Here is a 576,716-nt window from a genome sequence, read left to right on the forward strand (position 1 = left end):
AACCAACAGCTGAGAGGTCAGGCTTTGGTCCTGGAAGGAGGCTTGAAAACAGGGCCTTCACCAGCGTAGCAGGGGTTGGGGTTTGGGGACCATGGTTTCAGGGGACATCTAAGTCAACTGGCATAATGAAATCTATTAAGAAAACATTCTGCATCCCACTTCGGAGAGTGGCGTCTGGGGTCTTAAAGGCTAGCAAGCGGCCATCTAAGATGCATCAGTTGGTCTCAGCCCACCCGGAGCAAAGAAGAATGAAGAACACCAAAGACACAAGGTAATTATGAGCCCAAGACACAGAAAGGGCCACATAAATCAGAGACTACATCTGCCTGAGACCAGAAGAGGAGCTAGACGGTGTCTGGCTACAACTGATGACTGCCCTGACAGAACACAACAGAGAACCCCTGAGGCAGCAGGAGAGCAGTGGGATGCAGGCCTCAAATTCTGGTAAAAAGACCAGACTTAACGGTCTGACTGAGACTAGAAGCCCAAGACAGGAACCATTCCCAAAGCCAACTCTTCAGACATGGATTGGACTGGACTACGGGATAGAAAATGATACTGGTGAAGAGTGAGCTTCTTAGATCAAGTAGACACATGAGACTATGTGGGCAGCTCTTGTCTGAAGGGGAGATGAGAGGGCAGAGGGGGTCAGAAGCTAGCAGAAGGGACACGAAAATAGAGTGGAGGGAAGGAGTGTGCTGTCTCATTAAGGGGAGAGCATCTAGGAGTATATAGCAAGGTGTATATAAATTTTTGTATGAGAGACTGACTTGATCTATAAACTTTCACTTAAAGCGCAATTAAAAAAAAAAAAAAAAAAAAAACCAAGGCCTTCAACTCTGGCAGCCGAAAGGGGTAGATGATGTCACTGGAGGTCTAAGAACTAGAAAGAAAGGCTTTGAGGTCCTGCAGTTGAACAGCAAGTCGTGGACTATCTCTGACAATCACCTCCTCAGTTGCTTCCAGAACTACAAAGAACATTGTGTCCACGTGATGGTATCTTTCTCTCAGCATCATTTCCTCTCTGACTTGAGCAAATTATTTACTTTGAAAATATAAAAGAAAGTTTTAGGAAGCAGGCAGGACATTATACTCCTTTGTCCTAACCAGGGCAGGCATCTTACTCGTGATCGGCCCTCTGCCCCCCTTCCCTTAGTCAAGCCAATACAAGCTGGCAATCCTAGATCCTGTTTCTGTTTTCCCTCCACAGACTCTAGACTCCAAATTTCTCGTGTGCAGTGGCCACAGCTGCTGTGTTGTCATGCCGTCATCCGGTTGCTATATGACTAGTAAGGTTGTGGATGTGCCAGAACGTGAATCTATCAATTTAACAGAACGAGGCTCAGCACATATATTCCTTGTTAGGTCATTTGCTTTGCTACCTAAAACACATCTAATGTGTTCAGCAATGGGCACGTTTCCTAGAGTCTGGCTTTGCAGGACTGCCAAATGCCCTGCGTTTTGAGTCTGCACAGTCTGTTTTATGTTATTAAGTTACCGTGGAGGACACGAAGGCATTTGAGCACAGGTTTGCGAACAGGTCAGTTCAGAAAAAAATCAAGGGGAAGGAGACAGTTAAATTCTCTGGTCTTCATTCTTTACACATTTAGGTCCTTTCTGCAGGAAGTGTATGTACTAACTTCAGTTGCAGGGACCCTGTTCAGAACCTAGGGAGCTCCTTTTGAGCTCTCCAATGCTAGAACTAGATGCTGTGTGCAAAGGGAACCACTGTTCTTTTCTGTTGAAATCATGGGCAGGTATTTTTTACTCACCCCTTCAATTAACACTTACTGAATGTCAACTAGTGGGTGTGCTAGGGATGCAAAGATGAAAGGGACAAACTTGCTCCCTAGTGACAGAGAAAGACACACAAATTACCATGCAAGATGAGAGGTATTATAGTCGAGTTTTGCATAGGACGCTATAGGATCACAGAGAATGAAGCAAGTAACCTTGTCTGGGATGGGCGGTTATGGGTCACCACCAATATTTTTCTTTAAAAAAAAAAAAGTATATGTATATGTACGACCCATCTGTCAGTTTGTCGTACTGTGGGGGCTCCTGTGTTGCTGTGATGGGGGAAGCTATGCCACCGGTATTCAAATACCAGTGGGGTCACCCATGGCAGACAGGTTTCAGCTGAGCTTCCAGACTAAGGCAGACTGGGAATAAGGACTCACTTGGCGGTCTACTTCAGAAAAGAATTAGCCAGTGAAAATCCTATGAATAGCAGCGGAACATTGTCTGATATAGTGCCAGAAGATGAGCCCTTCAGGTTGGAAGGCACTCAAAATAGCGACCAGGGAAAAGCTGCCTCCTCAAAGTAGAGTCAACCTTAATGAAGTAGATGGAGTCAAGCTTTCAGGACCTTCATTTACTGGTGTGCTAAAACTCAAAATGAGAAGAAACAGCTGCAAACATCCATTAATAATTGGAACCTGGAATGTACAAAGTATAAATCGAGGAAAATTGGAAATCATCACAAATGAAATGGAACACATAAATATCGATATCCTATGTACTAGTGAGCTGAAATGGACTGGTATTGGTCATTTTGAATCAGACAATCATAGGTTTGCTATGCTGGGAATGACAACTTTAAGAGGTATGGCATTGCATTCACGGTCAAAATGAACATTTCAAAGATTCATCCTGAAGTACAACTCTGTCAGTGATAGGAAATATCCATGTGCCTACAAGGAAGACCAATTAATGTGACTATTACTCATATTTATTCACCAACCACTAAGGCCAAAGATGAAGAACCTGAAGATTTTTACCAACCTCTGCAGTCTAAAGTTGATCTAACAGGCAATTAGGATGCAATGATAATTATTGGTGATTAGAACGCAAAAGTTGGAAAAGAAGTAGGATCAGTAGTTGGAAAATATGGCCTTGGTAAAAGAAACGATCCCAGAGACCGCATGATTGAATTTTGCTAGACCAATGACTTCTCCATTGCAAATACCTTTTTTCAGCAACATAAACAGCAACTATACACATGGACCTAACCAGATGAATTCCAGAAACTTAATTGTGCTCATGAAGAATCTGTACATGGACCAAGAGGCCATTATTCAAACAGAACAAGGGGATACTGCATGGTTTAAAGTCAGGAAAGGTGTGCGTCAGGGTTGTGTCCTTTTACCATACCTATTCAATCTGTATGCTGAGCAAATAATCCGAGAAACTGGACCATATGAAGAAGAATGTGGTATCGGGATTGGGGGAAGACTTTTTAACAACCTTCATTATGCAGATGACATTAACCTTGCTTGCTGAAACTGAAGAGGACTTGAAGCACTTACTGATGAAGATCAAAGACCACAGCCTTCAGTATGGATTACGCCTCAACATAAAACAAAAATCCTAACTACTGGACGAATAAGCAACATCATGATAAACAGAGAAAAGATTGAGATTGTCAAGGATTTCGTTTTACTTGGATCCACAATCAACATCCATGGAAACACAGTCAAGAAATCAAAAGACGCATTGCATTGGGCAAATGGGCTGCAAGAGATCTCTTTAAAGTGTTAAAAAGCAAAGATGTCACCTTGAGTACTAAGGTGAACCTGACTCAAGCCATAGTGTTTTCAATCACCCCATATGCATGTGAAAGCTGGGCAATGAATAAAGAAGACGGAAGAATTGACCACTTTGAATTGTGGTATTGGCAAAGAATATTGAATATACCATGGACTGCCAAAAGAGTGAACAAATCTGTCTTGAAAGAAGTACGACCAGAATGCTCCTTAGAAACAAGGATGGCGAGACTGCTTCTCACATACTTTGGACATGTTTTCAGGAGGGATAATTCCCTGGAGAAGGACATCATGCTTGGTATAGTAGAGAGTTAGCAAAAAAGAGGAAGGCCCTCAACGAGAGGGATTGACACAGTGGCTGCAACAATGGGCTCAAGCATAGCAACAATTGTGAGGATGGTGTAGGACCAGGCAGTGTTTCGTTCTGTTGTGCACGGGGTGGCTATGAGTTGGAATCAACTTGCCGGCACCTAAAAACAATATATATAGTTGTTGTTTTAGGTTCCTTGGTGGTGCAAACAGTTAAGCACTTGACTACTAGCCAAAAGGTCAGCAGTTCAAACCCATCCAGAGGCACCTTGGAAGACAGGCCTGACCATCTGTTTCCGAAAAGGTCACAGTTTTGCAAACCCTATGGAGCACTTCTACTCTGCATACGTGGGGTTGCCATGAGTCAGAATTGACTCAATGGCAACTAACAACAACAACAAGTTGTTGTTAGCTATTGTTAAATTGGCCCCTGACTCATGGCAACCGCTATGCACAATAGGATAGGATATATATACACACACACACACACACACACACACACAGGAATGTAAATATATATTGAAAATTATCAGGATGCACTGCATTAAGTAACAATCAGTATTGTTTTGTGTAGCTTTTGTTTCAATTATGTACAATATATATGTATATTTGTATTGAGTTATAGTATAAAACGTATTTTCTACATGCAGGCAAAGAAATATGAAATTCCTGAATTTAGAAAGTAATAACTACCACACACTGAGGGTCTATGATGGGCCAGGCCTCAAGATATTGTTGTCCAATTGTATAGTTGAAGAAACCAGTCACAACTTAAGAGATATTTCCGAACCCTTTCAAATTCTCCTTCCTTAGTAAATCAGAGGCCAAGCTGGAGCACCAGCCCCTTGAGTCTTCTCTTAACACAGCAGAGACCCCTTCCACCATGACAGCTAGGCCAGCTCTAAGGCAGTGAAAGAGAAGCTGCCCCCTTCCTGGCCTGTGGGATGGTGGGAAGAGGAAAGAGGAAAGAGAGGAGTCAGAAGTGTGACATGAATTTTCCTCCTCCATGGGACTTGGGTGGGAGTGGGAAAGTGTGTTGCCTGAGTGTCACTCCAAGTGCAGAGGGGGCTCTTGCCCCACTCCTCACTGGAATTCTGAGCGGAAGTTGCCTCCAAGGCTGTTTTGTACCAAACCCAGGTCACCCATGTCAAAGTGAAGCTGGTGGCCAAGCCTGATTAGGCAGAAAGAAGCTCTGAAGCTTAGCTCTCCTGAGCTCCCCCAGTCCTTGCATGGCATGGGTGTCACACTGAGAGCCAGTGGCCTGCTGGAGGACTGCCCTGGTGGGGCAAGGTGGACCCTGCAGCAAGCCCCAGTTTGTGGTAGTGAGGACTGCAGGGAAGATGAGCACAAATTTGCAAGGGGGAGAAGCCAGTGCTGAAGAGTGGGGTTGACTTTGATGGGGCCTGAAGAATGGACCTTAAATTCACCCACCATAGATGTTAGCAGCAGGGGCCTGCAGAGCAAGCAGAAGCCAAGAGGGCAAGGTAGCTAAGCGTAGCGGTTAGGTGCATGGATTCTTTACTGACCACAGATGTCTGGCTTCAAGTCCCATCTCCACCACATACTAGCAATGTGACCTTGGACAAATTCTTATCCTTTCTGGGCTTCAGTGTCCTTATCTATAGACTGGGGATGTTGATAACAATAGCACATACCTAATTGGGTTGTGATGAGAATTAGCTTGTGAAACTCATCCATATTAAGTTTCAGTTGTATAAGTAGATCATTCACCAACCAAGAAGATACTACATGGATATCGCATGGTTCCAAGACCCCCAAATTAGACAAAATCCCCCCAATCATCAGTTCATGGAGAGGACCAGATCAGCTAGACTGTACTTTAAAGATGCAGTGTAAGTTGGAAGGTTTGACCCCTCAACACAGTCCAGTTGGGAAGACAGATATTGAGCAAGTCTTTACATTTACTTACCTCTATTTCCCCAAATCTAATTCAGAAGGGGAACTGTGGGAGAATAGTGGCCCTCTCAAAGACATTCATGTCCTAATCCCTGGAACCTGTGAATATGTTAGGTTACATGGCAAAAGACAATTAAGGTTGTAGATGGAATTAAGGCTAATTCGCTGGCCTTAAAATAATGAGATTATCTTGAATTATCAGGAAGGGCTCAATGTAATCACAAAGGTCCTTAAAAGCAGAGTCAGAGTCAGAGGGAGACGTGACTAGAAAAATGGTCAGAGAGATACAACGTCGCTGGCTTTAAAGATGGAGAAAAGAGTCTATGAACCAAGGAACGTGGATGGCCTCTGGAAGCTGGACAAGGCAATGAAACAGATTCCCCCTTAGAGCCTCCAGAAGGAATGCAGCCTTACCAACACCTTGATTTTAGCCCAACAAGATCAATGTTGAACTTTTGACCTACAAAACTATAATATAAAATTTGTGTTATTTTCAGCCACAAAGTTTGTCATAATTTGTTACAGTAGCTATAGAAAACTAATGCAGAGACATTTTCTAAATGCATTGTTTTCTGGGAAATGTTTATGTCATGTATTAGAAGCCCCAGTTTTCACATTAGGAGTAAGAGGGTTGGCTTCAGTGATGCAAGGTGGGCCAGGCAAACTCCCACGATGCCAGGTCAACCAGTAGGAGACAATAGCTTGAAAGTACAACCTGTACACAGTCTCCTCCTGGTTTAGGGAGGAACTCTAAGTTCACATACTATTTCTTGGAGCTTTCATTCAGACTTGGTAACTGTTGGTGCTAGCAGGCCATGGTGTGGAGGCCAAGTGTAGAAATGATTTAATAAAAGTAAACCAGAGTCAACTGTCAGAAGTGCTGTGGAAATTCTGTGTATTCAATGATGACAAGTCCCCAGCAAGGCTGTACAACCACCCAGAATTTATAAATATATCTTTCTTGGTACAATGAATAGAAAAAGACAAACCCACGAATCAAGGCAATCTGCACAGTGGTCCTGGGATTCAGGCTGGTCAGCAATGCAGGAGTCTCCTTCAATCTCCCTGCACAGGTTGCTTTTTCCTGTTCAAGACAGGTGAGTATTTATTGGCATGCATAGCTCAAAGGTCAGAGTGCACTGCACAGTGGGGAGGAAGTCTTTTCACAATCCTCTACTGGTAATAAATGTTGGTCCAAAACATCAGTCTTAGCATAACCTGGGAGGTATCATTTGGGTTCATAAGCCAAGAGGTTGCTAGGCATTCATGGGAATAATTTAGGGTTCATGGCTTCTTTTGGGAAAATGAAAATCCTCCTACTATTCTGGATGTGGTGACGTGGGGATTACAGCACGGGACCAGGTTTGTAGCAATATAGAAAATCCATAAGGATCTGGGAATCTTTGTGAACCAAAACTCTTCACGGTATGTATTAAACACGTAGTCTGTAGATTGCGTGGCCAGGGGAAAGAACCCATGGACCCCCTAATTTATCCTCTTCTACTTCCCAATTGCAAATTAAGGTTGTAGATGGAATAAAAGCTAATTAGTTGAACTTAGAGTCCCCAGAAGGCAATGAGGTGGAAGGACCACTTTGGATGGCCAGCTCTAGTTTATATTTTATGTTACGAAAGCAGCAGCCCACTACACCAGTTGGACCACTTGTGACCTCAAATCACTCTTTTAGAATCAAAATCTAAGGCCACCCCACTTGAATGGCCTTTACCCTGCAGTGTTGGCTTTTGCCTGGCCTTCTGACATAATTTTTGCCCTTTTCCCCCAGTTGGAGGGTGTGGTCACTGACTCACCTGCCAGGATCTCACAGTCTGAGTCCAGTCAATTGGTTAACTCCCATCTGATGTGGCTGCAAAGAGCCTGAGGACTTGTGGAATGCCACAGAATTCCTCTGTGGACCATGGCCCATATCCTGGTGTGGTTCCTGTCATATCTATGAGCTCCCATCCCCAACTAATTTGGCCTTCCACTAGCCTAGGAATTCATCCTCCTCCAGGCAGAGGAACAAAACTAGCAGCCTTGAGGCCTGACAGCTAGAGGTCTAGCTTCTAGATCTTGGTTTTAGATACAAAATATCTGCCTCATACAACAAATAGACCCTTACACCCTTGCTGATCTAGTCCTGGTTTCAGACGAGAGACTAGATCGAGTTGACTGTAGCACAGTGATTAGCAAACCTTATCACATCTATTACAGGCATTGATGGACAGAATGCAATAGGTAGGTGTACAACCCACAACTCATCGCAGTGTGGCCACCACGGGTTCTCCCGGCATGCACTATCCCCAGGAAGCAGATAACATCTGGAAGGCGACATTCTTCTCCCTTCTACAGAGTTATGAAGCTTCTAGAGATTTCTAAGAACTATACAGAGCAATGACTGGAATTGTTTAAACCCTGTCAAGGCAGTGAATCGAGGGCTACATACATCAAAAAGTGAGACACACGCCAAAATCCATTAACAAGTCACCAAATGCTCTTTCCATAACTGAAACCAATAAGAGTCAATACAGAAAAGTCAGGATTAGTAGACTTGGGCTTCCACTTCCCCATCTTTCCTTTCCCTTGCCTTCTGGGGTAGCTAGAGGACTGTGAACTCACTTATATATATGAACTTGTTAGGAGACAGTTCTCCATGGGTCTCTCACATTTCTGCATGCCTTGCAAGCAGTCACTGCCCTTTCTCCAAACTATCTTTTTAACTTCAGAAAATATTCTATTGTGGTCCATGGGGTTTTCACTGGCTACTTTTGGAAGTCTGTGCTAGCCTGTCTTAGTCTGGAACGCTCACTGTCCATTATTTAAGATTCTGGTTTCCTATGCTTAGGGTTCCTCTCCTATGATGCACCATACTGTGTGTACAGGTATCCCTTTGCCCTCTTTGCATTGTCTTAGGGAACAGGACTCAGGGAACCAACACAAGAAACTGCAAATACTCTTGCTACTGCTATTGTGAGTAACAAAATCCTTTGTCTCTGACCTAGGAGTCTTGTGTCTTCTGCCAGCACCTATGAAACTGTGGCCAATTAACTTGTTAGCTTACAAGTGGGATAAAATTTCACACTCTTCACAGTTCTTGACAACCTCTCATTTCTTTCTCATACAGCACACACCCTCAATCCATCAACTAACTCTCCTCACCTCTGTGATGTTTAAAGCCTCTTTGGTAGTTTGGGGCAAGGAGAAACTATATCTTACAGGGGTGGGGACAGAACATAGGTCCAATTAAAAAGCAAGACTAGAGCTAGGGCAAGACCTGGTGACAGGGCTGAGATATCATAAAACTGGGTTTAAGACTGAGGCCAACTGAGGATCATTGTAATTCTGGGCTGTTTATTGCTCTATTGTTGGTTATATGTTCCGGTCAACTGACAGGCAACTCTGAACATGCTTAGTTGAACAAATGCCTTGGTTTTTTCAGCTGTAAAAGGACAGCAGTTGGATTAAATTATTTCTGAGGTCCCTTCTAGCTATAAAATCTGTGCTTTATGAGTTTGTAATAGGTCTGCTTAGCAGGCACCATTAGGCACTTGATCTAATTTAAAATAATGATTGCAGAGTGGATTGTGGTGTAGTGAAAAGAACATAGCCTAGAAGGTAAAAAGCATGAATTCTAGGCTCACTACCTCTCTGTATGACTGTGGGCAAGTCATTTATCTTACCTTGAGGAGGTAAGTGTGGGACATACACACAAGATGATTTTAGATGGTTTGGGATGTAGCATTGAATTATGTAGTGAAGAACAATTTTCGTTTCTCTTTTCTTCTGATTACGGCGTAGTGGTTAAGTGCTACAGCTGCTAACCAAAGGGTTGGCAGTTCAAATCTACCAGGCACTCCTTGAACTCTGCGGGGCAGTTCTACTCTATCCTATAGGGTCGCTCGGAGTCGGAATAGATTCGACGGCAACGGGTTTGGTTTTTGGTTTGGTAGGACAGAGTAGAGCTGCCCCACAGGGTTTCCAAGGCTGTAATCTTTTCAGAAGCAGACTGCCACATCTTTCTTCTGCAGAGCAGCCGATGGGTTTGAATCGCTGACCTTTAAGTTAGCAGCTGAACGCTAAGCGTTGTGCCACCAGGGCTCCTTCTATTTATGGTAGTGATGCAAACTTTCCTTTAAAAGCAAATTAATTATGATGGAACAAGAAAAATGTAATCAAAGTCACTGAGTTGTAAATGTGGAAGCTGCGCTGGTGGATGTTTTAGGGTATATTTTTTCACCACAGAATTGAAAAAAGAGAGAGAGAGAAAAGTAAATTAATTATGAAAATGCTCCAAAATTGATTGCTGTAACAATCCTGTGAATATACTAAAAAGATTGAATTGTATGTTTTATATGAACGGTCTGTTAGGTACGTGAATTGTATCTAAATAAAGCTGTTTTAAGGAGCCTGGTGCCATAATGGTTAAAGCAATCGACTGCTAACCGAAAGGTCGGAAGTTCGAAACCACCAGCAGCTCTGTGGGAGAAAGATGTGGCAGTCTGCTTCCATAGAGATTTACAGCCTCAAAAACCGTATAGTGTCACTATGAGTCAGAATTGACTCGACAGCAGTGGGATTTTTTTTAAGCTGTTTTTAAAAGTAAATTAATTAAAGTAAAAAGAAGACTAATTTAAATAAAATATCAAAAAAAGTAGTGTAGGTGGTCAGTTGGATATGAAAAAAGTTGGGCAGAGGATGGACAGCAAGCAGCGGTGGGCTTTGGGGAAAACACATTTGCTAGCAATGTGATCTTAGATAAGTTTTTTAATCTCTCTGAGCCTGTTTCCTCACCTACAAAATAGAAATAGTGATAGCTCCCTTGATTTGTTTAGAGCAAGAATACAAAGCCCGTGAAACCCTCGGCACATAGCCATGGCACATAGACAACTTCTGATAAAGGAAAATGGTGGATGACTCAACTGAGCACCCACCTGGGTGCCAGTCCCTCGGCTTTCACATGTTAGTTCCACAACCTCATAATAACCCCATGCAGTAAGTATGTTACTGCCATTTTACGGATGAGTGAGCTGTGGCATAGCTCTCAGCAGCACTAGCTAACAACAACAACAACAAAAAACTAGCTAGAGAACATTTAATAACATTGTCTATCTGTCATTAACAGTTGCAGCAATGGACTCAAACATACCAACAATCATGAAGACGGGCAGGACTGGGCAATGTTTTGCTCTGTTATACCTAAGGTTGCCATGAGTCAGAGCTGAATTGACGGCAACTAACAACAGCAGCAGTCATTGACTGACTGATTTAACCTTCTTAAGAAAACTGTTAAGAAACCTGCCCTGGTGCAGGTTTACTTTGCAACATAGGAGTTGCTAATAACTTTGACAAGAGAGGCTTCAGGGGGAGAGTAGGGGCAGCTGAATGAACAAAAGTGAAGAATGGCTCCAGAGAAAGCTTTGTGAAGGGGATGAAATGGGAGCAGTAACTGCAGATGGATGTGGGGCAGGGAAAGGGATATGCGGTGTAATAAATGGACATGACCCTGTGTAGCAGGACATCCTAATCACACAGGACTGTTGGTGTAATCCAGGCAAGAAATAAGAAGAGCCTGAACTAGGACAGGGAAAGAGAATTGACTGAGTTTATGAAGTAGGTTGATCTAGAAGTCTTCCAATTCTAGACCAGGAGGCAAACTCCAGGATGCGTCTTTTCTCAGGACCCAAATCTACCTGCTGAATAGCCTTTCCTCTCCTCACCCTTACCAAAATAAATACACATAGCCAAACACCTTATCCTTCCCAAAAGTATAAAAACTAGGCTGAACATTGAGGTCCCGGACAAATGTCCAACCGGCCCCAGGATGGCCTGATTCAGGTTCAAAGCTGAGAAAGCACTCAGCGCTTCCTTATTCCCCTTGCTGGATTTAAGCGGGGTTTGAAAGCGCTCTTCTCTGGCTACCCAAGGATTAGCCATGTGTTTCAGCAAGTGATTTAAAATCATTACTTGTCTCTTTTGGTTGAACCTCAAACGTTTGAAATGTACACAGTTTGGCAGGCTGGACTGGGCAGCTGAACATAAAGAGGACATGTCTCGCCATCTGTTGGCTCGCTTAATACCAGCCTTCTGCCCTTCCCACTGCGGAGGAGCCCTGGGCTTGACAGGCAAATGCGGGACAAAGACAACTGCAGCCTTGGCTTCAAACAGTTGCTTGCACAGTGTCTTTGGAGGGAGACGGGGAGAGGGGAGGTTATTGAGATGTTTTTAAATGCTTTGCCTGAGGTATGGAGTTTTTCCTCCATCTTAGAGACCCAGAGTATTTTAGGGACAGAGACTAAGGACGTTTCCTTTGATTTCCTTTCCATCATAGCAGTTCCATGGATTTGAAGCTGTGCTTAGCTACTCTGAGGTGATTCAGGTGTGCTAATGTGAAGATTAGAATTTCACATAAAGATATGTTTAAGTATTTTTTAGAACTGTTATTAAGCATTTCATCAATGGATAATGGTAATGGTTGAACAACATGATTCACATCACTAATGTCACTGAATTGTACACGTGAAGAATATTGAAATGGCAAATGATTTGTTACATATGTATTTACCACAAAAAAACCATTTCATCTACAACAGTGTGAATGCATTGTTGTTGTTACCATGCACACACACACAAAGTGTTTCATCTATAAGTGTGACTGCATTGTTGTTGTTAGGTGCCATCAAGTCAATTTCGACTCATAGTGACCCCATGTGACAGGATAGAACTGCCCCATAGGGTTTTCTTGACTGTAATCTTTATGGAAGCAGATTGCCAGGTCTTCTTCCTTGTAGCCGCTGTGTGGTTTCGAACCACCAATCTCTCAGTTAAGACTTGCGCTACCAGGGCTCCTTGTGTGAATGCATTATATACCCGTTTTTAGCATGTCAAGACTCCAGTAGTTTAACCTGAATCAGCAGGTAAATTAATTTTGGGGGAAATGGTAGTCAATTTTATTATAATTATTATTTTCTTATTAATAGGCTATTTTTAAGAACAGTTATAGATTTACAGAGAAATTGAGCAGATAGTTCAGAGAGTTCCCACATACTCCCCCTCCACCCAATTCCCCTATTAACATCTTACACTGGTGATGTATAATTGCTGTAATTAATGAACAATTACTGGTACATTATTATTAAGTAAACCAAAAAAAAGAAAAAGAAAAAATCTGTTGCCGTCTGGTCAATTCTGACTCATAGTGACCCTATTGGACACAGCAAAACTTCCCCATACGGTTTCCAAGGAACACCTGGTGGACTGGAACTGCTGACCTCTGGTTAGCAGCCATAGCTCTTAATCACTTGTCACCAGGGTTTTATTCAGATTTCCTTCGATTTTACCTAATGGCCTTTTCTGGGTCCAGGAGTCCATCCAGGATTCCACGGTACATTTAGGTTCCTTTTGGCTGTGATGGTTTCTCTGACTTTCCTTGTTTTTGATGACTTTGAGAGTTTTGAGGAGTAGTGGTCAGGTATATTGTAGGCTGCCCATCTATTGAAATGTGTCTAATGCTTTTCTCATTGTTAGACTGGGGTTATGTGTTTTTGAGAGGAAGACCATGGAGGTATAGCACCATTTTCATCATATCAAGGGTACATAATATTAACATGACTTATCACTACTAATGTTAACCTTGATATCTTTGCTGAGGTAGTATTTATCAAGTTTTCCACTGTAAAGTTATTATTTAAAAAAAAAAAAAAAAGACCCAGCAATTCCACTCCTAGGTATATACACCCAACGGACTTCAAAGCAACAGTGAAAACAGACTTAGGTACACCAATGTTCACTGTAACACTTTGCACAAGAGCTGAAAAGTGGAAACAACCTAATGTCCATTAACAGATGAATAGGTAAACAAAATGTGGAACATACATACAACGGAATAATACTTAGCCATAAAGAGAAATGAAGTCCTGATACACGCTACAACAGAAATGAACCTTGAAAACATTATGCTGAGTGAAATAAGTCAATCACAAAAGGACAAATTTTGTATGATCTCACTTATATGAAATGACAAGAATAGGCAAATGTATAGAGACCAAAGTTTATTAGTGGTTACCGGGAGCAAGAGAGAGGGAAGAGGGGGCACCATTGTTTGGGAAGCAGTAGAAATTTGGCATCAATTAAGGGTAATGGTTGCTCAGCATGATTAATGTGATTTATATCACTAAGTTGTACACCTGAAAAATGTTGAATTGGTAAATGTATATTATATATATACATATACACACACAATAAAAAATTGCATCAGTATGGTCTCAAAGATGTTTGTTTTATACTTTGGGTTATAATCCAATATTACTTTATTTTCTTGCTTAAGTTGTTCCAGTTTTGGCCATTGGGAGCTCTTTCAGGTGGCCCCTGTGCCCCTTTGACATACCCCCATCAATGTAGGCTTTTTTGTAAACTCAGTTTTGTATGGACCTTGACATAGGCTCCTGCTGGTGTCTCTGAGCCCCAGTTGGCACTGACAGTAGGTGTGTCATGCAGGGGGTGCAGTGCCACGCCAGCCTGGGCACGCCTGCTTATGACGAGCTGAGTGTTTTCCTGCACATGGGTGCGCTAGGCTCAATAAACCACTAGGCCTGTAACACAGTGAATATGACCAGCAGGGTGATAAAACGGTATTTTTTTTTTTTTTTTAGTACATGTTATAAGTTTTAGGCGTTTATTATCTGGTTTTTATGTTTATGATGAAGGTAAAGAACATTTGTTGGATATTCTGATAGTTAATCATTCAACTTTGAAACAAAAATTTCTACCTCTTCTCTTTCTAGGTTATAGATTGGTTTAATTGAAGACTATTGTAACCTCAAAAGGCAAACTATGAAAAAAAAAGCTATTAGCACTACAGTTTGGAGTTAAGAGCACAAACTCTGGAGCAAGACTGTCTTGATTTAAATTCTAGATCTTGGAATGTAACCAGTGTCACTGAATTGTACATGTAGGAACTGTCAAAGTGGTACATTTTCATCAACACAACAACAAAAAAAATTACAGCTCTTGGGAAAATTACTCTTCTATACCTCAGTTTTCTCATCTATAAAAGGGGAATGTTAACTATAGACCCATCTCAAAGGTTTGTTGTAATAAGGATTAAAAGAGTTAACGCATGTGACGTGATTAGAACACTGTCTAGCACATAGTGGGTGCTAGGTAATAGCGTATATCATTATTATTTATAACCATCCGTCTGTAGGATCTGAATTTTCTCAGAGCTGTGTGACCGAAGCAAAATACAAAAATAAGTTGATGCGGAGACTGACTGACGTAACATTGAATCAGTGAGGGCTCGACTTAAAAACACAACAAGAACTGGCTCTGGACGATTTAAGCAGAAGAGGAATTTGTGGAAAGGATGTTGGGTAGCCCACAGAATCTCTGGGAAGGCTGGAGAGCCAGGCTCAGAGTATGAACAAGAACAAAGGATGCTGGGCACAGCAAAATTTGTGACACAGGAGCTGCCAGAGAGTCCTGCTGCCCTGGTCTCAGAACCCTGGGCAACTTGTTCCATTGCCATGGCTGGAGTCCGAATAATGACTCTCCTGTTGCCGTTGCTGCTGCCCCTGGATCTGGACACGGCCATCCCTGCTGCCACCACCCCCACCAAAAGAGGTTCTCCGCTGGGCTCAGCGTTCCTAGCTCCTGATACAGAGTCCAGGATGGTGCATCTGATTTGTTGAGCCCAGGTCATATGTCTGAGCCTTAAAGACAAGGAAGGCTGGGAAGCAAGTGTTTGACATTTTCAGAGCCCTGGTGGTGCAGTGGTTAAGAGTTCAGCTGCTAACCAAAAGGTCAGCAGTTTGAATTCACCAGCAGCTCTTTGGAAACCCTATGGGGCAATTCTACTCTGTCCTATAGGATCTCTGAGTCAGAATCGATTCAATGACAACGGGTTTGGTTTTATAGTGAGAAGTGGGTAGTGTGGGCTCTAACTTCCATTAAGACTCATAAGATAGAGTCTTCCACAAACCTAAGGTCCCTGGGTGGCACAAGCAGTTTGTACTGGACTATTAACCTAAAGGCTGGCAGTTCAAACCCACCCAGTGGCACCGCAGAAGAAAAGCTTGGTAATCTCCTTCCATGAAGATTACAGCCAAGAAAACCCTATGGAGCAGTTCTACTCTGTAACACATGGGGTCATTATGAGTCGACGGCAAGGTTTTTTTTATCTCCCACAAACCTGGGAAGGGCAGACAAAAGTGCTGGGCAGCCAAAAAGGAACAAACACCACCCATCACCCCTGTTTTCAAATTCTGAATTTTTTTTTTTTTTTTTTTTTTTTACCATTATTAGCATGATTGATGGACTCTACAATAAATAAAAGTTTGAAGAACACTGGTCCAGTGCTCTGCTGCCCCTTATATTTTTCAAGTGAGAGGTATAGGTAACTGATCTCTGAGAGTTCTCAGGAAGATTAAATCCTTACTGGCTGGATTTGGGTGGGAGCTTTTCATGGAAGCTGTGGCCCTCCATCTTAAAGGATGTTGCACCCTTAATTTTAAAAAATGACTTGAGATGTCACTGTGGTTCATAAAATGCTAACTCCTTTAAAAGATACAAAAGTTATATTGCCTTTATCATTTTGTATTTTTTAATCAACAGATACCAAAATTGTAACTGCCATGGCGTGGAGTGCTTGAAATTTTTTGCTTTTAAAAAGAGGTCTTCATTCACCTCCTTCTTGAAGCCTTTCATGAGCACTCCAGCTGGGAATCTCTACTTCCTGGGGAGGCGGGTCTTCATACTGAGAAGGTTGGAAATCAGTCAATCGTGTTTGGTCCAAACCGTCCCTTTCTAAATGGAGAAATGGAGTCCTGAGAGGCTGGTGACTTAATGCAAAGTCACACAGCTGGTTGAGTGGCAGATTCGGGAGCCCAGTCCTGTGTGCCCTCCCAGTGCTGTGCTTCCAGCAGCCGGCCCATGATCGGGCCAGCAATCCAGCTCCACAACCACTGCCTCCCCAGGCATGTCTGGACAGGATCCAAGGCTACTTCTGAATACTGACCAGTGGCTGAAGCTGCTGCTTTATTCACCTTCATTTTCTTGAGTAGGAAGTCCTGAGTGGCTTTCCCTTTGCTGCTGGGCTCCTCCCCAAGAAAGGAAGAATCAAAAAGAGTGAGGCAGACGAAGAGCCCCTTTCCACGACCACCAGGAGCAGACTTCTTTAGAAGCCTCTCCTTAACAGTGCTAGGCCTGGCCTCAACTCTGCTTCCTCTCAATGTTACTAACCCCTTGCTCTAACCTTTGATTTGCTCCAGATCCTGGGAACCAGGTTCCCTGGTCCTGCCTTAAGGCCCTAGCTCCGAGTCCTGTGGCTCTGTCAGATTCTGATGTCTGCTGTGTACACCCTGCACTGTAGCTGCCTGTCTCTTGACCTGGTCAGCCAGATCTGGACCCAGCCAACCCCCAGGAAGCTTCCTGGGAGCAGACTCCGACCCTCACCTCCTTGGCATCCTTAGCACCAGCAGGGCCTGGCCCAGCAAACCCTTGTTGGGGGGATGAATGACCTGCTCTGTTCGGATGCTGCCCACACCTTGTCATGACAAATCAGAGCAAGGGGGGTGGATGGAGGTGCTTCGAGGACATTCCTAAGGAGCTGAGTGAGGGAGATTTCCCCTCTGCATTGCCTGTGGGTGTTTCTCCCTGGAACTGAGACCAGTTATTTAGATCTGAAGTCAGAATGTTGGGCAGAGCCAACATGGCACTATGGACAGAAGCACCATGCCGTCCCTCCACATCAAATACCAGAAAAATTAAGTAAAACAGAGACAAACGTCAATCCTGGATCCCTCAGCATCAAATGAAAAGATAAAAAACTTAATCAAGCACTGAATGGAATAAGAAACTGACAGAGAACAGGGAGTGTGGAGAGATACGAGCAGAGCTCCCCATCAGGTAATGCAGCACAGAAACGCCATCTTGGACTCCCGTTGGAGATTGGTGGACAGGGAGTACAGGAAAGCTGCTTCATGGAGCTCCCAGCAGGAGACAGAGCACCTGGCAACCAGCGATACATGCATTCCCACCCCCCACCATTCTTCCCCCTGCTCAGCCTCCATGTATTAGTACTTCATTCCTTTTTATTGCCAGATAATATTTCATTGTATGGATATACCAAGTTTTGTTTATCCATTCATCAGTTATTTCTACTTTTTGGCTATTATGAATAATGCTGCTATGAATATTCATGTACAAGCTTTCGCGTGGACATGTTTTCATTTCTCTTGGGTAGATAGCTAGGAGTGGATTTGCTCAGTCATATTGAACTCCATATTTAACCATTTTGCATTCCCACCAGAAGTGTATAAGGCTCCCAATTTCTTCACATCCTCAATGACAACACCTGTTATTACCTTTTTGTTTATAGCCATCCTAGTGGGTGTACCCATTCCAAAGAAAGGTGATCCAACAGAATTTGGAAATTATCAAAAAATATTATCACAAGTGAGTAAAATTTTGCTGAAGATAATTCAAAAACTGTTATAGCAGTACATTGCCAGGGAACTGCTAGAATTTCAAGCCAGGTTCAGAAGAGAATGTGGAATGACGGATATCATTGTTGATGTCAGAAGGACCTTGGCTGAAAGCAGAGAATATCAGAAAGACGTTTACCTGTGTTCTACTGATTATGCAAAGGCATTCGACTGTGTGGATCATGACAAGTTATGAATAAAAATTGAGAAGAATGAGAATTCCAGAATACTTAATTATGCTCATAAGAACCTGTGCTTAGACCAGGAGACACTCGTTCAAACAGAACAAGGGGATACTGCAAGGTTTAAATAAGGAAGGGTGTGTCAGAGTTGTATCCTTTCACCATACTTATTCAGTCTGTATGCTGAGCAAATAATCCAAGAAACTGGATTACATGAAGAAGAATGCAGCATCAGGACTAGAGGAAGAATAATTAACAACCTGCATTATGCAGATGACACAGCCTTGCTTTCTGAAAGTTAAGAGGATTTGAAGCACTTATTGTTGAAGATCAAAGACTACCGCCTTCAGCATGGATTACACCTCAACATAAAGAAAACAAAAATCCTCATAGCTGGGCCAGTAAGGGAAACCCTGGTGGTGTAGTGGTTAAGTACTATAGCTGCTAACCAAAAGGCCGGCAGTTCGTAATCCACCAGGTTCTCCTTGGAAACTCTATGGGGCAGGTCTACTCTGTCATATAGGATCACGATGAGTTGGAATCGACGGCAACAGGTTTGGTTTGGTTTTGGTTGGGCCAATAAGCTACATCATGACAAACAGAGAAAAGATTAAAGTTGTCAAGGATTTCATTTTCCTTGGATCCAATATCAACATCCATGGAAGCAGCAGTCAAGAAATCAAATGACATATTGTATGGAGCAAATCTGCTACAAAAGACCTCTTTAAAGTGTTGAAAAGTAAAGATGTCACCTTGAAGACTAAGGTGCACCTGACCCAAGTCATGATGTTTTCAATCGCCTCATATGCATGTGAAAGCTGGACAATGAATAGGGAAGACTAAAGAAGGGCTGATGCATTTGAGTTATGGTGTTGGCAAAGAATATTGAACATACCATGGAATGTCGGAAGAATGAACAAATCTCTCTTGGAAGATGTACACCCAGAATGCTCCTCAGAAGGGACGTACTTTGGACATGTTATCTTATCATAAGGGCCAGTTCCTAGAGAAGGACATCATACTTGATAAAGTAGAGGGTCAGCGAAAAAGAGGAAGACCCTGGACGAGATGAATTGACACAGCGGCTGCAACAATGGGTTCGAACATAGGAATGATTGTGAGGATGGCACAGGACCATGCAGTGTTTTGTTCTGTTGTACATAGGGTTGCTATGAGTCAAAATGAGACTTAAAAGCACCTGCAAACAACAACGGTAGACCTGTAGTGGTGCCTCAATGTGGCTTTGACTTGCATTTTCTTAATGATTAATGATGTTGAATGTTACAAAGATCTTTTCATGTGCTTATTGACCATTTGTATGTCTATTCAAGTCCTTTTCCCACTTCATAAAACTGAGTTGTCTTTTTATTATTGAATTCCAAGAGTTGTTTATATATTCTAGATACAAGTCCCTTATCAGATAAATGCTTTGCAAGTATTTTCTCTCATTTTGTGGGTTGTCTTTTCACTTTGTGATATTGTGTCCTTTCAAGCACAAAAGTTTTGAATTTTGATGAAGTCAAATTTATCTATTTTTTTCTCTTGTCACTTGTGCATTTGATGTCATATTTTAGGATCCATTGCCTAATCCAAGGTCATAAAGACTTACTCCCATATTTTCTTCTAAGAGTTTTATAGTTTTAGCTCTTACATTTAGGTCTATGATCACCTCCTTTCATTTTATCATCTCCCAAGGGAAAATGCATTTCATGGCAAGTTTGGTATCATTTTCTCTGCATCATCTGTTGCCTTTACACTGGGAAGAGACACCTCCTTCATATTTACTTGTTCTGTCAAACAGACATTAATGCCTGCCACAACCTTCAGTTCCTATCAGGTCTAAAACAAACACACAGGTAACAAAATATGCTTTACTGTCTCCAATCAGGTTGTGCTCTGTGACAGACCAAGACTGGGGACAACTTTGGAGGCGGTTAGAAACTTGATGGTTTAAAGCAGGGCAAATAATCTCTTATGACTTCAATCCTAAGGAAGAAGGAATACAACTGCAGAACTCTTCAGAAGGGGCCTTGCTGCTTGGCAAGCTGTCACCTCACCACAAGCCCTTTCTGTATCTGTTCATTGTACTTGTGGTTTTCATTATTTGGTTCAGCCATTGTCTAAACCATTGTCTGCCTAGATGTTTGGGTTTGTTAATACTTCATTAAGCCTCTGAGCAAATAATACCATGTTTTCTCTATGGATACTTCATCTGTTGGTCTCGGTACACTGGCGGCAAAATTAGTTTTTGTTTCCTTGGACATTGGTTTTATATGGTTGTTGATCCTCTCCAAGTGGTGTATTTGTTCTCAAATATATTTGTCAGTGAATCCTTCAAATTTATATTTATTTAGTCTTAAACCCCTTCCAAAGCAAACAAACAAAAAAACTAAATTCATTAAAAAAAAAATCTACCTCTATTTTTCAGCTGGTTAAGTTTCTTAGGATTTGACTTTAGCACAACTGGAAAACAGGGACAGAAAGGATGATAGTTTAAATTTGAGATATCTGCATATGAAGGCATTACTTTATTCGTTTTTGAACCAGACCTCCACAAACAACATAGTTAGCAAAAGCTACATTTATAAATTTCTACAATGAGATAATCACCTTCCCTAAGGGAAAAGCAGCTAAAATCTGGCCATCCAAATCTTTACTTTCTAATAAGTCAGCCCACACAATATGCAGAGTCATCTCAGCCACTGTTCCAAGAGAGGTTTTTGAAGCTGATTTGTGATTACCTTCTGCTATCCAATAAATGGAAATAATATCCACCATCTAGGCAGTACAGCATGGGGAAACCCACAAAAGACCACAGAGCACATAAGCTCTTGGCTGTCAACACTCTACACATTTAGAGGTGTGGATCCAAGGAAGGACTTGGCTTCCTCTACTGTTGACTTGCTTCCAGAAATGTCAGGCCCTCCTAGTCAGGATGATATAAGCAGACCCAAAGCCCAAACTGTAGCATGGGGTTTTGGCCTGTCTCACTCAGTCTCAGGATGCTTTTTAATGGAAACTGAGCTAATAGCATGTACGTAAGTTTCATTTAATACTGAGTCCTTAAAAGATGCTCATGAGATCTTGTTGATCTATGTGAAAACAAACAGCTATAAAGTAGTATGTATGAGCATAGTGGTGGGTCAGTGGTAGAATTCTCACCGTCCAGGGGAAGACCCAGGTCTGATTCCTGGCCAATGCAACTCATACACAACAACCAACCCTCTGTCATTTGGAGGCTTGTGTGTTGCTATCACGTTGAACAGGTTTCAGTGGAGCTCCCAGACTTAGACAGACTAGGAACAAACATCTGGCGATCTACTTCTGAAAATGAGCCAATTAAAACCCTATGGATCATGTCGGTCCAATTCCCCAACCAATCATGGGGATGACACAGGACTGGGCAGGATTTCTTTCCATGTGCGTGAGGTCGCCATGAGTCAGGGGCAGACTCGACAGCAGCTAACAACAACAACAACAACAAAAAGTAGTACATATAGTATGATGCCCCTTTTTGGAAGATGTTTGTGTATGCTTACAAAGGCTTAGAAAAAAGATGATAATGCATTTTTGCAGGTAATAAAACTACAAGTCTTTTGCTTTATATTCTTCGCCCTAAAAATTTTTTGTAATGAGTATATTTTACTTCTATAATATAAAAATAAATTAATTCTATTTTGGAAAAAAAAAAAAAAGTTGGGTCCTTACCCTAGACTCAAATGCATATCAAGAATTTAAAAAAAAAATATGCAGCCAAGAGCACATATTAGAATCTTCTGCTCTGCTTAAAACTGAGCAGCCTTTAATGGTGGAGAATCAGGCCAAATGTCTGCCACTGCTGCAGGCTGGGCCCAGACCTACATTCCAGGTCACAGGGCAGTTTGCCAGGGCGGTTGGCTCGTGGTGCTTCTGCCCCCTGCTGGCTGTCTCAGAAAAGAGCAGGCCCTGGCCTAAGGAGCTTCTCCAGGGGTGTGACCCTAGGGAGGTGAATGTTTAAGAACCCACTGACTCTTGGAAAAATTGACCTTGTTATTATTCCAAACTGTTCAGGAAGGTTTTGCCAAGGGGCGATTAATAAGGTAAATAAGGTAAATGTCCTTTCATGCTCCCCACAGACTTTATTTCTAAAATCTCTCAGATTACATTCTAGGTGTTTACATGTACGTAGAGTATACAGACAAAAACATAGATTTGTTTTTGCGCACCCCCCCTATTTTTATAGTACAAATGATATTATACTGTAGTCATTGTTCTTTAAGTTGCCTTTTCACCTATGAAAATATCCTGGTAAGGTCAGGACTAGGGTGAGGCAAGTGAGGCCGACCACCCTGACAATGACCTCCTAAATTTTGTGCCCTTTGTCTACGTATGCGGAGTCCCTGGCTGTTCGGGTCCACCCAGGGGCGCCTCAGGAGAAAGTTCTGGTGATCTACTTCCAAAAAAAATCAGCCGCTGAAAGCCCTGTGAAGCGCCGTTCCGCTCCCATATACGTGGGGTCACCACGCTTTGACTTAGTGGCAACTGGTTTACTGGCCAATATATGCAGGTCTGTAGAAGTCCCCGGAAACCCTGCTGGCACGGTGGTTAAGAACTATGTCTATTAACCGAAAGGTTGGTAGTTCAAACTCACTGGGTGCTCCTTGGAAACTCGAGAGGGCAGTTCTATTCTGTCCCATGGGCCGCTATGAGTTAGAATCAACTCAACGGCAATGGGTTTTTTTGGTTTGGTGTAGGAGTCTTCGGAGCCCTGGCAGTACAGTGGTTAAGAGCTCAGCTGCTAACCAAAAGGGTGGCAGTTCGAATCCACCAGCCACTCCTTGGAAACCCAATGGGGCAGTTCTACTCTGTCCTATAGGGTCGCTATGAATCAGAAACAAAACGAGGGCAATGGGTTTTCTTTTGTTTGTTTGTTTGTTTGTTTACTGGAGTCCCTGGAGGGCACAATCAGTTAAGCACTTGGCTACCAGCTGGAAGGTTGGCAGTTCAAGTCCACCGAGCGGTGCCTCAAAAGACAGGCCCAACAATCTTCTGAAAGGTCACAGCCTTGAAATCCCTATGGAACAGTTCTACTCTGCATACATGTGGTTGCTGTGAGTTGGACTCTACTTAAGGGCAACTAATAACAACAACAATAACCTGAGTAGTATTCTATGGTATGACTAACCAAAACCAAACCCACTGCCATCGAGTCAATTCTGACTCATAGTGACCCTGTAGGACAGAGTAGAACTGCCTCATAGGGTTTGCAAGGCTGTAAATATTTATGGAAGTAGACTGCCACATCTTTCTCCTGCGGGTTTGAACTGCCAACCTTTCAGTTAGCAGCCATGTGCTTTAACCACTGCACCACCAGGGCTCTCCATGGTATGACTAGACCACAATTAACCATGTCCCCGTTGATGAACTCTTAGGTTGTTTCCAACTTTAATCTATTACTAAGATGCTGCATTGAAATCATATAGATGCCTCCTTGTGCATGCAGTCAAAGCTATACTTTTTTACTTTATACCTGTTTAAGAAATCTTCCATACTCTAAGATTATAATATCCTCCTGCATTTTTTCTTTCTTTTTTTAATTTTGAACCTCAGGTGCTCAGAATTGAGTTAATCATGTTCTTCTTTCATTCTCCACACAGTGTGAGAATTTCTCTGGGATTTATTTCCAGGAGTAGAACTGCTTACATTTTCCAAAGTGAGGAGAAAGTCTTGAGGCAGAAAACCTGAGGGATTTTGCTGGCACTGGTGCCTGACAGGGATGCTATCAGCACACAGGGAAACTGTTGACCACAGCTGCGTTTGAAGTCAGGTGGACAGAGGGGACATGACCTCGGTTCCAACAGAGTCTACTAGAGCAACCCTGTATGGCTGCCCCATGGGTATGCCCATCCTGGTCAGCTACCTGCTATCTGACCCACTTCTTGCCCTGTATCTTGCTATTCACGTATTAACTACACATGCCTTCTCAGTCCTGACCCAGTGGCCTACTCAAACCTCCCACAGGCCCTGACTTATTCCAGGCCCCAGCCCCTCTGCTCATCTCCCTGGCTGGTCTTTAGCAGAACTACCTCTGGAAATTTGTCATTTTTTTCCTGCCTGGCAAATGAGCCCCTTTAATTTCTCTCTATTCCTCTTCTCTTCTCGCCCTCTCCCTTTTTACTTTCCCTCTTCTCTCCCACTTAAGGAGCCCTGGTGGCACAGTGGTTAAGGCAATTGACTGCTAGCTAAAAGGTCGGCAGTTCAATATCACCAGTTGCTCCATGGGAGAAAGACATGGCAGCCTGCTTCCACTGAGATATATAGCCTTGGAAAACCTATTGGGTCATTATGAGTTGGAATTGCTTGAAGGCAGTGAGTTTTTTGGATTTTCCCTTCCATTTACAACTTCTACCTGCTAGGATTCCCAAAGGAAACCCTGGTGGCATAGCGGTTAAGTGCTATGGCTGCTAACCAAGAGGTCGGCAGTTCAAATCTGCCAGGTGCTCCTTGGAAACTCTATGGTGCAGTTCTACTCTGTCCTATAGGGTCGCTATGAGTCAGAAATGACTCCACGGCAGTGGGTTTGGTTTTTGGTGTTGAGGATTCCCAATAGCATCAGTGAATCACACTCAGATAATTTGCTTACCTGGTCTCATAGAAAACATGTCCATGAAAAGAGCAAGAGCTTTTCTGGGGTGATGACCTAGTGTTCGGAGTCCTATATCTATAGACATTCAGCTGCGCCGGGTACTGCCAGTTTTCCAAAGTGATTGTATCAGTTTATTCTCTCACCAGCAGTGCGTAAGAGTTCCCACTGTTTCACATCCTCATCATCGCTTGATATTTAATTGTTAGATTAAAAAAAAATGTATTCTTTTGTAGGTATGTAAAAGTTTTTTTTTTTTTTTTTTTAAAGGTATCTAAGAGTCCCTGGGTAGTGCAATAGTTAACACACTCAGCTGCTAACCAAAAGCTTGGAGGTTCGAGTCCACTCAGAGGCCCTCAGAAGAAAGGCCTGGGAATTTACTTTCAAAAAATCGACCATTGAAAACCCTGTGGAGCACAGTTGTACTCTGACACAAATGGGGTCACCATGAGTTGAAGTCGACTGTTTGGAGGATAACTGTTTTAAAGGTATCCTGTTGCTGTTTAATTTGTATTAATCTAGTAATTAGTGAAGTCAAGTAGCTTTTTAACATTTTTGTCTTTTACGATATGCCTATTCAAGTCTCTTGCCCATTTTTTCTATTGAGTTGTCTCTCTTTTTCATATTGATTTATTGGAGTTACGCATACATTCTGTCAGCTGCCGTCAGGTTGGCCCCTTACTCACGGTGACCCCATATACTACACAGCAAAACGCTACCCAGTCCTGTACCCGTGGTGTGGATCAAACTGTTGTGATTCAAAGGATTTTCACTGGCTGATTTCCAGAAGCAGATCACCAGGCCTTTCTTGAACCTCATCTGTCTTAGTCTGGAAGCTCCACTGAAACCTGTTCAGTATCACAGCAACACAAAAGTCTCCGCCAACAAGACAGTTTATGGCTATGCATGAGGTGCGTTGGGCAGGAATCCAACCCGGTCTCCTGCATGAAGTGCAGGAGTTCTACACTGAACCACCAGTGCCCTCTGGAGTTATGTCTATATTCTAGATAGTAGAGCTTAGCTATATAATGACTCTGTGTATTCCTTCCATCTTCTTTTGCTGCTTCCTGTGTCATTTAATATTTTCCCCATGGAATCCTAACTGTTGCAACTCGAGGCTTGAATTTTTTTCTTTAGTTCTTTCAGCTTGAGAAACGCCGAGCGTGAGGAAGACCCTCAACAAGGTGGATTGACACAGTGGCTGCAACAATGAGCTCAAGCATAACAACGATTGTAAGGATGGCGCAGGACCGGGCAGTGTTTTGTTCTGTTGTACATAGGGTCGCAACGAGTCGGAACCGACTTGACGGCACCTAACAACAACAGAGCTTTGCTGGTCAGAAATACCTTTTCCCAGACAGTGCCTTGTTGCCTGTGTTCTAGGTTTTAGGGAAGGAGGCAGCAGGGATTTGGCATTTCTGAATACCTTGGCTTACTGTTTGGGTGTCTTGGGAAATTTGCTCAGCCTTCAAGTTTTTCATGGGCAACAGGCTGACCTTTCTGATGCAACTGGGAGTTCCCCGGCACCACAACCACAGGCACGCTCCCCTCTGCCTGAGAAACAAGCTGCCCAGGAAGCAAGTGAGCCTCCTGTGAGAATGACAATGTGTGTGTCATGCAGATAGAGTCTGTGCTGTGTTTTCCTCCCTCTTATTCTCTTCCATTAGCATAGAAAATGGGGTTTTGGCACTGTTTCAACACATAAATAAACTTTTACTTCACACATCAGTGCCGAAAAGAGTAAAATGGGAAAGGACTTTGAGGTCAGCCAATTTCTGAAGCCCTTCTCACTAGTCTAGATTTTACTGTCTAGACAACAACAGCAGATGCTACCTAAGAACTATGAGGGTGACCGTGCCAGGGCAGAGAGAGAAGTTCCCATCTTGCCAGGGAACAGTGGGTCACATTACTTGCATCAGCTTTTGAAACCAACATAAAGAATGTTACTAATAAGCTTGGAAGCCATTAGCAATCCTCCCCACTCCCTCGCCCCAATACCTATCTGAACCTGGGATAGGCTCCAACTGGGAAAAGTGAGGGGTAATTGAGTTGTAGCTGTACTATTATTCTATGCTCATTATCTCTGAGTTGTGGTGGATCCTGAATTTATGGTCAATTTAAATAAATTAATTTACACACATGAAGGGGATAAAAAATTTTGGAGCATAATTAGTAAGTCTTCCCCCCATCCTCTTCCTTAACCCCAACCCCTTGAAGAAACCTCTTGGTTTGTGTGACATGGAAACCCTACTGCTTCTGAGCCATTGCAGAACTGGGGGATGAGGAGATAGTGTTGAGGGAGAACCCACAGGAGGATGGGATCTTTGGAGAAACCAAGAAAGATTTAAGCATCTACCTTAAGGAACAGAACTTTGGGGCTAGAGAACTTGCTGTCTGTTTGATAACAACCTCTCTGAGAGATATTTTACTAAAGGCTTTCTTGCTTTCAAGACTTTTTGGAGTCGGATTTGTGTTTCTTTTGACCAGGATGCGTGCTGAGGTAGGCCTTCAGGAAGGAAATGAGGGCCCAGATGTATTTGGGTCATACTCATATTTGTTTCTTTATCTGCATCAGCTGCATCTTATACACAAACAACACTTACCTACTGTTATGACTGTACAGGATGTATATTATTGAAAACCTGGGACTCTTGGGATGCGTAGGCATAAGAAGCCTGCTTTAGCTTTAATACTAGTGTTCACTATCTTTGGCCATTCACAATTAGACGTTGTGAATACCTCCCCTGTACACATGTAGATGCTTTTCAAAACCTTCGGGCAGGTCCTTAAATTTAACCTTGTCAGATTCAGTCACAAACCAACTTTAAGAGAAGGATTTGAAGGCAAGTAGTTTATTTGGGTGAGGAGGCAGTGGCGGTTCAGTGGTAGAATTCTTGACTTATACAAAGGAGACCTGGGTTTGGTTCTGGGCCAACGCATCTTATGTGCAGCCACCACCCATCTGTCAGTGAAAGCTTGTGTGTTGCTATGATGCTGAACAGGCTTCAGTGAGCTTCCAGGCTGAGACAGACTAGGAGGAAAGCCTTGTGATCTACTTCCAAAAATCAGCCAGTGAAAACCCTGTGGATCACAATGGTCAGATGCTGTTGTACATGAGGTCATCATGAGTCAGGGGCCGACTCCATGGCAGCTAATGACAACAGCAATGGTTTATTTGGGAAGAATTCCAGGAAGCACGAGTGGGAGCTGGAGGACTTTTGGGCCCAGCTGCTGCACTATACCAGCGAGATGAACCATCAGGTCAGTGACAACATGTGTGAATCACAGAGGTACCTGGCGCCAGAAACTGACCTTCAGAGCATCATGGCTGCTGCTTCTCTTCGGACTTCCAAATCTCTTCAATTTTTTCTTACAGTCAAGCCAAACTCCAACTATACAGGGAAGGAATTCTGGGAAATATAGTTCCAGCTGAGCTGTACTGACACAGTACAAAATCCACCACAACTCTCCTGATGAATGTATTGAGAATGTGATTCTTAGTCCACAAATTCAGACATGCAGAATGGCATTTCTTTGTTTTTCACATAGATTGTATTTCTGCCCCTGAGCTCACTTCTGACAGGCTGGTAAAATATTTCAGTTCTTCCTGGTGCTCTCTACTTTGGGATCAGGTGAAGCTTCCATGATCTTATCTAATGCCAAGTTGGGGGTGTCCTTCTATCACTGAGTCATATGTGACAGTTGAAGGTTACAACTGAGACATTGTCCACTTCCCAGTAGCCCCTTCAGATCTGGTGACAACCTTTGCTTCCATGCCCCACCTGGGACTTGTTAGCAAGGCTGAGGGCCCCCTTTCCTTGCTGGGGTCCTGCCACCTCCCTGGAGACCTGCCAGGAAGCCAAGACTGAAGAAAATCTGTTTTCTTCAACTTTTTTAAAGACACTCCACTATAAAACTCTTGAACTTTTCCCTCTTCGCTTCCTTTAATTTCTACCACAAACTTTCTACATTCTCCTAAGGACCTGGTAAAAAAGAACCAAAAAGACTCCTTTTGCCTTTCCCCGTTCATAAACCTCCCTTGAGGTAATAAAGTCCGTATAAAACTTCCTACTTGAATGAGAAGATGAGAAAGAGAAAATACAGGGAGAAAAAGATGGAAACTAATCTTTTAAAATACCATCCAGATACCCAGGGCTATGGAGGTGGCTTGTTCCTTTCTCTGTCTGAAAAAGGACCCAAAGTGCTAATGGCTGCTGGAGCTGGAAGCCAGCATGTAGAGGTGATGGACTGGGCAATAAGTAGCACCAGTGTGAAGCCTTCAGTTGACAGGAGACCCTGGAGTCGAGAGACATATGTAGTTAAAAAAAATGATGCATGTTGTTGCCAGAAACAGGACAGGACTTCAAACGGTTCAAGCCCCCTGCTGAGAATTTGCATTTCTAACAAGTTCCCAAGAACTTACACAGAGTCTTATGTATAAGAATTCTTATGTATACAGCAGGGGGTTGAACTGGATCAAACAGTATTCCAGCTTTCTGTGGGCCTGAGAAGTCTTCCTGACTTAATGATGATGCCAAGACAACTACTAATCAGTTTGACTTATATTCCCCCCAGCAAAGAAAATACAGGTAGAAACTCAGGGCTTGACAGAAGCAAGAGCCGCTGAATGAAACACACTTGCAAATTACAAGTGACAGAAGCATAGAGATAAAAGATAAATTAAAAACAAAACAACCTCAACTAATCTCATAGCATGGCTGCCTGGATACATGACCTGCATAGGCCAAGCGGCCAAAACAGTTGATTTTACAGCAGTTTAGGCAGACTTTTATCTGTAGGAGTAAAAAGTCAGCCCAGGGAGGCCTGCAGGGAAAAAGCAACAAGCTTTTAGGTGTTCCAATGATGCTGATATTCAATGAGCTGGACTTTATTCTGTTTTTTACAGTAAGAGGCGATGCATTGTACACACATACATTGTATGTATAGACTGTGTGTGAACTGACATCTAGGACAGAAACTTCAATGGCCGAAGGATCACATAGACCATAGAGCATTGTGGGGTAAAGATGCCTTGGTCTGGGACTTCCTGGCCACACCCGAGAACTTGTGCGTGTGAGTGGGGGCTGGCCAGAGCAGAAAAGGCTTACCCGGGAGGCCAATATCAACCAGCCTCAGGAGTCATGATTTAGTTTATCACCCAGGCCAATAAAAGCCCAGAAAACTGAGGCTCAGAGAGCTTCCTGGTTGGGGAAGGGAGGGTGATATGCTGTCTCTGAGACACAGCAGCTCTGCACTGGGAACCTTCCCAGATCTCGCCTGTGCATCTCTTCTTTATGATGATCCTGATTTATATCCTTTTAGTATAATAAAACCAGTAATCAGAAGTATAATAGCTCCTGTGAGTCCAATGAGTTGTTGCAGCAAATTAACAAACCCAAGGATGGTGTCCTCTCAACTTGGAAGGTCTGACTGACCCCTAGGTGTTTAGGGACAGACAGAGAGAGAGAGTGGTGTGTGGGTAGCTGGTGTCAGAAATAATTGAGAAGTGGGCAAGTGGGCATATGATTGATCTCCATCTTCTAGGAGCCAGCTCTATGCTGATTCTCACCCACAAAGTTCTCATCATAAACCCAGTGAGCAGAGTTGCATGACTACCTCATTAATTAAAACCTTCTGTCATCTGAAAAGCTACTTAACCAGAGTTTCTTTTTGCTGAGTCTTAAAAGATAAAATTATTAGTAATTTAGTCAGAACAATATAACTTCTGACACATTGTCTTAGCCATCTAGTGCTGCTATAACAGAAATACCATAAGTGGATGGCTTTAACAAAGACAAATTTATTCTCTCACAGTCTAGGAGGCTACAAGTCTGAATTCAGGTGACAGTTCTAGGAGAAAGCTTTCCGTCTCCGTCAGCTCTGGGAGAAGGTCCTTGTCATGAATCTTCCCCTGCTCTAGGAGCTTCTCAGTGCAGGAACCTAGGGTCCAAAGGACGAGCTTTTCTTCCAGCATTGCTTTCTTGGTAGTATGAGGTCCCCCACTCTCTGCTCGCTTCCGTTTCCTTTTATCTCTTGTAAGATAAAAGGTGATACAGACCACACCCCAGGGAAACTCCCTTTATACTGGATCAGGAATGTGATCTGAGTAAGGATGTTACATCCTACCGTAATCCTCTTTAACATAATCTAATCTTGCTTCATTAACCACAGGCAAAGATTAGGATTTACAGCACATAGGAAAATTACATCAATCACAAAATGGAAGATAACCATACAATACGGGGAATCACGGCCTAACCAATTCGACACTTATTTTGGGGGGACACAGTTCAATCCATGACACATACACACAGATGTTTCTATTTCACTCATATGTTCCTCTACCTACTTTTACGTGTATCTGTCACTTAGCTATCTTTCAAGGCGATGTTCAGTAGTCAGCTGCTTAGCAATTCTTTTTCAATCAGTTTCTGAAAACAGTGGCTTAACTGACCGTTCTCCTTGAGAGTTATTCAACCTATTGCTAAGGATTTGTTTGCAAGTTGTATTTTAGATTAGGTGTACTTGACACCCTTTCAGTTTACTTTTTTTCCTGGTTTTATTGTGCACACCTCTTCCTCTGCCCTTCCTAGATTCATTCTCCCCACCACCAACTCATCTACTCAGTGGTGCTGTGCTATCTGTCAGAAGGTATTAATGGATTTTGTGTTCAGGTTGATGAAATGGTGAGATCAACTAAAAGAGGTATGTTCATAATAGATAAAATTGGGGAATGGCTGCAGTTGTGAATGGACAACTGATTAAAAAACCTGAATTTCCCCAGCAATTCCACTCCTGGGTATATACCCAAAAGACATGAAAGCATGGACTCAAACAGATAACGTGTACACCAATGTTCACTGCAGCATTATTTGCAAAACTCGAAAGGTAGGAATAACCCAAGGGTCTATCAACAGATAAACAGATAAACAAAATGTGGTATATACATACAAAAGGAGTATTATTCAGCTATAAAGAGAAATAAAGTTCTGATACATGCTACTACAGGAACAAACCTTGAAAACATTATGCTAAGTGAATAAGTCAAATACAAAGGTACAAATATTGTATGATCCCACTTATATGAAATATCTAGAATAGGCAAATGCATAAAGACAAAAGTTAATTCAGGGGTTGAGGAGATGAGAGACTGGGAAGTTATTGCTTAAAGGGCACTGAGTTTGATTGAGGTGATGACAAAGTTTTGGTAATAGTAACGATAGTTGCACAACATTTTGAATGTAATTAAGGTCACTGAATCGTACACTTAAAAACGGTTATAACGGCAAATTTTTTAGTACATATATTTCACCATAATAAAATTTTTAAAAACAACGAGAACCTGATTTTATTGCTTATGTAAGTATGGGATCTGCATACTTACAAGCATCTGATCCCAGTTACTTTTCTCCTTGTGAATAATTACGGGAACCATTCTAAAGAGAAAGACACCTAAGTGATAACTTGAATAAACTCTTAAATTATTTTTACTTCTATATAATCTCTACATAGTAGCCCTGGTGGTTAAGAGCTTTGGCTGCTAACCAAAAGGTCGGCAATTTGAATCCACCAGCTGCTCCTTGGAAACCTTATGCGGGCAGTTCTACTCTGTCCTATAGGGTCACTATGAGTTGGAATTCACTGGACAACAATGGCTACAGGCTAAATTGTGCATCTTTTGTAAGACTATCTCTTGTCATGATGAACACTGAAAACGCGTGTTAAATGGTTACCCATGCCGTAAACTAACTAGTTTGAGAAACTGGCCTTTTCTCGCACAGTGTGATTGTACTTTGAAAGATAAATTACTAAATTTCATAGTCTATAGTTCTGCTTTTCGTAAAAAATACAATCATTTATTATTACACTAATTATTTTTATTGGTTTATTATTATAAACTCTATAATACACTTGATCTGTTAGCCAAGTAAATTATACTTTTTTAAAAATATTTTAATATGCGTTAAAAAAAAAAAATCCACTGCCATTGAGTTGATTCCAACTCACAGTGAACCCATAGGGTTTTCAAGGTTATAAATCTCTGCGGAAGCAGATGGCCACATATTCCTCCCGCGGAGCCGCTGGTGGTTTTGAACCACTGACCTTTTAGTTAGCAGTTGGTCACTTTAACCACTGTGCCACTCAGAAAAAAAAAATTTTTTTTTAATATGCCTCATATGTGATTTGTATCATATTCATAAATAAGGAGCTAAAAATATGAAATTTTCATTTTGACAGATCTTGCAGCACTCTGCAGTCTTGCACGGGATATTTAAGAAAAATACTGGCCCGATGTATTGGAAGAAAATTAGTAGTATTTGAGTAACTTTTTGGCAATGCAATTTTTTTAATACTTTTTTTTTTTTAATGTACTTTAGATGAAGGTTTACAGAACAAACTAGTTTCTCATTAAACAGATGGTACACACGTTGTTCTATGACATTGGTTAACAACCCCACAGCATGTCAACACCCTGCCTTCTCAACCCCGCGTTCCCTATTACCAGTCTTTCCTGTTCCCTCCTGCCTTCCAGTCCCCGCCCCAGGGCTGGTGTACCCCTTTAGTCTTGTTTTGTTTCATGGGCCTGTTCAATCTTTGGCTGAAAGGTGAACCTCAGGAGTGGCCTCATTACTGAGCTGAAACGGTGTCTGGGAGCCATACTCTCAGGGTTTCTTCAGTCTGTCAGGCCAGCAAGTCTGTTCTTTCTTTTCAAGTTATTTTTCTCCAGCTCTGTCCAGGACCCTCTTTTGTGATCCCTGTCAGAGTCATCTAGCTGTACTGGACTCAGTCTGGTGGGGCCCATGGTAGATATGGTTCATTAGTCCTTTGGACTAATCCCTTCCTTGCATCTTTAGTTTTCTTCATTCTTCCTTGCTCCTGAAGGGGTGAGACCAGTGGAGTACCCTAGATGGCTGCTCACAGGCTTTTAAGACCCCAGATGCTACTATCAAAGTAGAATGTAGAACATTTTCTTTATAAACTATGTTATGCCAAATGAACTAGATGTTCCCCAAGACCATGGTTCCCACGGCCCTCAGCCCAGCTATTCAGTCACTCAGGGAGTTTGGATGTGTCTATGGAGCTACCATGACCAGCAATGCAATTTTTTAAATTGATATAATTCACATAAGATTCAGCATTTTAAAGTGTACACTTGAGTGGTTTTTACTATATTCACTATGTTGTGCAGCTACCATCACTAATTCCAGAACATTTCTATCACCCCCAAAAGAAACCTGTACCTATTAGCTTTGTGGTTGTTGTCGTGAGGTGCCATCCAGTTGGTTCCAACTCACAGCGACCTTGTGTACAACAAAATGAAACACCGCCCAGTCCTGTACCATCCTCACAATAGTTATACTTTAGCCCATTTTTGCAGCCACGGTGTCAATCCGTCTCCTTGAGGGTCTTTTTTTCTCTGAATCTCTGCTTTACCAAGCATGATGTCCTCCTCCAGGGATTAGTCCATCCTGATAACTTGTCCAAAGTATGTGAGACGAAATCTTGCTATCCTTGCTTCTAAGGTGCATTCTGGCTGTACCTCTTCCAAGACAGATTTGTTTGTTCTTCTGGCAGTCCATGGCGTATTCAGTATTCTTCACCAACACCATAATTCAAAGGCATCAATTCTTCTTCAGTTTTCCTTATTCTTTGTCCAGCTTTCACATGCATATGAGGCGAATGAAAACACTATGGCTTTGATCAGGCACACTTCAGTCCTTAAAGTGACACCTTTGCTTTTTAACACTGTAAGGAGGTTTTTTGCAGCAGATTTGCCCAATGCAGCACGTTCTTTGATGTCTTGCCTGCTGCTTCCATGGGCGTTGATTGTGAATCCAAGTAAAATGAAATCCTCGACAACTTCAATCTTTTCTTCATTTATCATTATGTTCCTTATTGGTCCACTTATGGGGATTTTTGTTTTCTTTATATTGGGTATACTCTATACTGAAGGCTGTAGTCTTTGATCTTCATCAACAAGTGCTTCAAACCCTCTTCACTTTCAGCAAGCAAGCTTGTGTCATCTGTGCATGTCAAAGTCTTCCTCCAATCCTGATGCCACATTCTTCTTCATAGAGTCCAATTTCTCTGATTATTTGCTCAGCATACAGATTGAATAGTTATGGTGAAAGGATACAACCCTGAAACACGTCTTTCCTGACTTTAAACCACGCAGTATCCCGTTGTTCTGTTCGAATGACTGCCTCTTGGTCTATGTACAGGTTCCTCATGAGCACAATTAAGTGTTCTGGAATTCCCACTCTTCCCAATGTTAACCATAATTTGTTATAATCCATGCAGTCGAATGCCTTTGCGTAGTCTATAAAGTACAGGAAACATCTTTCTGGTATCCTCTGCTTTCAGCCAAGGTCCATCTGACATCAGCAATGATATCCCTGGTTCCACATCCTATTCTGAATCTGGCTTGAATTTCTGGCAGTTCCCTATCAGTGTACTGCTGCCACCATTTTTGAATTATCTTCAGCAAAATTTTACTTGCATGTGATATTAATGATAGTGTTTGATAATTTCATCATTCTGTTGGATCACCTTTCTTTGGAATGGGCACAAATATGGATCTCTTCCAGTCGGTTGGCCAGGTAGCTGTCTTCCAAATTTCTTGGCATAGACGAGTGAGTGCTTCTAGTTCTGCATTCGTTTGTTGAAACATCTCAATTGGTATTCCGTCAATTCCTGGGGCCTTGTTTTTTGACAATGCCTTCAGTGGAGCTTGGACCTCTTCCTTCGGTCCAGTGGTTTTTGATCAGATGCTACCTCTTGAAATGGTGGAAGGTCAACCAATTTTTTTCAGTGACTGTGTATTCCTTCCACCTTCTTTTGATGCTTCCTGCATTGTTTATTATTTTCTCCATCTAATCCTTCAGTATTGGAAGTCGAGGCTTGAATTTTCTCTTCAGTTCTTTCAGCTTGAGAAATGCTGAGTGTGTTCTTCCCTTTTGGTTTTCTAACTCTAAGTTTTTGCACATTTCATTATAATACTTTACTCTGTTTTCCTGAGCCATCCTTTGAAATCTTCTGTTCATCTCTTTTACTTCATCATTTCTTCCTTTTGCTTTAGCTACACGATGTTTAAGAGCAAGTTTCAGAGTCTCTTCTGACATCATTTTGGTCTTTTCTTTCTTTCCTGTTTTTTTAATGACCTCTTGCTTTCTTTATGTATGATGTCCTTGATGTCATTCCACAACTCATCTGGTCTTCGGTCATTAGTGTTTAATGAGTCAAATATATTCTTGAAATGATCTCTAAATTCAGGTGGAATATACTCAAGGTCATGCTTTGGCTCTCATGGGCTTGTTCTAATTTTCTTCAGCTTCAACTTGAACTTGCACACAGGCAACTGATGGTCTGTACCACAGTCGGCCCCTAGCCTAGCTCTGACTGATGATATTTAAGTTTTCTATTGTTTCTTTCCATAGGTGTAGTCAATTTGATTCCTGTGTTACTGTGATTCTGGAAGCCATGGCACTGTTATTTCAAATACCAGCATGGCCATTGTCTTAGGCTGGGTTCTCTAGAGAAGCAAAACCAGTAAAGTGTGTATATATAAAGAGAGATTTATATCAAGGAAATGTCTTATGAGATTGCAGAGGCTGGAACGTCTCAAGTCTGTCTATCATGATAGAGGCTTCTCTCAATTCATGTAGCTGCAGGGACTGGCAAACATAATATTGGCAGGTTGGAGAGCGAGGCTTCCACTCTCAGGCTGTAAAGATCCACAAAATTCCAAGATCTGCAGATAAACTGATATCTCAAGTCCCAAGAGCTGGAGGTCAGATTAACAGGAGGCAGTGCAGGATTCAGATTGAGCAAAAAAGCCAGAACGTCTGCTTTCAACTGACTGGCTACTCACAGCAGATTCAATCATGGTAGTGGTCACATATAATCACGGAGAACCATGGCACAGCCAAGCTGACACACTACCTTAACCGTCGCAGTCACCCATGGTGGACAGGTTTCAGCTGAGCTTCTAGATTAAGACAGACTAGGAAGAAGGACCTGGCTGGCAGTATACTTCTGAAAAAATTAGCCAGTGAAAACTTTATCCCTACACATCTGTCAGTTTGTTGTACTGTGGTGGCTTTTGTGTATCTATTAACAGTTAGTCCTAATTCCCTCATTCTCCTATCCCCTGGCAACCATACTGTGCATTTAATATAAATGGAATCATGCAATATGTGGCCTTTTGTATCTGGCTTCTTTCACGTAGTGTAAGGTTTTCAAAGTTCATGTATGGTGTAGCATGTATCGGTACTTCATTCCTTTTTATGGATAAATAATATTCCATTGTATGAATATCTTGTTTATCCATTCATAAGTTTATGGACATTTGGGTGATTTCCAGTTTTTTGATACCATGAATATTGCTGCTGTGAACATTCATGTACAAGTTTTTGTGTGAACATACGTTTTCAAGTCTCTCAGATGTATAACTAAGAGTGGAATTGCTGGGTCATATACTTTGAGAGCAGCCCTGGTGATTCAGTGGTTAAGAACGTGGTTGCTAGCCAAAAGGTCAGCAATTCGAATCCACCAGCTTTTCCTTGGAAACTCCATGGGGCAGTTCTACTCTGTCTTATAGGGTCACTATGAGTCGGAATTGGCTCAGTGGCAACGTGTTTGTTTTTTGAGTTTATGCTTAAAAAAAAAAAATTATGCTTAGAGGTGGTTAATTTTTAATATTTGGTGATATTAAAAAAATCAATGTTTTGGTTTTACTAAATAAAAACCCTTTGTATTTCAGATTTACTTTTTCAAAGCAGTATTTATTTAGGTAATTTTAATATTCATTCCAATCTGATGTTTGTGTGAATTTATATGCATTAAACAAGCATAGGGTTTACTTGAGTTTAGTTCAGGAGAAAAATAGAACATCTGGGACCAGGTGAAAGAGATTCATCTAGTCTGAGAATAACCATAGTGTAAAATGGCGACTTCAACTCACTTGTTTTGGACATGTCAAAGACCAATCTCTAGAAAAGGACATCATAGTTGGTAAAGTGGAGGACCGGTGAAAATGAGGGAACCCTCATGAGATGGATTGACACCATAACTGCATAAAGACGACAAAGGACGGGGCAACGTTTTGTTCTGTTATACATAAGGTTGCCATGAGTTGAAGCCAACTCAAGAGTAAACAACAACAATAACACAGATGTAAAGAGGGAAAAAGGAGATTCTTCTTTCTAAGTAGCTGTAAAAGACAGAGAGGTTCAGGGAGATGCTGACAGTAACTGCTACCCTGTGCATTGTTGCAGTATGCAGTAAAATTTTATGATCCATTTGCAGTAAAATATAAGAATTTGAAACAGTTCTTCAAAAAATTTTTATTCTTGGACATAAAAACAGTTTTTGACTCTGTATATTATCTTGCTGTTCATTATAGCTTAGTTACTTGCACCATTCAAATCTTCCCTTTGCTTTTTTTCCTCATCTCCTAAAGTAGACAAACCTGCATTTTCACATAGACTATATTTAATTTTTGGAAAATACAATGCCCCAGTAATTCAAATTTGTGATTTATAGTAACTGGACCAATTTGACTCTTTAAGTTTTCACAATTTCTTTTTCCCACAGATAATTATGGGCAAGATAATTAACTGATATCAGCACACTTTGCGCTACTGTAAAAGTCTCTATGTTGAGCTGCTCAGGCCCAGTTACGTGCAGGATCCGTATCCATATCATCATATGGACATATACATAAAGTCATTACTTCAAAAAATACTACCCAGTCCCACGTGGTAGCTCCTCCTGAGTTCTGACCACAGTAGAGGAAAGCGATCAAGAGTACCAGCTGGAAATGGAAATTGAAGAGCTTTTGCAGCGCCAAGAGGCATCACAATTTAGACTGGTTCTGAAAAGGGAGCATGTTGACGTGTGGATTGACAGCCCACTTACAAATCAAAAGCTCTTTCTTGCCCACAGTTTTTCAGTGGCCAAAAAGGTAAGGAGGAGTAGCTGGGGCCGAGTATCAGGAAGTCCTCTCTGGAGGATCAGAGGGGCCGGGAGAGGGGCCTTATAAGGAGCAGCTGAGGCAGAAACAACTGTTAAAAGAAGTATTCAAGGTGAGAGTTTGAGTTAACAGGTGGTGTCCTAACAGAAACAACACAAGTGGGTGACTTTAAAGAACACAAATGTATTTTCTTACTGTTTTGGAGGCTACAAGTCCAAATCAGGGTCTCTGCCTTGTTGATTCCTCCTCATATGTAGTCCTAGGCATTCCTTGATTCCTTGGCTTGTGGATGGTCCTCATATGATGTCTATCTTCCCCCACATGTGTGTGTGCATGTGTCTCTGTATCTTATCTGCTCTTTGTAGAACTCAGAAGTGATTAATTTTAGAACTCAACCTATTTGGGTATGACCTAATTATTATATCAAAGAAAACCCTATTTCAAAATACAATGCTAAATGCTCTAACTTTAATTTAACACAATTTAATTCATAACACTGGATGAGACTAGCCCCCTGGGTGGTGTAAACAGTTAAGTGCTTGACTACTAGACAAAAGGTTGGCAGTTCGAACCCACTCAGAGATACCTTGGAAGACAGGCCTGGCAATCTGCTTCCAAAAGGTCACAGCCTTGAAAACCCTAAGGAGCAGTTCTACCCTGCACACATGGGGTTGCCATGAGCTGGAACTGACTTGACGGCAACTAAGAACAACGAGATGGTGCTGGGCCTCTCTTCTCCTGGGTTCTCACAAACTGAATGTGGAAATAGAAAAGGAGAATGCAAACAACAGCACTTAAGGCTATTCCTACAGCACGGGCCTTTTCTCTAGAGGTCTCTCCTCTTAGCAATAATTCAACCCAACTCCTGTTTTAAGATTCTTGTGAAATGACAAGATCACAAGTGAGGGTGTTATTACTGTAATAATGTATGCTTCATTTTCCCATTACTGAAGGGGAAGACTCTCTGGGGAGCGGAATTTAACACTCAATTTAACCTTAGTGCTGCATACTAATTCACGTTGAAATATGAAACCAATCCAGTTAAGAAAACATCCAGATAAAATGAAATGGGCCATGATAATGGTATGGTCTTTCAATTATGGACCTCATTTTTTTTTTTTTATTAACTTTTATTGAGCTTCAAGTGAACGTTTACAAATCAAGTCAGTCTGTCACATATAAGTTTATATACATCTTACTCCGTACTCCCACTTGCTCTCCCCCTAATGAGTCAGCCCTTCCAGTCTCTCCTTTCGTGACAATTTTGCCAGCTTCCAACTCTCTCTATCCTCCCATCCCCCCTCCAGACAGGGGATGCCAACACAGTCTCAAGTGTCCGCCTGATATAATTAGCTCACTCTTCATCAGCATCTCTCCCCTACCCACTGTCCAGTCCCTTTCATGTCTGATGAGTTGTCTTCGGGGATGGTTCCTGTCCTGTGCCAACAGAAGGTTTGGGACCATGACCGCCGGGATTCCTCTAGTCTCAGTCAGACCATTAAGTATGGTCTTTTTATGAGAATTTGGGGTCTGCATCCCACTGATCTCCTGCTCCCTCAGGGGTTCTCTATTGTGCTCCCTGTCAGGGCAGTCATCGATTGTGGCCGGGCACCAACTAGTTCTTCTGGTCTCAGGATGATGTAGGTCTCTGGTTCATGTGGCCCTTTCTGTCTCTTGGGCTCTTAGTTGTCGTGTGACCTTGGTGTTCCTCATTCTCCTTTGCTCCGGGTGGGTTGAGACCAATTGATGCATCTTAGATGGCTGCTTGTTAGCATTTAAGACCCCAGACGCCACATTTCAAAGTGGGATGCAGAATGTTTTCATAATAGAATTATTTTGCCAATTGACTTAGAAGTCCCCTTAAACCATGGTTCCCAAACCCCCGCCCTTGCTCTGCTGACCTTTGAAGCATTCATTTTATCCCGGGAACTTCTTTGTTTTTGGTCCAGTCCAATTGAGCTGACCTTCCATGTATTGAGTGTTGTCCTTCCCTTCACCTAAAGCAGTTCTTATCTACTAATTAATCAGTAAAAACCCCTCTCCCTCCCTCCCTCCCTCCCCGCCTCGTAACCACAAAAGTATGTGTTCTTCTCAGTTTATACTATTTCTCAAGATCTTATAAGAGTGGTCTTATACAATATTTGTCTTTTTGCCTCTGACTAATTTTGCTCAGCATAATGCCTTCCAGGTTCCTCCATGTTATGAAATGTTTCACAGATTCGTCACTGTTCTTTATCGATGCGTAGTATTCCATTGTGTGAATATACCACAATTTATTTACCCATTCATCCGTTGATGGACACCTTGGTTGCTTCCAGCTTTTTGCTATTGTATACAGAGCTGCAATAAACATGGGTGTGCATATATCTGTTTGTGTGAAGGCTCTTATTTCTCTAGGGTATATTCCGAGGAGTGGGATTTCCGGGTTGTATGGTAGTTCTATTTCTAACTGTTTAAGATAACGCCAGATAGATTTCCAAAGTGGTTGTACCATTTGACATTCCCACCAGCAGTGTATAAGAGTTCCAATCTCTCCGCAGCCTCTCCAACATTTATTATTTTGTGTTTTTTGGATTATTGCCAGCCTTGTTGGAGTGAGATGGAATCTCATCGTAGTTTTAATTTGCATTTCTGTAATGGCTAATGATCGAGAGCATTTTCTCATGTATCTGTTAGCTGCCTGAATATCTTCTTTAGTGAAGTGTGTGTTCATATCCTTTGCCCACTTCTTGATTGGGTTGTTTGTCTTTTTGTGGTTGAGTTTTGACAGAATCATGTAGATTTTAGAGATCAGGCGCTGGTCGGAGATGTCATAGCTGAAAATTCTTTCCCAGTCTGTAGGTGGTCTTTTTACTCTTTTGGTGAAGTCTTTAGATGAGCATAGGTGTTTGATTTTTAGGAGCTCCCAGTTATCTGGTTTCTCTTTGTCATTTTTGGTAATGTTTTGTATTCTGTTTATGCCTTGTATTAGGGCTCCTAAGGTTGTCCCTATTTTTTCTTCCATGATCTTTATCGTTTTAGTCTTTATGTTTAGGTCTTTGATCCGCTTGGAGTTAGTTTTTGTGCTTGGTGTGAGGTATGGGTCCTGTTTCATTTTTTTTGCAAATGGATATCCAGTTATGCCAGCACCATTTGTTAAAAAGACTATCTTTTCCCCAATTAACTGACACTGGGCCTTTGTCAAATATTAGCTGCTCATATGTGGATGGATTTATATCTGGGTTCTCAATTCTGTTCCACTGGTCTATGTGCCTGTTGTTGTACCAATACCAGGCTGTTTTGACTACTGTGGCTGTATAATAGGTTCTGAAATCAGGTAGAGTGAGGCCTCCCACTTTCTTCTTCTGTTTCAGTAATGCTTTGCTTATCCGAGGCTTCTTTCCCTTCCATAAGAAGTTGGTGATTTGTTTCTCTATCTCCTTAAAAAATGACATTGGAATTTGGATCGGAAGTGCATTGCATGTATAGATGGCTTTTGGTAGAATAGACATTTTTACTATGTTAAGTCTTCCTATCCATGAGCAAGGTATGTTTTTCCACTTAAGTATGTCCTTTTTAATTTCTTGTAGTAGAGCTTTGTAGTTTTCTTTGTATAGGTCTTTTACATCCTTGGTAAGATTTATTCTTCTTGGGGGCTACTGTGAATGGTATTGATTTGGTTATTTCCTCTTCGGTGTTCTTTTTGTTGATGTAGAGGAATCCAAGTGATTTTTGTATGTTTATCTTATAACCTGAGACTCTGCCAAACTCTTCTATTAGTTTCAGTAGTTTTCTGGAGGATTCCTTAGGGTTTTCTGTGTATAAGATCATGTCATCTGCAAATAGAGATAATTTTACTTCCTCCTTGCCAATCCGGATGCCCTTTATTTCTTTGTCTAGCCTAATTGCTATGGGCCTCATTTTATGAGGATTACAAACTCTTTCCTGTTAATTAAAATTCTCAATACTTCTGCTGGTAAACATATAGATGTCACTTTGTAAATGGGAAAATTGAGACAAGAGAAGCTCTGTGACTGACCCAGAGATTAATGCGAAGTCACATAGAGGGTGCTCCTGTCCTTAATTGTTTATCTAATGCTTTTCAAACTCTGACCACAGAGCTTGGAAATTTAACTGAGATATACTCCATTAAATTTACAAATAATTGTTGTACTCCTTATAAATGTCAGAGATTGTGAAAACCACTGGAAATTATAAAATGCAATCTCTATGCTCAAGAAACTCAAGTGTAGCAGTGCGAGGAGAGATGCAAATAATCCTTAAACAGGGCAGCGCTATAATCATGCAGTGTAGAGAGGCGGCACAGAGAAAAGCACTCCTCCCTAGGAGAGGTCAGGGAAGGCTTCCCTGAAAATGGAACCTCTGATATGGTATTGGAGCCCTGGTGGCACAGTAGAAAAATGGAACCTCTAATACAGTATTAGAAACCCTGGTGGGGTAGTGGTTAAGTGCCATGGCTGCTAACCAAAAGGTCAACAGTTCGAATCCTCCAGGCACTCCTTGGAAACTGTATGGGGCAGTTCTACTCTGCCTTATAGGGTCGCTATGAGTCGGAATTGACTCGGCGGCAGTGGGTTAGGTTTTTTTTTTTTTTAATATGGTATTGGTGCCCTGGTAGCGCAGTAGATAAGACCTTGGCTGCTAACCATAAGGTCAACAGTTCGAATGCACCAGCACTCCTTAGAAACGCTATGGGTCCGTTTTACTCTGTCCAGTAGGGTCGCTATGAGTCGGAACTGACTTGATGGCAACAGGTTTGATTTTACTACGATACTGGAAGAAAGAATGGGAGATGAGTTCCAGTAAGCATGGCCAGAGTAAACACAGCAACCACCTCTGTTTCCTCCTGAAACTCCACTAAAATGACCATAAATACAAGACATGAGCCCACAAGAACAAAAACAACAGGGGAAAAAAATTTGAAATCTGGAAGGCAAAAGAACAAATGGTAACTGACATAGTAGTTCCCAAGAAACCTGAATCTCAAATAGGAAGAGAGGAAAATGCCAAGAAGGCACCAATTTGTATCACAGAACCCCCCAGATGACTCCTGAACTAGTGGTACCAGGCCTCTAAAAGCCAGAGGAGAGTTACTCAAAAGTCTACAAGTAGGGGGCAGACTCAATGGCCAGCCAAAGCCAGTGCCGTCCAATGGCAGCTAGCAAAAACAGGCTCCTCCAGACCCATCCCCTCACACTCCAAGCAGTGGAGTGACTTCCCCTTCTTCAACCCTGCAAAAGACTGGGGGGCTATTTTCTAGAGATGATAAAACTGTTAGTGTCTTGCCTGTGGCAGGTGGGAGTTCATTACCAAAAATAAAAGGATTAGATGAAAGTTTGCCTACCCAATGTTTATACCCCTAGCTCATTCCCCCAGAATACTGGCATCCAGCTCATACCCTCCAGGCAGAAGAACAGAAGTGTCTTTTCTGAATCCAAATGAAAAATAACAGAAGATAATGACATCAACAATTCCCCTAAGAAATACGGGTTACCCTACCATATATTAAACACTGGTATTTTATGATTTCTGAATGCTTTTTTCCCCTTATATTACAAAAAATAAATGTCAAAAATAGTACTGTCATTGTACTCCATTATTGTAATCATCAGCCGCCATGTCACTGAAATTCTACCAGCGAAGTCACTGACAATTTCCCTGTGGCTAAATGATACAAAAGTCATATCTCAGTTCTCATCTTCCTTGACCCTTTGGTAGCCTTCGACCCTGTCAACTTTGTTGTTTTTTTTTGAGGGAATCTCTCCCCTTGACTTCCATGACATTCTGCTGCCTTGGTTTTCCTTCCACCTCTCTGGTCATTATTTCTTTGCTTCTTTACACACTCTTCTTGCTCTACCCATTCCCTAAATGTTGGGTTCTTCAGGGCTTTGTCTTGGGCTCTATTCCTGTATTTCTCACTATTCTTCTTTCCGAATGATCTTATCTTGTCCCATGGATCCTGACTCTCCAATCTTTACCTCTAGTCCAGTGGTTTTCTCAACTTCAATCTATTTATTATCAAATCCTATTGATTATAACTCCTCAACATCCCATGAATCTGTGCTTTTCTCTCCATTCCTACTACTATTACCTTTATTCAGGTCACCATTATCTTTTGCTTAGACTCCCTGCCTCCAGTCCTGTGCATCTAAAATCCATTCTCCTTACTGTACCCAGAGCTTTAAAATGCAAATATAATCAGGTCCAACTCTCTTTAAAACAAAACAACAAACTTAATAGTTCCTGATTGTTGTTAGAATAAAATTAAAATTTCTGAACATAGCTGACAAGGCTCTGTATGATCTGGTCCCTTCTAACCTCTTCTGTCTCATTCATTTCCACTCTCTCATCAAACTCCGTGCTTCAGCCATACTACACTTTTTTAAGTCCCCTGAACATGCCTTGCTTTCACTTCTCTCCTGACTTCAACATGTGATGTTTCCACACGCTAGATTGATTCCCATCCATACCCCGTTCTCTCCCTAACCCCACCCCTGGCCTAATATGGCCTAAGATCTTTCAGATTTCAGTTTAGACATCACTTCCTCTAGGAGGTCTTTTCTGATCCCCCACTGAGGGCTGAGTTTTTCTCTTAAATGCTCCCATAACATCCTGTACTTCCCCTATTATAGCCCCACTGACAATGTATTGTAATTGTCTGATTACGTGTCTATAGTTGCCACTAGAGTAAACTTGGTAAAGGGAGGGACTGTGTCTGCCTTGTTTACCATTGTATACTGAAGTGCCTGACATAATGGGGAGTAAATAATTTGCTCGATGAATAAATGAACGAATGAAGTATTTATTGCCAATCTCACCCATTTTGGTACTTACCATCTACTGCACATAGTGTTACTTCCCTATCCTCCCAGCTGGACTACAAGTTTCTGCGGGTCAGGGTTTCTAACTTACTATGATATACCACATAGGACCTACCACATCACACAATAGGTATCCATTCATTTGTTTATTAATTTGACAAGTATTTATCATATATTTACAATGTTAAAGACAAATGTGGGGCTGGAGGAGGGATAGAGACCAAGAAGCTAGGTAATGGGTCTGATTTAAACTCTCTAAATACTTCAATTTTTCGTATTACTTAGTGAGTGTAGATATGGCTTTAATCACAAAGAATGCCTTATGTGAAGGGATATTTGTTATATTGCCAGTTGCTAGGGGAGCAAGGAACTAAGGTTCAAAAATAGATTTTTGAAAGTTTCAAACATGGAGGAGCAAAAAGAAGAGAAAAGGAGAGGCATAATAGGGCTAAATAATCCCAAGGGACCAGCATCTATGGCCAGGGAGCAGCTGTTTCACATACTGTGCAGTATGTATGGTTTGACAGAGAATACTCTTCTCCCCTGGTATAGGATTTCTTTTTCTAAAATAAAATTATGACTCTCATGCAAACATAAAATTAACATGTATCAAATATTTTATTTGACTTATTAATTAATGAGGAAACCAGTAAGCTATTACAACTGGTTCAAAGGATAATCCAAAGAGCAGACATGTATCTAGGCAGTCAGTAATGCTGAAATTATTTTGCTTAATAATAGATGCAACACTGACTTCTTGGATAAGGGGGAAAGAGGTCAATTGCACACCAGGAACAATTTGCATTTGTATTTCTATGAACAAGAATCATTTGTACTATCAGTTTTTTGTAATTTACACAGTTGTAAAACAGCTAAGACAATAAAAGTGGAGATAACCTGCTGGACAGGGCACTCAATAATCTTTTTTGCCCATTTCAAAGTCTTTCACAATTTTTTTCTGACACTCTTAGATCCTCAACTTGTCCTCCAATATACAGCTTCAATGTGTGAACACTCAGTGTTTCTCTGAAAAGTTTTTTTTTTTTAAAAAAAGGGCTCTTCAATATTATATTAACCACACAAAAGTGAGGTTTCTGAGCTCCTCAGATAAGACAATTAAGCAGAATAAAATCTCAGTTATATTATAGATGCCTGTGTGCTCTGAAAGCCAATCTGATCTTTCTCTTTGAAATATAAATTTAATGTTCTCTTTTAAAAACATATCTGGTATTTAACTTTTTTTATTATCATGAAACATTTCATGAATACAAAAAGTATATATAACAATATAACAAACATCCAGGTACTCACCATTTAACTTAAAAAATATGCTATTACGAATACAATTGTATACCCTCCCTGGAACTTAAGAGTACATATACTGAAATAAAAGATTCACTAGAGGGGCTCAACATGAGATTTGAAATGTCAGAAGAATCAGTGAACTTGAAGACAGATCAATAGAAATGATTCAGCCTGAAAACAGAAAGAAAAAAAGACCGAAGAAAAATGAACAGAGCTTCAGAGACCTGTGGGGCAACATTAAGCATACCAACATACATGTAATAGGAGTTCCAGAGGAGAGAGAACAGAGCAGGGGAAAAATGTTTGAAGAAATAATGAGCAGAAAACTTACTAAATTTGAAGAAAAACATTAATTTACACATCCAAGAAGCTCATTAAGGGAATATTATGAACAACTTAATGCCAACAGCTTCTTTCCAGATGATATTGACAGGTAGTAACATCATAAAGCAAGGTGGTTCTTTCTTGGAATAGAAGCTCTTGTATTCTTGGTTGAACCCAGTTTAAGAAGAAATTTAAACAGTTATTCATTAAAAAAAGAAGATGTGAGCCAGCACAACCTGTACAAGGCAAGGTCATCGAAGCTCCATAGACACATCCAAACTCCCTGAGGGATCGAATTGCTGGGCTGAGGGCTATGGGGACCACGGCATTGAGGAACATCCAGCTCAACTGGCATAACAGTTGATAAAGAAAATGTTCTACATTCTACTTTGGTGATTAGCATCTGGAGTCTTAAAAGCCTGTGAGGGTCTCACTCCTTTGGGAGCAAGGAAGAATGAAAAAAACTAAAGATACAAGGGAAAGATTAGTCCAAAGGACTAATGGACCACATCTACCATGGCCTCCACCAGACCGAGTCCAGTACAACTAGATGGTGCCTGGCTACCACCACTGACTGCTCTGACAGGGATCACAACAGAGGGTCCCAGACAGAGCTGGAGAAAAATGCAGAACAAAATTCTAACTCAAAAAGGAAGACCAGACTTGCTGGCCTGACAGAGACTGGAGAAACCCTGAAAGTATGGCCCCTAGACACCCTTTTAGCTCAGTAATGAAATCACTCCTGAGGTTCACCCTTCAGCCAAAGACTAAACAGGCCCATAAAACAAAATGAGACTAAAGGAGCACACCAGCCCTGGGGCAAGAACTAGAGGGCAGGAGTGGGCAGGAAAGCTGGTAGTAGGGAACCCAGGGTTGAGAAGGGAGAGTGTTGACATGTCATGGGGTTGGTAACCAATGTCATAAAACAGTATGTGTACTAACTGTTTAATGAGAAACCGGTTTCTTCTGTAAACCTTCATCTAAAGTACAAAAAAAAAAAAGATGTTTATGATAAACACAGAGCGCATGGAACATAAACTGATATACTGACTTTTAACGTGATTTGTTTTCATCATTTTTGGTGCTGCTTTCTTAAAAAGATGAGTTATCTTTTTATATCTAATGCATATGCTCTACCATCTAATATAGTATTTTATAGTATAATTTGAAGTCATCAGGCTCCATCTTTCATTATCCCAGGAAATTAGTATCATATGTGATGTTTGTGTTTGATATTCTGAAGTTCCAAAGATATGGGACTATCTTAATGGATCATGGAGAGTAGTGCATGGGTAATTGCTACTCTGTAATAAACAGTCCACAGGATATTCCCTTCCAGTTAATATTTTCTTCAATACTAATGGTTGCTGAATTTTTATATTTTTACATTTAGTGGGAAGATCCTGGCACTTTTTTCATGTGTAGCATGAGATAGGAAGCACTTAGATATTAAAACTGGTTTATCCTTGATGATTCCATAGACATGGAGAATTTAGGAATTTGAGTCTCTTTCTTATGGTTGCTCCATCTTCATTAAAATAATGCTTTGACAGGAATAGAGGCCTGAGCCTCATTTAAGGTTGGGGGAAGCCTAGAGTAATCTTGCATAAAAGCAGAAGAACAGCCAGCAGGCCACTTAGGATACAGATGAAGAGGCTAAGAGGACTTCGTATATGATTTTTAAATAAATTTTGGAAGAAAAAAGTATAAAGAAGGAGATCACTCATTATCCCACTACCTAAAGCAATTACTCCTAACATTTTGACATTTTCTAGAATATTCTCTCAAGCTGCCTGTCTTAGGCTAGGTTCTCTAGAGAAGCAAAACCAGTAATGCATATAAATACACATAGACATTTATATCCAGGAAATGGCTCACGCAGTTGTAGAGGCTGGAACATTCCAAGTCCATGGGTTAGGCTGGAGGCTTCTCCTAATTCATGAAGCTGCAGGGGCAAGCGAACCCAAGATCGGTGGGTCAAACAGCAGGGCTCTTGCTCACAGGCTGTGAAGAATGACAAATCGCAAGATCAGCAAGCAAGACAGGAAATAAGCTGCTACCTCAACTCCCAAGAACCAGGGATCAGACAAACAGGAGCCAGCTGCAGGATCCAGAGCAAGCAAAAGCCCGGGAGTCTTGCCAGAAAGTCCACTGATATTGGATGCAGGCCACATGCCCAAGGAAACTCCCTTTCAACTAACTGACTGGCTGGTCACAGCAGATCCCATCATGGAGGTGATCACATTATATCAAATCTCACCATGGAGATCATCACATCATCACACAACTGCCAAACTACGTAACTGTCAAACCACTGAGAATCCTGGCCTAGCCAAGTAGACACACAGCCTTAATGATCACACTGCCTGCAGAAAATATTCTAAAACTACATTTAAATAGAAGTTTATTAGAATGGAAATGTTTAATCCAAGGGTTACATTGGCAATGGCTGGTTCCTGAATGTTATGATCAGTTGCATTTTCAAATCATTTCTTGAGCCAGAGACTATGTACAGTTGAGAGTTATTATTATGCTTAATTGCTATCTATGCCCAGAAAAAAGTTTTAAAATGGCATTTGCTTAATTCTACTAATGATTTAACATAGCAGTTATATTTTTATGTTGCCGTGATAAATCGAACAATATTTTAAAACTTTATTTGGAAATAATTACAAACTTAAGAAAATGTTACCAAAATGCAAACGGTACGAAAAATTTAGAGTGGACCCTAAATCCACTATGACTGGTATCCTTATAAGAGGGAAATTTGGACACAGACACAAACACAGGAAACACAGCCATGTGAAGACAGAGGCAGAGATTGGAGTTACGCTGCCACAAACCAAGGAACATAAAGGATTGCTGGCAACCACCAAAAAACTAGGAAGAGTCAAGGAAGGATTTTCCCCTAAAGGCTTCAGAGAGAGCATGGCCCTGCTGACACCCTGAATTTGGACTTCTAGCCTCTAGAACTGTAAGAGAATACATTTCTAGTGTTTTAATCCACTCAGTTTGTGGGATTTTGTTACAGCAGCCTGAAGAAACTAATGCATTGTTTTTAGTTTATCTTTCCTTTAATAAAAATAAGCATAAATAAATGAAAAATCTATATCTTATATATTTTTTTACTTTCCCATGTTTTTCACACAAAAGGTAGCTTAATATAAATGATCATTTGTACTTTGTTTTTTTCACTTAATAATATTTCTAAGAAATCACTCATAGCAGTTCATGATGATCTTCCTTATTCTTTTTCACAGCTGCACAATATTCCACTGTGTGGATGTATCAGTGTCTTAGCCTGGGTTCTCTAAAGAAGCAAAACCAGTAAAGCATATAAATATATATAGAGAGAGATTTATATCAAAGAAATGGCTCATGCGATTGTAGAGGCGAGAATGTCTCAAGTCTGTGGATTAGGACAGAGGCTTTGTGGGATTCAAGTAGCTGCAGGGACTGGCAAGCCCAAGATGGGCAGGTAAGCTGATAGCTCAAGTTCCAAGAACAGAAGGTCAGATGAACAGGAGGCAGTGGCAGGATCCCGAGTGAGCAAAAAGCCAGAACATCTGCTTACGTTCAGATGCAGGCCACACCCGCAAGGAAACTCCCTTTAAACTGATTGGCTACTCACAGTAGAGTCCATCATGGGAATGATCACATATAAACACTGGAAATCATGGCCCAGCCAAACTGACACACAATTTTAACCATCACAATCAGAGTTTATTCAGCCAATCTCCTATGCTTGGGCATTTATATAGTTTCCAGTATTTTGCATTAATAAATAATGCTCAAACGAATAACCTTGAGCATTTGTTTGTATTTGGTTTGGGGGTTATTTTTGTTTTTTTGTATTGTTAGAAGTGTATCTTCGGGGTAAATTCCTAGAAGTAGGATTTCTGGATTGAAGGATAAATGCATATGTAGTTTGAGTAGTAATTGCCAAAATCCCTCCGTAGAGGTTGTTCCATTTTTCATCCCTGGCAACATTAATATGAAAGTGCTTGTTTCCCCACAGCCTTGTTACAAAAGTGTATTTGTCAAGTATTTGAATTTTAGTCAAACTGTATACTAGTAGAAGTCCCTGGTGATCAGATGGTTAACACATTTGGATGCTAACAGGAAGGCTGGAGGTTTGAGTCCACCCAGAGGTACCTCAGAAGAAAGGCCTGGTAACCTACTTCTGAAAAACAGCCATTGAAAACCCTATGCAGCATTGTTTTTAGGTTTCTGTTCTACCTCCTGGTTCGGTGAGTAGCACCTGGGGTCTTAAAAGCTTGCAAGCAGCCACCCTTGGTCTCTATTCACAACAATTGGTCTCTATTCACATGGAACAGCAGAGGAAGAAGGAGACCCAGGAATCGGAGAAGGAAATGGACTGCAGGTTTAACTGCCTCCATAAACTACTGCTTACATTACTGTGAAACCAGAAGAAATGGATGGTGACTGGCTACTATTACTGAACGTCTTGATCAAGGACCAAACAGATATAGTCCTGATCAAAAGGAGGAAAAACATGGAACAGAACTTCAAACTCATGGAAACCAGTTTTACTGTATTCGTTGAAACTGAGAGAACCCCAGAATCTAATGCCTGGAGAAAATCTTTAAACCTTGAACTGAAGCTATCCCGTGAAGCCATTGTTAAACTAAACAACAGTTTAGCCCAATTAATAAAGAATGTTTGCCTTGAGCATAGTACTGTTATAAAGAATTATCTATACGAGTTTAAACTGACAGCAGTTAATCTAAAGCATACGTGAGAACTTTAAGGGGCAGACAGCCTAAATTAATGGTAATGAGACAATACGGGTAGAAACAGTGAGAATAGTAATACACTGTGAAGTATGGAACCAATGTTACTGAGCTGTTCATATTGAAGTTGTGAATGGATGTATGTTTGGTTGTGTATATTGCCACCAAAAATATTAAAAAAAAAAAAGATAAATTAGATACTTTAAGAAAAAAATAAAAAGAAAACCTTATGGAGCACAGTTTTACACTGACACGCAGTTACCAGGAGCTAGAATCCACCGGATGGCAACTGATTTAGATACAAGTATCTCACAGTATCTTTTTTAATCTCACTGTAGTTTTAATCTGCAAATATCTCATTGTAGTTTTGATTTGCATTTCTCTTATTATGAGTGAACTTGAATGTTTTTTCCCAGTGTTTAAGGGCCATCTTCATATTCCTTCTTGCAAACTGTCCGTGCCTTTTGTTTTCTACAGGATTTGTGTGTTTTTTCCCCCCTCAATTGTTAAAAGGTCTTTATAAATTAGGGATATTAGTCCTCTCTGTGTGATGCCAGTACTGGGGACAGGAATAGAGATAAAAGATATAACAAAGGGTATCAAAAAAACTCTTTTTTTTTTTTGCAGATGATTTAATTGTCTATGCAGGACACTCGAGAGAGTCTATAAATTATAGAATCAACAGGAGTTTAGCAAGGTGATTGTGCACAATCAATATTATCCCCCTTTACCACAAAAACAAACAAACAAAGAAAAACCATTTACTCGCCTCTTCTCTACAGGAGACGTCAAAAAATTACATATCTGACTGCAATGACAGACAACAACATAGTCCACTCTGTGTGACAGTCATTCCTCTGGATAAGTCTTTATGAAGTCTTGAAGTAGCTCCTCATCATTTTGCAACCTGCAAGCCAAATGAGTAATTTAACGCCATCTCCTCCTGTCCCAATACACCCAACTGACAACGGTGGAGCAAAAAAACTGAGGACCCACAATAAAAAAAAATTCCATCTAGAAAAGGAAAAAGGAGAAGGACCATACAAGGGTAAGCAGGCCAGAGAATTTTGCTTCAAAAGGAAAAGATAACTTTTGGGGTCGGCAAGTTTCACGAACAACCATCCGTGGACTCACTTTTCTGGAAATGGAATATATTCCTTGCCCAGCCTTACATAAATGATAGTTACCTTTATTGTTAGAGAACACTTAAGCGCCAGAGGTGAAAATGTACCTTTAAATCTTCCAAATATTTCTTAAAATTTTGGAAATAGGAATTTATTTTGGAGAGAAAAATCACACTTGTTACAAGGCATTCAAGAAAACCAAAATTAATTTGGTATTGCAGGGTTTCTTTTCTGCTTTGAAAGGCCGTTTAAGATCAATCTCCAGCCTATCTTTATTTTGTGTGATTACTTTTAGTCTAACTGAGTATTTTTTTCATCAGTTGGTTCAGATTATTACAACAAAAGGTTATTGAAGGTCTACCTGTTCAAGACAGACAAAAAAGATAAGGCCATGCCTCAAGGAGTTTGTAAACTTTTGTAATTCTTCTAGTCTTTTCCTGAAAATTTCCCAAAGGAGTAAAAATAGAGATAAAGCTTCCAGGCATTCCAACCTCTTTGATGATTCCCAACTCTTTACTTGTCATGCCAATAATCTTTCAGTTAGCCTACCATGATTTGTGCTGAGCTCTTAGCTCTGACACGGATACACTGTAAGTAGCAATTATTATACCCGCGTAAATTCAATGGTCTGTCTTAGGGATTGAAGTCACTGAGGGTCCAAAGACTTCCTAAGAATAAATTTTGTGTAATTCAGCCCAGCACAAAGGAGGCAAATAATAAATGAAATTGAGAAATCAGCCCAACATTGGGTAATCCCTCTTTTTTAGGAATTTGAGATTGCTTGTTAAAGAAAAGGCTGAACCCCTTTGAAAGAACCAAAGGAAAGTGCCCTGGGCCCACACTGACCCTAACCGAGCCTGTTTCCCCATCTACAAAGTGAGGGATAGGCTTGATGGTCCCTGGGACTTGCAGTTGTTGTTAAGTGCTATCCAGTAGGTTCCCACTCATAGCGATCCAATGTACAACAGAATGAAACATTGCCTGGTCCTGCACGAGCTTCACAATCCTTGCTACGTTTGAGTCCACTGTCGCAGCCACTACGTCAATCCATCTCACTGAGGGTCTTCCTCCGTCAAGCGGACCCTTCACTTTACCAAGCATGATGGCCTTCTCCAGAGACTGGTCCCTCCCTTCTGATAACACGTCCAAAGCATGTAGAACAACGTCTCCTCATCCTCACTTTTAAGGAGCATTCTGGCTGTACTTCTAAGACAGATTCGTTCGTTCTTCTGGCAGTCCGTGGGATATTCAATATCCTTCGCCAACACAACTCAAAGGTGTCAATTCTTTGGTCTTGCTTATTCGTTGTCCAGCCTTCGCATGCATAGGAGGCGATTGAAAACACCCTGGCTTGGGTCAGGGCACCTTAGTCCTCAAAGTGACGTCTTTGCTTTTTAACATTTTAAAAGAGTTTTTTTGCAGCAGATTTTCCCAATGCAATGCCTCCTTTGATTTCTTGGCCTCGGAGAGAAGTCCATAAAAAGAATAAAATTCTTTAGAGGAATGCTAGAAGTGAACCCACTGATCAAAGGTGAACGATATGCTCTTTGGGTCCTAACAGTAGCGAGGCCATAGGGCACCACTCCCACTTAATTTATTTTTGCACTTTGCCCAGCCGAGTGACTAGTCTTTGAAGCTCCGCGCTCTCCCTGTCTCTCACGGAGACGTTGATAGACCAGTAGTCGTCCATTAACTTTAAAATCCCGCCCCTGGAGGAGGAGAGGGCAAAGAGCGAAGGCCTACTCGTGCGCATGCGTACTGCGGCCGGCGGGCGGAGGTCGTGCGAAGGACTGGGGTCGTGGGGCGAGTTCCGCGCAGCCTGGCAAATCGCGCGAGATTTTACCCTGAGTTCTGCGACTGTGAGTGAGGCGCGAGAGGTCGCTGGCGGCGGCGCTGGGGCTGGGGCTTCCGAACCTGTTTGCGTGGTGAGGAATGACTCTAGGGTGACCTCCAGGCTTCCTTCGGGAGCTATCGGGGACGTTGACGTTATTCCCTAAGATAGTTGGTTTAGGAGGTGCTTGTGGAGAAGTAGGGGTGTTTGTGTGCGTTGTAGATTTTACAGTTTTGGGGAGTGAGCAACCTTAAATTGGACATTTTGCGTTTGAGGTGCCTCTGGCGTATTTTTTTAAACGCACTTATTGGGCACTTGCTATGTGCCAGGTGTCCTTGGGTAGTGCACATGGTTAAGCATTGTACAGAGTAAAATCATCACAAAGTTGTAGTAAAGCAAAAAAGATTTTATTTGGCATATGTTCCAAGAGGCAAAGCCGGAGTCCAAAGAATATTACAGAATCATCAGTATATAGTAACATTATAAAAGTGGGTAAAATTATTAAAAGTGTTTCATCTTTTCAGGGATTGGCTAAAAACTGCTGAATCACAGTGGTTCTATATTTTGAATTGTCTTTGTGAATCATTGGTAGGAGTTTCAGTAAGAACAGTCAGGAGTATCTTTATTGGTCCAACAAATCTTATTATTTACTAAATGCTAGTAGAAAAAGGTAAGACAGAGACTCTGCGTGTGCTAAGTATTTGTTTATGTGAAAAAAAAATTTTTTTTTGAAAGGTTCCCTAAAAGATGTTTTCCAAGATTGTTCTAGCTATCGTTTTTATACCTTAGGACCCAGTTGATGTGCCCTTGTAAGTCCACCTCCAGCTGGGTCACATTGTTTATATTCAAGGACAGGGAATAATGGCTCCAATTTTAACTCTTAAGTCAGCACTGGGCTGCTGACCTGAAGGATGGCAGTTTGAATCCACCCAGAGGTGTCTTGGAAGAAGGGCCTGGTGATCTGTGTCTGAAAGATCACAGCCATTGAAAACCCTCATGCAACTGATTTGGTTTTTCTTTTTTTATGGGCCAGGTACAGGGGATGGAGGTAAATCATTGAACGAAACAGACAAATTCTTATCCTCTTGGCATATGCAACCTGGGAAGATAGCCTGAAACTCAGGGGTGTAGATGCAGAGTTCCCATATGTGGTTGACAGTGGGATCCATGAGAAAAGGTGAGGTCATTGAATAAGGGAGGAGTCACAAGGAATCCCGCACTTAAGACTTGGAGCAAGATAAGAAGGAAAAGAGAAGACTAAGAGAGGAGAGCAACTGGAGGGGGGAGGAGGAAATCTAAAAGAATCAGGAGTCAAATAGTTATAGCCAAGCCACGGTCACAGTCAGTTGTAGCAGAATAACTGAACAGGATAAAGATAGAGCAGTAATGTATTGAAAAATGTTACTAAGCTCATGTTATGGAGATGGTATATATTGTGCTTAAGGGTATGCCTTCTGGGGTTGTTCTTACTGGTTGTGTGACCTTAGGCAAGTTATTCATCCTCACTGGGCCTCTGTTTCCTCATTCATAAAATGGGGGCAATGACAGTACCAATCTCATAGGGCCTTTTGGGGGAGGGGTTAAGCAAGATAAAGCAGTTAGTCCAGTTCCTGGCACTTAGGAACATTCAGAAAACAGGTGGCTCCCACTTGGTAAGTAGAACCAGGACATGTACTTTGCTCTTCGTAGTTCAGCCCTCTTTGCCTTATACTAGGCTGCAAGGTAGATACTCAACACACTCTGGCATCAGAACAAATTCTCCAGTTGAACAATGACTTAGTATTATTTTTGGAATATACTTAGCCACACCAGTCAGGAAATGATTTGCTTAATTAATGTCTCTCAATAAGTAAAGACTTGAGGTTTTTTCCCCCCCCGCTTAGGATGAATTCGACACCTCCCTATTCAGATCTGGTGGTGCAGTGGTTAAGAACTTGGCTGCTAGCCAAAAGGTCAGTAGTGTGAATCCACCAGCCACTCCTTAGAAACCCTGAGGAGCAGTTCTTCTTTGTCCTATAGGGTTGTTATAAGTGGACATCAACTTGACTGCAAGAAGTCTGGTTTGGTTTTTGGTTTTCAGATCTAGAACTTGGTATATGATATTTTAGATGTTAATTTTGTGACTAATCAAGTTCTTTGTGTTGTTTGTTGTGCCACTGAGGACTGTTGTGTGATTAGCCTACATTATTGTAGTATTTACACTTAAAAGATGGAGAGAAGTTTTCGTGCTGATAAGCATCATTTGGACAAATCTACAATGTACGTATTTTAAAGAAATAAAACATACATTGAAAGCAATTAAAAAAGAGGCAAAAATCAAGCTTCTTTTATTGAAAATTTTTCCATCATGATACTATTAATTACTTTTTAAGGACAGTTATCATTGGGCCCAGCATCAATTTATATATATTTAGCCCTACCAGACATTATTGACTTCTTGATGTGATAAAATAGGGTGCACACAGCACCACCTTTAAAGATTCTTGCATAAAAAAAAATTGAACCTGAAACTAATGAAGCTTCTAGATCTAATTACCAATCTCACAGGGAAGTGGGAAGATAGAAGAACAATGTAAATGACACTGTGGGGGAAGCAATCAGGATATTCTACAGGCAAAGGAATTGGATGAAATAAAAGGAGATGAGACTTTAGTAATAAATATACCACTTAACAAAATGCAGTATGTGGACCTCGAACCTTGATTCAAATGAACCAACTACAAAAAGATGTCTTTGAGACAATCAGGGAATTTGAATATGCACTGGTTTTTACTAGGTATTAGATGGTACTAAGGTATTATCTGTACTATTAATTCTGTTAGGTGTGATAAAGGCACAGTGTTTGTATTTAAAATAATCTCTTATCAGAGATGCATAACTAAAGGATTTTTGGGTGAAACAGATGTCTAGAATTTGCTTTAAGGGGAAGCTAGAAAGTGTAGTTTTTTGGCTGGGAGTATTATATCCAGCCACTACCAGGTCTGTAAAGTTTGTCATACTTTGGTGGCTTGCTTGTTGCTATGATGCTGGAAGCTATGCCACTAGTATTTCAAATACCAACAAGGTCACCCAGGTGGACAGGTATCAGCAGAGTTTCGAAACTAAGACAGACTAGGAAGAAAGACGTGGTGATCTACTTTTGAAAATTATCAAGTGAAAAACCCGATGGATCACAACAGAATATTGTCTGATAGGGAACATCTAGCTCAATTGGTATAACACAGTCTATAAAGAAAATGTTCTTGGCTCTGCTTTGGTGAATAGCATCTGGGGTCTTAAAAGCCTGTGACTGGCCATCTAGGATACTCCACTGGGTCTCACCCCTTCAGGAGCAAGGAATAATGAAGAAAACTAAAGATACAAGGGAAAGATTAGTTCACAGGACTAATGGGCCACATCTACCACAGTCTCCACTAGAATGAGTCCAGTACCACTAGATGGTGCCCGGCTACCACCACTGACTGCTCTGACAGAAATCACAATAGAGGGTCCTGGACAGAACTGGAGAAGAATGTAGAACAAAATTCTAACTCAGAAAGACCAGACTTGCTGGCCTGACAGAGACTGGAGAAACCTTGAGAATATGGCCCCTGGATACCCTTTCAGCTCAGTAATGAAGTCACTCCTGAGGTTCACCCTTCAGCCAAAGACTGGACAGGCCCATAAAACAAAACAAGACTAAAGGGGCATACCAGCCTAGGGGCAAGGACTAGAAGACAGGAGGGGACAGGAAAGCTGGTAAATAGGGAACCCAAGGTTGAGAAAGGAGAATAATGACATGTCGTGGGGTTGTTAACCAATGCCATAGAACAATATGTGTACTTACTGTTCAATGAGAAGATAGTTCTGTAAACCTTCATCTAAAGTACAATTAATAGAAAAAAAGAGGAATATTGTCTGATACAGTGTTGGAAGAAGAGCCCTCTAGGTCGGAAAAACACTCAAAATATATAGTGGTTACAACAATGGATGATCGTGAAGATGGCACAAGACCAGTCAATGTTTTATTCTGTTGTATGTGGGGTCACCATGAGTCAGAATCAACTTGACAGCATCTACCAACAATTGTGTCCAGAAGAAGAGAATGAATATTGGGGGTAACTAGCTATTTCTGTCACAACCTGTAAGATTATAAATATATACATTACAAAAAGTGAGGAAGCAAAAGAGAATTCAGTCCCATATTCTTCAGTCTATTTTATTGAATGTTTCTCGTGTCAGACATTTAATTCCAAATTAGGGGCAGAATTCCCCTCCTCTAGGAAAGTACCTGCAGGAGAGTTAGACATCACTGTATGATTGTATATGTAAAAGCTATTTGGGAGTTTGTGGGGAAATAGTGGAAAGAATGAGAAGATGTGAGATTTGGGATGAGGAAATTTGTGTTTCAGCCCCAACTGCTCTGTAATATTGAGCACAAATTCTTCTGTAAAGTGAGAATAGTATATATTTACCTATATAACTCTCATAAGGGATAAATAGTGGAATCTATGGGAGTGTTTTCTGTAAATCAATCATCTTCATATAACTATTAAACAATATTTTTAAAAATCCCATGATGATTAGTATTTTGGGAATTCTGTATAAACCTCAAGCCTGTATAGGATACTCAGGTAGGTACTATCTAGGTTATAGAGAAATATGACAAGATTCAAGGATCCTTGGAGTTTAAAAACCAATTGAGGGGTAGAATACATACAAGAAGCAAATGGATTTGTGGTTGTCACATACATAGTATAAGTGTGCTGATGTATAAAATCTTTACATTTAGAAATGATGCTGTTATGGATTGAATTGTGTCCCCCAAAAATGTGTATCAGCTTGGCTTGGGCATGATTCCCAGTATCGTGTGGTTGTGCACCACTTTGTGATCTGATGTGATTATCCTGTGCTGTAAATCCTAACCTCTACAACGTTGATGAGACAGGATTAGAGACAGATATGTTAATGAGGCAGAACTCAATCTACAGGATTATGTTGTGTTTTGAGTCACTCTCTTTTGAGGCATAGAAGAAGCTAGCAGAAAAGAGGGAGACCTCGTGCCACCAAGAAAGAGGAGTTGGGAACGAGTGCATCCTTTTGACCTGGGGTCCCTGCGCTGAGAAGCTGCTAGATCAGGGGAAGATTGATGACAAGGACCTTCCCCCAGAATCCACAGAGAGAGAAAGCTTCCCCCTGGAGCCGGTGCCCTGAATTTGGACTTTGAGAGAATAAACTTCTGTTTGTTAAAGTCATCCACTTGTGGTATTTCTGTTACAGCAGCGCTAGATAACTAAGATAGATGCTAAGGGCTAAGTATATTGCAATATTGTAAAAAATAAGTAATACCTGTTTTTTCTTTGGCTTCCTCAATGTCACTAAGTATTAAAGATCGTAAAGCAAAATATCTAATGAGAGACGATAGACATGCCTTCTCATTAGATATTGAAATACATCAACTAATTTAATAATAAATTAATTTTAAAAAGGATATTATTTGGTTAAGTTCATTGCCGTTGAGTTGATTCCAACTCATAGCGACCCTATAGGACAGAGGAGAACTGCGCCATTGGGTTTGCAAGGAGCACCTGATGGATTCAAACTGCCAACCTTTTGGTTAGCAGCTGAACTCTTAACCACTGCACAACCGGGGTTTCCATTATTTGCTTTGTATGTTAAACTATATAGGATGGAAATTTTTGTATAGCAGTTAAGAGTTGGCTCTGGACTGTCAGCTTGGTTTAACTCTCAGCTCGACCACTTTGGGTAAGTACTTACGCCCTCTAAGGCTCAGTTTCCTTGTCTATAAAATGGGGAAAGTAATAATACGGTTGTTAGGAGATTAAATGAGAGAATAAAGTACAACAGTGCTTGGCACATAGCAACACTCACTATAAGTTTGTTCTCATTTTTACTGATGGATGAAGTGAGCAAAGGGATTTTCCCCAAGTCAGATACTGCCAGAATCAAACCTTAATTTAGCTCAAACCCAGAATAAATTGATTTAGTTATTTGACCATTCCATATTACAGAATTTCTTATGAGGTAAGGATTTTAAAGCCTTTGATTTATTCTTTTATAATCAGCAAAACTATTAAGAAATTTCCATTTTGATAAATGAATAAAAGAATCTTTGAAAATTCGGTAACATCTCAGTTAACCAGCTAGCATTTTTATTTTGCCTCTAGATTAATTGACCAGCTCTGGAGGAATATATTAAGGTGTTTTCTTTTAATCAAGCCACAGTAGGAGAATTAATCATGATAGTATGAAGATGAATGTGCTTGAATTATCTGAGGCCAAAGAACGTTTTGCCCCAGGTAGTTTTCAACTAACTCATTCTTGTTAGCCAAGAATTCTAAGTAGATTTAGTTTTTCTTCATCCATTTGCTTCAGAAGGCAGACTTTGACAGGACAATATATCTTTTTTGGGTCCTAAATGTGATTTTTCCTCTCTTCATTTGGAAACACAAAATGGTTCTTTTTTATTTTTAAATTATTGAATATTTAAAAACTGTCTTGTAATTTAAAAAAATTTTTTTTTCTATTTATAGGAATTGTTTTGTACAGAAATCTTGTGAGACCCCTTCACAAATAGGGTGATGATTGTGCAAAGAGTGGTATTGAATTCCCGACCTGGTATGTATTTGTGATAAATGAACAGCTTTGGGTCTTTGATGATTATTAATGCCAGTGGAGGAATATAAAATAATGTGATGCCATTGTGGTAAATCAAGGTAGTAAGACGTTAACACTAATAAAGAGATTAGAAGAAATCTCTTTAAACAATGTAATATGCAGTTTTTCAGGTGATGACTTAGCAAGGCTATTTGTTGAAGAGGAGATAGTAGGTATTCTAGAGTAATTGTAACATTTAAATATGTAGCTTTTGTTTTTTCTTTACATTAGGTATCATTGATTCTTAAAATTTGCTTTTCCATTTCATGTGAAAAGTACTGATTATGCTCCTGCTGACATCTAACCTAAATCATAGAAGCATAGGTCTGAAAGTAACCTGAGAGGTTTGGACCCATTGCTGTGTTCCAGCCTTGATTTTGCTGCTCACCTAGGCTGTGACTTGGAGAAGTTACTTAACTTTTCTGAACTTCAGTTTTATTTTTTAGTTGTGCTTTAGGTGAAAATTTGCAGCGCAAGTTAAATTCTTATACAAAAATTTATACATCTATTGTTACGCAACATTAGTTGAAATCCCTACAATGTGATACCATGCTCCCCTTTTCCACCCTGGGTTTCCTGTGTCCACTCAACCAGTTCCTGTCCATTCCTGTCTTCTCATCCACCTCTGGACAGGAGCTGCCCACTTGGTCCCGTGTATCTGCTTGAACTAAGAAGCAGTCTCATCACGAGCACCATTCTGTGCCTTATAGTCCTGTCCCATCTTCGTCGGAAGAGTGGGCTTTGGGAATGTTTCCAGTTCCAGGTTAACAGAGTGTCCAGGAGCCATGGCTTTGGGGGTTCCTGCAGTCTCAGTCAGACCATTAAGTCTGGTCTTTTTACGTGAATTTGAGTTCTGGCCCGCACTTTTTCCCCACTCTGTCAGGGACTCTCTGTTATATTCCCTGTTAGGGTGGTCATTAATCATAGCCAGGCACCATCTAGTTCTTCTGGTCTCAGGCTGATGGAGTCTTTGGTTTATGTGGCCCTTTTGTCTCTTGGGCTAATATTTTCCTTGTGTCTTTGGTATTCTTCATTCTCCTTTGCTGCAAGTAGGTTGGGACCAACTCATTCATCTTAGATGGCCACTCAAGCTTTTAAGACCCCAGACACCACTCACCAAAGTGGGGTGCAGAACATTTGCTTAATAAACTTTGCTATGTCAGTTGACCTAAATGTGCTCGGAAACCATGGTCCCCAGACCCAGACCCAGCCTCAAAGTGTTTGGTTGTGTTCAAGAAACTCCTTAGCTTTTGCTTTTGTCCAGTTGTGCTGACTTTTCCTGTATTGTGTGTTGTCCTTCTCTTCAACTAGGATGATTCTTGTCTACTATCTAGTTAGTGAACCTCAGTTTTAATGAAGTGAAGATTTGGATTAAGATCTTTACATTGTATTCTCATTCTTACAAATGTGATGGTTCTGTGAATTGGAAGTTTGCTTGTACATAATTGAAGAAGACTCCACTTTTAGTGATAACATTTTTGTTACACATTTTTCTTGTCAAACCTTAAGTTTTCTAATTTCCGAAATTTTTAAAACTTATTAAAACAAAAGCCATATTAAGCCAATAATAGAAATTGATTGAAGTTTATTTAATATACAATTTGTAAATCAGGGTAACATTTCTGACTAGAGGCTCAAAAATGTTGCAAAGAAAGATCTTTCAAAGATTCTTATACCCCAGCTATTGCTGGTAATTATACATTGCCACACATCTGTCAGTTTGTCATACTGTAGGGGGGCCTGCATGTTGCTGTGATGCTGGGAGCTATCCCACCAGTATTCAAATACCAGTAGGGTCACCCATGGCAGGCAGGTTTCAGCTGAGCTTCCAGACTAAGACAGGCTAGGAAGAAGGACCTGGCAGTCTACTTCTGAAAAGAATTAGCCAGTGAAAACCTTATGAATAGCAGTGGAACGTTGTCTGATATAGTGCCAGAAGATGAGCCCCTTAGGTTGGAAGGCACTTAAAATATGACCGGGGAAGAGCTGCCTCCTCAAAGTAGAGTCAGCCTTAATGACATGGTTGGAGTCAGGCTTTCAGGACCTTCATTTGTTGTTGTGGCTTGACTCAAAATGAGAAGAAACAGCTCCAAACATCAATAAATAATCGGAACCTGGAATGTACGATGTATCAATTTAGGAAGATTGGAAATCATCAAAAATGAAATGGAACACATAAACATTGATATCCTATGCATTAGTGAGCTGAAATGGACTGGTATTAGTCATTTTGAATCGGACAATCGTATGGTTTATTGTGCTGGGAATGACAACTTGAAGAGGAATAGCATTACATTGATCATCAAAAAGAACGTTTCAAGATCTGTCCTGAAGTACAACACTATCAGTATATGCCCCTTGTATATGCCTACAAGGAAGACCAGTTAATACAACTATTATTCAAATTTATGCACCAACCACTAAAGCCAAAGATGAAGAAATTGAAGATTTTTACAAGCTTCTGCAATCTGAAATTGGTGGTGCATGTAATCAGGATGCATTTATAATTACTGGTGATTGGAATGTGAAAGTTGGAAACAGAAGAAGGATCGATAGTTAGAAAATATGGCCTTGGTGATAGAAATGATGCTGGAGATCACATGATAGAATTTTGCAAGACCAATGACTTCTTCATTGTGAATACCTTTTTCAATAGCATAAAAGGCGACAATACACATGGACCTCACCAGATGGAATACACATGAATCACATTTACTACATCTGTGGAAGGAGGCAATGGAAAAGCTCTATATCAGTCAGAACAAGACCAGGAGCCAACTGCGGAACAGAGCATCAATTGCTCATATGCAAGTTCAAGTTGAAACTGAAGAAAATTAGAACAAATCCGCGAGAGTCAAAGTACAGCCATCTCAAGGATAGATTCAACACGTTGAACACTAATGACTGAAGACCAGATGAGATGTGGAATAACATCAAGGATATCATATATGGAGAAAGTAAGAGGTCATTAAAAAGACAGGAAAGAAAAAAAGACCAAAATGGATGTCAGAAGAGACTCTTTAACTTGCTCTTGAACATTGAGTAAGCTAAAGCAAAAGGAAGAAATGATGAAGTAAAACAGCTGAACAGAAGATTTTGAAGGGTGGCTCTAGAAGACAAGGTATTATAATAATGTGTGCAAAGACCTGGAGATAGAAAACCAAAAGGGAAGAATGTGCTTGGCATTTCTCAAGTTGAAAAAACTGAAGAAAAAATTCAGCCCTCAGGTTGCAATGCTGAAGGGTTCTTCAGGGAGAATATTAAACGATGCAGGAAGCATCAAAACAAGATGGAAGAAATACATAGTCATTGTACCGAAAAGAATTGGTCGCCATTCAACCATTTCAGGAGGTAGCATATGATCAGAAACTGATGGTATTGAAGGAAGAAGTCCAAGCTGCACTGAAGGCATTTGCAAAAGACAAGGCTCCGGGAATTGACGGAATGCCAACTGAGATATTTCAACAAATGTATGCAGCGCTGGAAGTGCTCACTCTTCTATGCCAAGAAATTTGGAAGACAGCTGCCTGGCCAGCCGACTGGAAGAATTCCATATTTATGCCTTATTTCCAAGAAAGATGATCCAACCGAATGCGGAAATTACCAAACAACGCCATATGCAAGTGAAATTTTGCTGAAGATCATTCAAAAGCAGCTGCATCAGTGTATCGATAGGGAATTTCCAGAAATTCAAGCCAAATTTAGAAGAGGATGTAGAACGAGACAAATCATTGCTGATGTCAGATGAATCCTGGCTGAAAGCAGAGAATACCAGAAAGATATTTACCTTCGTTTTATTGACTATGGTAAGGAATTCAACTGTGTGGATCGTAAAAAATTACGGATGACGTTGTAAAGAAGGGGAATTTTAGAACACTTTAGTTGTGCTCATGAGGAACCTTATACAGATCAAGAGGCAGTCATTCGAACTGTGTGGCATACTGTGTGGTTTAAAGTCAGGAAAGGTGTGCGTGAGAGTTGTATCCTTTCACCATACCTATTCAAACTGTATGCTGAGCAAATAATCCAAGAAGCTGAACTGTATGAAGAAGAACATGGCATCAGGATTAGAGGGAGACTCATTAACAACCTGTGTTATGCAGATGACACAGCCTTGCTCTCTGAAAGTGAAGAGGGCTTGAAGCACTTACTGATGAGGATCCAAGACCACGGCCTCGGTATGGATTACACCTCAAAACAAAGAAAACAAAAATCCTCACAACTGGACCAATAAGCAACATCACGATAAATGGAGAAACGATTGAAGTTATCAGGAATTTCATTTTACTTGGATCCACAATCAATACCCATGGAAGCAGCAGGCAAGAAATCAAAAGACAATTGCATGGGCAGATCTCCTGCGAAATACCTCTTTATAGTGTTGAAAAGCAAAGATGTCACCTTGAAGACTGAGGTGCACCTGACCCAAGCCTTGGTGTTTTCAGTCGCCTCATATGCATGTGAAAGATGGTTAATGAATTAGGAAGACCAAAGAAGAACTGACACTTTTGAGTCATGGTGCTGGCGAAGAATATTGCATATACCATGGAATGCCAAAAGAACAAACAAATCTGTCTTGGAAGAAGTATAGCCAGAATGCTCCTCAGGAGGAACGATGATGAGACTGTGTCTCACATTCTTTGGACATATTATCAGGAGGGATCAGTCCCTGGAGAAGGACATCATGCTTGGTAAAGTAGAGAGAGGGTTACTGAAAAAGAGGAGGACCCTGAACAAGATGGATTGACACAGTGGCTGTGCAACTATGGCTCAAGCATAACAATTGTGAGGATGCACAGGACAGGGCAGTGTTTCATTGTGTTGTACATAGGGTCACTATGAATCGGAACCAACTTGACAGCACGTAACAACAACGACGACAACAAGAACGTATTACCCAGTAAGCAAGGTAAGCACATGCTTAGGGCATCAACAAAACAGGGACACCAGTTGTCCAAAGCAAAGACCCGTAGATGTTAAGCAAACAGGACACAAGGAGAACGAGCTCTGCAGTGGAAGGAAACTAGCAGGGCACTAAATGAAATAGATACCAGCTCCAGTGCCTCAGAACATGCCTGCCAGAAATACAGTTCACGCAGTCAGGAGGGTGCCCACGTGCAAGGTTGTTTACGCTATGAGGCCCCTACCACTTCAACACCTTCATTGATACCTGTCTCCTATGGTCCCCTCCCGTGTAATTGAAACTCCTTATCTCAGATCTGTTGGGAGGTAGGGGTGAACTGCTGAGTCTAACTCTTGCTACATTAACCCCATAAAAATTTTATAATCAAATTCATCTCATTCTGCTAAAATGGCATAGGTCACTTTTGCATTCAATCATTACTATTATAGTCACATTTAAAAAGAAGTTACATCATGGATAGCTAACATATGTGTATTTACATGTATGTATATATGAGTTGGAATCAACTCGATGGCAATGAGTTTTTTTTTTTTTTTTCTTTTTATGTAACTCACAGACCCCATTTGAGTGCATGAGTAAGCAGAGGAGGAGACACCACAGATTATCAGTGTTTAGGGCCCTCACTTAGCATGGAAAAGGAGCCAGAACAGTGTTTATATAATAAGTTTTTTGGTTTTTTTTAATAAGAGTTTGCCCTAAAACACAGCTTCTAGTCTGACGTTTGGAGTTTCTGTTGTCAAAACTGCATGTAGATAATTCTTTAAAAGAGTACAATGCCCAAGGCAAAATGGTCTTTGCTAATTAAGTTACACTGTCATTCGATTTTTAGGTGACTCAGGAAACCAGTTTCTCAAGGTTGAAAGTTCAAAGATTAGCTTGGGGGGTCACCTCAACCTCCATGGAATCTAGGAACCCTGATTCCAGGAGAATTAAAAATTTCATTCCTCAGATGTGACTTTAAATTTCTTTTTGATTACATTCATTTAGGTTTCTCTTTGCTTCTTAAAATGAGGAAGGAAGTTTACCTAACTATTTACTTTGGCTGATGTAATGTTTCTGCTACCTTGTAAATTTTAATACTCATAATTAAATAAAAAGCTAGTATGATTTTTCACTTTTCTAAATCCTACTTTAATTTTAAAACAGATAAGGTGATTTACCTGTAATCTTTAAATAAGAAAATTTGAGTCGATAGCAATATTTCAAAGGAACGTCTTGGAGAAAATCAAGAGCAATTGTAACTACTTGAAGGATTTATGCTGAGTCATTTCTACAGCTACAAGGAAATTACAGAATGATACAGTTTTGTTCATGCCTGTATTAAAAGGGAGTGCTCTAAACCCTAGTGTGAGCTTTTAAAAATAAGGACTTGTACAAGAAAGTTATTTTTGATTTTTTCCTAATATTTTAGGAAAAAATGGTAATCCAGTGGCAGAGAACTTCCGCATGGAAGAGGTCAATTTACCAGATAATATCACTGAAGGACAAGTACAAGTTAGAACTCTTTACCTTTCTGTGGATCCTTACATGGTAAGAATCAGAATTTTGTGACTCGGTTGAAAAATAATTTTATTTTTATATTTCTCATGTTGCATCTCAAAGTTTATTGTGCAGTCCTCATGATTAATACATATTTGAGCAATTATATCCTGATACCTGTGAATAACATTAATCTTTATTCACTGATATTGTTAAGGAATGTTGTAGGAGGCATGTTTTCATAATAGTACCTGTGGCCAGTCAGGTTCTTCCAAATGTCCTGATCAATTTTCAGTAGTAGGTAAAGCTTGAAGATAGTAAATTAGGATTGGAAGATCTCTCAGATAGATTAAATTTATAAGGCAGCCTCTGTACAAGACTCCTATTCCAGCTGGACTCTTTTGGTTGAAAGAAACACACTCACTTATTCTATCTCTAGATAAAGGAGCTTTATTGAAAGGTACTCATTGCCTAGGACTGCAGTTGAGAAGCCATCAAGTGCAGGGTCTTAGGCGTAGGGCTGGCTTCTTGTGTTAATTTTCTCAGGGGTCATGTAGTCTCTTCTTTTCCTCTCTCCTCCCTCCTAACTTCATCTCATGGCCCTGACAATTGCATGGCTTTATTTACTACGCTTTGGTTTCGCTCCTGCTATTAATAGCCTCAATGCTTACAATCAGATTGCTGAGGTAGGGAATCTGGCCCAGTTCATCTTATTTGTCAGATGATTTCATAGGTTACTGACCAACTGTAGTAGTTTCCTATCACTGCTATAACAAATTACGACACACGTCGTGGCTTAAAACAACACAAATTTATTATCTTATAGTTCTAGAAATTACAGGTCCCAAATAGGCCTCACAGAGCGAAGATCAAGGGGATGCAGTGCCTTCCTTCTGGAGGGTCTAGGGGAGAATTCGTTTTCTTGCTTTTTCTGGCTTCTAGGGCTGCCCACATTCTTTGGCTTGCGGCCAGCTTCTGCTTCTCTCGTCATATCTCCTTCTTTGACTCTGACCTTCTTGCCTCTCTCTTATGAGGACCCTTGTGATTACATTGGGCCCAATGGGGTAATCCATAAAATTTCACCATCTCAGGAGTCCCTGGGTGGTGCAAATGGTTAAGCACTAGACTACTAACTGAAAGGTTGGTGGTTCAAACCCACACAGAGGCACCTTGAAAGAAAGCCTGGTGATCTGCTTCCAGAAGGTCACAGCCTTGAAAACGCTGTGAAATACAGCTGTACTCTGCATCAGATGGGGTCTCCACGAGTTAGAATCAACTTGATGGCAACTGGTGTGGTATACAAGGTCCTTAACTCAGTCACCACTGCAGGGTCCCTTTTGCCATGTAAGGTAACATAATCATAGGTTCCTGGGATTAGGATGTGGACATCTTTGGAAGGGTATTATTCTGCCTACAACTCCAACCTGTGGATCGACTGCTCAGAGTTGAAGTGAGTCATCTAGTGCTGCTGTAACAGAAATACCACTAGTGGATGGCTTTAACAAAGAGAAATTTATTTTCTCACAGTCTAGTAGGTTACAAGTCCAAATTCAGGGTGCTGGCTCCAGGGGAAGGCTTTCTTTCTGTTGGCTCTGGAGAAAGGTCCTTGTCCTCAATCTTCCCCTGATCGAGGAGCTACTCAGTGCAGGGACCCCAAATCTGAAGGACGCACTCTGCTCCTGGTGCTGCTTTCTTGGTGGTATGAGGTCCCCCTGTCTCTCTGCTTGCTTCTGTCTTTTATATCTCAAGAGATTGCCTCAGGACAGGATCCAGTCTTGTAGGTTGAGTCCTGTCTCATTAACACAACTGCCACCTATCCTCCCTCGTTAACATCATAAAGGCAGGATTTACAACATATAGGAAAATCACACAATACCGGGAATCAAGGCCCAGCCCAGTTGGTACACACATTTTGGGGGACATAATTCAACCCATGACAGTGCCTCCACTGAGGTCAGTCAGCTGTGGCTGTGGGGAGGGTTGGGCAAGGGCTGCCCCTAGGTGAGAGAGGGATGGTCATGAGAAGGTACGATAAAGGGTATAATTAGGGAGTGAGTCTATCTTCAAGTTATAAGACACATGATAGAACTGGCCATCTCTGAATAGTGAAAAGAGTCCCACCTTACACAGGGCTTAGATTCATTAATAACATACAAATACAAAAAATCATACTCAAAATACTCTTGGAAAATCCTTTAAATTGTTCTTAAATCACCAGGGTATAGACCCTTGGAAGCTAAAAATCAGAATCATTCTCTATGGTCATATAATACATGATAGTCAGAGCTATCTTTCCTTTGGCTTCACTTGCCCCTCATAATGGACTGCACCTCACCCTTTGTCATTGAACCCCCAAATAAAGATGGAACTATGCTGAAGTTTTAAAAACAATGAATAGACTTTTTTTTTAAGTTTAGTTTTAGATTTACAGAATAATTGAGCAGATAGTACATGCAGTTCCATATACCTACCTCCCCTTCCTCTAAATTTTAACATCTTGCTTTAGTGTGATATATTTGTTACATTTAATGTACCAATACTGGTACATTATGATTACCTATAGTCTATAATTTGCATTAAGGCTTATTCTTCGTGCTGTACAGTTCTATGAATTTTGACAAATACTGTATGTACTCCATTACCCTTTCGTACAGAATAGTTTAACCACCCTAAAAATGTCCTATGCTTCACCTTTTCATCAGCTTTCCCCTCCCTCCCTTGGAATTTTGGCAACCACTGATCTTTTTAGTGTCATATAGTTGGAGTCATACCGTCTGTAGCCTTTTCAGACTGGCTTCTTTCACTTAGCATTACGGATTTAAGAAATGGAATATTATTAAGCCATAAAAAGAATGAAGTTTTAATACATGCTACAACATAGATAAACCTTGAAAACATTATGCTAAGTGAACTAAGCCAGAATCAAAAGGACAAATACTCTGTAATTCCACTTAAATCAAATATCTAGAAGAGGCAGATTCTTGAAGACAGAAAATAGATTAGCGGTTAGTAGAGGTTTAGGGGAGAAGGAAAATGGAGTTAAATTGTTCAACAGGTACAGAGTTTCTCTTTGGGGAGATGAAAAAGTTTTGGAAATAGATAGTGGTGATGGTTGCACAGCATTGTGAATGTTGTGAATGTCATTGAATTGCCTGCTATACTTGCTTTCCAAGAATGCAGTCTGAAGCATAGTATATTTCCACAGAAGCATCTGCGTCAATGCCCTGTTTGGTCTTTTCTCCTGGTTGACTGAACTAGACCATGTGGGGCCCCTTAATCAAGCAGTCCTCAGTGTTTTCCATCTGGTGCACACTCTGGGCCTCCACATCTTGGCTGCATGAGAGAGGGAAGAGTGAGCTACAGAGAGGAAGGGAGCCTTGACTATATCCTGGAGAAGTTTTTAGCCCTAGTCCTGTGGAAAGGTGTGGCCCCACTGTGACATCTTGTCTGTTAGGGGTAAAGACAGCATCCACCTGAGGCTGGGGGCATGATGTAGGGAGAGTGCTTGGTCTGAAGTTGTGATGAACAGCTGAATAAAAATTATTTTGTTTTTTTTTTGGGTGGGGGCGGTTATTTTCCCTGAAAGGTAGAATTGCTTGGCCAAAAGTAGCAAGTTTTATAGTCTATATATTGATAATTTATTTCACATAAAATGGACAGCTTTACAGTACCATCAGCAATGTATAAAACCAGAAAACCAAACCCATTGCCGTAGATTCAATTCTGACTTAAAGTGACCCTACAGGACAGAGTAGAACTGCCTCATAGGGTTTCCAAGGAGCAGCTGGTGGATTCGAAGTGCTGACCTTTTGGTTAGCAGATGAGCTCTTAGCCAGTGCACCACCAGCAATGTATAAGTGTACCTAATTTGCCACCATCCATTGAAACCTAGTATTTTGTATTACTTTTGCTAGCATATGTGTAATACTACATAAATTTCTTTAAGATTTTTAAGATCTTTATTGAAATATAGTTCCCACATTCATACAGCTTACTTATTTAAAGTATACAATTCAGTGGTTTTTAGTATATTCACAGAGTTGTAAATCATTACCAAAACCTAATTTAGAACATATTTCTTTTTAATTGTACTTCTTTACTTGTTAGAGAGAAGGTGCTTTTTTTTAGGATAAAAACTAACTTGAAAAATTAGTAAATTTTTATTTTTATTTGTCTAGCTTATATACTTTTTTTTTTAGCACTGGATCAATTAGTAAACTGGTTTAGCAGTATAAGACAGAATTGTCCTAATGAGTATTTTCTCTTTTTTAGCGTTGTAGAATGAATGAAGACACTGGCACTGATTATCTAACACCTTGGCAGCTGTCTCAAGTGGTTGATGGTGGGGGTGTTGGAATTATAGAAGAAAGCAAACACAGAAATTTGGCTAAGGGTGATTTTGTGACTTCTTTCTATTGGCCCTGGCAGACCAAGGTTATTCTGGATGGAAATATCCTTGAAAAGGTGAGGTGTAATATAAAGTATCTGATTTTTTCCCTCTGCAGCCCTAACTTTGTTCATTTGACATTCAGTTCTGTTTGCTATCAGAGAAAAAGTAAAAAATCATACATTGTCTTTTTTCTAACCATCAAAATGTGGCAAAGCCTGTCCCAGGCTTTTTTTTTTTTTTTTTCTACTCTTGGCTATAATTGCATATGACAATTTTTACATTACCAGTGAATGGTGTCATTTTCCATATTTAATTTATTTTTCAAGTTACATGTGTAATATAAAACCTGAACTATACACATCAAAAAATATTTTGTACTGGGAACCAGAAAGCCCCCATAATGGTATACTTTAAAATTTCCTGAGAAACAGCTTTCCGACTTAAGAAATTCGTTTGCTTTGTGATTGAAACTTCATCTCGTGTCAGCAACCCTGAATTCAGTTTCTACTGTTAGGTTGAACTGTGTGAAATTACCAATATTGGCTGTTTTTGACCCACAAAAAGTGGCCACTTCTGTAATTCAGTCTAATACATGTGTCATCAGGGAAATTTATGTCTCTGGATGGACCTCAGTTTCCTCATATACAAAGTGAAAATAATGGCCATCTCACAAGTAGATGTGAAAATTAAATGATACGATAAATGTGACAAAAGCTTTGTAAATTATAAAAAGCTATGTAAATTTTTAGTATTTTTAATTATTATAAATTCCTATAGCAAGTTAAAAGTGTTGTTAAGATACAAATGATATGTGGGAGATATTACACAACCATTTGACAGTGGTACTACGGTAAACTTAACTAGAAATTTCTTAACAGGCAGTGAAAAAGGAATATTCAGCATTTTCTAGTTTTGCCTGTCAATTTGCTGTGGTGGGAAATTGAGCAGTTGGTGACAAGTTGAAAATGCTTGGGAACAGGTATTAGAAACTAGGAGGAAGAATTCAGAAGGATGGAGGAATGACATTTACTGAACACAAACTGATCTCACAATGTTTTGTATTCTGGCTTTACTTATAAACAGCTGTTACATACTTGAAATATTTCCTGTGCTGTAGGCCTTCCAGTGTTTTGTAGACCATAGTGTCTCTGTTACCTTTATCCACACACTAGATTTAACTGATAAACAAAAAAAATCAAACCCATTGCTATTGAGTCGATTCCGACTCATAGCGACCCTTTGGTCAGAGTAGAACTGCCCCATAGGGTTTCCAAGGAGCATCTGATGGATTCAAACTGCCTACCTTTTGGTTAGCAGCTGTAGTACTTAACCACTGTGCCACCAGGGTTTCCAGATTTAACTGATAGCCATTAATAATTTAGTCGAATTATAAATCAGACTAGGGTGGTGGGTCTTGATTTCTTTTGGTGGTTTATTAAATTTTCACTGAAGTTACTAAATTCCTTAAAAAGTTATTGTAAAACCTTTCTAAATAGGAAATCATTTTTTATCATTTTGTTCAATTCTCCTTAATTTTACAGAGAAGAAAATAGACATAGAAGGAGTAAGAGCAGTATAATTAATTTTTGCTACGCCTGGGTAAACATATAAACATGAAATGCTAAGAGCATTTTATAAACTGCTAAGAAAGATACCTCATTTTATTCTGTAATTAACCTAGAAGAAATTGTAGCACCTCTTCCTTACACTTTTACAGTACGTTTTAAGCATCAGTGATGAGAACTGCTTGAGTTTAAATTGATTTTTTGTCTTTTAATAGAAAAATTTTTATTTTGGGCTTGCTCAGAGATTTTTAAAAGCTACCAATTTTGTTTAGTGTTTTCCTATTAAGAATTTCCTCTTGTTTGGTATACTTGGCACAGTGACAAGAATAAGTCTTTCTTATGTGTGATTCTTTTTTAAAGCTTCTGCTTCAGAGAAGTAAATATTCATTGTTTTTTGTTTTATACAATACTATAAATAAATAATTAAGGAGCCCTGGTGGTACAGTGGAAACCCTGGTGGCATAGTGGTTAAGTGCTACAGCTACTAACCAAGAGGTCATCAGTTCAAATCTGCCAGGCGCTCCTTGGAAACTCTGTGGGGCAGTTCTACTCTGTCCTGTAGGCATGAGTCAGAATCTACTTGACGGCAATAGGTTTGGTTTTTTGGTTTGGTGGTACAGTGGTTAAGCAGTGTTGACTGCTAACCGAAAGGTCAGCGGTTCAAACCTACCAGCGGCTTCACAGGAATGATATACTGTTTTAGAAGCGATATCGGGCTGGTCTCTACTATGTTGCCTAAAACAGGAATCCCAACTATTATTTTTAAAAGGTATATATTTTATTTTAGGTAGACCCGCAACTTGTGGATGGACACCTTTCATACTTTCTTGGAGCTATAGGTATGCCTGGTTTGACTTCCTTGCTTGGGATACAAGAAAAAGGCCATATAACTGCTGGATCCAATCAGACAATGGTTGTCAGTGGGGCTGCTGGTGCTTGTGGATCTTTGGCTGGGCAGGTAAACTTTGGGAGAATTATATGATTTTCTTAAAAGGTAATCACATTTGAATCTCCTGATATATATGTATATAATTTAAAATATAAAATTGAACAAATAGAATATAACACTATTATTTCACATGTTTCTGGTAGAAATCGTGTTATTGCCCTGCTTAGACTCTCAATAAATATGTGAAAAATATTGTAGATTTTGTGTTTTGTTTTCTACTAACCAAAAATAGACATGGTAAATGAGGGGTCATTACTCTTACCAGTATAAAAAAGAGAATCATAGAGTACCTGTCTGGAATTCTGTGAATTAAAGAAAAAGGAACTCAGATTTAAAAAAAAAAAATCCTCAAATAAGAAAGTACTCATTGGATTCTAGAAATTTAGTAAATATTTTGATAAACCTTTAAGTGCATTGTTTTACAAATAATAACTTTTTATGGTGTGAAACCATTGAAACAAAATATTTTAGTTGTGTTTCTAATTCCTCCCTGGCCTGAAAAAATAGAACTGTGGGATAGTGATGTTTTGTGTCTGAATATTCCTTTTATGGTATCAGCTTTAAATTATGAGATTATAACATTTAAACCAAGTTTAATTAAAAATTTTTTTGTGTGTGTGGATAACACACTTTCCCCACCCTCAATTATTTTGTTATCAGCTTACTTTTAGCTAAAAACATGTAATCTAACCTAAATTGTGGGATGACATGTTCACATATTTGTAATACCTTATATACTTTCACATTTTTACATTCTTAATGTGACAGTATAAAGCCATTTAGTTTTCAAATCATTTTTTCCCTAGATTGGCCATTTGCTGGGTTGTTCCAGAGTGGTGGGAATTTGTGGGACAAATGAGAAGTGCCTCCTTTTGACCTCAGAACTGGGCTTTGATGCTGCCATCAATTATAAAAAAGAGAACGTGGCTGAAAAACTACGAGAGTCATGCCCAGCTGGAGTGGACATTTACTTTGACAATGTTGGTGGTGACATCACTGATGCAGTGATAAGTCAGGTTGTTAATTTGCTTCTGTTACACATTTGAATGCTACATTTTGTTGTAATTTTTTTTTTTTTTTGGTGGTGGTAAAAAGAAATACATGTAACAACATTTACCAATTGTGATATATTTTATCTGGTACTGAGAGAAAAAATAACTTTGGAAAATTATAGGGTTTATAATTTTTTTTTTATTGTGACAAACAACATGATGAGATCAGTGTTATAATTAAGTGATACAAAAGATCTTGCTGATGTCTACTTCCATTTGCTTGCAGAGGTCCACTGTGAGGATCAATTTTAGTTCTTTGCTAGCAATATTATCTTACATATTTCACCTTCAATGTATTTTTGTGAAAAATTACAGTTGCATTGTTCATATGATGAAGTTCTGACCCCTAACTCATAACTCACCATCAGCAAACACACAGCCGTCGCCCCTGACTTGGGTGTTGTTGTGTGCATTCGAGTCAATTCTGACTCATAGTAAACCGACAGGACAGGGTAGAAGTGCCCCGTACGGTTGCCTAGGCTGTAATCTTTATGGAAGCAGATTGCCAGCTCTTTCTCCTGTGGAGCCGCTGGGTAGGTTTGAGTTGTCGACCTTTCAGTTAGCAGCCAAGCGCTTAACCATTGTGCCACCAGGGCTTTTTGACTTTGAGTAGGGAATGGATTTGCGTAGATTGATTGCAGGTATTTAAGTATTTGTACTGGCAGTGGTATAGAGTATCGACATTAGCTGTTAGCACTGCATATAGTCCTTTATAATATGTTAAATTGTTTGCACTTGAGATTAAGTTATTTAAATTTAAAGAAATACTCTACTAATAAAAGTAGCAACAGGAACAACTAATATAATTCTTTTGCTGATTACCAAACTCTAGTTTACTTCTTCTGTGTTCCTTTAGGAAACCCTGGTGGCATAGTGGTTAAGTGCTACAGCTGATAACCAAAGGGTTGAAAGTTTGAATCCGCCAGGCGCTCCTTGGAAACTCTATGGCACAGTTCTACCCTGTCCTATAGGGTCGCTATGAGTCGGAATCGACTCGACGGCACTGGGTTTGGTTTTTTTTTTGGTTTATGTTCCTTCAGAGCGGACTTACACTGATTAAAACTCCTAAATACATATAATGGATAAATCTTCAAAACAAATCAATTCATTGGCACTAAAGGATTAAATACAGTAGTCAAGGCGGCTTTTCATGAGGCAGCTGTAAAATCAGTAGACGCAGGGAAGGCATGTCTCTTAGCGTGTCATCATCGATTTTCTGTGAACAGATGAACCAGAACAGCCACATCATCCTGTGTGGCCAGATTTCTCAGTACAACAAGGATGTGCCCTATCCTCCCCCACTGCCCCCTGCTGTAGAAGCAATCCGGAAAGAAAGGAGCATCACAAGGTGTGTTCTGTCTCTGTGTCCTCATTACCAGGTTCTAGAGGGTTTAAATATCAGAGACGTATATGGAATGTATTGTTATTCATATATAATTTTGCTTTATTGAATAATATTTGAAAATACACATTTTTAAAAAACTCTTATTGTGGTGAAATATATCTAACATTTGTCATTTCGACCATTTTTGCATGTACAATTCAGTGACAGTTACGTTTACCATGTTGTGCAATCATCACCACTGTGACCAAATTTTCTTCATCACCCTTAACAGAAGCTCAGTGCTCCTTAAGCAATGCCTCCTCATTTCTCCCTCCTAACCACCCCTGGTGATATTTTGGGATCTACCCCTGGTATGAACTTTGGTCTCTGTGCCTTTGCCTCTTCTGCATAAAAAACACACATTTTAAAGCCAGTTCAATGTTTAGGTTTTGGTTAACTTGCTCCCTAGCAGAAATCTTAAAGAAAAAAAAAAAATCAGAACTCTTTTGATTGCAAGTGATAGAAACTCAATGTACACTGGCTTAAGTGCAAAGGAAATTTACTGGCTCATGTATCTGAGCCAGTGAGATACATGATTATGTATAGATGATTTGTATATTCATGATACATAAATCAGTTTAGATTTGGCTGGACCCAGGGTTTGCATAGTGGCATCAGTACTCAGTTTTTCTTCACATCTGGACTCTGCTGTCCTCTGGGTTGGCTCTGCTCTCAGTAGGCTCTCCACTTGTGGTAGCAAGAGGATGGCTGGTAGCTCCAGTCCTAGATTTTACCAGGTTAGCAATCCAAGCAAAAAGAGAATAGCTCTCTCCTTGCGGTTTAAAGTCCCAAAGCTGATACTTACTGGCTCTGACCGTCCTGGCTTAGGTCACATGAGGGTGGGGAAGGGTGTTACCCACAAGGGAAAATCAAGATGCTGTTACTAAAAGGGGTTGTAGATCTTGGGTGGACAAAAACAATAGGAGTGCACTATACTTATACGTGTAACTACACCTAAAACTACGTTTAATCAGATTCAGTGTGATTCAGTACACATATTTGAAGGATAAATAGATATTAGAGTTCTAGAATGATTTGATCTTGAACTGTTTCACCTCTTCCCTATTCTCTGATCATTATCCTTTTCTTCCCCCACTACAGGGAAAGATTTATGGTGTTTAATTATAAGGACAGATTTGAGCCTGGCATTCTACAGCTGAGCCAGTGGTTTAAAGAAGGAAAACTAAAGGTATAATTTGTTTCTGTCCTTTATCAATATACTTCTTCCTGCTACTTGATATACTTTTGTATGATTTGAATTTATTATAGCAAACATATTAGTTTTACAATAAAAATTCCTACAAATAAAAATATTTCTGAGTATCACAGTAAAACTTAGGCAAAAACCCGTCAGAGAAGGAAAACGCAAATATTTTCCACTAAATGGTAAGACTGCACCCTGTCAAAGGTGGAAAACTTGTGACACCTGAGAAAACAAGATAGTCCTGTTGAGTTCCGGCTCTCACAAGTTTCACTGTATAAGGTAACTTTATCTCCCAAAGAGTATAACCTCTTGATTGAGAAAACCTCTTACTGTTCCCTTTATCTAAAATTTATTGAGCTTTACTTTCCATGGATTATATCATAAAATCAACAGATTTTTTCCAAATATAAAATTAGGTGTTAGAAGCTGTGCTTTCTCAAATCATGTCAGCATCTCCCTGTGTCTTTCTGGTTTACTACCACAGTTCTTTCCTGCCCTTCCTGGACATGCTGATGTATCTCTGGGTTGTTGGTTGAAAATCAGGAGTTGCTCATCTGGGGTCCACAAACCCTGACTTAGGATGTTCTCGAAACTTGCACACGATAAGCAAAGTTGTATGTCTGTGTGCTTATATATTTTGTTTTTTGGAAAGAGGACATATAGCTACCAACTGAAGATTAGATAATGGGAAAATATGGTTTTATTTTAAAAAATCAATTAATAAAAACTTTCCGGGCTACCTGTATGCTATAAAGAATATGTTTTTAGACAGAAAGTACTAAACAGTATTGCTGCCTTTTGCAAAAAATGAAAAGTATGAAATAGAAATATTGAGGTCTTTTTTTTTTTAAAAGAATACTAAATTTAGCTATTTTGATCTACAGATCAAAGAGACTGTGATAAATGGATTGGAAAACATGGGAGGTAAGATGAATATAGTTATTTATAACATACATGTGCTCAGCACAAATATTTTTTCTCTTTTAAGGCTACCACTCGGTATTTTTGTTTTAATCACTTGTTTGTTTCCTGTCCAAGTGGCCTACATAAGCTTCATGAATACTCAATTTTCTGTATTTTTAAGAGGTACTGTTTTCACATTCCAAATTGTAAAATAAGTGTTTCTTTGGTTTCATAAGAGTCATTTAGCCTGTAGGTAATTTTTTCAGATTAAATGGTTCTGAGGCATCATAAGAAGTCCCTGAGTGGTACAAGCAGTTTGCCATTGGCACCTAACCTAAAGGCTGGCAGTTCAAACCTACCCAGTGGCACCTTGGAAGAAAGGCCTGGCAGTCTGTTTCCATAAAGATCATAGCCAAGAAAACCCTTTGTAACACATGGGGGTCGCCATGAATTGGAATTGACTAGACAGCAATGAGTTTTTTTTGGCTTGAGGTTAATCGACTCTATGGCACTGGGTGTCTTGGGTTTTATCATAAGATTATATTAAGCAAATTTTTAGTAGTTTTTAAAAAATTTTTGCCTAACATACAGATTTCAGCATTTTCTATGTTTCAAATGAAAAAGATTAAATCAAACATTTTTTTTCCTTTGTCATAAAAAAATTTAGTATATTTAGTTAATATGTTTACTAAACAGAAATATGAATTTCTCATTTGGTATAACAAATGTGTATTTCACTTATTTACCTAGTAAAACTTTATTCTTCAGTTTCTAATACTTTTGCCAGTTATTTAAATGTTGTTTTTGCTGACATTTTGCTCCTATACTTGTTTTCCTCCAGCCTTCAGACTCTAAACAGTATCAATGTAGAAAACAAACATTTCCGGTTGGGGTGAAAACAATATTTGAAGATGTTAATTGGATTAGCTTGTGCTTAACTTGGTCAGTGTTTTATATGAGGCTTGTTTCTTGACAATGCCTTGTATTAATATTAACATCACTGAAGAAATGATTCAAACTAATCATATTTATTTTGTAAATCTGACCTTCTGATAAACATGTATGATAGTGACATTGATCTTTTAAGATAACCTATTTTTTTCTTTCCAGCTGCATTCCAGTCCTTGATGACAGGAGGTAACATCGGAAAGCAGATAGTTTGCATTTCAGAAGAATTCACTTTGTAATCTTTCAAAGAGTGGTCATCAAGGAAATGACACAGATTTCTCCCCAGTTTGTATGAAGAGTTTTCAAGATACATTTACAAAAAAAAAAAAAACTACTTAGAGTACAGATAATTTTTAATTTAAATGTGAGCATAGGTCATATTTTCTTGGCGCTTGATACATTCTTTCCTGTATCATGTCATGTATATACTCTCCATCTACCATATGATTATTTACAGTAATAGACTGAAGTCATGATATAGTTTCTTCTTTTTGATAAAATATTACATATATTTTTATTAGATATTTTGAAGCCACTATAGATTTGATGCAACTGTTTAGGGCTCTTACAAAATAGAACATAATAAATTATTTTTTATTAATTTAAAATAGTGCTCAAGATACACCTTTTTAGTTCAGTTTTTTTTTTTTATATAATGCTAATATTAAAATTTGGAAACCCTGGTGGCATAGTGGTTGAGTGCTACAGCTAACCAAGAGAGCGACAGTTCAAATCTGCCAGGTGCTCCTTGGAAACTCTATGGGGCAGTTCTATTCTGTCCTATAGGGTTGCTATGAGTCAGAATCGACCCGATGGCAGTGGGTTTGGTTTTTTGGTTTTAATATTAAAATTTAACATTTTTGTGGCAATCAGTTCCAAACATTTATTTGAATAGCCCTGAACTTCCTGGGAAAGTCAACCTTGACAGAATTTGGTTTTCAAAATTGCTGAAAAGGTAATCCTTTCTTTTTGAGATTGTCTGTTTCTGCCAGCAGTTGAGTCATATGATTTATGTTTATCCAAATAAGAAGTGGGTAAAGTAGAATTTACCCTCTGATTAATAAAGTACGTTTTGTCATGCAGTTTCCTTTAAATTAAAAAGACACAAAACTTGTTTCTGACTACAAAGTAAATTGGAGACAGAGGGGCTTGCTAGTGGGAGCTTCCGACTGCCCATGTGCCTGGCACAGAAAGATCAATGTTCCTGAAAAAAATGCATTAATGGGGGGAAACTCCTGCAATGGGTGAAATGGTAACTTTGGAGTAGGGGAGGGTGAAAGGTGTGTGAACATATCCATAGACTTGGACTTTGGAACAGTGAACCAATTTTTTGTGAGTACTCCATGTTCAAGTAAATGCTTCTTAGAGGGGTATGTTTATTTCCCCCCTTTCATTTGTCAAACTGAACTGCTTACCTGAAAGATCTGGGCCCAGTCTTGTCACCCATTAGCTATAAGATCTTGGGAAAAGTGACTTAACTTCTCCAAGCTCGCTTCCTCAGCTCTTAAAAAGGAAACATCTCTGCCCTCTTTATTTTATAGGAATGTTAGGTGAAGCAGATGAAGTGTAATAGATGTGGAAGTAGTTTGCAAACTGGAAAACATGGTAAAAATATAAGGTATTGTTATGCTTCGTACCTTCCCACCCAGTTTCATTTAGAACACTGTGTCTTCTACTAAGAATATCCTTGTATCCCCTTTCTTTTCATCTCCTTTCTACTTATTCAAACCCACCATCCTCCAAGACCTAGAAGAACTTTTAGAGACTTTCCAGTCCATTAGTCTTGCAAACTCTTTCACTGGACTCATGTTTCTGCCAATGTTTTAAAATCTTTTCCTCCTTTGTGATGTCTTGTCACATCTAGTTTAATTTTTCACACATCTTTGCTTTCTGTTACCAGAATTTAAGATCTGTATGACCATTTTCTCATCTATGTGTTTTCAGCTTGGCAAGAGCCTTGAGAAGGCGCTTAGTAAATCTTAGTAAATCTGCAAAAGCCAGAATTTGTTTAAGGCGGAAACCTGTCAGAGAAGGAAAACTTAACTATTTTCCACTAAAATGACTGATAGAAAAGTAAGACTGCACCCTGTCAAAGGTGGAAAACTTGCAAGACCAAGAAAAACAAGGCAGTCCCTTTGAGTTCCGGCTCTCGTGGGTTTCACTCTAGTTGTTGAATTGGAGATGCATTACATGATTCTTGATGTAAGAACAGAATTGGGATTAAAAAAAAAAAAAAAAAAACCATTGCCCTCAAGTCAGTTCCAACTCATAGCAGAACTGCCCTGTAGGGTTTCCAAGGCTGTAAATCTTTATGGAAGCAGATTGCCACATCTTTCTTCAGTGGAGCAGCTGGTAGCTTTGAGCCTCAGACCTTTTTGTTAGCAGCTGAGTGCTTAACCACTGCCCCACCAGGTCTCTCTAGAATTGGGATGGCATTTCCATATTGTAGATGGAAGAGGGATTTAATGACATCGTTTTTACATAGGGTTTGGGGCGGGTTTGGAAGATTTAGAGCTTATGGAACAGTTTTGGGGTTGGGAAGCAGAGGATTTGGGTTTGGAGTAGTATGAAGAGATGAATAACAGATTGGTTAAACTGATGGAGACTTACTCTAGAGGATGATCTGTTGGTGTTTTGCCTAATAATTTACTGTATAGCCTGGAAAGTCAAAGTAGATAAAAAGCATGTTTAAGTTAGCAAACACATATTGTCAAATAGTTGTAAAGATTTAGAAGGCAAATAGATATAAACATCACTTGGGAGTTTAAGGTGATTAAAAAGATTTAGACAACAAAGAGCTTTAGAAAATGACAGGACTGACTGGGCAAATTAATAAATGGTTGTAAACATGCATGTTCAAGACTTAACTGAAGTACCTCAACAAAAGCATCTGTTGTGTTAGTTGTAATCAACCGTTTAAAATAGTAAAATTGAGGATTTTTTCTGAGTGTTGTATTGCTTGATGGTCACTTGTCACACACCGCAATTTACTTTTGTATAAAACATTCATAATAAGTGTATTAAAATTGTGTTGGTAATTGGTAACTTCAGTTGACTTCAGCAGCCTTCTTACTTTTCCAGGACCATCTCATTTCCCCAGAGGGCTACATCTCTTCTCTGTATGTTGATAACTCCCAAATTCCGATTTCTGACCTCTTATTTGAGCTCTGGACCTTTACCTCCAATTTGCCCATAGTACCTCAAAGTATACTTATCTAAAGAGGAATTATCTTCCCCAAACCTGTTTCTCCTCTGTTTTCTAATCATTTACTCGTACGCCCCAAATACTCTTCAGTCATCCATTGATAATCCTGTCAACAAGGCTTGTTTCTACCTTGAAAATTGCTTTCTTAGAGAACTTTTTTCATTTCCACTGCTACTAGCTCAGATGAGCCCCTCATCATCAGGCACAAACCAAGTATCCAGAAATAGTGATTTCAAGGAACCAAGCTCGCAAAGCTCTAACAAGTGGTGGCATCCAGCCTGGAACGCAGGAGTTCTAACCCCCAAATCAGGACACCAGAGACTTCTTTATATCCTAATACACGGAACTCAGACTCTAGGGTATCTGTAGTTCCAAGAAAGCTCTACCCGTGAGTCTCAATTCATACCCCATCCCGCATGCGATGCTGAACTTGATTTCTGCAAGTTCCCTCTCAGCGGTGAAGCTCCGAGGTCCTCTTCGCTGAGCGCTTTGATGTTTCAGGTAGTGATCTTTTCTTTCTCATTTGCCTCCGTCGTTAACTGCAGTATCGATTTCTTCCGCGGCTACGTAGAAGCAGTGACGTCACGGCTAGAGCTACCCGACCTCATTTTTTCGGGGTTCGACGACCCAGAAGCTCCGAAGGCCGAGAGAGAAGGAGTCAGGGGCAGGGGTCCGCGGCTGCTTCTGTCCGGAGGCCGAGCCCTGTAACGCGAATCCGGGCTGGCACAGTCAAAGTCTCTCCGGGACCCTGAGCGGGACTACGGCCGCGGGCTCGGAGCGAGCGAGTGGGCGTGCGCGTGCGGGGTAGCCAAACTTCCTGTCCCGCGCTCGAGCCGCTTCCGGCGGGAGCCGGAAGACGCTGTGTGGTCGGAATCCGGGACTGGCTGACGGACGGCCGGCTGCCGGGGACGGGAAGGTGAGCCCCCGGGGTGGGCCCGGCCACAGCTGCTCAGCCAGGGGGTCCTGAGAGGGAGGGAGCCAGCACCGGCTACTGAGGAGCTTGGGCCGAGCTCGTCTCGGGAGAGGACGGGGAAACCGCCCCTCCTCGGGCACCCCCCCGGGATCTGGCTGGCCCGGGAACGGCCAGTCTGAAGCCTCACGGCTTCGGCCCTTTCTCTTGCGGGGTTTTGGGGGCGCTGTCTCGGCCCCTTTGCTTGGTTGTGGGGGCAAGGACTTGGAAACAGGACCGTCCGGCGAAAGCCAGGGTCAGAGAGTCCCCGGGGCGGGGGCTCCCGGATTGCACCCGCAGCCGGGGCCTGCCCGCGGACCTTGGGCCTTGTACTACTAGGGCTGTTGTAATGGAGGGATGGTGGGATGCCAGGGGACCCTGCTCTGGATGTTTCTGCCCAGAGCAGCTACCCTCTCCTTTCACACGTCCACTTAGTTTCTGGGTCTGGAACAGGGAAGGTTTCTGACTTGGAGAGACTGGGCCGCCGAATTCGCCTTCACGGGCTTTGGGTTCTCAGTGTTTACAGCCTGCATGCTTCTCACCGATTGAATTTATCCAACGAAGTTTCATAAAGAATTCAGTTTATTAAAGTTTCTCACTCGACCATGAGGCTCTGAAAAATGCAGGAAGGCACAATTTGCAAGTTCATTATTATTATTAACTAGGGATTTCAGAATTTCTAGTTTTTATATAGAGACCTAAGTTTATTACTGATTACCAGGAACGGGAGGGGAACGGGAGTTACTGGTTATGGAGCACTTATTTGCAGTTTACCGTGGTGAAAAGTGGTTACGGGTAGGATTGCACAGCCCACTAATGTAATTGCTGTCAATAAGTTCTACACCTGTCAAAAGTTAAATTGGCACAAGTTGTGTGATAGATTTACAGCAAAAAAGAAAGAGTAGCTGCTGTGGCTGCTTCTGTGCAACCAAACACCTCATGGGATTTGGTGCCTTGGTTTGGAGGTTTCTGGATCATGGTTTCATGGGACACCCCAGTTAATTGGTCTAATGTAGTGTAGCATGTAGTGCTTTTGGCATTACTCCCTAGTTCATTGTGTAGTGACTGGGTTCTTAAAAGCTTGGAGCAGCTATCCAGGGCACAGCAGTTAGACTGTATTCACCTGGAGCAACAGAGGAAGGAGAGTCAGGAATAGGAGGAGGATTTGGAATGTGTGGCTGATTGCTCCAGGAACAACTGCCTCCTTTGCTGTGAGACCAGATGAACTTGATGATGCCCGGCTACCATTACTGAACATTTTGATCAAAGATTTTGTAAAGAGTCATCATCAAAAGGAGGAAAACGGAGAACAGAATTCCAAATTTTAATGGACTCCTGACTTTCTGGTGCCATGGGGGCTGGATGAACCCCTGAAACTGTTGCCTGAGATAATCTTTAAGCCTTCAACCAAAAATATCCCCTGAAGTCTTCTTAAAATGAAATAACAGTTTAGCTTAGCTAGTGAAGAATGTCTGCCTTGAACATTGTGCTCTTTTAAGATCTGCATATATGGGATCAGATTGACAACAGCAACTGGAAAGATTAGATAGGAAGGGGAGAACAGTGAGTTTATGTTAATGGGGGAAGAACAATTTGGAAAAGGAGGGTGAGAATGGTTGTACAACTTGAAGTACGTAATCAGTGTCACTGAATTATACATGTAGAAATTGTTGAATTGATGTAAGCTCTGTGTATATTCTCAGCAACTCAAATAAAAGAATTTCTGCTTTTTCTCACTTTGGCACAAGGGTCAATGCAGCATATTTGCAAAGAGTATAAAGGAGACATTTTTTGACATAAAGTCAGGAACATTTTGTTGTTAGCGAGAGAAATTCCACTTTGCGCTATCTCAGTGTCGGATACAGTAAAGACAAGTCAACTAGAAGTCAGAAGAATTAGGTTCTAGTTTTTTAAGTTTTGTATCTAACTAGATGTCTGACTTTTGGCAAACTGTAGCCCCTTTTTTTTTTTTTTCCTCTGTAAATGAAGAGGTTTACCTCTCATTCAACAAATATTTCCTGAGTGCTTATTTTGTGCAAAGCACTGTGCTCGATAATGAGAACAGGATGAATATGCTCAACAGAGCCTATAAGAAAAACATGCATGTAGACTGCTAACACCCAAGGCAGGATGAAATAATTGCTAAATAAGTGTTACCAAAGTATGTTGAGAACACCAAAGGAAGGACAGATTCGTTCTGATTGGAGGGCAGAGAATCAGGGTCTTTATGGACGAGATGCCATTCGAGATGGATTTTTAAGGCTGGAAAGGATCTCCCGAGATGAGAAATGGATTGGTAGTGTTTATTACTGGTTGAGGAACTATCCCAAGCAAAGACCTTGAGCACTGAAGCAGGTTGTCCAGTGTAGGCTGGAGTAAAAGATTCATTGAGGAAAATGGTGGAAGCTGCAACTTTCTGGAAAGGTAGTTGGGGACATATTGTGGAATACTTAGAATGCCACACTTAGGGATTGATTATTATTCTGAGGTGCTGAACTACAAGAGTGACATAGCATGTCTGCTTTTTAGAAAGATAACTTGAGAGACTGTAAAAGATGAATTGGAAAGGGGAATTTTAAAGGCAGGGTGACTACTTAGAAGCCTGTTTTAATAATGTAGTTGAGAGATAGTGAGAGACAGAAATGGAATGTTACAGTAGGAATAAATTTGGGGCAGTCAGAATCACTGGGATTATTTAAATGTGGACAATGAGAGAGATTGTTAAAGACCTAGAATTTGCAACTGAGTGGGAGGAAAATTGGGCAGTAATTGAAATTGATACTACAGGAAGAACAGGTTTGGTAGGCAGAATGATAATCTGGATTTTAGACATCGTTAGGTTTGAGGTGCTGTTGAATATCCATGTGGAAATCTCAGCCTTTAGAAATGAGGATTTGGAATTCAGAAGAAAGGTTAGGGATAGAAATAAAAAATTGGGTACCATATACAGTGTCATTCATTCATTATACTGTTATTTATTTGGTGCCTACTAGGTGCTGGAGTCCTGGTTGCACAGTGGTTAGGAACTTGGCTGCTGTCATGGGTTGAATTGTGTCCCCCAAAAGTATCTGTCAACTTGGCTAGGTCATGATTCCCAGTATTGTATGATTGTCAACCATTTTATCTTCTGATGGGATTTCCCTAAGTGTTGTGAATCCTATCACTATGATGTAATAAGAGGATTAACGGCAGTTACATCGATGAGGTCTACAAAATTAGTATCTTAAGCCGGTCTCTTTTGAGATATAAAAGTGAGCAGAGATATAGGGACCTCATACTACCATGAAAGCGTTGCCGAGAGCAGAGAGCGACCTTTGGACCTGAGGTTCCTGTGCCGAGATGCTCCCAGACCAAGGGGACTGATGACAAAGACCTTCCTCCAGAGCTGACAGAGAGAGAAAGCCTTCCCCTGGAGCTGAATTTGGACTTGTAGCCTACTAGACTGTGGGAGAATAAATTTCTCTTTGTTAAAGCCATCCACTTGTGGTATTTCTGTTATAACAGCACTAGATGATGACTAAGACAGCTGCTAATCCGAAGGTCAGTTCGAAACCAGCTGCTCCTTGGAAACCCCATTGGGGTGTTCTACTGTGTCCTGTAAGGGACGCTATGAGTCGGAAACGACTCAGTGGCACATAACAGCAGCAGCAGCAGGCGCTTACAGGGAAGCTTGCATGGAAGCCCTTTAAGCTCATAGTGAAGACAACTTTAGAGTTTCACAGTACCAGAAATGACTTTTGGAGACCTAAATTACTTATGAATTACATACAGTATGTTGCCAGGCACTGTGCTAGGTGCTGTTAGGAAGACAGTTAAGTTCCTGCACTCCTTTGTGGAGCTTATAATTTTGGGGGTAGCCAGACCAAAAAAAAAAAAAATGTATACCATGTAAAAAAAAAAATGATTAGAAATTGTGATAAGTGCTATAAAGGAAACAATGGAGATAGAAAATAAAGGTGGGAACATAGGGAACTTTCTTTGGATATGATGTTCAGAGAAAGCCTTTCTGTAAGGGAGACTGGCTCCAGAATGTAGTAGAAAAGAAAGGCCTGAATGGATCACATCAGTTCTTGTAGGCCAGGATAAGGAGTTTGGATTTTGTGTAGGTACATTGGAAAACTGTTGAAGGGTTTCAAGCAGGGAAGTGGTATAATGGAATTCACATTTTAAGATGATGTCTGTAAAAATGGTGTGGCCCAGGCTTCGGACTTCCTCTAATATCACAAGGGGGAAAGCTGATTTTTGTGAGGTAGAGGTCAGACATGTCTCTTCTCTCCAACCTTTTTACCAATTCTGACACCAGCTGTCCTCCCAGTGCATTCTCTGCTTCTCTGCTGGGTTTGATGATTTGTTTCAGTGGCCACACAGAACTCAAAGACAGTACTCAGAATTATGGAGTTTATTAGGGAAGTAACAGGTTGCAATTCAGGATCAGGAAGTACGCAATACAGTTCTTAGATCAAGACAGCCTCTTTTCAGCTTTGCCTGCGGGTAGGCCTCTCTTTGGCCCATGGCCCCTCACCTGGCCTCTACCCTGCTTGGGTAAGTGTTATAGAGGTCTTTAGTTCTGCCAATAAGTACCCAGAGGCACACCACTCCATCAGGAAGCCTTGGCCCAAAGGTGTTCAGCTCTCTAGCTCCACGGGTCAGCAAGCTTAGCTCTGCCGACAAGTGCCCAGGGGCACTCCACTTTGCCAGCAAGCCTCCTTACCGAAGTTGCTCAGGCTCTCTTGCTCTTTGGGCTGGGAAATTCACCTCACTGTCTCCTGCCAGTCTCCTGGTTCTGCTGCCTCTACTGTTGTTGTTTCTCTGCTGCTGCTGCTCGCTGTCTCCAGTGTTACAGCTCACTCTTTCTCCTGTCTAGGAGGTTCTCAGTACAGGAACCCTGGCTCCAAAGGATGCTGTCCCCTCCTGGCTCTTCTTTCTTGGTGGTAGTGAGGTTCCCTCCTCCAAGGCCGCCCGCCCCCCTAGCCTCTGAGATGGCTCATTTTAAGCCTAGCAAGATGGCAAAACTGACCAGTCCCATCATTAGGGTTCCATATACCTTATTTGCATGGTCCCACCCCCACAAGGAATCCATACACCTTATTTGCATTAGTTGCAAGCAGTCCAGTCCCCTTGTTGTTGTCATTAGGGTGCCATCGAGTTGGTTCCGACTCATAGCGACCCCTGTGTACCACAGAATGATACACTGCCCGGTCCTGCGCCATTTTTAACAATTGTTGTTATGCTTGAGCCCGTTGTTGGCAGCCACTGTGTCAGTCCATCTCGTTAAGGGTCTTCCTCTTTTCCGCTGACCCTCTACTTTACCAAGCATGGTGTCCTTCTCCAGGGACCAATCCCTCTTGACAGCATGTCCAAAGTATGTAAGATGCAGCCTCACCATCCTTGCTTCTGAGGAGCATTCTGGTTGTACTTCTTCCAAGACAGATTTGTTCATTCTTTTGGCAGTCCATGGCATATTCAATATTCTTCACCAACACCACAATTGAAAGGCGTCAGTTCTTCGGTGTTCATATTCACTGTCCAGCATTCACATGCATATGATGTGATTGAAAATACCATGGCTTGGGTCAGGTGCACCTTACTCTTCGCGGCAACATCTTTGCTTTTCAACACTTTAAAAAGTTCCTTTGCAGCAGGTTTGTTCAGTGCAATGCGTATTTTGATTTCTAGACTGCTGCTTCCATGGGTGTTGATTGTGGATCCAAGTAAAATGAAATCCTTGAGAACTTCAGTCTTTCAGTCTTTCTCCATTTATTGTGATGTGGTTTATTGGTCCAGTCGTGAGGATTTTTGTTTCCTTTATGTTGAGGTGCAATCCATACTGAAGGCTGTGGTCTTTGATCTTCATAAGTAAGTGCATCAAGTTCTCTTCACTTTCAGCAAGCAAGGCTATGTCATCTGCATAACATAGGTGGTTAATAAGACTTCCTCCAATCCTGGTGCCCCGTTCTTCTTCATATAGCCCAACTTTCTGGATTATTTGCTAAGCATACAGATTGAATAGGTATGGTGAAAGGATACAACCCTGACGCACACCTTTCCTGACTTTAAAACAATCAGTATCCCCTTGTTCTGTCCGAACAACTGCCTCTTGATCTATGTACAGGTTCCTCATGAGCACAATTAAGTGTTCTGGAATTCCCATTCTTCACAGTGTTATCCATAATTTGTTATGATGCACATAGTCGAATGCCTTACCATAGTCAATAAAACACAAATAAACATCTTTCTGGTATTCACTGCTTTCAGCCAGGATCCATCTGACATCCACAGTGTTATCCCTGCTCTTCTGAATCCGGCCTGAATTTCTGGCAGTTCCCTGTTGATATACTGCTGCAGCCGCTTTTGGATGATCTTCAGCAAAATTTTGCTTGCTTGTGATATTAATGATATTGTTTGATAATATCTGCATTTGGTTAGATCATCTTTCTTGGAAATAGGCATAAATATGGATCTCTTCCGGTTGGTTGGCCAGGTAGCTGTCTTCCAAATTTCTTGGCATAGATGAGTGAGCACTTCCAGTGCTGCATCCGTTTGTTGAAGCATCTCAGCTGATATTCCATCAATTCCTGGAGCCTTGTTTTTCGCCAGTGCCTTCAGCGCAGCTTGGACTTCTTCCTTCAGTACCATCCATTCTTGATCATATGCTACCTCTTGAAATGGTTGAATGTTGACTAATTCTTTTTGGTGTAATGACTCTGTATTCCTCCACCTTCTTTTGATGCTTCCTGCGTTGTTTAGTATTTTCCCCATAGAATCCTTCAGTATTGCAACTCGAGGCTTGAATTTTTTCTTCAGTTCGTTCAACTTGAGAAACGCTGAGCTTGTTCTCCTCTTTTGGTTTTCTATCTCCAGCTCTTTGCACATGTCATTATAATACTTTACTTCAATTCTTCTACTTCCTCATTTCTTCTTTTTGCTTTAGCTGCTTGACATTCGAGAGCAAGTTTCAGAGTCTCCTCTGACATCCATCTTGGTCTTGTCTTTCTTTCCTGTCTTTTCAATGACCTCTTGCCTCCACGTGTCTGTCAGTTTCTTGTACTTTGGGGGCCTGCATGTTGCTGTGATGCTAGAAGCTGTGCCACAGGTATTCAGATACCCGCAGGGTCACCCATGGAGGACAGGTTTCAGCTGAGCTTCCAGACTGAGACAGACGAGGAGGAAGGACCCGGCAGTCTACTTCTGAAAAGAATTAGCCAAGGAAAACCTTATGAATAACAGCGGTACATTGTCATGCCCCCTGAGGTAGTAGTGAAAGTAGGAACATGTGTCTTGGAAGTGAAAATAATAGTGTTTCTGGAAGGAAAGTAGTGTTTCTGGAAGGAAAGAATGCCAGTTAAAGCTCTTTGGTTGCAAGGGACCAATATGCTGAAGCACTTGGCTTCATAAAGTACAGGAACCAAAGAAGCCCCAGAGAGAGACTCCTGACTGCATCGCTGGAATGAATGGTTTGTAGTAGTTTGCAACCCTTAGTTACTTCTTTTAGGATTGACAATCTAAGAAAAGTGTATGATATTAGTTCGACATGGGTCAAAAACCCACTGCTATCAAGTTGATTCCAACTCACGGCGACCCTACAGGACAGAGTAGAACTGCCCCATAAGGCTTCCAAGGCTGTAATCTTTATGGAAGCAGACTGCCACATTGTTCTTCCAAGAAGCAGCTTGTGGGTTCGAACCACTAACCTTTTGGTTCAGCCAAGTGCTTAACCACTGTGCTACCAAGGTTCCTCTAATAAGGGTCAAGTGCCCAGCAATTGTCCAGGAGAGAAAAGGGCACCTTAACCCACAGTCCTACCAAGAATGTATCCAATGGGGAAGGGTAGATCCCCAAACAAAATGTGGGTCCCACAGGAATGAATGTGGGACAAGCAAAACCAATAAGTTGTTCATTGTAAAGGTCAAGTAAGATGAAGACAACAAGTGTCCATTGGTCTTGGCAACATGAAGATCATTGGTGACCTTTGAAAGAGAAGTTCTGGTAAAGTGATGGGGGTTGAATATTGACTAGAGATGAAAAAGTGGAGACAATTGTATTGGTAAATTTGGCCCTGAAGGATTGCAGAGAAATGGGGAGATGACTAGAGAAAAGATTGGGCTGTGGGAGGGAATGGAGCACCTCAGAAGATCCTGGGAAGAGAAAGCAGGCCAGGATGAATCCTAGGACTTCTCTTAAGATTCATTCTGCTTCTGTAATCCTATGTTCCAGGTTTCTTTCAAAGTACCCATCTTAGCATTAGAATTTAGTCAATTTCCGTAACATGCTAGGTATGGTATAAAAAGTTGCCTGGTTTTTCTGTTCCCAACTCTATCATTTTATACCAAAATTCACATTGCTTTTTTAAAAAAATTTTATTTTTGGTCTCTGTAATCCACTACCATCAGAATTTTTGTTTAGTTTTTAAATGTTACAGAGTTGTTTGGTTCTGTGCCCGCGGTCAGCCAAAGGTAACAATGGATGGAGCTGAAAAGCAGATAGACCGTGGTCAAAGAGACCAGGCCTGATGGTAGAAATTGTGTGCGTCATTCTAACTTCTATGAATGGTGACCAATTGGAGGGAGCACAGTGCTTCTCAGTTTTTTCCCTCTTTTTACTCCTTTCCCCCACCCTACCTCTTTCCAAAAGTGGGTCAAGGTCAAGGCATTTTCTACCTCCCCCAGTTAGAGCAGTACTGCTATTCTGAGCCATGTTTTCTAGGGTGGAATCACTGCCTTTTACAAGTTGGCCCAGGGAGGTTCTGTTTCTTTCATGAGGCAGAATAGTAAAAATAAAAGTCCCTGGTTATTTTTCCTTGTCGGTACTCTTCCTTCTATGTGGCAGTCAGGACTGAGTCAGGAGACCTTTACTGGCTCTGTTCCCATTTGGTAAGTTTACTTTGGCGTGGCTTTTCCTTCCTATATTTCCCTGTGTAACCTGTGTTGGTTCTAGGTCATCTCTGCCCTAGGTAAATGGTACCTCCACTGATTTCTGTTAGTATGCGAGAGTCCTACATTGGAGTTTGGGACCAAAGACTGGTTAATTATAAGAATTGTTTTGCCTTTCTTTCGTGACAGTTGCTAAGCATGTAGTATTTCCCTCTGCAAACCTCACAGGCAGGGCCTGAGGACAGGATTCAAGCAATCTCAATTTCATCAAAACTCCCATTAATGAAAATTGCTGATCGTATTTAATGTATATTTATAGTATGTTTATATCTATACCTTTACATTGTATGGCTGATTCTTTGTTTAACGTATGTATTTTAGACATTTGAAAACCCTCTAGTAGTGTTTTCTGGTCTGTGGGACATACCCGTTAGTAGGTTATGAGATCTGTTTAGTGAGTTTTTTCATTTAAAAAAAAAAGTGAAAAAAATCAGAGTGCATGTGATTAATTAAAGGTTAATATTGTTTCATGAAAATGTTTCAGTTATTTGTGTGTGGGGGGTGAGTTGTTCTTTCCTTCTCTGGATTATGGTGTAAAATGTATTTCTTACTGTGGATTGTAGTAAAAAAAAAAAAAAAAGAAAAAGAAAAAACCACTTTATTTAAGAAACTTGAACTCAGTAATACAAAGCAGAGTTCTTAAACAGCCTCTTGTGGTATATTAAACATTTGGCAGCTTTATTTGTTTCTTAAGTACTTTTATGCAGAACTTTGTTTCTGAAGAATTCTGTATTTCTGTTGACTGATACAAAGAGCCCTGGTGGTACAGTGGTTAAGCACTTGGCTGCTAACCGATAGATTAGCAGGTCAAACCCACCAGCCACTCCATGGGAAGAAGGTGTGGTAGTCTGCATCCATAAAGATTATAGCCTTGGAAACCCCATTGAGCAGTTCTACTCTGTCCTCCAGAGTCACCATGAGCCAGAATTGACTCAACAGCAATGGGCTGGATCATTGACTGATTCATAAATAATACTAGGAAAGTTCCATTTTATTTTGCATTCCAAATGAGTGTCTTAGGGCTGAGAAAATGAAACCTTACCCAGGTTTCAACAAACAAGTGAAAGAATTAAGATTTCTAGCTTTAGAGACCTTGGATTTTTTTTTCTTTAAGAGATTATCTTCTTTAATTGACTAGTTCAGCTACTTAGTGTATATGCATAATTTGCACGATGTTGACTGTACTGTAGAAAAAGAATGCAGCTTATCAAACTTCGGTTCCCAGGGTTTCTTTTTCTTCGGCTAATAACAGAAGGAGAGTTGTTCTCAGAATGGACCTGATCACAGACATCTCTGGTGTCCTAAAGTAGTAGCTTGTAATGAGGCCAGTTCTCTCATTACTTACTTATTCCCAGAACTTTTCAAGGGTTCTTGTGTTCTTTGCTTTGGTTTGTATTGTCTGCATTCTTTTTAACCCCTAGGCTGTCTATGGAATAATATATTCAATAATAGCAATGGTAGGATTAGTGGATTTTTTTTAATGCATATGATAGACCAAGGTTATTTTTTTAACCAGTATAATATGCATTGTTAACCCAAAGGGAACCATGTTTACTTACTAAAATTTAGGTTATCAAGATTGTGTCAGTTGTTGCCAAGGGTATGGAGTGAAAAGGCTCTGAGCAATACTACTTAGACTGTTCTCTGAGGTCAGTTTGTTTTATTGTGAACTCTTTATCCTTAGCCAGGATTCCGTATTTATGATTTGTGGAAAATATGATTTGATGGGACTGGCCTCATGGTTGCTGATGGTTAAATGTCATTGTCTCTTTTATTATTTATGCAGCTAAATTAATAATTTCTCTGTTTAAAAGGAAATAAGGATATAAAGCTTTGCCTGCCCACCAGCTAAAGATAAAAATAAAAATGAACAAATATTGCTGTCCACTTTAAAGGACTTTAGATGATGTAGGTGACTGTTCTGTACATCGCACTTCTAATCTCTTTTTTAAATTAATAGGATAAGAAATCCTGGGAAGAAAGTTCCTCTGAGACCCATAATTATCTTGAAAATAGTTTACCTTTGAGTAGGAACAGTGTCTCACGTCAATGTCATGTAAATTGTATTTAAAGAAAAAAATTGCATTGGATCCCCCCAATACTGGCAAATTATTTTTATTATAATTACTTTTTAAATATATTTAAACACAAAGGTAGGTATTCCTTATTGCTCCTTAATGCCGAGCCGCTATAGCTCTTAATCAACTATGCAATCAAAACAAATTTACAAATAATTCAGTAATAGGAGTGGCAGGGTCAGTTGATAGCTATTATTTTTTAAATGTAATATATGCTAGACCAAGATTGTTTTCCTAAAATACTTTGATGCACATAGGGTACCAGGAGCATGGTAAAAAAAAAAAAAAAAAAAAAACCCAAACCCGTTGCCGTCAAGTTGATTCTGACTCATAATGACCCTACAGGACAGAGATAGAACTGCCCTGTAGGGTTTCCAGGGAGCATCTGGTGAATTGAAACTGCTGACCTTTTGGTTAGCAGCTGATCTTCTAACCACTGAGCTAATAGGGCTCTAGGAGCATAGTCAAATTTACCATATCAGGGTCTTGTCAGTGGTTGCCATGGATTTGTATACATAGAAGTGAGGGTGCAGGTGTGAACAGCACCATAAAGCAGGAAAATTCAAGCTAACATTCATATACACCTACTCCTCACTAATTGGCATGGTTAGGTTCCAAAGACCAGGTTGTTATGTGAAAATCAGCATTATGCAAAGGTGAAGGATTTTTTTTCCTGTTTTCAGACTATCGATTTTTCTGATTTTTTTAGAGAATATAATCATAGAAGTAATAACAGCTAATATTACCGATGTGCTCATCACTGTGATGAGTCCAGTTATGGCTTATTCCTCTGCAGAGAAGGAGGTTTGGGGGAAACAAAGCTGGATAAAGCTGGGCTGTGTGACTGGAGGGCCAGGCTTAACCACTTCACCTTCCTCCTTTGTTGGGTCAGAGCTCCTCAAGGAGCTGCCTCCAGGGCTCCACTCCCACCCCTGCAAACCTTGTGTTTAGGAACCTGGAGCCGCCTCTGTTCTCCTGGCCTGGTGGGTCACTGAGGCGCAAGGTCACTGAGGCTCGAGGCTTCCTGCAGGGCTGGACTGGGAACCTTGCCACGCATTGGGCACCACCCAGGTAGAGGCTTCAGGCCCAGTTCAGCTCATTTTGGGATGTCATTAAACTAGCACTTATTTATTCCAAACACCCTCTCCGATGCTTTTCTTTCCTCCCTTCTCACCCCACAGCAATTTTAAGCTGCGGGGTCTCAGGCTGCAGAGGAGTTGGGAACCCAGAACAGGTCCCTGCTGGCTTGGTGCTGCCTGTACCTCCAAAGCAGCAGGAGGGAGCAGAGAGCATGGGGCAGCATGACCCAGCTTCCTGGAGGCAACTGAGAGACCTTCCTTGAGGCAGAGGACTCCCCGAAGCTGTAGCCCCCATACCCACCTGCCTCGTTAGTTTGCAAGATAGTCAGATTTTTACTGTTGACATAAATGCGAGATGATAATGAGTTGATAAGTGAGTAGATGTAGTGATAGAAATGTTGTTTTCCTGAAATGAAGTAGTTAATAGTACAGTTAATAGTGGAAAAATTTAGCCTTAGTGTTCAGTAATATATTTCATCAGTTTCTATATTTTAACTTTGGTAATATTAAAACAGAGAATTCTGTGCTATTGTTGGGTGCCGTCAAGTTGATTCGGACTCATAGTGACCCCATGTGACAGAGGAGAACTGCCCTCATAGGGTTTTTTTCTAGGCTATCATTTTTACGAGAGCAGATCGCCAGGTCTTTCTGTTGCAGAGCTGCTGGGTGGGTTCAAGCCTCCAACCTTTTGGATAGCAGCGAGTGCTTAACTGTTGTACCACTAGCACCTTTCAAAGAATATTATATAAGGTAGTATTTATAAGTGAGGCATTGGTGGTTCAGTGGTAGAGTTCTTGCCTTCCATGTGGAAAATCCATGTCTGATTTCTGGCCAGTGCACCTCATGTGCAGCCACCATCCGTCAGGGGAGGCTTGCGTGTTGCTTTGATGCTGAACAGGTTTCACTGGAGCGTCCAGACTAAGATGGGCCAAGAAAGTCCTGGTGATCTACTTCACAAAACCAGACAATGAAAATCCTGTGGATCACAACAGTCCAATCAGCAGCCAGTCATGGGGATGGTGCAGGACTGGGAAGTGTTTCATTCCATTGTGCATGGAGTTGCCATGAGTCTGGGCAGCTAACAGCAGTATTTATTAATGTCAAGGTATTGTTTAGCAGTTAGTATGATCAGAACTCATATTTAAGCAAGACTGACGATGAGCTATTCTTGAATGTCAGTTTTAATGAGGTGTTTGATAACTTTGTAGAGTTGCCTCGTTCACGTGATGCATTGCAGGCATAAAGGCAAATCACAGAATGGGAGAAAAGTTTTGCAAATCGTTTATCTGATATGGGACTTGTATCTAGAATATATAAAGACCTTCTTCAACTTAATAATAAAAAAAAGCTCAGTTATGAAATGGATCAAGCATTTGATTAGGCATTTCTCCAGAGAAGATAATCGTATGGCCAATAAGCACATAAAAAATCCTCAGCATTATTAGCCATCAGGGAAACGCAAATCAACACCACAATGAGATAGCACTCCACACCCACTAGGATAACTCTCTCAAAAACACAGATAATAACAAGTGTTTCTGAGGATATAGAGAAATTGGGACCTTCATATACTGGTGGTGGGATTGTAAAATGGTGTAGCTGTTTTGGAAAACAGTTTGGTATTTTCTCAAAAGGTTAAACACAGAGTCACCCTACGAAACCAAACCAAACCCATTGCTGTCGAGTTGATTCTGACTCATAGCGACCCTATATGACCCAGCAATTCCATTCCTAGATATATGTACCCAGAAGAGATGAAAACATATGTCCACACAAAAACTTGTACATGAGTATTCATAGCAGCATTATTCATAATAGCCAAGACACAAAAGCAACCCAAATGGCTATCAACTGATGAGTGGATAAATAAAACGTGCTATGTCTATACAATAGGGTATTATTGGACAACAAAAAGAAATAAAGCACTGATACATGCTATAACATGGATGAACCTTGAAAACATTACATATGCTAAGTGAAAGCAGCCAGGCACAAAAGGCCACTTATTATATAATCTCCTTTATATGAAGAGTCCAGAATAGGCAAATCCATAGACACAGAAAGTAATTTAGTAGTTGCCTAGGCCTGATGAATGGAGGAGAGATTGAGTGCGAGTGGGCAGTGACTGCTAATGGGTATGGGATTTCCTTTTGAGGTGATGAAAATGTTCTGAAATTGATTGTGGCTGTGGTTGCACAACTTTGAATATACTAAAAACAATTTAATTTTACTCCTTAAATGGATGAATTGTATGGTATGTGAATTATATCTCAGCAACACTGCTACTAAAAAAGATTTGCATTTCAGAGTTTTTGGTATCTGTTAAATTGGGAATCGAATTGCACATTTGCCATTACTGTTCCAGCCAATGTACATAGCAAGTTGTTGTCTCAAAGATGAGATAGATCCACGTAGTATACTTGGTGTGGTACGAGAGTGCTCCAGTACCGGTTGCTCCAGTACGGGTTCTTCTGAGTTCAGCCTGCGTAGTCAGCTGCACCCCACTCTTCTCTGATTTGTTCATACAGCACACATACAAACCAAAAACTTGAGCACCGAAAACATACATTGGTACTCAGTTGCAATAGTAGATTCCCAGTTTTTCCAGAAAATGTTTAAGCCATTTTTTAAAAAGATGTCATTGAAATGAAAACACTAACATAAAAAAATGTAGATAACTGTGGAACCCTGAGAAATGGTGATGAATCTAGAGGTAGCTCTTAAAACTATAAGAGAAGTGGTAGCTCCCTACCTCTGTTGAAGTTGAGTATCACCGATTTGCAAAGTGGTGGTAGATCTAATATGTCCGGTTTTTCCCTTACTCATTGCACATATTCATATATTTCACTTTTTGTTAGATAAGGATAACAAACCTATCCCTGGAGATAATGCTGTCAGTTTCCAAGAAACTTAACAAATATTACCAATACCAGTTGCCCTTGAGTCTGTTCCAATTCATGGTGGCCCCATGCATGTCAGAGTAGAACTATGCTCCATGGGTTCTCAATGACTGATTTTTCAGAAGTAATCACCAGGCCTTTTCTTCTGAGGTGTCTATGGGTGGACTTGAACTGCCAACCTTTACATTAGCAACTAAGCCTATTAAGCATTTGTGCCATCCAAGAACTCCTAACAAATAAAAAGGATGGTAAATGGTTGCCTAGTTTTTTAGATATTTTATAATTCTGGAATCTCGAAGTTGGAGGAACCTTCAGGATGACCTGAATAAACATTTGGTAATTTCTTGGTTTGTTGAGGTAAGCTGGAGTTGAGGAAGAAGGATTCTTAGTACCTAGAGATTCAAGATCAAACCTAAAGACATATAGTCATATTCATGCCAACTAGAAATTGGACTTACTGTATGGGTGGAGTAGTTCAGAAGTCTCAGCCACAAGTTTTATTTTATTGCTGGCTAATCAGTTTTTTTTTTTTTTAATGAGTTAGGAATCAGAAAAATTACCAAGTCAACTAGGGTAGGAACTAGGGTTGAGAGAAAGGACTGTATTGCCAAGATGAACCTTATTTATATCTAATTAAGGAAAAGAGTAGTGTAATACAGAAAAGAACAAAAATAAGTGTACAGCTTAATGAATTATCCCAATTACATGTTTGTATAACCACTGTCCAGGTTCGGAAATAGATACATCTTATTTTACTGATTTCCTTCTGAAAACATTTATATTTAGGGATCATTTTTTTAAGGATACTAGTAACAACACTGGATCTACAGTTTTGGAGACTTAGGAGTCCTGGCTGCAGCTTAATAACTTGGCTGAGTGATGTACTGAGCCCTGATTCCTTCCTCTGTAAAAAGAGGAATAAGCCACATAGATTTGTTGTAGGGCTTGAATAAGAAAAGTGTCTGTGAAAGGGAAAGTTAGAGATTGTGATAATTTATTTTATGTGGGAAACTTAAAAGAACACTTTTAAAATAAAAGAGCACATCTTGTAAATTGGTATTTCTTTATGATGAAAAATTGGGATTTCAGGTAGCTAGCAAGGGATGGGTGGGAGGAACCAACAGTACAGTAAACCTTTATTTATTTATTTAGAATAAGTCTTTCTTATTCTGACTTTCCATTCTACCCTGGTATTAATTGAAAACTCCCATCCTTGGTCCATTTTACACAGTGCGATTACCTGGTACATAATAGTGCTCCAAATTTTAACAGTTGTGCAAAATAAAGTCGACTCATCTGCTAAAATCTTGGGGAAAAAATTGACCTATAAGAAAGTAAGGGTTTAAATTATGAGAGGAAAACAAACAGCTGCATCAAGATCCTGAGAACACTACCTTTGGGAAATACAGTTCAAAATTTGACTGCCTGTATTTCTTTTAATGTAAGTTTTTTAAAATGATGAAAACAGTATAGCTACCTTTTAGACAATTTGGGAGATAGAGAAAATAAAAATAAATGATACTAGCCTACCAGCTGATAGAACTACTGTCATTGCTGTGTGAGTTTCCTTTGAATTTTTTCTCTGCATATATTAAGAGGTTTTAAAAATAGCAAATGTATAATTTTATATTTTATTTTTGTAATTTAACACGTCATAAGGAGCCCTGGTGGCGCAGTGGTTAAGTGCTCAGCTGCTAACCAAAAGGTCAGCAGTTCGAACCCACCAGCCGCTCTGCAGAGAAAGATACAGCTTCTGTAAAGAAGCCTCCTTTAAAAATTACATCGTTGGAATTCTATGGGACAGTTCTACTCTGCCCTGTGGGGTTGCTGTGAGTTGATACTGACTCTACAGCAACAGATTTTTATTTTTTTAACATGTCATAAGCATTTTTTTTTGTTTCATCATCTTCATGACCATATTTTTAAGTAACAATGCAGTAATTTAATCACTTCCTAATTAATGGATATATATGTGTATTTGTATGTTGCTTCCGGTTGTTTATTTTCTCAGATGATAAGATGAACATCCTTGGGCATACAGCTTTTTCCATATTCAGGACCTCTTAGAATGGATTATTAGAAGTAGAAATGCTGAATCAAAGCATAACGTTTTTATGGGCTTTGAAACCTCTTGGACTTGTTCTGTTGTAACATGTTTTGGGCTGAGTTCTTCATTTGCTTGTTTATTTTGATATTTGGATATACCTGTGAAGAAGTGTCTGTCTTTGGCCTTTTTAGATATATTTTCCACTGCTCTTAACTCTCTTCCTCTTCCCCTCTCCCCCATTTTAGGCTGAATTGATGTTCTGCCTAGCACAGCATCTAACTGCAGGAGCATAGCATTTTCTAAAGAAATATGAGCATAACAGGAAGGTGTCATTGACTCTGAATTAAATTTGAACCTGTCCCCTGAATAGCTACAGGATTTGGAAGCTGAATCAATGTTATCAGATGAGTTAGAATCCAAACCAGAGGTGAGCCCAGTCGTCCTTTTATTTTGATAGGCTGTATTCCAAAGTTTATCCTTGGTTGCTGGGGTCAGTAAACTTTTTCTGTAATGGGGAAGATAGTAAATATTTTAAGCTTTGTGGGCCATACAGTTTTGGTCATAGCTACTCAACTCTCCTGTTGCAGTGCGAAAGCAGTCATACACACTAATGAGCGTGGCTGTATTCCAATACAAAGTTTATTTACAACACTGATGGTGAACTGGATTTGGCCCAAGGGCCATAGTTTGCCAACTCTTGCCTTAGTTTATTATTTTTCCATTACTAAGTACTTTCAAAGATTTAAAAGTACTGTTTTTATCTTTTATGACTTTTTATATTTGTTATTAAGTGTAAAATTATTATAATCAAGATATTATAAAATGAAATTTATATATGTGTGTGTGTATTCATTTTTCTCACTTTAATGTTAGTGCATCTCTGATGCATAATGGAAAGGTTGCTGAATGTAGAATTAGATTACTTAAGTTGGAAGACTGGTATTGATCTTAACTAGCCATGTGAATTTAGACAAATCACTCAATGTCTTCAACTTGATTTGTCATCTGAAAAATACATGTTTAGTCTTACTGGGTTGCAGTGAGGATTATATGAGCCAGTTCACAGAAGAGTGCTTTGTAAAATGTAATCAATATAATACAGTTGAAATTTTTTAATAGCCATCATTTAAAAATGTAATTATTTTTATCATTTCTCTGATGAGAGGTGACAGAGGTTAACATAATTATAAAATTCAGCCTTTCTCCAGAACAGAGGACTTGATAAATAACTTTAAATATTATGTTATAGTTACTTTAGTTTTTCTATGAATAAAGGCCTAGATTAGTGAACAGTCAAGACTTAATTACTACATTTTATGCAAATAACGTGCAGATTATGCCAGAACGGTTTTAATTTCATCATTTCTGTGTGTGGTATGTGTGGCTGGGTTGTTTGCAAAAATATGGTATATCACTTTTTGGTAAAGTCAAAGGCTTAGATCCATACCCGACAACCTGTATTTCTCAGTGTTGCCTTTTTTTACCCCTCTTTAGCTCCTGGTACAGTTTGTTCAGAATACCTCTATCCCATTGGGACAGGGACTAGTGGAATCAGAAACTAAAGACATTACTTGCTTGTCCCTCCTTCCGGTGACTGAGGCCTCAGAATGCAGCCGGCTAATGTTACCAGGTAAAAACTGAGATCACTAGAGATAGGATAATGGAGTCCTAAGAGCTTAGCCTACTGTATGGTACCAGTGGAGTGGGAGAACTGACTTTATAACTGACTGGTGGAGATTGTAAAAATTGGGCGTCATGGAGAAAAAAGCAATCATGGGAGTTATAAATGCATTGGTAGTTTAAGCCATGGGAATGTATGTGATCACCCCCGGAGTGTGAGAGTGAGAAGAAAGGAAGGCCAAGAGAAGAATGCTATAGAACTTCCTATTGAAGGTATAGAATGAGGCAGAAGAGCCTGAGAAGGAACGGCTAGGATATTAGGAAGAATATCAGCAGAGTGGAAGCATGGAACCTTAGAGAATAATTAACATGTCAGAAGCTCCTGAGAGGCCCAGTGAAATGGAACTAAAAGAAGGCCATTATTGATCTTGATAGGAGCTGTTCCATTGAGTGAAGGGAGTAGAAAGCCAGGGTGCAGTGGGTTGGGGTATTAATACAATATATTCCACTCAATGTAAGTATAGTTGAAGAGCTAACTATACTTTCTAAAGGCTCTCCTGTGACAGGAAGGAAAAGAGAGGCATGTAAGGTAAAGGGAAGAATTTTGTTTTTGTTTTAGATGAGAGGTATTTTTATGCTAAAAGAAAAACACCAATTTATAGAGAAGCTGCAGACAGAAGGAGAGAGTGGATTATGGGTGACAAGGTCAGGAGCAGTAAAAAGAAGTAGAATGCTGAGTATAGGTAGTGAGATTAGCTTTGAATGGAAAGAGGGAGATCTCTACCATTAGAGTCATCATTGAGAAACCATCCCTCAAGGTTTTAGGGGAAGTTGTAAAGGCAATAGATATATTCCTTGCCCTTAGGAGCCTTAATAAATAATGGAGGATTTTTATCGTTTTTAAAAAGACTTCTTGAAAAGGAACTGTACATTTTTAATTAACATTCTAATGAGTCATTCATCATTTGTTCCTTTTTAAGTGAAACCCATGGTAATAGTTCTGGGCTTAGTGAAAACAGAAGGGCCAGTAGTGGGGGTTGGCTGTCTATCCACTGAGACCTATTGCACCCTATTAGCAAGGAGAACGTTATTTTTGGGTGCTATGAAGTCTTTATTTTCTGACCCTTGTTTTTAATGTTTGGAATGTTAATGTTAAATCAGGGGAGGGCCAGTATTGTTGATGATGACTTATTTTGTTTGTTATAAGTTCTACAGGTTACCATTCCCTAGTGGTGTCTTAGTTATCTAGTGCTTCTGTAGCAGAAATACCACAAGTGGATGGCTTTAACAAACAGAAGTTTATTCTCTCACAGTCTAGGAGGCTAGAAGTCTGAATTCAGGGTGCCAGTTCTAGGGGAGGGCTTTCTCTCTCTGCTGGTTCTGGGGGAAGGTCCTCATCATCCATCTTCCCCTTATGTGAGAGCTTCTCATCACAGGGACTTTAAGTCCAAAGGAAGTGCTCCACTCCCAGCTCTTCTTTCTTGGTGGCATGAAGTCCCTCTCCTCTCTGCTCGATTCTCTCTTTTATATTTCAAAAGAGATTGACTCAAGATACAACCTAATCCTGTAGATTTGAGTCCTGCCGCATTAACGTAACTGCCTCTAACCCTGCCTCATTCACATTATAGAGATTTGGATTTACAACACATAGAATAATCACATCAGATCACAAAATGGTGAACAACCAGACAATACTGGGAATCATGGCCTAGCCAAGTTGACACATATTTTGGGGGGACACGACTTAATTCATGAGAAATGATGTTCTTTTTTCTTTGATTTTTGAAGTCCCTTTAAAACCCTTTTCAGTTTTTAAAGATCCAAGAAGGCTGGATATGTCCAACGAACCAGTGTTTAAAAGATTTTCCTATCTAGTTCCTAGCTTTCCCATATCTTTCCTCTCTCAATTCCTATTTTTCTGCTTGTATGTTGGGGGTCATATTTTCCAAATCCCTCTGAATTTGCAACATGTGGCAATTTTCAAGTGTTAATAAAATTCGATCTTCATTAAGCTTGGACATGGCAGTACTGTTCCTAGGCTTCCACTTTTATTCCTATAACTTAACTTATTATCTCACTAAAAGAGGGACAAAGTTACCGCCTTTATGAAGATAAATGAAACTCCAGAAAACATTGGATGCTCCAGCACTGCAGTATGGTTTCTTCTTATATTGCAGCTGAAACCTTTGGAAATTCACCTCTTCCCATAGGACAAGCTTCTTGAGAGCAAGTCTTCTGAATGAATTCTTTAGATCCAGTGTAAACTCAAAAGTATAATGAAACATATTGGTAATTCTATAAGATTTCATTCGTTTCCAAGGCTGTGGTTTTTTTTCTATGACTCATCAGAACTGTCATATGCATCTTATAGAAAGCAAGAGGAGGAATCTACCCCCAAGGAAGATAATTTAAAATGTAGATCCTTTATAAGTTAGTGTTGACTGCATAGATGATATTTTCAAGGGAAGAGCACTTGATTTCTGACCTCAAAAAGGACAGTTCTGTAATGTAAAATAAAGTAGAATGCTGAGCATGTGGATGGTTGGTTATTAGTTACTGCCAAGTGTCAGAGGAGTCTCTTGCTCACATTTTAGCCGACTCCCTTTAGAACTTAAAGCCATCCCCCTGTTCTTGTCTAAGGCAATTTTTATATTTGTAGAATGAAAGTATTATCTGCTTCTATAAAGGTGTTAATACTAGGGGTGCTATAAGGGTATTTGGGGCTGTATATCAAAGTGGTAGGCTTTTTGGAGATAAGTGCTACATAAAGCTGTGGTGTTTTCCCTTTTCTAGATGATACTCCAAATCATACCAACTCTTCCAAGGAGGTCGCTTCCTCGGCTGTGTTGAGAAGCCTTCAGGTGAATGTGGGCCCAGACGGAGAGGAGACGAGGGCTCAGACTGTACAGAAGTCCCCGGAGTTTTTGCCAACTCCAGAGTCTCCTAGTTTGTTACAAGATCTACAGCCAAGTGATAGCACTTCTTTTATTCTTCTTAACCTAACAAGAGCAGGTATTCTTTTTCCTTCCCTGAACTCTGCTCACACTTAAGAAAAAAGTGGGAGTGTATGTATGTGTCCTGTTTTACTCAAGTTACATGGTGGAAAGAAGCTTTATTATTTTGGAGAATTTTTTTAGTCCGGTGACCAATTGAGTGTGTGGAGGGAGAGAGTGGACTCTAGGAGGACTCAATAGTCGCTTGTTTGGGAAACCAGGTGGGTAGTGGGGCTATCCACTGAGATAGTGAGCACAGGAGGAACAGGGCTTGGGGGAGGATGATTAGTCCCACTTTGTGCCTTTTGATGTTGAGATTTCTCAGGGACATTCAGGAAGAGTTGTCCTTTAGAGAGTTAGAAACAGGAATCCAGAGTTCTGGAGAGAGGTCTAGGGTGAGATACATAGCTTTGGTCCTTACCAGCATTTAGGAAGTATATGGAACAATGGGCATGGATTTGTTCACTCAGGAGGAGTCTGGAGCATCAACTAAAAAGAAAGCAAGGCTGGGACCCTGGGGGGGAAAAAAAACATTTAAGAGGGGGACAGAAGAATGGGAAGGAGCAGCTAGAGTAGGAGGAAGAGACAGGGAGAAAGTGTGAGGGAAGCCAAGGGCGGAAAAAATTTTAAGGAAGGAAAGTACTAGAATCGTGGCAAATACTACAGGATGGGCTTGTGAGACGGACTGGGAAGTGTGTGTCTGGTGACCTTAGCAAGAACAACTGTTATTGGGGTAGTAGAGGCGGAGGCCAGGGTTAAAGAGAGGAGGAAGTAAATGGAAGGTAAGAAATTGGATGCACAAGTTGGAAGGTACTCTTGTTCAAGAAACTTGACTTTGAAGGGCACAAGTGAGAAGGTAATAGCTGTAGAGGTACTTGGAGTTTTTTTTTTTTTTTTTAATAAAGTTGGGAGAGACTTCAGCTAGAACAGATTAAAGGCTGCAAGGGAAGACTGGCCAATAGAGAGGAATAGGTCACAGACAGGAGAGAGGAGATACCTGAATGTGACAGATACAGGAGAGGATAGCTGAAGAAAGAGATTGGAATACCAAAGGTAGAGATAAGCCTGATGGCCAGGAAGGAAAACTTTGCCCCTGAAACAGGAGGAGGCAAAGTAAAGACAAGCCTGTATGCTGAGGGTAGAAAGATGATGACCTAATTATCTATGAGACAGAAATTTGAGGTGAGATGAAGACCTGGAATAGCTGATTCAGGACATGGAGTGTTTCTGAGCCAAGGCAGATAAAAGGATTGCTTGATGACTTAATTTTCATATATTCTTTTGTTTCTTCCAGGTCTGGGCTCTTCAGCTGAGCACTTAGTATTTGTACAAGATGCGGCAGAGGATTCAGGGAATGACTTCCTCTCCAGTGAGAGCACAGACAGTAGCATTCCATGGTTCCTCCGGGTTCAGGAGTTGGCCCACGACAGTTTGATTGCTGCTACTCGTGCACAGCTGGCAAAGAATGCAAAAACCAGCAGCAATGGTGAGACCCTTGTCATGTTTTCCTTTCTGGTATCTTGTGCAAAGACATTTTTGACAGTGCAGTGGCTATATTTTGAGTTATTGGAAAGAGCAGAAGGCCAGGGATGTGTGTTGTTATAAGTCTTATCTAAAATGTGTGTGTGTGTGTGTGTGTGTGTGTGTGTGTGTGTGTGTGTACAGGTAAAATAACTTGGCCATGCCAGATTTGTGTGCAGAGTCAACTAACGTTCTCAATTCTTGACTTTAAATAATGTTCCTTTTAAAGGAAGAACAGTTTCTTACAGATACCCAGTGTTATCTTGAATTGTTTTTATTGTGATGTTAAGTATGTAAAAACAAAGAATTATATATAAACTTCTTATAATAGAGCTCCTTGACCTTATCAGATTAAAACAATTTTATCAGTTAATAGAAATAAAACTGCAAACGCAGTGTAAATAAAATTAAGTTACTGTGGCTGACAGTGACGTTTTGCTGAAACAAAATTGCTGCTCATAACAATTTAGTAATTCACTGTGATGACTGTAGTGCTGTTGCTTTGGAGTTCAGTATGTCTGTACGACCTACTGTGTGCCACTTTTCTCTATTCCGCAAATTCTCAAGACGGTCCCTGGATCGATCAGCATCACTGGGAACTTGTTAGAAATGCAGATTCTCAGACCCATCGAATCAGAAACTTTGGAGGGGGGCCTAGAAGCCTCTGTTGTACTAAGCCTTTCTTGTGGTTCTGATACATGGTAAAGCTTGAAAGCCACTCCTTTATTCAAACCCCTCCTAAACCACTGCAAAACATTTGCTTAATGTAGTATGCTTTCTGTCTTAGGACTGCCTCTGTATTTTCTCCTTAACCTGTGGCAATTAAGGTAGTACTGTATGGTTCAATGGAAACCCTGGTGGCCTAGTGGTTAAGTGCTACAGCTGCTACCAAAAGGGTCAGCAGTTCGAATCTGCCAGGCGCTCCTTGGAAACTATGGGGCAGTTCTACTCTGTCCTATAGGGTCGCTAGGAGTCGGAATCGACGCGACGGCACTGGGTTTGGGTGTTTTTGGTATGGTTCGATACTGTTGTTACCACAGACCAAGCTTAAGCACTGAAACCTCACGGCAGTACACAGCTGTGTAGAGGTGACGCAGGTGATCTAGGATATGCTTTTGATTATTTTTTGATTACTGTTCAGATGGAAACAAAAACCTTAAAAATTTCTGACAGAGAACTCAGGATCCCTGTGAATATTTCAGAATAACCCAGTTTAAGAAATATGAACCTCATTCTTTTCTCGAAAGCTTTAATTCTATTAATTTTCAAAATAATTAGTTCTGTTTGTGACTACTGTAGAGCTGCTTAGAATGGCTCATTTTACCACTTTAGGATTCTTCCGGAGATGCTTTCGCCAGTATTTGACTTCTGGAACCTTTGGCATCTCCATGTTAACACTGAGGAAGTAGTGCCAGATTTGACGATGAGAAGCAGTGTAGGGAGGGAGCTTGAATCTGGGGATCTAGGATCCAGGCCTGGTGCCATCATTTGCTAGGTTTCTGCCTTGGGCTTTTTGCTTCAGTTCTCTTATGTTTAGAACCTAGAGATCAGGTAGCTTAGCTGACTGGGTTAGTTGTTAGGGAGATTAAATAAGATTCTATCTGGGAAGTTGGGAAATGCTTTATAATCAGCAAAACATTGTGTGGATGTTTCTCTTACTCCCATAGTATGTCATCTTACCACCTTACAACCTCGTGTTTATGTGAGCCCAAATATAAGACAGTCTTCCATTTTCCCAGTGAGATGATTCACTAAAAATCCTTTTTTGCTAACTTAAATATATAAACCTTTAGGCATGTAGATAAAATATAAGTTGTTATTTGAAAATTATATCATTTTGGTTACACATACACATTTTAATCATGTTATATGAAATAGTTTAATATTGTTTTTTTCCCTACTAACATGTAATGATGTTATTTTATAACATGTAATGATGTTATGATGTTATTTTAACATGTAACAAAATTATTTTATTCCGTACTTTCCATGCATTTTTGACACAAATACCTTTGTCATTACTGAAGCCTGTTTGTGAGTTCCCTAACACAGTTTTTCAGAGCACATTGTATTCCCTTTCATCTAAGTTGCCTGAAACACAGAAATATTTGAATTTTAGCCCTTGGACACCCTTCTAAGTCAGACTTGAAGCCACCCCTGAAGTTCACCTTTCAACCAAAGATTAGGTAGACCTAAAAGAAACCCTGTGGAGCAGTGGTTAAGAGCTTCAGCTGCTAACCGAAAGATCAGCAGTTCGAGTCCAACTTGGAAAACCCTATGGGGAAGTTGTACTCTGTTCTGTAGGATCGCTATGAGTTGGAATCAACTGGATGGCACTGGGTTTGGTTTTTTTTTTTTTTAATAAGACAACATGTGAGGAACATGCTTCTTAGCTCCATCAGGTATATGAGATCAAATGGGCAACACCTGCCTGGGAACAAAGGTGAGGGAGGGGACAGGAATACTGGACGAATGGACATGGTAAACCTGAGGTAGAAAGGGAAACAGGGAGAGTGCTGACACAATGCAGCATTGCAGCCAATGCCATGAAACAATTTGTGTATAAATTTTTGAATGAGAAGCTAATTCGCTCTATAAGCTTTCACCTAAATCACAATTAAAAAAAAAAATCTGAATTTTAGTATGATACTGTATATCAGGGTCAGCAGAGGCCTTTGGGCCAAATTCCCACCTATTTTTGTAAATAAAGTTTTATTGGAACAAAGACATGCCCATTAGTTACAAATTGTCTACGGCTACTTCAGTGAATTAGTTGAATAGTTCTAACAGACCGTATGTCCCTTAAAGCCGAAAATATTTACCATCTGACCCTTTACAGAAGAAAATTGCTGACTCTGCTGTAGATTATGTCCTCATCTATAAATTTTATCCCCAAGTGCAAAATACCTATTCATGAAACAGTAGGATCTTTAAAGTGTTTTCAGTATTATCAGCACTTGTAATTATGAGGTATTGAATTTCTTAGTCTCTCTGTTTTTTTTTAAACTAGTTCTATCGTATAACCTCTGAATATCCAAAACTGTCATTGGTTGAGGTCATTTTTTTTTAGCTTCCCCGAATAGTGCTTTGTTTTAAAAAAGAAGTAATTGAGGGAACATTCCTTTAAGTGAATGATTTTATAAGGACTCAAATACAAGGCAACTCATTTTTTTCAGAGATACTTTTGAGAGAAAAATCTACCTTGTATTTGAGCTTATGTTGATAATCTTGAGTATTGAGGCGGAGGCATTCCAGTGATTTCTTAGCCTTGCCTTAGGCCATGTTTTTTATTTTCCTTGTTTTGTGATTACATAAATGTTTTTATCCTATCTACAAAATTAAATGCACAAAGGCCCAGCTGTCACCGTTTTAAATCTCTGGATTAGCATGGGGTTTCTATGTACTTTTCATTCGAAGTTAATTAGCTAGAGCTTTGGGGTTGGTGGGAAATTGTCTTTACAGTATATGAACTTCTGTGCTGTTGAAATTTTACCGATGTGTAGATAATACATTTTAAATTAAATTAAAAAAAAAATCCTAAATCCAATATTTCAAAATAATTAATGTTAAGCTGCAGAAGGCATCCTAGGTTCTGTGCTGAGCTTCAAGCAGTTAGTTTTATGATTACCATTTAGTATAGTGCAGCAGGGAGAACATACAGCAGGAAGAGAAGAATAATAGATGAGACAAAAACTGTCTTTAGTCAAGTGTCAGGTTCCAGGGAATATTATAGGTACAACTCATATATTCTGGTCTTGGCATTTTGGAAATATAAATTTTATTCCTTTGGTATGTATAGTGGAAAGAAAAACTCCATATGTTTATAGCAGAGCTAAGTGGCTCTGAATGTTTTTCCTCTACTGATGTCCAACTATGTGTTGAAGAAAATGAAAGAAAAGGAATAGCACCCGCTAATCTGGAATTTACGTAAAATTTTAATTACCTGATTTCATTTACATTTAAGGGACCCGCTGTGTACACCTCCACCCCTTCATTCTACTGAACAAAATTCCAGTAGATATTATCTCTAATTTCTTTTTTAAATGTGATTAGAAGTTAAAACAAATCAACTGACCCTTCACTCTTAAATATTTTATAACTAAAACGGAGTGGTACAAGAAATTGGAAGGTGGTTCTTATTCTCCAGAGTGATTAGAAAAAGCCAAATTGACTTCAGAAGATGAAAATATAAGAATGGCCATCTGCTAGAGAAAGTTACTGCTTTAAGCCCACAACTGAGCCAGAATGGCTGCTCCTCAAACTACAAGTTTTAATATTACCCAGAACTTTTAAGTCATCTTCTGTAGCACCCCATCCTGGGTGTTGATCTGCCTACTTTCCCACCAATCTTTGCAGTACAAAATAGGTTTTATTCTACTTTCTGAAATTTCTGATATGAAACCATTTCGTACGTTTCTTACATGTGTCAAAGAAGCCTTGTCTTAGGAAACAAAGCCTGGTAGCTTTTGGTAGTTCCCTGGAGTAAGGGAGTGGGGATGCAGAACACGCTCATTTTTGTTGTTAAATGGATACAAAGAGAGATGGGGATAGATACCTGATTAATGATCACTAGGTGTAAAGTATACAAGAGCTTTACTATTGGAACCACAGCATCTGAGCTGGGTCCTTCCCTGGATTACAAATACGTGATTCTGTTACAGGGGAAAATGTCCACCTTGGTTCTGGTGATGGACAACCCAAAGACTCTGGGCCCCTTCCTCAAGTGGAGAAGAAGCTCAAATGTACAGTTGAAGGCTGTGACCGGACATTTGTGTGGCCAGCTCACTTCAAGTACCACCTCAAAACTCATCGGTGAGCAAATCTGAGACCCCGTACATGGAGCTCAAGAGCTTTGAGGAACTTCTCCCCCAAATTGACAAAGGAAAGCAGGGGCTCCACCTCACTTCAGTTAGAATGTCTTTTTTCTTTAATGGAAAGATTTGCATTGTCTCACTTACCTCATTCTTGACAAATATTTAATAAGACATTTGGGCACCTAAATGCCTTAGAGCAAGAGTTCTTAAATTTCATTGTAAAATATAGCCTCTTGGAGAACTTAGTAATACACAAGCTTGGGCCCCACACTAAACCTATGAAATCACTGTTTCAAGGGGTGAGGCTTAAAAATCTGTAGTTCTCAGGAACTCTTCAGGAGATTCTGATACATATACTGAGGCTTCAGATCTACTGTCTGCCTTGAAAATCAGTAGGAGCTTTGACTTGACCACTCAGGTGAAGAATATTTTCAGGTGCTGTTGCTATGTTATTATTTTTGCAGAAACGACCGCTCCTTCATCTGCCCTGCAGAAGGTTGTGGAAAAAGCTTCTATGTGCTGCAGAGGCTGAAGGTGCACATGAGGACCCACAATGGGGAGAAGCCCTTTATGTGCCCTGAGTCCAGCTGTGGCAAGCAGTTCACTACAGCTGGAAACCTGAAGAACCACCTACGGATCCACACAGGTGTGTGCAACCCCAGTGTGCCCATGGAGAATCTGCTGCTTGGCTCAGCACTTGCTTGCCTCTCCTTAGGAAAGGCTCTAAGGTGGGAATAGAAATGAAGGTCAGCGTTTCTCCCCATCTTACCCCATTAGTGCCTGGAACAGTTTCTGTATGGTTTGTGTGACTCAAAAAATGTTACTGCCCAAAATTACATCTGCCTAAAGCTCAGAGATAATCTGAAAACAGCAGACTTTGTCCATATCTCATCGTATCATTGTTATCTGCGAAGACTTTATGGCCCGTACTGTACTTTAGGCTCCTGAGGCAGACACCTAAGTGTAATATTAGGAGATCCTTGAAAGATAACACTCGCTAGACAGCGCAGTTGAAATTATATAGCATGAATTCAAGAAATTGGAGTAAGTCATTGGAAACAGTGTAAGCTAGATGGGAAAGGAAAGGGATAGTCAATTCAACAGAAGACAGTCTTTCTCTTCTTATTTCCTGTCTCTAGGAGAGAAGCCATTCCTTTGTGAAGCCCAAGGGTGTGGCCGCTCCTTTGCTGAGTATTCTAGCCTCCGAAAACATCTGGTGGTTCACTCAGGTACTAGAACTTGCACCATTTGTAGATTTCAGGAAAGATAGAAAGCTAAAGGGGTGGGGGATAGGTACTAAATCTAAAAAGAAACAAACTGTTCACCACAAAGATAAAGCTGCTTCATCATCACACCAGAATCAGAAATCAAGGGCCTTGGTAATTATACCCAAAGGGTCTTATAATCAAGGGGGAGAGGAGGAGGAATTTAATTGTCATTGTTTTCAGCTGAGCCAATGAATGGCTTTCTAATCCAGACCTTTTTCTGAGGGGATCAGCAAATTTGGCACTAGCTGAGTGCTTTTATGAGTTGCAAAATATGGATCCCGTTTTTTAGGAATTGATATTTCCATTCCTCTGGGGGAGGATTTCAAATCAGAAGAAAGTAGGATTGATGTTAGTGACAACAGCACCATCTTGTTGAGGGTCTTCGTCTTTTCTGCTGACCCTGTACTTTACCAAACGTGATGTTCTTCTCCAGGGCCTGATCCCTCCTGATAACATGTCCAGAGTATGTAAGACACAGTCTCGCCATCCTTGCCTCTAAGAAGCATTCTGGTTGTACTTCCTCCAAGACATATGTGTTTGTTCTTTTGGCAGTTCATGGTATATTCAATATTCTTTGCCAGCACCACAATTCAAAGGGGTCAGTTCTTTTTCGATCTTCTTATTCATTGTCCAGCTTTCACATGCATATGACGTGATTGAAAATACCATGGCTTGGGTCAGACACACCTTAGTCTTCGAGTTGACATCTTTGCTTTTCGACACTTTAAAGGGGTCCTTTGCAGCACATTTGCCCAATACAATGCCATCTTTTGATTTCTTGACTGGTACTTCCATGGGTGTTGGTTGTGAATCCAAGTAAAATGAAATCCTTGACAGCTTCAATCTTTTATCCATTTCTCATGATGTTGTTTATTGGTCCAGTTGTGAGGATTTCTGTTTCCTTTATGTTGAGGTGTAATCCATACTGAAGGCTATGGCCTTTGATCTTCATTAGTAAGTGCTTCAAGTTCCTTCACTTTCAGCAAGCAAGGTTGTGTCATCTGCATAAGGCAGGCGGTTAATTAGTCTTCCTCCAATCCTGATGTCCCATTCTTCTTCATGTAGTCCAGCTCCTTGGATTATTTGCTCAGCATACAGATTGAATAGGTATGGCAAAAAGATACAACCCTGACGCACACGTTTCCTGACTTTAAACCACTCAGTATCCCCTTGTTCTGTCCGAACAACTGCTTCTTGATCTATGTACAGGTTCCTCATGGGCACAAGTAAGTGTTCTGGAATTCGCATTCTTGTAGGTTTTAGTAGTTTGTTTTTCATAGGATTTTCTTCATATAAGTTCATGTCGTTTGCAAATACAGTTTTACTTCTTCCTTTCTTATCTGTGTGCCTTTTAATTTTTTTTTTTCCTTGCCTTATTGTACTGACTAGAACCTCCACTACAATGTTGAATAGAAGAGGTGAGAGCAGGCATCCTTGTCTTGTTCCCAGCGTTAGGGACAAAGCATCCAGTCTTTTATGATTAAGTATGATGTTAGCTGTAGCTTTTTCACAGGTGTCCTTTATCAGGTTTTGGAACTTCCCTTCTATTCCTAGTTTGTTCATGGTTTTTATGAATTTTGGTTGTTGGATTCTGTCAAAATGCTATTCTTGTTTCTATTGAAATGATCATGTTTTTGTTTTTTATTAACAGTAATTGATATATGTACATAAAGATTAAAAAAAAAAACAAACCAAACCTGTTGCTGTCAGTTGGTTCAGACTCATAGCGACCTTATAAGGCAGAGTAGAACTGCCCCATAGGGTTTCCAAGGAGCACCTGGTGGATTCGAGCTTCTGACCTTTTCGTTAGCAGCAATAGTTCTTAACCACTACGCCACCAGTGTTTCCTGTATATGTATGTATATATACACACACACACAGTTCACTCTTTTTTAATCGCCGTGTATCCTGGAATCACTCCATGTCAGTGTATAGAAATTTTCCCCATTCCTTTTTACATAGCATTCCACTGTGTTTATGTTCCATAGTTTTGTTTAGTTAGTCTTCTGTGATGAATATTTTTTCCCAGTCTTTAGCCATTTTAAACAATGCTGAAGTGAATAACTTTGTGTATAGATTATTTCACATTTTGCCACTGTAACTTCAGGACAGATTCCTAGAAGTGGGGTTTCTACATCAAAGGGCAAGTACATCTGTAATTTTTCTAGATACTATAAGATTATCTGCCACAGGGGTTGTAGTATTTTGTGTTCCTGTCAGCAGGGTAAGATTGCTTTACAGTGTTTTTATCAACTGTGAATTAGTTCCCAACACTTACAAATAGATTTTACTTAAAAACCCTCATTTCTAGCTTCTCTTTAAAAAAAATTTCAGAACATCTGGCAGTGATAGGCTTAGATTCACACATGGCAATAATTGACTAGAACTGAGTAACAGCTGCTCCTTTGTGGGGAAGGTACTCTTTAGGTTACTATGGCTCCCACCTGGCCCGTTTCACTTATTTATGCCACCACCCAGCCCCCTGTAGACTTGAGTTTTTGACCTCTGCTCTAAGGGTGGTTGTCTGGGTAGGTGGGATGGAGTCTGAGAGTTTTGGACTTGAAAACATAGAGAATACTTGAGATCACTGTGCTAAAAGAGCCACCAGTGTAAATGTTGAAGACTCTGAGAGCATTGGCCAAAAAAACCACCATTGCTGTTGAGTCACTTTTGACTCATAGCAACCCTATAGCACAGAGTAGAACTGCCCCATACGGTTTCCAAGGAGCGGCTGGTAGATTCGAACTACTGTCCTTTTGGTTAGCAGCTGAGCTCTTAACCACTGCACCACCCAGGGCTCTGAGAATGATGACAGGAAACAGGATAAGGGGATAGTATGAACTCAGGGTTGAAATCCTTGAGAAACGTATGTGTCCTAGAGGTCCATGGAAGACTGACTTTGAAAAGGGATGTAAATACTCTGTGTGGCTGGCAATCCTATAGTCAAAGACGTTTTTGAAGGCAGCAGTGCAGTGGGTATGGAAAGAACTGGTGGTTGAGAACAGTCCTGGGTGTACTCTTCCTGCCTTCCCCTACGTACTGAAGGTTGAGAGGCTGGGGAAAGGTGGGAAGTGGGAGAAGGAGCAGCTTCTTGATAACATTCTCTGGGCCTCTTCATCTAGGTCTTGAGTCCATTCTCTTGCTGTGAGAAATGTACTTTGTCTTTTTGCTTCTCCTGTCTTAACCTGGTCCCTGTTTCAGGAGAGAAACCTCATCAGTGCCAAGTCTGTGGGAAGACCTTCTCTCAGAGTGGGAGCAGGAATGTGCACATGAAAAAGCATCACTTACAGATGGGAGCAGCTGGGAGTCAAGAACAGGAGCAGACTGGTGAGAAGAGTGGGCATAGTGGAAGGCTGTATCTTTCAGGGTCAAAAAGCCAAGTAACTGGCCTGTCTGGTTATCTGGAAGTCTCTGATTCAGTTTTAGGTGGAGAGACTTGGTCTCAGTTGGTAGGTGGGCTAGTGGTTCCTAAACCTAGTATAAAGTAGAATTACCTGCAGTGTTTTAAAACATACATAAGCCTATTGCTCATCCTCCCTCTCCCCCCCAAAATAAAACAAAGCAACCTCATAAGTGAGATTATTTGGGAGTAAGATCCTAGAATCTGTAGTTTTAAAAGTTCTTCTAGTGAGCATTGAGTTTATGTTAATGGTGGTGGAATAATTTGTAAAAGGGTAGCCTATAATGGTTGCACGACATGAAGAATACAGTCAATGTCACTGAATTATACATGTAGAAATAGTTGAATTGGCGAATGTTCTGTCGTATTTTCACCACACACAAAAACGTTCCTGTAATGAGTTTGATGGTAACTAATCTAGTCCTGATCTGAACCAGCATTTGAATATCACTGTGATAAAGATAGCAACCCTGGTGGTATAGTGGTTAAGAGCTATGGCTTCTAACCAAAAGGTCGGCAGTTCACATCCACCAGGCGATCCTTGGAAACTGTGTGGGGCAGTTCTGCTCTGTCCTGTAGGGTCACTGTGAGTCTAGATGGACTTGACGGCAATGGATTTGGTTGGTTTTGGTGATAAAGATTCCTCTATGTCGAGGATTTGGCATTTTGTTACTTACCAGTCATGACTACATCTTTGTCCTAACTTAAATTTGATAACTCTTTTTTCTCTTTTTTGTTATTCCTTTTCTATGTTTCCTTAATCCCTATTTCCTTCCAAATATTTCTTTATAAAGATTCACCCATCCCATTTCATATGCTAATTCTTCAGGTGCTGATTACAAGCAAGGATATTTATCCCTAAGGCTCAACCCTCTCTTCTGGGTTTATTCTTGTTTCCCAAAAGTAAGTGAAATAGGAGGTGGCATCCAGGATACAGGTTAACTTCTCATTACGTAGAAGAAGGCCAGCTTCCTTGTGAAGGGGAGTGAGGACTAGGCACAGCCATGAGAGAGGTTGACTGCTGTATGTCTCATCCTATTCTCTGTGCAGCTGAGCCACTAATGGGCAGTAGTTTGCTTGAAGAGGCTTCAGTACCCAGTAAAAACCTGGTGTCTGTGAATTCCCAGCCCAGCCTTGGTGGAGAGTCCTTGAATCTACCAAATACCAGTTCTATTCTGGGAGTTGATGGTAAGACTTTCAACTCTCCTTTATTTGGGGAAAGTGGGCTGCAACTAGGGACAAAGGAATGGGGTTATCTCCAAAACGAAGATCTTAATTAATGTCATTTCTTATGAGTAGCTGTGATATGATTGAGTAGGATTTGTGTTCTTTGTTTCTGGGGTGGGTAAGTAAAATTGTGATAATGTAACAAAAAATGAAGAAATTTTTAAAAAAGAAAATTATCCATAATCCTAGCATCCTAGCCCAACTATTTTTATCTTTCCTATTGCAGTTATGGAAGAACTTAACTTTTAAAACATTTATACAGAACATAACCAGGTTTTACAGAGGAGATATAAAGCAATTTCTCCATACCTTCAAAAGCCATATCTTCTGGAGAACAGAAAGGGCTCTCTAGGAAACAATTGCTCCTCTCTGGTATAGAAATTTCACTCAAGTTACACAGGCCAGGCCCTCTTCTCTGAAAAACTTAACAGGTGAGGTCAGCATGCATTTATTCAGTGCCTACTATGTGCCTGGCACCATGGGAAAGAGAAAAGTAGAAGACAGGGACCTTAAAACCCATTTGAGAAGACAAAACTTACATATGGGAAGCAACATTGAGTAAACAGTCGTGTGTAAGCAAATACTAAATTTTATGGTATAGTTGGGAAGCAGCAGTATGAGCTAGAAAGTCCCTGAATAAACTTTTGTTTAAGGGATAAGTGGTATATCTGTAAAATGTTTCCAGAATTTTCCTGGTGCTCCCATGAATGAACATTTAATAAGTCTGAGATCTATGTTTTAGTTTCCCATAGCCTTCTCAGTTTTAGGTGTAAGTGATCATGGTTATGTAACTTCTATATGGCACCTACAAGGCCCAGAATGTGCCACCACATAAGCCTGCTGTTTCAGGAATGATACTAGTGGGTAACTAAAGCATGAGCCACAGAAATTGCATGGAGCGAGATTGTCAGCCCTGAAGAAGTCAGTCAGTCTCAGGGGAGGAAGGGACACTTGGAACTTTGTGTAGGAGTAGGAACTTTGAAGCCAGGTTTAACTTAAGTTGTTGGCCCGCCCATATTGTGTTATTTGTATCATTGGTGACTGCTTTAAGGGTTGTCTCTGGCACCCTGATCTGCCTGCTTAGGCAGGTTTTGCCCTATTTCGTACACAATTCTAATCCAGGCAACAGTGCTAAAATCATATTACTCTAACTTGATATATAAAAAATTGGTCAACTATTTTATCAAGATTTCTTGCCTCTGGGTTATATTTTACTCTGTATATTTTCATCAAAAATAACAATTTTTTTTTTTTAATTTTTTCCCTGCCTTCCCCACCCCTTATGTAATACTTCCAGTTCACTGATAATGATTATCAGACAGGAATTAATTTGGAAGAAATACAGGAATGTGGGATTCAGTATTTCAGGGAACAGTTTTTAGAGCTCTTGATGGAGCAGGTAGGTATATCTGTGGATTCACTTTTCATTGAAACATTGTTCTGTTGTTTTGTAGAGGTGCTTGCTGAAGGATCCCCACGCCCCCTGTCTTCAGTGCCTGATGTGACACATCACTTGGTGACCATGCAGTCAGGGAGGCAATCATACGAGGTTTCTGTCTTAGCTGCAGTAAATCCACAGGAGGTAAACTATCTCGTGCCCTTACTTGGTTTCTGTGGAGACAAATGTGGGAAGTGGTTAGGAATCTAGGGAATCTGAAAAAAAAAAAAGCTTCTCCAATTGCCGTTTCCTGGAAACTTTGACTAGAATGTCTCACTTGAAGCTAAATATGAGACCAGTTTTGAAGGGAATCTGAGTATTGGGTGTCCCCAGAATTGGGAGATGTGATCACAGATGCTCCTTTGTATATACTCCTTAATGATGGACATCTGCCCCCACTGTTCTCTGCCTCGCTAGGAGATGAGGATGCTGCTTATAATTTATAAAGAAAATAACATCTAGGGATGGAATGACGCCTGGGCAAAAAAAAATAGTGACAGAATCATTAAAAATAATTAACTCAGTCTGCCAGGGTCATGTGTCTAAGGGATAGCAGGCCGAACCAGCTGGGCCTGTGGAAATGTATTCACTTATTTACTGAATAAGCAACCACCATCTACATCAAAGAGGGGTTTTAAGTTGATTCCAAGTACCCCCAACTCTATGGCCCTGGCTTTTTGACCCAGAAAACAGAATGAAAACCAGTCAGGCTTCTAGACTCTTAGGATATTTTATTGGCCTTGTGATAACTCAGTGGCGGCATGGGGTGGATGACTTCATCACAGTCTCATTTTATATGCACAGGCTTTGGCCAAAAACCTATGCAGCCTGGATCCCTTAAGCATTACAATATCTTTAAGTCTTCTTTGTCCCATTTCTTTTTATTATAAACTTTATGGCACAATAAGCTGCTATAGCATTTAAATGATCCAGATCCTATATTGAATAGTCTGAATTATTCTATAAAATCCCTGGGGTTATCCAGGATCAGAGGGCTCTGGGCATGCATGTTAATGTTTCTGCCATTGTATTCAGCTTTGCAGCCCATTGTCTAAGCCTTGTTTGTATTATATTGAAATTTTCTTGCTGTTGGTATCATCGGTTCTTCCTAGCTTGCCTTCTCCTGGTTACTGCTTTGAACTAATCATGTAGCCATTCTCTTTCTCCTGTCTTTATTCATCTAGTTTAAATTTTTTATTATGGAGATTTTCAAGGAGTATAGAAGAGAGACAATAGTATGATGAACCCCATGTACCTATTACCCAACTCGAACAATGAACTTTCTGCTATTCTTACTCTTCTACTTTTTTGTTGTTGCTGTTTTGCTTGTGCTAGAGTATTTTAAGGCAAATCTTAAGACATAGCATTTCATCTGTGAATATTTCAGTATATCCCTCTAACAGATAAGAAATTTTTTCATAACTATCTTTTCTGTACTCAGCAAAATAATTTCTTGATATCACCCAATGCATAATCTGTGTTCCTTTTTTTTTTCCTCTCAAAAATATCTTTTTATGATTAATTTGTTTGGATTAGGATCAAACAAGGCCCATACACTGCATTTGGTTGGTATCTATCTTATAATAGCCTCCCTCTCTTTTTTTTCAGGATGGTTATCTATTTAAGGAACTGGGGTATTTTCCCTATAGAATTTCCCATGTTCTTATTTCAGCTGGTTGATTCTTACTGTTTAACATATTTTTCTACCCACCAAATTTCCTAAAATAGCCTCTATTTCCTGTTTCTCCTACTTGAACCTTCATCCTTTGTGCTTACTGACTGACTTTTGGTTCCGCCATTTCTAATTTCCCCCTGGAAATTACAGATTTCTGCATCACTGACTGTGACTCTTGTTTTTCTTCTTTCTTTCCCGTCAAACAGAATCTCAGATACCACCTTTTGACTTGGTGTGTTTGCTCTTGAGACTTTAAGTCAATAGTGCCCTCTACCAAAACTGGAGGTCCTCCCACTTCATCCTCATACTTTGAAGGGCCTTTGTAGAGACTGCAGTTGCTTTCAGAAGATACTTGCCCATATAGGAGTACGTAAGGGTTCACTGCATTAGTGTCATGCTACACTCAGGCTACACTAGTCAGTCTGTCCCATAAATCTGGTTAATTTCATCCGTTATACAAAAATGTTGCTAGCTAATTCATTATTCAGGACTTGGAAGTTATATGAGAATGTGGAATATACAAACAACAGTTTGGCTTATAGACTTTTAAGATATTTTCTTGCCATAGTGAGAAAGCCAGCATCAGGAAATGGACAAAATGCTGTCCTCAAATCCTGAGCTCTGTCAGTGTGTGCATTGATCTTTTGCTTTGGAACTACAGCTCCATGATTTACCCTTGCAGTACAGTCCCCACCTCTCACTCTTAATTCTTTTACTTTAGTATGAATTATTTCTCCTGTAATTCAGTTATAACATATTCTAGATTTTTATTTTTTTAATCTTTTACAGTTACTAAACCAAGGAGATTTAACTGAAAGACAGACATGAGTGTGGGTGCTGACTCCTGGAAGAGCAGCTCTGTCTGGTCCCAGAGCGCAGACAGTGGGAAAAGGATGCTTAAGGCTCACAATCCGTCAGAACCAAAATGAACCTGTGAAGGAAAAGACCCCACTTTTGCCTCTGTTCATCTTCCCTGGGATACAAGTGAATGTACGAGAGCTTCTCTTCAAGCTGCCATCTGATCCAGAGAAGGAACAAAGCAGTGAATATGGGCTGAGTAACTGTACCTACCCCTTGTCCCACTGCAAAATTTTGGGATGGACTTCTCCCAGAAGTGAATTTGGTTGTGTGTTGGCTGAAGTTTCCCTGACTGTTGAGGGCAGGTTTTCCTTTGAAGAGTTTTCATCCCAGACTCAGCTGTCTTTTCACATGGATGAACTGAGTCCTGCTACCAACCATAAAACTTTACCAGGAAATTGAGCTTTCAAGATGCCTTGTTGCTTTGGAGAAGGGAGTAAATGTCAGTTCTGTTGTGACATTCTCCCTTTAGCAACCTGAGTATGAGACTCTGCCACTGGGCTGCAAAAAAATAAATTACTTGAATTCTCCCTTGGCCCAGGCTGAGGTTACTGTCTTGTCCTATGTACCTTGACTTGGTCACTTTGCTTTCTTTGTTTATGGAACATACAATAAGTAGCATGTTAAGAGGGTTCTTTGTTTTAATTTAAAAATCACATGATTAAGAGCTTCAATTGTTTTCCCTTTAAATAAACAAAACAGCCTAGTCAGTTCTTCGGCTCCTTGTTTTGGACAAAATTTCTTTTCTTGAAAAGGAGATTAAGAAAATTGCTCAGTCTTTTCCTTTTTAGGTAGGGCACTGATTTACCCTTAGGATTCCATGCTGCTGGTAAAAGTGAGCTCAGGGGTCTTGGGAAACAGGCTGAGTATCTCCATCTCTGACTAGCAGACCCTGATGATAGTAATCGGAGTATCTCAGTCACCACCAGAAAAAGACTGTCTGAGTCTGTGGACAAATGGCAATAACGAAAGACAGTTTTCTAAAACACAAAAAAGGCTCTACTGTTAGAGTAGCCAGTCTTGCTATCATACTGTCTCTAAAGCTACTAAAAGTGAATATCTAATTATTTCTGGTAAGAAGAAAAGAATTCCAGAGATCACCTACTAGTAGAAAATCATGGCTGTCGGAGAAGTTTTAAATTGATTTAAAATGAATTTCATCCCAGACACACACATGTACACACACAAAGCAACACCTTCTAAACAGATAACAGGAAAGAATTAACTGGTTTTAAATAAAGTCATTGTAGTTCTTAACTCATTAATATCATGCATACTCATCCTTTGCTGTGTAGCTTGAATTCACAGGAATTAGTTGTATTCTCAACATGCCAGTTTTTGCTTCCTGAAGCCTTACTTTCCTGCTTGAGTAGTGGTTCTCACCCACAGACAATTTTGCCTCCCAGAGACATTTGGGAGTGTCTGGAAAGGTTTTTTTAGTTGTCAAAACTTAGGGGGCTGGGAAGGTAGCAGTGTGCTACTGGTGTTTAGTGGGTAGAGGCCAGGGATGCTACTAAACGTCCTAAATTGCACAGGACAACGACACCCAACAAAGAAGTACTCAGTCCAAAATGTCAGTGGTGCTGAGGTTGAGAAATTCTATACTGGAGTTGCAATCTTGTTGTCCCCCCGTGGGCTAAATCCAGTCTACAAATGTGTTTTTTGTCTACACAATATTTCTAAATTTTTTAATTAGTTGCCAGCCTGTAAATTTCTGACTTCTGTTGAAAACGTGGTTGATCTGGCAATACTGGGCCTGTAGTTCAACAGGGTTTATACTCTCCAGTCTCTACTGTCTCCCACTATCTTAACACCCAGCCCACCTGATTGATTTATGTTTTCTGTCTAGGCTCTCGAAGTGTGAGGCACAAAGAAGGAACGCTTAACTCTGGGCTATGATCCTTCCACCTTGAACTTCCTTTTGATTTCTTCAAACCACTCTCTAAGAGTAGCCATGACTCAAAAACCCAAGTTTTGCTGCCTTGACTCAACCCCACGTTAGCTTGCTTAATATTATTCAAAAGAGGTTATTTAAATATACTAATTAAGCAAGTGATTTGAAATTATCTGGCGATTCAAAAGACAGTTCCTCCAGTTTTTTCTTGAGGCTTGTAGGCTGTTCTAGAGGTTCTTCTAGGTCATGCTGCGGATCCTTGATGCTGAGTTTTGTAATTTCGTGGATGCTGCAGAATAAATTAAAGCATTATGAAATAAAAAATTTTAAATCAAAGGAACTATTTTTATGTAAGGTTTCAAATGACATTTTCATTATTTTACATGGGGTGTAAAGGTAAATTTACAGGGGGCATACTGGGATGGAAGTTAGGAGGGGTCATTAAGATTTAAGAAACAAACCAAATTTTGAGAGTCATGGAGATACTTTGCTTTTCTGTGGCTTACATAGTATCAAAATGGGTTATGGAAGAGGTGGTATTTCGAGTTACTTTTAAGGAGCGCTAGGAAAAGTTTTAATCATTTTACAGGAAGTTAAAATATGCATGGCTTTTCTTCAGAAGTGAAGCAAAAATACTTCCGACACATGGCATTGGGACTGGAAAATGTTTCAAATTAAAAGGACCTAAGATATAAGATGGTTATATTTTATTCACAACAGCTTTTCTCCACGTTCAGGTGTTTTGCTTGGAGATCTCTGGATTAGTATATAAATTAGGGTAATAAAATATGGCTGTTCTATGGCTTTCTCCCAGTGGCATTACCAAGCATGGCAATTTAGCTGCAGAATGATAGCAGCATCTCTTCACCTGGGGGAATCATTGACTTCTGACTCCTTCCATTGGACAGCCCGGGTGCTTTGACCCTGATTCCTCACAAAGTCTTCATCCAGCCCAGCCTGCTTCAGGGCGTCTCGATACCGTTGTTCTGCTTCTTTCCTGGCAAGGTCCTGTGGAATGGGAATTAATCTTCTGTAGCTGTTTAATGAATTACCAGATTATTCTAAATTATTTGCTTTATCAGTATTCCAACAATACTGCTCCTCTTCTGCCACCCTCCCCAGCCCTCCAGTCATGACTGCTGGGCACAGGTTTGCATGAGAATTACTTAGCCTGTTTTCAAACCTTAATGTGCATATGAAGTATCTACTTTCATTTGGTAGGTCTCAGAGGGGAAGGGCAGTTAGTGCATTGCTCACACTCTCCCTGGAGATGCCAACCACTGGTCCACGAACCACACTTGCAGAAGCAAGGATTTCAATTTTGGGGAGACAGTGAGACCCAGATGAAAAAGAATAAACTTAAAAATAAGATTAAAATTTATTAAGATGTAAAAGCAACCAAACCATCATCAAGAACACTGAAATACAACAAATAGAAAATAAGCTGCACTAGTAATACTCTGGAGGCCTGGTGGTGCAGTGGTTAAGAGCTACACCTGCTGACCAAAAAGGTCAGCAGTTCGAATCCACCAGGTGATCCTTGGAAATTTTATGGGGCAGTTCTACTCTGTCCCGTAGGGTCGCTATGAGTGGAATCGACTCAATGGCAGTGGGTTAGTAACAGTCAAGAAGCCCTGGGGGGCAGTGGTTAATGGCTCGGCTGCTACACTCTTAACGGAAGGATAGACAGTCTGTTTGTGGACTAGAAAAAGTGGTATTTTTATTTTTTAATTTAAGTGATCAAGAACAAAATCAGAGAGAGTACTTGGTATTCTTCCTGGAGTGGTGAAGGATCTGAGAGTGAGCTTTCTTGAAACAAATTAACATAAAGAGTAAAGTTAGTATGAGAGATTTCTAATAATACAAATCGCTAAGTAAATCCAAGACAGTCGTGTGCGTGTGTGTGTGTGTGCGCGCGCGCGCGTGCACATATACACATGCACAGAGTGGAGTGGACCCAGAAAATCCCTAGCTAAGGCACTGGCTGTAAGATGGGATACATGGCTAGCTAATGCCCACCAGGAAACACTGGTGGTGTAGTGGGTAAGTGCTATGGCTGCGAACCAAAGGGTCTGCAGTTTGAATCCGCCAGGTGCTCCTTGGAAACTCTATGCAGCAGTTCTGCTCTGTCCTGTAGGGTTGCTATGTGTTGGAATCGACTGCACTGAGTACTGGTTTATTGCCCAGCAACTGGAACCAGGTCACTTGGGGACCCCAACTTTTGTCTGAAGCTTGGGAGCGGGGAGAGAGATAGTCTGTTACAGCCCAAAGCTGCCTAGATGGTGGCCTTTCTATGCTGTTCAAGTAGCTCTTTGGGAGGTCTCAATTAAGTTCAGCTTCCCTAAAAGTTTAGAGACCATCTTAAAATTATTCCTCCTGTCTGAAAATCACTTAATCTGGAAAGGGTTTTGTGGGATGCCTTTTACCCTTAAGACCTATAAATGTACCCCAGGAGGCCCAGGGGCACCAGCACTGCTGGAGGAGAGTTGCCTTCCCAGCACTATAAACTATAGCTCCAGAATCAGGCTGAATCTTAGTCGTTAGTAAGTTAAAGATAATGTTAAGAACACAGTGTATCTTTGGGATCCAGCTTCCAGTCTGATTCAAACTGAAAGCTGGAGTATAGGGAAAACTCTAGGATGTTAGCTATCCCATTATAGATGCCTCTGAGATCCAGGCTTGGATGAAATCAGTCTAAGCAATGTTCCCTGTTGCGCTACTCATTTGAGGGAAAGTAGGAATAAAACAGGCCCAATTTAGATTCTCTGGGTCTGAAGGAAATGTTCAATACCCAGATATTAAAACTGTTACATAACTTCTAAGAGTCCTTTCATCCAAGAAGGAAAGAAAATGAATGATGGTTTAGTTTTACCTTGGTAACTTGTTCGAAGAGATAGGGCCTTGTTTGTATTCTCTTCATCATTTCCTCCAGTTCTTTCTTATACTCTTTTGCTCTCTTACGGTCATTATTCCTGGAATTAATAAGATTTCCAGAAAGAATTATGTCATTTTCCAATCCAGAGTATGCTTCATTCTACTTAAGCAGAATAACTCCCATAAAAAAAAAAAAAAAAACTCCCATGTACACTGTAAATTCCTAACTTTCTGGTCAGGAGCCTACCCTAATGACTGTTTTGCTGTTTTCAAGGCCAATGAGCTACTGGATCCCAGACAGGCACCCCCTTTGACACATGGAGGTCACTGACCGGTTCTCTTTCAGCTTCGCTTTGAACACCTCCTCCAGGCTTTTATGGGGATCCAAGGCTTTTGCACGCAAGGTCACGGATTTAGACATTGCTTGGCACTTCTTTTTATGCATTTCCAACCACTGAGTACTCTCATCTGCTTTGTCCCTTTTTTCAAGTGAACTTCTAAAGAGGAAAAAAAGTAATACAGATATCAACTTGGGTAAATATATTTAAAACCAATCTTAGTAACCTCCGTGGAAAGTAAGTTGGTGGTTTCTATGAATGGGGTAGATAATTTACCATAGTTGGCATTTTCAGAAAGAGTGAGATTCTGGAATTTGGTGCACTGGCAGACAAAGCCTTCCCAGCACCCTGGACAGAAGAAGTTGGTTCACTGAACTGAAAAACATGTGAGTTAAAATATCCTTACTTAAATGGCCAGACACACAATAGGTCTTTGCCAGACTGCTAGCCTATCAGGACACAAAGTAATACTAATAGCATTTGTTGAGCTACCTAACCTGAACCAACCACATAAAAAAAAAAAAAAAAAAACCACATACAGGCACCAAATAAATGCTTTATGTACTTTTATCTTATGTAATCCCCATACGTGCCCTATGAGGTAAGGACTGAGCCCGCTTTTTATAGATGAGGAGACTGAGGCTCAGAGGGGGCAAGTCACTTGTTCAAAGCTACACAGCATACCAGTAGGAAGCCAGGGATAGAATCAGGATCTCTGTCTTCCAAGCCTCAGTCCTTGACCACTGTTCTGTAAATGGTCAGCCGGAAGGTGCCAGGGTTTATGATCCTTTGGGAACACAAATCTGCTTTCAAAGAGGACTGGAACTGGGGCCTTCATCAATGGAGCTAAATTGGGGTCAACTTTCAGCACTTATATAAACATCATTCCACACCATACTATGGAGAGTTGCACTAAAGGAAAAAATGAGACTTGTCTTTAGGTGTTTACATTCAATGGACAGGTTAGGAAGGAGGACATGAAAGTTTCATCTGCTAATATGTCACATTCCCTGGTGCTGGAAGGCAGACGTGGACATTCTCTAGAGGTGGACCAGCCTTCTGTTCATGGGGCCGAGCTTACTGGGACCTCCTGACTTAGTTGCTGTAACTATGAAATTTGAGGAAGAGGGAAGTATCCTTGGATTCTAAATTGATTTCTAAAATCCATGTTTTAGGTCTTAAGGAGCCAAGCAGTAGGTTCAGTGTACTCCTCTGTGAGCCCCACAGGAAAGACTGAGACGTCAGACTTGTCTCAGAGCTAAACTATTCCATGACCTCTCTGCTCACTTCAGTTCAGAGGCCTAGCCAGAGGACTGGCTGGATGAGAACAGTACCATGACAGAGTCAGGTGAGTTAGAGTTAAAAATAAGAAGGTTTCTGCTTCCCAACTGATCTCTGATAGTTGCCCAAGATGAATCTCAGAGAATCTCAAACTGGGCAAGGGATGTCTCCTTATCCTCTTTGTGGCAGGTTCAGTCACCTAGCATTACACTTCTCTGACTTCCTAGGCCTCATGGCTTCCTCCCTCTTTTACCTATGTGGCTCTACTCATGTTCTCTCTGTTTGGAATTCTCTTTCTTTCATCATTGGCTAACTCCTTATTTTTCAGGTTTCACCTTAGACATTTATCATTCCAAGAGACTTGAGACTTCCCTGCCCCAGTCCCCTATACTCTGCCATCATTGCGCTACTTACAAAATACTGTAATTGTTTGCTTGCCTTTCTGTATTTCCGACTAGATACTAACTCTGTGTTCGATAAGCTATCTCCAGCCTTAACACCGTGCCTGGCCCCGGGAATATCTGCGGAATGATGGCAAGGTGTTCTCCACCACCATGTGTGGAGGCCATGTGTATTCCTGTCCAAACAGAATTTCTCCAACCCCTTGAGATCTCTTTATGACAGACGAGGAGGCTCAGCAGTAGGGTGCTTTCCAGCATTTGGGCCCAGATCAGAACATTTGAGTCTGCCGTGTGGCCTGACCACTTACCTGACTGCAGACTCCCTCTTTCTGGTGGCATCTGTGATATGCACAGGGAGGGTGTTGGCAGAGAGGGAAGCAAGGCCACTCAGAGAACGACTCCTTGGTGGGGGAGTGACAAGTGGTTGTGGGGAGTCCTAGAAGACATGAAGGCTAGTATTGGAGGGATGGCACATGTGATTAGTTTCTCTCTTAGCTAGGATTCAATTCAGTGAAGGGCTAGTCAGACTAAGAATCTTCATTTTTTTCCCTGGGAATAAGGCAAGGTTAATGAGATCTCAAGTTTAGTAACCATGCTAAGGCTTGAATATTAATCCAAAAGTTTTTGGTCAAATAAGGGTTCTTTGGATTTGGTATAGGGACATATGCAACTGAAGGAAGGGAAGTGTTCATATGGTCTTAAGCTTATAGGAATTGTGGGCCTGCTTACAACTGAGCCAGTACTTTAAAAAAATTAAGACTGAAAGATGCCATGAAAAGTACGTTCCATTGAGACCTGGCCACATCTCTGTATTTCAGGCCTCAGGCCCTGACCCTCCCACGGCCACCTGGGCTCTCACCCTCCTCCCTCCAGTGGTGTCAGCATTAGCCGGTCGCTGAGTGTGACGCAGGTTGGCAGTTCTCAGCAAGAAGGGCTTGTTTCGAGTCACTTCTTGGGTTTCCCTTCTCTTGGCAGCTCTTCTCTGGAAGGCCTTGTAAAGGCCCTCATAGTCAGGGACGGTAGGATTCACCTGAGGCTGGAATTCAAAGTCAGTCTGCAGAAACCCCAGCTTTTCCTTCTGAGTTCGGGTGGCTGTTCGAGACTGTGGGTCCGGCCGGCTACTAGAGGAGGCAATAGGGGAGGAAGCCATCCGGAGCATGTCCAAAGCTCTCATTTGGATGCGGATTTTCCTTAAGAGTTCAGTTTCTGTGGAGAAAAAGTTGGGTGGTGATGGGTGTGGAAGGACCAAACCTCATACCAAAAGGTTTGGAAAGCTTTCCTCCTTTCAAACACTGGCAGTAGTGTGCTGTAGCCAACTGTTAACTTTTTAGGAATTTTGTGAACTAGCTGACATCATGTGGGAAGCTTGAAATTGGCCACGATAGGAGTATTTATACCCCAGAAAATGGCAAACACTACAAATTGGTCTCTTTTTTTTTTTCTGGCAGCTGGTTGATAAAGGTTGACTGGCACACCACTGCCTGTGTGCCAGCCACGTTGTGGAAGTAGCTACCATTTACACTCACTGAGCACTTCCTAAAGTTCCATCTGCAAAGACTAGAAGCAGGAGGAAGTGGGCCAGATGCCTGCTCCTCCCCAGGTTTCCACATCTTTCTGCATCTCAGAGGAAGGCCCTTCCATCCACCCAACTACTCAAGCCTATTGCCTAAACCACCCTTGACTCCTCCCTCTCTCACTGAATCAGTCAAAAGAGGGTAGAACTCCCTGGTGGCACAGTGGTTAAGAGGGCAGCTGCTAACCAAAAGGTTCAGCAGTTCGAATCCACCAGCCACTCCTTGGAAACCCTGTGGGGCAGTTCTACTCTGTCCTATAGTGTTGCTATGAGTTAGAATCAACTGAAGGGCAGTGAGTTTGGTTTTGGTTTTTTATAGTGGCTATAATTCCATTTGAGGATGGGTTTTCTTTGTTATGTCAATGAGGCAGTATTAGTGTAGGGTGTGTCTTAAATCAATCTGTTTTGAGATACAAAAGAGCAGATTAAGCAAGCAAGCAAGCAGAGATGGGGGAAGATGGATGCCATGCCACATGAAGACCCCAAAGAAGGAGAGAGAAAGCCTTCCCCTAGAGCTGGCACACTCAATTCAGACTAAACTGTAAGAAAATAAATTTTTGTTTGTTAAACCACCTGCTTGTATTTCTGTTACAACAGCACCAGAAAACTAAGACAGACCCCATGCTTCCCCCTTTAATTACTGCAAATGACTCATTTGTAATTTTTTGTCTATTATCTGCCTTCCTCACCTGTCTACAAACTCCAAGTCTGTTTATTCACCATAGAACAGTGCCTGGTGCATGGCACATGTTAGTGAGCGAATAAAGCCCCAGTCCCTTATTCACAGCTACACTTCTTGAAATGAGTAAATAATCATCCCACCAGTAATTTCAGTGACTGATACTAACTCACCAGAATGAGGGAGGGTTTGGAGAGCTTGCCCTGAGTAGTTGGGTAGTGGTGGAACTGGCCTGCACTGGTCTTTGGCTGTCTCATTGGTTCTCTACTCTCACATCTGTCAGAGGACTTTGTATCCACTGGGCTGGGTGACTGAGTGGCCAACAGGTTGAACCTTGAGGGTACGCCCTGTAGGACCTCTCACTCTCCACTCTTTATGGGCTTCCCCCAGACCTAAACCTACCCCCATGGCCTGCACTGAGCTGTCCAGTGCAGCCTCTAGTGGGTCCACCTGAACAACTCATCTCCAAACCAGTCTGACCCCTGAGCCCTGAGGAATCCCACAGCGCCTCTCAGTCTCCCCAGGCAGGAGATGATGAGGTGGCAAAGACGTCTGTACCCTGTAGTTTGTCCCCTAGGGCTGGCTCCAGAATAGACTTTGGGATCTTCTTGGTGGCTTTCCGCTTGGGGACCTCAGCCTGTACTGTGGTAGCCAAGTCCCTCTGTCGAGCAGCTTCCTTTCGTTGCTCATCCTTCTCTAGGAAACTGAAGGGCTTCAGGGAAGAGAGGAGCAGTTCCCTCCTCTTCTGGATTCCTGCCCGCCTGCGGGCCTCACTGCGCTCCATGATCTCCTGGTAGAGGGGCAGGTAGACGTGTGCTGGCACAGGCTGTGCCCGGAACTGGCGATGGCACTCAGCCTCCTCCTGGCCCTGCCTCTGGGCCTGCTGCCTCTCATGCTCAAAGGAGGAGGGTGAGGCTAGCCACTGGGCCTTCTTTCGGGCTTCGCGCAGAGTCATGTGGAATGGCCGGGGGACAGTGATGGATGAGACCCAGGAGCTGATGCTTCTGTGCTGGGAGAGGGGCCCGGAGACAGACGGTGGGCTGGGTTGAGCCCTGGGACTGTCCAAGGGAAGGTTGCTCAGGGAGCAACGCCTTGTGGAGTCACACCTAAGAGGAGAAAGCAGATCTGTGCACAGAGGACAGGGCAGCCAGGATCCTCCTCCCCACTCCTCCCTTCCCAGCAGGTCCCAACTGGCTTCTCAGCCTAACATCACAACTCACGGGCTTCTCCCACAGGCCATCAAACAGCTATAGTAGGAAGTCTCTTCATAGAACTGGTCTAGAAATTGCCCCTTTGCACTCTAATATTTTCATTTGAGAGATAGTACAGTGCAAACCTGGGCTCTAGAGTTAGACAGACCCAGGTTTAAATCTTCCCTCAAACAATTACCAGTTATGTGACCTTGAGAAAGTCTCAATTTCCTCGCCTGTAGAATGGCAAAAGTAATAGCCACTTACAGGGTTATTGGAGCCCTGGTGGTGCAGTGGTTAAAAGCTCAGCTGCTAACCAAAAGGTCAGCAGTTTGAATCCACCAGTCACTCCTTGGAAACCATATAGGGTGGTTCTACTCTGTCTTACAGGGTCGCTATAAGGCAGAATTGACTTGACAGCAATGGATTTGTTTGTTTTTTTTACAGGGCTATTGGGAGGAGAAAATATGCATTAAATGCTACATGTATATATGCATATAGCGGTGCTTGGCCAAGGTGAATGTATAATAAATGGTAGCTAGTACATTTTTTTTTTCTTTAGTACAATTGTTGTCATTCTTGGGGAGATAGTATGTTTAGGAAAGGCATTCCTTTAATCAATTCCAATGCTTCAGGTGACTAAGGGTCACCCAAAGTGATTAAGGATTGCTGGAGAGGAATTGGAATACTTGAATGGCCTGAAAACGGATCCTACGTTGGAGCCTGGCTAAGTGGCAACTTGAAGAAGTGACCTTGGCTTTCCATAGGAAGGAGATGAGGCCCAGGGACATGACATGACTTACCCAAAGTTGTGGAGTGGGGCAGCTGTCGCACCACAGTGACTTACCTCAGAGACTGGGGGCAGTGGACCTGTGGCTTCCCCCTGCCCTTGTTGTGAAAGAAACTCTCCAGGTCCTCGTTATCTTCAGAGAGGTTCCCATCACTGTCTGCATCAGATTGATAAAGGGATTCCAACAGGCACCACCTGTCTTTCTGCGTGAGTACCTCTCGGTGCTTGTAAAAGCTCCTGGTTGAGCCAGATGTAGAATCTGTCTCCTCCTCTGGGCTGAGGAACTCATCAAGTTTGCCAGCCCTGGGCAAGACCTGTGTGTCCCCAGACAGCTCCTCTTCTGCTTCTGTGTCTGAGGAAGATTTCGGAGGAAATATCTAAAATGAAACGGAAATAGACTGTGGATCAAATTATAATTTCAAATTCATTCAAAACATAACTGTTAATCTCACTTTGAATAAGCCTTTGGATATTAGAGACTGGGGCAGAACAAAGAAAAGAAAGGCATGTTCCTTGCTCTAATGAAATTTCACAACCTGTACTTGGGGCTGTTCTTGGTAAAGGGGCAGGAGAGAGAAGCCAAGAGCTTAAAGTTAGTTCCCTACTCCATGCAGTACAGTTAGCATTTACAGAGTAACTACTCTGGACCATGCATTCTGCCCCCTGCACACCAGGAATCCTACCCATGACCTTGGCCACACTCTGGGTTTTATCTGCTTGTTACCCATCCTCCTTCTCCTGCTTCCTGTCTGCACTTCTGCATTTCTCATATTCTAGTTAATTTCTACTCTATCACCAGGAATGAATGATGAACAGGAGAGACAGCACCATCTAGGTGAGAGAGCAATGTTCTTCTAACTTTTACTCATTCATTTACTTAGAACATATTTATTGGGTGCCTAATGAGTTTTAGGAGCTCTGGTGGCACAGTGGTTAAGAGCTCGGCTACTAACCAAAAGGTCAGCAGTTTGAATCCATTGGCCATCCACCAGCTGCTCCTTGGAAATCCTGTGGGGCAGTTCTACTCTGTCCTATAGGCTCACTATAAGTCAGAATCTACTCGATAGCAATGGGTTTGGTTTGTTTGGTTTTGGTTTAACGGGTACTAGGCATTTGGATGAGAACAAGACAAACGAGGTCCCTCCTCTCATGAAGCTTACATTCTAGTGAGTGGAAACAATTTGATAAGTTCAGTGAAAACTATAAAACACTGTGAGGTTATAGAGTGATGGAGTGGCTATAGAAAGCTCTTCCCATTGATAAAGCCCGTCAGATAAAGATCACCGGGAATGTACCTATAATCAAAGTTAGGCTTATTAATTTATTGCAGCATATGATGAGAAACCATGGTGAATGGATGGAGGGCTTTCGGTAAGAGGGTCGTGGAGGGGGTTTCTATAGGATTGGCTTGTGTGTAATGATTCTGAGGGTTAGGGGAAGCAGGGATCAACTCTGAGTTAGTTTACAGGTTGATTCATTGCTGTCATGAAGTTGGGACAGTTTAGTATGTGGGTGGTTGAGCAATTTTTATTCAAAAGGTAGGGAAAACAAAGTGGGTAAGTAATTGGTAAGTGGTAAGCACAATCATTCAGAAGAAGGGGGTATTAGTAATTTTCCAGCTAAGGTGTAGCCCTGGAAGAAACCTTGTTTTTTGTTGTTCTTGCTGCTGGCCTTATCTGTGCCTGCTACAGTCTGTTTTACATTCTCAGTCATGGACTGATTTTTATTCTCCCACTGTGGAGGAATTTTGGACTGACACCTGATTGAGAAGAAGCCAGCCTTGCTAAAATCTGGGGTAATAATGTTCTGGGCTTGAGAAGCAGCAATTGCAAAGGCCTTGAAGCAGGATCCCGAGGTAGGAACAGACTTGGCTGTTGAAGAGGTAGAAAGAGGGCCAGTGTGGTTGGAGCACAGTGGCATGAGATGATATCAGAGGGGTAGGCAAAGGGCCAGGATGGGGCTGTAGAGGCCCAGTGGTTGCAGCAGATAGAGCAGTTGGGGGCAGGCCACTGCAGTCCTCCAGGTGATACCTGGGGGAGGTTTTACTAGGTTCTCTAAGGTCCAGACGTAATACTGGAAAGAACACCGTTACTGGGTCAGAGGTATGGATGTGCTGTAGTCCTGGCTTTGCCACTAAAGAGCGGGTGACATTGGGAAAGTGTCTTTTTTTTAATAACAATTTTGAGATATCATTCACATACCATATGAGTCATACAACTCACCCATTGTAAATGTACAATTCAATGGTTTTTAGTATATTTACAAAGTTGTACAGCCGTCACCAGGATCAATTTTTGAATATTTTCATCATCCCAAAAGAAACCCACACTCTTCAGCAGTCACTCCCAGCTCCTCCTAACCCCCACTCCCCTGGCGCTAGGCAAACACCAATCTACTTTGTCTCCACAGATTTTGGGAAAATTTCTTAATCGCTCTGTGCCTCAGTTTTCTCATCTACAAATGGGTACAACAACTATACTTTTGGTCATAGAGTGGTTGAGAGGGATAAGCGAAAACCGAGTGCACTTGCTACAGTCCTATGAACAGCCCAGTATAAGTCTCAAACTATCCGGAGTCAGACCCCGTTTCCGGCCCCTAAACGCTACCGATTTTAATTCTACAACCCTTCGTGCCACGCCCCTGTCTGTCTCCCAGGCAACGTCAAACAGTGCCCTCTCTTAGGGTTTCCTTTCTGGAGCGCAGTCCTTCTTCCTCCCCTTTTCCTTCCCTCCTTACCTGACCGCTCCACTCCGAGCCCCCGGGGGCTCCTGCAGGCCTCCCCACAGTCATCTCAGCCAGGCAGAAGGAGAAGCGGCGGTGACTGCGGCGGCGTCTACAGCAGTGACAACGACGGTGGCGACGCTAGCAACGCGGAGTCAGGTTCCGCCCCCTTTCTAGCGTTGGCCTCTGATTGGTGGATGCTATAAACCAGTTTCCTTGCCAGGCTGTCGGTAGTCCAGTCCCGGCTGCGGACTGTCAGATGCCGGTGTGAGAGACCAGTCTCGAAATAATTCCGCCCAAAGAGGCAAAGATCGTTTTCTGATTGGCCTATTCCTTCCGCGAGTTTTATTTCCGATTCGGAGACCGCGGCTGAAGTGGCACATGATTGGAAGACTCTGCTCCGGAAGCGCTACCAGAGGCGGGCCTAGAGGGAAGGTGCCCCGAGCATCCCCCGAGTCAGACCAGCGCCATGGCCGCCCGGGTCGCCGTGAGCCGGTGGGGAGCGGGTCCTGCAGCTGGCCGCAGAGGCCCACTCGTCCCCTGCCGGTGGTGGTCCGGCGCCCCGGCAGACACCGTGTACGATGTGGTGGTGTCGGGAGGAGGCCTGGTGGGCGCCGCCATGGCTTGTGCCTTGGGTAAGCGCATCTCCAGACCGGTGGTGGCGGGAAGCTGGGCCCGGAGGAGCGATGAGGTCCTTGGGAATCCCGGCGAAGTTTGTCCGAAGACCTGCGGTCCGGGATCTCTAGGTCCAGCCCCTGCCTAGAGGCATCCCGGGGAGCGCGTTCGGTCCGTCAGGGTCAGGAGCGGTCAAAGGTGGGAGGAGCCTTAGGAGTCATTGCAACGCGTGGGAAACAGGCCCGGCCAAGAGCGCTTAGTTACGGGAACAGTTGGTATTGCCCCATTGCTCTACGCTTCAAAAGAAAAAAAACTTTATTGAGATTAATTTACATACCATGAGGTTCACCGTTTTAAACTGTACATGTAATGGTTTTTAACATATTCACAGTTGTACAACCATAACCACGATATATTTTAGATCATTTTCATAATCTCCCCCCCCCAAAAAACAACCGTATCTATTAGCGATCACTCCCCATTTTCCCCACTCCCCTTAGCCTCTGATAACCACTGATGGACTTTCTGTCTCCATCCATTTGCCTGTTCTAGATATTTCATATAATTTTATTTATTAGGATCATGTAATATGTGACCTTTTGTAACTGGATGCTTTCACTTAGCATGATGCTTTCAGGGTTCTTCCATGTTGAAACATGTATCAATACTTCATTCTTTTTTGGCTGAATAATATCCCACTGTATGGTTGTAGGGCAATTTGTTTATCCATTCGTCAGTCAGTGGCCATTTGGGTTGTGCCCACTTTTGGTTATTACGAATAATGCTGCTATGACTATTCGTGTTCAAGTTGGTTGTGTGGACATACATTTTAATTTCTCTCAGGTATATCCCTTTGGAGTGGTAACTCTGTATGTTCAACGTTTTGAAGAACTGCCAAACTTTTCTGAAGTGACTGCACCATTTTACATTCCCGAATGAGAACTCAACTTTCTCCACATCCTCACCAATACTTATGACTGTCCATCTTTTTATTATAGCCACCCTAGTGGATGTGAAGTCCTGTCTCCTTGTGGCTTTGATTTGGATTTCCCTAATGACTAATGATGTTGAGAGAGCATTTTTTCATGCGCTTATTGACCATTTATGGAGCCCTGGTGGCACAGTGGTTAAGAGATCAGCTGCTAACCAAAAGGTCAGCAGTTGGAATCCACCACCTGCTCCTTGGAAACCCTATGGGGCAGTTCTCCATTGTCCTGCAGGGTCACTGTGAGTCAAATCGACTTGATGGTAACAGGTTTGTTTTTTTGTTTGAATGGCAATTTGTATATCTTCTTTGAGGAAATGTCTACTCAGATCCTTTGCCCAATTATAAATTGGGTTATATGTCTTTTTATGATTGAGTTATAAGAGTTCTTTATATAGTCTAGATACAAGTCCCTTTTCAGACATATGATTTGCAAATATTTTCCTCCCATTTTGTGGGTCTCTCTTCACTTTCTTGATGGTATTCTTTGACGCACAAAAGTGTTTAATATTGGTGAAGTCCGGTCTATCAGTCTTTTAGCGTTTGTGCTTTTGCTGTCACATCTAAGAAATCATTGCCTAACACAAGGTCGTGAAGATTTATTCCTGTCTTTTAAGAGTTTTATCTCTTATATTTAAGTCTACCATCTACTTTGAGTTAAATTTTGCGTATGCTGTGAAGTAAGGACCGTGTTTGTACCTGTAGAACTTAAGCTGCTCTACTGCCTTGTGAGGTAGATATTATTTTCCCATATTTTACTAAGGGAAAACTTGCTTAGCGATGTCAAGGGTCAGAGTCTTAGAGTCAAGCAGTAGCAGAGTCAATTTGAACCCAGGCCACTGGACTCCAGATCTTTTGCTTTTAACAACTGTGGAGTGATTTCCATAGATTGAGTTTTCCGCCCTAACAAATGTCATTAAAGGAGCCCTGAGTCCTGGTGGTGCGGTGGTTAAAGCGCTCAACAACTAACCAGAAGTTGGCTGTTCAAACGCACTGGCTACTGTATGTGAGAAAAATGTGGTCGTCTGCTTCCCTAAAGATTTATAGCCTTGAAACCCTATGGGACAGTTCTGCTCTGTCCTATAGAGCCACTATGAGTTGGAATCAACTAGATGGCAGTTGGATTTTTTTTTTTTTTTAGTTAAAGAAGCCTGGTGGTGCAACAGTTAAGTGCTCAGCTGCTAACCAAAAGGTTGGCAGTTTGAAACCACCCAGTGGCTCCATGGGAGAAAGACCGGGCGACCTGCTTCTGTAAAGATTACAGCCAAGAAAACTGTATGGGGTCAATGTGAGTCGGAAGATTACCTAACAATAACAATAGTGTGAAAGTCTTTGTTGACTTCAGAAGCATGGGGTTATAGCCCGATCTTTTCTGGAGTGGCTCCTTTTCTAGAGAACTGGTTGGAAGCAATGCTTTGTATGAGCTAATAGGCTTGAATCTCAAAGTAATTATATAAAACATACTTATCAATTATTGAGCTCTTGCTGTAGACAGGCATTTTTCTCATTATTTTGCATACGTTCTTACCTAATTCTCGTAATAATTCTGATTGTAGTTTGGCAGATGAGTAAGTTAAAGCTGAGAAAGGCTAAGTAATGTGCACCCAGGTGTGGACAACTATAAAATATGAAGTCAGGGTATGATACAAAGCTCCTTTGAGACAGAGGTAACTTTTTGCCTGATTTAACTATATACCCTTTATTTACTGGTAAATGACACAGATTGAGTACATTTAAGAATCACCTTTTTTTTTTTTGTTGTTATTGTTGTTGTTGCTTTAGGTTTTGAATAACCAAAACAGGCACAGATAGAAAATTCAAGAGGTACAAAAGGATGTACAGCATAAAGTAAGCCTTTCATTTACTGTTTACAAAAGAAAGGTCATGGCCATTATACACCAGGTCATGAAAATCAGTGCTCTCAGTCAAAACTACCAAAAGCAGGTTTACAAAAGAAACATTCATGTACGAGCTAATTTCCTTAAAAAGCTCGGAGAACATACTTCATATAAGATATGACGATTGACGCTCTGGAAGGTCTGGGGATCTTGTGCGCAATTTATCCAGCAAGTAAGCTCCTGCTTTTTTGTGATAAAACAATTGGGACTGAAGACTGTGAAATGGAGATCCTTGCCCTTGATCAGGTAACCGCAGCCACTTTGTAGGCAGGTGTGGTGCGTGTATGGGGGGGTTTCTGTTGAGTAAACTACTTGCTTGGGTTTTTGTGTGTGCTAATGCCTCCCCTTTATCATCATAGCATGTATCCCAGAGAATATTCTTTGCAACAATTTACATGCTGATCAGCCCTTTTTCTTTCTTTCTTTCTTTTCTAATACACTTTATTTTTTAGGGCAGTTTTTGGTTTATAGAAAAATTGTGCAGAAAGTACAACGAATTCCCATATGCCTCCCTCCTTCCTGCACACTGCTTCTCCAGTTAACACCTTGCATTCCTTTGCTACGTTAGTCACAATGGTGAACCAATACTGATACGTTATTATTAACTATAGTCCCTAGTTCACTTTAGGATTCACAATTTGTGTTGTACAGTCCTCTCGGTATTGATAAATGCATAATGTCCTGTGTCCAGCATTACAGTATCACATGGAATAGTTTCACTGTCCTAAAAATGCCCTGTGCTCCGCCTATTCATCCATCTCCCCTCCCCCTGAACTGTTGGCAAGCACTAATCTTTTCACTGCCTCATAAGGTTTTTTTTACAGTTTATGAGTCGGAATCGACTCGATGGCACTAGGTTTGTTTTTTTTTGGTATGGTTTTGCCTTTTCCAAAATGTCGTATGGTTGGATTCATACACTATGTTAGGAACCCTGGTGGCACAGTGGTTAAGCACTCAGCTGCTAACCAAAAGGTTGGCAGTTTGAGCCCACCAGCTGCCCTGCGGGAGAAAGATTTGGCAATTGGCCGTCCTATAAAGGTTACAGTCTTGGAAACCCTATAGGGGCAGTTCTGCCATGTCCTATGGGATCCCTGTGAGTCAGAATCAACTCTACAGCAACGGGTTATAGTTCTTCCTTTTCCGGAATGTTATATAGTTGGAATCACACAGTATGTAGTAGCTTTTTCAGACTGGAGTCTTTCATTTAGCAGTATGCATTGAAGGTTCCTCACATCTATTCGTGGCTTGATAGCTCATTTCTTTTTAATGCTGAATAATATTGGCCTGTTTATTTCAACATTCACTTATTTTAGACATCTGCTTTAAAAGTGGAAAACTTCCAGTAGGCTCTTAATATTTCATCGTAAGTCAGCCGTGTTTCCCTGATTTTTGTCTTCAAACGTACTTGATGTTTCAGGCTTGAAACATCTGTACTTCCTGCTTACATTACTATTTATAGGTTGTATTCTGTATTATTTTTCTCCAGTTGAGTTTTTTTTTTTTTTAATTGAGCTTTAGGTGAAAGTTTACAGCGCAAATAAGTTTCTCATTCAAAAATTTATAAACAAATTGTTTTGTGACATTGGTTGTAGTCCTGCTTTCCACCCTGGGTTCATTCGTCCAGTTTTTCTGTCCCTTCCTGGCTTTTTGTCTTTGCTTTTGGGCAGGTGTTGCCCGTTTGGTCTTCTATAATCGATTCAGCTAAGAAGCACATTCCTCATGTGTGTTATTGTTTGTCTTATAGACCTGTCTAATCTTTGGGTGAAAGGTGGATTTCAGGAGTGGCTTCAGTCCTGAGTAAGGTATTCGGGGGCCATAAGCTTGGGGGTTCCTCCAGTCTGTCAGACCAGTAAGTCTGGTCTTTTTTTGTGAATTTTAATTTTGTTCTACATTTTTCTCCTGCTGTGTCCAGGACCCTCTACTGTGATCCCTGTTGGAGCAGTTGGAGGTGGTAGCCTGGTACCGTGTAGTTCTTTTGGGCTCAGGCTGCTGGAGGCTGTAGTTCATGTGGTCCTTTAGTCCTTTGGACTATTATTTTCCGTGTGTCTTTGGTTTTCTTCATTCTCTTTTGCTTTGGACGGGATGGGACCAATAGATGTATCTTAGATGGCTGCTTGTAAGCTTTTAAGACCCCAGACGCTACTCACCAAAGTAGGATGTAGAACATTTTCTTTATGAACTATGTTATCCCAAATGACCTAGATATCCCCTGAGACCATGGTCACTAGTCCTCAGCCCCAGTAACTCAGTCCCTCAAGGTGTTTGGGTGTGTCTAGGAAGCTTCTATGACTTTTCCTTGGTCAAGTTGTGTTGACTTCGCCTATATTGTGTGTTATCTTTCCCTTCACCAAGGTTGACACTTATCTACTATCTAGTTAGTGATTTCCCCTCCCTAGTAACCATCAAAGGTTGTTTTTTTATATGTGTAAATCTTTTCTTGAGTTTCTGTGTTTGTGGTCTCATACACCATTTGTCCTTTTGTGTGACTTAACTTCACTCAGCAGAATGCTCTCTGGATTTTCAGATTAGTTTTTTTTTTTTTTAATGTTGTACGAAATAGCTAAAAAATGAAGGATAAAATATTTAACTTGGCTATTGGTATTATAAAATAGGAAACCCTGGTGGTGTAGTGGTTAAGTGCTACGGCTGCTAACCAAGAGTTCAGCAGTTCAATCCGCCAGGCGCTCCTTGGAAACTATGGGGCAGTTCTACTCTGTTCTATAGGGTCGCTATGAGTCGGAATCGACTTGACGGCAGTGCGTTTTGGTTTTGATTATAAAATATTTTATGATGTGTTTGGAAATCTAGTTCTTTCCTGTTCATTTCCCACACTCTCCATCAGACCTTGAGTATGTACTCTGGATTAAAGAGACACAGCGTTTGCTGCTGGGGGTTTTAGCTATAAGAAAAGAAATGGTTCCTGCCCCCAAGGAATTTAGAATCTGGAGACGGAGAAAGATCTGTAAATAACTAACGGAAGGCAGAATGAACTGGAGCTCCCCTAGAGGGACGAGCAACTGAGGTCTTCTGGGGGCGTGGGGAGAGGAGGGGAGACTTGAATGAGAAGGATTGGTAGGGAGGGCGTGGCGGGTGAGCACTGGGAAGTTAGAATGGACGGAAAGCAGCGTTCCCTGTGCAGAGCTAGGTCTGCGCCCCGGTCTCCACAGCAGAAACTACTAGTGAGGGGCTTCGGTGCAGGAAGATGGAGCTCGCGGCCCAGGGGCTTTAGTCCCGCTCTCTGCCCGTTGGACTGGAGCCCACCTCTACGCTGTACGTTGTAATGATGGTGCCTCTCTTTTCATTTAGCTTCTAAAATATGAAGAAAAAGAGGGTAAAAGTTTGTGGGTTTTCTTCCTGTCATCATTAGTAAATAAAACCTGTAATCTTTCTTTGTCGTGTAATTTTGTATTTCTTTCTTGTATTCTTGGCAGCTGCAGCTCACACCCTTTCCTTCTCTTTTCCCCATAGCGTTCTCTGTGCTACCAGCCAGGACCACATCTGTGCTGCAGGGTCAGTCAACTAGTAACAGAGGCCCCCCCAGCCTACTTTATTTCCCTCTACAGATGTTTTAGGACACGATCAATGTATTTCTTGGTTCTCTTTTCCTTTACAAACTCTACTTCTTTATCTTTGATTCAGTCTTGAGGCTGCAGTGAGCTTTGTTTATTTACTCTGTTTTTTAGTTATATAGCATTTGTAACTTTTAGTGATTTAATATTCTGAAGATTGCAAATATCTGGTATCTAAATGCCAGTCTTCCTTCTTTACTTTATTCTTCCTTTCTAGAGCATTCCATTTGTTAAGAATTTTGCCATTATTTGCTTGTTCGCACCTGGTCTGTGTAGGACTGTGTCTGGAGAAGCCATACAGCTGTGGTTAGGGGTGGTTCACATGGCTGAAATGGCAGTATCTGTTATTGCTTAGGATTCTGCATGGTGTTTACTTTTAATTTTCCCTGTAAAAAAATAAGTGCCCTAAGGGCTAAGGAATTAGTTACACTTGTTACTTCTCTTGAAAATGGGAAACGGAATAAGCTTTGATTTTCCTAAAATGATATAACATGGTGCTTTTTTTGTTTGTTTTCAGGATATGATATTCACTTTTGTGACAAGAAAATCCTGTTGCTAGAAGCAGGCCCAAAGAAAGTATTGGAGAAATTGCCAGAAACTTACAGCAACAGGGTCAGCTCCATTTCTCCTGGCTCTGCAACCCTTCTCAGTAGTGAGTATAAGGTTCTCTTTCTTAGAACCAGTCTCCTTTCTCCAGTGGCTTTTCAGTGGATCTCAGAGCTTTTGGAGAGTGTGGAGTTGGGGGAGAGGAGGGCCTGGGTTTGGTAGTCTAACTCGTAGATGAAGACGAGGACGTCTGAATTTGTTAATGTTCCAATTCCCAGTCTTCTCCTGACTTCTGAGTCTATCACATAGACTTCATTTATGATGTTGGGTCATTATGATTTGATGGAACTGAAACTGTGTGAACTATGACCATTCACTTCTAATTGTTGCATGCTGTTCATTTCCAGAGTCTAGAAAGCCCTCCAGCGAGCTAGGGAGCCTACATGCTAAATGCTTTGGAGATGTAGGTGGATGTGTATACACGGAACCAGTTAACAAATTGTCTTTAGGTCCTGCCCAAATGTTACCCCCTTGGGCCATCCTATCTAAAACCACTCTACCTAAATTCAAACTTTTCCTTCACTCTTTAGCATCTTATTCTGCTTTATTTTTCTTCATAACGCTTACTACTATCTGACATTATATTATGTGTTTTTTATGGTCCGTTTCTCCAGCTAGAATGTCAGCTACAGAAGGGCAGGGACTTTGGTTTCCCAGTTTGTGCCTAGTACCTGGAATTTTAGCTAAACCTTTTTTGTCAATGAACAGATCTTTCAGTGCCATGCAGAGTTAAAAAAAAAAAAAAAATCACTATCCAGGGGGTTTGTAATTTCATGTTGAGAAAGTTACAACTTCATCATGACGTTGAAGATGGTGATGAAGAAAAAATTGAACGATATGTGTTTGGTTTTCCTTTTTTATTTTCCCGCTTTAATACGATTTGACTTTTTTGTTCATGAAAGTTGGCTCTTTTTTTCATGGTTTTCAGTCTGGAACTAGAGAGTAGAGGAACTTAGCTCCTAGCATTAAGCAGGATAAAAGCAGACAATATTTTCCTGTGATTGAAGAACATTGAAAACAATCTTTTACTTAACAAGACTGAGGGACAGAGGGGAGCCCAGGAGGGACATTGGGTCCCCATGAGGTCACTCTGGTCTCTAGATCCTTTCTTTTGTAGGTTTTGGTGCCTGGGACCACATCTGCAACATGAGACACAGAGCCTTCCGGCGAATGCAGGTGCCTCCTTTATCGTTGTTGCTTTGGGAGAGGTATCTTGGTCTGTCTTGTCTTACATAAGATAATAGAGACCACATTCACCAAGTTTTCTGTGAATGTGGGAGGAAAGTTGACATTCAGTCTAAGGAAGGGGGTGCAGAAGCATTCCCAGAATTTTCTTCTCACCTTGTATCTCCTCCCAGAGGGGCTGACAAATTGTGATTTTCTGCTTCTGTCACTTGGGAAAGCAATACTCAGTTTCTGATTGGAGTAGCGTTTCTTTTTTCTTGGGTTATAATGAAAACTCTCCCTTGGTGCTTCCAGGTGTGGGACGCCTGCTCAGAGGCCCTGATAATGTTTGATAAGGATAATTTAGACGACATGGGCTATATAGTGGAGAACGATGTCATCATGCATGCTCTCACTAAGCAGCTGGAGGCCGTGTCTGGTGAGGTGCCCATCTGTCCTGTCTTCCTTTTACTCTCTGGGAGGTCAAAATAATTGTAATACCTTAAACTTATTCTAGGACTTACAGATACTGAATGAATACTTACAGATAGCATGAAGAAATCCTCTGATGGTTATCTCAAATTTGTCCCTTTTTATTATTTTATTTTTTACAGCTTTATTGAAGTATAATTTACCTACCATAAAAATCCACCCATTTTAAATATACAATTCAGTGATTTTTAGTATATGTACAGAGTGGTGGGAAAAAAAAAAAATACAGAGTTGGGCAACCATCACCACAATATAATTTTAGAACATTTCCATCACCTCAAAAGAGGTGATCAGCTACTCAGAAGAGGTCAGCGGTCATTTTCTGTTCCCATTCCCAGCCCCTGGCAACCATTAATCGACTTTCTGTCTCTATAGTCTGCCTGGATATTTCATATAAATAGAATCATACAATATGTCTTCTGTCTCACTTGTCTCACGGAGCAAAATATTTTTGAGACTCATCCATGTTGTATCATGTAGTACTTCATTCCTTTTTATTGCTGGATAGTATTCCATTGTGTGGGTGTACCACATTTTGTTTATCTGTTCATCACTTGATGAACATTTAGGTTGTTTCCACTTTTTGGGTCTTGTGAATAATGTTATGAAAATGCATATACAAGTTTTTATGTGGACATATGTATTCATTTCTCCTGGGTAGATACTTAGGAGTGAAATTTCTAGGTCATATAATGATGCTGTGTTTAACATTTGAGACACTGCTGCACTGTTTTTCCACAGTGGCGGTGCCATTTTACATTCCCGCTAGCAATGTGAAAGGGCTCTGATTTCTCCACATCCTCAGCAACATTTGTCATCGTCAGACTTTTTGATTATAGCCAGCCTAGTGGGTACGAAGTAGTACCATTGTGCTTTTGATTTGCATTTTCCTGATGACTAATAATGATGAGCATTTTTCATGTTCTTATTGGCCATTTGTATATCTTCTTTGAAGAAATGTCTATTCAGATCTTTTGCCTGTTTTTTAATTGGAGTGTTTGTCTTTTTATTTTTAAGTTTTAAGAGTTCTTTACATATTCTGGAAGTAAGTTACCTTATCAGATACATGATTTGCAAATATCTCAGCGCTGTTCTAGAGAGTGAAAAATTAGAAGCAACTGAAATGCTTTTTGGTATGGCATAGTAGTTCACCCAGGTGATGAAATACCATGCAACTTTTAAAGGCCATTTAGATCTGTTACTTAGGATAATGTCTCATAATATGTTGGTGAAAAAAAGTATGTGTCATATGATCCCACTTGTGTGCGGGGGTGGGTGGTGTGCATGTACGTACATAGGAAATTGTCTGGAAAGCTATACATCTAAGTTTTAACTGGTTTTCCCTGGGTGATGAAGGGTGATTTTTGTTTTCCCCTTTAAACCTTTCTTTATTGTCCATAATTTTACATCGAGCATATTTTTTATGACCAGAAAGATAAAATGATTTCCAGCAGGAAGAAAAATCTTTTGAAACCCCAGGCTTGTTTGAGCCCGTGTTGCTCCACCCGAGTTACTCAGAAAGCACGCAGGGTGCCTTCAGACACAGCATGAAACTAGAGGAGCAGGAGCCTGAAGATGGCAAGTGCCTGGGGCGGGCTGATGGTTCAGTGAGAGCTGAAATGCCTTTTTTTTTTTTTTGATAGTCATTCATCTGTGGTTCTGTCATTTATCAGCTCTCAGACCACAGTATTGATCACATGAATTATTTTTTACATCTTACTTTTCTTGTTTGGGAGTGAACGACAAAGAGACAGCTGCCCCGGAACCTTGCTTCAGGTTATGATTTTTTTCTCTGTCTGTGTGGGCCACCTTTCTAACGGTTTGTTGTTTCTCTTCTGACCTCCCCAGACCGAGTGACAGTTCTCTACAGGAGCAGAGCGGTCGGCTATACCTGGCCTTACCCATTTCACATGGCAGACTCCAGTCCTTGGGTTCAGATTACCCTAGGTGATGGCAGCACCCTCCAGACCAAATTGTTGGTAGTTGAAGATTCTTATTTTTGCCAGGGGTCTTGCAGAGCCACATGTTATCCCAGACTCTAGGGCCTCAAGTTTTAGGTCCAAGCTGTAGTTTATAAGTTAATTTTATTTATTTTTTGAACATTTTATTGTGATTTAGGTGACAGTTTACAGAGCAAATTAGTTTCCCATTGAACAATTTATACATAGCTTGTTTCATCCCCTGGGTATGTCAGCACTCCCCTCACTTCCTCCCTATACGTTAATTTTAGGCAAGGCTTTTGGTTATAGGGACCAGACCCACTCAAACCAGCCCAAGTTAAGATGGGCTTGTTGTAAATCTTGTACAGGAAGCAGTCTCATGGGCCATCGTAGGTCAGGAAGTAAAGGATAGCCAGGCCTCTCAGGGTCAGGAGCCAGAGTGTTGAGAATTGAGGCTGTTCTTTTCCCCTCTCAGAAGTACCGTGGTCAGCCTTCTCTGTCCACCTCCCATTTCTCTCTCTCTCTCTGCTCACCAGCTTCCCCTTTTACGTGGCAGCCATTCCTAACCTTACATCAGGACCGTTCTGCTGCAGTGCCTGCCCCAGACTGAAACTTTCCTTATTGCTTTCTAGTTCAAATATCAGGAGACTCTGGCTGAGTTTAACCTAAGGCTGGCATCTCTTAGGTTAAACATCAGTTTGGCTGTGTTAGCTGAGGCGGAGGTCACCTGTGTAGGGCTCCCCTACCCCATTAGGAGCTGTGAGTGAGGCAGCATGATAAAAAGTTGCCTGTCAGAAAAGGCCTTGCCAGTAGTTGATACTAGAAAAATCCTTAGGAGGCAGAGACAAACTTCTGGAGCAATTTATGGAGAGGTTATAAGACTTAGCAGGCCCTGGTCTCCATGCAGATCGGTGCAGACGGTCACAACTCAGGAGTACGGCAGGCTGCTGGCATCCAGAACATTAGCTGGAACTATGACCAATCTGCTGTTGTGGCTACTCTGCATTTATCAGAGGTAAGATCCCGATAGCATCTGTGCACCCTATTCGTGTTTGATAGGCACGAGACACTTCTCACAAGAGCTTTTCTCTTTTCTATTGTAGGCCACAGAAAACAATGTAGCTTGGCAGAGATTTCTCCCCTCTGGGCCCATTGCCTTGCTCCCGGTAAGAGGTCCTCTGGCTAGCATGCTTTCAGATCCAGCCTTTCTCTTTTAGGACTTCACCTCTCAGTCTATTTCTGGTTTCAAGGGAATATGCCCAGGCTAGCTTTGTTCCCCCTTCTTGCCTGACAGCTCTCAAGCTCAGAAAAATTTCAGTGCTTATTGCTGTTCTTGTTTTGATACAGCTTTCAGACACTTTGAGTTCTCTGGTTTGGTCTACATCCCATGAACATGCAGCAGAGCTGGTGAGCATGGGTGAGGAACAGTTTGTGGATGCCATTAACTCCGCCTTTGTGAGTATCACCTTGTCCAGCTGATGCTGTGTTGCAGGGGTAGATACAGAAAGGTGGTTTTGAGTAAGGAGTAAGGCATAACCAAACCACTGCCCCTTTGTAACTGTAACACTTGCTCTGGATTACGTGGAGGAGGGCATTCAGGAAAATGCAAAACGATAGAAATTAACACCTGGTGTGTTTTTCTGAGGGATGTGGGCTGCTGTTAGGCTGACTGACACAGAGCTGTCTGGGCTTTGGTTAGCTTTGGTCCTTTTATATTTGAAGTTGTAATACTTTAATAATTTTGAGCAGATCTACTAGGTCCCAGGTACCTGAGACTTTGAAACCTGATCCACTGGAAGGGTCTCCAGGAAGGGGCTGAGCACATTGCAGCAGGGAGCTTAAGAGTAAGCTTTGTAGATAGACATGGGTTCCACTACTGGTGCTACCTGTTAATCTCTGGCAAAATGGGCCTAAATCACCTACCTCTCAGGATTTAATAGACATTTAAAATGTGAGAATTTGTGTAAAATGCCTGGAACATACCTACTATATTGTAGGTGCTCAACAAATGGTAATAATTATTCTGGAGTAGACACAGCCTTTAGGTAATGACAGATGCCAGTTTTTTTATTAGCCTAACTAACACATATATCTAAATTCACTAATAAGTAGTAGCGTTTATTGAGTGCTTACTGGTGCCAAGTTCTTTAGAGTTTTACATGGATTTATTTATTTAATTCAGTAAACCTTTGAAAACCAAAACCAAACCTGTTGCCGTCGAGTCAATTCCGACTCATAGCGACCCTATAGGACAGAGTAGAACTGCCCCATAGAGTTTCCAAGGAGCACCTGGTGGATTCGAACTGGTAACCTTTTGGTTAACAGCTGTAGCACTTAACCACTACACCAGCAGGGTTTCGTAAACCTTTGAGGCAGATGCTATCATTATTCTCACTTACAGAGACTAGGTAACTTGCCTGAGGTCATAAAGCTAGTGGCAATGCTGTGTTTTGAAATCAAACTGACCCAAGAGCCTATGCTTTTAAACCAAGATCTACTACTTCACTAATGATTTCACACCCAATTTACAGTGAAGAGCTTAAACTCTAGGACTGTAGTAGCAATAAGAATAAAAGGAATTGAAAAAGTGGATTCCAAGCTAAATGGTGAATGCAGCCCCTCTCTGGGTCATTTAGCATGTATTCCTGGCCCAGGCCTAGGGCCTCTGCAGTGCATTCATCCATTCAACACTTATGAGCACCTTCTGCGTAGCAGGCTCTGGAGATAGAAAGGAGACACAGTCCCTGCTTTTAGAAAGCTCATAGTCGAGTGAAGGAGAAACATGTGTAGATGACAATTTCAGCACAGTGGCAGAAGTATATATAGGATGCTGTGGGAGCGTAGAGAATTGTGGGGAAGTTTCCAGAGGTAACATCTGGATGCTCAGAGGTGTTATCCTGGTGAAATGGGAGTGGGTGGATGTTCTAAGCAGCGGGGAGTCCCAGAGGCAAGAGGAGGGTCATATATGGAGGTACATTGTGGCTGGCACATAGTTGCTGAGGGTGGGTACTAGTGAAAGGTAAAGCTCAGAGGTAGGCAGGGCCAGCTTGTGAGCCATTTAGCTTGATTCTAAGTACCACAGGAGTGATGGCAGGTGTGCGCTATATTCATTTGAGAGCTTGTCATTTGCAGTCCAGTTATTCAGGCATGTTAGGTGGCTTTGGTTATAAAAACGGGTTTTGTTGAATGTTTAATTCCCTGCTAATCAAATTTTACCTTGTTTTGTGGCTGCTGCTGTTCAGTGGAGTGATGCTAACCACACGGACTTCGTTGACTCAATTGGCACTATGTTGCAACATGCTGTTGCCCTTCTGAAGCCCACTAAAGTCTCAGCTCGCCAGCTGCCCCCAAGTGTAGCCAGGGTGGATGCCAAAAGCCGGGTACTGTTTCCTCTTGGGCTGGGACATGCTGCTGAGTACGTTCGGCCTCGGGTGGCACTCATTGGGTAAGATAATCACAGAGCAGGGCTGCTCCCTCCTCTCTGTGCTGTTGGAGACCACCTGATTCTGCTTTATTCTTAGGGATGCAGCCCACAGAGTCCATCCCCTTGCAGGACAAGGTGTCAACATGGGCTTTGGGGACATCTCCAGCTTGGTCCATTACCTCAGTACTGCAGCCTTCAATGGGAAAGATTTAGGTAAGGATCCAGGTACCTTAGAGAAGCATCCAGGGGTCATGTAGTTAAGAAAGATCAGGAGCCCAAAATGGCCCTCTCAGTAACAAGATGGGGTAGGCATAAAACATATTTGGCTTGCCAGAAGAGGGAAGAAACTTTACTATTGGATAAAGGATTTAACTTTTCCTCTTTAAAAAAAAAAAAAAAATTTTTTTTTTTTTTTTCTTTTCAGGCTGCATGAGCCACCTCACAGGTTATGAAACAGACAGACAGCGTCACAACACTGCTCTTCTGGCTGCAACAGACTTACTCAAAAGGCTCTATTCTACCAGTGCCATTCCACTTGTGTTGCTAAGGACATGGGGCTTGCAGGCCACAAATGCAGTATCTCCACTCAAAGTAAGGAGAATCTCTTGTCTCTCCAAGATTCTGGCTTGCTCACTGAGGAAAGATTTTGCAAACAACTCTTAATTTCTCTGAATTCATTTTCTTGGCTATAAAATTATCCTCGACTGTGTACCTTCTCCAGTAGTTCATGAGCAAAAAAGTACTTGGAGGGCTTGTTGGTGACAGGGCCCACATCTGAGAAATGGCTTTATATATAGGAAGGACTTAAAAATAGTGAATAGGGACTTTTCAAGCTCAAGATGCTTAAACTCCTTTTGCTGCTCAGCTAACTACTCCCTTGAGAAATTCTCGTTTAAAGACTTTTTTAGCTGAGATGGTACAGGGACTCTTGGGAGGATCTCCGTCTGGGACTTTTGGATATTTCATTTGATGAATTTTCTCCGCCTGCCCTCTTTGGATCCTGCAGATATGTTGAGTTGTCACGTCTCACTTTGTTTCATTTTTCTCCAGGAACAGATTATGGCCTTTGCAAGCAAATGAACGCTCCTCTTCGGGAGATTATCTTGAGGATAAAAGAGCATTCTGTGCCAACACCATCATGCATATTTTCAAGAGTTAATTTAATAAATTTACTTTATGTTAGAATCTCCCAGTCTCTCTCTCCTCTTGTTTAATGAGTCTGTCCCAGTGCTGTCGAGTCGATTCTGACTCATATTGAGTCTGTAGAACCCAAATAATGAGTGAAAATTTGCTGGGAGGGAGGGTGTATGAACCAACCCAAGGAAAACCCCCAAAGATTATTACGATTTGGTTGAAAAGAGCTTTTTATTACTAAATCAAGGTGCTTTGTCACTTTCACTTATTAACAATCCTTTCTAAAGAAAAGATTTATACAATTGTTTTTTGATAGATGTAAGATTAGATGGGTTTTTTTTTTAAGATTAGAAATACTCAGTTAATGCATTTTTGCTAGAATAGCAATTTTAAAATTAACATTAAATGCAAATTAAATATAAATCGCTTTAACCTTAGTTATAGGTGCATTGGACTTTCTGAAAAGAAAGCCAAATTTTATTAAGGCTAGTTTACTTCCTCATCACAGCACCAGATGTCAGTTTTATTTATGGTTCCTCTCCGGAATGCCACTGTCTTTTCAGTATTAAAATAATAAATAATTTCATTGCACAGGTTTGAAGACCTCAGGAACCAGCTCAAAAGGGAAAAATCTAATTAGCAGCGGATTTGTTCATATTTGGTGGCAGATTGGAGGAGGTGTTGTTTTGCTGTGGGTTTCTGAAGAGCTCATGGTACCAGAGATGCTTCTTGAAGAGATTTCTTAGGTCCGTACATACTGTAAAGAATGCATCTTCCAAAATTGATTTGAAGATGATATATTGAACCAAGCTAAGCTATTCTTGGGAGTAATTTTTGGGTCATGAGAAGTCTCGTTACCACAGGGGAATTTTTCAGGCAAACGCAGAAAATTTATAAGATACTAGAGTAAAAAGTGACAATGTCACCCACCTTCCTGGAATCTCAGAAAAAAGTGTGTCCAGAATAAAAGATGGCAGCTACTGTGAAAAGTTGTATGACTGCTGGCAAGTCCAGATAGGTCACTGAAGGGAAAAGGTCACCTTTCACAAAAAAAAAACTCCCGAAAAGTATGCAAACTCGAAATCAGGCAAAATGGGGAATTTTAAGGCATACCTTGCAAGGACCTCCATAACCCACAGAGGAGGCCCTTCATAATAGCGATCACAAACACACAGCATTTGCTATGTGCCAGGCCATGTCCTAAGTATTTTAAATATGGAAACACATTTATAGGAAGGAAACTAACCAGCAATATTAGAATCTGGAGGACCCTTAATAAGAGGCCCAAAGGGTACATTAAGGCAGGAAAGACATTATGGACAAATTGTTTTTCTAAGAAAACAAGTTCTCATTCTAAATTGTTCTTAAAATGGTTAAGTTGGTTAATTCACCAACTGTTTAATCAAGATTAACTGTATATATAGATACATTTCTGGAGTTAGGATGCTTCTACCCAAGAGTTCTGAAGGTATGCAGGATGACCAAACGGGAGTGCTGAACGATACGTGTACTTTGCAAATATGACCATTGTTGATAAGAAAAGCTTCTTCAGACAAGCTATACTGATAAAGACAAGGAATTTCACCTAGCTGGAGGAGTCTTTAGGGAACACAGTATACCTCTTGGGGAAAAAAACGTGGCTTCTAGAGAAAACGACCTTTCTAATCATAGCGAACTGCATTTAGAGTATTATGAGCGCCTCTAGCACATTATTTTTTGGTAAACTGTCTGGAAACAATGCTATATGTATGTTAAAGACAAGACCATAAGGGATTTGGGAGTTTTCTTCAAATGATTAAGGCAGGAGGGATTTCAGCTCAATATAGGGAGAACTTTTTAACATTAGTGCGGTCCCAAGTGGAATGGCCTGTCTGAACACAACATGCTTAAACAAGCTGTTAGAAATGTTAAGGAAATTTTGTACCGAGTAGAAGACTGGATCAGACCTTTGGGCTGTTTCTAACTCTAGACATTCTATTATTTATGTATTAGCATTCTTTGAGGAAGGCAACAGGTATACAGGTGACCTTGGTAGTAAAAATCAGTTTGAAAAGTTTGAAGAAATTTCACATTGAATTAAAAAAAAAAAAACTAAAATTTGGAGGGTAAGGAGATAGTAATTTGCTTAGAACCTTGTGTAAAGCAGATGTTAAGTATTTATTGAGTCAGTGGAGTAACTTAAGGTTTCCAGGGACTGGTGTGCAGCCAGGCATATTTAACATCCTTTGTGAGAAAGCTGAAGGAAAGGGAGTCTACTGTGAAAACTTAGTGTTTGGGGAGATACGAACTCTCCTGGAAAGAAACTGGAGCCAAGGCAAAGGAGCCAAACTACAGGAAGATCTTCCAAGTCCAAAAGCACGTGACTGGGTAGACAAGAAGTGATGACGTTCCTTTGGGAATGTACAAGATAATCAGTTTTTTGGGAAACAGTCACAAAATCAAGAGCTCTGAGCACTTAAATGCAAAAAGAGAACCTGAGAGTCATTAAATATGGTTCTCTGGAAATGCTGGTGCATTGTACTGATGTGCCAAAACAGCCAGCCAAGTCAAACTGGGATGTCATTGAGAAGGGTACCAGAAACCCTGGAACCTGACACATAACTCAGAGGATGTAGCTTAAATGATGAGGGGCTGGGGCAAGAAAAGGTACTGCTGTATAGAGAGAGAATTAAAAGGGCAAACTGAAAGGAGCTATGACCAAAGTCTATAACCCTTGAATAGTACAGCCGCTTACCTCTTAACCACAGACCAAAATGCTAGGGTACAGTCGTGTTTCTTTGAAATACAAAGTAGGTAAGTTTAGAAACACAGAAAGCACTATAAACACATTAGCCTGGGAGGTGGTACTGGCTCCAAACACATACACACAGACACACATTTCTATAAGGTTTGATATGTTCATTAATCACAGGGTTAACTGATACAAAGCTGATAAAAAGGTGGGCTCTACAAGGCAGCCACACCCTCTCAAAACATGTCCCTAGAGATTGGATCACCTCCTTTCTTAAGACTGCAATTCTGTGCAGTTAGGAGTTGCTCAAGACTTGGCCATGTCAGAGAGATTTTCCATCCTGCTAAGATTTAGGATGGTTCTTGGCTGGCTGATGGGAGCTACTGCAGAGCAGGATCATACAAGAACTTCTGATACAGTATTTTTTTTTTTCTTTCTGTCTTTCTTGAATTACACTTGGAAAGCAAAACCTGGTATTCTCTTTTTAGGGGAATGGGGTGGGTGGGGTAGGTGGAGATAAGAGTGGGTCAGGGCAGAATGTGGGGGAAAAAAACACTCATATTGATAGGTCTTGGGATTGCAATCAGCTTAATTTAGCAGGCAAGAGGAAAATTAAAATGAACAAAGAAATGAGGCACTCAAAGGGTTAAAATGAGATTTTTCTTTGGTTCCCAAGGACCAGTCCCTGGCCTCTCACTCCAAGGTGAAGTTCTACAACCATTTTTTTTGGCTCACAGGGCTCTCTGTGACACACAAAGAATCTAAAAGATTTAGACTCTGGTGCTAGCTGTGCACTCTGAGTGGTTAGGTAACAGTTTACATTAGATGTGTAAAATTAATTAAACCCAGATCTCTAGGCTCAAGGGCAAGACCCCCCTACAAAAGCCTTCCTTCCTGATGGAGCTAGCAGCTGGGCTTCAGTCCAGGCTGTTCCCAGACTAGCTCAGAACATTACTGAGTCTTTCCTCCTCCCTTTAAAAAGGTCCTTGGTGAGTGCAGTCCTCAGAAGAAGTGCTTAGCCTCAGTGGGAGATGTCCAGAGACTGCAACAGGTGAAAGGTGGCCCCCAGGGCCCAGCCTGTCTCTATGTTGTTTACTTTCTTCGTGAGCTGTTAGGAGACGAGAAAAAAAAAAGTCTTCGCATTTTCATCCAATTTTAAACTCTTAGCAAGCCCAGCACTTGGACAAAGAATATCTGCAAAGAGCACCCACATGACCAAAAACCAAACCCGTTGCTGTCAACACCGACTCATGGTACCCTTTTTTTTTTTCCCCCACATAACCAAACCAATGCAAAATTGAGAGTAGCAAGTCTTTGGAGGCTTCCCACTACCCCTGTCTGTAACAGTTTCCTTCCCACCCTGGCCTACTACCCTCACACCTGCCATTCTGATCTTGGAATGCTTCTGGCCCAGGAAGTGGTCCCACCCAGGTCTTCTAGACAGGACCTCAGGCTTCTGAACCCTTCCTAAACCTGAAACTAAACATAGCATCCCCTGATTTATTTTTTAAATTACTAGTTTCTGATAAGGCAACTTACTATCAGATGTTAATGGATGTGGCAGAAAGGGCACGTTCTAGAGTTTAGAATAGATTTAGGGTTAGGAAAGAACATTCCAAACTTCTAAATTCATATTACGTAAGCAACTGCCTCTTCTTAAGTACGTACTAATAAAAACCAACCAAAGCATTTAAGGCATTCTAGGCCAAGGCTGTGCCTTGAGTAGCTGAGTGACTTTGGGCAAAACTTTGGCCCCAACTTACTCAAATACATAACAAGGGAATTAGCGTTTCCAATTGTTTTCTTCAGAATCGTGGGTCTTCATGAAAGTGCTTCAGAGGAGAAAGAGAAGGGGGGTAATGGTAAAGGAGTCCAGGGCCCCAGCCTCTGCTTCAACCAGAACAGCTCCACTTATATCAGTTTTATATTACTACATTGTGCATAAGCTTTTGTTGAATAAAGATGCTACCCCACCACCAAAAATAAAAGTTTGAAAACCAGTGCTCACTTCCAATGACACAGTAATAGTTCTGTGTCGACCTGATGAAATCTAGTCATCACTGTCCTGAAAACTGAGGAGAATGACATTTGAATTCTTCTCTTAATTGGCTCATTTAATTTTGGGGTAGCACTGGGTATATGGTATGCCACATACACAGCAAAGGCAGTTTGAAGTTTAGTCTTGGACACCTGGGTCAAATCGGCGTGGCTTCCTTCCAAAATGCTCTCCCTGTGTCCTCTGAACTGGGCTGGCAGCTATGGGTACTCATGCTGAAGTGAAGCCATCTTTGGAGCAGGGACAGACTGTCTACCCCTCATGGTCCAGTTAAATTCTGCCCCCACTGAAGTCATAGGAACCAAAAGGATGCCAGCATTGGAAATGACAGATTCACTTCCTTAAATAACTTGGTTATTGCTGACATTTAAGTAGATGCACTTGTTAACTTGTATGTGTTGAGAGGCTTGGGATGATCTCTCTTGTCCACAAATCTATCCCCAACCAGTGTGAATTCCTGCACTAATAGTAATGCCAGTGTAGTACGTGACAGGTACTGTGCTTTACCGCATTATTTCAATTTTCCTAACAGCCCTATGGAAGGTACTGAAAGTATCCCTGTGTTTCAGATGAGGTGAGGAACCTAAAATTTAGAGAGGTGAAGTAATCACCTAAGATCATAGAGCTAGTAAACTTGTAGAGTCAGAACTTGAACCCCAATCTGATGGGCAACAGAGCCCATGCTTTAAATACTACACTGCACTGACTCAACTAGCAAGTACATTTTCTGTGTTAAGAAACTTCAAGCACTTTAAAGTCTTGGCAGATATAACAACATATTAAATCCATATACTAAATACCAAGTATGAATGAATTTATCAAATCTGTATAACACCAGAAATGGGCATTAAAAATTCACCTGGAACTGGGGAAACAGGCAGGGGTAGTGGTACAAGTTGGGGGCTTGGAAGACAAACTACAACCTACTTGCTTGACCCCAAAGTTCACAAAATTGCCTTGTGCCATAGCTAATAGACTGTATAGGTTACTTCTTAATCATATTTACAACTATAATGTGCAATTTTTCAATTATGATACAGCAGACAAGAAAACCAATGGGATGGATGAAACACACAAGATGTGTTTAGTATTTAGTACAGACAATATAGATAAGTTAACATAAAGTAGAGCCAGCATGTGCTGAACCAGATGGAGACACAGGAAAACAAAGAAGCACCTAAGATTCAAGAGGCACTAAATGTATACAAGGCAGACATAAAATATCTATGATACACTGCACATGTACAAGGCATTTAATATTCAAGAGGGCTTAAATCAGCTAGTTATCGGTGACATCCCTCTGTTCCCTCAGGTCCTCTGCCAAATAAAACCCATTTAATGAGCCCTGGTGATGCAGCGGTTAAGAGCTTGGCTGCTAACCAAAAAGGTCAGCAGTTTGAATCCATCAGCTGCTCCCTGGAAACCCTATGGGGATAGTTCTACTCTGTCGTATAGAGTTGTTCTGAGCTGGAATCGACCTGATGGAATGGGTTTGGTTTGGTTTATTTTTAACGGACCAATGGGTGAGTTAAAGTCACTGGCCAAGTGTACCCACACCTGTGCCTCTCCAAACAGAGCAAGTTTGTGTGATGGCCCCAGGCACTGCTGTCCACCTGTTGGGCCCGCTTGATCAAACTTCAGCTCTAGTACTTTTCTAACTACACCATCAGTGGCAGAGACAAAGGCAGTATGTATGAACATTGTGTAACAACGGATTGAGGAAGTTGTGGCACTTTCAACCCCCTTGCACCCTATCCTAAGCATGTTCACCTACCCCATGTCTTTCCCCTTGCTTCTCCGAGTTTTAAACTGATTTAATAAGCCATGTGATTCAGGCATCTTAGTTGGCTCTGTAAGTCCTTCTGTCCTGTGATCTCAGGGAGAGATTGCCTGGTAATGTAGTTAGAGGCTACCATTGCATCAAAGTAATTTCCTACATACATGGTGTCTATTACAGTACCCTGTCTATAGCTCAAATAAAAAATACAATTTCACATATTGCCATTCTGATTACTCAACAAGTTCTTGACTCCTTCTTCCTAACCCCCACAGAAGATGACTGTTGTGAGATGCCTGTGCCCTCTCTCTTACCTGTAAGATGGTGCTGTCTGTAAAGCCAAAGCCTTCCTTTAACAAGGCTGTGATGTAACTGAGATCCATGCACAGGAAAGGACTCCCTGAGGTGAAGTTTTCTAAGTTATCACACACTGAAAGTGAGAGGGAGAACAGTGGGATTCAAGTTTGCAGCTGACTGACAGATGTATAATTTTCTCTCAATATACATTTTTTTTTATACATTTAGAATAAATCAGAACTCTCTATTTGGTTGATGCCTGGCCTCTTGGAGGCTAGAACTGTACAGGCTGACCCTGAAAGACAACAGTTTAAGAAATTGCAAATTTCTGATGTTACGTCTTACTTACTCAAATTTACATGCATCCGAGTTTATTTGGTAAGTTTCTATGACCTATTGTGGAGGCTTAGTTCTAAGTGTCTTATCTATAATTAATGCTGAGCCCCAGAAGATAAGAAAATACTGTTAGCCCTACTTTGGGGCTGTTGGCTAAGAGCATTAGTATTTTAGATTGGCTCTTCCAAGGAAGCCCCTGTGGCTTGTGCCCGTGGATTTTGGTGCTCAGTGTTTCATTAACCCTGATTATTTAGAAAAAAAAAAAAAAAGGAAGGCTGGAAGAAAGAATTGTAGAAAGAAACAAAAGGCGTTCACTATTTCCCCAAAGCCTGTTATATTCCCAGATTCTATGCCACTTAATGTTTCTAATTCCTGGCAAAGCCTGGAAGACTCAGGCAGGAAACCAGCTTTCTGAGAGGCCTGTTGAGCTGTGCAGCATTACGTCACTTCACAGTCACTGGAGTTGGCAGGCACAGGCTCACCTTCAAGGCTTCCACTGACACTTACCTTCCCTGGCTTTTTTTTCAAAATCTTCAACTTTTAAAACACCCCCCTTTTCATAGTCTGAAACAAAACAGATCAGTAACTGATGTCAAAAAGCCTTCAAGGAAACATAAGGAAATTCATCCTAGTGATATTAACAATCATGAAGAACTAGAAATAAGCAAAATTTCCAACATTAGGGAATGGGATAAACCAACAGGACATACCCATATGATATAATCTGTGCAGCTACACTGGCTATTTTTAGAAGGGGAGATTATTGAGAGATTTTTCCTTTTACTTCTCAGCACATTCTAAATTTTATACAAGAAACATGTATCACTGGATTTTCAGTTTTGAAATGGTAGAAGAGAGGCATCTCTACCTATTTCTTCTCTCTATATCCACCTTAAAACAATAAGGAAATGAGAAGCAGAAATACATACTCCATCCCCAAAGAAACTAAAAGACAACTATAATCCTGAATCACAGCATCTGAGGAAGGGCTAGCAGATGCAGTGAAGACTGGACAAGGGTTTGGGAAGAAGCTGGGTGCTGCTGCTGCTTTCAAACAAAGTCTGCAGGCTCTCCCAAGGATGTAGAGGTCCTGAGGGTTAGAGGCGACTGAAGCTTGAAACTCATATGAATGTCTGTGGGTGTTAAGGCAGGACATTGTTTGGAACCTGGAGTGGTAGGCGAGGCAGGGCAGATTGAGGAAACAGCTAGTGAGGAGAGGCTGAACCGTGAGCAGCCTTGCTGCCCTGATCTCTGTCAACGGGAAAAAGTAAAGACTAAACAGCATATTCACACTAACACACCACCGTGTGTCACATGCAGCATCGCTGTAAACTAGAGATACCTTGCTTGCCCAGAACAGTGCCTGGATCCTGCCCCTATGTGACCCTCCTTTAAACAGTTGATCCTGAAAGAACCTGCATCATTTAAAATGAGTAATGAAAAAAAAAGGAAGCCCCGGTGGTGCAGTGGTTAAGAGCTTGGCTGCTAATCAAAAAGTCAGCAGTTCAAATCCACCAGCCGCTCCTTGGAAACCCTATGGGGCAGTTCTACTCTGTCCTACAAGGTCACTGTAAGTTGTCCTACAAGGTCAGTATAAATTGACTCCACAGCAATGAGTTTATTTTTTTATTAAAGATAAAAATAATGATGAAATGCTGAAAGAGTCTACAGGAAAAAAGGAGAAAAGGAACAAGAAAAGCAAGACAGCAAAAGAACACCAGAAAAGTACTCTCAAGGAACAGATGAAAATCATGACCAAGATATTCCTAAGATCTTAATGAAAATTCTTTCATTAAAATTTGAATTTCATTAGAATTTTATTAGAATTTGAAACAGATATGAACGCCTCTTTCAGAAAAGACAAAACACAGACAGAAAAATGTGAACAATTGGTAAACTTAGGATAAGCATATACAAGTAGGTGTTCATTGTTCTATTCTTTCAACATTCCTGTAGGTTTGATAATTTGCAAATAAAAAGTTAAGGAAGAAATAAACCACAGAATTAAAAAAAAAAAAAACGCCCCTTTTAAAACTAGAGCTCTTATAGCTTCTTGAAGGAGCTGACAGATCCTAAGAAAGAAATGTGAAGAAAAAGAAAACCATCACAGAAATGAAAGACAAAAGCAGCAAACAAAACAAAAAGAGGGTAATGGACATGGAAGACAATGAAAGTAAGCCAAGTGAGATGGAAATAAAGAGTTAAAAATGATTAAAAGACAACCTAACTAAGGCAAAAGAAAAATATTCGAAAATATAACTCAAAAACTTTCCAAAAAGAAAAGACTAGAACCTTCAGATTAAAGGCAGATATCATGATGACCCACGAAAATTGATAAAAAAGGATCAACACATCCTAAATAAAGTTCTTAAATTTCAAAGATAAAAAGATCGAGTCACCTATGCGGGTAAATAAATCGGGGTGAGGTCAAGCTGGTCTCAGGCCTCTTCTCAATAACACGCAATAGAAGACAGGAAGCAATGCCTACAAAGTCCTCAGAGACAGTTTTTTTACTGAGTAAATTGTTACTCAGGTATAACCCATTAAACTCATTGCTGTTGATCCCAGCTCACAGTGACCCTGTAGGGTTTCCAAGGCTGCAAATCTTTACAGAAGCAGACTGCCATATATTTCTCCCTTGGAGTGGCTGGTGGGTTCGAACTGCTGATCTTTCAGTTAGCAGCTGAGTACTTAACCACTGCACCACTGGGGCTCCATACTCAAGTATACAGGCCACAAATATTTTCAAACATGAAAGAACTTTGCATAAACAGTTCCTCTGAACACTTCTTAAAGAAATTCCTAGAGCCAATCAAGAGATAAATGGAGAAACTATGGTAACTGAGCTCAGTAGTAATCATTTACATGTAAGACTAAGACTAAAACAACTGCAGGAATTATGAAGGATATAAGTGTTATAAATGATGATGATGTAAAACTAATAAGACAAATACAGAGAAGAGTAGAATGAGAAAAAAGTGGGCAGAATCTTTTAATAGAATAGGGCAAAAATACTTCATTTAAATCTGATAATTTAAGTAACAGGGGCACACCAAAACCAAACCCGCTGCCGTCGAGTTGATTCCAACTCACAGAGACCTTATAGGACAGAGCAGAACTGCCTCATAAGGTTTCCAAGGAGTGGCTGGTAGATTAGCACTGACTTTTGGTTAGCAGCCAGGTTCTTAACCACTGTACCACCAGGGCTCCACCAGGGGCATAAGTATTATTTAAATGTACAAAAGCAAACAACAAAAAAAACTACTAATACAAATATAACCACTCCAAATTTTGGAAACAGAGGGGAGGTAGGAGAGCTGAGAAGATGCAGATATATCCTCATTTCATTACTGCTTATGATGGGGTGTCAATAGATACTAGTTAAAAAAAAAAAAAAAGATGAAATATATAAAATTATAGTGATAAAAATATCCATTAGAATTAAGGCCTTTGCACTTATCAGAAAGAATACACACAAAACAAGACACAAACCTAACAACATGAGCCATTTAAAAAGATAATGATGGAAAGATTAAAAAAAAAAAAAAGGCATTAAAAACAGAAAGCATAACCATAAAAAAAAAAAAAAGAAGATAGCTAATTTCAAACGTCTGTCATATCAGTGAGTGTAAATTGTATACAGTTACCTATTAAAAGAAATAGGGGCCCTGCTGGCACAGGGGTTAAAAGGTTGGCAGCTAACTGAAAGGTCAGTGGTTCGAACCGACCAACAATCTGCAGGAGAAAGATACAGCAATCTGCTTCCATAAAGATTTACAGCCTTGGAAACCTTATGGGGCAGTTCTACTCTGTCCTATAAAGTTGCTGTGAGCTGGAATTGACTCAGTGGCAATGGGTATTAAAAGAAATGAAATTTTAGACTGGTAGACAAGGCAAAATCCTAAGCTGTTTGCTAGAAACGCCTCTAATCAAAATGACTGAGAGAGGCTAAAGTAAAAGGCAAGGCAGGCCGCCATTTTGATATAGATGAAGTTGATTTCAGGGCAAAAAGCCTTACACAAAACAAGAGAAGTGCTTTTGAATGAAGAAGATGCAATCCACAATAAAGACCTAATAGCCTTTCCACTAGCCTATGCACTCAATGATAGAGCATAAAACTTTAAAAGCAAAACCACAGGAAATATAGGAGAAGCAAAAACACAGTAGTAAATGGGAAATTAATTCATATCTCTCAGGCCATGGCAGATCATGTACACACACTTCCATATCTAAACAAAAGCATTACTTTTGTGTAAGAAAAAAAGTTTACTATAAAGGAATAGGAGGAAACTTTTTGGGGTGATGCATACATTCATTATCTAGAATGTGGTGATGACTTCACGGGCATATACACACATATATACACAGCAAAACTCAGCAAAACTCAGGGTTTACACTTTAAATATGTGCATTTTATTGATGTTAGTTATGCCCCAATAAAGATGTTAAAAAAAGATAAAAGACTTTACGTATAGCTGTTTAGGTCATCTTCTAGCTCCAAAAGATTCTAAATCATATTCTACTTCCATGTGAGTGACCAGTGTCATTCCAACAACCAGCACTGGAGAAGAGCAAGGTAATTACCCCCAATAATTCCAAATACCCCTTCTCTCTTCACTTTCCCTATCTCAACCCTGGCCAGTGTCCTCTCTGGATTGACACTTGGAATGAACTTACCAATCATGTCTGTGTCAACAGCTCGATCGTAATAGTAAGAGAAAGCATAGAAGGAGCTTCTCTGGACCTCATCTGGCTGGTGAAGTTTTCCTTGTACCACCCTCTGCACTTCAGCATAGCAGGGCTCAAAGCCCATCTCCCCTGTGAGGGCAAAGGTGCACAGAGGTAAGGGGAGAAAATGACAGGGGAAGGGACCATTCTCGAAGGAAAGCTGATAGAGCAAATAGCAAGATCAAGGAAAGCAGGAGGAGGCTGAGGCTCAAGACAAAAGGGCTTAACAACAAAGATGAGCAAAATTCTATAGCCTCACTGCTCTAGTACCTATTTCTCCATGCAGCTCCCTCCCTAACCTGTATTCACCAAAAATAGCCATGGCCACATCTAGTGTTCTGTTTCATGATATTTACAAGCAATCATCCAGAGGGCTCACCCGGCTCCTTCACTGAAAATCAAATTTTTCCTTGATTTCAAGGTCGGTGCCTTTTATAATAACCAAGATACTCTTACTATCATCTCAATTTTAAGTTTTACTATAATTTAAATAGTTAAACATTAATTTAACCTGAAACAGGTTTCGCCCTGCTTGAGGGCACAAACCCTTTAATGCGTCAGGCCTAAGGTAAGAATAGGTTTCAAACAGCTCCACAGCACAGGGCCAGGTAAAGAGTGCAGGACACAGTGACAGGTGCCTTGTTTGCTGTCACTTCACACTATTCCTTAGAAGTATACTAAGATGCAATTCGGAATGAGTCCTTGTAACACGACAAGTTTTTACTGAGCTCTAGAAAAAGTTTCTCTTTGAACTCTTCCAGAATTTCTACTGTCAAGGTAATTTTAACCAGTGGAAAAAACATCACTTGCCTTCTTGGTTGCCACCATACTGGTATTTCACGCCACCAAAGATCCATTCTGCTTCCAACCATCTCGGAAGACAAGCACTTCTGAAGGTCTGTCCATCAATCCCTGGAAGAAACCAGAGCACAAAGTTGCGTGAAGCAAGGATGTGACAGAAGAGAGGAGGGCAAAAAAGAAATGACTAGGATTCAGAGGAATCACGAAGGTAGTTAAGGCCTCAAAATCTTAGGAAATTAGTTCAATGACTACATCCTATGATAGGAATTCTTTTTTTTTTTTAATAATTTTTATTGTGCTTTAAGTGAAAGTTTACAAATCAAGTCAGTCTCTCACACAATTCTAACCCCCTCCACCCTCTCAATTCCCCTCCAGGCAGGAGATGCCAACATAGTCTCAAGTGTCCACCTGATCCAGGAAGCTCACTCCTCACTAGCATCCCTCTCCAACCCATTATCTAGTCAAATCCATGTCTGAAGAGTTGGCTTCGGGAATGGTTCCTATCCTGGGCCAACAGAAGGTCTGGGGGCCATGACCACCGGGGTCCTTCCAGTCTCAGTCAGACCATTAAATCTGGTCTTATGAGAATTTGGGGTCTGCATTTTTATTCCACTGCTCTCCTGCTCCCTCAGGGGTTCTCTGTTGTGTTCCCTGTCAGGGCAGTCATCGGTTGTAGCCGGGCACCACCTAGTTCTTCTGGTCTCAGGATGAGATAGTCTCCGGTTCATGTGGCCCTTTCTAAATGATAGGAATTCTTAACTCAGGGTTCACAGGTAGGCTTTGTGGGATTGGCAAACCCCCAAAACTATAGGTAAATTTTTGTGCCCATGTGCATTTGGTAGAGGGATCCATAGCTTTGATTGCAAACTCAAAAAAAAAAAAATCTAAAACCCATAATAGAATAAATTTCCTCTTTTCTAAAAAAAAAAGGGAAAAAAATACTTGTTCTACCGTCTTGCTGGTTGTTGTAACGCTTAAAGGAAATACACGTGAAGATGCTTTGTAAACTCTGAAATGCTACACAATCATCATCACAATAATACCTCACTATAAAAGCCAGGGAGCCCTGGTGGCATAGTGGTTAAGAGCTCGGCTGCTAGCCAAAAGGTCGGCAGTTCAAATTCACCAGCTGCTTCCTGGGAACCCTGTGGGGCAGTTCTACTCTGTCTGACAGGATTGCTATGAGTTAGAACCAACTCGATGGCACCAAACAACAACAGCAAAAGCCAGGGACCATACCAACTGCATTAAATGCAAAATCTCATTTAAAGTGAAGAAAAGGGAACAGAAAGATTAAGCAAGTTTGTCTCAAATTGCAAAACTAGGACTGAACCCGGTTCTTCTGACCCTAAAATCTGAGCTCTTAACCCATCTACCAACTGTGAGTTCATAAACAGAGTTGCTTAGTTATTCCATCTTGCAATTGGAACAGACCCTGCTTCCTGCACCTCCCACGTGAAGTTAAGGACTTGAGCAAGCTTCTGCTAATTTCACTTTGTCAATTTCTGCGACACTTCAGCTTCCTGATCACAGGCTTTTTGCCCTATATAAGCAGACCTCATCCTAGAAATGGCTAATAATGTATACTAAAACATCTAAACTTATAAAACAGAAAAGGAATTTACCATCAGGTCCTTTATACAACATATGCTTCCCAATTCAACATGACCCCTTCCTCTGTAAGGATCACTGCCGAGGAAGGGAAGCATTGGGAGTATCAGTGTCTCTCTCACCATCCCCAACCCAGCACAGCTCCCAGACGAACCTTCTGTTTCCAGGGCTCCCAGGGTTGCTAGTCTTGCAGCTTTCAATCCAAATCCCAAGTAACTGTAAAATATAGGATTTACCAATTTCATGCTGCTCCTGAAGTTCTCCAGCCCAAGACTACTTCTTCAAAAGTAACATGGTATTTGTAGCAATAGAATGTTTCCCCGTCTCCCTCTGGAAGGAAGAACACCTTGTTCTGCCTCTGTGGCTTATTTCATCTCATGTGGTCAACAAGACATGATCTCTGCAATCTGGACAAGGCTATGTAACAACAACTCCCCACAGGTATGATCTAAAGGCCAGAGGATGGTGACAGTTCCTAGGGGCCCAACCTGGGAACCACCCTCAGAAAAACTCTCATTACTTTAGTGGTTGGCCCCACTGGGATCAAATTCCTGGCAGGATTTCGAAGCCTAGCTCAAAGACTTGTCACAGAGCATTGGCTGAGCCTTCTCAGGGTGTCCTCCCTCTAGAAAAAACTTGACTGTTAGGAAATTTTGAGGCCAAGAACAGAGGAGCCTTCTGGGTCTCCCAGGCTTTAGTAGGTGGTTTGGGTTCAGTTGATTGGCCTTAGGGGATTGGAAAAGACTTTTAAGGCTGATCGAATGCACAACAGATATGTAAAGACTTTGAAAAGTTAGGAGAATCACCCTACACAAAATATTCTTCTTCTTCCCTGTCCCCCTCCTCACCTGTGTGTATACAGCTTATAAGTGCAATTAAACATCTCAAAGGAAGTGAGGTAGCCCTGAGGGGTTTGTTCCAGGGTTTTCTGCAATCAGAAAAAGCAAAAAGACTATTCAGGATCTGTAATTACCTGAAGATGTTAATGCCACCATCCCTGCCCTTCCCCAAAAAATCAAAGATGAAGGAGATAGAGTAAACTGTTAATCCCACAAGGTTTGAGGAATCAGATGGACTCTGAACAGTGGCGGGGGGGGGGGGGGGGGGCGGGGGCGGGCAGATGATGAACAGGGAGCTCACCTAGTCATTCTACTCGATTCTCCTCAGCCTATTTGAGGTGGCTGCTGTCTGAAAATGAGGTGCCACCTTCTTGGCACCATTATATGTCTATATATGTGTTGCTAAATGACTCACCTCAAACCGGGGCAGGAAAGTGATTTGGGTGGAGGCCCCCCCGAGATCCAGGGTGCCCACAGTCTTCTGGCTGTGGCTATGCAGCTGACCTGTGAACGAGAGCCAACTCTGAACATCCTCTGCGTCCTGGACAGCCCAACGTACCGCCTGCAACTTCTCTTCTGCTCCTGTGGCACACTGGAGGTATTCAATAAATACTGCTCCCCTCCCCAAAAGGGCTGCAGGTGAATGCCCACCAGGACTCTTGCTGCACCTGAGGCCTTGTAGGCAAGTTGTAAACATTAGCTTCCTGTCTTTCCTTTTATATTTTAAATGAAAAAACAATACAGGCAACAAATAAAGGGATTTTTGCTCTCCTGACAAAGTGTAAAACCCAGTTAAGGTCTTAAGATAAACTTGAGAACACATTACCTGTCAGAAAATTCACAGTAACCCAAGCTAATATGCCTAAAAAAGAGAAAAAAGGCAAAGGATTACATCCCAGAGCATTTTTTTCCTCTTCCCTGGCCCCATCTTTGTTCTAATTCTAAATTTCATGTCTAGACCATGAAATCCTCCCCTTGTCCTTCCATTTCCTGTATCTTATTCCTCCCGCTTATTTGTTTCTCCTTACTTAGTGCCTTTTTCTTCAGCACCCCATCCTTGCTCCCAGTTCCTATAATCAGATCTTTCATTGACCTTGCCTCTCTTCCCCAAGAACATACATAGAAACTTCTCCCACCTTCGTAGGATCCATCCATGATGCTAACACTGTCATCTGGTACCAGGAAAGGTGACTTCTTCAAGATTTCCCTTACCTAGAAAAAAAGAAAAAAAACCTGGATTCCCTCTGGCAATATGACAGATTTCCATATTTTGGCTGTGTCCTACTCGGTACAGAAAATCACTTTCTTTGTTTTCCCTAGATAATAAAATTTTAGCAGAACATACTCCCTTTCCCCAAGAAGCTAGGGAAGGAACTAAGCAAGTCATTGTTAGTTTCTTACAAAAACAAAAACATAGGGATTCCAGTGACTTTAAAATATATCTAAACCAAACCATCTGGATTTATAGGTGAACTAGACCTAGAGAAGGCCATACATTTGACCCTTTCAGCTCAAATCAGGGTCCTGTAACTTTTCTAAAACACCCAATTAATTCTACCTGGACACACACTGGAAACTGGGTGGACCCTTTCCTACTCCTTCCCTTAGGTGAGCAGATGAACCTGGGTGACTCCTGAAGCTGCAGGAAAGGTTCTCCGCCCTCCCATCCAAATTCTGCAGGTCTGTGCCTTCCTGGTAAAGGAGCTCATCTCCAAGGGCTGACATACTCTGCTACCAGGCCCTGGCAGATTCTGGCACACAGATGGAGCCTCAAGGGTCTAAAGACCCCAGATTTAAACTTCTGGAATCCTATTTTAAGAGACGGGAACAAAGATCTCGCACAGATACTCTTGACTCTCCATTAATACAGGGAATGATATGAGTGTCAGGTCTCATTTTGATATGATTTTTATCATGGGTCGGGGGGAGGGAGGGGTTGAAGGGTTCTCTAGATAGGAATAGGAGGAATTCTAGTCTGTTGGCTGTTCTCATTTTTGACAGACAAAAGCACCACACAGTGACCTCTGGACTCTGTTTCAACCAGGAAAAGCCAGTTATCTGTAAATAGCTTTTAAGGAGAAGACAGATAAGCAGAGAGTTTTTATTCCATGCCTCCCCCACCTGACAGTTTAATTTTAACACAACAGCCAGAATGGTACTGTTAAAACAGATGTCAGATCATATCTCCTTAACTCAAAACCTTCCAGTGGGTTCCTTCTGAGAATAAAAGCCAAAGTCCCTTGAGGCCCTACATGATACACTTTCCCTTCCACACCTCTCTGACCTCATCTCCTACTTCTCTCCCATCATTCACTCGCTCCAAGTGCACTGACCGCCTGAATGTTGTTGTTGGGTGCCATCCTATAGTGACCCTATAGAACAGAATAGAACAGCCCCCTAGGTTTTCCTAGGCTGTAATCTTTACAGGAACAGATCACTGGTGGGTTGGAATCTCTGACCTTTTGATTAGCAGCCCAGCCACTGTTCCTTAAACATACCAACTACATTTCTGCCTTAGGGCCTTGCACCTGTGGTTTCTTTAGCTGGGGACACTCCTTCCGCAAATGTTTCATATAGCTTCCTTTCTTACTCTCTTCAGATCTCTAATCAAATGCAACATCAGTGAGGTCTTTCTTGGCTTCGATATTTAAAACAGCATCTCCTCTACACCACCCCCAGCATTCCCTGACTTCCTCTGTTTTATTTTTCTCCAGAACATCTACCGACACCTAACATAGTTTATATTTACTCATTTATTTTCTGCCTCCCCTCAACTACAATGTAGTTGGCTCCATGAGGGTGGGGATTATCTGCCTCTTTTGTTCTCTGTTGTATGTATCCCCAATATCTACCTCAGCGCACAGCAGACAGCATGCACTAATATGTTGAATCAATGAGAAATCAAGATTCTGATTCTCACGCAGACACGCTAGGCAGCTTGTGTTCGCACGAGGCACTTACGTGCACTGTGCTAATAGTTAAAGGCAACGATTTAGAAGGGTAAATCAGCACACCTATAATACGGAATCCTTTTTATTTTTTTTTTTTTTGTTATAATGGGATTCTCTGCCTATAAATATTCCTCACAATATGAAATTTGAATCCTATTAATTTTTTAAAATAATTTTTATTGTGCTTTAAGTGAAAGTTTACAAATCAAGTCAGTCAGTCACATATAAGCTTATATACACCTTACTACATATTCCCATTTACTCTCCCCCTAATGAGTCAGCCCGCTCCCCCCTTCCAGTCTCTCCTTTCGTGACAAGTTTGCCAGTTTCTAACCCTCTCTACCCTCCTATCTCCCCTCCAGAAAGGAGATGCCAACACAGTCTCAAGTGTCCACCTGATACAAGTAGCTCACTCTTCATCAGCATCTCTCTCCAACCCATTGTCCAGTCCCTTCCATGTCTGATGAGTTGTCTTTGGGAATGGTTCCTGTCCTGTGCCAACAGAAGGTTTGGGGACCATGACCGCCGGGATTCCTCTAGTCTCAGTCAGACCATTAAGTCTGGTCTTTTTACGAGAATCTGGGGTCTGCATCCCACTGATCTCCTGCTCCCACAGGGGTTCTCTGTTGTGCTCCCTGTCAGGGCAGTCATCGGTTGTGGTCGGACACCATCTAGTTCTTCTGGTCTCAGGATGATGTAAGTCTCTGGTTCATGTGGCCCTTTCTGTCTCTTGGGCTCATAGTTATCGTGTGTCCTTGGTGTTCTTCTGAATCCTATTAATTTTATGTTTATTGCAAAATAAATACAATAAAATTTAAAATTTATTGAGTTAAATTTTTAAAAACTTTCTGTACTTAAATTTTCTATCTGAGTAAGAAGGAAGTTGAAATAGATGACCTTCAAAAATCTTTCAAACCTCAGAATTCCATGATTCTTCTCAAAAACATTACACTAAAAGTCAAAAGCCAGACACACCCCAAAAAGAATACAAACTGTATGACTCCACTTATATGAAATATAAGAACAAGCAAAACTAATCTGTGGTGACAGAAAGCAGACCAGTGGTTACCTGGTTTCAGGAGTGGGGCACGAGGAAACTATATTTGTCAAAACTCACTGAACTGGACACTTAAAATGGGTACATTTTAGTGTATATATACCATACCTCTGAAAAATAATTCTATGATTCTGCTTTAAGAAGTTTAGAGAATTAAGGATATTGTAGGTAGGAAGTACTTTAAACTTCTTAGGAAAATGAGCTCTATAAATTCGAGAGTAATATTAAAAATGTAAAGGAACTAGCTACGACACGAGCCCAGAGTCACCATGATGCTTTAGTGATGGTGGAATACTGAGGGTGGCAGTCCCAGTCCAAAGGGCTAAAAAACCCAAAAAAATATTCATATAGGAAAAAAGAATTATCCAAGATGCAGAAGATTTCAAAAATTACCTCAGAGAGCAGAGCCTGGGCTTTGTGTTCTGGCAGTAAGCGCAGTCCTGCTGTGGCCTTCAGGACCACTGGGGTCCTTTTCCAGTGACTTCGGGGAACTGAGTCTTTGGCCACCTCTAAGAGTCCTTGAACAGTCTCGGCACCCTTCAAAAGAGACAGTCTGCTCATCCAATGAATAGTCCATTTAGTAACACTGATCTATTCCTCCAACATGTCTTGGGGATCAACCGGAGTGAGGTGGTACAGGGTCCCAAACCCTCTCTGCTGTGCAGGAGCAGAAACCAGAGAAGCGAGCTACTCTTAACAAAATTCGTTTCAAGTTTTGATGAAGTGGTAGTAAAAACTATTCTTTTAAAGTGTAGTCATTTTATTTGATTGTTATTTGTGTCTCAAATAAACTAGCTTTAGGCCAGAAAGTTGGGTTATAGTGAAGGAAAGACAGGGTGTAGAGTCAGAAGACTTGATTGCCAGCCCTGTGTGTGCCCTTTTGTAGGTCACTTGGCCTTGTGGGGATTGGTTTCTTCAGCTGTGAGATGGGAGATACCCCTCATGCTACCAAAAAACTGCTGTGAGCGTTAGGCGAGGCACAGTGCATGTAGATGCCGTACAAATGCTAGTTGTAGCTGTTAATATGCTACTCTTTTTATGTCCTTCATAAGGACAGTACATGCTAGATTCGTTTTTGCATCATCGGTACCTGTATGCATGGCACACAGTAGATGTTTAATCTATGAGAAATGGAGAAAAAAAAATTTAAATCCACTATTTTCTAAGGCAACACCTATTATGACAAAATGCTATTCCTTAATCATCATCATTACTATTAGCTACCACAACACAATCTTCTTTTCCAAATGCCTGATCACTTTCTGATCATGTACTTGCTTTGAACAGCATCTAATTTTCTAGCCCATTTACCATTTCATACCATTCCATAACAGTCAACCAAGAAAATAAACTTCTCAGTTCTTCAAGCTCAAGCCATTTTTAACATCAGGCTTTCTTTTGGCTAACTATCATACTTGTGACATTGAACAATACCGTTACATCTGCTAACAAAGTTTAACATTCTGCTTTATTTTATTTCATTGTGGCCTCTGACACACTGAGTGTAGCATATTGTGAGTACTCAAATGTGAAATACAGTCATCACAAAACTTTCCATTCATCCTCTACTACCAAAGATTTTTTTCATTGTGGGTTCTTGCCTAATTTCTAGAGCACAGGCAAGGTTCTGTACCTGTATTAGGCACACTGAAATGCAGTTCATTGGGTCTAAACCACAAAAACCAAACCCACTGCCGTGCAGTCAATTCTGACTCACAGCAACCCTATAGGACAGTCCTCTGTCCCATAGGGTTTTCAAGGAGTAGCCGGTGGATTTGAACTGCCAGCCTTTTGGTTAGTAGTCAAGCTCCTAACCACTGTGCCACCAGGTCTCCTCATTAGGTCAACATTCCCTCGACTGCCATGGTTATACCTCATACCCTACAGAACTTCAAGTTTATCTTCTGCATCTATATTAATCAATGCAATTGATAGCTTCAACTCGAAATCTTAAACGGTAAATACACGGGGAGTAAAAACATGGTATTAATTTTGTATGTCTACAATTTATTTTCTAGCCTCCTTCTACTCCAGTCCTAGTGAGACTGTGGTATAGAATTACTATTATCCAGGAGATTAGCTGAGTATAGAAAGCTGATCTCACACAGGACTGCAATATCATTAGTAAACAGCATGAGATATTTAACAACAATAGTGTGGTAAAGTTATCACGGCATTGAGAATCTAAATGTTTAATCCCAAGAAACTCACCTGCTTAGGTTGATCTACAAAAGCAGAAAGTCCTGGCTTCACAGAATCAAAAATTTCCCCTTCCAGAATTGGAGGCTGTCCTATAGAAACACAAAATAGAAAAAAAAGGGCTGATCACAAAAAGTTAGGCTGCTTCTGATATTGGGCTTTGTAAATCTTTTTTTCTTCTTCTTCTTATTGTGCTTTAGATGAAGGTTTACAGAACAAACTAGTTTCTCATTAAACAGTCAGTACACATATTGTTTTATGACATTGGTTAACACCCCCATAACACGTCAGTATTCTCCTTTCTCGAACTTGGGTTCCCTATTACCAAGTTTCCTGTTCCCTCCTGCATCTAGTCCTTGCCCCTGGACGGGTGTGCCCGTTTAGTCTCATTTTGTTTTATGGGACTGTCTAATCTTTGGCTGAACGGTGACGCTAAAAGGGTGTCTGGGGGTCATACTCTCAAGGTTTCTCCAGTCTATGTCAGGCCAGTAAGTCTAGTCTTTTTTTGTGAGTTAGAATTTTGTTCTACATTTTTCTCCAGCTCTGTCTGGGACCCTCTATTGTGATCCCTGTCAGAGCAGCCAGTGGTGGTGGCCAGGTACTATCTAGTTGTACTGGACTCTGTCTGGTGGAGGCTGTAGTAGATGTGGTCCATTAGTCCTTCAGACTAATCCTTCCCTTGTATCTTTAGTTTTCTTCATTCTCTCTTGCTCCTGAAGGGGTGAGACCAGTGGTGAATCTAAGATGGCCGCTCACAGGCTTTTAAGACCCCAGACGCTACTCACCAAAAAGATTTTAAGACCCTAGACACTACTCACCAAAACAGAACGTAGAACATTTTCTTTATAAACTATGTTATACCAATTGAGCTAGAGGTTCCCTGAGACAATAGTCCCTACAGCCCTCTGGGGTGTGTAAATCTTGAACAATTTACCAGATTAAGATTAGCCTGCTATTTCCCGAAGCTATTTCAAGTTATCTGATCTGTGAAGAATGTTAAGAGTATTGGAGGAAGTGGAATAGAGGGCGACAGGCAACCTTTGAAGGTCCCTCCACCATTTCTCTGGTGGATACCTAGCTCCTACTCCTTTCTCCAGGCTCTATATGTAACCTGAGGAAAGAACACTGAAAACTAAGAAAAAGTTAACTGACGTCAGTGTCCCTTTACCTACTTCTCCAAGGATGGTGAAATTCTCATGTGATCCTTCTCCCAAGACGACTCCAAGCTTTGAACCTGAGACTCAATATTCTGGACCCCTGAAATATTAACTATCTTTAGAGAAGAGGAGGGGGAGATTATACTTATAATCCTTGGACATGTGAGTCTTGACCTACAGGCAGCCCAGATCTTTCTTAATTTGACACTGAAGTAAGCCAAATGTATTCAGTGGTAGCCCAAGTGGTCTCTGAAAAAAAGACATTCACTAGCCACAAAATTCTGTAATTCACATCACACGCTCTCAGCACATTTGTTTCTGGGAGGAGATGCTAAAGTGTGGGTTTACAGAGACTCTGGTGAGATTACCAGCTGAACTCACCTGGTATTTTCTGCACAAAGGTATAAACATGAATTCGAGTTCCAGTGCTCCCTGCATCAAACATAATTCCATACAAGGTGCTGGCACTGACATTGACAGGGCACATGGAAGACAGGAAGACACCCTCAAACCAAGTCTGCTGGTCTCTGTGGAAGACAGTGCTGCAAACACAGGATGCCACCAGCATGAAGAAAGCTGCACCCCAGGAAGTGGCCATTCTCTCCTCAAGATGTGGTGGGTCTAAGCTTTTGTTGCTGTAGCAGCACCGATCACAGATATGAAGTGGCTTATGGGATAAAGACACACAAGGTTAGACAAACTATCCTTTTTGTTTATACCTATAAGAGAAGAAACACCCACTACAGAAATCCCACCCCTGTTCTCAAGGTGCTCATTCTTTATTTCTAATAACCAGCATAACAAGCTAAATCAGGGTGACAATGGCTCTTAGCACCTTTTCTGAATGCTATCTTGTTCCAAAAGGAAATAGGGGTTTAAAATATATTTTCCCACGCTTTGCTTTTAATTATAGGGTGTTTTTCTCACGTACTCAAAGGCTCTGTCACCCTGCTCTTATTGTTAAATCTAATGTATTTTCTCTTTTCGTTTTGGCAATTAATTTTGTCTTTGCATCATAAACTAATTTTCTCTCTCTGCCTTCTTTTTGGTTCATAGATAAAGAGCTTCAATTTCTGAATTAAAGTTATAAACTTACTAAGAAGTTATAAAGTCCCTCTCATCTGAGTGTTCATGGCCTTCAAAAATCAGACCATTGACTGCTGGCCTATGATCAACAATATTGCCAGTGGCTTGCACATACAACCACATTTTAAGGAAATCAATTCAGTTAATTTAAAAAACACTTAAATAGACCATTGTGGTTTTTAAAATATCCTTCACGACTTCCAGCCAACATGGCACCACAGACAGAAGAACCATGCTGTCCCTCCACAGCAAAGACCTGAAAAACTAAGCAAAACAGAGACAAACATCATTCCTGGAATCTGAAGTGTCAAATGAAGAGATAACTCAGCCAAGCACTGAAATGAATAAGAAACTAACAAACAATAGAGAGTGAGTGGAGATACGTGCGGAAGTCCCCTATGCAACACTGATTCGCCATCTTGGACTCTTGTCACAGATAGGCGGACAGGGAGCACAGGAAAGCAGCTTCATGAAGTTCCCAGCAGGAGACAGAGCACCCAGTAATAAGCGATACACACTTTCCCACCCCATCCTCTCCCCACTGCTCTAGCTCCGTGCTTCCTGGCTGGCATCAGTGGCTTAGCCGGCCTGGAACTGCAACATCCATGCCTCCTGGATCCACCCCACCCACATCGGAGATCAGCGGACAGCGAGTATGGGAAAGAAGCTTCACAAAGTTCCCAGCAAGAGACAGAGTACCTGGTAACCACCAATATACGCTCTCCTAACCCTCACTCCCCTTCTCCACCCTCTTTTGGCCTCCTCTGCTTCCTTTCAGACACAGTCTCTTGGCCAGAAGGCAACTGCTTAGGCCCTGGGCCGCTTGGATTCATCCTACCCAGACTGAGTGCCATTTGTCTGTTGCTGGTGTTGCTTTCTTCCACTTCTTTTGATTTCTTCTGTACCTCCCACCACCTCTCCCTCCTTTCTCTCAAACACCTGGCTCTGTGTGCCATGTTTGCTTCCTCTTGAAAGGCTGTGAAGTGCTGCTCTTCTGGGGAACCACTCCCCTGGCCCACAACACCATCCTGATGGGATCCTGAGGCTTTTTGTTTTGCTTTGTTCTGTTCAGTTTATTTTCTTTTTCTCTTCATGGCTTGAGAGCCCTTTCTAGCCAGGCTGCACTACACAGCTTAGGAGCCACTTCCCCAGTCTGCACAGCCGCATAGGTGGGATCCCTGGGGGCATTTGTTTAGCTTCTTTTTTTTCTCCTTGTTTTTCCTTCCTGTCTTTCTTCGTTTCTCAGTTCTTGTCCCTCTATACTTACCTTCTTTTCCTGTCTCCTGAATGCCTGGTGCTGTGTGACATCTCTACCCCCTCTAAAAAGCCAGGCTATATTGCACAACCTGGGAGCCTTCCCTAGTTTTTCCAGCTGCACCGGTGGGACCCCGGGGGGGGGCTTTTCTTGTCTTTCTTTCTTCCAATTTTTTATCTAGTTATTTTTTTTCTTTTTCCCTTTTTGTTTTTCTCCATTTCTTGGCTTCTCAACTCTCCACTCCAATGGCAAGCTCCATTAGCGATCTTTTTTTTTTTTTTTTTTTTTGGCTCCTGTTTCTCTCTCCCCTCTCTCATCTTTCCCATACCCATATTAGCTTCACACATCACAACCTCCCCCAACCTTCCTGCCTACCTGCACTGTGTGCTGAAAATCACGCCCCTGAGCAGCACAGGTATGGCCTACCAGAATGTGCCCAGTGCTGATTCCTGGCCTGCCCTGTTGGCCCTAGTACGTACCACAAACTACCCAGCCTAGCCGCTCCTCTTCAGCTGGACCTACCCTACTGCACCATAGCTGAGTGACTGGCCCTGCCTGTTGGACAAGAAAGTGAGAAATATTGTGACCACAGGTGAGCAAACAACAAAGAACACACAGCTCACCCACTTAGGCATAACCAAATAAAACAAAAAAGCAGGATGGAACAAACAGATCTACAATCAATAAACAAAGCAAATAACTACTGAATGTCCCAAAGACAGCAGGCAATATCAAAACATTAAAAAAAAAAAAAAAAAAAAAGGTCAGGATGGTTGCAATAGGCATCCAAAATAAAACACAAGATGAATTCCCAGTAGAAGAAAAGGCACTAGGACTACCTGACAGAGAATTAACATCTCTAATATTCAGAGTGATCCAAGAGTTGAAGCAAAAAGCAGACAAAAATGAGGAAAAAATAGAGAGTTTCATGGAAAATGCAGACAAAAAATAGAAGAATTCAGGAAAATAATACAGGAACAAAATGCCAAAACAAATTCACAACTAGAAATCACACAAAAACAACAATTAGAAATCCAAAAGATAAACAACAAGGTTTCAGAAATAGTGTCATAGAAGGGCAGAGGAGCAGGTTTAAAATAATAGAAGACAAGATTAGCAAAATTAAAGACAAACACTTGGATACAACTCTGAAGAAAAATCAGAAAAAAGAACGAAGAAAAATGAAGAAACCCTGAGAATTATGTGGGATATAATCAAAAGCAAAAATCTCCACATGATCAGAGTTCCAGAACAAGAGCGGAAAATGGAAAACACAGAGAGGATCATTGAAGAATTGCTGACAGAAAACTTCCCTAATATGGTGAAAGATGAAAAGCCGACCATCCAAGAAGCTCAACGAACCCCCATATAGGACAGACTCCAAAAGAAAATAACCAAGGCATATCATAATCACACTCCCTAAAACCAAAGATGAAGAAAAAATCCTAGAGCAGCTCGAGAAAAAAAAAAAGCCACATACTGATGAAAAACAGTAAGACTAAACTCTGATTATCGGGCAGAAACCATGCAAGCAAGAAGGCAATGGGATGACATATACAAAACTTTGAAAGAAACATATTGTCAACTGAGAATAACATATCCTGCAAAACTCTCATTCAAATATGATGGTGAAATTAGGGCATTTCCAGATCAACAGAAATTAAGGGAATATGTAAAAACCAAACCTACAAGAATTATTAAAGGGAACCCTTCAATCTGAGAAAAAACAACATCAGACCACAGCCTGAATCTGGTATGCAAGATTGTACCAGCCAGATGCCAACCTGGGAAATGAACTCTCAAGGACTACCCAAAACCAAAAAAATATTACAACAGGGAACCAGAGAGGTTAATCTGTAAATGACAATATCAGAACAATAAAAAAGGGACTAAATGGTATAGGTATAGAGCTTTTTAATGGGGAGGAAGGCAAGACAATACCAAGCAATAACAGACTGGTTCAAACCTAGGAAGATAAGGGTAAATTTCAAGTTAAACACAAAGAAAGTTAACAAACTTACTCATCAAAATAAAGAAGAAAAACATAAAGTCTCAATAAAAAGAAGATCTACAAAAACAAAACAAAAAAAAGAAATCCACGAACAAAAGGAATTCAGGACAGGACAGTGAGAGGGGCAAAGAAAATGCCAGCACCACACACACAAAAAAAAAAACCTACAAAAGGACAGCAATAAACTCAACCTATCAATAATTACAGTGAATGTAAATGGCCTAAATGTACTCACAAAGAGACAGAGAGTGACAGAATGGATTAAAAAAAAACAAAAAAAACGGAACCATCAATATGCTGTGTACAAGAGACATACCTTAGAAACAAAGATGTAAATTTATTAAAAAATCAAAGGATGAAAAAAAAATATATATATCAAGCAAATAACTACCAAAAAGGAGCAGGAGTAGCAATACTACTCTCAGATAAAATAGACTTTAGAACAAAATCCACCATGAAAGACAAAGAAGGGCACTATATAATGATTAAAGGGACAATCCATCATGAAGACTTAACCATAATAAACATCTATGCACCCAACGAAAGGGCTCCAAAATATATAAAACAAACTCTAACAGCCCTGAAAAGAGAAATTGACAGTTTCACAATAATAGGAGACTTTGACACACCACTCTTGGTAAAGGACAGAACATCTAGAAAGAAACTCAACAAGGATACAGAGGAGATAAAGGGCACAATCAGCCAACCTGACCTCACAGACATATATACCACACTCTACCCAACAGCTACAAACAAAGTACACAATCTTTCCCAATACACATGGAACATTCTCCAGAATAGACCACATCTTAGGCCACAGGACAACCCTCCAAAACACTGAGATAATACAAAGTATCTCCTCTGACCACAATGTCATCAAAGTAGAAATAAACAACAGGAAGAGTGAGGAAAAAAATCAATTACATGGAAACAGAATAACACCCTGCTTAAAAAACACTGAATAACTGAAGAAATCAGAGATGGAATCAAAAAATTCCTAGAATGAAACAAAAATAAAAACACATCATTCCAAAACCTTTGGGACACAGCAAAGGCAGTGCTCAGAAGTCAATTTATAGCAATAGAAACAAAACAAAACAAAACAAAACCCATTGCCATTGAGTCAATTCTGACTCATAGCGACCCTATAGGACAGAGTAGAACTGCCCCATAGAGTTTCCAAGGAGTGCCTGGCGGATTCAAACTGCCAGCCCTTGGGTTGGCAGCCGTAGCACTTAGCTGCTACGCCACCAGGGTTTCCATAGCAATAGATGGATGCATCAAAAAAGAAGAAAGGGACAAAACCAAAACATCAGCTACACAACTTTATCAAATAGAAAGAGAACGGCAGAAGAAGCACATAGCCACCACAGGAAAGGAAATAATGAAGATCAGAGCGGAAATAAATGAAATAGAGAATAGAAAAACAATAGAAAGAATCAACAAGAGCAAAAGTTGGTTCTTTGAAAGGATCAACAAAATCAACAAACCACTGGCCAAATTAACAAAACAAAAACAGGAAAGGACGCAAATAACCCAAATGAGAAATGAAATGGGTCACATTACAACAGACCCAACTGAAATAAACAGGATCATAACAGAGTATTATGAAAAACTATATGCCAACAAATTTGAAAATCTAGAGGAAACAGACAAATTTCTAGAAACACACTACCTACCCAAACTAACACAAAATGATGTTGAAAATCTGAACAGACCCATAACAAGAGAAGAGACTGAAAAGGTAATAAACTCCCAACAAAAAAAAAGCCCTGGGCCAGATGGCTTCACTGGAGCATTCTACCAAATATTTAGAGAAGAGCTTACACCAGTACTACTCAAACTATTTCAGAACATAGAAAAGGAAGTGATACTGCCAAATTCATTCTATGAAGCCAGCATAACCCTGATACCAAAACCAAGCAAAGATACCACAAAAAAAGAAAATTGCAGACCAATACATCTCATGAATACAGAGGCGAAAATTCTCAACAAAATTCTAGCCAATAGAATTCAACATCATATCAAAAAAAATAATACACCACGACCAAGTAGGATTCATACCAGGTATGCAAGAATGGTCCAACATTAAAAAATCAATCAACGTAATCCACCACATAAATAAAAGGAAAGAAAAGAATCACATGATCACCTCAGTCGATGCAAAAAAGGCATTCAACAAAGTCCAACACCCATTCTTGATAAAAACTCTCAGTAAAATAGGTATAGAAAGGAAATTTCTTAACATAATAAAAGGTATCTATGCAAAACCAACGGCCAACATCATTCTTAATGGAGAGAGGCTAAAATCATTCCCCTTGAGAACAGGAACAAGACAAAGCATGCCCTTTATCACCATTCCTGTTTAACATTGTGCTGGAAGTTCTAGCTGGAGCAATAAGGCAAGAAAAGAAATAAATAAAGTGCATCCAAATTGGTAATGGAGACGTTAAACTGTCCCTATTTGCAGATGATATGATACTATACATAGAAAACCCAAAAGAATCCATGAGAAAACTACTGGAACTAACAGAAAGATTCAACAGAGTTGCACATACAAGACAAACATACAAAAATCAGCTGGACTCCTATACACAAATAAGGAAAACGATGAAAAGGAAATCAGGAAAACAATATCATTTATAATAGCTCCTAAAAAAATAAAACACTTAAGAATAAATCTAAGCAGAGATGTAAAGGACCTATACAAAGAAAACGATAAAATGCTACTGCAAGAAACTGAAAGAGATCTACATAAATGGAAAAACATATCATGCTTACAGATAGGTAGACTCAACATAGTGAAAATGACACTTCTACCCAAAGAGATTTACAAATACAATGCAATTCTGATCCAAATACCAACATTTTTAAAGACATGGAAAAACCTATCATTAACTTTATCTGGAAAGGGAAGAACCCTGGATAAGTGAAGTACTATTGAAGAAGAAGAATAAAGTAGGAGGACTCACACCACCTGACCTAAGACCCTACTATACAGCTATGGTAGTCAAGACAGCCTGCTACTAGTACAATGACAAATACACTGACCAAAAGAACAGAATTGAGAAACCAGATGTAAATCCAATCACCTATGGTTACCTGATCTTTGACAAGGGCCCAAGGTCCATCAAATGGGGAAAAGATAGTCTTTTTAACAAACAGTCCTGGCAAAACTGGATGGCCATCTGCAAGAAAATGAAACAGGACCTATACCTCACGCCATATACAAAAACTAATTCAAAATGGATCAAAGACCTAAATACAAAGCCAAAAACTATGACGTTCTTAGAAGAAAAAATTGAATCAATGCTAGAGGCCCTAATACATGGCATTAACAAGATACAAATCACAACCAACAACACACAAACTCCAGAAGATAAGCTAGATAACTGGGATCTTCTAAAAATTAAACACTTATGCTCAACAAAAGACGTCACCAAAAGAGTAAAAAGAGAACCTACAGACTAGGAAAAATTTTTGGCTATTACGAATTAGACAAAGGTCTAATCTCTAAAATCTACAAGAAAATCCAACACCTCTACAACAAAAAGACAAATAATCCAATTAAAAAGTGGGCAAAGGAAATGAACAAACACTTCACCAAAGAAGACATTCAAATGGTCAAGAGACACACAAGGAAATGCCGGTGATCACTAGCCATTAGAGAAATGCAAATCAAAACCACAATGAGATACCATCTCACCCCTGGCATTACTGGCAGGAATAAAAAAAAACAAGAAATAGCAAATGTTGTAGAGACTGTGGGGAGATTGGAAACCTTATACACTGCTGGTGGGAACGCAAAACTATACAATCATTTTGGAAAATGATATGGTGCTTCCTTAGAAAGCTAGAAATAGAAATACCATATGATCCATCAATCCCACTCCTAGGAATACATCCTAGAGAAATAAGAGTTGTCACACAAATAGACATGTGCACACCCACGTTCAATGCAGCTTTGTTCACAATAGCAAAAAGATGGAAACAACCTAAATGCCATCAACAGATGAATGGATAATCAAACTGTGGTACATACACACAATAGAGCATTACACAACGATAAAGAATAATGATGAATCTGTGTAGCATTTCATAACATGGATGAAACTGGAGAACATTATGCTGAGTGAAATAAGTCAATCACAAATATTCAATGAGACCATTACTGTAAAAACTCATGAAAAGGTTTACACACACGAAAAATCTTTGATGGTTACGAGGGAGGGGAGTGCTGGGGATGGAAAAACACTAAATGGAAAACAGTTAAGTGCTAACTTTGGTGAAGGGTAAGACAGTACACAATACTGGAGAATCCAGCACAACTTGTCCACAGCAAGGTCGTGGAAACTCCATATACACATCCAAACTCCTTCAGGGACAGAATTGCTGAGGGCTGTGGGGACCATGGTCTTGGGGAACATCTAGCTCAACTGGCATAACATAATTTATAAAGAAAATGTTCTACCTTCTACTTTGGTGAGTAGCATCTGGGGTCTTAAAAGCCTGTGAGCAGCTATCTAGGATACTTCACTGGTCTCACCCTTTCGGGAACAAGGAAGAATGAAGAAAACTAAAGAATCAAGAGAAAGATTGGTCCAAAGGACTAATGGACCATATCTACCACATGCCTCCACCAGACTGAGTCCAATACAGCTAGATGGTGCCCAGCTACCACCACTGGCTTCTTTGACAGGGATCACAATAGAGGGTCCTGGACAGAGCTAGAGAAAAATGCAGAACAAAATTCTACATCAAAGAGAAAGACCAGGCTTGCTGGCCTGAGAGAGACTGGAGAAACCCTGAGAGTATGGCCCTCAGACACCCTTTCAGCTCAGTAATAAAGACCCTCCAGAAGTTCACCATTCAGCCAAAGATTGGACAGGCCCATAAAACAAAAGAAGACTAAAGGGGCACACCAGCCCACGGGCAAGGACTAGAAGGCAGGAGGGAACAGGAAAGCTGGTAATACAGAACCTAAGGTTGAGAAGAGAGAGTACTGACATGTTGTGGGGATGTTAACCAACATCAAAGAACAGTATGTTTGCTAACTGTTTAATGAGAAACTAGTTTGTTCTGTAAATCTTCATCTAAAGTACAATTAAAAAAAAAAAATCTTTCACAAGTTTCAAGCCATGTCATTTCCATAAGCATTTAGGGCAAGTGACCAAATTAAGATGAAAGAAGTTCCATGACTTGCTGAAAGTGATAAAGGAGCTCAGTGGTGAAATCAGAATCAGAAATCAGTCTTGACTCTCGCCAAGCTTTTTCCTTGATTCCAAAATGCCTCCCTTTATGACAAGTTACTACTCATATTTCTTAGTGTGTCCGTGGCAGAGACAAAAAACTTAGTGTGCTCAGCCCTGTTTGTTTTGTACGAGTACTGCGTATTATGGTAGGGTGGATAAAAATGCTGCTGAAAATCTCAAGTAAGGTTACAAGGAACACAGCAAAGAGAGTGCAACGTCTGGGGACAGAGTCCTAGCACCTCTATTAGGCAGCTACATATTCCTGAATAAGTCATTTAGTCTTTCCGAGACTCTGTTTCTTTATTTGTAAAACAGGAATAAGATCACCTGCAGTATTAGAAAAAAATCAATGCCCTCATCTAATATTACATAACAACTTTTAGTGTTTTTCCAGGACTGAGATTGTGGAAAGTGGAGAGAACAGATTTGTTATTAAAATACTGAGAAATATTTTTTTAAATGCAGTGTTTCTGATTTTTTTTTTCTCTGCATCATTCTGTTATGAAGCCATTATAGTGAGTATGGATGTATAAAGCCTGAGATGAAATCTCTTGGTAGTGTTCAACGGAATAACAATCTATTCTACTTGGATGCTTTAGTAGTAACTTCTTCTTTTTTCCTGGGGGGACATTCAATAAGAAACAAAAAAATTGTTTTTGTTTTGGTGATTTAGATCAGGCTGATTCCTGCCACCTTATCTGTAAAGAACTGGAGTTCCTCCAGGTCATTTCTCAACCTCAGCACTATTGATATTTGGGGCTGGATAATTCTTTGTTGTGGGGGCTGTCTTGTACAAGGTAGAATGTTTGGCATCAGGCCTCTACCCACTAGGTGCCAGTAGCAACTCCCCCCACTCCGCCCCCAAGTACAACAGTCAAAAATGTTTCCAGATAATTGCCAAATGTCCCCTGGAAAGTAAAATTGCCTCCAGTTGAGATCCACTGCTCCAGGCTATATTTTCTTTTGGTATTAATGAAGAATGCCAGCTCTAACCCCTAAAATTTAAGGCTCCTTTAATTGCCTTTTATGTATGTTGCTCAAAACAGTTTTGGATCTTCTGATCCAGCTTTCATGTCCTGACCGTTTGTGCAAGTCGCAGTTACTGGTTCAGTGACGAGATCTAATTCCCGAGTTCCCATTTCCCAGTCCCACTATCTCAAGCAGAACACTCAATATATTTGGAGTACAGATTGATGATTTTCAACTCTCCTCAAGTTTGTTGACCTCTTAGGGTTTATTTTATCAAAATACCTCCCTTCTTGCAGGTGATATATGACATAATATAGAGCAAATTCAAGTTAATTGCATTTGGAATTTACAAATACTTAAAAAAAAAACTAGAGTTGTTCTGAGGTACTACAAAGCCAGAGTTAGACTCATCAGTTTGAATGCTATTCAAAAGGCTGAATTTCTATCCTGTAGTTAAGAATGAGAAGGACTGGCTATCAAAGGGACAAACAGCATTGTTTGACTTTTGGAATACCAAGTAAAGGAAACTTCCATCCCAGGAAACCAACCCCTGAAACTGGGCAGCTGCCTGGCCAGATTCATACTCAGACCTTAAGTCACTGGCTCTAGTTGATTCTTCTTTTACAGCAAACAGATTGGTCACGTAGATCAATCTAAATAACTGAAAACAGAAACGACCTTATTGGGTTCTCTGAGTAATAAAAGACCCTTGCTTTGTCCAGAGCTCAAACCATACCGAACACAGGGCCCTCTTCTCCCTCACCAAGCATATTTAGAAGCGCTGCAGTCACCAGCCTTCCTCCATCTCTGTGACAGATTCCCCCGGGGCTTCTTCAGGGGTCACTCATGTTTTTATATTATTATGGTTCCTGAAAAAGCCTTGAAGAGCCCTGATGGCACAGTGGTTAAACCACTTGGCTGCTAACCCCAAGGTCAGAGGTTTGAACCCACCAGCTGCTCCATGGGAGAAAGATATGGCAGTCTGCTTCCATCAAGATTTTCAGCCTTGGAAACCCTATGGGGCAGTTCTACTCTGTCTGATAGGGTCGCGATGATTCAGAATTGACTTGACGTATTTTTTTAAACCTCTCCAGTTCTATTTCCATTAAGCAAACATTCATTTTTCTTACAAAAGAGATTTCAAGGAAAAAAAAAATGCAGACTGGGTAACCATTTCCATGGAGTGGAAACTGCAGGGTCATTTACCAGATGTTCACCAGTTTAAAACCAAATAATAGGTTTTAGAGAAAGCAAAGGACATACACGTAAAGCCCTTTCTGCTCTCACCCCTACCTCCTAACACTACTTCCAATCTCTTTTTTTTAAGATCAGCTACTTCTATTTTTAATAATTTATTATTGTTGTTGAGAATATACACAAATTCAATAATGTCTACATGTACAATTCAGTGACACTGACTAAATTTTTCAGGTTGTATAACCATCCTCATCCTCTTTTTCCAAATCGTTCCTCCTCCATTAACATAAACACACCACACCCTAAATTTCCTATCTAATCTTTCGAGTTGCTGTTGTCAATTTGATTCCATATAAAAAAAAAAAATTTTTTTCCATATAGACAGTTCTTAAAAGAGTACAACGCTTAAGGCAGACGTTCTTTACTAATTAAGCTAAAATACTGTTTGGTTTTAAGAAGGCTTCAGGAGATATTTTTTGTTTCAGGTTTGAAGATTGTAAAATCAGCCACTTTTAAATTAGAAAGGCTTACAATTTAGAGTGTAAGAATGGCATGCATTTTATATGATGCCAGCTTGTATGCATGGCTCAGTCGTTTTGATGAAGTCTTTGCTCAGATGTCACCTTCTCAGTGAGACCTTCCTTGTCCATCCTATTTAAAACTGTACTGGTCACATGACCATTTTCTATTTTGCTTCCCATAGCAACTTTTCACCTTCTAACACACTATGTAATTTACTCTTTTTTGTTTATTTTCTTGTCTCCCTAGCCCCCAATATTAGCTACACATGGGCTGGGGTTTGTCTGTTTTGTTCGCTGATGTAGTCCCAGTTCCCAGAACAGTGTTAGCACATAGTAGGTGTTGAATACATTCCTAAAGAGATGAATAGTGATCCAATAACTCAGGCCCTAGATATTCACCCGTCTACCAAGAATATTATAGATTCTTTCCAAAAAGCGATTAATTACAGACCCACTGGAAAATCATGATGCCAAGCTTCCGAGGAAGGATTATTTCTCCAAATGTCAATTATATAAAAACTTTTATATATTACTCAAAATAATGCAGAGATAATCAAGTTTTTACAGCAGGGATATACATCAATACATTTAAATCTATTCTTTCCAGAATTAGTCTTCTCACTATCTCTTGCTTGCTGTCTCCTATTTTCAACAAAGGTTCCCCTTCATTCCTTTTCTTCAAGAATTGGGTGCCAGCCAATATTTGTCACTACGTCCATCTCCTTCTAAAAATCTTTTCAGTATATCTTTATACCTTCCAGCAAACACTTATCCTTCCCACTCAGCCACCTCAGACCTTCACACTCTCATGCATCCTCTCTTCCCTGTCACCCAGAGCCTGAGAAACCACAATCCTATAGAACCTGGGCCCCATTTTGTGCTCACCTGCTTGTGTCCTGCCTGTTCTCTGTGAATCTTTGCTTTCACTATTGGTTGCCTTTTGCTCTTTGCTCCTTATTTCAGCTCTCCTGAATCAAGCTAGCTTTATTAACCACATTTACCTTTGTACTCGTTTACAGCTGGGGCATGTTGCTAACTCACCCCCTTCTTTATTCTTTACTCCTCCCTTATCTACCTTTTCTCTGGGTGTACATGATTGTCTGGTTCATCTACTTTTATGATAATTAAGGGCCAACTACTAGAGTTGTTGCTTGTAAGGCAGAAGTAGCTCAGGAACTGAATACTGTTTTTACAACTTTAGCTCAATAGTAGAAAAGGTAACAGCACTTCTCCATAGCTTTCATCTCTGAGGTGAATCTGGAAAGCTTGATGTTGAATTATCCGATTAATAAACATTTACTGAGTGTCTAATATATCACAGATGCTGTGCTAGGTTCTGGAGATGCAAACACAAATGGGATATAGGTCCAGCTCTTGAGGAGATATGGCTTACTAGAAAAGACAGGCAAGTAAACCAACAGCTACATTGTATTATAAATTCTCCCAAAGAAATACTCACAGGATGTTGCAGGAATGGACATGAGAGGCAAGTAACTGGGTTTGGAAGGGGAAAGATGGAGGTGGGGAAAGAGTGGGAGGCTTCTTGAGGTATGAAAGGGCTGAGCTGGGTCCTAAATCAGAGATAGGAATTACTCTGGTGAAGCGGCACAAGGAGAATTCTGAGAACTGCAAGTATTAAAAGTTCAGTATGGCTGGAATATGGTTCAGTGGCAGGATTCTCACCTTTCATGTGGGAGACCCAGGTTCGATTCCTGGCCAGTGCACCTCATGTGCAGCCACCACCCATCTGTCAGTGCAGGCTCGTGTGTTGCTACGATGCTGAACAGGTTTCAGCAGAGCTTCCAGACTAAGACAGAGTAGTGAGAAAGATCTGGTGATCTACTTCTGAAAATCTGCCAGTGAAAACCCTATGGATCACACCAGTTCAATCCACCCTGTATCACGGGTTTGGTGCAGGACCTGGCATCCTTCTGTTCCTCTGTGCATGGGGGTTGCCATGAGTAAGGGGCTGACTTGAAAGCAACTAACAACAACAACATGGCTGGAATATAGAGGTGTACCAGAGTAAAGAGGGCAGGTGTGAGAAAGGATGGTTCTGAAGGCACTGAGTCAGATTTCAAAATGAGTGGACTTGCTTTCCTTATAAGTCCTCATGGTGACACTTGATTGTTATTTATGTCTATTTCCTCCCTAAGCTAATGTCAATATTGACTGACTTGGCTAAAATGACACAATATTTCTCAACAGTGGAAAATGATGGAATGAGATTGGAAAAAAAAAACAAAACAAAAACCCACTGCCATCTAGCTGATTCCAACTCATAGTGACCCTAACAGACAGAGTAGAACTCCCCCATAGGGTTTCCAAGGAGCGCCTGCTAGATCTGAACTGCCGATCTTTTGGTTAGCAGCCATAACTCTAACCACTACACCACAAGGGTTTCCACGGAACGAGACAGTTGACTAGAAAACTCCACAAAAAGGTCTGAAAACAGCAAAATGTAAAAGCTCCACTGTCAATTCACCTGAGCTCCAGAGTAAAGCTGGCTTTAAGAAAGTTAAAAATTAAACATAAGGGAAGTTTAAAGTATAATCAGAATGGAAGTTTTAAACAATAAGCTGCACTATGGAAATGGATACAGCTAATCCACTCACCTTATTAGCCAAGCAAAGTAAAACCAAGGTGGGTCTAAAAAAGTAAGTCAGCTGCACACCCATGTTTATTGCAGTTCTGTTTACAATAGCAAAAAGCTGGAAGCAACCAAGGTGTCCATCAACGGATGAACGGTTAAATAAATTGTGGTATATTCACACAATGGAATACTACGCATCGATAAAGAACAGTGACGAATCTGTGAAACGTTTCATAACATGGAGGAACCTGGAAGGCATTATGCTGAGCGAAATTAGTCAGAGGCAAAAGGACAAATATTGTATAAGACCACTCTTATAAGATCTTGAGAAATAGTATAAACTGAGAAAAACACATACTTTTGTGGTTACGAGGGGGGTAAGAAGGGAGGGTGGGAGAGGGTTATTTACTGATTAGTTAGTAGATAAGAACTACTTTAGGTGAAGGGAAGGACAATACTCAATACACAGAAGGTCAGCTCAACTGGACTGGACCAAAAGCAAAGAAGTTTCTGGGATAAACTGAATGCTTCAAAGGTCAGCGGAGCAAGGGCGGGGGTTTGGGGACTATGGCTTAAGGGGACTTCTAAGTCAATTGGCAAAATAATTCTATTATGAAAACATTCTGCATCCCACTTTGAAATGTGGCATCTGGGGTCTTAAATGCTAACAAGCAGCCATCTAAGATGCATCAATTGGTCTCAACCCACCTGGATCAAAGGAGAATGAAGAACACCAAGGTCACACGATAATTATGAGCCCAAGAGACAGAAAGGGCCACAGGAACCAGAGGCTTACATCATCCTGAGACCGGAAGAACTAGTTGGTGCCTGGCCACAACCAATGACTGCCCTGACAGGGAGCACAACGGAGAACCCCTGAGGGAGCAGGAGATCAGTGGGATGCAGACCCCAGATTCTCGTAAAAAGACCATACTTAATGGTCTGACTGAGACTAGAGGAATCCTGGCGGTCATGGTCCCCCCACCTTCAGTTGGCCCAGGACAGGAACCATTCCCAAAGACAACTCATCAGACATGGAAGGGACTGGACAATGGATAGGAGAGAGATGCTGATGAAGACTGAGCTACTTGTATCAGGTGGACACTTGAGACTGTGTTGGCATCTCCTGTCTGGAGGGGAGATGGGAGGGTAGAGAGGGTTAGAAACTGGCAAAACAGTCACAAAAGGAGAGACTGGAAGGGCTGACTCATTAGGGGGAGAGTAAGTGGGAGTATGGAGTAAGGTGTATATAAGCTTATATGTGACAGACTGACTTGATTTGTAAACATTCACTTAAAGCTCAATAAAAATTATTAAAAAAAAAAAGAATAACTAATACCAAATTTTTTTCCTTCAAGTAACCAGAAATACTTCGCTGTTTTGCTTGGGCAGTAGGTGCTTTAAGAGACATGAAATACAGATTGCAGAAGTGTGTGTTCTGTAAAACGTTTATGTTTATTTGAAGTTTGTTTAAAATAAAATATCTTTCTGGTTTAAAAAGAAAAAAAGTAAGTCTGGGACAGACTTCAGTACAGTGAGCAATGACTCATGTGTGGCTATAACCTGGAACACCTCGCTGCCTGAAGGCAACCTAAGGCGGGGCTGCATAATATCCTTTACCTTCCCAAAGCCAAGCACAGAGGCCAGCACGAGTGCAGCATCAGTAAATATGTCCTGAGTGGACTCAGGGCAACTCAGTTGATGGTGTATGAAGACGGGGCACTGGGGGAGGGGGTATCCCCTCTCTCAATGTCTCACTATGGCCTATGTACCATTTCCCCAATACCTCAACTCCCCCACACCAGCCCACAGCTAGGGGTGCTGTTCAGGAAGCCTGTTCATTCACCTATTAATTCATTTACTTAGTCATTCCAGAAATTACCAATTGCCTACTTCTACTTACAAGTACAGCATACAAAGATGACTCACCCTAGACCTGCCCTTTTAAGAGGCTAGATGCCTACTAGGAAGAAAATACATGTTCATCAATTACCTCAGTAAAGTTAAAATGTGACAAGTAGCACAGCTGCCATGCAGTGAGGCTTCAGAGCTGGGAGAGACTACTGCTAGCTGGGATGATCTGAGAAGGCTTTGTGAAAGAAGCAGCATTTGAGGAGGGTCCTGAGGAGGGAAATGAATTAGGAAAGGAGAGTGCTTTTCAGGAAAAGAAAACAGTATGAATCAAGACACAGATATGAAAAGGGATAAGGGCCCCTGAAAAAAGTGAATAGATCAGTTTGACTAACCGAGGTAGGAAATTAAGTTGGAAAGGCTGATTGAAGTCAGATAGTAGAGGGCACCAAATACTCAGCTAAGGATTTAGATCTTTAGACGTTAGTCTGTAGACGGTAGGAAGCCACTGAAGATTTCGAGCAAGGGAATGTTACAAATAAGAACCTGGAAGCTACATACAGGAAGGATTGGAGTGGGAAGCCTTGTTAGGCTTCACTCAATTATCGAGTTTACAAATGTTTATTACTGTTAGATGTTACTAAATGCTAGGCGCCAGACTTTTTTATTCAAGATTCTGAGTCTAGTAGAGGTGCCAGACTTATATACCCATGAAGTGGTAAAAGAGCCCAAAGCACAGAAAGACTAACTCTACCTAGAAGATTAGGAAAAACATCACAGAGATGCCATTTGAACTGATCATGAAAAATGAAACAACTACGTAAGTAATAGAGACATATGGACAAACAGACCAGAGACACTACAAAAAAACAGAATGTAGGGAGATTACGGGTAGTTTCACCTCATTTTAAAATTGTCTCAAGAACTTCTCCCATGTGGATTTCAGAAACAAAAACAAAGAGTACAAGACTACAGTAGAGGAGGGCAGAGTAAGAGGATTAATACTCAACAGAGGAAAATTGTGGCCAGAGGAGCATAATATGAAATAACAACAAAAAATAATAAATAGTTATTGACAGCTTAGCAGATGCCAAGCACTATGCTAGGTATTTTACAGGGATTATCTTATTTACTCTCACAATACCACACTGTGAGCTAGGTGTAATTACTAAGATCCCCGTTCTATAAGTGAGAAAATCAAGGCTTAGAGAAAGCACATAATTTTAGATCACACAATCGCACACTAAGTGATCAAACACAGATGGTCTAACTTCAGAGCCCAAGTCCTAACCTCTAGGCACACACGAAGGGTCATCCAGTAAGGATCTAGGGAAAGATGGATATGTGGGTGGGGAAGAGACTATGGAGCAGAGAATAGTCAGAGATGAGGCAGGAAAGTTAGGCTGGACCCAGTATGTGAAAGTCTTACAGGTAGTCTGATCTCCTTTCTGTACACAAATGAGAGATTTTGAAGATTGATTCCATTTCCTGCTGGCTCTACCTTTAATACATTTCCAGAATTCAATCACTTCTCATTGCTTCCATCAACACCACCTTGACTTGAGCCACGGTGATGGTTAAGGCTGTGTGTCAACTTGTCTGGGCCATAATTCTCAGTGGTTTGGCAGTTACATAATGATGTAATCATCTTCCATGATGTGATCTGATATGCTCAAGCCATCACACTGTAAGGGGAGTCTCTTCAGGGGTGTGGCCTGCATCCAATATATACACAGACATTCTGGCAAAGCTCGCTTGCTCTGGATCCTGCATCTGGCTTGTCATCATCTGACTTCCAGTTCTTGGGACTTCAGCCAGCAACCTGTTGCATCATCTGCTGATCTTGGGATTCATCGGCCTCCATAGCCTGTGAGGCAGCAGCCTGCCATCTTACCTACTGATCTTGGATTTGTCAGCCTCTGCAGCCCATGAGCCAGCAGCCTATTGTCTGACCTGCCAATCTTGGGTTCGTCAGCCCTGCAGCTACGTGAGTCTGAAGCCACCAGCCTGATGCCTGACCCACAGACTTGGGACTTGCCAGCCTCTACAACCGAAGGAGCTATTTTCTTGAGATAAATTTCTCTCTATATATATACATATACTTCACCGGTTTTGCTTCTCTAGAGAACCAAGCCTGAGACAGCCACTGTCATCTCTTGTCTGATTTACTCTAATTGCTCTCCCTATGTTTACTCCCACTCCTCAAGAGTCTATTTTTAACACTGCAGCCAAAGTCATCCTTTTTAAACATAAGTTAGAGAATGTCTTTCCTCTGCTTGAAACCCAGCAATGTCTCCCCATATCTCAGAGTGACAAAATCCTGGCAACAGCCTTTATGGATTCCCCTGCTCCACCTCCCTCCCCATTCTTTCTGAACTCAACTACTAATCATTTTTACTTCATTCATTCTCCCCAACCACACTGACCTCTGGGCTAATGTATCACATGCGCTTCTGCCTTAGTGCCTTGGCTCTAGCTGTCCCCACTGCCTGGAACAATCTTTTCCCATACACCCACTTGATAAATTTCTACAGCTCCTTCAAATCTTGGTTCAAATACCACTTTCTCACTGAGGTCTATTTTCACTACAGCAATCTTCCCCCTTACTATCCTTCCTACCCATGCCTGCGTTCTAAACACCTTTACTCTGCTCTACTTTTTTTTTCCCACAGCACTTACCATATCCTAACTTATTTATTATGCTTATTTTCTGTGTTCCCTTCACAGACAGTAAGCTCCTGGAGAGCAGGAATCTTTTTTTGTCTACTGATGTAGCCCAAGTACCTAGAAGAGTACCTGGCACATATTAGGTGCTCAATAGAAACTGATACATTCTCATGGTCTGGAGCTGGTATCAGTCTCATTTAGTGCCCTGCCAGTTCCCTTCCACTGCAGCGCTTGCTTTTCCTTGTGTCCTGTCTGCTTGGCATCTATGGGTCTTTGCTTTGGACAACTGGTACCCCTGGTTTTTTTTTTTTTTTTGATGCCCTAAGTGTGTGCTTACCTTGCTTACTGGCTAATCCATCCCTGGTCTCAGCTTAGTTTAAGGTGGCCTCCAAGTCCCTATCTATTATGGGAGGCACTTATTTGCAGAACAATAGTTGCAAAGATCAGTGCCATTTGGCACAGTTTTATAGAGCTTGTCTGTGGAAAGAAAAGTAAAAACATATTTTCCCTTTCTTGTTAGCAACTGAAGAATAACTACTGCTTCAAACATGTTAAACCAAAATGAAAAACATGAGACACATTGAACTATTATGACACCTCATGTACAAAGCAAGGAGTAGAGGCTCCATCTAAGTACTTTTTCCCAAATATGGAAAAGGAACTCCATGTAAGTACATTTTCCCAAATACATCTTTAAGATAAAAACAAAAACCAAACCCCCTGCCGTCGAGTCGATTCCAACTCATGGTGACATTATAGGAGAGAGTAGAACTGCCCCACAGGGTTTCCAAGGAGCACTTGGTGGATCTGAACTGCTGACCTTTTGGTTAGCAGCCGTAGCTCTTAACCACTATGCCACCAGGGTTGCCATCTTTAAGGTACTCCTCCTCTAGAAACCAGAAAGTTTTTATCTCAATAATTTTTTGTAAAAAATGTTTCTAAAGCAAACTATATAATTTTCTGCAGGGAACAAAGCCTTTCCTTTAAGGCTCAGGATCATGATAATGACTGTCAATTATATTTTCTGGAAACCCAGGATGCCCGTAGTGGCTACAGGTCTACAGAACCATTTGCCTTTGTACCAAGTGGTCCCAGATTTCTAGGCTTTTTGAGCTATTTTGTCAGTTTTTCTTAACATTATGCTATCTGTTATCACTGATCAAAGTTGTCCTGTCCCTTAACTCCTCCAATAAGCAGCTACCACCTAATCTTCTTTTTAAGTCTAAGGTGAAGGTGTAATGCGAATCACAGCCATCATTATTAGAATTTTATGTCAATGTATGAAAATGAGGACCTGTCAACAGAATAAGGGGCATGGACTTTGTGACAGCTCTTTTGTTGTTGTTGTTAGGTGCCATTGAGTCAATTCTGACTCATAGCAACCATATGTAAACAGAACACTGCCTGGCCCTGCACTATCCTCACAATCACTGTTATGCTTGAGCCCACTGTTGCAGCTACTGTATCAATCTATCTTGTTCAAGGTCTTCCTCTTTTTCGCTGACCCTCTACTTTACCAAGCATGATATCCTTCTCTAGGGACTGATCCCGCCTGATAAGATGTCCAAAGTATGTGAGATGTAGTCTCACCATTCTTGCCTCTAAGGAACATTCTGGTTGTACTTCTTCCAAGACAGATTTGTTTGTTCTTCTGGCAGTCCACGGTACATCCAATATTCTTTGCCAACACCAGAACTCAAAGGCATCAGTTCTTCAGTCTTCCTTATTCATTGTCCAGCTTTTGCATGCATATGAGGTGAATGAAAACACCATGGCTTGGGTCAGGCACACCTTAGTCTTCAAAATGACACCTTTGCTTTTCAACAGTTTAAAGAGGTCTTTTGCAGCCGATCTGCCCAATGCAATGCATCTTTTGATTTCTTGCTGCTTCCATGGGTGTTGATTGTAGATCCAAGTAAAATGAAATCCCTGACATCAATCTTTTCTCCGCTTATCAGGATGTTGCTTATTGGTCCAGTTGTGAGGATTTTTGTTTCTTTATGTTGAGATGTCATCCATACTGAAGACTGTGTTCTTTGATTTTCATCAGTAAAGTGCTTCAAGTCCTCTTCACTTTTAGCAAACAGGGTTGTGTCATCTGAATAATGCAGGTTGTTAATGAGTCTTCCTCCAATCCTGAAGCCACGTTCTTCTTCATCTAGTCCAGCTTCTTGGATTATTTGCTCAGCATACAGATTGAATAGGTATGGTGAAAGGATACAAACCTGATGCACACCTTTCCTGACTTTAAACCACGCAGTATTCCCTTGTTCTGTTTGAACGAGTGCCTCTTGATGTATGTACAGGTTCCTCACGAGCATAATTAAGTGTTCTAGACAGCTGTTTTAGTGGCTCACAAAGCCCTTTCCACTTACTGTAAGCTCTCAGCTATAAACGAGAAAGCAGAATTTGCCAGAAATATGACCTATGGAAAAGTGGGGTATTACTTTATTTAAGTTACTTACCAATTTTTTTCTTTTCCTCCTGGACTTTCCACTTTGTCTCCTCCAACTGCTGCATCGGTTTTTCAATCTGTAGAAGATGGACACGGATAATCCTAAGAGCAAACCTCTGTTGTCACTATGCCTACCTTGGTTCAGTTATCTCTTTCTGTATTTCTGTTTTCAACCTGTTCAGGCTTTGGAAACCAGATCACCAAGCTCAACTGCTAACTTATCTGGTACCCTTGGGCTCTTTGTCCCTTCCACTTTGAAACTACAACCTCAGCTACTCTTACGACTCAAGTTGTTTATAAAATCAGCATCAGCAAAAGAAGGCAAGTCAGACTATGTCTAAAAGCTGGTACATATGTGTGTGTGAGCGTATTGAGGGTGGGTGGGTTGTGACTGAAGAGCTAATCCATAAGTAAAGCACAAACAATCTAGTTTGTACATTTTGTGAAGTCTTTTTTTGGCTGATAAGAACTCAATACCAGCTATGTGTTCCACGATGTGATCAATGAGTGGCCACTTACTATTACATATTACATAGTTTAAAAGGGACCAAGCTCTTCAAGCAGCAGATATTAGAAGGAAAAATCTGGCTACTATTTCAACAGAGCAATACTGTTATGACACTTCATAGCAGGGATACCTCACAAGCACACAGCCAATTTTGATTTAAATTCTGAAGAGTAGTACTCATAGTCAGAAAATCTCTTTAGGTATTTGAGTTTATACAGTTTTTCCTATTCCCCAAGAAAGAAAAAGTTAAACTTACCTATGCAGCATAAAGCTGAAGATTATACATTCAAGAGAGCGGTTGATCAAATTTATGAATTTGATTTATGCAACGTTATAAATTCTAACTATAGGGCTTCCAAGGCAAACATTTCCAAAAAGTTCTTCTTACACTTTGTTGACTACAAATTAAAATCTTCTCCAGATGTTCCCTTGAAATGGTATGAGAAATCCTATGAGAAATACTCTTAAGCATGCAAATTTAATATTTCTCTCTTCTTTTTTAAAAAGCACTTATATTGTGTGTGAAGTCCCTGCGTGGTGCAAATGGTTTGTGCTCAGCTATTAATTGAAAGGTTGGCAGTTTGAATCTACCCAGCAGTGCCTTAGAAGAAAGGCCTGGTGATCTACTCCTGTAAGATTGAAAAAAAGCCACTGAAAATCCTATCAGTGCAGCTCTACTCTGAAACACATGGGGTAACCATAAGTCAGAATAAACAGATGGCAACAAGTTTGTTTTGTTCTGATATTGTGTGTACACCAATGCACTGAACTCAAAACGAGACAATTCAAACTGGCATCTCTAAACCTCCCCCCTCTTTCTGCCCCCACACATGTTGTTATTGTTAGGTGTTATACAGTCAGTTTTGACTCATAACGACCCTATTACAACAGAACGAAACACTGCCCAGTCCTGCGCCATCCTCACAATCGTTATGCTTGAGCCTACTGTTGCAGCCACTGTGCCAATCCATCCCGTTGAATGTATTCCTCTTTTTCGCTGACCCTCTACTTTACCAAGCACAATGTCCTTCTCCAGGGCTACTGGTCCCTCCTGATAAACATGTCCAAAGTACATGAGACAAAGTCTCACCATCCCTGGTTCTAAGGAACATTCTGGCTGTACGTCTTCCAGGACAGACTAGTTCATTCTTCTGGCAGTCCGTGGTATATTCAATATTCTTTGAAACACTGTAATTCAAGGCATCAATTCTTCTTCAATCTTCCTTATTCATTGTCCAGCTTTCACATGCATATGAGGTGATTGAAAACACCACGGCTTGGGTCAGACGCACCTTAGTCTTTAAAGTGACATCTTTGTTTTTAACACTTTAAAGAGGTCTTGCAGCAGATTTTCCCAATGTAATGTGTCATTTGATTTCTTGACTGCTGCTTCCATAGGCTTTGACCGTGGATCCAAGTAAAATGAAATCCTTGACAACGTCAATCTTTTCTTTATCATGATGTTGCTTATTGGTCCAGTTGTGAGGATTTCTGTTTTCTTTATGTTGAGGTGTAATCCCTATTGATGGGTGTGGTCTTTGATCTTCATCAGTAAATGCTTCAAGTCCTCTTCACTTTCAGCAAACAAGGTTGTGTCATCTGCATATTGCAGGTTGTTAATAAGTCTTCCCCCAGTCCTGAAGCCACATTCTTCTTTATATAGTTCAGCTTTTTGGATTATTTGCTCAGCATACAGGTTGAATAAGTATGGTGAAAGGATACAACCCTGATGCACACCTTTCTTGACTTTAAACCACACAGTATTATTCCCTTGTTCTGTTTGAACAAGTGCCTCTTATCTATGCACAGCTTCCTCATGAGCACAATTAAGTGTTCTGGAATTCCCACACTTCACAGTGTTAGCCATAATTTGTTATGATCCACACACTCGAATGCTTTTGCATAGTTAATGAAACAGACGTAAACATCTTTCTGGTATTCTCTGCTTTCAGTCAAGATCCATCCGACATCAGCAATGATATCCCCAATTCCATGTCCTCTTCTGAATTTGGCTTGAATTTCTGGCAGTTCCCTGCTGATGTACTGCTGCAGCAGCTTTTGAATGATCTTCAGCAAAATTTTACTTGTGTGTGATATTAATTATTATTTTTCGATCATTTCCTCATTCTGTTGGATTACCTTTCTTTGGAATGGGTACAAACAGGGATTTCTTCCAGTCAGTTGGCCAGGTAGTTATCTTCCAAATTTCTTGGCACAGACACATACACACAAAAAAACAAAACAAAACGAGTTGCCCTCAACTTGATTCCGACTCATGGCAACCCCATGTGTGTCGGGGTAGAATTATGCTTGATAGAAGTTGCCAAGAGTCAGAATCAACTTGATGACCACTAACAGCAACAACAACAGAGTTTTAAACTGCTGCGTTTTTGGAAGTAGAATGCCAGGCCTTCCTTTCGAAGTGCCTCTGGGTGGATTCAAACCTCTAACTTTTTAGTTAGCAGCCGAGTGTATTAACTGTTTGCACTACCCAGGAGTTATAATACATACACACAGAGAGGACTAAATAGCTTCTCTTCCTAATTTTCTGTTTTTGTTAGTGGTACCACAAATCTCCTAATATCCAACTCAACTTCTTCATCACTTTTGAATTCTCTTCTCTCATGCCTTCTTTATTCCAATCTGTTGTCAAGTTCTGGTGATTCTCCCTTTGGAGTATCTTTACCATCTCTTCCTCTTCCTATTCTCATTGCTGCTATCTGAATTTAGACCCTATTACTTCAGCCTACCAGTCACCAGTTTCTATTCTCAAATCCATACACCAGCGTCTTCTTAAAATACTGTTTTCCTAAAAATCAAACACCTATGCTCATCTAAAGACTTCACCAAAAGAGTAAAAAGACCACCTACAGACTGGGAAAGAATTTTCAGCTATGACATCTCCGACCAGCACCTGATCTCTAAAATCTACATGATTCTGTCAAAACTCAACCACAAAAAGACAAACAACCCAATCAAGAAGTGGGCTAAGGATATGAACACACACTTCACTAAAGAAGATATTCAGGTAGCTAACAGATACATGAGAAAATGCTCTCGATCATTAGCCATTAGAGAAATGCAGGTTAAAACTACGATGAGATTCCATCTCACTCCAACAAGGCTGGCATTAATCAAAAAAACACAAAATAATAAATGTTGGAGAGGCTGCGGAGAGATTGGAACTCTTATACACTGCTGGTGGGAATGTAAAATGGTACAAACACTTTGGAAATCTATTTGGCGTTATCTTAAACAGTTAGAAATAGAACTACCATACAACCCAGAAATCCCACTCCGCGGAATATACCCTAGAGAAACAAGAGCCTTCACACAGATACATGCACACCCATGTTTATTGCAGCTCTGTTTACAATAGCAAAAAGCTGGAAGCAACCAAGGTGTCCATCTACGGATGAATGGGTAAATAAATTGTGGTATATTCACACAATGGAATACTACGCATCGGTAAGGAACAGTGACGAATCTGTCAAACATATCATAACATGGAGGAACCTGGAAGGCATTATGCTGAGTGAAATCAGTCAGAGGCAAAAGGACAAATATTGTATAAGAGCACTATTATAAGATCTTGAGAAATAGTATAAACTGAGAAGAACACATACTTTTGTGGTTACGAGGCGGGGAGGGAGGGAGGGAGGGAGAGGGTTTTTTACTGATTAATTAGCTGAAAAGAACTGCTTTAGGTGAAGGGAAGGACAACACTCAATACATGGAAGGTCAGCTCAACTGGACTGGACTGGACCAAAAGCAAAGAAGTTTCCGGGATAAACTGAATACTTCAAAGGTCAGCAGAGCAAGGGCGGGGGTTTGGGGACCATGGTTTAAGGGGACTTCTAAGTCAATTGGCAAAATAATTCTATTATGAAAACATTCTGCATCCCACTTTGAAATGTGGCGTCTGGGGTCTTAAAAGCTAACAAGCGGCCATCTAAGATGCATCAATTGGTCTCAACCCACCTGGAGCAAAGGAGAATGAAGAACACCAAGGTCACACGACAACTAAGAGCCCAAGAGACAGAGAGGGCCACATGAACCAGAGACCTACATCATCCTGAGACCAGAAGAACTAGTTGGTGCCCGGCCACAATCGATGACTGCCCTGACAGGGAGCACAATAGAGAACCCCTGAGGGAGCAGGAGATCAGTGGGATGCAGACCCCAAATTCTCATAAAAAGACCATACTTAATGGTCTGGAAGAGACTAGAGGAATCCCGGCGGTCATGGTCCCCAAACCTTCTGTTGGCACAGGACAGGAACCATCCCCGAAGACAATTCATCAGACATGAAAGGGACTGGACAGTGGGTAGGAGAGAGATGCTGATGAAGAGTGAGCTAATTATATCAGGTGGACACTTGAGACTGTGTTGGCATCTCCTGTCTGGAGGGGGGATGGGAGGATAGAGAGAGTTGGAGGCTGCCAAAGTTTTCAAGAAAGGAGAGACTGGAAGGGCTGACTCATTAGGGGGAGAGCAAGTGGGAGTAAGGAGTAAGATGTATATTAACTTATATGTGACAGACTGACTTGATTTGTAAACGTTCACTTGAAGCTCAATAAAAGTTAATAAAAAAAAAATACTGTTTTCATCATTTTCCTACTACATTGTAAACTGTATTACAGCAGGGACTGTATCTCATTCATCTTTGCACACTAATTACTGAGCACAAACTAGCATATAGTTTATGTTTAGTTAATCAATGTTCACTGAATGAATTAATGAATACACAAATCGTCACCACTCCCCCTTTCTTAAAACTTTCATCAATTTCCCACTGTCCACAACAGAGGTTACAAACCAAATACCCACAGGGCCAGGCAGGAAACATAAGTAAAGATGTGTTTAAAACAACAGGAAGTAGTGGGGACTACAGTAAACTGCAGAGCACCTGTCCCATCTGAACGGGCACCTGCTTGCTGATCCAACCGATTGCTGCATGATGGAATGTAGGCCCAGTATTGCCATATCTTCTAATTTTTCAAGATAAGCAGAAAGCACAGATTTCTATATAAAATCTGCTGGTTTTAAAATGGTGACAACTAACTCCATTAAAAAACAAACAAACAAACTTAAAACGCCACTATGCAGGCCAAATAAGCCACATCTATGGATCAAATCCAGCCCTTGAGCCACAAGCTGGTGACTCTGGTCTGCAGGATAAAAGACAAATTCCTTGCCTGATATTCTTGTGCTCTACTGCGATTTCCCAACATTCCTTTCCGGAGTTTTTTGCCCACTACTTCCACACAAGAACCCACTACTCTAGTCCAGAGGTTCTCAAACTTCAGCAAGCTTCAAAACCACCTGGTGGGCTTGTTAAAACAGATTGTTGGACCTCACCATCAGAATTTTTGATTCAGTAGGTTTCTGGTAGAGTCTGAGAATTTGCGTTTCTAGTAAGTTCCCAAATGATGCTGATGCTGCTAGTCTATGGACCACACTTGGCTCTAGTTAAACTACTCCTTGCCTCTTAAGCACACTCCGAATTTTGTTCACACTGTTCTATCTTCCCAAAAATCCTTTTCCCTTCCTTTCAGCCCACCTCTTTCTGTAAACTGCGCCTATGTCAGTATCTCAAAGCACTTCCTGTAGCACTTGGGCTCTATGACATCTGCCTCTTATCACCACTCCCTGATATTGTTTATTAAGTGTTTGTGTATAGATGCCAATGAAGTTGTACCGTCGTGGAGGTCAATGTCCAGGTCAGAGCCTTATATACCCGACTGCAAGCAATTTGAGGGCAGGGTCCTTGTCTTGTCCCTGACTCTAACCTTTAAGTTATCAGATACTAGAGATCCTGGTGTACAGATGGAGCCCACCAAACATTCCTTAAATGAATGAACATTTGATAGATCCATGACGTGAAAGTGCAGAGAAGTGGCCCTGAAAATCGGGTATACATTTTTCCTTACAACACTGACTTCTAGTCCAGTGCTCATAGCTTTAACAAGATGAACAACTAATAAAAGTGGGATTATTTTGCAAATAAAGTGCCAACAGGTAACAGAACAACTCCACACTGAATGCTACTAAAATCAATGGGACAAGAGAAAAATTATCATCATTTGGCAAAAAAAAACAGAGAATCCAATTCAGAAAAATAAACCCATAAGTACATTTAGAGCTTTCAGCTGACAGAGGTGTTACCTTACAACCAGACGCTTGGCTTACCTACCAGGATCATAATGATCTTGTTTGCACGAGGATTCGGCGAAGAAACTCTTTCATCCACATTTCTCTTTTGACCAGGGACTACACAAAATGGGCAGAAAAAGAATTACAGAGCCAAGTCAACAGAATACTATGTGACTTATTCCAGAAAGTTTAAAAATCACTAGTATTCTAAGCAATGAAACAAAACAAATTTATTCAGCTACATAATCCCTGAAATTTCATAGTAAAACTACCTATCAGAAATTAGGGAAGGAAATGCTACCACATGAACTGCTAAATAGCAACTTCCTATTCTGTGCCATAAGTTTTTTCTCACCAACAGATGACTGAATAATAACATCCAGTTCTTTGGTACAGAATGTGGCGATTCCAAACACCACAGATTCTAAAACCATTTCTACCACAGTATGATCTGGGCATTTCTCTTAGCCATACTCATACCACAGCAGTTTTATCTACAAAATTAAACATAGTCAATAAAGACATGTTATGTGATACAATAAAACAACTATGAAATATATGCAACCAAAGTGTTATCCATATATTAAGAAATAATCTTGTTACAGTCAAATTTTTATGTTTATAGATGAGTCTGTAGGCCTATGTTCAAGTTTTTCTGATTCTTGGACTGACTTTCATATTATAAAGTTTAGCAACCACATTTTAGAATGAATTCCTGTGGCAGAAGATGCCTTACTCTCTCTTTTCTCCAAGGTATATGGGGAGTATTTTCAGAATTTTAGAAAAACAAAATTAATCATTAACTTTATAGATTCCCTATCAAAGGTAACCCCTTCAGCGTATGGTGATTCCATTCATGGACCCACTGGAGTGTGACATACAAATAGAAATACAGTCAGAATAAGCTACGGTCATGGTAGCAGGCAGTATGTCTAAGAGATAATCTGCAGGGTTCATTAATAAGTCAGTATGATTCCACTAACTACAGAATTGGCAACCATATAAGCCAGGGTTAAAAAAAAAAAAAGAGAGGGGGGACAGCACAGAGGTCAAACAGCTCTGGAATGGGTGTAGGGATTAAGTTCTCCCTTAGAGAAGTGGAGAGGATCTATAATGAAGTTTAAAGAAAATTTCAAATTTATTTTGAAACAGTGGGTAACAGCAGCATGGGAGCTTCATTCAACCACACGTCACATAAGGATTCTACGACCTTGGCAGCCAGAATACCATAATGACTCAGTGTCACTGAATGAAAGCATAATCACAGAGCTCCGCCACTGAAATATGACAGCAATACTTTTTAATATATTCCTTTTCAGAGGTGTGCTCAGGCAAAATAAGGCAATAGCTTTCAACTTTACACAACTTCCAGAAAAAGGTGTTGAGCACGCATTATGTAGTTGTTGCTAGGTGCCTTCACGTCTGTTCTGACTCATGGCGACCCCATGTCCAACAGGACGGAACACTGCCCAGTCTAAGTCATCAACAAATAAAAACCCGGGACCAGTCCTGGGCGGCCAGTGTCGGTCACGAAGGACAGAATGGGGTCGAAGACCTGCCCACGCCTGTGAGGCCTCCTTCTGCCCCGCTGCAGCGGGCATCCCTTCTCCGCCAGCTCCTGGGCCGTGGGAGCCCCGGCTTCTGGACGCCAGTGAGCAATGCCCTTCGGAGTCTGGGACCTTCACAGCCAACCACCGCTCTCGGAAAGAAGTCAACCGCCTCAAGAAAAAAATTTTGGTCTGGGAAGTGTGCAGGATGCGCCATCCCTTATAAAATTAGCAAGAGTTGGAAGCCAGGGAAGGGAGAAGGAAACCAAGAGTCGGGGCAGCACCCGCCGTGCGCGGCTGAGGCAGAGCAATGGCCAGCATAAGCCAGCGCGGCCACGCTGGCTGCGGCGTGGAGCCAAGAGAGGACGCGCGCGCCGGGCGGACCGCTGGGAGCCAAGTGTCCCTGAGGCGAGAGCGCCTCGGCTGTCGCGACCCCCGAGACACCCAGTCCGCGGGACGCCGAAGCTGCCGTCGCCGCCGCCGGGTGCTGGTCCGCTCCCGCCTATCCACCCGACCGCCCTCGGACCGTCGGGCCGCTAGCTCAGCCCCGCCCTGGAGCAGTCTCAAGAGCTCCCGCTGTCACACTCACCGCGCTCGCGCCACTCCGGCGCGGCCGCCCACCGCCCCCGGCGCGACCTCCGCCCCGCCCCCTCGGCGCGACCTCCGCCCCGCCCCCTCGGCGCGACCTCCGCCCCGCCCCCTCGCGGAGCCCGGGCCGCGCGGCGGCGGAGCCACGTCAAGTGCGCGTGCGCTCTCCCCGCGCTGGCAACGGTCTGAGCGGGGCCGTCACCCGCCCGGCGTCCTGGTTTCCTTAGAGACGGAGCCGGGCCTAGGAGGCCGCGGAGCGGCGACAGCGGGGCGCCTGGAGAAGCCAAAATGCCGTTGAAGGGAAAGAAAAGGCAAGGCAAGGGCAAGGGCAAAGACAAGAAGTAAGCAGCCGCCACCATGGAGGCCCCTCTTCCTGCGCCCATCCTCTGGGGAGGCGGGGGCTGGCCAGGCGACGCCCTCCTGCCGTCTTTCTCGGGCGGGGACGGGGGGCCGCCTCTAGCTCTCTCTGTCTTTGAGAAGGACATTTTCCATTGCTCAGAAATTCCCAAAATACGTGCCAAATCGCATTGCTGTTGTCAACTGCAACACTCGAGTGTTCCAGTTTGGGGCCCTGAGGTAATTTAGACACAACCCTTGGCCTACGTGTAATGCTCTAATGGTGGAGGCAGATAAGTTCCCGAAGAATAGTGGTAACACAGGACAGAATGAAATAATAGGTGCTATTTTTTATTTTTTGTTTGGTGGATGTGAGTGGAGAAACAAAGAACTGGGGATGAAGAAGAAGGGCTAATTCTCACTCTGGAAGTGAAGATCAAGATAACATTTCTTGGGGTACTGGAGGTCCTCTAGCCCTGTGCTGTCCAATAGAGCAGCCAGAGCCATCTGTGGCTGTTACAGTAATTAAAATTAAAAATTTATTTCCTCAGCGTGCTGGCCATATTTCAAGTGCTCGACAGGCACATGTGATAGTGGCGACCGAATTTGGGTAGTGCTGATACAGAACATTTCCATCATCACAAAAAGTGCTATTGGCAGCCCTGCTCTATGCCGGTCGTTCTCAACTGCGGTGATTTTCGCTCCCAGGAGACATTTGGCAATGACCAGAGACAGTTTTAGTTGTCATGTCTGGGTGTGTGTGCTACTGGCAGCTAGTGCGTAGAGGCCAAGGGTGCTGTTAAACGTGTTAAACATCCTACAGTGCACAGAACATCCCCCCCCCCCCACCAAAGAATTATCAGTAGTGCCAGGGATGAGAAACCCTGCTCTAGACTATAAGCTTTTCTAGAATAGACACTAAGCATTATTCACTGTGTCTCCAGCACACATAGCAGAGAGCCCAGAACATAGCAGGTGGTTATATGTGAAGAATAAACAAAAATGTCTTGTGTGTGTATGTCAACTTGGATGTTTTCTTTCCTCCACAGAGACTGTGGTCTGGATTCATTCTGTCTTGCCCTAGCCTGAGATATCTCTGCTATAAATTTGAGAGGATCTTGAACATCTAGAGGACCTCTGGGTACTTGTAGTTCCTTGAGCTTTTTTCAGGGATCATTTTAGGTTCGAGGGTGAACCTAAAGAATTTGCCCAAATTGAGTAATTGTTGAGATTTCCCCAAACTGATCAGAACACTTGAAGTGGGTAATGCTCTAGCACCAACCCCTTGCTATCTTAGAATTGAGTCAGCTAGGTCGGAATGGGACTCCGTGGCAACGGGAACGGGTTAGGTTGTCACTAGCCCTCTTGGGTGACCCTGGTGGTTTCCTAGACACAGTGGAGTCATGTTGTTCAGCAACACCATGTATGGGACCACAGGGGAATCCTTACAACCTGTAATGTTTATGAAGTAACTTGTTTAAAAGAGTAATACATGCTCAACACAGAAAACATGCAAAGTCCCAAAGGAGAAATAAAAAATCCCCAGTAATCCCATCATCCAGAGACAACCACTATTATCATTTTGGGGTATTCTTTTTTTTCTTTATAAAATGGTAGCACACTGTGCATATTTTCTTGCAGCTCCCCCTGCCCCAGGAATTAATATAAGTACTTTAGTATGTTTTCTTATATAACTGCATAGTTAGTCTAGCATTTTTTTTCAAGTGCCAAGGGCTTATCTCATTCCTGGAGCTCACTAGCATATGTTTTCTATTTTTGACCATGTGTCTACTGTAAGCTGAGGAACGTTGAGATAACAGGACTCTTATTCCTCAGATTTTCCATGACCCATCGTTTGGGAAACTCTGCTTTTTGCCTACAGACAGTATTAGTGGTCCTCCTATAAGGAGTATCTGATTTCTTGGCATCATCTACTCTGAGCAGCTTAGACCTGATATGTCCAGGGAACAACTGGATGATTGTAGCAAGGCAGCCTATCACTAGTGCCTAAGTCCTGCTGAAATGGTAAAGTCAACAGCTACAACAGGCTGAGGGGTTGGGGGTGGGGCTGACAATTTGAAGGAAACAAAAGGTGAGAATGGGACTAGAAAGGAATTGAGAAAGAACCAGTTGAGGGGATGGAGGGTGACAGTAGAGAAAGGTACACACACATATGTGTGAGAATATTTAGACTTCAATACAGAAGCCTTTCAAATATTTACTGTCTATATATCTAATGCCTACCATATATAAGGAATTGTATTTTGTTAGTGCTCGTTCAATAAATCCTATGTTTGGAAGTATCCCCCCTTTTATCACTTTAATATTTGAATCCATCCTTTAAGTATCCCCCTGCCCCGTAATTATGGTATGTTTCTCAACCATCCTTAAAGCCTGGTGCATTGTAGCAATAGCCAATAAAGCATTTCAGGTGCTTTCCTTAATGACTTGATCTTTTGTCCAAGGCCTAGCTAATCTCCCCCAACCAAAACAAGAAATAAAACTGGAGGGTGGGGTGGGTGGGAGATTACAGAACTGTGGATTTACAGTTACACTGTGAATGTACCTCATGTAGAAGGGGCACAGAAGATAATGGAGATAGTGGGGTCAACCAAGGTCTAGGACTGAGTGGAAATAGAATAAACAGTTCAGATATGGGAGAATTAAAAAAAAAAAAAGGAAAAATCAAAGAAGTACATGAAAAGATGTGAAAGCTTTATGGAATGATTTTGACTTCTCATGCCTTTCCTCTTTGTTTTTGTAGTCCTTTAAGGTTACGCTCTAAAACTCCTCTCTTCTAGGAAGAGGTACCTGCTTAATTCCCTTTGTGAATACAAGTAAATATGTATTTCTTTGTATATGTATATAATTTTTGTTGTTGAGGATATACACATCGGAACATATACCAGTTCATAAGTGTGTATTAATCATTCAATCAACATTTGCCAGGCATTGTATACCCGGTAATGCCAAGCAAAACAAAGAGAGATGTAATTCTACTATAGTAAAGAAATAATTATGTACTGTAAATGTCATCTTTCCATGTAGGAAGGCAATAAAACCAGATGAATCTGTGGTGGACAGAGCCAAGGCCAATGCAGCCCTTTGGGAGGCCAGGTTGGAAGTCACAGAACTCTCCAGGATTGAATATCGTGATACTTCCCGGAGATTGGCAAAAAGTAATGAGGACCTAAAGAGGCAGCAGTATAGAATGGAGAAAGACACAATGTCTGTACTAAATTACCTGAAGAAACAGGATCAGGAGAAAGATAATATGGTAGGTAGGTAGAAAGCCTCCTGAGTCTCAGCTACCTCTATGGTTATACTGGTGTGGTCATATATTTCAAAGATTTTAATTCTTTGAAATCTCATCATACGAGACATTTCGGTTGACTTTAACTCTCCTTAAACAGGATGCTATTTCAGAATGGCTTTACTGATATTGGCTCTCTCTTATTTTCAGTTTTTGACCTGTGTTTTCTTGTCTGAAAAAATAAGAGATTGATGGTCAAAAGGAACACTATGATCCACTTTAAGGACAAAAGCATGGTTTATGACCTATATATTATTCAATATTGATAAATACCCCATTTTAATGATTTGTGAAGCAATTCACTGATAATCTGTAATCACGTTATGAACCCAGCAAGATGAATCTCTTTTTTTGGTTCGTGGAATCTTAAATTTATCTTACTGTATCTCATTTAGTGTTCAGAATGAAGTATCATTTCGATCTGGATGAATAAGGGAAAGGAAGTAATATTTTGGAGCTCCTATTTTGTGCCAGGCACTTTGCTAGGTGCTTTACCTCTTTTGGAAACCCTGGTAGTGTAGTGGTTAAGAGCTGCAGCTAATAACCAAAAGGTTGGTGTTTTGAATCCACCAGGCGTTCCTTGGAAACCCTATGGGGCAGTTCTACTCTGTCCTATAGGGTCACTATGAGTCAGGACCTACTTGATGGCAACTGTTTTTTGCTTGTTTGTTTGTTTTATCTGTTACCTCATTTAATCCTTTTAATAACCCCATGTAGCTGCAGTATTGTTATTCTTATATTTTATTGTGAAAATATACGTAACAAAACATGCCAACTCAACAATTTCTGCATGTGTAATTCAGTGACACTGATTATATTCTTTAAGTTGTACAAACAAATCATTCCACCACCATTAACATAAACTCAATGCCCCCTAAACAAAATCCTCCCTCTGTCCCTCCCTCCTATCTACTAATAATCTTTGGTTTCTATGTACTTATTTCATATAAATGAGATCATACAGTATTTGTCCTTTTGCGACTGATATTTCACTCAGCATGATGTTTTCAAGGTTGTTATCCTCATTTTTCAGAGAAAGAAATTGACTCTCAGAAAGATAGGTAATTTGCCTAAAGTCACACAGCTAGCGGGTGGTACAGTAGAGTTCAAGTGTTACTCCCCCCCCCACCCCTGCTTACTCCTGTCCCCCCTCGGTTCTGTTTATTAAAAATGATTTTTTTTGAATTGTGCTTTAGGTGAAGGTTTACAGAGCAAATTATTGCCCATTAAACAATTAATGCACAAATTGTGACGCTGGTTGCTAACCCTGCAATGTGTCAACACTTTCCCCTTCTCCACCCCTGGTTCCCTCTTTCCATTCGTCCTGTTTTTCTGTCACTTCCTGCCTTCTCGTCTTTGCTTTTGGGCTGGTGTGCCCATTTAGTCTTGTATACATGATTGAACTATGAAGCACATTCCTCATGTGTGTTGTTGCTTACACTATAAAAAAAATAGACCTGTCTAATCTTTGTCTGAAGTGTCGGGGCCATATTTGCGGGGTTTCTGTAGTCCTGTCAGACCAGCAAGCCTGGTCTTTTTTATGTGTGTGTTTATATTTGAATTTTGTTTTACTTTTTTTTTTCAGCTCTGCCTGGGACCCTCTATTGTGATCTCTGCCATAGTAGTTGGTGGTAGTAGCTGGGCACCATCTAGTTGTGCTGGACTCAGTCTGGTGGAGGCTGTGGTAGTTGTGGTCCGTTAGTCCTTTGGACTAATCTTTTCCCTTGTGTCTTTGGTTTTCTTCATTCTCCTTTGCTTCAGGTGGGATGGGACCAGTAGATGTATTTTATTTAGATGGCCACTCGCAGGCATTTAAGGTCCCAGACATTACTACTGCAGTCAGATGTAGAACGTTTTCTTTATATATACTATGTTATGCCAATTGATGAAAATGCTTTCTATGTCAATTTTTAAAAAACATTTTTTTATTATGAATTTGGCCTTTTTTAAAATTGTGCTTTAGGTGAAAGCTTACAGTACAAATTAGTTTCTCATTCAAAATGTATGCACAAATTGTTTTGTGACATTAGTTCCAGCCCCTGCAATGTGCCAGCATTCTTCCCCTTTCCACCTTGGGTTCCCTGTGTCCATCCAGTTCAAGTGTAACTCTTAAATTCTTCTCTTTCCAACCTGCCTCTGTGAGGGCTGTGGAGACACAGAGAAATTTCCACCATCCCAAGGATGGCATGTATCCTTCCCACGTATGTTTTTGTACTTTTATTATTTAAGCATGTATCCATAAACAATACATCCTATAGCCTTGTTTTAAAATTTATATAAGGAGTATCATATTATACATATCTTTTGCAACTTTCTTTTTTATTTAACATGATGTTTTTGTAATATATTCACAAAAATCACATAATTTGGTTCACTCATTTTTTAAAAAAAAATTTATAATGAGCATGATTTATTTTTTGTTTTTATCTGCTTTATAATATTCCATCACATAAATAGACTGAAATTTATTTATCCATACTCTCCTGTGGGTCAGTGAGACCCCATTTTTTCATTATTACAGACAGACCCTCAGTGAACATTCTTGTGTGTGTCTACTTGTATACGTGCGTGACAGTTTCTCTAGACATCTGGAAGTGAAATTGCTATGTTACGGGATTTGCACAGCTTCAACTTTACAAGGTTTTAAATTGAGTTCCGCAGGGGTTATACCAATTTATACTGTCACAAGCAATATTTTAGAGTTCTTGTTTGCTCACATTTTTGTCAGCACTTGATGTTATTATACTTAATAGTTTTTGGCAACTTATGGTTGTGATATCATCGTTTTAATTTGTATTTTCCTGATTACTAGTGGCTTCAGCATATTTTATATGTCCTTCCATTTTTATTGTTTATTTGTGTGTTTGCTTGAGTACACATATAAACTAATATTGAAGTGATGATTTTTACGTAAGAATGACATGCAAATTCATGAATCATTCGTATTTTTTTTCAAATGCCACATTTTCAGTGAGATTTTTTTTTACTACCCTGTTTAAAATTAAAACCACTCCATCTCGGCACTCTTTAACCTCCTCCCTTGTCTATATTCTCTGTAACACTCATTACCTACTGTTATACTGTATGCATTTTATTTATGTATTTGTTTATTGTCTCTTTTCCTGATTAGAATGAAAGCTCACCAAAGTCAATAATTGGTGCCCTTTCTTCCTTCAGTGATATCTATTCCCAGCACCTAGTACAGCCTGGCACGTAGTAGGCACTCATTAAAATTTTTTCTCATGAATGAATGAATGACTTGTGAGTGTACTGATGCTTTGAAAAAAGTTAATAGGAATCAAAAGGAAGTTCAAGGTGATATTGAAAGTAAATTAGAGAAATCAAACAACTGAACATTTGTGTGAATTTTATTTTATTAAATAAAGTATATATTGTTGTACATTAATGTTATTTACTTTTTACCTTCTTTCCCAAACAACTGTCATTTTTTAAATTACTCTTTGAATAGTTGTCATATGCCATCAAGTTGATTCTGACTCATGGTGACCCTAGAGGGCAGAGTAGAAGTGCCCCATGGTGTTTCTTAGGTTGTAATGTTTACAGGAGCAGATCACAGGTCTTTTCTCCTAGGGAGCTACTGCTAGGTTTGAATAGCCGACCTTTTGGTTAGCAGCTGAGTGCTTAACCATTGTACCACCAGGGCTCCTTCTTCGAATAGTAGGTATTACTTATTCTTAAGTAAGATTTTAGGCCAGTCATACAAATCATTTTCAAAATTTATTAGATAAAAGCTTCGTGGCCTGTAGATTTTAAAATTTATCTCAACCAATTCGTACTGATCTGCATTTATTAGTATCACTTGTATTTCCTGATTCTCATTTGCCTTTCTTTAAAAGAAGTTGTTCAGGTAATTCTAATGATAGCTTAAGTTTTGGAAACTGGCAATCACATGTTAAGGTAGTGGGGAAGTTCCTGTCCCCTCTTCTCTTCCCATCTCACCTCCCTCCACCTCTCCAACACCAGTAAAAACCTTATACCATGTGAAAACTAGGCTACTTAATAGAGGTAGGACACAGCAATTTCTTTACCTTCCTGACTCTGTGTTTCTGTCTTCTACAGATTGAAAAACTGAAACAGCAATTGATTGAAACACAGGAAAAAGCCCAAGAGGAGAAGGAAAAACTGGTGAGTTCATCAAGAAAAGAGAAGATTAATTAAACTGGAAGACCAGGATCTACCAGAAGATTTCAGATTTTTACCTTCTCTGAATAGTTCAATACAGATAAATTAAACCACTGTTTCAAAATATTTCCACCGAGAAAAACCAAGCTTAGACAAATTTAAGGACAAATTCTATCAGATATTCAAAGAACAGATCATTCTAGTCATATACTAATTTTCCAGATAATTGATGTAAAAAGTATTAAAAAAATATTAGCAATCAGAATCTGGAAATATATATAAATTAAGCTAACCTCAGGATTATGAAGTTACTGTAATATCAAAATTTCTATGGTTTTCCACATTAATAGATTAAAGGGGAAAAACCATATGATCGTATCAGTGGATATAGAAAAAATACAAAGCTTCAACATGCAAAATAGAAGATCTTAACATTGTTTTAAAGAGGAACCCTTGCCTGATAAAGTACATTTAGAAAAATGTTACATGTAGCAAACTTAATGGTGAAAAATTAAAAAACATTCTCTTTAAAATCAGAAACAAAACAAGGAAAACCCAACATCTTAAAGATGTCATCTTCCCATCTGATCTATAGATGCAATACGATCTCAGTCAGAATCTCAGTAGAGGTGTGTGTGTGTGTGTGTGTGTGTTTAGCTTTATAAGCAGATTCTGAATATGGAAAAGCAGTGGGCCAAGAAAGTTAACCTATTCCTGAAAAAGAAGAGTAAGGTAGGAGAACTTGCTCAATGGTAGTTGAGATAACTTGATATTGATACAAGGATGGACAAATAGAATAATAGAATAAAGTCTGGAAGATACCCAGCATGTAAAAAATCTTGATATATGGTACAGGTGTGTTGCAATTCAGTGGGAAAGGATTTTCTAAGTGATACTGGGATCACTGGTTTTCCATATAAGAAAAAAATTAAATGAGGTCTTAACTCACACTGTAGACAATAATCAGTACCAGATAGATTTAAGATTTAATTAGAAAAGCAAAATTTTACAACTTTAAAGAAAACATCAGGGAATATCTTTATGATTTAGAGATAAGGAAGACTTTCTTAAATACCTTACACAACACACAAACCATAAATGAAAAGACTGATAAATTTGATTATATTCAAATTAAATATGGTGTTTGTTGAAAAACACCATAAAGTTAAAAGATAAATCCACAATTAAAGGAAGATACAAGCTATGTATATAATTAAGAAGAAATTAGAATTGAGAAAGTAAGAACTACTACAAATTTAATTTCAAAAAATATGCAAAACAAACAAAAGACTTAAATGGTGGGATTTGGTCTGTTAAATATGAAAAGATCTTCAACTTCATTAGCAATAAAAGTGATACAAGTTAGAGACCTTGTGAAATTCTACTTTATACCACCAAATTGTAAATGTAAAAGTCTGACAATACCAAGTGTTGACAAGAATGTGAAAAAGCAGCTCATAAACACTGCTGGTGGGAGTATATATTGGCAGAAGTGCTAACTACTTTGGAAAACAATTTGGCATGTGACAGAGACTATCAGTTACCTACTCACTGTTGTCGTTCTTTAATAATAGAATCCTTTTTGCAGGTGTATGGGCAGCACGAAGGTTAAGTACCTGGCTGCCAACCAAAAGGTTGATGGTTCGAACCCACCAGCCGTGCCATAGGAGAAAGATGTGGCAGCCTGCTTCCGTGTAAGCGTTACAGCCTTGGAAACTCTATGGGGCAGTTCTACTCTGTTCTTTTGGCTCACTGTGAGTTGGAATCAACTCAATGGCAGTAGGTTTGGTTTTTGGGTCTTGGTGGGCAACATGTGCCTGGCTACTACATTTACCGGTTTCCTCTACAGGTAGGAAAAAAAAAAATTTTTTTTTAGAGGTGGTCATAATTCTAGGACAGTGATATAAAAGAACTGTGTTTTATATTATGATTTCAGTTTTATTTTAGAAAAAAAAAATATATATATATTTAAAAAAAGATATGCCAAATGTTAATAGTGGTTGTCTTTGGGTGATTAAGTTATAGATGGTTTTAAATTTATTTTTTGTATTTTTCTAAACTTTTCTCTAGCAGGTTTGTATTACCTTTACAATAAGAAAAATAATTTATTAAGAAAAAAATACCTCTTTTTTTTGGTTTGAGGTCTTCCTGGGTCTAGAGTTCAAATGAAACATGATTCTGTGGAAATTCTGTTCTCTTTCCTAACTCATTATCTGTTTTTCATATATAGGAACAAAAGTACACTGTGCAAATAAGTGAGCTGGAGGGACAGTTCCATCAAAAAGCCAAAGAAATTGGCATGATTCAGACGGAACTGAAAACAATAAGACAATTCCAGAAGAGAAAAATCCAAGTGGAGAAAGAATTAGATGATGTAAGTTTCTTTCTTTTTAAAAAAAGGAGATTAGAATTAACTACCTACATTTGCAAAAACCTTCACATTTACTTCTGTGAGGCAGCAAAGAGCACCCTCTGACATTTTAGAGATTATTTGAGGGAAGAAGGGGAAGACGCATCATTTTAGGACTAGATGCAAAAGACTTTGACAGTTATAAGGAAGCTCCATAGGTTCCAAACTCCTTGAGGGACCAAATTGCTGGGCTGAGGGCTGTGGGGACCATGGTCTTGGGAACATCTAGCTTAATTCGCATAACACAATTTATAAAGAAAGTGTTCTACATTCCACTTTGGTGAGTAGCGTCTGGGGTCTTGAATGCTTGTGAGTGGCCATCTAAGATACTCCACCGGGCTTACCCCGTCTGGAACACGGGAGAATGAAGAAAACCAATGGCACAGGGGAAGCATTAGTCCGCAAAGACTAATGGACCTCAACTACCACAGCCTCCACCAGTCTGAGTCTAGCACAACTAGATGGTGCGCAGCTACCACCACTGACTGCTCTGACAGGGATCACAATAGAGGGTCCCAGACAGAGCTGGAGAAAATTGTAGAGCAAAATTTCTAACTCACAGAAGAAGACCAGACTTAACTGGCCTGACAGAGACTGGACAAACCCCAAGAGTATGGCCCCCGGACACCCTTTTAGCTCAATAACGTCACTCCTGAGGTTTACTCTTCAGCCAAAGGTTAGACAGGCCCATAAAATAAAATGAGACCAAAGGGGCACACCAGCCCAGGGGCAAGAACTAGAAGGCAGGAGAGGACAGGAAAGCTGGTAATAGGGAACCCAAGGTCGAGAAGGGAGAGTGTTGACATGTCGTGGGATTGGTAACCAATGTCATAGAACAATATGTGTACTAATTGTTTAATGAGAAGCTAGTTCTGTAAACCTTCATCTAAAGTACAATAAAATATTTTTAAAAATGGATTTTCCCTTTATGATTAAAGAAATAATCTTTACTGTTAGACGTTTCTTTCTCTAAGCATTATTTTCTTAGTGAATTCACTAAATCTCAGCTAACACACTCTCCCACATTTATCAACAGCTAGACCTTTGGATTGGCTTCAGTAAGACATAAACTATAATTCTTGGAAAATATCAGGGTGAAGGAGCAAAGTCCTAAAAGAAAATATGTTTAGACTGACGAATGATAATTTTAGAAAATTCTAAAGGGCTCTATGGGTAGGGGTGAGTGGGGTGAGGAACACTGAGTTACTTTCGGAAAGTTATTTTGACCTTGCTATGCTCTTTCCCTTACTTTTCATTCCCTCAGCTCAGAATATAGTTTTATTGCATCAGTGATAATTCAATAAATGGCACAGTGCCAGGCACAAGTAGCCGAAATCCCCTGTGTGACTTTCAGCAAGTTACTTAACTTTTCTATGCCTTATTTTCTCATCTGTAAAATGAGGATAATAGCAGTTACTGTCTCATAGGATTGTTGTAAGTATTGAATGAGTTAATATATGTAAAGTAATTAAAATAGTACATGTGGGAATTATATTAACAGTAATGTACAACTCTCCAAAAAAAAAGAAGTCCTGATTTGTATCATTTGCTGATTTTTGTGGTGTAGGTACTTTATTGTGGCCAATTTTCCAGCTACCAATGCTTTAACAACCTGCTAGCAAAACTCCTGGCATCAGGAGTTAACCTCTCTGAGTCTCAGATTCCTCATTTGTAAAATATGGCTGGATGATGAATAAGGAAGACCAAAGAAGAATTGATAACTTTGAATTGTGGAGCTGGCAAAGAATATTGAATATTGAATATACCATGGACTGCCAAAAGAACGAACAAATCTGTCTTGGGAGAAGTACAACCAGAATATTCCTTAGAAGCAAGGATGGTGAGACTACATCCCACATACTATGGACGTTATCCGGAAGGATCGATCCCTAGAGAAGGATGTCATGCTTTTTAAAGTAGAGGGTCAGCGAAAAAGAGGAAGACCGTCAACGAGATAGATTGACACAGCAGCTGCAGCAATGGGCTCAAGCATAACAATGATTGTGAGGATGGCGCAGGACCAGGGAGTGTTTTGTTCTGTTTACATAGGGTTGCTATGAGTTGGAACCGACTCACCTGCCTCCTCTTAGAGGTGTTGTGTGGATTAAATAACAAAGCGCATGTAAAATACTTGGCATATTAAACCAGAAAAACCAAACCCATTGCCGTTGAGTTATTGCCGACTATTAGCAACCCTATAGAACAGAGTAGAACTGCCCTATAGAGTTTCCAAGGAACGCCTGGTGGATTCGAACTGCCGACCTTTTGGTTAGCAGCCGTAGCACTTAACACATTGGCTCCTACTAATTCCTTGTGAGGGGAGCCCTGGTGGAGCAGTGATTAACGGCTTGGCTGCTAACCAAAAGGTCAGCAGTTCGAATCCACCAGCTGCTCCTTGGAAACCCTATGGAGCAGTTCTGCCTTGCCCTACAGGGTCGCTATGGGTTGGAACCGACTTGACGGCACATAATTACAATAACAACAATCCCTCAAAAGAGTCCTAGTGTTGTAGTTGTCCATGTTTTAGCTATTGTTATGATTATATAAGCTTTAAAAAAAACCTTAATAAAATACTCTTAAAAACTCGAAAGAAATTAATTGGCACACTTCAGGCAAGTGGGGAGTGGGAAGACATTTTCTTAGATTTGAAAGATTATGTTTTAACCTTTCCCATCAAAACTGAGAAGGAGCCCTGGTGGTGCAATGGTTAAGCGCTTGCCTCCTAACCAAAAGGTTAGCAGTTTGAACCCACCAGCAGCTCTGTGGGAGAAAGATGCGACAGTCTGCTTCTGTAAAGATTACAGCCTTGGAAATCCTATGGGGCAGTTCTACCCTGTCCTGTAGGGTCGCTATAAGTTGGAATTGACTTGACAGCAATGGTTAACGGGTATCATAATTGAGCAGTTATGCCAAAACCTTCCCATGAGGCTGCCTTTGTTCATGAACTTGCTTATTTGTTTCTTTACAACTGTTGTTACAGCTGTTGCTTTAAAATTATTCTAAATTTTTCTAGCGCTATACTCTGAGGAACTCCTTTTGTGAGTTTCAAACCCTTTAAGGTCCTTAAAATAGTAGTTACGTAACTTTTCTCTAGTTATTTTATGTTTGTGTTAAACTTGGTAAGCTAAGGAAAATAAGAGGAGCCAAATCTTCTACTTGTGTATATGTTTGTCACTCCTTACTGGTTCCTAGACTAGTATTTAATAATAAAACTTGTTCAGTGAGTGGTCCAAAGCAACCATCTAAAACCTTTCATGCAATTCATAGAATCGTAGAGCTGGAAGAAACTTTAGGGCCTATTTTTCCTTTAGGAAAACTGTTCTACAGATCCTTTAGGAACTATTCAACAGATGAGGGAAACTGAGACACAAAGATGTTAAGTGACTTAGAGAGTAAGCTATAGAGCTGGTAGCAGAAGCCTGGTGTCCTGAATCTTTGTCCAGTACTTCAAATCTCGCTCCCTCTGTTTCTTCTGCTGTGTAACAAATTAGCCCAAAACCTAGTGGCTTAAAATAATAATAAACCTTTTTTCTCCCAAGAGTTTTATCATTCTAGCTCTTATATTTAGGTCTTTGACCCATAAGCAGCTGGTAGAAGTCCGTATGAGAAGAAGCTGAGGCTTCCCTCTAATTACCAACTTCAACTTAAACCCCTCCACAAGCCGCTTGAGTGTCCTCACAACTTGGTGGATGACTTCATCCAGATGGAATAATCCAAGAGAGCCAGAAAAAAAGCTATTCTTTTCATAGGATAGATTCGGAAATCACATACCATTAAACCCGTTGCCATCGAGTGGATTCTGACTCATAGTGACAGAGTGTATAACTGCCCCCATGGGATCTCCAGGGAGTGGCTGGTGGATTCAAACTGCTGACATTTTGGTTAGCAGGTGAGTTCTTAACCACTGCACCACCAGGGGCTCCATCCCATACCATTACTTCTGCCTTATTCTATAGGTTAGAAGTGAGTCCCTAAGTCTGACCCACATTCAAGGGGTAGGGAATTAGGGTTCATTATTTGAAGCAAGGCATGTCAAAGAATTTGTGGACAAATTTTAAAACTGCCACACCAGCGCAGTCCAGAGTACACGCTGCTGCAGGAATCTTAAAATGCCCCAGCTCTGATGATGTTCTGATCACTTGCTGAAGAATCTTCTTTAGTGGCTCTCCCTGTAAACAGGAAATTGCCCAGGCACCTTAGCATGAAAGTTGAGACCCTGCACCTACCTTGGAACATTATTATCTCCTTTCCCTACACCTCCTCCCTCCGCCCAAATTGGTTACTCACTCATCCCTGAAGTATTTTTTGTCTCTCTTACTTTGTTCACACTATTCTACCTGAATATCCTGTTAGGTCTGTATCCATTAAATTTTATACATGCTTCAAGGATTTAGCTCAAATGCATGTTCTCCATGAGGAATTCCCCAGAGTCCTGTTTAAAAATAATGATTTTATTTTCTCTGTGTTTCCACAGCATTTTTGTATCTCTTTTATACCACTTAGCTCATTCTATTATGATTTTGTATTTATTATTTGTCTCAATCTCCCCTACTAGACTGTAGATTGAGTCATCAACAGCCTTGTCTTTTGTGTTCATTGAAAGAAAAGATACAGTAATGTTCAATAATACTTTCTTAAATGTTGAGTGGATGTTATCATTAAATACATAATTAACCCAAACCCCATTGCCGTCAAGTCAATTCCGACTCATAGCGACCCTATAGGACAGAGTAGAACTGCCCCGTAGGGTTTCCAAGGAGCACCTGGTGGATTCGAACTGCTGACCGTTTGGTTAGCAGCCATAGCTCTTAACCACTATGCCACCTGGGTTTCTAAATGTATAGTTTAAGGCACCAGTATTCTAGATGCAATATAAAGTTTTGTTTTGTATGAAATTGCTGCAGATTGAATCAATGAAGTTAACTTTTTAGAAACTCTTAAAATAACCATCCTATTTATAGGTATGCATTCTGAATCAAAGTAAATTTAAGACCTGTGTGCATTTTCTAGGGGACCATGGTGTGATTTTTTTTTTTGAAGAATAGTGTTGCCACCTAGAGGAGAAACAGATTTCCTACCTTTCAAAGAGGGTTAGTGGGAAAAACTTAAAATTTGAAGGCAAAAGATACTGGCTTATGGGAAAAAAATAATGTTCTATGGAACCTCAAAAAATAGAAGAAATTGACGTGGGTGTAGGGGCCCATGAATTTAAAATTGGGGGTTATTGTTCCTGATAGAGGAAGAAAATTAATTATACTGTATATATAGAATTCATTGTACAAATTAAAAAGAGGGTAATTAAATTTAGATTATTAAAAAGTAATCAAGGCATAAATACTAAAGAAAAAATATTTTTGTCTTATAAACATATGGAGCATATATTGGTAAGTTGTTGCAGTTATTTTTTAAAATAATTTTTTGTCTTCTTTTGGCAAAGTGATAATACCCGTTTCAGCAAATCTAGCTAATAAAAAAGAAAATTAAAATATTCCCCCAGTTACACTATCTAGAAATAAGCCATTATTAGTATTTTGCTGTACAGTCTTTTTTTCCTCTGCTATGCATAGAAACATGGGAAACCCTGGTGGCGCAGTGGTCAGCAGCTATGACTGCTAACCCAAAGGTCGGCAGTTTGAACCTACCAGGTGCTCCTTGGAAAACTTACAGGACAGTTTTAATCTGTCCTATAGGGTTGCTATGAGTTGGAATCAACTTGACAGCAACAGGTTTGAGTCTTACGTAGAAACATACTTAAAAATTACTTATATGCTATTTTTACCTAAGTGTGGTCATGATATACAAATTGTTTAACTTTTTTCACTTTATGTATTGTCAACATTTTCCAGTGTAATTAAATATTTTTCTATAATGTCTTTTGAGTAGATGCACAGAATTCCATTGGGTAGTGGACCTTTGAACTTTCTTCTAACTTTTTAGCATTATAAATTGATGAACATCAAAGTAAGGAAATCTTCTACATCTTTAACTTTTAGGATAAGTTTTAGGAATTTTAGGTTAATTAAAGGACATGAACTTTATAAATTTTTGATATGCATTGCCTAATTATATTTTGAAAGATTTGTTAATTTATAGATTTTTAGAGGAAAACTCTTTAACCTGCCATATGCAGATGAGTTGTACATAAGGCCACTATGAGTCAGAACTGACTCGTCGGCACCTAACAACAACAATGATGTATGAAAGATTTCCCCCACACTCACTTGGATGGTAGATAGCTCTATGAACTTGTATATTGACATTAATTTTGAAAGTCTCTGACAGTGTAAGAGGCTATTTTTTTTTAATTGTATGAAAAACCATGCAGAGAGAAGAAAGAATATCTGAAAGAGGTCTTATAAAACAGAGATTTAATACGGTTAGAACAGAAGTCACAGTAAGGAAAATTGCAAGTATAAGTGAAGGCAACATTAGACAAAATAATTAACCTCTATATAAAAGAAAAATTTTTTTAATATAAAATGGTTATTGTGTTAAGTACTTTATGTGTATTATTTGTTACTTAGTCCTCACCACACCCCTGTGAGATAGGTACTACTATTATCTGCCTTTTATACACAGAAACCTGAGACTTAAAGAAGTTAAGTGACTTTCTTGCCCAGAGTCAAACAGCTGGCAAGTAAGAGAGCCAGCACTTGAACTCTGGTCTGTCTGATGGGAAAGCCCTTTTTTACTGCCTTTTTAATGGCATGAATATTTTCAATTGCATCATATGTATGTGAAAGCTGAACAATGAATAAGGAAGACCGAAGAAGAATTGACACCTTTGAATTGTAGCGTTGGCAAAGAATATTGAATATACCATGGACTGCCGAAAGAACAAACAAATCTGTTTTGGAAGAGGTACAACCAGAATGCTCCTTAGAAGCAAGGATGGCGAGACTGCATCTTACATACTTTGGACATGTTGTCAGGAGGGATCAGTCCCCAGAGAAGGGCATCATGCCTGGTAAAGTACAGGGTCAGCGGAAAAGAGGAAGACCCTCAACGAGATGAATTGACGCAGTGGCTACAACAGTGGGCTCAAGCATAACAGCAATTGTAAGGATGGTGAAGGACCGGGCAGTGTTTTGGTCTGTTGTGCATGGGGTGGCTGTGAGTTGGAACCGACTTGATGGCACCTAACAACAACAACATGCCTATTTTAATCTGATTCATTCTTGCCGGTAAATATAAACTATAGGACCCTCGTTATTAGGTGCTGTTGAGTCAGTTCCGACTCAAAGCGACCCTGTCTACAACAGAATGAAACATAGCTCAGTCCTGTGCCATCCTCATGATCGTTGTTACTTTTGAGCCCATTGTTGGAGCCACTGTCAAGGGTCTTCATCTTTTTCGCTGACCTCTACCTTACTAAACATGATGTCCTTTTCTAAGAACTGGTTCCCTCCTGATAATATGTCCAAAGTACGTGAGACAAAGTCTCACCATCCTTGCTTCCAAGTAGCACTCTGGCTGTACTTCTTCCAAGAGAGATTTTTTTGTTTTTCTGGCAGTCCATGGTATATTCAATATTCTTTGCTAACACCATAATTCAAAGGCGTTGATTCTTCTACCCTCTTTCTTATTCATTGTCCAGCTTTCACGTGCAGATGAGGTGATTGAAAACACCATAGCTTGGACCAGGCACACCATAGTCCTCAAAGTGACATCTTTGCTTTTTAACGCTTTAAAGAGGTGTTTTGCAGCAGATTTGCCCAGTGCAAAACATCATTTGATTTCTTGACTCCTGCTTCCATTGGCATTGATTGTGAATCCAAGTAAAATGAAATCCTTGACAACTTCAGTATTTTCTGCATCTATATGATGTTGCTTATTGGTCCAGTTGTGAAGTATTTTATTTTCTTTATGCTGAAGTGTAATCCGTACTGAAGGCTGAATTATCAACTGGAAGAGATCCATATTTGTGCCATTCCAAGGAAAGGTGATCCAACAGAATGTGGAAATTATTGAACAATATCATTATATCACACTCAAAATTTTGCTGAAGATAATTCAAAAATGGTTGCAGCAGTATACCAGCAGGGAACTGCCAGAAATTCAAGACAGATTCAGAAGAGGACATGGGACAGGGGAAAGCAGAGAATACCAGAAAGATCTTTACCTGTGTTTTGTTGACTATGCAAAAGCATTTGACTGTATGGATCATAACAAATTATGGATAACATTGGGAAGAATGGGAATTTTGGAATACTTAATTGTACTCATGAGGATCCTGTACGTAGACCAAGAGGCAGTTGTTCAAACAGAACAAGGGGATACTGCATGGTTTAAAATCAGGGAAGGTGTGTGTCATGGATTGGATTATGTCCCCTCAAAAATGTATGTATCAACTTGGCTAGGCCATGATTCCCAGTATTCTGTGGTTGTCCTCCATTTTGTGATTGTAATTTTATGTTAAAGAGGATTAGGGTGGGATTGTAACACCACCCTTACCCAGGTCACATCCCTGATCCAAGGTAAAGGGAGTTTTCCCTGGGGTGTGGCCTGCACCACCTTTTATCTCTCAAGAGAAAAATGGAAAGGGGAGCGAGGAGAGAGTTGGGGACCTCACAGCACTAAGAAAGCAGCACCCACTGAGAGCAGAGTGCGTCCTTTGGAACTGGGGTCCCTGTGCCTGAGAAGGTCCTCGGCCAGGAGAGGATTGAGGACAAGGAATTTTTCTCCAGAGCCGACAGAGAAAACCTTCTCCTGGAGCTGAAACCCTGAATTTGGATTTGTAACCTACTAGACTGTGAGAGAATAAATTTCTCTTTGTTAAAGCCATCCACTTGTGGTATTTCTGTTACAGCAGCACTAGATGACTAAGACAGTGTGCATCAGGATTGTATCCTTTCACCATGCTTATTCAGTCTGTATGCTGAACAAATAAGCCAAGAAGCTGGACTAGGTGAAGAAGAATGTGGCATAGAATTGGAGGGAGATTCATTAATAACTGGGATATGCAAATGACACAACCTTGCTTGCTGAAAGTGAAGAGGACTTGAAGCACTTACTGATGAAGATCAAAGACTGCAGCCTTCAATATGAATTGTAGGACCACAGCTTTAAATAAACTCATTTTTTTTGCTTAGAAGTATTTTATGTCTCTTTTATTCTATATGGTTTTAGGAAGCTAAAGTAGGATCCATCCATGGGAGTCATAGTGAGATGTTTTTTAGATTCATATTAGGAAGAGCTTTCTAAAATTGAGAACCATTAAAGTACATCCAGGGGAATTAATGAGATTCAAGTTAGTGATATTTCTAATGTCTAATGATAATAGGGATAGTACAGGGGTTCCCATATTAGGACGATGATTGTATAGTCTGACTCCTGAAGTCCCTTTCAATTTTAAAATTTTAAGATTTTGTGAAATTTCACGTTTTAAATAAAGACTTGGAAAATGTGAGAACAACTTGTCTGAATGCTCTGAGAATTGTTATTCATGAAAGACTTCTAAAAATTCAAATTAATACTGATCTTATAAATCTATTGAAGATTATGGAAAATTGGTACTTAGAGGCAGGGACAGAATTTTTCCTTTATGTTCAGGACTAAGAGAAAATGTTTCTTTATTGTGAATATTCTGGAAGTATACCCCAATCACCCCCATTTCTTATTGACCATCTTTTGTTTGTTATTTTAATTTTAGCTAAAAGAGAATTTAAGGAACACAGAGCGGAAACATCAGGAGACTCTTAGAAGATTGGAAGGCAGGTTTTTTGAGGAAAAGGTACATACTATTAGGATTAATTAAGAAATCTTCTGTTTGGTAGAAAAATATAAGTGTATATGTTTTGAGACATACCAACCTTCCATTTGTTATCTTATTGGAAGATTAAAGATTGTTACCAAATCCTGGCTGAATAAAAACAGGGTAAACAAAACTTTCTCTTCTAAAGATCTCAATGTTCTCCTCCTTTTCAGAAATTATGAAAATCATCTAGAGGGGTTGTCATTTTACAAAGAGTTTGTAATCATGTTTTTGTAGTTTTCTTAATGGTGTCCTTGTCTGGCTTTGGTATAAAGCTAATGCTGGCCTCATAGATTGTGTTCTGTGGAACACAGAGACCTCATAAAAAGTTTTCCCTCCTTTCCTATATTTGGGAAAGTTTGAGGAGAATTGGTGTTAATTCTTTAAATGGTTGGTAGACTTCCCCAGTGAATCCATCTGGTCCTAGATTTGTCTTTGTTGGAAAGTTTTTGATTTCTTATTCAATCTCTTCACTTGTTATGCATCTGTTGAGATTTTCTGTTTCTTTTTGAATCAAAAGAAATAGGTAGTTTATATGTTTCTAGGAATTCGTCCATTTTGTCTAGGTTATCTGATTTGTTGGTATACAATTGTTCATAGTATTCTTTTATAACTGCTTTTATTTTTGTAGGGTCAGCAGTAATATTCCCACTTTAATTTCTGATTTTAATTATTTCCATTTCCTTTTTTTGTTTGTCAGTCTAGCTAAAGGTTTGTCAATTTTATTGATCTTTTCAAAGAATCAGTTTCTGGTTTTGCTGATTCTCTATGTTTTGCTATTCACAAATTTATTTCTTTTGCTCTTTGTTATTTCCTTCTGGTAGCTTTTGGTTTAGTTTGCTCTTCTTTTTCTCATTGCTCAAGGTGTAAAGTTAGGTTATTGATTTGAGATCTTCCTTTTTAATGTAGGCTATAAATTTCCTTCTAAGCACTGCCTTTACTGTGTCCTATAAGTTTTGATATGTTATTCTTGCATTTTCATTTATGTGTATCTTCTGATTTCCCTTTAGATTTCTTCTTTGACCTATTTGTTGTTTAATTTCAACACATTTGCATGATTTCCAGTTTTCCTTCTGTTACTTATTTCTAGTTTCATTCCATTGTAGTCAGAGAAGATGCTTTGTATGATTTCAGTCTTTTTAAATTTATTGAGACTTGTTTTGTAATCTAGCACATGGTCTATCCTGGACAATGATCCATGTGCACTGGAGAAGAATGTGTATTGTGCTGATGTTGGGTGAAGGGTTCTATGCATGTCTGTTAGGGTCTAGTTAGTTTATACTGCTGTTCAAATCTACTAATTCCCTATTGATCTTCTGTCTAGATGTTCTGTTCATTTTTGAAAGTAGTGTATTGAAGTCTCCAGCCATTATTGTCAATGTTTGCTTCATGTATTTCGGAACATTGATATTAGGTGCATATATTTGCTATATCTCCCTGCTGAATTGTCCCTTTGGTCATTGCATAATACTCTCTTGTAACAGATTTTGACTTAAAGTCTATTTAGTCTGATATTCATATAGCCTACAGTTCTCTTTTGGTTACTATTACATGGAATTTTTTTTTCCATCCTTTCACCTTCAACCTATTTGTGTCTCAAGTGTGTCTCTTGTAGATGGCATATAGATGGATCTTTTTTTTTTTCTTCACCCATTCTGCTGTTTGTTATTTCCTTTTGATTGGGGAGTTTAATCATTAACCCAAAAAAAACTCATTAGGCAGGACTTAATTCTGCCATTTTGCTATTTGCTTTTTGTGTGTCTTATATTTTTTTGTCCCTCTTCTCCTCCAGTACTGCCTTCCTCTGTGTTTAATTTTTTGTAGTTAGCCATTTTGATTCCCTTCTTTTTTCCTTTTGTATATATTGTTTTTGTACTTTTTCTCATGGTTACCATGGGGGATTACATGTAACATCCTAATATTACAACAACCTAGTTTAAATCGATACCAATTTAACTTTAATAACATTTAAAAAACTCTATCCCTATACTGTTCCCCCCCCACTTTGTTTTTAGCACAAAATATTTATTTATACATTATTAGCACAATAAATTTATAATTCTTTTTTATTCATTTATTGTTTTAAATAATATAGGCTCCAATAAATAATATATGCTCAAAAATACCATAAAACTGACCTTTAGTATTGCCTATGAAATTACCTTTACCTGAGAGCTTTTTTTTCCCTTTGTATAGCTTTTTTTTTTTTTTTTTTTTATAGCTTCGAGGTGCTATTTAGGGTGCTTTCTGTTCTGTCTGAAGGACTCCGTTTAGCATTTCTTGTAGGACAGGTCTGGTTATATCAAACTCATTCATCTTTTGTTTATCTGGGAATATCTTAATTTCACCCTCATTTTTTCGAAGGACAGTTTTGCTGGATATAGAATTCTTGGTAGACAGTTTTCTTTCAGCACTTTAAATATGACATTCTACTGCCTTCTGGCCTAGAGTTTCTGAGGAGAAATTGGCACTTAATCTTCTTGAGGGTCCCTTGTATGTGACAATTCACTTCTCTCTTTTAGGATTCTCTCTTTATCTTTGGTTCTCAAGAGTTTGAGATCATCAAGTACCCCCCTGTATGGTTTAAGTGTCTGATTAGGTTCCAGAGTTTCAAAATAGCTATTTCCAATTGCTCTTTCAAGTTCAGTCGTCGTTTTGGTGGAGGGACCAGCCTCTAGAGCTTCCTACTCTGCCATTTTTTACTTAATTACTTAAATTTTTGATGTGTAAAACTTGTTGTTACAAATATAGCTATTTAAACAGCCTGTTTTCTTTCTTAGCATCGACTAGAACAAGAAGCTGAAAAGAAGATAATAATGTTGGCAGAGAGAGCCCACCATGAAGCTGTTGTGTAAGAGACTGCTGCCTCCTTTTTCTTGGATAGCATCTCTTACCTCTGTGCTGCTGTTTTTACCTTTCTTATATTGTGTGTATCATCTCGTCTGCTCCCTTCTCTCCTACCTTGCTTTCTTCAAAATTTCTGGTCTACTCTCCCTCATGGTTTCTTTCTCTTTGTGTTCCCCGCCCCTCCAGCCCCCACTGTTTCTATAGGAGAATGGTATGGTGGTAAAAAATGTAGGCTTTGAACTGGTTCTCAACTTGCATACTAACTGAACACAGGAAGATTTGTTAGCTTTTTAAAAATTAGATTTCTTCACATAAAAATAGGGTTAATAGTAGCAACCTTACAGGGTTGTAATGAGAGGTATATTAGTGAAAGTAACCAAACTGCATAGTGTTAACAAACTCCCAAATCTCAAGTTATTTGGGAGCTTATTTATTGCTCACGCAACAATGTAATGTGGGTCATTCAGCTCTGTCCTCTAATAGTGATTCAGGGAGTTGGGCTGCTCCCTTCTTGCACCTCCACCGTCTTGGGGTTCTTCACATCTGCTTATGTGCTCAACAGGGAGTGTGGAAAACTCACACCTCTGTTACCAGCCTTAGACTGGAAGTAACACATCGCTTCTTACTTTCCCTTTGAGGAGAACTCAGTCACAAGATTCCCACCTAACTGTTGAGTACCCATTATATGTTAAGTAAGTGGTGGCCATTGTTACTAATGTTGAGGGGTAAAGCAGTCATTGTTCTAGTTTGGTAATATCTAAAACTTAGGTCTGTGTTTTGGAATCTTATATCTGTTTGTCTGTTTTAGGCAACTGAATAATGCTGGAAGAAATGTTTTTAAAGAGAATGTTTATCTCCAGAAAGCTCTTGCATACCATCTGAAGGAAGCTGATGATCTACAAAAAAACTCCCAGAGGTTGCAAGAGACTCATAGTATCCTTTTACATCAAAAGGTTCTGTCATTCAGACTGTGTTTCTTTTTTTTTTTTTTTAAGGAATTGGGTTGGTGATATCAAGAATCAGTTACAGTGATGACACACAGGACATTGTCTGGATGACTCACCTTACTTACCAAAAAGGATTAATTGCTGAATGACTTATTAGAAGCATTAGACTTAACATCATACAGAAAATACCAGAAACGTATATGTAACACTCCCATCCTCTGGTACCTTAGAATACTCGTTTTGCTTTGCTTATAGTTGGTTCCTGAATCAATTAAAAATAGGTTCATCTGTGAATAATAGATGTGATAACCATAGCTTCACCACATAAGGGTTTATTCTGTCACCTAGAGGAAGTCTGGAGGTAAGCAGTCCAGAGCTGGAATGGTAGTTCCACAAAGTCAAAGGACACCCAAGTTCCTTAACTTTGCTCTGCTCAAAGTCACCTCGTGGTCCAGGATGGCTGCTGGAGCTCTAATTGCTATTTCAAATGGCAGGAAGGAATCAAGAAGGAAAAAAGGGTGCCCCTCCTGTTAGAGATCTTCCTGGAAGTCCCATACACATTCCCACTTGCATCTCATTGGCAAGAACTTAGTTACATTGCTATGCCGGACTCCAAGGGAGGCTAGGGAATGTAGGCTTTCAGTTGGGCTTATTGCCTTCCTGAATAAAATTGATGTTTTATTACTAAGGAGGAAGGAGAAAATGAATATTGGAATAGCCACATTTTCCAGTGTATAGTTGTTAAATTAATGTTTTACCGTACAATCTTGCTGGTTTTAGAATTACCCTTTGATAATGCAAAATATTTAATCTTCCAGAATTTTAGAGGGAAGGAAGTTTATTAATTAGAAAAAATCAGTGGATTGCCTTTATTAGCCCAGACAAGGACCCTGGTATATTTTTTGCCCTCTATACACAGATACTAGAATATCACCTCAACCTGGCATCGAACTCAAATCCCATAAAGTAATAGAAGTTAGTCAGGAACTTTTGAGTTCTGGAATTATTAAAGAAAAAACTAATCTTTCACCTCTCTCATCATTCTATTTTTAGGAGATCAATGACTTATTGGTTAAGGAAAAAATTATGCAACTTAACCAGCAGAAATCACAAATCCAAACACTTCAGAAAAAGGTGGTAAGCTTGGAGACTGCCCTGACTTGTATGACAAGGGAGTTTGAAGCTGGAGTTTTAAAACTGCAACAACAGGCAATGATAGAGAATCAAGCGGGTCAGGTAGAAATTGACAAGCTGCAGCATCTTCTTCAGTTGAAGGACAGGGAAATGAAGCGAGTGAAGAAGCTGGCCAAGAACATACTGGATGAGAGAACAGAGGTGGAAGAATTCTTTTTGGATGCTCTACACCAAGTGAAGCAACAGATCCTATTTAGCAGAATGCATTATAAGCAGATAGCGCAAACTGCTTTCAATTTAAAAATGAGAGCAGCACTTGCAGGAAAAACAGAATATCCCAAAATCCGAACATTTGATGGCAGAGAGCACAGCACCAATAGTGTGAATCAGGATCTTATGGAGGCTGAGAAATGGTACTAATAATGCTTTAATATTTTCTTTTTTGTGCTGCTATTTTTGTGCATTTTAGAGAAATAAGAACCCTGACAAGTTCAGTTTGATAATATCCAAGTGTCGAGTGGATTACATAGTAAGTTACTTGAGGACAGGAGCTGGCTGATGTCTGGAGTTAAGCAATCCAGAGCTGGGATGGTAGCTCCACAAAGTCGACAGACACCCAGCATAGTGTATGGGGCTTAGTAGGTATTCTTGGGAGGTACCCCCTTTCATGACAAGAGACTTGTTAAAGACTAGATTATTTGTCCTGTGTAATGTCATCGTAATATAGTTTAACCTCTCCCTTTATCTTTTTTTCCTATAAATTGGAGATTGGAAATTCCTGTAAATTAGATTCAGGTTAAATGTTTTGATAACCACACTTCACAAATATTTTGTAATGTTTCCTTTATTACCCTGAGATGAAATTTATAGGTAATTTCTAACTAAACATATAATTTAAAAATATTAATATAATGCCTAAGCTGTAATTGTTCTTTGTTGTGCAGAACTATTCCATGAGTTGGAGGACAGCCAATAGTGCTCCTCCATCATTGTATTAACCAAAAGTCCCCACAAATTTCTAAAGTACTGTCCAGAAATCTTCTGCCACTACGATAAAGGTGGCAGCATACTTGAGATAGTTGCAGAGTATATACAATGATTAAATCTATTAGTATTTTTGTCTGTTACAGAACTCTTCCCCCTATAAATCTTCAATTAAATTATAATGCATTTTGCAGATTATTTTGAAAAAATATTGTTTTATATTCCAATGCAATTAGATTCTTCAAAGGCGCTAACTCAAGAAACTTAAAAGTACTTCCACTATTATGTACTTAACGTCTTATTCAGAGTGCTTAGTTATTTTTTAATGGGCTAACTTGTAGATTCTTTTAAATTATATGGCTGTTGGGAAAGTTGGGCATGCTCAGTGGCCTTTCAAAGCCTCTGAAAAATAATACTTCAAAAATGCCCCATACAATAAATTTTTTACTTTACTCTATCCAGAAGTTTGTGATGCCACTTCTGTTACCAAGAGATTCACTGTAATTTCCTCTTTTCATTTATTAAGTCAAACAAGTTGACTCTGTATCATATATAAGCAGAGAATACCAGAAAGATGTTTGCCTGTGTTTTATTGACCATGCTAAGGCGTTCAACTGTGTGGATCATAACAAATTATGGATAACATTGCAGAGAATGGGAGTTCCAGAACACTTAATTGTGCTTATGAGGAATCTATACATGGATCAAGAGGCAGTTGTTTGAACAGACGGGGATACTGCATGGTTTAACGTCAGGAAAGGTGTGTGCTGGGGTTGTGTCCTTTCACCATATCTAGTCAATCTGTGCTAAGCAAATAATCCGAGAAGCTGGACTATATGAAGAACGGGGCATCAGGATTGGAGGAAGACTCACTAACAACCTTTTATAAGCTGAAAGAACTGAAGGAAAAATTTAAGCCTTGAGCTGCAATACTAAAGGATTCTAAGGGCAAAATATTGATTGATGCAGGAATCATCAAAAGAAGATGGAAGCAATACACAGAGCCATGGTACCAAAAAGAATTGGTCAGCGTTCAACCATTTTAGGAGGTAGTAACATATGATCAAGCACTGATGGTTTTGAAGGAAGAAGTCCAACCTACACTGAAGGCACTGACCAAAATCACTGGCTCTGGGAATTGATGGAATACTAATTGAGATATTTCAATAAATGGATACGATGTTGGAAGTGCTCATTTGTCTGTGCCAAGAAATTTGGAAGACAGCCGCCTGGCCAGCTGACTGGAAGAGATCCATATTCATGACCATTCCAAAGAAAGGTGGAAATTATTGAACAATATCATTAATATCACATGCAAGTAAAATTTTGTTGAAGATAATTCAAAAACAGTTGCAGCAGTACATCCACAGGGAGCTGCAAGAAATTCAAGCCAGATTCAGAAGAGAACGTGGAATGAGGGATATCATTGCTGATGTCAGATGGATCTTGGCTGAAAGCAGAGAACACGAAAAAGATCTTTACCTGTGTTTTATTGACTATGCCAAGGCATCTGACTGTGTGGATCCCAGCAAATTATGGATGACATTGAGAAGAATGGGAATTCCAGAGTACTTAACTGTGCTCATGTGGAACCTGTACATAGACCAAGAGGCAGTCTTTTGAACAGAACGAGGGGATACTGTATGGTTTAAAATTAGGAAGGATGTGCATCAGGATTGTATCCTTTCACTATACTTATTCAGCCTGTATGCTGAGCAATTAATCTGAGAAACTGAACTATATAAAGAAGAATGCAGCATTGAGATTAGAGAAGAATAATTAATAACCTATGATAAGCAGATGACACAACCTTGTTTGCTAAAATTGAAGAGATCTTGAAGAACTTACTGATGAAGATCAAAGACTACAGCCTTCAGTATGGGCTGCACCTCAACCTAAAGAAAATAAAACACCTCACAACTGGACCAGTAAGCAACATAACATCATGATAAACAGAGAAAATATTGATGTTGTCAAGGATTTCATTTTACTTGGATCCACAATCAGTGCCCATGGAAGCAGCAGTCAAGAAATAAAATGATGTTTTGGATTGGCAAATCTGCTGTGAAAGAGCTTTGAAGTGTTTAGAAGCAAAGGAGTCACTTTGAGGGAGGACTAAGGTGTGTCTGACTCAAGCCATGGTATTTTTCAATCAACTTATATGCATGCAAAAACTGGACAATGACTAAGGAAGACCAAGGAAGAATTGATGCCTTTGAATTATGGTGTTAGTGAAGAATATTGAATATACCATGAATTGCCAGAAGAATGAACAAATCTTTCTTGGAAGAAGTACAGCCAGAATGCTCCTTAGAAGGGAGGATGGTGAAACTTCATCTTAGGTACTGGGCGTGTTATTAGGGGGGACCAGTCCCTGGAGAGGGCCTTCATGCTCGGTAAAGTGGGGTCAGCAAAACAGAAGACCCTTAACTAGATGGATTGACATAGTGGCTGCAACAATGGGCTCAAACAGAGTAACAGTTGTGAGGATGATGCAGGACTGGGCAGTGTTTCATTCTGTTGTACGTAGGGTCGCTATGAATCAGAACCAAGTTGATGGCACCTAACAACAACATATTAAGGGGCGTAAGTTTTCAGAGGAAGTTAAAGTGATTCCTCATGCTGTTAATGCAGAAACTAGACTCTTCGTGCTACTGGGCAGGTTACCACCTTAACCTCAATGACCTATTGCCTCTACCTACACCTGCTACTTTCCCTATTCAACAGTGTAGAACTGGTGGTTAAAATGTTACAGTATCTGCTTAAGAGGCAGATGGGGGGAGGACAGTGGAGGTATATGGTGAACATAAAGCAAAGCCTAAATTAAAAAAAAAAAAACAATTGACCTATATTCAAAAATATTTCTTGCGATATAAAACATCAATACCCTTTGTACAGGTCATCCAGCTTTTGTAAATAGCAAGTAGACTGAATTCTATGGGAAAGTTATAGTATAGATAAAGACATGCCTGGAAAGCTTAGTTGCAGCCTTATTTGGAGGTAAGAAAAAAGAGTAGTGAAGTTATATGTTATTTTCTAAGTTTACGTTTTTTAACTCTGTTTTCGTAATGAAATATTAAAATACAAAAAGAAATGTTAAAAGGAAAACACGTACCAAAATCTCACCAAACAACTGTTTTTTTTTTCGTGTTTCCTTTGTGTGTATGCCTGAATATATGTTACACTACAGTTTTGTGTTTTGCTTATTTCCTTAATATTTGAACACAAATATTTTCCCATATTATACTTTTTGACATTTTCATCTTAGTGAGTAAATAACATTTCAAATTGGCTAGCATATTGATATCGTTTTTAACTCTATGATTTTATAATGGACACGTGTTGCTTTGTTGTCATTACATAGCAAGCCCCATAATAATCAGTTCTGGTATGGGACTTTTCTCATGTTTACATATTTTCATTTTTTTAAAAAAGAAGGTTGCTTTGACCATATTTTTCTTCTTCATTTTTTATCTTTGAAATTCTTCAGGACAAATATTCAAGGAAATGTGGATATTGGAAATTTGACCTGGGAGCAGAAGGAAAAAGTCTTGAGATTGCTCTTCGCAAAAATGAATGGTTTTGTTCCTAGGTAACTATTTTTACAATGAAATACCAACTTGTTATCAAACCTAGCAACCGTATAAGAACAATGAGCTTATTCTCATTTGGAATTCAAGGAATGGGAAAGAGCCAGAAAAATACAAGGGTCCCACTGCTTAGCCACAGCAACTCCGAGAGATAAAGAATGGAAGATAAATTGAATAAACGAATAGGGAAATGAAAGATGAATTGTAATTAAAGGGAGAGAGGGAAGAGATTAATTGTGGATGTTTAAGGTAATGGTTGTTGAAAAGTTACAACATTGCTCACCTGAATGAGTGGCAATTTAAGAGAAGCATAACAGTTGTTCAGATTTTATTGCTCCACAAAGGTAAGTAAATAATTTTTAAATTGACTTTTAGTCAAGCAACACGCAAAACTGACAGCGTCTGTCAGTTTATCGTACTGTGGGGGCTTGCACGTTTGCTGTGATGCTGTAAGCTGTGCTGCTGGTATTCAAGTACCAGCAGGGTCACCCATGGCAGAGAGGTTTCAGCTGACCTTCCAGACTAAGACAGACTAGGAAGAAAAACCCGGTGGTCTACTTCTGAAAAGAATGAGCCAGTGAAAACCTTGTGAATAGCAGCAGAACTTTGTCTGATACAGTGCCGGAAGATGACCCCTCAGATTGGAAGGCACTCAAAATACGACTGGGGAAGAGCTTCCTCCTCAAAGTAGAGTCGGCCTTAGTGATGTGAATGGACTCAAGCTTTCAGGACCCTCATTTGCTGATGTGGCACAACTCAAAATGAGAAGAAACAGCTGCAAACATCCATTAATAATTGGAACGTGGAATGTACAAAGCATGAATCTAGGAAATTGAAAACCTTCAGAAATGAAATAGAACCCATAAACACCAATATCCTAGGTATTAGTGAGCTGGGACTGGTATTGGCCATTTTGAACTAGACAATTATGTGGTCTACTATGGCAGAAATGACAACTTGAATGGCATTGCATTCATCATCAAAAAGAACATTTCAAGATCTATCCTGAAGTACAATGCTGTCAGTGATAGGATAATATTACACGTCTACAGGGAAGACCAGTTAATATGACTTATTGAAATTTCTGCACCAACCACTAAAGCCAAAGGTGAGGAAATTGAAGATTTTTACCAGCTTCTGCAGTCTGAAATTGATTGAACGTGCAGTCAGAATGCATTGAAATTACTGGTGATTGGAGTACGAAAGTTGGAAACGAAGGATTAGTAGTTGGAAAATATGGCCTTGGTGATAGAAGCAATGCCAGAGATTGTGTGATAGAATTTTGCAAGACCAATGACTTCTTCATTGCAAATACCTTTTCTGATCAATATTAACGGTAACTGTACACATGGACCTCACCAGATGATATACACAGGAATCAAATTGACTACATCTGTGGAAAGAGATGATGGAAAAATTCAATATCATCAGTCAGAACAAGGCTAAGGGCTGACTGGAACAGACCATCAACTGCTCATATATAAGGTCAAGTTGAAGCTGAAGAAAATTAGAACAAGCCCACAAGAGCCAAAGTACAACCTTGAGTATATCCCATCTCAATTTAGAGACCATCTCAAGAATAGACTTGATGCATTGAACACTAATGACCAAAGACCAGACACATTGTGCAAGGACATCATACATGAAGAAAGGAAGAGGTCATTAAAAAGACAGGAGAGAAAGAAAAGACCTAAATGGATGTCAGAAGATACTGTGAAACTTGCTCTTGAATGTCGAGTAGCTAAAAAAAGCAAAAGGAAAAAATGATGAAGTAAAAGAGTTGAACAGAAGATTTTAAAGGGCAGCTCAAGAAGACAAAGTAAAGTATTACGATGATGACATGTGCAAAGAGCTGGAGATAGAAAACCAAAAGGGAAGAAGGTGCTCAGCATTTCTGAAGCCAAAAGAACTGAAGAAAAAAATTCAAGCCTTGAGTTGCAATACTGAAGGATTCTATGGGGAAATTATTAAGTGATGCAGGGAGCATCCAAAGAAAATGAAAGGAATACATAGAGTCACTATACCAAAAAGAATTGATCGACATTTAGCCATTTTAGGAGGCAGCATATGATCAGGAACCGATGGTACTAGAGGAAGAAGTTGAAACTTCAGTGAAGATACTGGCAAGAAACAAGGCCACAAGAATTGACAGAATACCAACTGAGATGTTTCAGCAAACAGATGCAACATGAAGTGCTCACTTGTCTATGCCAAGAAATTTGGAAGACAGCTACCAGGCTGGAAAAGATCCATATTTATACCTAGTCCCAAGAAAGGTGATCCAGCTGAATGTGGAAATTATCAAGCAATATCATAGGCAAGTAAAATTTTGCTGAAGATCATTCAAAAGTGGCTGTAGCAATATGTCAACAGGGAACTACCAGAAATTCAAGCCGAATTTGGAAGAGGATGTGGAAGCACGGGTATCATTGCTGATGTTAGATGGATCTTGGCTAAAAGCAGAGAATATCAGAAAGATGTTTACCTGTGTTTTATTGACTATGCCAAGGCATTCGACTGTGTGGATCATAACGAATTATGGATAACATTTTAAAGAATGGGAATTCCAGAATACTTCATTGTGCTTACGAGGAACCTGTACATAGATTAGGCCGTTTGAACAGAACAAGGGGATACTACATGGTTTAAAGTCAGGAAGGGTGTGTGTCAGGATTGTGTCCTTTCACCATACCTATTCAATCTGTATGCTGAGCAAATAATCTGAGAATCTGGACTACATGAAGAATAATGGGGCATCAGAATTGGAGGAAGACTCATTAACAACCTGCTTTATGCAGGTGACACAACCTTGCTTGCTGAAAGCGAAGAGATCTTAAAACATTTACTGATGAAGATCAAAGACCACAGCCTTCAGCATGGATTACACCTCAACATAAAGAAAACAAATCCTCGCAACTGGACCAATAAGCAACATCATGATAAACAGAGAAAAGAGTGTGGTAGTCAAGGATTTCATTTTACTTGGCTCTACAATCAACACCCATGAAAGCGGCAGTCAAGAAATCAAATGATGCGTTGCATGGGAAAATCTGTAAAAGATGACTTTAAAGTGTTGAAAAGCAAAGATGTCACCTTGAAGACTAAGGTGCTCCTGACCCAAGCCGTGGTGTTTTCAGTTGCCTCATACCTATGCAAAAGCTGGCCTATGAATAAGGAAGGCTGAAGAAGAATTGATACCTTTGAATTGTGGTATTGACGAAGAATATTGAATATACTGTGGACTGCCAAAGGAACAAATAACACTGTCTTGGAAGAAGTACAACCAGAATGCTCCTTGGAAGCCAGGATGGTGAGATTACGTCTCACGTATTTTAACATGTTATCAGGAGGGATCAGTCCCTGGAGAAGGACATCATGCTTGGTAAAGTAGAGGGCCAGTGAAAAAGAGGAAGACCCTCAACAAGATACATTGACATGGTGGCTGCAACAGTGGGCTCATGCATAGCAATGATTGTGAGGATGGCGCAGGAGCGGGCAGTGTTTCATTCTGTTATGCATAGGGTAGCTATGAGTCAGAACTGACTCGATGGCACCTAACAACAACAACAACTTAGTTAAGGGAGTTTGTAATACCAAGATAGAAACCTAGAAAGGAAAATAGAAATCCACAGATATTCCAAATTCCTTTTAATGATTGATTCCACTCTCCTTCTCCACTATATGTTAGTGGCTATTTTTTTTATAACCCTGGTATTGAATAGTAAAGTGGCTAAAATAAAGCACTTCTTGATTGCTTATTGTATGGTTGGCTCCGTGTCAATTCAAAAGAATTAATAGACATTGCCCTTGATCTCAAATGGCTGAAACAAATAGTTTAGATTGTATTTGGCCAAACAAAACCAAACACAAGAAGGCAAAAATTAGGTGGCACAAAAAAGTATAATTGGAGTTCAGACAATATGGCAATGGGCTACGGTAGTCAAGGAAGACTTTCCTGAAGGAATGTGACTCTGCAGGGTGCCTTGAATAATAATGGAATAGTAGAGAGAGGGGAGAGAGCACACCAGACAAGAGGCTTAGTAGACAGCATAAGCAAAAGCCCAAAAAGTAGGAATGGATGTGGATGTTTAGGGAACACTGACAGAAAACTGGCTTGGTGAAATTGGGCGTATGCCAGAGAGTAATTAGAAATAAGGTTTAATCTATAGATTAAATGATGAAAAAACCCAGGATGATGAACCTTAGCATGCAGAAAAGCTTGAATTTATGCTACTGTAGGTTCTAGAATATGTACTTTTTTCTCTGCCTTGGAGGAATATAAACACGAATAATCCATAATCCCTGCACTAAAAAGGTTCACAGGCCAGTGTTCTCAGAGCTAACCTTAACCTAACACAGTAACATGCATGATGGATTGGGGAGGGACAGAAATAGAATTGGGGACCAGCAGAGGTTGCTACACTACTCTGGGCATGCAGCGGTAAGGAGTTTAGGCAAAAGTGGGAATGATCCTATGTACAGCAGTATGAAACACTGCCTACCGGTTCCGCACCATCCTCACAATCATTGCTATGAGCCCGTTGTTGCAGGCATTGTGTCAATCCATCTCGTCGAGGATTTTCCTCTTTTTCACTGACCATCTGCCTTACCAAGCATGATGTCTTTCTCCAGGGAGTGGTCCATCCTGATAACATGTCCAAAAAGTACGTGAGAGAAGTCTTGGAATCTTCGCTTCCGAGGAGCACTCTGGCTGTACTGTTGCCAAGGCAGACTTATTCATTCTGGCAGTCCATGGTATCTTCAATATTCTTCACTAACACTGTTATTCAAAGGCATCAATTCTTTGATTTTCCTTATTCATTGTACAGCTTTCGCACACATATAAGGCACCTGAAAATACCATGGCTTGGGTCAGACACACCTTAGTACTCAAAGTGACATCTTTGCTTTTTAACACTTTAAAAAGGCATTTTGCAGCAGATTTTCCCAATGCAATATGTTTTTTGATGTCTTGACTGCTGCTTCCATGGGCATTGATTGTAGATCCAAGTAAAATGAAATCCTTGAAAAATTCAGTATTTTCTCTGTCTATCATGATGTTGCTTATTGGTTCAGTTGTGAGGATTTTTGTTTTCTTTATGTTGAGGTGTAGCGCATACTGAAGGCTATAGTCTTTGATCTTCATCAGTAAGTTCTTCACGTCCTCTTCACTTTCAGCAAACAAGGTTGTGTCATCCGAATATCGAAGTTTGTTAATTATTCTTGTCCTGATGTTTCATTCTTCGTATAGTCCAGCTTCACAGATTATTTGCTAAGCATACAGATTGAGTAAGTATGGTGAAAGGATACAACCCTGATGTACGCCTTTCCTGATTTTAAACCATGCGGGATCCCCTTGGGAACCCTGGTGGCATGGTGGTTAAGTGCTACGGCTGCTAACCAAGAGTTCAGCAGTTCGAATCCGCCAGGCGCTCCTTGGAAACTCTATCGGGCAGTTCTACTCTGTCCTATAGGGTTGCTATGAGTCGGAATCGACTTGATGGCACTGGGTTTGGTTTGGTTTTTGGTTTTAGTGCCCCTTTGTTCTGTTTGAAAGACTGTCTCTTGGTCTGTGTATAGGTTCTGCATGAGCACGATTGAGCATTCTGGAATTCACATTCTTCACAATGTTATCTATAATTTGTTATGATCCATACAGCCTACTGCCTTTTCGTAGTCAGTAAAATACAGATAAACATCTTTCTGATATTCTCTGCTTTCAGCCAAGATCCATCTGACATCGGCAATGATATCCCTTGTTCCACAAACTCTTCTGAATCCAGCTTGAATTTCTTGCAGTTCCCTTTTGATGTACCTCTGCAGCCATTTTTGAATGATCTTCAACAAAATTTTACTTGTGTGTGATATAAATGATATTGTTCGATAATTTCCTCATTCTGTTGGATCACCTTTGTTTGGAATGGTCACGAATGTGGATCTCTTCCAGTCAGTTGGCCAGGTAGCTGTCTTCCAGATTTCTTGGGATAGACGATTGAGCGCTTCTGGCGTTGCAGCCATTTGTTGAAACGTCTCAGTTGGTATTCTGTCAATTCCTGGAGCCTGGATTTTCGCCAGTGCAGTCACTGCAGCTTGAACTTCTTCCTTCAATACCATTGGCTGTTGATCATATGGTACCTCATGAAATAGCTAAAAGTCCTCCAATTCTTTTTGGTAAGTGACTCATTTGTACTCTTTCCATCTTATTTTTTTTAATTTTTATTGTGCTTTAAGTGTAACTTTACAAGTCAGTCTCTCATACAAAAATTTATATACACCTTGCTATATATTCCTAAGTTGCCCTCCCCCTAATGAGACAGCACACTCTTTCTCTCCACCCTGTATTCCCCTGTCCATTCAGCCAGCTTCTGTCCCTTGCTGCCTTCTCATCTCCCGTCCAGACAGGAGCTTCCCACATAGTCTCATGTGTCTTGAGCCAAGAAGCTCAGTCCTCACCAGTATCATTTTCTGTCTTTATAGTCCAGTCCAATCCCTGTCTGAAGAGTTGGCTTTGGGAATGGTTCCAGTCTTGGGCTAACAAAAGGCCTGGGGACCATGACCTCTGGGGGCTTCAGTCAGACCTTTTAAGTCTGGTCTTTTTATGGGAATTTGAGTTGTGCATCCCACTGCGCTCCAGCTCCATCAGGGATTCTCTGTTGTGTTCTCTGTCAGGGCAGTCATCGGTTGTAGCCAGGCACCATCTAGTTCTTCTGGTCTCAGGCTGATGTAGTCTCTGAGTTTTGTGGCCCTTTCTGTCTCTTGGGCTCATAATTACATTGTGTCTTTGGTGTTCTTCTTTCTCCTTTGCTCCAGGTGGGTTGAGACCAATTGACCTTTCATCATCTTTTGACGCTTCCTGCGTCATTCAATATTTTGCACATAGAATCCTTCAACATTGCAACTCAAGCCTTTGATTTTTTTAAGTTTTCTGTTTGAGAAATGTCGAGCCTGATCTTCCCTTTTGGTTTTCTAATTCCAAGTCTTTGCACATTTCATTATAATACTTCACTTTGTCTTTTTGAACTGCCTTTTGAAATCTTCTGTCCAACTCTTTTCCTTCATCATTTCTGCTATTTGTTTTAGTTACTCTATGTTCAAGAGCAAGTTTCAGAGTTTCTTCTGACATCCATTTTGGTCTTTTCTTCCCTGTCTTTTTTAATGACCTCTTGCTTTTTTCATATATGATGTCCTTGATGTCATTCCACAACTCGTCTGGTCTTTGGTCATTGGCATTTAGTGCATCAAATTTATTCCTGAGATGGTCTCTAAATTCAGGTGGGATATACTCAAGGTTATACTTTGGCTCTCATGTACTTGTTTTGATTTTCTTCAGCTTTGACTTGAACTTGCATATGAGCAATTGATGTTCTGTTCCACGGTTGGCCCCTAGCCTTGTTCTGACTGATGTTGTTGAGCATCTCCCTCATCCCTTTCCCCAGATGTTGTCTAATTGATTCCTGTGTATTCCATCCAGCAAGGTCCATGTGTATAGTCGCCATTTATGTTGTTGAAAAAGGGTATTTCCAGTGAACATGTTGTTGGTCTTACAAAGTTCTGTCACACAGTCTCCAGCATTGTTTCTATCACCAAGGCCATATTTTTCAACTACCAGGCCTTGTTCATTTCCAACTTTCACATTCCAATCACCAGTAATTATCAGTGCATCTTGATTGCATGTTTGATAAATTCCAGACTGCAGACGTTGGTAAAAATCCTCAGTTTCTTCATCTTTGCCACCTTTTTTGGTGCACGAATTTGTATAATCATCATACTAACTTGTGTTCCTTGTAGGCACGTGGGTATTATCCAATCACTCACAGCGTTGCACTTCAGGATGGATCTTGAGATGTTCTTTTTGATGTTGAATGGGATGCCATTCCTCTTCAATTTGTCATTCCAAGCATAGTAGACCACATGATCGTACCAGTCCATTTCAGCTCACTGACGCCTAGGATATCGATCATTATATGTTTCTTTTGATTTTTGATGACTTCTAATTTTCCTAGATTCATACTTCATACATTCCACATTCTAAGCACTAATGGATGTTTGCAGCTGTTTCTTCTCATTTGGAGTCATGCCACATCAGCAAATGAAGGTCTCGAAAGCTTTACTCCTTCCACGTAAAAGTCAACTCTACTTTGAGGAGGCAGCTCTTTCTCAGTTGCATTTTGAGTACGTTCGAACCTGAGGGGTTCATCTTCCAGCACTATATCAGACAATGTTTCATTGCTATTCAGGAGGTTTTCAATGGCTAATTTTTTTTTTCTTAGAAGTAGACTGCTGAATCCTTATTCCTAGTCTGTCTTAGTTTGGAAGCTGCACTGAAACCTGTTCACCATGGGTCACCCTGTTGGTATTTGAAATACCAGTGGTATAGCTTCCAGCATCACAGCAACACACATCCCACCACAGTATGACAAACTGACAGGCGAGTAGTGATTTTAGTAAAGAGGTGGAGTAGAAGGCAGACTACATATACCGAATGCCCCATTGTGAATTGACTTTTCCCTACCTGAGGAAATATAGCCAAATTTCCAAGCCTCCAGTTCCATTGTATATTGTTTTCAACACTAGAAATTCAGGAATTTGGGTGAAATCTTTCACACCAAAGCAATGAACTTGAACCTCACCCCAATAAAACGATGTCTAAGACTGTTGCAATCTCATATATGCCAGGGTTGAATGAGGAAAAATAAGAAGATAGGAATAGGAGGGTAGAGTGTTGAGATGAAGGTGAGATGAAGTTTGGGAAAGCTCAAACCACACTGAGGAGGAGTTAGGTGATAAATGGTCTATGAAGATGGGTGGATTAATTCAGAAATAAGAGTCCGCAGTTGATTGGGTATGATTGTGAATCCAACGGTATAATATTTTTCCTTTGTGACTAAGGGGTATGTGGTGCAATGAGTTACTTAAAATGGGCCTTCTGGCCATGGCGTTTGTGACTCATAACACATCTTTAACCTCTGCCTCATAGGAACCAGCTTTGTGCTGATCCTTATAAAAGAAGTTATTTGTTTAGTATATAACCAATAAGCTGGACTCTTCAGCACATCAGCAAGCACTCTGGCTGTAATTCAGGCACTATTAGTACATAAGGTACATTTTTTTCATGTATCACCATTAAAACCAAAACCAAACCCTTTGCCATCAAGTCGATCCCGACTCATAGCGACCCTGTATCACCATTAGACTAATTGATATAACCAGCATTTGAAAAAGTTTATATTGCTTTCATATGCACCTAAGTTAGGACAAGTTTTAGGTGTGGGGTGTGTGTATCTGTTGGCACGTCAGCCTACTATACTTTGTGTAACTGTATTAAGCTCACTTTCAAATTAGAATATTGCATTAGTGATGTTTATTTCCTGTTCTTAAACCCAGACTTTTCAAAGTACATGTAAGGAGAAATTTTCATAGTGGGCCTGTCTCCATTGGGTAACCTTTCTGTGTTCCAAGGCTCTTTTTGTGGGAAGGGGGCTTTTCTGGCCATGTTTTTGGTCAGTACCCTGGTTCAACCTGCTCTTCACCACTTATGGCTGTTATATGAGTATCATCATCAGCATCATTTCCACAAATGTCTTTTAAGTTCAACATGTTTCAACTTCAAGAGAATATAAATTTATATTAACTTGCTTAACATTTTACTTCCTCTATGTGTGTGTAAGGAACCCTGATGGTGCAGTGGTTAAGAGCTCAGCTGCTAACCCAGAGGTTGGCAGTTCCAATCCACCAGCTGCTTCTTGGCAACCCATGGGGCAGTTCTACTCTGTCCTATGGGGTCGCTATGAGTCAGAATTGACTCAATGGCAACAGGTTTTTTTTTTTTGGTTTTATATGTGTGTAATAGAGCCCTGGTAGCATAGAGGTTTAGTGCCCAGCTACTAACCAAAAGGTTGGTGGTTCAAACCCACCAGCTGCTCCATGGGAGAAAGATGTGGCAGTCTGCATCCATAAAAGATTACAGCCTTGCAAGGTCATGTAAGCTCCATAGATACATCCAGACTCCCTGAGGGATCAAATTACTGGGCTGAGGGCTGTGGGGACCATGGTCTCGGGGAATATCTAGCTCAATTGGTATAACATAGTTTATGTAGAAAATGTTCTACATTCTACTTTGGTGAGTAGCACCTGGGGTCTTAAAAGCTTGTGAGCAACCATTTAAAATACTCCACTGGTCTCACCCTGTCAGGAGCAAGTGAGAATTAAGAAAACTAAAGATATGGAAGGATTGATCCAAAGGACTAGTGGACCACAACTACCACAGCCTTCACCAGTCCAGTATAGCTGGATGGCGCCTGGCTGCCACCACTGACTGTTCTGACAGAGATCAGAGTGGAGGATCCTGGATGGAACTAGAGAAAAATATAGAACAAAATTCTAACTCACCAAAAAAAGACCAGACTTATTGGACTGACAGAGGCTGGAGAAACCTCAAGAGTATGGCCCCTGGACATCCTTTTAGCTCAGTAATGAAGTCACTCCTGAGGTTCACCTTTCCACCAAAGATTAGATAGGCCCATAAAACAAAACAAAACTGAAGGGGCACATCAGTCCAGGGGCAAGGACTAGAACGCAGGAGGCCACAGGAAACCTGGTAATAGGGAACCCAAGGTCAAGGAGGGAGAGTGTTGACATGTGGCAGTGTTGGTAACCAGTGTCACAAAACAATACGTATACTGTTTAACAAGAAGTTAATTTTTCTGTAAACCTTCATCTAAAGTACAAAAAAAAAAAAAAAAAGATTACAGACTCGGAAACCCTGTGGGGCAGTTCTAGTCTGTCCTATAGGGTGGCTGAATCAGAATCAACTTGTTGGTAATGGGTTTGGATTTTTTGGTTATGTGTGTGTAAAAGCTCATTTTTAAAAATAACGTTATCCGACTGAAGCATTTCATTTAGCGCTATGAAAATGTAGTTGAACTGGCAGGAGGAGACAATGTCTCATTATGTTTGTTGACTTTTCCCCACCACAGGAAATACAGCCAGAGTTCTAGGCCTCCAGTTCCAGACTATGTAGTTCCTGACAACGGAGAAACAAAAGAATTTGGGTAAGATCTCTTGCCAAAGCAATGAACATGAGCCTAGTCACATTGGTTCTTGTGGGCAAGCGTCTTTTCTCTGCTAGAGTTGGGTGAAAGAGTCCTGGAGCCTCAATGGTTAAGCACTTGACTGCTAACTGAAAAGTCAGTAGTTGAAACCCACCAGCAGTTCCGCAGGAGAAAAGGCCTGGCAATCTGATTCTGTAAAGATTACAGCCTAGGAAACCCTATGGGGCAGTTCTACTCTACCCTCTAAGATGGCTATGAGTTGCAATCAACTCAACAGCACACAATTGTCCTGAAGCATATCGGATGTATGTATAGTTGTTGACTTGTCTGTTACTTTATTGCAGGGATGAAAATAAGCTTCAAGATCAAATCTTCATCACCCAGCAAGTCCCAGTCTCAGACTCTGCTGGTGAACTGGTACCACCCAGTATTCAGAAGGCATCACAAAACCCTGACGTGGTAAGGAGTGTTACAAACAAATACATGTAACTGTGACCTGTGCAGCCTCTTGCAAACTCACAGTTCTCTACTGGCTAGGAGCTTTCTGGGATCAGTGAAATGAGCAATAGCGCTATTATGAGCTCATGGAAATTTTTATAACAATATCCACAGTAAAGAAAGGCATATTTAATCAAAGTGCTTATTTGTGCCTTCTTTAGTGTGGAAAACCTATAGATTGCTTTTTGAAATAAGCAGCGTAGTCAAATGAATATGAATATGTAAGAATAAACTTTTCTATTTTCATATTCTACAGTCATGTTCATGGATTTTTTAAAAATTGTACTTTAGCTGAAGGTTTACAGAACAAACTTTTTTCTCATTAAACAAGTAAAAAAAAAAATTTTTTTTTTTTTTTTTTACACATACTGTTTTGTGACATTGCTTGCCAACCCCACAACATGACAACTCTCCCGTTCTCAACCTTGGGTTCCCCATTACCAGCTTTCCTGTCCCCTCCTGCCTTCTTGTCCTTGCCCATGGGCTGATGTGCCCATTTAGTCTCATTTTGTTTTATGGGACTGTCTAATCTTTGGCTGAAGGGTGAACCTCAGGAGTGACTTCATTAATGAGCTATAAGGGTGTTCGGGGTCATACTCTCAGGGTTTGTCTAGTCTCTGTCAGACCAGTAAGTCTGGTCTCTTTTCTGAGTTAGAATTTTGTTCTACATTTTTCTCCAGCTCTGACCGGGACCCTCTATTGTGGTCCCAGTTAGAGCAGTAGGTGGTGGTAGCTGGGCACCATCTAGTAGTGCTGGATTCAGTCTGGTGGAGGCTTTGATTGTTGTCCGTTAGTGATGGTTCTTTATTTTTAATGACCTTGAACCCCTTCGCTTTGGACAGAGGTGGGAAGTCTGAGTCAGTAGGGGACAAAGGCCTTATAAGGAAGTATGGCATCATTAAAAAACAAACCAACCAGGTTTTTTCTTTAAGACGGTTTCATTTGTAATTTTTTATTTGTAATCAGCACAATGTAGAATCGGAGAAATGAGGCGACATCAGAGCAAAAAGGAAATAAAATACTGAATTTATTAGCAATGGCCATAAATGTACAGATTTTTTTTTTTTCCATCTAAGAAACTCTTCTGAGCAGCAAGTAGCTGCCCAGGTGAGTAAGCAAATTTATTTCAATTAAAGCAACATAATTGTGATTAGTATTTTTTAAAAGGTGATTTCCCTTAGATGTAAGGAAGGCTTAGGAGCCTCTGTGATTACATTTAATTCCATCTGGAATTTAGACAATATGACCTTTTATTCAACCCAGCCTGTAGCTGTTGGACTGGATTAAATATCACTACCAGTTGCCAGCTATGACAGAGATAAAACAAGGGGCAGTCTATCCTCAAAATATAAATTTCTATTGCCTCACCTAAAAAAAAAAAGGAAGACAAAAAAAAAAAAAAAAGAAACCCAATAGGGTCTTAAGTGTAGTTTATTAAAATTTCAGTCACCTTTGATGATTAAGGAGCCCTGGTGGTGCAGTGGTGAAGAGCTCAGCTGCTAACCAAAAAAGTCAGCACTTCAAATCCACCAGCCGCTCCTAGGAAACCCTGTGAGGCAGTTCTACTTTGTTCTATAGGGTCACTGTGAGGCGGAATCAACTTGATGGCAATGGGTTTGGTTTTTGATGATTAAAGATTCTGATATCCTATCCAGCAAGTAGCAGTAATAAGCCTAAAGTCCACAGAGTGCACAAATATTTTGAAAGCTTTTCACCATCCTTAATTCACTGAATAACCCCTATGAAGTAGGTAGCAGAAAAATCTGTAAAGGTATTTTTTTTATTACTTTGTGTCATGAAAAGCTTTGAAACTTCTTAGGCCCCAATTACTCTAAATTAAGTATTCTTTTTTTTTTTTTTTTTTTTTTTAATAATAACTTTTATTAAGCTTCAAGTGAACGTTTACAAATCCAATCAGTCTGTCACATATAAGTTTACATACATCTCACTCCCTACTCCCACTTACTCTCCCCGTCTTGAGTCAGCCCTTTCAGTCTCTCCTTTCTTGACAATTTTGCCGGCTTCCCTCTCTCTCTATCCTCCCATCCCCCCTCCAGACAAGAGTTGCCAACACAATCTCAAGTGTACACCTGATATAATTAGCTCACTCTTCATCAGCGTCTCTCTCCCACCCGCTGACCAGTCCCTTTCATGTCTGATGAGTTGTCTTCAGGGATGGTTCCTGTCCTGTGTCAACAGAAGGTCTGGAGAGCATGACCGCCGGGATTCCTCCAGTCTCAGTCAGACCATTAAGTTTGGTCTTCTTATGAGAATTTGGGGTCTGCATCCCACTGCTCTCCTGCTCCCTCAGGGGTCCTCTGCTGAGCTCCCTGTCAGGGCAGTCATCGATTGTGGCCGGGCACCAACTAGTTCTTCTGGTCTCAGGATGATGTAGGTCTCTGGTTCATGTGGCCCTTTCTGTCTCTTGGGCTCTTAGTTGTCATGTGGGCTTGGTGTTCTTCATTTTCCTTTGCTCCAGGTGGGTTGAGACCAATTGCTGCATCTTAGATGGCTGCTTGTTAGCATTTAAGACCCCAGACGCCACATTTCAAAGTGGGATGCAGAATGATTTCATAATAGAATTATTTTGCCAATTGACTTAGAAGTCCCCGCAAACCATGTTCCCCAGACCCCCGCGCTTGCTCCGCTGAGCTTTGAAGCATTCATTTTATCCCGGAAACTTCTTTGCTTTTGGTCCAGTTCAATTGAGCTGACCTTCCATGTATTGAGTGTTGTCTTTCCCTTCACCTAAAGCAGTTCTTATCTACTGATTAGTATTCTTACATTAAAAAGTATCACTAATGAAAAATGCAGGCAAGAGGAAAGAACATACAAAATTCTAGTAAGGCAAGTAATATCAGGTTAGTGGACTGGAGTCTTGCCCACTTTCACGGTTAGATCACCCCCTTGATTTCTGGGTCTTAAATAAGTTTTGAAATAAGTTTTCTCAAAAAAACTTTTTTGTATCTTTAAGGTCTTAATGGCTGAAGCATTAATTAATGACTGTTGAAGCAAACCCTGAAATTTAACCCTTGGCACACATAACAAAAAAGTTGATTTATCTAATACATACTGAGGTATCCTTGAGAAGTGATGATTTTAAGAAGCAAGAACACTGACAGTGATAGAATTAGATAGTGGTTGTGAATCACTAGGAAAACCAAGTGGCATTTAGCAGAAAAGAAAGCAGTTGTCACACCTTCAGGATAAGTAGAAATGGATCATATCTTATGTAGTGTGGGATAAATTAGAGGCACAGGAAGACTTAGCAGAGGGGTTTCCTCTACCAGCATTTATGTAGGGCTGTGTCTGAGAACCAGCCAAAGGGTCAATTGTTTCTATCCTGTTTCCCCACCCAAGAGTTCCTCTTCCAAATTACTGGAAGATCTTTACATACATTAGCCTTCTCCTCCTCCAAGTTTTCAAGAAAAAGGAAGAATTTTTAGAAAACAGATCTTACACTCTCATTCCAAATAGGCATTTCACAGTTAGTTACCTCAAAAATAGAAGTAGGAAGAGCAAGTGAAAATCTGATTTTAAAGTTACACTAGGAGTCTCTGTATAGCAACTCTGCAGGGACTAAAGGCCCTGCGGACGATTTTAGTTGCAAGGTATTCCAATCCCAGGGAACTGCTAATTATCTGAACAAAGTTGGCAAATGAAGTTAGTCAAGAATAAAAGATCACTCAGGATGGACTGAGTCTGGAACAAACTTGTTTCTAATGGCCCATGGTAGGCATGGCTACCGCAGGTGAGGAAAGAGTGGCATCTTCTTCTTTCCACTGAGAAGTGATGGTCTTTAGCTGAGTATAGAATTGGATGCCCTAAAGAGAACAAAGAAAAAAAGAATTAGTGTACATTCCCCAAGGATTTCATGACTCCTCTTTTCATCACCTTTTGAAAAGTACCCACTTTCCGACTTGAGGAATAGGTACAACCACAATTCAATATCCTGTTCATGAGATAATCCCTGTAAAACTCTTAGCATAATACCTGGCACACAGCAAGCAGTCAAACCTTAACTATCATTAGTATGTCGAAACTAGAACTTCTAAGCCAAGAGCATCTAAAAGGAAAAATTAAACAACGTAATCTGGTAAATTTGTAGGTCATTCTATTCCTAGAGCTGAATGTCATATGCTCTAAAGTCAATAGATTTGACTCACATCCTGCCTCTACTCCTTAAAGGACTTTAGTTTAACCTTGGGCCTCATCTGTGACATAATGTCCCCTCACAGCAAAGCTGTGAGGAGTAAATGAAATTATGTATAAAAATATCCTAGCAAAGTAACTGCTGCCTAACAAGTGTTAGTTTTTCTTTTCTTCCCATGAAGAAGAAAAAGGAATAAAGGAGTGAAATATATTTTGGGCCATTTAATATATATTAAATCGTCAGTGATAACCACCTCTATGCTAAATTGGAAAATTCAAAATATCCTACAAATAAATCTGAAGTAAAATGTCTGATATTATACAGTCACTTCTAAATCACCTATAACGTGTGAGTCAAAAGCAGTTAAGGATATGGTGGCACAGTGGTAAAAGCACTCTGCTGCTAATCCACAAGCCGCTCCATGGGAGAAAGATGTGGCAGTCCGATTCTCTAAAGGCTGCAGCCTTGGAAACCCTATGGGGCAGTTGCTATGAGTCGAAATCAACTAGACAGCAATGAGTGATACACACACACACATATATACATACATACACGGGTGTGTATATATATATATATATATATATATATATATATATATATATATATATATATATATCTCTCCCAGTGCCGTCGAGTCGATTCTGACTCATAGCGACCCTACAGGACAGAGTAGAACTGCCCCATAGAGTTTCCAAGGAGCGCCTGGCAGATTCGAACTGCTGACCCTTTGGTTGCAGCCGTGGCACTTAACCACTACGCTACCGGGGTTGCCTATATGTGTCTCTCTCTATATATATAGAGACACATATATATTGTTGTTAAGTGCTGTCGAGTCCAGTATGAAATACACCCCAGTCCAGCGCCATCATCATACTCGTTGCTGTTTGAGCCCATTGTTGCAGCCACTGTGTCAATCCATCTTGTCCAGGGTCTTCCTCTTTTTCATTGCTCCTCTACTTTATCAAGCATGATATCCTTCTTCAGGGACTGGTCCCTCCCGATAACATGTCCAAAGTAGTGAGACGAAGTCTTGCCATCCTTGCTTCTAAGAAGCATTCTCGCTGTGCTTCGTCTAAGACAGATTTGTTCATTTCTCTGGAAGTCCATGGTATATGCAGTATTCTTCACCAACACTATAATTCAAATGCATCAATTCTTCTTTGGTCTTCCTTATTATTGTCCAGCTTTCACATGCATATGAGGCAACTGAAAATGCCGTGGCTTGGGTCAGGTGCACTTTAATCCTCAGATACATATATATATATATATATACATAATACATTTTTTTAAGTTGTTTGTTTTATGAGAATAGGCTGGAGCAACAGAGAATATATCATGCAGATCTAAACACTGAGAAGATTACCAAGAAATTACTAGCAAGCTAGAAAGATGTTTTAGGAAAAAACACACCAGCTTAATTAAAATATCCTTTCAGAATTATTTGATAAAATCTGGATCATTTGAACACATTAAAAACAACTTTAGAGACTGCTATATACTTTTGACATAAGATACAACTAACTTTTATATTCTATTATGTAAGAATCATTCCTTGTGTTCTTTTCAGAATGCAAAGTAGCAATTTAATTACTTAATGATTTAAGACTTCAAACTGTATGAGGTCAATTATTTCTTCCAAGAAACCTCACTTAACAGAGTAGTAATAATAGTAATTAGAGTAGATTAATAGTAATTAAACCAAAAGAAAAAGGGAAGAAAAAACTATTTTAAGCAATGGTTTTACTCTGCTTCCCCTAAAAGAAATGCTTGTTACCAGTATTAAATTAGTCAATTTTGCAAAAACCGTGACTAATACACAAATTGGATAATCAGCCGCAAAATGACCAAGTGCCAACTTCTTAGCCAGTTGGACTGTCATATCTGCTATATAATCCCACTGTTAATTTTTTAATTTATCTATAAAAGGACAAACCTGTATAGAAAACATTTAATTTATTAAGGAAGGCTTGAAATTGGCTGTTCTTCTATGGGACTACAAAGAACTTCCATTAGCTCCTTTGTTCAACAAATGTTAGGGTACCTGTTTTGTGCTAGGTACTACAGATAAGGAAACAATAATTGCAATACAAAAGGCTTCTTCCTGTGGTGTAAAGAGCCCTACACGACTGGGCCTGCCTGCCTCTCTAGCCGCATCTCACACTGCTCTCCTCTTCACACGCTCACTGTGCTCCAGCCCATTCCTGCTGTCTGGGCATGCCTAGCTATTCCTGCCTGAGGAGAGCTGCACCTGCTGAAGGACATAATAGTGGCAATTTAATCCTCATAAAGTTGTAAGATATAGGTACTATTGTTATCCTCATTTTATAAGTGAAAAGACTTGATTCACAGAGAAGATACATAACTTCCCCAGGGTCACAACTCTACTAATTCGCCAAGTTGGGATCTGAATGCAGGCAAGGTGCCTTCAGATCTGCCTTGTTTTTCTTGTTCAGTTCTGTATTCATGTTTGGTACAAAGAAGGTACTCAATAAAATTTTTTGTAAACAGATAACTATTACAGGGGAAGTATGTGCAGTGGGAGCACAGGAGGGCATTCCCAACACAAGCACTGAGAAAGGGGGATGCTGGTAGTCACAGATGATTTTGGAGGTGTCCATTCTTTAAAGTGAGACGCATCAGATGACTAGGAATTAGACGAAAGCGGGGAGGCGGGTCACAGGCAGAGGAAATGGCATATACAAAAGCTTGGACTTCCCCATGCTCTTCCCCCAAAACTACACTGCCTTGAGTTATTCAGGAAGAAACAGCTTTGGCAAAATCTTGTTAACTCTGAAATCTTTTCTAGGGTACCTACTGACAACATTGCTGACCTACATATGACCTCACAGAAGCTGCTGGCAGGCCTTTCTTTGCAGAATCCTTACTCCTGAATATGTTCAAGAAAGTTTCTTAGAGAAAAAAAAATTTTTTAAACTTAAAATTACCTGTTTGCCATAGAAATTGGTGTCTCCCCTGAAGGAAGCTCGAGAGCCAGTGAATGAGAACATTGGCAAAGGCACTGGAATGGGGACATTCACACCCACCTAAAGCAGAACAAATCCAAATCAAATACTAAGAACTCAAACAAAGGAATTCTCCATTTAGAAGCAAAAGGCATCAGAGAGATCATTTTTAAATGGTTACTTTCTGCTCCATCCTCCACCCCAGGAACTTTTATTCCTCAGGAAGAAAGGAGGCATTGTGGGAGATTAGAGGGGCAATCTTTAAACAAGTTGCAGTGACCAATCACTGTTTACTGTCTCCCTCAGATAGGAAACAGGAAGCGGCTATAATAATTTCCTACAATTCTATTCACAAACCTGTCCAACGTCCACCAGGTGTGAATATTTCCGAGCAGTGGCTCCATTGGTGGTGAAGATGGCAGTTCCATTTCCATATGGGTTTTCATTTACAATCTTGATGGCTTCATCCAGTGTGTCTGTCTCCAGAACCAAAAGAACCGGACCAAAAATCTCCTCTTTGTAACATGTCATATTTGGCTGCCAGGAATGATGGATCCAGAAAAGAAGTCAGCTTTTTTTAGATTCTGAGTATAGTACGCTTGTTACTTCACGTATTACCCACCACTTACATGGACAACGTTCACGTTAGCAATCTCTTTTCATCTTAAGCCACCTATAAAAAAAAGTCCTCTCTCTGTGTTCTAACTTCCACACTCCCCATCGTATAAACAACTTGAAATTCCTATTGACTGTGACCACACCCCTTTCCTTCAAGCACTGTTCTTTTAGGTCTCATGACCCATCACTAGTTCTAATACCTGTACAACTTCTACACAAGTTGTTACTGAAAATTTACATGAAGATTCATTTTTATAAATCAAATATATGTTAAACATAGCAGGAGAAATGTTCTGTTCAAAGAAACCCTGTGTAAGTTTTCAGTAACGTAATCCATTTTCATTTACCCCTTGTCTCCCAAATTAGTCTATTCATTTATATTTTGATATCAGGTCACAAGCATTCAAAACATCCTTCACCACAACAGCTAGTCAGCTATATTTGTTGCTGAGTAAACTTTTCCTCTATGGTCCTGTGGCAGGAGATTTCATAATTTCTACTAACATTACACTCTTTATTATTTGGGAGTTTAATAGGTAAGTGGAGATACATGAATTCCAAAAAAAGCCTCCTAACATCAATTTAGTCATTAATTTTAACTTCTCAAGACTTGCAGAGTTTTGATAAATAAAATTTGACAGATTAATTATTTTTCTTTTGTCACTTTTTGGTCAATATGCAGCAAAGTTTTGGGCACATAGTGGGCATCCAATAAATATTGAGTGGTTGGCATATTGATTAAGATACTGAAATAGCTATAAGCTAGGCAATAAGAGGGCGAGAGAAAAAAGAATTCACATTAAACAAAGCAAGCAACCAAAAGAGTAAAGGGGCAGGGGTTGGTAAACCAAATGTGGCTTGCTGTCTGTTTTGGTACAGCCCATGAACCAAGAATGGTTTTTACATTTTTAAGTGGATGGAAATAGAAGTTATTTCAAGATGTGTAAAATGTATAAGAAATTAGAATTGCAGTGTCCACAAATACAGTTTCATTGGAATACCGCCACATCTCATTTTTTTTTGCCACACTCATTTTTATGGCTGCTTTTGCACTACAGTATCAGATTTGAGTAGTAGTTGTGATACAGACAATATGTCCTGGCAGAGCTGAGAATATTTACAGAAAGTTTGCCAACCCCTGATATAGTGAAACGAACTCTGGTTGGGAGTTAGGAGGGGGGACTCATTCAGATTTCAGATAAACAGTCTCTGGCCTTTCATGTCTTCATCTATAAATTGAGAGAATGAGATTACATAGCCTCTAAGGTGTCTTTAGCTCTCATTTGAAAAATAAATAATAAAAGTTGCCTATGAGATGATTTTCTCTGCTTGTTCACCTTGACATTTGAGATGATGGTTGGTCCAACAAAGTTGCCATTTTCATAGCCTTTGACTTTAATTTTTCGTCCATCAAGAAGGATGGAAGCTCCCTCCTTGTTTCCACTGTCAATCAGATTACAGACTCGCTCTTTGGCCTGGGGAGTAATCAGAGGGCCAAGATCAGCTCCAGGCTGGTTGCCTGCAAAACGAGAGATTTAAAGTCTTTATTAACATAAATTATGACTATTACAATGATGAATCCAAATGACAAGTACAGAATAAAGAGAAGCAATGGGAAGAATAGACATGATTGTTTCCACTGGCCAAGGCCAATGCTAAAACCAAGGGTTTAGTACCACAGATGCAAAATCTAAAGGAGCTAGGCAGATGATTGATGACCTGCATTGACTCTCAGGTTTTTGGCTCGCTCCACTAGTTCTGCCAGCCACTTCTTGGCTTCTCCAACAAGGATCACTGTCGAAAGAGCCATGCAGCGCTGACCAGCAGCTCCAAATGCTGCCCCAACCAGCTGGTTCAGAGTATTTTCCTTATTGGCATCTGGCATGACTACTCCGTGGTTCTTGGCTCCCTAAGAAAACACAAAAAGTACATGTGTCTTCCTTGGCCAAATATAATTAAGCTAAGAAATTATGCAAAGAATCTGAGGTTTCAAATGAGAATTAAAGGAATTCATCCTCTCTTGCTTTAAGGACAGATTATCATTTTTGATACTGCTGAAGTCTTGGCAGCATTGAGCAAGTTTCTAGTTTACTTTTTCTTCACTTTGCCAGCTGATATGTGTTTATTTACATCAAAACATTCCTCTCCCCTCCTCAAAAAAAGCCCCAATCACATCAGTCAAACTGACAGACTAGATACTGCATCCAAGAACCAAGAAAAACTTCTCTTTCCTGAATTAGATAGGAAAGAATTTGTTGTCTGTTGGAGTTTCCAGTTTTATGAAGAGCAATATAAACAAACAGATGCCAATAATAACAATGCTGGTAGCTGGCTGCCAGGCAACATAGAATGTAGATCTGAAAATTTCTCAAAAAAAAAAGGTTACCAAATTATCTTGCTTCTAAATAGAGCCTCAGAAACTTCTTTTCTATGGAGTATGGAATATGGTCATTTCCACATACACATTTCCAACAGCTCTATGGTTGAGTGCATGGATAGATACCATGTCTTCTACTTTATCCCCTTACACATAATGTTGAACACAGAATATACACAGTTAAGTATATAGTGAACTGGGGCGGAGGGGGGGGTGCTTAAATCAAATTGACCAAAACATATTCAGTCATGAAAGGAAAACACGTATAGTTTCCAAGTCTGTGCTTAGATGGCTAACCTTTCTGCACCATTAGCCAAAGGGTGAGAAAGCTGCAACTGGACTTCAATATCAAAGAATTCTGCCCAATAACAGCTAGCTATGAATTTGGCAAGGAACTAAGAACAGTAGAACTATGTAACCAAGTAAACCATGCTCATATATGGGGCTATTTGGCTCTTTCCAGTGCCTTAAATAGCCTGGGCCCTCAGAGAAGATTATAATCTTAATGGTTAGGATACACCTTAAAAGAAGGAAAGATAAAGGGTTAGAAGCACAGTATTAGAAAACAGGACAGGCAGGAAGAAAAAGGCCCAGAACCAGAATCTGGCCACTACTACTGAAGCCCAAAAAATTTAAAACACATTCTTAGGCAGGAATGTGCCCTTTGTTGCCTATATTTGTTGTACATGTACAGGTAAATAAGGTGACTTAGACTATAACCAGGTTCAAGGTTATAGGGTTCAAAAAAGACATTCAGGATGAACAGGTAATTAAGAAACAATGACATTACAGTGGGATGAGTGGCCCTTCTGCTGAAGGGTTATTTCTAGGTAATTTGAGCACATATAATAAAGACTGGGGAAAAAAATAAAAAGTCACCATATTGGCTTGAACCCTCTTGCCGTGTCTTGACCCTCTCTCGAAGATGTACTCTCCTGCCTGGTTGGAGCCCACAAAGCTGATTGCTTTGATGTCCGGATGGTCACAAATACAATTTACAGCTTTAAGAAGAAAATAAATGATCACCACAAAGGAACAAACAACTATAGCCTTCTTAGCATGGTAAAGTTCCTCTCCCCACTTCTAGTGATTAGAAAAGTTCAGATTTTTGTTTTTCTACCCAGGATTCTCACATGAAGTTCTCTCTTTACTTGCCTCTCTTAAATTCCTTAAATTACAAATTCCATTTAACCCTTCCCTTCCTTATTTTTCTTACTTGCTCTTCCAGAATTTCCACTTGTAACTCTGCAGGCTATAACTCTTATTTTCCTCCAAAATAACAGCCTTTCAATACTTGACCCTTCCTTTTTGTCCTTTAAGAATGTGATATTTCTTGGAGAATCCCTGAGAGTACGGCCCCCAGACACCCTTTTAACTCAGTATTAAAGTTACTCCTGAGACTCACCCTTCAGCCAAAGATCAGACAGGCCCATAAAACAAAACAAGACTAAATGGGCATACCAGCCCAGGGGCAAGGAAGAGAAGACAGGAGGGGACAGGAAAACTGATAATGGGGAACCCAAGATCCAGAAGGTGAGAGTGTTGACATGTCATGGGATTGGCAACCAAACTCACAAAACAATATGTGTATTGTTAAATGAGAAACTAATTTGCTCTGTAAGCCTTCATCTAAAGCACAATAAAAAATATATATACAGGGGCTGTCAGATACTATTGTACCCTCAATGTGAGAGGCAATATAGCAATAGTGTTTAAAAGCAAGAATTAAGTCAATCTTCTTGGGTACACACAGCCTGGCTTTGACAATTCCTAATAGTGTGACTTTGAGCAAATTAATTTTAGTATGCCTCAATTTTCTCATTTGTAAAATGGAAAAATAATACTACCTACCTATCTCAAAGGGTAGTTGTAAAGATTAAATGACATAATATATGAGAAGCACTAGGAAAGTGCCTGAAACACAAAAGCACTATTTAAGTATTAGCTATTATTATATGAATTAGAAGGCCATAAGTCTCTCTGCAGCCTATAAATCCTCAGAGTTAAATATCCTCATGAATTTTGTCTATATTGAAGTGAAAGCTTTCTCTTTAATCCTACCTGTGTCTAGCCCTAATCCATATTTCTGGTCTCCCAATGTACACTATTGGGCAAGAAGCTCTGCTATTCCCCAGTTACCTTAGCACACAGAGATGGCGAAATAGTCAACAAACATTACCTTTGAATATGGAGGTCACTTACTAGTGAATCCCTTGCTCCATAGGTTCCTCATCCTAAAACACCCCCACCACCACTCAATACTTTGGTTTTTTGGTAGCCAGATTAACAGCCACATGCAGGAGGGCAGTTACCTTCATGTTGTCCATGGATGATATTCAGTGTTCCATCAGGAGCACCAGAGTCCTGGAGCAACTTAGCAAGAAGCATAGTTGCTCCAGGGACTCGCTCTGATGGTTTCATTAGGAAGGTATTTCCACACACCATGGCCATCGGAAACATCCAAAGGGGGATCATGGCAGGAAAATTGAATGGAGCAATGCCTGCACACACCCCCAGAGGCAGACGGTAGGAATAAAGGTCCATATCTTTGGTGATTGATGGCATGGTCTCTCCCAACAAGAGGGATGTCACGCTACAGGCATGCTCAACCACCTCTAGAACAGAAAAGAAGAAATCAGACTACTGGCTCTCTACACTACATGCCATTTAGCTTTGTCAGGCTCTACCTAGCTCTTCAGACAGGGAGTGGCTCAGGCCAATGCCTGAGGGAAGAAACACTGACTTGTCCTTCCATGTGAAGGGGATGTACAAAATTCAATTCTCTAAATAGGAAAACCTCCACGCGTCTGTCAGTTTGTCGTACCGTGGGGGCTTGCATGTTGCTGTGATGCTGGAAGCTACGCCACCGGTATTCAAATACCAGCAGGGTTACCCATGGCAGACAGGTTTCAGCTGAGGTTCCAGACTAAGACAGACTAGGAAGAAGGACCTGGAGGTCTACTTCTGAAAAGAATTAGCCAGCGAAAACCTTATGAATAGCAGTAGAACATTGATACAGTGCCAGAAGATGAACCCCTCAGGTCGGAAGGCACTCAAAATATGGATGGATACAGTGGCTGCAGCAATGGGCTTAAGCATAACAACAATTGTGGGGATGGCACAAGACCAGGCAGTGTTTCGTTCTGTTGTACGTGGGGTCACTGTGAGTCGGAGTTGACTCAATGGTACCTAACAATGACGACGACAAATAAGAAAAAGACAGTAAAATGCATATACTTACTAGGAGATCATTTGAGTAAAATAAAGAATGAAGTATAAATCAATCTTACAGATACCTGAGAAGTATTGCCAATTTTCACAAGTATTAAAGATGATATGAAAGGATAGCATTATCTACATAAAGGAAGAAGCAACACACCATTTTGAGATCTTTGCCTCCCATATTCCTTTGTTTCTTCCCAAAGGTTTCTGAACTCCCCCCCACCCCATGGAACTCCCAGCTTACGAAGGCCTCGAAATACATCTCCTTCAGCATCAGCTAGGGTCTTCCCTTGTTCCAAAGTGATTAACCGGGCAATTTCTTTCTAGAGAGAAAACACACAAATAGAAACTAATGCAAGAATGGGCCTCCGTTTAGCTCTCAGGTAGCCAAGCAGAACGAAACTCAGAGAAAAGGCAGTACTGGGGAGAGGTAATGATCAGTGTCTCTCTGTATTGTAGAATTTTTGACTCTGCATGGTAGAGTTAGGGAAAGGCAACTAAAAGGGCTTCTGTGGGAATAACAAGTATCCCCTAGGCACCAATTTGGAAAATTAGACAGTTCAAATTTCTTACCAAGTTTTCTTTAATAAGTTGTTGATAGCGGAGCAGGACCTGCTGACGGCTTAATACTGAAGTGTCTGCCCATGCAGGAAAAGCACGTTTGCAGGACGCAATGGCTGCATCCATTTCAGCCTTGGTGGTTTCAGGGACCCGACCAATTACCTCATTGGTGGCCTGATGGGAAAAAGCAGCACATCATACTTTGCTCCTGCCCCACTTTCTCCGTTTTCCATCTAGTCAGAGGCAGCATGGTACACTTCATCACAGACACTCAGGTCCCCACTTTCCCACCATGATCCCAGAATTCTAGGCTAGTCAGTTTGAGTCCCAAAGCAGCTTTGCTTACTGGGTTGTGGATGTCAATCCATTTGTCACTTTTGGATTCAACAAATTTCCCATCAATGAAGAGTTTTACAGTTGACTGAAAAACAAAACAAAACAGAAAACTTTGTATTTGTTAATTGTTTTGCTTATGCTTTTTCCCTTCAGAAAGAGGAAGGAATTAGGATACCTGAATCTTCTGCTCTCTAGAAATGTTACCACTAGGACAAGAGATACACAGCATATCTGGCTATAGTGCATATTAAGATGTAGCCCAAACCTAAACCCACTACCATCGAGTCAATTCTGACTCATAGTAACCCTAAAGGACAAAGTATAACTGCCCCGTAGGGTTTCCAAGTCTGTAAATCTTTACGGATGCAGACTGCCACATCTTTCTCCCATGGAGCAGCTGGTGGGTTCAAAGTGCTGACCTTTTGGTTAGCAGCCAGGCACTTTAACCACTGCACCACCAGAGATCCCCTTAAGATGTGGCAGAACCCCTCAATACTGTGATCTCTCTGAGAATGGGAAATTCCCTACTAATCACACAGTGGAATTTAATTACTAAGAACAGATAAGTAAGCACACATCACTGTGAAGCTTATACTAAAAGAGCAGAAGACTTTGTGTTAACAAAGATTAGCTCTGATGACTTTTTGGCCCAAATGATCTTCTATCACATTGCCATGAGCACGTATTACATTTATGATCCAAAGATTTTCAAAAATATTCCTATTTATATTTTTCTGAAAAAGTAGCTTGCTTTCATTAAATTTTCAAATGGGTCTGTGAACCATTTGTGTTACAGTGGTGTGTGCTTCCATATAGAAAGGATTTTTTGCCTTAGTCCTTATTTAATAGATTTTGGGTACTGCAAATGGCTTACATACAGTCTATAAAAACAACTCTAAAGATTGTTAAGATGACAACTCTTTGGCAGAGTCAACAAAAGCTCTAGAAGCTATGAAAATGTATCTTTTGACATAGTAATCTTAGAAGGGAAATTTTTCAAAAGAAAAAAACTATATATTGGGTTCCTTCTCAGAAGTCAACCTTTAGTGTCAAATAAACTCACCACTGAAGAGGAAGAGAAGGAGGATAATGGATACCAGATAGAGTTCACCTTGGAAGAAACCTATGAGGTAGAAGAATGATTATTTTGATAAATGAGAACAGGAAATTATTAAAAACTTAGTGAACGGCTACTGTAGACTAAATATCATACTAGTTACTATGGATATATGAGAAAGGACTTGGTGTTTGCTTTTAAGGACTATATAGTCTTAAAGAGAATAATAAACCATAGTGATTGTTGTTAGCTGCCATTGAGTTGCCCTCTTATTCATGGCGACTCCATCTGTTACAGAGTTTGACTGCTCCATAGGGTTTTCTTGTCTGGTGCAAATGGTTAAGTGTTCAACTACTAAACAAAAAGTTGGTGGTTTGAACCTACACAGAGAGACACCTCGGAAGACAGACCTGGTGATCTGCTTCTGAAAGGTCACAGCCTTGAAAACCCTATGGAGCAGTTCAACCCTGCAAACAGAGGGCTGTCATGAAGTTCACCAGGCCTTTTCTTCTGTGGAGCAGCTGGGTGGGTTCCATCAACCTTAGGGTTGGCAGCTGATCGCAAACCGCTAGTGCCACCCAGCCTTGTTAAACTAGCTAATGTCCTCAATTTCTAGGACAGTCCTGATTTAAAACAATTTTTGTCATCAGATCATATTTTCCTATTTTTTGGTTTAGAAAACGTAGTCAGCATAAATTTAACAATATGAAAACACTCAGCATGTAGTGTCTAACACTAGGTTTTGAATATAATGTAGTATATAAGCAAGCGTCAAATATAAGTTAAATACACTCATACAAATACTTGAACATGAATGTTCATAGCAGCTTTATTTGTAATAGCTCAAAACTTGGAAACAATCCAAATGCCCACCAATGAATGGGTGAATGGGGAAACTAATTGTGGAATACTACTCAGCAATAAAGAGAAATGAACTATTGATATATATAACATAATATATATAATTACGCTGAGTGAAAGAAGTCAGACATAAAAGAAACACATACTTTTTGACTCCATTTATATAAAACTAGAAAATGTAAACTATTCTACAGTGTCAGAAAGCAGATGAGTAGTTGACTGTAGATGGCGGGGAAGGTAATAAGGAGGGGTGGGAGGGAAACTTTTGGAGTGATGGATATGTTCACCATGGTGTGATGTTTTCACAAATTTATACAAATGTTAAGACTTATCAAATTGTACACGTTAAATAGGTACAGTTTATGTTGATTATATTCCAAAAAAGCTGGTAAAAAATGCTACATATACCTTATAGGAAAAACAAGATATCCTATAGGTAACATTTGATGGGTACAGTCGGCAAATGGGAGGGGAGGTCAGTTACAGTAAGGTAACTCTCAAACTGTAAGATTCTAAAAAAATAGTTTGTATATATGTTATGGAAGGGGATTTTAGGAATATTTAAGTCTAATCAAAGTGAAACACTCAGAAACCCGTTGAACCAGTTGCTGTTGAGTAGATTCCAACTCATGGCGCCTCCATGTATTTCAAAGTACAACTGTGCTCCATAGGATTTTCAATGGCTAATTTTTTGGAAGTAGATCACCAGGCCTTTCTTCCAAGGCACCTCAGGGTGGACTCCAACCATCAATCTTTTTGTTAGCAACCAAGCGCATTAACCATTTGCATCATCAGGGACTCCGAAATACTCAAAACTGGGATGTAAAAGAAAGATGCTTATCTGAAGGGAGACTGTGTTAACCAAAGGGTTTAGTGCTGCATGAAGTGCAAAAATTTGTTTGAGTTCCTCCAGCACCGTCCAGTGGAAGGGGTGCTGGTCCCTGGACCAGCAGACAATCCTTGTAGTCTGCTTCCTCTCCTATTTCCCACAAAAGCTATTCCAAATTATCAACCTTTTCCTGGAACCCACCATGTCTTAGTTACAGCCACATTCCTAGTATCAACACAATACTTGTCAAGTCGATTCTGACTCATAACAACCGTACAGGACAGAGTAGGACCCTCCCATAAGGTTTCTAAGGAGCGGCTGGTGAATTCAAACTGTTGACCTTTTGGTTAGCAGCCAAGTTCTTAACCACTGCGCCACCAGGGCTCTGTAGTACATAGTGGTGTTCAATAAATATCTCCTGAACAAATGAGCCACTGGGCAGCAACATTGCCTGACTGGCCCTCACACTGGCCCAGGTTAGGTATCTCTTTTTTGTATTCCCATAGCAGCCTATAGTTCTGTGTCAGTTTATCTGTGTTGTAATTGCCTGGTTACTTGCCTGTTTCCCAACAAGTCCCAACAAGACTGTATATTCCTGAGTGTAGGCCCTGCATCTGTCTTGTTCACCTACTTTTCAGAGTTATTGTGATCGACTGTCCACATATAGAAAGCCAGCTAGCACATAGTTGGTCCTTATTAAATGCTATTGTTATTATTATTATATTTTTGTATTATTATGAATACTTACTATTTGCTGTCCTTGCTGTTTCAAACTTATCAATTCTCTTAAAACTTCAACTCTGCTACTTCCCCTCACTCTCAGCTGACCTGGTTTTTCCCTCTTCAGAGAAAACAGAAACCCTCATATGAGAACTCCTTCAACTTCCTACTTAGCAAACCTACAAAACTGACCTGCACCTATAGCCATGCTTTTCTCTTTCCCTCCTCTTCTAAAGGAGAAGGTATCTAGCAACCTCCACGAAGACAAAGTGACTGGAACTGAGAGGTGCACAATGAATGCAGAAGTGCCTGTCCTTTAAGGCTAATCTCTGCACTTGTGCTTTGAAGCCATTCCTTCCTGCTGTCTCTGACACTTCCATCAATTACCCCCCCCATTCCTGTGCTTTAAACCTCTCCCCATCCGACAGCTCCTTTATTACCATATGTACACTAAAAAAAAAAAATCCTTTTTCTTCCCAAACCCATGCTCCCTTCCACTCTCCTTCTCTTAACAGCCAAACTTCTTGAAAGGGTTCTCTATACTATCTTTATTTCCTCAGTTCCCACTCACTCTTCAATCTATCGCAGCCTTCATGAACCAGTATCAATGACTTCCATGCACCCTTGGATTTGACCTCTCAGCAGAGGTGACATGCTTAATTATGCCCTCCTTCTTGAACCCCTGTTGTCACTTGTCTTCTGTGATGCCCTGTATCTCTCCTACCTTTGGCTATTTTTTCTCAGCCTCTTTGCTAACTCATCCTTCTCTACAAGGCCATTAGCTGTTCAAACCCTTCAAGGCTTCATCCTAGACCTTCTTTTCTTCTCACTTCCACATACTTTGCCTGGGTGATTTCATCTACTCCTATGGCTTACTTATCTAGATCATGATGATGCCCTCACAATGTAGTCCTTAGCTGGAATCTTTCTCTTCAAGTAATGCCATGTAACAAATTGCCTTGACTACATCTCTACTTGGACGTTCCATAGGCACCTGTCAAAAAGCTCCCCTCTTCATCTTCCTTCCACCAATCTGTCTACCTTTCAGCAAATGGGGCCACTATTCATCTAGCTGCCCAAATACAAACCTGGGTGTGATCTCATCTCCTCCTTCTCTACCCACAGCATATAAAACAGCAAGTCCTGGCAATCTCTCCTTCTTAGACATCTTCAGAATACATCCCCCTTTGTCTAGCCCTCCTCTCATCACCCCAGCCTATCCTATCACTATCTCTCACCTGGGACATCCTAACAGGACTCCCAGCCTCCAATCTTAAACCGTCTGAATCTAGCCAGAGGGGCTTGCTAAAACAGAAATCTGATCAGATCAGTTCCCTGTTTAAAACCCTGCAATGGCCTCCCACTACGTTTAGGATAAAGACTAATCTCCTCAATATCGCTTATAAGACCCTGTCTTTACTTCTCCAGTTTGACAGTTTGCCACTCTCCTCCTTGCTCTCTATGCTGCAGCCATTCTGAACATGCTTTGTGCTCTCATTGCTTCTGCACATGCTGTTCCCTCTGCCTGGGATTATTTCATTCCCACTGGCTTGGCTTACTCCTATTCCTTTAGGTTCCCATTTAGCCATCAGTTTCTCCAGGAAGTGTCACCCTCAGGTCTGAGCTAAGTACCTAACTGTGGAGTTCACAAAACACCCTGAATTCCTCTATTGCTCATACCACTACACGGTTGTGTCCTCAGCCCTTGGCACAGTTCCTGGAATACAGTAAGTACTCATTAATATTTTGTGAGGTAAAGGGGTGAGTCCTCATCAAGCCACCTTTTGATATTAATTTTGCTTCACTCTCTTATAAGGTAGAAAATACAGTCATGTGTCACCTTAACGGCCACGATAAATTCTGTGAAATGGAATGTTACGTGATTTGGACGTTGTGCGAACACCATAATACAAGCAGTCCCTGAGTTACAAATGTCTGACTTATGGACAACTCATACTTAAGAATGGACTGCCATAAAGGCTGTTATATTAAAAATTCAAGTTAAATATAATGGTTCATAATAATGAACGCATGCACTACTTTGTGATGCTCATGAAAACATTATATGGTTTGGAAGTGTTTAAGTATTTTATATGCATAACCCATTGCTGTCAAGTCTATTCTGACTCATAGTGACCCTATAAGACAGAGTACAACTGCCTCATAGGGTTTCCTCAGAATGACTGGTGGATTCCAACAGCCAACTGAACTGCCGACCTTTTGGTTAGCAGTTGAATGCTTAACCACTATAGGGCTCCTTTATATGTAAACCAAACCAAAACCAAACCCGTTGTGGTCGAGTTGATTCCAACTTATAGTGACCCTATAGGACAGGGTAGAACTGCCCCATATGGTTTCCAAGGAGTGGCTGGTGGATTCGAACTGCCGACCTTTTGGTTAGCAGCCATAGCTCTTAACCATTACCCCACCAGCGTTTCCTTCATATGTAGAGAAGGGTAACACATATACTGTTTACTAAGACAAACATTTGACTTACTGATGCTAAATAAAAACCGTATGTACCTGTTTCGACTTACCTACAAACTCAGCTTGGGAACTGGCTGTATATAACTCTATTACAACCAGTGGGGCCATGGATGTGTATGTGGTTGGACGGTGCCCAAATGGACATTATGCAGTGCATGACTGTACAACGATCAGCCAACTTGAGCAGTCTACATTTAGTTTTATTTTTTTTTCTTACACACAACCTCTGCACTGTCAAGAGGGCATAAAAGGCACTGTATCTGGTATACTAGAACATAATCACAGAGTTTTTGATGGGTTAGATTGCCTATCTTTTCTTCATTTCCCAAGAAACACTCTTCATTATCATTGTTGCTGAAGAAAATATCCTATGCCCAGATGCATCAAACTTTTTGCTCTCTAGATGTTTATTTCATACTTGCTATTTCCTTTATCAGGAACTCCTGTTTCTCCTTGGCTAATGGTCTGCTAGTCTTATAAGACTCAGCCCTAGAGCCAACCCCTTTTGAAAACTTTTCCAGAATTTGGTCCAGGGTGAGTGTGGGGCATTCTCTCTATGTTCCTATAGCACTCTTAGCACCCCTATTTTTCGCACTTATTGCATTACAATAGGGGAGCTTTCAGTGAATATTTTACTTACCTCTCCTTTCCCAAAGCCTGAGACAGTACCTGATACAGAAAGAGACACCAAGATTTAAGTCCTGAATTCTCAGCTCTATTAATAACAAGTCAGGTGACCTTGAGTGATCATAAGTGTCAGGAAATTTACTTAGTATATTTATTAATTCTAATCCTTAGTTACCTGCAAAGTGGTAGAGCTGGGATAGTATGACTATACTCCTCAGTATGACTGTGAAGCTGTGTTCTTTCCACCATATCACTAAGGCAAGTCATTGAGTCTCTTTAAGACTGGTTTTGTTACCTCTGAGTGGGAGTGATAATATCCCAAGGAGCAAAGGTTCTAGGTAAATTTTACCAGCCACCTTAACAAAGAAGATAAACTGAATACTTAAAATAACTGAAAACATGTACTCTCTCCTTGATCCTTTTAATAAAAAAAAAAAAGTTTTTTTTTTAATAGTCCCCTAATATTCATGGCTCCCAGAATCTAGACTATCCTCTATCCAAGTTTCCTGATACTGCAACTCCTAGTTGCAAAGGATTACTATTTCTGTTCTTTTCTTTTCCAGGTCATTTCAGAAGTTTCTTCAAATGAATCGAAAAGTAATGTCTGTTTCTGAAATAAAGTACGTGGGTAGGGAGAATCTTCTTGATGCAAAGTACAAAATACCTACTTGAAGCTCTCAGTGACTCATTGTGATGGAGAGGGGGCAAAGCAAAAAAGCCAATTTCAGGAAAAGATTTCAAGGAGGAGTTGGTAGTGGAAAATATAAGGTGGGAAATTTGTTTCTCTACTACTAAACAAGGACACTCCAAAAAAAATAAAAACAAAACAAAACACCAAACCCATTGCCATCAAGTTGATTCGAACTCATAGCAACACCATAGGACACAGTAGAACTGCCCCGTAGGGTGTCCAAGGAGCGGCTGGTGGATTCAAACTGCCTACCTTTTAGTTAGCAGCTGAGCTTTTAACCACTGCACCACCAGGGCTCCAAAAAAAAAAAATTAGGAAAAAAAATCACAGCAAGAAATATATGAGCGGAGCCAGACCACCAGATAAACCCCTGCAACCCACTTTTCCATGGTGTCACGTTAAAGAGCACATTTAAACATGAACCTTTGCTGACTCTGTCAAGAATCTTCAAAATGCAATCGTTTCTGCAGTAGAATTCACTGAAACCTGGGGCAAGGGTCACAGAATGAACTTTCAATCTCCTAGAAGTGTACACTACGTACCTGGTGGGTGCACCGAAAGAGATGAGAACAAGAGTGAAGGCAGGGAGGGGCGGGGCCAGAGAAGCGGAGGCTCCGCTGTAAAGCGGCGAGGCCGGGGGTGATAGCCCAGGGGTGACGGCCCAGGGGGTGATGGGCCAGGGGTGTTGGCCCAGGGCTGGATCTGGGACAAGGGAGAGTACAAAGTGAGGGGTGGGGAGGACAGGGCCGTACGGGTCGGGTGTGAACTCCAGGGTCAGTCAAGAGGGGTCTCGGCCAGGAAAACGGTCCCACCCGAGGTTGGCTTAGAGCGTGCGCGGAAAGGATCCAATTCCTAGCTTCGCGATCCCTCGGCGGCACCCTCACTCGCCTGCAGGATCCGGGCCCGCACTGCTGCCGCTGCTACCACCGCCGCCATGGCTCCTCGCCGCCTCTTCGCCACTACTGCCTCAGAGGTCCCCAGCAGCGCCGCCGCTGCCAGGACCCGCCCCTCCATCCTGCCGGACCTCTTCATTTGCAGAGAAGACCATTCCCCTTAGCCAATCAGTCGCCCTCATTCCCAGCTGGGGATGTGTGATTGGCAGAAGTGGAAGAGCTCTTGCCCCCTCCCACCTCAGCAAATTCTATTGGCGGATGTAGGGAAGACGCCCCCGTGACTTGGGCGCTCTAAAAGGAGACGCCCCCTAATCCGGAACTCCGATTGGCCACAGGCATGACCACGGGCCGCCCCCTCCCCTCACTGAGGAAGGTAAATAAGATCTTCCAAGAACTTTGTAGTCGCCCCTCCTCAACAACAGCGTTAGGGGGTGTGGCTAGCACCGAGGGGGCGGGGCTAGGCAAAGATCGCCCTACGCGGCGGCGAAACAAGACCCGGCCGCGAGTTGGGGATAGGGTTCCCCGTTCGGGGCGGGGCTTGGGGACTCCTGCTTTCCCGCCGACGGTTGGCCACGTCACGTGACATGGGTTGGAAGATGGCGTCTCCCACAGACGGTAAGAGCCGGCTTAGAGTCTCCGCCTGCCACCTACCTCTTTCATTGCTCCTGAGAATTTCCACTGTCCGTCTGCCCTTAGAATTTACACTTCTTTCTTGGGCCCCTCTCTTTTACTTTACTACTTCTTTTCCTTGGGATGCGTCCCTTTCGTCAGCTCGCCGGTTCTTCACCGAGGCTCCGGAGGTGCCAGTTTCCCCGCAGAAGGGCGGGGTCGCTCCGGCTCTCCATTAGCTCTATGCGGGTGAGGCTGAGGGCCGAGGAGAGGTACCTTTTACTGTAGTTTTCTCGGGGCACCCCATTGAAGGGTCGGTTCTCTTCTCATTGAGCATCCCGAGCGAGTCTCTGAAGCCCTAGGTGGGGTTGGTAGCTGACCTCATCCCGGGACTGAGTCGCAAAAGAGAAACGTGATTCTCTCCCGTTCCCTCAGATTGGGACAGTTGCTCCGGTGGCAAGAAAAGCCGGGGACCTTCTTGGCCCCTCGCCATTAAAGTCCTGAGGAGAATGCGAATTGAGCTATTTGGTGTGGTTTTGCACACGTCGCAGCCTCTCTTCATCTGTAGGTATTATTGGTTCCTCACGCCGAGTAAATGAACAGTTGTTTCTGTTTATGTGTTGTCTAAGATGCAGGTCATCTCAGGTAGCAGTTTTGTGGTTTTTTCATACCCACATGCTTTTGCGTTGGTTCTGCTTAAGAGAGTTAGGGTCTTGCAGTGATTTGTTGTTGTTGTTGAAAATATACGCAACAACACGTATACCAATTCAGCAATTTCAACATGGGCAGTTCAGTGACACCGATTACATTCTTCAAATTGTGCAGCCGTTCTCATCCTCCTTTTCTGAATTGTCCCTCCTACACTTACGTAAATTCACGTTCTTGCAGAGATTTTTAACTCACTTCATTTTTGCTTTTACCGCCGATTTCACTGAGATGTAGTTTTTCCCTCTCTCACAAACACATTGTGTTTGGAAGGAATCTTGGAAGTTCATGATATTAAGAATGAGAAAATTGAGGCCAGGAGAGAAAGTATGTCGGGTATCTACAATATGAAAGGCACAATGTTAGATTCTTTGGGAGACAAAAAAGATGAACGAAACATGTAAACACTTTTTCAGTTTCAGGTGTCATCGTAGATGTCCCTTCTCAGAGAGGTTTTCCTAGACCGCAGTATGTGGAGTTGCCCCTCTCCACCATTATTCAGCACCTCAGTATACTTCATCCTTCATTGTCAACATAGTTACTCTGTTAATTTTCCTCTTTCTCGCTGAATTATAAATGACAACTCAGTTTTATTCACAGTGGTATCCCAGGGTTTTTAGCACAGTGCTTGGCAGTCGGTAAGCCTTCAATTGATACTTATTGAATGATTATATGTATGCATAAATAATACATTACCTGGTGGAAAATCGTATGTTTTTGAGCACAGGTACCTATTGTATAAGAAATTATGGGTCAGAAGAGAATCTCCTGCCTGGATGCTCTCTTGCTAAAATGTCTTTCTTCTCCCAGAAAAGAGAGGCATTTAAAAAGTCAGCTAAGCGATAGAAGTAGAAATAATTGCTATTAAAATTTTTAGTTTATTACTACCTTGTTTTTATACGTTTTTGAGATTTCAGAGCTGTGTCCCTTTTTTGATAATTCCCTGTCTTAATTTTTTTCTTTCTTAGGCCAGGAAGAGTATTTGAAATTTTTTTTTCCCCCTTTGGTCATCCAACCATCTCTGTGGTTACTTGATTTTTACAAGTTTCCATTCTGATTTCTTACAGAATTCCACCTTTTTCAGCCCTTTTCTTTTTAATCTGACAACATCAAGTTGAACACTTTGAATTTAAATTCTGCTTCTAAATAAGCATTGCGTCAAAAAAAATCCAACTGCCTACAGCTCTCTCATTTCTATTTTTAGTGTTCCACCTGTCTCTGTCTTTAAATTTTAATTCAGATAATGCTGATTTGAAAATAAGTATGTACTGTTTAATCTTTCATCTTTTTAAGTTATACATTTGCTGAGTCTTTGAAAAGAAGAAAGTTGAAATCCAAATAAAGCCATTTAATTACTTATTATGAAAGTAAGAGTCACAGCAGAGTCTGAATAATGCCACAGACTGTAGTGTCATAAAACCACCTTTGATTATTGTGGAACCCACCGCCAATAAGTTTATTTTATTGTGGTTGAGCTTCCCATTAATAATGTTTTTGGGAATTTGAAAGTTTGCATTTTGTGTTACAGCTTTTTTTTTTTAAACCATTTCTGGATGCTTTAGTTAAGGCAATTCATTACATTTGAGCTCTTTACCAATTACAATACCATCAGAAATTCCCCGAAAATATTTGGTTTAGAGAAAAGTACATGTTTAAAAATATTATATATGTGTGTGTATGTATTTGTACATACATTTGTTGTTGTTGTTAGGTGCCATCCAGCCGGTTCCTACTCATAGTGACGCTATATACAGTAGAACAAAACACTACACAGTCCTGTGCCATCCTCACAGTCACTGCCATCTTTGAGGCCACTGTTGCAGCTCCTGTGTCAGTCTGTCTCATTGAGGGTCTTCCTCTTTTTTTTACTGACCCTCAACTTTACCAAGCCTGATGTCCTTCTCCAGGGATTGGTCCCTCCTGATAACATGTCCAAAGTATGTGAGATGATGTCTCCATCCTCGCTTCTAAGAAGCATTCTGGCTGTACTTCCTCTGAGACAGACTTGTTTATTTTTCCAGCAATCAATGGTATACTCAGTATTTGTCACCAACACTGTAATTCAAATGCATCAATTCTTTGGTCTTTCTTATTCATTCCCCAGCTTTCACATGCATATATTAGGTGTTGTTGAGTCAGTTCAGACCCTGTGTACAGCAGAACGAAACACTGCCTGGTCATGCGCCATCCTCGCAATAATGCGTATGAGGTGATTGAAGATACCATGGCGTGGTTCAGGTGCACCTTAGTCTTCAGAGTGACACCTTTGCTTTTGAACACTTTAAAGAGGTCTTTTGCAGCACATTTGCCAAATGGAAAACATCGTTTGACTTCTTGACTGCTGCCTCATGGGAGTTGATTGTGGACCTAAGTAAAATGAAATCTTTGGCAACATCAATCATTTCTCCTTTTATCATATTGCTTATTGGTCCAGTTGTGAGGATTTTTGTTTTTTTTATGTTGAGGTGTAATCCATACTGAAGGTTGTAGTCTTTGATCTTCATCAGTAAGTGCTTCAAGTCCTCTTCACTTTCAACAAGCAAGATTGTGTCATCTTCATATCACAGGTTGCTAATGAGTCTTCCTCCAATCCCGATGCCACATTCTTCTTCAAACAGACCAGCTCCTCGGATTATTTGCCCAGCATACAGATTGAATGAGCATGGTGAAAGGATACAACCCTGACACACACCTTTCCTGATTTTAAACCCCACAGTATCCCCTTGTTCTGTTCAAATGGCTGCCTCTTGGCCTGTGCTCTATGGTCTGGATTCTGAATGAACAATTAAGTGCTCTGGAATTCCCATTCTTCACAATGTTATCCATAATTTGTTATGATCCACACGGTTGAATGCCTTTGCATAATCAATAAAACACAGGTAAAAATCTTTCTGGTATTCTCTGTTTTCAGCCAAGATCCATCTGACATCAGCAATGATACCCTTATTATATGCCCTCTTCTGAATCCGGCTTGAATTTCTGGTAGTTCCCTGTCAATGTACTGCTGCAACCATTTTTTTTTTTTTTTTTAATAATTTTTATTGTGCTTTAAGTGAAAGTTTACAAATCAAGTCAGTCTGTCACATAAAAGCTTATATACACCTTACTGCATACTCCCATTTACTCTCCCCCTAATGAGTCAGCCCACGCCCTCCTTCCAGTCTCTCCTTTCGTGACCGTTTTGCCAGTTTCTAACCCTCTCTACCCTCCCATCTCCCCTCCAGACAGGAGATGCCAACACAGTCTCAAGTGTCCACTTGATACAAGTAGCTCACTCTTCATCAGCATCTCTCTCCAACCCATTGTCCAGTCCCTTCCATGTCTGATGAGTTGTCTTCGGGAATGGTTCCTGTCCTGGGCCAACAGAAGGTTTGGGGACCATGACTGCCGGGATTCTTCTAGTCTCAGTCAGACCATTAAGTCTGGTCTTTTTATGAGAATTTGGGGTCTGCATCCCACTGTTCTCCTGCTCCCTCAGGGGTTCTCTGTTGTGCTCCCTGTCAGGGCAGTCATTGGTTGTGGCCAGGAACCATCTAGTTCTTCTGGTCTCAGGATGATATAAGTCTTTAGTTCATGTGGCCCTTTCTGTCTCTTGGGCTCATAGTTATCGTGTGACCTTGGTGTTCTTCATTCTCCTTTGATCCAGATGGGTTGAGACAAATTGATGCATCTTAGATGGTTGCTTGTTAGCATATTAAGACCCCAGATGCCACACTTCAAAGTGGGATGCAGAATGTTTTCATTATAGAATTTATTTTGCCAATTGACTTAGAAGTCCCCTTAAACTATAGTCCCCAAACCCCCACCCTTGCTCCACTGACCTTCGAAGCATTGAGTTTATCCAGGAAACTTCTTTGCTTTTGGTCCAGTCCAGTTGAGCTGACCTTCCCTGTATTGAGTATCGTCCTTCCCTTCACTTAAAGTAGTTCTTATCTAGTAACAAATCAGTTGCAACCATTTTTGAATTATCTTCAGTAAAATTTTACTTGTGTATGATACTAATGATGTTGTTTGATAATTTCCGCATTCTGTTGGATCACCTTTCTTTGGAATGGACATGAATGTGGATCTCTTCCAGTCGGTTGGCTAGGTAGTTGTTTTCCAAATTTGTTGGCATAGACGAGTGAGCACTTCCAGCATTGCATCTGTTTGTTGAAACATCTCAATTAGTATCCTGTCAGTTCCTGGAGCATTGTTTTTTGCCAATGCCTTCAGTTCAGCTTGGACTTCTTCCTTCAATACCATCGGTTCTTGATCATATGCTTCCTCCTGAAGTGATTGAATGTTGACCAATTCTTTTTGGTACAGTGACTATGTATTCTTCCCATCTTCTTTTGATGCTTCCTGCATATTTCATTATCTTGCCCACAAAACGAAATCCTGTTGCCGCCGAGTCAATTCCAAATCGTAATGACCCTATAGGACAGCATAGAACTGCCCCATAGGGTTTCCAATGAGTGGCTGGTGGATTCGAACTGCCGACCTTTTGGTTAGCAGCAGAGCTCTTAACCGCTGTGCTACCAGGGCTCACTTTTGTCCATAGAATCCTTCAGTATTGCAACTCAAGGCCTGAATTTTTTCTTCAGTTCTTTTATCTTGAGAAATGCTGAATGTGTTCCCTTTTGGTTTTCTAACACCAGGGCTTTGCACATCTTACTATAATACTTTGTATTCTGTTCAGCTCTTTTACTTCAGCATTTCTGCTCTTCGCTTTAGCTACTGTATGTTCAAGAGCAGGTTTCAGAGTCTCTTCCGATATCTATTTTGGTCTTTTCTTTCTTTCCTGTCTTTTTAGTGACCTTTTGCTTTCTTCATGTATGATGTCCTTGATGTTATCCCACAACTCTTCTGGTCTTTGGTCAGTAGTGTTTGTCTTAGTTACCTAGTACTACTATAACAGAAATACCACAAGTGGGTGTTTTTAACAAACAGACGTTTATTCTCTCACAGCCTAGTAGGCTAGAAGTCCAAATTCAGGGTGCCAGCTCCAGGGGAAGACTTTCTCTTTCTGTCGGCTCTGAAGGAAGGTCTTTGTCATCAATCTTGCCTTGGTCTATGAGCTTCTCCGTGCAGGAACCTCAGGTCCAAAGGATGTGCTCCGCTCCTGTCTCTGCTTTCTTGGTGGTATGAAGTCCCCATGTCTCTCTGCTTGCTTCTCTCTTTTATATCTCAAAAGAGATTGGTTCAAGACACAATCCAATCTTGTAGATGGAGTCTTTCCTCATTAGCGTAACTGGCACTAATCCAATTCTCTTCAACATCATAGAGATAGGATTTACAACGCATAAGAAAAATCACATCAAATGGCAAAATGGTGGACAATCACGTAATACTGGGAATCATGACCTAGCCAAATTGATACATATATTTTTGGGGAACATAATTCAATCCATGACAGTGTTCAGTGTGTCAGATCTTTTCTTGAGATAGTCTCTAAATCCAGGTGGGATATATTCAAGGTTCTACTTTGGCTCTCATGGACTTGTTTTAATTTTCTTCATCTTCAACTTGAACTTGGCGTATGAGCACTTGATGGTCTGTTCTGCAGTCAGCACCTGGCCTTGTTCTGACTGATACTGAGCTTCTCCGTTGTCCCTTTCCACGGATGTAGTCGATTTGATTTCCTGTGCATTCCATCTGGTGAGGTTCATGTGTATAGTCGCTGTTTATATTGGCGAAAGCAGGCATTTGCTATGAATAAGTTGTTAATCTTGCAAAATTCTGTTGGGTGATCTCTGGGGTTTCTTTCACCAAGGCCATGTTTTCCAACTACTGATCCTTCTTTGTTTCCGACTTTCACATTCCAAACACCAATAATTACCAATGCATCTTGATTGCATCTTTGATTAATTCCAGCCTGCGGAAGTTGGTAAAAATCTTCAATTTTCTTCATATTTGGCATTAGTGGTTGGTGCATAAATTTGAATAATAGTCATATTAACTGGTCTTCCTTGTAGGAAGCGAGTGAGTCTATAGTTTTTTTTCCCCCCAGATTTCCAAGATGTGACTTACTCAGAAACTGCCAAGAATCACTGTTTATCGCGTTAAATAAACTACTTTTTGCAACTAGTTACCATAATGAGCCCACTATAAGTACTCAACAAATGTTGACTATAGTTGTTGTTAATACTGAGCACCTAATGTGTACTGGGGAAGAGTGGAAGGGAGATGGTGTCAAAGAATTAGGCAGGGGCTAGATCATGTAGGATTTTATAAGGCATGGTAAATATACATCCACAGATTTAGCTGGGTGGGAAGAAGTCCTGAAGCTAGAAGAAATTCTTTAAGCTGGAGAGTGACATGAACTGATTGGCATTAAAAAAAAAAAATCAGTTCTGGCTGCTTTGTGGAGAATAGCTTTAGGGTGGGGAGGGTGAGAACAGAAGTGGGGAGAACTGTTTAGAGGCTATTGATACAGTCTAAGAGAGAAGTGATGGTTCCTTGGACTAACATGGTTTCAGGATGTATTTTGGAGATAGAAACTACTGGATTTACTGATGGATTGCTTGTGGGAGGGTACAGGAAAGAGAGGCATGAAGAATGACATTTAGGTTTTTGGTTCGAGAATTGGGGTTCATGGTGGTGCTATTTCTTGAGATGGGGAAGACTGGGAGAGAGTATGGTTTTGAATCTATTAGGTTTAAGGGGTTTTTCACACATGCAAATGGAGAGAGATATCTAATAGCCACTTGGACATGTAAAATATATAATTCTAAAGTTCAGAGGAAGGGAAATTTGGAAGTGGAAACATAAATATGGAGTCATTGGCATGTAGATGATGGTAAAGGCTGTGGGACTAGATGAGATCTCCTTAAGAGGCTTGAGGTAGTGAGTGGAGCTAGCGAAAATGGGACCTGGGTAGAGGAGGAGACTGAAGAAGAAGAGCTAGGAGAGAGAAAAAAAACCAGCAGAGTGATTTAATAGAAGCTGGGAGTGGACTGTTTCAAGGAGAGTGGTCAGCGTGTGTATGCTGCAAAGAGAATAGAGAAATGAATGGCCCCTGGATTTAGTAACAGGTCATAGATGACCTTGACAAGAGCTGTTTCTGTGTGTATGTAAGGACAGAAACCTGATTGTTGTAGGCTGAGAGAGTGTGGAGATTAAGTGAAGACGGTGGGATAAACAAAAGCTTTCGTCGTGAAGGATGTGTGGAGGAGGTCATGGAGTCGAGGGAGAGTTGTTTTAAAGAAAGAAAATTCTGAAGCAGGCTTGCTTGCTGTTGAGTATGAGCTAGTAGAGAAGGTAGAAACTGATGGTGCAGGAGAGAGTAGATTGATTATACAAGATGACATTCCTGACAAAACAAGAGAAGATGGCATGAGAGTCCTAGGAGAGGAGTTTGTCTTTCATGGAAGCAGTGATACTCAGTTGATTGTAATTGGAGGAAAGTCCAAGAGTTTGAGTGAAAATGTAGGTGGGCTTGTTGATACTCATTTCTCTTTCACTCCAGTAAAATATTATTCCCGTTTTCAGAGATTGGAAAAGTGAGGTTTGATGAGGGAGAATGCTTTATTTGTGTTACATCATGGCTCAGTAACATCAGTAATTATAGAGCTCACGCCTCTGGACTTCCAGATGAGTGTTCCAGTTTGTTATGTTCTTTTGAGAGTGAAGTGTCATAAAATACAAATGAATGTGTTTTGTCTCTTCTTGGCTCATTTGGATGTTTTGTTCTAGGGACAGATCTGGAAGCATCTTTGCTAAGTTTTGAAAAACTTGACCGTGCCTCACCAGACCTTTGGCCTGAACAGTGTAAGTTTTTGGTTTGTTAACATCAGAATTCACACTGGAGAACCAGTGCTCCTTTGAAGGAGATTTTTGAAAAGGTATCATTTAACTGTAAAGTTTTTATTTTACCTCAAAGGGAAGAGACCTGACTGAATTCTGTGGTCCAGTGTTAAGGATAGTTGTTTGGTATTTAATTTTTTCAGAACACATTATGACTCAGGAAATGATAGGAAGCCTTTAAAAAAATTACTACTTTTTACTTTTGCTGTATACAGTTAAGCAAATAAATATATTTTAAAGTATGTGGATCCAAAAAACCCCATCACTATCCAGTCGATGCTGACTCATAGCGACCTTACAAGGCAGAGTAGAACTGCCCGTAGGGTTTCCAAGGAGCACCTAGTGGATTTGAACTGCTGACCTTTTGGCTAGCAGTCGTAACTCTTAACCACTATGCCACCAAGGTTTCCAAAGTAGATGGAGAGTTTGGTATAATGATAGGGTCATATATACATGATCTCTAGCTTAACTTATTCCACATAGCAATTTATTAACAGAGGTCTTCACGTTGGTATACATATAGATCTGCGGAGCCCTGGTTGTGCAACGGTTAAGTGCTTGGCTGCTAACCAAAAGGTTGGGGCTTTGAACCCACCCAGTGGCTCCTCAGGAGAAAGACCTGGTGATCTGTTCCCGTAAAGATTACAGCCTAGAAAACCCTATGAGGCAGTTCTACTTGGTTATGTGGGGTTGCTGTGAGTCGAAATTGACTCGAGGACACCCAACAGCACTTGTAGATATACTTCATTCTTTTAAGTGGTTACATAGTCAAGTCGATTCCAACTCAGCAATCCTATAGTCAGAATGAGTTGGAATCAACTTGAAAGGTCCACAGTTCGAAACTACCTGTGGCTCCTTGGGAGAAAGATGTGGCAGTCTGCTTCCATAGAGGTTTACAGCCTTGGAAACCCTATGGGGTTGCTACGGGTCAGCATTGGCCCCACTGCAGTGGGTGGGTATGCAACCATTGAAAAGAATAAAGTAGAGCTATATATATTGTTGTATTTTGTTGTATAGATAAACCATAGTTTATGTATTCATACTCTGCTTGCAAACCTAAGTCATATCCAGTTTTTATTTTACAAACAATTTAACAGTGGATATCCATGCACATATCTTTGTTTACATGGAATAAAATAACTGTATGAGAGTGTTTGTTTCCTCACAAACTCAGCGTTATTGGATGTTAACTAATCTTTATTATTTTTAGTTTGTATTTCTTTTAAGCATCTGATTTTTATTTTTCTGCTCTTTAATGTGATTATTGCTATGAGATTTTAAATAAATAATTGGATTGAAAGAGCAGCATGCCTAAAAAGGAAATCTGACCTAAACTTTCTAGTAAGAGATAGTATCTCCCTACCCTCCCATTTGGCTAACTTCTGGTCCTTTAAGGTTCAGTTGAAGCTTCCTTTTCTCTGAGAAGCTTTTCCTGACTCTTTGGTCTGATTTAGGTTTCCATTGTTTCTCTTCCCATAGCACCCAGTCTCTTTCTTGGAGCTTAAACAATATTATAGTTACTGATTTGCTCTCTCTCCTCTTCCAGACTCTAAGGTCCTTGAGGGCAAGGCTGTTTTCTTATTATTTGAAACCTTTATGCCTAAGGCACTCAAATATTAATTGAATGAATGATTTTTTCTTTCTTTTTAGTACCAGGTGTTGCTGAATTTGCAGCTTCCTTCAAAAGCGTAAGTAATATCTTGCTTACCTAATAAGGTTATCCAAAGTTTTGCTCCTGGTTAAAAGCTCAAATCTCTTATTTCCTTATTTTCAAGGATAATATCATAGCCTTCAGATCATTTAGTAACTGCAGCCCTGGAAGTCTGTTTACATTAATCATCATGTTAATTGGTGATACTTTCTTCCTGTGTCCAAATGCTCTATTTTGGTGTTTTGACCTTTGTTTATTAACTACTTTTTCTCAGCTTCAAAGCTTTTAAGGTAAGGCAGTTGAGATATTGAATGTAACACCAGTATTTCTTTTTGCCCAAATTCTAATTTTGAATCTCTTTTGTTTATGTGGCACGTTATGACCTCAATTTATACTTCCTCAGAGGATCTTGAAATTTCTCAGTGATCCATTGGGAACCTGAAGGAAGACATCTGTTAGAATCACAGACTTTTTCATTTCCAGGGCAGTAGGCATTGTGCTAGATATTGTAAATATGTTCTTTTATATATTCTCACAATGAGGAGAAAGTGATGATGATAATATTAGTTAACGCAACATAATGTTTACCATGTGCCAGGTACTATTCTAAGCACTTTAGATATATTAGATTATTTAATCTTCACAAAACCATAATATATATATGCTATTATTATTCCTCGTTTTATAGACAAGGATGTATGCACAGAGAGGTTGCACAAAGTTATAGGCTTTGAACCCAAAAGTCTAATTACTAGAGTCATACTCTTAACAGAGCCCTGGTGGCACAGTGGTTAAGAACTCCACTACTAATCAAAAGGCAGGCAGCTCAAATCCACCAGCTGTTCCTTGGAAACCCAATGGGGCATTTCTACTCTGTCCTATATGATCGCTATGAGTCAGAGCTGACTCAGTGGCAGTGGGTTGGTTTTTATTGGTTATACTCTTAACACCATACTTAGAAGCATTTGAGCCCACTGGTAAAAGCACTAACTTGCAGAGAAACTTGGAAGTTAAGTTACTCACCAAAGACCTAATAAGTGACAGAGCCAGGATTTGAACCCAAGTCTTCCTGATTCCAAAGCTCATGCTCTTTCTATTAAACCATGCTGTTGGGGATTTGTAGTATAGATCTCTATACTGATAGTATTCTCTACTTGCTATTTGGAGTTAAAGGGCTGAGTTAAACAGTAAGACCTCTCTGGGCCTGTGGCTTTTAGATCCCATGCGAGTATTTGTTCAGAGGTAGGCTGGCTTTATAGCCTGTCATTTTTTTTCGAGAGCTAGCATTGTATGAAAACGAGCCTGTACTCCTTGACCCTTCAGTAAGGCTGAAGCAGAAGAGTGCAATAAGGCATAGGGCTTTGGAGTTAGACGCACCTAGCTTTGAGTCCTGCCTCTGCTGCAGACTGTCCCTGGGTTATGAAACAACCCCTACTTGCGAACCAACCCCTGTAAAGCCTATTATATTAAAAATACAAAGTAATACAATGGTTTGTGATAACGAATGGGCGCTAATTTGCTCCATGCATCAAAACATTATTATTGTTACTGTATTATCATGTTAACGATGTTTTAGTATATCTTGAAGTGTTTATTTTTTTTATGCATAAAAAACAAAAATCAAACCTGTTGCCATCGAGTCGATTGCAACTCATAGCAACCCTATAGGACAGAGCAGAACTGCCCCACAGAGTTTCCAGGGAGCGCCTGGTGGATTCGAACTGCCAACCTTTTGGTTAGCAGCCGTAGCTCTTAACCACTATGCCACTAGGATTTCCTTTTTATGCATAGAAAGGTATAAAATACTTACATACTAAAACAAACATTTGAGTAACTGACATTAGATAAAAACCGTACCTAACTGTTTCAATTTACATACAAATTCAACTTAAAGACAAATTTAGGAACAACTCATTTGTAATCCGAGGACTGCTTGTACTTAACTGTCTGTGACTTGAACAAGTTTCTTAACATTTTGAGCCTTAGTTTTCTTGTCCAAAACTGTGTCACAGGATTCTTAGAAGGATAAAATGCCATAATGCATGTAAAACACTTCACATATTGCATAGGTCGTGATAAACAATATATGGTAACCATTATCACTACATCACCTTTTATCTAATAGATTCAGGTCACAATACCTGATTTAATTTTCTTCCATTTTCATTTAGACTTAGTTTTCAGTTAAGTTAATTATATTTGATTACAACTAAATATTTTAAGTTTTAAATATTGCCTGTTGCCGTCAACTTGATTCCGACAGATAGAGTACCCTGTAGGACAGAGTAGAACTGCCCCATAGAGTTTCTAAGGCTGTAATCTTTACGAAAGCAAACTGCCACATCTTTCTCCTGTGGAGCGGCTGGTGGATGCAAACTGCTGACCTTTCTGTTAGCAGCTGAGCGCTTAATCCCTGGGCCACCAGGGCTCCTTAAATATAATTTTTTTCTTTTTTTGAACTTTCAGAGCATGGTGCATTCTCAAAATCTGATTAAATATCTAGACCTTTTCCACAGAAACATGCATATGCATAATATTTTGAGTATTGTTCCAAGGGGTTCAGGACCATCCCAAGACCCAGGTTCAGATACCCTGATATAGCCTGCATCCCTACTAGGGTGAAAATGGTGAGTTTGACTTAGAGCCCTTAGTGAGGTAGACTGACACAATAGCTACAATAGTGAGCTCAAAGATACCAATGATTGTGAGGATGGCACAGGACTGGGCAATATTTTATTCTGCTATACATCAGGTCACTATGAGTTGGAACTGACTCAGTGGCAGCTAACAACAAGGGAGGCCATATCTGAACCTGGAGAAGTTCAGATTTTTGAAATTATAACTTACCAGTGTTTTCAAGCCTGAAGGCTGTGTGGCAAGCTACTTTTCTCATAAGAAGGAAGAGTTGGGTCTCTTCCCACTTAGCATATATCTGAATGGATATATTCTTTTTTTCTGACAGCCTATTACTAGCTCTCCACCTAAATGGATGGCTGAAATAGAACGTGACGATATCGACATGTTGAAAGGTAAGTGACTGTAATGACCTCTAACTTTTTTTCTTAATTGTGCTTTAAGTGAAAGTTTACAAATCAAGTCAGTCTCTCATGTGAAAACTTATACACACCTTGCTATGTTCTCCTAGCTGCTCTCCCCCAATAAGACAGCACACTCCTCTCCACCCTGTATTCCCTGTGTCCATTTAACCAGCTCTTGTCCCCCTCTCTCTTCTCATCTTGCCTCCAGACAGGAGCTGCCCACATGGTCTCATGTGTCGTTTTCTGTCTTGTAGTCCAGTCCAATCCCTGTCTGGAGAGTGGGCTTCAGGAATGGTTCCTGTCCTGGGCTAACAGAGGATCTGGGGACCATGACCTCCGGGGTCCTTCTAGTCTCAGTCAGACCATTAAGTCTGATGACCTCTAACTTTTAAACTAATCTCCACAAATCTTTACCTTTCCTGTTTTTCTGTCATTCTTTCCTTGCTAATATTCTCGGCTTCAGTGAAACTGCTCCCTAAACCACCCCTATTCACAGTTCTTCATGTCTGGAATGCCTTTCTCTACCTTTTCCATGTGCACAAATCCTGTCACTTCAAGATTCAGTCATTGTGATTTCTTCTGTTGCTAAATTCCTTTAATATTAACTTTTTGTATAAATCTTTACAGGTAACAAAAAACTTCCACATAAATTTTCTCATTTAATTCTCATAAAGGTCCTGTGAGTTAGGTATGATGATATCTGTGGTTCAGAGGTGAGCTTAAGCAACATTTGTAAGAAAGAGTTAAACTTTTAACTCTGATCTTTTATGTTAGGTCTAATTCTCTTTCTCTCAATAACACAAGTTCCTTATTTAGGATTTACTGCCATATATTTTTGTTCGTACTCTTAAAAAACAAGCTTTAGTGGATTAAGACCTATCTTTTATTTCTTTCTATCCTATCAGTTTCTTCCATAAAGAATACTTTAAGTAGTGAGTAGCGTTGTTTGATAAATGATTTGGAACCCAATCGCAAAGTAGAAATTAAAATAAAAAACATTAACTTTCTTTGATATTCGCTCTTCTTCTTTCTTTATTTTTTGATCATCCTTCTGATGATGAGATGCATGATGGTTGTGAAGTAATAGTCTCGAATTAAGGTAAAGACTTGGATTTTTGAGCTATTTAAGAAGCTGAACAGATAAAGAAAGTCTATGATGACTGTGACATGATAAGTATGAGGAAAAAAACACCTTTATGTGATTTCAGAAGTAATTCATCTTTCTGCATGAAATGCTTAAATGTAGATACTTAAATCCCCTCATTCAGCCATGGAAAAATTAAGCCTCAAGGACATCTCAGGTTCATTGTTCTAATGTTCCAAATAGATATTTACATAATATCTCATCAATATGTATTTAAAAGAAACTTTAAATTTTAAGTAAGGGGTCATAGCATTACGTTACATGCAAACTAACCTGTGCCTTAAACCTAAAAAGAATTGAGTGCTATTTAAATGAAATCCGGGAAAGTAAGGTTACAAAAAAAAAGTACACAGTCATTTTAACTGGTTAAATTAAAAAAAAAAAATTATAAGAATGTATTTGAAAGGAAAGCTTGAATTTTTATTTTCTGAACTTAGGGAAATACGTTTTGTTGGTATTTTATTGTCAGTTATAATAATGAAGACTTGTACATGACAGTGGAGACAGTGTCCATTTTGCAGGATAAAGAGATGTTTGTAAGGCTTTCTCAGGGCTCTGTCCAATCAGAAGTTTTCATATTTTAGTGGTGTATTCATTTTGTATGATAGCCAAAAGAAGGGTGATGAAAATGAGTAAGTTAGGATCCTTAGGATAAAGCACTTGATATGCTATTGTGTTTAAGCTAACTCTTTTCTCATTAAGTGGGTTAACTCATCTGAGGCATTTTGTAATAATGGAAAAATTCGTTGATTTGTTTTGAGGGGGAAGATCGGGAGAGGAAAGACATGGATCATTATCTGCTTATTTGACAGGAAGTAAGCAAAATAGTTTGGAAACTTATAACAAGGATTCCCAACCCAGATGAGTTGTTACTAGAGAACAGTGGGAAGAAATGGTATTGAAATAAATGATTTTCTTTCAGAACTGGGCAGTCTCACCACGGCTAATTTGATGGAGAAGGTACGAGGCCTGCAGAACCTGGCCTATCAGCTGGGTCTGGATGAGTGTGAGTACCCAGATCACATTTATTCAGGGTTACTGGTTGTATTTTCCATGATGAGTTCTAGTTGTAATTCAGAAAGTATCTTTCTTAGGGAAGAGATAGATGTTCTGAAGGTAAGAAGTTGATGTAATCTAAAATGTGCCTTTAAAATAGGATGTGCTAGGATAATTACTGGACTTACTAGATAACAAATTCTCTTTTTCTTTTAGTTTTTACTGTGCTTTAAATGAAAGTTTACAAATCAAATCAGTCTCTTATACAAAAATTATATACACCTTGCTATATACTCCTAGTTGCTCTCCCTACTCCTTCTCTCCACCCTCCATTTCCATGTCCATTCAGCCAGCTCCTGTCCCCCTCTGTCTTCTCATCTCCCCTCTAGACAGGAACTGCCCACATAGTTTGATGTGTCTACTTGATCCAAGACGCTCACTCCTCATCTGTATCATTTTCTATCCCATAGCCCAGTCCAATCCCTGTCTGAAGAGTTGGCTTTGGGAATGGTTCCTGTCTTGGGCTAACAGAAGGTCTGGGGACCATGACTGCCAGTCCTTCTAGTCCCATATTGAAACTCCTCCACCTTTAAGAGAACATCATCTCAAAATAGCTTAAGTAAAAAAAAAGTGAAAGAGGGGCTTAATTAGTTCACATAACTCAGCAGTCCAGGCTAGAAATAGCTTTGAGGATGTCCATGACTCTTAATGATGTCGTTGAGATGTACTCTTGCTTTTGTTTTTGTTTTGTCTCTTGAGGCTCTGCATCATTCATGCATTAGTCTAGCTTTTTCATAGCAACTGGGTCAGGTGGCCAAAAGGAGTTCTAATCTGTGTATCTTTAAATCTTATGATCCCAAAAAAAGAAAGAGTCTTTTCTTTTTAAAGAGTTGCAGAAAAAAGGTCCTGGGGGTGACACCATTCCATCTTCCCTCGCATGCTCCTCCTTGACCCGTCCTCTCGCCAGGTATCACAGAGCACCCTGATGGACCAGGCCTGGGTCCTGCGTTCACTCCTGGGTGTGGACGCAGAGTGGAAGGGTCCATCTCACCCAAATCTCATGGAATGGGGAAGGATTGGTTCCCCAAAGGAAAAGATATAGGGCAGACCAAGAACATATCTGCTACCGTGGCAGTACTTTAAAAGTTCTCATTTATGCCTGTCTGCTCGCCTTTCTTTTAGATTAAAATGATTCCTTTATAAATTGTGTGTTTTCCCACACTGCATTCATTATAAAACTGGAAAAGGAATTGTACAAAATTCTCACTTTGTAATTGAAGGGAGAGATACTCACTCAGCATAAATACAGTGATTAGAACCTTATTCTTGAGGTAGACACCCTGAGACCTTCATAAATCACAGTTTTGAGAGTACTACTATAGTTTATAACTTTCTTTAAAAATTCAAGTTTTGCCCAGATTGAAGCAATCCTAAACATAGTTCTGTGAATTATCTTTTCTTGTTTCTTTATGGAGTATATAGTGGACCTCTTCACATCATTGCCCTGAGTTACTGCCTGCCAAATTCAACATTTTATTTTAAAATTTAACCTACAACTTCTGATTTTTGACCATAATCACTTCTTTAACCCTCTTTATTTTTTCTTTACTTCCATCGCTGTCACCAGTAGTTGGCTTTCTTTTACCAAGAAAACATTTTTTAGTCACTTTAGGAATCAAGGCGTAGAGAACAGCAAACTGCTTTGACGTGTGGTTGCTCGGTGGTCTGCTAGGTTCACTCACTGCTACCTAACTCTCTGAATACTGGGCACTTATTTCTTGTGATTAAAGTTCACACTTTGGCAAAATTACGAACCACCATGTATGTCATGAGCCTCTAGGGTTTATAATAAAAAGGCAAATCTGTGAATATTAAATTTACAAATGCGAAGATGTAATGTAGGCTTGTGTGGTATAGAACTCCTCCATTCTCTTTCTAGCTTTGGCTAATAAATGCATAGAATGATCATTCCTTAATCCCCCTGTCAGTTTTTTTAATGAAGTAAATTTTATGCTTGTTTTGTCAAGATGATGTTTTGTTATTAAATGTGTTTATCAACAGTGTTATCTCTGGTTATTTGTAGCTGAAATTGCTATGTTTCCTCTGATTATTTAGTTTTTCTCCTTCTGCCTTCCTAATGAGGAAGGTAATAAAGTATTTTTTTCCACTTACTTTGTGGAAAATTTTGAACATCTACTAAAGTAGAGAGAATAGAATAATGACCTCATGTACCCATGATCCAGCTTCAGTAATCATCATCTGGCCAATCTTATTTCACCTATACCAAAAACAACCTCAAAACCAAATCCATTGCCATGGATTCCAATGCATAGAGACCCTATAGGACAGAGTGGAACTGCCCCATAGGGTTTCTAAGGCTGAAATCTTTATGGAAACAGACTGCCACATCATTCTCTCGTGGAGCAGTTGGTGGATTCCAACTGCTGACCTTTCGATTAGCAACCAAGCAGTTTAACCACTGCACTGCTAGGACTCCTTCATCTATACCAACCTCCCATAATTATTTTAAAGCAAATCCCAGGTACCATATCACCTTATTTTCAAATAACTTCAGATGTGTTTCCAAAAGACAAGGACTTAGTGGGTTTTTTGTTTTTGTAAAATATAACCACAATTCCATTATTACGACTAAATTTTACAAATTTGCTTAATATTGTCAAATGTCCAGTCAGAATTTAGATTCCACTGATGGATTCATAAATGTCTTTATACAGTTGGTTTGTTTGAATCAGGATCTAAACAAGATTCATTTGCTGCGTTTGACTGATATGTCTCTTAAGTCTCTTTTACCCTGTAGTAGTCCCACCTCCCTTTTATTTTCCCTTGCCATTTTTTAATCCCAATCATTTGTTCTGTAGAATTTTCCACATTCTGGATTTCATTGATTATATCCCTGTGGTAGTACTTAACATGTTCCTCTAACCCTTTTTATTTCCTGATAATTAGATCCAGAGGCTTGCTCAGATACAGGCTTGATTTTTTTTTTTTTTTTGGCAAGAATATTTCATAGGTGGCATGTACATTCATCAGAAAGTGCATCATGTCTGCTTGTCTCTTTTTGTGACTTATGGTATTAAGATTAATTAATTGGTAAAAGTATTGTCAGCCTGAATTGTTCATTGTAAAGTTCATCAGCCGTACACTCAGGATTTTATCCACCTGTGATCACTGCCTAGATGCATTATTTTGTTAGAGGTTACAAATTGGAGATATTCTAATTCCGTTATTCCTTCATACTGGATAGAACTTTTCTATAAAGGACTTTATCTCATCAACTATTTGGTTACCTTGAAAATGGTTCTTACCAAGATGGCAGGATAAATGATTCTTCTTTATTTATCAGTTTCTGGAATAGTAAGTCAGCTCCCTGAGCATCAATAAAGTCTATTTTAATGAGTTTCCACAGAATAAAAAACTTGGTGTTATTTATTATTATTATTTTAATCAACACAGTTAAAGCCATTATTACTGTTCAGTGTTTATATTTAAAGAAACTTAAAAGTTTTGTGGATAGGGGTTGAAGTCACCTAACCCAGCTACCTGAAGCACCAAACCAAAACTCTGAAACAGAAATGCTTGTTTCTTCCAAATCAGTCTTGTGAGCACAGCTGAGATTTTTCAAAACTATCTTCTAGTCAAAATTTGGCCCTGTTTCAACATCTGTAGCAGTGCTTTGCAACCAAGTGTCATTTTCCTTGACCATAGTGAATCTAAAAACAGTTTTTAAGTTTAGCATTGGAAAGAATTACATTGATATGTATTGGACTTCCTTGATACAGTCTCTGTTTGTTTTACTGTGTATCATATATTTGCATAAAAACAAGACCTTTTTTGTTCCTTGCAGATTATTCATCTGCTGTAGGGGTTGGGTTTTACTTGACACCCTAATCTGGTGTTTCGATGTCTCAATCCTCTTTCCTGCATTAATTGAGAGGATGACATGGATGAAAAATAAGCAGGAGGAGCTGATGAATCCCCAAGGACTAGTGATCCTGTTTTCATGCAAATATCTGCACTGATAAAGATGATGGAAAGAAAAAAAAGGCAAAAAATATTTGTCCTCGAAGCATGATTGTTTGTCACTTCCCAAGAGAATTGTTAAATATTGGTATAAAATTAATGTGAGCCTTCTAGGGCTGGCAGTAACTAGATTGTATCTTTTGGAGGATAAACCCTACGCTTTCATTTGGTATGTGATCCTGCCTCAGGTAACCCTCTTGGTGTACACATTTTGGAATGGAATAACTTTTTCTTAAAGACCTTCATAGCTTCTCAGATGATGGTGGCCCCTTGGCTTGATTTAGGCAGTTAATATATACAAAATTCCCACGAAATATATAAGCATACAAAAAAAAAAATTTTTTTTTTAAACCCCTTACCATATAGAGGATTCCATTTCTGTCACTTCCGCCTTAGTTCACTGCCCTTCCTCTTTTACTAGAACTATTGCAGTCACTTTCTAACTGCCTCTCAACTATCCCGTTCCAGTCCATCTTGCTTATCACTGCCAGATTAATTTTTCTAAAGTACCATTTACTTATGTTATTCTTTTCTTCATAAGTTGTTGGTAGTACTTCATTATCTACACAGTAAAATTCATACTCCTTAGCATGGCGTTAAAAATCTTCTGCACTCTGGCCCCAGCCCAATTTCTAGCCTTTTTGCTCACTTCTCGGTGAAAACGCCATGCCCTGTCTCCATTTGAAATACTCGCTCTTCCTGGAACAGACATTATCTTTCCTCACCTTACTTCTGTTCATGCCATTCCTTTTCTCAGAATGTCCTCCCTGACGTAGTTCTAGTACTGGAACTTTAATTTATCCTTCATTACTCAGCCCAGAGTGTACCTCTTTTATCAGTCTCTCCTTTTCATACCCTGGCCTCCCACATAGCTCCTAGAGCAGTTAGTTTGTTTCATTTGTATGGCACTTTTATCACTCTTGGAGATTTTTGGCATGTGTCTTATCGCTCTGTTTGATTGTAACTCTTTATGGTAAAAATCATATTTTTGAGCTGTCTTTGTAGCCCATAGAGTACCTGGCATGTGTAAATATGCAGTGTATATTTGCTGGCTGACTGAATGACTCATGATGCTTTCAGAAAAAAAGATAATTTTTCTAACAAAGTCCATATGGAAACTTCTGGAAATTGTTCTTTTCTGGGTAGTTGGTGTTTTAGTGATTAGAAGTAACATTTGAAGATTTTGAAATGTTTGGAATTTCTCCTCTTATGGCAGTGGATAATCAGCTGCACAAGATAAGCATCGTGCGGAGCTCGTGGTAATGACTTGCTTTTATCTCCTACTTGAACCCTACTCCGTGACTGTTACAACCTGGGCATGGTCCCGCTTTAGTCCTGTAGGGTGCAACAGTACGTTGGTTTTCTTTGTAAGACCCATTGAACTATCACGAGTCCTATTGAATACTGTGTCTCAGCAATTTTTACCCTTCTTCTGATCCCTGCCCCCTTACTGAAGGCAGCAGACTTCTTAGTAGTCCTGCAGAGGACCTACTTACTGGCTGTATTTCACATGTTTTTAAATAGAAGGTGAAAATTGGGAAAGTGGAAGATCATGTTGTTTGAAACTAGGGCTAAAGCTTGGGGCTTTTACTTCTTCCTTTTCAGTCTGGATGCCTTTTATTTCATTTTCTTGCCTTATTGTCCTGGCTAGAACCTCCAATACAGTGTTGAATAAAAGTGGCTGGAGTGGACATCTTTGTCTTATTCCTAATCTTGGGGGCAAACATTCAGTCTTTCACCATTAAGTATTGTGTTAGCTGTGGATTTTCCATAGATACCCCTTTATCTGGTTGAGGGAGTTCCCTTTCATTCCTAGTTTGTTGAGCTTTTATCATATAAAAAAAAAATGAGGGGTGTTAAATCTGATGCATTTGTTCTTAAGAACACGCTTAATCATATCCTATGAAATAAAATCTCAATTTAATTTATACTCATTTGGATTTGGTTGAAATCACCTTGGTATTATAAAGAAAAGATTGGCTGAACAAGTTATTACAGTGAATAATATCATTACTATGTATATTACTCTCTAAAGAAGCTTTAAGAAATTTAGCTGATTGTGATATAAGTTGTTGCTTCTGCTAATTTATAGTCTAACCCTACATATTCATTTTAGCAGTTTCAGTAAGACTGTTATTTGACTAAATATGATCATTTACAGTAGTCTTTATTGAGAAAGATTGACGCTTCCTCATTCAAACCTAATACTTCATTGATCTACATTAAGGTACGTACGAAACCTCTTTGGTATATATAACTTTCTTTGGTGTTCATACCAAAGAAATGCTTCTGCTTCCAAGTTAGCCTGTTGTATAATAGACCTCTCTACCCTCTAGGCATGTGATTCTTAAAAAAGTAGCAACTTATATTTAGAAATTATTTCCCATTTAGATAAATTCTAAAGAACAATTGGGCTTGCTGATTTTTTTTTTTTTAATCTTTAAAGGAGGAAGGAGAGAATAACAGCAATGATTACACCTATATATTCTTCCTTATGGTCTGACGTCATAGGTGTTTGTCTGGTTTACTTCATAACATCTGTTCAGCCTAACTCTTTAACAGTTAAAGTTAACTGCACTTTGACTGATTGAGGAGAAAAATCATCTAGCCTTTAGGCTCTAGATGGCAGTATGAGTCTTACTGTACTCTGCCTTTGCTCTGCTGCTATCTCTAGACCTGGGTTTCTGATTTAGGGAAAAAATTCTTGTGACTTTACCAGACTACTTGCCCGACTTTGTTGATGCCTTTCTTGATTGTTAGCTTTTTGTTTTATTTTTCACTTCTTCATGTTTTTTTTTTTAAGCAGTTCCTGTCTTAAGCAATGTACTGTATAGTTTTTGGTGGTGACAATCCTTTAGTTTCTCTATTGTCAGAAACAGCATTTCGCTTTTGATTAAGATGGGTAGAAAAATTCTAAAAATGTGGTAGTTTTATCGAACAGCTTCCATACCTGGGTGTAAGACCCTCAAAGTGGGTTCAGCTTATCTTGTGCCCTTGGTCTCTGTTGGTTACTGACTGATATCAGGCAATGCCTTACTAAATTAAAGCTAGGGATGTTAGCTAAATTAATTAAATAAACTTGGATTAATTAGTCTTTCTTCAAGAAGAATTTGTTTTTAAATAAAGCTTTCAAATATTTAGCCATAATATAAGATGAAATAATAGTAAAAGAATGTTTTAGCCTACTTCGTGCAAGGCTCTGTGGGGGATATGAAGATGAATAAGACATAATTACTGCCCTGGTGCAAATTAAAATCTAGTAGGAAAGAGAGATAAGACAATTAAGCAAATGATTCTTAATAGAAGGTAGAGGAGATAAGATCCATGAGTACAAAGAACTAAGGTGGTAGTGGTGAATAGGGCAATTAGGTCAGATTGCTACAGGGATGGCAGATAAGTTTCATTTTGTATGCCAGCATGGATTGGTAAGTGAGGGTTGCCTAGAGCCTTGTATTGTTGTATCGAGAATGATTTTGAGAAGGGGTCTGGACTCATGGGAGAAGAGGTCGATTAGTGATGTCTGCTGTGAACAAGGGAAAGGAGAGTGTTGGTATTTGCTATTTCTGGACCATTGAAAATAGACCTTAAAGAATACATAGGATCTTGATGGATGGAAATGTGAAGGGAGCATATTACAGGTGGAATGAACATTAAAAGCAAAGCAGAGTTGGAAAGGAAGAGCTATGCTCAAGGAACAGTGTGAGCGATTGAATTTGGGCCTTAAGGAGCCCAGGCTATGTATAATAGGCATCATAAGGACTAAGACTAGGAGGGAGGTAGAGGCCAGGGTGAGGAGAGCCTTGAAATCCAAAATGAGGAACTATATTAACAGGCAGTGGGGAATGTGTGAAATGTCTTTTAAAAGTATTTTAATGATGATGATATTAACTCTGTGTTTATTATAGTTTGTGAAGACGCTTTAGTAAAAGAAACTTCACCAAAAATTTGTTAATTTTAAAAATAAAGAAGAAAGTAAAAAATAACAATAGCCTTACTACCACCAAGAGATAACCAGTGTTACCATTTTGATGTGTTAACATTTGGCAAGATTGAGGGCTTAAATGGATGGTGGCAGTGAGAGTGGAAAGAAGAGCACCAACAATAGATGTTTCATATATATAATTTTCAGGACTAGTTAATTCTGGATGGATATTACAGAGTAAGTTGAAATTAGAGCTTATATGATATTTTGAGCCTGGCTGATGACAGGGAGGGAGTCCCTGGGTGGGGCCAACAGTTAATGTGCTTGGCTCCTAACTAAAAGGTAGGAGGTTCAGTCCACCCAGAGGTGCCTCAGAAGAAAGATCTGATGATCTACTTTTGAAAAATTAGCCATCGAAAATCTTATGGAGCCCAGTTCTACTCTGACACACGTGAGGTCTCCACGAGTCAGAATCGACTCGATGGCAGCTAGTGTTTTCATGACAGGGAAGTCAAGAGGAGTAGAGATACCTGGTTTAAAAAAAAGAGGGGGGTCCCATAATTCTTTAGTAGGCAGGCATCTTTATTTTCTTTTAGAAATAAAGCCACTTATGAAGGTTGGTGTTATTAATAGGATGAAAGCAATGCTCTTATCTGGTTCAGTAATATCACCTAGGCGACAGGTAATGTTCTAAATAGTGAGGGTTCAGTTGTTTGATCTTCAAGGAAATGAATGATATTCATAACTCTTTAAAAATGGACTTGTAGGGTCTTTTATGCTCTTTGGCACATCATTAAGCCTCTAAGCTGAGTGACTTACTTTTGTATAGTTTTTTTCCGTAAAAACCAAAAAAAAAAAAAAAAACCAAACCCATTGCCGTCGAGTTGAATCTGACTCATAGCGGCCCAGTAGGACAGAGTAGAACTGCCCCATAGAGTTTCCAAAGAACACCTGGTGGATTCTAACTGCCGACCTTTTGGTCAGCAGCTGTAGCTTTTAACCACTACGCCACCAGGGTTTCATTTCTTCCAGGGTTTGCTTTTTCGTTCAGGAACCATTGTGGCCTTTGTAACAACTTTCAAATCTTTAACTGGAAAAAAGTTTCAGAAGTTTAAATTAAAAAAAAAAAAAATTGTTGTGGTAAAATAATATATAACAAAAAAATTCCATTTTATTCGTTTTTAAGTAAGCAATTACATTCACTATGTTTTGCAACCATTACTGCCATTTCCAATAATTTTTCACCACCCGACGCAGAAACTCGGTACCCCTTCAGCAATAATTCCCATTCCGTCCTCCCCAGTCGCTGGTAACTACTAATAATCTTTGTCTCTATCCATTTCTCTATTCTAGGTACTTCATATAAATGAGATCATACAGTATTTGTCCTTTTGTGTCTAACTTATTTCATTCAGCATGTTTTCAAGGTTCATTCATGTCATAGCTGTATCAGAACTTTATTTTTCTTTACAGCTGAATAATACTTCATTGCATGTATGTACTAAGGAGCCCTGCTGGCGCAGTGGTTAAGCACTTAGCTACACTGGCTACTCCACAGGAAGAAGATGTGGCAGTCTGCTTCCATAAAGATTACAGCCTGGGAAACCCTATGGGACAGTTCTGCCCTGTCCTATAGAGTTACTATGAGTCAAAGTTGACTCAGTGGCGATGGGTTTGGGTATTTTATGTATGTACCACATTTTGTCTATCCATTCATCTGTTGATGGACACGTGGGCTGTTTCTACCTTTTGGCTGTTGTGAGTAATGCTGTGATAAATATTGGAGCCAGAAGTTTAAATTTGATGTAACAGTAATTGGCCCAAAATATTTGACGCTGATGCATCTGTTATTAACAACTAACTGGCTTGGAATTATGTCAGCACCAGGGTAACATGCCTTCTAGAGTGAAGATGGCATTTTACACGTAGTTATAGATTCATGGGATCTCTGATTGAGAGGCAAATGTACTGTGAAATTATCTTCCAGAAAGGCACTTTCTGCCCCAGCATCCTTGCTAACACCAAGTATTATAATTTTTAAAAGTCATCGCCAGTTTAATAGGCAAAATATTTATTTCTTTGATTGTGAAGGTGAATTTTTTCCCTTGTTTTTTGATCTCACCTGTTAGCAAAGCCTGAAAATTCAAGAAAGCATAAGTGTAAATTATTTTAACATGAAAAATGAAAGGGAACTTGATTCAAAAGCACCTTAAAGACAGTATTTTAATCTTCATTTTTCAAATACCAATTAAGACTTGTTTTCTCTGTTTTATGCATTACCTTACACTCTCACCAGTCATTAGCATGGCATCCTATCTCAGAAGTAATACAGTATAAATACGAGAAATTCCACTTATGAAGGGATTAAGGTTATTTTTCAAAATTAGAAATTGTCAATTTACCCTTAAGTATTTTGTTTTTAAAAATGTATTATGATAGTGGGGAATAAAGCATGCCATTATTTCTCATTTTTCTCTTGGTTAACAAATTAAGATACAAAGCCTCAAATTACCTTTAAAGCTTATAAGCATTCATATCTTTTATCCATTAGTCAAGTTATTTCATAAACCCAACATTGCCTCCGAAATGGCTTTACACACAAAGAGGATTTTACCGTAAAATGCTTGCAGTGTTTTATTCTTGTCTGATTTGGGGTGAGGGGAAAGGGAAGGATAGAGGAGAGCAGGCCTGGCATAAATTAATTTGGATGGGATTCGTTTCAAAGTAGCATTTTGTGTAATTCTACAAAATAAATGCTAGGGAAGAAGATTTATATAGTGAAACAACTTAAGGTTCAACATTAGGGGAATAAGAAGTAAATTACAGCATACTGCCCATTTGGTAGAACACAGTGTAGCCATTAAAAAACTCATGTCTTTAAAGAACATTTAATGACAGAGAAATGCTTATTGTATGTCAGTATAAAGTCAAGTGAAAAAAAGCCAAAACAAAATCAGCATTTTTTTTCTATTTCTTTGATCTTTTTTCCCTTTATGTTTTGTCTTAAGGGCATGGGCATAAATAAATGACTGTAAGGAAGCACACCAATATGTTTATAATGACTATCTCAAGTGATTTTTAAGAAACTTTTCCTTAAAATTTTTTGAATTTTCCAAATTGTCAACAGTGAACATGTTTTATTCTGATAAGCAGGGGGGAAAACTGCCTTAAAAAAAAAAAATGTGTACCATTCTAGAAACAAAATTATAGTTATGTGAAAGATCTAACTCCTAATTTCCTGGGCAGGTAGATTTTTGAACTCGTCTATGGACTATTTCTAAGTAAGAATGACTAGCTCCATTAACAACAATTGATTAGTTTATGGAAGCAATGAATAGCAAGGTGAAAAAGCTAATGATACTTCATTTCCCATCTTTAGTTTGCTTGTCCTTAAAGAAGTAGAAATTTTGAGGCAAAAGGGATGCTAAACTGTTTGGTTTAGTTGACCAAAGAGCATCTGTTCATGAGCAAACTTTGGCCAAGATTTTATCAAGCTTTATGTTTCCAGGTTTTATCCTCTGTAGTTGGAGAGCTGAGCTCTTCACATCAGTTGCTCAGTAGGAGCAAAGAACCATTTAGAATGTCAGTTGGTCTTAGGTGGAACCGTAGCTGTTTGGTTGAGTGGTGAAAAGAAAGAATATTCTTTAATTTCAAGTTGTAAAATGGACCTGGTATGTATGTGTGTGTGCGTATCTATATAAATATATATATGTGTATCCAGGGCCCTCAAGTCGATTCCAAATGTATATATGTATATAACCCACTGCCGTCAAGTTGATTCCAACTCACAGCGACCCTATAGGACAGAGTAGAACTGCACCATAGTTTCCAAGGAGCACCTGGTGGATTCAAACTGCCGATCTCTTGGTTAGCAGCCGTAGCAATTAACCACACCACCACCAGGGTTTCCACATATGTATATGTATGTATGTGTGTAGATGTGTGTGTGTGTGTGTGTGTGTGTGTGTATGGGTTTTGGTTTTTTGGGGGGTTGGAATGTAGTTTTGGTGTGATGAAGAGGAGAGTAGAACTAAATAATTGCAGTCGTGTGCATAGAAATTTAGTTTCTTTGCAGACTTTGAGCTTAAGAATGACCATTTCCACCCTGTGGAAATGAACTAGCATTTTCTGATTTTTTACTGTTTATTAGTTTAATTTTGGTACTCTTAGAGATTTCTACAAAACTAAGAGTGTTTTTTCTTTCAAATGTAATGTCAGTTCTCTTGTTTTCTAGGGCATTTCCACTGGTTTGTGTTGGAAATATAATTTGGAAGGATAGTATATATTGCATGCATAGGAATGTATGAAAGATGACATAGCACTTCACTATAGGAAAACCCACAATCTAGAGAAAATGACTTCAAGATATGTGAAGACAGGTGTCTCTTAACTGTTAAGTCTAAACTAAAAGCATGGTAAAGGTAATGTTTAGTATAACTGAAAAAGATTTGAAAAGTACAGTAGAAAAAAGGAGTGATATTGTTTTAGGAAGAGCTGTTACATCTGATTGACTTTATCGTAGAAGGATGCATTTAAGACCGATGGGTTTGGATAATGGTAAAGAAATCTTTGAGAAGATAGTTGAATCTGACAAGTCGAAGTTTTGGATATGGAATGCAAAGAGAAAAGAGTGAAAATGAGACTTCTGATTCAGGATGTGAAAATATTCTACTACCCCTATCATTTTTTATGTTCTTCAATAAACTTTTAAAAATCGAAGTGCATAAAGAAAGGCACACAAATTGTAATGTACAGCTCAATGAATTTTCCCAAAGTGAACACTCCCATGTAACCACCATCTAGAACAGGTCAAGAAATAGAACCTTTTCAGTATACAAAGCTTCCTTTATGTTGCTCCCAGTCACTACTTGTCTCTTCTCCAAAGGCAAGCACTATTGTGACTTCTAATATCATAGAAGAGTTTTGCCTGTTTTTTAATTTTATCTGAGTGGAATCACAGATTATATACTCTTTTGTATCTTGCTTTCCGTGCTGAACATTTACATAATGACATTCATCCATGTCTTTGTTGTTGTGAGTCAATTTTCTACTCATAGTGACCCCATGCGACAGGATAGAGTACCCCATAGGGTTTTCTAGGCTGTAATCTTTACAGGAGCAGATCACCAGGTCTTTCTCCCACAGAGCCACTGGGTGTGTTCAAACCGCCAGTCTTTGGGTTGGCAGCTGACCGCTTAACTTTGCACCACCAGGATCATTGTCTTTAGCAGTCATTTATTTACTTTTTTTGTTATCGTTGCTCTCTGTTTGTTCAAGTTGTAGGGATAATTCTTTGATTTTGGCCCATTTATTTACTTTTATTATTGTAATATCCCATTCTAAGAATATACTATGATTCATTTTTTTATTCTACTATTGATAGACATTGGACTAATGCCAGCTTTTGGCCATTACAAATAAATGTTATAAGCATTCTTGGTATAGTCCTTTTATATTGAATTTATTTGTTGTTGAATTTATACCTAAGAGTAGAACAGAATTGCTAGATAATGGGTGGACGGAGGGAGGATAGGTATGGTTAGCTCTAGTGGTGGTGGTGTTCATTTGTTATGGTTAGTTGCCTTCCAGTCAGTTCCAATTCATGGTGACCCAATGTGTGCAGAGTAGAACTGCTTTGTAGTGTTTTCAGGGCTGTGACCTTTCAGAAACAGATCGCCAAGCTTGTCTTCCAAGGTGCCTCTTGGTGGTTTGAACCACCAACCTTTCCTCTAGTAGTGGACACTTAGGCATTTGCACCACTCAGGGACTCCATACATCGAAACAGTTTTGCCAGCTGGTTATACCACTTTATAAGTCCATCAGCAATTCCAGTTACTCCAAGTCCCTGCCAACAAGTGTATTCTTAATCTTTTGAATTCTAGCCATTCTAGTAGGTAAAGTGGTGTCTAAGTGTGGTTTTAACTTGCATTTCCTTAATGACTAATGAGGTTGAGCATCTCTTCATACGTTTTTTTTGCCCGTTTGGATAACTTGTGAACTTGTCATGTCTCTTGCCCACCTTTAAAAATAGACTCGTCAATTTATTTTTTTCTTGTTAAATCTTTTCTTTTTTTTTAATTTTTGTTGTGCTTTAAGTGAAAGTTTACAAATCAAGTCAGCCTCTCATACAAAAATTTATATACGCCTTACTATATACTCCTAGTTGCTCTCCCACTAATAAGACAGCATACTCCTTCTCTCCACTTTTTATTTTCATGTCCATTTGGCCAGCTTCTGACCCCCTCTGCCCTCTCATTTCCCCTCCAGACAGGAGCTGCCCACATAGTCTCATGTGTCTACTTGATCCAAGAAGCTCACTCCTGACCAGTATCATTTTCTATCCCATAGTCCAGTCCAATCCCTGTCTGAGAAGTTGGTTTCGGGAATGGTTCCTGTCTTGAGCTAATAGAAGGTCTGGGGACCATGACCCCCAGGGTCTTTCTGGTCTCAGTCAGACCATTAAGTCTGGCCTTTTTATGAGAATTTGAGATCTGTATCCCACTGCTCTCTTCCTTCCTCAGGGGCATCTTGTCAATTTTTAAAAAATCGATTTGGAGGTATTATTTATAGATTCTGGATATGCATCCTTTGTCAGTTACATAAATTGTAAATATCTTATCCTCCTTTGTGGCTTGCCTTTTTTTTTTTATGTATTTTAAGTGAAAGTTTACAATTCAAGTCAGTTTCTCATACAAAAACTTATATACACATTGTTATGTGACCATAGTTGTTCTTCCTGCAATGTGACAGCACATTCCTCTCCATCCTGTATTTCCAGTGTCCATTCAACCAGTTCCTGTCCCCCTTTCACCTCACCTCCAGACAGGTGCTGCCCACATAGTCTCATGTGTCTATTTGAGCTATGAAGCACACTCTTCACCAGTATCATTTTATGTCTTATAGTCCAGTCTAATCTTTGTCAGAAGAGTTGGCTTTGGGAATGGTTTTAATTTTGGACTAACAGAAAGTCCGGGCCCATGTCCTCTGGAGTTCTTCCAGTCTCAGTCAGACCATTAAGTCTGGTATTTTCACTAGAATTTGAGGTCTTCATCCCACTTTTCTCCTGCACCATCAGGGATTCTCCGTTACGATCTCTGTCAGGGCAGTCATTGGTGGTAGCCAGGCGCCATCTAGTTCTAACGGCCTCAGGCTGATGGAGTCTCTGGTTCTTGTGGACCTTTCTTTCTCTTGGGCTCATATTTTCTTTGTGTCTTTGGTGTTCTTCTTTCTCCTTTGCTCCAGGTGGGTTGAGACCAGTTGATGTATCTTAGATGACCGCTTGCTAGCTTTTAAGACCCCAGATCCAGCTCAACAAAGTGGGATGCAAAACGTTTTCTTAATATACTTTGTTATGCCAGTTGATCTAGATGTCCCCTGAAACCGTGGTCCCCAGACCCTTGACCCTTCTACTCTGCCTACTCTGTCCCTCGAAATGTTTGGTTGTATTCAGGAAACTTCATAGCTTTTGGATTAGTCCAGTTGTGGTGACTTCCCCGGTATTGTGTGTTGTCCTTCCCTTCACCTAAAATAATTCCTGTCTACTATCTAATTAGTGAATACCCCTCTCCCTCCCTCCCTACCCTCATAATCATCAAAGAATGTTTTCTTCTGTGTTAAAACCTTTTTTCGAGTTCTTATAATAGTGGTCTCATACAATATTTGTCCTTTTGTGACTGACTAATTTCACTCAGCATAATGCCTTCCAGATTCCTCCAAGTTATGAGATATTTCATGGATTCATCATTGTTCTTTATCGTTGCATAGTATTCCATTGTGTGAATATACCATAATTTATTTATCCATTCATCTGTTGATGGGCACCTTAGTTGTTTCCATCTTTTTGCTATTATAAATAGTGCTGCAGTGAACATGGGTATGCATGTCCTGTGCAGGCTCTTATTTCTTTAAAATATATTCCAAGGAGTGGGATTGCTGGATTGTATTTGAGTTCTATTTCTAGCTTTTTAAGGAAGTGCTATATTGATTTCCAAAGTGGTTGTACCATTTTACATTCCCACCAGCAGTGTATAAATGTTCCAGTCTCTCCACAATCTCTCCACATTTAGTATTTTATGTTTTTTGGATTAATGTCATTTTCTTAATGGTATGTTTTAATGAACAGAATTTTTTTTTCCTTCCAATTTTGTCAGATTTCAAACCTTTAAAAAAGTTCCAAGAATAGTACAATGAATATCCATATACTCATCATCTGCTCACCAGTTGCTAACATTTTGCCTTATCTGTCTATATGTAATTTTTAATTTTGTTTTATTCCTGAGCTATTTGAGAACTAGCTGCAGACACCATGACCCTTCATTCCTAAATGCTTCAGCATTATTTCCTAAGAACAAGGACATTCTCCTGCTCATCTACAGTGCCGTTAACACACTCAGGAAATTTAACATAATATCATTATCTGATATACATAAAAAAATTTTTTTTTTTTTTTTATACATACGTATTGAAATTTCCCCAATTTGAACGGCAGTTCCTAATTTTAGTGTGGTTCAATTTAGCAATATTTTCATTTCTGGTTAATGGCACACCTGTCATTTTAATTTGGGCTGTGATAATGTCAAAACTATAGTTTCTCAGAAATAAATACTAAATTACTAGTGTGACTTGGGCTGGCTGAATTGTTCTCCTACCCTCTTTCCCCCATGGGAATATCAGAATATCGTTATTGGTTACATAATAAAAACCAAACCAAACCCATTGGGGTCGAGTCCATTCTGACTCAGAGCAACCCAGAGTAGAACTGTCCCATAGAGTTTTTAAAGAGTGCCGGATAGACCTTTTGGTTAGCAGCTGTAGCACTTAACCACTACGCCACCAGGGTTACATAATAGAAGTAAAAAATTACGACTGAGAACGTGAAGGTGTGTTTTCCTCATCTCACTGATATGTAAGTTTGATGACAACATGTTGAGTGATGTCTTTTAAAATATATTACCATTCGTAATTTGAAAATCCTTGGAAAACCACTTTCCTTAAAATCAAGGCATCTTTAAATTTGTCTAGTGACTAACTTGGTCTGGTTACTTTAAATTTGTCTGGTTGCTAACTTGGTAAATATAAAAGAACTTGCCTGATGAGCTAACAACCCTGTTGAAACATATAATTATTTTAGAACTAGAAAGGAAGGAATAAGGAATGTATTAGTCTTAAATTAGTATTTAAAACTTGCACCACCTAATTATAAAATCAATGGAAGACAGATCTTTTTGTATGTTCATGGAAACCATTCTGGCTAGTGATCTAAGAAATATAGAGCGGGTTGATAATGTAGAGCGGAAACGGCAGATCTAAGCAATGGAGAATTGTTAGAATAGAGAAAAGTTGTCTGGGTAGAGGTGGATAAACCTCTGGGAATTATACTAGAGCCATTGCTTTCAGTTGCGTTATTAATGACTTAGATAAGTGCTGTGCTTATAGACCTTACAGTTTGACCCGAGAATGGGAAGTTTACCCTATGCAGTAGATTATTTTTAGAAACCCTTGAGCTTATTAGATAGAGGTTGCTTTTGAAGAATAGTTTTAAACATTAAAAAAAAAAAGTAAACTCAAGGGGAATGGAGCTACATGTTGTGAAAATATGTCATCGTTCAGTTCTCCAACCACAAAAAACAAACAAAAACCAGCATAAAGGAGAAAATGCATTATTTTGAAGATGCCTACTGAGAAAGAGCTTATTTGGCCATCTTTGTTGTAAATGTTTAGAAAATCACTGTTACTATACAAAATCTTCAGTGGTTTACTGTCCAGTGAAATTTTTCTTTTTCAGTACATAGACTGACCCTCTGTAGAAATGAATGCACAGTAACTAATGTAAAACATGCAAGCAGTGACTTTAAGTTCCTATTTCACAGATCAAATCCATGTATATTGGAAGATTAGTATAATCATTGGTATCACTGTGGACACTTCAGGAGGTTTGTTTTTAAGAAGAAATTCTTAAGATATCAAATCCAAGAAATTATATCTTATCTATAATTCAAATGTTGAAAAGTTTAAGTTTGTCTGGTTTAAAGAAAGCTTTGGGAGGGTATACTTTCTTATTGTAATGAGCAGTATGTAGGAGTTACTTTTCCCAAATATAGCTGAAGAAGTGCCCCTGTTTGAGGAAGCTAAGGCTAATATAGAGAGCAGTGACCTGAATATGATATCAGGGAAAGAATAATAACCTGGAGATAAGTAGGTAGGAGCCAGAAGAAAAAGAAATAGCTAAGGGGTGAGGATAATATAGTGGTTAAGAGCTTGGGCACTAGAGTCATACAGCTTAATTGTGATTCTCAAGCCACCACTTGGCGTGCCCTTAGGCAAGTTACTTAACTTTCTAAGTCCTCATTTCTTCATTTGTGAAATGGAAATGATAACCCTACAACAGTGGTTCTACAGATCTCCTTGTACTCTTAAAAATTATTGATCCCCCAAAGAGCTTTTGTTCATGTGGGTTATGTTTATCTATAGTTACCACTTTAGAAATTAAAACAGAATATTTAAACATTTTTATTAATTAATTTTAAAATGGGAATAAATCCATGCATGTTAACACAAATAACATATTTAATGAAGAATAACTATTTTCCAAACAAACAAAAATTGCGAAGTGATGTTGTTTTACATTTTTTTCAAATTTCTTTAATGTTTGGCTTGGTAGATGATAGCTAGACTCTCATATCTCCTGCATTCAATATGTTAGGTAGGCTCTGGAAAACTTCACTGTATACTCCCTTGTTAGAAAATGAGTGAAAAAGGCTTCCTGTATTATAAAAATGATTTTGATCTCCTGGGCCTCCTGAAAAGGGCTTGAAGATTTTCAGGGTTTCCAGAGATCCCTGAACATAATTTGAGATCTACTGCATCAGGGTATTTCTTTGATGATTTGATACCATATTACTTACAAAACCCTGAGCATAGTATCTGACAATAAGTGCTCGTAAATGATTAACTATTGTTATATCATTATGGACAGCATAGGAGAAATGTTAAGGATAGTAGGCTTGTGATCAGATTTACATTTTTAGGAAGATCACTTTACCAAATGGTAGAAAATTGGTGAGGGTGAGAGTGGTGACAAGGAGACAAGTTCTTTTTGTAACCAGACTAAAATAAAATGGTAAGTCCTGAGCAGTAACAGTGGAAATAGAGGGTAAGGGATGGATTCTAGAAAACCTGAATAGTGAAACACAAAGTCTTGGTGTCAGATGTATTGGGGTGAGGGAGTCCAGCACAGTAAGAATGAGGAATCAAGAGTGATTCTTAGGTTTCTGGCTTGGGTGAATATAGGAAAAAGGAGCCCCTTTGAGAAGAAAGATTGGGGAGTTCAGTTATAAGTGTATCTATAGGCTGTCTAGGCAGATATGCCCAGGAGACAGTTGGGTATATGGGTCTAGAGCACAGGAAGTAGAGTTTTTGGCATCGTCAGCTTATGAGCTGTAATTAAAGCCATAGATAAGAAAGAGATCATTCAGGAACGATGTGTAGCTTGAAAACAGAACTCTGGTGTGGTAGGCAACCTCTAAAATGACCCACTCCAGCTGGCATTTATTCCTTTGTATAATTGCCTCCTCTTGTGTGTGGACTGGACCTAGTGACAACAAAATTGATAGGATGTCACCCCTGAGATTAGGTTATTAAAAAAAAAATGTGACTTCTGTCTTGCTTGTTTGCGTTCTCTCTCCCCTGTCTGGAGACCTTGCTCTAAGAGAAGCAGCTGCCAGAGAAAACTGGCTTGGGAATTACTAGATCCTGGTCATTGGAAGGAAACCCTGGTGGTATAGTGGTTAAGTGCTACGGATACTAACCAAAAGGTCAGCAGTTCGAATCTGCCAGGTGCTCCTTGGAAACTCTATGGGGCAATTATACTCTGTCCTGTAGGGTCACTATGAGTCAGAATTGACTCAATGGCAATGAGTTTGGTTTTTTTTTTGGTCATTGGTAGCAAATCTGCTTTTCTACATATTAGCTTGACAAGTGACCCCTCTCTGAGCCTCATTTTTCTTGTCTGTAAAATAAAGGTAGTGATAATACTTATCTTACTGGCTTATTGAGAGGATTAAATTAGATGATTATAAAATGTCTAGTATGAATCTTCTTGACCTTGGATTTGGAAATGGATTTTTATTTATAACATCAAAAGAATGAGTAACAACAACAACAACAAAAAATAGATGTATTGGACTTCCTCAAAATTAAGAACTTTTGTGCCTCAAAGGACATGATCAAAAAAGTAAAAAAGACAACCCAAACAAAACATGGTAAATGGACTTGAATACACATTTTTTCCAAAGAAGATACATAAGTAGCCAATAAGCACATGAAAGGATTCTTAACATCATTAGTCATTAGAGAAATGCAAATCAAAACCACAGTGATAATGGAAAAATTTGGGAACAGACAAGGGTGATGATTGAACAACATGATGAACATAAGTTAATGTCACTGAACTGTATATGTGATGAATGGAATGGCAACACATACATACAAAATGCAGTGAGCTAGCATTTTATACTTACTAAGATGGCATAATAATAATAATACAGTTAAAAAAAAGTGTTGGCAAGGCCATGGAGAAATTGGAACCCTTGTACATTGTTGGTGGGAATGTAAAATGGTACAGCTGCTGTGGAAAACAGTGTGACTGTTCCTCAAAAAGTTAAGCATAGAATTACCCCAGTGAATTGAGATCAGGGACTCATCCAGATACTTGTACATCAGTGTTCATAAAACCAAAAAAACCAAACCCAGTGCCATCGAGTCGATTCCGACTCATAGTGACCCTATAGGACAGAGTAGAACTGCCCCATAGAGTTTCCAAGGAGCACTTGGCAGATTTGAACTGCGGTCCCTTTGGTTAGCAGCTGTAACACTTAACCACTACGCCATCAGGGTTTCCTCAGTGTTCATATCAGCATTATTTACAACAGCCAAAAAGTGAAAATGACAGAAATATTTATCAATAAAAATGAATGGATAAACAAAATGTGGTATGTACATTCAACGGAATCTTACTCAGCGGTTAAGAGAACTGAAGTGATGCAAAAGGACAAGTATTGTATAAGACCACTATTATAAGATCTTGAGAAATAGTATAAACTGAGAAGAACATATTCTTTTGTAGTTACGAGAGGGGGAAGGGAGGGAGGGTGGGAGAGGGTTATTTACTGATTAGTTAGTAGATAAGAACTACTTTAGGTGAAGGGAAGGGCAATACTCAATACAGGGAAGGTCAGCTCAACTGGACTGGACCAAAAGCAAAGAGGTTTCCGGGATGAACTGAATGCTTCGGAGGTCAGCGGAGCAAGGGCAGGGGTTTGGGGACTATGGCTTAAGGGGACTTCTAAGTCAATTGGCAAAATAAATTCTATTATGAAAACATTCTGCATCCCACTTTGAAGTGTGGCGTCTGGGGTCTTAAATGCTAACAAGCAACCATCTAAGATGCATCAATTGGTCTCAACCCACCTGGATCAAAGGAGAATGAAGAACACCAAGGTCACACGACAACTGTGAGCCCAAGAGACGGAAAGGGCCACATGAACTAGAGACTTATATCATCCTGAGACCAAAAGAACTAGATGGTGCCCGGCCACAACCAATGACTGCCCTGACAGGGAGCACAACAGAGAACCCCTGAGGGAGCAGGAGAACAGTGGAATGCAGACCCCAAATTCTCATAAAAAGACCAGACTTAATGGTCTGACTGAGACTAGAAGAATCCCGGCGGTCATGGTCCCCAAACCTTCAGTAGGCCCAGGACAGGAACCATTCCCGAAGACAACTCATCAGACATGGTGGAAGGGACTGGACGATGGGTTGGAGAGAGATGCTGATGAAGAGTGAGCTACTTGTATCAGGTGGACACTTGAGACTGTGTTGGCATCTCCTGTCTGGAGGGGAGATGGGAGGGTAGAGAGGGTTAGAAACTGGCAAAACGGTCATGAAAGGAGAGACTGGAAGGAGGGAGTGGGCTGACTCGTTAGGGGGAGAGTAAATGGGAATATGCAGTAAGGTGTATATAAGCTTATATGTGACAGACTGACTTGATTTGTAAACTTTCACTTAAAGCACAATAAAAATTATTTAAAAAAAAGACAGTAGCAACTCAAAAGATTAAACAGGAAATTTAGGGTGCAGTGAGCTTATATAAACAGGGGAGGAACAACTCAGAAAAGGAGGGTGAGAATGATTGCATGACTTGAAGAAGGTCACTGAATTGTTCATGTATCAGTTGTTGAATTGGTGCATGTTCTGCTCAACAACAACAAAAATAAAATAAATTATGGAAAAAAAAAGAGAACTGAAGCTCTGTTACATGCTACAATATGGATGAACCTTGAAAACATTCTGATAAGTGAAATAAGCCAGGCACAAAAGGACAAATATCGTGTGATTCCACTTGTACGAAATATCTAGAATAGATTAGTTCATAGAGATAGATTAGAGGTTACCAGAGACTGGACAGAGGGGGCAGTGGATAGTTATTACTTAATGAGTGCAGAGTTTCTGTTTGGGTGGTGAAAATTTTTGGAAATAGTGGTGATGGTTGTATGACAAGGTAAATGTAATAAGGCCACTGAATCGTACAGTTAAAAATGATTAAAACGGCAAATTCTACGGTACATGTATTTTTTTTTTTACCAGAATAAAAAAGTAGAAAAGAAAAAGAATGAAGTACTGATACATGCTACGACATAAATGAACCTTGAAAACATTACGCTGAATGAAAAAAGTAAAACATATGGAACATGGAACTCACAGTGACTGCTGAGATAGACAAACGCTAGATCATAGAAGACTTTTCTTGGTTATATTAAAGATTTTGGACATTATTCTGACAGCATTGAGAATCATCAGAGGGCTTTAAACAAGCAATATTCAGTTTCTGGCCAGGTAGAGACTGGTTTGTAGGGGATAAGAGAGGAACTAGGGAGACCAAGTAGGAAGTGAGGGCAAGACTAGTGCCTAGAATAGGGTATTAGTAGTAGATGCGAAGAGAAGCACTTGAATTCAAGAATGGTTTAGGACAAACAATAAGTCCTTTTTTTTTTTTTTTTAATTGTGCTTTAGGTGAAAGTTACAGCTTAAGTTAATTTCTCATTCAAAAATTTATATACATAATGTTTTATGACATTGGTTGCAGTCCTCCCCTCAATGTGACAGTACACTGCGGCTTTCTACCTTGGGTTCCTTGTGTTCATTTGTCCAGTTCCTGTCCCTTTCTGCCTTCTCATCCTGCTTTTGGACAGGAGCTGCCCATTTGGTCTCATATATTTGAACTAAGAAGCACATTCCTCACATGTGTTATTTTTGTTTGTTTGTTTTATAAGCCTGTCTAATTTTTGTCCGAAGAGTGGGCTTTGGAATGGTTTCAGTTTTGGGTTAGGAGAGCATTCGGGGGCCATAGTTTCAGGGGTTCCTCCAGTGTCTGTCGGACCAGTAAGTCTGGTCTTTTTACGTGAATTTGAATTCTGTGCTACGTTTTTCTCTTGCTGTTCCCGGGACTCTCTGTTGTGATCCCTGTGAGGGCAGTTGTTGGTGGTAGCTGAAAAATAAGGCTTGATTGATTGGCTGTGGGAGATGAGAAAGAGGAGGAGGAGGTATTGAGGATGACTCCTAGACTTCTTCCTTGAGCATGTAAGTCAGTGACATGCAAAGAACAACAGAGGGAACTCTGCTTTTGGCAAAGACGGAGTATCAGGGTCTAAATTTACCTTCCCCTCTGAAACAGTTTTTTTGAATGACAAAATATATTAAACAATGGTTTTTAGGACACTGGACATCAGGCAACAAAGGACAGTGAGACAGGAAATAAATGAGATGAGTTCTGTGATGGTCTCAGCTTACTGCTTTGAGAGAGTTTCCAGGGTACATTGTAGAGACAGGGAACTGAAGCAGAGCCTGGCAGACTCCCTGGGTTGAAGAAACAGAGCTGAGAATCTGGATATCTAGGTGGCTAGAGTTCACAGGACAAAGGAGAGAGCTGCACAGAGAGAGAACTTTGGAGATTTGCAGAGGGTGCTCCTGGAGTATTCATTCAGCTGAATACTCATCAGCACATTCATGTAAAGAAACTACCTGTCGCTGAAGAAAGAACCATCTGAAAGGATTAGAAGGAACAGAGTGTGACCCCACAGGGCAGTGATAGTGTCTACCCCTACCAGCCAGACTAGAAAACTTCATGATTCATGGGACATTTGGATAGAGGACTCAGAAGGGCCTTACTTCAGTAGCAGTGAATACATTTGTCAAAGCTTATCAGATAGGACACTTCAAATATGTGCAGTTTATCTTATATGAATTATACCTCAATAAGGCTTTTTAATGGAATACACAGGAATCAAATCGACTACATCTGTGGAAAGAGACGATGGAAAAGCTCAATATCATCAGTCAGAACAAAGCCAGAGGCCCAACTGTGGAACAGACCATAATTGCTCGTATGCAAGTTCAAGTTGAAACAAGAAAATTAGAACAAGTCCACGAGAGCCAAAGTGTGACCTTGAGTATATCCCACCTTAATTTAGAAACCATTTCAAGAATAGATTTGACCCATTGAATGCTAATGACGGAAGAACAGATGAGTTGTGGAATGACATCAAGGACATCATATATGAAGAAAGCAAGAGGTCATTAAAAAGACAGGAAAGAAAGAAAAGACAAAAATGGATGTCAGAAGAGACTCTGAAAGTCGATTCGCTAAAGCAAAAGGAAGAAATGATGAAGTAAAGAGCTGAGCAGAAGATTTCAGAGGCCTGCTTGAGAAGGCAGAGTATTATAATAACACGTACAAAGGCCTGGAGATAGAAAACCAAAAGAGAAGAATGTGCTCAGCGTTTCTCAAGCTGAAAGAACTGAAGAAAAAATTCAAGCCTCGAGTTGCAACATTGAGGGATTCTACAAGGAAAATATTAAACGACTTAGAAGCATCAAAAAAAGATGGAAGGAATACACAGAGTCACTATACCAAAAAGAATTGGTTGATGTTCAGACATTTCAGGAGGTAGCATATGACCAGGAACCTATGATATGGAAGGAAGAAGTCCAAGCTGCACTGAAGGCATTGGCGAAAATCAAGGCTCCAGGAATTGGTGGAATACCAACTGAGATGTTTCAACAAATGAATGCAGCATTGGAAGTGTGCACTCATCTATGTCAAGAAATTTGGAAGACAGCTACCTGGCCAACCGACTGGAAAAGATCCATATTTATGCGTATTCCCAAGAAAGGTGATCCAACCAAATGTGGAAATTATCAAAACTGTATCATTAAATACACATGCAAGTAAAATTTTGCTGAAGATTATTCAAAGCGACTGCAGCAGTGTATCAACAGGGAACTGCCAGAAATTCAAGCTGGATGCAGAAGAGGAGGTGGAAGCAGGGATATCATTGCTGATGTCAGATGGATACTGGCTGGAAGAAAGAATACCAGAAAGATGTTTACATGTGTTTTATTGACTATGCAAAGGCATTTGACTGTGTGGATCATAATTATGGATAATATTGCAAAGAATGGGAATTCCAGAACACTTAACTGTGTTCATGAGGAACCTGTACATACATCAAGAGGCAGTCGTTCAGACAGAACAAGGGGATATTGTGCGGTTTAAAGTCAAGAAAGGTGTGTGTCAGGGTTGTATCCTTTCACCATACCTGTTCAATCTGTATGTTGGGCAAATAATCCAAGAAGCTGGATTCAATGAAGAAGAATGGGGCATCAAGATTGGAGGAAGACTTATTAACACCCTGCGTTATGCAGATGACACAATCTTGCTTGCTGAAAGCGAAGAGTATTTGAAACACTTACTGATGAAGATCAAAGACCACCGCCTTTATCATGGATTACACCTCAACATAAAGAAACAAAAATCCTCACAACTGGACCAATAAGCAACATCTTGATAAATGGAGAAAAGATTGAAGTGTCAAAGATTTCATTTTACATGGATCCACAGTCAACACTCATGGAATCAGCAGTCAAGAAATCAAAAGATGCGTTGCATTGGGCAAATGTGCTGCAAAAGACCTCTTTAAAGTGTTGGAAAGTAAAGATGTCACCTTGAAGACCAAGGTGCGCCTGACCCAAGCTGTGGTGTTTTCAGTTGCCTCATACGCATGCGAAAGCTGGGCAGTGAATAAGGAAGACCGAAGAAAAATTGATGCCTTTGAATTGTGGTGTTGGCAAAGAGTATTGAATATACCATGGGCTGCCAAGATAATGAACAAATCTGTCTTGGAAGAAGTACAACCACAGAGATTTTAAAGGACTGTTATGTTTGATCCTAGAATAAGAATTATGTCTAGTGATACTTGTTTTTCAATAGCGACATTAGTCAAATGCTCCTTAGAAGCAAGGATGGCAAGACTTCATCTCACATACTTTGGACATGTTATCAGGAGCGATCAGTCCTTGGAGAAGGACATCATGCTTGGTAAAATAGAGGGTCAGCGAAAAAGAGGAAGACCTCAATGAGATGGACTGACACAGTGACTGAAACAGTGGGCTCAAGCATAACAACAATTGTGAGGATGGCACAGGACTGGGCAGTATTTCTCTTGTACATAGGGTCGCTATGAGTTGGAGCCAACTCGACGGCACTTAACGACAACAAGGCTTTTTAAAAAAAGAACAGATGTGTAAGGAAAGATCATGAGTTTGGTTTTGACATGAAGTTTGGTTTTGGATATTAATTGGAGGCATTGTGTAGGCAGTTGAATGTATGGATGAGTGAGGTAGTTTCAGTGAGTGGTGGAGGCAGTTTGGAATGGGGTAAGGAATGAGTGGATGTAGGAGATAGAGATGGAAACATAATTATTTCACAGTTTGACTGTTAGGTGCAATGAGAAAGAGGGTGGTAGCTAGAGGGAGAAGTGGAGTCAAAGTTTATTCTTTAGGATGATAGACTTATGCATGTTTAAATTCCATTGACAAAAACGGAAGCTCCAGTGGTAGGAAGGAATAAAATGTAAGTAAAGTTCCTGAGAGGCGTTCAGAGGCTAGGGTTGGCGCACAGGCCTTAGATTGGAAGAGACCATTGTAACAAGAGGAACAAGAGAGTAAATGAAGGTCCAGGTTTGTAAGTTGGTGGGAAGATGAGGGAGTGGTTCTATGTTGGATCCAAACTGTTTCCTTTTCTGTCTCTCTCCAACTTAATTACATGAACATGTATCAGGAAATTAAGAAATAATTAAATATGTTTCTAATGTAAAATAACAGCCCAAAATTTCAACATGATTTAGTAATTAAGTTTTTTAGTCTTAAGTACTCTGGTTTCTTGTTTGCCTGTCCAGACTATCCTACAACAAATGTTGTTGTTAGGTGCTGTTGAATCAGTTCCGACTCATAGTGATCCTGTGTACAACAGAAGGAAACACTGCATGTTCATGTACCATCCTCACAGTCGTTGCTATGTTTGAGCCCATTGTTGCAGCCACCATGTTGATCCATCTCGTTAAGGTCTTCTTCTTTTTCGCTGACACTCTACTAGGCATGGTGTCCTTCTCCAAGGACTGGTCCTTCTAGCAACAAGTAAAAAAAAAACCCAAGTAGCCAGGCTAAATTCCACCAATCAGTGTCCAGTGTACTTTGTTAAATACTACAGTATTGCTTTTGCTGGGTTTTAGTGATCTATGTCAGGTTAGACCTGGTGTCAGCTATCATGTAGATATACCCACTGCCGTCGAGTCGATTCCGACTCATAGCAACCCTATAGGGCAGAGCAGAACTGCCCAATAGAGTTTCCAAGGAGCGCCTGGTGGATTCGAACTGCTGACCTCTTGGTTAGCAGCTGTAGCACTTAACCACTACGCTACCAGGGTTTCCTCGTGTATAGATGTATTAATTCTACATACCTGGCTCTTGCTATTTCTGTTCTACAACTTGACTTTTTTTACTTAGTGTGTTGTGAACAACTTTCAGTACCCATGAAAACATAGCAAAATCATCAGTTTAATGACCGTACAAGATACCATTATATGATTGATAGTAATTTATTGAATTCTCTCCCAGTGGAAGTATAGGATATTTCCAGTGTTGCACTGAAGTAGATCATGCCTTGATGAGCGTCCTTTGCTAGACAAAGGGAGTGCACATTTAAACTTTTCGTACATATTGCCAGAGTTACCTCCAGAAAGGCTAGTCCAAATTACATTTCTAAGAACGGTAAATGAAAGTACTCATATTCCTATATCCCAGCCAACCCTAAATACTGTTAAACTTTTTGATATTTGCCAGTTTTATAGGTGAGAAATTATTATTCAATATTTTTATATGCATTTCTTTGGTTGCTAATGAAGTTATGTTTACTGGCCACTTGTCTTTCCTCTTTTTATAAATTTCCTGTTCCAGTCCACGTCCATTTTTCTATTGGTTCAGCTCCCAGTATTTTAAAGATGAGGAAACTGAGGTCTAAAATAATAAAGTGGCTTGCCCACGGTCACCTGGTAATTTAGTGACAGAATCAGTAATCATAGCATGTTAGAGCTGGAGGGAACTTTGGAGATCATCAAGTCCCAACCCTCTAATATTACAAATGCAGAAACAGAGGCCTAGAGATGTTAGGTGGCTTGCCCAAGGACAGCTACAAAGCTCTCTAGTGACAGAACCTGGAATCTGAATTCTGTATCATGATCGTGAAGAGGGAAAGGCAAGTAAAACAGTTATGAGCCTGCTATGTTTCTTACACGTGTTTTCTCACTTGATTCTCATTGAATTCTCACTACTCTTCTTTATTACCTTTAAGTAGATAAGGTAATTGAGGTTCAGAAAAGCTTTAGTGATTTGCCTGGAGTCATATGCCTGATTATTTGCAAAACTGGGACTAGAATCCAATCTTCTGATTCTTAGTCCAGGGGTATCATTTCCTCTCAGAATAGTAACAGTGAGTATGTTTCTTGGGTCCACTCAGATGAAACTCTGCCTCCAATTAACAGTTCCTGTTTGATACTGGACACCAATCCGGTATTTATGAGCCTAAGGAACTTTTCATTATAAGCAAAAGTAGATTAGAGGCTATGTCTTACACTTACTGAGTGAATGGAATTGAGATCCATGAGCTAGATATGACCTATGTTTTTCGTGGTTGTGATGTCTGCTCAGCGTTGCCTTAGAACTGTTTTTATTCCATAGAGAATTAAATCTTAATATATAGGATGAAAATGACATTTGGGTTCTCTGAAGTGTAAAATGGACCTCAAATCATCAAGGGTCAAATAGAACAAAATCGAAACCTTGTCACTTGCATCCTCCATATCACTAAAAAAAGCCCTTTAACCTTCATTTCTTGACAGGGCTCAGAATTTCAGAATCACATTAGAGCTAATTTGGTTGAAGCTTCATCCTATATAAAAATACACAAAGATTGGTATTGACTTGTGTATAACTTTGTTGACACTCTTGGTTTGGTTCAGTTTTGTAGAAGTTAGGTGGTGAAATCTGTGTTCTACATTTGTGCTGTCCAGAGTGATCTTGTGTTTGGGTTGATGTTTTTTAAATCACTTAACCTAAATAAGTTGGGAAAAATGGAAAGTACAGCATAAAATAGAATCTTCCCTTTTTTCCCTTCACAAAGAATTTTATAGCCTTGTAGTTTAGAGGAACCGACAATTAACTCACATTATTCTAGTCTCCAATAGTAGAAATCTGTTAAGCCTTATTACTTAAGAAGTAGATATTGTTTCTTCTCTTTGGTATTTTTCTGATCTACCTTATTGGAATAAGAGTTGCATATTAATTAGCACTTAGATTCTGGTAGTCTAGGGTTTTTGTTTTGCCTTCTCCTAGTTTTTTTCTTTGTTTTTCCCTCCCCTCCTTTAGCTATGCTGATAGAAAGAATGTGAAAATGAGTTGATAGTTTAGGGCAATTAGTGTAACTAAAGCCATACCACATTTAAACTCATGCAAATATGGCTGTGTAACAGTGTGAACCAGTGTTAACCCAGTCCGCTATTAAAAAACAAGTATCACTAGACATAATTCTTATTCTAGGATCAAACATAACAGACCTTTAAAATCTCTGTGGGAATGTTGAAAAGAGATCAAATGAAACTTTCAGAATGGTTATTTATTGGGGAACAAGGAACCTCCAATTTCATTTATCCATTGTAACTCTACTTTCTCATTTTAATGCCCAGTCCACAGTGGCGATGGTAAAAGATGTCCTGCACCCAACAAAGACGGCAGTGGGAGAGGGAACATCACCTTTCTGTTTATTGCTTGTTGCAATTCGGCCTGTTTACAGGTAGCATTGCTCTGTGGGTGCTTCTAGTGGAGAGCAGAGGAAATCAAGGTAGCAGCAAGAAAGCAGCATTTACACATGACCGATGAATTGGCTAATTTTTTAACATGTAGTTAGTTAAGAAATGATTACAGCCTGAGGAGTCATGACCTCAACTTTTCATCAGCTCCATTGGATTGTGCCTCAGTTTGGAAATGAAGAAGGTATACGGGAAGTTTTAATTGTACCTGTGTGATTTATCCCTAGTCAGCTCTTTAATTTCTTCTGGCTGTCTGAGGTTTCCGACATGCTGTAAATTTCCCCAACTTTTTCATTATCTGCAATTTCTTTATGACTTGTGAATCGGAGTAGAGAGAGAGTGTGGATTTACAGCAGAGATAAACATGTCCATAAAGTCTGTATCTGTGTCAGTAATTGTACTGCTGTCAGTGAGTGTCCTGTTTTACAGGTCTCTCTTGGGAAAGGAAAAGGCTTCACTACCAGCAGCAGCGAAGTGCTGCTTTGATTTGCATTAACTTGCTAGGAGATTAGGTAGGAATGGTGGGATAGGAATTGATACTGGACCTTGGCCTCTCTTGCTTGTTTAGGGTCAAATGACCACCCAGGATAACTGTGTTGAAAGTAGAGCATGAACATTTTGTAAATGAAAGTTCAGCTAATATTGATATGGTAAAAAAAAAAAATATATATGGTAGATGTGAAAAATCTGTTTTAACCTCATTTTATACACGGCCTCTAAGATGACTTCCCTTTTCTTAGGTCATGGTTGATAATTAAGCTTGGGTCCCCACCCACCCACACCCATTTTTCTTAGAATTAAAATACGGGATTTTTGTTTCAGAACATTCTTCTCAAGAGTAAGGCCAACCAGAGTTTTAATGAAGACTATATCCGCTATGTCTTAATTCTCAGCTGTTAATGGTGGCTCTCTCCTAACTGCTTGAAGTGCGTGCCCAGAACCATTTGTCAAGAGAAAACAAGTCTTAAAACAGAGAAAATTTCTTGATATTCTTGTCTTTAAAAGATTTTTTAGGATTTCTTTAGTGTTTTCTTTCCTTGCAACAATTTTGAAAGAAACTGAAGTTAAGAGAAATCCTTTTTAAATAAGTAGAGAATCAAAAGACAAATACTTTTTTTCTAGTACATTTGATGTTTGAGCAGATCTTCAAGAATCAAAACTGTCCTTTCATACCCTGAATCTTTGCAAGGTCATTTAAAGGGGTAGTAGGTGCCATTATACAGTTTAACAAAGATAAGATCCCAACCTCAAGTCAACTGACAAGTCCAAGTGATTTGGCGAGTTATGTAGTTGATTTCTCCAGATCCCTGACCTCTTTCTTCTATGTTTTCTTTCTGACCACAGCTGATCACAGCTTTCTATTAGTAGATGAGAAAGGGAACATTAAAGGAGATGAGACAATACAAAATTGCTTGTCTTCTTTACAGAAAATGGTGAAAAACGAGGTTAGAGAAAATTATGCCTAGAATATTTGAAATTACCTGTAATTTTAATTCTTTATCTCTCCTATTTCATTGGGCTATAATTAGGGTTTCATCTTAGTCAATAAGGGGTAAACTACTTTCGTCAGGTGAGAGAAATAATCTACTCAGGCCCGTTTGTCAGTCAATCCAGGCCCTCCTCTAGTACAACACCGTTTTCTTCTTTCCCAGCATGCCAGCCACAGTGTTCTTCCTGGAGAAAGTTTGTGAGATGACATTGTTGCCTAATTCCAGTTTGGGAAAACTCCCAGTATATGGTTTATGATGTCTGACTTAACAAAAACATGCAATAAACCTAAAAACAACCAACCAATAACTCAAGTTACTCTTTTAATTTTGTGGTATAACTTTATTTCGTTTTCTTTAGTGAACGCCATATTGGAAGTGCTTGACCTCCATTTTGATGCAGACCTTTATTTATTCATTTGTCTTTTATCAGTTTTATACAGTCTGATTCAAAGCACAGGAAGTTTGGGCTAAGTTAAATAATTTCACCTGTACACGTGGTTGTGTCTGCTCAGTAAATCAAAAGAAGAGTGAGACGTCTAGCTGGCTCTGACTATGGAAATAAGCTTTTCGATTGCTCAGGTTCAAAGACTTGTTATCACTAAGAATATCTCCTCCCAGGAAATAGTTTTATAGGAGTGGAAAATGTAGTATTCTAGCTTTGCAAGGGAAACATTTTTTCTCTTGGTTGGAGAGGAAATAGTTTATGGTTGCCTGCTTCTGTTTCTACCGCTGTCAGCTGTTGAATTCAGGAAAAACAGGTTTAATTTGCCAACATTCTAATGGTGTTAAAGGAAAATGGCATTAAAAAATGAAAAGAGCAACCATTAAAAGATTATTTGATTACTAATTTGTGTACCTGCTATTCTCTGAAATGACTTCATAGCAGGGATTGATTTCTTTGCTAGACATCAGAGGGTGATTCAGGGTTTCCACTGAGTTCTTTCTGTTGGAATCTGCTGATAATTTGCATTTCCACCCCAGATATACTGAGTCAGAATCTACATTTTAACAAGATCCCCAGTTGATTCTTACATATAATAATTTCTGAGAACCACTGTGGCACAGCAGTTAAGAGCTATAGCGTACTCTGGCTGCTAACCAGAAAGGTCAGCAGTTTGAAACCACCAGCCGCTCCTTGGAAACCTTATGGGACAGTTCTACTCTGCCTGGTAGGGTTGCTGTGAGTTGGAATCGACTTGATGGCAAGGGGGTTGGTTTGGTTTTTTGGCTCTACTAGTGGTTCTCAGACTTGGTCCCTAACTAGCAGCATTAGCATCCCCTCTGAGAACTTGTTAGAAAAGCAAATTTTCAGCAGGGGTTCTAAACAGAACAAACTGGCTCGAAGCCCTGGATTCCTGTTTCTCCAAATTGAAAGAGGACAGACAGCCTCATCCTTGCCCTTCTTAATCAGGCCCAAGAGTAGCCAGGCTGGAAACTAAAGGCAGGGCTAAAGTTAACTACTGTACTTGTAGAAGGGATAATTTTTAGGTGAAAACCCTCTCATGTGGTAGTTTGCTTTTTAAGACCTCAGACTTCCTGGAGCCATAGGCTAAAAATAATTAATTTAAAATTGTCAAGTAAATGAATACTGATGTCACAAATAAGTTGGGAAAGAAGCACCTCTTTGTTAACCTAAAGGAGCCCTGGTGGCATAGTGTTTAAGCACTTGGCTGCTAACCTAAAGGTGAGGGGTTTGAACCCACCAGTCACTTAATCTGCAGGAGAAGGATGTGGAAACCTGCTTCAGCAAAGATTATAGCCTTGGAAACCCTATGGAGCAGTTCTACTCTGTCCTATAGGGTCGCTATGGCGGTGAATTTAGCTTGGTTGTTAAGAAAAAAAGGCCATTGTCTTTTCCTCCAGTAGTTCATCATGAAAAATTTTTTAACACTCAGTGAGCCCCTGGCTTGAAAGTTTTTTCTTTATAGTTTTATTCTCTTTTTTAAAATTCTCCTGTGCTTTAAGTGAAAGTATACAAATCGTCTCTCACTCAAAAACTTATATACACCTTGCTACATACTCCCAATTGCTCTCCGCCTAATGAGACAGCCTGCTCCCTCCCTCCACTCTCTCTTTTTGTGTCCATTTTGCCAACTTCTAACCCCCTCTACCCTCTCATCTCCCCTCCAGGCAGGAGATGCCAACATAGTCTCAAGTGTCCACCTGATACAGGAAGCTAATTCCTCACCAGCATCCCTCTCCAACCCATTGTCCAGTCCAAATCCTGTCTGAAGAGTTGGCTTTGGGAATGGTTCCTGTCCTTGGCCAACAGAAGTTCTGGGGGCCATGACCACCAGGGTCCTTCTAATCTCAGGCAGACCATTAAGTCTGCTCTTTTTATGAGAATTTGGGGTCTGCATCCCACTGCTGTTCTGCTCCCTCGGGGGTTCTCTGCTGTGTTCCCTGTCAGGGCAGTCATCGGTCATAGCCAGGTACCATCTAGCTCTTCTGGTCTCAGGCTGATGTAGTTTCTGGTTTATGTGGCCCTTTCTGTCTCTTGGGCTTGTAATTACCTTGTGTCCTTGGTATTCTTCATTCTCCTTTGATCCAGGTGGGTTGAGACCAATTGATGCGTCTTAGATGGCCACTTGCTAGCATTTAAGACCCCACATGCCACTCTCCAAGGTGGGATGCAGAATGTTTTCTTAATAGATTTTATTATGCCAATTGACTTAGATGCCCCCTGAAACCATGGTCCCCAAACCCCCACCCCTGCTCTGCTAGCCTTCATTCAATTTATTCAGGAAACCTCTTTGCTTTTGGTTTAGTCCAGTTGTGCTGACCTCACCTGTATTGTGTGTTATCTTTCCCGTCACCTAAAGTAGTTCTTACCTACTAATTAGTGAATACCCCCCTCCCATTCTCCCTCCCTCCCCCCTCTCGTAACCATCAAAGAATATTTTCTTCTCTGTTTAAACAGTTTCTCGAATTCTTATAATAGTGGTCTTATACAATATTTGTCCTTTTGCAACTGACTAATTTCACTCTACTCTACACGGCACTGGGTTGTTTTTTTTTTAATTTCACTCAGCATAATGCTTTCCAGATTCCTCCATGTTATGAAACGTTTCACAGATCCCTCACTGTTGTTTATTGATGTGTAGTATTCTATTGTGTGAACATACCATAATTTATTTAACCATTCATCCTTTGATGGGCACCTTGGTTGCTTCCATCTTTTTGCTGTTGTAAACAGTGCTGCAGTGAGCATAGGTGTGCATATATCTGTTTGTATAAAGGCTCTTGTTTCTCTAGGATATATTCCAAGAAGTGGGATTGCTGGATCGTAGTTCTATTTCTAGCTTTTGAAGCAAGCACCAAATCCATTTCCAAAGTGGTTGTACCATTTTTCATTCCCATCAGCAGTGTATAAGTGTTCCAGTCTCTCCACAGCCTCTCTAACATTTATTGTTTTGTGTTTTTTTGGATTAATGCCAGCCTTGTTGGAGTGAGATGAAATCTTACTGTAATTTTGATTTGCATTTCTCTAATGCCTAATGATCGTGAGCATTTCTTCATGTATCTGTTAGCTACCTGAATGTCTTCTTTAGTGAAGTGTCTGTCCATATCTTTTGCTCATTTTTTAATTGGGTTATTTGTCTTTTTACAGTTGAGTTTTGCAGTATCATGTAGATTCTAGAGATCAGGCGCTGATCAGAAATGTCATAGCTAAAAACTTTTTCCCAACTGTAGGTAATCTTCTTACTCTTTTGGTGGAGTCTTTGGTTGAGCATAGCAGTTTGATTTTTAGGCGCTTCCAGTTACCTAGTTTTTCTTCTGCATTGTTAGTAATGTTTCGTATACTGTTTATGCCATGTATTAGGGCTCCTAACTTTGTCCGTATTTTTTCTTCCATGATCTTTATCGTTTTAGATTTTATATTTAGGTCTTTGATCCAGTCTGATCTCGTTTTTGTGCATGGAGTGAGGTATGGGTCTTGTTTCATTTTTTTTACAGATGGATATCCATGCCAGCACCACTTGTTTAAAAAGACTGTCTTTTCCCCATTTAACTGTTTTGGGGCTTTTGTCAAATATCAACTGCTCATATGTGGATGGATTTGTGTCTGGATTCTCAATTCTGTTCCATTGGTCTATGTATCTGTTGTTGTACCAGTACCGGGCTGTTTTGACTGTTGTGGCAGTATAATAGGATCTAAGATCAGGTAGAGTAAGGCCTCCCACTTTGTTCTTTTTCAGTAATGCTTTACTTATCCAGGGCCTTTTTCTCTTCCATATGAGGTTGGTAATTGTTTCTCCATCTCATTAAAGAATGTCATTGGAATTTGGATCAGCATTGCATTAAATGTATAGATCACTTTTGGTAGAATAGACATTTTTATAATGTTAAGTCTTTCTATCCATGAGCAAGGTATGTTTTTCCACTTATGTAGGTCTCTTTTGGTTTCGTGCAGAAGTGTACTGTAGTTTTCTTTGTATAAGTCTCTTACATCGCTGGTGAGATTTATTCCTAAGTATTTTATCTTCTTGGGGGCTACTGTAAATGGTATTGATTTGGTGATTTCCTCTTTGATGTTCTTTTTGTTGGTGTAGAGGAATCCAAGTGATTTTTGTACCTTTATCTTGTATCCCAATACTGTGCTGAACTCTTCTATTAGTTTCAGTACTTTTCTGGAGGATTCCTTAGGGTTTTCTGTGTATAAGATCACGTCCTCTACAAATAGAGATAATTTTACTTCTTCCTTGCCAATCTGGATGCCCTTTATTTCTTTATCTAGCCTAATTGCTCTGACTAGGACTTCCAGCATAATGTTGAATAAGAGTGGTGATAAAGGGCATCCTTGTCTGGTTCCTGATCTCAAGGGGAATGCTTTCAGGCTCTCTCCATTTTGGAAGATGTTGACTGTTGGCTTTGTATAAATGCCCTTTATTATGTTGAGGAATTTTCCTTCTTTTCCTATTTTGCTGAGAGTTTTTATCATGAATGGGTGTTGAACTTTGTCAAATCCCTTTTCTGCATCAATTGATAAAATCATGTGATTCTTGTCTTTTGTTTTATTTATGTGATGGATTACATTAATTGTTTTTCTACTGTTGAACCATCCCTGCATACCTGGTATGAATCTCACTTGGTCATGGTGAATTATTTTTTTGATATGGTGTTGAATTCTATTGGCTAGAATTTTGTTAAGGATTTTTGCATCTAAGTTAATGAGGGCTATAGGTCTGTAATTTTCTTTTTTTGTGGTGTCTTTACCTGGTTTTGGTATCAGGGATATGCTGGCTTCATAGAATGAGTTTGGTAGTATTCCATCCTTTTCTATGCTCTGAAATACCTTTAGTAGTAGTGGTGTTAACTCTTCGCTGAAAGTTTGGTAGAACTCTGCAGTGAAGCCGTTCAGGCCAGGGCTTTTTTTGTTGTTGTTGTTGGGAATTTTTTGATTACCTTTTCAATCTCTTCTTTTGTTATGGGCCTATTTAGTTGTTCTTCCTCTGTTTGTGTTAGTTTAGGTAGGTAGTGTGTTTCTAGAAATTCATCCATTTCTTCTAGGTTTTCAAATGTTAGAGTACAATTTTTCATAGTAACCTGATATGATTCTTTTAATTTCAGTTGGGTCTGTTGTAATATCGCCCATCTCATTTCTTATTTGGGTTATTTGCTTCCTCTCCTGTTTTTCTTTTGTCAGTTTGGCCAATGGTTTATCAATTTTGTTGATTTTTTCAAAGAACCAGCTTTTGGTCTTCTTAATTCTTTCAATTATTTTTCTGTTTTCTATTTCATTTAGTTCTGCTCTAATTTTTATTATTTGTTTTCTCCTGGTGCGTGAGGGTTTCTTTTGTTGCTCTTTTTCTATTTGTTCAAGTTATGGGCATAATTCTTTGATTTTGGCCCTTTCCTCTTTTTGTATGTGTGCATTTACTGATATAAATTGACCTCTGAGCACTACTTTCACTGTGTCCCAAAGGTTCTGATAGGAAGTGTTTTCATTCTCATTGGATTCTCTGAATTTCTTTATTCCATCCTTAATGTCTTCTGTAATCCAGTTTTTTTTTTTTTTTTTGAGCAGGGAATTGTTCAGTTTTCAAGTGTTTGATTTCTTTTCCCTGCTTTTTCAGTATTGATTTACACTTTTATAGCCTTATGGTCAGAGAAGATGCTTTGTAATATTTCAGTGTTTTGGATTCTGCTAAGGCTTGCTTTATGACCTAATCTGTGGTCTATTCTAGAGAATATTCCATGTGCACTAGAAAAGAAAATATACTTGGTTGCTGTTGGGTGGAGTGTTCTGTATATGTCTTTGAGGTCCAGTTGGTTGATTGTGGCATTTAGATCTTCCGTGTCTTTATTGAGCTTCTTTCTAGATGTCCTGTCCTTCACCGAAAGTAGTGTGTTGAAGTCTCCTACTGTTATCGTGGAGCTGTCTATCTCACTCTTCAGTGCTGATAGAGTTTGTTTTATGTACCTTGCAGCCCTGTCATTGAGTGCATAAATATTTAATATGGTTATATCTTCTTGGTATATTGTACCTTTAATCATTATATGGTGTTCTTCCTTATCCTTTCTGATGGATTTAACTTTAAAGTCTATTTTGTCAGAAATTAATATTGCCACTCGTCTTTTTTGATTGTTGTTTGCTTGATATATTTTTTTTCCATCCTTTGAGTTTTAGTTTGTTTGTGTCTCTAAGTCTGACATGTGTCTCTTGTAGGCAGCATATAGACGGATCTTGTTTTTTAATCCATTCTGGCGCTGTCTGTCTCTTAATTGGTACATTTAGTCCATTTACATTCAGTGTAATTATGGGTAGGTGTGAATTTCGTGCTATCATTTTGATGTATTTTTTTGTGTGTTGTTGACATTTTCTCTTTCCCACTTAATTTTATGTGCTGAGTAGATTATCTTTATATATTGTCCTTTCCTCATATTCATTGTTGTTGATTTTGTTTCTGCTGAGTCTCTATTATTTTCTTGTATTTTATTTTGATGAGTAGGATAGTTTGTCTCCTTTGTGGTTACCTTATTATTTACGCCTATTTTTCTAAATCTTAACCTAACTTTTATTTCTTTGTATTGCCGTATCTTCCTCTCCATGTGGAAGATCTATGATTACATTTCTTAGTCCCTCTTTATTGTTTTAATGTTGCCTTCTTTTATATAATAACATTGCTGTTACCCTGTTTTGGGCTTTTTTTTTTTTTAATCTTGCTTTGTTTTTTTGATTTCCCTGTCTGGGTTGACTTCTGATTGTTCTGCCCAGTGTTCTAGTCTTGGGTTGATACCTGATATTATTGATTTTCTAACCAAAGAACTCCCTTTAGTATTCCTTATAGTTTTAGTTTGGTTTTGACAAATTCCCTAAACTTCTCTTTATCTGGAAATGTCCTAATTTCACCTTCGTATTTGAGAGACAATTTTGCTGGATATATGATTCTTGGCTGGCAATTTTTTTCCTTCAGTTTTTAAAATAAGTCATCCCATTGCCTTCTTGCCTGCATGGTTTCTGCCGAGTAGTCTGAGTTTATTCTTATTGGCTCTCCTTTGTAGGTAACTTTCCGTTTATCCCTAGCTGCTCTTAAAATTCTCTCTATCTGTGGTTTTGGCAAGTTTGATTATAATTTGTCTTGGGGACTTTCTTTTAACATCTGCCTTACGTGGAGTTCAATGAGCATCTTGGATAGGCATCTTCTCAACTTTCACGATATCCAGGGAAGTTTTCTGCCAAAAAATCTTCAACAATTCTCTCTGTATTTTCTGTTATCCCTCCCTGTTCTGGTACCCCACTCAGTCATAGGTTATTTCTCTTGTCAGAGTCCCACATGTTTCTTAAGTTTCCTTCATTTTTTAAAATTCTTTTATCTGATTTTTCTTCAAATATATTAGTGCCAAGTGATTTATCTTCAAATTCAGAAATTCTGGCTGCTACTTGCTCAATTCTGCTCCTCTTACTTTCTATTGAGTTGTCTACTTCTGCAATATCATTGTTAATCTTCTGAATTTCTGATTGCAGTCTGCGTATGGATTTTTCCAGCTTATTAAATTTTTCATTATGTTCCTGAATAATCTTCCTAATTTCTTCAGTTGCTTTATCTGTGTGTTCCTTGGCTTTTTCTGCATATTGCCTCATTTCCTTCCTGATGTCTTGAAGGGCTCTGTGTATTAATCTTTTGTATTCTGCCTCTGGTAATTCCAGGAAGGCACTTTCATCTAGAAGATCCCTGGATTCTTTGTTTTGAGATCTTGTTGAGGTGATCGTGTGACTTGATACTGACTGCTGTCTCTGAGCCATCTGTAAGTTATTGTATTAGTTTATGTTTGCTTACTGTATCATAGCTTCTTGCCTTGTTTCGTTTTGATACGCCCAAATGGACTGCTTCAGTGAGCTAGCTTGATTATTTTCGCCTTTGGAGCTCTGAGGTCCTGTCCCCAGATGGCTAGAGCTGTTATCAGGTGTATCAGTCTAGGAGTCCATTCACTTTTCTTGTGTGAATTCAGCTCAGGTGTCTAGGTAGCTGATTGTCAAGTGTGTGGTACAGGCTCTGTCCTACAGTCTTAGAGGGGCAGGGGTGATTGGTGTATATACCGGTATCTGATTGCAGCAGGTGGTCACACTCTGAACCAGGCAGGTTGCTGAGAACCGACCCCTGAGTATCTCTGAGGAAAGCGTGTCCCTGTTCCCTAGAGCATGCAGGTGGGTGGGTTCTTCAGACGGACCATGGGCTCCCAAAGTTTTTGGTTGTAAGGACTGGGAGGTACCAGTTATTCTTGGACCCCTGTCGTGGGTAGCCTGGTGACCTGAGTGGAGCCACGAGTCCTTAGGCCCCTGATGTGGGTAGGTGAGGACCTTGTTTAATAGGCAAAGCAATGTCAAACATCAAACACCCACCTCTCCACCGCACAGCTGGAGTCTGCCAACAAAGGCCTATTCAGGAATAGGCCCATACAGGTCCATGCAGAGGGGAAAGGTGCTCAAAGTCCATAGGCCGTTTATGCCTGGACAGGAGCTGCTTCTGTCCTGAGCTCCCCCAGTTAGTGGAGCTGGCAAATTCTCTTTTCCCCCAGTTGCAAATATTTTCCTTCTCCAAGGCCGGGAGGATGGCTCTTGGTGCTCAACAGTGCCTATCTCAGGCCCAGGGAATTCAGCCGCTGAAGCCGGGTTGGGCATGGGGAGGTGCATTAAAATATATGCGAGTACTTAGCTTTTGCTGAGAGCACCATTCTTCCTTCTCTGGTTCCGGAGGTGTGAGCAGGCTGTGCAGCTGGCTGCTTCTCCCTAAGGAAACTGTGGCCGAACACTAGTACCAGCCTGCCACCGCCGCTCCAGGAATGGTGCCTGAGGGCTCCCTGTGATCCAGGTCCAGTAACTCCTCTCCGCTTCTGAACCGTCTCTTCCTCCCCCTGCCCCTCTGTTCATTTTCTAAGCTTGCCTTTCATGCTCAGGGCTCCTAGTTTGTCATAAATATACTAATTTCACTTGTTTTTTCAGGTCTTTGTTGTAAAGAAGGCTCGCTGGAAGCGTCTGTCCATTCTGCCGTCTTGGCTCTGCCTCCCTATAGTTTTATTCTTAATGCTGAACCATTTGGAAGTAAGTTTCAGATATCATGGCACTTTCCCCTAAATACGTCAGAACACATCTAAGAATAAGAACTTTTCCACATAATAACAATACTATTATCACATCCAAGAAAGCTAACAATAGTTGCAAAATATCTAATACCTTTCCACATTCAAGCTTCCTTAATTGTCCCTACAAATCTTGTATAGATTTTTTTTAAAAACCAAGATCCAGTCAAGGTTCAGGCGTTGCAAATGCTATTATGTTCTTGATAGGAGAGCATTTAGTACCTAATTATCTGCACCAGCTCTTTTAATAAATATTTACCAGCTTTTTCCTACATTGAACATATATTTACTCAAATGACTGTCATTTTCCTCTAGAGTACTGAATTTCAAGTTCTCCCTCTGTTACAAGCCAGCTTTATCAAGGTTCTTTAGTTCATTTCTGGTATGCTCCCCTTCTTCCAGCCAAATTAGCTGTAGAATTGATCTTTTCTCCAAATTGACACCATGACCACATTCTCTCATTCCCTTCACCTTAAAACTTATTAGTGGTTTCTCAGTCCTTTTAGGATAAAGTCAGAAACCTTTAACTTGGTCTTATGGCTCTGCATGAGCTGGTCTTTCTCTGCCTCCCTTGCTTCATCTCACGCCCTACTCCCTCTTAGAGCATGGGTCCGGAAAGAGTAAGGTAAAAAATTCAGGGAACATCTCATGGAAGAGATGAAACTTGAAGTAGTACTTAGCTAGTATTTGCATATGGGAGAAGGGCGAAGGGAAGATACTTCAGATTGGGAAGCAACTTTTGTATGGATTGGTTTGAGTACTAGAAACTGTGGTTGGAAAAGTGATGAGGAGCTGAATTGTGGAAGGCCTGAAGGACCAGGCTGAGGAATCATTTTCTGTAATCTGATAGCAGCATCCAGGAAAAATTAAAGGGTGTGGTAATGGGTCAGAGAAACTCGGTAGGAGGCTTTTGCAGTCCAGGGAACTAATAAGTGCTTATGCTAAGAGGGGCAATTAGGAGATACTTAGTGGGAAGGAAAGATAAGAAAATTGAGAGAAACAAGTATTGAAATGATTTCAAGATTTTAAACCCTGTGACTAGAATTTAGGGTGGAAGTGCATAAGGTATTAAGGCATTTTTGAAATTAATAACTTAAACTACTATTACCATTATAGGCTCAACTATTAGGTCTGTTAGGATGAGGTCCAAATATATATCTGGTAGTCCAAAATCACTATGCTTTCATAGGTAGAATTTTTTTTTTTCTGTGAAAAGGCTAGAGATAGACAGGCCCGGACTGGTAGGCTCCACATCATCAGGGACTAAGGCTCTCTTTCTGCTTCATTTTCTTAGTGTATGGCTTCCATCCTCAAGAATATCACATGGTGTAAGATGACTGCTAGACTTCTAGCCATCAAGACCGAGTTACAGGCCAGAAGACGGTGGGAAGCCAGAAGGGCAAAAAAGGGGTCCCACACAACTGAATCTTTTCCAGCCTTCTTGGAAGTCCCACAAAACTTAGTCACTTGGCCTGACCTAGCTGCAGAAGAATCTTTTATTCTGGGCTGCAGTTTTGCTGGCTGAAGATTGGAGTTCTGTTAATAAGGAGGAGGGGGAGAATCGGTGTTGGAGTAGGCAACCAACATTCTCTGCCACCAGTGAAAAAACAAAACAACCTGTTGCCGTTGAGTTGATTCCATCTCATAGCAACCCCATAGGATAGGCTAGAACATCTTTCTCCTCAGAAGGGCTTGTGGGTTCAAGCCACCTGACCTTTGGGTTAGCAGTCGAGTGTTTAACCACTACGCCACCAGGGCTCCTTAGTCTCTGCCTCAGCAGGAGACAAAAGACCTTTGCAAGAGCAGTGGGTCAGCAGAAGTAAAAGAATATGAGGTGATGGTTGTGTTGAGAAAGCTCAGAATTAGTGATTTTAGAGGTGCATATATAGACTTATGTTGTGAATTGGACTTCATTCTTATACTTTGTTGATTATTTTACTTGTGTGAATTATAAACAAAGGTTAAGGATCGATTCTTTTTTCTTTACTATATTACAAATATTAATAGAAACTCTTTTGGTACTCCGTAAATGAATGAATATATGCCCAAGTCTTTTTGCGGGGCTTTTTTTTTTTTGCTCTTTCTTCAAGGAGTAAATATTAGAAAATCTCAGCTCTTTTTAATCTTTAGTGTGCAGACTACTCAAGCAATCATCAGCTTTTAATATTGCTTACTAGAACCTACTATAGCTATTTCTGGTATGGAGAAGAGAAACACTTGGTTCCCTAATTTCTATACATTTACCAAAATAGATTCTAAGATACACAAAAAAGGAAAATTTAAGTGAAATTTTCTGTTACGCAGGTAGCATGGACTAGTGAATGTAAGGGGTTGATTTTTGTTCTCACTGTGTCTCACATAACCTTGATTATAATAGGCTGCCAGTATTGTTGAATGGATGATTGAATTATTTTGAAGCTCTGTGTGACTTTTAGAACTTTAGAAGTTAAAGGCAGTCTATACTGTTTAACACAGTAAAATTTTGCTTTATAGCTAGTAAAAAAGCTTTAATAGCTTTTGTGATATATAATATATATAGTATCAATATGGAAACCCTGGTGGTGTAGTGGTTAAGTGCTACGGCTGCTAACCAAAGGGTCAGCAGTTCGAATCTACCAGGCGCTCCTTGGAAACTCCATGGGGCAGTTCTACTCTGTCCTAAAGGGTCGCTATGAGTCGGAATCGACTCGACGGCATTGGGTTTGTTTTTTTTGGTTTAGTATCAATATATGACTAATGTATAAAGCTATTTTTCATAATAGCTTTATTACTAGTTTCTAAAAAAATCTAAGTCCTAAAAACACTTTTCAACAAAATACATGAAAATAGGTAGATTTATCTAGAAGCATTTTCTGAAAACTTAGTCCAGAATGCCAAATAAATCTATTAGGTTTGTGCTGCTTAAAATGGTCAGAATCAGCATCATACTCTTAAGATTTAAAGGAGACTCCTTACCTGCCTTGTAGCACTTTGTCTACTGCAGAATCTGCATGATTTTGCCCTACTTATGGTGACTGGATTCTCATCCTCTCAATAGGATCGATATTAAGCTAGTCTTCTTCATCTCCTCGATCCATATTAAACCTGTCTTGGAGAGAGTCTGTTTATTGGATAATATAGCTACGCTGGGCTCTATGACAATATCTTTTGCTGCCTCATTAACTCTCGAGCATTAGAACAAGATAAAAATGCCCTAAAGCCGCTTATCTGATGTCTGGTGTAACCTGCTGAAAGCAGGAGTGCCATTAGTTTGTGTTAGAAATCAAATGGCCCTCTCCCATGCAGGAAGTACTGATTAAACCTGAAGTGTCCCTGGAGGACTCTACAGCTGTCAGAGGAATGGTGGCTTTCTCTCACCAAAAGGGAAATGTGGGCCAGAGGTCCCACTGGGGCGGTGCTTTAAGAACTTGCACGTGGTTGCCCCAGCTGTTCTGCTTTGCCTAATGAATTGTTCTACAAGAAGAGGCTGGGTATTATCATCACAAGCTGCCTTCCTTAGGGACTGGAGCAGGCCAAATAATAAGTAATGTTAGTGATGGTAATTGAAATGTGATGGCTCTCCTGGGATATTTACAGCCCTGGAGCTGGTTGGCACTTGTGGATTGTCCTGTCCTACCAAGGCCCTATTTGAAGTGTGCCTTGTTTTTTCCACTTTCATAATAATGTGTTGATTTTTTCCCTCCTCCCCATTGTGGAAATTCATTGACAAAAGCAATCTTTTAGAACATCGTAGTGCTTTAAGTACAAAAGGAACAGCTTTGACTTTTTCATTAAAATTATCAATACAACATTAAAGAACAGCCATATTTTAATCTTTTGGGGGAACCACTGCAGAGAACTCTCTAGGCTTTTAAAGGAATGTTTTTAACTTATACAAGTAATAAAGCTCTTGATTTGTTGGGTAGCAACCGAACGGCACCTGAACCTAAAGTCAGCCGCATCTCCAAGAGACCAAAGAAAGACTCCGGAACCAGTGATCATGACATATGGTTTATTTGGGAAGCTTACTTACAGGACCATGGCGCAGGGTGGCGGCTGGACCAGTTTAGCGCTCCGCAACCACCCAGCAAGGGACACAAGCTTATATACCATTCCAGCTGGGACCAAGGCTCATTGTTTTTCTCCCACGTCCTTGGGCAGTCACCATTCCCAGGGACTTCACATCCAGGCCCAGATGTTTTCCTTCCTGTTGGTAAGGCATCCTTAGCCTTGGCCACTGGCCCAGTCTTGCCACTCTAAGCGTTGTACCATAGCCTGAGTTCACCCCAAATTCATCCCCATCATGCTTCAGGGAAGAGCAAAGCTGATTCCATTAGGAGGGGATGCATATAGCTGAATAGCATTACCCTACATGATTTAAAATTTTTAATAGTATGGAAGGGTATAAAGTGAGAAGTTAAAAGCCTTACCTGCTGAACTTACCAGAGGTAGCCACCATCAGTACTTTCTCATGAATCTTTCCAGACATTTTCTATACATAGTCAAGTGCGTAAGGTATATATGTTACCACCCACAGATGGGATCAAAATGTATCTATTGTTTCGTGAGCTGTTTTTTTGCCCCACAGTAAATGTTGGATATCTTTCCACAGCAGTGCGTATAGATCTGGTTCATTATTTCCCTACCGATGCCTAGAATCTCATTGTATAGATGTACCAATTCTAGGCTCTTAGTAGATAATTTGACCTGGATCTTATGAGGGAGTACTTACTGTACCAACTGGTTACGTTCACTGATTTGTGTCTGTGGTTTAACTTACGATTTTTTTTTTTCAATGATTTTGTGTGAAGTCATTTTCCTTTCCTGCAGAATGATAGCCTTCAATTTCAGACTATTTTAAAATGGAAAATACTAGATATGAGACTTTCGGGGGGTAGTGTGAGCCTTGTTGGGTACCATCAACTGGACATATGTGTAATGATATGCAGCTTGCTATGTGTTTAAAATTCTTGCCTAGTTAAATGAGAAGTACTCTGTCCCAGATGGGTGGGAAAAACAAATAACCTTTAGTGGATGTTGTCCAAGGCATTGACTGGAGGCTTCTGCTAAGTTGAATGAATGTTTTCTCCCCTAATTTTCTACTTCAGAAGTTCCAAGAATCAAGTTATGAATGCATTAATGGACTTGGGAAATGATTTGTCAGCACATGGAAATGAGGACTTGGGTTTCTTGTGTAACAGCTTGGCTAGCAAAGCAAGTTTGTGTCTCATGAACTTTAAGGCCCTTGCTGGGTGTGGCAGTGTGATGAATGAATGAAAGCAATTTTCCAGGAGCATTTCAGGTCAGTGATGAGAGAAATCAGTTGTCTTTGTAGGCAGACAGAAACCCAATTTTAGTTGCACCTGTCTTCAGTAGGAGAATCTATGTAAGTTGAATGGTAGAAATTTTCACTTCCATCAAAAATGAGAATATTGCATGTCTTTTTTTAACTCAAAGCCCTTTAGACCCATTCTCTTAGCAACTACAAAGTTCTGGTTTGCTCAAACATTATTGAAGAGATATCGTACTAATAAATTGTGAAGTGCCAACTAGTTTTGTTTCAAGTTTCTTCTATGGTATTTTTCCTGTCTTTTGGATTTACACAATTCTTAATTTAGTAATTAAATGATTAAAAGTTATTTTTAGTAACAATTATTGTTTATATCTGATTTATTTCTTGTCCAAACTTCGTAGATTCGTGGGAGACACAGGAATGCAGAGATTTGTGGGGCCGTTGTAGGCTGTCGGAGGTCCTCTGGGCCTGTGCTGTCCAATGTGATAGCCACTAGCCACATGTGGCTGCATATGGCTACTGGCTGCCATATTGGACAGAACAGATGTAGAACATTTCCACTGGATACCACTGCTGTAAACCAGGAGTCAGCAAACTACATCCCACAGCCTGCTTTTATACTTTTATGAGCTAAGAAAAGTTTTTACATTTTTAAAGGATTGTCAAAACAACAACAACAACAAAAACCCAGAAGAATATGAATCAGAAACTGAATGTAGCCCACGAAGCCTAGCGTATGTACTATCTGGCCCTTTACAGAAGCAGCTTGCTAGCCCCTGAGCCTATGCCTATTTCTTTTGATGATATTTTAGCTTTTTGAGCAGGTTAGGTTAGGGGTTTCCCTAAGCTTTCTGTAGATTGTGAACCTATTAAGCAAATTAGGCAAATTTAGGAGTAAAGTTTCTTACCATGCATAGACTATGGAATTTGCACAGAACTTAAACAAATTGATTCCCCAGAGCTAGCACCAATGGGATGAGCATTTGAAATACGTGAAATTCTTTGCAGAATAAGTTATTAACTTGATTGAAACTTTGTGAATAATACCTACAGCACAGCAGAACATCATTCTGATTTTGCCCGTTACTTTGTGTCTTCTGTGTACTCTACTGCCCCATCTTCCTTACTCTGAAAGAAACAGAATGACTGCATCTCAGCAGATGCACTTGACCTTTTAACAAGGAATTTGCTATGAAGATTTTCTTAATTGTTCAAATTATTCTGTCAAATTTCTTCAGCCAGTCTCTCCTAGGAAGAATTAAGCGAAAAGATTCTTATGCTGTTATTCTCAACACCTGAGTGATGATCTTCCCTTGCCAAGTCTAGCTCTAACAATTTCTCATTAAATGTAACACTTAGGAAATCGGCCTGTAAAATGAGCATCTGGTACTTCTGTGGTAAATTAGAGAGCCAACTTGTTACTTTCAAGATAGAACCTTGACATATCTGAGGGAACTTTGTGAATTCGCAAGTTGGTGTTAATTCATAGCTTACCATTTTTCCTCTAAAATGCAGTAAGATACAGTTGAAAAAATTAAGTGACCCTTTGGGCTTTTGCTAATTATTCCATAATTAAAAGGAACTAAAGTTATTCTCCTACTAAAATAAATGTTACATTACAACATATTTGATTATTCGTAAAAGTGTTAACCTTGAACTTATTTGAATCTTCAAAACTAGACAGTAAAAAAAAAAAATTTTTTTTTTTTTTATTATTAGGAACTTTGTGGTTGAGATTATGGAATGTATTGAACCACAGTAAAAAGTCACATTTCAACGTTAGCCTTGGAGAAAGAAGTAGGAGGTAGAGGAGATAAGGCAGATAATTGTGAAAATATTCTCGTTGAGAACCTTCATGAAGTGATAGCTACTTTTTTTTTAAAACTGTGCTTTCGATGAAGGTTTACAGAGCAAACTAGTTTCTCATTAAACAATACATATGTTGTTTTGTGACATTGGTTGCCAACTCCACACGACATGTTAACACTCTCCGCTTCTCAATCTTGGGTTCCCCATTACCAGCCTTCCTGTCCCCCCCCCCCACCCCCCCGCCTTCTCATCCTTGCCCCTGGGCTTTTGTGCCCATTTAGTCACATTTTGTTTTATGGACCTATCTAATCTTTGACTGAAGGATGAACCTCAGGAGTGACTTCATTACTGAGCTATAAGGGTTTCCAGTGGCCATACACTCGGGGTTTCTCTGGTTTCTGTAAGACCAGTAAGTCTGGTCTTTTTTTTTTTTTTTTTTTTAATGTGAGTTAGAATTGTGTTCTACATTTATCTCAGCTCTGTCTGGGACCCTCTATTATGATCCCTGTCAGAGCAGTTGGTGGTGGTAGCCGGGCACTATCTAATTTTACTGGATTCAGGCTATGGTAGTTGTGGTCCGTTAGTCCTTTGGACTGATCTTTCCCATGTGTCTCTGGTTTTCTTCATTCTCCCTTGCTCCAGATGGACTGAGGCCAGCGAAGCATCTTAGTACAAGCTTTTAAGACCCCAGATACTGCTTATCAAAGTAGAATGTGGAACATTTTCTTTATAAACTATGTTATGCCAATTGAGCTAGATATTCCCTGAGACCATGGTCTAAACAAGTGATAGCTTCTATAGAACGCTGTAAGTGATAGCTTTGTTTTGCTTTTATAGGTCTTTGTATTCCCTGGCACAAAAACTAGCACAAATTTTTTTACTTAAGGCTCTATTTCTTGATCATAACTGGTAATGGTGTCAGTGAGCAGTTTTCTGTGTTAAAACTTTGGCTACATTTATGAAAAACCCCAAAAGTTCTTCTGATTCTTCAGTGTCATCTTCTTTGTCATTCTTTGCCCATTCATCTCTAAGTCTTGCCCTTTCAATTTTTCCATATCATTTTTATATGTACCCACAAAACCATTGCCAACTTCTTTCCTTGGCAGTATTAAAGGTATACTCTTCTTCACTGTCAGTGAAAATCATCTCCTTGAAGTCATACACTGCCTCTTCCATAAGGCATGCCAATAACCATTTACCATTTTGGATTACCTAATGTCCAGGAAAAGAGCCCATAATATTTCTTATATAATGAGGGATGTACCTCTTCTAAAACTGGCTATAATCAAGTTTGAGTTCTTCATCCATGGCATTTTATGATGTCAGTGAACGCATGCCAAAGTTACACGTGCCGAGAGCTTGTGTTTTACACCTTTTTTTTCAAGTATAAGGGGGAAGGACATCACCTGGAAATTCAGATATGCAAACTATAGCTATTAAGGATGACCTGGCACATTGTCCATGATGGGGGGAATCTGAAATTCAAGCTTTTGAAAAATTAGATGTTTCTTCCTTTCTGGCACAGTGGTTTAAAACCAATCCAAAAAACATTGCCTTGTATCCCAGGTGTTTTGCTGGTCTTGGCAGTATTTAGAAAAGACATTCTTTTTATGCCCTGTGGTTCTTAGATTAGTAGAGCAAGCCTAATTTTTCCATAAACTGTGCATATTACGAGAAAGTGGAAAAGTCAGTCTAACCTTAAACTCCATAAGTTGCATAAGGCAGGGGCTGTGTCTAAGCGTCTCAGTTTACTGCTAAATTCCCAACACTTACCATAATTAGTACATAGTATCTGTTATCTAATAGGTGCTTGCTTTTCCTCTTTCTTGACTTATGTTTACAAAGGCTTTTTCTTTTTTCTTTTAATATAGCTCATTTTTACTTATGTTAAAAAACTTCATAGCTTATAACCTTTTCTTTTTATGAACGCTTTTATTTCACTTTTTCTTCCAAATCACATTGTGGTCATGAGTCCCATGTTTCCTGTATCATCATCAACACTGCCTTTTCAACTTTCACTAAGGTGTTTTTTTCACTCCATTAATGAACAATTCCGATGAATGCTTGCTAAAACATTCCCATACATTGCTGGATTTGTGATGAAACTATTCATGTCACAGATCTGAACCACACCAAAAGAAATATTCCATCCACCCTTTACTCCAACTTTGTAGAAACTTTTGTAGTTGTTGCTAGGTGCTGTCGAGTTGCTTCCGACGCATAGCGACCCTATAGGCACAACAGAAGAGAACGCTGCCTGGTTCTGCGCCATCTTCACGATTGTTGCTGTGCTTTAACCCACTGTTGAAGCCACTGTGTCAGTCCATCTCATTGAGGGTCTTCCTCTTTTTCGCTGACCCTCCACTTTACCAAGTACGATGTCCTTCTCCGGGGACCGATCCCTCCTGATAACATGTCCAAAGTATGTGAGACGTAATCTCAGCATCCCTGCTTGCTTCTGAGGAGCATTCTGGCTGTCCTTCTTCCAAGATAGACTTGTTTGTTCTTCTGGCAGTCCATGGTATATTCAATATTCTTCACCAGCACCACAATTCAAAGGCATCAATTCTTCTTCAGTCTTTCTTATTCATTGTCCAACTTTCACATGCATATGAGGTGATTGAAAACAGCATGGCTTGGGTCAGGTGCCCCTTAGTCCTTAAGGTGACATCTTTGCTTTTCAACACTTTAAAGAGGTTCTTTAAAGAGGTTGTGTCACCTGCATATCACAGGTTGTTGATGAGTCTTCCAATCCTGATGCCATGTATGCCTTCATATAGTCCAGCTTCTTGGATTATTTGCTCAGCCTACAAATTGAATAAGTATGGTAGAAGGATACAACACCTTTCCTGACTTTAAACCACACAGTATTCCCTTACTCTGTTCTAATGACTGTCTCTTGATCTATGTACGGGTTTCTCTTGAGCACAATTAAGTGTTCTAGAATTCTAGAATTCCCGTTCTTTGCAATATTATCCATAATTTGTTATGATCTACACAGTTAGGTGCCTTTGCATAGTCAGTAAAACATAGATAAACATCTTTCTTGTATTCTCTGGTTTCAGCCAGGATCCATCTGACATAAGAATAGATGTATAGATCAGTGGAACAGAATTGAGAGTCCAGAAATAAACCCTCACATTTACAGTCAGTTGATTTTCAACAAGGTTGTCAAGACAATTCAATGGAGAAGGAATGGTTTTTTTCAACAAATGGTGCTAAGATAAATGTATATCCACACGCAAAAGGATGAAATTGGACCCCTACCTCACACTGTATACAAAAACTAACTCAGAATGGATTATAAACCTAAATATAAGAGCTAAAACTATAAAACACTTAGAAGAAAACGTACGTGTAAGTTTTTGTGACCTTGGATTAGGTAGTGGTTTCTTAGACATAACACCAAAAGCACAAATAACGTAAGAAAAAATAGATAAATTGAGCATCATTAAATTAAAAACTTTTGTACTTCAGAGGACATCATCAAAGAAGTGAAGAAACAACCCCAAAAATGGAGAAAATATTTGCAAAGCATGTATCTGATAAGTGACCAGTATCTAGAATATACAGTGAAACCTGTGAGAGCCAGAATTCAATGGGACTGCCTTGTTTTTCCGGGTCTTGCAAATATTCCACCATTGACAGGGTGCAGTTTTACCACTTTTCTATCACTCAGTTTAGTGGAAAGTATTTGAGTTTTCCTTCTGTGACAGGTTTCCACCTTACACAGGCTTCAGCTTTCACAGATTTTGGCCTATAAAGAAATCTTACAACTCAATAATAAAAACACATATAATCCAATTTAAAAATAGGCAAAGGCATACAAGCTTGCAAGCAGTCATCTAAAATAAAACTATTGTCTTCTTCACACCTGGAGCAAAACCAAAACCAAAAACCAAACCCAGTGCCGTCGACTCGATTCCGACTCATAGCGACCCTATAGGACAGAGTAGAACTGCCCCATAGAGTTTCCAAGGAGCACCTGGCGGATTCAAACTGCTGACCCTTTGGTTAGCAGCCATAGCACTTAACCACTATGCCACCAGGGTTCCCCCTGGAGCAAAGGAGGGCGAAAAATAACCAAAGACTCAATGGAGCAATTAACCCAAAGGACTGATGGGCCACATGAACCATGCCTGTATGACTCGAGACCAGAAGAACTAGATGTTGCCCAGCTTCCACTACTGACTTCTCTGACTAGGATCACAACAGAGTGTCCTGGACAGAGTGGGAGAAAAATGTAGAACAAAAAATCAAATTCATAAAAAAGACCAGACTTAGCAGCCTAACAAGAGACTGGAGGAACTTCCGAGACTGTGGCCCTAAGACACCCTTCTGACCTGGAACTGAAGCCATTCCTGGAGACCACCTTCCAGCCAAACAATAGATAAGCCTATAAAATGAACAGTAACACCTGAGAGAAACGTGCTTCTTAGAACAATTACAGGATATCAAAAGGCATTATTTGCTCAGGAACAAAAGATGAGAGGGCGGGAAGGGTAGAAAATCAGGATGAAAGGAAATGGGGAGAGTGCTGACACATTATGGGGAATGAAGCCAAGGCCATGAAATACTTTATGTTCAAACTATCAAATGGGAATCTAATTTCCTCTGTAAACTTTGACCTAATTAACAATAAAAAATAAAATAAAAATAGACAAAGGATCTGATTAGACATTTCTCCAAAGAAGGCATACAAATGACCAATAAGCACATGAAAAGATGATCGACATTATTAGCCATTAAAACAAAACAAAACAAAAAACCCAAATCGGTTGCCATCAACTCAATTCTGACTCATAGTGACCCTATGGGACAGAATAGAACTGCCCCATAGAGCTTCCAAGGAGCTCCTGGTGAATTTGAACTGCTGACCTTTTGGTTAGCAGCTGTAGCTCTTAACCACTGTACCCCCAGGGTTTCCTATTAGCCATTCAAACCAAACGCACTGCTGTCGAGTCGATTCCAACTCATAGCAACCCTATAGGACGGAGTAGAACTGCCCCATAGAGTTTCCAAGGAGTGCCTGGCAGATTCGAACTGCTGACCATTTCATTAGCAGCCGTAGCACTTAACCACTACGCCACCGGGGTTTCCTATTAGCCATTAAGGAAATGCAAAAGCCGTCAGACACAACTTTACACCTGTTAGGATGGTAATAATAAAAAAAAGATAGTTAATAACAAGTGTTGCCAAGGATGTGGAGGAATTAGAAACCTCATACATTTCTGGTGGTAATGTAAAATGATTCAGTTCCTTTGGAAAACAGTCTGGCAGTTCTTCAAAAGGTTAAACACAGAGTTACTATATGACCTAGCGTTCCACGCTTAGAGGAATTGACAACATATGTCTGTACAAAAATTTTACACACGTTCACAGCAGCATTATTTGTAATTGCCCAAAAGTGGAAATAACCCAAATGTTCATCGGTTGATAAGTGGATAAATAAAATGCGATATATCCATACAATGGAATATTATTCAGCCATAAAAGAATTAAATACAGATGAACTGGATGAGCTTTGAAAATATTATGCTAAATGAAAGAAGCCAGAAATGAAAGGCCATGTATTTTATGATTCCATTTATATGACATGTCCAGAATAGGCAAATTTATAGAGGAGGAAGTAGGTTAGTGGTTGCCTAAGGACTGGGCAGGGGGTGCCTGGGGAGTGACTGCTTGTAGACACAGGGTTTTGTAGTATGTGAATTATATCTCAGTTAAAAAAAAAAAAATTGTATGAGAGAAAGAAGAAGAGCGAAACTGGTCCAGGAAGCCCAAAAGGATGTGAGAAAGTCCATTGTAGGCCTGCTCCTATTTGAAGACCTTTTTTGATATATGCTGATTTTGAATTCTCACTTTCTTCAATTCATGAATGTCTTCTTGCGACCTCTCCTCTTCCCTTTCTTTTTCTCGAAGTAAAATTAATAAAATCTTATCCTCCCCAGTACTTGTTTTAACAACTGCAACCCTACAAGGGTTCACATCTTCTTAGGATTTGGCTATTATCATCATAAATATTTATTTATGGCCTCCTATGTGAAAAGCACTGTACTAGACCCTGGGTGTCAAAAAATACATAAGCTTCTCTCATCCTTATAATCTGATTTAGAGACAAGGCAAATGTATAAAAAGATTGAGCACAGCACAGGAGAGAAAATGCCACTTGAGTGCTATGGGAGTTCACAGAAATGAGAGCTCATAGTGGGCTAAAGGTATCTGGGAGAGATTTAAACTGGAATGAAAGAAGCAATGTATTTACAACAAACAAGTATATACATCAATGGCAAATTGGTTTCCTCCTCACTGTGAGATTCCATGTAAAATGTAGAATTCCATGTAACAGTTGCTATTTGATTAACCTGCAAAAATCTTTTTTCCTCATATTCTTTCTATTGCTGGCAAGCCCATTCTGCTAACTCAGTAACACACATCGCTTGTTTCACTGTTCTTCCATATACCCAAACCCAAAAACCAAACCCATTACCTTCGAGTCAATTCCAACTCACAGCGACCCCATAAGATAGAGTAGAACTGCCCCATAGAGTTTCCAAGGAGCGCCTGGTGGATTTGAACTGCCCACCTTTTGGTTAGCAGCCGTAGCACTTAACCGCTATGCCACTCTTCCATATGTGGACCAATAATTAAGCAGCCAGAGAGGCAAGGTATGCTTACATCATAGTTTGGCCACAGAGCCATGCTACCCTGTTAAATCTGTAAGTGGCAACAAAGAAATAAGGAAGTAGCCACAATCAAGCATCTGTGGCCTAGGGTGAATTTGACCCACACCTTGACAGTGATTTTGATTTTTTGATTATTTTCACTTTGTTTGTTGAATGGGTTTGCAACGCATCAGAATCTCAAACAGCCTTACTTTTAAAAATACATTGGGTTTTTTAGTGTTCCACATGCTAAATGTTAACCTCTTTAGGACATGCAGTGATGATTTCTGAATTTTCATTAGGCAACTCACTGTTGAAGCACTGAAGCAGTTGGTTACCATCGCAGCTAATTCCTATTTTAATAAACGAACATTCTTTAAAAAGATTAGCCAGAAGAGTTTTAAAAATTCACAACAGCAGTGATGTATATCAGTTCTGGCTTGGCAGACTTTGACCCAGGGCTGTGCAATGTTTTATTATTCTCAGCTACATAAGGACAAAGCACCGTTTTTGTAGCAGATATTTTTTATAACTCTACAAAATGATCAGACTGATGTAGAGCAATTCTCTAAATTCATAGGTATTAAAATATTCTAGCAGTTGTCTCCTTTTTGCCTTTAAGTTGAGACATCATGATGAGATAAGACTGCACCAGGCCTGATCGGTACATGAATGAGATTAGGCATGGTATTCTTATGCTATTGACAAGGGTCTTTGTTGCTATAAATAGGAGAAATTTTGGAGGAAGGATGTTCCCATTATAGTAATTCCCAATTTAATTCCAGTAATAGTCTTGTTTTTCAGAAATCTCTTTACTTCAAAACATATTCTAAGTAATCAGGTAAGAAGGAAGTTATGCTGTAAAAATATTTCTGAATTGTAACCAAAACAATTTAACTTGTGCTTAAAACAGAAAATATCTTTATCTGGGAGTTTGGGATATGGAGTAGGATTTAGAGAGTGTTTAGGAAACGCTGGATGGAAAAAACTTTCTAGTAGATTAGTATTAGGGTACAATGACAGACTTTTCTGTCCTCAAAATAGGCCTAGCAACCCCTGGGCTCTAGTTCATAGTCTTTAACTATGACTGAGAGTTTGGGAGGATCTAGTTATCATGATCTCAGCAACTCTCTGTCCTTTCTTCCCGTAAGTACTCCCTACCTGCTTCCAAGTGTCTGAAATTCTTTTAATTGGGAACAAAACATTTAAACTACAATTGAAAGATTGGCCTCTTCCCTAGAAACATGAGACTTTAGATGGCAAATGATGATTGATAGAACAATTTTGGAAAAGTCTTTGGCAGTATCTACTAAGGCAGATCATACACATTCCCGGTAGTTCCAATGCTAGATATATACCCAATGAAAATGTACCCAAGTCCCGAAATTACTGGCGTAAATTAAAAAAACAGAAAATAACAAATGTTGGAGAGGCTGCAGGGAGATTGGAACTCTTAGGAACTGCTGATGGGAATGCAAAATGGTATAACCGTTTGGGAAAATGATATGGTGCTTCCTTAAAAAGCTGGAAATAGAAATACCATAAATCAAAAAAAAACCAAACCCAGTGCCGTCCAGTCAATTCCGACTCATAGCAACCCTACAAGACAGAGTAGAACTGCCCCATAGAGTTTCCAAGGAGCGCCTGGCGGATTCGAACTGCCGACCCTTTGGTTAGCAGCCGTAGCACTTAACCACTACGCCACCAGGGTTTCCAGAAACACCATACTATCCAGCAATCCCACTCCTAGGAGTATATCCTAGAGAAATAAGAGCCGTCACAGGAATAGACACATGCGCACCCATGTTCACGGAAGCATTATTCACAATAGTAAAAAGATGAAAACAACACAAGTGCCCATCAGCAGATGAATGGATAAACAAACTATGGTAGATAGACGCAATGGAATACGATGCAACAATAAAGAACAACGATGGATCTGCGAAACATCTCACAACGTGGATGAACCTGGAGGGTGCTATGCTGAGTGAAATAAGGCAATCACAAAAGGATAAATGTTGTATGAGACCACTATTATAAAAACTCATGAAAAGGTTTATATACAAAAAGAAACAATCTTTGATGGTTATGAGGGAGGAGAGGGGTGGGGAAGAAAAAACACTAAATAGACAATAAATAAATGATAACTTTGGTGAAGGGTACGACAGTACACGATACTGAGAAAGCCAGCACGACTTGTCCAAGGCAAGGTCATGGAAGCTCCATAGACACATCCAAACTCCCTGAGAGACCGAATTACTAGGCTGAGGGCTGTGGGGACCATGGTCCTGGGGAACATCTAGCTCAATTGGCATAACGTAATTTATAAAGAAAGTGTTCTGCATTTTACTTTGGTGAGTAGTATCTGCACCTCCGGGGCTCCTTTCTTGCACTCAAGTAAGGCTAAAAAGAAATGTATGCACCTGTTCAGACTTACCAACATAATCCAAGGACTGCCTGTATTGGGCACTTAAAGACATTGAGCCTTAAAAGAAAAATTATCATGTTTCAGTTTGGAGTTTTTAACAGAATCCTAATGCAGGCAATTACTAATTTGGGGGTAAGGGAAAGTTAGTGCTCCTGACTTGATCCCATGTTTTTAATCTTTAGCCAGAGCATACACAAATCGTTTCTCGAGAATTCAAACTCAAGAATAGGAACAGTAACCTTACACAATGTAAAGAGTTTGTTTGCTTTGAGAATATATTGTGATTTTTTTTTTTTTGCAGACACCCTAGTTATATTTTTGTTTAATATCAGAATTGCTTTGTCTTTTTTCTTTTTTTTGTATTGTGTGTGTGTGTGTGTGTGTGAGGTTGTGTTAGAGAGCTTTAGGGGTTTCCCATTTATTGTACTATAGTAGTCATCGACATTTTACATGGTGATAATATCTTCTGGAGAATATATTTAAAACTGATAACAAAATGTATGGATAAGTAAATATATTTTTTTGTTATTCCTGTTAGGTAAAAATAAATATAAAAGTTCTCATTTATAAGTGTGTTATTTTCAATATTTCAAAAATATTGTTTTTAATAGAAAAGGATTTTTTGAAAGAATATTTTCAACTTTCTCTTGGAAAAACATAAAAATTACTTTTTCATATTTTGGCAACCTCCTGACTTAGTTTGTAAATTGTCACTGATTTTTTCAGATCAACTTTTTACTTTGGAACAGTGTTAGATTTAAAGAACAATTGTGAAGGTAGTCTGGAGGGTTCCCATATAACCCATACCCAGCTTGCCCTATTATGGTTAGTATGGCACATTTGTTATAATTAATGAACCAGTATTCACACATTATTATTAACTAAAGTCTATACATTATAGGGTCGCTATGAGTCAGAATCGACTCGACAGCAGTGGGTTTGGCTTTTGGTTTTATACATTATTCACATTTCCTTTTTACCTGATGCCTCCTTTCTGTTTCAGGGCTTTCTTCTGAGGTGCCTCTGGGTGGACTTGAACTTCTAACCTTTCGGTTTAGCAGCTGAGCCTTTTAACTGTTTGCACCACCCAGTGACTCCTCAGAAGAACCCAGTCCTAATTCTGGCTGGAAGCAAGAGTCTTGATCTACTCCTGTCCCTAAAACAGTTTTTTGTTTTTTTTTTTTAACTAATTGCACTTTAGTGGGGCAGTTAGCATGGGTTTTAATGTTACCCCTAAGAGCCGTATTTAGTCTGTATTGGCCTTTTAATTAGTAATGGGCAATTTTGGGTGAAGTATTAATTGATTAGAATTGTGGAAATTATATGCAAAGCTGTTTTATAACTGTAGCTTAGAACAGTATAAGATTGAAACAGGGTCTAGTTTAGCTACTATTCTAAGATGAATGCTTGAAAAGTATTATTTTAGAGGTTTTGGTTTGTATTCCAGCCCAGTGTTGGTTTTAACTCTTCTAAGAATTACTGTCTTTTAACTCACAGAGGTCCTGGATTCTGCTCCATTAAGGGCTACTTTTCTGCCAATCAAAAGGCAGCATCTCTGAGATTGATTTTTGTTACAGTGGATAGCAATGGCTGCCTCCTGACAACATTTCAAACTCTTTTATGTAAACAGAAAGCAATCAAATAAGTACTAATCCAAGGATTATGGGGACCAAATCCCGTGACCAGGAGAATGATCTCTGCAGTGTGCGTCCCTGGCTCTTTGCCTTCGTGGGGCAGGAGCCCCCTTCTCCTTCCTGGAAAGCTTGCTTGCTGCTTGCGCTGCCCGTTAGTTAGATTTCAGTATGCTAGGACCAAAACACTCCTGCAGCCCATGAATGGAATTCAAAAAGACACTTACATTTCCATAAATAAATTAGGAATTCACTGGTTTCTTCAGGCTAATCAGGGCAGGCTGATAAACCTTGCTAGCTGTTTAATAAATGAATTGTGACTGATTACCTATTAATATGGACGCCTCAGGAATTCACCCTGGGGGAAGCAGAGCAGTGAAATAGAGAGGGGCATGGCCCCTTGGGAAATCAGGGCTTCATGTTTGCAGCTTAAATATCTCTGTGAAGTATCAATAAGGAGGTAATTGAATTTTGAACACAAACATGAGCGCCGGATGGATGAAAGGGGGAGGGGGGGATCTGATCGTCTCTTCTCTGCCCCTTCATTCTCCCCTCCCTTTTTCCTCAGAGACCACTCTAGTGAAGATAGATGCTAAATCCATTAAATAAAGATTAGACTCTGTCGTAGTAGAAAATGGCAGCTTAGCTAGATCCCCGGGCAAATTGAGGCCTTTTGCAATACCGAAAATTAAAATATACATTTTTAACAAGTATGCTATCTCCCTAGCAATAATGCCAGGCCAGCTTGTGGGGTTTGCTCCTCCTTCAGATCGGCTTTTGTTCCGGCAGATCACTTTCTCTTGTATTAAAGCCAATCTTTTCTGTATTCCTAGAGCAGAAGGGGCTGGGTTTATTTATTTATTTTTAAAGCTTCTGTTAAGGCCCTTCCTCTAGCAGCCTGCTTGCCTGTAATCAGAGAAGTGGGAAGGAGATTAGTGTCCCATGAATTGACGGTAGATAAATGTTCCTTCCCCTTAACTGGTGGGTCCAGAAGAGCCCAATCACTTGTATTTCAGGGATGATTGGAGACTGTACAGCTGAGCAAGAAAAGGGCTTACAGACCAAAATAAACATTGATGTTTTAGATGCAATTTTCCTTGGCTTTATTTCCTCTAGATAAGATTATTGATTTGCTTTGTCCTCCTATTTTAAGACAAATAAAGTCATATTAATGTAAAAAGAGAAGAATTGGCATCGTTCAGTTACAGATCATAATACTTACCCCCTTTTGAACAATAACAAAAAAATAAATCTCAAGCCTTAAATAGTTTTGTTGTCTTCATGTGAATACTCACCCAGTATTGGCTTTGTGGACTAACTCTTGTTTCTAGGTCAATCTACAGTTGTTCTAATAACCCTTTCCTAATGCTCAGGTAGTCTATCAACGAGTATTTATTGAACATCTGTTAGGTATGTAGTATTGTTAGTTGCCATGGTCAATGGTAAAAACAAAAAAGGTCCATCTTCTGCTACCACAGATGCCTCCTAAAAAGCAAAGCTACTCATATCACACTAAAAAAAAAAACCAAACCCAATGCCATCGGGTCGATTCCGACTCATAACGACCCTGTATCACACTGCTGCTTATAAAAGCCCTTTGATTCCTTGGTTCCTACAAGATAAAATTCGTATTCCTCAGGCCTTCACCAAAGGGCCTTCCTAACACTGCCCTAGTCTTTCTCTCAGGCTGTATCAGGAAAACACCTACTTACCCTTCAAGGCCATTTCAAATCTTAACCCACTGGTGAAGTATCTTTCCATTCCTCCAGGCAGAGTTAAATTTTTGTTAGAACTTCATGTCAAATCTACTCCTGAGGCTCTGAGAATTTCCCATGGAAGATGTACTTCTTGATCTCAATAATTAAGGATTTTGTGCCTCATTTGCCAGATGGTGTTGCAAATATCCCCAGTTCTTTATTTCAGTTTCAGAAGTATCTTGATGGTCAAATTTTCAGTAATTTCTTCTTCTGAAACTTCACTTGATAATTTAACTTTCTTTTGCAGGAATGAAGGAAATCTTTGTTAAGACAGGAAGGAATATGTCTGTTAGCTGTCTTTATTGTTATTGCCACCTTAAATTATTGTTCTCTGGAGAGCAGAAATCAAACTTATTTAGCCTGATTGCCGCAGCTCACAGGTTTGAATGCTATTTTTCAAAGCCAAATAGCACAAAATTTCAGAATTTTTTAATACTTCTTCTCATATTGCAAGTTACTACATTGATGTCCTTAGTTCCTTGACTATAGTCAACTTTTGCACCCAGACTGATTATAGTTTTCCTCCCAGGTCTCCTTATACCCTGTTTCCTGCCATTTCTTTGGGCCCCGGGGCTCTTTCCAACCTTTTAGACAACACAGGTTTGCTGAGGCCACGGGAAATGAACATTTAAAGGCTCTGGATTATTCTGGGGCAGCTGGATCTCCACATGCAAAAGAATGAAGTTGGGCCCATATATGAAATTTAACCATATGTGAAAATCAACTCGAAATAGATCAATGGCCTAAATAAAAGAGCTAAAACCATAAAACTCTTAGAAGAAAACATAGGGGTAAAGCTTCAGGATCTTGTTTTTGACAATGGATCCTTAGATATGATACCAAAAGCACAAGCAACAAAGGACAAAATAAAGAGTGTTTCAACACAATTTAAAATTTTTGTGCATCAAGGGATATTATCAAGAAAGTGAAAAGGCAGCCTATCAAATGGGGGAAAGCATTTGGAAACCATGTATCTGATAAGGGTTTAATATACAGGGTGTGTAAAGAACTCCTACAACTTAACAAAAGGACAAAAAAAATTAAAAATGGGCAAAGGACTTAGAGGTTTTTCCAAAGAAGATACACAAATGACCAATCAGCACATGAAAAGGTGCTCAACATCATTAGTCATTTGTTGTTGTTGGGTGCCATCAATTCAATTCCAACTCATAGTGACCCTGTATGACAGATGGGAAGTGCCCTATAGGGTTTCCTAGGCTGTAATCTTCACAGAGAAGATCGCCAGGTCTGGTCTCTCGTGGAGCTGCTGGGTAGGTTTGAACTACTGACCTTCGTGTTAGCAGCCCAGTGCTTAACCACTGCACCACCAGGGCTATTTCATTAGTCATTAGGGAAATGCAAATCAAAACCACGATGAGATAACACCTCATATTCACTGTTTTTGTTGTTAGATGCCCTCAAATCAGTTCCGACTCATAACAACCCTATGCACAACAGAGTGAAACACTGCCCGGTCCTGTGCCACCCTCACAATTGTTGCTATGCTTGAGCCCATTATTGCAGCCACTGTGTCAGTCCAACTCACTGAAGATCTTCCTCTTTTTCACTGGCCCTCTACCAAGCATGATGTCCTTCTCCAAGGACTGATCCCTCCTGATAACATGTCCAAGGTATGCGAGACACAGCCTCTCCATCCTTGCTTCCAAGGAGCATTCTGGTTGTACGTATTCCAAGACAGATTTGTTTGTTCTTTTGGTGGTTCTTTTGGGGTATATTCAATTTTCTTTACCAACACCACAATCGAAAGGTGTCAGTTCTTCTTCAGTCTTCGTTATTCATTGTCCAGCTTTCACATGCACATGAGGCGATTGAAAACACTGTAGCCTGGGTCAGGCACACCTTAGTCCTCAGGGTGACATCTTTGCTTTTTAACACTTTAAAGAGATTACTTGCAGCCGATTTGCCCAATGCAGCGCATCTTTTGATTTCTTGACTGCTGCTTCCGTGGTTGTTGATTGTGGGTCTAGGTAACATGAAATTCTTGACAACCTCAATCTTTTCTCCATTTATCATGATGTGGCTTATTGGTCCAGTTGTGAGAATTTTTGTTTTCTTTATGTTGAGTTGTAATCCATACCAATGACTGTGGTCTTTGATCTTCATCAGTAAGTACTTCAAGTCCTCTTCGCTTTCAGCAAGCAAGTTCGTGTCATTAACAACCTGTATAACGCAGGTTGTTAATGAATCTTCCTCCAGTCCTGATGCCCCGCACTTCATGTAGTCCCGCTTCTCAGATTATTTGCTCAGCATACAGATTGAATGGTGTAAGGATACACCTGATGCACACCTTTCCTGATTTTAAACCATGCAGTATCCCCTTGTTCTGTTTGAACAACTGCCTCTTGATCCACGTACAGATTCCTCATGAGCACAATTAAGTGTTCTGGAATTCCCATTCTCCGCAATGCTAACCATAATTTGTTATGATCCACGCAGTCAAATGCCTTAGTATAATCAGTAAAACACAGGTAAACGTCTTTCTGGTATTCTCTGCTTTCAGCCAGGATCCATCTGACATTAGCAATGATATCCTTGGTTCCACGTCCTCTTCTAAATCTGGCTTGAATTTCTGGAAGTTCTCTGTCAATATTCTGCTGCAGCGACTTTAATGATCTTTCAGCAAAATTTTGCTTGCATGTGATGTTAATAATACTGTTTGATAATTTCTGCATTCGGTTGAATCACCTTTCTTAGGGATAGGCATCAATCAGAAGAAGGGAAAATAACAAGTCTTGTTGGTTCCTATGAAACAGAGGTTAAAGATGTCCCAAATGCCCTACTTTTCCAAATTTTGTACCACTTCGTCATCTCTAACAATAACTATTCCAGCTCCCCTCTGTACTCTCCCTCCAGTCTTTGTTTTCTATAATTTGCTGCAGTGTCTCACAGCTCACCAACCATACTTACAGTTAAGTAGTTTATTAGGGAAGTAACAGGGTACATACAATTTGAGATCAAGAATAACTCAAAAGTAGCAGGAACACCTCAGGATACAGTTCTTGATCAGGACATCTTCTTCTCTCCCTCTGCTGCTGGGCTCTGCTTGGGGCCTTCTCCAGCAAGTGTTACAACTCTTAGCTCCTTGGGCCAGCACGCCCCAGTGCAGCCATCTCCTGCCGGTCTCTTGCTTCCTGTCATTTTTCACCACTATCATGCTTGCTACTCCTGCACCACTGTCTCTCTGCCGCTGCTTTTCTCTGTCTTGCACTGTCTCCAGTGTTAACAGCTGTCTCTCTCTCTGTCTCCTGGGTCTAGGAGGTTTTCAGCACAGGGACCCCAGGTCCAAAGGATGCACTCCATTTCTGACTCTTCTTCTTGGTGGTAGTGAGATCCCCACTCTACTCAGGGATTAGCTCTCTTTTAAGCCTAGCAGATGGCAAAACTAACCAGTCCCCTCATTAGGGCTCCAAACATCTAATTTGCATGGTCCTACCCCCACAAGGATGCCATGTACTTTTTTTGCACTTATTTGCATAGCTCCACCCAAACATTTGGTAGGAGTTACAAGACCATGGCTAGAAAGGCCATATAAAACCAGCCCATCACACCACAGCCAGTTATGGAGAAATTGCAACCCTCATCCATTGCTGGTGGGAATGTAAAATGGTGCAGTTGCTATGGCAGTTCCATAAAAAGTTAAACGGGGTTATCATATGACCTAGCAGTTCCACTCTTAGATAGAGCCAAAAGAATTGAAAGCAGGGACTCAGATACTTGAAAGTTCACTGCAGCGTTATTTACCACCAAAAGGTAGAAACAACCCAAGTGTCCATCAATAGATGAATGGATAAACAAAATGCGGAATATACACACATTGGAATACTATTCAGCCATGAAGAGAAACCTGATACATGCTACAACATGGATGAACCTTAAAGACACAAAAGGACAAATATTGTATGATTCCACTTATATGAAATACCTAGAATAGGCAAATGCAAAGAGACAAAAGTAGATTAATGATTACCAAGGGTGGGAGTAGGGGAGAATGAGAAGTTAAAAAAAAAAAAAATTTGTTTAAATCAATAGTTTTTTAAAAATTATAATATGTAATTTTAAAGAATTAGTGTTTCCATTGGAGTATATCTGTCATCAATATACAGAGAAGTTACTTTCTAATAAAAGTGATTGAGTAGAAAAACTAAAAAAAACAGCAACAACAACAACAACAAAAAGCATTTAGATAAGCAGATTCTCAACTTTTGTACTACCTGCCTAGGTTACCCAGCCCAGAAACCTAGGTTATCACCTCCTAAATGAAGCATGAAGGTCTCATCTGAGCTGACCCCCCTCACATTACTTTTGGTTTTCAGCTGTACTCTCACTTTGTTCACTTGATTTTAACTTAGTAGCACTTATAGTAATTGCAGTTAAATCATATTGTGTCTAATTGTTTGGTCAATATCTATATTCTTAAAAGAAAAAAAGGCTGTATATTCCTAGTGGTTGGATCTAAACTAATGCCACGTTATATGTTTTAACCTTATTTATCCTCAACTGATTAATGCAAGTAAAATGTCTTTTCTCTCTTGTATTAATGATTTTCTTTTTAGTGTAGACGGTATCTTTTGATTTAACTGTAAGAAAAATTAATACTGGAAATTCTGAGGTTAAAAAAAAAATCCTACCCAAATTATCCCTGAAAATTTTAAATAAAGAATAACATTGACTTTATCCCTTTAAGAGAAGGCTCTTTTGGTACCTCCCTTTCTTAAAGCTTTCTGGTGATCTTAGCATAACCTTCATTCAACAGAATTCCTCCTGCCTGCCTTTGCATATATGTAACACAGTTATTTGCAATGTGATATTACTATTTATGCAATTAACTGATTTAAGCTTCTTTATGTGTGTGGATAATGCCCAGGTATCCATCTTGTTCAGGGAGATTCTGTAGCCATGTTCTTAACCTAGAGTTCATGAGTCTGGAATTACAAACAAAATTGTATGTGTGTGTATACACGTGTTTTTTTCTGCAAAAATCGTCCATAGCTTTTCTCAGATTTTTCAAAAGATCTCTGTCTAAGTTACTTAGTGCTGCCATAACAAAAAATACCACAAGAGGGTGGCTTTATAGAACAGAAATTTATTTCTACAGTTCCGGAGGTTAGAAATCCACATTCAGGATGTGTCTTTAGAGGGCGACCCTTTGTCTTTTTCAGCTTCTAGTAGCTGCCAGCAGTCCTCGGCATTCCTGGGCTTGTAGATGCATCTGCCACGAGTGTCTTCGTATGGTGTCTTCATCCTGCGTGTGTCTCTGTGTCTGTTCTGCTCTTTTTATAAAACACCACTTATAGGTGATTAGGTTTAGGACCCACCCTGCTTGGTATGGCCTCATTAACATAAGAAAAGAAATCACTATTTCCAAATAGGGTTATATTTACAGGTTACACAGATTAGGACTTCAACACATATCGAGATGGAGGGGGCCATAACAGCCTCTATCAGATAGGATGCTTTTGTCTGCACATAACAGAAAACCCAACTAAAAAGGATTAAAGGATAAAGATGTTAATGTATAACAAATCCAGAGGTATTTTTTTTCAAGATTGGTTAATTCAGTGCCTCAGCAATATCATCAGAGACCCCTGTTAGTTTCATTTTTCTGCTTTGCCACCTTAAATGTTTCAAGATTTCCTCTTAGATGGGCTTTCATCGTAGTTGCAAGATGGCTGCTACAGTTTTTGGCATCATATGCTGAACAGCAGTGTCCTGACACAGAAGAGGGAATTGCTCCTTCCTATGCATCTCTTCTTATCAGAAAAACCCCAGAAGCTCCAAAGCAAGTTTCCCTTCACATTCCATTGAATAGCCTTATTCACATTTCTGTGCCTAAACCAGTCCCTATCAAGAAGAATGAGACCGGGGCTTGGGGAGGGGCCCAGCCTCCCCCCAAAACATGATTACCCTGTACCTGAATAAAACCAAGGTTTTTTTTTAGTAAAGGATAAGTAAGGGAATGGCTGTGGGTAGACAATCAACTGTGTCTACCAATCTACGCCTCTCTAAAAGGCTGAGAACCACTGTTTTTAGGATAAATGGTGTTTCTATCTAAAGCAAGGTACATAATCCAACCTAAACCTTGTTCGGGTATCAGAGTAGTGACCCATGAATAGCAACTGAATGTATTCCATGTGTCTGACACTGTGCCCAGCTTTTCCTGTACATCCTAGTAACATTCCTGTGAGGTAGCTACTGTTGTTACCCACATTGTACAGATGAAGAAAGAAGAGATCGCTTGCTCAAGGTTATATGGGTATTAAATTACAGAACTGGGACTGGAATTCAGGCCTTTGTGATTCCAAAACCTCTGCTCCTAAACATTCTTGCTGAGCAAGGCCTTACTCTTCTTACCATGGTGGCTGGGGAAGGGCTTTTGGTCCTAGCACTGGGTGCTCTCCTGAGGCCTGCTTAGCACTGCCATGAATTAGTCACTTTTTATGGCTATTACTTATCTTTCCATTACCCAGATAACTGCTAAAAAGAAGCATAAAGCATAGTGTATCTGTATGGGTACACGTGAAGAGGAGCTTAATCCAGGCCCTTTCCTAGCTAAATCGAGACTTGCTAACATTTTGGAGCCATGAGTTTTTCTAGAAAGCCATACCTTAGGCCTCCCTTTGACTGGTTGAAGCAATTCGAAAACAAGCCTCAGACCATCTTTGGTCCTGTAGCAAGAACTCACCATTGACAACTCATTTCTTTTGAGAAGGAGCCCACACAGAGCCTAGAACAAACTCTAGGTTTAGCTTAATGTCATTTCCTTTGGAAGACCATGCCTGACTCTTAGACTAGGTTACTCCTACCTCCACTCTCAAGCCCATGATATATGCTCCACCTGTACCAGCACCATCTGCTTCTCCTGCCCTAATCCAGACATTTCAGTTACTTGTCAGGATGTCATCTTTTTCTCCACTGGGTCTCCAGTGCCTGACACACACATAGGTGCTAGGAAAGTACAGGAGAGGAGGGAAGAGTCCAGACAACTTCTGAGTTTAGGCAATCTCTTTATTAAGGCAGAAGTGATATCTATCCTTAGGAACAAAAAAGTTCAGTTTGGCTGCTGGTGTTACGCTGCTTCAGTTTGTCCCTGCCTCTATATATTTGTAATTATACCAATCCACATGATAAGAAAATTGTGGCATATCTCAAGCTGCTGTGTGATGTAGCTATGCAAAGGATTATTTGTAGTCCAATACCCTTCCCTCTCTGAGAGTTTATAATCTCTATAGACTCAAAGGAATTAGGTCCCCTGAGCTGACTGCTGTTCTTAGCCCAGGAAATAACCTTTAATTCTTTCCTATCAACTTTATGTAGCCCGTTATGCATATGGAGGTTTTGAGATCTATAGGTGAAAATTACTTTTGTATTAATTATTCATAGTAAAGAGAAAGCGTTTACCTTTTGAAAAGGTCTTTTATACATCTTTTCCATTTTTCTATATCTTCTATATTTTAGGCCATACTAGTTTTCACAAATCCCTTTTATTTAATGTCTACTCAACATTAATTAACTTACTCTTTACTTTCCCAGGCACTAATGGAAATACTGGGTTACATAACCAATCTAATACTCTCTGGACATTCTACTAGACACTTTCCTCAATGTGATTTAAGGCAGTTTATAATCACTGCTTGTGGTCTTGAGGCCAGTTTTCAATTCGTGAGACTCATATATCCTGGCTAGTTTTAATTAATTTTGCAAGGAAGATGCCAGGAGACGCAGTATTAAATGCTTCCTTATAATCAGGTTATTTCATCTATTGGGTTATTGTCAGCCACTAATCTTGTAATTTTATCACAACAAAATACCGAAGTTTCTCTGACATAGCTTTTTCTTTACTCTTGTTATTCAATGCTTAGTATTCATGGTTTGGGTAACCTTATATTTATGGTTAACTCATTCAGATGGACCTTAAGGGATTTCTCCAGACTTATAACAGTAATTGCTAGAATTTATTTCTTAACATTATGATTTGGGGACAAACTTTAAGTGGTACCACATTTTGTTCCATTTATTTGGTCATTCTGAGTTATTTCAGTCAGGATCCAGCCAAAAGACAGAAGCCGCATCAGTAATTTGAATGGGGAAATTTTTAAATAAAGAATTGTTAACTAGGTAAAAAGTAGTTTACTAACCAGGTAGATTCCGACTCACAGTGACTGTATAGGACAGAGCAGAACTGCTCTATCAGGTTTCCGAGGCTGTAATCTTTATGGAAGCAGCTTGCTACATCTTTCTCCCATGGAGTGGCTATTGGGTTTGAACTGCCAACCTTTCAGTTAGCAGTTGGGCACTTAACCACTGTGCTACCAGGGCTCTCTCAGTTAACTACTAAAGGGGTACAGGAAGATTCTAAGGTGAAAGAGGTAGCAGCTGCAGAAAGCTGCTTAACCCGCAGGGCTCAGGGAGCGTGATAAAGGAAGGAACTTAGAAACTTAATAGAGGGTCCCCAAAGGCAGAGATCCAGATGCCTGAAGAGAGGACATGGCTGCACAGGAACATGCTGCCTACTGCCAGAGGGTCCTCCGCTGCTGAACGGTAAGAGCAACCCAACACCGTGGTGATAAAGATTCTTTGCCAGAGGGAGCCCTGCCACTGAACTGAGAGGGCCACCACTGCCAGAGCTAACACGGCTGGAGCATCCCCCTCCCACCCCCATGCTGATCTGCGTATTGCAGCCTTGCAGTCTCCCTCTAGTGCCCTCTATTGACAGGGCTTAGCATCAAACTAGGTGATGGAGGACAAATGTAACCCGCAGGGGCTAGCTCCGGTATCACAAAGCAGGGCACAGAAGGGTGAGTTAAGAGCTGAGAGGTAATAAATGAATACCGGCACAGTATTAAAAGTGTTGTGTAAATTTAAATCTTACAAATAAAATTATTCCTTTTTGCATCATGAATAATTTTTGATTTTGCTTTTTAATCTTTATTTTTCAAAGCAGGGCACACCTCTGACTTTTGCATTTGAGCCACTGATTGACTTAGATGTAAATGTTTCCTAACATTATATCAGTTACTTTTCATGAAGGGTTTAATAAATATTATTCAATCAGTAGGTTTTAACAAGTTTTTAACATAAAAAAAAAAAAAATCTGGTAGTAATTGGAAGACAAACCATGAATGTGACTACAGGTTGGCTCCCACCTCTTAGCCACATTGAATGCTCCCACTCCTGACTTCCTTTATGACGAATTGTCTTCTATTACATTTTTCTTAAGCTGTTATTATTCCCACCCAACTCTTTTAGCCACATAGAGCTTTCCCTTCCCAACTTTCTTTAGCATCCTTTTTACACCCATTTAATTGTTCTTCAACTGTTATTTATGCTTATCTTCTCAACTAAATGGTAAGATCCTTGCTGTCAGGGATCATGCTTTATGTTACTTTGTATATCATAGCACAGTGTTGTGTGCCTACCTGTTGAATAAGATAGAATCTCATATTTACAGAACAAGAAATGGAAATATAGCCTCCAAGGCAATCAGAAAAGATAAATACTTACCCATTTTTTTTCCATCACTACTTTTCCAGAAGCTATCAACAGTCTGACAGTCTACTCTCTAGAAAGAGTGTAACTAACATTAGAATTGTAAAGACAAAACCAAGGTGGAGGTTGGATTTGGGACAAAACAGTTGTAATCATGGAGAAAGCTGGAAGTATCTGAAGTGAAAAATAAACTCGGGGAGAAGGTTCTTTCAGGTTAATGATGGTTTTAATGGACAGGTTTGCTTTCCCTACTTCCCTAGCCAACAAGTTTGTCTTGGAAGAAGTACAACCAGAATGCTCCTTGGAAGCAAGGGTGGCAAGACTATATCTCACATACTTTGGACATGTTGTCAGGAGGGATCAATCCCTGGAGAAGGACATCATGCTTGACAAAGTAGAGGGTCAGCAAAAAAAAAGAAGACACTCAACGAGATGGATTGACGCAGTGGCTGCAACAATGGGCTCAAGCATAGCAACAATTGTGAGGATGGTGTGGGACTGGGCAGTGTTTCATTTTGCTGTGCATAGGGTCGCTATGAGTTGGAACCAACTCGATGGCACGTAACAACAACAACAACTTGCCCAAACCTTGATAAAACAGGAAAAGAATTTCTTTTTTTAAGGATTTTTGTTTTCTTTTTTGATTTTATTGTGCTTTAGGTGAAAGTTTACAGCGCAAATTAGTTTCTCATTCAATAATTTACACACAAATTGTTTTGTGACATTGGTTGCCATCCCTGCAATGTGTCTGCACTCTCCCACTTTCCACTCCGAGTTCTCCATGTACATTCGTCCAGTTTTCCTGTCCCTTCCTGCCTTTTCCCTTTGTTTTTGGGCAAGTGTTGCTCATTTGGCCTAGTATTCTTGACTGAACTAGGAAACACATTACTCACATGTGTTATCATTTGTTTTATAGTCCTGTCTAATCTTTGACTTAAAGGTGGACCTTGGGAGTGGCTTCAGTTCTGAGTTAGCAGGGTGTCCAGCGGCCATAGTCTTAGGGGTCCCTTTAGTCTCTGTCAGACCAGTAAGTCTGATCTTTTTTTATGAATTTGAATTTTTTTCTACACTTTTCTCCTGCTTTGTCCTGGACCCTCTATTGTGATCCCTGTCAGAGTGACTGGTGGTGGTAGCAGGGCATCATCTAACTCTTCGGGGCTCAGGCTGGTGGAAGCTGTGGTAATTATGGTCCATTAGTCCTTTGAACTAATATTTTCCTGTGTCTTTGCTCTGGACATCTGTAGGACCAATAGATGTATCTTAGATAGCTGTCCGCAAGCTTTTAAGACCCGAGACACCACTCATTAAAGTAGGATGTAGAACACTTTCTTTTTGAAGGACATAAATTTCCAGTCTGAGAGATCCTGCCAAGTGCCAGCAAAATAGATGAAAATACACCTATACTGAAAGGCACATCATTGTGAAATCTCTGAACTCTGGGGAAAAAGAGAAGATTCTTCGAACTTCCAGAAAAAACAGACAAAAAATAGGCCTTTTACAAAGAATTGGGAATCAAAATGTCTTCAATATCGACGATATTGGAGTAATGCCTTCAAAATTCTGAGGGAAAATTATTTCTAACCTAGAATGCCAAATCAAGTGAGAAGATGAATACATTTTAGACATGGAAGATCTAAAAAAAATTGTCCTTTCATGAACTCTTAGGAACTATCGGAAGCCATGCTCCATCCAAAGGAGGGAATAAACCAAGAAAAAAGGTGAAATGAGATACAGAAAACAAGGGTTTCCCAGGATGATAAGGAGGGGGATCCCAGGATGATTGCTGTGTGGCAGGCAGAGGACAACCAGACCAGATTTCAGACTTCTTCAAGAAGATTAAATTGGTAAATTTGCATGTCAATATGTTGAGATTTAGGCGGCAGGTAAGCATAGAATCTGTGGTTGAATTAGAAATGAGTACATAGAAAATGAAGCAAACTAAAAAAATCCAGAGAAAACAAAAGAAAAAAATGCAAGAAAGGAAAAGTAATCATAGTACATGGCTTAGCTGTGACTAGCATTTGTATGTGTACCGTCATGCGCTGCATAACATCCATTGGGACAACGTCTGACTGCATATATGTCTGTGGTCCCAGAAGGTTATAATAGAGTTCAGAAATCCCTATCAGAGAATACAATGTAGTGGACCTAAGTGGACCTAACTAGATTTAGCGAACACAACAGCTTCCTGTGTGTAACACGTGCATCTCATATCTCTTATATACAAACCTACTTCACCTATACATTACCTTGCCAGATACATTAGCAGAAATACAGTACTATGTGTGTACGGACTCTTGGCTGTTTAGTCAACACGGGTAACCTACAGTCTCCCATATAGCTTTGGTAAGTATGTAATTTTTTTTTTTAAGTATATAATATGGTATTCACACAGCATACAAATCATATAATGTCCTATTTCACTGAATGTATTATGGATGTTAAGCGACATATGACTGTAATCATGATAATGTACAAACTGACCAATGATCTAAGTAAAGTTACCGTATGTAACTCTGAGAGGCTAGGAGATGGGATGCTTGCACATGTATTGTGGGCACATATGGTAGGGGTAGAAAAAAGAGCTAAATCATCATTTTCTGTATGGGGGAAGTCAATAAATAATGCCTCAAATTGAAAAACCAAGTAGTAGCAATATAGGCATATTTAGTTATTTAGAGACATAGAGGTAATATAAAATAACCATTTTATATTGATTTAGGCCCCTGTTGAAATATGTACATATATACCTTTAGTTTAAAAAAAAATGTTAAAAAGAGGAGAAATGGGTAAAAAGAAAGACAGAAACTGTATATTATAGCATATAGAGAGATGGCTAAATAACATTTAATAGGAAAATGAATAGAAACCAAAACAGCATGTATGAACAGGTGGATTTGTTTATGTGGAGGGAAGATAATCACTTTGAACTGAAATGTGGTTGCTTACATATTTTCAGTTTTTGTGTTATAAACTTCTATGTGCTCAAACTTACTTCAATCCAGAATAAATAAATCACTTTTTCTGTGTTGAAAGCAACTGTATTTGCATCCCATGATGGGAAAGAGAACCCAAGACTCATGCCATTAGCAATGTGTTGGTGACACAGTTTGATAAAGGAATTTTACTCCTTTCTGTCTTTCCTTCTTTGAATTATAAATGATACTTTATTGAGTATTTAGTTGGGTTGCAATTCAGTTAGGAAAAAAAAATTCTAAAAAAAAAAATTTTCATTATTAGGGTCCTCTAAATATTGACCTCTAGTCAACTTGATGGCAGTGGGTCGGTGGGTAGTACTGGGTAGGTTTTAATGGGTAGAATTTCACTTTTTAACATGGCATTGAATTGTACATTTAGCACTCCTCGGTCTGGGTGATCTCTCTGGGGACAGTGGAATTGATGGCTCCTCTTTCTGCCGGTCCCGGGTGGCTTGTGTGGATAGCAGGTGTTGCTGGGATGGTACAATGCATTCAGGAGTCATAGTGCAAATCTGATCAAGGCGTATATTCCCAAAACCACTCAGTCTAGTGTCTCTCCTGGGGAAGAGGCCAACGTTGGCCTCCTATGCTTTAAAAATAAAAAAAAGAAAAGAAAAACTAATTACCAACCTAAAGCAAATGTCATTCAGCTCAAGTCCCTGAAGGATAAAGGCGTAGGTGACAAATGTTCCTGAGGAGAGGGTTGAGCTGTCACTTGTCTTTTTAATGGATCGCCTGTTTGGCTATAGAATCACATGCTATTTCTCCTTATTGTGTGTTTTATCTGAAGAAATATTGAATATCTGCAAGCCCAAAAGAATTGTACAATTTTTATAAACCCATTGACTTTGAACAGAATGTTAATGCCAAGGCAGATGATAAGGGGTTACTTTCATTGCTCTTAAAGCATTCAGGGAACAGCTGTTTATTGACTTAGTTGTTCCTAATACTTCACCTATTTTCCTTACTTTTGATTAGACTTGTTACAGCCCATTTTGTCTGCGTTGAACTGTAGGCATTGATCTAAGTCCTGTTCCAGAGAGCAGAGCTAAGAACAATGGGAAAAAGTTAGAGAGGTGTTTTTTGTTTTTGTTTTTTTTGACAGTGTCAGTGAAGAAGTTTTTAAATGTCCAGAAATTAAAGTTTCTCAAAAAGTACCAAATTCCTCATCACTGAGAATGCTCAGGCAGACCTGTACAATTGGCTTTGAAATGTTACTAGATGGTTACTTGGGATTAGGTAGGAGCTTTAGTTAAGGATTCTATTCTTTTCACTTTCAACAGAAGATAAATTTACAAAACGAACAGCTAATCTATGTGTTAAATTGTTCCATTTTCATACTATTTGTGTTTATTCCTAACCTTTTACTCCTCTCCTTTGTAACAGTTATTTTTTTACTAATCGCCATAACAATGCTTTTAGTAAATATTCTGATAGAGAATTAACTAGTGTTTTAAAAAATCTTTTAGAGTAGAAGGAACTATGCTTAATCTGAAGCCTGAATGACTTGGATTGGATAATAGTAAGAATTTCTAGAGGGGGATGTTAAATTTGGATTAAAAAAAAAATCTGAAGCCTGAATGACTTGGATTAGATAATAGTAAGAATTTCTAGAGGGGGATGTTAAATTTGGATTAAAAAAAAAATCTGAAGCCTGAATGACTTGGATTAGATAATAGTAAGAATTTCTAGAGGGGGGTGTTAAATTTGGATGGAAGTATGAAATTCTCTGTTTTAAAGGCCTTTGAAAGTAAAATAGATTTTCATTCTGGGATGTCCCGTTGACCGTGAGCCTTTACCTCAGCGAGTTTTTAGTGACTTTTTTTTTCTTTCTATAGTGATTTCTTTTCTCACATCCCCAATCCAATTTTTCTTCTCTTTCAAGAGAAAAATCCCTATTTTACTAGGAATATCAATACCATCTTTAATGAACCTTTTTCTCTGCATTTCTCTTAATATCTAAGTCCTTTGTCCTCATTTTCTTACCGATTTTCCCAATTCCAAGAAGTAAAGTGTCCTTCTTCTCAAAGGATTATTCCCCTTTTCTTTGTATTCTGATTTCTAGTTTTTGGTGACATCTAAGGAACCCTCAACCTTATTTCCTGTTTCTCCAGCATCATAAGCCTGTCCCTCTTCCGATATCCACTTGAACATTTCCAGTGGTAGGGAGTTTATTTTCAGTGCTAGACAATTAGAATTATCCCAATAGAATTCTACCTTCTTTGCTACTTCTCTTTAATTTAAAGCCACAGTTGTTTCTTTTGAAGTCAGTAGCAACACAGAAAACAATTTTCTTTCACACATAAATAGTTCAATGTATTTGAAGAAGTCTATCACAGTGCCCCCTTTAAAATTCATTCATGTAACCAATCATGTAATTCATTTGTTTCACAGTGATTAATTGAGCTTATATTATGCCCCAGACATATAAGTTCTAAGGTTCCAAAGATAAACAAGATGTCTTTGAGTAACTCATCATCCAGTGACAGATGATTGTAGTTCGGTGTAAAAGAAGTTTGTAAGAGGTTCGTGGCAGGCATGAAGGGACGGGGAGCATAATCAACTCTGCCTGAGTAAGGGTATCAGGAAAAGCTTCAAAGAGAAAACTTTTGAAGCTGGATATTGAAGAGTACATAAAAATTTGCCAGATGAACATGAAGCAGTGTAAGGATAAAAAAGAAGGGAGGAATGATGAGCCAGTATAAAGAATTAAAATGACATATACAGGCACAGAAGTATGAAGTCACATGGTACATTTGGGGAAATGTTAGTTGTTCCTCAGTAGCTGGTACATGTGTGAGAATAGCAGGAGATGAAGTCATCCACTAGATGTAAGCTCCATGAGTGTCAGGACCTTGACTGGCTCATTCTGTCAGTGGATCCTCTTTCTGCCAGTCACATTGCCTAGCTTATCGGAGATACCTGATGAATGAAGAAATAAGAGGTAGGCAAGGAGCAGATCTAGAAGGGCCTTGTAAACCATGAAAAGGGATTGAACATTATTCCGAAGATGAGTCAAGACCCAGCTCAAGCTTAAATGCTATCTGTGAAGACTTCCTCAAGTTTTCTGGTTCATGGTAGTACCCTTTCCATAACTCCTATAGCACTTTTTTTTTTAACCTCCGTTATGGTAAATTATACTTTATCTTAACGATTATTTAAATGTTTTGGCCTACTGTAAACATTCTTAGAATATCTTCTATACAGTCTAAGTATAGCCCGTGAAGGAGGGATCAAAATTTTATTTTGCCTTAATTATGCCTTAATAAGTTCTTGTAAAGGTAGATGAACAGGTTATAAAACCTCTTGAAACCTCTTTTAGCAGCATATTCGTAAGATTTTTAGAAGTTGCCCCAATAATTACAATAATAGCTTGAAATTTCATCATACCTCTCAAATAGGACTTTCATTACACTAGAAAGCTTCTTGCTGCCCTCTTGTGAAAAGCTAAGTAATATTCCCAGTTAACATGCTCAGAAAAGTGATTTTCATGTAAAGTCTACAAAGAGTTTTTTTTTCCAAATTCTTAGGACTTTTATATCTTTTACAGATTCTCAAACCTAATTACTAATAGTCATTTCCGTTTTTGGTGTATACCTGAGATGAATATGAAATATTAATTTATTTCATTACCTGCCAGGATTTATACTACTGCATTTTGCCAAATTACCCCCTAAAAGCAAAACAAAATAAAAAATAATTATTGGTGAAGTTAACTCTACAATATCCTATTTAATTTTTAGAAGTTACTTTGGAGTTTAAATATTCCATTTTCTCTCTAATCAAAAACAGAAGATGTTGAAAAGTTATAGAAAGTTACTTTAATTGAGTTTGTTTGATGTGTGATAATATAAGAACTCACCTGGGGCTGGTAGAAATTCAAGTTCTGAGTAGCCAGAGGGGAGAGTCCTTGTTAAATACCCAGGGCCTTCAGTAGACACCAGAAGGTTTATACCTTAGTAGCAAGACTACTAAACTGCGCCTACAATAAATTTGGTCCATGAGATAATCTCTGACCGGAGAAAAAGTAGTTCTGGGTAGAATGTGTCAGTGTTGAAGTAGCACTTTTTATAGCATATTACTAGTGTATTCAGGGATGAAAAAGACCTTAACAACAAAAAAAAAAAAGTGTATTTGATACACCAGAAACAATTAGAAAAAAAAAATTTTTTTAAGGTTCTTGTTATAGTAACAAGAATATAAAATACTTAATAAATCTAACCAAAAATTTTATACAATTTTTATGGAGAAAATTATAAAACTTTATTGAGAGACATTTCTTATTGTTACTAGGTGCCATTGAGTCGGTTCTGACCCATAGCAACCCTAAGTACAACCGAACGAAACACTGCCAGGTCCTGCACCATTCTCACAATCATTGTTATTTGAGCCCATTGTTCTAGCCACTGTGTCGATCTATCTTGTTGAGGGTCTTCCTCTTTTTTGCTGACCCTGTACTCTACCAAGCATGATGTCCTTCTCCAGGGACTGATCCCTCCTGATAACATGTCCAAAGTATGTGAGATGTAGTCTTGTCATCCTGGCTTCTAAGAAACATTCTGGTTGTACTTCTTCCAAGACAGATTTGTTTGTTCTTTTGGCAGTTCATGGTATATTTAGTATTCTTCACCAGTACCACATTTCAAAGGCATCGATTCTTCTTTGTCTTCCGTATTCATCATTCATTTTTCATATGCATATGAAGTGATTTGAAAACATCATGGCTTGGGTCAGGCGCATTTTAGTCTTCAAGGTGACATCTTTGCTTTTCAACTCTTTAAAGAGGTCTTTTACAGCAGATTTGCCCAATCTGTACATCTGTTGATTTCTTGACTGCTGCTTCTGAGAGTGTTGATTGTGAATCCAAGTAACATGAAATCCTTGACAACTTCGACCTTTTCTCTGTTTATCATGATGTTGCTTATTGGTCTAGTTGTGAGGGTTTTTGTTTTCTTTATGTTGAGGTATAATCCATCCTGAAAGCTGTGGTCTTTGATCTTCATCAGTAAGTGCTTCAAGTCCTCTTCACTTTTAGCAAGCAAGTTTGTGTCATCTGCATAATGCAGGTTGTTAATGTCCAGCTTCTTGGATTATTTGCTCAGCGTACAGATTGAGTAAGTATGGTGAAAGGATACAACCCTGACATACACATTTTCTGACCTTTAACCACCCAATATCCCCTTGTTCTGTTTGAACAAGGCCTCTTGATCTATGTACAGGCTCCTCATGAGCACAATTAAGTGTTCTGGAATTCCCATTCTTTGCAATGTTATCCATAACTTGTTATGATCTACACAGTCAAATGCCTTTGCATAGTCAATAAAACACAGGTAAACATCTTTCTGGTATTCTCTGCTTTAAACCAGGATCATCTGACATCAGCAGTGATATTCCTGGTTCCACGTCCTCTTCTGCATCTGGCTTGAATTTCTGGCAGTTTTCTGTCGACGTACTGCCGCATCCACTTCTGAATGATCTTCAGCAGAATTTACTTGTGTGTGATATTAATGATATTGTTCAATAATTTCCGCATTTGGTGGATCACCTTTCTTGGGGATAGGCATAAATATGGCTCTCTTGCAGTCAGTTGGCCAAGTAGCTGTCTCCCAGATTTCCTGGCACAGACAAGTGAGCACTTCCAGCGCTGCATCCATTTGTTCAAACATTTCAATTGGTATTCCATCAATTCCTGGAGCCTTGCTTTTCACTAATGCCTTCAGTGCAGCTTTGAACTCTTCCTTCAGTACCATCGGTTCCTGATCATATGCTACCTCCTGAAATGGTTGAACATCGACCAATTCTTTTTGGTATAGTGACTCTGTATATTCCTTCCATCTTCTTTTTATGCTTCCTGCATCATTTAGTATTTTCCCCATAGAATCATTCACTATTGCCAACTCGAGGCTTGAATTTTTTCTTCAGTTCTTTCAGCTTGAGAAATGCTCAGCATGTTCTTCCCTTTAGGTTTTCTAACTGCAGGTCTTTGCACATGTCATTATAACACTTTGTCTTCTCAAGCCGCTTTTTGAAATCTTCTGTCCAGCTGTTTTACTTCAGCATTTCTTCCATTTGCTTTAGCTGCTCAACTTTCAAGAGCAACTTTCAGAGTCTCCTCTGACATCCATTTTGGTCTTTCCTTTCTTTCCTGTCTTTTTAATGACCTCTTGCTTTCTTCATGTATGATGTCCTTGATGTCACTCCACAACTCTTCTGGTCTTTGATCATTAGTGTACAACGTGGCAAATCTGTTCTTGAGATGGTCTCTAAATTCAGGTGGGATATACTCAAGGTCATACTTTGGCTGTCATGGACTTTTTCTAATTTTCTTCAGCTTCAGCTTGAACTTGTGTATGACCAATTGATGATTTGTTCCTCAGTCAGCCCCTAGACTTGTTCTGACTGATGATATTGAGTTTTTCCATCATCTCTTTCCACAGATGTAGTCGATTTGATTCCTGTGTATTCCATCTGGCAAGGTCCACGTGTATAGTCACCGTTTGTGTTGTTGATAAAAGATATTTGCAATGGAGAAGTCGTTAGTCTGGCAAAATTCTATCATGTGATCTCCATCGTCGTTTCTATTACCAAGGTCATGTTTCCCAACTGCTGATCCTTCTTTGTTTCCAACTTTCACATTCCAATTCACCAGTGAATTATGAATACATCTTGATTGCATGTTTGATCAATTTCAGAGTGCAGAAGTTGATAAAAATCTTCAATTTCTTCATTTTTGGCCTTAGTGGTTGGTGCATAAATATGAATAATAGTCATTAACTGGTCTTCCTTGTAGGCACATGGTTATTATCCTATCACTGACAATGTTGTACTTCAGGATAGATCTTGAAATGGCTTTTTGAAGGATGAACGCAACTCCATTCCTCTTCAAGTTGTCATTCCTGTCATAGTAGACAATATGATTATCTGATTCAAAATGGCCAGTAACAGTCCATTGCAGCTTACTAATACGCAGGATATCAATGTTTATGCATTGCATTTCACTTTTGACAATTTCCAATTTTCCTAGATTCGTACTTTGTACATTCTAGATTCTGATTATTAGTGGATGTTTGCAGCTATTTCTTCTCATTTTGAGTTGTGCAACATCAGCAAATGAAGGTCCTGAAATCTTGACTCGATCCACATCATTAAGGTCGACTGTACCTTGAGGAGGCAGCACTTCCCCAGTCATTTTTTGAGTGCCTTCCAACCTAAGGGGCTCATCTTCCGGCTCTGTATCAGACAGTGTTCCACTGCTATTTATAAGGTTTTCACAGGCTAATTCTTTTCAGAAATAGACCACCAAGTCCTTCTTCCTAGTCTGTCTTAGTCTGGAAGCTCAGCTGAAACCTGCCTACCACAGGCGACCCTGCAGGTATTTGAATACCAGTGGCATAGCTTCCAATATCACAGCAAGACGCAAGCCCCCACAGTACAACAAACTGGCAGATGCATGGGGGACAGACATTTAAGAAAACCTAAATAAATGTCATGGACCAGAAGGGAAACAAAAGCCATTATATTAAAAAAAAAAGTCATCTAAAACCTGTTGTTGTGAGCCAACTCTAAATTTACATGGACCTGGAAATTAGAACATTAATTTAGAACAATTGTATGTTTCTCTTTTAATTCTTAAAGTAAACTTAGCTCACATTTCTTAGGAAATTTACCCCTGGGACATTCGAAATACTAAATGCTGTTTCTCCTCCCTCGGAAGCTCTGTCCATGTCCTTAGCCCTCTTCTTTGCTCCTGTGCATTCCTCTGTTCAGCCAATATCATATTGTATTATCTCTAGTCTGTGAGCTCCTTGAGGTCAGGGACCATGGGGAGATAGCTATAGTTGAGTGGTTAAGAGTACAGACTTGGAGGTGAGGCCATGTGAGTAATAGTCCTGCCTATTAGCTGTATAATCTTGAGCAAGTTATATAACTTCTCCATGCTTCATTCCTTCATTTATAAAATAAGAATAATAAGTGGTACCTATTCATAGGGTGTTTTGAGGATTTTAAATGATGCTAATATAGTTTGAACAGTATCCATCATGTAGTCACTACTTCGAAGTGTTAGTGATTGTGGTTTTTAACCACTGAGTAGCACAAACATTTCACTGGGTGAAATGGTTTCAGAAGTAGACTGCCAGGTCCTTCTTCCTAGTCTTAGTCTGGAAGCTCAGCTGAAACCTGTCCACCATTCTGATCAATGTGTAATAAGCACATTAACATGGTGCTTTCAGTCACGTGGAACTTTGAACTGAAGAAGTTACGTTATCTGATGTATAGAACAGGGTACAACTTGTTTTGAGTAAGAAGTCAGAGGCATAATGTTAAACCATCACCAAGTAAAGGTGGCATTTACTGGAACAAATGAGAACGTTGCCTAAAGAATGTGGTTAGATCAGAAAATGATTCTATTCAAGTAGTCACACAGGACTGAAGAGCAATCAACTAGCTAGGGACACTGTGAGACATCGTTATACCATAGGAATAACTGTGTTGATGTTGACTTGTTTAGTGGTTTTCTCAATCTTTTAATCTCTTCAAACTGAATGCAAGGAAGTTGAGAACTACTAATCTTTATTATAATTGTGTTCAATAAATGCATATTGGATGAACCATTTTGAAAAAAGAAACTTAGCTGTCAATGTTATTCCTCTTGGTATCTTCAGAGTACAGCACAATGGGGAGTACATAGAAGGTCTTACAGTGAAATGCTTTTTCTGTAAATGAACTCATCTCCATTGCTTGTATATCTTAGTTAGGGTCGCCGATTCATTTATTACATTTAACCAATTACATGTACTGAGGGTTACTTAGTTTTCATAGCAACATTAATCTTTCATTTCATGGATTTTGATATGTTTAAATACGTAGCTTTATTAAATGTTTTTGCATTTATGCTGCATATAAATCTAATCTGCTTATTGTAAATCTAATGTGCACCCTGACTTACTGGGGTGAATATCTAGTCAGTAAACAAAGGGAACAGGTTTCAAATAATTATTCACAGTGTTCAAGTAATCCAAGTACTGTACTTATTTTAATTCAAAGTATAGTACGTTTGTTTTTAAAATAGTACATCATAAATACAAATTCTGATTTATTTGAATTTAAACAGAATTGAGTTTACAACATGTATTTTCTCTTGAGGTATATGACGGTAATGTTCCAACTCCCAAGTTTTTTTGTTTTTGCCAAGAGCATTGATTAGTTAGGTTTTCAGTCAGTTCTTCAGCAAGAACAGCGTCAGGAGGAAAAGGCTAACTCCTTTGTACCTCGGGATAGAGGTAAGAACTGGATACCTGTGTCTTCAGTGGAGAAACTCAGGTTCTGTTGCCTTGGCATTCTGTTTATTGAGGTTTTGACTTGAACCCAAAGGGCTTTTTATACCTGTGTAGTTAATTTTTGCTCAGCTGTACATATTACCATTTTTAAAAACAGCTTTATTAAGATATCCATATACAATAAAATTTATAAATCAGTGGGTTTTTAGTATATTCATAGAATTGTGCAACCATCACCACAATCTAATTTGAAACCCTGTACAACCTCTTAGCAGTCACTCCCCCATTCCTCCTGATCCCCTTATGTTTCCTTCCCCCCAGTCCTAAAACCAAAATACCCGTTGCCTTTGACTCTATTCCAACTCATAGTGATGCTATAGAACAGAGTAGAACTGCCCCGTGGGGTTTCCAAGGAGCGGTTGGTGGATTTGAACTGCCGACCTTTTGGTTAGCAGCCGAGCTCTTAACTACTTGGCCACCATTAACCTACTTTCTGTCTCTATAGATTTGCTTATTCTGGTTATTTCATATAAATGGAATCATACAATATATGGTCTTTCTGATTGGCGTCTTTTACGTAGCATAATGTTTTAAAGGTTCATCCTTATGGTGGCAGATATCAGAATTTCATTCTTTTTTTATTGCTGACTAATATTCCATTATGGGTGCACCACAGTTTGTTTACCCATTCATCAGCTCATGAACAACTGTGTTGTTTCCACTTTGGGGCTGGTATGAATAATGCTGCTATGGACATTCAGGTACAAGTTTTTCTGTCATCACCCATTTTAGCTTTGTTTTGATGTAAGGGTATGTTCATATATATGCCATAAGACTCACATGAGAACACCCAGGTGTAGTTTTAACTTAGTATGAGTACGTCACACATCATCCAGTGATCGTAATGTATCTCTGCTAAGCTGGTAGGAAGTCACTCAACTGCTTATTAGTCTCTCCTTTGTCTTTTTGAGTCATTAGAGACTGACTGGGCAAGCAAAAAATGACCTTTTAGAAAACATCACTCTTCATGTTGGATGCCACTTCAAGGGACTCGAGTTTGATATTTCATAACTTGAGCTAGAATGGAGAAGAATGGCTTATTCTAAATCCATTTACAGTTAATTGGGTTTCTTGGAGCATGAATTGCTGAACTACAACTATCAGTCATATCCTGTTTTGTTGTTGTGGTTGTTTTAAATCTCAGGCATATATTCTTGTTTTTGCTTAGAGTAAAACTTTGCAACAAAGAATCTATACACTTAAGACGCTGAACCATTTCTGGCATATAGAAATTAATTTCTCTATTGACATTAACCTCAAAGATGCACCATTGATTGTACAGATGAAGTGAATATACACAGTAGTTCAAGCTGAACTTGGACAATCTTTAAGAAAGTGGTTCAAAGAATGTGATTAATGGTAGGAATCTTTAAGTGGGTTATTTAAATGTCTTCTGGCCATCAACTCAGCTCTGGGTTTTGAGGGTTGTTTCTTAGGGATAGGACTCCTTCGTTAAATCAGAGCAAGATTACTATATTCCATTACTTCTACGAATTTATATCTTTACCTACAGCCGCAGTAGGTTTCTGAACATGGTAGCCAGACTGCTCATTAAAGGCTAGAACACAATTTGTGGCAGAGTTTACTTCGTTCATTGCCTTTTTACTCACAGGTGAACTCAGTAAATGTCTTTATTTAGCAAATTATGAAAACTAGTCTCTCTCTCCCCCTGAAATGTAACATTTAGTCAGGTATGTTTGGTTACAGGAATGTGAATTTATTGGAATCAGCAAGAAAATGCAGGGATGAGGGGGCTGATTTAGAAATACAGCCAGAACACATCTTAGAAGTGAGGATGGCAAGACTTTGTCTCACTTACTTTGGACATACTAGCAGCAGGGACCAGTCCCTAGAGATGGACATCATACTTGGTAGAGGGTCAGTGAAAAAGAGATAGACCTTCAGTGAGATAGGTTGACACAGTGGCTGCAACAATGGGCTTAAACATACCTACTATTCTAAGGATGGACAGGATCAGGCAATGTTTTGTTCTGTTATACCTGGGGTTGCTATGAGTTGGAACCCACTCAATGGTACCTTACAAGTCAGGTTGATTTTATAAGCACAAGATTTTTAATTTTTATTGTGCTTTAAGTGAAAGTTTACAAATCAAGTCAGTCTCTCACACAAAAAAATTGTATATACTTTGCTACATACTCCCAATTGCTCTCTGCCTAATGAGACAGCCCACGCCTTCCCTCCACTCTCTCTTTCCGTGTCCATTTCGCCAGCTTCTAACCCCCTCTACCCTCTCATCTCCCCTCCAGGGCAGAGATGCCAACATAGTCTCAAGTGCCCACATGATCCAAGAAGCTCACTCCTCACCAGCATCCCTCTCCAACCCATTGTCCAGTCCAATCCATGTCTGAACAGTTGGCTTTGGGAATGGTTCCTGTCCTTGGCCAACAGAAGGTCTGGAGGCCATGACCACTGGGGTCCTTCTATTCTCAGTCAGACCATTAAGTCTGTTCTTTTTATGAGAACTTGGGGTGTGCATCCCACTGCTCTCCTGCTCCCTCAGGGGTTCTCTATCGTGTTCCCTGTCAGGGCATTCATCAGTTATAGCCAGGGACCATCTAATTCTTCTGGTCTCAGGCTGATGTAGTCTCTGGTTTATGTGGCCCTTTCTGTCTCTTGGGCTTGTAATGACCTTGTGTCCTTGGTGTTCTTCATTCTCCTTCGTTCCAGGTGGGTTGAGACCAATTGATGCATCTTAGATGGCCGCTTGCTAGAGTTTAAGACCCCACATGCCACTCTCCAAGGTGGGATGCAGAATGTTTTCTTAATAGTTTTTTATTATGCCAATTGACTTAGATGTCCCTTAAAACCATGGTCCCCAAACCCCCGCCCCGGCTATGCTGGCCTTCGAAGCATTCAGTTTATTCAGGAAACTTCTTTGCTTTTGGTTTTGTCCAGTTGTGCTGACCTCACCTGTATTGTGTGTTGTCTTTCCTGTCATCTAAAGTAATTCGTATCTACCACCTAATTAGTGAGTACCCGTCCCCTACCCTCCCTCCCTCCCTCCTCCCTCTTGTAACCATCAAAGAATATTTTCTTCTCTGCTTAAACTTTCTCAAATTCTTATTATAGTGGTCTTATATAATATTTGTCCTTTTGCAACTGACTAATTTCACTCAGCATAATGCCTTCCAGATTCCTCCATGTTATGAAATGTTTCACAGATTCATCACTGTTCTTTATCGGTGCATAGTATTCCATTGTGTGAATATACCATAATTTATTTAACCATTCATCCGTTGATGCGCACCTTAGTTGCTTCCATCTTTTTGCTATTTTAAACAGTGCAGCGTTGAACATGGGTATGCATATATCTGTTCGTGTAAAGGCTCTTATTTCTCTAGGATATATTCCAAGGAATGGTATTGCTGGGTTTTATGGTAGTTCTATTTCTAACTTTTTAAGGAAGTGCCAAATCGATTTCCAAAGTGGTTGTACCATTTTACATTCCCACCAGCAGTGTATAAGTGTTCCTGTCTCTCCACAACTTCTCCAACATTTATTATTTTGTGTTTTTTGGATCAATGCCAGCCTTGTTGGAGTGAGATGGAATCTCATAGTTTTGATTTGCATTTCTCTAATGGCTAATAATCGTGAGCATTTCCCCACATATCTGTTAGCTACCTGAACATCTTTAGTGAAGTGTCTTTTCATATCTTTTGCCCATTTTTTAATTGGGTTATTTGTCTTTTTGTAGTTGAGTTTTTGCAGTATCATGTAGATTTTAGAGATCAGGCGCTGATCGAAAATGTCATAACTAAAAACTTTTTCCAAGTCTGTAGGTAGTCTTTTTACTCTTTTGGTGAAGTCTTTGGATGAGCATAGGTGTTTGATTTTTAGTAGCTCCCAGTTATCTAGTTTTTCTTCTGCATTCTTAATGTTTTGTATACTGTTTATGCCATGTATTAGGGCTCCTAACTTTGTTCCTATTTTTTCTTCCATGATCTTTATCGTTTTAGATTTTATATTTAGGTCTTTGATCTATTTTGAGCACGTTTTTGTGCATGTAGTGAGGTATGGGTCTTGTTTCATTTTTTTGCAGATGGATATCCAGTTGAGCACAAGAATTTTTAACTCATTACAATAGCATCTTTCAGCCTGAAGTTTTCAGATCACTTATTTCTTGTAAATAATAAATACAAGCATTTAAAGAAAGTGTTTTAATAAAAGCGTGGTAGACATTTCTATTTTCTGTAAATTTTTTGAAGGCTTCAACATTGAGAGGCAGCTAAACTTAGAAGCAAGTCACTTGACTTAATTGTGATTTGGTTGTTGACTGTCACAGCTTTTTCCTGACAAAACATGATGAAGAATGGCGGTAGTTGGTTTGCCAGTATCTGTTCCTGTCAAGTCGATTCTGACTCATGGCAACCCCATATGTCAGCATAGAACTGGGCTCCATAGGATTTTCAATGGGTGTGACTTTTCAAAAGTAGATCGCCTGGCCTTTCTTCCAAGGTGCCTTTGAGTTAGCAACCAAGTGCTTAACGATTATAGTTGTCTTAGTTTCTGCCAAATTTTGAATAGACCAAATTACATGTCATTTAATTTCTTAAAAGCAGGGCCATGTCTTTACCACTTTCGTATTCACAAGAAACCCTGGGAATTTAGTAGGTACTTGGGCTTATTTTAATTTTCCATTTCAAAATGTTCACGTACATTTTATCAGTGGCCTAGTGGAAAGCTTTTAAAAGGAAGCTGTCCTTAGTTTGACTGGGTATTCCCAGATAGTACATTACTAAAGGCTCAGTGAAAACATCACCCCCTTTCTAAAGCTTTTTCTGTCCATCCATCCCATGCCTTCTGCAGAATTAATTATCCCCATTGCGTACTACTCCTCCTACAGCTTTTATGAGACTGTTTGATAATTCTTTGTTTCCCACACTGTTTTCTTCCAGAGTTGTCAAGGGTAAGGATTGTGTTATAGCCTTAACACTGAGCAGGATGTAGGACAGTAGAGATAGAACTACAGTTTGGGTAAAAATTCTAATGTTTTAATTTCTCCCTTCGTTGCTCATATTTCTTAAAGGACAGTGTCTTCTCTCTCTCTTTTTTTTTTTTTTTGCTTTATGATAAGAAATATACTTTGTGTAAACTTTCACTTAAAGCACAACAAAAATTATAAATAAAAAAAATTCCAAAAAAAGAAGAAATATATTTTGTGATCATATTTTAATAAAATAAAACCCTGCTTCCTCTGTTAGTAATGAACTAGAATTGTAGGCAATTGGAGTCAAAATCAAAGAGCCTGGATAATATAGGTCAATGTACGAGTCTAGTCTTTCATTCAACACAAGTTTATTGTGTGTTAACCACATACAGGTTAAGCTCTGGAGTTTCAGTGATACTGTTATTTTATGCAGAATAATATAATTTTCTGGCCAAGGATATTTTTTGTGTTCTAATTATTTTAAATTAATAAATTGTGAATGTTGTAAATAAGATTATTCAGAAACATTAAAATAGGATATTCTGAAAGCACAGAAGGTTAATTAGCTGTTCCTTCTAATCACAAGGAAACTAAGCACTACGGTGTGACTTCCTAAGTAGACACATCATACAATCAGTTTTAACCTGATTATGATGTGGTTTTTACAAAATTCATAATCAAGCAAAGATACTAATTGCTGTGTCTTTGTACTGCTACATAATTTTAGACAGAAAAGATTTTTAAAATGAAGGCTTATTGGGTATTTAAAAAAAAAATCCGTTGCCTTCAAGTCGATTCCAACTCATGGCAACCTCATGTGTTAAAAGTAGAACTGTTCCATAGGGTTTTCTTGGCTATAATCTTTACAGAAGCAGTTTGCCAGGCCTTTCTTCCATGGAGCCTCTGGGTGGGTTTGAACTACCAACCTTTAGGTTAGCAGTCAAAGATGCCCTACACAACCCAGGGGTTCCCTGGGTGGTACAGATGATTAGCGTGATGAAGAGTGCACATTCACCCAGGAGAAGTAGGATTAGTGAAGTCATCATTTATTTACAAGGTCGTTCATAGTGTGAGGGCAAACTAGTGGTGCAAATGGTTTGTGCTCAACTGCTAACCTAAAGGTGGGTGGTTCAAACCTACCCACCAGTATCGTGGAAGAAAATGCCCGGCAATGTGCTTCCATTAAGATTACAGTCAAGAAAACTCTACAAAGCAGTTCTGTTCTGTAACACATGGGGTCGCCATGAGTTGAAATCGACTTAACGGCAACTAGCAGCAACAGTGAAAGTTTAAGTTAAGCTATTCCTTTTTTAAAAAATATTTTATAGTGTTTTCAGTGAAAGTTTACACAGATTAGGTTCCTATTTGACAGTTTCTACATAGATTGTTCAGTGACATTAGTTACTTCTCTCACGGTGTGTCAATTAATTCTCTTTAATTGCATTCAGGTTGTTCCATTTCCAGTACTCTAGAGTTTTCCTGCTTCCTTGCCTTCTCATATTTGCTTTAGAGTGATTGTTGACCTCTTGGTCTCGTATAGCTGTTTTTTTAATGCAGCACCGTACTCATGAGCAATATCCTTTATTTTGTGTGCCAGTCTGTTATTTGCTAAAAGGTGACCTCAGAGGATAGTTTCAGTTCAAGGTTTAAAGAGTATCTTAGGGCCATAGTTTTAGGGAGTCCTCTAGTCTCAACGGGTACAGCAAGTCTGGACTTCCTAGGAATTTGAGTTCTGTTCTGGGTTTTTCTCCCGCTCTATCAGGGTCTATCTTTTGCGGCCCTAATCAGAATGGTTGGTAGTAGTAGTAGTTCTTCTGGTCTCAGGGTAGATGAGGCTGTGGCTCGTAAGCTATTCCTTTTGTAACTTGTTAGCTGTTAGTCTAGTTTAGACCTTAGAGTTAGTCAGTCTTGCTACATACCTCAAAAAGCTTCTTCTGAGAAGATTTAATAAATGAATAACCAAGGACTAAGAATTTTGCAGAAGCAGCATGTTGTTTCTATATGAGAGAAGTGAGCTTCTCTCATGGCAGTTTTTTAGATTTGGAAATTGTGCACTTAGATTTGTCAATATGGTAAATAAGAGGGAGAAAGATGGAAGGCAGAAGCTTCTTAATAGGCTTGACCTGATTTTTTAATTTACTTTTAAGTTAAAAAATATATATAATCTGCTTTTGGTTTTTGGTTGTGTGTAATTTGTTCCTTATCCAAAGAATTTAAAAATGGAATAAACACTCATGACATGGAAAGTCACCCCCTTTCTAAAGCTTTTCCTGTCTATCCACTATCCCCGTCTCTGTTCCCTGGCCTAGTCTAATACTATTCCCTGAGTAGTCAGTCATTCATGTTGCTTCTGACCTATGAATTGTATTATGATGAACTGTATGCAGTGATAATAAGAAAAGCTGTATTTCAAGAGAAGCATTTGGTGAGGTATTCTTTTTATTATGGGAAATTTTAAGCTTATACAGAGAATGCTATAATGTACCCCATGTACCCATCCTCCAGCTTCAGTAATTGTCAGCATCCACCATTCCAGTTTTATCTCCATCCGCTTACACCACATTTTTTGTTGTTACTCTGTTCATTGCTCCGGAGCCTTTTAAAGCAAATCCTAGATGTCATATCATTTTATCCGTAAATATTTAGTATATATCTCTAACTGATAAGAGCTTTTTTTTTTGTACTTTTTTTTTATTAACTTTTATTGAGCTTCAAGTGAACATTTACAAATCAAGTCAGACTGTCACATACAAGTTTATATACACCTTACTCCGTACTCCCACTTCCTCTCCCCCTAATGAGTCAACCCTTCCAGTCTCTCCTTTCGTGACAATTTTGCCAGCTTCCAACTCTCTCTATCCTCCCATTCCCCCTCCAGACAGGAGATGCCAACACAGTCTCAAGTATCCGCCTGATATAATTAGCTCACTCTTCATCAGCATCTCTCTCCTACCCACTGTCCAGTCCCTTTCATGTCTGATGAGTTGTCTTCGGGGATGGTTCCTGTCCTGTGCCAACAGAAGGTTTGGGGACCATGACCGCCGGGATTCCTCTAGTCTCAGTCAGACCATTAAGTATGGTCTTTTTGTGAGAATTTGGGGTCTGCATCCCACTGATCTCCTGCTCCCTCAGGGGTTCTCTATTGTGCTCCCTGTCAGGGCAGTCATCGATTGTGGCCGGGCACCATCTAGTTCTTCTGGTCTCAGGATGATGTAGGTCTCTGGTCATGTGGCCCTTTCTGTCTCTTGGGCTCTTAGTTGTCGTGTGACCTTGGTGTTCTTCATTCTCCTTTGCTCCAGGTGGGTTGAGACCAACTGATGCATCTTAGATGGCCACTTGTTAGCATTTAAGACCCCAGATGCCACATTTCAAAGTGGGATGCAGAATGTTTTCATAATAGAATTATTTTGCGAGTTAACTTAGAAGTCCCCTTAAACCATGGTCCCCAAAACCCCGCCCTTGCTCTGCTGACCTTTGAAGCATTCATTTTATCCTGGAAACTTCTTTGCTTTTGGTCCAGTCCAATTGAGCTGACCTTCCATGTATTGAGTATTGTCCTTCCCTTCACCTAAAGCAGTTCTTATCTACTAATTAATCAGTAAAAAACCCACAAAAGTATGTGTTCTTCTCAGTTTATACTATTTCTCAAGATCTTATAATAGTGCTCTTATACAATATTTGTCCTTTCGCCTCTGACTAATTTCGCTCAGCATAATGCCTTCCAGGTTCCTCCATGTTATGAAATGTTTCACAGATTCGTCACTGTTCTTTATCGATGCGTAGTATTCCATTGTGTGAATATACCACAATTTATTTACCCATTCATCCGTTGATGGACACCTTGGTTGCTTCCAGCTTTTTGCTATTGTAAACAGAGCTGCAATAAACATGGGTGTGCATATATCCATTTGTGTGAAGGCTCTTATTTCTCTAGGGTATATTCCGAGGAGTCGGATTTCCGGGTTGTATGGTAGTTCTATTTCTAACTGTTTAAGATAACGCCAGATAGATTTCCAAAGTGGTTGTACCATTTGACATTCCCACCAGCAGTGTATAAGAGTTCCAATCTCTCCGCAGCCTCTCCAACATTTATTATTTTGTGTTTTTTGGATTAATGCCAGCCTTGTTGGAGTGAGATGGAATCTCATCGTGGTTTTAATTTGCATTTCTCTAATGGCTAATGATCGAGAGCATTTTCTCATGTATCTGTTAGCTGCCTGAATATCTTCTTCAGTGAAGTGTGTGTTCATATCCTTTGCCCACTTCTTGATTGGGTTGTTTGTCTTTTTGTGGTTGAGTTTTGACAGAATCATATAGATTTTAGAGATCAGGCGCTGGTCGGAGATGTCATAGCTGAAAATTCTTTCCCAGTCTGTAGGTGGTCTTTTTACTCTTTTGGTGAAGTCTTTAGATGAGCATAGGTGTTTGATTTTTAGGAGCTCCCAGTTATCTGGTTTCTCTTTGTCATTTTTGGTAATGTTTTGTATTCTGTTTATGCCTTGTATTAGGGCTCCTAAGGTTGTCCCTATTTTTTCTTCCATGATCTTTATCATTTTAGTCTTTATGTTTAGGTCTTTGATCCGCTTGGAGTTAGTTTTTGTGCTTGGTGTGAGGTATGGGTCCTGTTTCATTTTTTTGCAAATGGATATCCAGTTATGCCAGCACCATTTGTTAAAAAGACTATCTTTTCCCCAATTAACTGACACTGGGCCTTTGTCAAATATCAGCTGCTCATATGTGGATGGATTTATATCTGGGTTCTCAATTCTGTTCCACTGGTCTGTGTGCCTGTTGTTGTACCAATACCAGGTTGTTTTGACTACTGTGGCTGTATAATAGGTTCTGAAATCAGGTAGAGTGAGGCCTCCCACTTTCTTCTTTTTCAGTAATGCTTTGCTTATGCGAGGCTTCTTTCCCTTCCATATGAAGTTGGTAATTTGTTTCTCTATCACCTTAAAAAATGACATTGAAATTTGGATCGGAAGTGCATTGTATGTACAGATGGCTTTTGGTAGAATAAACATTTTTACTATGTTAAGTCTTCCTATCCATGAGCAAGGTATGTTTTTCCACTTAAGTATGTCCTTTTGAATTTCTTGTAGTAGAGCTTTGCAGTTTTCTTTGTATAGGTCTTTTACATCCTTGGTAAGATTTATTCCTAAGTATTTTATCTTCTTGGGGGCTACTGTGAATGGTATTGATTTGGTGATTTCCTCTTCAGTGTTCTTTTTGTTGATGTAGAGGAATCCAAGTGATTTTTGTATGTTTATCTTATAACCTGAGACTCTGCCAAACTCTTCTATTAGTTTCAGTAGTTTTCTGGAGGATTCCTTAGGGTTTTCTGTGTATAAGATCATGTCATCTGCAAATAGTGATAACTTTGCTTCCTCCTTGCCAATCCAGATACCCTTTATTTCTTTGTCTAGCCTAATTGCCCTGGCTAGGACTTCAAGTACGATGTTGAATAAGAGCGGTGATAAAGGGCATCCTTGTCTGGTTCCCGTTCTCAAGGGAAATGCTTTCAGGTTCTCTCCATTTAGAGTGATATTGGCTGTTGGCTTTGCATAGATGCCCTTTATTATGTTGAGGAATTTTCCTTCAATTCCTATTTTGGTAAGAGTTTTTATCATAAATGGGTGTTGGACTTTGTCAAATGCCTTTTCTGCATCAATTGATAAGATCATGTGGTTTTTATCTTTTGTTTTATTTATGTGATGGATTACATTAATGGTTTTTCTGATATTAAACCAGCCTTGCATACCTGGTATAAATCCCACTTGATCATGGTGAATTATTTTTTTGATGTGTTGTTGGATTCTATTCGCTAGAATTTTGTTGAGGATTTTTGCGTCTATGTTCATGAGGGATATAGGTCTATAATTTTCTTTTTTTGTAATGTCTTTATCTGGTTTTGGTATCAGGGAGATGGTGGCTTCATAGAATGAGTTGGGTAGTATTCCATCATTTTCTATGCTTTGAAATACCTTCAGTAGTAGTGGTGTTAACTCTTCTCTGAAAGTTTGGTAGAACTCTGCAGTGAAGCCGTCCGGGCCAGGGCTTTTTTTTGTTGGAAGTTTTTTGATTACCGTTTCAATCTCTTTTTTTGTTATGGGTCTATTTAGTTGTTCTACTTTTGAACGTGTTAGTTTAGGTAGGTAGTGTTTTTCCAAGAATTCATCCATTTCTTCTAGGTTTTCAAATTTGTTAGAGTACAATTTTTCGTAGTAATCTGAAATGATTCTTTTAATTTCATTTGGTTCTGTTGTGATGTGGTCCTTCTCATTTCTTATTTGGGTTATTTGTTTCCTTTCCTGTATTTCTTTAGTCAGTCTAGCCAATGGTTTATCAATTTTGTTAATTTTTTCAAGGAACCAGCTTTTGGCTTTGTTGATTCTTTCAATTGTTTTTCTGTTCTCTAATTCATTTAGTTCAGCTCTAATTTTTATTATTTGTTTTCTTCTGGTGCCTGATGGGTTCTTTTGTTGCTCAGTTTCTATTTGTTCAAGTTTAGGGACAGTTCCCTGCTTTTGGCTCTTTCTTCTTTTTGTATGTGTGCATTTATCGATATAAATTGGCCTCTGAGCACTGCTTTTGCTGTGTCCCAGAGGTTTTGATAGGAAGTATTTTCATTCTCATTGCATTCTATGAATTTCCTTATTCCTTCCTTGATGTCTTCTATAACCCAGTCTTTTTTCAGGAGGGTATTGTTCATTTTCCAAGTATTTGATTTCTTTTCCCTGGTTTTTCTGTTATTGATTTCTGGTTTTATTGCCTTGTGGTCTGAGAAGATGCTTTGTAATATTTCGATGTTTTGGACTCTGCAAAGGTTTGTTTTATGACTTAATATGTGGTCTATTCTAGAGAATGTTCCATGTGCGCTAGAAAAAAAAGTATACTTTGCAGCAGTTGGGTGGAGAGTTCTGTATAAGTCAATGAGGTCAAGTTGGTTGATTGTTGTAAGTAGGTCTTCCGTGTCTCTATTGAGCTTCTTACTGGATGTCCTGTCCTTCTCCGAGAGTGGTGTGTTGAAGTCTCCTACTATAATTGTGGAGGTGTCTATCTCACTTTTCAATTCTTTTAAAATTTGATTTATGTATCTTGCAGCCCTGTCATTGGGTGCGTAAATATTTAATATGGTTATGTCTTCCTGATCAATTGTCCCTTTTTTCATTATATAGTGTCCTTCTTTATCCTTTATGGTGGATTTAAGTCTAAAGTCTATTTTGTCAGAAATTAATATTGCTACTCCTCTTCTTTTTTGCTTATTGTTTGCTTGATATATTTTTTTCCATCCTTTGAGTTTTAGTTTGTTTGTGTCTCTAAGTCTAAGGTGTGTCTCTTGTAGGCAGCATATAGATGGATCGTGTTTCTTTATCCTGTCCGTGACTCTCTGTCTCTGTATTGGTGCATTTAGTCCATTTACATTCAGCGTAATTATAGATAAATAAGTTTTTAGTGTTGTCGTTTTGATGCCTTTTCATGTGCGTTGTTGGCAATTTCATTTTTCCACATACTTTTTTGTGCTGAGACGTTTTTCTTAGTAAATTGTGAGATCCTCATTTTCATAGTGTTTGACTTTATGTTAGTTGAGTCGTTACGTTTTTCTTGGCTTTTATCTTGAGTTATGGAGTTGTTATACCTTTTTGTGGTTACCTTGTTATTTACCCCTATTTTTCTAAGTAAAAACCTAACTTGTATCATTCTATATCGCCTTGTATCACTCTCCATCTGGCAGTTCAATGCCTCCTGTATTTAGTCCTTCTTTTTGATTATTGTGATCTTTTACCTATTGACTTCCATGATTCCCTGTTATGTGTATTATTATTTTTTTTTTAATTAATCTTAATTTGTTTGTTTTTGTGATTTCCCTATTTGAGTTGATATCAGGACATTCTGTTTTGTGACCTTGTATTGTGCTGGTATCTGATATTATTGGTTTTCTGCCCAAACAATATCCTTTAGTATTTCTTGTAGCTTTGGTTTGGTTTTTGCAAATTCTCTAAACTTGTGTGTATCTGAAAATATCTTAATTTCGCCTTCATATTTCAGAGAGAGTTTTGCTGGATATATGATCCTTGGCTGGCAGTTTTTCTCCTTCAGTGCTCTGTATATGTCGTCCCATTCCCTTCTTGCCTGCATGGTTTCTGCTGAGTAGTCTGAACTTATTCTTATTGATTCTCCCTTGAAGGAAACCTTTCTTTTCTCCCTGGCTGCTTTTAAAATTTTCTGTTTATCTTTGGTTTTGGCGAGTTTGATGATAATATGTCTTGGTGTTTTTCTTTTTGGATCAATCTTAAATGGGGTTCGATGAGCATCTTGGATAGATATCCTTTCGTCTTTCATGATGTCAGGGAAGTTTTGTGTCAGGAGTTCTTCAGCTATTTTTCTCTGTGTTTTCTGTCCCCCCTCTCTGTTCTGGGACTCCAGTCACCCGCAAGTTATCCTTCTTGATAGAGTCCCACATGATTCTTAGGGTTTCTTCATTTTTTTTAATTCTTTTATCTGATTTTTTTTCAGCTATGTTGGTGTTGATTCCCTGGTCCTCCAGATGTCCCAGTCTGCATTCTAATTGCTTGAGCCTGCTCCTCTGACTTCCTATTGCATTGTCTAATTCTGTAATTTTATTGTTAATCTTTTGGATTTCTACATGCTGTCTCTCTATGGATTCTTGCAACTTATTAATTTTTCCACTATGTTCTTGAATAATCTTTTTGAGTTCTTCAACAGTTTTATCGGTGTGTTCCTTGGTTTTTCTGCAGTTTGCCTTATTTCGTCTGTGATGTCTTGAAGCATTCTGTAAATTAGTTTTTTATATTCTGTATCTGATAATTCCAGGATTGTATCTTCATTTGGGAAAGATTTTGATTCTTTTGTTTGGGGGGTTGGAGAAGCTGTCATGGTCTGCTTCTATATGTGGTTTGATATGGACTGCTGTCTCCGAGCCATCACTGGGAAACTAGTTTTTCCAGAAAATCCGCTGACTGGTACGCTGGCTCCAGGCTTTGAAAACAATCGCTGCCTCCCTGTATTTGTTCGTTCTCCGTCTCTAAATCTGTGTTTGTTGTTCAGGGTTCGTAGATTGTTATGTATGTGATAGATTCACTTGTTTTTTCAAGTCTTTGTTGCAAGAGGGATCCGCGGTAGTGTCCACCTAGTCCGCCATCTTGGCCCCGCCTCCTTAACACTGCTATTTATTGGCTTCCCTGCTACATGCCAGGCAGTATAAAGGATTTTCGTACCTTGCTTAATCTCATAAGCCTGCAAGGTCTATTTTATAATTCCCATTTTACAGATGAGAAAACAGATGCTTAAAGAAATAAATGGCTTGCTGGAGGTCTCAAAGCTTCGAGTGGCATCTGGGATTTCAGTTGAATCTAGGTCTAACTCCAAAGCCAGATAAACCTTTTTCACTGTATTGCATTGCTTCTCTTAACAAGGAAGAAAGGTGAGAATGTTAAGGTAATGGAACAAATAGTTTAGACTTGTTTTGTTTAACCTGATAGAATTGTAGTATTTTTTCTCTTTAAAAAAAAAATACTGCTCATGTATATTACTGAACAATTACAAACTCAAAAATACGAATGCTTGTTTTATTTGGGAATATTTGTTATACATGAAAACGTAGAAACATACCTTTTTGTCTAAGTTAAATAAAACCATTTTGATAATCTGTTTTTATTGTTATTGATTTAATGATAATTCTTTCAACTACCATGGTAAAAATATTCCCCAGAGGACAGAAGCTGGCTGAATGGACACAGAAATACAGGGTGGAGAGAAGGAGTATGTTATCTTATTAGGGGGAGAGCAACTAGGAGTATATAGCAAGGTGTATATAAGTTTTTGTACAAGAGACTGACTTGATTTGTAAACTTTCACCTGAAGCACAATTAAGGAAAAAAAAAATTCCCCAGATATTTCCAGGCTATTAAAATGCTATAGCTTCTAAGTATCTTATTTATGTATTTAACAAATATTTTTTTTAATGTATATCCAAAGCACTTTACAAGTGTCTCTTTAATGTTAGTAAATAACCAAAACATTGTTCAGGATTCTGTAACTAGCCATAAAATTATCTTAGGTGCACATTTTTTCTGGCACCAGCATTTATTGAGCACTTTAATTAACATGTATGATCTTTAAGCCAAAAACAACTCAGTAAGTATAAAACCCATTGCCATTGAGTCGATTCTGACTCATAGCAACCCTATAGAACAGAGTAGAACTGCTCCAAAGAATTTCCAAGGAGCTCCTGGTGGATTTGAACTGCCAGCCTTTTGGTTAGCAGCCATAGTTCTTAACCGCTACACCACCAGGTTTTCCCAGTAAGATGTAGGCACCATTTTATCCTCATTTTACAGATGAAGAAACTAAGACAGAGGATAAGTCATTTACCTAAGGTTGCCACCTAGTAAGTGATAGTTTCAGACCTACAATTCAAATCCTATGTGATCTGAATCTATCATAAGTATTAAAAAGGTCATGTCAAACAAATACGTTTGGTTTTTTTTTTAATATTTCAATGTGTTTTCTGTGAACGTTTATACCACAAACTAGGTTCCCATTTGACAATTTCTACTAGATTGTTCAGTGTTACGTTTTTTCACTATGTGTCAACATTCTCTTTAATTGCATTCTGGTCGCTGTGTTTCCAGTACTCTAGTTTCTCTGCTCCCCTTATCTTCTCGGGTCTCATATAGGCAGTTTTATTTTACCAGAACACCATACTGACAGGTAATATCCTTTATTTTGTGTGCCAATCTGTTATTTCCCTGAAAGGTGACCTTGGGATAGTTTTGGTTCAAGGTTTAAAGAGTATCTCAGGGAGAAAGTCTCAGGGAGTCCTCTAGTCTCAACTGGTCCAGTAAATCTGGACTTTTTAGAATTTCAGTTCTGTTCTGCATTTTGTTCTCATTCTGTCAGTATTCATCTGTTGTGGCCCTCATCAGAATGGTCAGTAGTGGTAGCCAGGTACTATCTATTTCTTCTGGTCTCAGGGTAGGTAAATCTGTGCCTTGTATAGGTTATTAGCCCCATAGACTAGTTTCTTCTCTGAAACTTTGCTTTTCTTCTTTCTCTTTTGCTCTGGATGAGTAGGGACCAATAGTTGTATCTTAGATGGCTGCTTGCAAGCTTTTAAGACCCCAGACTGTGCTCACCTCACTAGGATGCAGAACATGAATTTTGTGACGCCAGTTGACTGAGTTGTCCCATGAGACTAAGGTCCTAAGCCTTCAAATGTAGAAAACCATTCTCACAAGGTGTTTGGTTATGTCTGAGAAGTATCTGTAACTGTGTCCTCTATGAATATATATGCATGCACACACATATCTGTACATATAATATGTACATATAAATACTTCTATCTGTGCACACATATGTACTCTCCTGTACCTACCCATATACATATACACCTGTATACCTGTGTATGTGACCATATACTAGTTTTTTCTTTTGTTATTGGTGGTGGTGTCAAATTCAAACAAGTTGTTTTGGGGAAATTTTATTATATTCTTCTGGCTAGTGAGTTAAACTAAGTCTGTACTATTGTCCAGTGAGCCATAGGTAAAGATTCACAGACATTTTCTTGGGTGTCTTAGAATTAGCCACAGTTAAAACCCAAATGCTAATTTTACAGACAAGGCCATCTCTAACGATATTAAAATAAAATTATATTTTTTTCTGGCTTAAAGAAAAATTCTCCAGTAACTATGGGAATGCTCCTGGTATGAAGACAGTATCTTAAATCTCTATGCAAGTCATATACAGTGTTATTGTGATGAAAAAATGGTGGTGTGAATAATACCTGCCCACAGCCCAAGACACCTGATGTGTCTTGAACCTTAGTGTTTGCTGGATTTTGTAATTTCATGAGCGAGATTTGTATTTTTTTTTTTTTTTTAAGTTCTGTAATTCTTTGTGTTCCACTTGACGTCAAATCTGTATTCTTAGGTTGTAGGCCTCCATTAAAAAAAATAATCTCAATCCCTCCTTCCTCCACTCCCCCTTCCCCCACACTCATTTTATATAATATGGTAATGATATCACCGTAGCAGTAATTACGGGTCATCTTCATTTCTTTCATCTCTGCCTGTTCTGATGGCTTCATTCCTTTGACGGAAAAGATTTGGCTCTGGGTGCTATGATTATTTTGTTAAGCGTTATTCGAATAGACAGGAGTGAGAGAAATTAATCAATCCAAATGCAATTAGCATCATGTTTAACCCAGTGATGGACGTCTCAAGGTGAAACAGCCAGGGGAGTTTCAGACATTATTATTCAATCCAGTGGTTCTTATCTAAATTATAATCAAGAGAGGTTTTTATTGGCTTCTCAACCTGAGGGTGTAACTCTTTCCTTGCCCTGGGGGTCAAGAAGACGGAGCCTTCATCCTCCTCTGCCTTTAGCTACTGCCAGCACCTTGAAGTGGGAAGGAGATACCAAGCAGGAAAGTTGTCTTAATTTAATATCCAAGTAATTTGAAATTATCTTTACTTTGATCTTGGTCTGATTTTCCTGGGTGTCTAATCTAGCCTATGGCTAAATTATTCTCTCTTACTTGGGGCAAAATATTTGGTTTACTGATCAAGTCACTTTGACTAGTTGTTGTTCCGTCTTAACCTTATATGATAGATTATTATTGCCATTCTCACTTTATGGATGAGGAAATTAAGACTGTGTAAAGCTACTAGCCTTTGATTCATAATAAGTGTTTCACCAGGATGTATTGCTGTGTAAAGACCCTGAAGCATGAATGCTCTGCACAAATTTATGAGTATTTAATAAAAGTTTTAGCCTCAAGACTATTAATCCATTGCTTTGATCTCATTGCTTTTCACTTGGTTGAGTTTTACCCTTGAAAAGGGAACTGAGTGAAACTATGAAATAGGCTGTGAAACCCTTTGAAAAGGAAACCAAATACAAATAAGGAATTGTTAGTTAGCTCTCATTCCTTGAACACAAATCTTTCAGGGGTTTTATTGTTTTGTTTAATAGAGAGAAGGATTGCATATTTGAAATCTAGTCTTGTTTTGTTCTTAAAAGAGGGCAGGGCAAAGAGAGTTGATGGAGAAACACAGGCTTTCACCTGAATACATTTTTCAAATACCTGACAATTAAGATTCTTCTAGTCCTGCCTTTAATCTTCAGGCATCATGGCTGACACTTCCCATATTTTATGTTACTGCTTGATGTTTTATACTCTGAGAATAAATCTGTTGGCAGATATTTCTGTCTTTTTTTTTCTGTTGTGAAAAGCCATTAAAATTATTTTCCATATTGGAACTGTCCAAATTTGTTTACCTGCACATTGAATCCTGGCCTTTCTTTTTCATATTACTTCGTGGATAAAACATTCTCTGGAAATGGGCCTTACTGTGGATTGAAAAACAAAAAAAGTTTGATAGTAGTTTGCACTAGATCGAACACTGTTCTTACCCACCTCACTCTTTTAGAAGTCCTGTTAGAGAGCCAAGACACCCAATAGAAAGAAAATCTTTAAAGTGTGCCTCCCAAAAATCTTTTTTGAAGATTCTGAGGATGGAGATGTTGTTAGCCTATGATAGTTTGGTCACAGGTGAGGCATCCAGACTGTTCTTTTCTCAGATCTATAGTACTTCAGTCTCCTTTCTGAAATGTTTATGCCCAAAGAACTTGAGGTAAAAGCCTTAAGGTTATTCTACTGGCCTTCAAATGCTACTTTTAATTTTTAGAGAAAAGTTAGGTTTCCACCAAAAACCCTCATTTGTGTATACTCTCTAACAAGAGTTGATTGAGAATGGTCACCAGACCTTATTACACTTGTACTGCCTGCTGAGGACCACAAAGTGTCCTCATGGAATAAGGCTCATCCAGAGAGACCCCTGCTCATCCAGTGACACCATGCTCAGCTCACAGCACCTTCTGCTCTTGATAATGGCACCAGCACCAGCTGCTCTCACATTAGAGGCATTAAAAAGTGCTTAGTCGTTGACTTGAATTATTAATCACATGGTGGTACTTTTCACTGAACTGGAGCTTGTTGAAGAATCCCCGTCTGACAAACTGCCCTGGAACTGCTCTGCTGTATGCTGGCTCTGTGCCATCGCCACAGGAAAACTTCCACATTCCTGTGAGGGAGAAGTCAGCATTAGAGATCACCTGCACTTCCTTTTGTTCTCCTCTAATCCACCAAAATACCTGTGAATGGCTCCTTCCATCTCAAAGGTCATGTTGCCATTGGGAACAGTCCCTTTGTGTCAGAAAGCATGTCTTCTAATTTATCTTAATCTTCCCTAACATCTCGTACCTTGTAGGCCCTCAGTGTGACTGACTCAACTATTCATCCACCCCCTTCACGCTTCCCTTCTGCACAGCACACACTGACGGCTAATAGATCCCTCTTGTCACAGTTATTAGAATGCATTCAAGGTTTCAGGAACCAAAAATAATAATAATTTTTAAAGAGCCAAATGGCATCATTTCAATAAAACATCTTCTATGAATCTAATAAACAGCCTTTTTAGCACATTGATTTAAGCTAAACTAGGATTTTTTTGTGTTTCTTTTTGCCCGAAGTAGCTGCTGGGATCATTAAGAGAGTTGCCCCTAACACCCACTATTACTCCAGCAGGGTTAATCTTGCAGAGAATGCGTTTTATACAGATGCGAGTCCCTCATGTTACTGTGTGCTTTGCATTTGAAGATCTCTTTTAAAATAAGAAGTTACTCTTCTTGCTGTCACTCCTGCGTGTGCTGTTTGTGTGCTCATTTGGCACGAACCTGGCACCTCTTTTGTGAAGCTTTAACTTGAGGAGACTTCAGCACTCTCCACGGTTTATGCAAAACCCAAGAAAGGAGTCAAGACTGAGAACGATGATCATAGTAATTTGAAGATGGCAGGGCAGGATGGCTCTGTGGGACAGGTTAAGATTAAAAGGCATACTCCACTTAATAAACTAATGAAAGCCTGCTGTGAACAATAAGGTTTGCCAGTAAGGCAGGTCAGATTCCAATTTGATGGGCAGCCAATTAATGAAATAAACATACCTGCACAGTTGGAAATGGAAAGTGAAGATACAGCTGATGTGTTCTGGTGGCAGACAGGAGGTATCTACCAAAAAGGGAACGTGCTCCTTTGTTCCAGAACTCTGTTCCTACAGACCAAGAATATGTTTTCAGTTAGAAAACCATACTTTGGTTCTACTACATCCTGACTACTACAATCTACTTTTCTCTAATCTTTCATTTTCCCCTCCCCCATTCTTTCATTGTAATTAAAGTAACTGGTGATGTGCACAAATATACTGCTGCTTTTTTTTTTTTTTTAAACAAAATAACCCATGGTATATTTTGATCAATGTCAAATGGAAATTGAATGGGGGGAAGATACTGGTTTTGTGAAAATACCCTCTTTCCCATTAGTGGCATGCTCATTCAGCTTTTCTCTTTGTATTTTCAATAAATTATTTTACTCTCACTGTTTAACAAACAACAACAAAATTTGATTGGAGAATTTTAATGTTTTTCATTTATCATTGTAAAACCAAGGACAATTTTATAACTTTTTTATACCTAGCTATTACATGCAGGACAACCTATCTCTAAGTAGTGCGTACATTACTCTAAAAGAAATGAATCCTGGATAATTTTTGCATTAAATCAAGCATCTTGTTGTTTAAATAAAATTCTTGTTTAAAATGAAGGAGTTATGCCGTAGTTAGCATTTGCTGAATGTCTGTGTGATTTCTGTGTATTATCCTACCTTGAACAGATGAGGAAACCAAAGCTTAGAGAGAAGACTTGGCTGACTTACCCAGAGTTGTCCAGGGAAAGGGTAGGAGCTGGGGTTCAAATCCAACCCCATCTAATGCTCAAAGCCCTGCTCTTTTCACAATGCTGTGCCACCTCCTTTGTCTCTTGTCCACTTATGTGAAAGTTTCCTAAAGACACAGCCTATTGTTGCTCTTCTGGATGTGAGAGAACCAGTGAAAAGTACCTGTGCTCCACCTCTCTAATGTTTTTAATTATACTGGAGCACAGAAATATTTCAATAGTAGTTTGCATTAGAAGTGAAAGCCAAATATTACGAGTTTCTTTCATTTCATTCAGAAGTTACTTAACCTTTACGTTGTTTGCTATGTAAAAGCTGAGCAGAATTTTATCAGGCAATTGCCTCAAAGTTATAATCTGGAAAATCTTTCTGTAATGAAACCCATATGTCATGGGCAAAAGGTGCAAAGGCCTGGCAGAGAGGGCTGGTCTCGTGAGAGATTCTGCACCCAATCTCGTTAACCAGGGTGCCTCTGGTAATCCCTCATCCCCTCACCAGTGAGAAATCAATCTGTACCACTGAATCTCTTTCAACCAGCCACCAGAAAATTTACTGCAGAGAAGGCAGTTAGGGGATAGTCATTGTGGAAAGGGAGCCAGAGGCAAGGCTAAATGTAAGGTGGTGAATTGGAGAGTCTAAAGAAGAGATTGTATTAAACCACACACCACCTTCAGAGCAAGCCGAATAGAATCTTCCCTTCAGCCCTGACCTCTCTAAGTATACCCAGGTATTTACAGCTGCCGTGAACCTGACAGCCCTTGAGAAACTATTGGGGGTGGGGGAGTGGGTAACAGAAACAGCATAAACTTGGAAGTTGATTGTAGTTTATCCATTTGCTGTCTTTAAGACTGTATGAGTGGCTCCCTCTCCCACACTCTGTGCAGCAGTTGACGTGTTAATCCTGTGGCAACAGTCTCTGTTGTGGATTTCCCAGTTTATGATCTCTGCACTGCATAGCAGGGCCTATAAATCAGGACTGGACATGGAGGCCATGCTTCCCTGCTGCACAACATAAACCGTGGTGCTGATGACCGTTAGATCCCTCTTGGCATAGTTATTAGAATGTGGTTGGCAGTGTTTGCTTCCTGTTAAACCTTGTAATCCTAGAAAGTAAATCCCGAATCAGAAAATAGTTAAAAAATTTTACTGACTCTAGATGAAACTCTCTGTAGCAATCTTGTTATCTCTAGGGTTGTTTTCTAAGTAACACATTATGAAAAGAAAAGAACCAGGAAACAGGGAGGAACTAGAATTGCCAAACTGAGGAGCATGTAATCTTTCCCTGGTCTTTATGCTGAATCATACCAAGCTATTTTATCAAGAAGAAGAAGGGATGGAGCTAGGTAGTGGGGCAATAGAAGTAGCTTCCTCTCCTCTGCAAACAAGCAGAAGCCATCTCTAAAGGATTTTCCCCAAAGAGATTTGAAATCCTTGGTGGGAGTTTTTTTAGTAAAATACATTTACATATAAAACCCTACTAGAAGGAGTGTGTGTGTGTGTGAGTGTGAGAGAGTGTGTGTGTGTGTGTGTGTAGAAGAGAAATATAGAATAGTAGCAGAAGGCTGTCTCCCTACTCCTAATGGGATTTTGTAGCAGCATGTGCGAGTTTGTTTCAGAAGTCAAAAATGAACAGATGTTGGTATAAATTACCCCTGTGTCTGATGTCTTGCAAATTAAAAGCATGGTTGGCATCACTAAACAATTTCACTAGGTTTGGGAGGGTGCGGTTAGCGGGTGGTGATTACTGTAGCAGGTTGGTGAGAATCTTCACACTGCAGCAGGAGAGCAAGGATAAGGAAATGAGGAATAAAATGAGGGGTATGTGAATTAATCAGAAATGTTAACGTCTCTGATGACAAGTGAACAGGAGGGCACGTGCTCTGGAGCAGCCCCTAACCGATGGCAATTTCTCTGTGTGCAAAAGGGGCTGGTGCTTAGGATCTGATTTATACAGCACAGCCCTCTTTTAGGGAGCAGCTGTGTCACACATTCGTATATCTCCTATATGGGACTGGCGAGTAGGAAAACTTTCTCCCCTCCCAAATAGAAGATGATGTCTTTTGAATTACTTCTACTTTTACAGTGGTTTCCCACAGCTCTGTGTGCTTGGATTAGGTTGGAGGGGGAGGGATGATTGAGTGGAAGAGGGGTTATTAAAAAGGACTGGTTAAATTCAAGGACAGCTTGCCACTAGAGACTTTGGTGTAGCCATTCATTTTTCCTTATAAACTCTTTTGATCCTTCAAATGGATTTGGTCTCATTTTATTCTTAATCTTAAAATATTGGCCATTCTCTCACTTGAGGAAAACAAAAACAGTAGAGCACTGAGAGCTCTGTGGGGCAGCAGGCAGAAATAATTAGTAAGATCAGTGCAGTGTCCAAGGCCTAGGGTTTTTGGAGCAAGGCCTTGCTTTGCCCGGTAGAGGGTTTGTATTGGCCCATGTGTGGTTTCCAGAGCTTCTCCTTTTAACCATGTTGCAGGTTCACTGAATACCATGTTTGAGAGTCCATAATAATCACTCAACTAGGCAGTAACCCATCCAGTAGAAATAAATGATGAGACTTGCTATGGCTGAAGGTACAAGTAAATTCCTATGGGATCAGGCTGAGAGATTCCAAGGAATGGGATTTTTGAGATCGCTGGCCTCCCTTAGCACAATTCACTCAGCCAATACCAAGTATAAGAAAAGCAGACTACTTATCTATACCTCTGAAGGGCGTTCTGTTAATGATAACCACTATACCAAGCATGTTCATTACTGTTATCCAAGAGAAACATAGGACAGGGAGCATTAATATACTCCCCATTTTACAGATGAAGAAACCAAGGCTCAGAGATCTTACCCAGTCCAAGGTGTCACCCAGATGCTAAATTCTAGAGCTGGAACTTAACCTGAGTTCATATCCCATGTTTTCTGAAAGAAGCTCATGCTGCATCGCATAGGCAAGAAAGTACTTGCTTGGTTTTCCTCTAGGGTTGTTTTTAACCCCCTGATCTCTCATTAATCTGGCATTGTTTCTATCCAGAGAAATAAGCACCGAGGACCACTAAATATTATTTGTCTGTGGAAGGAAAAAAAAAACATTTAGTGTGTTCCTACTTGGTTCCACTTCTTTTGTGTATTATCATTCATCCAGCCAACATTTATTCAACAGATACTAGGCCTAGCATTGTGCTAGATGCGCTGGTGATATAAAGAGTAATAAAACATAATTTCTACCCTCAATTCTTCCAGTTTAGTGGAGAAAGGCAAGTACATAAACAAGTTATTGCATGCAATTTTTATAGGGAACAATGGTGTACGTGCACCAAGGAAGGAATAGTCAATTCGATTTGGGTCAGGGTGGGGTTGTGGGCACATGAGACAAGACCTATCACTTGGACTTCCATTCCTAGGTAATAGAATCAATCCCCTTTCCCTTCATTGGAGCCCAGGAACTTGTTAAAGATGGAGGATGATAGACTGCAATTATAAAAAAAATCTCCCGTGATTACAGTTTGTATTGTTTTCTTTCTTTGTTATACAAATAAACAAGGAACTGTTAAACTTAGGCAGTGAGGTGGGGAGCCCATTCGTTAGCACCATTTGCTCTGTACTTGGGAAAGGCAACAAGAACGCTAGTGCGAAGGTCCTTCTCCTACCTGCAGGTGCCTCCCTAGCCACCTGATTTCTTTGGCCAAGATGAAAACGTGTTCTTGGAAGGCCGGGGGCATAGCCTGCCCTGTGCCTGCTGTGTGATTCCAGAAGACTTCTGGCCTCCAAGGCCAGCTTCACTTTAACCAGGATGGAGACATGTTCTTGGGAGGCTAGGGGGCACAGCCTGCCCTATGCCTGCTGCATGATTCCAGAAGACGTCTGGCCCCCAAGGCGAGCCATCAAGAAACTTTTAGCACTGTTAAATCCATTTAAGAGACCGGAAAAGATGACCTTGTGAGATGAGGATAAAAGGGGTGGCAAGCTACCCAAGCTTTTTGAAGATTTGCTTGACAGAGATAAAACCGAGGCTTCTGGAGTGGCCCTTGTAATTGATAAATGTTTTTTCTTTCATTTTGGAGCCTCATACGTAGGAAAGTAGCTGTATAAACCCTCTTATAACTACAACATCCAAAGATTGATGGTGCTAAAAGTCGGAGAAAGACACATAAACCCTGTCTTGCTATATTAAATATCTAAGGACTGACAATGCCAAGCGAGAGAAGACCAAAGCTCTATAAACCCTACTTTATTATACCATCCACAGATAAACTGCACTGAGGGAATATAAACCCTGTTATATTACAGCAGTGAGGGGCTACCACTGCTGAGAGACGGGGTAAATGATCTCTAATTTTGATTCGAGGTTAAAAATGTCCAGAGACCAACAACTCGGAGAAGACTCTAATCTTGGTTGGATTTTAGCCTCTGAGAGCAAACCCCCTGAGAGAGTGAGAGTGTATTAGGTTACATTCTTGAGGGAGTGATAGGTTTGGGGGAATTCTCTGGTGATTTTTTTAAGGGTTGATGATAAAAGTTTTCCCCAATTGGCCTGTACCTCATAGCAATTGCCAACTTCAGAACAGCTTTGTCAGGTTTCAGTTGGCAGTTGTGATTGTTTCTCCCCCCTTCTAGGAGGTTAGTGGTGATTGAATCTGTTGTGGTAACAATTTTATATGCAATCTAAGTCAATCTGCATTTTTAAATGAAATCGTCCTATGATCCCTTTTTCAGATTTTAGGTTTTCACTGATCTGTCATTTGCTTTGTGATTCCAGCCAGAGAGATGACACGGGGGAAATTCCTCAACATTCTAGAGAAGCCCAAGAAGTAGCAGCCACTTGTGGACAGGATCTCCTGGGAACTGTAACCGTGCTCCCTTCCTGGTGCAGCTCTGACCACGTACACCTCACTGCTTCCTCGGGAGAGGCTGAGGGGTGTACCTCCAGAACCGACACCCTCCCTGCTCCTGGCACTCTGCGCCTCTGAAGACTTTGGGCAGCAAGAGAAGAATCTGCTCTACCCAAGGATCGTTGCAGTTACTCAGTCAGCTTCCAGACTTTGGCATTCTTAGCCTTGGATGTGGCTAACACCAGAGGGTGTGTCATTCTTAAGGGTTAAAGTCCTGCTTCTTCATTTCTAGAAGTGATTCAGGAACCCTAGCATCTTACAGTTGATTTGATTCAGTAATGGAAAGCCAGTTGTGATATGTTGATTGGATGGGTTCTTTTGAGTTGTACTTGATCTGTTAGGAAGTATGTATGATGCAAGGAAACCAGGTACCAACCAGATTCTGGACCAGTCCATGCAGCCTGACTGGTGAACTCTGGTATCTACTAGGTTCCAAGAATCCCCAGTGGGAGAAACCAGAGCCTTCTCAAAACATACAGCTGCTTTTTCAGTTCTACACTTCTCATGGTAGTCCCATCCCCCAGTGTATTCCTCACCTCCCAGCTCCTGCTATCGGTTCTGAATCCAGAGAAGGGGATTAGCTTGTATAGTGAAAGCCTCATGTAAAGTTACGCTGAGTTCTGGACCTCAAGGCCAATATGAAGGTAGCAGAAAGGATTTTTGAATTCTAGATAATCTGTTACAGATTCAAGCCGGAAATCTGGCCTGAAAGACAGAAAAGGGGAACCCATTTGGTTAGAAACTAGAAAGCCTGATAGACCTTAAAGAAATGAGCTGTGGGACGGTGGCAGTGTTTTGTCCCCCTTGTCCCCTCACACAGCACATTTCAGCTACGTCTCCTGTCTGACAGAAATACACACAAATGAGAATTTCCTAACTTAAACACAACTCTTATGAAGCCCTTCACCAGTTATCTGCCGCTGTGTTAAAACCTGAAAATCTGGTCCACGGGAAAGTCAATTACACATGTTCTCCCCATTTCCTCTTATAAGCCAGCCCCTAGCCACTGATGTTTAAGAAGTGCGTGGGGTTTCCGTCACTTTATGAAAAGAACATCCATGTGGCAGTAGTCTGACCGTGTTTGGACACAAGTTTTTGGTCCTGAGCTTTTGGTCTGTGCTAGGGTGTAGCACTTTCCACCACTGAGGCTGTCAAAACTTGTGCCCTGTTTCCCATGCTAGAATTAATATTGAGTTTTTCTCTCATTTGTGCCATTTGAATAGCTGTGCAATTTTACTTACTGAAAAGGAAAAAAATACATAAACATGAGACACAAAGGATGAGGAAGGTGAAATACGTTTAGCCTGGTGCTACATAGAAGTTTAGGTTGTGATGGCTTTGGTTTTAAGTTAAGCTTATTGACATTCCTTTATCTCACTAAATGCGGTTGAAGTGTGTGTGTGTGTGTGTGCGTGTGTGTGTGTGTGTGTGTGTGTGTGTGTGTGGCCATAAAAATAGTGCCATAATGTCAAATTCTTCCTTTGCTCTGTTTTTGAGAGTTGATGACATCAGGCACTTTTAAATGCTTGGGGAAATGTGACGAATATTGGAGTAGCTCCCCCCAAACCAACTCAAGTCTATAACCTGAAGCTACGAGGTTGGTTTTCTGGTCTACTTTGGCCGCTTTCTTTTACTGTCATCTTATTCACCAGCACTTAATGTAAGTAGATGTTTTAGAATTGCGATATTTATTGGATTTATATTTGTTGTCCTTAGAAATGTTAATGATGTATTTTTATATTGATAATATAAATTTATGTACAGTGTATATGTATATGTATTTCAGGATGTTAGAGGATTGTACCTTGCATATGATGGTTTCTGCATCTTCATAATAAATATGTCCCTTTTATGGGAGAATGAGTCAAAATCTGTTCTTGGACTTCCAGTTAAACATGATGGGCTGAACATAAATATTTCCCTGCCACCTATCAAAACCCTAAGTGTGAGTTGCTTTTCAACCCTGCTCAAGAACTGGAGAAAAGAATGTCCTAATCAGTACTGCTCTATGAAAAGGTCCTTATCAAAAAGCTATTATGCCGCCAGAATCCCATTGTCCAGTTGTGGCCCTGGTTGACAGCTACCTGTCCTGACAGTAACAAGAGAATTGCATCAAGACGATATTCTACCCGTTGGCTTCTAGGAAGAAAAAAAAAAGGTGATGGTATTGTCAAAAGATTGAAACTACCACCCATTGGTAGTTTACCTGCTGTAGACCAGAGCATGCCCTTTTAGAGAAAACACTCCCTTTTAAGGAAAGCAAATTGCTTATCATCATTGGCTCATCATTTATTTCTAAGAAAATATCTGAATGGACAGTAGATTTCTGTGATCTATAAAAGCATGACTGACTGACTAAGTAACTAAACAGGGACAATATCATGAGTGTTTGACTCTAGGTCTTTAAAGATTATTTTCTAGCTGTCCCACAAAATTTTTTTCCCTTTACCTTTGCCATTTTGAACGCTATCCCTGTAATGCATCTATTGGCTACAGGCAACACTGTCCTGAGAAAGCATAGCATTTGGTGCTTAGAGGCACATTTTCAAATTCTTATTAAAATCTGTTCTTACCAAAAGTCTCACTGTTTCTTCTTCTTCTTCTTTTTTTTTTTTTGTATGATAATTATATATGTAAAAAAAATTCACTGTTTCAGCATTCTTCACATGTACAGTTTAGTAATGTTAACTTATGTTCATTATGTTGTTCAACCATCACCCTTATCTGTTCCTAAATTTTTCCATCACCCTTAACAGAAACTCAGTGTCCCATAAGCATTGATTCCTCCTGGTAACCACTAATAAACTTAGATCTCTATATAGTTGCCTATTGTAGATATTTCATGTAAATGAGAAATACAGTATTTGTCCTTTTGTAGCCTCACTGCTTCTTGCTCACATAGATCTCTCAGGTTTTGAGCCTCTGCTGATTTGCTTGGCTTTCTTCCAGTTAGAGCACTAAAAGTTCACAGGACATAGTGTTATATCGAAATACCAGCATCAATTTTTCTTTATCTTTCTGTTACCCATTTATCATATTTCTTAAATGGACACTTGCCGACTGCTCTTTATTTTTCGTTCTGCTTATTGTAGCTCCTCCATCTTCTGGACTCACCCAATCAGGGCAGTGAAAACGGAATTGGTGGGAGTCATTCCTTTACTCCTGTGGCTTCAGAAGGGTGTTTGGACTTCCATGGGTGTTTTGTAATGAAGCCAAGAAATTTCATCTCTAGTGGGATTCTGTGATCCCTGCTGTTCCCTCCAGGATTCAGGGTCACGCAGAGCAGGAAGTGAGGAAATGGGCATATGGACCAAGGTGCACTGTCTCAGGGGTCAGATAATACAGTTTCTTACCAGCTCTCAACTTCTGTACAAACCCCATCACCAAGCATTTGGTTATATTCTCTAATTTCTGTTTTCTTCATCCTTTGAGAGCTACACAAATCCCTACATGACCACTGCGTGGGTTTCATTGCTCCAGGGTGCCTGGCAAACCCCCTGACCCCCAGAAGGTAGGCAAACAACAGTCTCCAAGCTCAGAAGTTATGACTGGCCTGTAACTGGCTTATTCCTATCTATTTAGGCTTTTGGGACTTTGGGGATGTGCCCTTGACTGTGCCTCAAGAGGCCACTGGCCTTCCCACCCTTTGCATGGCACTTTTTCTTCTGGAGTAGGGAGCAGTTGGGGGCTTTAGGTGGCACCAAGTGCAACCATGAGGCTCCTGGTTGGCGAGAGTGCTAGTGGAGACTCTTAATTAGCACAGGAACACTCCAGTGCTCCATTAGCCAGGCCAGGCATTCGGAACCTTCCCCTCCTGTGGGCCCTTCCTCCTAATGAGAGCTGGAAGAGGGGCCCTCACAAAACACTGCCTCCGAATAATATTCCGCTTTGTCCCTGCCAGTAACCAGGGCTGACAGGATCACTCTGTCCATTTCTCTTCTAATTAGCACAATTCCAGCATGGCCTGAGCCAGCAAATTGAGAAAAGCGATCAAAAGCGATCGGACAACCGTAGCGAATCACAAACACAAAGAGGGCCATTCCCCATAATTAGGTGAGACAATTCCTCAGTCTTTTCTCGGCTGGAGTTTGCTGCTAAGACTCTTGCTGTTTGGATCCCAGCAACACAAGTTACATGTCTCCCTGGGACGCTAATAAGCCCCAAATTGCCTTCCGCTTCACACAACTCTAACCAGAGGACAGATGAGGGGGGAACACGGTGAGGCGACAGGGTCTCCAAACAAGCAGCTGCTGCAGTGCTTCCCCAACTCCAAGAAGCAGGCACAGACTGTGGGTGAGAGGGAAGAGGCAGTGGCTTGACAGGAGAACTCAGTGCAGCCTGGTCCCCGTCATTTGAGCTGGAGTCTGAAGCACTTCAAATTCCTGACCCCCAGGGAAGCCCATTCCTCACTATTTGCCTTGCCCTGTTCATTTGCTGCCTTCTGCCTCTTGTTCCCTTTTGACCTTTTCTTGACTTCTCCCACTGGTGGTATCATTCCTGGAAATACCTGGAAGTCCTTTAGCTTTATACAACTACAGTTAAAATCTCAAGGATCACTGACACAGCCCACAGGTGAATTCTGCCCTTGAAGAGCTTATGACCTGGAAGGGGCACCCCTTGCCCCACTCACTCTGGGCCTCACTTCCAGCATCCATCACTTTCATGGCTCTGACTTCCCCAACTCCTGCCAGCTCTCCCATTCTCTCTTGGAAGAGTCCTGTTTTTTAAAACAAAAGTAGTCCATCAACTGCCAGGGCAAGAGCCATGACTGGTTGTACCTCATGTGGTTTAGAGGTTGGCCCCTTAATAAACAGAAACAGCTCCCCCAGGATTGCAGCCCATTATAGGGATTACTTAGGGTGATACAGCCATGAACTTGGTCATAGCCAGGAACGAAGGAATGCAGGGAGAGTGGCAGTGGGAATCTCAATTAAAATCAAGCTCTCAGCTGAGTTGGACTCACTTATTTTCATCTTACCCTGCCTCCTGCTTTCAATCTTATTCTATAACTGATGCTTATGAAGGTGGCCTCTGACACCAGAAAACACTGAATTATCTAGAATCCAAAGAGCCAGAAAACTCAAGTAATCAGGGTTGCTTGGTTGTTTTTCCAACTTCCCTGAGACTCAGATAACTGTAAGATTTGACATTTTAAATAACTTCTGGGACATGTCCAACAAAGGCTTGATCAAATTTGTCCCGTCTCCTACAGTTTCTTTGATTATAAACAGAGCTTAGGACTGTGCCTGGCACATAAAAAAAATTAGTGCTTAATAAGACTTTGTTGAAAGAAAGAATGAACTGTGGCATGAATACAGTGCTCATAGCCTGTCCAAGATATAGTAAGAGCTTGGATTTGGAGGGGCAGGAATGAGCCTGTGCAAGTCACTTCTCTCTGAATGGCAGTTTCCTCAGGACTTTTCTACTTCACAGAAGAACAGCCTAGCATTGTGGTTAAGGGCCTAGATGCTGGAGCGAGGTTTCTTGTTGTTAGGTGCCATCAAGTCAGTTCAGCCTCATAGCGACCCTACGTATGACAGAACGAAACACTGCCCAGTCCTGTGCCATCCTCACAGTTGTTATACTTGAGCACATTGTTGTGGCCACTGTGTCAGTTCTTTCATTGAGGGTCTTGCTCTTTTTTGCTGACCCTCTACTTTACCAAGCATGATGTCCTTCTCCAGGGACTGATCCCTCCTAATAATATATCCGAAGTATGTGAGATGAAGTCTTGCCATCTTTGCTTCTAAGGAGCATTCTGGCTGTCCTTCTAAGACAGACTTGTTCATTCCTCTGGCAGTCCATGGTATATTCAATATCCTTCATCAACACCATAACTCAAAGATGTCAATTCTTCTTTGGCCTTCTTTATTCATTGTCCAGCTTTCGCACGCACATGAGGTGATTGAAAACATCATGGCTTGGGTCAGGCGCATCTTAGTCCTTAAAGTGACATCTTTGCTTTTCAACACTTTAAAAGAGGTCTTTTGCAGCAGATTTGCCTAATGCAATGTGTCTTTTGATTTCTTAACTGCTGCTTCCATGGGTGTTGATTGTGGATCTAAGTAAAACGAAGTCCTTAACAACTTCAATATTTTCTCCGTTTATTATGATGTTGCTTATTGGCTCAGTTGTGAGGATTTTCCTTTTCTTTATGTTAAGCTGTAATCCATACTGAAGGCTGTAGTCTTTGATCTTCATCAATAAGTGCTTCAAGTACTCTTCACTTTTAGCAAGCAAGGTTGTGTCATCTGCATATTGCAGGTTGTTTAATCAGTCTTCCTCCTATTTTAATGCTTCATTCTTCGGAGTCAGACTGCCTGCATCCAAATCCTGTCTCTGCCACTTACCAGGTTTGGACAAGTTGCTTAACCTCTGTGTGCCTTAGTTTCCCTGTCTATGAAGTGGGTCCAGTCATAACTCCGAACTCCTAGGGCAGTTGTAGAGATTAAATGAGAACTTGTGTTTACAACAGTACATGGCCCATATTACCCATTATAGAAGTGATTGACAGGCGTAGCTATAAATTAGATTTAATACAGTATTTAATTTTTTATTATACTCACATTTATAAAAATTGGTAATCCCTGCAGGGAAAATATGGTAACTTTTAGATACCTTGGAGCCCCTGGGTGGTGCAAACAGTTAACATGCTGGGCCACTGATCAAAGGTTGAGATTTGAGTCCAACTAGAGTTGCCTCGGAAGAAAGGCCTGATGATCTACTTCTGAAAAATCAACCACTGAAAAACACTGTGGAGCACAGCTCTGCTTTGACACACAGGGTTACCACGAGTTGAAATGGACTCCACTACAACTGGTTAGTTAACTTGAATAATCAGTTAAGCAGAGTGCCTATTTCTCTAACTGTCAAGAGAGCTGACATCTTACTGACTCCTTCTCCTGTCCCCTGCCTTGGTAGGGTATCACATCCTTCAGCTGTGAGGCAACCCTTGCCACATGGACACTCAGTAAATACTGTTGTTGACTCTACAGATAATGGCATTGAAGATCATTTGTTGTTGATAAGCAAGAGAGGGAAAGGTATTCTTTGTGACACTGGTAGGTTTTCTTAGCTGATACTGGGCTTGGCCTAAGCCTCAAATCACTGCTAGTCTTCACTAGTGTTTCTGGTCTTCATATTTTCTGAGCATCCACAGCGTTCCAGTCACGGTGCACGGGAGCGTACTTCCCCATTTCTGTCCATTCCTCCATTCTTCCTCTGGATGCTGTTCTGTGGTGTGAAGAGGTTTGTCGGGTTCTTGCTCCCTTTCCAGGGTTGAACAGGGTCCACTCAGGTCTCATTCCGCCAGCAGCCTCCTTTCAGCTTTGCTCTCTCTGGGAGCCCACGGAGAGCAGTCTGGCCTGACTCTGCAGCCCAAGCCCTTGGGGTCAAGGGGGGCTGAAGGTCACATCCCAGGGCCTGCCTGGTTGTGGTCAAACCCCAGGAGCCAAGCTGGCCTGAGCCAGCAGCTCCACACAAAGGAGCAGCTGAGAAGAGTCAAATTGAAAAAGCAGTGACTTGAAGCTGAGGAAACGAGGAGTGGCTGTGTTCACTGGCGGAGTCCTAGGCAGGGCCACAAGGGAAGCGTGCGGTCAGAGCCAGAAGTGGTCTTTGAGGAAGGGGGTGGCTTATGGAAAATCAGGCTCCTAAGAGCTTCTTCACCTTGGCCTCTCGTGCCCCACCATATATCACTGTTACCTGCTGAGCCCCGGCCCTTGCTTCCCTCACAGGCCTGTTTACCCCAAACCGTATGGCCCAAAAGTGCTTTAAGTAAATTATGGCACATCTACACAGTGGGCTATTATGCACTCATTTGATGTGTTTGCAGAGTGGTTATGATATCATGGAAGAGATGATTTTGTCATAAGGATAATTGAAACTAGAAAGATGTAAAAGTATAAATACAGCAAGGTCTCCAATGTGAGTGGGGGAATTGGAAGGAAATAGAGTAAGGTGGAACAGTGCTTGCTCCATTGTTGGAGGATTATGGGTAATTTTCATTTTCCCTTACATTGCCCAAACTTTCTACAGAAGCGTGTATCACTTTCACAGGGCTTAAGAAGCTCGGCCCATCAGCCCAGCCTGTTAATATGCACACATATGCGCCCACACACACATATAGAGTTCATTGATAAAGTCTGTTTATGGCAATGAAATTTTTTCTTGTGTACACAAATGTCTATCAATTGGTAAACCAGTAAGTATTTAATGGACACCTACCAAGTGTCCAGCCCTGCCTGAGGCTTTCTACTCAATCACATGTAAGCTCTTCAAGGATAAAAATAACTTGTTCCCTGACCATGCCTAATCCTACCCTCCCTCCTCATTCACAAAGCCTTTGCCCTGGAACAGAGTGATGCATTCAGTAGGTGCTCAGTCAGTGTTACAAAACAACTGTCTTTTCCCTCAGCCCATCCCTGCACTCCCCCATGCGTCTGTCAGTTTGTCGTACTGTGGGGGCTTGTGTGTTGCTATGATATTGGAAGCTATGCTACCAGTATTTAAATATCAGCAGGGTCACCATGGTGGATTGGTTCAGCTGAGCTTCTGGACGAAGATAGACTAGGAAGAAGAACCCAGTGGTCTACTTCTGAAAATAATTAGCCAGGGAAAACCTTATGAATAGCAGCAGAACATTGATATAGTGCCGAAAGATGGGCCCCTCAGGTTGGAAGGCAGTGAAAAGAAGACTGGGGAAGAGCTGCCTCCTCAAAGTTGAGCCACCCTTAATGACATGGATGGAGTCAAGCTTTTGGGACCTTTATTTGCTGATGGCACAACTCAAAATGAGAAGAAACAGCTGCAAACACCCATTAATAATTGGAACCTGGAATCTACAAAGTATGAATCTAGGAAAATTGGAAATCATCAAAAATGAAATGGAATGCATATCCTAGGCATTATTGAGCTGAAATGGACTGGTATTAGTCATTCTGAATCAGACAATCATATGGTCTACTCTGCTGGGAATGACAACTTGAAGAGGAATGGCATTGCATTCATCATCAAAAAGAACATTTCAGGATCTTTCCTGAGGTACAATGCTGTCAGTGATAGGATAATATCCATATGCCTACAAGGAAGACCAGTTAATACAATTATTACTCAAATTTACACACCAACTGCTAAGGCCAAAGATGAAGAAATCGAAGACTTGCCAACTTCTGCAGTCTGAAATTGATCAAACATGCAATCAGGATGCACAGATAATTACTGGGGATTGGAATGCAAAAGTTGGAAACAAAGAAGAAGGATCGGTAGTTGAAAAATATGGCCTTGGTGGTAGAAACGATGCCTGAGATTGCATGATTGAATTTTCTAAAACCAACGACTTCTTCATTGCAAATACCTATTTTCACCAACATAAACGGCAACTTTACACATGGACCTCACCAGATGGAATACACAGGAATCAAATCGACTACATCTGTGGAAAAGCTCAACATCATCAGTCAGAACAAGGCCAGGGGCCAACTGCAGATCAGACCATCAATTATTGACATGAAAATTCAAGTTGAAACTGAAGAAAATTAGAATATGTCAATGAGAGCCAAAGTACGACCTTGAATATATCCCACCTGAATTTAGAGAGCATCTCAAAAATAGCTTTGATGCATTAAACAGTAATAACTGAAGACCAAACGAGTTGTGGCATGACATCAAGGACATCATACATGAAGAAAGCAAGAGGTCATTAAAAAGACAGGAGAGAAAAAAAAGACCTAACTAGATGTCAGAAGAGACTCTGAAAGTTGCTCTTGAACATCGAGTAGCTAAAGCAAAAGGAAGAAATGATGAAGTAAAAAAGCTGAACAGAAGATTTCAAAGGACAACTCGAGAAGACCAAGTAAAGTATTATGATGACATGTGCAAAGACCTGGAGATAGAAAACCAAAAGGGAAGAACATGCTCAAAATTTCTCAAGCTGAAAGAGCTGGAGAAGAAAATCAAACCTGGAGTTGCAATACTGAAGGATTCTACAGGGAAAATATTAAATGACACAGGAAGCATCAAAAGAATGTGGAATTCCAATGGCATTTTTTAATGAGATGGAGAAACAAATCACCTACTTCATATGGAAAGGGAAGAGGCCCGGGATAAGTAAAGCATTACTGAAGAAGAAGGACAAAGTGGGAGACCTCACACTACCCGATTTTAGAACCTGTTATACTACCATGGTAATTAAAACAGCCTGGTACTGGTACAACAACAGATACATAGAACAATGGAACAGAATTGAGAATCCAGACATAAATTCATCCCCTTATGAGCAGATGATATTTGACAAAGGCCCAAAGTCCATTAATTGGGGAAAAGACAGTCTCTTTAGCAAATGGTGCTGGCATAACTGGATATCCATCTGCCAAAAAATGAAATAAGATCCATACCTCACACCATGCACAAAAACTAACTCAAAATGGACCAAAGACCTAAATATAAAATCTAAAATGATAAAGACCATGGAAGAAAAAATAGGGACAACGCTAGGGGAGCCCAACGTGGCATAAACAGCATATAAAACATTACTAACAATGCACAAACACCAGAAAAGAAACTGGGAGGTCCTAAAAATGAAACACTTAGACTCATCCAAAGACTTCACAAAAAGAGTAAAAAACAACCTATTGACTGGGAAAAAAATTTTGCCTATGACAAGTCTGATCAGCATCTAATCTCTAAAATCTACAAGATACTGCAAAACCTCAACAACAAAAAGACAAAAAACCCAGTTAAAAAATGGGCAAAAGATATGAACAGACACTTCACCAAAGAAGACATACAGGCAGCTAGCAGATACATGAGGAAATGCTTACGATCATTAGCCATTAGAGAAATGCAAATCAAACCTACAATGAGATACTGTCTCACCCTAACAAGGCTAGCATTAATCCAAAAAACACAAAATAATAAATGTTAGAGAGGTTGTGGAAAGACTAGAACACTTATACACTGCTGGCGGGAATGTAAAATGGTATAACTACTTTGGAAATCGATTTGGTGCTTCCTTAAAAAGCTAGAAATAGGACTTCCATACGATCCAGCAATCCCACTCTTTGGACTATACTCTAGAGAAATAAGAGCCCTCACACAAACAGATATATGCACACCCATGTTCATTGCAGCACTGTAATTTACAATAGCAAAAAGATGGAAACAACCTAGGTGCCCATCAACAGATGAATGGATAAACAAATTACGGTACAGTCACACAATGGAATACTATGCAAAGATAAAGAACAATGATGAATCCATGAAATATAACATGGAGGAATCTGGAAGGCATTATGCTGAGTGAAATTAGTTGCAAAAGGACAAACATTGTGTGAGACCACTATTATAAGAACTCAAGAAAAGGTTTAAACATAGAAGAAAACATTCTTTGATGGTTATGAGGGTTGGGAAGGAGGCTGAGGGGTATGCACTTACTAGATAGTAGACAAGAATTATTTTAGGTGAAGGAAGGACAACACACAATACAGGGGAAGTCAGCATAACTGGACTAAACCAAAAGCTAAGAAGTTTCCTGAATAAAACCAAACACTTCAAGGGACAGAGTAGCAGCGGCGAGGGTCTGGGGACCATGGTTTCAGGGGACATCTAGGTCAAATGGCAAAACAAAGTTTATTATGAAAACGTTCTGCATCCCACTTTGGTAGGTGGCATCCAGGGTCTTAAAAGCTAGCAAGCAGCCATCTAAGATGCATCAGTTGGTCCCAAACCACCTGGAGCAAAGGAGAATGAAGAACACTAAAGACACGATGAAAATATGAGCCCAAGAGACAGAAAGGGCCACAAAAACCAGGGACTCCATCAGCCTGAGACTGGAAGAACTAGATGGTGCCTGGCTACCACCAATGACTGACCTGACAGGGAACACAACAGAGAATCCCTGATAGAGCAGGAGAAAAGTGGGGTGCAGAACTCAAATTATAGTAAAAAAAAAAAAAAACATTTAATGGTCTGACTGAGCCTGGAGAGACCCCAGAGGACATGGCCCCCAGACTCTGTTAGCCCAAAACCAAAACCATTCCCAAAGCCAACTCTTCAAACAAAGACTGGACTGTAAGACATAAAACAATACTGGTGAAGAGTGTGCTTCTTAGCTCAAGTAGACACATGAGACTAAGTGGGTAGCTCCTGTCCGGAGGTGAGATGAGAAGGGGACATGAGCTGGTTGAATGGACACGGGAAGTACAAGGTGGAAAGGAGGAGTATGCTGTCACATTGTAGGGAGAGCAACTAGGGTCGCATAACAGTGTGTGTATAAGTTTTTGTATGAGAAACTGACTTGAATTATAAACTTTCACTTAAAGCACAGTAAAAAAAAAAAAAAAAAAAGAAGAAGAAGATGGAAGGAATACACAGTCACTACACCAGAAAGAATTGGTTGACGTTCAGCCATTTCAGGAGGTAACATATGATCAGGAACCAATGGTACTGAAGGAAGAAGTCCAAGCTGCACTGAAGACATTGGTGAAAAACAAGATTCTGGGAACTGATGGAATACCAATTGAGATGTTCCAACAAACGGATGCAGCACGGGAAGTGTTCACTCATCTATGCCAAGAAACCTGGAAGACAGCTACCTGGCCAACCGACTGGAAGAGATCCATATTTATGTCTATTTCCAAGAAGGGCTATCCAACCGAAAGCGGAAATTATCAAACAATATCATTAATATCACACGCAAGCAAACTTTTGCTAAAGATCATTCAAAAGTGGCTGCAGCAGTATATCGACAGGAAACTGTCAGAAATTCAAGCCAGATTTAGGAGGGATTTGGAGCCAGGAATATCACTGCCGATGTCAGGTGGATCCTGGCTGAAAGCAGAGAATACCAGAAAGATGTTTACCTGTGTGTTTTTTTTGTTTGTTTCTTTTTTTTTTTTTTCCTATGCTAAGGCATTCAACTATGTGAATCATAAGAAATTATGGATAACTTTGCAGAGAACGGGAATTCCAGAACACTTAATTGTGCTCATGAGGAACCTGTACATGGATCAAGAGGCAGTTGTTCAAACAGAACAAGGGGATCCTGCGTGGTTTAAAATCAGGAAGGGTGTGCGTCAGGGTTGTATCCTTTAACCATACTTATTCAATCTGTATGCTGAGCAAATAATCCGAAAAGCTGGACTACATGAAGAAGAACGGAGCATCAGGATTGCAGGAAGACTCATTAACAACCTGTGATATGCAGATGACACAACCTTGCTTGCTGAAAGTGAAGAGGACTTGAACCACTTACTGGTGAAGATCAAAGACTACAGCCTCAACATAAAGAAAACAAATCCTCACAACTGGACCAATAAGCAACATCATGATAAACGGAGAAAAGGTTGAAGTTGTCAAGGATTTCATTTTACTTGGGTCCACAATCAACACCCATGGAAGCAGCAGTCAAGAAAACAAAAGACACATTGCACTGGGCAAATCTGCTGCAAAAGACCTCTTTAAAATGTTAAAAGGCAAAGATGTCACCTTGAGCACAAAGATGTGCCTGAACCAAGCCGTGGTGTTTTCAGTCACTTCATATGCATGAGAAAACTGAACGATGAATAAGGAAGACAAAGAAGAATTGATGCCTTTGAATTGTGGTGTTGGCGAAGAATATTGAATATACCGTGTGCTGCCAAAAGAATGAACAAATCTGTCTTGGAGGAAGTACAACCAGAATGCTCCTTAGAAGCAAGGATGGAGAGACTGCATCTCACACACTTTGGACACGTTATCAGGAGGGATCAGTCCCTGGAGAAGGATATCATGCTTGGTAAAGTACAGGGTCAGCGGAAAAGAGGAAAACCCTCAATGAGACGGATTGACACAGTGGCTGCAACAATGGGCTCAAACATAGCAACAATTGTGAGGGTGGCGCAAGACCAGGCAGTGTTTGGTTCTGTTGTGCACAGGGTTGCTATGAGTGGGAACCAACTGGACAGCACCTAACAAGAACAAGAACAGATCCCTGCACAGAGGAAATTACATTTCACTTAATTTTGCTGTAGAATCTTAAGGTTGAATCTCCCCAGCTCTTGGGCATGTGAAACATCGCTCCAGGTATTGTGTTTGTGAGTCTCCTTCACTGCTTTCTTCCTGATCACCCTCCCCTTCCCAATTTGGAGAGGAGAAAAAAGATGAGTTAGCAGTCAGGAGTAGGGATGGGCCAGGGCAGAGTGTAGGGTTACAGTTATACTTTCCTCTCCGACAGCCAGGCGGAGGCTCTGTATCATCAGGAAAGGGAATGAAGCACCTCTCAGCCAAGTTGGGATGTGAAGAAAGAGGCACGTAGAAGGTGGTTCTCACCTTTATTGGAAGACGAATGTGTATATAACATCATATATAAGAAGCATAATCATGGAATTGATGAAGTAGAGAGATGAAAGCATCAAGACCAGATAACTAGAAAATGGCAGAGAAGAACAGACATTGTCCCTAAGAATTGCCTCCAGACCAGCCCCAAGCAGCAGAATATACAACCCTAGCCATCTTACTAAGCCCCGGAGGGTCCAAAGGAGACTGCTCCTTACTTTCCTTCAGTAGAAATAGATGTCATGATAAGAAAATACTCTGCTGCCACGCCCACTCCCACCTCCACTTTACCAGCATGTGCACTTGCCCATCATGTTTTCCAAAGAGGTACTAGCGTCTGCCCAGCTCGGGAGAGCAAAACAAAGAAGGGAGGTGTCAGCCATGTGTAGTGGTCCTGAATCCTGCCTGACTCTGGGGCTTTCAGCTAGATAAACTGAGGTAGCCAGATCTGACCAGCCCTCCAAAGAGGAGAGGAGCGCCCCAGAACAGACAGCTGAGGCCACCGTGACAACGCGAAGATTGCGGGACCAGTGACACTTCACAACATCACCAAAGATTGATGCAAATTGGTTTGGTTCTGACCCTGTCACACCAGGAAGGATAATGATTCCAGCAGCGCCGGGCGTGGGAGGGGGCAGGTGGTGGGGGCCGTGAGGACCGGTGTCTCACTTCGCATCTTCATTAATGATCTGAAAGACGGGTAAACAGCATGCTAATGAAACCGGAGAATGATTGGTGTTACAAACCCCGGAGAGGACAGAGAAATAGCACAGCGAGACCCAGAGAGCTTAGAAATATGGGCAGGAGATTGTCAAATGAGATTCGTCCTAGGAAGATGAAAGCCAATGTGTCAGGAAGGAGTGATGACAGTGCCTCTGGGTGGGGGCCTGCAAACCTGGAAAGCAGAGATGGGTGGCAGCAGGGTTAGGAGGGTGTGTGAGGGGATGGGGTTTGGGGTGTGTTCCAGGGAGACAGTGTTATACCCTCGTGCATTCCTGGCCAGAACTGACTGCATGAGAAGGCTGGAGCAGAGCTGTGGGGCTATCCACGGCGCACTGGCCCATTGGCCGGTGCCGCTCTGGGCCCTTCTGCAAGGCTGGGCTTCTGACTTCACAGCCACAGCCATTAGGGCTAAAAATGGCATTTGTCCTGAGTTATGAAATGAAATAAGCCAAAACAATTTTTTTAATTGTGCCTTAAATTGTTGTTATTGTTGTTAGGTGCCGTCTACTCAATTTCGACTCTTAGTGACCCCATGTGACAGAGTAGAACTGAACGGAGGTTCAAGTACATCCAGAGGCACCTCCAGAGAAAGGCCCAGTGATCCACTTCCCAAAGATCACAGCCCCTGAAAGCCTACAGAGCACAGTTCTACTCTGACACACACGTGCCGCTGCTATGAGTCAGAATCCCCTCGACGGTATGTGTGGTATATTAACCTCTAATTTGTTCCCTAGGCTGTACTCTTAACTCCCCAGGTAAATTATAAACTTCTTGAAGTCAGAGATTGTCCTAAGCTTCTTTTCCATGCATGGGTGTGAATAAATCCTTGTTTGATACGCTAGAAGCTCCTTTCAATTTTGTTTTTACCCAACTCAGATGTACTTTCAATGAAATCGCTTTCTTCAAAATGAAATAAAATCAAGTAAAAATCCTGATATTACAGGAATTTTTTTGGAGATGAGCATCCCCTATGACAAAAGAGGAAGAAGGAATAGGAAGAGGAAATGGAATGTGTGGCTAATTGCCTCCGTGAACAACTACCTCCCTTGCCATGAGACCAGAAGAACTGGATGGTGCCCAGCTACCATTTACTGAACATTTTGATTAAAGATTCTCTAGAAAAATCCTGATTAAAAGGGGGAAAATGCAGAACAGAATTTAAAATTCTCATGGAATCCAGATTTTCTGGAGCCATGGAGGCTGGTTGAACCCCTGAAACTATTGCCCTAACATAATCTTTAAACCTTAAACCAAAAATATCCCTGAAGTCATCTGAAAACCAAACAATAGTTTAACTGGTAGAGAATGTCTGCCTTGAGCATTATGGTCTTTCAAGATGTATCTACATGGGATCAAATTGACAACAGGAAAGATTAGATAGGAGCCTTAGGGGGCAGTGAGTTTATGTTAATGGGGGAGGAACAACTCAGAAAAGGAGGGTGAGAATGGTTGCACAACTCAAAGAATGTAATCAATGTCACTGAATTGTACATGCAGAAAGTCTCCAACTGGTGTATGTATGCTTTGCTATGTATATTCTCCACAACAACAAAAAATAAATAATTTTTTTTAATCCCCCATGAAATTGTACTAACAACACATGCACTGTCTGATGAAACCTGAGGCCAAAGGAAGGGAGCCCAGCCTGGTGATTAACAGCATGGCTTTTGAGTCGGATCTGGGTTTGAATTATGGTGAATAACCATCCCAGTTTGCTTGGGACTAAGGTGTTTCCTGGAATGTGGACAGCCTTCCTAATGGGATGGTTGGTCACTCTAGTTTGAATTCAGGTTCTGCCACCTAATAGCTTAATGGTTTCCTCTTCAGTTAAAGGGAGGAATGCCCACTTCGCCACGTTTTTAGAAGGATCAATGAAATACTGTTTGATAGTGTTTACCAATATGTTTGACACATAATAAGTGCTCAGTAAATGTTGACATCAACTGTAAGATTCCATATAAGTAAAATTCAAAAGCAAGCGCAAACTAATCTAGGATGATAGAAGTCAGAATAGTGGTTACCCTTGTCGGGGGACTAACTGGGAGGGACATGATGGGGCCTTCTGGGGGACTGGAAACATTCTAGCGAGGAAGTACTGAGCTTTATAGTCTTTTTGAAGCAAACATGATATTTAGTTTACTGAAAGCATTTTTCTTAACACTGCTAGTTATGTAAATAAAGGCATAAAGGGTGAGGAGAAATCAAAAGAAATCTCTTTTCCATGAGGTTAATTACAATAAACAAAAAGCCACTGAGACTTTTAGTTGTTCTTGCCCCTTCCTCTTACATACTCCACCCTACAAAACAAAGGCTTCCATTTTCCTATGCTTACCTGTCCTCCCAGCCTCTATCCATGTAGATACACTTCTGATGTCATTGTCATCGTGCCCTTGAACCATTTTATGGTTCTTTACTCGGCTCTGTACTGCCTCTGTCTTTTCTGATATGAGCTACTCTCCCCTCCAGAGCCAGTGAGGGATGCATAGTTCCCCAAGGGGACTTTCAAAGCTGGCCCCCTACCCCGACCTCAAAGCCTCCCTGCAGAGGCAGAGTCACCAAGTCTTTGTGACCTTCAAAAATACGATTCCACTCCTAGGTATATACCAACAGAATTACTCTTCTGTACAGTATAAACTCTTCTGTGTCTCACTTAACTCTCTCCTCATTATGTTTGTGAGGTTCATCCATGTGATTGTGTGAAGCAGTTCAGTGGTTTGCTCTTTTTACTGCTGACTGGAATTCCATTGTAGGAATGTACAACAGTTTACTTATCACTTCTGTTGATTGACATTTGGGTGTTTCCCAGTTTTAGACTTGTACAAATAAAGTTGCTACCAACATTCTTGCATGTATTTTTTGGTGGACATCAGCACTTACTTCTGTTAGGCATGAGAAATTCTAAAACAGGCAAAACTTTTGGGTGATAGAAATCAGAAAAGTGCCTACTTCGGGGGCTCTTGACTGGAAGGGGACACAAGGAGCCTTCTGAATTGTTGGAAATATTCTCTATCTTGTTCCAAGTGATGTTATAGAGGAGTATATTGTGAGTGTGTGTAACATTCATCAAGCTGTACAGTTAATATCTGTGTACTTTATGCAAACTATACTTCAAGTATGAAAAAAAAAAAAAACAGAAGTTAGGGTCCTCTGAGCCTTTAAAGGGAAACACTGGTGGTTTTTATGTTTCAAACCACAGCCCCATGGAGGCTATTTGGAGCAATAACACAGCAGATCTAAAGGATCTCAAACTCTAGATTCTAGAGCAATGGGGTCAGAAGGAAGAACAAATAATGGTAAATGTGCTACTTTGGCAATTGCCTTACCAGTAACTAAGCATAAGGACTGGGGACCCTGTCCTGTGGTCTCACTCTAGGCAGGCCATCAGCAAAGCTCAAGGGCCCCAGACACCCCATGCTTGGGCTGTCTGTCAAGGGAGAGTCATTCTCTATCCACCCCTTACTGCTAATCCAGTCCCAAAACTGTGGGCTCCTTGAGGGCAGGGACTGGGTCTAAGGTAATAAATATAAACAGAGGTTTCTGCAAAGCCCAACACATCATAGATGCTCAAAAGAGAGTTGCCAAATGGGCGGCTGAATGCAAGGTCTCCAGGCACCTAAGGCATCACTCAAAGTCTTCCAGGTTAGACCTGACCACTGTGCTTTTTGGATCATGGGTCATGTTGGCACTCCTTCCTTCACTTGGCATTCCAGGTGAGTTACCAGCATCTCTGACATGGTTTCCGTTGAGTGTGGTTTCAATTCTGCTGGAAAGGAGCTCCAGCTCTTTCTATAACCAGATTTCCCAGGACCATTCTAAGGTGCCAGCACCACCTACTTCTAGCAAAGAGGCTGTGTCTACACTGCAGGCAACTCTGGAGTTACTAGTGGTACCAGGGATAGCCTCTCTGGGTTTTGCATTCTCTCAGATGGAGGCCAGGGACAGCTGGGTTGTTTGGTCCCTTGAAGAGACTTCTGTCCTATCCAAATCAGTAGCTGCTAGCCAGATATGGCTACTAAATTTAGGTTAATTAAAAGTAAATAAAATTAAAAATTCAATTCCTTAGTTACTCTAGCCACCTTTCAAATGCTCAGTAGCCACATAGCTACCGGCTACCATATTGGAGAGTACAGAGTTACACTGAACACTTCCATCACCGCAGAAAGTTCTATTGGACAGCACTAGACTAGATGACCTTCAGGCCCTCTTGGAGCCTTTGGGGGAGGTGAGAGAGGAGTTAGATAGATAGGACTGAGTCCCTACCACTGGCTCGATTACAGCCACTCTGCCTATGAATTCAGATTTCATTTGAGAAAAAAAGGTACATTCCACTAAGTTTTAATTTTTCATACTTTTTTTAAAAGGTAATAAGCACCAAAAAATCACTTTGATTAAGGGTAGGCCTGTGCAAGCAATTATTGTAATTGCTGTCAATAAGTTGTACACCTATAAAAAGTTGAATTGAAAAAAGTTGTCTGATAGATATATTTATAACAACAATCAAAAAAGGTAGCTGCTTTGGTTATGTACAACCAAACACCTTATGGGATTTGGTTACTTGGTTTGGAGGTTTAGGGTCATGGTTTCATGAGACATTCCAGTTAAATGGCCTCATATTATGTTTAGTGCTGTTCTTCCTCCAAGTTTGTTGTGTAGTACCCGCGGTCTTAAAAGCTTGGAAGCAGCCATCCAAGGTACAACAGTTGGTCTCTCTCTATATATACATATTTGCCTGGAGCAACAGAGGAAGAAGGGAGTCAGGGATAGGAGGAGGATACAGAATGTGTGGCTAATAACATCCATGGACAACTGCTCCCTTTGCTTTGAGACCAGAAGAACTGGATGGTACCCGGCTACCATTACTGAACATTTTGATTAAAAGTCTACAGAAGAATCCTGATCAAAAGAGGGAAAATGTAGAACAGAATTTAAAATTCTTATAGAATCCAGATTTTCTAGAACCATGGAAGCTGGATGAACCCCTGAAACTATTGCCCTGAGAAAATCTTTAACCTTAAACCATAAACCAAAAATATACTTTGAAGTCCTCTTAAAACCAAGCAATAACAGCTTGGCTTCCTAGTAAAGAATGTCTGTCTTGAGCATTGTGCTCTTTTAAGATCGATCTGTATGGGATCAAATTGACAACAGCAACATGAAAGATTAGATAGGAAACTTAGGGGACTGTGAGTTTATGTTAATGGGGGAGAAACAACTCAGAAAAGGAGGGTGAGAATGGTTGTACAACTCGAAGAATGTAATCAGTGTCAGTGAATCGTACATGTAGAAATTGTTCAATTGGTGTATGTTCTGCATATATATTCTGAACAACAACACCAAAAGTAAACTAAATTATATTTTAGAAGGTAATAAACACAAAACATTTTAAAAGAGCAGATGGTGAAAAATACGGCATCTCCTTCCTGTCCCCTGACCTTCAGGTCTCTAGTTATCAGATTGTGCAACTACACCTTATTCTCCATCTCTCCTTTTTTTTTCCAACTTAATTTATCTCTGGATCTCGTTCATATTGGTACATATAGATTTAACAGCTATCATAATTTAGCCAGTTCCCTATAGATGGACATTTAGGTTGTTTCCAGTTCCTTGCTACTACAATGTTGCAATGAATAAATTATCCTTGCATTTAAATCTCTATGTGTGTACACAAATATATCTGTAGGATATATTATTAGTGGTGGAATATCTTTTGCTGGGTCAAAGGCCGAGTGCATTTTTTATTTTAATATGTATTGCTGAATTGAGCCCCCCTCCCCAAAGAAGCTGTAACACCCTTTTCCCCACACTCTTAACAGACTCAGCTGTGTTATCAGGCAAGCAGGATTCCACAGAGTAACAGTGACTCCTCATGGGTTGGGCTTCTATTGCCTTCCTGCCCAGGACCCTAAGGGCCATCCCACACACTTACCCTCTCTTCCTGTCACTCCCGCCCTCACCTGCTGCCAAGAATGGATAACATTTAATCAAGCACTCACTAGGCCCCCAGATATTGGTCCAAAACCTTCACTTCAAAGCCTCATGTATTTTCACAACATCCTCATGAGCTAGGTTCTATTATTATTATTCCTATTTTACAGATGAGAAACCCAAGGTTTAGAGATTAACTTGTTCAAGGTCACGCAGCTGGTTAGCTGTAGAGCTGGGATTCGAGACCAGTTCTATCTCACTCCAAATCTACACTCATTAATCAATAGGCTTCCCCACATACCGCCTTCCCCTTGCCCCTCCTCCTATGTGGACAGTAGGTTCTCTTCTCCCCACTAATATCTATCATCTCTGTCTGGGGTCCCTTTGCCCCAGCACCTGTGAGCCATCCTTTCATGCTCACTCTCTCTTTCCCACACTCAGGGCAGACACCTCCATCCCCTGATTCCATCCCCTTCACTGTGACTGTTTCCTCTATTCTTGGCCTTGGAATGGCCCTACCTGAAGAGGTGGGTGAGCCCAACCATCCCCAAGTGACCACTCCAACATCCCTCCCCAGGTGATCAACCCCAGCAGCCCTCCCCAGGTGATCACCCCTAGCAGCCAGCCCCTAGGTGATCAGCCCAGCAGCCTGCCCCCAGGTAATCAGGCCCAACAGCCCTCCCCAGGTGATCGCCCCAGTAACCCTCCCCAGGTGATCATCCCAGCCTACAGGGCTGGGGAGAGCTGGGGAGAGAGAAGTAACGGCTTCCATCACCTGACCCTACTCAGCCAATTCATGAAGACAAGATGTCAAGTTAATGAGCCTGTGGGCCTCTAATTAGCTGTCAATTACCTCAAATTAATCAACTCCTCGCCTAATTAAGCATTATCGGCAGGTGGGCACAAAGCGAGCCATTGTGTGGGAGCCATGAGAAAAGCCGGGCTGGCAAACTTGGTTAGGATCAGTGCTGTGCACTGCGCCCGCGCCCCTCTGTGCTCGGCCACAGGCCCAGCTGAGAGACACTGGGCCCTCTGCCCACCACTGTCCCCAGACACTGGGGACCCCATGGATCCCCGGGGTAGCTGGGTGGACTGTGCCCTGGGAAGGAGGTGTAGAGCTTGGAGGCAAGTGGAACAGCGTTTGGGCAGTGGGCAGTGGGGACTATGTAACCAGGCAGAGAAAGGCCAGGGAGAAGGCTGACCAGCTCTGATGTGGGTTCAGAGCTGGGAGGAGCGGAGGCTGGGTCGTGGCTGGGAGTGCAGGCCTGTGTGGACAGGCAGAGCCAGGTTCCAAAGCTTTTGAGCTCAAGGATGCCAAGAAGTGATTTAACCTCTGAAAAAAATGACAGTAATTTTTGTAAAGACCTTATTGGGTCTTTGTGAGGATTCCATGGGAGAATACATGTGAAGATTCTGCCACATAGCAAGTGTTCAACATATTTAGAAGTGACAGTGGTGGCAGGTGTTACTGTGATACGGTCAAGGCCCAGACAGCATCACTAAGAACTGCTCAAGCTGTAATGTGTCCCCAAGTCACTGAGCCCCCAGGCCTCAGGTAGCCTCCAGCCTGCAGTGCACCTCTGAAAAATGTGAGTGGGCTGCCTAGGACATGCCAGGTGCTAGATGTGGGGTGCCCTTGCCACAGCCTCCTCTCCAGCCCTACTTTTCTCCCAGTACCTTCAAGAGCCCAGGGTCCCATGTCCCCTACACTCTTACAAGGGACCCTGGGTGCCATATGGAGCTCACCAGAGTTGACCACAGGTCTCTAAAGAGCAGCCAGGAAGAAGAGGACAAATGAGAGCTCCTTTCCCCACCCTGCCCACTTTGGACCTGGGACTGCAGGGACTAAAGAAGAGGGGTCTCTAGGCTCCCTGGGCACTGAGATCATACCCTGACTATGGTCCCGGAGGCTGAATGGGGTTCCCACTCTCCCCAGCATAGGAAAAGGTGAGGCCGAACCAGCTGGGCAGCTCTGCACTCGTGCCACTCTGTCCCCTCAGTGGCCCCACTTGTAATAAACTCATCAAGTCTCTCTTCTGTGCCCCAACCTCAACCCTGGCACAGGATCCCCTCTTCTTACCTCCTGGGGCAGCGGAGGCTCTCGGTCTCGCCTCTGCGATAGCCTGGAGACATCTTCTTCCTCCCTGGTTAATCATTCTGTCATTTGGAAAACATTCATCGTGCCTACTAATTACAACTCGCAGTGTGAAGAGGAGATGGTTGGGCTACACTTGCATGCTCTGGAGATGCTGAGAAACCAGAAGGAGCCAGGCTTCATTAAGTGCCTACTGTGTGCTGGCAGGAGTGGCAAAGCCAGAACATGGGTGTGGGTCCCTCTGAGCCCTGTCCACCACGGGATAGCAGGTCTGGGCCTGAGTGGCAGGCAGCCAGGCATGATGCTGCATCCACCTGAGCCTGAGTAGGGATGGCCTCCCAGGTAAAGGGAAGCTTGAAGGGAGTCTTGAAAGAGGCACTGTGTTCCCAACAGAGGGAACAGCGTGCGTGAAGGCCTGAAGGCAGAAGAAGGACATGGTGAGTGCAGGAACTAGAAATAGAAAATATTTCCTGAGGACACTATAGGAACCACAGCAGAAGAGGAGACTGGGCAAAGGAGCAAGGGTCAGATCTCAGAGGGCCTTCAGCATCAAGGCAAGAACCAGAGACATTATCCAGTAGGGATTTGGGGAACTTCTGGAAGAATCCCTAAACTCTGACCCTTCTAAAACCAAAAAAATCAAACTAGTTGCCATCAAATCGATTCTGACTCATGGTGACCCCATGTGTGTCAGAGTAGAACTGTGCTCCACAGGGCTTTCAATGGCCGATTTTTCAAGAGGTCGATCACCAGGCCTTTTTTCCAAGGCACCTCTGGGTAGACTCGAACTGCCAACCTTTCAGTCAGCATCCAAGCACTTAAGCTAGGGGAGTTGAATTTCCACGGGGATTAAATCCATAATTTAACCAGTGGTTCGGATTGGGCCCCAGGAGCACCCTTGCAGTGTCGGGGGCTGGTAGATGATTTCAGCACCCCAACAATGCAGGGACCCAGTAAGTAAGAGATCCAATGAATATCTTACACCTGTATGTACCATTTAGTATATATTTATCAAGATATGTACAGCTTTTAAAGCTAAAATAGTGCAAAAGGGTAAAAAATGGGCTTCCCTTCCATGGCTGTGCTCCAGCTACCTGATTCCCTCTCCCATAATCAACCACTGACCAGTTTTTCACAGATGTTTCCAGAGAGTAAAACATACTGCCCTGTGTCTTCCCCCATTTTACTCATAACGTCCTGGGGATTGGTCCAGATCAGAACATATAGTAGTTGCACCGTGTTCGATCACATGATCGTGTACCTTTTTTTTCTTTTAGGAATTGTGTGAAACTGTCGCAGACAAGAGGAAACTAAAGGGACGTGACTATTAAATGTAAGGTGACATCCCAGATGGAAGCCTTGGGTGGGGGGCGGGGAGCAGAATAAAGCTGAACTTTATTCTGAATAAAGCTGGGCCTTAGCTAATAATTATTCAGATTTCCTTAGCTTTTAACCTAGTGAACTCCCCCCACCCCTAATTCTGCCCCGCTCTGCCCCCTGCAGGCTCCATCCAGGATGTCACCTTACATTTAATAGACATGTCCCTTTAGTTTCCTCTTGTCTGTGACAGTTTTATGAATAAAGCTGGGCTTTAGCTAATAACAGAGCCCTGGTGGTGCAGCGGTTAAGAGTTTGGCTGCTAACCAAAAAGGTCAGCAGTTCGAATCCACCAGCTACTCCTTGGAAACCCTACGGGGCAGTTCTGCTCTGTCCTATGGGGTCGCTATGAGTCAGAATCGGCAGGACAGCAGTTGTTGTTTTAGCTAATAATAATATGTCAATCTTAGCTCATTAATTGTAACAAATGTAACTAATGTAAGATGTTAATAGTAAAGAAAACTAGTCGCAGGTTATTTGGAAACTCTACTATCTTCACAATTTTTTCTGTACATCTCAAACTGTTCTGAAAAATATATTTTTAATAATAAAATTATGTAGATGTTAAGTTTAATAAAGTATCAATTTATTTAAAACATCACTGTGGGCCTAATAGTTTTGGAAGGAGTCCCTGGGTGCTGCAAACAGTTAAGCGCCTGACTACTAACCAAAAGGTTGGCAGTTCAAACCCACCCAGAGGTGCCTTGGAAGAAAGACCTGGCCATCCGCTTACGAAAGGTCACAGCCATGAAAACTCTATGGAGCGCAACACGTGTCACCATGAGTTGGAGTTGGCGCCACAGCAACTGGTACTGGCCACAGATTTGGGTCATTACGTAAGTTCCTTAGTCAGTAGCTGCGGGAAGTAAAAGTCCTAACATGAGCGAATCTGGATTTTTTTTTTTTTTTTTTTTTTGTCACTTGAAAGGGTTCTTCCCAGTTGGAAAGGTGGAACTATTGATCTAGTTTAATCCACGGTTGACCATGCTGACCATGAGAAAAGAGGCCAGAAGGAGTGACTTGCCCAAGGTCACAGACTCCCACCTCAGGCTCTTCCAGGTACCTCTGGAACACAGGCCGATTAGCATTCCCTGACCGCACTGGGCAAATGCTCCTCCCAACCTCCCTAGTCAGCTGGGCCTGCCCGGCAAGATCCAGAAGCCCTTGGTCTGTGACCCCCCCCCCCCCGCAAAGGTGTTTTCTTTTCCTTTTATTGTTTTTTTTGTGGTAAAAATATATACAATAAAACATTTGCCAGTTCAACATTTTTTACGTGTACAATTCAGTGACATTGGTTACATTCATCTTGTTTTGCCACCATCGCCGCCGTCTGCTTCCAGATTGTTCCACCACCACCAACAGAAGGCAGCATCCCCTAAGCAGTGACTTCCACCTTCTTCCTCCCTCCCACCCCTGATAACCACGAATAAACTTTGGTCTCTATACATTTGCCTATTTCATATAAGTGGAATGGTACAATATTTGTCCTTTTGTGACTGACTTATTTCACTCAGCATAATATTTTCAAGATTCATCCATGTTGTAGCATGTACCTAGACTTGATTTCTCTTTATGGCTAAGAGGTATTTTCATTTTAACAGACTGACATACAAGCTAAAGGGAAGACGTTCTAATGATGGAATGTCAGACATTGGCCAAAATGGGATGCCTTTTAGGACCCTTGAAATACCTCCTCTCAAATGCCTTAGGAACTTGAATTGAAGGTCCTGAGGCGGTGATGGTGGCCGCGGTCATGCTATCCGCGCCATCACCACTAGAGGGAGCCAGGACCGGGTCCCCAAGGCTCTCAGAGGCGCCTTCCCGCAGGCTCTGCCTTTCACTCACCCCTGAAAGACTGGGTCCTCTCCAGACAGTAAGGCCCTCTGCAGTCCTGACCTCAGGGAGGTGCCGAGCACTCTGAAGCCCACCGAGGGGCCCACTCTGCATCCCCCTGCTCCATCGCTCTGCGTGAAAACCCTGCCATGCTACTACTCTCATCTTATAAATTAGGGCACCAAGACTCAGGTGGGCTAACTGATGCGCCCAGGGTCACACAGCTAATGCATGGCAGAGCCAGAAACCCAGGGCTTCCTACTTCCATCCATACCTCAGAGGTCCCGCCTCAGAGGATCCCAAGCATCCTCACTATAGCTTTCTATGCAGATGGGGAAACTGAGGCACCGGGCAATGCTAGGGCATGCTGTGTGTGGGTGGCCCAGTCAGCCGAGGGTGGGCAGGAGGCTAAAGCTAGGATATCAGCCCACTGCCAGGTGGTCACAGCAGGAAAGCCTGTGGGGACAGAGAGTGCCAACCTGCCCCAAGGGGGGTGTCTGCGGGTAGCTCCCTCCTGGGGCTGAGTGACAGCTGCAGCCTAGGGTGGGAGGCCAGAGGCCCCACACACTAATAACTTTCACTCACTGCCCCAGGGCTAATCCCATTACTCTGCATGGACCCTCTGGGACTACCCTCCCTAGGCTCCCTAATCCCCTGCCTCCCTCTGGGGACGGTCCAGGGCCCTCCCTGCCAGCCCCTGCCAGCCCCGGTCACCCCTCAGTCTCTGTCAGACCACCCGTGCCCACCCTTGCATGATTCCTGGGGCCCCAGAGGGACAGCCAAGACAGCTGGACATTCAACCTACCTTACCTGCCTCCCCTGCTAGTTCTGCCGCGGCCTGCCAGGCCCCATGGCACCTTCCCAAAGTGGCCTCTAGCTGGGCTCTGGGTTTTGTGAGTTTCCTGTGCTTTCTAAGCAGGCTTCTGGGGCTTCTGTTGTAGGTTCTGCTGAAGGAATTATCAGGAGAGAGAATGGGTGCACGGTATCTTCATCTGCAAAATGGAGATGACAATAGCATGATTATTCTGATGTTGTTGTTTGTTGCCATGGGGTCGATTCCAAGTCTTGACGATCCCATGTGTGCAGAGTGGAACTGCTCCATAGGGTTTTCAAGACTGTGAGTTTTTGGAAGCAGATCACCAGGCCTGTCTTCCAAGGTGGCAATGGATGGGTTCGAACCACCAACCTTTTGGCTAGTAGTCAAGAGCTTAACCTTTTGCACTGCCCAGGGACTCCTGTTCTGATAATACAAGGAGATATATCAAGTGTTTAGCACGGCGCCTGGCACATAGGACATGCGCCATGGCATCAGCTGGTGATGTAATTATTATCTGTGGGATGGATAGCTGTCTTCATATATGCAAAGGGAGCAGGTTTATTCTGTTTTGCTGGAAGGAGGCACACATTAGAGGGAGGCCAATTTTGACCCGATATACAGTCCTTCATCAGTGATGGGGGCCACTATGTACTCTATTGGGTTCTTCTTCTGCACCAGGCATTTAAGCCTCACTACTCCCTTATGATGGGAACCCTGGTGGCATGGTGGTTAAGAGCTGTGTCTGCTAATCAAAAGGTCAGCAGTTCGAATCCACCAGGCACTCCTTGAAAATTCTGTGGGGCAGTTCTACTCTGTCCTATAGGATCACTATAAGTCAGAATTGAATCAACAGCAACAGGTTTGGTTTTTGGTTTTACACTCTTATGAGGTAGTTACTATCATTAACCCTATTTTGCAGATGTGGAAACTAAGGTAAGAGACAACTGTGCAATGACGGAGCTGGAATCAAACACATCTCTGACTCCAGAATTCTCTGGGGCATTCTCCTGTCTCTCAGGATCCACTTCTAACAAAGAGAACTGATGTCCAAGATCTGCCCCACAAAAAGTAGTGAGCTCCCCGTGCACCAGAGCATTTGAGGTGAAGCTGAAGTCCCACGGCAGGCCCCAGTCCCTCCAGCATCCCCAGTCACCCACTTCCAGGCAGGGCTGGGCCACTGCCCTCTCTCCAGCCTGGGCCTGGGAGGGGCCCCCGTTGGCCTCCGGCCTCCTCTCCCCTCTACCTTCTGCTGCTCCTTATTTACATAAATTATCTTTCCCCAATTATCCATCCAGCTGTCCCAACGGTGATCTGTGAATGAATTAAAAACGGAATATAATTTAATAATGGCTGATTAGAAGGAGATTAGTTGTTATATAAAAAGGAAAAGCCAAGAGCCAGCTAGTTGCCCTTAATCTGAGCCAATACCATCGTCATTTGGGAAAGGCTTCTGAGGCCACCATCAGGCAGGCAGGCAGGCATGGGAGCCAGCGGCTGAGGGAGAGCCCAGGTGGTCCCAGACCACCCCAGAGGGAAGATCAGGGCACCAGGAGCCTGGAGTTTAGAGCCAATCTCAGCTGTGGGGTCTGGGTGGCTCCTGCCACTTCCCTGGACCTCACTGGATGGTGTCTGGGGTCCCTTCCTGCTCTAAATTCTAGGTGCCTCCAAATCAACCCCGGGATTTCCAATGTCAGCTGCTTCCCCCCAACTGACCCTTCCGGATCCCTCTAGCCATAGGATCTGGGAGTTCAAGAGTAGTGCTTGGGGCCTGCCTCCCAGGAACACATAGGAATTGGGGACCCAGACCTCCCCAAGAGGGGATCTGTCTGTCTAGGGTAGGTGCTTAGACAAGGGAGCAGCCTCTGGGGTTGGTTGCCCCAGAAAGTCTCCGTGAAGGAGGGACTGGCTGAGACAAAAAGAAGGAGTGTCCTGGACAGAATCTGGGCCCCCTTGGACACAACTCAATGGCTGGACCTAGTGGAGGACCTGTCTCTGAGATTTCCATTCATCCTTTCAGTCCAGCTCAAGTGTATCTCCTCTAGGATGCCTGCCCTGCTCTTCCCAGCTTTGGAGTCTCCTCAGTGCTCCCAGAATGCTCTGCATTTCCTCCCTCAGAGTACTTGGCACATCTCCTTATGGGTCCTTGCATCCTAGGGTGTGAGCTCCTGAGGGCAGGGACCATGGCTGTCATCTCAACATCTCCAGTTCTGGGTTCACAGTGACTCCTCAGCAATCATCATTGAAATCATCCTCCAAAAGGCCTCCCCCAATTACCCTAGTGTAGGTTAGACACTCTTTTTCTGTGCTCCCAAAACACACTGTGATTGCACCTTTAAAAATAAAACAAGGCACTGTTGTGGAGAAAAAAACATACATGGACAAATCGTTACAGGTAGATGGACGGATAGAGATAGAGCAGAGAGGATGGGCTCAGAGTTGGACTGACTGCCTGCTATGGGTTCCAGGTCCACCACTTACTACTGTGTGACTTGGGCATGTTCCTAATCTCTGTGTGCCTCAGTTTCCTCATCTGTGAGATGGATGTAGATAATAATAGTTCCTACCTCATAGAGTTTTTGTGAGAATTCAATGAGTTTGGAGAGGAAAAGCACTTAGAACTGTGCCTAGTACATAGCGAGTGCTTAATAAATGCTTGTGATGGTTACGGACTCTCTGGGTGGTACAAACAGTTAATGTGCTTGGCTCTAACTGAAAGGTTGGAGGTTTGAGTCCATCCAGAGGTGCCTTGGGAGAAAGGCCTGCCTACCTACTTCCAAAAAATTAGCCATTGAAAACTCTGTGGAGCACAGTTCTACTCTGTCACCCATGGGGTCGCCAGGAGTCAAAGTCAATGGTGACTGCTTTGGTTGTTGTTATAGCCCTTGTCACACTGTTTGGTACTTGTCTGTTGACTGGTCTGTTTCCTCCACAGCTGTGGGCTCTCTGCGGACAAGGACTGGACTGCTCATCTCTTTGTCTCCCATTCCTAGGCCAGGACTGGCACAGAGTAGTCATCCATTGTGGGTTGGATTGATGGATGGATGGATTCTAGCAGCCCTGGTTGCTGCCCCTGTGCTGAAGGACCCAAAGGGGCACATACTGTGGCAGGATCAGCATGTTTTACCAAACACTGATGGAGAGTCTGATCTGGGCCACACCTGGGGTCCTGGCCCTCCCTGAAGACGCTCACATCTTTGTGGGGGAGTGACATGTCGTGAGAGGGGTCTGACCCCCATAGTCAAAATAAGAGGGGTGGCTGCCAGGCCTGAGCATGTACAGAGGGACAGAGAAAGCAGGTCAGAAGAGGCAATGGGTGTGCTAACCCAGAAGGGAGGCTGAAGAACCCTCTGCAGCAGCCACCTCAGGTGCCTGAGGCCACGATGGAGCAGATAGCGAATGGAGTGGTCTTTTGTGCCAGAGGCTAGGGATGGGTGGGGTGGATGCCCACTGGAGAAGGCTAATTCCCTCCAAATCTGAGCTGCAGTGCTCCCTGGGAACAGGGGCTGACTGTGACCCTCACCTTCCCCAGTACCCTCTGACACCCTCCCTCCTCCCCACATACGCCCAGCCTCAGTCTCTCCAAGAACAATCTCCCTGGTGGAGCCCAGAGCATATCCGTCCATATTGCAGCAGGGGGAGGCCTCCCGGGCCAGCCTGGGCTGTGGGATAATTTGATATTCAAATCCTGGCAAAGACCTGCTTCAAATTGCTGCAAATTAAGCTGATTTTGCCCCTTCGAATGAGGGATTTTCTCCTATGGATCAACCCTTCCCAGCACTTGATGAGGTCAGGATTAGAGGGGGAGGGCTAAGGCCGGAAGACAGTGGGAGGGCTGGGGAGCTGGGGAGCCCTGCGGCCCCCCACAGAGGCTTGGCCCATGCAGACCGTGGAGTTAGGAAAGGCTCCCAGGTTCTCAAAAATCGGCTCTTTCCTGTGGTGGCTGGGACTCTGACCCCCAAACAGACAGCTACTCCCCAGGAGCACCCACTCCTGTACTGTTCACAGCACAGTTCGTGGATCTCAGTGAATCCTGCCAAGCACGTGTCAGTTGGGACACAGCTGATCGCCCCATTTCACTGATGAGGAAACAGACCCCTAGAGATGAGAGGAGTCTCCATCAACCAAAGACGACCTGGACTCAACAACTGCCATCTCTTGCTGCATGACCTTGAGCAAGTGACCTCTGTGAACCTCCTTGTAAGGGCCACAGACAACGCGCGTGCCGCACCAGGCACATAGTAAGCGCTCCGTGAACATCCGCAGCTAGAAGTGGGAGAATAGGGATTGGAACGTGGGCTTCCAGGAGAGGGACTGGGCACCAGTGCCACTGCCTTCTCCTGAGGGTTGTGCCTGCTCCTGACTCCACCCCTCCCCGCAAGACCCCCCCTCCCTGGCAGAACCTCATTTCCATCTGTTTTAACAGGACTGCTACTGTATATTGCAGCCATTTCGAATGGCACCGTTAAAGATTTCATGCTGGAGACGTTAAAATTAAAAAGATCTATGTGCAAAGAGTCACAACGAATTTAATCAACTTGATTTAATAGAAAACGGCAAATGGAATTTATGATGCTCCAAAAGACAAGGGAATTTTTTTTTTTTTCAGTGAAAAATAATAAAAAGCACTTTGTGGAAAACAGAAAGTAGAGTGAAGGGTTGCCCATCTGAAGAGTTTATCAGACACTAATCCGCAGCGAACAACCCCAGGCGGGGCTGTTTGCCCGCTAATCCCAGCTGCCATTAAAATATTAAAGATAAATCTAATCGTCTCTATCCAAAATAAGCGACTTTTGTGTGGGGAGAAAACATCTAGCCCTTTGGGAGAAGAATTAGTTCTAATGCATCAAACAGAATTCGGCCCAGGCTGGGGCGAAATAGGGTTTAGAGGCAAATGAGATGGTAATAGAAATAAAACCCAGAATAACAAATTAAAAACCCTCATTTACACGAATTAAAACGGCTCACAAAAGGGTTGGAGGCCCAGCCCTACCCTCCGCAGTTCCCAGGCCCCCTTCTCCCCTCCCCTTCTCTCAGGAACCCAGCCCTTCACCCACCCTCAGGCTCCAGGAGAGGAACCAAGGGCTGAGAACCACCCTGGGCCTGGCCTCATCCTTCCAAGTCTGCCCCAAACCATCCTTTCACCCCCATATTCCCCAGCCTGTCTCGCCCCACCTCCTCTGCCTCTCCAAGCCCAGGCCCAGGCTGGATTCCTGAAGTTTCTGACCAGTCTTCAAGCATTTCCCTACACTTCCCGTCTTCCTGTCCCACGGCCCTCCCTCACTATGTGAGGTCTTGGTTTAGTTTTAGACTTCCTGAGCCCCTGTTTACTTCACAGTAAAATAGGGATAATAATGGCCCCCACCCTCACAAAACCACTCTGCTTGGCATTGATCCCCAATTCTGCCCCTGCCTTGGCCCCATTAGACTCAGTGAGACAGGATATGGGGAGCCCCCAGCTCTACGCCTGTTGTTAAGGCTCCCCCAAGACTTCTCAAGTGGCTCAGCCACCCAGGGGCCCTGGAGATGTTAGACCTCTGCCCCTGGGAGGAAGGAAAGCTTAGCAATGGGTCAGTCAGGAGGCGGGGAAGGTGGAAGGAGAGGGAGCAAACAGCAGCCATCTTCAGTAACTAGTTGGGATCACACCTTGTGTTGTCACTTGAGGGGACTAAGCCCACCCCAGATCCTCAGACTTCTTATTAAGCAGCCCATAGTCTCCTAATCTTGCCCCAGGGCTGGCCTTATGGCTCCTCCTTCATGGTGTGATATAGAGAGTGGTTTGCACTCAACTACTAACCTAAAGGTTGGTGGTTCAAACCTACCCAGTTGTACCACAGAAGAAAGACCTGGCAATCTGTTTCTGAAAAGATTTGTTGTATGCTGTAGATACTGACTCATAGCAACCCTATATGACAGAGTAGAACTGCCCCATAAGTTTCCCAAGCTGTAACCTTTACGGAAGCAGATCTGCCAAGTCTTTTCTCCTGTGGCGTGGCTGGTGGATTCGAACCTCCGACCATTTGGTTAGCAGTTGATCGCTTAACCATTGTTCCACCAGGGCTCCTTACAGCCATTAAAAACCCTATGGAGCAGTTCTACTCTGTAACACATGGGGTTGTCACGAGTTGGAATTGACTTAAAGGCAATGAGTTTGGTTTTGGTTTTGGACAGACACCTTCAGGGAACCTGGGAACAGTACCCCACCTTCTGGTCAAGATCTAAACCTGCTGTTAGAATCTCACTCTCTGCCTTAGTGTCTGGATGCTTATCAAAGGAGACAGGTGCGCACACACCACGGGCCCCTATGTGAGCCACCGTGGATTGAGACAGCCTTGGCATAGATGAGTGTGTCAACCGCTTCCTGAGAGCCTGTTTGGACTGCAGAAGGCAGAGGGCAAGGAGGAGGGACTCATGCCTGAGCCATCCCCCCCTACTCACCCCCACCAACCTCACTGGAGCCCCCACTCTAGGAGGGCCAGAACACACCTCTGACCTTCCCCAACCCCCAGCAAGGCTCCCCCAGTCCTCTTAACAAATCCATTTGAACAGGTAACTCATGTTGACAGGATTTTATTATGGGATATTAATGGAACTGGATTGGATGTGGGGCTAAACCTTTCCCTAGCTGGGTTTCTGTGTTCAGTGGGCCTCCTCTCCCCTGCACCCATCACCATCCCTCCTCCTTCTAAGAAGTCTGGGAGAGGGTCTCTCCTCCTCCCTTCTTTAACACCTCCCCTTCCCTGGCCCCAGAGACTATACCAAGTAGTGATTCTAGGCAAAGAGAAAATTGGGATGCGGTGGATGATATCCCTGGATGTGTAGGGGTGGACGACCTTCTTCCCAGGATGGCTGTTCGGGAAACATGAGATGTTGGGTGGAATAGGATTTTTCCAGAGAAGTGTCCTAAGCCTAAGGCTTGGTGGCAAAGTGTTGAGAGAAGATGGTAACAGGTAAAGAGTGGAGGGGTGGGGGAAGGGGTGTGTTGCTGCAGGAAGTCAGGAGGGGAGCCCCAGTAAACATTTTAGCTTCACAGCCCAGCCCCACTGCTGCCCCTTCCAAGAAGTTCTCCCTGTATGCTCCATAAACAAGGGGGAAACTGAAGCACAGAGAGGCTAAGTTACTTGCACAGGTCATACAGCTAGCAAGTGGTAAACAGGGAATTGGGCACAGGACTATGTGACTTTAGAGCCAGAATCTTTAACCAGCAAGCCACAATTGCTCTCTTGGCAGGACAAGGAACAGGAAAGCAGCGGGGATGGAAAGGTCAGAAGGCCAAGCCCCTGTAATGTGCCAGTCCCTAAGTCCTGGCATTATGTCCCTAAGTCCTCTCAGTCTCCCTGCAGGTTAAGTTCTCCGAAAAGGTCCCCATTTAACAAAGAGGAAGCTGAGACTTGAAGAGATTGAGAAGCTCCTTTTCCACGTTTGCTCATGCGATGGGCCTCCCATGGAAGCCCTCCCATCCCCAGACCTTGCCGAATAATGCCCACACAGTCTTCACACTCAGAGAGTGGTACTCTGGGTAGCCCTCCTGGACAGTCCTTTCCCCTGGTCTTCTAAGCCCGCCTCCCCACCACTGCTTCCTGCCTCCTCTCTTGCCCATTCCCCTCAGTCCTGCCCTTCACCAAGGCCTGGCCTATGTGTTCTGTTTCCCTGGTCAGCTACTGAGTTCTCTGAGGCAAGGCCCTGGCGTGAGCCTCCTCCAGACCCGTTCCAGTGCCAGGGTGCCCAAGGTGTCCAGAACAAATGGGCTCCGAAAAGAAGAGGTTCGTGGTGGCCACTGAGGTGAGGCTTCCTGCCAGAGGCTGGTTGGATTTGACAAGAAGCAATGAGTACAGCCATTTAGTGGAGTCAGTGCCAAGACTGGTTTTCTTTAACATCTTCATTACCAGCCTAGGAACCACATGGGCCTGATGAGATCGCCTGGTTGGCTCATGGCTCTGAGCTCTTTTTTTTTTTTTTTCTATTTTCTTCTAGTGGATTTTATTTTATTTCCAGAATTTTACTTATTTTGTTGTTGTTGTTGAGAATATTTCACAGCAAAACATATACCAATTCAACAATGTCTACATGTACCATTTAGTGACACTGATTACATTCTTTGAGTTGTGCAACCATTCTCACCATCCTTTCCTAAGTTGTTCTTCCCTGATTAACACAAATTCACTGCCCCCTAAGGTTTCTGTCTAATCTTTCAAGTTGCTGTTGTCATTTTGATCCTATGTAGATAGTTCTTAAAAGAGCATAATGCTCAAGGCAGACGTTTAATACTAGTTATGCTAAATTATTGTTTGGTTTTAAGAAGACTTCAGGGGATAGCTTTGGTTTAAGGTTTAAAGATTACCTCAGGGCAATAATTTCAGGGGTTCATCCAACCTTCATGGCTCCAGGAAGTCTGGATTTCATAAGAACTTGAAATTCTATTCTGAATTTTCCCCCTTTGGAGCAGGATTCTTCTAGAGAATCTTTGATCGAAATGTTCAGTAATGGTAGCTGGGCACCATCCAGTTCGTCTGGTCTCATGGCAAAGGAGGCAGTTGTTCATGACGGCAATTAGCCACACATTTTATATCCTCCTCCTATGCCTGACTCTTTCTCCCTCTTTTGCTCCAGGTGAATAGAGACCAATTGTTGTTCCTTGCATGGGTTTTTAAAACCTCAGGAACTACACAAAGAACTAGGAGGTAGAACAGAAGCACTAAACACATTATTAGGCCAATTAACTGGGATGTCCCGTGAAACCAGGACCCTAACCTTCCAAACCAAGAAATCAAATCCCATGAGGTTTTTGGTTATACATAAGCAGTCTCAGCAGCTACTTTTTTTTTTTTTGTCACTGTAAATGTATCTGTCACACAGCTTTTGCCAATTCAACTTTTTACAGGTGTACAACTTATTGGCAGCAATTACAGTAATCAGCTGTGCAACCCTACCCTTAATCAATTTGGTATTTCCATCACTGTTAACCCCCCTTTCCTCCTCCCTCCTGCCCCCGGTAACCACTAATAAACTTTGTTGCCTTTTCTTGTCCTTTTATGTAAGTGAGGTCATACAATAGTTGTCCTTTCGTGATTGACTTACTTCACTCAGCATAATGTTTTCCAGCTCCATCCATATTGTAGCTTATACCAAGACTTCATTTTTCCTGTTGGCTGAATAGCATTCCATTGTACGTGTACGTATGTAACACATTCTGTATCCACTCATCTGTTGATGGGCATTTAAGTCGTTTCTACCTTTTGGCTATTGTGAATAGCGCTGCAGTGAACATTAGTGTACAAGCGTCTGTCTGAGTCTCTGCTTTCAAGTCCTTTGAGTATATACCTAGGAGTGAAATTGCTGGGTTATAACAGCTAGGCTGCTAACCAAAAGGTCAGCAGTTCGAATCCACCACCCACTCCTTGGAAACCCTATGGGGCAGTTCTACTCTGTCCTATAGGGCCTCTGTGAGTTGGAATTGACTCGATGGCAATGAGCTTGGTTTTGGTTTGGGTATGATAGTTCTATTTTTAGTGTTTTGCAGAACCACCACACTGTTTTCTACAATGGCTGTACCATTTTGCTTTCCTACTAGCAATGGGTAAGAGTTCCAATTTCCCCACATCCTCACCAACATTTGTTATTTTCAGTTCTTTTTTTTTTTTTTAATCTTAGCCAACCTAGTGGGAGTGAAATGGATCTTATCTTGGTTTTGATTTGCATGTATCTGATGGCTAATAACACTGAGCATCTTTGCATGTGTTTGGTGGCCATTTGAATGTGGCTCTGAGCTCTTGGTGAAAGCCACAAAGAGCATGGCTTTTGGAGTTCCCAGACCTGGATTCAAGCACCATCTCTGCCACTTATGTCTCTGTGGCCTTAGATGAGCCACATAGCCTGTCTGATCTTTCCTCTCTAAAATGGAAATCATAACGGACACCGTGCAGAGCAAACTAGTTAAGCTCTTCTTTCATTATAATGACAAAAACCAGCTTGCACTGGTGGAGAATGCTGGGTACATCCCAGAGCAACCATGGCTAGGGCAGGAAAGGGTGCACTTGAGCCTCAGGAGCAACTGGAGATGGAACTCACATGGTGTCCAATTCCCTCTTATTGCTCCAATTCTCTGGGCATAGGCTTTCTTCAGAGGCAGAAAAAATGGTTGCTGACAGCTCCCAATATTGCTGTGTTACACTGTCATCCATTAGGAAAAAATTAAGCCACACTCCCAGTCCCAAGTCCAAAAATCCCAGGAAAGAGACTCATTGGCTCAACTCAGTTCAGGTGCTGATCCCTGAACCAATCAACTGTGGCCCGAGAGATGAAGTCATCTTAGGATGCGGAAAAGGGAGTGTATTCCTAGAGAGTACATGGTTCAGGGTTAACAAACAATAGGGCACCGTCATACAGGGTTGTTGTGTTAGAAGTAAATATGACATTTATTGAGTACCAGCCTTGTACTGGGCACCATGCCAAGTGTTTTACATACAGTCTCTCATTTAATCTTCACACAACTCTTTAACATGGGTTCTTTAATTATCCCCATTTTAGGGATGACATATATAAAGGCTTGAAGGAAAAAAATTGCCAGCCAAGAATTATATATCCAGCAAAACCACCTCTAAAATATGATGGCGAAATTAGGACATTTCCAGATAAACAGAAGTTGAGGGAATTTGCAAAAACCAAACCAAAACCACAAGAAATACTAAAGGGAGTCATCCAGTTAGACAGTCAATAACATCAGATAACAACCCAAAACTAGAACACAGGACAGAGCAACCAGATATCAACCCAGATAGGGAAATCACAAAAATAAATCAAAGCTAATTATCTCCATTTTACAGAAGAGGAAACTGAGGTTCCCACAGGTCAAGTAAATGGCCTGAAACCACATGGCTTGTAAGTGTTGGAGCCAGGATCCAAACCCAGCCTTCTGACTCCAGAACCACGCTCTCAGCCACTGCACTGTGATGCTTCACAGCAGGTGCTGCACTGGCCACTGTGATATGATGGCCAAGGGTGCCAGATGGCTGGTGTGGTAGATAGTGTATACTTTGTTCACAATTCTCTCTTCTTTCTCCACCATTGTGGGGAGAGTTCACTGCCCACCACATTGACTTCGGGCTTGGCCATGTGACTTGTTACAGCCAGTGGGGTGCGAGCAGATACAATGGGAGCAGAAGCTTTCAGTGAGCCTGTGTGCTTTGGCTCTGCCTCTGGCCATCCTGACCTCTACTTTGAGAGGAGTATGCCTTGGGTAGCCACCAGTTACAGAATGAGTCATATGAAGCAGACCTGGAATCAACCCACAGTTTGGAGACAAGCCTAACTGTGCCCAACTGACCCAGGGGCCCTGAACAAGAGATAAGTGACCTGAAATGTGGGGGTTGTTATTACACATGATTTGTAGAAGCAATAGAGTTGTGCTGCTTGGATGCCCCTTCAAGAAAGAGCTTGCTGTTCAGGTATAAGAGTTCAATTGGCGGACAGCCACCAGCTATAGCCTCTTCGGGATCCACCACAGTGTCCGAGTGACCCAGCACAGCAGAGACAGTAGGGCCTGGCCGTTCTGCCCAACCCCAGGCTCTTCTAACAAGCAGTCTTTGCTCCAGAGCTCCCTGGTGGATTGGCTGAGGCTTTGTCAGATCTGCATTGTGGTTTGAGGCTCTCCCTGCCCAATCCTGCTCCCTCCTTTACCTTTCACAGGTGTTACCCTTCTCCCTAATACACCATTTGCAATCTTAAGTCCATCTCGGCATCTTCTTCCCTAGACTACACAAACACAGTCTTATTGCCCCAAAACTTAATACACTTGGTTCAGATACTGACTACACCATTTACTAGCTGCCTGATGATAACCATACTGTGACTCAGTTTCCTCACCTATTAAAAGGAGATGATAAAAGCATCCACCTCCTGGACTTTCTGTGAATATTAAATAAGACAATCCATGTACAGTCCTGAGAAAAATGCCTGAGACATAGTAAGCACTCAATAAATATTCATTGAGATTACCAAAGGTAGTTTTAAATCTCCATCAATAAATGCTAGCTATATGTAAGTGATACACAGCAAAATGCCAAGTCAGCAAGAATAAATCTTAGGAGAATCTTAAAAGACTGAAGAGTGAGATGGGTGGGCAGATGAGCTGTGATTGTGGATGAGTGGAAGGTAGAAAAAAATTACTGAAACGTCATATATTCTGAGCAGGGGTGGATTATCCCATAGGCAAGGTAAGCACAATGCTTACCTTGCTTACCAGATTATCTGTAGTGAGCAATTTCACATTTTTTCACCACATCAAAGATTCTGCTTCTCAGGGGCAGGGATTTGGGGACCATGGTTTCAGGGGACATCTAAGTCAATTGGCATAATAAAATCTATTAAGAAAACATTCTGCATCCCACTTTGAAGAGTGGCCTCTGGGGTCTTAAATCCTAGCAAGCAGCCATCTAAGATACATCTATGAGTCTCAACTCACCTTTATCAAAGAAGAATGAAGAACACGAAGAATACAAGATATTAACGAGCCCAAGAGACAGAAAGGGCTACATGAACCAGAGACTACATCATCCTGAGACCAGAAGAACTAGATGGTGCCTGGCCACAACCGATGACTGCCCTGACAAGGAACACAACAGAGAACCCCTGAGGGAGCAGGAGGACATTGGGATGTAGACCCCAAATTCTCATAAAAAGACCAGACTTAATGGTCTGACTGAGACTGGAAGGACCCCGGTGATCATGGCCTCCAGACCTTCTGTTGGCCCACTACAGGAACCATCTCTGAAGCCAGCTCATCAGACATGGATTGGACTAGACAATGGGTTGGAGAGGGATGCTGGTGAGACGTGAGCTACTTGGTTTGGGTGGACACTTGAGACAATGTTGGCATCTCCTGCCTGGAGGGGAGATGCGAGGGCAGAGGGGCTTAGAAGTTGGCAAAATGGTCATGAAAAGAGAGAGTGGAAGGAGGGAGCGGGCTGTCTCATGGCAGGGGGTAGTAATTGGGAGTATGTAGCAAGTTGTGTATGGGTTTTTGTGTGAGAGACTGACTTGATTTGTAAACTTTCACTTAAAGCACAATAAAAACTATTTTAAAAGAAAGATTCTGCTTCTAGGTATGACTGCATCTGTCTCCCAGCCCCACAGCACCTTTCTACAGAATCAAAACCTCTTTTCAAATTTACAATCCTTTTGTGACCCATTGTTTGTGACTAAGAAAAAGGTGAGCAGATTTGTATATGATTCTTCACCATTTTCTAAGCACTTTCATACATGTTTCTCATCTGTCCTTCCAAGAGCTCTCTCAGAAAGCCAGGACAGGCATGGTCTTCCCCATTTTACAGATAAGGGAGCTGAGGCACAGAGAAGCTGTCCCTCACACACACCTACCTTATTCTAGCCCAAGATGTGGACACTTGCTGAGCTCCCCATCCCCACCCCAGGCTCCCATATAACTGACTTCTTGTCTCCATTCAGCTCTCTGCCCAAATGTCGACCCCCCAGAACAGTCTTCCTGTCTCCCATCCAAAATAGACCCACCCTGAGACACTCCACAGCCCCTCATCCTGCTTTGTTTTCTTCTTAGTGTTTTTCATCTTCTTAAGTGAACTTGCTTAATATTTACTTGCCTGTTTGCTAACTATCTCCTAAAATTAAAACAAATTCCATGAGAACAGGGACTTTGCTTTCTTTTTACCTAAGCAACAAGAACAGTATCTGGTACATAGTAGGTGCTCAGTAAATATTTGTTGAAGTAATGAATATGTGACTGGATTGTCTTATCACAGTCCTGTGGGGAGAAAATAGAACACTCTCTCAGGATGTCAGGGATGTGGTCATTCTGACCATCTGGGACCAAAGGGGAAACTGAGACACAAGCCAAAGGCATCTAGCAAGCTGGCAATAGAACAAATCCTCTGAGGCTGGAATCCTTGCTTCTTTCCATTGTTCCACCTGGTCTGCAGGTGAGCACAATGGGAAGAGGCAAGATCAACACATGTAGGATGTTTTTCTTTTCCCACGAGAGGCTAGGAGCACTGGTGGTGCAGCGGTTAAGAGCTTGGCTGCTAACCAAAAGGTCGCAGTTCGAATCCACCAGCAGCTCCTTGGAAACCCTATGGGGCAGCTCTACTCTGTCATATAAGGTCACTATGAGTCGGAATCAACTCAATGGCAATGGGTTTGGCTGGTTTTTATGAGAGGCTAAGCAAGGGTTAATGCTGACTGAGAAAGGTGGGTAGGGGGAGCCTGTAGGGAATTCAGACCTGATGGGTAGTGTTCTGCTAGGGTGAGCTACAGGTTGGGTGAGACTGACAGCAGGTAGGATCTCCAACAAACCTGGCTTAGAGTCATTACCAAGAGCCTGTTCCTTCCCTCTCACACCCCTGGGACCCTCCAAGACAAGTCCAAAGAATACTCCTTCAGTCTTTGGAGAGCTAGAGAAAAAATCAGACCTGGATGTTTGAGGTACGATGTGCCTCAGCAATCCTGGGTTCCAGGGATTTACCCAGCCTAGACCTCGGCAGCCCTTCCCAACCCCTCTTGGCACTCCTTCCTTTCTTCTCCCCTCTTCCAGTGAGGAAGGATGGTGGCTCAATTATTTATGAGGCATCAGTTTCCCCCCTATGTCCAAGGTCCCTTCTTCTGCTTGAAGCTCTGATTCTGTCTTCAGAAAGCCAGGTTTGGACCCCAGCTTGGCCCTTGGCAGCTGTGTGGTCTAGGGGAAGTTACCTGGCCTTTCTGAGGGCTGCTTCTTCATTTTTTAAACGATTTTCATCTTTCAGAGTGGTTGGGAGTATTCACTGAGACAATGTCAAAAAGTCCAGAACTTAATAAACCTTCAGTTGGTATATGTTAAATATAAATCAAAACCCATCGTGTTTTTCTCCCAGCATCAGCCTCAACTTTATGGAACAAAGGGAACAGAATATCTGGCCCAAGATCCAATGACAGGAGGAGAGGAGAGCAGGACCTTTGGGGCTGGGATGTTCTGAGGCTCTCTCAGGAGAGCCATCTACCATAAAGAAAGACAAGGTTTACCCCCAAGGGGTGAGCCCAAAATACACAAGAGCGTTTTAAAAAAGTGAAACACATTCATGGGTGACAGAGTCATAATGGGATTATTGATTCAAACACAGATCCTCTCTCTTCCCTGCATTTTCTAGTCCCTCCCCCAAAATTGTTGCCGACAGCTAGGTAGTGACTCAGGGAGACAGCAAGCAGGGGAGAATGATTTGGCTGCAATTGGTGCTAAACATGACCAACACCGAGGCAGTGGGAGGGAGGGCAGCATCCTACATCTTCCTTAATCTCTCCCTGAGCCTTATTTGTAACAAGGGTGACAACCCCTGACCTCTCAGAAAAGTAGAGTAGATAAAATAAAATAAGGGGCCTGGCACCCACTAATAGCAATAGCAGGAGCCACTGTGTGTTGAGCCCCCAGTGCCAGGCATCACGCTAAGTACTTTGTAAAAATATTACCTCCTTCAATCACTGGACCAAGCTCCATGAAGGCAGGGTCTAGGTCTGTCTTGCCCCCTATGTATTGCCAGTCCAGAGCACAGTATCCTCCTGCATGGTAATAACAATAATGAACACTCGTATAAGCCTTACTGTGTGGCAGACATTGTTTTCAGTACTGAATATTTATCATCTTTGTGACCACTCCAAGGGCTAGGTACTACCACTTCCCTCATTTGATAGATGAGGAAACTGAGGCACAGAGGGCACAGAGAGGTTGAGTAATTTTCCCAAGGTCACCAAGCAAGTGACAGAGCCAGAGTCTGAACCCAGGCAGTCTGGCTCTAGGCTCTATATCCTTGCCATATGCAAACTCATGGGGTCAGTGGATGCTCACAACTCCAGTATAAGGTTGTCTTACAGGTAAAAGAATTGAGGTTAAGAGAAGCTAAATGATTGGCTAAAAGCCACAGAGCTATTAAGCAGCAGACACAGGATTCAGATCCAGGTACAACCAAGCAGGAGTCCCAGGATGGCACAAGTGGTTATCACACTCAGCTGCTAACAGGAAGTTTGGAGGTTCAAGTCCACCCCAAGGTGCCTTGTAAGAAAGTCCTGAAAACCTGCTTCTGAAAGGTCACAGCCATTGAAAACTCTATGGAGCACAGTGCCTCTGCCACATATGGAGGTGCCACGAGTCAGAATTGACTTGACAGAAACCTTTTTTTTCTTTTTAATGACCAAGTACATGCCTCTGAGGGGGCGCACTACAGGTCCCCTTCTCTCCACCCCCAACCTCCCGCCTGAGCTGTAGACTCCCCTGACAGCCTACGAGTGTCTTGAGGCTGGGTCAGGGCCAAGACGGGCTGCTGTAGAACAGTAACAATGACATTCCAAAACCTCAGAGCCAGCCCCCCAGCCAGGAGCCTGTCAGGAGTCCATTCTGAAGGTGGGGCTGGCTGTACACTGATGCTGGGCCCTCCATCTGCAGCCTCTGGCCAGGCACCTCTCAGAGGGCCTGGGATTGCCCCATTCTCAGCCTACTTCCTTGGGCAGGATGGTAACTGTCTTCCTGGGACTGGAAACTGACAGCTTCAGGCATGGGGTTTGGTCCAGAGATTTTTCAGCTTCATCTCCTGGCAAGAGTCAAGCTTCCCATCACTTGCATGCTTGGTTTTCCATCACTCACGTCTTTGCCCATAGGCTGGCACCTGGCTCATCATGAATGTCCCATGATAAGTCAGAGACATGACAGATGCCATTAACATAACATCCCCATCCAACCTCCCAAGGTAGGCTGTCATGGAGAGGAGGCCGAGAGAGGGATGAAGACAAAAGAGAATGGCTTTTTACATTTTTTAAAAAGGCTGATGATCAAAGAGATTTCCAGTCCTGCACTTTTCGTGACAGCCAACTGGTTCTTTTGGCTTTGACCTGAGGCATGTTGAGGTTTGGGCAGATTGAAGAAGGTCCACCAAAGATGGAAGACAACTCCAGGCTTCCTTCTACTGCTTTCCCTTCTCCCACTCTCCAAAATTAAAAAGTAAAAGAGAGGGGAAAAGAAGAGAGAGAACGGCTTTTGACATCAGACTCATTTGGGGTTGGGTCTAGCCTCTGCCGCTTACTAGGCAGGTAGCTTGGGACAAGTTACCTAACCTCTTGGGTAACCTAAGCTTCCATAGCCATAAAACGCAGATAGAAATTCTTATCTGGCAGGCAAGACCACTGCTTTGCACAACTCCGGAGGGCACCACTCACACTGTTGTCTATGTGAATGGTGCCACTTGGAACCCAACTCCATAGAATACAAGGTGAAGGGCGTGAGATTGCACATCCCTGAGGCTCTATCTTCCAAGTAAGAATCATTAAGGCAACTTTCAGCTGTAGGACCACAGCCTTGCTAACTGTGTTGTAAGGACCAGGGAATATGTCATGTAAAGGGGCCAGGACAATGTAAGCGCACAGTAGGCGTGGCATTACTGCAGGGTAAGGAGGCCTTTGGAGTGAACAGCGCACCTCTCTCGGACACCTCCTGCATTGTGCAAAGTCCCTGCCTAATTCCAGCTCTCATGTGGACCAGACCAGAGTGGTGGAGACCCACGTCACAAAAACTCTGTTAGCAAGACCTCAGTTCCACGTCCTATAGGGTCTCCTTTTGCCTCTCAGGCTGGCCCCCTGGCAGTCACAGACGGTACCAGACCCCTTGGCAGTGGGGATGGTGAGGAGGGTTCCCTCTGTTTGGGGGTTTGCAGCTTCCTGGCCAAGTAATCCTGACTGGAATCCCTCTCCTAACCTGATTTTCCAGCCTCTGCCCAAAGCAACCATCCCTGTCTCATAGGGTGGCTTCGATTCAAGAAACATTTAATAAAGACCTATTTTATGATGCATACGTAGTTGAGAACAGATAGAAATAAAAAAACCAAACTCACTGCCATTGAGTTGATTCTATAGGACAGAGTAAAACTGCCACATAGGGTTTCCAAGTTTACGACAGCAGATTGCCACATCTTTCTTCCTTGGAGTGGCTGGTGGATTGGAACAACCGATCTTTCCATTAGTAGCCAGATGCTTAACCACTGTGCCACCAAGTTCCCTAGAAGTATCTCTACCAAAACCAAAAAACCAAACCCATTGCTGTCGACTCGATTCTGACTCATAGCGACACTATAAGACAGAGTAGAACTGTCCCAGTACATTTCCAAGGAGTGGGTGGTGGATTCAAACTGCTGACTTTTGGTTAGCAACCAAGCTCTTAAATACTGCACCACCAGGGCTCCGAAAGTATCTATTAAAAAAAAAAAGCCTGCTGCTGTTGGGTCAATTCTGACTCACAGCAACCCTATAGGACAGAGTAGAATTGCCCCATAGGGTTTCCAAGGAGCGGCTGGTGGTTTCGAACTGCCAACCTTTTGGTTAGCAGCTATAGCTCTTAACCACTTCGCCACCAGAACCCCAGAAGTATCTCTTAAACCCATTGCTGTCAAGTTGATTCCAACTCAAAGCATCCCTATAGGGCAGAGTAGAATTGCCCCATAGGGTCTCCAAGGAGTGGCTGGTGGATTGGAACTGTTGACCTTTTGGTTAGCAGCCAATCTCTTAACCACTGCGCCACCAGGGCTATACCAAACCCACCAAACCCAGTGCCGTTGAGTCGATTCCAACTCTTAGCGACCCTATAGGACAGAATAGAACTGCCCCATAGAGTTTCTAAGGATTGCCTGGTGGATTCGAACTGCCGACTCTTTGGTTAGCAGCCGTAGCACTTAACCACTACACCACCAGAGTTTCCGCAAGGGCTATAAAAAAAAAAAAAAACATGGGTACGGTCACGTATATTCACTGAAGACACAAATACTCCTCAGACATAATCAAACACCTTCCAGCATTGTTTTTCTAGGCTTGAAGGCTTAGGACCATAGTCTCATGGGACAACTCAGTCAATGGCATAACGTAGTTCACAAAAATCATGATCTGCATCTTAGTGAAGTCAGTAGCATCTGGGGTCTTAAAAGCTTGAGAGTGGCCATCTAAGACACAACTACAGGTCTCAGCTCCCCAGGAGCAAAACAATAAGAAAGTAACCAAAAGTGCAGAAAAGAAACAAGTCTACAACACCCCCAACCTCATCTGTCCTAGGACCAGAAGAACTAGATGGTGCCCGGCTACCACCACTGCCTGTTCTGACCACAATAGTTGGGCCCAGATAGAATGGGAAAAAAAATATGGAGCAAAACTCAAATTCTTATTTCAAAAAAGCCAGACAAACTGGAACAGTAGAGAACAGAGGACCCCCTGAGACTATCTCCCTGCGACTCTCTTTAAACGTGGAACCAGGTCTATCTCAAGATCACTTTTATTGAAATAGCAGAGTGGCACACAAAATAAAGGATATTACCAATAAGTTCAGTGTTCTACTTAAAAAAATCCGTATGAGACCAAAAGGTCAACAATTTCTCAAAAGCAAAGATGAGAAGACAAGGAGTCCAGGAAACTAGAGTACTGGAAAGGGAACAAACAAAACACAATTAAAGAGAATGTTGACACGCTGTGATAAATGTAACTGATGTCACTGAATAACTTGTGTGGAAATTGTCACATGGGAACCTAACTTGCTGTGTAAACGTTCATCAAAAAGTCAATAAAGTATTACTAAAAAAAAAAAAAACTTACTGTATGCTAGGCATAATGAGGAGTGGAGTGCCAAGATAAAGACAGTCACTAACCCCAAGAAGGTTACAGAAGAGTTAGCTGAGATGGTGGCTTGCGAGGGCTCAGGGGTCTGTGGAGTGTGTGTGTATGTGTGCGTGTGGGTAAAATCACCTTTGCTAATGTCACTTGGGCCTAAGGGAGCCATGCCTTCCTCAAACCCTTGAGCAGGAGCTCCGTCAGCTCAGCTGGATGGGAAGCAAGCAGCACCACTGCCCACCTTTGGAATTCAGGCTTTTCTCTCCCTCCAGTTTCCTGCCTCATCATACAGCTTTTCAACTAGCACCAACCAACAACCAACCCATTGCCCTCGAGTCAATTCTTAACAACCCTATAGGACAGAAAAGAACTGCCTATTCGGTTTCCAAGGCTATAATCTTTAAGAAAGCAGACTGCCACATCTTTTTCCTGCAGAAAGGCTGGTGGATTTGAACCACCAACCTTTTGTTTAGCAGCCAAGTGCTTAACCACTGTGCCACCAGGGCTCTTTTTCAACTGGCACAATTGGCTGCAATTCTACAGCTTCCAACTCGGGAGTTGGTCAAGGGCTTCCCATCAACTGGGTGGGGCAGGGGAGTGGGGGGAGTTCACCTTTCTATTGCTTTCCACCCCTCCCTCTCCATCAACAATTGCATCCTTTTCATTCTGTTTGCTTGGTGAATTCTGAACTATAACAACCACTCTTGCCTTATCTGATTTACTGCAGAATCTCAAGCTCCTATCTCAGAGCTAGTAAGTAGTCAACACATATTGGTGGAATGAATGGATGGAAGGATAAATGAAGTCCTTCCATGGAAGGTGGGCATACTTCATACAGGAAGATGTTCAGATACCCATGATTGTTCAAAAGAAGTCACCACTCCTCCCTTTTCCAACTAGGGACCCCCTCTTCCTGGCCCTTTTATCATTCGTTCATTGGAACTAGGCCCTTCTATTGTGTGCTGCCAGACAAGTTGTGAGTTTCCCCCCTCCCCGTCCCATGTCTTCCTCTCCACAAGCCGGGCCCCTTCTGTTCTCCCCAGTGCCACTACACACACTGCCCAGGCACCTGCTCCTCTCTTGTTCCACTTTTTACACAAACTCCATATTTGGGCTTGCACAGGAGTTGAGGGAGGGAGAAAGTCTCCCAGGCTCCAGTCTCAGCCCTCCTGCCATCCTCCCACCCACCCCAGGGACCTGGCCAAGCCAGGGATATATCCCCGCCAGGCTCTGCCCAGAACCCGAGCCACCTGCCTCCTAACACAGCTCTGAACCTTGTTGCCTCACTTTACTCCTGGGGCCCCTGCCCATGGGCGTCCTGCATAGCCCACCTGGTGCCCGGCCCCCTGCACCCTGGCCCCTCAGCGCTGAGTGTGGCAGGAGCTGCCAGCTTTTTGGAATTCCTAATCGCTCCTGGCCCCGGTGATTGGCTGCTCAGCTCTGACCCCACTTGGGCTGCCGCCTGGTTGGATAAAAGAGGAACCTCCTTGGGGCTCCAGAGCATTAGACACCGGAGTGGGCACCTGGGACCAACTTCGCGAAGCCGGGAGCCCGACGGGGGGGCTGGGGGAGCCAAAGACCTGCGGTCTCGGCCCCTCCAAAGAGCTGGGAGATGACGGGAAAAGCAGGGGAAGCGCTGAGCAAGCCCAAAGCCGAGACAGTGGCCAAGGGTACCTCGGGGGGCGCCCCGGCCAGGTGCACCGGTTTCGGCATCCAGGAGATCCTGGGCTTAAACAAGGAGCCTCCCAGCTGTCACCAGCGGGCCCCGCTCGACGGCCTGGCCCCCGGGCACTTGCTGGCGGCGCGCTCTGTGCTCAGCCCTGCAGGAGTGGGCGGCATGGGGCTGCTGGGGCCCGGGGGACTCCCTGGCTTCTACGCGCAGCCCACTTTCCTGGAAGTGCTGTCTGACCCGCAAAGCGTCCATTTGCAGCCGCTGGGCAGAGCTTCTGGGCCGCTGGACACCAGCCAGACGGCCAGCTCGGGTAGGTGAGGGCGAGGCTGCGCGACCGCCTGATACCGGGCGAGAGCCGGGAGCCCCACGCCGTCGTCGACTCGAGCGGGCCTAACAGGCCTCCTTGGGGCGGAAAAGTTAGCTCCAGGCCGCTGAGTCGCGGCCGGGGCCTGGTGCCCACGCACCCAGGCCGGGGGCAGGAGGATGCTCCACTCACCGGCCGGGGTTCGGCCCCTGCGTTTTCGGCTGCCGCGCTCTTCCTTCGACTCTGCGTCAGGACCGATTTGGCTGCGGCGCCCCTCTGGGGCCCCACTGGCAACGGGGGTGTGGGGTGTCGAAGCCGTGGTGCGGGATCTCGGGGCGGGCCGCAGGCCCCCAGCCTGGCTGCTCCACTGCGGCCCGGCCTTGGGAGGACTGCGTTCCCGGAGCCCCGTTCTGCTCCGCGCGCAGGCGGTGGGCAAGCGGGTGCCGGCTCCGGCCCCAACCCCGGGATCCAAAGTTGTCTTTTCTCCTCCTTTTCTCCTCTCCAAAACCCCTTCGTTGGTAGCTTAGGGTTTTTCACTCACGATCCCGGACTGCCTGGCCATCGCCGCGGCCGAAGAGGCAGCGAGCCGATCCCACGCAAGCGCCACAAAATGTATTGGGTCCCTGTGCCTGGCCCTCTCGGGGGCCCCTGACTGACCCCGCCGCACCCTCCCCGGGCCATTTTCCCGGCTTCCGTCCCCGCCCGCTCGGCCCCGCCGGCTCCTGTTCTCGCTCAGCTCTTCCCCCGGTTTTTCGCTTTATTTTTGTTATTTTTTATTCTGGGGGCAACGAAAAGTGGCGCGCCACAGGCTCTCCAGCGTTGAGCTGGGGCGCATTGTGCGGGCACCTCGAAAGGGGCTGCACCCGGGGAGCCCCCAGCCCTTCCCGGCGCCCGGCTCCCCGCGCCCGGGCTCCGCTCCTTGGGGCTAACTTTCCGGCCCGGGGCGCCCGGGCTGCAAGCGCCGCCGGAGGGCCCTGCGCCCACGAGGCTGCCTGCTCTCTTGCCGCCCATGCCCCAAACGTCTGGGGCTACCGGCTTGGCCTCTCTTACAACGAAATCTGTTCAAAACCTTCCTATTCGGGGCCGGCATGGGTGGGGCTAGTCCGGGCTTCGGGATGGGAACCGACGCCGGGGTCCCGGAGGGTGTCCCGGGGAGACAGAGGAGGGCCACGCCGCTCGCGGAGGCGGCCGGGAGTAGGGTCCTCGTGGGTCTTGGGCATCAGACGCTCCGAGCGCCACAGAGCGCGCCCCCCATTCTGCCGCATGTCCCTCCGCCCCCTTTTCAGATTCTGAAGATGTTTCCTCCAGCGACCGAAAAATGTCCAAGTCGGCTTTAAACCAGACCAAAAAGCGGAAGAAGCGGAGACACAGGTAAGGCCCCCGCGGCGCTTTCTGGGATCTCCTCTGCCCACGCGCCCCTTCGCTGTCCCCTGTTCGGAGCTCGAGCATCTAGGACCTCATTTTAGCCGACCCCACATCTGAGGTTCCAGGCCGCGGCAGAGCGAAAGACCCGCGCTGTTTGGTGAAATCTGCCAGGTGCTGGCGTCCGGCCGCTTTGGGCGAGGATGAAGAGGGGCTGCCGGGGAACCCGCCCTCTCCGGCTTTCCGCTCCTTCTGCGGGAGAAAGGACAGGCCCAGCCGCGGCTGGCCAGAGCCAGAGCGGGGCTGGCGGCCCCTGGATTCCGGCATCGGGCCGTTCTGGGAGCCCCGCAGGCTCAGATCCGTGCCGCCTCACTCCCGGGTCCTTTGCCCTCTGCCCCCCCGTTCCTCTCCCGGTACTCCTGTCCCCTCTGCCAACCCCCTAATTTTCTCCCCTCCCCCTCCCCATTTCCCAAAGCTTGAGCGTGATATTCACATTGATGGAAATTTTCCTTTTGGTTCCTGCTCTTTTGTGATCCTGGCGGGTCGCTTCCCTCCAGCGAGTCTCGGTTAGTTTCCTAGTCTATGAAATGGGGCTGGGGGGTAGGGAGAGTGCAGACTGGGTGTTGCCACCCGCCCTAGCTGGAGTCGGGTGGGCTGCTGGGGGTAGAGACTAAAAGAGAGGTTTTTAAAAAATATGTTTTCACATAGGCAATACTTACACAAAGTTACAGATTCAATAGGTGATGAAAGGTATCTCCGGGAAAGCAATTTCCCACCCCACCCCTGCTCCAACACTGCCAGTCCCATCCGCCTCACCGCCACCGCTACCAGTTCCGTGTGTAAATTTAAGAGGAGGTTTTTAAGGAAATAAAGTGAGAACCAAAAATCTGTCTGACCTTCTCTGCGTGCTGCTCCCAGGGCTGCCCCGGCGCTCACCTCCCCGCCTGTTTTCCCATTTCTGTTTCCCCGCCCCAGTCCAGGTGGGGCGCGCACGGGGCTCCCACTCGCTTTCGGGACATTTCCCCACCGCGACGCTCTCCGGATCCCCCCCCCACCCCAACCCTTTCTCTTCTCTCTCCCCAATTTGTTCTCAGCCTCTTTGCACCCACTTCTTCGCGCTTTTCTGTGCGTCCCTGTTCCTTACCTTCTGGAAACTCCCCTGTTGACCCCCACGATTTAAAACGACCCTTCCTGTCCTCTCACGCCCCAACCAGTTTTGGCTTGAATCGGTGTGAACTTCACCTTGGTTTCTCAGTGACTTCGGTTCACTCCCTTCTGGCAGCTGTTTGTTTTTTTGTTATCGTTTTATTTTAAACGGATTTTTTTTTTTTTTTTGGTCTGCCCTGATCCTGAGTCCTTCTTTTTTTTTTTTTAAGTCTTTATTAATTCGTTTATTCAATGAATAATCATTAAAACACCTCCTATGCACTGCTGAGAAACCCTGGTGACTTAGTGGTTAAGTGCTAGGGCTACTAACCAAAAGGTCAGCAGTTCATATCCACCAGGCGCTCCTTGGAAATTGTATGGGGCAGTTCTACTCTGTCCTATAGGGCCGCTATGAGTCGGAATGGACTCTAGGGCAACGGGTTTTTGTTTTTGTTTTAATGCACCATGGCATGCTGCCCCAGGGTGAGTAATCCTGTCAGCCTCCCCTAGCAGGGAGAGGGACTGAGGCCGGAAGGCAGGGCTGAGTCAGGCAGAACTGATTTTGGGCAGGTGTGGGTTGGGGGGGGTGGGATGAGAGCCTTGGAAAAAGCACCCCGAAAGCCTGGATGCAGGAACAGTGTTTCTGCCTCAGGTCCTTTCATTGTGTGGCATTTGTAGCTGAAGGACTTTTAGCTCAAACTCCATGCTTAAGATTCCTCACCTAACATGTTCTCCATCAAGAAAGCCTTTGGGAACTTTGGAGGGTGCCCAGGGAGGCAGGACAGCAGCTCGCATACACCAGGGACTCCACAGTCTTAGGTTTCTGACTGTTTGCTGGTGCAAGAAGGGAGCAGAGCAGATAATTCAGGAGAAGTCTGGCTGTGGATTGAGAGCTACTGTTTTGAATTAGCAAAAAATATATTTTCCTGAACTTCTCTCATTTGAGGATTTTGGGTAAAAGATGCTGGAATATGAAAGATGGACAGGTCTTTTTGTCCTTAGAAACAATCTAGGCTCTGCAGGGGTTGCGGTGGGGGTGTCGGTGGGTGTGTGTGTGGGGTTGGGGGTCGGGGGTTGGAGCAGCCTTGGCAGTAGTGGAGTCTTTAGGATTTTGCTCTGCTCTTTCCCAGGAAAGCTCAGCTCCTCTACAGGCAGGATAGTAAAGGAGCCAGAAGGTCTGGGCTCCTGCATAGAACCAGGAGGAGGCTTTGGGCTATGTATGCGGAGCAGGATAGGCTCCTTGAAGATGAAATCCACATCAACACGTGGATCAATTCTGTGGTGCAAATTAGGGGAAATTTGAGGGATTTGAGGTTTTCTTGACTGTGGCCTCTCCCAGGCGGAGGCTGACACGTGAGTGGTCCTAAATGACTTATAATCAGCTCTCCTCTTTGTCATTGGCCAGGCCACACTACCGGTGTGCCTCAGTTTCCCTGGTTTTGAAAAGGACTTGTGTTTTTAGATTATTTGTTTAAATGATCTGCTCAGGGGCCCTCCAGCAAGCTCAGAAGCAGAAGAGAAATAGAAAGCGGCAGGTCTTCCAAGTTCCACAGAATTCACTGTCCGTGTACATAAGCGTTGCAACCTCCGCCCGCCCCCCGCCCAGAGAACCAGAGCAACGATTTAGAATCAAACCAGTCATTTTCTATAAACAGCAGAATCTTTCTTCCTCACACACCGCTTGCATCGTCTCCCAAGACATTAAAGCTAACACTGGCACCAGGACTGTGAGGGGCTTAAATTTGTACTTTTTCCTTGTGTTGAGGGAGGTGAAGGGTTCTAAACCCCTGTGCCAGTCTTAGGGTCCAGATCCCAGTGGGCTGAGCAAAGGATATACCATTTCTACAAGCTCAGCTTGTAGAATCTGGACTATATTTGCCTGTTGGCTTATAGATGAAGGTCTAGAATAAAAGTCTTGTGGAGCCTGGTGAAATTAAGGTCTGAAAAGAAAAGAATTTGTGCCTGGAAATGAGTGTTTATTGGTTTATTCAAGAAAGGGGGTCTATGAGCCTCTAATATTAGATGCTAAATTGTATGTGTTGAAAAAAAAATGTTTTTCTGTGTTGGAGAATATTCACTTGCACATTTTCCCGGGGTAAGGGAATGTAGCTTTTACAGGGTTCTTAAAGCAGTTTGTGAGCCATGGTACATCCTCCGTATGAACTGGTCTGTGGTGGCGGCTGGAGGTGAGGAAGGCGGTGGGACAGCGCAGGCAGGCTCTCAGGGCGACCTGAATGGAAGGTGGCCCTTATCTTCCAAGCTCAGGAAGGAACAGGGGGAAGAGCCCGAGGGAGGCTCTAGGGAGCTGAGATGTCTGGGTGGCGGCAGAGGAGATGCAGGTGAGCAGGGCTGGGGCTTTTTGTGGGTTTGAGGGGGTGGGCGATCCAGCTGTCGCCTGTGCAGACACTGGGGCTGCAGCTGCGTTTGACTTCCTGGTAAGTCTTGGAACTCTGAGTGCAATTTTAAAATCCCTTCTAGTGTCTGTGAGAGGAGCCTAGGAAGCTGCTTGGCGAGCCCCTCCTCTCTGTGCTTGGGAAGAGGAAGAGGGCTTCTGTGGTTTTCTAAAATGTATTCCTTAATACTGTTTCCAAAGCACCCCCAGAGAGAGTCCAAATGTAGAAATGATATCAGGGGGGCTTAAATAATGCTCTCCCATGAAGGGCAATGTCGGCCCTCACCTTGAATGAAGAAGAGTCTAGAAGGTTAAAGTGTGAGTGTGTGCAGATGTGTGTGTGTGTGTGAGTGAATGTATGTGAGTATGTGTGTAGGGGGGGAATTTATGTTGATTATGCTGAGCCAGCATGGGTTTGTCCAGGGGAGCTCTCCAGGGGCATAGGAGAAGAGCCATATGTTCTCTTCGAGACAGGTTTTTTTCAGTTTCCGGGGTCCTAAGTGTCCGGTTTTGCTCCCCTCAGGACAATCTTTACCTCCTACCAGCTAGAGGAGCTGGAGAAGGCATTCAACGAGGCCCACTACCCAGATGTCTATGCCCGGGAGATGCTAGCCATGAAAACGGAGCTGCCAGAGGACAGGATACAGGTACTGAGCGCTGAGACCTCCCTTCCATAGTCCCCCCTCCCCAGGAACACCCTCTGCTCCCTGAGGCTCCCAACTGCCACCCCCTGCTATGGGGATGTGATCATGTTCTCATGAAGGACAGTTTATCTGAGACGACAGGTATTTGCTGCACATCTACCATATGAGGGAAGACATGAGGCTTAGCAGCTGTGGCCCTGCCTGCTGGTCCAGGCTATAGGCTTCCTGAGACAACAAAAGCCAAGTAAGCCAGACAGACACTGAAAGAGCTAGGGGTCAGAGGAGGAGTACTGGGTGGCTGCTGGGTCCCGAGCAGCGTATCTGTGGTGGATGTCCCCTAGGTCCAGCTAAATATCTGCTCCAACTCCAGAGGTGGCCCTGGGCCTCTCTGGGTGGCTATGGGGGAAGTTCTAGCACTGACCCCAATCTGTTTCCCTTCCTTCCACTGCCTCCCCACAGGGAAGATGTTGCCCTCTCCCTTCCTACTCTCCACCACCTCCGTCCACCTAAGGCTCCTTCCTTCCCTCACAGCCACGTAGCCGCTGCCCCTGGCCTGAGCTGCCACTCCTTCACTTCTCCTGGGTCTGACCCATGATGCGGTCCAGGCTGTGCCTAGGACATATGCCTGCTGGGGTGGCTTGTCAGGCCCCGAGTCCTCTCCTGGGGACTTTTGTGATCTGGACTGGGATGTTCTCAGTTGTGTGGGCACAGGGCCTCCTTTCATCATCAGCAGAACCTTCCCACGTCTAGAACCCCCTAGTCGAGAAGGAGTGGGGCTAATATATAATTTTTCGGGCAGAAGACAAAGTCTGATGACTTTCTGAGCAGGGCCTCCATGAGAAAGAAGTGGGTGGGGGAACATTTCCAGAAGATTTGGAGTTGCCGGAGCTGGATATCAAACTTAAGTGAAAGCTACTCTCATCGCCTGAGTGGTCCATAGGATAGTTGACTTTAGAGCCTGGGAAATGGTGGTGGGGGGTAGGGTCCTGACTTCCCCAAACCTCTGCTCCCCAGTGTCTTTTGTGTCTCCAGGTGTAGGAGGGTGTTTTGGGGGAAGGAGGGCACCTAGAGAAGGAACCAAATAAGGTGTTTGGGTTGCTTTGCAGTCTCTCACTGAAGAGCTAGCAAGTGGGACAGGAGGCCATGAGCTGCTTTTGTGGAAGGGTGGTCTTCTCCCCCGGAAATTCATTTGGAATTTCGGCCAGTGGCTTTGGACATTGACACTAACAATAAGCTCAATCAACCATAAGCAGATTATCTGTTTAGTGCATTATCCATGGTGGCCAGGATCCATCACCCCACCCAGCTGGGTTCCAATGTGGCGAGGGCTAGGTATTGATTCTGAACCTTGTGCGTGTGTGGGGTGGGGGGAGTGTATGTGTGGTGGTGGATATGTGTGGTGGAGTGTGTAAGTCGTGGTGTATGTGTGTATGTGGTGGTATGTGTTTGTGGTGATATGGTGTGTGTATGTGTGTGGTGGTATATGTGGTACGTGTGTGGTGGTGTGTGTGTATGTGGTGGTATGGTGTGTGTGTGTGATGTGTGTATGTGGTAGTGTGGTGTGTGTGTGGTGGTATGTATGTGTATATGGTGGTGTGGTGTGTGTGTAGGTGTGTGGTGGTGCATGTGTGTGGTGTTGTGTCTATGTGGTGGTTTGGTGTGTGTATGTGGTGATGTGTATGTGGTAGTGTGTATATATGCTAGTGTGTGTATGTGGTGGTGTGTGTGTATGTGGTGGTGTGGTGTGTGTATGTGGTAGTGTGTATATATGGTAGTGTGTGTATGTGGTGGTGTGGTGTATGTGGTAGTGTGTGTATGCGGTGGTGTGGTGTGTGTATGTGGTAGTGTGTGTATGTGGTGGTGTGGTGGGGCGTGTGTGTGTATATGGTGTTTTTTTTGTGCATATGGTGGTGTGATGTGTGTGGTGGTGTATATGTGTGTATGTGGCAGTGTGGGGGTTGTGTGTGGTGTATTGTGTGGTGTGTGTGTGTAGTGGTGTGTGGTGGTATGTTGTGTGTGTGGTATGCGTAAGCCAAGACCCAATCCCATCAATATGTGGTAGTTATTCCTACCTGGCCTTCATTACCATAAAGTCGGTCATTACAAGTAGCTGGGGGTGGGGCAAGGGGCTGACAAATTCCTCCTGTTGGCAGGCCCCATATTTGCACTATTGGCCGGTATGAAGGAATAGCTTGTCCCTTACAGGTTTGTCTTAAAATCTGTTTGGCTGTGGTGGTGGTGACTGGGGACATTTGGAGCCTTCTGAGTCAGAGTTTGGGGAAGGCTTTCCCTCAGCTATAACAGTCACTGCATTGCGTTGCCCCAGCCAGTGAACACTAAGCAGCCTGGGGGTTGCTTATGGGGTGGTGGCTAAGGCCACCAGAACCAGCATGGCGGGGCCAGGTATTCAGGGTGGGAACATTAATTGCTGTGAGGATTGGCTGTGGCATTTTGTGGATACAGGAGAAAGCAGGCAAGAATGTCTCCAACCCTTTGAGCACCACATGGTCCTTTGGTTAAATGCTGCCCCCCAGAAGGTGTTTATAAGTGGTCAATTAGTCCTGCCCCACAGTGTTTTACCAAGTGCCCTGAGAAATGTCCTCGTGTGTATCAACACTAACTGCAACTATAATTTACAGAACATTGTCCACGTGCCAGATGTTCTGTATACCAGACAATGACAGGAGAGACAGGGTTAGGTAGTGGTTAGGGACACCGACTCTGAAGCCAGAGTGCCTGGGTTTACGTCCTGGCCTCGACAGTTACCAGCTGAGTGACTCTGGCCAAGTTACTTAACCTCTCAGAGCCTCAATTCCTCATCTGTAAAATGGGGATAATAGTGGCATCTGCCTGTTGTTTTTTTGGGTACAATGAGCTGTACTTGTGAAGTGCTCACTCAGTTTCAGCTCTGATCTCATTAAATCCTGAAGACAATCTGGTGCAGTATTAGCCTCCTTTTATAACTAAGGAAACTGAGGCTCAACAACTTGCCCAAGATTACACAGCTAGTGAGGGACACAGGATTCAAATCCAGATCTGAATCTAAAGTCCACCCTTTTAACCCCTGCCTCCTGTGTTTGAAGCCTTTGCTTTGACTTGAAGCTGGGGAACAGAAGCGGTTTCAGGTATTGGGGAGGGGAGAGGGGGTGTAACACACCTTCTTTATAAAAATAACCAATATTTATTGAGTGCCAGCACTATTCTAAAAAAAAAACAGTAACAACTCACTCATTCAAAAATATTTTTTGAATGGGCAAATTCATGTACCTGAGTTCAAAAGGGTGAAAAATGAGTCTCCCTTCCCCTATCTATCACCAGCCCTTCCAGTGGTAACCAGTTTCTCTGTTTCCTTCCAGAAATAGTTTATGCATATTTAGCAAAGAATCTTCAGAACACCCAATGGTCCAGATACTGTTATTATTCCCATTTTACAGATGAGGAAACCTGAGGCACAGAGTAGCTTGCCTGAGGTAGCACCAGACGGGGCCAGGATTCAAACTCGAGTCCCTCTGGATTCTGGACCACCTTTCACTCTGTCGCCACCCTTCCCCATCATTTCCTCTCTGTGTGCTGATTTAAGTGGGAACAGTGCATTGAAAGATAGAAATCTACTGTCCCAGAGCCAGTATTCTCCCCTCCCCCAGATTTCAGTCAGAGGCCTTAGTTGTGTGTTGAGCGTAAGGATGGAGGGAGAAAACGTAGTTATTACAGGCATCATGTCTGAAGTTAGAAATTCTTGAGGTGGAGTGGACAGGTTATTGGACCGGATGTCAGGGCCTCAGATCTTAGTCCTGGTTCTGACACTCACCAGGTGTGGCAAAGGCCAGGTCACTTCCTGTCTCTGCATCTCAGCCTCCCTCTCTGTAAAAGGTAGAGTCAGACCCCTATCCGGAAGGAACCCCCTCAGGATCACCTCCCCTCACCAGGCCGCATTGATCCAATGGGGTGCAGAGCAGGTGGAGTGTAACAGTCCCAGGTGGGCAACTGGGACACACACCATTGCTGGGCCAATCCAAGTAAACACCCTGACATCTCTGAGGCCTACTGTCTCATATCTGATGAGAACCCACAGTATAGACATGAGAAATCAGACACATCTACTTCCAGTCTTTGTTTCACTGCCAGCAAGCCAAACTCTGAGCCTTTATACATTTGTAAAATAATAACATTACTTCTCAGAAATTCTAATTTAATGTATTATTATTACTGACATTAAGTACTTAGCATTGTCCCAGATATTAAGTGCTTTCCATGCTTTGTTTCATTTAATCCTCACAACAACCAGATGAGTTAGAGGCTAGGCTTATCCCAACTTTCTGGATGAGGAAACCTAGGGGCTGGGAGGTAAAGCAAGTTTTAGTGTGGGGTTCAAACCCAGTATTCAACTACTATTGTTTGAGACCAAATGAGATAAATATGAACGCGGTCTATGTAAGCCATAATCAAAGCCAATATCAGTGAGGATGGGCCAAGCCCACCAGTGGTTTCCTCTGCCTTTATGCTTTTGGGGCAAGCACTCCCTCATTCTGCATCTCTCTGGGTTGGGGTGGACAGATACAATCCATTAGGAAAGAAGCAACTCCAAGTCTCCACGTCAGATTCAAGCATATAGTCCTCTTTGTGTCTCCAAAAAAATGCGTGGGATATGTCATTCTGGAAGCCCCTGCCAGGTATCAACCCTGGGGAAGGGGAAATGGGCTTCCAGACTGACTTTATTTCCTGTGGGGTCACTTGCTGGTAGAATGGTATGGTTGGGATAAACCCCAAAAAACCAAACCCACTGCCGTCAAGTCGATTCTGACTCATAGCGACCTTCTAGTACAGAGTAGAACTGCCCCATGGAGTTTCCAAGGAGCAGCTGGTGAATTTGAACTGCTGACCTTTTGGTTAACAGCCGTAGCATTTAACTGCTATGCCACCAGGATTTCCAAGGGTGGGATATATACATGTATTCACTTTGTTATTTATGTAGTTTTTCTGACAAAATTGTACCTGTTATAAAAATGCAGACAGCACAGAGACATGGAACGTCCAGAGCAAACAGAGCCTGCAGCTCATCTCCCTCCCAGCAGCTTAGTGTGTATCTAAGGGTGAGGTTCGGATTCTCTGACTGACACTGCTCCACTTTGCCCCTTTTAAAGTGGCCCCTGCCCAGGGGTGGGAGCAAAGTATTATTTCAGAGATAAGAAGCTAGGTGCCTGGGCAAGAAAGGATTTGCAGTGTGTGTCAGCTTGGGGTATTATTAGAATCACCAGGGCTGCTTTTTAAAATACCAATCCTGGGCTCCCACACCCAGCGATTCCAGGTTCATTGGTTTGGGGTAGAGCCTTGGTATCTGTATGTTTTTTAAGCTCTTCATGTGAGTCTGTGTTAAAACACTGGGTCAGAGGCTCAGGGTGGGTGTTTCTGTTTTGAGTGAGAAAACAGGATTAGTGTGAGTGGACCAACCCAACCAACCACCAACCAGCACTGCCATGGAGTCAATTCCAACTCATAGCAACCCTATAGGACAGAGTAGAACTGCCCCATAGGGTTTCCAAGGAACTGCTGGGGGATTCAGACTGCTGGCCTTCTGGTTTAGCAGCCAAGCTCTTAACCACTGCATGGCCAGAGCTCCTGCTATGAGTGGAAAAAAGAAGAAAAAAAATTTTTTTTTTTTTTTGTGGAAGAGAGTGCTAAATGATCTGTCAGGTGTGTAGGGACAAGGCTGTTTGGAGCTGCCTGGAAACCAGGGCAGAGCTGCCCCCTAGTGGGCATCGGAGATGCAGCGAAGCCGGGCTTGTCTGAGCCTCAAGCTGAGGCTGGAAGGAAAGTGCTGAAATACGGTGTCAGAAGTGCTGAGTGGGTTTGGAGTGTGAAGTCATTAAATCATGCTGTCAGTGAGACCAAATTAATCAGCTTCCAGCCAGAGGGGAGGAAAGAAGCTGGCGAACGTGATGGAAGCTGCCCCATGGCTGGCAGAGCCAGGCTTAAAGGGATGTGGTTAGATGGAAGGGGAAGATTTGGGGTTGTGCAGTGACCTGTGTGGGCAAAGGGCACCTTTCAGGCCAAGTGTCTCCTTTAGGGGGTGATCCTGGAAGGAGCTGTGGGGGTGCTGTCTTGTGGGAACACAAGGCTGGGGGCTTTTGGGACAGGAACTACATGATGGTGAAGAGACATGAGAAGTCGTGAGGCACAGCCGCAGCCACCATCCTGGCTACCCACACGGTGAGAGGAAGAGCTGGTAGAATTGCCTGGCCTGCAACATGTGTGCCCTGTCCCAGCAGAGCACCCTTCCCTGGGTCCCACCTATCCTTGGAGGCACAGCCAACCTCTCTGGCAGCTGTGGAGCCACCTGCCAGATGAGCTGATGACAGCCAGAGGCATGCTACCCGGGCTTTCTGAGTGCTGCTGGGGCACCACCTGAGAGGGAAAGGGTACCGGGAAACCCAGGCTCTTTCTCAACCTGGAAGGTCTTCCCAACTCTCCTTTGTCTGGTCCTCCAAATCTGGTGGCCCTTGGTCAACAAGTGGGTGGCTTATGGGCCCCTTCCCCAGTACTCGGAGCCCAGAAGTATAAGGCAGGGCTCTGTCCTCACTGTGGCCTTGATGCAGGCTCTTCTGAAGAGTTCAAGGGGCCAGTCTCTTCTGGAAAGTGGGCAGTCAGGAAAGCAAATGAGAGAGGGATTGAGGGAATGTTATGGACTTGTCAAAACCAAGAGACCAAATGGGAAAAGGGTCCTCCATGCTGAGAGGGAATTGCAAAAGTGGGAGGTGGGAGGGCCTGGTTTTATGTCAAAAGTGTCACAGAGCATTTACTTGACAGCAAAGCCTCATCTCAGTGCACGTTTATCCACAGAATTCATCAAGTATCATGCCAACATTTTTTAGCTCTTACTGTGCCAGGATCCCTGGGCGATCCAAGCGGTTAAGCATGTGTCTACTAACCGAAAGGCTGGCAGTTCAAACCTACCCAGAGGCACCTTGGAAGAAAGGCCTGGCTATCTGCTTCCAAAAGATCACAGTCATTGAAAACATTATGAAGCACAGTTCTACTCCACAACACATGGGGTCACCACGAGTCAGAATCGACTTGATAGCAACTGGTTTGGCTTTTTGTTTTATTATGTGCCAGGCATTTCCTACACACTATTTATTTAATTTTCACAACACACCGGTGAGGAGGTGGTATCATGTGGCAGATGAGAATCAGAAACTCAGAAAGGTTAAGAAATGCACCCAAGGTCATGAAGTCAGTTGGAGGCAGAACCTAGGTCTTCTAACTCCTGAATCACAGCAGACCTGCAGGGAGTGCTGAGCACTGCATGGCTTCTCTTATACTTGAGTCTCAAGGGTCTGGAATACACTGAAAATGTGGGCAGTTTCAAAGGCATCTGTTTGGCCCTTTGGGTGCCTAAAGGGGCAACTAGAGGCTGTCTAGGAGCTCTGGTGGCACAGTGTTTAAGTGCTCGGCTGCTAACCAAAAGGTCGGTGGTTCAAACCACTAGCCATTCCGTGGGAGAAAAGACCTGGCAACCTGTTGCCGTAACGATTAGAGCCTAGTGTGACAACTGGTCTGTATTCACCTGGAGCAGTACAGGAAGAAGGAGAGTCAGGAATAGGAGAAGGATATAGAATGTGTGGCTAATTGCCTCCATAAACAACTGCCTTCTTTGCGATGAGACCAGAAGAACTAGATGGTGCCCGGCTACCATTACTGAATATTTTGAACAAAAATTCTCTAGAAGAAACTTGATCAAAAGGGGGAAAATGTAGAATAGAATTTCAAATTGTTATGGAATCCAGACTTCCTGGAGCCTTGAAGCTTGGACGAACCTCAGAAACTATTCCCCTGAGATAATCTTTAAACCCTAAACCAAAAATATCTCCTGAAATCTTCTTAAAACCAAACAATAGTTTATCTAAATTAGTAAAAAACATCTACACTGAGCATTATGCTCTTTTAAGAGCTATCTATATATGGGTTCAAATTGATAACAGCAGCTTGAAAGATTAGATAGGAACCTCAGAGGGCAGTGAAGTTAATGTTAAAGGAGCAACTCTGAAAAGGAGGGTGAGAACGTTGCACAACCTGAAGAATGTAATCAATGTCACTAGATGGTACATGTAGAAATGGTTGAATCGGTGTATGTTTTGCCATGTATATTCTGAAAAAAAAAAAAAAAGATTGGAGCCTAGGAAACCCTATGGGGCAGTTCTACCCTGTCCTATAGTGTCACTATGAGTCGGAATCAGCTCAGCATTCAACAACAACAAAAGAGGTTGTCTGTATGAAAATATTACAGTTTGGAGGTTAGTTATTTTCCCTCTCCTCCTACAGTTATTATTATTATCATTAGTCAGCCCAGCTTGGCTAAAGGACATGTGGACGAGGCCAGACGGGCAGCTGATGGTATTAATTATCCGGCCCTCTGTGCAAACTCCCACTGACTTTCTGTGTTTCCACTGAAATAATAATAATGAGCCTTTAAATGCAAACCCTGGCGGCATGGTGATTAAGAGCTACAGCTGCTAACCAAAAGGTCAGCAGCTCGAATCCACCAGGCAGTCCTTGGAAACCCTATGGGGCAGTTCTACTCTGTCCTATAGGGTCACTATAAGTTGGAATCAACTTGATGACAATGGTTTTTTTTTTTTTTTTTTGCCTTCTGCGTGACAACCATTGTTTTGGGCACTTTCAATTTTTTCATTTAATCCTCGAAACACCCTTATAGTAAATTTTCTTATTTTATGTTTCAAGAGTCTAAGACAGAGAAATCAAGTAACTTTTCCGAGATCACACAGCAATCATTATCAGAGCCGGGAATTTCAGTTCAGGACTGGCCAATTTCAATGCTTCTTGCAAACTTTTAAGTTCTGTACACATCCTGGTTGCTTCTAGAAAGGGACTAGAAGAGTAAATGTAGAGCGTGGTTAGGGTTAATTCTAACCCCATGTGCACTTTCCTCCAAGGCAACAGGGCTGCAGCTTCCCTGCCAACTTCCTAAAAAGAAATTGTTTTGGCTGTCTGGGTCTCCTCTATAAATTGGAGCAGCATCTGGTCTTCGCAGAGAGCCAGACATTTCAGGAGCCCAAAACTGAGGGTCCGGATGACTCCTGTTTGAACGACCAGCTGGCAGCAACTCCCCTGGGAGAGTGTAGGCAAAGCAACATTCTCATCTGCAGACCATTCACCCAGATCAGAAGACCCAGGAAAATGGTTCAGTTTACAGGCCCCAGGGAGTATCTGAACCCTCAGTCTGCACCCTTTTCTTTACCAGTTGTCGTTGAGTCGACTTCAATGTGTCAGAATAGAACTGTGCTCCATGAGGTTTTCAGTGGCTAATTTTTCAGAAATTGATCACCAGGCCTTTCTTCTGAGGTGCCTCTGGGTGGACTCGAACCTCCAACCTGAGCTGGCTAGCAGTCTAGTGCTAACCTTCTGCACCACCCAGGTACTCCTTGCCTTTCTTTAGTGTTCAGATAAAGAAGCTGCTTCCATCTGAAAGTCCCACCCTCACCTCAAGCACTGACACTCCTGGAACTCCTGGAAAAGCCACGGCAATGCACCTCCCAAGGCAACCATATGGGGGCGGTGTGGTCACCTTTGTCTTTGCACTCTCCACAATTCCTTCTCCAGAATCCCTAAATCTTAACCAGGCAGCTGGTTAAGAATGGAAAGCTCTTTCATAAGTTTGACCTCAGAACTCATTTGGCTGCAAAAACCTGACCTGACCTTACACATTTCGTTTATCCCTTTTAGTGTGCGTCATGTATACATTTTGCTGCAGAAATCAAAATTGATTGGCTTGATTATGGGGTGTTGCTGCCTCAGGGCGTTGAGGTATACACTTTACATACCCTTTCTAAAACCCCAGACATTCTCAAGTTTGGCCCCATGGGGACCAGTTAAGGGGTTATAACTCTGTGGTTTTGTAACACATTGTATTCAAGCAGGACAGGTCATTGCCAACCTGAAAGCGGATAACTTAGTCACAAAGAAAGCTTTCCCAGCCTCTGTGGTCAGGACTTGGTGCCTGAAATTCATCACCAGGGGGTTCATTCTTTGCTGTCTTCTCTGAGAGGTGGAGGAAACCAAAAGTCACTTAGAACTTTATGTGGATTAGTCCTTTCAGAGTTCCCCTGTGGGAGAAGGCAGCTTGGCTAAGACAAATGGGTACTTGCAGAGGGGAAACTAAGTGCTAATGGGAGGAGGGTTGGAACAGGGCAGGGTGCCCAGACAAACCGAAGCTCCTGGGTAGGGCAGATCCTCAGATGGACAGCCTGAAGGCTAGGCAGGCAGTGATGGGGAGAGATTTACACACAGCGCAGAGCCAGCCAGGTATCAGGCCAGAGTTGATACGCAGAGAGCAGCCATCTACCCATTGCAGTGCAGTCCATTTCCGTTCATAGCGACCTCCTGTGTTACGGAGTAGAACTGTTGCATAAGGTTTTCTTGGCTGTAATCTTTGCCAGGCCTTTGGTCTGCGGCGCTGCTGGGTGAGTTCCATCCAGAGCAAACCGTTTACACCACTCAGAGACCTTGCAGCCATTTCGTGGCGTGGTCTTTAAATTACACAAAACCCTTTCCTCGGAAGGGGTCACCCGGGGCCATCTGGGCCCGAACCACGGGGAGGCCTTGGGCGTTTTCTTCTGGGCCCTCAGCCCAGGAAGGCCTCAGCGCGTACTGCGGGTGCCAGGTGGTGGCGAATGTGCAGTCCGCCCAGAGGCGGCGCCGGCCAATTTCTAGAGGTCCCCGGTTATTTATAAATGAAGAAATGTCAAAACAGAGTTACAAACATTTGGGTCATCTTAAAGGAGTGCGTGTTCCGTGCGGCCTTTCCACCCCGGCAGGTCGCTTCTGTGACCGCTGCGTGGATTTGGCGCGGTGGGATGCGAGGCACCGCTGCAGACTTGCGGCGGCCGCGGGGCGCTCACTCCTCCCCCTGGCGGCAGCGGGGGGAACCGCAGGAGTGCGCGGGCCCCCGGGTCCCCTGGGGTCCCAGCCTGGCCCTCTCGGTGGCCCAGGCAGCAAAGGGTTAAGCTGTCATCAGCGCGATGTTAAACAGGTGTCAAAGGCGCCCCATATATCTGCAGATGGAAATCAAATTCTTTGCCGTATAAAAAGATAAATTACCCAGGCGCTGCCGCGCGTCCCACTCATCACGCCAGCGCCAGACGGCAAGCCATTTTTTTTTTTTTTAATGTGCTAACGACCTAATCAAGCAATCAAGTCGGAGAAGATTGCAGGGTGACCGGGGCAGCCATCTGCCGGCGAGCCCCGCATTCATTCCCCGCGCCCCGGCGCGGGCGGGGGCCAGGGCGGCAGCGGCCGGGGGAGAGGGGAAAAAATCCTCAACAAATTAACACCCAATTTTGCCCGCCTAATTAGTTAAATGAGAAGTGTTTGGGGTCCCCGGGTAGGGGGCGGCGCCCGGCGAGGCGCTCGCTGCCTCCCCAGCATTAATTAGTGCGGGTCAATGCCGCGGCTCCCGGGAGAGCCGGCGCTTTAATTTCCCGTGATATTTCAGTGCCTGAGGCCCATCGATTCAAACTGAAATTAACTTGTTTTTCAATCAGCCCAGGGCTGCCCCTGGGGGTGACTCTTCCTTTGCCGCCTCCTGAATAGAGATGGAGCAATTTTTCATCAAAAGCTGATACCTGCGTGGCCAAGGGCGGGGGAGGGGACTGGCCTGGGGGAAGGGCTGGGGAAGGGACCGAGGCGAGTGGATGGAAATCGCCCAGGAAACTAATAGATTCTCCCGACCGAGCCCGCCTCTTCCCTCCCTCACCCCACCACCAGGCGCCTCGCTGTCCCGGGGATCAGGGTCCCGAGGGGCTCTGAGGAGGCGAAGGGGCAGGCGGGGCCTGGGGTCCTTCCAGCGCCCAGCAGTTTCCAGTGGGTCTGTCACCTCCCTGGCTCTGTTAGCTGCTGGTCTCAGGAAGCTGTTTTGGGTAACCAAGAATCCCTCCCCCCAAGGATACTGGGGTCTCCTCCAAGAATTGGCCATGAGTGCTGTAGACATCCCCAGGGTACCCCATTCTCTTGGAGACCCTGCACCAGTCAGCTGTGGGGCTGAAGAAACACTCCCTAGAGTGCCCCCCACCAGGTCCACACCCCGTTTGCTCCTCCTGCTCTTTGAGTTTTGTCTTCATTCCTGATCCCCTAAGATCACACAGAGTTGGGTGTGATTGTGGAGGCTGGGGTGTTACGGAGGGCTCTATGGGTGTGGCAGGGCTTGGCTAGGACAGAGCCGGGAAGGGAGTCTGACTCAGGCCTCCTGGAGTGTCTCCTGCCCTGCTGTGGGGCAAAGGTAGTTCCCCAGGCTTCCGGAGACTCAGATGAAATGCCCACAACACCACCCACAGGCCTTTGCTCCCATACTCACTTGTCAACCTTCCTGGACATCTCTAGCCTCTGGGATCTGGTGGGGAGGCTGCCCTGAACCAGAGACTCTACTAGTCCAGTCCCTGGAAAGGAATTCGTCCCTCTGCAAGTAAAGACATCTGGTTTTTACATTGGAGTTGTGAACACTGGCAAGAGATTGATTGGGGTCAGGGCTTCTCAGTGGCAAAGTGAGGCCCACACTGGGTACTGCCTATCTGTGAGACCTTGTACCAGAGAGAGCCCTACCTCGTCTCCCTGGAACTGCTTTGATAAGGACCCATTTCACCCGCCGTGTTTTCACAGGACTTGAGGTCCTCATTCTGAATCCTTTTTGAGCCTGGAGGTACCATGGGGTGGGTGGGATTAGGTAAGGACACCCTGCTGAGAAACCCCAAGTCACAAGGTGGTGGGGTTGCCGGCCATCTGGGGCGTGAGGCCATTATCCCCAGTTCAGACACAGGGTGCGTTTCTGAGGAGGCCCCTCACCCGCTCCTCTGCACCTGCAGGTCTGGTTCCAGAACCGCAGAGCCAAGTGGAGGAAGAGGGAGAAGTGCTGGGGCCGTAGCAGTGTCATGGCGGAGTATGGGCTCTACGGTGCCATGGTGAGGCACTCCATCCCCCTACCAGAGTCCATCCTTAAGTCCGCCAAGGATGGCATCATGGACTCCTGTGCCCCATGGCTACTGGGTAAGAGCCCACACCCTCCTCGAAGCCCTGTCCCTGTGGTGAGGGGAGCAGGCTTCCTGGAGAAGGGGGCAGAGTCCTGAAACAAGGGGACCTGGCCACAGCCGCCTAGGAGAGAGGCCCCCAAATCAGGCCTCCCCGTCTACCTTGGGGGACTCAGGCGGCAGGGTGGGCCCCAGGCATGGTGTCTGTCATTTCCACTTACCTACTGGGTTTTTTTTTTTTTTTACTGGGTGTCTGGAACTCTGTCCTGATTGGAGGGTGAGGGTCTGTGAAGACTTTTTTGTCCTACGAGTATGGCATGACTTATCCTATGGTCTGTACCCCCTCTAACCTTAGCCAGAGGTGGGCTCATGATGAATAAAACAGTGCCCCCTAGGGGCTGAAGAGAACCATAGTCCCTTTGGCTACCATTCTGACTTTGCCCAAAGGACTTCTCCCTAAATCTCTCCAGCCCTCCTTCCTCCACCTGCCATCTGGGTGCACATCTGATAACAGCACCATCTTCTCTTGGGGTTCTAAGATCCGGAACCCCAGGAAGGAAGGTTGCAGAAAGGCAAGTGCTGAGCCATGGCAGGCACAGAACAGGCTGCCCAGGGCCAGGTCCCCAGGGGCTTGGCATGGAGGAGCCCTCTGCCAGCCTGGTCTCCAGCTGCCGGCCTGCAGTCCCATTCCCCTGGCTGCCCTTCCCCTCCCCTGACCCAGCCCCAGCCCTGGGGACTTGCGTGACTTCGGTGTGTGAAGTTAAGGCTTTCTGCTTGTCCTTAATTCTGGCCTCTCTCTATCTTTGCTGTTTTCAGTTCAAGATGGCTTTCCCAGGCGCTTTTCTAAACCCGAATACCAACAATTCTTTTTAGGGATGCACAAAAAGTCGCTGGAGGCAGCAGCTGAGTCGGGGAGGAAGCCCGAGGTGGAGCGCCAGGCCCTGCCCAAGCTCGACAAGATGGAGCAGGAGGAGCGGGGCCCCGACCCTCAGGTGGCCATCTCCCAGGAGGAACTGAGGGAGAACAGCATTGCGGCACTCCGAGCCAAAGCTCAGGAGCACAGCACCAAAGTGCTGGGGACTGTGTCTGGGCCGGACAGCCTGGGCCGGAATGCCGAGAAGCCTGAAGAGGAGGTGGCCATGGAAGACAGGCCCATGGAAAAGCTGAGTCCACCACAGCTCGAGGACATGGCTTAGGTCAAGAGGCACTCAGACTCAGAGGCCCAGGACCCTGTTCTTCTTGGGGCCTAGGGTGCTGGGAGATATTCTCCAGGGCAGGGTCCAGGCCTGGTCTCTGCCGCCCTCCCCTAGCCCCACAGGACCCCATTACCCCTTGGGTGACTCCAGGCACAGCTTGGTGCTGGCCGAGGCTTTGGACCATGCTGAAACATCCCTCACCTAGTCCTGACCCCTCTGGCATCCTCCTCATCTCAGAAGCTTCTTGCTGCCCCAAACCACCCCCTTGAGCCCTTCTTACTCAATCCTTTGACAACTCTCACTGTCCAAATCCACCCCTTACTCTATTTCTTGTCTAAAGAGCCCTCCTTCCCAGCTCTGCATCCCTGTGGATTCTGCTCCACCCATGCCCGTTCCTGTAAACACCTTGCCTGATGCAGCCGTGACCCTGACTGAGGACCCACCCTCCAGCTCCAGTGCCCAGAGCACCCAGTCCTCAGCAGAAGCCTACTTCCACCCCTCAGCTTGTTCTTTCCCCAGGCCCTGGGCCTGGGCTTCAGCCGCGTGAAGGTGCTGCCCTGCAGGCCCAGGCGCCATCTCTGCCTCCCTCCATCAATGGGGTCCAGAAGCCAGATTGAACATGGAAGTCTTGGTCTGGACCCTTCGGCCCCCTCAGTCTCTCGCCCTTCCATGGGAACCTGGGAACCACCCTCTCCACGCCCAGCCTGCGCCACTGGTCCCTCCAGCCCGGCATGTGGCATCAAAGCACAGTACCTGCAGTGAGTCCAGGCCCTGGGCCCTTAGAGAGGGGCAGCCCTCACGGTGCTGTGGCTCACTGCACCAGTGGGGAGTCCCAGTCCTCTACCTAGGGCCCCTTGGTCCTGGCCTGGCTCCTAAAGCCTCCTGACTCTCCTGATATGCTGCCTGTGACCCTGACTTGCTGTGCATGCAAGTCTCCTTCCCCTAGAGCTTCTCGCAGATTACTACTTTGCATGTGCCCTGCCTTGGAGCAACCCGGTCTAGCTGCTGGGTGAACGCCTAGGAAGCTGCAAACCCTGCCTCAACTTGACCCGGCTTGTCCTTCCCCAAGCCTGGAGTTGGCCTGGGGAGGTAAATATTTATGAGAAGGTTGTAGGAAAGGCTGGAAAGAGAGCAAGGCAGGAGGCCGGCGTAAAACCTAAAGCAAGCTGCAGGCACACACACACACACCTTCATGCCAGGTGTATGCCATGATGTGTGTCTGCTAGAATAATATAGACAAGGTAACCATGTTGGACTAAGGAGCTGGGGGCTTCTCCTTCCTGTCTGCTGATGGGAGGACCTGTGGCACTGATGGCTTCTGCCCCTTCCACCCTGGCCTTTGCCACTCAAACTAGTAATGGGAACACATAGCTTTGTTGAGTCCACCAGACCCATATTCCCAAGCCAGGCACAGATCACCCTCCCAGGACATTCCCCTTTGCTATCCACCACCCTTCCAGGGAATACCCCACAAGAGAAAGGCCTGAGACAGTGAGTTGCAATTTTATTTCTGTATCGGAAGTTGATTTCTTCTTCATTCTGTTCATTGAAATTTCTCCTCAGTTCTTCTTGTCTTTGTCCCCTGTTGGTTCGAAGTGTTAGGCTGTAGCCCCTGGTGTGTAAATAATGTACATACTGTGAGAAGAAAGAAACTTGACATTGAGGTGTTTGAAATATGGAACTGTAATAACTTCTAGGTATTCTAAAGCTGTGATCTCTGTGCCATTTTCTGTAAAGATACAAATAAGAATAAAATTGGTGTAAAAACAGCAGGGGAGGGGCCCAAGAGTCCTCCATGAGTGGGATGGCGTGCCTACATGTGTACGAGTGGTGGAAAAAAGTAAACCCACTAAGTCATTTTTAGTCAAAATTCCTGGGTCCCATCTTCTAAATTCAGCAGTAGAGGCACAAGTGGCCTGCTTCTCTCCATTGATCTGACACCGCCCTTCAATGACGTTTGTCACTGTGACATGGGGACTTCCTTCACTGCCGGCACAACTTAAATATCCCAGGCTATTGAGCCTGTGCCTCCCCCCAGCTCCACACAATAACTTACATTTACCTTTCTCTCTGGTACTTATGGACTTCTAGAACAATCCTGTTTCCTTCATACCTCGGGTGAACCCACAGCTCACCTTGGCCCCCAAGAGTCCTGCCTCCCTTTCTTTTGTGTACATATGCATTTGCCCATCTTATCTACAACTTCAATAATGGCAACAAAAGGTAACTGTATTAGGGTTCTCCGGAGAAATAGAACTTATAGGATATATGTATATATAGAAAGACGGAGAGGAAGATTCATTTTAAGGAATTGGCTCACATGACTATAGCGGGGAATGGCAAACCCAAAATTTGTAGGCAGGCAGCGGACTACAAAGTCAGGCTTATTTCTGTGTTGCAGTCTTGAGGCAGAAATCTTCTCTTTCAGGAAACCTTAGCTTTTGCTTTTAAGAACTTCAACTGATGGGATGCAGCCCACCCACATTACGGAGGGTAATCTGCTTTACCTCAAACCATCTGATTGTAAATGTTAATCACATGGAAATGCTTTCATAGCAACATCTAGGCTGGTGTTTGATCAAACAACTGGGTGACATAGCCTAGCCAAGTTGACACATAAATTTAACCGCTGGTGGAGCAGTGGTTAAAGGTCTTGGCTGCGAACCACTGGGCCAGCGGTTTGAACCCACCAGCCGCTCTACAGGAGAAGGATGTGGCAGTCTGCTTCTGTAAAGGTTTACAACCTTGGAAATCCTATGGGGCAGTTCTAGTCTGTCCTACAGTGTCGCTATGAGTCAGAATCGACTCAATAGCAGTGGGCTTGGGTTTGGTAACCGTGTCTGGAACTGAAAGTCAGACAAACCTATGCTAAACCCCTGTCACAGAGAAGGGGAGTAAAGATCAAGAAAAGCAGCTCGAAGAGGACTGCATGAAATTGCTTGCAGATAGCTGTGACCTACCAACTTGGTGATGTGCTGGATGGAATTACAAGATGACAGATTGGAGCAAGCAGACTGGATAGGTTCCATCTGAGCTTTCGGCTTAAGAAATCTTATAAGATTGTTTCAAATTGGCTCATATAAGGAACTCCCTCTCAGAAAATGTGGCAGGCAGCCCATCATCAAAGTAGAGTGACAGGTGGCTCAGCTGTCCTTGTGCCCCAGATTGGACCCAGGTATGGTCCTCCCAGACCCAGAGCCTGAGGGGCGGCATATGGGAAATCTCTGGTTCCTTTGTGGTGAAGGAAGCGATCTAAGAGCCTGGCTTCCTGCCCCGCCTCACAGGCCTTCTCTGAGCCCTTAGTCTGGGAATGCCCTTCCCTTATCCTGCCGACCCCCAGCATTCCAGGAATAAACTTCCACTCGTCCTTCAAGTCCCCTTCTCCCGCAAGCCTTCCTGATCCTCCAGGAAGAGTTTATAAGCTTTGTTCTCTCATAGCATTTGGGACCTATCTCCATATGGCAGTTTCCACATGTTGTAATTTTTTATTGACAAATATAATCTGACCCTCACAAGGAGTCCTGGGTGGTGTAAATGGTTAACATGTTTGCTGCCAACTGAAAGGCTGGAGGTTCAAGTCCACCCAGAAGCACACTGAAAGAAAGGCCTGGCAATCTACTTCCAAAGCATCAGCCACTGAAAATCCTATGGAGTGCAATTCTACTCTGACATACATGGAGTCAACACAAATCATAGTTGACTTGATGGCAACTGTTTTTTTTTTCCCCCTCAACAAAACTGGTTTCTCTAAGGGTGGGGATTGTATCTTTTACCTCCAGAATTCATCAAAGGGCTTGACACTCACTATCTTGCTGAATGAATGAATGTTCTGCCTCTAAAGCATCTATTTCTTCAATAACTTAGAAAACATATTTATTAAGCATCTACTATGTGCCAAGTGTTGGCAAAGAATATTGGCTATACCATGGACTTCCAGAAGAACGAACAAATCTGTCTTGGAAAAAATACAGCCAGAATGCTGTTTAGAAGAAAAGATGGTGAGACCTTGCTCACATACTTGGAGATGTTATCAGGAGGGACCAGTCCCTGGAGAAGGACATCATGCTTGGGAAAATAGAGGGTCATTGAAAAAGAGGAAGACCCTCAACAAGATGGATTGACAAAGTGGCTGCAACAATGGGCTCAAACAGAGCAAGGATGGTGAGGATGGCACGGGACGGGGCAGTGTTTGGTTCTATTGTATGTAGGGTGGCTATGAGTAGGAACCGACTCTACGGCACCTAACAACAACAGGTGCCAAGCAGGAGTCCCTGGGTGGCACAAACAGCTAATTCCTCAACTACGAGCTGAAAGGTTGGCAGTTCGAACCCACCCAGAGGCGCCTGGGAAGACGGGGCTTGGTGATCTCCTTCCGAAAGGTCACAGCCTTGAAAACCCTATGGAGCAGTTCTAATCGGCACACCTGGGGTCGCCCTGAGTTGGAATTGACTTGACGGCAACTAACAACAACAACGGCAAACATGTCAGGCAGCGGAGCAAGGCACGGGAATAGATTGGTGGCCAAAGCAGTCCCAAGTTTCTGTTCTCATGGAACTTACGGACAGAATTCAAGTGATCACACAAATAAAATATAAAATTTCAAATATCCTAAGAGCCTTGAAAGCATGATGTAAAGGAACATGAGAACATATAATCGGGTGACTTGACCAGCCGTGGCACTTGGGCCAATGTGTTTAGCCTCTGAGCCTCTCTTTTTTGTGTCCTAAAACAGAAGCAGAGTACCTGCTCTCCTGGTCTTCTTGGTGTAGGGAGGATGCAGCGAGGACACTGGCCAAGGTACCAAGAAGCACAGGGAAGGTGGCCATGCCAAGACAGGCTCCACAAGCCCAGGAGGCCACCAGTTAGATCTGGGGGGCAGTCAGGCACTCAGAGACTTGGGAGATGCCAGAATCCTCCTGGACAATCACCCCAGGAGTTTACCCTGGGAAGAAGCAAGTGCTCTCTGCAGGGTATATGCAAATAAGCCCACAGGTAATCAATGAGGGGAGAGGCTAGGAAGGTACTGCAAAGGGAAGGAACTGGGCAGGGCAGAGAAGACCTGGACAGCCAGGGCTCCATCCGGGAAGAACAAAGAGAAAACCTACTCAGAGGGCTGAGTGCCCCTAGGAGAGTCCTCACCCCTTGGATGGGAAACCCAGCTCCTGGAAGGGAGATTTTATTCCAGGCTCCGCAGACCGAACAGGCTGCTGGTAGATGGTTGCATGCACCAAGAACAGCAAGAGGATGATAAAAGGGCACGGGGGACTGATTTATGAGGGGTGCCGGGAGCTGCTGAGCAGGCCTGGCGGGGATGGATGAGGAGACCAGCTGGGGGCGGGAGAGCCACAAGTCGGGGTGGTGGGAGCCCATGAGGCCAGTCTGGGGCCTGGAGAGAGCAGTTGCTGCAGGAAAGGGGGACTTTGAGCTGAGGGGTCTTGGGGGCTTGTCCCAGATCCCAGCTGGCCTCCGCATCCTCCCACGTCTCCTGTTCCCACAGCTCATGTATCCTTTTGAAAAGCTCCTGGGTGACTCTGAGGCACAGCCATGGTTGAAGATATATGGGTAAATTACCCCAAAATTATAAATAACAATAATTATTATTGTTGTATAAAATAATAAGCAGTTACTTACTAGTTGGCCAAGGAGTTAATCTCGACTCATGGCAACCCCATGTGTGTCAGAGCAGAACTGTGCTCTGCAGGGTTTTCAATGGCTGACTTTTCAGAAGAAGATCACCAAGACTTTCCGGTGCCTGGTGCCTCAGGGTAGACTCAAACCTCCAAACCTTTCCAGTTAGCAACTGAACATGTTAACCATTTGCACCACCCAAGGACTCTACATAAATAATAAAGATATCGTACTCATTTTATAGGGCTGCTGTAGCGACATATTGCTGGGTGTCTTTGAACTGGATGTCTTAAAACAACAGAAATTTATTCTCTCACAGTTTTGGAGGCTAGGAGTCTGAATTCAGGACATCGGCAAGACCATGTTCTCTTGGAAAGCTCTAGGGGAAGATTCTTGTCTCTTCCAGTTTCTGGTAGGCCCAGGCATTCCTTAGCTTGTGGCGGCATCACTCCACTTTCTGCCTCAGTCTCCAGATGGCCATCTTCCCTGGGTCTGGCTCTCTTCTGTTTTGATAAAGACTCCACTCATGATGGATTAGGGCCCATGCTGTTCCAGTATGACCTCGTGCTAACTAATTACATCTGCAAAGACTCTATTTCCAAATGAGGTCACATTAACAGGCACTGGAGGTTAGGCCTTGAACATATTTTGGGGCTGGGGGGGACACAAATCAACCCGTAACAGATAGAAAGAAAGATAAACAAATTAAATATAAACAAACAGTTGAGGAAAGATGGGTAAATGACCTGAAAATAATAAAATTTAATTGAACATCCTGCTATAGAAGCTTAGGGCATGTTTCCTCACCCCCTTCCTGTAACTCATGAATGGGATGGATGAGGAAAAGACTGGTGTCAACAATGGTAACTGGTTTATGTACCCAGGACCTATTGCAGCATCTGTCCCATTTTTTGGGTAAATGAATGCCATCACAATATTGGTGCAGTAGGGGTTACCATCTCCCCCTCAATTAATGCTCTGGATCAAATGTAGACATACAACTCTTTCTATAATTCTCTGTAGCACTGCTGGGACCAAACTTGAAGGATTAAAGACTTTTCTAAAGCTTCAGGGGCAATTCATGGGAAGTAAGTACCGAGCAATGTACTAGTACGAAGCACAACATTCAGTAGATTATCTATCTCAGATTCCAGTTTTTTCTCTGAGTCTCCAACACCTGTTGGAGGTGCCATTGGAGTTCTGAGACTCCAACTTACCTTAAAGTGCTCATAGGCATGTGTGTGTGCACGCGTGCATGTGTGTGTGCTAGTGTGCTTGCACTCCCCCCAAAAAGTACCTACTTCTGCATGAGTCTGGTGAAGCCGTCATTCATTTCCCATTGAGGACCTACTCTTTCCCGAGGAATTTTTGTCCTCAGCTCCTAGAACAGGGCCCAGCACATCTCAGATGCCCAACACATCAAAAAATGGGAAAGGATGTATTAATCTGGGAAAAAGAAACTTACCACCATGAGGTGGAACAGCCCCCAAGATTATTTACTTACTATGTTTTGATCCTATACTCTCCAAGTGATCTCCTGATGAATAATTTGGCCTAACACTCAGAATGCGCTCTAAGATCAGATCTCTGGGCCTGCAAAGCTGAGGAGCAGCCACAGAGCACCGTGAGCTCACCAAGGAAATGCCACCGGCCCAGGGGACTCTGTCCAGTTACCAATGTGCAACCCGCTTCAAGGTCACCTTTACATCCCAATGGCTACATACAGACAAGAGCTCAGGATAAAGTGTCCACGTGTCCCTATATTGTGTAGTCTTGCTTTCTGCAAGACTGGTTCCTGGGTTGAGTGAGGTAACCTGCTGTATGGGATTATGAATGAAAGTCGTTGGCTTGTAGCTCTGGGCTGTGGTTTGCCAAAGATGCTGGAGATACCCCACTCCAGGCTGGTATGACCCACAGAATTAGAGGAAATAGGGAGGGAAAACTGGCCTTGAGCTTGGACTCTAGAGAAAATGAAAACCATCATCCAGATCCCAATATCCTCAGCATGTCTGGATATCACTTTTGAGAAATTTTCCTTCCAGCCTTTTTCATAGCACAGAATTGAGTATCCTCAAGGATATGCTGAGGGTTGCAGGGTGGGGTTAACAAATGGTGCTGTTTTGGCTAAAGGTCATTTTGGTTTTATCTTGAATGGCTTTTGTAGGCTGAAGAGGATAAATGGATTCTGCAAACGGGTTGGGAGAAGAGTATCCAAGGAGTTTAAAGAGGTTGAAGGGGAGATATTGGAGAGGGAGAGAGAAGAATAAGACAGCTGCCTAAGAAGTGAAACTTTAGGGGGAAAAAGATAATGAGGATTTTTTAAACTTTATTTTGTTGTTGTTATTGAGAATATACACAGCAAACATACACCAATTCAATCGTTTCTACATGAACAATTCAGTGACATAGATTACATTGTTTGAGTCATGCAACAATTCTCACCTTTTTCTGAGTTGTTCCTCCCTCATTACCATCAACTCACAGCCCCCTAAGATTCCTATCAAATCTTTCCAGTTGCAGTTGTCAAATTGATTCCATATAAATAGTTTTTAAGAGAGCATAATGCTCAAAGCAGACTTTTTTAAATCACTGAAGGCAAACTATTGTTTGGTTTTAAGAAGACTTCAGGGTATATTTTTGGTTTAATGTTTAAAGATTATCTCAGGACAATAGCTTCAGCGGTTCATCCAGCCTCTGTGGCTCCAGAAAGTCTGGAGTCCATGAGAATTTGAAATTCTGTTCTGCATTTTTCCCCTTTTGATCAGAATTCTTCTAGAGAATCTTTGATCAAAATGTTCAGTAATGGGAGCTGGGCCCCATCCAGTTCTTCTGGTCTCATGGCAAAAGCGGCAGTTATTCATGAAGAGAATTAGATAAACATTCCATAACCAAACCAAACCCATGGCTGTCAAGTCGATCCCAACTCTAGTGACCCTAGAGGACAGAATAGAACAGTCCCACAGGATTTCCAGGGAGCAGCTGGTGGATTTCACCTGCTAACCCCTTGGTTAGCAATCCTCTTCGTATTTCTGACTCTTCTTCCTCTGTTGCTCCAGGTGAATAGAGACCAAATTGTCACCTATCACAACTCTTACTACATTTTTATCCTCTCCTTGCTTCTCTCCCCCTCTCTAGTTATCTAGTGTTGCTGTAACAGAAATACTACAATGGATGGCTTTAAGAAATGGAAATTTATTTTCTTACAATTTAGGGTGCCAGCCCCTAGGGGAAGGTTGTCTGTCTCTGTCCGCTCTGGACGAAAGAAGGTCTTTGTAGTCTTTTCAGCTTCTATTCCTAGGCTCCTTGGTGATCATGTGACATGTATCTTCCCTCCGTTTGTGCTTGCTTGCTTGCTTAATCTGCTCTTCTATACCTCAAAAGAGATTGATTTAAGACACGCCTGACACTAATACCGCCTTATTAACATAACAAAGAAAATCCGTTCCCACATGGGATTACAGCCACAGGTACAGGGTTTAGGATTTACAATGCACATTTTGGGAGGACACAATTCAGTCCATGACACCTCCATCAGTTCCAGTCCAGCAGTTGCTACACCCCAACTATAGGAACAAGCTTCCATTTTCTTGGCTGTGCTGCCGCCAGATTGCCATTACAATAACACGTACCTCTGGCAATTTGCGGCAGCTTTGTATTTCTTGTGTTGAGTCCTTCAGATTTCCAGCTCTGGGACAGCATGCAGCAGATGGCATGGAAAATGCTGACTTTATACTTGTAGGTCCAGCAGCCACCAAAAGGAGATTCCAGTGCCCCAATTGTGGGAGCAAAACTAGACAGAAATTGGGACAGTTTCAGAAGTGAAAACATTTAACTGGGTTGATTTTTCCCCAGAATACTGCTATGTGTAAACAGATGGTTATGCAAAAAAAAGCTTCAGAAAGAAAATTGTAATGATACATGATACCTCCATACCATTGTACCCGTAAGGAGCAAGCAAATGATGAAGCGAGTTAGGGAGCAGACAGGATCATCTGGCAGCTTTATTTTCAATAAAATTGATATAAGGAAACTTTACATAAACCCAACACAATCACTTAGCATTTTGGTGCACTGTCTTCTAGTCTTTTTTCTTTATGCGTAGGATTAAAAACATTCAGTTCTAGGCAAACTGTGTTCATAATTTTATACCACCCACTCCTTATTATGGTTACATGACATCAATTATGTAATATATGAATCTTTTAGTTATAATTTTCATGCATTATTATGTCACTTTTATGACTATTCTAAATGGCACCAACATTTGATTAGGTGACTATAACGATTATATTGAACGATTTGCCTATGTTAGACATTCAGAACTAGTTTATAGGCCAAGTGGTGGCCTTTCAAGTGACCTGGTGCAAGAACTTTGGCCAGTAGGGCACTCTGTGTTGGGACAAGGCTAGCTGGCAAACTGAATCCTTTCTCTGTGGAAGTTTTCAACGTGAGGCCAGTAAAGTGGCATAAGTGGAGGCAATGAAGGGATGAGCCCTGAGTGTGGCAGAGCCCTGGGAAAGGACAGCAGGTGCCTGATTCTGCAGGTGACAAGATGGATGGGTTGCCAGAGCTCTTCTTGGGTCACTGCAGTGACTTGAGCTAGTGCAGAGAAGCTGCCTCATATGCCAAGAGATGCTCTCGGACCGGCACCCTGGGTTACTCTGAGACCAAGAGCAACACAAGTGATGCTCAAGTAGTGAGAAGTCAGTGAGCCTGTGAGGTGGAGGAAGGGTCCTGGGGCCTTAGGAAGCCAAACAACCTAGGGTGTAGACTTGGCCTGTTGCTGGGTCCTTGAACTTCGTGGCTTCTCTAGATTGGCCAACCAGAGGGTCAAAAGCCTTGGTCATGCCTGTGGGGCTAATGATGCCGGTTAAATTGCATCAGGCTGAGTGACTGGAGAAACAACAGCCCTTCCTGAAGCTCATCCAACTAAGGGACAGTGTTTTCAAATGGGGTCTGGGTCAAAACAGAAGTTAAACCATTACCTGTGGAAAATTTCTCTGTGGAGGGCCTAGGGTGCACTTCTCCAACTTTGAAGGGGAGGAGACGTTTTTGCCCACATAAATTATACATCAGGTTAATGACAAAGTACTTGTTTCCAAGTTCAATGGAACGTCATGGATCTTGACTGTGGCGCTTCCCTAAGGTACAAGCCGTCATTTAAACATTTTTTTCCTTCTATTTATTTACTCATAATTCAGTTATCCGTTCACTCAAATCAATAAATATTTATTAACTGCCTATTCTATACCTGGAGAGCTGGATTTTTAAAAATTTTATTGTGCTTTAGGTGAAGGTTTACAGTGCGAATTAGTTTCTCATTTTTCAGTGCAAATTAGTTTCTCAAAATCCCCTCCCACCTCTCTAAGCACTTTTTTTTTTCTTCTGTGTACATAAATTGTTTTGTGACGTTGGTTGTAATCCCTGCATTGTGTCAGCACCCACCCACCCCCACCCCCCCAGGCTCCCCATGTTCATTCCTCTTGTTTTCTTGTCCCTTCCTGCCTTCTTGTCTTTGCTTTTGGGCAGATGTTGCCTATCGGTCTTGTATATCTGATTGAACTAAGATACACATTCCTCATATGTGTTATTGTTTTACAGGCCTGTCTAATCTTTGGCTTAAAGGTGGACTTTGGGAGTGGCTTCAGTTCTGAGATAGCAGGGTGTCCGAGGTCCATAGTCTCGGGGGTTACTCCAGTCTCTGTCAATCCAGTAAGTCTGTTTTTTTTTCCCCCTTGATTTTGAATTTTGTTCTCTAATTTTCTCCTGCTCTCTCTGGAACCCTCTTTCGTGATCTCTGCCGGAGGGGTTGGTCATGGCAGCTGCCACCATCTAGTTCTTCTGGGCTCAGGCTGGTGGAGGCTGTGGTTCATGTGGCCCATTAGTCCTTTGGACTAGTATTTTCCTTGTGTCTTTTTTCTTCATTCTCCTTTGATACGAACATGCTGGGACCAATAGATGTATCTTAGATGACTGCTCACAAACTTTTAAGTCCGCAGATGCTACTCACCAAAGTTGGATGTAGAACATTTTTATGAACTGTTTTATGCCATTGACCTAGATGTTCCCCGAGACCATGGCCCCTAGCTCTCAGCCCCAGTAACTCAGGCTTTCAAGGTGTTCAGGTGTCTAAGAAGCTTCTATGACTTTGGCTTGGTCAAGTTGTGCTGACTTCCACTATGTTGTATGTTGTCTTTCCCTTCACCAAAGTTAACACTTGTCTACTATGATTTCCCCTCCCACCCCTCACCTCCTTCTAACCATCAAAGTTTTTTTTTTTTTTTTTTCTGTGTGTAAACCTTTTCCTGGGTTTTTATAATATTGGTCTCATGCAGTATTTATCCTCCTGTGACTGCCTTATTTTACTCAGCATAATGCCCTCCAGATTCATCCATGTTGAGATGTTTCATGGATTCATCACTGTCCTTTATGGCTGTATGTACCATCATTTATCCATTCATCTGTTGATGGGCACTTAGTTGTTTCCATGATTTTCCTACTGTGAATAATGGGGCAAGGAACATGGATAATGGGAATCTTAAAGACATTTTGCTTTGTAGCATGCAATGTTAATTCCCACAACCCCGAAAACCCTTCCATAATATTCTTTTGTGGTTTTGTATCTGGTGTTTTGGGGAATGCTAGCAATCACTCAATTCCAGAGGTGGCTCTAGAAGACTTTCCACAGTTATTACAACATATGTACAATTTTGTAAACCTTTTCTACTTGAGGTTATTCAATCATAAGCATTTTCCTACATTGCTTTATGGTCTTCAGCTCCACCTAAACTGTAAGCTCCATGAGGGTGGCACCAGGTCCACCTCGTTCCTCACTGTAAGCCTGGACTCTAGAAAAGTGTCTCATATAAGGTAGGTGTTCAGTCAGTATTTGACGAACAAATAACTGATGTGCCTTTGTTCTCAATGGCTGCATTATCATCAGCAATGTGCCTATACCACCAGTTACTAACACTCCCCAAGTGATGGGGCTTAGGCTGTCTCCTAACATTCCTTTCTTCAGAGTGCAGCTGCCACCAGCCTGTTGTTCCTTGGTTCTCCTTGTGGTTTTTTCTCACCTTTCTACCTGTCCTGAGTTTCTTCCAGATAAGATTAAAGGGGATGGAGAAAAGGAGATGGATGAAAGGTCTACTTACAGGTAGAACTGACAGAACTTGGTGAGGGACTGGGTAAAAGGATGAGGGGCGTGCATTAAGGACGATTAGATTTCTGGCTCAGGCAGCTGTATGGATAGAGGACACCAGAAAAGGCTATGGGGAAAGATCAGTTCAGTTTTGGACATGTTGGGTTTGAGGTGCCTTTATGATACGTACGTTAATATGGTGAGCAGATACTTGATGATAAAAGACTGCTTTTCTGTCCTGCCCCAGAGCCCCCAGTCTTCAGAAGAGTGATGAAAGGAATATAAGGATAACATTTCTATGTATTTTACATACTTTCGACTTATGTCAAGGGTAAAATTTCTTCCAAAAATACATTTGTTTAAAAAATACATTTAAATTTAAAAACGAGTTGATTTAAAGAAAATATGACAAGCAGTTAACAGTACAAGCAGTACATACATCTGACAAAAGTCATGAAGGTGGCATGCAGACAACTGAACTTTAGGGAACACTGTTCTAGAGCCCAACTAACTTTCCATGCTTTTGTGCTTTCTGGGTTTTGTCTGTTTAATTTGTTCTTGTTCCCAGAAGAGATTTAAAAAAAAAAAAATCCCAATTTTATTTTAGCTGACTAAGGGAAAAGAGATTTATTTTCATCTGGGGAAACAGTGGGGCTCCAGAGGTTAGTGGCTCAGGTACTTGACTGACAAAAGAGGAAGAGGGGGATGTAGAGTGAAGTGAAAAACCATGAGGTTTCAGAAGAATGGAGAGTTCTGTGCCCTTCCCTCCAGGCTCTCAAACACAAGCCTGGAGATCCAATAACAAAGATTATCCTCTAACAGAGAAGATGGAAAGGAAAAGCGGCAAAAAAAAAAAAAAAAAAAAATTTTATTTTTAACTTTCTTTTTAAAAAAGTTATAAAACTTAAATGGTTAGTTTAATTAAAGTTAAAAATCTACTGTTGCAAAATTTAACTGATTTAAGAGCAAGAGATTCCAGGATCTCTTGACTCCAATTCTCTTTCCACTTTGACTCTTCATTTCTTGTAGATCCCACATGTTGAGATTTTTCTGTAAAAAACACGGTCTGAAGTAACTTCTAAGTAATCAGCACTTCGTACACGGAGGGTCCAGCTGAGGCAGCAGGAGCCCTGGCTGAGGCTGGATGCCCCATGGAGACCCAGACCAGGCTGAGCCCACTGCTGTCTGCAACCCCACACAGGACCTGTGAGACTAACCCAGGCTCATTCCTGCCCCGGTCAGTCTTCCCGGTCTCTCCTGGGAATTGCCCAAGCTGCTGGAGCTTGGCTTTCCTTTTGGTGGCCATTTGTATCCTTGACTTCATTCTGCTTTGATTCTGGTCAGCTCCCATCTGCCTCCTCCATAGAGTTTGAGAACCCAGGAATGAAACTGTAAGAGACACCACCACAATGAGGTCAGGCTGCCCTGGCCGCAAGACCGGGAGCCCATCAGCTCCCTGCCCTCTCTGCCACCCCTTCTCCCCATTTGAGGAGTCTCTGGCCCCAGCCAGGCCCAGCCTTTGGGTTCTTTCCCCTTCTCCTTAGGCCTCCTCATGGGCACGGGTACCTTCTCAAGGCTGCGCCGATGCCCCACGCTGACGTACGTCATCCCCAGCTGCTGGCAGATGCGGTACAGCTCGCTCTCCACCTCCTCTGTCAGGGCACTGGTGGCTTCGTCAAGCACTGAAGGCCAAACATGCAGGAACAGATCAAAGTCCTGCCCGCCACCTGCCTCTGCTTCTCCTGCAGCCCACATGGGGACCTAGAGGCAGGATGAGTGCTCCTCTGGCTGACAGGAGCCCTGCCTTGAGGAAGGACAGGCCAAAGGAGCCAGGCCCCATCTGGGAATCCTTCCACCAGTGGTGAGACTATATTCCTCAGCTTCCTAAGGATAGGCACCAGCCACTCCTTGGAACCACTCAACCAAGGGAGTCAGTTCCTCCAAGGATAGTGGCCTTTGGAAAAGTCCACACTGGCCACCCCTCTGCCAGGCACAGCTGGAGGGATGTCCTTTCATCTGATGGCAAAGCCTGAGGGGCATAAAATGACAACCCCTCAGGCTGGCTCCCTGGCCCCAGCTGCTGCAATGGCAGGGAAGTTATAAATCGTATTATAATGTATCCAGAGCTGCTTGGAGGGGGCACCCTGAAGCCCCACAATGAAGCACCACTGCCTCACTGGCCGAGGCCTGCCATGCGGCTTGTGATGCAGTCCGGCTCAGCAGAAGGCAGGGAAGGAGGACTACGGGCCTCCCCTACAGGGTCCAGAGAGATGTCCAGCCACGCCCAGGTGTGCTCTCCTAAACATGTGCACACCTGCCTGGAAGCAAATGAATACATGCGGCTGTAGTGGGGAGCACACGCAGTGCCTGGCACATGTACCTACAGGGCGGTCCTCACCTGCATACTTTGGCTGCAGGTAGAAGAGCCGGGTGAAGGAGAGCCTCTGCATCTCCCCGGGAGACAAAACGTCGTACCTGAGAAAGGGGAATGAGAGGTGACCGCTGGAAGCCCCACAACGCTGGGCTAAGGCTCTGAAGTGACAGAGCTTGGCCTCTGCCTAGAATGGGTGTGGGCAAGAGGCTCTCTCTGCAGACAGATGGAAGTCACTCACTCTACGTTCAACCACAGCCCTGCTGCCCACACAGGTGAGGCCCAAACTCTGCTCCTGAGGGCATAAAACATGCCCTCAACAGACTATCCAAACACCTGGGCTTTGGGGTCAGGAGTCATCTCTATTTCTGGGCGACCCCTGGGAGCCATTGCCTTTGCAAGGGAGCTGCCTCAGGAGCACCTCAAACCCATTCTTACCAGTTCCAATCGACTTGCTGGTCCAGGCCCCCTGTCCTTGTCACCAAGCTGGACTGTAACAGACCCAGATGAATGACGTGTCAAAGGGCCCATCCCTGGTTCCTGCCACCCTGAGGTGCTCTCCCAGCCCTCATCACATGCATGCCTCTGAGACAGATATGCACCCCCGTCGGGGCGGGGAGGTATGCTATGAACTACGTTGTTTAGAATTGCTGGAGCATGATGACGATAACAGCAGACTGACGTAGTCAGCTTTACTGTTGTTTTAAAATTCTCTACAGAGAGTACATCCCCTAATCACCAGTATCTGGCCAACAGCCCCCACTGCCTTCATCCTTGCACTCCAGCTTTGTACTCCTGTGGCCCCCAGCCCCAGGCTCACACTTCCAGTCCTGGGCCCAGATAGTCGAGCCCGGCTCTGCTGGTGTCAGCACCTGTGGGTGGGAAGTGACAGTGGTGCTACCAGGTGGGCTCTGGATCTCAGCAGGGTCCTGTCTCCACTTACCAGGCCCGCCAACTCCAAGAACCTCATGATCCTCTCATCATCAGTAGAACCTACAAAACAGAGAAGGCTTTTTCCAGCGACCAGCTCTTCTGGGCGGCCAAATTATACACAGATGGGGCACATCATGGCAGGTAACAAGGGCCATCAGAAGGGCCGGGTGAGATAAGGAAGGAGATCATCACTGTCCTTCCTCCAATGGGTGTCTCTGCTCAAGGAGGGGACGACAGAGCTAAATGAGGTAAGAGTACAGACCCCAAAATAGTACACTGTCGAAGGAGGAGGAGGGGACCCAACCTGAAGCCAGCAGCTGGTTGGGGTCTCTCCCAAAAGGCTCATGTGAGGCCACGGTCAGGCAGTACAGGGACAACTGAGATGGGAGGACAGGACCTGAGGAGGCTCTAGCTCACCTGAGTCTGGGTAGATCTCCTTCAAGGGATAAATCACCTGATAAAACAAAAACCACACTGGTTTAGGAAGAAGGCCAGCAAAAGGTGGGTCAGCACATAAGTGCACCCTCCCCAAGAAACACCCCAGGAACTGCCAGAGAGGCCAGGCTCCATGCCACCTGAGGACACCAGGGAAGACCCAGGCCTGAGGGCCCATAGAGAGGCTGGGGGTTGGCAGGTGCCGAGACAGGGTCGCTGCAACCTTAGAAGTATTTGGGAGGAAACAGGCCCCAGAATCCAACACTGGTGCTCAGCAAACAGGTATGATTCTGGCCTGCAGCCCCAGAAGTTCCTCCCAGCACACCGGCCCAATCTGTGGGTGCTGAACGTGCAGTGTTCTTCAAACATCCCACCTTCTGCTCTGTAACTCCCTAGAGTCTGAGACCTGCCAGCAACCATGATGCCAGAGAGCCCAGCTGTGAGAGGATGGGGAGGGGAGGGAAGGGGAAAGAAGGGGAGGGGAGGAGAGGAAGGGCCCCAAACCTGGCTGACCTGCTCTCGAAGGGTCCCATCAGTGAAGAAGGGCTTTTGTGGCAGGAACAACACCCCGTGGGGTCCGAAGTCTGTCAGCATCTGCACTGAGCCTGCAGGGCCCACAGAAACCCCTATCTTGAGATCTCCCAGAGAAGGTAACTGCCCCCTCCTTTTCTCTCTGCCTCGTCATCCTGTTTCCCCAACAAAAAAGGCAGGATTCCACCACACCGCCCTCCCCCTTCCCAGGGCCAAGGCTGGGGCGGGGTAGGGGTGGTTCTCACCCCGTGTGCTCGCCCAGAGACCGCCCAGAACCCGCAGCAACGAGGTCTTGCCAGTGCCTGTGTTGCCCGTGATGAGCAGGCTCTGGCTCTCGGAGATCTTCAGGCCCAGGTCCTTGATTAGGGGCTTATCAGAGGAGGGGGCAGAGATGGAGACCCGCTCAAGGACAAAAGCTGTGTCTGCTGGCTCTGCTGGCCATCCTGGGGCCCTGAGGTCAGAGGAGAGGAGAGAATGGGGGAGAGAAGCAGCAACAGTATTTCCATGGGAGGCGCTTCTCCTTCAGGCCATTACTTTGGATTTGGGTGGAGGTGGGGGACCTACTGTACCAGGCTGGGCAAAGCTCATACATGACTGATCTTAGTTCATCTTAACACCCACGACTCATAGGTATTCTCTCATTTGGCAGATGAGGAAACCAAGAGTCAGGTGCGAAGTAACTTGCCCAAAGTCACAGAGCAGTAAGGAGCAGAACTGAATTTGTCTAATTCTAATATTGGTGGTTTTCCACTGTGTCATAGTGGGACTAGAGTGTTAATAAGAATGGGGAAAGTAATTCTAAGGAGTTGGGGTCCTGGCTTTCAGTGGATTCTGTCTCCCCAACAAGATAACCATTTCCTAAGGTCTCTGCACCATCACCCAGCCTCTGGGTTCACAGTTGCATGAAGCTTCACTTCTGCCCAGGGGCAACAGTTAAGGCATTAGTTCTAAGAAGAGAGAACTGACTGTAGGTCCTGGAATGCAGACTACCCCATTTGGGGGGAAAGTTTACTGTGTAGTCAGACACTGTCTAAGCACTTTTCACGGACTATCATATTTAATCCTTATAACAACCCTAAGAGGAAAAGAAACCAAAAAAGTGGTTGCCATTGAATAGATTCCAGCACATGGTGACCCCACGTATGTCATAGTAGATCTTGGCCCCGTAGGTTTTCAGTGGCTGACGTTTCAAAAGCGGACTGTCAGGACATTCTTCTGAGGTGCCTCTGGTGGACTTGAACCTCCAACCTTCTGGTTAGCTGCCAAGCACATTAATTGTATGCATCACCCAGGGACTCCCCCTTTTAGAGATAAAGAAACTGAGACACAGAAAAGGTAAGTATTTTCCCAAGAAAAGTAAGGTGATGAAACAAATCCTGAAACTACAGAAGGATCAGAAACATCACAGAGCATGAAAGGTAAGTGAATAAAGACACCTTGGTCTCAGGGGACACCTAGCTCAATTGGTATAGAACAGTTTCTAAAGAAAATGTTCTACATCCTACTTTGGTGAGTAGCATCTAGGGGTTTAAAAACTTGTGAGCAGTTGTTATGGACTGAACTGTGTCACCCCCAAAATGTGTTATCAACATGGCTAGGTCATGACTCCCAGTATTGTGTGACTGTCCACCATTTTGTCACCTGATGTGGATTTCCTTTGTGTTGTAAATCCTACCTCTATGATGTTAACGAGGCAGGATTAGAGGCAGTTATGTTAATAAGACAGGACTCAATTTACAAGATTAGATTGTATCTTGAGTCAATCTCTTTTGAAACATAAAACAGAGAAGGGAGAAGAGAGACAGAGGACCAAGAAAGTAGTGTCAGGAACAGAGTGTGTCCTTTGGACCCAGGGTCCCTGCACTGAGAATTCCTAGACCTGGTGAAGACTGATGATGATGACCTTCCTCTAGAACCGACACAGAAGGAAAGCCTTCCCGTGGAGCTGGAACCCTGAATTTGTACTTCTAGCCTCCTAGAATTATGAGAGAATAAATTTCTCTTTGTTAAAGCCATCCACTTGTGGTATTTCTGTTATAGCAGCACTAGATGACTAAGACAGTGGCCATCTAAGATACTCCACTGATCCCACCTGGTCTGGAGCAAGGGAGAATGAAGAAAATCAAAGACACAAGTGAGTGAAGGGAAGGACAATACTCAATACATGGAAGGTCAGCTCAACTGGACTGGACCAAAAGCAAAGAAGTTTCCGGGATAAACTGAATGCTTCAAAGGTCAGCGGAGCAAGGGCGGGGGTTTGGGGACAATGGTTTAAGGGGACTTCTAAGTCAATTGGCAAAATAATACTATTATGAAAACATTCTGCATCCCACTTTGAAATGTGGTATCTGGGGTCTTAAATGCTAACAAGCGGCCATCTAAGATGCATCAATTGGTCTCAACCCACCCGGAGCAAAGGAGAATGAAGAACACCAAGGTCACACGATAACTAAGAGCCCAAGAGACAGAAAGGGCCACATGAACCAGAGACCTACATCATCCTGAGACCAGAAGAACTAGTTGGTGCCTGGCCACAACTGATGACGGCCCTGACAGAGAACACAACAGAGAACCCCTGAGGGAGCAGGAGATTAGTGGGATGCAGACCCCAAATTCTCACAAAAAGACCATACTTAATGGTCTGACTGAGACTAGAGGAATCCCAGTGGTCATGGTCCCCAAACCTTCTGTTGGCACAGGACAGGAACCATTCCCGAAGACAACTCATCAGACATGAAAGGGACTGGACAGTGGGTAGGAGAGAGATGCTGATGAAGAGTGAGCTATTTGTATCAGGTGGACTCTTGAGACTGTGTTGGCATCTCCTGTCTGGAGGAGGGATGGGAGGATAGAGAGAGTTGGAAGCTGGCAAAATTGTCACGAAAGGAGAGACTGGAAGGGCTGACTCATTAGGGGGAGAGCAAGTGGGAGTACGGAGTAAGGTGTATATAAACTTATATGTGACAGTCTGACTTGATTTGTAAACGTTCACTTGAAGCTCAATAAAAGTTAATAAAAAAATAAATAATAAACAATTAAAAAAAAGACACAAGTGAAAGATTAGTCCAAAGGACTAACAGACCATAACTACCACAGCTTCCACCAGACTGAATCCACCACAACTAGATGGTGCCCAGCTACCACCACCGACTGCTCTAACAAGGATCAGACAGAGCGGGAGAAAAAAGGTAGAACAAAATTCAAACTCACAAAAAAAGACCAGAGTTACTGGTCTGACAGAGACTGCAGAAACACTGAGAGTATGACCCCTGGACACCCTTTTAACTCAGTACTGAAGTCACTCCTGAGGTTTGCCCTTCAGCCAAAGATTAGACAGGCCCATAAAATAAGCAATAACACACATAGCTCAACCATGTATGCAAGACTAAATGGGGACACTAGCCCAGGGGCAAGGGTGAGAAGGGAGAAGGGGACAGGAAAACTGGACAAATGGAAACGGGGAACCCAAGGTTGAGAAGGGGAGCATGTTGACACATTGCAGGGTTGGCAGCCAATGTCACAAAACAATATATGTATTAATTGTTTAATGAGAAACTAACTTGATCTGTAAACCTTCATCTAAAGCACCAAAAAAAAAAAAAAAAAAAAAAAAATCTCTGGGTCTGAGTGAGGTGTGGGGAACCAAGAACAGACATGACCCGAGGAAAAGCAAGGAGTCCCTGGGTGGTACAAACCGTTAAAGCACTCGGCTACCTAATGGAAGGTTGATGTCCACCCAGAGGTGCCTCAGAAGAAAGGCTTAGTGATCTACTTCCAAAAGATCGGCCATTAAAAACTCTATGAAGCACAATTCTCTTCTGACACACACGGGGTTGCCATGAGTTGGAATCACCTCAACGGCGACTCGTCGTGGTGGTGAGGAAGGGCAGGCGTCAGGGCTCGGGGTCAGGGGTCGGGCGGGAGGAGGAGGAAGAGGCAGGACAGACACTGTTCAGATTTCTGTTTTGTTATCTGGGCCCAGGCAGAAGGCATGCGTGTACTCTGCTTCCATCAGCTGGGGAAGTGACATAAAAGAACACACTGGATGCCAGAACAGCAACATCGTCTGTGAGCACATAACGTGTCCTCACATGATGCAGATTTCTTTCACTTAATCCTCACAACAGCCCTGCCACCTGGCTGGGGCAGCGCAGGGCTCCTGGGAGAACTCAGCTGGGTGATTCCAGACCTGCCTTATTCTCAAGTACTGCACCCACTGCCAGCCCAATACTCACTTGTCCAAGTCCCACTCACTCTCATCCAGGTTCTCAGAGTCCTGAGACGTCAGGGACATGTCTAGCAGGGTCTCCTGCAGCTCCCCAATCCTGGCAAGAAATGAAAACCTGAGGCAGGGTCTGGGGGGCCCAGGTGAAGGTCATACTCCTTTTCCTGTCTCACACCCTCTACTGTATAGTGTGTTTGTCTGTTCCTTTTATCATTCAACTACATCTCCAGTGGCACACACTTTACTCTGGGACTAGAGAGGGCTGGCCACAGCCTCACCTGTGCGTGTACCCTGCCACATCGGACAGCGTAGTAGAGAGGTCAATGAGTCGGGTGAAGCAGCTGATGAGGTAAATGCACACGAAGGCATTCTGGACAGGACAAGAGCAGTCAGTGGAGGTCTCGGACCTGGGCGGGCCAAAGGGCACACCTGAGGGGTCACCAAGAGGGATTCTCACCTTGCTGACCAGAGTGCTAAGCTCTGTGGGGCTCAGGTCTCCATAGACCCCACTGAAAATGGGGATTGCGATGACAACGTAACTCAGGATGCTGCCCAGATAGTCAAACGTGTTGACGCCAACTACAGAAGACACACTGCATAAGAGACCTGGGCCAGTCACGTGCTCTGCAGGAGATATAACTCTTGGGCTGGGGAGCAGGAAGCCAAGGGGGCCAAGCTAGTCCCTCAGTCTTCATTCTCCTGAGAGCACTCGTGGCAAAGGCCATGGCTCCCTGGCAACTCCTTCATCAGAGAAAATTGATAGGAGCTGAGAGGAAGTAGGGAGGGGTGGGGAGGGAAGGGGGCTCCCATGCCATGGCTCCCACCTCCACGGCCCTGGGAGCCAGGCTCCCTCCACCTACTGGACAGCCAGAGCTCCTTGGACATCAGCTCTCTCTGGGTCTGCAGGAGCCTCTGCAGCCTGCGGTCTGTCCTCATGTGCTCCACGTGCCCAGCTCTGACGAGAAAGCCCAGCAGAGCCTCAGCCAGGCTGGGGGACTCCTTGCCCCTCAGCACATCCTCCTTAGGGGCCAATCCCATCCAGATAATCTCAGCCTCAGACCCTTTCTGCAGCTAGTACCTGTTCATTGCTTCATTCATCTCTTAGGGTATTGTGCACAAGAGAACATGAACTCTAGAGCTGGACAGATTTGGTTCAAATCCTGGCTCTGGCCGGTTACTAGCTGGGCCATGCTGATAGGTTACTTAAGCCTCTGAGTCTCAGTTTTCTCACCTCAAAAATGGAGCTAATAATACCTGTGTAATAGGCTGTTGCTCTTAGTTTCTGCTGAGTCATTTCTGACTCAGGGCAATCCCACATGTGCAGAGCAGAGCTGCTCCACAGGGTCTTCAAGGCTGTGGCCTTTTGGGAGCAGATCACCAGGGCTCTCTTCCGAGGCACCTCTGAGTAGGTTCAAACTGCCAACCTTTTGGCCAGCAGTCAAGCGCTTAACCGTCTGTGCCACCCAGGGACACCAGTGAGAGCTGTGAGTAAGCATTAGAGTTACCACATATAAGATGCCAGGCATATAAGGGGCTTTGCTTTTACTGAACAAAGATACAGAGTGGCCACTATGTGCCAGGCTCTGTGATAGCCAACACCAGTTACCATCAAGTCGATTCCAACTCATGGTGACCCCACACGTGTCAGAGTAGAACTATGAACCGTTTGCACCACCCAGGGATTCCTGTGCTAGTAGGCTAACGGGAAAAAGAGGTGGATCAAGCAGTCCTTGTGCTTGCGAGGCTCGCAGCTGGGATAGGCAGGCAGAAGGCACTGCATTCTCCCCGGGAACATGGAGTGTTATACTAGACGCATGTCTTCAGGGCCATGGCAATAGACAGGCCTGACCACCAAGGGAATCTGGAAAGCTCCTCCAGGGGAAATGACTTGGGGCTTCGAGGATGGCAGAAAGTCTCCACTAGAAAAGGTGACGGAAGGAGGCAGGGCACTGCTGTCAGATTTTACAAAGAGGCTGCACAAAAACCTGCCTGGCGCTCCAAGAACTCATCTGCTTTTCTCAGAGCCTAGAGCTTTATGAGCAGAAGCTGCTGACTCCAAAAGCAAACTTACCACACACCCAGCCCTACCCACCCCCAAAACAAACCCTTGAGTCCTAGTATTTTTGGCGCCCCCAAGTGGTGACAGCTGCAAACTGCAAGCAAAGGTTCCACCAGCTATTAGATCCACCCAACGTGCAGGCGATCCAAGGAGTTGCTTCCGCGACTTAAACACAGTCGTCTGGGGCCTGGAAACTCTGGTGGCGTAGTGGTTAAGTGCTACGGCTACTAACCCAAGGGTCGGCAGTTCAAATCCACCAGGTGCTCCTTGGAAATTCTATGGGGCAGCTCTACTCTGTCCTATAGAGTTGCTATGAGTCGGAATCAACTCGATGGCACTGGGTTTGGTTCTTGGTTTTTTGGTCTGGGGCCTGCACTATCAGTCCAAACTCTGATTCCAGAGGTCTCACATGAGGCGGAGGGCAGGGACTCACTGGCCCCGGAGGAAAGGGAAGGGATTTCCCAATGCTGCTGTCAGGAGGTCACACGGTAAGAGGCTCCCATCCCTTCCCATGCTAGAGAGGGAGGATCAGTCTTGACCTCAGGCACTGCCAGGAAGTCACTTTACATACAGACAAGCAGAGGCAGAGGAAACGTCGCACAGTCACCAGCAAGATGACCAAGCATTCATTCATTTTATTCTTTGAACAAATTCAGGGGCCATTCCAGGCCACTAAGACTAAAGCCAGCCACACAGCGGCACCACCAGCTTCAGAACCAACCCGTGGACCTAAGAGTGAGGCAGACAAGTACAGAGAGAGGTGCAGGGGCAGGTCACACCAAGTGCGAGAACGCTCAGCCCTAAGCTCAGGGACAAAAGCTGGTGGTGCCCTTCCTTCTCTACTCCCTCCACTCTCAGGTCTGACAAGACAGGAGTGGCCTCCACCTGACTTACCTGTAGAAAGCAGCAGGCTCGGCATTCACCCGAATCTGCATGTGCTTGAACCTGGACAGACCAAAGGGAAACGTGCTGACAACAGGGACTGGCCCCTCTTCTTTCAGAACACTACAATCAAAGCCCTCAGACAAAGAGGAGCCCAATCCCACCTCAAAATTGTTGCTGCCTTAGCCCAACCCTATCCCTGGACTGCCACAGGGGTGGGACACCCCAGGGCCTGGGTGGAGGGGGCAGTGGGAGCTCTAGAATCAGGGCCTGCCTTCACCTTTCCCTGGAGAGGGAAGACACGTCCCTGCCCACAGCACCTCATCCTCCCAGGGCCAGGGCTGAAGTGGGAGGCCAAGAAGCACAGAGCAGGGGCTGAACCCACCGGCTTCCAGGCCCAAACTGACCCGAAACAGGGTAGTTAAACCAGGAGCATGTGAGGAGGCCAAGGGATGATGATAATGGTGAAGGCCTATCACTGTTCTCAGAGCCTCTCATGTATAATCTCATTAATCCTCACAACAACCTTCTAAGCAGGCACAGCATCACCCCCATTTTAGAGGTAAGAAAACTGGAGCTTAGCAAGGTTAAGGGCCTTGCCCAAGATCACACAGTTGCAATTTGAACTTAGGTGGTCTGTCTCCAAACCCCATTCCCTTAGCCATACGCCCAGCATGGAAACTTCAGAGAGACACACCTGAAATCACCCTCCAGCTTCTCCTGCTGCACCAGCTTCGCCACGATGGGGCCCATCAGAATTTTGTTCACCACGGTCCCCAGGATGAAATACCCGAAGATGCTCACAGGCCCGAGCCAGCCTGTGCTGAAAGCCAGAAAGGGAGAGAGGGAGACCTCAGCCCTAATTCCTGCCCTCTCCCAGGTAGCCCCTGTCCCACCTCAGCAGCTCTGTGGGACTCCTGCATGGGAACATCTGGTACCTGGTCTAAGCTGTCAGAGCACCAAGATCTCTGTGACAAACACCATGGGGCCAAAGGGAGGGCAGGGGCCTGGGCATGTAAGACAGGAAGACTTCCTGGGGTGCAGATGGGAGGGAGGGAAGACAAGCCTCTCCTGGACCCTGACCTGAGAGCTGACTCAGCCCAACGTGTTAGCAAGTGACCTCTGAGGAAACACTAAGCCAAGATGGAGGAGGGTCCCAGGAGGGGGAGAGCTTCACCTTTGGAAGCACTGATACGTGTAGTAGACGAGGGTGAAGGGGGAGATGATCAGCTGGCTGGCCATGCTGCTGAGCTGCCGGCAGAAACGCTCCACGTCCTGGCTGATGCGCTGGTCTCTGTAGCCAACAACATGGAGTAACTGGACCCAGGGAGCTGGGCTCAAGGGGTAGAGAGCCAAGACAGTTTCACACCACCTCTTATCCACACGAGCCCATGGGAAGGTGGACCAGACAAGGACTGATTTCCCAGAGGCAGCTAGACCTTTAGGAGCTTTAAACAGGGTTCTGGAGAGGGGCTTCTTGTGGTGCCTCAGTTTATCACTCAGTGAAAGTGGGGACTGAAAGGCCAGCACCAGGAGTTTGAGCCAGCTGAGCTCAGCCAAATAAAAACTTTGGGGCGGGTGAGCTCAGCTTCCGGAAGATCAGGAAAGCTGTGCCATTTATCTCAATCCTCCCCAATTTTTCTGTGTGCCCGCCCCCATTTTAGCTATCTGGCTGCAGAAGCTTCGTGTGGGTGAAGCCACGGAGAAGAGGTCTAGAAGGTAAGTAAGTAGTAGCAGCCTGCCAAGAATCTTAGCTGCAAAGCTCAGCTTGACCACGTGGAAGGTCACCCTAAACAACAGTGTTTGCTGGGAGTGTCGTGAGTGGGGAGGGGCTGGGAGTGTGGAGGACAGACCCCATTATGTCCCATTCCACCACCAGAGCCACAGATTCCTCCGACTCCCAGTGAGACGTGACGTTGGGTAAGTCACTTGCTATCTCTGGGCCTTGGTTTCCTCACCTGTAAAATAATAGCTAACTTACACTGGGACACTTGCTATATGCCAGGCATAGAATCATGTGCCTAACACGAATCACACCATTTTATCCTCACACGTCCTCTGAGATAGGAGCTATAATCACCCCCATTCTACAGAAGGGAACCTGGGGCTTAGTGAGCTTAAGAGCTATAAACTGGGATGTGACAGAATGGAGATTTTGACCCTAGACTGAGCCCTAGACAAGACTGAAAACCCCAGAACTGGTTTTCTAGCTCTTCTGGCAAGGACGCTTTCTTCAGAGAGTACCTTATTTGAAAGCCCAGGACACAAAATGGACAAAAGGGAGCTGCCCCCCAGAGTCCTGGCCCCTTCTTTTCAGCTTCCTAGCCTCAGCCCTGCAGCCTCTCCAGGGGGCCTCTGCAGAGCAACCCCGCCCCCATGGCTCTAGGCAGCAACATTTGCCCATAAAGACTGAAGGTGATCTCCAAGGGGTCTGCCACCAGGATTCCTTAGGGCTAAGCCAGACTGACAGGGCCACACAGAGGGTAGCAAGGATGGGGGGTGGTTTGGTGCCTACGGGTTATCGACGTCATCCCGCAGCACGTTGAGGGTGTAGTACACGCGGCCCCGGAAGTAGAGGCGATGAAGGTACTCAGTGAGGTCCTTCCTCCAGCTCACGTACAGCAGGTTGCAGGTGAACTGGTCAAAGCTCTTGAGCTGTGCAGTAGGGAGGCAATGGAAGAGGCAAGGGAGAGAAAGATGGCTTCCTGCAAGTCTCAGCTCAAAGCTCAGTGCTGGCAGAAAGCCTCTGCTGACTCGCCCCAGCTCACACTGATTACTCTGTCCACGCAGCACTTTGGCTTGTTTAAAGCGTCAAGTCATGGGATTTTCCCTTCCTCATTTGCGCATGTGTTCATTCCATCACCAAATACCAAAGGGAGGCCCTTTAGCCCCTTTCTACATGCTTTTTACTACCTTATTCTAAGACCTGATGAGCTTCTGAAGGTTGGGAATTATAACTTCTATTCCATTTAGGTTCTACTCCTGTCCCCAAAGCCTGGAGCAGGGTTCTGCAGACACAGGTGCTTACTGACTGAAGACCCATCATAGTTTAAGCCAAAGTGTCATGAGAAATGGCTTCCTCCAGGAAACATGTCCTGACACAGAGCAGTAGGCTTGAGTCCTAGCAGAGCCCTAACCCTCCTTCACTCACCATTTACCAGGCACCTATGCCAGTATGGAGCCCTGGTGGCACAGTGATTAAGAGCTATGGCTGCTAACCAAAAGGTTGGCAGTTGGAATCCACCAGCCACTCTTTGGAAACCCTATGGGGCAATTTGACTGTCCTATAGGGTCGCTTTAGTCGGAACAGACTCGATGACAATGGGTTTGGTTTTTTTGTTATGTCTTAAGCACTAGGGAAATAACAATGAGCTCACAGTCTAGCAAGGAAACAGTCACAAAGGCGGGAAGAGTGCTACAGCAGAGTCCAGGCAAGGTATTAGGGAAGTACGGAGAAAGGGTAGAGGAAACCTGGAGGAGGAAGTTGGGAGGACTTGGAAGAGATGCCACAGAGGTAACTTGAAAGATGAGTAGGCTTTAGCCAAGTGAGAGAGGGGGCCAGGGGAAAGAGGTCACTCCAGGCGAGAATGCGGCAAGTGCAAAGGCTGGAAGGTGTGACCTGGTGCCAGGCTGAGTCACGGGCTCAGTCCCCCAGAGGAAGAGTAGCAGCTTTGGCTGCTGATGGCGGTTTTAAAGTACTCTGAGCTCCGTGCAGCAAAAATTCTAGGAACAAGCCACCAATGACTATCCTGACAGGGAATACAACAGAGAGTACTGGACAGAGCAAGAGAAAAATGTAATAGAGCTTAAATTCATGTAGAAAGACTAGACTTAATGGTCTGACAGACTAGAGGAACCCATGAAACTATGGACCCTGGATGCTCTGTTAACCCAGAATTGAAACCATTCCTGAAGCCTACTCTTCAGACAAAGATTAGACAGGACTGTAAAACAAAAAATTAATACATGTGAGGAATGTGTTTCTTAGTTCAATCAGATATATGAGACTAAATGGGCCGCTCCTGTCCAAAAGCAGGAGGAGAAGGCAGGAAGGGACAGAAACTGGTCAAAGGGACACAGGGAACCTGGGGTGGAAAGGGGGAGCGTGCTGCCACATTGTGGGGATTGCAACTTATGTCACAAAACAATATGTGTATAAATTTTTGAATGAGAAATTAACAAGCTGTAAAACTTCCACCTAAAGCACAATAAAAATAAATAAAATAAAATAAAATTTAGGATTACTTTCTTAGGAAAAAAAATTCTAGGAATGAAAAGGACAATGGTCATTTCCATTAAATGCTGAATTAAATCAGAACCTCATGGTTAGCGCTCAGAGCTTGAAACCCCTACGGAAGGGGTCCTGATAGCAATATCAATGCCCTGCTTGGGGTTCTGATCTTCAGGGAAGTTATCCCTCAAGTTCCCCGAAAAGGGAGGGAACATACACCCACAGATGGGTTCCTGCTTCCTGGTGGCTAAGTCCCACCGGCGTTCCGCTCATACTAGGCTGGAGAGGAAGAGAGACACAAGGAGAAGTAAAGACCTTACCGTGGAGTTGAGAACGATGAGCGTGACAGCCAGGAATGTCAGGCTCTTAAACCCATCCAAGTCTTTGTTCCCCAGGACCCGGTAGTACTGACTGGGAATCAAGCCAACCTGGTAGATAACCAGTTGTTCTGGGGGAGGAGGAGTCAAAGAAATCAGTGATGAGGAGTAAGAATGGAAGGTGGGAAGCTTCCTCCTGAGTCCTTGTCTCATCAGTACCCCAGAGAGATGGAAAGGGACCCCAAACCAGGGCTTCCCTCCCTCCTCGAGCCTAGGCTCACTCACTTACCCACCAGGACCACACACAGAAGGGTCAGGAACATCAAGGCACTCTGTGATGACCAAGAGGGAAACAAAACCTTCTGTATCTGAAGGAACCGCTGGAGAAATTGCAGATCTACCCTGGGCCTAAAGAAGAGAAACAGGAGAAGCCCAAGGGGGCAGGTAAGCCTTAGAGAGCAGTTATCAGGCTTATCTGCATTGTTCTGTTTGGGGCCAGGCCCCCAATGGTTTCCTAATGATGAAGATGGTAGGCTGGGAATAGACCAGGAATATAAAAGAAATTCTTTAAGTTGATAAATGCTATAACAGATTATCTACCAAAAACCTATAGCACAAAACGTAATTAAGAAACTTTAGCCTTATTCTCTTTATGGTCACAAACAAGACAAAGATGCCCATTTGATCAAGGATTTTAAGGTTCTCGCTAAAGCAAGAGAAAGAAATGAGGTAAAAGAGTTAATAGGGAGGAGATTAAATTATCATGATTTGCAGACGATTTGATCTGTTACACAGGAAACACACACAAATCAATAGATAAACTGTTGGAAATAAAAGGAGTTCATCAGCAACGTTGCTAGAGACAAGGTTAATATACAAATACCAACAGTGTTCTGCTAGACTGCAACTAACAACAACATGCTGGCGATAATCAACTAGAAATATAAAGAAAATAAGATGTCATTTACGAAAGCATAGAAAAGCTACAAAATATGCAGGAATTAACCTTTAAGGAAGAAGACCTACATAGATAGAAATGGCATGACTTAATATTATAAAAACTTCCTTTCTAACAAAAGTAGTCTATAAACTCAATACAATACTAATCAAAAGCCCAGCAGGACTTCTCTGAGGACCTTTATGTGGAAGAATAAAGATGCATAGTTTAGGACAGCAGTGAAGAATAGGAAAGAGGGAGGAAGAGACTCAAAACCATCAGGTTATTAGGACAAAACATATTACAGGGCTAGAGTAATAACAAAGTGTGGCATTAATACAGGAACAAAAAGACCAGTGGAACAGGGAGACAAAAAACAGACCTATGTTTATATAGGCACGTAATAGAGGTTACGTCCCAAGAAAGGATACATTAATACTAATACCAATAATTGCCAGCACTTATTAAGCACATACTACTCAGTATTATTCTAAGTATATTAATTCATTTAATCTTCACAATCTTAAGAGATATAGACTATAACCTTATTTAAGGATGAGGAAATTGAGGCAAAAAGGTTAAGTAACTTGTCCTGTTACCCATCTATTAAGCGTGGCCTTAGGGTCTGAACACAGTGCAGCCTGGCTCCAAGAAATCTGTGTTCTTAACAACTATACCACACAGCGTCTCTAGTTATTAATTATATTTTTTATTTTATTGTGATTATATATATACATATATTATATAGTTTGCCATTTTAACTATTTTTAAACATACAATTCAGTGACATTACTTATATTCACCACATTGTACTAGCATCACCACTATCTATTTTCAAAAGTTTTACATCACCATAAACACAATCAGTATCCCTTCAGTGATAACTCTCATTCCCTCCTCCCCCCAGTCCCTGGTAACCACTAATAAACTTTTGTCTCTATGCATTTGTCTATTCTAGATATTTATATAAGTGGGATCATACAGAATTTGTCCTACTGAGTCTGGCTTATTTCACTCAGCACAGTGTTTTCAAGGTTCACTGATGTAGCATGTACCAGCACTCCATTTCTCTTCATGGCTGAGTGATATTCCATTGTATGTCTATATCACATTTTGTTTATCCACTCATCTGTAAATTAATTAATTAAAATAAATTAATCTGTAAATTGAAACAGTGAAGGAAAATCTGGGTTATGACCTCAAACCATTTAAAAAATAAATTTTAAAAACTCCAAATGGATCAAAAATCTAAATGTGAAAAGTAACACTTTGACACTACTAGGTTAACGGAAGGAGGGGAAAGCGTTGAAACATCGCGGGGTTGGTAACCAATGTCACAAAACAATTTGTGTATTAATTGTTTAATGAGAAACTAATTTGTTCTGTACACTTTAAACTATAACACAATAAACAAAAAAAAGTTAACAGAAGGAAATGCCGAAGAATATTTCAATAAGCAATATTTTAATGGTGCTGAAGGTCCCTGGATGGCAAGAGTAGTTTTCAAATGGCTGCATTACAGCCAAGAAAAACCCTATGGAGTAGTTCTACTCTGTAACACATGGGGTTGCCATGAGTTGGAATGGACTCTATGGCAATGGTTTTGGGTTTTTTTTTTTTTTAATGATGTCTAAGTGGGAAGAAATTTCTCAAATAAGACCCCAAACCTACAAACTGTAAGAGGGAAAACCTGATGGATTTAACTTAATCACAATTAAATATTTTTCTTCAACCCAATACCACTGATTAAGTTAAAACTTGGAAAAGGTACTTGCAGAATGTAAAATCTAGAACATACAAGAAAGTCCTATACATCACAAAGACAGGAAATGCATAGAAAGGTGGAAAAAGATATGAACAGGCAACCCACAAAATGAAAACTCAAATCCTAATAAATATAAGAAATGAAAATTAACACAGTGGGATACACCTCACACCCATCAGATTGATAAAAATTAGAAAACCGAACAATACCAAGTGTTGGGGGAATATGAGGAAACAGGAACCTTTGTGTACTGCTGGTGGGACATATAAACTGGTGTGACCATTCCAAAGAACAATCTAGCAGAATTAGATATGATCCAGCATCCCGGCGGGTGGGGGGTAAGAGGGAATAACCAAGAGAAACTCACCTATATCCAAGAAGAGAAAAGTTCCAGAATATTCATTACAGTACGGTTTTTGGTGGTTAAAAAAACTGAAAGCAATCTAGGCATCCACCACTAGGGAATGGGTAAGATTTTATTTATTCATTTTAGGGGTTTATACACACAGGGTGGAAACCCTGGTGGTGTAATGGTTAAGAACTACAGATGCTAACTGAAAGGTTGGCAGTTCGAGTCCACCAGGCGCTCCTTGGAAACCCTATGGGGCCGTTCTACTCTGTCCTACAGGGTCGTTATGAGTTGGAATCGACTCCGCAGCAACGGGTTTTGGTAATACACATGGGATAGCACATGCAGCAAAGTGAAAACTAGACTTATGTACCGTAGCATATTTATGTTACAGCAGCATGGATGAAAGGACCTTGGGTGGCACACATGGTGCTGCCTACTAGCCTAAAGTTTGGCAGTTTCAACCCACCCAGTAGTACCACGGAAGAAAGGCCTGGTGAGCTGCTTCCATAGAGACTACTGCTAAGAAAACGCTATGGAGCAGTTCTACTTGGGGTCCTCATGAGCTAGAATCGACTCAGTGGGCAATGCATTAGCATGGATTATCTCAAGAACACAAGGTTGAGTAAAAGAGACTTAAAAATATTCACAGCATATTGACATTTATACGAATTCAAAACCACAATGGTTAAATGCTAGGCTGCTAGGCAAAAGGTTGGCGGCTGGAATCCACCCAGCAGCTCAGCAGGAGAAAGACCCCGCGATTGTTCCCATAAAGATTACAGCCGAGGAAACACTACTGGGCAGTTCTACTCTGTTCCACTGGGTCGCTATGAGTCGGAATCCATTCGATGAATTTTTCAAGGTAATACATACACAAACTGAAATGAGGTGGGCTGTAAAGACACTCATTTAAATGCACCAGAGTGGGTGTCTGTGAAGGGGAGTGAAGTGGAATTGAGGATAAAGAACGAAGAGGAAGATAATAAAATAAACAAGAGGGATTCCCAAAGACAGCGCACCAAGAACTGAGAAGGACTGAGGTTCTTTAAACAAAACAACAACGCCAGTCCCGAGGGCGAGGAGCCCGCACAGCCCGCACTCGGAGTACAGCGGGTGGCCGACGTTCCGCGAAGGCTCGAGGAAGGAGGCCAGTGTCGGTGCTGGCGGCCTCGCACGGAGGGTGGGGTGGGCGCCCCTTCTCGCTCACAAGTCACTCGAGCCGGGGAGGTGACTTCAGGAGCACAGGCTAGGACTGGACTGCCCCTTCCTCAGAGAGTCCCGAGCGGGTCGTCCGCGGCCTGGCTCTCCCCCGACACCCCCCAGCCGCCCGGCTCACCTCGCGCCGGCCCCGGGCGCGGCCGCCGCCGCCGCCGCCGCCGGGAGAGCCATGACCTGGACCCGACCGAAGCGGCAGCACACCGGTCCCACGTTCAGCTCCCAGCAGAGTGCAAAGACCGCGCTCCGGCCAGGGAGGGGCGGGGCCCCGGCAACCACAGAGACGCCGGCGGATAGAGAGGAAGGCTCCGGGCTCCGGGCCGCTCCCGGAAGCGACTGACTTCTCTGAAGAACCAAAGAGTGCCCAGCGTTAATTCCGTCGACCCGGCGGCTAGAGTGTCCCCTTCTGAATCTGTGAGGGTTCTCCTTTGACCCGAGGTAGCCAGGAATGTCACGAAAGCATTTTATAACAAGTCTTAAAAAGCCAGAGTGACCTTGTAAAAACAAATGAGAACATACAACTCTTTCGCTTAAAACTGCCCAACAGGCTGTTACAGCTTCCGATTGTAGTTAGAATAAAATCCAAACTTTTCCTTGGCATGCGTGATCAACCTGTCCCCCCACCCCATTTCACGTCAACTCGTAGTCCACTTTACTCTGGTTATATTGGTCTTCCTTCTCTTCATTGAATGTTCTACTTCGTTTCTGCCTCAGGGTCTTTCCAAATGCTTTGCCTTTGCGTGAATCGCTCTTCCTCTAGCCTAGAGCTTTCCACGGCTGGCTAACCCGTGTCATGAGCTCAAATGTCATCTGCTCAGAAATGTCCTCCCTGACCACCCTATCTAGAGTATGTGCTCTGGCCGCATCATTCCTTATTGCGTTAAGCCGGTTGAACCAGTTCCTGTCCAGTCGATTCTGACTCATAGCGACCCTATAGGACAGGGCAGAACTGCCCCCTAGGGTTTCCAAGGAGCAGTTGGTAGATTCGAACTACTGACCTTTTGGTCAGCAGCAGACCTCTTAACCACTGCGCCACCAGGGCTATTTAATTTTCTTCATAATATTTGTCACTATCTGAAACTATCATTCCCTGTCTTCCTCTGTGAGAATAAACTTCACTACAGCAGGAATCCTTTTTAATACAGCAATGCTGTATTCCCAGTGAGTAGAACATTGCTTCTTGTTGTTAGGTGCCATCGAGTCGATCCGACTCTTACTGACCCTATGTACAACAGAATGAAACACTGCCTGGTCCTGTGCCATGCCCACAATCATTGTTATGCTTGAGCCCATTGTTGCAGCCACTATGTCAATTCATCTCGTTGAGGGTCTTCCTCTTTTTCATTGACCCTGTACTTTACCAAGCATGATGTCCTTCTCTGGGAACTGATCTCTCCTGAGAACATGTCCAAAGTATGTAAGATGTAGTCTCGCCATCCTTGCTTCTAAGGAGCATTCTGGTTGTACTTCTTGCAAGACAGATTTGTTCATTCTTTTGGCGGTCCCCGGTATTTTCAATATTCTTCACCAACACCACAATTCAAAGGCCTCAATTCTTCTGTTTTCCTTATTCATTGTCCAGCTTTCGCATGCATAAGATGCTATTGAAAATACCATGGCGTGGGTCAGACACACCTCAGTCTTCAAGGTGATATCTTTGCTTTCCAACACTTTAAAGAGGTCTTCTGCAGGAGATTTGCTCAATGCAACGTGTCTTTTGAATTCTTGACTGCTGTTTCCGTGGGTGTTGATTGTGGATCCAAGTAAAACGAAATCCTTGACAACCTCAATCTTTTCTGTTTATCGTGATGTTGTTTATTGGTTCAGCTGTGAGGATTTTTGTTTTCTTTATGTTGAGGTGTAATTCATACTGAAGGCTTTGGTCATTGATCTTCAATAGTAAGTGCTTCAATTCTCCACTTTCAGCAAGCAAGGTTGTGTCATCTGCATAAAGCAGATTGCTAATGAATCTTCCACCAGTCCTGATGTCCCATTCCTCTTCATATAGTCCAGTTTCTCAGATTATTTGCTCAACATACAGATTGAATAGGTATGGTGAAAGGTTCAACTCTGACGCATACCTTTCCTGACTTTAAATCACTCAGTATCCCCTTGTTCTGTCCGAACAACTGCCTCTTGATGTATGTACAGGTTCCTCATGAGCACAACTAAGTGTTCTGGAATTCCCATTCTTCACAACATTTTCCGTAACTCGTTATGATTCACACAGCCAAATGCCTTAGCATAGTCAATAAAACACAGGTAAACATCCTCCTGGTATTCTCTGCTTTCAGCCAAGATCCATCTAACATGATATCCCTGGTTCCATGACCTCTTCTGAAATTGCCTGAATTGCTGGCAGTTCCCTGTTGATATATTGCTGCAGCTGCTTTTGAATGATCTTCAGCAAAATTTTGCTTGTGTGTGATATTAATGATATTGTTTTATAATTTCCGTATTTAGCTGGATCACCTTTCTTGGGAATAGGCATAAATATGGATCTCTTCCAGTCGATTGACCAGATAGCTGTCTTCCAAATTTCTTGGCATAGAAAAATGAGTACTTCCAGCACTGCATCTGTTTGCTGAAACATCTCAATTGATATTCCATCAATTCCTGGAGGCTTGTTTTTCACCATTGCCTTCAGTGGAACTTGGACTTCTTCCTTCAGTACCATCGGTTTCTGATCATATGCTGTGTCTTGAAATGGCTGAACATCGACCAATTCTTTTTGGTATAATGACTGTGTATTCCTTCCATCTTCTTTTGATGCTTCCTGTGTCACTTAATATTTTTCCCATAGAATCTTTCACTATTGCAACTCGAGGGCTTGAATTTTTTCTTCATTTCTTTCAGCTAGAGAAATGCCAGCGTATTCTTCCCTTTTGGTTTACCACCTCCAGCTCTTTGCACATGTCATTATAATACCTTACTGTCTTCTTGAGCCACCCTTTCCTTTTACTTCATCATTTCTTCCTTTTGCTTTAGCTGCTCGACGTTCAAGAGCAAGTTTCAGAGTCTCTTCTGACATCCATTTTGATTTTTTCTTTCTTTCCTGTCTGTTTAATGACCTCTTGTTTTCTTCATCTGTAGGGTCGCTATGAGTCGGAATCGACTCGATGGCACTGGGTGTTTTGTTTTCTTCATGCACGATGGCCTTGATGTCATTCCACAACTTGTCTGGTCTTCAGTCATTAGTGTTCAACGTGTCAAATCTATTCTTGGGATGGCCTCTAAATTCAGGTGGGATATACTCAAGGCTGTACTTTGGCTCTTGTGGACTTGTTCTAATTTTCTTGTTTCAACTTGAACTTGCATATGAGCAATTGATGGTCTGTTTCGCAGTCGGGCCCTGGCCTTGTTCTGACTGATGATACTGAGTTTTTCCATTGTCTCTTTCCACAGATGTAGTTGATTTGATTCCTGTGTATTCCATCTGGCGAGGTCCATGTGTGTAGTGGCCATTTATGTTGGTGAAAAAAGGCATTTGCAATGAAAAAGTCGTTGGCCTTGCAAAATTCTATCATGTGATCTCCGCATCGTTTCTTTCACCAAGGCCATATTTTCCAGCTACTGATCCTTGCTCTTTGTTTCCAGCTTTTACATTCCAATCACCAGTAATTATCAATATATCCTGATTGCATATTCAATCAATTTCAGACTACAGAAGCAGGTAAAAATCTTCAATTTCTTCATCTTTGGCCTTAGTGACTGGTGGGTAAATTTGAATAATAGTCATATTAACTGGTATTCCTCATAACCCATTCCTCATAGGTGTATGGATATTATCCTATCACCGACAGTATCGTACTTCAGAATAGATCTTGAAATGTTCTTTTTGGTGATGCATGCAACACCATTCTTCTTCAAGTTGTCATTCCTGGCATAGTAGACCATACGATTGTCCAATTCAAAATGGCCAATACCAGTCCATTTCAGCTCACTAATGCCTACGATATTGATGTTTATGCTTTCCATTTCATTTTTGACAATTTCCAATTTTCCTAGATTCATACTTTGTACATTCCAGGTTCCGATTTTTAATGGATGTTTGCAGCTGTCTCTTTTCATTTTGAGTCGTGCCACATCAGCAAATGAAGGTCCTGGAAGCTTGACTCCATCCACATCTTTAAGGTCGACTCTACTTTTTTCTACTTTGAGGAGGCAACTCTTCCCCAGTCAACTTTTGAGTACCTTCCAACCTGAGGTGCTTATCTTCCAACACTATATTGGACAATGTTCTGCTGCTATTCATAAGGTTTTCACCGGCTAATGCTTTTCAGAAGTAAACTTCTGAGTCTTCTCCCTAGTCTGTCTTAGTTTGGAAGCTCAACTGAAACCTGTCCACCATGGGTGACCCTGCTGGTATGTGAATACTGGTGGCGTAGCTGCCAGCATCACCTCAACACACAAGTCCGCACAGTATGTCAAACTGACAGGCGCGTGGGAGAAAGGCACCACACAGCAGGGTTTCTCAGCCCCTGTGCAATTGACTTTTGGAATGGATAATTCTTGGTTGGAGGTGAATGGGAGTGCTGTCCTGTGCATTCACCTATGTCAAGCTGCATCATTGCCTCTACCCACTAGATGGCAGTAGCATCCCTTTGATTGTCACAACAAAAAACATCTCCAGATCAACCTCCCTGCCCCTGAAGTCCAGTGGATTTCTACTTACAGCTACCAGACACTGCCAGATGTCTCAGTGAGGTCCCCTGATTGACAGTCACTGTCCTACAGCTACAGAGACGGGCATTCAACCCAGGACGGGAAAAGGGGAGTCTAGAAAAACTGTGGAAGGCGAGAAAACCTGTTGGGGTTGGCTGATTCCAACTCACAGTGACCCTGTAGGACAGAGTAGAACTGGCTCACAAGGTTTCCAAGGAGCGACTGATGGATTTGAACTGCCAACCTTTTGGTTGGCACCTGAGCTCTTAACCACTGCGCCACCAAGGCTCCAGGAAGATGAAATATTTGAATAATTTTTAGAGATGGTAAGAGTTTAATTTCCTCCTCTGATTTACCAAATATATCTTTGTTACTTTGAAAATCAAACAAATAAATGTGTTAAGATGCAATTTTTGAAGAATTATTATGGCCACTTCACCTCTGTAGGGAAATTCAGGTTTACTGCTTTGTTAACCCTCCGCTCTCAAAACTGTCCTGGTTTGGCATTTGGTGTTAGGTGGCATTGCTATCCCAGGGCCCCTCAACCTCCTAATACGCAACCATTGCCCCGTTTATTACTTTAAACTTTTAAGAATTGCTCCAATACCAAGCTGGACTTAAAACACGATCTCAACTACGAAAATACAGATGTAAAATATCTGTATGGAAAAAGTATAATGAAACATAACAAAATTCTACATACAATATCATTCATTAATAATTAGTTTCTATTTATAAATTATCTTTTGGATAATTTTCAACTCTTTACTCTTGAAGTAGGAACGCTGGTGGTTCAGTTGTTAAGAGCTACGGCTGTTAATCAAAAGGTTGGCAGTTTGAATCCACCAGGAAGTCGCTGAGTCGGAATCGACTGGAAGGCAGTGGAGTTTTTTGGTTATGTTGCTGCATGACAATCCATTATTTACCCCCTTTTCCAGATGAGGAAACTGAAGAACAGAGAAGGTAAGTAATTTGCCCAAGTTCACACGCTGCTGTGGATTGAATTGCGCCCTGTTTGGACACAGGAGATTTCTCTTGTTATGTTAATGAGGTCATATGGAGCAGGGTGGATCCTAAACCTAATCCCTTCTGAGTGGAGTCTTATAAAAAGATTACAATAAACAAAGACACACAGGGGGAAGCAGATGCCACGTGAGGATCTGTCTACAAGCCAGGGAACTCCCAGGGCTACTGGCAATGAGCCCTGATTGGGATTCCTGGCCTCCAAAACTATGAGACAATAAACTCTTGTTCTTTAAAGCCACCCGCTCGTATTTGTGTTAGGCTGCACTAAGACACACCCCTACAAAAGGATAGAGCCAGAATTCAAACCCAGGTGGTCCATATCCATAGTTCATACTTTTAACCACTATACTATAGTGCCTCTCTAACTTAGGTAGAAAAAAAAAAAAAAAACTTAGGTACTACCTAATAAATGGATTTGACTTCCTTTTTTCTTGAAGGTCACATCTCTGCCTTTGACAGACCTGGGATATGAAGACAAGCTCCAGGATACGCTTGCTAACTTCAGATTTTTCCCCTGGTTTACCTTCTTAGGTAATTGGTGTAGCCAAATATTCCCATTCCATCTCCTTTTTCCATGTCTGAAACAACACGGCCAGAAGTTGACAAATGGGAAAGGCCAATACAGCATCCTTTATTAATCTAGATTAATATATATTGATCTTGACTCCACCGTAGACCAGACCACTGTCGTCTTTCTTGTGTCCTTCTGCAAAAACTGCCTAACTGGTTGCCCTCCTTGTATTGTTTCTGCTCTAGTCCAGTTATACACAACAGCTAGAGTAATCTGCAAAAATGGACACCAGATCAACACTCCTCTTACTAGTATAAAAGGCTCTTCTAGCCCTGACTCCACCTACTGCTCCAACCTCGTTATTGATTGCAGTCGATTCTGACTCATAGTAGTGATCCTATAAGACAGAGTAGAACTGCCCCATAGGGTTTCCAAGGCTGTAATCTTTACAGAAGCAGGCTGCCACATCTTTCTCCCCAGTTGGCTGGTGGGTTCGAACTGCCGACCTTTGGGCTAGCAGCCCAGTGCTTAACCACTGCACCACCAGGTCTTCCTCCAGCCCCATTAAAAAACCAAAAGCCAAACCGGTTACTGTCAAGTTGAGTCAATTCTCATTCACTGCAACACTATAGGACAGAGTAGAACTGCCCCATAGGGTTTCCAAGGAGGGCCTGGTGGATTCAAACTGCTGACCTTTTGGTTAGCAGCCGAACGCTTAACCATTACGCCACCAGGGTTTCCCCAACTCCATTAAAAACTCCATTAGGGGCCAGGAAATCTTGTTCCTCTCCATTCTTCTGTTAGCTTTTACTCTTTCTTAGTCCCCAGTGTGATGTCTCTTCCCCAGAAAGTCCTTTCCTGACCACACTCTCTAAAGGAGGGCTCTGTATTATTCCTCCCATGGCACCCCATTTTTTTCCTTACAGCACTTGTCACAGCTTATTACATTTTCATTTTGTGTTTACTTAATTAATGCTTCTGTCTCCACCAACTCTCTGCTCTGTGAGGGCAGCGACTATGTCTGTTGTGTTCACCACCACTGTGTCCCCATCGTCCAGGAAAATTTAGTAAAGGTACAATAATGAAAACACAGGTTAAAAATAACATCCCTCACCTCCAAAAGCATACAAACTATTGTCTCTGCTTATACTGTTTTCTAGTGGAACAGAACCTCCTCTTTTCTAGCTACTGGACTTCGTGCTATCTCCTCACTCTCATATATAGATCAAGGGAGTACAAATTAGTAATGAATAAAAATACAAATTTTAGGGAAGGTAATTTGACAACAAATATCAAATTTTAGGTGATGCAGTAGCTCCACATCTAGGACTTCTCTTATAGATTTATTTGCCCAAGAGCGCAGAGGGTTAATCACAAGGCTGATTATACAACACGACGTTGCTGTCTAGTTGATTCTGACTCATAGTGACCCTATAGGACAGAGTAGAACTGCCCCATAGAGTTTCCAAGGAGTACCTGGCAGATTCAAACTGCCGACCCTTTGGTTAGCAGCCTAGCACTTAACCACTACGCCACCAGGGTTTCCTTATAACACAGTTGGTAATAAATACCAAAGCCCTAGAAACAACCAGAATGCCTGTCCAAAGCAAGAGTGGTTAAACAAAGTATGACACAATCACTTTGTGGAATTCTTTAACAAGAATGAATGAGAGTGCACTTCAGAGCCAGATTGCCTGGGTTAAACTCTCTGCTCTGCCACTTAATATTTGTGTGACCTTGGACAAGTTGCCTCAATTTCCTCACCTGTGAAATGGAGTGATAATAGTTTCTACATCGGAGGGTTGTTGTGGGGAATAAATATGTTAGTAGATGTGAAGTACTTAAACGGTACCTGGCAATAGTAAAAGATAAATGGTAGAGTCCATACTAACATGGAAAAAATGTCCATGATATATTATTTTGTTTTTAGTTTTTTAACTGAAATAAAAATTAAAAAAAAAACCACACATGGTCAAAAATTTTACACAGGATGAAAGGGCGTATAATGAAAATGAGTCCACTCCACAGGCAACTAACTACTACTAATGGTTTCTTAGGAATCTTTCCAGAAATGTTTTCATATATGCTAACTTACATGAGCGACTATATTTCACAAACACATCCACACATACATACTATATTATATACTATATATATGTTTATACACACACACACACACACACCATTTTACTTTTAAACACTCTGCCCTGCAGCTTGCTTTTTGCACTTTATAGTATATCTTGGAGATTGTTCAAGATTGTATTTTTCTACCACATAGCAGTCCACTGTACAGATGAACTGTTTTGTCCAGTTCCCTACTGACGGACATTTTAGTGGGCTACAGTCTCTTGTTACTACTTAAAATGCTGTATTGAATATTCTTGGATAGATCCAAAATAAGGGTAAGTTTTAAAAGAAGGTGTGGGATGAATAACTGGATTTGGCCTTTTGTCTCTGGTTTCTGACAGTAGCCTTTGGAATTTGCCGGTAATCAAGGGGCATTTTTTAAATAAAATATCCAGGCAACACTTTGTTTTTGTCATTAGGTGCCGTCGAGTCAGTTCTGACTCATAGCAACCCTACGTACAAAAGAACAAAACACTGCCCGGCTCTGCGCCATCCTCACAATCATTGTTATGCTTGAGCCCATTGTTGCAGCCAGTGTTTCAATTCATCTCTTTGAGGGTTTTCCTATTTTTCACTGACTCTCTACTTTACCAAGCACGACGTCCTTCTTAAGGGACTGGACCCTACTGATAATACGTCTAGAGTTTGTGAGACAAAGTCTCATCATCCTTACTTCTAGGGAACATTCTGGCTGTACTTTCAAGACAGATTTATTTGTTCTTCTGGCAGACCATGGCATATTCAATATTCTTAGCCAACACTGTAATTCACTTAAACATGTCTAAAAGAATAGGGGCTACATAGGCCCCCACCTAGACAGCAAACCTTAGAAAGGGACGAGGCATGATGGAATCAATTACACATATTTATTGATTCATGAATATGTATTGAGGCCCAAGTTATGCATATACATTGAGGTCCCAGTGACTTATATGGAGCCTTGGACCTTGGAGCTCTCTCTTTCGGGGCTTCCTGGATTCGTGAGAACATCCATGCGTGGGAAGTCCCTGGGGACAATAGAATCCTCATCCCAGGACCTCTCACAGGCTTTGCCTGATGTGTCTCTTGGCTTGTATCCTTTCTGGTTATAATGAATGAGTAACTATAAGTATAGGTAATAGACTCCATGAGTTCTGTGAGTCATTCTAGCGAATTATTGAACCCACCAGGTCAGTGAGAGCCACCAGAGAGGCTGGCATTTGCCTATTTGGGAGGGACTGAAAGGATAGAGTCCTAACTAGTGGAGACCCAACTTTGGGTGGTTAGGGTCAGAGAGAGAGGGTGCCACCTGAGGGTCTGGTGTCAGGATGATGAAGTGGAAATCGGGGATGAGTTATCTTCACATTTTGGAAATTAGCCTTATGTTGGTTATCTTTAACGAAGAAGGCATAATCCATTTTTTGTTTTTTAAAAAATGTATGTGTGCATGAGTGTGTACTCATTGAAAATGATTAAAATCTGTGGGAAGTAGGAGTGGAGAGGACAGAAGACAGTTTGAACAAAAGAGCACATGTGTTTAAAAAAAATTTTTTTTTTTTTTTTTTATGTCACCTACACAGGAAAGCCTCCCTAGAGGTTGTCCCACAATACAGAAGCAGTCATTCCATCTTCCTGTCCTCCAAACTCTGGGTTCACACCTCAATTACAGCCTGGAGTTGCCTAGTCATCTTCATATCCCCTGATACCTAGTCCAGTGCTTGGCACATAGAAGTTTTAAACAATTCGGGAATAAATGAAACTATTCCTCTGACTCCAGTTTCCCTGTGTTTAAAATGAGGATGACACCGCAGACCCACAGCCCATGGCCATAATGAGAAATTATTGAGAAATTTTAATGTTCCGGAAAGATGAAATGATGTATAAAAATACTTAAGCATAGCCACTTAATCTGGAATATATTCTGTGGGCTGACCAGGTCAAAATGCCTGCAGTGTAGCTGATTCAAAAGCTGGTGGCAGCTTCCCCACATGAGGTCAGCCTGTTAAATGTTTCCAGACAAAAAGTAAGCAGAACAGGAGAGATAAAGTTATTAGCTGAGCAGAATTCTGCTATCAAGTCTTCTAGAGCTGAAACAATTTGGGCCTGTTCTCCCCCTGCAGGGGTAAATCATTATGGAAAGATAGTTTGCCCTGAGTTGCAAGTTAGTCTATTCAAAAGTTGGTGCCTTCATATTAGAAACCGCCCCAGGCCTCTGCCCCCAGAGTGATCTTGAGTAGCAAAGAAATGGTGATGATAATAATTCATTCAACATTTAATAAGAACTTACTGAACACCTGACATGTATGTGCCAGGCATTGTTCTTACATGGATGGATATGGATGAATATTGAAAACATCATGCTGAGTGAAATGTCAGTCACAAAAGACAAATATTGGATAGCCTCACTTATATGAAATATCTAGAATAGGCTTGTGTTTAGAGACTAAAGTTTATTAGTGGTTACCATGGGTGGACAGAGGGAGTGGGAAATGGGGACTCATTGCTTAGGGGGCCCTGAGCTTCTGTTATGAGTGATAAGAAAAATTGAAAACGGAGATAGCGGTGATGGCTGAACAAATGATGAACATAATTAAAATCACTGGACTGTACATATAAAAAATGTTGAAATGGGAAATGTTTTGTTACATATATATTTACCACAGTTAAAAAAAGAAAAAAAACACAAAACAAAGTCTCTGCTGTCACAGGTCTTAAGTGTAATAATACAATAAATACATAAAATGATATTAAATCTAAGTCATATAGTGCTAAGAAAACTATAGCAGGGAGTCGCAGGTTGGGTTCTCTGGAAAGCGTACTCTGAGATGAGGTTTAGCATTCAGGATGTTTATAGAGAATGCTCTTGGGAATCACATCTGTGGAAATGAGAGGAAGGAAACTGGGAAGACAGAGAAAACAGTTGAGAGAGGTTTGATGAGATGACAGCCTCAGCTGAGCCCATGGAGAGCTTTGGAGCTAAGATGGTCTATCAGAGTTGCCCTCTATAGGGCTGAAATGGCCAGCCTTTCTACCCCATTCCAATCAGTCATTGGATGTGGGCCACCTTGGGAAGGTTGCGACCTTGGGCAAGGCTACTCTGTTTCTTCTCTGAAGAGGCTGACAGCTGCAGGTAGCTGGGACAAGTCCTCCCACAAAAGGATCTGGGTTGCGCATATCCGTGTCCATCACACAGGGTATGAGGGTAGAAATGGATGAAGAGGAGATGTTCCTTGGAATGGGGGGTCAGGGAAGGCCTCTCTGAGGTGATACTTAAATAGCAACCTGAATGAAGTAAGGGAAGAAGCAAGCCATCCAGATAAACAGTCTAAGCAAAAGGAACAGATTGAAAATGGCCTGAGGAAGGAATGGTCTTGAAATGTTCAAGGAACAGCAAAGAAGTTTGTATGGCTGGAGTGCAATGAGGGGAGACAGATAGCAACAGAGCAAGGGCAGGTCATGTGCGGTCTCGCAGACCATTGTAAAGAATTTGAATTTTATATTTAGTGTAATAGGAAATCTTTGGAGGGTTGAGAACAGGAGAGTGACAATGATTTAAAGGGATTACTCAAGATCATTTAGGTTGCTACTTGTCTTAGGCCAAGTTCTCTAGAGAAGCAAAACCAGTAAAGCATATATATATATAGATTTATATCAAGGAAATGGCTCATGCGATTGTAGACGCTAGAACGTCCCAAGTCCATGGATCAGGATAGCGGCTTCTCTTGATTCACGTAGCCACAGGGGCTGGCGAACTCAAAATTGGCAGGTAGAAGAGCAGGGCTCCTGCTCTCAGGCCGTGAAGATCGATGGATACCAAGATCTGCAGATGAGCTGATAGCTCAAGTCCCAAGAGCTAGAGGTCAGACAAACAGGAGGAAGCCGCAGGATCCAGAGTGAGCAAAAAGCCAGACTGATCGCTTATATTTGGATGCAGGCCACACCCCCGAGGAAACTCCCTTTCAACTGATTGGCTACTCACAGCAGATTCCATCATGGGAGTGATCACATATGAACACTGAGAATCATGGCCCAGCCAAGCTGACACACAGTCTTAACCATCGCACTACTGTATAGGCAAAGGGAGGCTAGACTAGAACTAGGGAAATCAGTTTGGAGGCTATTCTGGTATTTCAAGTAAGATGATAATTGTTGGGACTATGAAATGGTAGCTGTTGAGCAGTGGTTCTCAACTGGGAACAATTTTACTTCCCTCACCCCCCAGGGGGCATCTGGCAATGTTTGGAGACATTTTTGCTTGTTACAACTCTGGGGTCCTACCAGCATCTAACGGTAAATACAAGGGATGCTGCTAAGCATTCTGCAATATTTTACAGGACAGTCTCCCACAACAAAGAATTAAACAGTCCAAAATGTCAATAGTGCTGAGGTTGAGAAACCCTGCTGTAGAATAAGTGAGAAGTATTGGATTTGGGATGTATCTGGAAAGTAGAACCAACATGATTTGGGTTTGGCTGTGGGTTATAAGAGTAAGAGGACTCAAGGCTTTTGGCCTGAGCAACTAAGTAAATGGTGGTATTATTTACTGAGATAGAGAACTCAGGGGAGGAATAGATCCTGAAGCAGGAGCAGGTGGTAAGTCAAGAGTTTGTTTACGGGCAGGTTACGTTTGAGATGCTATTGGACACCCTGAGGAGCGCTGGTGGGGCAGTGGTTAAGCACTCGGCTGCTAACCAAAAGGTTGGCTGTTTGAACCCACCAACTGCTCCTTGGGAGAAAGACGTACCAGTCTGCTTCAGTAAAGATTACAGCCTTGGAAACCTTATGGGGCAGTTCTACTCTGTCCTACAGGGTCGCTATGGGTCAGAATCAACTTGATGGCAATGGGTGGGCTATTGGATACCTGTTGCAAGTGGTTAACATGCTTGGCTGCTAACCAAGAGGTTGGAAGTTTGAGTCCACCCAGATGTTCACCAGAAGAAAGGCCTGGTAATCTACTTCTGAAAAATCAGCCATTGAAAACTACAGATCGAAGTTCTACTCTGATATACATGGGGTCATCGTGACTAGGAGCTAATTCAAAGACACCTTTTTTTTTTTTTTAATTGTACACCCAGTGGTAACGTCACATAGGCAATTGGCTATTTGAGTCTGGAGTTCAGGGGAGAAGTCTGAACTGGAGCTCTAAATATGTGAATCATCAGTGGATATGTGTGATTTTAAATCAGGAGGTTGCAAGAGATCACCTAAGGTTTGAGTGTAGCTAGAAAGGAGAGGAGGTCAGAGAACTGAGCCCTGTAGGAGTCCAACATCTAGTGGTAGGGAGAGGAAGGAGATCCAGCAAAAAAAGACAGAAAAGGAAAAGCCAGGGAGGTAGGAAGAGAATCAGGCTAGTGTGGTGTCCTAGAAGTCAAGGGAAGCAAAGGCTTCAAGAAGTATGGCCCAATCAATTGTTGAATGCAGAGAGTTGCAGACGAGTACTCAGAATTGCCCACTGCAATTGGATCTGTGGAACTTATCAATGACCTTGACAAGAACAGGTCCTGTGGAGTGGGTTCAGGAGGGGGAAAGTGAGAAAATTTATATCCGTTATTTATTTTCACCTTCAGAGGAAGACTAAACTATTGGTCCCTCAAGACTCTGCTAAAACTAATCTTCTGGAATTTTGATCTGATTGCTTGTCCCCAACCCTCTGCTTCCTAAGCAAACCTCTATCATAGCCCCTATCTTCCCATTGCAAAGAATGGGAATTCCAGAACACTTAATTGTGCTCATGTGGAACTTGTACCTGGCTGCCAAGATAAGATAGAAGTCCCCAGGCTGTGGAAAATTCCACCGCCTCAAGCAGCTTGCTTGACACCCCCGTAGATTTACATTAACATCCTGGTTCCCCTTTCCTTACCTGCTGCCCAAAACTAGAGGAAATCAGCAAAAACTGGTTTATGAACCATGCTGACATTCTGGATAACCTTTCAGCTCATTAAGTACCTCGTACAAAGTAACTTCCTAGCCTCTGGGTGAAGTTTAGCGGCCATTTCCTGAACATACAATGCATAAAGTTATTTGTAAACCCCTTGTGCCTGCGTAGTGTGATTAAGAAGGTTGCTGATGTGACTTGTATGAAATTCCTACTTGTAAGTCCCATAAAAGTAACCTTCCCTCTCACCCTCAATGAGCAGTCTTGGAGGCAGCAGCCCCAACTGTTCCTTTCCTTGCTCAACAAAATAAAGGCAATTTTCTAATCTCCTACCTTGGCCTCTTGTTTACTGACTGTGATGAGTCACGTGGAGCAGTACCTGGGGTTTCCACCCGACAACAAAGGGGCAGTCATTCGAACAGAATAAGGGGATGCTGCATAGTTTAAAATCAGGAAAGCTGTGTGTCAGGGGCTGTATCCTTTCACCACACTTATTCAGTCTATTTGCTGAGCAAATAATCCAAGAAGCTGAACTATATGAAGAAAGACGTGGAATCAGGATTGGCGGAAGACTCATTAACAACCTGTGATATGCCGGTGCCACAACCTTGCTGAAAGTGAAGAGGATTTCAAGCACTTACTGATGAAGATCAAATACTACAGCCTTCAGTACGGATTATGCCTCAACATAAAGAAAACAAAAATCCTCACAGCTGGACCAATGAGCAAGATCATGGTAAACAAGAAAAGATTGAAGTTGTCAAGGATTTCGTTTTACTTGATCCACAGTCAATGCCTGTGGAAGCAGCAGTCAAAAAATCAAACAAAGCACTGCATTGGGCAAATCGGCTGCAAATGACCTCTTTAAAAGTGTTAAAAAGCAAAGATGTCACTTTAAGGACTACCGTTTCTCCTGACCCAAGCCGTGGTGTTTACAATTGCCTCATAAGCATGTGAAAGTTGGACAATGAATAAGGAAGACCAAAGAAGAATTGATGTTTGGAATTATGGTGTTGGGGAAGAATGTTGAATATACCATGGACTGCCAGAAGAACAAGGAAATCTGTCTTGGAAGAAGTACAACCAGAATGCTCCTTAGAAAGAAGGATGAAAAAACTTCATCTCATGTACTTTGGACATGTTATCAGGAGGGATCAGTCCCTGGAGAAGGACATCATGCTTGGTAAAGGTGAGGGTCAGTGAAAAAGAGGAAGATCCTCGATGAGATGGATTGACACAGTGGCTGCAACAATGAGATCAAACAGCAACGACTGTGAGGATGGCGCAAGACTGGGCAGTATTTTACTCTGTTGTACAGAGGGTCACTATAAGTCGAAATCAACTCGATGGCACCTAACTACAACAGTAACAACGCCTGCAGTGGAGTAGGAGCTCCTCAAGGACAGGGACTGTCTATGCCTAATGCATCTTTCTATCTCTGGTTGGCAGGACAGGGCCTCAAACTATAAATATTTGTCAAGGAGTCAAATGGATAGATTGAATGCAAGGAGTAGAATATTAGGAATGCTGGAAACCACAAGTGAGCTAAATATGGGCATCTAAATTTACAAGCTGGGTATATATAAAAGTATTCTCAAAATTCAAAATGCCAAGGAATACCTTGCAGAAGTGGGCATCTGAGGGGATTAGAGTGATTGTTAAAAAAAGTGCAGATTCCTGGGGTCAACCTCCAGCAATTCCATTCAGTGTGTCTGGGGTGGAAAGAGCCCTGGTGGTACGGTGGTTAAATGCTCAGCTGCTAACTGAAAGGTTGGCTGTCTCAGCCCACCAGCCACTCCTCAGGAGAAAGATGTGTTTGTCTGCTTCCATAAAGATTTACAGCCTTGGAAACCCTATGGAGCCATTCTACTCTGTCCTATAGGGTTGCTATGAGTTGGAGTTGACATGGCAATGGGGTTTGGTTTGAGGTGGAGTCTAAGAGTCAGTACAAGAGATTTCTCCCTTTTCTAAAGCATTCAATGCAAGTACTTCGTGAAAATTAGCCAGTGAAAATCCTATGGATCACAATGGTCCGATCTGCAACTCATCATGGGAATGGCACAAGATCGGGCAGCATTTCATTCCATTGTGCAAGGGGCCGCCATGAGTCAGAGGCTGACTAAACAGCAGCTAGCGTTAATAGCAACTCATTAGTCTTACCACTGAAGGTCAGAGAATTAGGCGACTTGGATTCCCATCCACATTCTACCACCTACCATCTGGGTAGGGTTGCCAGATAAAATACTGCAAATATGGCATGCACTATTTGGAACATGCTCATACTAAAAATTATTCATTGTTTATCTGAAATTCAAACTTAACTGGGCATCCTATATTTTTATTGGCTAAACCTGGCAACCCTACAGCTGGGTGGCCTTGACCAAGCTACATATCTCAATAAATGAGGTATTACAATTAATAAAATTTATTTTAATTTCAATCTCTTCTAGAACATGTAATCGATCAAGTTAGATTTACAAGCAGCTTCTTGGAGATGCATCTTATGGTCAGTTAATGGATGTCTGGCCTGTCTGGGCAACTGGTTGGGATGGTAAAGTATGGAGAGCAGAAGTCAGTCCTGGGAGACATCCTAATTCTTATTTTAGCCATTAATTTCTCACGCAGATCTTGGCAGTTTCTCCAAATCAGCAAACCAGTAAAAGAACTGTGATCCTTTCAGAAACCAGTAGAGGGAGTGTTTGCATTTTGTGGTAGAACTGGGATAATACAGCTTTCGCATTGCATAGGCTCCAAATTTTCCATACTTGGAGAACAATGGAGGGCCTAAGAAAGCCCTGGGGAGTGCAGTGGGTAAGAGTAGGAGTCAGTGCACCCCCCAAAACCCCAAGCGGGTCAGTATATACAGGACCAGCCCCAAATGGCCTACGGGCCATTGATGGGGAGGTGTTGTGGAAGATGAGAAACCACAGCAGGTTTGGGTATACATTTATGTAGAAGGGGAAAGAGACTGTACAATGAAACACACCAAAAAGCCAAAAGCAAGTGAGACCGTGAAAACACTTAAGCAAACTGTATAACAAAGAATTATGTATAAAATTCCCATTAATCATTAAGTCAAAGGTGGGGGGAAGTCGGGAAATGAAGCCCCTGGGTGGTAAAAGGGAATGGTTAAGTGCAGGACTACTAACCAAAAGGTTGTTGGTTCAAACTCACCCAGAGGCCGCTTCGGAAGACAGCGCTGGCAATCTGCTTCCAAAAGGTCACAACCTTGAAAATCCTATGGAGCGGTTCTACTCTGCACACACGGGGTTGCCATGAGTCAGAATCAACTCAACAGCAATTAACAAAAATAACAAAAGAAAAATAGATGACAGATAAGAACAAACAATTCATATACGAAATATAAACACAAATGGCCAATTAACGTAGGGAAAAAGGTCAGGCTCTCCAGCAACAGGGAAGTACAAATTAAAACCTGGCAAGGGCTTTCCTGTCTTATTTTCCTATGATTCTATGGAGTATAGCTCTACTTTGACACACAGGAGGTCACCATGAGTCAGAATCGACTCGATGACAACTGGTTTTATAAGGGAAACAATCTAATATTCATTGAGTACCAGTACCTACCGTGTGCCAAGCATTGTGCTAAGAAGAGCTTTCTGAACATTAAAAATCAGTTGCCATCGAGTCAATTCAATTCATGGTAACCCCATGTGTGTCAGAGTAGAGTTGTGCTCCATAGGGTTTTCAATGTCTGATTTTTGGGAAATAGATTGCCAGGCCTTTCTTTCTAGGTGGACTTGAACCTCCAATCTTTTGGTTAGCAGCCAAGCACATTAACTATTTGTACCACCCAGGGACTCCTTCTAAACATTAATGTAGCATTTAATCTGGACAAGAACCCTGAGAAGTAGGAACAAACACTATCCCCATTTTACCCATGGGAAAACTGGGGTTCAGGAAGTTAGTCGCCCAGCTGGAAACAGCACAGCAAAGTTGAGACACAGATTTGTGGTTCCAAGTCCTTCCGCTCCCCACACTGGTTTTCCCAGGACCTCATTGTATATGTGCCAGCAACATCTAGTGCTTGAATGTGATGGCTTAGAGAAAGCCCTGGAAGCTGTGAACACAGGCAGCCAAAGAAGAAAGAATGGAAAAATCAACAAACCAACCAAGAAACTTCGGAAAATCCAACAGTCTTGGGAGCTGGCCTGGGGAAGCTGAGTGTAGGAAGTGGGGCTTTTTGGACTGGCAAGGTGGGAGTCCGGATCAACATCTGAGTGATGAGGAAACCAGTTGGTGGCTATATTCTATGCAGGATGAGTGTGGCTGGCCTGAAGGATTCACAGCCTTGGAGGTTGGAAGCTGAGGAATCTGTTTGTCAGTCCACTGCATGCTGAGTTGCAATTCTCATTTCTAAACCTCGAAGGCCTGAGTCCGCAACTCCCTCCCCCATTCTCGCACCTGCTGCTAGCAGGGCCCCAATGAATGGACAAGTTCCACGAATTCTTGCCCCTTCCCCCACCTTTTACATAGCCAAGCTCTGGAACAAAAGGCACCCGGGGTCTGGAGCTCCTTCCTCGGGCTCCTGCCTACTCTGGGAGTGCCAGACAGCTGGAGCCATGCGCCACACCACACCATTTACATCTTTTACAACCTCTTCCCTTTGTCCCCCACTTGGATTATCCCCGGCCATGGCCACATGGCCACTACACATCACAGTTTCCCAGAGGTAGAGGCTAGTTACCCTCCCCCCTCAAGCCCGCTCTCCAGGAAACAGATGCCTGTGGTGTCGGGGATGCTAGTGGGGGCTCCACATCCCAGAATCCAGGGCTGAGGTGCAGATCCTTTGTCCAGGATGATCCATTCCACACGCCAAAAGCAGCAGCCAGAAGCTGCTTCCCTGTCACTTAGTGCTCCTGACCCCAGGCCCCATGTGGTGGCTGTACTATAGCATATTGGTGCCTATCTTTCTTGGGTGGCTCCCTAATCCACTGATAATAACTAAACCAAAAACCCAAGCTGTCAAGTTAATTCTGACTCATAATAGGACACAGTAGAAGTGCCCCATAGCGTTTCCAAGTAGCAGCTGGTAGATTTCAACTGTGGACCTTTTGGTTAGCAGCCTGAGCTCTTAACCACCGCGCCACCAGGGCTCCCTTGATAATAGCAGCTACCATTTATTGGGTTAAAAGCTACTGCGTGCATGTTATGGCTACTAACCAAAAAGTTCGGCAGTTGGAATCCCCCGGCCGCTGCTTGGAAACCCTATGGGGCAGTTTTACTCTGTCCTATAGAGTCATTACAGGGTCGCTATGAATTAGAATTGACTCAATGGCAATGGGTTTGGTTGTGGCTTTTTTACTATGTGCCAGGGACAGAGCAAGTACTTTGCATCTTTTCTCTCATTCAATCCTCATAACAGCCCACAGTGAAATAAGTATGGACCCCATTTTCCAGGGTCAGTGAGGAAAGAGGCTCACCCCCAGGCCTCTACACTGGCCAGTGATCAGTTGATCAGCAGTAGATGGTATCACCAGAATGTGAACTCCGTCCGTCTCCCCAGCCCCCATTTAAGCCTTAAGTGGGAGTCCGAGGAACGATTGGGCAACTCCTTCCTCCAATTCTTGCACAATTTCCCAGTCCATGCTCTTTACCTGTTTACTGACTAGCTCCCAAATCCAACTGGCCTTCGTCCATGCTGCCCAGTCCAGGTCCTCAGGGCTGGCCCCACCCAGGCTCCCCTTGCCCGCTTGGCAGACTCCTGCAGAGTCCACATTTTTTTCAAATACTAGTTCAGCAGGGCAGGCCAGGAAAAGGGACCACAATTGGTCACCTCTGTGAGAAGCCTTCCTGATGCCAGCCTGGCTGGCATTTGCTGCTCCCTGAGGCCTCCTCCCTCTCCCACTGGTCCTGCCCTTGTGGACTCCGCCTATCTTAAAAAAAAAAAAAGTGTTGCTTTATTCTAACCAGCAAGTTCTACCTCTTCCCACAGCTCCCAACTTCCCATGTTATAGACCTCCACATCAAAAGGTTCCCTGCAGAGAGAGGGGTGAAGAACCTGTATCCTGGCCACCCCCTGCCTCAGATGGAAAATAAAGCCCATCAAGGTGGTGTTGGGGGCAGAGGTAGCCATGGTTCCAGCCTGCCCAGCTAGTCCTCAGGCTCAAGGAGTCCAGAGGATCCCTGCAGTTCCTCAAAGAGCTCAGAAGCCATTTCAGCCACAACAATGCCACGCATGGACCCAGTAAGTGACATCGCAAAGTTCATTTACCATAAGATAAAAATACACGCTCAAATTTATGAATATCTACATACTGTTCTTTGACTAAGCAATTCCATTTCATGAAGCTTATAGCAACGTTTACACAACAGGAGCAAATGTATTTACTGCAATGCTGTTTGTAGTAGTGAAAAACTAGAAACAACATAAATGTCCAATGGCAAGGGATCCATTAAATAGAGTACATCCCTACAATAAAATATTCTGCTGCTACTAAAAGGTATGAGGTAATTTTATGTGAACCAAGAAGGAAAGAGATCCTTGACATTACTGGGTGAAAAAAAAGCAAGTTGTACAACAATATATAAATATCATTTCATATTCGTTTAAAAAAAATTCTATCAAGATAGAAGGTAGACAGGTGTGTGTGTGTATACATACATTTTTTGTTGTTGTTGTTGTTTTTAACCTGGATCTTAAGGCAGTGATTCTCACCTTGACTGTACATTACCATATCTGGGGATTTTAAAACTGGAGACCTAGGCCACATTCCAGACCAATTATATCAGAGTTTCTGAAGGTAGGACTGCTGCATTTTTTAAACTTCCTCAGGTTATGCAAATGAGCAAGAAAAGTTGAGAAATACTGTCTTAAAGAAACAGAAATAACAGTTGATTCAGAAAGGAAAATGAGGTTGTAATCTGTTTATTCTACATAAAATCTAACCAGCTATTACTGCCCTCCTCTCTCTGGGAAGAGAAAGAGCCTGAGCTGGCCTCAAATTATTACTTGATTTATATAAACACTGAATTAGCTGAAGTAACAGCCAAATTTTATGACTAAACCTGAGCAATTTTAGAAGTTGACCAGTCGATTTCAGGAGATCAAGTCTTTAAGAAGGCAAAGAGCTGATGTTGTTGCCACATTCTGAAGGGCATGGGCCATTAGTAAAACAGGAACACAAAGCACTTTGCATAGTGCCTGACACAGTAGAGGCACTCCATGTTGTTGTTGTTAGTTGTCAATTGGCTCTGACTCATGGTGACTTTATGTGTAACAGAACAAAATATTGCTCCGTTCCATGCCATCTTCATGATCGCTGGTATGTTTGAGTCCATTGTTGCAGCTAGTGTGTCAATCCATCACATCGAGGGTTTCCCTCATTCTTGCTGACCCTCTACTTTACCGCACATGATGTCCTATACTAGCAATTGGTCTTTCCTGTTGATATGTCCAAAGTAAGCAAGGCGAAGTCTCACTATCCTTGCTTCTAAGAAGCATTCCGGTTGTATTTCTTCTAAGATTGATTTGTTCATTCTTCTGTCAGTCCAGGGTATATTATTCAATATTCTTTACTGACACCACAATTAGAATGCATCCGTTCTTCTGTCCTCCTTTTTCATTGTCCAGCTTTTGCATGTATGTGAGGTGATTCAAAAGGCCACGGCTTGGGTCAGGTGAATCTTAGTCATCAAAGTGACATCTTTGCCTTTGAAAACTTTAAAGAGGTCTTTTTTGCAGCAGCAGCAGATTTGCCCAATGCAATGCGTTGTTTGATTTCTTGACTTCACAGTGACACTCCATAGGGGTAGCTTATTTGTTTTCAGGACTGGAGGGATCTTAGAGATAATAATCTTAGTGCTTGCTGAGTACCAGGCATATCTGCCTTATGTCATGTAATCCTCACAACAGGCCTTTGAAGCACACACTGATATCCTCATTTTACAGATATTTGCAGAGAAATCTGAGGCTTACCTGGCTTTGTATTTTGCCAAAACTAGAAATCAGAAGCCAGTTTGTCCAACTCCAAATTTTATACTTTTCTCATCCCACTCTGTACTTCTTAGCAACATCTGGGGTGAGGAGTGAACTGTGATTAGGCTCCTCATTTTCAGAGACACTCTTCATACACCTCCAAAGGAAGAGGGGGTGTGTGGCTGAAGTTATTTGGGATTACTCCACTTCGAGATAATAGAACACTAAAAGATGGTGCCCATGTATGGTTCTGGAAGCTACACCATGACAGAAAAGGAAGGTTCCATCTCTGAGCTCCAAGGGGAAACGTTAGGTGCTTTGGGCCTTTGTTCTGACTGCAGATAGATCTGGGCAGAGGACTTCCAACGTCTACCTTACCCTAAATTTTCCACTAGCTCCTCCCTCAAGCAACTGCTGCTTACCTGGTTTTTACACCTGAGTTTCCTGGAGCTCAGGCCTGGACAGGGCAAGTTTGTTTTCCCACCTCAGAGAGTTTGTTTCTGCTCCTGACCTGGTCTTTTTCACTTCCCCTGACAACTGGGGCCCTTGGGCATTGTCCGATTGTCTCTTCCTACCCCTTTTCATACCACTTGAATCAGTTAATCAAAAACTCTGCACAGGCAACACATCACTCTTGGAGAGTCTGTCTTGAATCGCTCACTGCTCCCTTCACCTGGAATCCCTGTTGCAATATCTGGGGCTCCTGAGCAGCACAGCACCCATACCACCTTCTTCCAGAAGCCCTGCTGGATCTCAGCTCTTCGGTGTTCTCATGGCGCTTGGACGCCTCTACTATATGGCTTCTCATATTCTGAGCTTGGTCAGGGTTATTTGTTTGCACATCTCCCCCACATTTCACTGAAGGCAGAAACAATATTTTCTTTATCTTGTAGTCTTCAAGCACCTAACAGGGTACCTAGCACATTAAGAAAATATAGATTTATATGGTTACCCTCTTTCCAAAAAAGGTTTTGAAGTATCTAACTAAAATACATACACAATAGCAGAAATAGTGTTAAATTAAAAAAAAAAAAAATTGCTGTGGAGTTGATTTCCACTCATGGCAGCTCCATGTGTGTCAGAGTGAACTTTGTTCCATAGGGTTTCAGTGGCTGATTTATCAGAAGCAGATCACCAGGATTTTCTTCTGAGACACCTCTGGGTGGACTCAAACCATCAGCCTTTTTGTTAGCAGCTAAGCACCTTAACCATTTGCACCACCCAGCGACTAAGCAACCAGTTGCTGTCCGGTTGATTTCGACTCATGGGGTAAGGAAATCATGGTCAGAGCCAATAATAACGATAAGAACAACAACACAAATAATAATAATACTTGAAAGCTTACTGTATATCAAGCACTGTTCTAATTGCTTTACATGTATCATCTCATTTATTCTTTATAATGATCCTGGGAGGTAATTGGGAAACCCTGGTGGTAGAGTGGTTAAGTGCTACAGCTGCTAACCAAAAGGTCAGCAGTGTGAGTCCATCAGGTGCTCCTTGGAAACTCTTTGGGGCAGTTCTACTCTGTGCTACTATAGGGTCGCTATGAGTTGGAATTGACTTAACAGCAATGGGTTTGGTTTTTGTTTTTTGGGGGTAATTACTATCATAATCACCGTTTTACAGAGGAGGAAACCAAGGCACAGAGAGGTTAAGTAACTTGCCTAAGTTCACACAGGCAGTGGGTGAGATTTGAAAGCAGGCAGTGTGGTACCAGAAGCTGTGACAGCAGTTCTAGAAGGACCCACATGATGTGGCCCAAGTGTGCACCTCTCTGACTGGCTGGTTTGATTAATAATAATGATTATTATATTAAAAACCAACTAACATTAATGAGCCTTTACTGTATGCAGTCACTCTGCTAAATGTTTTACTTGTACTTTCTCATTTAACCCTTATCATAATCCCACAAGGTAATTACTATGATCATTAATATTCTACAGATGAGGAAACTGAGGCACTGAGAGGTAAAATTGCCCAGTTACTAAGGGGTAGAGCTGAGATTTAAACCTGTGTTTATTGGATTCTGAAGCCATTCTACACAGACTCAGAGATTTTGAATATAGATGATCTTAAGTAGTTTCCCCCTTTTACAAAATTTTTTAAAATTACAAAACAATATATTCTTATAAAAAATGCACAAAACTGAAGTGCAAAATTAAAAAAAGCCACTCCTTCCCACACACCCACTCACCAGGGTTTCTCTTGTTTCCTTGCTCTATTTAAAGTCTTCTGGACTTCTTTCTATTCACTAAACATCTGTATATGTATGTATATTAGGTATATATCACCACTCCTCTGTCAGTTTGTCATATTGTGGTGGCTTGCATGTTGCTACGATGCTAGAAGCTATGCTACTGGTATTTCAAATACCAGCACAGTCACCCATGGTGGACAGGTTTCAGCGGAGCTTCCAGACCAAGACAGACTTAGAAAGACCTGGTTGTCTACTTCTGAAAAAATCGGCCAGTGAAAACCTTATATCAATAGCAGTGGAACACCGTCTGATACAGGGCAGGACGATGAGCTGCTTGATTGTTAGGACAGCGCAGGACTGGGCAGGGCTTCACTCTGCTGCATGTAGGGTCGCTATGAGTCGGAACAACGATAACATTAGATATATTTTTGCAAAAATGGGCTCATATATTTTATTCTTAACTTGCTTTTTAACTTGACAAGCATCTTGACTATCCTTCCAAGTCATGTGGATCTATTCCCATATAGGCAGCATGTAACACAATTGACTACTCCCTTTTTAAAATATTCTCTCTTGATTTTTCCTTTTGCTTCTTTAGTTTTTCCTCTAGCTGACTCTAAACTGTGGTCCCTCTTCTTTCTCGTCTCTCTCTCTCTCTCTTCCTATCTATCTCCTTTACCCTCTTGACTTTAGATCTTAACTACATGCTAACAACAACTCCCAGACGTGTATCACTCTTTATCTGGAATGCTTTGTAATTCTCTATATTTTGAATTTGCTTTGTTGTTAGTTTTAAACCTATTCAAAACATGCTTGGCAAATGTATATTTGTATTTGCTTATCCTTACAAAAAGAAACTGAAACTCTGGAAGGAAACTAATAAAAGTGGTTACCTGTGTGTGTAGGTGTGGGGGTAGAGGGTGGAGAGAATTGGGAATAAGCCAACCAAGATCAAGGTCACCAGGCCTGTGATTAAGAATAGGGTGATTGGGAGACCTGGGCTCTGACCTTGTGGTCTTGCCTCTTTTTTGTAGATGAAATAGAGAGCACAAGAAGAAATGCAATGAACTTGAGAGAGAGAACTCCAAGCCCTTGAAATCTTCTTTAAGGCCTAGCTGCTCCCCTTGTCGGGTACCTGTGGTCATTTCCTTGGGGCAGGAGGAAGGCTTAGCTATTGACAAGCTTTCTTCCCTCCCCAGGTAAGTTTCCTGAGGACAGTTGCTGTGTGAAGCCTTATTGCCTCAAGTTGCCCAGCAAATGGCCTGCAAAGAAAGCAGGTGTTGATCCACTTGTCAACGACTTGCCCACCCAGGCACTTTGGACTGCTCTCTTCCTGGCTACAGACAGGGGCTGCTGCTGTCTGCCAAAGTGGGGTGCTGCTTACAGGTAAGCTTCTTTCCTTTTGTTTTCCTAAATCGATACCCCGCTCCTCAAAAATAAATATTTAAACTTTTTTATTATGAATAATTTTAAACACACCAAAATTGAGAAACTGACCAGATGAACCTGTATGTACTCTTCTCCCTGATTTGGTAATTACTGACATTTTGCCACATATACTTTATCTACCCTTCTTTCTTCCTATGATTTTTTTTAAAAAAGCAAATCCCTGACATCATTTCCTCCCGAATTTACTATGTGTATATCAAAAACTAGGACATTTTTCTTAGGAAACCATCATATCACTCCTAGGAAATTTAACATTAATTCCTTTAGTATTCTCTAATACCCAATCCATATTCAAATTTACCATAAATAAAAATGACTTTAAATTCTGACATAATGCCAGATTGGAGTTATAAATCAAATGAAACCAGAGAGGCCTGCATCAGCCTGGTAGCTCTCTTATGTGCATCTCTGAGAAATGCCACGAGTAAGGAGCTCAAGAAATACTTGTTTGTTTCCCTGACAATAGCAAGTGGTGGTAGCTTTTATTGAGCACTTACTATATATTCAGGGAATCCTGGTGGTACAAACGGTTAAGGGCTTGACTGCTAATGGAAAGATTGGCAGTTTGAATTCTCCCGGTGACTCTGTGGGAGAAAGACCTGGAAATCTGCTTCCATAAAGATTACAGCCAAGAAAACCCTATGGGGCAGTTCTACTCTGTAACACATGGGGTCTCTATGAGTTGGAATGGACTGGAAGGCACCTAACAACAACATCCACTTTGTAACCTCCTGGGCTATGGCTTCTGACTAGAACAGAAAACATTAGCTAGCTGGTAATGCCCCCACAGAGTAGATGCTCAACTAATTGTGATTTGAATTGATAATCCTGTCTCCCTAGTATTAAGGGTTTTTTTTTTTTCACAGCTCAGTATTGACATCACTGTTTCATTCAATCATTTCATTGACTCTGCAAAGTGGATATCATTATCCCTATTTCACAGATGAGGAAATTGAGAAACGGCCTTGTCTAAAGTCTCCTTAATTAGAAAGCAGAAGAGCTGAGATTCAACTCAAGCTGGTCTGACTCTAGAGCCTGAGTGATCAGCCATCTGCTGGTAACCATCAATGGACTCCTGTGGAATAGTAGAGGCCTAAGTCCTGGGTGGCGGCAAAGAGAGGGTGACAAAGAAGAGTGGGGAGAAAGAAGAAGGAAGAAGAAAAAGGAGAAAGAAAAGAGAGACTTAGAGTGAGTGTGGTTACCTCTCTGGACCCTTGGTGACTTTTCTGCCCCTGCTTAGTAGGGCTTCTGTGATCCAGTTAAGAGAGGGAGAGAGAGAACAACAAAAAGTGCTCGAGCCCCAAGCAAGTTTCCTCTTAATCTGGAAGACTCTCTTCTGACAACCCGTGAGTTAAGACCTTGGACTTTAGGGTCAGACAGCGTGGCCAAATTCTTGGGAGCCTTGGGCAATAATAGGAAACACCAACATTTACTGAGCCTTTTCCTACATTTGAGGCACCTTCCTACATTTAAAGTCCCAAAGATATTGCTGTCATGGAGCTCACAGCCTAGAAGGAGAGATGGACATTAAATAATTTGATTAGGTGGTGAGATGTAGCTAATGGAACACATGTTTTCGTCTTTGTCCCTTCCTGAAAAAAATAAATGAATAAAAATAAAGATAGCAAAAGGTCAAACCCAGTGAAGTACTTACAAAATGACTCGAGGCAGGGGAAAAAAGAAAAGCCCCGATTCATAGCGTTTGGCAATTTCCAAAATGTATTAAGTGCGACAGCTGCTAACCAGAAGGTCAGCAGTTCGAATCCACCAGATGATCCTTGGAAACTCTACTCCATCCTATAGGGTCTTTACGAGTTGGAATCGACTCGACGGTAGTGGGTTTGTTTTTTTTGTTTTGTTTAAATACTCCAACCCTGGCAGATTTTGAGCTACCAATAGTTTAACAGCAGACTCACAAAGTCCTTGAATATATAACACTCTGATCAAGATGGTAGAAACTGGCTCCAGCACACTACTGGAACCACCCACGAACAAAGAAACCTGGAGAGAGAGAAAGGACAATATTTTGGAAGTAAAAAAGCAAATAGATGGGTGTTAATTGACTCACATTCTCAGCCAAGCAGAAACCTCAAGAGGAGAAGGCTACCAGGGCCCTGAAGGATTCCAACATTTAAGGCAGTGGGTTTCAGTGTTTAGGGAGAGGACAGGAATCCTTTGGGGGCTTTGGTAAAACACAGATTGCTGGGCCCACCCTAGAATTTCAATTCACTTGGTCTGGGAGACTTTGCATTTCTAACAAGTTCCTGGGTGATGCTGACAATGTAGGTCCACTTAAAAAACCATTGGTAATGGAAGGAGCTGGTCCCCCTAAAAGCAACTGAAAGTGGCAAAGAGGTAGGAGAAACCAGGAGAGTACGATGTCATGGAAGTAAGATTAGCAGTCATTGGATTTAGGGGCTTTGTGTACAGTGAACTCGATAGGTGTTTGTGTTATAGAATGAATGAGAAGCCTCTTAAGCCTCTAGAGTCTGAGTCCGGCTTGTAGGTGCCACTGTGTTCCCAGGGCGCACACAAGACCTGGTGCATATTAGGAGCTCAAATATCTATTAAACGCATGAATGAATGAATAACTGGATGAGTTAATGATTAAATGATTGAATGAATGATGGACTAATACATAAATTATTCAATAAGTCATGGAGTGAGTGGATGAATTTATTGAATGGACAAATGGGGTGAATTCTTCAAGTCTTTAAATCTCCCATTGAAAAAGCGTAGGTGGTTAAGTGCTACGGCTGCTAACCAAGAGGTCAGCAGTTCAAATCCGCCAGGCGCTCCTTGGAAACTCTATGGGGCAGTTCTACTCTGTCCTATAGGGTCGCTATGAGTTAGAAATGACTCGACAGCAGTGGGTTTGGGTTGGGAGGGAAGGGAACTAAATCTAATAACAGCGTTGATTTACTGAGCATTTTATTAGCTGGGTGCTAAGAACGTCACAAGTGTTTTTTCATTTAATCCTCACTGCAATCTCTCCAGTAGTTATTAAACCCAACAAAAACCCAGCGCCGTCGATTGGATTCTGACTCATAGTGACCCTGTAGGACAGAGTAGAACTGCCCCATAGAGTTTCCAAGGAGTGCCTGGTGGATTCGAACTGCCGACCCTTTGGTTAGCAGCCGTAGCACTTAACCACTACTCCACCAGGGTTTCCCCAGTAGTTATTATCATCATTTTATAAGTGAGGAATTAGGTCCGGAGAGTTTAGGAAACTTACCCAATGTCTTAAGAGGGCAGAGCTGGAATTCCAACTCTGCCATTGTACTCCAAAGCTCAGACTCTTCCCTGCTCAGTCAGTGCTCACAATCAACACAGGACTTGTTCTCTTGTAGCTGATGCAAATACAGGCGAACCTCACTTATACAACCCCGGAAAGTCATAAATTTAAACACAGTTAATTACTTATCTCAGCTCATTACTTAAAGGAAGCTTTTCTATTGTATATCCCTTTATAAGTAAAGGATTACCCCCCAATCATCTGCTTCCTAAATCTGAATTTTGTTCAAAGAAAGGTACATATTAACTAAAGATGTCTGCTTGTAGGATTTGGTTTAATTATTCCTGGGAATCTGGGATTTTTTTGGTGTTTAGATACCTCCTGACCAAGCTCTTAATTTATGTGACCCATCCCCCCCATCCTGAAGATTAAAACAAACAAACAAAAAAAACACCAAACCCATTGCCATGGAGTCAGTTCCAACTCACAGTGACCTTATAGGACAGTGAAGAACTGCCCACAGGGTTTTCAAGGAGCTCCTGGTGGATTCCAACTGCTGACCTTTTGGCTATCAGCCATAGCTCTTAAACACTACGCCATCAAGGTTTAAATAAAGGTAAATTAAAATTGTATATAAATCCAGAGTCCATTAAAGAAAAGATAGATATGTCCAATATATGTAAAAAATAAGATTACTACAGCATAAAAGCTACCATAAGCAAAATCCAATAATAAACCACAAATTGGGAAAAATATTTATAATTCGTATTAAAGACCAAGGACTAACTGCCTTAATATGTACAAAGCTCTCATAAACCAATAAGAAAAAGTCCCACAACTCAATAGCAAAATGGGATATATTAATTTTTTTCTTAATAATATATTATTGTGTTTTTGGTGAAGGTTAAATAGCAGTTTAGGTTTCCATTTAACAACTTCTATACAAGTTGTTCAGTGACATTGGTTACATTCTTCACTATGCATGAACATTCTCATTATTTCCGTTCTGGTTGTTCCATGGGCAAAGGATACTCAGAGGAAACACAAATGGCTTTTAGATATATGAAAAAAATGTAAATTATAACTATACTAAGGGACCAGTTTTTTTTTCTTCACCTATTAGATTGGCAAATGCACTCATACTTTTTTGGGAGGCATGGAGGGAATAAACTGGTATGACTGCTAAGGAGGAAAATTTGGTAAAATCTATACACATGACTATCACACATATACCTTGAAGGTATAGCTACATCTAAACACATACAAACCTATGTAAAAGCTTACTCACTGTAGCATGGTTAAGGCGGCAAAAATGGAAATGACCTTAATGTACATCAATAAAGGAGTAAGTAGATCAATAAATTAGCTTTATTCATAAATGGAGTTCATGCAGCTACACAGAAAAACCAGGAAGCTTTGTACACACAGATATGTCTAGAGCTGGACTAATACAGAAATCACCAGCTTTGGATGGGGAGCACGTGAAATGAGGCTAGCCTGAATTGAGATTAGTTATAGGTATAAAATATGCACCACATTTTGAAGACTTGGTACAAAAAAAGGGATGTAGAATATCTCAGTAATATTTTGTTTCATTGATTACCTGTTACAACAATAATATTTTGGATATATTGGGTTAAGTAAAATATCTTATTAGAATTAGTTTCACCTGTTCTTTTAAATTTTTTAACACGGCTACTGGAAAATGTAAAAGTATGTGTACAGCACTCATTACATTTCTATTGGGCAATGGTTCCTCTGGATGAAAAATGAATGACTCAGGGTGCATAAGAGTGCTTAGTAGTCTACCATTCGTGTTTTAAAGAAAGGAAAAAAGTAATATAAACAGATATATTTGCTTGTTTATTCATATCTCCGCAATAATACACTAGAAACAATGCTGGCTGCTTTCGGAAAGGAAAATGGTAGCCAGGGAGCAGAGCTGAAATTGGAATCTTGAATTACTTTGTAACTTCTAAATTCTGAACCAAAGTTGACAAGCATTTTGAATAATATATTACGTCATAAAAAATGGTTTTTTAAAATGTTTAACACAGATAAAAATATTTATAGAGAGACTAGAAGATATATATGTATATGTGTCCACTTACATAGCGCAGTGGTTAAGTGCTCGGCTGCTAACTGAAAGATTGGTGCCCTCTGAGGGAGAAAGATATGGCAGTCTGCTTCTGTAAAAATTTACAGCCTTGGAAACCCTATGGGGCAGTTCTACTCCGTGCTATATACAGGGTCACTATGAGTCGGAATTCAACTAGATGGCAAGGAGGTTTTTTTTTTTTTTTTTTCTGCACATAAATAGATGGAAATGCACAGAAAAAGAACTAGCAGAATTCCACTTTGGAGAGTGGCGTCTGGAGTCTTAAACGCTAGTAAGCAGCCATCTAAGGTGCATTAATTGGTCTCAATCCACCTGGAGCAAAGGAGAATGAAGAACACCAAAGACACAAGGTAAATATGAGCCCAAGAGACAGAAAGGGCCACATAAACCGGAGACTACATCAGCCTGAGACCCGAAGAACTAAATGGTGCCTGGCTACCACCCAATCGCTGCCCTGAGAGGGTATAGGACAGGAGAATAGTGGGATGCAGATCTTAAATCCTCGTAAAAAGACCAGGCTTAATGGTCTGACTGAGATCGGAGGGACCCTGACTGTCATGGTCCCCGGACACTTTGATAGCCCAAGATTGGAACCATTCTCAAAACCAACTCTACAGACAGGGATTGGCCTGGACTATAAGATATATATATATTTTTTATAAGATAGACAATGACGCTGGTGAGAAATGAACTTCGTGGCTCAAGTAGACACATGAGACTATGCATGGAGAGGAGGAATGTGCTGTCCCATTAAGGGGAGAGCAGCTGGGAGTGCACAGCCGGGTGTGTATGGCTTTTTGTATGAACGACTGACTGACTTGATTTGTAAACTTCCACATAAAGTGCAATAAATAAACTAAAAACAAACAAACAAAAGGACTGGCAGAAAGGGAGGGGCTAGTGAGGGGAATGCAATGGAGACAGAAAAAGGAGAAATTGCTCAATTTCATGTTTTTTTACCCTGCACTATTCAAATCTTTTGATAAAGAGAATGTTTAACTTGTGTGAATCTAAGAAGAAAAACTAGATTAGAAAGAAATATACCCAGATCTTCACAATAGCTGTTTATTTTTTTCACTTTTACATATTTTTATTTCAAAATATCTCAAACATACAAAAAAGGACAAAGTATAACAAATACACATGTACCTACCACCGTGCTTCAAAATATAACATTTTGCCTTCACGTCTTTTTTAAGAAATAAAAACTAAAAATATAGTTCAAGTACCCTTCCCTATTTCATTTCTCTTTCCGTCCTCAGAGGTAACCCTACCCTGAAATTGTAGGTATCATCTCCATGCATATTTTATGCTTTTAGAAGATACATAGGTATCTATAATCAACAGATATTTTTCTTATTTGTAAGTAGTATATGGCATCATACTCGACATATCCTAAAACTTGTTTTCTTCACTTGTTATATTTTTTAGATTTATCCACGTTGATACATGTATTTCTTTCATTTTTTAATTTTATTTTATTTTGTTGTTTTTGTTGAGAATATACACAGAGAAACATATACCAAGTCAGCAGTTTCTACATGTGCAATTCATTGACACTGACTACATTCTTGAGCTCTGGAACACAATAGCTGTCTTCAGATAATGAGAAGAGAGGTAATTTTTTTCTTTCTTTTACTTTACTTTTTAAAATTTCCCAATTATTCTATAAATAACATTCTTTGTAATAGAAGCATCAATAAACGTTTAAGAAAAATAAGTTTCTTTTTTAAAAATACTTTTAAAGATTCCATTAGCTTTTTAAATAATTTTAAATTACAGTCCTTGCTTGTATTAAATGATAGCAAGTAGGGCAAGTTCCTTATAAAATGTCAAACAACACAGAAAGGTACAATGTAGAAAGAAAAAGGACCTTGCGTTTCTTCCATTCTATGAGATAACCACTTTTCTCAGAAACTTTTAAAATACAGTATTTATATTAAGAACTAAAAAATAATTTCAAGTTAACTGGAGGAACTGAGAATTGGAATTTCCTTTGAGACAAGCACAGTTCTAAATGCTTTAAATTTGTCATTTTATTGAATCTCCCCAACAACCCTCTAGGGTAGATGAGGAAGAAAGGTCTGGTAATCTGCTCCCAAATATTAGCCAGTGAAAACCCTGTGGGTCATAACGGTCAGATCACCGGGACGGTGCAGGACTGGGCAGCGTTTAGCTCAGTTGTACATGGGGTTGCCATGAGTCAGGGGCCAACTCCACGGCAGCTAGCAACCACGACCAGAGTCAAGGCTCCCGGGGTTTAAACAATTTGCATAAAGTCATATTCTAGGAAGGGGCACGGTTGGCATTCAAATCCAACTCCGTGCGAACATCTAAGCCACTGCCTCATGCGACTGCCATCATCGTGGGAGGGGCTGGTGTGATTAGCATGCAGACTGGACTTGAGCTCTTCTGGTGGACCCTAGTCTACTACTCCTGGGAATGAGTATTTGATAAAAGATATTTAACCTTGGTGTTAAGTGAAGAGTTTAGGATTGGTAGAGAAGATGACAAAAGTGGAGTTGGGGCAAAGCCCATGGTGGGGGGAGGGCATTTTACAATGGTTGCCAGGGGCAAGGTAAGAGAAAAGAGGGGTGGGTGAAACTGGAAGCCCAGGAAAGCTGCAGCTAGCAACAGTATGCCAAAGGGTTAAAGCCAGGCAGGAAAGCCCCTGGGGGGAAGCTACCACCAAAGGCTGCAATCCCTGCTGCAGTCACCTCCCCCACAAGCATGGACTAGACAGGCGGTTAGGACTGGTTTCTTTTGGGATAATCTGAGGTGAGCAGCAGGGAGGGATGGAAGCCCCAGGTACTGCATGCCCCCACCTTCCTGTGGGGCTTAGAGGGTTAGGTGCCCTGAGATAGGCCCCTTGGCCCCTGACAGATGGTGTTCTGGCCCAGGCACACTTTGGGAGAGGTGTTGAACCCCAAGCTTGGCAGATGCTCAGAGAATGGTGGGGATGGGACCTCTGGAGAAAGTAGGGCCTTTCTGGAGCAGGATAGGGAGGTGCTGTACCAAGATGGGGGTGTGTGAGTAGCTCTCCACCCCCTGGTTCTCCCTGCCTTGTAGGGCCGCCGTTGGGAGAGCTGCCTCAGGACGAGATGCATTTGGGGGTTCAGAAAGCCCCAAGTTCTCTCTCTCTCTCTCTAACCACCCACCCAGGGCCAATTTCTGGGCTCCAGCTTTGCTCTCCGCACCCCCACCCCCTAGATTGGCCTGGCTACAGACTTTCTTCCCTAAGGTCTTTCTATTGAAACCTCCTCCTCCCCTCCCCCCAAATTCTTTAGAAATCTTTCAACTTTCTTTCAAGTTTTCCCTGGGCAGTTTGGGGTCTGTTTCAGAGCTTGGCCCGGGAGCTTTAACACCCCCAGCTGGGTACAGTGGACGAGACAATAGCTGCTATCACTTTACCATTGGAAGTGACCCCCGGATTTGCACTTCTTTCATCTTGGGACCAGAGAACTTGAGGGTGGGCGATTTCCTGGGGGGAGTGGCTTAAGCTGCTTCCCCACCGGCCAGTTGGCTGTAGTCGGTCCATGCTCAATGGTCCACTACAGATATGAAACCAGTTCTGGAGAGCCTGTGGCGCTCAGCTGGGGACGCTGCTGGAAAGGCCTTTCCCTGCAGGGCCACTTAAATGTCCCAGGCTGGAAGGTGGAGACAGAAGTGGACATCCCGAGGGCACTGGGCCACCCTTGAGGTCAGTAAACTAGGAAGCCCTTACTCTTGGTGGAGAAGGGTGGGTATCTCGTACAGCTTGGAGGCCCCAGGGGAATGAGGGGTAGCCCGGGGACACTAAAGGTGCAGGTCAAAGAGTGGCCCCAGAAGGTGCATCGAATGCCTGTGTAGCGTGTGTGTGTTTGCATGTGTGTGAGTGTGGAGAGGGGAGGCATTGTTTCAAGTTCTCTTTCTCCCCACCCCCACCTCCACCTCTTATCCCCACCCCCACCAGCCTGCCTATCTCCCCTACCCACCCTACACAATGGTCTGGCCTCAGCCCCTCCCCAGACTCCCGGAGCTTCCAGGGGTGGGTTCCAATGCTCAGCTGTCCCCCACCAGCCATCCCTCTCCCCAGCCACCCACTGCCTCCTAGCACCACAAGGAGCAACTGGTGACTTGCGCTGCTCCCCTTGTGGGCCATACTGCCCCCTCTCCTGCCCCTCCGGACACGTGGTCCAGTAAAGCAACTGAACTTGAACACTTGGGCAGCACGTTGACTTGGCCGCCTCAAGCCTACTGTGGTGCCCCTGGGTTTCCTACTGCCCCTGGCAATGGGAGGGTCCTCGGGAAGCTGAAAATGACTGACATAGCCCCGGTTGCTGCCTGTGCCCTGCTAGGCCTCCAGGTCACCAGGGAGGGAGCCAAGATGGCTGGCGCTCCCTCAGGCCAGCAGGGTGCAGCCCAGGCAGCCAGGGCGGCATAACTAGGGGCATGGAGCCAGGCTGGGTGAGATGTCAGCCGTCCAGAAGAGAATCAAACCCCACTGTCTTACTGAGGGCGGAGGTCTATTTGGCCCTCATGCTTCTCGGGCTTGGTTGACTCCAGAGACTGCAGGACCCATTTTGGGGGGGTTAGGGGGAAGAGGACCTAGGAGTACACCAGACCACTGGAGAGCTATGCAGAGGCCAGGACGAGGCTGGTAGGGAAGGAATTTGTACTAGAGGTCAAGACTTACCGGCATCAAATCAAATCAGGATAGATCAGACCTGGGCTCACCTGCTTGAAACCAGGGAGATGGGAGGGGGGAGGTTGGCCTTGCTGAAGCTGAGATTTTGAGTCTCCTGCAGAGTTGCCTCTGCCCATTCTTTCATTCTTTGGCTCTGGAGCCCTTCCTAGGAGCTAAGCTGCTGGCTAGCAGCTTTCTGGCTGCTCTGTCTGCCTTCCTCCCCCAGTCTCAATCACACATTTGTGAATGGTGAATCCAGGGGAGCCAGGTTACCTGTGTAATCTGAGGGGGCTTTGTTTCCTTGATTTCATGCTTTTTCAGACCCCTTCTAAGAGTTGGGGGTAGGAGAGGTCAGCTGGGCAAAGCCCACAAATTAGTTCCCACTTTCCATGCCTCATTCCCTGAATGCACCTGGAAACCGCTATGTCTGCTTTGCGTTGCACTTCCAGGAGGGGAGCCAGTGCCAAAGGACTGTTGCACCTGAACCCCATCACCAATTGTCTACTTAAGGATGATTGGCGAGCCTCTGCTCTCTGGTGGTTCAGCGCACTTTGCTCCGCTGGGGTGGGGCATAAAGCCTCAACAGGGGCTGCTTTGCTTAGCAAGTGTTTGGGGAGGCTAGAAGCGGGGTGTTACCTACAGACCTCATTTTACCTCTCTGGGGAAGAGAAAGGAATGAGAAAGGGTGGAGCTGGGTGGGACTGGGACAGGAAAGAGTAGGTAGGGTGGGACGGGTTGGGTAGGGAGGGGTGTGGCTGTGGATGAGGAAGTGTGGTCAATCTGCCCGTTGTGCTGGAAGATGCCGGGATTTTGCTGTCACTGCTGCTTGGATTCAGGCAAGTTAACTTAACCTTTCTGGACCTCAATTCCTTATCTGTAAAATGGCTAGATTTCTCAAAGCTTCAAGGATCCAAGTTTCTGGAGCTTTGATGATGAGAACTTTGGGTAATATATTCCCCTGGGTGGTAGAATTAATGGTGGTTAGAAGCGGAGCTCTGGAGACAGGCTGCTTAGGTTTTATCCTTTAATTTAATAGCTGTGTGGTCTTGGGAGTTACTTCATTTAACACCCTGAGCCTCCATCTCCCCAGGTATGAATTGGCAATAGCGATCCTTGCGATGGTGCTGGTGTGAAGTTGTAGTTCCCGTGGAGCGAAGGTGAGAACCGTATATAAACAAAATCACCCCTGAAAAGCCTGAAATCCAAATGCCCACCCCACGAGAAACTCACGGAAACTTGAAATCAATCACGAGAACGTCATGTGCCGCTTGCAGAGAAGGGCAGGAGCAATCACCCACACAGTTTAAAAGTTTCCCTCTTAATTCGTTCCGAGATTTTGATGGAATTATCTAAGTTAAATGTACATAGTAAGTAAATGGTGGCTATTTTCATAATTTTGTTTGCAAAGTATCTAGCAGAACATTTATATACAGCTGTTCAACAGCATTCAACAAGTGACATTGTGCAAGAAAAAAACAAACAAACAAAAAAGTCCAGCATTTATCTGTTGGGATGGTTGTCTCCCAGAATGAAAATGCTCTTCTTTGTGTCCACGGTTTGTTCTCCAGGGTTCAGTCTTTATTACATAAGAGAAAGACTTGCTTACCTAAGGACTGATAAGAAGTTTATCTCCTGAGTCCAAAGCAAACTAATAGTTTTTTTAAAAAGCAAATATAAAGTATATAAAAGATTAACAGACTAAAAACCCAATTCCAGGTTCAAATAACATGGTACAAATGGAAATTTGGCAAGAGGTTATACCAGATTTGTCACAATATGGGGGGGAAAAATTACAGCCTAGAAATTTTATCCAAAGGTGATTCTGATTACCCAGTTTTAAAAAGCTTCCTTTTTATTATTATCAAGGAAAATTCTGGTGGTGTTCCTTCAGTGCTTTTGAAAATATTTTCATCTTTGCTGAACCAATTTACACTCAATAAACACATCCCTTATAAGTGTACAGTTGGATGAGTTGACAAATGTATACGCCGAAACACACACATTTAAACCTAAGGCTAATCTGGAGAACAAAGACCCGAGAAAACCCGGAGGATACCGATCTCCCTTCTCATTTAAAAGTAGTGTCTGTAAAAGAATACTATTCTGGTTTGCAATTCAACACTGAAAATGTACTAGAATTCAGATGTTTAGTCTGTGTTGAAAGGTGGCTGATAGTTTCAATGGGAGGGCGTGAATCACAGGCTGGAAGGGACATCTGGTTTCTACTACAGGCTCCACCACTTACTTGTGACCTTGGGCAAATTAGCTCAAACTTGATTGCCTCAGTTTCCTCACCTGTAAATTGCGGCTAATGATAGTACCCACCTTAAAGTAGGAGTCCTGGTGGCGCAGTGGTTAAGAGCTCGGCTGGTAACCAAAAGGATGACAGTTTGAATCTACCAGCCACTCCTTGGAAACCCTATGAGGATTAAAGTAGATAGGTCAGATTAACGGTAAAACTCTTAATACAGTGCATGGAAAATAGTAAATACTTAGTAAAGCTTAACTGTTAGATCAATGTCCGTACAGTGGCTAGACTGATCATGAGGTTTACTGTCCCTTTCAAAAAACCGTCTTTGTTTTAAGGCAGTGGTTCTCAAACTTTTTGGTCTTAGGGTCTCTGTATCCTCCTAAAAATTGAAAACCCCAAAGAGCTTTTGTTCACATAGATTATATCTATCAATTTATACTGTACTTGAAATTAAAACAGAAATTCGAAATGTATTTATTTACATATAACAGTAACCCTGTTATACAGTAACACATTTTTTCAAATGAAAAATTAACTATCTTCCAGAACAAAGAAAAATTTAGAAGAGTAATTATTTTACATTTCTCTTTAATATCTGGTTTAATAGAAGATAAATAGATTCTCATCTGTTTCTACATTTAATTTGTTGCGATATCTTGTTTTGGTTGAGGTATACAAAGAAAATCCAACTTTATCACAAATCCAGTTTTTTTAAATTTTATTGTGAAAATGTGCATAACAAAACATGCCATCTCAATGATTTCTAGCTGCACAATTCATTGACATTGATTATATTCTTCAAGTTGTCCAGCCATTAACTATCTTTGTCCAAGTCGTTCTACCACCATTAACATAACCTCAATGCAGGAAGAGCATTTTAATGGCCTTAATAGCTTTTTCTTTGATACTATACAAAAACTCAACAAAGCCAACTAGTGTCAGTATCTCAAAGCTTAGATGTAATGTGGAATAGTGTAGAATCTGAAACCATATCAATGAACTTTTTTGTACCCTGTTATATTAAAATCCATTGGTCTATCTTGTACTTTGATTGGGTCTTTTCTACTGCATGACTTTGTAACCTCAAGCTTTGGTTATCTGGAAAATTTGGTTCATTGGTTATACACTTCCTCCAAGTGTTCACAATTCCACTATACAGTATAAAAATACATTTATTAACATCACTACTGATCTCAACAGAAAAACCTTGAGTATTGGGAAACTGTCAAGCTCACCTGTAGTGGATAAGGCTTTCCGAAGTTATAATTCTCAAATGAAACCTCAAAATTTATCACGGGCAGTAAATATTGGCAGCACTTTTCTTTGAAGTAACAGGCTTACCGAATTCATTTTTGAGGATATGTACCAAATATATCCAAGTCTAAATGACCAGTGTCTGTCAGTCTTTGAAGCAAAAATGATATTCCATGAAAAAAGAGCAGCTAGTTCACCACTCAACCCAAACAATGTCACCAGTGAGACAGTCATCCTACTTCGGTCTGCAGGGAAGTGCTTTGTAAGTGCTCTCCATTTCGTCATTCCAAATATTGAGAACATCGTGATTTTTTAATAACAGTAAGTTTTCACTGCTTCATCATGGACATTCTTAAGTGAACCTAGCTTTTTTTTTTCTTATTGTCCCCATTGTACAGAAAAGGAATCAGAGGCACAGAGAGGTTAAGTAACTTGCTCAGGGTGACCAACCTAATTGTCAGCGCCAGGATTCAAAGCCAGGCTCCAGAGGCCATAGGCTTCATCAGAATGACTGAGTGATTAAACACACCCAAGGAGGCGATTAGTTATGATTTCCGAATAACTATTAGGAATGGGAAAGGACAGACTTACCTCCAGGAAGAAGGTGCATAAGTGGACAGGGCCACCATTACCGGTTATCCTCTGGGTGCCTTTGCTCTGACTTCTGCCATCTACCCTTTCTCACGGCAGGATGACTTCCCGGGACCAGCTGGTGCAGCAGGTGCTGCGGGACCTGCAGGAAGCGGTGGAGTCCGAGGGCCTGGAGGGGCTCGTGGGTACCGCCATCGAGGCCAAGCAGGTCTTGTCTTCTTTCGCCCTCCCCCGATGCCGGGAGGGGGGCCCCGGCCCACAGGTGCTGGAGGTGGACTCAGTGGCCCTGAGCCTGTACCCGGAGGATGCCCCACGGAACATGCTGCCGCTGGTGTGCAAGGGCGAGGGCAGCCTGCTGTTCGAGGCGGCCAGCATGCTGCTGTGGGGCGACGCAGGTCTCAGCCTGGAGCTCCGCGCCCGCACCGTGGTGGAGATGCTGCTGCACAGGCACTACTACCTCCAGGGCATGATCGACTCCAAGGTGATGCTGCAGGCCGTGCGCTACTCTCTGTGCTCCGAGGAGTCCCCCGAGATGACCAGCCTGCCCTCCGCCACGCTGGAGGCCATCTTCGACGCGGACGTCAAGGCCACCTGCTTCCCCAGCAGCTTCTCCAACGTGTGGCACTTGTACGCGCTCGCCTCGGTCCTTCAGCGCAATATCTACTCCATCTATCCCATGCGCAACCTGAAGATCCGGCCCTACTTTAACCGCGTCATTCGGCCGCGCCGCTGCGACCACACGCCCTCTACGCTGCACATCATGTGGGCGGGCCAGCCGCTCACCAGCCACCTCTTTCGTCACCAGTACTTTGCCCCAGTGGTGGGGCTGGAGGAGGTGGAGGTCGAAGATGCTGCCAGCCTGGCCCCGGCCCCTTCAGCCCTGGCACCACTGCCGCCACCAGCCAAGACTCTGGAGCGGCTCAACCGCGAGCCTGGCCTCAGCTACTCACACCTCTGTGAGCGTTACAGCGTCACCAAGAGCACCTTCTACCGTTGGCGGCGGCAGTCCCAGGAGCACCGGCAGAAGGTGGCCACCCGCTTCTCGGCCAAGCACTTCCTGCAGGACAGCTTCCACCGCGGGGGTGTTGTGCCGCTGCAGCAGTTCCTGCAGCGGTTCCCCGAGATCTCTCGCTCCACCTACTACGCCTGGAAGAACGAGCTGCTGGGCTCTGGTGCATGCCAGGCCCCGGACCCCAGGGAGGCGCTGGCCATGGAGGAGCTGGAGAACCTGCCAGAGGAGCAGGGTGCCAAGGGGCTGGGATGCCCCCCGCTGGCATCAAGCCCTGGAGTGGTCTTAATGCAACGGGCCAAGTTATACCTGGAGCACTGCATCTCCGTGAACGTAATGGTCCCCTATCGCTGCTTCAAGCGCAGGTTCCCTGGCATCTCCCGGTCCACCTACTACAACTGGCGCCGAAAGGCCCTCCGGAGGAACCCCGACTTTAAGCCGGCACCGTCCCTCTCAGCAACCGGGACTCCTCAAGCAGCCTCCGTTGAGGAAGAGTCTCTGCCTCCCTGGAAGGGTGAGGTGCCAGAGGGAGCAGAGAAAGCAACAAGTGGGGGGGCTCCTGCGGCCCGGGAGTTCCTGCCCCCGAGAATGCCCCTTTCCCGCTGGCAGAGGCGTCTGCGCAGGGCTGCCCGCAAGCAGGTGCTGAGTGGGCACCTCCCCTTCTGCCGCTTCCGCCTCCGCTACCCCAGCCTGTCACCGTCCACCTTTTGGGTCTGGAAGAGTCTCGCCCGAGGCTGGCCAAGAAGCCTGTACAAACTCCAGAGGGAGGCCCCCGCTTTGGGCAAAGGCAGGGCACAGAATGCAGAGGGGAAGCTGGAGAAGGAAGCTGGCAAGAGTGTGATGGCTGCAACGGCCCCACCCGAGGGGGTTTTACAGATGGGGGCTACTCCAGGAGAGGCTCAGGGAGGGCCTTCCCGAGAGGGGGCCATGGCCCAGGGCCTACCCCAGGGTAGGTCCCTATCCAGCTACTCTGTGGCAGCAGGTGAAAGGGATGGCCAAGTGCTGGTGATGGACATGATCACAACCACAAAGTTCAAGGCCCAGGCCAAGTTGTTCTTGCAAAAGCGCTTCCAGTCCAAGAGCTTCCCCTCCTACAAGGAATTCAGTGCCCTCTTTCCCCTTACTGCCCGCTCTACCTACTACATGTGGAAACGGGCACTCTACGATGGCCTCACCCTGGTTGATGGCTAATAGGGGTGGGGAGGCTTCCTACAGGCTGGGAGAAAGGAGGAGCAGTTGGATTGGGTCCTGGACCTGAGTTACCTCCTGGGCCTACCAGGATGTCCTTTGCTGTGGCTCCCACAGTGTCTACCCTGGATCCAAGGTGTGTTTGTGTTATTTCCTGGCTTCAGGGAAGAGAGAGCCAGAAATCAGCTACCTGGTCTCCTGCAGAGAGCTACTGGACCAGGAATGTTCTCTTTAGTTGGTTTAATTTTAATTTTTATTATTGCGTTTTGGTTTTAGTTGTTTGTTTTGATTTCAGTGGGATGGATGGGCCCCATGTTGGTGGTGTTGGCCACTTTATGTGTGTATGCGGGGCGGGGAGAGGGATTGGTTAGCTGAAGGTGCTTTCTGCTTTTCGTGGGGGCAAAAGGAGTGTTACAGTGTGGCCATCTGTCCTGTCGGGCAGGATATATGCCCTCAGTTCCTTTTGAGGGTTGGCGCCCTTCTTACTCAAAGATATTTCTCAAAGGAATGTTAGAATCGAGTGTGGGTCAGGTCAGTGGCTTCCGATGCTCAGCCTGAGCAGAAGCAGAAATGTACAGGAAGAACCAAGGATGGCCTCTAAGGGAAGGTCATGGGCCAATCCTGGGCTGGCCTACCCCCTGCCCTGGCAGGAGGAGATGCAGGCCCTGTTTGTGGGGGAGAAGACCCAGAATCTCCTCTTGCTGGTGCCTGATCCATCTGCTGTGGACCCTGCAGTCCTCTGTAGCCTGGCTGGCTGTTGGTGACCCGGACTTTCTGCTGGTCTCTCCCCAGCACATCCTGCCCCATCTTCAGAAAAGGGACCACACAACAACCAGCGGGTGGGAGACTGACCTTGGATTGTCCCAGAATGAAGTTGGAAAACCACAAAAATAAAGTGATGTGGCACCCACAGCCCTTGGTCTCTGGTGTTTGTTTTGCCAGGATATGACTGCCCATTCCCACGTTCCCTGTTGGTTCACTGGGATTGAAAGTGGTCATTCTCTCTCCAGGTGCAGGGGTTGGGGAATGGAAAGAGACATCCTGGGAACTATGCTTAGAGTTAGGTCTAAAAGTGATCTTGGTGCTTCCAGCTGGAACTGGGACTGGGACTGGGGCTGCCTGGAAAAACACCACTCTGCAACTGGAGAAATCTAGCCTTTTACGTGTACTCAGAGGCCAGGCCGGCACTGAATCCGAATCTGAGTCATTGCGGGATTTTCCAACTCTAATGAGCCTCACTTGAGTCTGGCCTACTTCTCCAGCTCATTGCTTCCCACGGACCCCTGACACTGTCCTCCCATCCAGATTTTGTTCCTACCTACTCTTCTCTTAAACCCGTAAACCATTGCGCCACCAGGGCTCTGGTTAAAAGCTCGGCTGCTCACCAAAAGATTGGCAGTTTGAATCCACCAGCTGCTCCTTGGAAACCCTATGGGGCAGTTCCACTCTGTCCTGTGGGGTTGTTATGATTCAGAATTGACTCAGAAGCAATGGGTTTGGTTTTGGTTGAGCTCTTAACCACTGTACTCCCAGGGCTCCACTCTTCCCTTACCATGGTGCTAACTAGGTCACCTCATCCTTGCTTGTCTCACTGCACTGAGCTCTGAGGCAGGATCATACCCTGCTCTCCACTGAATGCTCAGCACTGAGCACTGTGTAGTCACTTGGTAGTCCCTTAACCTTTGGTGAAGGGATGGACAGGGAATGTTCTTTCCGGCTTAATTGTTCTGCAATCACCACCTACAACCAGCAGGTGGCAGTCTGGTGCAGAAAGAGACAAGCCTCTGTGTGTCAAGTAGGCACAGCACTTTTGGCTGGCCCTCATCCCCAGCTCATCCCCCGTGCCACTTTGGCCCTCAGAGAGTTGCACCTGCCCCCTTCCTGAAGACTACCCTGGTGGACTCTAGATTCTCCTGTTTGTTTTTTTTCTCGTGCTCTGACCAGAGCAAGTCTTCCGATGCCTAGAACAGTGTCTACCGTGGGGTCTAAAACCACTTGGATCGCACTTAGATCTCCAACAGGGAGCTCAATAGTGTGGATACCAGGACCCCATTCAGACCTGCTGATTCCAGCGTGAGATGTTGGAGAGGCAGTATATGCACATGGGTAAGTTATATAACCTTGCCATGCCTCACGTTTTCCATCCATAAGATGAGATTACAATAATGCCTGTAGTATAGTACCTTGCACATGGTAAGTGCTGGATGAATGTTTGCTATTAGTAACAATGATGTCCAGTTTGAGAACCACTTGGAGGGGGGATCTAATTCCTGTTTACTAGGAGGAAGCTGATGCCCAAGGACATTTGCTCAAGGTCACCCTCCAGATTAAAGATAGTCCTGTCCCAAGACTGAAAAGCCTTTTTGTTGGATGCCAGCACTGAACCCCAAACCCACAGGGAGATATTTTAACTTCCTTTGGGAAAATTATGATAAAAATGATATGTCAATATTTATTGATTTGGTTAAATTATTCTTGTGTAGAAAAGCTGTTTCCTTTATAGTCTGCTTAGAAAGGCACGGTTACCTAAGTCTTGACCATATTTCCTAAGAATACTTTGTACTGATTTTGAAGTTGACACTTTGATGAAATTATTTGTATTTCTTTGCCCCAATTTCTGTCTGGGATGCAGATGTAGAAAGAAATTCCAGTGAGATGAACAATGTGTGAATAAAGGAAGAGAACAGAATGTGAGGTTAATTCTGCATCTTCAACGTTCTGTGCAGTTGTAAAGTAAAACTGGTTCTAAAAATTAACAATATAAAAGCACTCTAAAAACACGATTTGGTGAAACATGAATAATTAAATGATATCTCTGTATTGATGGCAGTGGGTTGTATATCCGTCAAGGGCAGAGATCATCTTGTCTATCATGGTGTATGAGGTTCCTCCTCAGATTCAGGCCCCTGGTATTGCTGGTGGCTCTTGGGCCCTGAGCCCACTGCCCCTCCTGGATGGCCCTCCAATGCCTCAGTCTCCCCAAGCACCAGCCTGGGCTCATTTCCCCACTCCCTACCAACCCATCTTCGAGTATTTTTTCATCCTCATTGCTGCAGCCTTGGGTTATCAGTAGAATTGGCCTTAAAGCTGGGAGTCATCCTAGACTTAACTCTCCCACATTTCCATTCCAGTAGGACTCTAGAGAGGAGCCCTGGTGGCCCAACGGTTAAGCACTCACCGGTTCAAACCCACCATCCGCTCCATGAGAGAAAGGACCTAGTGATCTGTTCCTGTAAAGATTTTAGCCTAGAAAAACCTGTGGGGCAGTTCTACTCTGTCCTATAGGGTCTGTATGAGTTGGAATCGACTAGATGACACACAACAACAACAGGACCCAAGGAGGAGTCCCTGGGTGGTGCAAATAGTGACGCGCTCAGCTACTAACTGAATGTTTTTAATTTGGAGGAACATTGCAGTCTTCACATGGTTCCACACTGCTGGATTATCACAAAGAAGAGAATTTGATGGACTAGTCCATCTCATCCTTTCTCCTGAGCACAGTTCTTATGCCAGGTCACGTCTGAGGCCATTGGACACCCCAAATCTGGGCTGATTATCTATGGTTGAGGTGCTTGGTCAGCCTTGCTCATGAGGGGCCTGGCAGGTATAATAGGCTCCTTTCTGGCAACTAGGATGGGCTAAGCCCTGTGCTGTAAGCTGAGGATATGGGGCCATTTGGCCTCTACTCTTGTCCTTGCAAAGGACAGCTCTGGTGCGATACCTGATAAAGGCTTCCATACAGAATGCACAAAAGGGTGCATGCGGTCACCAGGAGGGCATGCTGGCTTTGCCTGACATCTGTATCTCATCCTGACCCTCTCCTGACCTGTAGCTTCTTAGGGCCAACTCTTCTCTGAAGTGTAGGCTGCCTGGGGGATCTCTAGGAAATGCCTCAGTCACTCCCCACATGGCCCTGGTCGCTGGTTTTAAAGCCCTTACCCAGGCTGGTAGCTGTCACAGGAGGATGGGAAACTGAGGAACAGGGCCCTGACAGAGGCAATTGTTAGGATGGGGCTGGAAGGTGTAGAAGCAAAGCTCAGGAGTGAGTGCTAGGAGGGACTTGGTGCTGTCTGGCCACTCCAACGGGAAGGTCCTCTCAGTGAGATTTCCCCTCCCCAGCCCCTGTTAGGGATACCCCAGGAGGCCTGTAGGCCCCTGAATGTTCCCATTGCTGGTTTCTCTCATGAAAGAGGAGGAGGGATGTTCTCAGGGAAAAGAGAAGCAGCAGAAAGTGGGTTTAAAGTTATAAAAAATTTTCCATGGAAAATGACTGAAAACAGCATGAAATCCGCTTAACTCTAGCAGCTTCTCCCTGCCAGGCAGAGTGCGCTGGGGGGATGGAAATAGGAGGGCAGCCAGGAGGAGACTGGGCAGCTGCCCATGTCCTACTCTCTGCCCAAGAAGACCACTGGGAGGGCAGAGGGCTGCAAGAGGCTCCCCTGTGCTCCACCCATCCAGACTGCAGTCTGGGTTGGGGGTCTGGGACTGGGAGGAGGGATGGAGCTCACAGACTGCCGGGAGTGAGTCAGGAGGCATGTGAAGAGCACCCAGGCCTGGGTGGCTCTAGCTCCCCTTCCGTTCTCCTGTTCCCAGCCCAGCTTGGCCCAGAAGGGGTGCTGCTGCAGCTTTGTGACCAGCTAACCAAGCTCAGTTTCTAGGGCACCTGACTTTGGGCCAGTTATCTGTTGTAGTCACTTAAGTCAGAATTGGGGGACAGTGAGTGAGGGGGCACACTAGCTGCCTTGCAGTACCCAGATTCAGCCCTGATGGCTGTGGAGTCTGCTGGTCTTAGCCCTCACTTTCGTGGGACGGGAGGGAGGCTGGCATCTTTGTACATTTGATACTTCACTCACTGATTTAATCAATCCACATTTGCTGTGGCCTGGGGGTGAGAGAGAAGAAGGTTACAAAGCTTGGTAAGACCTAGCCCTTCTCTAGCCCAGAGTTGTTTATAAACATCGAATGTATAACTGGCTCTCAATCCCAGGTCCAAGATTTCTCAGGGGTCGAAGAGGTGCAGTTTGCAATTTTATGCCTCATTTAGAATTTTAGATGGTAATTCATTTTCCTAGATATAAAGACAGAACCTTTTTGCAATGACAGTTTGCCATCAAAAGACAGGTCTATGCAATAAGTCTGTTGTTTCTAAAGTCACTTTTTCTCCAACCAGGGCCTTAGAATGTGCTACGAGCTGAACCAGAGGGAAGCAATAGTACTGTGGGCCCAGAGAGGTGAGCCTGCCTCTGCTGAAGACTTGGGGAAGCATTCCTGAGAGAGGAGGAAACTGAGGCTGCAAGGCCTAGAACTAGGCAAGACCCCACAAGACCAGGATTTTTTTTTTTAATATTTTGTTGTGTTTTTGGTGAAAGTTTACACAGCAAATTAGGTTCCCACCAAACAATTTTCTATATGTATCATTCAGTGACACTGGTTACATTTTTCACAATGTGTAGGTATTCTCATTATTTCCATTCTGGTTGTTCTGTTTCCATTAATCTAGCTTGCCTACCCCCCACCCCCTTACCATCTCACCTGTGCTTTAGGGTAAATGTTGACGTCTGGTCTCACGTAGGTGATTATTTAAAGGAGCACACTGAATCAATTCCAACTCAGAGTAACCCCATGTGACAGAGTAGAACTGCCCCATAGGGTTTTCTTGGCGGCTGTAATCTATATGGGAGCAGATGCCAGGCCTTTCTCCCGTGGAGCCACTGGGTGGGTTGGAACCATCAACTTTTCAGTTAGCAGCTGAGTGCTTTAACCATTATACCACCAGGGCTTCTTTTGATGAGGTCTAAATCATTTAAAATGTCAGCTTCTTAAACAATTACCAAGTTATAGGAGCAAAAGACGTTCAGACTCCATCTCTGAGCCTACCCCTGATCTTCTGGACAGTGAGTTTTGCATTTTGGGAAGAGTAGGAGCTCAGGCTGGAGGGTTCTGCAGACTCTTGTGATGGCTGCCCAGCCTCTGGGGCATCGGGGAGCATCCCATCCCTCCGGGTGGCCGTTATGGACCCATCTTAGCACTCACCTCTCTGAAGCTCTCCCTTTTCTACTCCCATTTCCAACTGACTCCCAGTGCTGTGTTGGAGCCTGCCGGCACCAGCTCTCGAAATTGGTTACGATAGCAGTATTTACACCACAGAAATTGGCAAATGTTATACATCAGGATTTTTTATTTCTCAGAATTGGTTGTTAAATATTCATCAGCACACCACTGCTGACTCCCCCAACTAGGGCTGCCAGACAGTACAAGATGCCATGTGTGGAGTTCAGGTAAACAATGAATAATTTTTTTTTGCATTAAGTATGTCCCAAATATTGCATGAGGCATACTTAATACTAAAAAATTATTTGTTGTTTATATGAAATTCAGATTTAATTGGATATCCTCTTTTTTAAACTAATTTTTGTTTTGAGAATATACACAGCAAAACGTACATATACCAGTTCAACAGTTTCTACATGTACAGTTCAGTGACATTGATTACATTCTTCAACTGTGCAACCATTCTCACCTTCTTTTTCGAAATTGTTCCTCCTCTGTTAACGTAAAGTCACTGCCCACCAAACTTCCTTATCTAACATTTTGAGTTGCTGTTGTCAGTTTGATTCCATATAGACAGTTCTTTAAAAGAACACAATTCTCAAGGCAGAGAGGATTCTTTTTCATTTGTTAAATCTGGCAACCTATCCCCAAGACAGGGATGTGATGGGTTTGGCCTGTCCCCATCCACTTCAGTGGCACCCTAACCAACAGGGCCTTTCCTCCTCCTCCTTGTTTCTCATCCTTGGTCTGGCCTGGCCAACAGAACAGGCCAGTACCAGACACCAGGCTCTCTCTTCTGTTCTGCTGACCAGCCTCTCCATCACATCCCATACTCCAAACCCACTAATTTCTTAATTCAATAAATATATATTTTTTATTTATTTGTGCCAGACTTGTCCTAGTCAGAGGGAATAAAGCTGTGTGTAAATCAGATGATTATTCTCTTGAATTCCAGTGGGGGGAGACCAACAATGACCCAGAAAACAATAGTTTCAGATGGTGGTAAGAGTCTGAAGGGATATGGTAAACTGACTGGGCCGACTTGGGGAGTGGTCAGGGAAGGCCTCTTTGACTTGAAGGGCTGACAAGAGTCAGCTGTGTATGGCCAGCCAAATTACAACAATTGGTCTCTATTCTCCTGCAGTGACAGAGGAAAAAGAAGAATCAGAAATAGAAGGAGGAAATGGAACACATAGCTAATTGCTTCCATGAGCAACAGACTCCTTTGCTATGAGACCAGAAGAATTAGATGGGGCCTGGCTGCCATTACTGAACATTTTGATCAAAGATTCTATAGAAGAATACTGATCAAAAGGGGGGAATTGTAGAATAGAATTTGAATTCTCATGGAACCCAGATTTTCTGGAGCCATCAAGGCTGGATGGACCCCCAAAACTATTGTCCTGAGATAATCTTTAAACCTTAAACCAAAATATCCCCTGAAGTCTTCTTTAATCCACATAACAGTTCAGCTTAACTAGTAAGGAATGTCTGCATTGAGAATTGTACTTTTTTAAAAAACTACGTGGGATAAAATTGACGAGAGCAACTTGAAAGGTTAGATAGGAAGTTTAGGGGACAGTGAGTTTATGTCAATGGGGGAGGAACAACTTGGAAAAGGAAGGTGAGAATGGTTGCACAACTTGAAGAATGTAATCAATGTCACTGAATTGTGTATGTAGAAATTGTTGATTTGGTATATGTTTTGCTGTATATATTTTCAAAAACAATTAAAAGAAGAAAGAGAGAGGAAAAACAAGAGCCAGCTCTGTAAAGCTCAAGGGAAATGTTGGGAAAATGGGAAAGCAGTCTGTTGCAGAGACTCTGACCCCTATCTGGACTGCCTAATCAGAAGCCCCCCTGGGGCCTGATAATGCAGTCTGGGAACACGGCTTCTCTCTTTTCCTCCCAGTTTCTTCTTATGGGGAAACTCCCTCCCTGCTCTGGATACATAGTAAACTCTCTCTGCTTACCTGGCTGGGATGGAGGGAGGTCTCTAACCTGTGGCATGAGAAGAGTGTGTGCAGAACACCAGTCCTGTGCCGGCAGTGAGGATCACTCGCTGGCCATGGCTGTGACCAGTGCTACAAATAAAGCTGACCTTGCTGTCTCTTCTCTGTTGAGTAAAGCATTGTTGTACCCTCTGTGTGTAAGTCATGCTTTTTGATGGCGACTCTAGATCTTGACAGGGAGAGTGTTCCAGGTAGATGAGTGACAATGTAGGGTGTCACAGGCACATCTGACTTGCAAATTCTTCCCTGCTCTCTCCACCCTTGAGGGGCCTTGTTCCTGAGGAAGTCAGGCTTGCCCTCTTTGAGGAAGCCTACTTCCCAGGGCCAGAGCACCTTCCCCCTTCCTTCTTAAGGCAGGGGCAGTGGCGGCAGCTTCCACAGGAGATGTGTTTCCAGGCCTGAGACTGGGTGGGGTTATAAAGCTACTGCAACCAAACAATATAGGGTAATACATAAAATCTCACCAAACTGTATACTTAGGATTTTTGCACTTTTCTGTATGTAAGATGCCCTGGTGATGCCATGATTAAGCACGCAGCTGCTAACTGAAGAGTTGGCGATTCAGACCTACCCAGTGGCTCTGCAGGAGAAAGATTGGCGATCTGCTTCTGTAAAGATTACAGCCTAGAAAACCCCATGGGGTAGTCTACTCTGTCGCATGGGGTTGCTGTGAGTCAAAATTGACTCAATGGCACCCAACAGCAACATCAACATGTACATAAGTTTTGCTTCATTAAAAAAAAAGGGATAATGTTGAGAATCTGGTGGTTAATAAAATCACAATATGATATGGGGATAGACAAATAGATCAGTGAGTAGAAGCACAGATCAATAATCTAAGCATATGTCATAGATTGAATTGTGTCCCCCCAAAATATGTATTGCTTGGTTGTCCTCCATTTTGTGATTGTAATTTATGTTACAATGTTAAAGAAGATCAGGGTGGGATTGTAACACCCTTATTAAGGTCACATCCCTAATCCAATGTAAAGGGAGTTTCCCTGGAGTGTGGCCTGTACCACCTTTTGTCTTATAACAGATAAAAGGAAAGGGAAGCAAGGAGAGCGGGGGCTTCATACCACCAAGAAAGCAGCACCGGGAGCAGAATATGGCCTTCGGACCTGGGGTTCCTGCGCGGAGAAGTTCCTCATCCAGGGGAAGATTGATGACAAGGACCTTTCTCCAGAGCCGACAGAGACAGAAAGCCTTCCCCTGGAGCTGACACCCTGAATTTGGACTTCTCGCCTACTAGACTGTGAGAAAATAAATTTCTCTTGGTTAAAGCCAACCACTTGTGGTATTTCTGTTGTCTAGCAGCACTAGATAACTAAGAGAGCATATATGCAATTTTAATAAAATAGTGGAAGGTTCCTGGGAGGTGCAAATGGTTTGTACTTGACTACTAACCTAGAGATTCTGGATTTGAACCTACCCAGCTGCACCATGAGAGAAAAGCCTGATGATCTGTTTCTATTAAGACTACAGTCAAGAATACCCTATGGAGCAGTTCTACTCTGTAGTACGTGGGGTCAACATGAGTTGGAATAGACTCAATGGCAACTAACAACAACAACAATAGGATAGTAATAGCAAAAGATGTTTGCAGCCTTAAAAAAACAAACATAACCAACAAACATTTATAGTTACTGGCGATAGGAATGCAAAAGTCGGCAACAAAGAAGAAGGATTGGTAGTTGGAAAATATGGACTCGGTGATAGAAATGATGCTGGAGATCACATGATAGAGGTTTGTAAGACCAACAACTTATTCATTGTAAATACCTTTTTTCAACAACAAAAACGACTATACAGGTGGACCTCGCCAGAAGGAATACACAGGAATCAAATTGACTATTTGTGGAAAGAGGCGATGGAAAAGCTCAATATCATCGGTAAGAACAAGGCCAGGGGCCAGCTGTGGAACAGACCATCAATTCCTCATATGCAAGTTCAAGTTGAAGCTGAAGAAAATTAGAACAAGTCTACGAGAGCCAAAGTATGACCTTGAGTATATCTCACCTGAATTTAGAGACCATCTCAAGAATATATTTGACACATTAAATACTAATGACCAAAGACCAGATGAGTTGTGGAATGACATCAAAGACAACATATGCGAAGAAAGCAAGAAGTCATTAAAAAGACAGGAAAGAAAGAAAAGACCAAAATGGAAGTCAGAAGAGACTCTAAAAGTTGCTCTTGAAGGTAGAGTAGCTAAAGCAGAAGGAAGAAATGCTGAAGTAAAAGAGCTGAATAGATTTCAAAGGGCAGCTCGAGAAGACAAAGTATTATAATGACATCTGCAAAGATCTGGAGATAGAAAACCAAAAGGGAAGAACATGCTCATCAATTCTGAAGCTGAAAGAACTAAAGAAAAAGTTCAAGCCTCAAGTTGCAATATCGAAGGACTCTATGAGGAAAATACTAAATGACGCAAGAAGCATCAAATGGAGATGGAAAGAATACAGAGTCGCTGTACCAAAAACAATTGGTTGACATTCAGCTGTTTTGGGAGGTAGCATATGATCAAGAACTGATGGTACTGAAGGAAGAGGTCCAAGCAGCACTGAAGGCATTAGTGAAAAACGAGCCTCTGGGAATTGATGGAATACCAATTGAGATGCATCAACAAACGGATGCAGTGCTGGAAGCACTACTCATCTATACCAAGAAATTTGGAGGACAGCTACCTGGCTAACCCACTGGAAGAGATCCATATTTATGGCCATTTCAAAGAAAGGCGATCCAACAGAATGTGGAAATTATCAAACGATATCATTAATATCACACACAAATAAAATTTTGCTGAAGAGCAATCAAAAGCATTTACAACAGTATATCAACAGGGAACTGCCAGAAATTCAAGTCCGATTCAGAAGGTGATTTGGAAGGGTTTGGAAGAAGACTCATTAACAATCTGTGACTTGCAGATGATACAACCTTCCTTGCTGAAAGTGAAGAGGACTTGAAGCACTTACTAACAGAGATGAAAGACTATACTATAGATTATACCTCAACATAAAAATTTTGTACCTCAACATAAAGAAAACACAAATCCTCACAACTGGACCAATAAGCAACATTACAATAAAAGGAGAAAAGATTGAAGTTGTCAAGAGTTTCATCTTACTTAGATCCACAATCAACACCCATGGAAGCGGCAGTCAAGAAATCAGGTGACACATTGCATCGAGCAAATCTGCTGCAAAAGATCTCTTTAAGGTGTTAAAAAGCAAAGATGTCACTTTAAGGACTAAGGTGTACCTGACCCAAGCCATGGGTGTTTTCAACCACCTCATACGCGTGAGAAAGCTGGACTATGATTAAGGAAGACCAAAGAAGAATTCATGTCTTTGAATTATGGAGTTGGTGAAGAATGTTGAATATACTGTGGACTGCCAGAAGAACAAACAAATATCTTTTGGAAGAAGTACAGCCAGAATGCTCCTTAGAAGCGAGGATGGCAAGACTTCGTCTCACGTAATTGGACATATTATCAGGAGGGACCAGTCTCTGGAGAAGGACATCATGCTTGGTAGAGTAGAAGGTCAGTGAAAAAGAGGAAGACACTCAGTGAGACAAATTGACACAGTGGCTGAAACAATGGGCTCAAGCATAAAGATTGTGAGGATGGCACAGGACCGGTGGCTGTTTCATTCTGTTGTACACAGGGTTGCTATGAGTTGGAACCAACTCAATGGCACCTAACAACAACAACAACAGCAAAGGATAGATTATCAACTTGTTTTGGCAAAATGGACTACCCATCTGGAATAAAAGAGACTTCTCAATACAAATATACCAATTTCAGACAAAAGAATGAAAGAATAATGACAGAATTCAACACCTGACATATTATATTGTGATTCTTTATTGTGTATTAGGCTGCAAGATCCTTGAGAATTTGTTGTTGTTGTTGTTAGGTGCTGTGGAGTCAGTTCTGACTCATAGAGACCGTATGTACAGCAGAAGGAAACACTGCCCGATCCCACGCCCTCCACATAACAGTTGCTATGTTTGAGTCCATTGTTGCAGCCACTGTGTCAACCCATCTTGTCAATGGCCTTCCTCTTTTTCACTGACTTTCTACCTTACCAAGCATGATGTCCTTCTCCAGGGACTGGTCATTCCTGATAACATGTCCAAAGTACTTGAGACAAAGTCTTGCTATCCTCACTTCCAAGGAGCACTCTGGCTGTATTATTACTTCGAAGACAAACTTGTTTGTTCTTCTGGCTGTCCATAGTATATTCAGTATCCTTTACCAACACCACAATTCAAAGGCATGAATTCTTCTTTGGTCTTCCTTATGCATTGTCCAGCTTTCACATAGTTTGGGTCAGGTGCACCTTAGTCCTCAAGGTGATATCTTTCACTGATTTCTTTCTTTCTTTTTCTTTTGTGTTTTAGGTGAAAGTTTACAGAGCAAATTAGTTTCTCATTCAACAATTCATACACAAATTGTTTTGTGACATTGGTTGCAATCCCACCATATGTCAACACTCTCCTCCACCCTGGGTTCCCTGTTTTTACTCATCCATTTTTTCTGTCTCTTTCTACCTTCTCATCTTTGCTTTTGGGTAGGTGTTCCCCATTTGGTTTTGTAAACACGATTGAACTAAGAAACATGTTCCTCATGTGTGTTATTGTTTATTTTTTAGACCTGTCTAATTTTTTAATTTTAATTTTTGGCTGAAGGGTAAACGTTGGGAGTGGCTTCAGTTCTGAGTTAGCAGGATATCTATCCAGGGATCATAGTCTCAGGGGTTCCTCCAGTCTCAGACCAGTAAGTCTGGTCTTTTTTTGTGAATTTGAACTTTGTTCTACATTTTTCTCCTGCTCTGTCCAGGACCTTCTATTGTGATCCCTGTCAGAGCGGTCAGTGGTAGTAGCTGGGCACTATCTAGTTGTTCTGGGCTCAGGCTGGTGCAGGCTGTGGTACTTGTGGTCCCTTAGTCCTTTGAACTAATAATTCACTTTGTCTTTGGTTTTCGTAATTCTCCTTTGCTCCGGATGGGATGGGACCAGTAGATGTATCTTAGATGGCAGCTCTCAAGCTTTCAACATCCCAGACGCTGCTCATCAAAGTTGAACTTAGAACATTTTATGAACTACATTATGCCAATTGACCTAGATGACCGTCATGACCATGGTCCCCAGCCCTTAGCCCCAGTAAATCAGTCCCTCAGGGTGTTTGGATGTAGCTGGGAAGCTTCTATGACTTTGAGTTGGTCAAGTTGTGCTGACTTCCTCTCTATTGTGTATTGTCTTTCCCTTTACCAAAGTTAATGCTTATCTATTATCTAGTTAGGGATTTCCCCTTCGCAACCCTCCCTGCCCTCGTAACCATCAAAGATTGTTTCCTTTTGTGTGTAAACCTTTTCTTGAGTTTTTATGGTAGTGATCTCATACAGTATTTGTCCCTTTGTGATTGACTTATTTCACTCAGCGTAACGCCATCCAGGTTCATTCATGTTGTGAGATGATTTGCAGAGTCATCATTGTTCTTTATGGTTGTGTAGTATTCTATCATGTGTAAAACCCTATCATGTGTATGTACCATAATTTGTTTATCCATTCATCTGTTTATGGGCACTTAGGATGTTTCCATTTTTTGCTATTGTGAATAATGCTGCAATGAACATGGGTGTGCATATGTCTATTCGTGTGACAGCTCTCATAGCTCTAGGATATATTCCTAGGAGTCGGATTGCTGGATTATATGGTATTTCTAGCTTTTTAAGGAAGCACCATATTGTTTTCCATAGTCGTTGTACAATTTTGTATCTCTACCAACAGTGCATAAGAGTTCCAATCTCCCATAAACGTTCCAACATTTGTTATTTTCTGATTAGTGCCAGTAATGTTGGGGTGAGATGGTGTCTCATTGAAGTTTTGATTTGTATTTCTCTAATGGCTAATGATCATGAGCATTTCCTCATGTGTTTGTTAGCTGTCTGAATGTCTTCTTTGGTGAGGTGTCTGTTCATATCCCTTGTTCATTTTTTAATTGGATTAATTGTCTTTTTGTTGTTGCGGTATTACAGTATCTTATAGATTATAGAGATTAGGCCCTTTCCAGATCTGTTGCAGCCAAAAATCTTTTCCCAGCCTGTAGGTTCTCTTTTTACTCTTTTGGTAAGGTCTTTTGATGAGCATAAATGTTTACTTTTTAGGAGCTTCTAGTTATCTAGTTTATCTTCTGGTGTATTTGTGCACTGTTACGGTTTGTATCCTATTTAGGCCATAGCATTGTCCCTATTTGTTCTTCCATGATCTTCATAGTTTTATGTTTAGTTCTTTGACCTAAAAAATTAGTTTTTGTGTATGGTATTAAGTATAGGACCTGTTTCATTTTTTTACTGATGGATGTCCAGTTTCGCTAGCACCATTTGCTAAAGAGAGTATCTTTTCCCTGTTTAATAGATTTTGGGCCTTTGTCAAAGATCAGCGGACTATAGGTGGATGGATTTATGTGTGGGCTCTCAATTCTGTTCCATTGGTCTATGTGTCTGTCATTGTACCCATACCAGGCTGTTTTGACTACCTTTGCTGTATAGTGGGTTCTGTGACCAGGTAGTGTGAGGCCCCCTACTTTGTCCTTCTTTTTTAATAATGCTTTACTAATCCAGAGCCTCTTTCCTTTCCATATACATCATTTGATTTCTTGATTGCTGCTTCCATGGGTGTTGATTGTGGATCCAAGTAAAATGAAATCCTTGACAACTTCAATGTTTTCTCCATTTGTAATGTTGTTGCTTATTGGTCCAGTTGTGAAGATTTTTGTTTTCTTTATGTTGAAGTGTAATCCATACTGAAGGTTGTAGTCTTTGATCTTCATCAGTAAGTGCTTCAAGTCCTCTTGGCTTTCAGCAAGCAAGGTTGTGTCATCTGCATAACGCAGGCTGTTAATGAGTCTTCCACCAATCCTCATACCATGTTTTTCATATAGTCCAGCTTCTCGAATTATTTACTTAGCATACAGATTGAGTAAGTATGGTGAAAGGATACAACCCTGATGCACACCTTTTCTGATTTTAAACCACGCAGTGTTTCCTTGTTCTGTTCAAAAGACTGCCTTTTGGTCTATGTATAGGTACCGCATGAGCACAATTAAATGTTCTGGAATTCCCATTCTTCACAATGTTAATCATAATTTGTTATGATCCACACAGTCGAATGCCTTTGCATAGTCAATAAAACACAGGTAAACACCTTTCCGGTATTCTCTGCTTTCAGTGAAGATCCATTTGACATCAGCAGCGATATCCCTCGCTCTATGTCTTCTTCTGCATCTGGCTTGAATTTCTGACAGGTCCCTGTCAATGTACTGCTGCAGCTGTTTTTGAATTATCTTCAGCAAAATTTTGTTTGTGTGTGATATTAATGCTATTGTTTGATAATTTGTGTATTCTGTTGGATCACCTTTCCTTGAGGATAGGGACTGTATTCCTACTGCCTGGCACAACAGTTGCTTAATAAATACTTGTTGAATCAATAAACATCACGGCCCTGGATTTTCACAATCATCCAGTGAGATGTGTCATGTCACTGGCCTCAATGTCCAGATGCAGAATCTAAGGCCCAGTCAGGGGAAGCTACCTGCTCATGACCACACCTGTTCTGTATGTTTCTGTAATGATCTCAATCCCATAAGGTAAAAGACACTAAATATGCTTCCAAAATACATATGTATAAGCCCTCATGACATGAACTTAGAAATAGAAATATGTCTACCTTTGTGAAGCTCTCTAATATTAACTATAAGTCATTAGAAACCTGTAAGTTGTGAGAAAGTTATTTGGAAAATTTCTGAATTTAGACAGAAACATAGAATCATGTAAAGAACATGAACAACTTTTAAGTTTACTTTGACCTGGCATGCTGTGATAAAAGAAAACATAACATAGTTAATTTTTCTAAACTATCCTCAAGACAAATCTAAGCAATTTCCCTAATCTCTAACCTTGAAGAAAAAATATAACATTTGGCCAATCTTTAATCCTGGAGAGGAGCCCTGGTGGTACAGCGGTTAAGAGCTTGGCTGCTAAACAAAAGGTTGGCCCTTCAAATCCACCAGCCACTCCTTGGAAGTTCTACTCTGGTTCTACTCTGTCCTATAGGGTAGCTATGAGTTGGAATCAACTCAAGGGCAACAGATTAACCCTGGAGAAAAGACCTAACATACTAGTCTTTGATGTTATACTGGCCCTTATTGTGTGAGGCCAAGGTGAGAATTTCACATGTAAACACTGAATTTCTGCTCATTTACTGAAAGCAGGCAGAGGCAAAGAGCTATTTCTCTAGTCTTCCTCTCTCTGAAGACCCAGAGCCTGCTGGGACTGTGCCTGCCACCACCAGCCTAATGGACCTAAGAGGGACCTCTGCAGAGTTCAAGCTGTGGTTAAGCCTTCCTGAGACCTCTCATTAAAGGTAAAAGCCTACAAGTCTAAGGATTTGCACGTTAGCCATTTAACTAACATTGTAATTTTAGTTGTTAATTCTGATTCTCTGGTTCTAAATGAATGTTGTGAGGTCTTACTTGCATGCCTTGGCATGACTACCTTGCAATAAACTGAGTTTATGAGTGACAAGCCTGAGTATTCGTGTCTTAATTGTCTAAGATAAAATCCTACACAACAACATCGCTAGTGAGTGGGGGATGCTTGACTGGAGCCCTGTGGAGGTTAATTTCTGGGCTAGGGGGTTCCACTAATCACGGCTCCTTTTCCTAACAGGAAGCTGTGGTTTTCCCTTTCCTGCTCCCCAAGGTGAGCATTCCTGAGCACTCTGGTCCCACTAACTTCCTTTCCACTCCCAGCCAGGAGCTATGGTCAGCTCTCTCTGGGCTGTGGGAGGATGGTAGGTGACCCCCTCTCCCCCCAGTTCTATTTTTGTCCCCATGTGTCCAAAGAGATACTGAGAAACTTGAGTGTGACCTGAGTGGCTTTATTTGAGGCCCATTTGGAGCAAGTCATGGGCTGGTTATGGACTTCAGCCTTGGCTGGATGTTGCAATCATCTGGGGGATTTTAAAACTAGCCTTGCCCAGGCCCAATTGCAAACCAAATATATTGAAATCGCTGTATGGTCTCATTTAACCTGCCCTCTGATTTTGTCCCACCACATGTCCGTCAGTTTGCCATACTGGGTGTTTTTGTGATGCTGGAAGCTATGCCATCAATATTTTAAATACTTTCATGTTACCTGTAGAAGACAGGCTTCAGTGGAGCTTCCAGACTAAGAAGACTAGTAAAAAAGTCCTGATGACCTACTTCTGAAAATTAGCCAGTGAAAACCCTTTGGATCACCTGAATATTGTCCAACTTGCTTTCTTTGGACATGCCATCAGGGGGGATTAATTGCTGGAGGAGGACATCATGTTTGGTGAAGTAGGGGGCCAGAGAGGTCAAGGGAGACTTGTTGAGATGAATTGGCACAACAGCCACAACAATGGACTAGAACATGCTGGCAATCACAAGGACGATGCAGGACTGGGCGACATTTTGTTCTGTTGTACGTGAGGTCACCATGAGTCAGAGTTGACTCAAAGACATCTTTCTATCTATCTATCTATCTATCTATCTGTCTGTCTGTCTGTCTGTCTATCTAATCTATCATCTACCTATCTACTTACCTACCTACTACCTACCTACCTGTCTGTCTGTCTATCTATCAATCAATTTTGCCTTCTAAGTATTTCTAGAATCTGTCCATTTCTTTCCAGTTTTATTATCTCTGTCTGGACTGCAGTATACTCTAAACCCATCTCCTCACATCCACTCTGGACCCTTCCAATATTGCAACCAGGGGGATATTTTGAAACACAAATCTAAACACAACACCTCCCTTGCTTAAAATGCTTCAATGTCATACTTTTTTTTTCCTTAGGAAAAAGATGAAAATATTAAGTTTACAGTGGAGTGACCCAGAAGACACCAACAAAACCAAGTGATCAAGGTCAACATCGCCAGTTCTAAATGAATGTTCTAAATGAATTATATAAAAAGACATATAATTTCTGTGGAATTCTTACCAGAATTCATAATCTTGATCTAATCATGATAAAATATCAGACAAGCCCAAACTGAGAGACTTCTATGTAGTAACTAATCAGTACTCTTTAAGGGGGCCCTGGTGGCACTGTGGTTAAGAGCTATGGTGAGTTATGGCTGCTAACCAAAAGATCAGCAGTTCAAATCCACAAGCTGCTCCTTGGAAACCCTATGGGGGCAGTTCGACTCTGTACTATATGGTTGCTGTGAGTTGAAATTGACTTGTCAACAAAGGGTTTGGTTTTTGTTTTTGGTTTACTCTCCAAAAGTGTCAAGTTTGTGAAAGAAAAGGAACTCTCTCAGATTGGAGGAGACTAAGGAGACACAACAAATGAATGTAGTGTGGATCCCAGACTGATTCTGGAACTGAAAAAGACATTAGGGGAAAAACTAGTGAAATTCTAATAAGCACCGGAGTTTAGTTAATAACGTACCAATGTTAGTTTCCTGGTTTAATCATTGTTTTATACTTACGCGAGTTATTAACATTAGTGGAAGTTGAGTGAAGGGTATACAGGAATTCTGTGTACTATTTTTGCAACTTTTCTACAGGTCTAAAATTATTTCAAAGTAAGTGAAAAAGAAAACGGCCTTGAAGACCTGGCATTGTCTAGCCCCTGCCTGCCTTTCTCAGTCTTCCTTGCATCTCCCTGTAATCTTTAAGGATGCAGACTGCCATATCTTTCTCCCGTGGAGCAGCTGGTAGGTTCCAGCTGTTTACCTTTCAGTTAGCAGGCAGGCGCTTGAACCACTGTGCCACCAGGAGTGGTGCTTGTTGAGAGCTGGAGTGAAAAGAAAGTAGTTGTTTTAACCCACCCCTATTAAAGCTCAATGCAGCGAGAAGTTGGAGCTTAAACAAAGCCGTTTCTGGCATGGAAGCGAAGCATCCATCAAGCAGGGCCAGGGTGATAAGAGCCTGAGAGGGGTCAAGGAGAAGGCGAAGGATTAGGTGAGGGTGCAGATATTTCTGAGACCATTCCCTGGACTTGCCAAGATAAAATATACGACCTGAGTTAAATCTGAACTTTAGATATACAAAGAATAATTTTATTAGCATTAAAAAAGAAAAACAATACTGGCAAGTAGATTCCAACTCATAGCCAACCTACAGGACGGATTAGAACTGCCCCATGGGGTTTTCATGGAGTGGCTGGTGGATTCAAACTGCTGACCTTTTGGTTAGCAGCCATAGTTCACCATAGCTCTTAACCACGGTGTCCCCAGGGCTCCATTAGCTTAAGTATGTCCCAAATAAGGTCCCAGGGTGGCCCAAACGGTTTGTCCTCATCTACTAACCTAAAGATTGGCAGTTCAAACACACCCAGAGGTACCATGGAAGAAAGGCCTGGCAATCTGCTTCCATAAAGATTATAACCAAGAAAACCCTATGGAGCAGTTTGACTCTGTAACACATGGGGTTGCCATGAGTCAGAATTAACTTGATGGCAGTGGGTTTTGTTTTGGTTTATGTCCCAAATACTGCAGGTGAAGCCTGCTTTGCCTTTCCAGGATCCCCGAAGCTCGGGTTGGGGAGGAGGGTTGGGCGCCATAAGAAGCCCCAGTAGGCCTTGCGATGAGAGAAGGGGTCAGCATGGTCCAGACCAGGTTAGGGACTGGTCTTCCTGAAGCCCTGCGCTCATTAGGCCTGGTGGTTGTTGTTAGTTGCCGTGGAGTCCTGTATTTTTTTAATTTAGGCGAAATTCATGTAATGCAAAATTAAGCATTTTAACATGAATAATTCAGTGGCATTTAATATATTCATAATGTTTGCAGCCATCACCTCTATCTAGTTCCAAAACATTTCCACCACCCTACACACAATCCCTGCAATGTGTCAGCACTCTCCCCCTTTCCCTTTCCATCCTGATTCTCATACAAATCCTGTACATATTAAGCAGCTACTCCTTTGCCTAGGGACAGTTACCCTTTCCCTAGGGACAGTTACCCTTTCCCTAGTCCCTGGCAACCATCAATCTGCTTTCTGTCTTGGCATTTCTGGATATTTCATATAAATGAAATCATACAATTTGTGACTTTTTGTGTCTGGCTTCTTTCACTTAGCATACTGTTTCCCAGGTTCATGCACATAATAGCATTTATTAGTACTTTATTCCTTCTTATGGCTGAATAATATTCCATTGTATGTATATTGCCACAATTTGTTTTTCCATTCGTTGATGGACATTTAGGTTGTTTCCACCTTTTGGCTTTTGTGACTAGTGCTGCAATGAACATTTGTGTACAGGGTTTGTTTGAGTACCTGTTTTCAATTCTTTTGGGTAGATGCTAGGAGTAGAATTGCTGAGTCGTATGGTAATTCTGTGTTTAACTTTCTGAGGAACCGCCAGACTGCTTTTCAGAGCGGCTGCACCATTACATACTCACCAGCAGTGTACAAGGGTTTCAGTTTCTCCAATTCTTGTTTTTTTGTTTAATTAATATCATTATTATAACTATCCTCATGGGTGTGATGTAGTATCTCGTTTGTGGTTTTGATTTGCCTTTCCCTAATGACTAATGACATTGAGCATTTTCTTACGTGATATATTTTTATTTGCAAAATCTGACAGCCCTACCCATAGGGCCCCATCTACAACCTGGTGTCCCTGTCCTTTCCTGGTCACAATCTGGGACTTCTAATCTTTGGGATAAAATCAATTCTCATTTTCTAAGCACAGATAACATTCCTTTTAAGATACATCTATTGATCCCAGCACATTTGGAGCAAAGGAGAATGAAGAAAACCAGACGCAAAGAAAATATTAGTCCAAAAGACTAATGGACCATATGAACCACAGCCTCTACCAGCCTGAGAACTAGATGGTGCCCAGCTACCGCCACTGACTGCTCTGACAGGGATCACAATAGAGGACCTGGATAGAGCCAAAGAAAAATGTAGAACAAAATTCGAATTCACAAAAAAAGACCAGTCTTACTGGTCTGGTGGTGACCACAGGAACCCCTGAAACTACGGCTCCTGGAAGCCCTGCTAACTCAGAACTGAAGCTACCCCGGAAGTCCTTACTTCAGCCAAAGATTAGGCAGGTCTATAAAACAAACAATGACACATGTGAAGAAAATGTTTCTTGGATCAATCAAGTATAGAGGACAAAATGGGCAACACCTGCCCAAAAGCAAAGACAAGAAGGCAGGAAGGGACAGGAAAGCTGGATGAATGGACACTGAGAACCCAGGGTGGGAAGGGAAAGGGGAAGAGTGCTGACACATTGTGGGGATTGCAACTAACATCACAAAACAATTTGTGTGTAAAATTTTTGAATGAAAAACTAATCCATACTGTAAACTTTTACCTAAAACACAACAATAAAAAAAAAACTCCTATTAGATGGGTATATGGCACAACATCTGTCTTAGGCTGGGCTCTCTAGAGAAGCAAGACCAGTGAAGCATATATATATATATATATATATATATATATATATATACCAAAAAAGAAAAAAAAACCCAAAAAACTAAACCCATTGTTGTTGAGTTGATTCCAACTCACAGCTACCCTATAGGACAGGGTAGAATTTCCCCATACATCTTCCAAGGCTGTAAATCTATGGAAGCAGACTGCCACATCTTTCTCCCATGGAGTGGCTAGTGGGTTCAAACTGCTGATCTTTCAGTTAGCAGCTGAGTTGTGGAGGCTGGCAAGTCCCAAATCCATGGGTCAGGTGCCAGGCTGGAGGTTCCTCCTGACTCATGTGGTTGCAGGGGCTGATGAATCCACAATCGGCTGGTCAGATGGAAGGCTGTTGGCTCACAGGGCTATGGAAGCAGTCAAATCCCCAAATCAGCAGGTCAGAAGACAGGCTCAAGTTCCAAGAACTGGAGGTCAGATGATGACAAGTTGGATGCAGATTCAGAGAGCAAAAGCCAGTGAGCTTTGCCAGAACATTCATATATGTTGGATGCAGGCTACAGCCCTGAGGAAACTCCCCTTATTACTGATTGGCTGATCACGTCATGAAAGTGATTACATCAGATCACAAAATGGAGGATGATTGCATCATTACTTAACTGTCAAAAATTACATCATTGCATAACCACCAAACCACTGAGAATCATGTCCTAGCCAAGTTGACATATAACCTTAACCATCACAACATCGAATCACTGGTTTTAAAAACCTTTTTCAGTGGATTGAATCTTGTCCCCCAAAATATGTGTCAACTTGCTTAGGCCATGTATGGTTGTCCTCCATTTTGTGATTTTCCTATGTGTTATAAATCATAATCTCTGCCTATAGTTAAAAGGATTAGAGTGGGATGTAGTGCTCTTACTCAGGTTATCTCCCTGATCCAATGTGAAGGGAGTTTCCCTGAGGTGTGGCCTGCACCACCTTTTATCTCAGCAGATAAAAGATAAGGGAAGAAAGCAGAGAGTTGGGAACCTTATACCACCAAGAAGGCAGTGCAGGGAGCACAGCGTGTCCTTTGGACCTGAGGTTCCTACGCTGAGATGCTCCCAGACCAAGGGAAGACCGATGACAAGGATCTTCCTCCAGAGCCCACAGAAAGACAAAGCCTTCCCTTGGAGCCCGCCCCCTGAATTCGGACTTCTAGCCTACCAGACTGTGAGAGAATAACTATCTCTTTGTTAAAACCATCGACTTCTTGTATTTCTGTTATAGCAGCCCTAGATGACCAAGACACCTTCTCTGGGCTCTTAGGAGAGAGCCCTGGTGGTGCAGTAGTTAAAAGCCCTCTGTTGCTAACCAAAAGGTTGGCTGTTCACCCACCAGCTGCTATGTGGGAGGAAGATGCGGCAGTCTGCTTCCACAGATTTACAGCCTTGGAAACCCTATGGGGCAGTTCTACTCTGTTCTATAGGGCTGCTATGAGTCAGAACCTTCTCAACTGCAGTGGGTTTGGTGGTTTGGTTGGGTCCTTAGGGGCTGCTGGGGCAACAGGGTCACCTGGTGTCGTTTCCCTAATGCAGTGATATTTGGGTTTTTTCATTTGTTAAGTATTTACTACTGACCAGGTTAGATCCCAGACTTCGGGTGGCACAAAACCTGGGTTGAGGAAGAGATAGGAACAGGTCAGATTCACAAACCGTAATGATGTGAAACATTTACCCTGGAAGTCTGTACAAAGTGAAAGCTACAATTAAATCTGCCTGGGAGATGAAGTGTCCGGACAGGCAGCTTTTGAATGGTGAGAAGAATTCGTGGTAGGGAAAGGGTATTCTAGAATTAGAACACCTGGGACAAAGGAAAGGGGAAATCCAGTGTAGTCACTGAGCAGGGCTCCGGGAAATGGGGATGAGCTGGGCAGAAGATGAAGCCAAGAGCAGGTGATGGGGCAGGCTAAGGAAACTGGGTCACGTCCCCTAGGCCACGGTGGACTGTTACAGCAGGGTCTGTAACCTGGGGTGGTCCTCAGAGGCTCTGGGCATGCCCTGAAGTTCTGTATAAAGTTGTGTGTGCAGGTGTGTACTTTTCTGGAGAGGGTCCTCAGCTGCCATCTAAATCCTGAAAGGGTCTGTGTCCCCAAAGAGTTTAAGAGATGAATTGTTAGCTAAGCTCATGATTTTTTTTTTTAATAATTTTTATTGAGCTTTAAGTGAACGTTTACAAGTCAAGTCAGTCTGTCACGTATAAGCTTATATACACCTTACTCCATACTCCCACTTACTCTCCCCCTAATTAGTCAGCCCTTCCTGTCTCTCCTTTCGTGAAAATTTTGCCAGTTTCTAACCCTCTCTACCCTCCTATCTCCCCCCCAGGCAGGAGATGCCAACACAGTCTCAAGTGTCCACCTGATACAAGTAGCTCACTCTTCATCAGCATCTGTCTCCAACCCATTGTCCAGTCCCTTCCATGTCTGATGAGTTGTCTTCGGGAATGGTTCCTGTCCTGGGCCAACAGAAGGTTTGGGGACCATGACCGCCGGGATTCCTCTAGTCTCAGTCAGACCATTAAGTCTGGTCTTTTTATGAGAATTTGGGGTCTGCATCCCACTGTTCTCCTCCTCCCTCAGGGGTTCTCTGTTGTATTCCCTGTCAGGGCAGTCATCGGTTGTGGCTGGGCACCATCTAGTTCTTCTGGTCTCAGGATGATGTAAGTCTCTGGTTCATGTGGCCCTTTCTGTCTCTTGGGCTTATAGTTGTCGTGTGACTTTGGTGTTCTTCATTCTCCTTTGATCCAGGTGGGTTGAGACCAATTGATGCATCTTAGATGGCCGCTTGTTAGCATTTAAGACCCCAGACGCCACATTTCAAAGTGGGATGCAGAATGTTTTCATAATAGTATTATTTTGCCAATTGACTTAGAAGTCCCCTTAAGCCATAGTCCCCAAACCCCTGCCCTTGCTCCACTGACCTTTGAATAAGCTCATGATTTAAAAAAAAAAAATTTTATTGTGCTTTAAGGGAAAGTTTACAAATCAAGTCAGTCTCTCATACAAAAATTTATATACACCTTGCTATATACTCCTAATTGCTCTCCCCCTAATGAGACAGGACACTCTTTCCCTCCACTCTCTGTTTTCATACCCATTCAGCCAGCTGCTGACCCCATCTGCCCTCTCATCTCCCATCCAGACCGGAGCTGCCCACATAGTCTCATGCGTCTACTTGATCCAAGAAGCTCACTCTTCACCAGTATCATTTTCTATCCCATAGTCCAGTCCAATCCCTGTCTGAACAGTTGGCTTTGGGAATGGTTCCTGTCTTGAGCTAACAGAAGGTCTGGGGACCATGATCTCCAGGGTCCTTCTAGTCTCAGTCAGACCATTAAGTCTGGTCTTTTTATGAGAATTTGGGGTCTGCATCCTACTGCTCTCCTGTTCCCTCAGGGATTCTCTGTTGTGTTCCCTGTCAGGGCAGTCATTGGTTGTAGTCAGGTACCATCTAGTTCTTCTGGTCTCAGGCTGATGTAGTCTCTGATTTATGTGGCCCTTTCTGTCTCTTGGGCTCATTATTACCTTGAGTCCATGGTGTTGTTCATCCTCCTTTGATCCAGGTGGGTTGAGACCAATTGATGCATCCTAGATGGCCGCTTGCTAGCGTTTAAGACCCCAGACACCATTCTCCAAAGTGGGATGCAGAATGTTTTCTTAATAAATTTTATTATGCCAATTGACTTAGATGTCCCCTGAAACCATGGTCCCCAAACCCCCGCCCCTGCTACGCTGGCCTTCAAAGGATTCAGTTTATTCAGGAACTTCTTTGCTTTTGGTTTAGTCCAATTGTGCTGACCTCGCCTGTATTGTGTGTTGTCTTTCCCTTCACCTAAAAATAGTTCTTATCTAGTGAAAAGCCTTCTCCCTTCCTCCCTCCCCACTCTTGTAACCATCAAAGAATATTTTCTCTGTTTAAACTATTTTTCAAATTCTTATAATAGTGGTCTCATACAATATTTGTCCTTTTGCAGCTGACTAATTTCACTCAGCATAATGCCTTCCAGATTCCTCCATGTTATGAAATGTTTCATGGATTCATCATTGTTCTTTATTGATGCATAGTATTTCTTTTAGTATTCCATTGTGGGAATATACCATAATTTATTTATCCATTCATCCGTTGATGGGCACCTTGGTGCCTTCCATCTTTTTGCTATTGTAAACAGTGCTGCAATGAACATGGATGTGCATACCTGTGTAAAGGCTCTTATTTCTCTAGGATATATTCCAAGGAGTGGGATTGCTGGATCGTATGGTAGTTCTATTTCTAGTTTTTTAAGGAAGTGCCAAATCGATTTCCAAAGTGGTTGTACCATTTTACATTCCCATCAGCAGTGTATAAGTGTTCCTGTCTCTCCACAACTTCTCCAACATTTATTATTTTGTGTTTTTTGGATTAATGCCAGGCTTGTTGGAGTGAGATGGAATCTCATAGTTTTGATTTGCATTTCTCTAATGGCTAATACTTGTGAGCATTTCCTCACGTATCTGTTAGCTACCTGAATGTCTTCTTTAATGAAGTGCCTGTTTATATCCTTTGCCCATTTTTTAAATTGGGTCATTTGTCTTTTTGTAGTTGAGTTTTTGCAGTATCATGTAGATTTTAGAGCTCAGAAGCTGATCAGAAATGTCATAGTTAAAATCTTTTCCCCAGTCTGTAGATAATCTTTTTACTCTTTTGGTGAAGTCTTTGATGAGCATAGGTGTTTGATTTTTAGGAGCTCCCAGTTATCTAGTTTCTCTTCTGCATTGTTAGTAATGTTTCGTATACTGTTTATGCCATGTATTAGGGCTCCTAGCATTGTCCCTATTTTTTCTTCCATGATCTTTTTCATTTTAGATTTTATATTTAGGTCTTTGATCCATTTTGAGTTCATTTTTGCACATGGTATGAGGTATGGGTCTTGTTTCATTTTTTTGCAGATGGATATCCGGTTATGCCAGCACCATTTGTTAAAGAGACTGACTTTTCCCCATTTAACTGACTTTGGGACTTTGTCAAATATTTACTCATATGTGGATGGATTTGTGTCTGGATTCTCAACTCTGTTCCATTAGTCTATGTATCTGTTGTTGTACCAGTACCAGGCTGTTTTGACTACTGTGGTGGTAGAATAGGTTCTAAAATCAGGTAGAGTGAGGCCTCCCACTTTGTTCTTTTTCAGTAACGCTTTACTTATTTGGGGCCTCTTTCCCTTCCATATGAAGTCGGTGATTTGTTTCTCCATCTCATTAAAAAATGTCATTGGAATTTGGATCGGAATTGCATCTGTAGATGGCTTTTGGTAGAATAGACATTTTTACAATGTTAAGTTTTCCTATCCATGAGCAAGGTGTGTTTTTCCACTTATGTAGGTCTCTTTTGGGTTCTTGCAGTAGTGTATTGTGGTTTTCTCCATATAGGTCTTTTACGTCTCTGGTAAGATTTATTCCTAAGTTTTTATCTTCTTGGGTGTTACTGAAAATGATATCGATTTGGTGATTTCCTCTTTGATGTTCTTTTTGTTGGTGTAGAGGAATCCAACTGATTTATGTATGTTTATCTTGTATCTTGATACTCTGCTGAACTCTTCTATTAGTTTTAGTAGTTTTCTTGAGGATTCGTTAGAGTTTTCTGTGTATAAGATTATGTCATCTGCAAATAGAGATAATTTTACTTCTTCCTTACAAATCCAGATGCCCTTTATTTCTTTATCTAGCCTAATAGCTCTGGCTAGGACCCCCAGCACAATGTTGAATAAGAGCGGTGATAAAGGACATCCTTGTCTGGTTCCCAATCTCAAGGGGAATGCTTTAAGACTCTCTCCATTTAGGATGATGTTGGTTGTTGGCTGTTGGCTTTGTATAAAAAAATGCCCTTTATTATGTTGAGGGATTTTCCTTCTATTCCTATTTTGCTGAGAATTTTTATGAATGGGTATCGAACTTGTCAAATGCCTTTCCTGCAACAATTGATAAGATCATGTGGTTCTTGTCTTTTGTTTTATTTATATGATGGATTCCATTAATTGTTTTTCTAATATTGAACCATCCCTGCATACCTGGTATGAATCCCACTTGGTCATGGTGAATTATTTTTTTGATATGTTGTTGAATTTTATGGGCTAGAATTTTGCTGAGAATTTTTGCATCTAAGTTCATGAGGGATATAGGTCTGTAATTTTCTTTTTTTGTGGTGTCTTTACTTGGTTTTGGTCTCAGGGATATGCTGGCTTCATAGAATGAGTTTGGTAGTATTCCGTCCTTTTCTATGCTCTGAAATACCTTTAGTAGTAGTGGTGTTAACTCTTCTTTGAAAGTTTGGTAGAACTCTGCAGTGAAGTCGTCTGGGCCAGGGCTTTTTAAATTTTTTTATTGGGAGTATTTTTTTATTACCTTTTCAATCTCTTCTTTTGTTATGGGTTTATTTAGTTGTTCTACCTCTGTGTTAGCTTAGGTAGGTTGTGTGTTTCTAGAAATTCATCCATTTCTTCTAGGTTTTCAAATTTGTAGAGTGTAATTTTTCATAGTAATTTGTTATGATTCTTTTAATTTCAGTTGGGTCCGTTGTAATATTGCCCATCTCATTTCTTATTCGGGTTATTTGCTTCTTCTCCTGTTTTTCTTTTGTCAGTTTGGCCAATGGTTTATCAATTTTGTTAATTTTTTCAAAGAACCAGCTTTTGTCCTTGTTTTTCTGTTTCAATTGTTTTTCTGTTCTCTATTTCATTTAATTCTGCTCTAATTTTTATTATTTGCTTTCTTCTGGTGCCTGAGGGTTTCTTTTTTTGGCAGTTTTTATGTCCTTTAGGTGAAAGTTTACAAATCAGGTCAGTCTCTCATACAAAAATTTATATACACTTTGCTATATACTCCTAATTGCTCTCCCCCAATGAGACAGGCTGCTCCTTCCCTCCACTCTCTATTTTCATGTCCATTCTGCCAGCTTCTAACCCCCTCCGCCCTCTCAACTCCCCTCCAGATAGGAGATGCCAACATAGACTCAAGAGTCTACTTGATCTAAGAAGCTCATTCTTCAACAGCATCTTTTTCTATCCCGTTGTCCAGTCCAATACCTGTCTGAAGAGTTGGTTTGGGGAATGGTTCCTGTCCTGAGCTAACAGAAGGTCTGGGGGCCCTGACCACCCGGATCCTTTTAGTCTCAGTCAGACCATTAAGTCTGGTCTTTTTACGAGAGTTTGGTGTCTGCATCCCACTGGTCTCCTGCTCCCTCAGGGGTTCTCTGTCTGAGGGTTTCTTTTGTTGCTCTCTTTCTGTCTGTTCAAGTTGTAGGGATAATTCTTTGATTTTGGCCCTTTCTTCTTTTTGGATGTGTGCATTTATTGATATAAATTGACCTCTGAACACTGCTTTTGCTGTGTCCCAAAGGTTCCGATAGGAAGTGTTTTCATTCTCATTGGATTCTATGAATTTCTTTATTTCATGCTTGATGTCTTCTATAACCCGGTCATTTTTGAGCAGGGTATTGTTCGGTTTCCAAGTGTTTGACTTCTTTTCCCTGCTTTTTCTGTTATTGATTTCTACTTTTATGGCCTTATGGTCAGAGAAGATGCTTTATAATATTTTGATGTTTTGGATTCTGCCAAGGCTTGGTTTATGACCTAATATGTGGTCTATTCTAGAGAATGTTCCATGTGCACTAGAAGAGAAAATATACTTGGGTGCTGTTGAGTGGAGTGTTCTGTATATGTCTATGAGGTCAAGTTGGTTGATTGTGGCATTTAGATCTTCCATGTCTTTATTGAGCTTCTTTCTGGATGTTCTGTCCTTCACCGGAAGTGGTGTGTTGAAGTCTCCTATGGTAATTGTGGAGCTGTCTATCTCACTTTTCAATGCTGTTACAAGTTTGTTTTATGTATCTTGCAGCCCTATCTTTGGGTGCATAAATATTTAATATGGTTATATCCTCCTGGTATATTGTCCTTTTAAGCATTATATAGTGCCCTTCTGTATCCTTTGTGGTGGATTTAACTTTAAAGTCTATTTTTTTCAGAAATTAATATTGCCACTCTTGCTCTATTTTGATTGTTGTTTGCTTGATATATTTTTTTCCATCCTTTGAATTTTAGTTTGTTAGTGTCTCTAAGTCTAACTCTTGTAGGCAGCATATAGACGGATCATTTTTTTTTTAATCGATTCTGCCACTCTCTGTCTCTTTATTGGTATATTTAGTTCATTTACATTCAGTGTAATTATGGATAGGTATGAGTTTAATGCTGTCATTTTGATGTCTTTTTTTGTGTGTTGTTGACAGCTTCTTTTTCCCACTTAAGATTTTGTGCTGAGTAGTTCATCTTTATATATTGTCTTTTCCTCTTATTCGTTGTTGATTTTGTTTCTGCAGAGTCTGTTTTTTTCTTGCATTCTATTTTGATGAGTAGCATTGTTAGTCTCCTTTGCGGTTACCTTAATATTTACACCTACTTTTCTAAGTTTAAACCTAACTTTTATTTCTTCTCCATATGAAAGATCTATGACTACATTTCTTAGTCCCTCTTTATTGTTTTAATGTTTTCTTCTTTTACATAATGTCATTGCTGTTTTCCTGTTTTGAACATTTTTTTAAATCTTCATTTATTTTCTGATTTCCCTATCTGAGTTGACATCTGATTCCTCTGTCCAGTGTTCTAGGCTTGGGTTGATATTTGATATTATTGATTTTCTAACCAGAGAGCTCCCTACAGTATTTCTTGTAGTTTTGGTTTAGTTTTTATGAATTCCCTAAACTTCTGTTTGTCTCGAAATGTCCTAATTTCGTCTTCATGTTTGAGAGACCGTTTTGCTGGATATATGATTCTTGGCTGGCAATTTTTTTCCTTCAGTGCTTTATATTATTCATCCCATTGCCTTCTTGCCTGCATGGTTTCTGCTGAGTAGTCTGAGCTTATTATTGACTCTCCTTTGTAGATGACTTTTCATTTATCCGTAGCTGCTCTTAAAATTCTCTCTTTATCTTTGGTTTTGGCAAGTTTGATTATAACATGCCTTGGTGACTTTCTTTTAACATCTACCTTATGTGGAGTTCGATGAGCATCTTGGATAGATATCTTCTCATCTTTCACGATATCAGGGAAGTTTTCTGCCAACAAATCTTCAACAATTCTCTCTGTATTTTCTGTTATCCTTCCCTGTTCTGGTACTCCAATCACTGGTAGGTTATTTCTCTTAATAGAGTCCCACATGATTCTTTAGGTTTCTTCATTTTTCAAAATTCTTTTATCTGATTTTTCTTCAAATACATTGGTGCCAAGTGCTTTATCTTGAATCTCACCAATTCTGCCTTCCACTTGCTCAATTCTGCTCCTCTGCCCTTCTATTGAGTTGTCTGATTCTGTAATTTTATTGTTAATTTTCTGAATTTCTGATTGCTTTCTCTCTATGAATTCTTGCAACTTATTAAATTTTTTATTATGTTCTTGAATAACCTTTTTAATTTCTTCAACCGCTTTATCTCTGTGTTCCTTGGGTTGTTCTGTGTATTGCCTGATCTCCTTCCTAATCTTGTCCCTGATGTCTTGAAGAGTTCTGTATATTAATCTTTTGTATTCTGCATCTGGTAATTCCAGGAAGGCACCTTCATCCAGAAGATCCCTTGATTCTTTGTTCTGAGAGCTCGTTGAAACGGTCATGGTCTGCTTCTTTATGTGATTTGATATTGAGTGTTGTCCTTGAGCCATCTATAAGTTATTGTATTAGTTTATTTTATGTTTGTTTACTGTATCCTAGCTTCTTGCCTTGTTTTGTTTTGATATGCCCAAATAGGTTGCTTGAGTGAGCTAGCTTGATTATTTTCGCCTTTGAAGCTCTGATGTCCTGTCACCAGGTGGCTAGAACTGTTATCAGGTATATAAGCCTAGGAGTCCATTCACTTTTCTTGTATGGATTCAGCTCAAGTGTTCAGGTAGTTGGCCATCAAGTATGTGGTTCAGGTGCTGTCCTACAGTCTTAGAGGGGCAGGGGTGATTGGTGTAGGTACTGGTATCTGGTTGCAGCAGGGGGTCACGCTCTGAACAAGGCAGGGGGCTGACAACCATCCCCTGAGTGTCTGTGAGGAAAGCGCGTCCCTGTTCCCTGGAGCGCACAGGTGGGTGGGTTCTGCAGACAGACCATGGGCACCCTATGCTTTTGATTGTAAGGACTGGGAGGTACCAGTTATCCTTGGACCCCTGTCATGGGTGGCTGGGTGACATGAGTTGAGCCACCAGCCCTTAGATCCTTGATGTAGAGTCTACCCACCTCTCCATCGCACAGCTGAAACTGTTGCAGTCTGCCAACAAGGGCCTATTCTCCTGAAATTGGCCCACACAGGTTCATGCAGGCGGGAAAGTTATTCAAAGTCCACAGACCATTTGTGCCTGGTCAGGAGCTGCTTCTGTCCTGAGCTCCCCAGGTTAGTGGATCTGGCAGATTATCTTTTCACCCAGTTTTGAGTTTATTCCTTCTTCAAAGCCAGGAGAATGTCTCAGAGCACTCAGCAGGACCTATCTCAGGCCCAGGGAAATCAACAGCCATTGAAGCCAGCTTGGGGGCAGAAGGAGTGGTAAAATATACTCAAGTACTTATCTTTTGCTGAGAGCTCTGTTCTTCTCTGGTTCTGGAGGTGTGAGTAGGCTGTGCAGCTGGCTGTTTCTCCCTGAGAAAACTGTGGCGGAATGCTACCACCAGCCTGCTGCATTCGTTCCTGGGAATGGTGCCTGAGGGTTCCTGGCCATTCAGGTCCAGCAACTCCTCTCTGCTTCTGAACTGTCTATCCCTCCCCCTGCTGCTCAGTCTGTTTTCTAACTTTGCCTTTGATGTTCAGGGTTCCTAGCTTGTCATAAATATAATCATTTCATTTGTTTTTTCAGGTCATTGTTGTAAGAGGGATCACTGGAAGCATCTGACTACTCCGCTATCTTGGCCTGCCTCCCCTAAGCTAATGATTTTTGTTGTTCCATCACAGCCCTGGGTTCCAGCTGACCCTCGACTCTTCTTCACTCCCCAGCACAGTGCTGGTTCCAGGTTAATGTTTGCTGCCTGAACCACCTGTTTTCCAGCTGCTTCCCCCAGCAGTCCTTGCCACTTGGGTCACCTCTGAATTAGTCATCGGCTGTGGTTGAGTTTGTGGTCCTCTCTCAATGGAGGGCCACCTATTATTGCCTCCTCCTCTCTAATCTGCTACCTTCTTGTTCTATCCTTTCCTTCTCCTGAAGCAGCTTTCAAATGTCACTGATGAGTGATGAGTGGTGTCCCAGGTGCCAAATCTGAAGTCACCTCAGGGTACCGCCTCCTCTCCCTCCTCCTCATTTTCTGAAAAGCTCCCCTCTCTTGACCTTCCCAAGATTACACTTTCATATCTGGAATTTCCTCCTACTTCAAGGACTGTTTCCTTCTCTGGCTTTTTCCTTACCTTTAAATTTGTGAGTTTTAATAGGCAATGCATGCACGTGGGGGGAAAAAATCAAACAGAGTGAGAGTTATATCTTCCTCTTCCCCTGATTTTCAATTCCCCAAAAACTCTCCCCAGGAACAACTGTTGTTACCACCCTTTGTACTGTCTAACACAGTAACCACTAGCTACATGTGACTATCGAACACTTGAACTGGTGCTAGTTCAAATTGAGTTGTACTGCAATTGTAAATTACGTACCAGATTTCAAAGACTTAGTACTCCCCCTAAAAAAGAATATAAAATATCTTGTTAATAATTTTAAAGAATTGATTACTTGTTAAAATAATAGTCTTTTGGATGTATTGGGTCAAATACAATATGCTAAAATTTATTTTCCCTATTTATTTTTATCCTTTAACTTGGTTACTAGAAAACTTAAAATTACATACATGCCTTGCAATTGGTGGCTTACGTTAAAATTTTTTTTTTTTTTTGTACAGCACTTTCTAGAGTTAATCATTGCATTTATAAGCATGTACATACATATGCAGGTCCCTGGGTGGTGCAAGCAGTTTGCAATTGGCTACTAAACTAAAGGTTGGCAGTTTGAGATCACCCAGAAGTGCTGTGGAAGAAAGGCCTAGTGATCTGGTTCTGTAAAGGTTGCAGCCAAGAAAACTCTATAGAGCAGTTCTTCTCTGTAACACATGGATTGCCATAAGTTGGAACTGACTCCATGGCAATGGATTTTTTTTTTTTTTTTAATGTATATGGAAAACACTGGTGGTGTGGTGGTGAAGAGCTATGGCTGCTGACCAAAAGGTTGACAGTTTGAATCCACCAGGGCTCCTTGGAAACCCTGAGGGCAGTTCTACTCTGTCCTACAGGGTCGCTATGAGTCAGAGTCGACTCGACGGCAACAGGTTTTTTAAAAATGTATTTCTTTAAAATCACAACACACAAAAAGCATAGTATACAGACTTCAGCAACCACCTGTCTCAGAGATTGTATCGTATTAGTATGTCTAAGCCTGCCTCGTTCTTTTAAGTGTCTGCATAGCATTTCATTAGATGACAGCACCAGCATTTATGTAACCAGCTCTCTGTTGATGGGCTTTTAGGTGCTTTCCAATCTTTTATTGATTCATCTATTTTTTATTCTGGTGAGTATATGTGTCTTACTCATCTAGTGCTGCTATAACAGAAATACGACAGTAGATAGCTTTAACAAAGGGAAGTTTACCTCCTCACAGTAGATTAGGCTAAATGTCCAAATTCAAGGTGTCAGCTCCAGGGTAAGGCTTTCTCTCTCTATTGGCCTTCTTATCACCCTTCCCTCAGACTAGGAGCTTTGAGACCAGGGGTCCAAAGGACCATGGGCTCTGTTCCTGGCACTGCTTTCTTGGTGGTAGGAGGTCCCCCTGTCTCTCTGCTTGCTTCTTTCTTTTATATCTCAAGAGATTACCTCAAGACACAATCCAACCTTGTAGATTGAGCCCTGCCTCACTAACACAACTGCCGCCCAACCTTCTTCATTAATATCATAGAGGCAGGATTTACAACATATAGGGAAATCACACAATACCAGGAATCATGGCCCAGCTAAATTGATAAACACATTTTTGGGGGGACATAATTCAATCCATGATAATATGTATAACAAAATTGTGGCTGAGTAATATTCCATTGTATGTATGTACCACATTTTGTTTATCCATTCATCTGTTGGTGGACACTTAGGTTGTTTTCACCTTTTGACTGTTGTTGAGTAGTGCTGTGATTAACATTGGTGTGTGGGTTTCTTTTTGCATTCCTGATCTCAATTCTTTTGGGTGTATGCCTAGGAGTGGAATTGCTGGATTGTATGGAGCTTGGGAGTGCAATGGGTAAGTGCTGGGTTGCTAACCAAATCTGTACAGAAACAGATCACCAGGTTTTTCTTCTGTACAGCGGCTAGAGCGGGAGAAAGACCGGGTGATCTGCTTCTGCAAAGATTATAGCCTGGAAAGCCCTATAAGGCAGTTCTACTCTGTGACATGGGGTCACTATGAGTCAGAATCGACTTGAAAGCACCCAACAACATGGTAATTCTACAATTAACTTTCTGAGGAATGTTCCAATCTTTTAATGCTACCATAATGCAATGCCTCAGTGAGTATCCTTGAACCTACATCTTCAGGCACTGGACAAGGATCTTTGCAGCATGAATTCCTAGAAGTGTCTGTTCCCAGAGCGCTGTGGATGTCTTCTCTCTTTGTGTTGTGCAGTGCCCAGGGCAGTGCATTGCATGTGGTCTCAGACCTGGAGAAGCTCTGAGCTGGAAAGAGCCTCTGAGTTCATCCAGGGTCCTCTCTATCTACTTGTTTATTTCACAATGCTTTCTGAACTCTGACGGGTGTGTGTGCCGGGCACGTGCCAGCCACATGGGGCTCACAGAAAACACATGGGGTCTCTGCCCTTGAGGAGCTCACAGTAGGTTAGTGAGGAGACAGGCATGAAAACGAATTATTAAAATCATTACAGTGCTTTAATGAGAGTGTGTGTGAAATGCAGTAGAAACGTCTTATAGGTGATGAAGGTAAAGTCACATGCCTGAATTGATTGTACCTGGTCACTAGTTTGGATCCCCCTGTAGAGTATAAGTCCTGAGGGTTAGGATTTATCTTGCCTGTTTTATATCTTTCATTAGCATCAGCTCCTCTCCCACTTCAGTCAATATATTTGTTATTGTTGTTTTGTGCCGTTGAGTTGATTCCAACTCATATCGACTCCATGTGATAGAGTAAAACTGCCCCATAGGGTTTTTAGGCTGAAATCTTTATGGAGGAGCCCTGGTGGGGCAGTGGTTAAAGTACTTGGCTGCTAACCCAAAGGTTGAATGCACCAGATGCTCACAGGAGAAAGATGTGGCAGTCTGCTTCCATAAAGATTTACAGCCGTGGAAATCTTATGGGGCAGTTCTATTCTGTCCTACAGGGTGGCTGGAAGTCAGAGTTGACTTGACGGCAGTGGGTTTGGTTGGTTTAGTAATCTTTACCAGGTCTTTCTCTCAAGGAGCCGCTCGGTGGGTTTGAACCACCATCTTTTTGGTTAGCAGCCAAGCACTTAACCATTGTGACACCAGGACTCCTTCAGCCACTATACAGTAGTCATTGTTTTGTAACAGGCACTAAGACAAGCAAAAAAAAAAAAAAAAAATTTTTTTTTTTTTAAAAATCTGATAGCATTTAAATAATCTCAACAACTGTGTGAGATAGGCTGAGATAGGTTGTTACCACCTGACATTAGTGCCCACTTTCCTGACCACTGAGCTCTCCTGCCTCCCTTCAGTGCCCGCATCTGCACCACTCATTTAGCACTGAGCTGGCAGTGCTGCTTGTGTGAGGTGTGACCAATGCCAGCCCGAGTGTGCTGGACAGACAGCATACCAGGTGGTTAAGGGTTCGTCCTCTGGATGCAGAATCCCCGGGCTCAGATGCCAGCTCTATGACTTGTTAACTGGGTAACCTCAGTCGCCTCATCTACAGATGGTCACAGTGACAGCTACTTCAGAGAGTGAAGGTGCAGAGTGAAGTAGATAATGCAGGTAGGAGGCTTAAATGATGCACCCTGGAGACAGAGGCTGTGTTTGTGGTGCTGGCCACATGACTTTATGTGAAGTCCTGGGCTGCCAACCTCTTTCCCAGCAAGCACCTCTTTTGTTACACTTTCCATATTTTTATAAGTTCTTTTCTACCAAATTTTAATCAGACATATGGTCTTATCAGAAGTTTGGAAAAGCTACGTTTAACGTAGCTCATGGATCCCCATTCTCCCTTTGATGACCCTTAGGGACCCCAATTAAGACCTCTTTCACATTATGAAGTGGGAACTGAGGCCTTAGGGGGCTTGGGGGGTAGTCCGAGGGTCACAGAGCTGGTCCCAGCAGGTATGGAGCCAGAGCCCAGATCTCATTCATGGAACAAATCTTTGAGAACCTACCATGTGTCTGATCCTGTTCTAAGCATTGGGGATTTAGCTGTGAATAAGAACCCCCCCACCCCCTCCGCCAAAAAGAAAACAAAAAAATAACACTGCTGTGGAGTTGATTCAGACTCATAGCAACCCCATAGGGTTTCTAAGGCTATAAACCTCTACGGAAGCAGACTGCCACATCTTTCTCCCGCAGAGCTGCTGGTGGTTTCCAGGCACCGACCTTTTGGTTAGCAGTTGATCACATTAACCTCTGCGCCACCAGGGTTCCTTGAATGAGACCCAGAAGTCCCATTCTCACTGAATTTGCTTTCTAATGGGGAAGGCTAACAAACACACAAGTAATAACATGTCAAGCAGTGATAAAGCTATGACGGAAAAGAAAGCAGATGAAGCGTAGGGGCAGGGAAGCTGTCTAGGAGGGCCTCTAAGATGTGATGGTGTTTGAGCCAAGACGTGAATGAAGTGAGGGAGCAAACAACGCAGATATCTGGGGTAAAGTGTCTCACGCTGAGGGACTGCCAAGTGGTGGGGGCATGCTTGGTGTATCCAACAACCAGCAAGAAGGCTGTCTCTGTTAGCCTCACTTATGAAGAAAAGAGCCTCTTTCTGCCCTGGAGAACACAGTAGACTGTTCCATGTGTAACGGATGCTCAGTAAATATTTATTTATTTTTTTAATGATGGAAGGAAGTTGGATGCCTGAGGTGGGGACCGGAGCCACACAGATTTCCTGGCTGGTGGAGAGGACAGGGCAGTTCCTCATGCCACTCAGGCTTGGAGCCTGGCCCCTGGGTGGGGAGCTGCTGCAGGCAGTTTTCTGAGGGTTCCCGGGTAGAGCACCTGACAGGCGGTAGAGTGGGGTACTTTCAGCAGTGCTAAGTCCAGCAGCTCAGGCAGGGTGATGATCCTTAACTGGCTTCTCAGAGTGTGGAACTCTCCACACCACCCCAAGGAGACAGTGCAGCTGGAGAAGCTGCTCATTGTCTCTCCACCCTGTGTGTTTGTGGGGGGTGGTGAAAAGAGCAGGGATGGGGGCCAGGCAAGGGCTTTGAGGTAAGAAGGTACAGCTGTGCTGGACTGAGGTCTGGTGAGTTCTGAGATGCTTCCCTGCTCGAATAACCACAAGCAGCTCCTGCCCAGATTGTGTGTAAAGAAGAAAGTGAAGAATTGTTTCAGACGAGTGTAGAAGATGGTCCCTGCTCTCACATTTTTATGTCATTTCTGACTTACCCTTGCTGGATAGATGGCGTTGAGGTAGAGGGCTAATTTGGAATCCCAAGCCCGCCCTTACCCACTGCGTGGCAAGTCACTTCTTCAGCCAGTGTGCACCCATCTACAAGTTTGTCATACTTGGTGGCTTGCATGTTGCTGTGATGCTGAAAATTTTGCCACCAGTATTTCAAATACCAGCAGGGTCACCCATGGTGGACAGGTTTCATTGGAGCTTCCAGATTAAGACAGACTAGGGAGAAAGGCCTGGCGATCTACTTTTGAAAATTAGCCAGTGAAAACCCTATAGACCGTAACAGAATACTGTGTCCAATATCTTGCTGGAAGATGAGTCTCCTACGTAGGAAGGCACAGTGGCCTCAGTAATGGACTGGAGCATACCAATGATCATGAAGATAGTACGTAGGACTGGGCAATGTTTTATTCTATCGTACATGGGGTTGCCATGAGCAAGAGTGGATTTAATGGCAACTGACAACAACATACACCCAGTGCTGCTCTAAGAGCTATACCAACTTTAAATTATGTAATGTCAAGAGTAACCCTATGCAGTGATCACCACCATGACCCCCTTTTCCAGATGGGCAAACACCAAGGAGCAGCTTACCCAATGCTACACAGAAGAGGGGACAGCCTTACGCTGCCCCTTGCAGCCTGCTCTGAGTGAAAGTGTTAGGGACAGGGTGGAGGGGTCTAAGGAGGGAAAATGGCCAGGAGTTGGCTCTAGACAGACAAGGGAGATGGAGCCTCAGTAAGCACCCAGGTGGCTGTGGTCCCATTCATGGGCTGTGGAATCAGGAGGAAAGATGGCCATGCTGGTCTATCTCCTTGTCAGTAAGTGGGTACAGGAACACCTGCCTCGGTGGAACGCAGGTGTGAAGGTACTTTGTGTACTGAAGGTGCCCTGCCAACGTCTCCTGTCCCAACCTCCTTATGCTGGCCTTGCTCATGGGTGTAAAGGTGCCCATTGTCTCCTTCATCCCCTTCTCCACACCTTCAATGGGCCCCCGCCCTTGGGAAGTTCTTTCTGTCATTTCCTTGTGGAGTTAGACGTGGCTTTGAAGTTGCCTGGCTCTGTGAAGAAAGGTGAAAGCCTTTCAAGGGCTGTAGGCTGGGAGTATTTGGAAACGCACAGCACCTTTTCTTTGTGTCGAGTACATCTGAGTCTCCTTGTCGTGCCCCTGACCGGAGTAGCGCCTCCCCCTTTCACTGAGAGGATGCGAGAGCTCCTGAGGGGCTGCCATGAGCACAGGGCAGGCAAACATGAGGCTATCAACTCCCCGCCCCACCCCTGCCATGTTGCCACGAAAATAGAAGGGCCGAGGTGTTAGCCCCAAGAAGGGGCTGGTTGGGGAAGACTTTGAAGCAGGAAACAGCCTGGGAGGGGAAGGCTGAGGGAAGCAAGTTTGTTAATATTCATCGTGGCAGCACAGTTGTTCCTGGGTCTTCTGTGTTTTCATGGCAAGCAGAGACATTGCCAGCCTGGAGGGCCTTGGCTTGGCTCATAATTTGCTGTGTGACATTGGGAAACACACCTCCCCTTTTTGGACCTCAGTTGTTCCATCTGTAGCATGAGAGACTGTGGGCTAGATCACCTCGAAGGTGCCTTCCTGCTGCATCATTCCAGGGTTCGCACCCTTGACAACTTGGCCACTGCCCCCTCCTCCCTGCCCTACCTCCTCCCCCCACACCCTCCCAGTGGGGCCCAGGCCTGGCTGGGCCCAGGAAATGTGATGAGATTGTCTCTGGAAAGCTGCAGGAATGCAAGGGCAGACAGAAGAAGGGGGTTTGCCTAGAGACCTCCTCAGGGAAGAGAGAGGTTGTGAGCATGTGGACAGTGTCTTTGTGGACAGGGGCAATATTCCAGATACTGACCCATCAGCATGACTCAGAAGTGGACTGATGCATCAAGGGGAGGTGGGCTGCTGCACCAGCTGCTAATGCTTTAGTTCCTGGGGGAGGTCTAGGTGTCCTGGGGGAGAAGCCA

The 576,716-nt window shown here is 41.8% G+C and overlaps 11 protein-coding genes and 2 pseudogenes across 28 annotated transcripts; 9 read left to right on the forward strand and 4 right to left on the reverse strand.

Moving 5' to 3' along the window:
- The first annotated feature begins 28,195 nt into the window (after positions 1-28,195).
- LOC126083702 (UPF0461 protein C5orf24 homolog) lies at positions 28,196-29,931 on the forward strand (annotated as a pseudogene).
- Positions 29,932-55,097: 25,166 nt separating this feature from the next.
- PTGR2 (prostaglandin reductase 2) lies at positions 55,098-80,895 on the forward strand. 4 transcript variants are annotated; one of them, XM_049899062.1, is made up of 11 exons: positions 55,098-55,279; positions 60,853-60,930; positions 61,719-61,803; positions 68,178-68,296; positions 72,518-72,709; positions 74,988-75,158; positions 75,956-76,165; positions 77,428-77,549; positions 78,687-78,774; positions 79,674-79,713; positions 80,803-80,895. In XM_049899062.1, exons 3-11 carry the CDS (start codon positions 61,767-61,769, stop codon positions 80,877-80,879), a joined length of 1,056 nt encoding a protein of 351 aa, XP_049755019.1. In that variant the 5' UTR covers positions 55,098-55,279; positions 60,853-60,930; positions 61,719-61,766; the 3' UTR covers positions 80,880-80,895. The 4 variants fall into 4 exon arrangements, with proteins under 4 accessions (XP_049755019.1, XP_049755018.1, XP_049755021.1 ...); XM_049899061.1 differs by lacking the exon at positions 60,853-60,930; XM_049899064.1 differs by lacking the exon at positions 60,853-60,930 and having other exon boundaries at positions 55,106-55,213.
- A 21,269-nt stretch (positions 80,896-102,164) lies between these two features.
- Positions 102,165-122,662, forward strand: ZNF410 (zinc finger protein 410). Of its 2 annotated transcripts, XM_049899057.1 has the most exons (11): positions 102,165-102,255; positions 103,323-103,458; positions 106,242-106,460; positions 107,736-107,927; positions 112,624-112,774; positions 113,241-113,422; positions 113,916-114,005; positions 117,246-117,371; positions 118,495-118,632; positions 120,126-120,253; positions 122,574-122,662. In XM_049899057.1, the coding sequence occupies exons 1-11, from the start codon at positions 102,223-102,225 to the stop codon at positions 122,610-122,612; spliced, it is 1,434 nt and encodes a 477-aa protein (XP_049755014.1). In that variant the 5' UTR covers positions 102,165-102,222; the 3' UTR covers positions 122,613-122,662. The 2 variants fall into 2 exon arrangements, with proteins under 2 accessions (XP_049755014.1, XP_049755015.1); XM_049899058.1 differs by lacking the exon at positions 118,495-118,632.
- A 766-nt stretch (positions 122,663-123,428) lies between these two features.
- FAM161B (FAM161 centrosomal protein B) lies at positions 123,429-136,735 on the reverse strand. 2 transcript variants are annotated; one of them, XM_049899042.1, is made up of 9 exons: positions 136,399-136,735; positions 133,720-134,039; positions 132,241-132,788; positions 130,461-130,636; positions 129,739-129,866; positions 127,743-127,907; positions 127,409-127,508; positions 125,405-125,544; positions 123,429-124,825 (listed from the first exon to the last, which is right to left on the reverse strand). In XM_049899042.1, exons 1-9 carry the CDS (start codon positions 136,450-136,452, stop codon positions 124,687-124,689), a joined length of 1,770 nt encoding a protein of 589 aa, XP_049754999.1. In that variant the 5' UTR covers positions 136,453-136,735; the 3' UTR covers positions 123,429-124,686. The 2 variants fall into 2 exon arrangements, with proteins under 2 accessions (XP_049754999.1, XP_049754998.1); XM_049899041.1 differs by having other exon boundaries at positions 130,290-130,636.
- A 39-nt stretch (positions 136,736-136,774) lies between these two features.
- COQ6 (coenzyme Q6, monooxygenase) lies at positions 136,775-152,269 on the forward strand. Of its 2 annotated transcripts, XM_049899059.1 has the most exons (12): positions 136,776-137,018; positions 143,968-144,102; positions 145,174-145,232; positions 145,536-145,659; positions 147,561-147,691; positions 148,560-148,667; positions 148,756-148,818; positions 149,000-149,107; positions 150,895-151,097; positions 151,174-151,289; positions 151,501-151,667; positions 152,127-152,268. In XM_049899059.1, the coding sequence occupies exons 1-12, from the start codon at positions 136,853-136,855 to the stop codon at positions 152,154-152,156; spliced, it is 1,410 nt and encodes a 469-aa protein (XP_049755016.1). In that variant the 5' UTR covers positions 136,776-136,852; the 3' UTR covers positions 152,157-152,268. The 2 variants fall into 2 exon arrangements, with proteins under 2 accessions (XP_049755017.1, XP_049755016.1); XM_049899060.1 differs by lacking the exons at positions 145,174-145,232; positions 145,536-145,659 and having other exon boundaries at positions 136,775-137,018; positions 152,127-152,269.
- Positions 152,270-152,543: 274 nt separating this feature from the next.
- Positions 152,544-205,466, reverse strand: ENTPD5 (ectonucleoside triphosphate diphosphohydrolase 5 (inactive)). Of its 8 annotated transcripts, XM_049899050.1 has the most exons (17): positions 205,408-205,466; positions 203,312-203,388; positions 197,372-197,543; positions 196,618-196,684; positions 175,132-175,417; positions 173,606-173,685; positions 171,788-171,931; positions 168,523-168,598; positions 168,213-168,248; positions 167,802-167,890; positions 167,396-167,475; positions 166,702-166,763; positions 164,946-165,047; positions 164,085-164,225; positions 159,915-159,971; positions 159,089-159,204; positions 152,544-156,049 (listed from the first exon to the last, which is right to left on the reverse strand). In XM_049899050.1, exons 3-17 carry the CDS (start codon positions 197,380-197,382, stop codon positions 155,963-155,965), a joined length of 1,434 nt encoding a protein of 477 aa, XP_049755007.1. In that variant the 5' UTR covers positions 197,383-197,543; positions 203,312-203,388; positions 205,408-205,466; the 3' UTR covers positions 152,544-155,962. The 8 variants fall into 8 exon arrangements, with proteins under 8 accessions (XP_049755007.1, XP_049755010.1, XP_049755011.1 ...); XM_049899053.1 differs by lacking the exon at positions 197,372-197,543; XM_049899054.1 differs by lacking the exons at positions 197,372-197,543; positions 205,408-205,466 and adding an exon at positions 175,847-176,100 and having other exon boundaries at positions 203,312-203,615.
- A 51-nt stretch (positions 205,467-205,517) lies between these two features.
- BBOF1 (basal body orientation factor 1) lies at positions 205,518-254,149 on the forward strand. 2 transcript variants are annotated; one of them, XM_049899046.1, is made up of 12 exons: positions 205,518-205,747; positions 208,791-209,019; positions 213,136-213,201; positions 215,429-215,572; positions 225,261-225,341; positions 228,143-228,213; positions 229,018-229,162; positions 230,210-230,703; positions 234,765-234,866; positions 245,841-245,915; positions 246,260-246,374; positions 253,373-254,149. In XM_049899046.1, exons 1-12 carry the CDS (start codon positions 205,695-205,697, stop codon positions 253,382-253,384), a joined length of 1,587 nt encoding a protein of 528 aa, XP_049755003.1. In that variant the 5' UTR covers positions 205,518-205,694; the 3' UTR covers positions 253,385-254,149. The 2 variants fall into 2 exon arrangements, with proteins under 2 accessions (XP_049755003.1, XP_049755004.1); XM_049899047.1 differs by having other exon boundaries at positions 205,518-205,717.
- On the reverse strand, positions 249,187-268,909 carry ALDH6A1 (aldehyde dehydrogenase 6 family member A1). Of its 2 annotated transcripts, XM_049899043.1 has the most exons (14): positions 268,804-268,909; positions 268,458-268,617; positions 267,238-267,266; positions 261,707-261,766; positions 260,654-260,728; positions 260,320-260,481; positions 259,991-260,069; positions 258,837-259,139; positions 257,404-257,525; positions 255,867-256,056; positions 255,485-255,666; positions 253,887-254,066; positions 253,512-253,610; positions 249,187-250,237 (listed from the first exon to the last, which is right to left on the reverse strand). In XM_049899043.1, exons 1-14 carry the CDS (start codon positions 268,849-268,851, stop codon positions 250,133-250,135), a joined length of 1,794 nt encoding a protein of 597 aa, XP_049755000.1. In that variant the 5' UTR covers positions 268,852-268,909; the 3' UTR covers positions 249,187-250,132. The 2 variants fall into 2 exon arrangements, with proteins under 2 accessions (XP_049755000.1, XP_049755001.1); XM_049899044.1 differs by lacking the exons at positions 267,238-267,266; positions 268,458-268,617 and having other exon boundaries at positions 268,804-268,908.
- A 388-nt stretch (positions 268,910-269,297) lies between these two features.
- Positions 269,298-394,848, forward strand: LIN52 (lin-52 DREAM MuvB core complex component). The gene is made up of 6 exons (XM_049899066.1): positions 269,298-269,423; positions 277,800-277,874; positions 279,561-279,598; positions 282,524-282,590; positions 284,666-284,749; positions 392,931-394,848. Exons 1-6 carry the CDS (start codon positions 269,393-269,395, stop codon positions 392,984-392,986), a joined length of 351 nt encoding a protein of 116 aa, XP_049755023.1. The 5' UTR covers positions 269,298-269,392; the 3' UTR covers positions 392,987-394,848.
- LOC126084376 (small ubiquitin-related modifier 2-like) lies at positions 384,078-387,601 on the forward strand (annotated as a pseudogene).
- Positions 394,849-441,381: 46,533 nt separating the features above from the next.
- On the forward strand, positions 441,382-461,519 carry VSX2 (visual system homeobox 2). Its single transcript, XM_049898967.1, has 5 exons — positions 441,382-441,751; positions 443,032-443,116; positions 447,169-447,292; positions 460,162-460,342; positions 461,197-461,519. The coding sequence occupies exons 1-5, from the start codon at positions 441,382-441,384 to the stop codon at positions 461,517-461,519; spliced, it is 1,083 nt and encodes a 360-aa protein (XP_049754924.1).
- A 12,802-nt stretch (positions 461,520-474,321) lies between these two features.
- Positions 474,322-494,847, reverse strand: ABCD4 (ATP binding cassette subfamily D member 4). Of its 3 annotated transcripts, XM_049898622.1 has the most exons (19): positions 494,663-494,847; positions 490,562-490,680; positions 490,276-490,403; positions 488,240-488,379; positions 486,902-487,018; positions 486,422-486,547; positions 485,737-485,787; positions 483,644-483,738; positions 483,241-483,362; positions 483,062-483,153; positions 482,794-482,883; positions 478,804-479,009; positions 478,541-478,632; positions 478,010-478,046; positions 477,603-477,652; positions 477,098-477,150; positions 476,687-476,763; positions 475,855-475,970; positions 474,326-475,677 (listed from the first exon to the last, which is right to left on the reverse strand). In XM_049898622.1, the coding sequence occupies exons 1-19, from the start codon at positions 494,713-494,715 to the stop codon at positions 475,609-475,611; spliced, it is 1,833 nt and encodes a 610-aa protein (XP_049754579.1). In that variant the 5' UTR covers positions 494,716-494,847; the 3' UTR covers positions 474,326-475,608. The 3 variants fall into 3 exon arrangements, with proteins under 3 accessions (XP_049754581.1, XP_049754580.1, XP_049754579.1); XM_049898623.1 differs by lacking the exons at positions 483,062-483,153; positions 483,241-483,362; positions 483,644-483,738 and having other exon boundaries at positions 474,325-475,677; XM_049898624.1 differs by lacking the exons at positions 483,644-483,738; positions 486,902-487,018; positions 488,240-488,379; ... (1 more) ...; positions 490,562-490,680; positions 494,663-494,847 and having other exon boundaries at positions 474,322-475,677; positions 486,422-486,508.
- Positions 494,848-520,232: 25,385 nt separating this feature from the next.
- Positions 520,233-536,628, forward strand: VRTN (vertebrae development associated). Its single transcript, XM_049898368.1, has 2 exons — positions 520,233-520,249; positions 534,528-536,628. Exon 2 carries the CDS (start codon positions 534,529-534,531, stop codon positions 536,626-536,628), a length of 2,100 nt encoding a protein of 699 aa, XP_049754325.1. The 5' UTR covers positions 520,233-520,249; position 534,528.
- Positions 536,629-576,716: the final 40,088 nt, after the last annotated feature.

The sequence above is a fragment of the Elephas maximus genome, chromosome 10 (assembly GCF_024166365.1).
Source record: "Elephas maximus indicus isolate mEleMax1 chromosome 10, mEleMax1 primary haplotype, whole genome shotgun sequence".
Classification (NCBI taxonomy): Eukaryota; Metazoa; Chordata; class Mammalia; order Proboscidea; family Elephantidae; genus Elephas; species Elephas maximus.

Bases quoted from the DNA above. Each gene is read 5' to 3' on its own strand.
- ENTPD5 (XM_049899048.1), bottom strand. From the start codon at position 203,705: ATGGTTTTAGAATCTGTGGTGTTTGGAATCGCCACATTCTGTACCAAA. The intron at 171,932-173,605 runs GTGAGTTTCTTG...TCTCTTTTGAAG, and splicing joins TTGTAGATCAACCTAAGCAG to GGTGCCGAGACTGTTCAAGG. The intron at 168,599-171,787 runs GTAATTTTTGAA...CTTTTTTTCTAG, and splicing joins CCCAGGCTCTGCTCTCTGAG to GTAAGGGAAATCTTGAAGAA.
- VRTN (XM_049898368.1), top strand. From the start codon at position 534,529: ATGACTTCCCGGGACCAGCTGGTGCAGCAGGTGCTGCGGGACCTGCAG.
- LIN52 (XM_049899066.1), top strand. From the start codon at position 269,393: ATGGGTTGGAAGATGGCGTCTCCCACAGACG. The intron at 282,591-284,665 runs GTAAGTGACTGT...ATTTTCTTTCAG, and splicing joins CGATATCGACATGTTGAAAG to AACTGGGCAGTCTCACCACG. The intron at 284,750-392,930 runs GTGAGTACCCAG...TTGTGATTCCAG, and splicing joins TCAGCTGGGTCTGGATGAGT to CCAGAGAGATGACACGGGGG.
- ABCD4 (XM_049898622.1), bottom strand. From the start codon at position 494,715: ATGGCTCTCCCGGCGGCGGCGGCGGCGGCGGCCGCGCCCGGGGCCGGC. The intron at 478,633-478,803 runs GTGAGAACCACC...TGGGCCCTGCAG, and splicing joins TCTCTGGGCGAGCACACGGG to GCTCAGTGCAGATGCTGACA. The intron at 478,047-478,540 runs GTCAGCCAGGTT...TTGTTTTATCAG, and splicing joins ATGGGACCCTTCGAGAGCAG to GTGATTTATCCCTTGAAGGA.
- ZNF410 (XM_049899057.1), top strand. From the start codon at position 102,223: ATGTTATCAGATGAGTTAGAATCCAAACCAGAG. The intron at 103,459-106,241 runs GTAAAAACTGAG...TCCCTTTTCTAG, and splicing joins CAGCCGGCTAATGTTACCAG to ATGATACTCCAAATCATACC. The intron at 114,006-117,245 runs GTACTAGAACTT...TCCCTGTTTCAG, and splicing joins ACATCTGGTGGTTCACTCAG to GAGAGAAACCTCATCAGTGC.
- FAM161B (XM_049899041.1), bottom strand. From the start codon at position 136,452: ATGACTGTGGGGAGGCCTGCAGGAGCCCCCGGGGGCTCGGAGTGGAGC. The intron at 127,908-129,738 runs GTAAGTGGTCAG...TTTCCTCTTTAG, and splicing joins AAGAGGGAGTCTGCAGTCAG to AAGTTCACTTGAAAAAAGGG. The intron at 124,826-125,404 runs GTGAAGAGATGC...TTTATTCTGCAG, and splicing joins GAAGTCAATGATTCCCCCAG to CATCCACGAAATTACAAAAC.
- PTGR2 (XM_049899062.1), top strand. From the start codon at position 61,767: ATGATTGTGCAAAGAGTGGTATTGAATTCCCGACCTG. The intron at 61,804-68,177 runs GTATGTATTTGT...CTAATATTTTAG, and splicing joins GGTATTGAATTCCCGACCTG to GAAAAAATGGTAATCCAGTG. The intron at 72,710-74,987 runs GTGAGGTGTAAT...ATTTTATTTTAG, and splicing joins ATGGAAATATCCTTGAAAAG to GTAGACCCGCAACTTGTGGA.
- VSX2 (XM_049898967.1), top strand. From the start codon at position 441,382: ATGACGGGAAAAGCAGGGGAAGCGCTGAGCAAGCCCAAAGCCGAGACA. The intron at 443,117-447,168 runs GTAAGGCCCCCG...TGCTCCCCTCAG, and splicing joins CGGAAGAAGCGGAGACACAG to GACAATCTTTACCTCCTACC. The intron at 460,343-461,196 runs GTAAGAGCCCAC...AATTCTTTTTAG, and splicing joins CTGTGCCCCATGGCTACTGG to GGATGCACAAAAAGTCGCTG.
- BBOF1 (XM_049899046.1), top strand. From the start codon at position 205,695: ATGCCGTTGAAGGGAAAGAAAAGGCAAGGCAAGGGCAAGGGCAAAGAC. The intron at 229,163-230,209 runs GTTCTGTCATTC...TTCTATTTTTAG, and splicing joins GTATCCTTTTACATCAAAAG to GAGATCAATGACTTATTGGT. The intron at 230,704-234,764 runs GTACTAATAATG...GAAATTCTTCAG, and splicing joins CTTATGGAGGCTGAGAAATG to GACAAATATTCAAGGAAATG.
- ALDH6A1 (XM_049899043.1), bottom strand. From the start codon at position 268,851: ATGGCGGCGGTGGTAGCAGCGGCAGCAGTGCGGGCCCGGATCCTGCAG. The intron at 261,767-267,237 runs GTAAGTAAAATA...TCTACCTCATAG, and splicing joins CAGGCTTTGGGAAAGGAGAG to GTTTCTTCCAAGGTGAACTC. The intron at 255,667-255,866 runs GTCATCAATCAT...CTCGTTTTGCAG, and splicing joins AAACCTGAGAGTCAATGCAG to GCAACCAGCCTGGAGCTGAT.
- COQ6 (XM_049899059.1), top strand. From the start codon at position 136,853: ATGGCCGCCCGGGTCGCCGTGAGCCGGTGGGGAGCGGGTCCTGCAGCT. The intron at 149,108-150,894 runs GTGAGTATCACC...GCTGCTGTTCAG, and splicing joins ATGCCATTAACTCCGCCTTT to TGGAGTGATGCTAACCACAC. The intron at 151,668-152,126 runs GTAAGGAGAATC...ATTTTTCTCCAG, and splicing joins ATGCAGTATCTCCACTCAAA to GAACAGATTATGGCCTTTGC.